The 576,716-nt window shown below is 36.8% G+C and overlaps 1 protein-coding gene and 2 pseudogenes across 1 annotated transcript; 2 read left to right on the top strand and 1 right to left on the bottom strand.

Moving 5' to 3' along the window:
• Nucleotides 1-226,537: 226,537 nt before the first annotated feature.
• On the bottom strand, nucleotides 226,538-493,313 carry PRR16 (proline rich 16). The gene is made up of 3 exons (XM_037147845.2): nucleotides 492,954-493,313; nucleotides 316,656-317,412; nucleotides 226,538-227,702 (listed from the first exon to the last, which is right to left on the bottom strand). The coding sequence occupies exons 1-2, from the start codon at nucleotides 493,110-493,112 to the stop codon at nucleotides 316,657-316,659; spliced, it is 915 nt and encodes a 304-aa protein (XP_037003740.1). The 5' UTR covers nucleotides 493,113-493,313; the 3' UTR covers nucleotides 226,538-227,702; nucleotide 316,656.
• On the top strand, nucleotides 231,097-231,666 carry LOC119051206 (vesicle-associated membrane protein-associated protein A-like; annotated as a pseudogene).
• Nucleotides 234,114-296,561, top strand: LOC119051163 (forkhead box protein K2-like; annotated as a pseudogene).
• Nucleotides 493,314-576,716: the final 83,403 nt, after the last annotated feature.

The raw sequence follows: 576,716 nt of genomic DNA, 5'->3' as shown, positions 1-576,716 counted from the left end.
TGGTTAAAGGGACTTTTCAGCTATGATTAAGTTAAAGATCTTTTTTAAAAAATATTTTATTTATTTATTTATTTATTTATTTATTTATTTATTTATTTATTTATTTATTTTTTAGAGAGAGGGGAAGGGAAGGAGAAAGAACGGGGAAGAAACATCAATGTGCGGTTGCCTCTCATCTGTCCCCTATTGGAGACCTGGCCTGCAACCCAGGCATGTGCCCTGACTGGGAATTGAATCCGTGACCCTTTGCTTCACAGGCCCGTGCTCAATCCACTGAGCTACACCAGCCAGAGAAGTTAAAGATCTTTTTTAAAGAATACATTTTATTTACTTATTTTTAGAGAGAGGAGAAGGGAGAGAGAAAGAGAGAAATACCAATGTGTAGTTGCCTCTTGTGTGCCCCCTACTGAGTACCTGGCCCACAACCGAAGAATGTGCCCTGGTCAACGGAGACAACTGTACTTGAACAACAATTTTTTTAATTGCAAATTTACTTAAAAATTACCAGTGACTTTGGTTCCCAGTCTAGAGCTCAATTCACTGAGCCACACCACCAAGGCAAGTTTAAGATCTTGAGATTGGACAATTATCCTGAACCCTCCATCCAGTGGGTTCAAGTGTAACCACAAACTGTTTTATAAAATGGAAGCAACAGACCCAGTTTCAGAAGGAACGTGTTCAAGATGCTACATGTGGAATGAAGAAACTGGCTAACCTCTGAGAAATGCAGGTGGCCTCTGAAAACAGGGAAAGACAAAACAACCAAATCTCCCAGCAGAGGTACTCAACCTACCGCCTGGGGGCTGCAAGCAGCCTCCGGTGGCTGAAATGCAGCACAACACAAAAGCCAAAGGGGGGAAGGAGTGAGGGTGGGTGGGGCGGGGGAAAGAGGTGGAGGGTCAACGGAGACAACTGTACTTGAACAACAATTTTTAAAATCGCAAATTTACTTAAAACATTATGAGATTTTTTTTTGGTGATTGTGTGTCACAATGTCATTAATGTGTGGCCCGAGACAACTCTTCCTTTTCCAGTGTGGCTCAGAGATGCCAAAACTTTGGGCACTCCTGACAAAGCATCTATAAAGAACTCATAGACACACCTTGATTTTAGCCAGTGAAACCTCTTTTAGACTCCTGACCCCCAGAACTGAGCAATAATAAATGGCTGGTGCTTTAAGCCACTATGTTTGTAGTAAACATCTATGTAGTAGGTACAGAAGCAATAGAAATCTAATATAGAGCCACTGGGGCAAACAACTCTTAGAGTGACTTCTGTTCTCATATTTATTATATTAAGATAATTTTGTTTATTCCACACCATCAATATGCCTACAAATTTTTGTCACTTTGCCCATAGAACAAGTCCCAGTCCCTTGTGTGATTTAGAAAGTGTTCGAACTTTCAGAGCTATAGTTAGTGATCACATAATAAGATGTGGCACCACAATTTTTTAAAACTATGGTTATCTAATGGAAAATGCTTGCTGTAGTTCATAGAACTTTTGGAAAATAATTGGAGGCATTATGGAATAGCGAAGAGCGTAAAAATGGTAGTTCCGAACTTCTTAAGGATTTTGTCCACAAAGTTAGGCCATTATTTTTAAAATGCTATATAAAATAGAAAAGTCATAATTTCCAGGATGCTAGCAGAATACATATGTAATAGTAAAAGATGGCAATGTGTCTTCTTTGTACATGTCTTTATTATTTCTTTCAAAGATCACTTAAACTTAATGTTATTTGACTTAATCATAACATTGGAATTCAGATACTTGCTTCCACTTCCTACACTTAACATGTCTTTATTATATATATATATATTTTTAATCAACCAAATTTAAGAATTGAATTAAGCATATTGTTTTTTTCCAATTTGTCCTTTATAAAAATGTCATTGAATAATAAATTTCATTAAAGTCTTAATACTTTTGTTATAGATTTCAAAAAGAAGTCAGGAATTTATTGGGTATTTCACAGGTTTCACTGTTTTAAATGTATTGGAGATGTGTGATTACTTTGATTGGTACTTCATGTTACTTGTATAGAAAGTGAAATTGTAATTGAAGCATTGACAGTAAAATACTTGATTTCATTTTTTCTTTCAACCTTTCAAACTTAATTTTTATATATAATTTTCTCCTTTCCCATATAAGCAGACTGCTTAGATTTGATAACTAGTAATGTATTAGGGTTGGGTGGGGGTCCCTAGGCATTTATCCAATCCCTGCAATGTACAACCAAAAAGTTTGGTATTGCTGAGTAATTTACACAATGTCACAGTTAAATAATTAAAGAGCTAAGATTAAACCCAGAATTCCTAATCTCTAATGTCTAATTCCCTAACATGTATGTGAGTGTAAATGTATATGACATATACAATGCATTTATGTATTCTTTATGAATATATTAATATATTTAATATTATTATGATGATGGTCGAGCACCAAATGAGTACTTAAATATTATTATTACATTATAAAAATGGTTATAGAGTTTCCTGTCAGTTATCTTTCTATTCTATTTTTGCTATTTCAAACCATGTCCGTTTTTCTAAAGATTTTATTTATTTAATTTTAGAGAGAGGGGGAGGGAGAAAGAGAGGGAGAGAAACAATGATGTGAGAGAGAACATTCGTCGTTTGTCTCTCATAGGCTCCCTGACCAGCGATGAACCCAAAACCCAGGCATATGCCCTGACCAGGAATTGAACTGGTGACCCGTCATTTTGTGGGGTAATGCCCAACCAACTGAGCCACACCAGTCAGGGCATGTCTGGTTTTAACACACTGAATACTTTAAAGTCTGTTTTGTTAGTATTGACAAAATAAAAATTACATTATAAAAATTATTAAGATTTTTCCATTCAGCTATTATTTTATCTGACTCACATATTTTTAAAGAAATCTTTTATTATTTAATTTGTGCTAATGATGTTAAATGCTCTTTAAAGATTATTTTGACAGAGGAATTTAAATAAATGTAACAATGTAGTTCATTTTTAAAAGATAGATAAAATTATTTAAACTAGAATACAATAAGCTTACTTTTGTTCTAAATAACTGGTCAGACGCACTTTCCAGACAACTCAATTTATGTATAATCAGTATTTTTAAAATACTTTTTACATTACTGATACAATGCTTGGTACAAGGGAAGTAAGGACAGTCCAAAGAGCAGAATCACCCACTATCTAGAAAAGTACATAATTTGCCTGAGTTTAAAGAAATAAAGACCAGACTCAAGTCACTACCATGTATGTTAATTAATTCTACATGTAAGTGGTTGAGCTGAATGCCAGGCAGCAGGACACACAGATGACTGCACACATGAGCAGTTTCGCCCTCTGTGAAGCATGTTACAAATAGCGGAGGTAGAAGATGTTGGCCAAATGATAGCACAGAAAAATGTGCACAGAAAAATGTTGAAATTGTGGTCAGGGAGAGATAAATAGTATTATTCTATATTGTAATGGGGTCTCGGGTCCAGTCGGAGTTTTAGTCAGGTAGACTTTTGGTCTCCAGGACATAGGAGATTTATAGTATTAAGGCGTTTAAGAAGGCAGGGGACAATAAGATTATCAGTTTTAAATGAAAAAAAATGGACAGAAACTATTTCTACAGGAAGAGGTATAGGATGGATAAATATGTGGGTTGGTTCAATTTGGTTATAAGTAAAGTGACGGAATTCCAAAGTGTGTCTTCTCTTTTTACTCTGAAGCAGGTGGTAAAGTCAGGAATTATGAGTTGGGATATGATGAATTGAATTTTCAAAAATAAAATGAGAAAAGTTTGAGATAGAGACAGTCAACACATGTGAAAAAATGCAATTGACGAGTAGCCATGTATTATTGGACATTGAAGAGGCCCAAAGTTGGTGATCATGAATTAATTGTGGATCCAATCTGATTTCTCTGTATGACTTTCTCCAACAATGATCTTTATTACTTAGCTTAAGGCATATAAAAAGCTGATTTGTAGTAAAAAAATAATGAGTCACCTACACCAAAATTAGAACAAGAGAATTAAATGCTAGAGCAAAGAATAAATGTTAAAACCTGGAATCCACAAAATGATCACTTCTTAGATGTTATCTGTGAAGCATAAAAATAGTCTGGGGTGACCTCATATGTCTCTCATTGTGATAAGGGATAAAGAGTAAAATTGGAAGGGCATTGTATCAGAGGAAAAAAAGATAATGAAGTCTTCTTTGGAGATGTTGATTTGAATCTTTTTATGGGATACTGGGACTGCAATACTTAACAGAATGTTGAGTGAAATAAATCAGGAAGAAAGAAATTACAGTCTGATGACATGTTTTTGTCAAGCATTAATTCTGAGTACGATTTTGATTGACAACGTGGGAAAGGTAGATTTCTCAGGAAGAGGAATGATAAAAAAAAAAAGACTACCAGGGAAGAAACTTGATTTCAATCCATTATACCAAATAAATTGAAATGAAAAGGTATGAGAGTTTCAGAATATCAAACAAATTTGTTCTAAAAAAGCACTTAGCTTTTTGGGAAAAAAAGACAAAACAAAATATAAACCTCTATTTCTTCAAAGAATACGTTGATGGAAGAAATTTAAGCATGACTTAGAATACATGTCAAACATCCTAGAATGTGATAATTTTGCACATACATGTTTTCTAAATGTTCAAGGCTGGGAAAGTGTGTACAAATTTGAAAAAATATAGATTATGTGGGTGCTCTTCTTGTAATCAGGCCCCCTTTAAAGTTGCCCTTAAATTAATTACACTAGTAGAAAATCAAGTTCTGATTAAGATTCTAATTTTTCTAATGAATCAATTGTTTTATTGTCTCTGATTTGAATATAGTCCATATCAAGTTCATTCACAAAAAAAGATATCTCTAACAAAGTTTCTAATTTGCTTCATTGTTGTCTATATATACACTTAATAAAGTATTATTTTCATTAATAAATTATTTTATAATGCTAGATGAGTATTTAGATTACTGCATTAAATTTTCTTTACTGTTTTAACTTAGGGTTCAAATGACTTAAGGTTAGTTTCCAGAAGACAGATCTATCTATGAAGTGACAGTAATGATAGCAGTTAATCCTTCCACAGTCAGGTCAAAATGTTCCTTCACTTTCATTGTCATATTTAATATTTATAATAACAATATAGGTCTGTCATACTTTGCCAAATTTTACTCCTACTTATAATAACTGGAGAAATTTAATTTGCTGATTTTCTACTTATTTTATTTTTAAAAATATTTTATTTATTTATTTTTAGAGAGAGGGGAAGGGAAGGAGAAAGAGTGGAAGAGAAACATCAATGTGTGGTTGCCTCTCATGCATCCCCAGCTGGGAGCTGGCCTACAACCCAGGCATGTGCCCTGACTGGGAATCAAACTGGCAACCCTTTGCTTCATAGGCCTGTGCTCAATCCACTGAGCTACACCAGCCAGGGCTCTGCTTATTTTAATATAAAGACATACATTAAAGAATTAAACAAATTAATACAGTGCATTCCCTTATCAAGATCCATGAATTGCAGTACTTTTGCTAAAATTCTCTTCTTGAATGTTTTAATTTGAAATCTAGATGAGGATTCGGGGGAAATTTGGATTTAACTTTGAGGAAAGACTGTGCTTTCCTTAGAAAAGAACATACATGTACACACACACACAAAAACCCACATATAATATTGTATGTTTGATTAGACCAAGAGTAACAATACCTTTTTCTGGAATGAGAAATTTCAAGATCATAGTTAATCTGTGCTTCGTAATAATGTAGAAGTAGTACGTGACATTCACTATCTTGAAGTACAACAAATCCAAACAACTCAATATTCAAATGTTTGTCACTCAGAAACCCTATTTCTTGTCTCAAGGAGCCATTCTCTCTAACCTACTACAACATTCAACAGTTTAAGAACTAGAATCTCTTATATAGTCCAACTGCTTATTCAATCCAAAATACAGTACTTAATTCTGACAATTATTGTGTCACATAAGTACCAGAAAATTTTGGATAGTCTGCCAAATAGCTCTTGAGGAAATAAAGACTTACTTCTGACATCCTCAAGTTCCCATTTGAGAACTGCAGCAATGCTTAGAACAAATGAAAGAGAAAGCACTTTTGCTACTCACAACTTGCTACTGGTGTCAGAATCAGACATGGCTCAAAGAAGACACGGGACTCCACAAATCTGCCGTCATCACTTACAAGAGTGTTTCTACTCTTGGTTTTCTTTCAGGTCCACTTGTCCTTCTCCCGTAACAGGTTCAACACACCAATCCTCAGAGTGCAGACTCAGAGGGGAGGGTAAGCACCTCCATCGCCATAGTCCCCAGGCTTGCCTCCGATATGCGCCCCAGCAAGACCCTCCCATGATGTGAGAAGGCAGTGAGTCCTGTCACCACGTGGCCCCAGGCGAATAACTCAAGATTGACACAGGTCTGGATTATTTTGTTATATACATATGCATTGTACAAATGTAAAAGCTATTTTTCCTCTATGACCAGCATTTCATTTTTAAAAATGGATCTGTTTTCTGGAAGATGGGTGTTAGAAAGCAAGTTAATGAACTATCCTTTTGACTTCCATGAAGATTCCAGTCACCAAAGTAGCAACAGAAAATGTTAAAGGCAAATACAGAAGAGTACACAAGTTATGAACAAACTTAGCTCTTTTAATACTGAGAAAACTAGGTTTTGTTGACTAATCGAAGACCCGATAAAGAGAAGAAAGCAGCATAATTGATTTTGGAAAGACACAAAATCTTTGCTGTTGATGCATCTTACTTAAAAGGTAAAGATATAACTCTGTTTACAATTTCATATTAGGAGCAGACAATCTAAGAAAACGCTTTCCTGTTAACAGAGAGAGAACCAGTGTACTTTTGATATTAAAACTCATTTTTTAAAAAGCTGAAATGAACCCATTCCAATCTTAGCCACCTTAGCCACACATAAAATTCTTTCCCAGACCAAGACCCCTTTTCCACAAACCGTCTATGACTTTTTTGTATCCATTCAAAATTTGTTCTATGCGTTTCCTGTTTCTCATTCTGGAATAAAAAATCGTTTTCCTTCCCTCACCTACTTTTCACATACAGTTGTTTCCTTTCTCCCTTACTACTGCTAGGTAGTTTAAACCACATGCATTGATTAGAATTCTTAAGCCTTAGAATCCTTAATTTTTTGGAAACTAAGAAGCAATCATTGACTGTTACATTAGCATTCTGGGAACTGCCAGATTTATAAATAAATTTCATGATTTCTACACGTATATTCTTCACAGGAAAATTTCCAATGTGGGACAAAACATGTTTACTAACAGACCCAAATACCTTTAATTCCTCTGTAAAAAGAAATTCCAAAGGTGGGAGAATTTTGCAGCTTTGGATTCCGAAATCACCATTGGCAATAGATCTATTAGTTCTTTCATGAGAAGATTCCTTTACACTGGCAGATGTTCTGAGGGCTCTTAATAATCCAACTTGTGCCTACTTAGATTATGATGTGCTGTTGTCAAAAACATCAAAATTTCTTGCCTTAACTCATTTCTTCAAATCCCCAGAAGTTTATGCTGTGAATTTACTCCAGGCTTTGTGAGAGTTGCTATCCTTTAAAGCTGCTATCTTTCTTTCTTCAGATTGAGGGGTACTGATGATTTCCCTCAAAATAACCCTCCCTAATTCAACCACACTTACTGTTTCTGGCTGCTTGAACACAGTTCCTGAGACCTGTCAGGACTGCTGGAAGGCACTTACCTGGCAGATGAGATTGGTCACAGACCCAAATGTTGTTTCACCCAGACAAATGTCTCATATCCAAAGTTCCACCCAACAGGAATAGGACAAACTCTAAGAGCTCAGACTGCAAAATAAGTGGAGCTAGATCCTTGAGAAGCTTACCTGAGGTCCCGATATCAGAGAAGAGGCAGCAAATCAAAGGTGCTCTCTTGAAATCTTCAGCATCTGGCTCCTGGTGCCATTAAACCTACAAAATTGTCAAATGACTAAACTATAAAAATTCAGTAAGGGGTTTGATGTTGTTGGGGGTTTTAATCCAAGAGAAAGCAATCCATGGATCGGGAGAGTGCAGTGCCTCCCAAGCAGCAGTACATTGTTCTGAAGGATCTGGGGCCAGAATGGGTTTTGTAGAGATTAGAGGAGGCAACACATACACAGGCATGACTGGTTGCTAGGAGGTAGGCAATTTCCTGACGGGACTAGCAGGTCCTGTTCTCTGGGGTAAAACAAGCCAGCTAACCCTCAGTTGGTAAATTATAATTGATGAAAATTAGGTTTCCTTGACAGGTGTCTCCCGGTAAGTACGGGCTGATGTAGGTTTAGGATTGTGAGTGGGCTGGGCCATTGTGGAGCCTGGTACACAAATTACCTTTATCAGGCCACAGGTGTAGATCTTCTGCTGCTTCTCAGTGTTTATTTAATCTATAGCACCTGATTCTTTATCTTAAGAAAATATGGCAGTGCAGTTGGGGTACTTGTCCATGTAGGGTTTTCACTGAGATAAATTTAAGAAACGTCATGCATTATTATCAAAGTTGAACTGGCCTTTCAAGGATTTATAGTCGCATTTATTGACTTAACTGAAATTGTTTTTGAGGGCTCTTCTACTTTGAATATGTGTACTAATGAAAGGATGGGTGAACATACTGTTTAATGTTGCCATATTTTGTAAGAGGACTAAAAAAAAAGCTTTTGCCTGCTTTTCTAGGACAAGCTTGATACCATGTAGATCGATTCCAATATCAAGGCTGATCATCTCTGTCCAGAGATGGCTACTAAATTCAACACCAAATCTGAAAGCCATTTGTGAGTATTTAGGCACTCCTGAGTAGCTTTCCCAGTGAGCTAAATCATTTTCTCTGAGTGGTAATTGTTCCAACGTCCCAAGACATTAAAAGCTATTAAAGTCTAATGACCCAAGTCTTGTTTTTCCTATAAAGGTGGAAACTTTTTAAATGCCCTAGCTTTTTCTTTACTATTTTTATAAGATACACAGTTATAGCTATATATAGAGCACAATCAAATAAATTTGATTTATTTGATTTGTGATCAAACAAATTCAGTAAAATCGTAGGTTTGGAAAAATTGTATTTTGTGTTCACTATTGACTCTCCAAAAATGTTTTATACCCTATCAGGGGTGTCATACCCGTGCCCCATGGGCAGCATGTGGCCCAGGATGACTACGAATGTGGCCCAACACAAAATAGTAAATTTACTTAAAATCTTTTTTTTTTTTTGCTCAGCAGTTTTTGTTATTGTTTGTATATTTAACGTGTGGCCCAAGACAACTCTTCTTCTTCGAGTGCGGTACAGAGACACCAAAAGGTTGGGCACTCCTGCTGAAATAGTTATTTTCATTTTCCAGTGAAAAAGGTGAGGGCTTCAACAGGTGATATATAACCCGTGTGAGGCAGTCCTATCTTTGTGGTTTGTTTTACTACCATGATTTGCAGACTATATTTTACCAGAGATTTTTGGCTTTACCCCATAAAATTTTTACCCCTTTGTCATAATCATGAAATAGTGCTATTTGCTGGATACCATTTTATGATTTTCAGGTGAGTATAAATAAGAGTATAAATATCATGCAGACTTTCTTATTTGCATTTTCCCCTCTGTGGAACATTTTAGAGTTCATCCTGTGAAAAGGCAGCATTACAAATGGTAGTTCGCCAATCTAAAGTCAAAAGAAAATATGACAGAAAATTGGATGAATGAGAAAAACTACTCGGATAATTACAATTATAGAAATCAATTTAAAAGCTCAAATATTGCCCCAACTAAAGAGGAAGTCCACTGGAGAAGTATTGATCAATTCAACCTATTATTAATCAAAGTAGAAAATATGACAAGGGAGAAAAAAAGATGCAAATGCACACTTTTGCATTTGTCCTGGAGAAAATAAACAGGAAAATAAGCTTATTTATTCATTCTTTTATGGGCTAATTATTTAAATTCTCATTAACAAAATTATCAAGTTGAGTCAAGACATGACAGACTCTAGTTATATTTTTATTATTATTAGCTTTAGTAGAGAAGAACAAACACCAAAATATGATGTTTAACTTTTATTTTATGGTATATTTATTGAAAATGCAGTTATATTTAAAATTTTAAAGCATTCTCTAAAGCTTACTATGTTGCTCAATTTGTCCTAAATTTCTGTAATATTTTTCTTAATATTCATTGTTCTGATGTTTGGCGAAAAAGAGTGTAAAGAATGTTATTTGTAGCCAACTTTATTCATTTTTTCAATTACTTATTGTCAATTATTTAACAAATATTTACTTAGTTTTTATTATCTGGCAGTTATCACACTAAGAGTTGTGTTGATAACATAGAAAACCAGATGCTGTCATTTAAAATTTATGATAAATCCATTATAGTAGTAAAGTAAAAAAATTTCAATACAATAAAAATATTAAAATAAATGTTGACTAATTCAGTTTTCAGTTAGTAGTCCAAAAAAAATCTACTTTGAACAAGTGTGCAATTTTGTATAATTGGTTAAGCTGGTCATAATCAGGAACACAGAAACCCCAGTTTCAAAAGGTATCAAAAAATCTAGATTTGCTTCCAACACGACATTTGTTATAATAATGTGAATGTGTTACAGCTCCTAAATGTGTTAATATAAGATTAACTATGAAAATTAATCCTAACAACTCCCATTATTCAATGTGTAAAAATCTCACCGCAGGACCTGACAAAACAATGCAAACTGAAGAATTCTGAAGAGGGAAGATTCCTACGTAACAATGATACATTGGAAGACTACTTATTTAATGGGCCTTAACAACCAGACCCAATAGCAAAAAATCACAAATATTTCAGTGAAAATTCCCACCATGTCTTCCTTGGACTGTGGCTCTGCTGGGATTCTGAGTTGGAAAATAATAGCTGTATAAACATCAATGAAAACTGAGAGCACAGGTAAAGGGTTTGCAGGAACAACTAACTATAAAGGACACATGGACAAAACCAAGGGGGGTGGAATCAGGAGAGGGAGGTAGGGATGGCTGGGGTGGGGGGAGAGAAGCGGGGGAAAAAAGGCGGACAACTGTACCTGAACAACAATAAAAAATAAAATAAAAATTCAAGTTATAGAAAAAAGATTGAAAAAAAATCTGAAACGATAAGTAGTTTGAAATGGCCTGGAAATTTCCAACTATTTAAGCATTTTGTTATGACTCTCTCCTTAGATCTATATTCTCTCCATACACAACACGTCCATTGGGAAAGCCTAGAACAATTAGATAGGCATTTGGCCCAACTTTGAGTTAGACAATAATGTAACAAAATGCTTCTGTAAATACTATGGGAGAAATAGCTCTATTTGTTGATTTTACTGATCAGAAAACAAAGAGTTTATGGCTTATTGATATATATGTATATATACATATATACACACATATATACATACACACATATATGCTGTATGTATTTACATAGTTATAAAGAAGTATATATGTTTCTATATTTATAAACATAAATTGACATACATAAACATATATATGTTTATATATGTTTGTGTCCATATATATATTTGTGTCCATTCAGAAACAGGAGAGAAGTAATTATTTCAAAACTCGAATTTACCACCACTTCTCAACTCTATGATTTACCTCAATAGTCTTTCTTGGCTGCCATAATTAGAGTAACTTTTGAAGGTATTCTTTGAGGGGAGGTGTATTTTTCTTGTATTTAATTCCTCAAATCCATAGCAGTAACCCTAACCAAATTAATTCCATATAAACAAGCTGGATATACTAAGATGTACTTTTTGGACTGGACAACAGCAGTATATTATAAAACACAGAATTGAATGGATTGCTAAAATTAATTAGGTTTATTTTTTCAAAAGTGTAACAGTAAAGAGTAAATTTTTAAAAGGATGATTATCAATAAGTCATTGAATTTAGAATAGATGAAAATTAAGTGAAACAGTAATTAGCATATATGAATATTTGTAAAGTTTTCCTCATTAAACTGAATAAATTTTTAAAAAGTGAAAAAAGTCAGTGAAACCAAAAGAGAGAAGGCCTCCAGCTTCATGGAACAAATGCACAAGTTACAAAAAGTCTGGAGCAAACTGAAGCAAACAGCAGAAGTGATACAGAACTCTATTACTTGAAGGCATGGTAAAGAGCGAGGGAAGAAATTCTGAAAGACCCTATAAATGTTTGCCAGCATGGAAGAGCCACAGTTACAGATACTGAGTTGTGCAAAAGACATAAGATGATGTTCTTTCAGTCTATTTTTTCAGGGCATATCAATACAGCATAAGTAGGAAAGACAGCCAGGCTACATACCACCAATATTGCCCAGTGACCAAGACTCCTAAGTAAGAAATATAGGGAGAATGGGGAGGGTGGACAATGATAGTGGCAGACCATAAGAATGTGTTGGGTTGGAGACCCAATATTTTTTAATGCATTTAAATTTAATTCTCACTCCCAAAGTGAGATAAGACATACCTACCATTTTGTGTTTGGAAAAAAGTGGAGATATTCAACCAGTTTTGATAGAATTTAGAGAAACTCAAAGAACAATTTCAGGGGCTGCTATTAACCATATACGTAGATTTTCCCCTCCCATCACGGGCAGCTGAATGTCTGAATAATGACTGTATGATAGACATTCTTCACTAAAGTTCATATACAATCAGGACCCAGGTAAACTGACAGAGTCAGAAAGAGTTCATATATATAATTTTCAGACATAGCTTATGTAGATATTTGTTGTTTCTGATAAAAAAATGAATAGTAACAAAATAAATAGGAACTATGAAATCATTTTCTAGAAAGGGAATAAAAAGAGGAGAGAAAATGAAGGAAGAGGAAGAGCAGAAAAAGTATCCTGATAAAAATAGATTTTAAATGTATATCATTTTAAACATTTTGCTAAAAGTGACACATTTCTGGCAGTAGGACCAGTGTAAAAGAATTTTGGGGGGTGACAGAATTGTCCTTTACCATGAGTGTGGTGATGGATACATGATTTTACGTATTTTTCAGAACTCACAAAAATTCGTAAGGTCTGAGGGAAACCTGAGATAGAATGCTAAGTATAAAAAATAAGACTCATTGTATTACAAATAAATAACAAAACCATATTGATAGGGTTGGGAAAGAAAAGGATTAACTTAATTTACCTAGAAAACCATTTACTGGGCCCTGGCCTGGCTGGTGTCTCAGCTGGTTGGAGCATCATCCCCGGCACCCAAAGGTTACAGGTCTGATCCCTGGTCAAGGCACTTGCAAGAGGCAATGAATCCATGTTCCTCTCTCACATCAATGTTTCCCTCTCTCTCTTGCTTCCTCTCTTTCTCAAATCAATAAATATATCCTCTGGTGAGGATTTAAAAACAAACGAATGAACAAACAAATCATTGACTGAATCCTGTGAAACTAAAAATAAAGATGCAAAAATAAAAGAGCCAGTGACCTCTGAAACATAACCCCTCTGAAAGTCCATGTCCCGAGGGGGCTGCTTATTTGGAGAAAGAAAAAACTTTTTCGAACTGGTACAAAATAATTATCACTTGTCAAAATATGTTCTCAGATGATCAGAACTGCTATGTGGGCAATGATGGCCTTGCATGAGAATAGAAAGAAAAGTTAATAAATTTTTATTTCATCATGGCATAGAAAAAGACATAAGCATAAGAGCAATGAAAATATGATTATAGGAAGATACCATTAAGTTAATTATATCCTAAACTGCAGTCGAAAAAAATACCGTGTTGTGAAAAAGAGCATAAAATTCCCTTAAAGTTGGGTAGCATATTTCTTTGAAATTATCCATAAAAATTAGTAAATATAATTCTAAAATTAAGAATATGTTTAATTTTGTTTAACTTGATGCTTCAAGCACTGTGTACAAAAAAATCTGAGATCAATTTTATCAAACTACTAACATGTGTTATAGCCAAGTAAAAATGGAAGGGTGGTTGTGAGTTCTTTGCTTCCTTTTCTCTTTTTCCAAATTTTCTACAATTTCAGACAAAACTGAATAAGCTGACAGGATTCCTTTTTTAAGTATGTAATGAATCAATTTTAGGAAAATATTTCTAATATCATATGCTTTAAAAAAGAATAATATATTATAAAGACTTAAAACTATTTCCCATTGTCATATTTTATGGACTGAATGTTTGTGTCCCCCTCAAATTTGTACACTGAAACCCTGACCCCAGTGTAAATGTGGCTGGGTTTGGAGATGGGAAGCTTAGGAATCAAGGTTAGATGAGGTCGTAAGGCTGGGGCTCTGATTCAATAAAATTAGTATCCCTGTAAGATGAAATACCAGAGAACACACCTCCCCAGTCAATCTGTCTCCCTCTCCCCCTCCCTCTCCTTCTCTCTTCCTATCTCTCTCTCTCTCTCTCCTGGGCCCATGTACTAAGGGAAGACCATGTGAGGACATGGAGAGAAATGCTGTCTGCAAACCAGGAAGAGAGCCCATAGCAGAAACTAAACGTGCAAGTACTTTAATATGGACTTCCAGTCTTCGGACTGTGAGAAAATCATTTTCCATTGTCCAGTCTGTTCTTCAAGAGGTGGTTCTCTATGGACAACCACAAAAAGATTCTTTTACCCCTTAGCTTTGGTTATGTTTAAACAATGAGTTTATAGATGGAGGTCACAGGGAGGAGGAAGCTGTCAGTGTACTTACTGCCCCAGCTCCCTCCCTGCTGATGCAGCTGGTTATCAGTGCAGATGCTACTCTACCAAAGGCCACAGACCCTGTACACCCACCCACAGCTCTCCATTCTAGCCCCTTCAAGCCTGTGGAGAGGAGCAACTTCCCACTATTTGGTAGCCCTGGGTTTATTCACTCTTTCCTGTTGGTTTTCATTAACTTTGAAAAATCCCTTGTTAAACTCATGCCAGCGGCCTCTTTTTAGTGCACTGTTTTCTGCTGAGAAATGGACTAATATGAAAGATGAAATCTCTAAGTCATAGAAAGATAAAAGTGCAAAGACTAATGTATCTTGGGCACATTATCATTTGCCTGTGGTCTTACGATAGCCATAATAAATGCTGCCCTCAAAGCAATGAATCAAAAATAAAATTTAAAGTGTCTAGTATATGATGAAACCAGAAGTGTTCACATTCACCCCATTTCCATAAAATGTTAGCCAAAAAGAAAATTAAAAAACTAGAAGCACTGGTCTATTCTTCCAACAAGAAAGCGTTAAGAAGTCCCCTATTTTGCTTTTTGTTCTGCACCCTACTTGGTGCCCTGGGTTTAAAAGACCTGATCACAATGACAGGTTAGTGGAAGAGCCAAAGCCAGAACTAAGCTCTTTCCGCATTTGCACTCTGCACTTTTATTCAGGCTGGTAAGCATCCATGACTGTCTCAATGCATTTGAGAGGTTGAGTTATGCCCCCATGTTACATAGAGACATGGGAGAAGAGAAACTAGGAAAAGAGACGTGAATAATAAAATGAGTGGAGTGGTGAGTTAAAAAGCAGCACGGAGCTTGATCATCATAACAATTTCAGGTCGGAGCCCTCTTGTTTGAGCGTATCTCCAGGGAGCTGCAAGGAGCACAAACATCGATGCACAGATTCCTGGTGAAGAGCGGGAGCCTGGGAAACTGTGCGACACTCACTGTAGAAGTGCAACCAGGACAGTATGAGGTTTCCTGTGTTTAAGGAGAAACGGAAATAACCAGAACACACTGGCTGCCTTAGTTTTCGTGCAGGATCACCAAAGGCCACAACCCAAACCGTGTGCAGCCATTTGACCCCTCCCTGGTGGCACTCCCGTTAACTACGCCTTAGCTAAAAGTTAGCAATACCTTGTTACCAACAAAGCTCAAGCATTCAACCAAAAGTCTGAGCAAATAACAATGCCATTTTATAAACTGCCTGATCATTACTAAAGCAGATGATTTCCATTTTTATTCAAGTTATCTCCATAAGGGCAAACAGATTACACACATTAATTACATTCACCAACATTTATGTAAATTGATAGGTTACTTGCTGAAACAAATTTGTAAAATGCCATTATATATTTCGCGTTCCTTGAGGTATAAAGGTAATAAACCCGAGTTCCTTTTATCCATGTTGGAGCTTCAGATGCTGCATGCAGAGTTCTACACACTTGGCCTAGGGACAGCTGTCACAGGAGTCTCAGACCCGTTCTGGTGTGGAACTATGCGATAGTTAATCACAGGGAAAGTCAGGAGACATGTAGTGTTTTAGTGGACAGAAGAGCAAAGATTGTAAAAACTGCTGGGGGATTTTGGGTGTTTTTCTTTTAGAATTCAGAGGAGAATATGGGCTATCAGATTTCTATTCAGTACATCAGTGTTGAAGTCCAGGGGTTCTAGAGATGCTTAAGCCTTACCAGATGTGAGGAATAATAGTAGAAATAAAGACAAAGGAATTTTGAATCATGCTTTGCTATAATTACAAGGAAAAGGCAACATTTTCCTTTTATGCTGGTGCAAAATATAAAACATATTTAAGCTGTGCAAGGAAACTTCAGTTTTATCACGTAAACAGTCACATAATTTCACAGCATATGTATAATTCAAAACCAGATGATTTTCATAGGGTTAAAACAAAAGGTAGGGCCCTGAGAAAAATAAATACATTTTAATGACCACAGATTATTGTTTTTTTTGCTTTAATCACAGATGTTTAAACTTTTAAGTTTATTTTAAATATTTAGATACTTAACTTTCAATCTTCTAGACCACAAGGTCACTCTTTGAATTTCTTTTCCATTAGAAGAGAAACTCCTTTCATAAAATGTTAGGATCCTATTGTGTTCTCTGATGATTTTCTTTACATTTGGTATTTCTATTCAGTTCCAATGTCCTCATCAAACTCTAGCATACCTTAAAATGTCTGGATATATTTCCTGTTCTTTTTGCATTGTCCTACTCAAAGTGATGGAGGAAAAAAAATGGAGATCTGAAGAAATTAACTCCCAGAAATTAAAAAAATTAACTATTAAATTCAAGTTTTTGAGATTCGTTTACCTCTTCATTTGCCTCTACATTATCATACTCACACACTGTTGTCCTTGGAATCTCTGGTAAACATTCCAGGATATGTACTTTATGACACTTCTGCTTGGCTCACCCTCACTGTGAAAACCATCACTATTCTTCGGTTGGTCACATCTACTTTGGGTCCTTTACTCTTAATATGTAAAATAAACTGATTCCTGAGCATATCACTTTATCTTATTTATGATAAAGAACAGAAGGTTCATTCCTAATAAAGCAATAGTGTGACATATGTACAAACATGTTTATATACATTATTTATTTTATTTGTAAATGTATAACATAAATATAAAAATTCCTACAGCTGAGAGTTACTAAATATATCGTACTTCTTAACAATATAAGCAGGACAGAAGATGAGAACATATTATGTAAGAATATCTAGCTCAGGCCAGGTGGCTCAGTTGGTTGGAGCATCCTCCCATACGCAAAAGGGTTGCAGGTTCTATTCCCAGTCTGGGTACATACCCGGGTTGTGGGTTTGATCCCTGGTTAGTGTGCTTATGGGAGGCAACCAATTGATGTTTCTCATTGTCTGTCCGTTCCTCTCTCTCTAAAATCAGTAAACATAACCTCAGGTGAGGTTTAAAAAATTTATTAACATGCTTTAAAATTTCCTATATTGTTAACTAACAGAAAAGTAGGAAAATATGACTAGTCTAGAAAAATGTACCAGTGATGCGGACTCCGACCAGCAGAGTTCGTGTGTTGTGGCTGCTAGTGAACAAATTCACACAGACTGCAGAAGTCCTGTGGAAAAAAAGGGATGGCATGGCCGCTCTCTGAGTGAGAAAGGCCCCTGACCCCTGCCTGGACAAGCTTTTATTGCTTTTCTGGGTACATCACATTGAGGATGGTCCTCATTTACTATGCACAGGTTCGCTTTAGGTGATTACCTTTTAGAGATAACAAAGGATAGAATGTCACTAATTACTTCAAAGAAAAGGATGCTTGCAAATCAAGGAGAAAAGTGGTTGAACTGGTGACACTTGTCCTTGGGAGGTTTAGCATAGATTTTAGGAAGTTACTTTTCTGCCTCAATTGAGGGTGAGGGAGTTTTAGCAAAAAGCAAGCCTCAAAGCAGCCCAGGTACAATCCAGACCTGATTCCCTATGGGAGAACTGATCAGAGGGCTCGGCTGCTGTGTACCGCCTCACTCTCTGCTGGTTTTCTGAATCAGGGTCTGGGCTACATTTGCCACTTTTATGCAGAGAGGTTCCCTATATACCAGGTAATGGGTATAGGAATAATTTTTACTTTTCTCTTTTGTGCTTCATTTGATCATTTTCTTAACTGTACACACAATAATTTTGTGAATAAAATAAGTTTAAAAATTGAGGCTGCATTATCACAGTTGTCTCTACTGTGCTTATTCTCTGACATATCCATATACTTAAATATTTCAAAAGACAGCATGAGATACAAGCATGAGAAGTCAAAAGTATTAAGGAGAGATGCTTTAATGAGGCCTCCATTGGGGCAAGGCTTTTATACTTTCTGGTGGAAAAGGAAGGACATACTAGAATATTGACAAATAAAATATCATTTCGCTTATATGTGGAGTCTAAAAAACAATATAAACCAACAAACAAACAGAAACAGACTCATAGATACAGAGGTCAGCCTGATGATTGCTGCGGTGGGGGAGAGTGGGGTTGGGGGAATTGAGTGAACAGATGAAGGGACTGAGGTGTACAGACTGGCAGTTACAAAATAGTCATAGGGACGTAAAGTACAGCATAGGGAATATAGTGAATAATATTGTAATGACTATGTATGGTGCCGACTGGGTACTGGAAATATTAGATGGAATACTTTGTAAAGTACTCTGGCCACTATGTTGTCCACCTGAAACTAATATAATATAATAGTAAATGTAAACTGTAATTGAAAAAGGAAAGAAAAAGAAATTAAGAAAAAAAAGCACTTGTCTCAGCTGCAGAGAGTCAGCAAGATACCCCATGCCAGCCCGTTCGGAGATTGCCTTGGCTGTACAGAGCAGCCCCATCTAAGTGCACACCCTCTCTGGAGAGTCTACCTCTAATGACCAATCCATTGAGTGTAAAGGCCATTGCTGCCTAGGTAAGGACAACTCTGAGGAGCTACTCTAGCTTCATAACTCTCCATGGGGCAGACTGAGGCAATTATTGGCCCTGCATTCCAGTTCAACTCCCAGGGCACCTTTATTTCCCCATCTTCCTCAAGAGCTGATCTCAAGGACATTCTCAGAGGGCTAAAGGGAACTTAAACTGAGTCAAACAAGACAAAACTCTAGACAAACACCCACCTATTTTGTTATAATATCATAGCATATTTTGACCTGCTAGAGAATATCCTCCTATTTTTTGGACATACTTTTTCAATGAGAAATTAAAAATTAGAGTCTGAATACTGAAACACCAGTTCTGAAGGACCTATGCACCCCAATATTCATAGCAGCACAATTCACAGTCCAGTGCTGGAAGCAACCTAAGTGCCCATCAGTAAATGAGTGGATCAAAAAACTGTGGTACATTTACATAATGGAATACTATGCAGCAGAAATAAGGAACTCCTACCCTTTGTGACAGCATGGATGGGACTGGAGAGCATTATGCTAAGTGAAATAAGCCAGGTGGTGAAAGATAGGTACCATATGATCTCACCTGTATGTGAAACCTAATCAGCAAAACAAACAAGCAAGCAAAATATAACCAGAGACATTGAAATTAAGAACAAACTGACAGTAACCAGAGGGGAGGTGGGAGGAGATAATGGGGAGAAAAGGGGGAAAAGTTGTCAGGAACATGTATAAAGGACACACATAGTCAAAGCCAAAGGGAGTAGGATCGAGGATGGGACATGGGATGGCTGGGGTGGAGGGGAGTGGTGAGGAGAAAAGAGACAACTATACTTGAATAACAATAAAAAAATTAGAAAAGAAAACAAAAAACTTGCAGTTTACTTTTCTCATGGTGTATGTGATTTACTGTCATGGTTCGATCATCTGATGTTCACAGAACTTTATTAGATATTAAATAATTTACCCTTCAAAAAAAGAAAAAAATAGTACATTGATATCTATTAAAAACTTTTACTATGGCTCTGGCTGCTGTGGCTCATTTGGGGCATTGTCCCATAAACCAGAAAGGTGGCAGTTCAATTCCCAGATGTGGTATGTGCAGGAGGCAACCAATCGATGTTTCTCCCTCACATCAATGTTTCTCTCTCCCTTTTTCTCCCTTCCTCTCTCTTTAAAAGCAGTGAAAAAAATGTTCTTGGGTGAGGATTGAAAAATGTTTAGCCCTGGCTGGTGTAGCTCAGTAGATTAAGTGCTGGCCTGAGAACCAAAAAATCACTGGTTTGATTCCCAGTCTTCCCATAAGTAGCACCAGAATTATCTCTATCAATTCAAGTCCTTTCAGTAAAATTTTAGCTAATTTCTCAAATAGGGACCACACATTTCTTGTTAAGAAAAGAGTTTGCTTGTATCTCACAAATCAGCTGCAAACTGGAAAAGTTTATAGATATTACATAATCTTTTAATAGTTTTCCTTAATGGTGAATGGAATCTTAGGACCTTTTATGTTTTCTAATGTATAGGTGATTTTACTGATACTTCCAGAACTAATCACTTTGTGAACATTGTTCTTACCTACATTTTTCTTGGCTATCATTTCAAAATACCATGATTTATTTTATTTTTGATGTATATCACTTAAAATGCATAGGACAACCTATATTGTAGTTGCTTTTTACTCAGCATGAAAATTTCTGATGTTTAGTAGAGAATTTTATCCTTACTCATTTATTTGGACTACTGATTTCTAATCCTATTTTACATTTCTATGTACTCTGTATTCTTATTTTATCATAGGATTTTTTTTTTGTGGTTAACTAGAGTTTATTTTATTATTTTTTTTTATTTATTTAGTTACTTTTCAAGTACATTTTTTTTCTCTCCCCCCCCCCGCCCGATCTCTCCCCTCCCTCCCATTCCCCCCCCCCCCCCCCAGTCCTCATCTCTGTGTCTTTCATACTTGTTCCTCAAAATCCCTCCCCCTTTTTCCCCTTAAGTTCCCTTCCCTCTCCCCTCTGGTCGCTGCCCACTTGTTCTCTATTTCAGCGTCTTTGTTTTTATTCTGTTTGCTTGTTTGTTTTATTCTTTAGCTTCCTGTCAAAGGTGAGATCATATGGTATTTGTCCTTCAATGCCTGGCCTATTTCACTCAGCATAATGCTTTCCAGTTCCATCCATGTTGTTGCAAAAGGTAGTTGCTCCTGCTTTCTCTCTGCTGCATAAAATTTCTGGTGTTTATGTAGACAATTTTGGATCCATACTCATTTACTGATGGGCACTATGATTGCTAACTCGGCTATTGTACATTGGCTGCTATGTACTTTGTGTTCTTAGTTAATTATCATAGGATTTTTGTTTGTCTTTCTCTTTTTTCTTACTATCTTTTTTCCCTTGTGGTTTGGAGTGATTATTATTTTTCCCCTACAAAATATCCATAGTCAATCGTCAAGAAATTACTTGTATTTATTTTTTAAATTTTACCCTTTACATTATACTCAAACAATTATTTAGTATTACCTGTTTTTAAACCCCTTTTAAAAGCTATTGGTTCACTTTTTTTTCCCCTCAAGATCCAGTAATACTCATAAAAACTTTCAAACTATTCTGATACTATTCTGATGTTTACTAACAAGATCTTTTAATTTTTCAGATTCCTGAAAATATTTTCAGAATGTACCTACAATGCCACTGTCATTTAGAGAATTTCTTCTGTTACTCCTTTTTGGCCAGTATGACATTTCTTAATATGTCTTTCTTCAGATTTAGGATATTTTCTTTCATTATTTCTTGATTATTTTATTGTTCCATTCCTTCTATTCTCTTCTTTTGAATCTTACATCACAGAAATTCTAGTTGAAGTTTCGGTGTGTTTCCCTAGATCAGTCTTCAGCGCAACTGCTCTAATTTGTTTCATTATACTATTTAAGCCTTATGTTGAAGTTTGTTCAAGTTATGTTTTATTTTTGTAACCATATTTTAATATTTCAAGATCTCATTTGTTCTTTTCTTAGTAAATATTTTACTAAATATTGTATGTATTTCATCTTTAAGAGATTACTCATTGTACTTGTGTGAAGTGTTCTCTTACCCTGTTAAATAGTGTCTTCTTGCCTTGATGGCTGTGGCTCAATTGGTTGAGCATCATTCCACAAAACTAAGGTTGCTGGTTTGATTCTCAGTCAGGGCACATGCCTGGGTTCAGGGTTTGGTCCCCAGTTGGGATGCATTCCAGAGGCAACTGATTGATGTTTCTCTCTCATGTCCATGTTTCTCTCTTCTTCTTCCTCCCTTCTCCTCTCTTTGAAAATGAATAAGTAAAATCTTAAAAAATGATGTATTTTTAGATAACTATTTTTGTTTGATGCTTCTCTTTAATAATTTGTTTTCCCTCATGTTCGATAGTAAGACTTCCCTTTGATATATTATATATTATATCTAAATATTTACATTAGAGAGTACTTGGTAATCTGGCAATTATAAATTTCTATGAGAGAAAACCATATTAGATTATTTTCATTGAATAACATATTTTAACAATATATACTATATACATATATTCTTCTTAAGTTTAAGATCATTACATTAACCATGATAGAAGCAAAACAAATTTTTCATTAAAATAGTATCCTTTTCTTTTTTTAATATTTTATTTACTTATTTTGAGGGAGAGGGGAAGGGAAGGAGAAAGAGTGGGAGAAAAACATCAATGAGTGATTGCTTCTTATGTGTTCCCTACTGGGGACCTGGCCTGCAACCCAGGCATGTGCCTTGATTGGGAATCGAACTGGTGACCCTTTGCTTGACAGGCCCATGCTCAATCTGCTGAGCTACACGAGCCAGGGCTAAAATAGTAAACTTTTCAAAGAAAATTGTATAAACTGGTCACTAAAAGACTAAATTGCTAAAGACTATTTTAAACTATTTTAACTAGGAAATAAGTTTTTAGTGTGTAATGGGATTTGATGCTTCATCTCATTTCTTCAGAGCACTTGAGATATTCCCCCAAGGAATAAAAGTCTGACATATATTGGATGATAAGAAATTTATTTCAAATACTCTGTGTATGTCTTAAAAATAAAATAGGAAAACATGCTTTCTAAATGTCACCGCTAATTGAATCCATTTTCCTATAATATTCAATAGCTACCAGATATACATCCTTTTTTCCGCATCCGCAGTCCCATTTCCTCTCTTTCCACTCATATCCAGAGGCTCTTCTGTCTTTCCACTTCAGAGCACGGTCAACCTTTACTGCATTGAAAAACTAGTCATTTTATTTAAAAAATAAATATATCCACCTCCCCTATTTATGCACAGAAAGGCACGCCATAATCATAATGTGATGTTTGACTTTGGAAAAAAAATAGACAAGCAAAAATATTTTATCTTAGTGTACTTACTATAAGGAGAGTAGCAGGTTGGACAAAAAGTTTCCAGAATATATATATATATATTTTTTTTTTCTAAGAGGCAAGAAAAAGATGCTGCTTTCATAATTGCCAAATTTTGAAAGTAAGATATCCTTCAGTAGGTGAGTCAATAAATATCCAGACAATAGAATATTTTTAGCACTAAAAATGAGCCATTAAGGCACAAAAAGATATGGAGAAAGCTTAGATGCATACTAGTAAGTTAAAGAGGCCAATCTGAATAGGTTACATACTACAGTGTTTCAATTATGTGACATTCTGGAAAAAGCAAAAATATGGACACAAAAAACATCAGTGGCTGCTGGAAGTTGGGCAGGTGGGGTGTGAGGAGATGAATAGGCAGAGCCGAGAGGAATTTAGGGCAGTGGAAATACTCTGGATAATATTATAAAGATGGATATGCCATTATACTTTTGTCCAAACCCATATATATATATATATACAACACCACAAGTGAATCTTGAGGTAAACTAAAGACTTATGATGTGTCAATGTAGGTTCACCCTTGGTAAAATATACTATCTATAACTCCGGTGGGGATATTGATAATGCCATGCATGGGTGAGGCATATGGGAAATCTCTGTACATTTCCCTCAATTTTGCTATAAACCCAAAATTACTTTAAAGAATAAAGCTCTTAAAACATTTTTTTTAAAAAGATGCTGCTAGGAGTTTTCCCTTAAATTGAAAATATAGCTGGAGGTAATTTGACTTAAGAGCTTGAGGTGATTTGTAAGAGTAACTACTTTTGTTATTGAATGAGATAGTAAAACAGTCATCCATTTGAATGCATTTCCAGTCCCTAGAAAAAAGGTATAAGCACTTGAGAAATAATTATCCAACCCAGCCTTCATAGCCAGCTTCCTACACACTTAAAAACTGGCCACATTAGGAGAAAGCATCCTTGCTAATATCTGAGTGTTTAGAGGAACCGGTGAAGGTAGATTAGAAGAACTGAGAGAAGAAACTCAACTGAAACATAAGAAGGTTTTGCATTAAATTTAAAAGAAACTGGTAACACCATGTGGCAGAGGTGCACCCACAGGCAAATTTTTCTCCCCATAGGTACATTTGGTAGGGTCTGGAGATACTTTAGATTGCTGCATCAGGAACACCAAGGGAGGGGGAGCACCACGTGCACATTGGGGCTAGAGGCCAGGAATGCTGCTGAACATGCTACAAAGGACAGGGCAGCTCTCCACCCTCCACCCCAGCAGAGAATGATCTGGCCCAAAATGTCAGTAGTGTCTCAGTTGAAAAAGTGGGCCATAGACAAATGAACAATCATTATTTGATCAAAAAATAGCAGATGAAAAGGGCAGGGTATGAAAAGGGTCAAAGTCAGGACCTGAGGGGCAACTCACAATTAATAGGAAATGTGAGAAAAATGACTTGTTGGCCAACCCAGTATTACATCAGTGCACTCCAGGGGCCCAGCCAGCACTCGCGGGACTGTAGGGCCTGCCACACCCACCGACTAGAGTGGTTCTGTTCACTCAGTGTGAAGTCTACTATGTATATGAATTTCTTTTAACTTTTTATTCGATATCAGATGTAGAGGGCAGATGACTTAGATTAAACAATGGAAATTATTTTATGTGACCCATTACTCAATCTACCCACTAGTGAAGCTAAGCAGTACTTGAGAAACTAGGCTTAGACCCATGCCTGTCTCACAGAAAATAGTAACTATTATTTATATCTATTAGTACTACTATTTAACTTATGTACAAACATAAGTTACATATGAGGTGTATATTGATGTATATGTGTGGATTTTAAAATATCTCGTAGTGCCATATAACTTTTATCAAATATACCCCACAATTACAAATAGTCTCATATATTTTTAAAATAAGCCATTGCCTGTTTTGCTACTCTTCCTTTTTTTTAAGATTTTATTTATTTATTTACTTTTAGAGAGAAGAGAAGAGAAAGAGAGGGAGAGAAACATTGATGTGAAGGAGGAACTTCAATTAGTTTCCTCTGGAACATGCCCCAACTACCAGGAACTGAACCTGCAACCCAGGCCTGTGCCCTGTCCAGGAATGGAACTTTTTGCTTTGCAGGATAATGTCCAACCAAGTTACATCAGCCAGGACCCCTTTCCTTTATCATTTCCCCAGGGGCTTGGGAAAAGCAGCAGCCCTGGCCTTTGTTTTGAATCCTGTTCTCGTCAAGCCCCTAAAGGTCTCGTCTTCCAGGCTTCTGTTCCAGGCCCCAGGCTCTCTCTTCTGGAGACAGCTGGGCTCTGTAGAGGGTTTGAACTCTATAATTAGCTCCATTCTACCTCACACCCACCAATGAATACACCTCCTCCCTGAGGGCCAATACCTCTTTACTTCCAAACCTCAACACTTACATTAGATCCAGGCCCTGACTGAGCCTTTTCAGTTCGTCACCTGCCTGGGCCCTGCCTCTGGGCATCACCACACTTAACCCTGGGCTCAGCCTCTCATAGCCTCTCAATGGTCCACACATTTACCAAGGAATTTTCAGCTTGTTTGCTATCAGAAAAGGTAAAAACAAAAATTAGACACCATTTTAGCTATAGCAAACTGGTAAAAATTAGATCACATTATACAAGTGATTGTAAGGATATAAGTGAAAAAGGGAATGTTCATGACCTGAAAGTAATATTGACCTATACTGCTGAGCAATTGTGTTGTTGAACAACTAGCTAACATTTTGAAAAGTGAAATAAGCATATAAACCATAACATTATCATTTCATTCCATAAGGGTATCTTTATAAACTATAACATTCATAGCATTATCTATAATAAACGGAATTGGAATTTTAGTTTAGTTTTCTTTCTAACTCAAGATTAATGGATAAGCAACATAAAACAAGAGCCATTTCAGAAAATATCACTTAACCCTGTAACAGAACCAACTCAAAACTGAATGAAAGTGCCATGAAAAAAATGAGTACCACACTCCATACCAGCAGACAGACATTGAGAGCAGATAGCAGAGGGTACAGGCGAAAGTGGGGTGGGAATTGACTGGCCCAGTTTTACTGCACCATTTCCTATGAATAAGGTTTGGCTTTCAGGGTCTTCAATCACTGGTCCAGTTTTATGGCTCCAGACTTTATCGTCCTGTGTGTCACCACGTGCTCCAGCACTGTCCGATTCCAACAGTGCCCCTGCATGCTGAGTCTCATCTCTGTGCTTTTGTCCAATCTGTTCTTCTCGTCTTGTAAACTCACACAACATCTTAATTAATATTAGGAGAAGTTGAATTATTTTTCAAATGCTGTTCTTGATAATATGGTGTACAAGCTTACTAGAGCCATTATGTATCAGGTAATATATCAGTGGAAAATTTTAATTTAATGAACCAGCTATAGAATTTTTAATAATGTCTAACATTTTAACACTCCTGAGCAGTAGATTTTTTTTGAGGTCAGAGATATTGACTAGAATAGCACTTCCTCTCAGGAGGAAACTTGAATAACAGACTTCACACCATAATGTAACATCCAACCTGCACCAGGTCTCTCTGTTGAATCAAAGCTATCCCAAGAGAAGTGTGAGGCTAAGCAAAAGGAACAAAAGCAGAATTGAAAAGAAGCTTCTGACTTAGCCTTCTGAATTATTGTTATTTGACCTTTGCCTCTGACAACTGGTGAAAGGTAGAATAAAGGTCAGAGGACTGGGTTCACAGGGAAAATGCAAGAGAAAGCTAATATCCAAACCCTTCTTCCAATCTTCTCCTTCCAATTCCACCATGACTTGGCATTAAACATGCAGCTTGAAAAGAGAAGACTGAGGTTAGTTCCTCCAATGACCTGGCTTGAATGGGAAGCAGAGGAGCTTTAACAGCATGGGCGTGAAAGACAGCCCTGAGTGGGAATCCTAGATCGGCCACTTTGTACCCATTGGAGGTTGGGCGAGGGAGTTGAATTTCCTGTGTGTCTCATATTGTTCATTTTAAAAGACTGGCAATCCTATTGAGTTGAAGATTGGATAATAAAAATCTTACATTTTCTGGATAATTGTTAGCACTGAATGAATACATATATCAAAAGTTGATTGCATATTGAATGTTTTTTTATAAGTTATGGGTATAAGAATGACAAATCTAAGTTAAATCAAAAGGTCAGGGTTTGGCACTGAAATTTTGATAAAATCCTACTGAAGATATTTGAAATAGCTACTTTACTTTCAAAACTTATTCTGTTTGAATATTTTTAAGTAGTACTTAATTTTAATGATAGAAGTCATTTTGGTCAATTTCTTTTCTTTGTTCTCCTTTATTAATCCCAAATAGCAATTCTCATTTGTCTTTGATAATCCTAAGAAAGAAGTACTTCTAAAAAATTTTTGAAAGTTGGCATAGTGCTGCTTTGATGAATGTTTTCACTTTCTCCATTTAATACACTTTATAATGGGAGCACTTACAGATTAGATGCAAAAAGTTACATATTTCCAGCAATGGCTCTTTTACTACCTGTGGTGAGATGAACATCTTTTCCCTTGGTGATAAAAAGATATTTAATATCTTATTGTGTCAAATTACCTGTACTTAGGTTTCTTTATGGGAGTTTGCATAATAGGAAAAAATGAATGATCTGCAAGTTTTTAATAAACTGAGTCAATCACCACAGAAGTAGCTGCTAACCAACATCTGGTTTGCATACATTAATCTTTTAGGAGGCATCAGTGCTCAATGCCTAGTGCCAATAGGTGAGATTTCCTGGAACTCTATTTTCTTAAACTATACTAGAAACTAATTTTACTTTTACAATTTATTGTCTACATATGCCTAATAAAAGCTGTCTTATTTTTGCTATCAAAAATAAATGGAAAAGATTATGTATTTTAAACAGCTACAATTTCCTCATAGTTTTCTATTATTATTTCAGATACATCTCAACATTTATTTTTAAAGCAAAAAACACAGAGCTAGAGCAGTGAAACACACTTCATAACAAGAACAAATAAGATATGAACGACTTCCAGTCAAGGTTGTGGCACAGGTGGTACTCGAATCCTCCCCCAACCACATCAAAATACAGCTAAACTAGAGCACAATCAGCATGCAGAACCACCTGAAATCTGGCTGAATGGAAGTCCTGCAACTAAGAATTTAAAGAAGAAGCCACATTGAGACTGGTAGGAGGGGCACAGAAACAGGGAACAGGCTGATCCCACACCCAAGTGTGGCAGATAAAAGTCAGGAGGGATACCTTGGCTGCAGTGGTCCCCTGAGAAGTGAAGGATTCCTGCTCCATGCCAGGTCCCCGACGCCTAAGGTCCAGTGTCAGTAAGAGAAGTCCCCACAACTTCTGGCTGTAAATACCAGTGAGGATTGTGGTTGAGTGAGACAGACGGCTCCTGGAGTCCCAGGCATTCCTTTTAAAAGGTCTCATACTTACTTGGACTCACTCTCTCTGAGTCCAGCACTGAGATAACAGCTTGAAAGGAAAGAGGGCCATATAGAGAGGAACTGAATTGTCTGGCATCAATGCAAGAGATGAGCAGCAGCTTTCCACTAGACAAAAGTGCTGGCAGAGGCCACCGTTCCTGTTTTGAGACACCCCTCCCACCGAAGCTGGCAGGCATGGGCCATGTATGAGTCTCCACCAACCCGGATTACACTATTTGCCCTGCCTTGATGATTCCCTGAGACCCAAGCTGTACCCAGGGGCTTTTCCATATAAATGGTCTGTCTTGGCTCATGCTTCGGACTTTTCTAAAATCTCTCAAACAAGCAACATCTATCCTCAGTATACACTATACCTCTTGCCTAGTGACCCCAAGCCCAGCACTAGCAGCTGCTGGTCTTGGTTCACAGTTTGGCCTCACCTGACACCTCCAAACCCAGCACAAGTATCAGCCACATGCAGATAGCTTTGTAGCTCATTCCAGGTGACTGTGAGCAGAACACAGCAGTGTATGACATTGGCTTGCCCCTCCTGGGAGGCCCCAGAGTCAGTACACCCAGTGAACAGCTTCAGACCACATCCAAGCACCATCCACCACCTCCACAAGCAACACACTGAAGGGTTAAACTCAGCAGGCACCAGAGCCTCACTATAGTAAGTCCTACTCTATGGGCTGGGCCCCTGCATCTGTGATCCTCCACAGTGGTTCATGGTCTCAGCCAATCCCTAGAGCAGAGTAGCCTGGAGTTAAATCCTCCCACTGATATGCAAAAAGCAATCAAGGCTCAACTACAAGAGGAGGGTATACACAGCCCACATAGGGGGGTCAGTGCACCTTCTTTGCCCAGCTTGTGTGACTGGGGAGTCTATGCCAATGAACGGTACAGAATACTACTACACAGATATGTAGCAGCTCTGGCTAATACATAGAGGCAAAACAGGGAGGTTGTCAAAATGAGAAGACAGAACATGTCCTAGATGAAAGAACAGAACAAAACACCAAAAAACAAACTAAACAAAATAAAGACAAGCAATCTACTAGATGCATAGCTAAAAACCTGGTAATAAGGATGTTCAATAAACTTAGTGAGAACTTCAACAGCATAAAAAAGGACATGAAAGCCAAAAAAAGTCAGAAATGAAGGATACACTAAGTGAAATAAATAATTCGAAGGGACTCAACACTACTGTAGATAAAGCTAAATATTGAATCAGTAACTTTGAATACAGAATGCAAAAAAAAAAAAAAAAACCCATAATCAGAACAGCAAAAAGAGAGAAGAATCTGGGACTTCAAGCCAAAACAGAGGTGTAGGGAGACATGCTTCACCTTTTCATGCAACCATAAGAGGAATTGTAACCAAATCTCAAAACAAATGACACCTAGAACCTTCAGAAAATAGAGCTGTATGACAACCAAGGATTTAAAGAAGCCACATTCATCTAGATGAGTAGGAGGGGCAGAATCATGGAGATGGGCAGAAAGGTGGTATGGTAGGAGAGGCTGCAGCAGCAGCAGCAGCAGCGGCAGAACAGATAGTCCTACATTCATGGGTGGTGCATAAAAATTGGAAGGGATACAGAGGGAGTGAGTGATCTCAGCCCCAGGCCAAACTACACAGCCTAGGGTTCTAGCACTGGAAAGATAAACCCCCATTACCTCTGGTTGTAAAAACCAGGGTGGGGGCACGGTTGGGGCAGTGGAAGAAACTGCCATAGTTTCACCACTTAAAGGGCATAAAGGGCATGAAAGGGCTTAGAACAGAGTGTCAAACTCATTTTCACTAGGAGCCACATCAACCTCACCGTTGCCTTCAAAGGGCTGAATGTAATTGCAACTCCTGAACAGTTAAGAAGTACTTACATTTATACAGCCCTAAAGTTATTTTGGCCCTTTGAAGGGGGCAACTGTGAGCCTTGACCATACGTAAACCCACCCACTCTGGTCTCACAAACAGGCCAGCAGCTGGATGGGCACCAGTTGCATATGGGAAATGGATGAAGTGACTGAAGATGAGGCAAGTTCCAGGCAAACATCCAGAAGCCAGGTAGTGGCATGGTCCCCTCCCTGAGATCTCCCCACACAGAGCCACAAAGTGGTGAAGCAGGTCACCCCACTCTGGTGAATACCTAAGACTCTGCCCCATACAACTTAACAGGTGTGCTAAGTCAAGGAGTCAAAGCAGCTGTACTTAATATACAGAAACAAACGCAGGCAGGCTACCAAATTGAGAAGATGAAGAAATATGGCCCAAAGGAAAGAACAGGAAAAAAAACCTCAGAACAAGAACTAAATGAAATGAGATAGCCAAACTATGATATGCAGAGTTCAAAACACTGATGCTCAAGATGCTCAGGGAACTCACTGAGTTTCACAAAAACAGAAAGGAAGAAATGGAGGTTACACTACATGACATGCAGAAAAATCCACAGGAAGACAACAGTGAAGGAAAGGAACTTGGGATTCAAACCAATTATTTGGAATATAAGGAAGAAATAAACATTCAACAAGAACAGAAAGAAGAAACAAGAATTCAAAATAATGAGGATAAGCTTAGGAACATCTGGGACAACTTTAAACATGCCAACATCTGAATCATAGGGATGCCTGAAGGAGAACAGGAAAATCAAGAAATCAAAAACTTATTTGAAAAAATAATGAATGAAAACTTCCCTAATTTGGCAAAGGAAACAGACATACAAGTCCAGGAAGCATAGAAAATCCCAAACAAGTTGGACCCTAAGATGACCACACCAAGACACATCATAATTATAATTCCAAAGGTTAAGATAAAGAGAGAATCTTAAAAGCAGCAAGAGAAAAGCAGAGAGTTACCTTCAAAGGAGTTTCCATAAAACTGTCAGATGATTTCTCAAAAGAAACTTTGCGGGCAAGAAGAGGCTGGCAAGAAATATTCAAAGTGATGAAAAGCAAGGGCCTACAACCTAGGTCACTATATCCAGCCATGCTACTATTTAGAATAGAAGGGCAAATAAAGTGCTCCCCAGATAAGGTAAAGTTAAAAGAGTTCACCACCACCAAGTCCTTATTATATAAAATGTTAAAGGGACTTATGCAAGAAATAAAAGATCAGCCCTGGCTGGTGTAGCTCAGTGAACTGAGCACGGGCCTATGAACCAAAGTGTTGCCAGTTTGGTTCCCAGTCAGGGCACATGCCTGGGTTGTGGGTCAGGTCCCCAGAAGGGGGCACACAAGAGGCAACCACACATTGATATTTTTCTCCATCTCTTCTTCCTTCTCTTTTCCTCTCTCGAAAAATAAATAAAATAAAATCTTTAAAAAAAGAAATAGAAGATCAAAAACTATCAACAGTAAAATGACAACAAACTCACAACTATCAATAATTGAATCTAAACAAACAAACAAATAAACTAAGCAAACGACCAGAACAAGAACCAAATCATAGATATAGAGATCATTTGGAGGGTTATCAGCTGGGAAGAGGAAAGTGGAGAATGGAGGAAACGGTGCAGGGATTAGAAAGTACAATTTGTAGGAAGAAGACAGACAAGGGATGTTAAGAACAGCATAGAAAATGGAGAAGCCAAAACACTTACATGTATGAACCATGGACACAAACTGAGCGGGATATTGCTGGAGGAAAAGGAGATACTGGTTAGAGGGGAACAATGGGGGAAAACTGGGACAACCGTGATAATATAATCAATAAAATATACTTAAAAATAAAAACTTCAAAAAAAAAGAAGGAAAGGAGAATGAAGAAAAGTGAGGATAGCATAAGGAACATCTGGGACAACTTTAAGTGTACTGACATTCACATCATGGGGGTGCCAGAAGAAGAAGAGAGAGGGTAAGACATTGAAAAATTATTTGAAAAAAAAAGAATGACAGAAAACTTCCCTAATGTGGTGCAAGGAACAGATATACAAGTCCAGGAAATGCACCAAACAAGGAGAACCCAAACAGGCCTAACAAGAACACATCATAATTAAAATGTCAAAGGTTAAAGATAAAGAGAGAATCTTAAAAATAGCAAGAGAAAAGAAGTTAGTTATGTACAGAGGAATGAGTTCCCATAAGACTGTTAGCTGATTTCTCAACAGAAATTTGCAGGCTGAAAAGAGTGGCAATAAATGTTCAAAGCAATGAGAAGCAAAACCTACAACCTAGATTACTCTACCCAGCAAAGCTATCATTTAGAATTGAAGGACAGATAAAGAACTTTTCAGACAAGAAAAAGCTAAAGAAGTTCAGTATTACATGATATGTTAAAGAAGACATGATATGTCTTCTTTAAAAAGAAAAAAGATAAAAATTATGAATAATAAAATGGCAATAGATGTATATGTATCGAGAATTGAATTTGAAAAACTAAATGAATGAACAAACAGAACAGAAACAGGCTCATAGATAGAGAACATTTTGATGGTTGCCAGATGTGAGGGGAATTGGCAGGATGGGTGAAAATGGTGAAGGGATTAAGAAATACAAATAATTGACAGTTATAGAATAGTCATAGAGATATAAGGTACGGCATATTAAAAAAGTGAGGTATTTATAATCCCAAAATTATTTCACAGAGGAATCATTCTAGAGTATATTATTAAAATCAATTTAAGTATGTACTTGATTTGTGAAGATTATATAAATATAACTTGAACATACTTAAAAAAGAATAAAGACAAAACAAACTTATTTCTATAACCCCTCCAAAGAAACTTAGTGAAATAAATGTTTAAATAATAGAACTTTTAGATCCTGATAAAGAATAGAAAAACACTGATTCAAACTATACCTGGTTTCTTTACTTGACTTTTTTTTTGTCATTTCTTACATTCCAATAAATTTAAAATTATTTTTAGGTAACACTCTTTGTTTCTGTTGTTGTTCATCTTTGGTTTTGTCGTTGTTGTTCTAACTGAAGAATACCAATTATTTTCCTCTTTTTGTCCTGAATAATGACATTTCCAATAAAGGAGTTATCACCACTATCACATCCTCAGACATGAGAGTCTGCTTTGCAGTCTTTTTCTTCATGTAATTCTTCCCTGTCACTAATACCACTAAGAAGGCTATCAGATACTTTCTTTTTGTTAATTTTATTTAATGTTTTCACTTTAGGTCCAGGAACATCTCCTGGGATTCAGAGAGTACTACAAAATCCTTTTTAAGAGTCTTTGATAAGGAATTTGGAATGTCCACTACTTTGGGTCCATAGTCCATCTGGCTATTTTTTCTTTTGAAATATTTAATGGAATCTTTGCCAATATTTTGCCTTTTTATTCACCAATAATCATTCATTCATGCTATAACGTACTTGCATTATCATGTGAGCACAGAGTGTCCTTGGAATAATTTTCTTCTGAAGCATTCTCTAATGACTTATCATCAGTAACATTTTATCGTGCATCTTTGAAAACTTTGAGAGCAGCTTTTGGCATCCATTTCATTTTCCCAAAGCTACTGAATCCTCATGACAAAGCAGAACTTTGATTTTGTGATTCATAGATTTTTAAGACAGATGATAATTGACAATATAAATTTAACTCTTTTCATTTAACAGATAAACAAAGTAAATTATTTTTGGTCAAAGAGAGGATTATTGTGAGAGTAAGAGGAAATTCCAAATCTCTTAATTTTGAATGCCCTTTCTATGGCATCATGCTACTTCTTCTAAACAAAAAATTATTTATATTAGGTCTAGTTATTGAGACTTCCAGTCAAGATGGCAGTGGAGGCAGACATGTCTTGCCTCTTTGCACAACCACATCAAAATTACAACTAAAATATAGACCAACCATCATTCAGAACCATTAGAAATCAAGTTGAATAGAAGTCTGTCAACCACAGAATTAAAAAAAAACACATGCATTCAGACTGGTAGGAGAGGCACAGATGCAGAACAGACTGGTTCCCCATACACACGTGGTGGATAATAATTCAGAAGAGGTATGTCACAAGTGAGCACACCCAGCCCCACACCAGACCCAATAGCACAGGGTTCCAGTGCCAGGAAGATAAGTCCCCATGACTTCTGATTGTAAAACCAACAGAGATTGAGTCAGTGGGAGAAACTTCTGGAGACCCAAGCAGTTCCTCTTAAATAACCCACACATGGACTCAACTAACCAGACTCATTTTCCCTGAGCTCCAACCTTGGGGTAGCAGCTTGAAATGCACAAGCGAGAAACAGTGAGAAACTGAAGTTTCTGACATTAAAGTGAGCAGAGGCCATTGTCCTTTTGCTAAGCCCTCCCCCAAGAGAGATGGCAAGCCGGTGCCATATCTGAGACTTTATTGACCTGGCTAACATTATTTGAACTACTCTGGAGATTCCTAGAGACTCTGCCCCACCCAACTTTTGGGCCCACCCAAGCTGCTTTTCCGTATGATGACTGGTCTTGGCTCATATTGCACAATTTCCCAAATACTCTCAAACAAGCAGCAACTGGCCACAGTGAGCCTCAGGCCTGGCACTAGCAGCATCCAGCCTACATTCACAGCTTGGATTTGTCTGGGAATCTCCAAGCCCAGCACAAATAGCAGTCATCTCATGTGGCTTTATAGCTCAGAAAGGGTGTCCTGGGGAAAACACAGGTGGGGCCTTACCCTGCACCACCTGGGAAACCTCAGGGCCTGTGCATCCAGTGGGCAGCTACAGACCACATCGGAGTACCACCACCCTGCCCCTGCACAGCTGATTTTCCACAGAGGGTAGAGGTTGGTAATAAGCGGTCATAGCCAATCTTTGCAGCTCATAGGCCTGGGTAAAATCCTACCATTGATTTGCCAACAGCAACCAAGGATTCACTACAAAAGGAGGGTGTACTCAGCTCACAGAAGGGCACACCTCAAGTCTCCAGCTTTGGTGAAGGGGAGGCTGTGCCACTGGACCCTATGGGATACCTACTACATTAGGCCAAACTAACAAGACACAGAATCAAAGCAGCTAAAAATAATACATAGAAACAAACACAGGGAGGCTGCCAAAATGAGGAGACAAAGAAACATGGCCCAAATGGAAGGACAGATCAAAACTCAAGAAAAAGAGCTAAACAAAATGAAGATAAGCAATCTATCAGATGCAGAGTTCAAAACACTGGTTATAAGGATGCTCGGGGAACTTAGTGAGGACCTCAGTAGCACAGAAAAGATCCAGTCAGAAAAAAAAGGATACATTAATTGAAATAAAGAACAATTTACAGGAAAACAACAGTAGAGTAGAGGAAGCCAAGAAACAAATCAATTACATGAAACATAAAGAAGCAAAACACAACCATTTAGAACCACAAGAAGAAAAAAAGAATCCAAAATGATGAAGATAGTATAAGCAGTCTTTGGGACAACTTCAAGTCCAGCGTTTGCATCGTAGGGGTGCCAGAAGGAGAAGAGAAAGAGCAAAACATTGGAAATCTATTTGAAAAAGATAATAAAAGAAAACATTTCTAATTTGGTGAAGGAAATAGATATGCAAATCCAGGAAGCACAGATGGTCCAAAGAAGATGGATGCAAAGAGGCCCACTCCAAGACACATGATGATTAAAATGCCACTGGTTAAAGATAAACAGAGAATCTTTAAAAGTGGCAAGAGAAAAGCAGTTAGTTACCCATAGGGGACTTCCCATAAAACTGTCAGCTGATTTCTCAAAAGAAACTTTGCAGGCTAGAAGGGACTGGCAAGAAATATTCAAAGTCATGAAAAGCAGGGACCTACAGCTAACATTGCTCTATTCAGCAAAGCTACCATTTAGTATTGAAGGTCAGATAAAGAGCTCCTCAGACAAGAAAAATCTAAAGGAGTTCATCCTCACCAAACCATTATTATATGAAATGTTAAAGGGACATACTTCAGAAAAAGATCAAAACTCTAAACAATAAAATGGCAATAAATACAAAAAGCTATCAACAATTAAATCTAAAAAACAAACTAAACAAACAAGAAGAACAGAGAATTATGGATGTGGAGAGGGTTTTGATGGTTGGTGGATGGGAGAGGGGTGGGGACGAATAGGTGAATAGGTGAAGAGGTGAGGAGATTAAGAAGTAAAAATGGGTGGTTATAGAAAAGCCATGGGGATGTAAAGTACAGCATAGGAAATGGAGTATCCAAAGGACTTATACTCATGACCCTTGGACATGAACAATGATGGGGGGGATTGGCTGAGAGAGTGGGTGCTGGGTGAAGTGGGGGCAAAAAGGAATAAACCAGAACTGTAATAGCATTATCATTAAAATATAAGTTAAAAGGTCTGGTTATTCATTGACTTAATCATTTAACTAAAACACATACAAAGGAAAAATATGGAAAGAGTTTACTTAGATTGTGCACCTGAAACTAATATAATATTGTATGTAAACTACAACTAAAAAATGAAAAAATATTTAGAGTCAAAAAGAGAAAGATTTCTTATTCTGTTGCTTCCCCTCTGTTACAATTTCTTTATTTTTTCAAAGTTCTAATGTGCCCTCCCTGATTGGCAGGGCTCAGTGGGTTGCGTGTCATCTGGCAAAGCAATAGGTTGCTGATTTGACTCTTGAACAGGACATGTGCCTGGGTATCCTGCCAGGTCCCTGGTTACGAATGTGCAAGAGGCAACTGTTTGATGTTTCTCTCTTACATTGATATTTCTCTCCCTCTTTTTCTCCCTCCCTCCCCCTCTCTAAAGCTAAACAAAATTATAATAAAAAGTAAAAGTCCTAATATTCCCAAAGTTACTAGCCCAAACTCTCTATTCTCTCTCTGCAAGCTCTGGTAAAAATCCTTGTTTACTGTGCCTAGTTACTTCAGCTGTTGGTTGTCATCATTTGTAGGACTCTTATACCTCTAGTTCCCCTTTAAATTACCATGTAAGTGAGCAAGCACCACCACAGATGTCAGTGTGCTAAACAAAATACATGGACTGTCAAAGAAAATATGCAAATCTGGACATTAGTAAGGAAAACTTTATTAAAGGGAACTACTGCAACAAAGAAATGCTCCAACTATTCAGTTTATAAATGTCTTAAAAGTCAGACAAAGAGCTTTTTTAAGGAAGAATACACAAGACTAAAAGGATGTAGCAATAGGGGACTGGGATGCACAGGTGGCATTATCAGATAATTGAGCAGAATGTGATGTTTCTTTGTTGTTCCAATTTTAAGGAGGGGCCATAGAAGAAGAGTTGTTCCACAGTCCAGTGTTTGCGTAACATTGGGCGTAAGTCAAAGTTGAGGAGAGAGGAGAAAAGTCTAACTAAATTTCGGTTAGGTCACACATTAGTGGATATTTTATTCAGATTGGTCTGTGAGAACAAACATTTACTAATAAATGATTTATCATATATTAAACAAAGAGTGGGGATTTAGAGCATCTCTGTCTGGCATTGTCATAGGCAGGCAATCAAGGGGATCATCAAAAGACTTATCTAAGTCACATGATTCTAGCTCCTCTGCTGTAATCAGTAATTTTACTAAGAGCCCAGCAGCTCTGTGACCCACTCGGAGGATCTTGGAAGTGGTCATCCTTGATCAAACAGCACTCCAAACCGATACAGAGAAGCTACCACATTTGCCACGGATAAATAATGGCATTTCATCCCTCTTCACCTCCTTCTCACTGATCACTATTACTTCTATAATAACCCTCAACTTTGAAGAACTACTATAAAATCTCCAGGAGAGGATTGGTGCTGTACCAAGTAGCACTCAGTATCCTTTTATACTGCTCTCTACTTGCTTTGCCTGCTCCGGCCTCCTGCTTCCCTGCAGCCCTTTCCCTGTGCCTTCCAGAAGGCTGCGGCACCGCCCACTCCCTCTGTGGCCGCAGCCTCCTCTCAGTGCGTTCTCTGCCCACTGCCTTGATGCCACTGCTTCCCCTGTGTTCTCTCAAATGGAGTTTTTTGTTTGTTTGTTTTCCACTCTCCTATTCAATGTCCCTGCAGCTTGAATAGTTCTAGGGGGGAAAAGGAAAGCTCTCTGTTGGCATGAATTAAACTCACACTACATTTATAAATTAAGTGATGGATAACTGGCATCTTATGTTAAATCTACATATCCAAATATTAAAGTATTTGGTTTTAAAAAATTCCTTCTTGTTCTTTCAGAAGTATTTTAATTTTCCTCATATAGCTTTTACATATCTCTTTAGCTTATTCAAAAGTATTTTACCTTTTTAAATGGGGTAAATGCTTGAATATATTATCTAGCTAGCTGCTTTTATATGTGAAGGTTATTGATTTATGTAAATTTTATGTTTATCCTAACCCACATTTCATATATATGTATATATACACATATATAAAATTATCTAATTGTGTTGGCTAATAGTTCAAATAAAGTGTTAAGTTTTGATGGTGATAATAGATATTTTTGTATTTTTCCTAATTGTAGATGGGTTGTGCCATTTTTTCCACTAAATTATTGGATTTTAAGTAAAGATAAAATTTCATCATGTTAAAAAATATCAATTTTAATTTTATTTAATTATTTGTAAATAAAGAATCGATGTTAAATTTTATTAAATGATTTTCAGCATTTATGAAGATTTATCAATGGGGCTTTTCTGTGGATATAATATGGTGAATTACATGACTATACCAACTGGTTTTGATGTATGACTGTCTTTAATATAAAGGTCAAGGAGTTCTCTTAGTTCATGTATTTGTTCTTCAGCTGTATCCACTGTGTTCAATTCATTTGTTGAATTACTTTTCATCAACTATAATTTTTCAGACTAAAATATGTCCAGTAAATATTTTAATGCCTCATTTTTCTTGATTCATGTTCCCAATATCATCCCTTATATCTCTTCTACCTTATCCTATAAATCTTCTTTCACTGGTTAAGACTCCCTTTCATCGTCTTTCTTTTTTTTAATTTTTATTTTTTTAAATTTTATTTAGTTATTTTTCAAGTACAGTTTTTTTTGTCTATTTCTCCCATCCCAGGCTCCCCTGTAAAAATATTTTTTAAATGCTGCTATTAAAACTATTCTTTGAAGATCAGAAATGTAATTTTATACCATTTACAGTGTTAAATTCAGTATGTAAGCCATGGCATGCACACAATAAACATTTGCAATATTCAACCAAATTAAATATGCAAGCTATTTTTTGTTTAGCTTTGTTTTAAGTTCAATCTTTGTCATTCATATATCTTTTGATTATTTATACATTTTGTTTCACAATCATTTATGCATTTTGTTTTTTTATTTTATTTATTTATTTATATTATTATTTTTAATTTAGTTATTTTTCAAGTACAGTTTTTTTGTCTATTTGTCCCATCCCAGCCCCCCCTGCCCCGTCTCCGCACCTCCCTCCCATTCCCCCCCACCCACCCAGTCCTCATTCCTATGTCTTTCATACTTGTTCCTCAAAATCCCTCCCCATTTTTCCCCTTAAATTCCCTTCCCTCTCCCCTCTGGTCACTGCCCACTTGTTCTCTATTTCAGTGTCTTTGTTTTTATTCTGTTTGCATATTTGTTTTGTTGTTTAGCTTCCCTTTCATCATCTTTCTCTTAAAGTGATTGCTGCGCTAAAATTAACCAAGACAAAGAAAGTGAGAAAATGATCCCAAAGCCATTATTGTATAACCAGTGGATATTTTTAAAACAAATCTACCTGGGACTAAAGAAAAATGAACTGTAATATACTTACTGGATACTTAACAGATTTATGTAATTCTCTATAACTTTCTAAACTCTGTTTCTTCTTGCCGTTCCTGCCCATTTCAGTTACAGGTTCTTTTTCCTCCCAGCACTTCCAAAAACTTTAAGAAGAAGCAACACAAAACTGATGTCAGGAAAAAGATTTAAGAGTTATAGAAACATGGTCCCTAATAATCATCATATCGTTCAAGGTGGAAGCATTTTTTTTCCTTGGGCCAGGGCGGCAAATGAATTTCAGGACCTGGCCTTCCCTTTCCCTCAGAAAGATGAAACTGTCAGCACCTCCGACAGGACCCTGCATCCAATACCGAATTGACCTTGTGGCACGCAGTAGATTTACAGCACACAGCGAGGGGAGAAAGAGCCAACATCACTATGATATAGTGCTGTGCCAAATAAAGTGGGAGAAATGCTGCTCAGTCATGATCTCAGGAAGACTTTAATCCCTACCAGACCAGAGTTAAAGTTTATATAACAAGCAGATGTGAAATCTCCTCTGGGAATTCAGCTGCCAGGGCTCAAAACACACATACAAATACACACTCACAGTGAAAAAGGAAAATAAAGCCCAATAATGTGAGCTATGTAATAGTGAACCTAACAGGTTAGTGCAATTCTAGTTGGTCTAGCAATCCCCCTGCTAATATGATTTGCTGAAATATTTCCTTCCTCTCTTTTCAAACACATTCTTTCAATTCCTCAAAGTTAAGCTCAAGTCCAAATGCCTAAGTGAAGCTCTCCCCAATGACATCAACACTATTATTTCCTTTTGTAATTTTTTCTCCCTACTCATGACCTCACAATTAGACATACACACACATCCAAGGGTGTGTTTACCAAAAAATGTTGGTTTCTATAAAAAGTCTGGGTATACAGTACCTGAAGAAAACTGCGTGTTGGAGCTTTCTAAAATGAAAATATTTTAAGACAAAGGCGAAAGACTTATACGATCTAAAGAGAAACCAGAGTATACTAAAAAACCAATCCAAAAGAACCTATGCTCCCCAATATTCATAGTAGCACAATTTACAATAGCCAAGAGCTGGAAGCAACCTGGGTGCCCATCAGTAAATGAATGGATCAAAAAACTATGGTACATTTACATAATGCAATTCTATGCAGCAGAAAGAAAGAAGGAGCTCCTACCCTTTGCAACAGCATGGATGGAACTGGAAAGCGTTATGCTGAGTGAAATAAGCCAGGTGGTGAAAGACAAATACCATATGATCTCACCTTTAACAGGAAGCTAAACAATAAAACAAACAATCAAGCAAAATATAACCAAACACACTGAAGTATAGAACAGGGGGACAGGGACCAGAGGGGAGAGGGGAGAGAATTTCAGGGGAAAGGGGGAAGGATTTACAGGAACTAGTCTAAAAGACACATGGACAACAACTAAGGGAAGGTGGAAATGGGAGGGAGGTGGGGAGCACTGGGGGGGTGGGCTGGGATGGGAGTAAAAAACAGAAAACTGTGCTTGAACAATAATTAAATTTAAAAAAAAGAAAGACAGATGTCAAAGGAGTTAATGTAACAAGGCAATATGCCCTTCCCAGAGTTAAAATAGTTTTCTGAAACCCAGTGACCTCCACAAATACTGGGTTGAGAAAATATTGTAATACAACAAATATAGTGATATTTAGAAGATTGCCTTGGGTGGTGGCACATCTGTGAGTTTAGGTTACAAATGAATATTATAAAGAGAATGATTTCAATAAAAGGAATATATTTTTAACTTGAATCTGTTCTTGAATTGTATTTTTCTCAAGTTTGGCTGCATTTCTTGGTTGTCAGATTATAGCAGTTTGTATTTGCTCTCCATACTGCTCATACTTTTTACAAGCATACGGTGAATAGGCTGTTTCTTATCACACTTATAAAAGTAATATTTTTGGTTCAAAGAAACATATAAATATGAATTAAGGGTGTGTTATTTCCCACATATTACTTGAAATTGGGCATGTTAGATATAGAACTAAATGTAGTACATTTCAAAATTTCTTTATCCTAATACTGTATTGGCAAATGACCTGGTCAACCTTTTAAAATAGAAATGAAAATTAACTTATAAAATGTGGTAAGACTCAAAATAAAACAGTTCAAATGTACATCTAAAGGTTTGTACAATTTTGATGTAGGTAAAGTACCATCTGTCTTACACATAAAATATAGTACTCACTTATTTAAAATACGAGCAAATAGAAAGTACTTTTTAAAGAGTGAATTAGCAAATCATGGCACATTATGAATTTCCAACCTGAATACTCATTTTTGCATGGGTGTCTGAAGCCTCTTTTCTGAAGAACATTTTTATAACTAATAGATTATAAAATTGAGTAGAATACTTAAAATGTATTATATTGCATTTGTTACATTCTTAAAATGTTTAAAGTGTTTATGGGAGCTTTTCTATTTAATGTGATCATAGTAGTACTACTATTCTAGTCAATATTCTTCTGTTTTGATTTCATTTACTTTTTTAAAAGTTGAAATAGGTATGAAATATATTATTGTGGCTCTAATCTTTTGCATTCCATGTTAGATTAAAACTGTTCATATGATGACTAGTGTTTTGTTAGTATATATATATATATATATATATATATATATATATATATATATATATATATACACACACACACGGATGTGTTTTCTATATATAAATATTAGGCCAGAAGTTACCCAGCTATGTAATGTGATAAATAGAAACATTTATTAAAGAAGATACAAGAAACATAGTACATAGGATAACACCTCAGTCCCCTTCAAAGTAGGTTCCTTGGGACCTCATACAGTTCTCCCAATTGCCATCAGCTGCCCGGTCATATTTTCCTGAACTTCATCAATGCTCTGAAATCTCTTCCCTTTCAAAGGTGATTGTAATTTTAGGAAAAGCCAGATGGCACAGGGTGCCAAATCTGGGCCATAGGGAGGCTGAGTCACCTGAGAGTTTGATGTTTTGACAAAAAAACTCTGCAGGAGATGGGATACATGAGCAGGTGCATTGCCGTGATAAAGCTCCAGTCGCCAGTTGCCAATAGCTCCTGCAGAGCTATTGCACAGTTTCCATGGAGGAATGTTCAAGCTTAAAGCCAAATTTGGTGCAGAGTAGTTGTTCTACTCTCTTGGATACTTTAAATGCGATAGCCACACAGTAGACATGCTCACTCAATGTCATCTACTGCCCCGCACTGACTAGTACAGTGAAGTCATAATTGTTCATGCATGTGCATTCCAGTCCACTCTCCTTGGCTGCCAGGTTACATGGATGTCACATAAACCATTCTCATTGCATATGAACAATGGTTGGACTTTTTCTGGACAGAATATATATGTGTGTGTGTACACACGCACACCCTATTGTATTCTATTTTTATGTTAGAAAACCCGTTTATGTTACAAAATGCACATGGATGGTTTGACAAACCCTGATTACCGACTAGAATGCCTGATCCTGTGGGCAGCACCACTGCACAGGCCCTGCACACTCATTTTGATCCTAATCATGCTGAGTGCAATGCTGTGAACCTACCATCCAACACTCAATAAAACTGGTCATTGGATATATTAAAAGCAGAAATAATTTGTAAATTCCGACGAAGCATAATTTTAAGTAAATGAAATCCTTGTGAACTTGGAATAAACTTAGTATAGCTAAATTTTTTGAAACCAGATGTGAAGGTTTGCTTAGCTACGCAAAACAGGTTAAAATTGGGAGGGGGAAAGGAAATGGAAATGAGAAACATGAAAGTGCATGACACTGTGTGAGGTGAATAGAAACATCTTCTTCAACTTCTGCACCACTCATGTGTGGCCCAAATCTCAGAGGCTCTTTTTTCCAAAGGTGGTAAGCCATGTGTTTTAAATATGTCTCCAAAAACACAGTCCCCAGAACAAAGAGTCCTTGTAAAAAGAATACAGATTTGGGTTGAGAATTTAATATGAATCAACAGACTGTATCATAAAAATACCCTTATTAAATGCCATGAATCTACTTTGCGATAAAAGTTTATTCCCCACAGTTGAAGAAAAAATTTGAAACTAATCTGATTCTGTTCCTAATTTTAGCACAATAACAATTTTTGTGGCCAGAGTTCTAATTTTTAAAGATAAAATACACCAAGTGATGACACAGAAAATTTCAGTAAAGTTAAGAGACCTTTCCTAATATAATTTGTGTATTGTTTGAATCAGCTCTACCTCTTTCATGGATTTGAATATAACACATCCCAGTTAATTTTTGTTATATAATTTTATGCAAGCTATAAGACTCTTTTCCCTTAAATCACAGGTAGCAAACACTGAACCCAGCCCTCCACCTTGTTTTATCGGGCCCAGCACCTTGTTTATACTCAGGGGCAGCTCCCAGCTCCTTGCCCCTAGTTAAGGAGCAGTTACATTTATACAGTCCTAAAATTACATTCGTCCCTTTGAAGGCAACCACAAAGCTCATGTGGCCCCCAATGAAAATGAGTTTGATACCCCTGCCTTAAATCATTCCAAGGACTATTAATTATCCCCCAAAGTAAGCACATAATAAGTATTAATTTTTTATTGATATATACCTGTCATCTCTCATCTCTTTTGCACCTGCATCCTCAGCTTAACTTAATTCTTAAGCACAGCCCAACAAATTCAGTTCTCTCCCTCCATCTATTCCACAGGCAACAAAATCCTTACTCTCACTTGCTCTGCTTTATCTAACAACTACTATTCATTTATTACTCAAATCAACCTCTGGAAATCCCTCCCAATCAATTCCTTCAGGTTTTATCAATTTTGTTCAATTTTCATAGCAATATTTAGTTTAAACTGCCCTGACACTTTGAAAGGGCAAACAAGAAGTCTTAAGAGCAAAGGATGCCAGTTATTAATGCAAAGAATGATGGAGAAACAAATGAAGCAGCATGGCCATCTGCAATTAAAAACAAAACAAAAATCACTGAATCTGTGGCTATACAATTGAATTAAGATAGGCAAAAGATTCTGGCATATAGATTAAGGGCAATCACCTGTTCTCTCAGTCACTGACCTACTTAGGATATGTATCCTTAGGGCACTAGGACTAGTGTCCTAGTCCCGTGTACCACTAAAACTCTGTTCTCCGGTGGTTACACAGTTGCTTTATTTTGTTTTACTTGAATAATTTTCTGGTCAGCTGACTTATCTCCTCTATTATATTAATATATCCTTCAGAACTGGGAGCAGATTTCAAGAATACAATATAGTAGCCTCCCCTCATCCATGGGGGATTTGTTCAAAGACCACAGTGGATGCCTGAAACTGCAGACAGTACCAAACCCTATCTAGACTATGTTTTTCCGATCCATGCATACTTAGGATAAGGCTTAATTTATGAGTTAGGCACAGTTAGAGGCTAACAAAAACTAACTCTGCAGTAGAAAAGTTATAACAATATACTGTAATCAAAGGTTCGTAAATGCACATTAAATAAAATAAGGTTTACTTTAAACAAAGGTGTCCGATCTTTTGGCATCTCTGGGCAACACTGGAAGAAGAAGAGTTGTCTTGGGCTACACATTAAAATCCATTATGACATATAATCACAAAAAAACACATTACTTATAATGTTTTAAGTAAATTTATGATTTTCTGTTGGGACACATTCATGGCCATCCTGGGTCTCATGTGGCCTGTGGGCCATGGATCGGACACCCCTACTTAACATAAGCAGGGGAATGCCTCAACACCAGATCTGATAATCCAGGTGGTCACTAAGGGACTGACTAGGATGGACACCCTGGATAATGGGATTATTCACATGCCTGGCAGGAAGGATTAGGAGAGCTGGAGATTTCATCATGCTACACAGAATGGCATGCAATTTAACACTTACTATTTATTTCTGGAAGTTGACAATTGTGAAGCACAGTTGACAGTAGGTAACTGAAACCCTGGAAAACAAAATCACAGATAATTGGGGACTTTTGTATACATTTACATACTTTAGAAATTGTGAATGCAAATGTGTTACCTCTTTTTGTAAATAATGAAAAAAGTACAATGTTTAATCAATCAATCATTTTGGCTTTACAACTATAAATTGATCATCAATATCTTCAACTCAATGAAATGAACTATTTCAACTAAATTGACTGGTCACTTAAAAGTATGGTAGAAAACTAAATTTAAAAGTCTTAAAGTAATATCACAAGAACATTATTTTTTAATTTGAATTCTGTAAAAATATTATGTGAAAGAATAGGGAAATAACATATTCTGTTATCATGGGATTAATTAGCAAATGGAGCGCTTTGACAGTTTTGACAACTACAAGAAAGGCATCTTTAAAGATATGTCTTTTTAAGGCACAGTTTATAACTATTGAAAATGCACAGAAAATAAGCAAGGGATATAAATGAAAAAGAGTAAGCATTCTTGTAGTTCACAAAATTCAAGGCATGTACCTTAGAGTATTTTACAGGTATGTAAAACTAGAATAAAGAATAAAGTAGTAATTCCATGTTCAATATTTCCAGTGAAAAAATAAAATTATAATTATTTGGCTTCTGAGTTTTCACAATAACTTTTTTAAGTTAACCTAAAAATGCTTATTATTAAATAATTTCTTAACAGTGATCAAGTTAATTCTGAATATTAAATAACCTGATGAAAATGGCAATGAATTTGTTCAGAGTAATATAAATTAATAAAGAAAAAACATTCTAAAATGTAACATTTATGTTCTAAAATTATCTTCAATTATAAAACACAATTCTTTTTTAAAATGTCAACTTTTTAAAAACTATACTATCATTACACAGACTTAAAGCCATTTACTGAAAATAATTTATTTTATTAGTACTCTCTTCCCTCTGGGTACTAAACTGTAACACTTTTAGTTCCTAACTTTTCCAATTGAATTCATAATGTAAAAACTAAGACTCCATAGCTTAAGCTAAGGAACATACAAACACTCAAAACAGTGATAAGCATACTACATGTAAAATCAATAAATAATTTTATTTAAGAAAAAAATCACTTCAGTAACTCATTCCAAAAAGATTACATTATCATAGCAATAGAAAGTGATATTTAGAAAATGTTTACTGCATTTGTTTTGGTTGAACATATTTTTCTGGCATTTACTTGATTCTCCCTATTAATTTCTCCTTAAGGCTGCTTTTTAAATAATAATATAGCCTCTTATACCAACTTACCAGAAAACAAAGAGGAATAATTTACAATATGTCTTATGCCCCAAAGCTCCAAGACTCTTTGAAACACTGCTTTAGGGAGACATAACCATTTTTGTTTTTATAGTAAAATGAAAGCATGCACTGTGGCTTTTCCTTCACACAGAGCAGTGAAATCTGGTCCTTATTTCCTTTCTCTAAGGTATTTTAACTGACTCCCAGACAACCCTCTACCTGGAAGACACAAAACAATTCCATGGGTGTCCCAGTATCAATCCACATTTCATTACCTGTTGAAATTGTTTGTTATTTAATTTTGAATGTTACTTTAAAAACATGTACAGCAAAAAACCTACCTAAGTTCTAATAAAAAACAGCTTTTACCCCCAAGGCAGGCACATAAATAAATATGGTGAAAAGGTGGAAACAACCCAAGTGTCTACTAACAAATGATGGGACTAATAAAGTGCATACAGTGGGATGTTAAGTCATAAAAGGAAAGGAAACTCTTACACATGGTACTACATGGATGAACCTCTCAGACATTATGCTAAGTAAAATAATTCAGTTACAAGAAGACAATGTATTCACATGAGATACCTGGAGGAGTCAAATTCAGAGACGGAAGGTAAAATGATGTTTGCCAGGGGCAGGAGGGAGGGGAAATGAGCAGATATTTTTTTCCTGGGTAGAGTTTCCCTTTTTCAAGATGAAGAGTGTTTTGTGGATAGTTGGTGGCAATGATAACCTAACAAGGTTAACATAGGCCACTGAACTGTTCACTTAATAATGGTTAAGATGTAAATTTTATGTAATGTGTATTTTATCATAATTTCTAAAAACTGAGAAGCACTGAAAATAAGTAAATGAATCTGGTGGACCTCATGAAGTGTTGGGATGTAGTTAGATTTAAGATTGATCTTTGGAGTCAAGCAGCATTGGGTTTAAAACTGTCTTACTATTTTTTGACTCCACGTCCTTGACCTTCCTGGTCTTGAGTGGAAAGAGAATATAGAAGGTTCATTAGTGTGTTGTTCTGACACTCGAATGAAAAAACATTCAGCCATTTCTCTTGCAGAGTAAAATTTTATAAGGCAAATGATTGTAATCTGACCTATTAGGTGATGAGGGGACACAATCTGCTGTAAGTAGATGGCTCTTACTTCGCTTCAAACCTGATCAATCATTTCCAGCCAAAATGAAAAATTGTGGCTGCAAAACAGATGCTAGAGTTGAGTTGTTTATACTTTATTTACCCTAACAAGAGACAGTGAAAATAGGGAGTTTTTTTTCCTTCCACTCCTTCTCTCCAATGTATACAGGGGTGGGCAGAAGTAGGTTTACAGTTGTAATATGAATAAATAACATAATACTTAATGAATAATGCTAAAAGAATAAACTGTGTTCTGTGCACTCACAACTGTAAACCTACTTTTGCCTACTGCTGTACAGTATACAGGAAGAAGAATAAAACAGAGAGAAGGATATAAGACAATAAATTTGAGGAGGAATTTGAATAAAAATGGGAAATATAAATCATCACCAGAAAGTCTGTGGCTAAGGCTCTGTGATTAAGTGTGAAAGGTCAGGAAATAGCTCATCTGGTGAGATTTTTCTGAAGAAGCCATTTGTCATATGGTTAACCTATGTCATAGAACAAGGAAAATTTTATCTGAACAATATATTATATTTATATGTAGTTCATTCCCACTATTCAAATATCTTAAGTCTAAAATATTCTGAGTAAAAATATAGTTAATACTACAAGATTTTGCTTCTCTGGAGCTAAAACTACCTTACAGCATACCCTATCAGTCGTTCTCTCAATATATTGTCAGGGAAGAAATCAGTGGGAACAGAAAAGGCTATGATACAGTGAGTAAGAGAGGCTTGTAGGTCCCAAAATTCAAGTAGGTGTATATTTCTAGGGTCTTGCCAGCCTATGTCTCTTTGACTTATGTGTTGAGGTGACTCACTCTACTCCTGGCCATGAAAGACAGGTTTGCAGATAAAAGCTTGTTCCTATGAGGTGAAACCAAATGAGTAACCACAATATTAAAAAATGGTCATATACTTTAATTCAGAGTATGTACATAAATATGTAACCTGCCAATTCTCTACTCTCCCACTCAACTGAAAATTAAGATGATTTCTAGGAAATATAACTGACCTGAGAATTTGGTCCTAGAAAGTTTAAGCTATCTAACCAAATAATTTAAATAAATGAAAACTAAGTATGTTGGGAATAAGTACACACTTTCTAATTCCATTGTATAGCTATGAAAAAAAAACACATTGCAAACACTGATTGGAAATACCTGATGCTGGCACTGGGATTGTAGTTTTTATACACTTACATGGTTTCAATCATGACAGCCTCTTTGTGCCTAAATGTGGAAGAAAGTCCACTTTCTAAGAGCAAAGTCCAGGGATATACCAGGGTACCAATGACACATCTGTCAGTACTGTGTGTGCCATCTTTAGCAAAATCTCTCCTGTCTCTGGCCATCAGCTCCTTCATGTCTATTTAAAAGGTTGGACAAGTCATCTCTGAGGGTTATTCTGACATGAAAGTTCTTTAATATCTTGGGGATTTCATTTGGTTTTGGTCAAATGACTGACAACACTTCTTTTTACCAAATGCTTCACTGGGTAAAACACAGTTAGTGTCCAGTCCTTATCCAGCGTGCTAATGTGGGGTTGGCTATGGGCTTTCCAAAGGCCTGGCTATAATATCTTACAGCCTCAGTAACTTTAATTCAAATATATATCATTCTATAATAATCTTTGGAAAACTATGGTCATTTTAGTATTTTATTCTATTAATTATTTATCCATTTTCCATGTGCTATAATTAGTAAATAAAACATAGCTGGCACTGATTTTTTAATTATTGTGTATTATTTTTCTGCTTACCATTTATAATATGGAAGTTCCTATTAATTGGAATAAATAGCAAAGATGTTGCTAAGGGCATAGAACAAAGTTCTCTCTCTTTTAAAATAGCTGTCCATATATGCAGTCAAATTTTAAAAATAGTGTAGTTTCAGTACCACTTAAGCTCTGCCCCCACAGCCATAGTAAATTCTCCTTACATTGGGAAGTTGTCCTACTACAATTGAAGACCAAACACCTAGTAAGAGAACTTTACATGCGAGGGCCCCCTCAATGTTGTGGTAATTTTTAGCTGAGTCAAGGACCCAATGAAGCAAACTGTCCTCATGTACAAATGTCCCTAAGCTTCATAGGCTGGTCAACACACAATACAACACACAGACAATAGATCATACAAGTATACACCTAAAACCTATATAATTTCACTAACCAATTTCACTGCAATGAATTTTAAAAAAAGGAAAAAATAAAACAAATTTTAAAAATAAAGTGTTAACTTATTAACACTTTATTTAAGTGTTAAAGTGTTACTAAGTGTTAAGTTACTCTGAAGAGAAAGACAAATACCATATGATCTCACTTCTGTGTGGAATCTAATGAACAAAATAAACTGGTGAACGAAAGAGAAACAGGGGTACAGATACATGAAACTGACTGACAGCTGTCAAAGGAGAGTGGGTAGGAGGACTGGATGAAAGAAGGCGACGGGATCAGCCAAAGAACATACACGCGTAAGCCGTAGACACAGACAATAGTGTGGTGATGCCCAGAGGTAAGTAGGGGGGCACCAGGGCCTGGGTTAAAGTGGGCAAAGGCTGGGGATGGGGATGTTTGTAATAGTGTCAACAATGAAAATAAAGTTAAAAAATAAAGTGTTCAATTTTCATGACTTTTAAAGAGTTTCTATGACAGCAAAATACTAACAAGATGGAAAATCTCCATTGTAATAACATCTACAATTAATAATCTTATTGGATACAGAATGCTAAGAGGTAAGATTAGGTATAGGCACATGAACTGTGCCACAGCCTTAAGTAATGAAGAGTCTAGACACTGACCTGGACACTTGGTTCAATAAATAACATAAATCGTTTATGGCCAACTATTGTAGACACCCTAGTTTACAGTTTTTGATAAAGCATGCTGAAGCATCTAACACAAGGGTAGGCAAACTGCAGCCTGTATAAGCCACTGCCTAGTTTTTGTGAATCAAGTTCTATTGGAACATATCCATTTGTTTACTATTGCCTATGGATTATTTCCTACTATATTGGCAGAACTGAATAATTGCAACAAACACCATACAGCCTATAAAGTTGAAAACACCATCTGGCCCTTTGCCAAAAGTTTGCCAACCCCGATAAGACACATTAATTCATGCTCTTTTACTTGCGATCCATGTAAATTACAGAAGAATTATTTGACTGTTGCAGTATTGAAAATAGTCCCTAAACCAATAGAGATAGTATATTTATCTCTCCTATAATTCATAAATTACCATTAAAATTAGGATTCTGTATATTTTAAATATATATAGCATTATGCAAACTTAATAAAAAAGAAAAGAGGTCATTTAAATAAATAGCAGAAGAATTTACAGTTCCATCCATGCTGTTTCAAAAGGTAAGATTTCCTTCTTTTTTATGGTTGAAGAGTATTCCATTGTGCAGATGTGTTTTTTAATCTACTCATCAACTGAAGGGCACTTACGCTGTTTCCAAATCTTGGCTATTATAAACAACACTGCTATGAACATAGGGGTGCACAAGTTCTTTTGAATTGGTGTTTTGAGATTCTTAGAGTATATTTCAAGCCATGAAATCAGTTGGTCCAAAGGCAGTCCCATTTTCAATTTTGAATAGACTGACAGCTGTTAGAGGGAAGGGGGGAGGTGAGGATTGAAAGTGAAAGGATTAGTCAAAGAACATACATGAAAGTCCCATGGACATGGACTATGGTGTGGAGATTGATTATGGAAATGGGTGGCAGGCCAGGTGGAGAGTGCAAAGAGGGGAAAAGTGGGACAACTACAACAGCATAAACAAAAATGTCTTTTTAAATAAATAAATGAATAAATAAATAAATAGCAGATATAGTATTTACTTGTTCCCAGGTACCCAGTTAATGGTGAGAGACATATCTACCTAAACTTAGAGGAACTTGGACTAACATTTATAGACCATGTTAAAGTACATTCACTTTCTTTATACAATGCTGAGACATTGTGTGAAAATTACATGATTAAATCCCCGCTTTAAAAGGCTATAGATGGATACATAAATTTGAAAGACTTACAAGCGTGATATGATAAGGTTATTGCATTAGATATCATATTCTGTCTCAATCAACAGTTTATCCCTTTTATATCATTATTAGTGACACAAAATTGTGATCTCTGAATTACCTTTATGCTCTTAAAAATGTTTCTCTTCATCAAACCTCCCTCTTGGTAAAATTCCTACTTTTCCTAGTGTCTTCAGGTGACTGATGTAGAGGATAAACAATGCTGTACATTAGCTAGACCAATGTTCATCTGTGTTAAACACATTAAGGAAAGCCCAAATTCTATAATGCTTTCTAGACCTACTCCATCGAAATTAAGAACTGAAGATATATTCTACATCTAGAAGGAAGAACCAATTTGTTCTATTTCTCCAGCAGAGTAGGGATTAGCTGACACAAGTGAGACATCTGCTCTGGCTACAAAACTTGAGTATGCCCAAAAGTTTAGAAATCAAGATAAATAATGTTTAATATAATTTTTCCAGACTTTTTTATTGTTGTACCATTACAATTGTCCCCATTTCCCCCCTTTCTATCCCCCATGCTACCCACCCTCACCTCCCACATTCAATCCTCCCATCCCCATTGTCTTTGTCCGTGAGTCCTTTATACATGTTCCTTGACGACCCTTCTCATTTTTTCCCCTGCTATCCCCCTCTTTCCATCCCTCTGATTACTGTCAATTTATTCTTTAAAAAACCAAAACTGATGCAAAAGTATATGGGAAACAAAACTTAAAATTTTCAATCAAGACATATTAGTAGCCAGTACCTTATAGAGCCCTGTTAGATTGTGAACCAAAAAAAAATCAGTAATACTGATCATGTTTTTGAGTTAATTTTTATTTTTGTTTGGTTTCTCTTTAAATTTTGCACCCAGAAGTAGATGTGTCTATCACTTCATCATAGTCTAACCCCTGTTCTTCACCCAGTTAGCCAAGAGTTCATCAAATGATAAGTCAACTGAACAGCCCCATTTGTGAGCAGTTGACTTCCTTTTTTTAAGTCAATTTTTTATTCTTGTTTATTCTATTAAAGTCTTCCCAATTTTCCCCTTTTGCCCTCCTCTGTCCAGCTCACCCCCAGTCCCACAGTCAATCACCACACCATTGTCCATGTCCATGGGTCATTCATGTGTTCTTATGTTCTTTGACTAATTCCTTCCCCTTCTTTCCATCATTCCTGCCACCCCTTTTCCTCTCCCAGCTGTCAGTTTATTTCCTGTTTCCATGTCTCTGGAAGTCCACAGCTATTGGCAACTGGCGACTGGAGTTTTATCATGGCAATGCACCTGCTCATGCATCACATCTCCTGCAGAGTTTTTTGTCAAAACATCAAATCCATCAGGTGACTCAGCCTCCCTATGGCCCAGATTTGGCACTCTGTGCCTTCTGGCTTTTCCTAAAATTATAATTACCTTTGAAAGGGAAGAGATTTCAGACCATTGATGAAGTTCAGGAAAATATGACCAGGCAGCTGATGGCAACTGGGAGAACTGTATGAGGTCCCAAGGAACCTACTTTGAAGGGGATTGAGGTGTCATTATCCTATGTACTATGTTTCTTGTATCTTGTATCTTCTTTAATAAATGTTTCTATTTATCACATTACATAGCTGGGTACCTTCTGGACTAATATTTATATATAGAAAACATGTCTGTGTGTGTATGTGTATATATTTTTTTCTAACAAAACACTAGTCATCATATGAACAGTTTTGCTCTGAATTTTTGCTCATTAGGTTATTCAGTTCATTAGATTACTTTAATAAGCAAGATCATATGGTATTTGTCTTTGACCAACTGGCTTATTTCACTTAGCATAACAGTCTCCAGTTCTATCCATGCTGTTACAAAGGGTAGGAATTCCTTCTGCTTTCTTTCTGCTGTGTAGTATTACATTGTGTAAATGTACCACGGTTTTTTAATCCATTCATCTACTAGTGGGTACTTAGGCAAAACTATAGAACACTGAAGAAATTGTGGAAGACACAAATAAATGGGAGCACATACCCTTTTCATAGATTGGAAGAATTACTGTATTTTGCCATGTATAATGTGCACTTTTTTGTCCAAATTTTTGAGGGAAGAATAAGTATGTGCATTATACATGGGTAGTACTTGAAATACCTGGTAACTGTTCTTATGTTATATAATTATTTGTTACATAAAATTTATTGTACCATAATATGTTAAAAAACAAATGCTAAATTTTCCTTTAGTACAAAAAAGGTATCTAAATATAAATAAACAATTAAATTTATAAATTAAAATGAAAGATTTTGTTCCTGAAAGTTTGGGCTAAAAATGTGGGTGCACATTATACACAGAAAAATGTGATAATGTCATTAAAATGTCCATATCGCCCAAAGGAATCTATAGATTCAACATAATTCTTATTAAAATACCAATGGCATATTTCACAGATCTAGAAAAAATACTTCAAAAATTTATATGGAACCCAAAAAGATTCCGAATAGCCTCAGCAATCTTGAGAAAGAACAAAGTTGGAGGGATCACAATACCTGATATCAAACTATACTACAAGGCCACTGTAACCAGAACAGTCTGGTACTGGTATAAAAACAGACACACAGATCAGTGGAACAGAACAGAGATCCCAGAAATAAACCCAAGTCTCTATGGTCAATTAATATTTGATAAAGGAGGCATAAGTATACAATGAAGTAAAAATGGCCTCTTCAATAAATGGTGTTGGAAGAGCTGGACTGGTAGAAGCAGTTGAATTTCAACAGAGTCAGAGAATCTTTTGTGACTTGCCAGCAATAATACCTTTAGCTGATACTGATATTGATATTGGCATTCCCTCTTTCTGTAATTTCCTTCCTTTCCCACTTCCCTCCTCTTTCTTTATAGTCCATTGACATTTCTTTTCACAATGCACAGATACACACACACACACACCTGGTCTTGCCCCCTGTATTCAAAGATCAATAATGAGCTGATTTCTGCTCTTAAACCTGGGTGCCTCATACAATGCTATTAAACTATTCATTTAAAAAAAATAGGAAATTGGCCTAAGGACAATGAAATCCCAAGAGACACAAAGAGTTTATTATTAAACATAGATCTCATTTCTTCCCCTTTTTAGTTAAAAAACAGTAGAGGAACTTGGGGGTATTTATTTAAATGCCACCCACTCACTGCATTACTCAGCACGTTCCACAACCTCTAGGGCCTGGCTCCTCTAATGCACAGAATATCATATGCCAACGTTGTATGTTATGGATGAATTAAAAGGCAAAGCACTTGTGGCAGTTTTCTTTTTTAGAGAATGCTTGAAGCAATAATGACCCACAGGTTTGCCAGGGCAGCCTTAAATGTTCCCCTCGATTTGACTAAACATTAGACAGGTTCTTTAGTGCCTGATCTCCCTTTTTCCAGAGCATTTACTTTAGAAAACTTGCAATTGTAAATCTTTTCCTACCCCTTTGAGATTTAAATCTTTTCCCAGTCTCTGAACGGATTTGCAGAGAAATGTTTTTCTCAAGTACTTGAGAATCACCTCTTTGAAATGTAATTATCAAGGAAGATAGTGCCTGTTATGGCCCACATCATGTCTCCCTGAATGTTAAGTCTCTAACCTCTCTCCCCACCTGTGTATATTGGAGATATGGCCTTTAAGGAAGTGATTAAGGTGAAGTGAGATCATAAGTTTTGATTCAATAGAATTGGTATCTCTATAAAAGTGACAGAAACATCAGAAATCTCTTTCTTTCTGCTATATGAGAACACAGCAAAAAGGTGGTCATTGGCAAGCCAGGATGAGAGTCCTCGCTGGAAGCTGACTCAGCTCACACCCTGTTCTCGCAACTCCCAGCTCCCAGGACTGTAAGAAAATAAGTTCTTATTATTTAAGCCTCCCACTCTGTGGTAGTTGTTGCGGCAGCCCAGCAGATGAAGTCAGCACACCTATGTCCCAGTCTCTGTGGAATGGTAGAAGCCTGACTTACAAAAGTGCCCATTTGCACAGTTTAATCACACTGACCAACCTCATTCCTAACTTTTTCCACTAACTCTACAGGTTGTCCCAAGAGCTTAAAAATTCTCCTTTTTGTTGGAGCCAAGTTAAAGTCCATCTTTCTCCCTATTGCCATAGTGCTGAATGAGGTCTTCCTCACATGTTTCACTCAGTCCAGTGCATTTTTTTCCTTGACAAAATTAATTGCCCACTGTTGACTTATTTATTCTCTGCAATCTCTTTGCCATGTTATTTTTTAAGCAAAAACATAACTGTTTTAAATACATATACAATATTAATACATACTGAGCTGATACAGGTTGTTCTGCCTGAACTTCTTCACAATATTTCCACAAAGAAAATTATCTTCTTAAGCACAGCATTGATTTCTGATGAATTTGTTGAATTCATCTCATGTAGATATTTAATGTGGTAGTTGCTTTGTGCTACACAATGATTAGAGGTAAACATTTTCACTTAAGTATTCAGTCAAACAGAAAATTTTCTGTTTTCCAGAAGAATAATTTTTTTAGGTAACAGTGGTTTTATTTTTTTCCCAAAGAAGTTTACAGCAGGGTGACTAAAAGACTCAGTTTTCCCTGGACCCTTCCTCTCTTAGAAATGAAAGTTCAGTTTCCCAGGAAACTTCAGCCACAGGCCAGCTGGTTTAATAAATCATTCTTCCTCTTTTAATTTTCTCTGAGATCAGCTATCCCCCAGTTATAAGAAACATAGCCATTGCAAATGATCAGTTTTTCTTTAGAGGGCTGATGCACCACAATAGATAAGGATAGTGGAGAAGGGAGATAAAAAATAAAGGAGAAGCCCTGGCTGGTGTGGCTCAGTGAATTGAGCACAGGAGAGGCAACTATATATTGATGTTTCTCTTCCTCTCTTTCCCTGTCCCTTCCCCTCTGTCTAAAAAATAAATAAACACATTTTTTTTTTAAATTTAAAAAGGAGGAAGAAAAGAGAATGACAATAAAGATGTAGCACTTTCCAGTACTTAATACTACATGAGGGAAACTATGATTCTTAACATATTTATTTACAATCATTAAGCATATTTATATTTCTATACTGTGTATTCTGATACATATATAAAATAGTTACATTTGAATATATCTTCTACTTCACTTTCTTCTAGTAAATGCAAAAACATACCAGTATTATGTGAGGGATACTGATGTATATTTATTTGAACAAAGATAAATGCTTCAAAGCAAAAGCAACTCAGCATATTCACTCTGCACAAAAGAAAAATGAAAGACAAGTGTAATAGCAGAACCAATCACTTGAACAACTCTACAAAAGTGTGAAGTGTTTGAGTTACTGCTTCTGTGAGTATCCCGAACATTTTTATTAACTTCCAGATACACAATAATGACATTTCAGGGAAATGATCAGACTTAGAGACAGACTGTAAGAGAGAAGTTGTTCCCTGAGCCCAGCTATCTGCAGCCATCATGATAATGGAAATCTCCTGCCCATGGCAGCATTTAGCTGGCTCGACATTTCCACTTTTTAAATGTGAGAGACCCAAGGACACACACTCACACAGAGTGAAACCCCACCAGTCTTGCAGTAAATGTATGTTTTGGGTGTAGATGTTATTTTCTTCTATATGAAAAAAGGAAAGAATAATGAATGCACATTATATAACAGCCTTTTGTCCTGCATAATTCTATTTCATTCTTATATTCACTGAGGAATATTTTTTTCAGATGTATGACTTAGAAAGTTGTTAATATAACTTATTCTGGTGTACATTATTATTTTGGGAGATGATTATATTGCTTGTTCACATACAGTGCTACAGGATTATCTTACTGAGCTTTAGAATATACATACATTTCTAATATTACATTTTCCTCATTTATCGATAGCCACTGACAACATTCTTACTTTTACATTCTTCCCTTCATCTGAAGATTTATAAAAAGCAAAAGATAATACTGTCAAGAATTAAATATACAGAGATGCTTTTTTCTTTTCAGCTTGCCCATTGTTCTAGTTTGCTAGTTTTCCTACTGTGCGTGGATCAGAAACACTTGAAAGGATGGCTGAGTACGCAGCTGTCTTGGCCCAATCCCGGGAAATTCGTACTCAGTGAAGCCCACGTGCCCGTGTTGACTTCAGCAAAGTCATGTCAATTAGCAGTTCTTCATAGGTCTGAGAAACTCTCTAAGTAATAATAAAATAATATTTATTTCTCCTAATTAGAAACATAATGAAAAGCACAAAGGAGAATGTGTCCTCATCCTTCCACTGTCGATCTCTCTAACTCATGGGTCTGTTCTTTCACTCAGTCTTTTCGTGCAGTCTCACGGGCTTCCTACTTTGGAGCGTGAAATTTAACTGCATGGAAAAGATGAGGTGACAAGGCACTAACTCAATCCTGCCTGTGTTGTAACAACTAAATGGTGCTAAATAATATATGAAATGTACACCAAACATGAACTTAGCTCCTGAGGACTAGCTAGGTGCCAGGCCCTTTGGTGGACACGGAGGGTAACAAATTAGTTCTTGTTCGTGGGATCTACGTGGGGCATGAAATTCAATATTAATAAATGTGCATTTCCACACACCACTCAGTTCACACATTGCTTATAAACTCTGTTCCCTTCCAAGCTACCTTTGATGCTTTTACACACATACTTATTCTATTTTAGAAACTTTTGATTTGAGGGAGAAATAGGAAGCAGGTTTAAGATAGTAAAAAACTTGCCACATTCTGGTTCCCTTCATTAGTATAGCCACACACCTGCATTACTCTAGCAATGATGCTGCTTTCACAGACAAAAATGGTAGATATACAGAGAGAAAAGACTCTTGTTTACACAGAAAAAAAACACTCTGCATTTTTATTTTCTTTAATAATGATCCTCCTTTCTCTCTACTCTGGAAACTTCTTTATTTGAATATTTTCACTATATTTTCATTTAAAAAGTAGGTCTAAGAAACCCTGAAAGTTAAGAGAAGAAATGCTACTGAACTGAACATATGTACAATTTATCATACTGAACATGGATAAATTGTGCTAGGTATCACATCTTTTTTCTGCTTCTCTATGACCCTTTTAACTTTCAATTTCTCTTAGGCCATCTGGTTAAACTTGAAATGTTAGTGGAAAATCACTTCTTTTTAAGAACAAGGGTAAGGTTTGCTGCTTTACAGAAGTGAAGGCTAAGGGAAAAAATTGATTGTTGCAAAGCTGACTATAGCAAAACTATACACACAAATAGGAATACCAGTGAAACAGACAGGACTTCCTCAAATCACATCCCTTGAACCATACCACAGAAACTAATAAGAATGTCCTGTGACTTTGGTGTAATAATAGGTTTGTGAGTCCTATACTCCTGTGGAATTTATTTAAAATTTAAAAATGTAAAATCACTTTATAATTATCCAGGCTTTTTCTACAATTTAGTAAGAAGTTTCACTTATGATTTGAGTTATTTACGTGAACACCTAGATTGCCAACCTTTAGAAAAACAATAGGATTGCTAGGATCCCCATTTTTATATTGGTTATAGATTTTGAGGTACTTTTTCTTAATTTGAAGATGAGAATGCATTATCAAGAGAACTGTGTCATGGCAAAAATGAACATTGTCATTTAAGAATTTTGTTGTAAAACAATTCTAAACTACAAGGTCCTTTTCCCAAATGTATAATCTAATTAGTCACTCCATAGACATTAAATGAAAATGAATATGTTTATTGAAGCATATAAATTCCTAATCATTTTAGTGCCATTCTTAATGAAATTTGTGGAATTCATTATATGCTTAAAATTATGTGAGAAAAAAATCTCCCAAGTGAGTATTACTTGTTACAGAGAAGAGCTACAGTCTGGTAAACTATGTCATAAAGCACATTTAAGTAAAACCGAATCCCTTCTTCTCTACTCCTGGGCACTAGTTTTTATCATACTGTTGAAAATATCTACTCTTGAAAAATATTTTCTTCTCTGAAAGAAACAAAATAAGTCTTACATTTAAGAAATTATATTATATATTTATATTTATACTACTTTATACTATATTTAATTGGCAAATGATAAAATCCTGACAAAGTACAAATGCTAAAATATTTCTTTTTACTGTTTTGGTTATTAAAACATTTTAACGTTTTAGTAAGAATTCTAATTTTCTTTAGCTGAAATTTCTGATGATAACATTTTCTCATTTTTGTAAGCTCCACTTAGCTATATGTTGGTAGTGTTTTTTAACAAGATGAGAAGTGAAACTAAGGCATGATATATTGAATAGTGTTTAATAATAAAAAAAGAGAAAAGTGCCTACAAGGATGAGTAAGCTGTATAGCTACTGGTGAGAATCTAAGACTAATTACTTATATAAGAGCCAGGTCAAGGTAGGCATGGTTGGTCCCTATTTAAATGCAGTGTGCAGGACGATAAAACAAAGCGGAACAGAATAAAAACCAATAAAACCAAGTAAAATGACCACAATGACAATAGTGACAGAAGCCTGAATGTGTCCTGATTTGGAATGATACAGTTCACATCTTGAGCGTACCATCTACTGAAATCCTACTGTGATACGGACCTTCCACATCACTCGCTATACAGGATTATGTTTCCTTTCACTTCTTGTGAGAGAAGGAGGTTGGATCAATGAACTCTAAGTGCCGGACCAGCTCTGATGAGCTCCATATTCATCTGACAATAACTCTAGCAGGGACTGGGGGCGTGGCAAACTTTTGCTAAATGAGCTTGATTAAATTCTCCCCGGTTTTGGTATCCAGAAGAAAATTATCAAAGCTCAGTTACAATACCTGCAATGAAAAATGGAGTCTCAATAAAGTGGTAGTACGATATCATTAATTTCCAAATTTGGGGACTTGTTGAACAAAATCTATGCTAAAACCCACACACCAACAGCATCTTATTTATATTAATAAGAACCAAGATATTTATTCTGGAATGAGCTTAGAGACAAGTTATCTAAACCCATTAATTAAGGAGTAAAATACTGAGGCCCAGGAAGGTAAAGAACTGCCTGAGGATCAAGTTAAAGGCATAATCATAGCTTATCTCTTGGCCTTTTGACAACAAGTTACACTATTTTTTCTATCTCCTTCTGATAACTCTCGTTTCTTCTAAATAAGGCATATAAAATATTAAGTGGCCCAAATTCTATTGCTTTACATTTCTTTTTTAAAAATATATTTTATTGATTATGCTATTACAGATGTCCCATTCCCCGCCCCCCACTTCATTTTTCATTTTTGTCTTATCAAAAAGTTATTAGGGAAAGCCCCGGCTTGTGTGGTTCACATGGTCGGGCATTATACAGCAAAGAGAAAGGTTACCAGTTCAGTTCTGATCAGGGCACACGCCTGGGTTGCAAGTTTATAAGAGAAGCAACTGATTGATGTTTCTCTCTGACATCAGTGTTTCTTTCCCTCTCTCTCTCCCTTCCTTGTCTTCCTTCTCTAAGGAAAAAAATTATTAGTCATAAGGTATAGTAAAATCTATTAAATACATAAAATGGGAATGATTTAAATGATTTCCCCATTTTACATGAACTAATTGAAACATACGTTTGTCTGTGCTACCTCTTTAAATTACACTAGACAGACTTAAGGGAGAAAAAAGGATAAATGAAAAGGAACAAGGAAAGAAAAAATATCACAGAAATAAAACTTGAAATCTGGAAGGTAGGTGAGAGGTGGTAGGGGGAAAATGGAGAAAACTGTACTTGAACAACAAGAAAGACAAGAAAAAAGCCCTGGCTGGTGTAGCTCAGTGGATTGAGCATGGGTCTGAGGACCAGAGGAACAAGGTTCGATTCCCAGTCAGGGTATATGCCTGGGTTGCAGGCCAGTTCCCAGCAGGGGACACATAAGAAGCAACCATACATTGATATTTCTCTCCCTATCTCCTTCTCTTCCCCTCTAAAGATAAATAAATAAAGTCTTTAAAAAAACAAGAAAAAGAAAGAAAGAAAAGAATTCTAAAGCCAAATTCTAAACTGGTCATGAAGAAAAGCAGAATAGGAACTTCCAGCCAAGATGGAGGTGTAGGTGAAAACACTGTGCCTACTCACACAACCAAGTTTAAAGACAACAAAGTTTTAGTAACAAAAACTCAACCAAAACACAGAAAATTTAACTATACGGAAGTCCCACAACAATGAACCATTCATGTAGACCAGTAAGAGGGGCGGAGTCAGCAGCTGGCAGAGCGGGGTCAGGTAGAAAAAAGAAGCCTGACCGACCCAGGAGTGCAGGTCGAGGTTCTCGGATCCCAGGTGTGGGGTGGCAACTAGCGGACACAGTGGGGGTGCAAGGTGGCTGGCTGACTGCAGTCACACATTTGCATGCAGATAAACCAGGCAGAAGAACCAGCAGTGAGACAGACAGTGCAAACCAGGGCCCCGGCACCAGGAAATAAAGCCTAAAAGCACCAATTGGAAAAATTTTCAGGGTTGAGGTGCCGGGAGAGGCTCCCAGGCTCATAGAGAGTTCACTGGAGAAACCCACAGGGTCCTGGAGGGTGCACAAGCCCACACACCTGGGAACCAGCACCAGAAGGGCCCAATTTGCTTTCGGGAAGCAGAAGAGGGGTCTGAAATCTGAGAGAAAGCAGAACAAACGCCATTGCCCTTCTCTGACCCTGCCCCCACATACAGCATCACAACCCAGTGACTGGGTCGACCAGCCCTGGTGAACACCTAAGGCTCCACTCCTCATATGTAACAGGTGCGAACAGACCGAAACATTACGGCTCAAGAAGAACAGCTCAAAGCCCCAGAGCCAATACTTCTAAGCGGCCAAGAGATAGCCAATCTATCAGCTCACAGTTCAAAACACTGGTGATCAGGATGCTTACAGAACTGGTTGATTTTCATCACAAATTAGAGGAACAAATGAAGGCTAAACTAAGTGAATTGAAGGGATATGCACAAGAAACCAATAGTTATGGAAAGGAAACTGGGACTCAAACTGGGACTCAATGGAGTGGACCAGAAGGAAGAAAAAAATGACCAAACAGAAAAGAAGGAAGAAACAAGAATTCAAAAAAATGAAGAGAGGCTTAGGAACCTCCAGGACATCTTTAAACATTCCAACATCCAAATTATAGGGCTACCAGAAGAGGAAGAGGAACAGCAACAAGTGGAAAACTTATTTGAACAAATAATAAAGGACAACTTCCCCAATCTGGCAAAGGAAATAGACTTCCAGAAAATCCAGGAAGTTCAGAGAGTCCCAAAGAAGTTGGACCCAAGAAGGAACACACCAAAGCATATCATAATTACCCAAGATTAAAATGAAGGCAAGAATCCTAGAAGCAGCAAGAGATAAGGGGACTATGACCTACAAAGGAGTTCCCATCAGACTGTCAGCTGATTTCTCAAAAGAAACCTTACAGATTAAAAGGAGCTGGAAAGAAGTATTCCAGGTCATGAAAGGCAAGGACCTACATCCAAGATTGCTCTATCCAGCAAAGCTTTCATTTAGAATGCAAGGACAGATAAAGTGCTTCTCAGATAAGGTCAAGTTCAAGGAGTTCATCATCACCAAGCCCTTATTAAATGAAATGTTAAAGGGACTTATCTAAGAAAAAGAAGATAAAAAGATGAACAGTGAAAGGACAGCAAACTCACAGTTATTAACAACCACACCTAAAACAAAAGCAAACTAAGTGGACAGCTAGATCAGGAGCAGAACCATAGAAATGAATATCACATGGAGGGTTGGCAACAGGGGAGTGGGAGGAGAAGAAGGGGGGAGAAGGTACAGAGAATAAGTAGCATAGATGGTAGGTAGAAAATAGCGAGGAGGGCAACAATAGTATGGGAAATATAGAATCTAAAGAACTTGTGACACATGGACATAAACTAAAGGGGGGTAATGGTGGGGGAGGGGGTGTGAAGGGTGGAGGGGAATGAATGGGGGAAATAGAACAACTGTAATGGCATAATCAATAAAATATATTTAAAAAAGAAGTGCAGAATAAACTAACATTCAAGAGTCACGAAACAACTGAGAAGTGTGAGGAAACACACCTCTCCGAAGCTGGGTTACATATCCTTTGTCCTGTGCAGTGCGTAGGAAAACAACATTTTTCCATGCAGGAGAAAATTAGAATTTTCTTCTCCAGAGAACTTTAACTAGAAACATATAGAATTGGGAAACACATGCTTCCCAATGGAAAGGATATGGAAAACTTACCGGGAAAAAAAGGAGATTTAGGAAAATTATTCCTATGAAGTGGTAAGATGCAATATCCTTCCCTTTGTTTGGTCTGAGAACATAGAGTTATGCCTTTTGGTACCATCAAAAATAAGTCCTTTCTGAGGAAACTTGTAAGACCCAGAAATGGGGGCAGACATAAAAACACTAAAAGTTGGGTACTTGACAACAAAAAATTTTTATTCCTAATATCATTCAATGAAGCCCAGCAAACTATAAACAACAACCATGCAGAGAAACTTCCAATTGGCTGTTTTAGTGCCCCAGGCATTTTTTTGAAGAAAAAACAAAGACTATGCTAAAGGAAGTAAGAAACTGGTACAAAGCAATAATGAGAAGAAAAGAAGATAGTTTATTAGCTTTGGTGAGAATAAGAAAAATATTACATCAATAAAGTGGTATTGAAAGCTATTAGGAAAAGAATATTGGATTATAAAAAATACTTTTTGAAGTTAAAAATCTCATGGCAAAAAATATTTACATAAAGTATTTCAAAGATCAGTTTGAGAAAGATATGTAATTTCTTTATTCATTTGTTTGACATTATTTAATGAAATCCTGTTCTGTGGCAGGTGCTGAAGATATAGTAGTAAAGAGACAAAAATTCCTTAGAAAAAGTTTTTTATTCCACCAGAAAACACATAATTAAGGTCAGGGACTGAAAGAGTGTAGAGGTAGTGTCTTTTTTTCAAGGAGAAAAAGAGGAAGGGGAATATGAAATTTTGGAAGAGGACTGAAGTTGCAGATTGGGAAGACAAGAAGGTTTTATGGTGACATCTGAGACAGGGAGGAATGTCAATATCCAAGGGGAAAATATTCTAGTGAGAGAACAGCCAAGTGTCTCAAGAGCATGCCTGCCCTTTTCTAAGGACACCAAGGAGCAGTGTACTAGAACTGAGAAAATCGGGGGATTGAGATGGAAAATTAACTCAGGAAGGGTAAAGAAAGCAGGATAGTGTAAGACCTTACAAGTCAAGATGAAATGAACACTGACATTTTTGAGAGATGATCTGAGACTGCCAGGAGTTAGAAATGAAAAGACACATCTCTCACAGAAAACAATGTTGGGCAGCACATAAAAGAAATAGACATTGTACAAATATAGTTGAAAAAGCAACCAGAAAGAAACAGAACCAAGCCATAAAAAAATTAGAGAGAAAATTGTAGATATAGAGGCAAAGGAGAGCCAACACATAATTTTAAAGCTCTCTCCAAAAGAAAATGAAATAAGGTACATATGCTCTTCAGAAAATTTAACTTCCCAGAAATAAAAAAGAAAGAAAAGCTATACTATGTAGTAGATAAAACTGATTCGGAATGAACCATGCTAAACATATATTTTTAAATTCTCACTTGAGGATGTGTTTACTGATTTTAGAGAGAAAGAAAAGAAGACAGAGAGAGAGAAAAACATCGATGTAAGAGAAACAGATCAGTTGCCTCCCAAAAGGGACCTGATCAGGGATTGAAAACACTATCTAGGTACATGCCCTGAGTGGGAATCAAACCCACAATGTTTTTGGTGTGGGGAACAATTATCTAACCAACTGATTCACCTGGCCAAATTTTTAAGATATATTCCTTAAAAATAAGTTAGTAGAAAATGGTGCACAGGACCTTTCCAAAGAAGACATACACATGGATCAGCAGATATATGAAAAGATGCTCAACTTCACTAGCTGTTATCAAAATGTAAATCAAGATGGAGAGCAGGCTGACAGCTGCGGAGAGGAAGTTAGTGGTGGAGGGACTGAGCAAAAAAGGATGAAAGACTCAAGGACATAGACAACAGTATGGTGATTGCTGGGGGAAGGGGGGTATAAGGGGACTAAATGGTAATGGAAAAAATACAATAAAGATCAAAATTTAAAAACTACAATGAGATACCACCTCACTTCTATGTAAATGGCTATTATCAAAAAGACAAGTAATGACAAGTGTTGGAGAGATTGTGAAGACAAGGAACCCTCATCCAATGCTGGTGGGAATGTAAACTGATACAGCCACTATGGAAAATGATATGGAAATTCCTCAAAACATTAAGAATAGAGTTACTATATGACCCAGAAACCCCTCTTCTGGGTATCTGCCCCAAAATGTGAAAACATTTATTTGCAAAGATATATGTATTCCTATATTTCTTGTAATAGTATTACACACAGTGTCCAAGACATAAAAACAATAAAAGCATCCTTCGACCAATGATTGCATAAAGAAGGTATGGCCATATATACAATGGAATACTACTCAGACCTAAGAATATATAAAATACTGCCATTTGAAACAACATAAACAGATCTTGAGAATATTATGATCAGCAAAATAAGTCAGACAGAAAAAGTCAAGGATCATATGATTTCACTCATATATGGGATATAAAACTTAAAACAACAAATGAACAAACAAGAAAAACAAATAAAAACTCATGGACATAGACAACAGTATGGCAGTTACATGAGAGAAAAAGAGGGGAGAGTAGTAAAGGGTAAAGGGGGTCAAATGTATGGTGATAGAAGATTTGTCTGTGGATGGTAAACACATAATGCAATATATAGATAATATAGAATTGTACACATGAAACCTATATAATTTTATTAACCAATGTCACCCCAATAAATTGAATTAAAATTTAAAAAATTTATAAAACAAAACATAAAGTTACTAGAATATAAAGTATTCTTTGAGTAATCTGGCAAAGAAAAAGCGGATTAGCTTGTAAGTGGAAAAAGTAGAATGGCCTCAGATTTCTACACAGTTATATTCAATCCAAGAAGATACTCAAGGAAAAAATTGTGACTTAAAGTACTTTATTTTCAGCTGTGTTTCCTCTGAGTGTAAAGAAAAGTGTAAAACTTTTCTATGGAGAGTTTTGAGTACATAAAAATGAATTTTGATGAATTTTTCTCAAGAAAGCTATTAGAAAATTTCAAACACTCAAAAACTGATTTGAAAACCATTGGAAAGTGATTGACAAGAATCAGTGCAGTTATTTAAGTACAGGTCTAAGTCTAAAATAAATATAACTATTAGAATTACAAGAGAGTGTATGAACATATGTTCCAATAATGTATATGGATACACCAAATTACTTGGAAAGAAAAGAATGAGAAATTATTTGAGGTAAAATAGGTCAGTTGATTAACTGTTGTTAATATACTACAATAACATGTAGTAGTCAGAAGTCAAAGTACATCACTCACAAATAAAAAATTAAAATATAATAACATATATAACAATTTCAAAGAATTAATTATAGAAATATAATGTTATCAACTATTAATAGGTAAAGAAAATGAGAAGGGAAGAAGAAATCTTGCTTATTTCAACCTTTCTTATTGTAGAAAAATAAATAATGTAAAACAATTTTAAAATAGGCTATTTCATTAAAAGTAAAAAATGAAATATTTACTATTACCCTCCACACCTAAATCATCCTGGATCATAAACTGAACATGATTCAAAAATGTGATGTTGGTCCATTTTCAAGTCTCACAAAGTGATAGAGCAGAGCTTCCCACCTATGTGTCATTGCGCATTACCGTGTGGTGCCAATGGCTCATTCACAGGCATGCTGGGATATCCATCTCACCAGGCTTTGTATATTCAGTCAGTGGCTGGATGAGCCAGACTCCCGAAAGGCCATGTTTATCTAACAGTTACCAGTCTTTTTCATTTACCCCAGTATGTTGTAAAATATATATCATTATTTTCAACATAATTTCAATAATGCAAAAAGAATATTTTACAGCACAGCACTTCATGAACATATAAGAATTCTTACACTGTTCTTTAGTCACTCATTTTTATTTAACTCCATTGGCTGGCAATTCCATTTAAGGAAACTCTGGAAAAGTCCTATAGAGAATTAAAATGAAACTTACCCAGATAAATAGACAGCATTGGGGGGGGGGGGGGAAAGTTGGTAATTGTGGTGGTAGAAATTGTTTTAGTAAAACATAGAAGATATTTTTCTGACTTGCCTGGTTGCAAAGTTACTATACTATTTTATAGAGCTATTCAAGAAGAGAAGTGATATTTGTCTATGGTACTAAAATTCAAATCAGAGGTAGACAAACTCATTATTTCTGAGATTTATTTATAGAGATAAAAACTATTGCTTAATTTTAGTTTAAATGTTGACTTCATGCTGCCCCTTTTGAAAGTTGCCATAACAGTTGAACTATTGAAAAAAAAGTGGCACTGGGTATTCAATAAGTAAATTCTGAATGTTTCTCTTTTGATGGTAGCAAATTTAGCATTCTACCTACAACATATTACTTTCAGGACAGTTTCACTTCCTAGTTCCCATTTTCCCAAAAGTCCCCAAAGATGCCATTACCACAGCCATCTGGGATCTAACTGAAAATCACCCTTTAAGCCCAACAGGCACTGGCTTACTCTCCAACTGACTATGGTAGAGAAGAATGTGTCCCAAGGCCCAACAGAATATTTGATCAAAGTCTAAGAGTTACAAGTGGGAGGAATGGATAATATAAACTATATTCATGGGAATTTCTATAAATTATCGTTGATATTTCTCAACATATTCTCAAGAAAATAGTTAAATTTACAGAATATTTACCAGATTTGTATTCATTTCAAATGAATAAAAATTTTTTATATAATCAATATTAAAATGCACTCATGGAGAAAGAGATAGTTTGCTGATGTATTTTTCATGATGGTGGACATTAATTATATAGTATTGAAAAAATAATGAGGAGGGCTCAATATTTTTATATCTAGGAGATTTCTAGTAAATGCTAAATCCATTTTACTTTGTAAAATGTATGCATTAAAAAACTCTACATTTTGCTATAGCTCCTTACCTGGGATTTTTGTCTTATATCCCTGGAGGATGGTCAAAGATAAATAAACTCAGAATGCAATCTCATACCATACTGGCTCCTGACAGTTAATGATGGTTTTCTTTTGCAGTTCTTATAGAGTAGGACTTTTTTCCTTATTAGAATCAGAACATCCCTAGATGGTTTAGGTTATACCTTAACCCTAGTTTAAGGCTTAGAGGCCAGAAAGGAGGGTGAGAACTAATTTTTCATGTCATACATGGCTTTCAGGAGAAATGCATTTGTACCATCTTAGACAGTGGGACCATTCTACCTTTTAATAGGGAAGGGTGCAGAGAGTTCAGAGGAATCTGAGAATTTTTTTATTCAGGGGGACTCATTTTATATACCTTGATCCCAATCTTTTCCAACCAGGGTCCTTGTAGGGAACTGTTTCACATGGCATGGAAATGTAGCTCAGTCTCCATGTGGAAAACCAGTGGGGAGTGAGTGGCACATAGGACCACCCCCTCAGAGAGGTTTTCCTGTTATCTGTGAAAGGTAATCACCTGCAGCTAACCTGTGCATAGTAAATGCGGACTACCCTCCATGTACTGTACCCAGAAAAGCAATAAAAGCCTGCTCAGGCAGGGGCTGGGGGCCTCTCACCCTCTCTCTCTCTCTCAGAAAGTGGCCACGCCATCCCTTTTTTTCCACAGGACTTCTGTTGTCTGTGTTTATTTGTTCACTACCAGCCACAGTATACACAGATCCTGCAGGCAAGGATCCACATCAGGTCCTGACTTTACTAAGCAGATCCTGCCTTCATTGAAAGTTTAGCCTTTTTTTGACATTGTCTTTTCTGATAATTAGGACCTGGGTCTGAGTCTCAGGTTGCTGTTCTGTCCAACTGAAGGAGACATTAGCCTCTTTGTATGCTGTCACAGAGGACTGCAGGCTTCCACACACAGCTTATAATTGGCATTAGTCATTCAGTTTTCCAGGACAAAAATAAAAAGGTTTTTCTAAAGCATCAAGGAAAGGGAATGTGGGTATTCTCTACAGGCTGCTCCTGCCACCCTAGAATGTTCATTTGCATTAAATATCTACTATCTGGTCAAATGTTTTAGGGTTTCATTTATTTCCCTATTAGGGCTTCCACAGCAGTACAGGTGACATTCAAAGCTCTGTGTTACACCTACTTTATAGTTGCAACACTCTATGATCAAATTCTGGACCCAATTTTTTAGCAGAATCTTCTCTTCTGCTTCAGGAGTTGGGAATATCTTTAAAGGCTGCCATAGATGTGTTCTGGCTTCTAGAGCATGCTCTGAGGAAAGACTTGGCACTCTCATCCTCTTATTATCTTTCTTCAAAAGATTTGTGGCAGTTCACAAAAACCAGCCAAGGGCACAGTCCTTAAAATTGCCATTGCTCCTATGTCGTTCAATTGCTAGAGCTATTGCATAAGCTGTTGCTTCCTCTTCCATCTAAACATCATCTTCATTTATAATTCATGAGATTCATAGCAAGAAAGATGCTGTCACAGCCAACAGTTATCACTTCTCATTCCACTTACTACCAGAAAGTTTCCTTGTTGCCATTTGACTGATGAGTAATTCAACTACAGATACTACTTCATGATCCTGCTTTCTTGGGCCATTTACATGAAAACCTCCATAGTGTGGAACAAAGTTCTCATGTACGGGAGCAGAAAGATGCAGGAGCTTGATGTGGAAAGCTATCATTCTGTACAATAACTGTCCACAGGGCTTACTCAGAGTTGAGCTGAGGGAGCCCTCAGGGCATAAAAAACACCTCCCATCATCATCACTAATTCCTCTTTAAAGGGTACTAATGAACTGCCTGACTTCTGCCTACTCCTTTCCAAATGGTACATCTAAAGGTAAATTTTATCAATTTGAGTATATAGTCAATCCATTATTTATACTTGTCCTCATGACCAATTCAATAGCAGATGCAAATCTGCATTATTTGAGCCAGCCAGCATAAAAACAAACAAACACATGCTTCACAACACCGCATTGTTGCAGCCTCTGCAGTGATTTAACCCAGTGTAGTTTTTAATTATACTTTATCCTAAAAGGAGTTTCGGAGGTAGTCCTTTTCATTTAAAGCCAACCTACATGTTTCAAAAAGTAGTATCAAATATGATATACAATAACTAATACCCTGATTTTCCACATTTATAATAAAAAATTAATAAATTGAATAAAGGGATAAAAATCTAAATGATGACATATGATGTGAGAAATACTGAAACTCAGTGGAGAGTTGAAGGAAAGGAAAAGGGAGCTGGACTCATCATTCTTAGCCATTGAATTTCAAGCTATTCTTTTTCCAAAATTTCAGTTCCTTTTCCAAGATAGATTTAAAAAAATGAATAAAAGTGTTCCAAGATTACTGAGCAAATTTTAAAAGAACAACACTACTGTAAGATATACCCACATTTTTTTAGCACATTATACGTAGGATTGTTATACCCATGGTATGTAGTAATTATACCCATGTGTAATGCGCATCCTTATTTTCTCTCAAAGATTTGGGCAAAAATGTGTATTATTGATGGGAAAATATGCTAAATATTATCTCTTTACAGGCAGATAATCTTAAGTCTATATATAAATTAAAAATTTTTTATTATAATGATTTAAATAAAGAACATGTACAGAAAAGAGCATATCAATACTAGAAAGTCAGATAACTTACATTTAAAAACAGAAGAATTATTAATATTCTCTATGACTGCCCTATTTTCCATATATTCTATCTTTTTGTGATGTAAATTAGCAGATAATGCTTTCCCAATAATGTTCTGTTTAAAAGGAAATTCCTTCATTATCAGTAATAAAAAATAGTATAGTTATATATCCTGTGCTTTATAAATTAGTAAGATAAAAACCATTAGAATTTATAACTTTTATACTACTTTCTGTAACAAATAGTTTAAGAATATGAATAATATAGAACAATACTTAGTTAAAATTTAAACCAGAAAGGAAATTCACAGGAGCTTAATAAAAACAAATTTTTTTAAATTTTATTTTTAAAATAATTTTATTTAAAAAATTTTGTGCCCTAAAAATATGGCTTTCTATTAATATAATTGCCACAAATTTATTCCTTTATGTTTTACTATTTCTTTGCATATTATTTTCTTCTGCTTTCCATGGGAACAGTATGAGTTATCTCATGCTACGATAACTGTTGTCTCATTTTTGCTTTGTTCATTTTTTCATATTCCCATCAATATGCCATCTGGCCAAAAACAGTGCTTTCATAAAACTTTAGAGAAAAGATAAAAGGAAGCATGTTTTTGCACTTCTCAATAATTCCTCAAATTCCTGTGATTTAGTGAGTCTTTAATCAAAGGAAAAGAAAACAGGGTGTTTGGGATCAAACAAAAAGAAGTAATGAGTCAGAGATGACTATGATAGCTTTAGAAAAACACCTGAATTTAATAAAGTTTATGAAAACCTGTGAAATACCTAAACAACATAAAATACAAATATTAACAACACAGGTAACTTCTCTAAAACTTCAGTTCTCCTATGTGCCCATCCATCAGTAATACACAATTTTGGACCACTCTTCTCAACTATATTTCTCATAAATTCATAATAAAGATGATGCTCAATCATGATCTTTATAAATCATCACTACAAACCTATTATTACTCCCATTTCATAGATAAAAAACAGATTCAGAAATAAGTGTTCAATAACTTTTCCTAAAGTTAGTGTTTCTAATTCTAATTGTTTATATAATACCACATTCAATTTCATAATAGTTTTTTTCACCTTCTCACTCATTTATTAAACTCAATTCTTTATTTCAGGGTCCCATACACCTTTCTTGTTTTCTCTGAGTTCACCCCATACTCTCAGCTGCCTTTCAGGTGCTGCCATCACTATAAAGGCTTTGAAGTGCAGTTTTCCCTTTGCCTAAAGGGAACTGCATATGGAACTGAGCCCTCTATAGTAGTATCAATAATTTCTCTTATTGCTTTGTTTTTCCTTTTATTTATAAAGATAAAATCAGTTCACCTTTGAAGTAATCCTAATATATTGATAAATTGTTAAATTTACAGAAAAGACAAAGGGGTTTTCTTTATGAAAATTTTGTGTATTATTGAGCTCTATCCAACCTGTTTTTGCCACTAAAGATGCTATCTGTACCATAATCTGTGGATCCAAAGTTTCTGGCCCTAGAGACTCTTAAACCTTTTCTCAAAAAGAAAAAAAAAGCCCAATATTACTTGCTATTGACCAAATGTTTATCAAAATTCAACTAAATTTTAAATCCTTTTTAAAAAAATGAACCCAATATTTGACTATTTTATTAAAGAAAAATAAAAGGCTATAGAAAAATTATGAAAGATAAAGCTATTAGTATCCTTGGAGAATCACTTTTCCAATTTTAAGTTCACATCATTACTAATATAAAATTACTCAAATCTCTGTAAATAAGGTTCTAAAAATGTACTGTCATTATACTTTCCTTACTTGTTGATACATTATGAAACCACAAAATATTAGTGGACCAAACACAGAAAAAGCTAAGACAGATCTCCCAAGTCAGTAAATATGTAAAGCAGGTTGTCCAAAAAAAGGCCCATGCATCAGACTTACACATTTCCATATACATTAACTCCTGTTAGTGGACATAAAAGGACAAATATATAAAAGTTAATTTGCAGAGTGACTGGGGAAGTAGACTGACCTTGTTCCCATCTAAGTCCTTTCCAGTGTTCATTTCACTGATGTAATTTCAAAAGGAAATATAGCTATGGTGTCTGTCTTTATGACATACAGATAACAAGGTCAATAGTGTGCCTTCCCTCATGGAGCACATAATGTTAAAATATTTTATTCCTAAAAACTACACATCTACCTGCTTTACTGAAAAAAAAAAAAAAAAAGCAAAATAGATCATTGTCATTAATGCTCATGCTCCCAGAATTTACAAAATAGATTCATATGCAGATTATCTGTATGAGAAGATTTTTGAGTTGAAAAGTATATTAGTGATATGTGAAATATATAAATCTAGCCATATAAGCCAAACAAATTTCAAGTTAATGCTATCTTCTCTGGCTGTGGTTTTTCCATCACTTATGGCTGTGCCAGCAATTTTAGAAGAGCAAAGTTCTGATGATCACTGTATCACAGAAAAAACAACTAATAAAAAAGCAAGAGAAAGTGCATATTTATATAACAAATCTTCCTAAAGTACAAAATAGCAGGCTAACGAGATTACAATTTGAAGAGTTAGCCATGAAAAGAGTAAGGTGAATTGAAATAATCTTAGGTGGAAGGCAGAAATTTATGGAAGCTTCAGATAACTGAATAGAACAATCTGCTGAGATCTCTAGTTGTGGATCGAGACCTAAACCCCAAAAGACAGTTGGGTTATTATGAGACCTTCCTAGTAGAAGAAAAATGATTTCTTTTTAAATCAACAAAAGAAGACTAAAAGAATAAAAAATGTATAGGCTAACTTAGGTGTGATTACCAAGATTTTGTAATTTTGTAGGTAGAATTGCTTCAAGTAATTATAGGATTCAGTGGTTGGCTATGCTGGCAAATGGCTGAAACAGCTCAGATGAATTACATTTGAGGTGGGATGGTGAAATTTGCATGCTCTATGAGTCATCTCCAAGAATTCTGTAGTCATCAGGATAATAGAAAGTGGCCAAAAGAGAAATGAAAATTTGACACAGATACATAAGCCTTTGGGAAAGAGATTCAGTAGCAGTGGGGCCTTGTTTCAAGAAGAAATTTAACTTCATGAAAGTCAGTAATGCAAACCCTAAGAATCAATAGGCATTGATGTTAGGTAATCCTCCCTACTAAGCTAAGGCAGTATTAGAAGACTTCCTATTTAGGCTCTCACTGTAAAAGGAAATGAAATTAGCAAAGGTAAGAGTAATTGTGGCTCTGAAATTTAATGTTCCTGTCCTGAAATCTTGGTAGAAAAGTTGAAGCTGTGTTCTCATGACACATCATGGCTATTTATATAAAATATGGGGAGGTGGAGCTTGATTAAGATAAAAGGTCATTATATATTAATTAAGATAATTAATTATTGAGTTAGGAATGTCATCCCATGTCATCCCTTGGTGACATCAGCACAAAAAGAGAAAGAAGAGGAGAGGAAAAATTAAAGTGGAAAGTGGAAATGAAGTACATTTACAACAGAAGGGGGTTTCTTATGACAAAGTTGAAGGAGTCTCCAAAGGGTTAGATGATGGAGCTGCAGGAATAGGGAAGATCTGGACAGAGTTGAGTCTAGAGAAGGAAGAAGCCACAGTGAAGGAAAGAGTTAGCCAAGAAGATTGGTGCTAAGAAGCACTAACAATTTTCTCCTTTATTTTTTTAAAGTAAAATTTTATAACTATCATACTGTTATCTTTGCCTACGAGTTTTGGAAGGAGAGTTGGGGGTTAATAAAGGGTAAAGGATGTCAAATATAGGGTGATGGAAGAAAATGATTTTGGGTGGTAGGCATACATTGCAATATGCAGATGATGTATCATAGACATGTATATAATTATACTTAAAACCTATATAATTATATTAACCTATGTCACTCCAATAAATTTAATTTAAAAACTTACAGCAGTGCTTAAAATTAAAAACTTTTCAGACATAAGAAGAAATATAAAGCAAAGTAACAAAGTACTAGATAATAATAACATTTCCTTTAACAAAATGTTGGGTACAAATGAAGTAAAGGTTATGTTTCCACATGTCCCCATTACTTAACAGGAAAAATTAAAAACCTAAAAATTAAATTTTGGATTTAAAACAGTTAGAATAGCAACCTAAGGTAAGAAAAATACGAAGCCAATAAAGATAAAAGCAACAATATTATGACATCCTGAAAAAAAGCAAAGCCGAAATCAGATCAGTAGTTGTGAGTGGTTGTTGGTGAGGGAAGAGACCGTGAAAATAATCTCTATCTTCATTGAGGTGATGTCTATATACCTATATGTTTTTCTAAATTTATGAAATGATTTACCTAAAAAGGGTGAATTTTACTGTACTATATTCTATGAACCCAAATTTTAAAAAGTTAAATGATCTGAAGTAGCTCCTATTATCATTTTTGTAAATATGTTTGAAGTCATGAGTTCAAAAAATGAATTCCAATAAAAATAAGATAACAAAAATTGACTCAGGAAGATATGGATAATATAACTTTAGTCAAAGAGTGTCATTTTGTCAAATTATTCAAAGAACAAAGGTGAATCATTTCCAGTCCATACAAGATTTCCATGTTTGACTACGGCACTGGTGTACTCAGTGGTTGGGTTCTTCCTCTTCAAGCCGACTGGTTAAAATTCTGGGAGTCCCACTCATAAAATTGGCTTCTATAGGCACATGTGATTTTTCTTCATTTAGTTATTGGCTGTTTGTAATAAAAACTTGCTTGAATTTGAAAACAAATAAAAAATAAAATTTGACAGTGTTTGTTTTACATTTGCTTAAAGTAGTTGATAAAGCATTACTTAAATTTTAAATCACTTAGAAAAAAATGGCAAAATTCTTGCTAAAAAATGTTACTGTAAAAATGTAGGCTTGATTATGTTACTGAAGACACTTTTATATAAGTAAATCAATAAGGTTATTTATAGAGAGTATAAATACTATTACTCTTTTTCACAGAGAGGTACATACAACCACATAACTAAGTAAATAATTAAATATTTTACTACCGTGATTCTCAGGGGGACTCTTTTAAGCATCTATAGGAAGATAAGCCTTTGTAAAAGTTGATTGCAAATATTTCTCTACTTATCAACTGCTAAACATTTTTTGAAAAAACTTGCGAAGATATATGCACTCCTATATTCATGGCAGCATTATTCACTGTGGCCAATATATGAAAAACTGAAACTGTTCTTCAATAGATGATTGGATGATGACGATATGGTACATATATACAATGGAATACCACTCAGCCATAAGAAAAGATGAAATACTGCCATTTGTGACAACAGGGATAGATCTTGATAATATCATGCTTATTAAAATATGTCAGACAGAAAATGTTAAAACTGATGTAATTTCACTCATCTGTGGTATGTAAAACTGAAAGCAACAAATGAACACACAAATAAACAAACAGAGCTAACAGACACATACAACAGTATGATGGGCCAGAGAAAAGGGGGTTGGTAAAGCCCCTTTGGGTTGGTAAAAAAAGGGCAAAGTGGGTCAAATATACAGTGATGGAAGGAGGTTTGACTGGGAGGGTGGCCACACAATGCAATGCATACGTAATATTTCATGAAATTATACACTTCAAACCTATATAATCTACTAACCAATGTCACTCCAATTAATTTATAATTAAAAAATAAATTCCATATTATATTTATAAATATCACATTAAACTAGGCAGACTGTATTGTGTTTTGCCTTTGTTGAGGTGCCTATCAAAATATTTTAAAATAAAAAGGTATGAATTTCATTCAAATAAATTTGTTCAGAATCAATGATGTCAGGATATTTGTGATATTTTTACAAGTTATTAACTTTTTCTGAGATACGTAGGTTACCCAGAATTCAATCCCTAAAGTTGGAAGTTAGATGATGATGGTAAACAGAAATAATAGCCCTGGAAACATCAATCAAATTCAAAGAAATGAACAGCAGATGCTACAAGTGAAAAAGCTTCAGAAGTTATTTGCGTAGTTTTAAATGTTACATTGAAGAAAAAAAGCCCAACTCCATAAATTTACCAGAGTGTAAATACCCAACTCCATCCTCTGGAGTCTATTCAATTTTCTTTAAGTCTAAAACAGCTATAAAAATAATCTATTAATCATAAAAGTAAATAAAAATAAATGGTTGCCTGGATTCTATATATCTCCTTTCGTAACTCAAGAATTATTTCTGGAAATAGTTATTGAATTATAATTTACAGAAATAATTACATAAATGTGTTTCTTCCATGGTATTAGTTAGGTCTCAGTATTTGGAAAGAAATGGAAAGAATTTGGCTTAACAGTTTTTCTCCAAAAGAGCTTTCAGATTACATCTAATTTTATAACCTATTTTTTTCTTACTAAATTTTACATCATTTATTGAAATTGCTCCAGGTTAACACATTATTGGTTCACATTGTTTTCTGAGCAATTTATTTAAGTGAGTGGATGGTATTTCTTGCTCATCCCATGGAATAAGCATGATTCCAGGCAAGTTTTCAGTCAGAGAGGTGAATTGTGAAAAGATAATTCAGGCATATCCAGTTTTAATACAATTTTAAAATTATACATATGGATTTATCAGAAAACTGAGGACAGGCTTATGCCTTTTAGCTTCAATATATCCTTTAAGGTTGAGGCACCATGAATTCTTGTGCCAAAAAAAAAAAAGACTCCATCAAAAGCATGTTTTAAAAAACTTTCTCCTGAATATCATGGAAATGCCCCAAATGATATATATGGTTACCTACATCTAGGATTTAATACACACAGTTCAAAGAAAATTAATGCCAAGAAATAATCGATGCCATTTGTGTTTGTGAGTACTTATATGCTATTCTTGGCACATCTGGCTTCCAAAAATCATTGAGAAAATTATGATTTCCAAAGACACAAGAATGTAAAGTGTTGTGGCAATATTGCTTAATTTTACCATAAAGAATGTCAGCAACTGGCTCTGGGATATATTATAGTAGTTTAATATCACATTCCTTCTTTCTTTAGTTGTTTAATTTTAATGTTTAAGCAATTAAATTAAGGATAAAATAATGCAAAACATTCAAGAAATTTAAAATATTATCTTATTTTAATAGGTAACTAATTGACCTTTTAGAATATTGTAATTAATTTATTTGAATGGAGTAAAATAAAATTGAAAATATTTATCACATTTAGTATAGTTCTTAAACATCTTCAGAAAAAATTAATTTATCATTAAAGTGTTCTGTATTTCATTAATGTTTTTGCTTTTGCTTTAATAGTAATAGTATAGAAAATATTTTTGTTTTACCTAAAACATAAAACCTTATAGAGGAATATTCTTTAAAAAGAAGATTTATTTATTGGCATAAATTATTCAAAGAGAATTTTATGAGTACCTATGTAAAACTTCTTAAACAGAGTTACATGGAATCCTGAAGTATATGTCAGATATATATGACGAAGCTCTTACAGGACAAAGTCAGCATATATAATTAGAAAGCCAGTCATATTCAAATATAGAGGAAAAGCTAGTTAATGTACCTTCTAAACAATTCTTGATGGATATTTCAAGATAACACAAATGTAGTGCTCTTTGGAAAAAAGGAAAGATTGATGTGAATTTTTTAGTATAAATAAATGCAAAAGCACAAAGAAATTGTATCACCAAAGTAGGCCGCTTTCAATACCAGATCAAGTCTATCTCTCTGTCCTTCGAGGTAAACAGGAAGAACGTTTGACTAAGCCCAGATCTAACTTAAGTGGACAACAGTATGCTAGTATTATGTAAATAATGTACGAGTACCCCTGCCCTCCCAAGGAGACCTGAGGGATGAGAGACTGTGGCTTTTAACATTAAGACAGGATGACAAAATCAAATTCTCTCGGTCAATCATTCATCATGCACCCAATGCATAGCTACTGAGAGCCTACAATGTGTCCTGAGAATTCAGCATTGAACAAATAATCTCAGCCTTTCCTTTCATAGAACTTGTATTTTAAGTGGCCTGTACTATGGTATAAATGGACAACCACAAAAGGTGCTCAGGCATGGAGATATCACTTCATAACAATATATAATTATATAACCTGGCATCAGTGAAGAGCATATAAATACCTCAGAGATGACTGGCTCCATGTTATTTATTAACCAGACTTTCTTTTCCGCTTGGTCACATGTGGTGGTGCGCACTCAGCTGCATTTACAGTTGGATCATTTCTAAACAAAGCAGCCAGTAGATTCCAAATTCAAACGCACTAGCTACTGGGGTTCAGGTTTTTCATGCTGTTGCTATACATACCATACTTTATGAGATGGTTTGCTGGGAAATAGTAAACAACCGGTTCTCATATCTCTTGCTAGAGATCTATAGATATAAATACATATAAATATATATATATAGTTTTAAGTTTATATAAATTATACTAATATAAAGGATGTGGGGCATACAATTTATAAATAATGAACAATGCTCATTATTGTCATTTCTAGATAGCCAATTATCTTTTTGGCCAACATCTTGTGTTTATTGCCAACTTACAGTTTCATTTGATGAAACCATGTAGTTGCAACCTGAATGTTATTTGATATCTTCACTTACTTTAATGAGTAAAATGAAAGTGAAAGAACAAGAACTTATGTTGAAACTTCACTCATTTGTCAGTGATGTGAGGAAATAACAGTTCTCATATACTGAAGAATATTTCTTTTGTGTGTGTGCGACACACAATGTAACAGCTACAGACACCATGTACTCTGAAGTTTAAACTGCATTATTAACATTTTCCCTATCAACTTCCTAGAAAAACAAAACACCTTATTTCCTATTTTAGGTTATCCTGTCACTGAATGCATAGTTGGGAAGAAGATATGTAATAGCTCACAATTTTGTAGTATTTCTGCTACATAAACTGAGACAATAAACACAACCTCAAAATAATAGATGAGTGAAAATAATCTAAAAATTAGAAAGGGGTAACTTTTGAATATTTGTTAACATTTTAATATAACTAATTGTACATTTATACAGGGAGGGCCCCAAAACAGAATTCAGTTATAAAAAAATGTGTATTTATTCATACATGTTTAAACTTCAGTCACCTTCAAAGTACTCTCCATTTAATGTAATGCACCAATTGAGATGTTTTTTCCGCTGCTCAAAACAGTTTTCGAACTTATTGACTTTGATGCCTTTTAGTTTTTCTGCCACTTTTTTTTCACTTCTTCCACATCAGCAAAACGTTTCCCTAGGAGGATCTTTTTCATTTGGGGAAACAAAAAACAGTTGCTGGGGGCAAGATGTGGTGAATAGGGAGGGTGGGTCCTGCTGTTCTTAGTGTAAAACTGCTCGCTCAGTGTGGTGTGGGCAGGTATGCTTATAAATCCCCCATTGTGAAATGGGCAAATGCATTGAAAGAGTCTTCAAAAAAAGTTCACTAAAGCCAAACACAGCCTCTCACAACAATGCCAGCTGGAACACTGATACAGATGGGTTCCTAGAACCCCCACTTAGCAGGGGAAGCCTGTACTACAAAAGGCCTCCATCCAGAAAATAATGCTGTTTTTCAGGGAGGATCCCCCCTTATAATTTAATTTTTAATAATAGTTGTTTGCCCTGGCTGGTGTAGCTTAGTGGCTTGAGCACGGGCCTGAGAATCAAAGGGCACGGTTCGATTCCCAGTCACGGCACATGCTTGGGTTGCAGGCCAGTTCCCAGCAGGGGACATATGAAAGGCAACCATACACTGATATTTCTCTCCCTCTCTCCTTCCCTTACCCTTTAAAGATAAATAAAATCCTAAAAAAATAATAGTTGTTTAACAAAATGCTTGTAAAATTCTTGACTATCTTAACAATTTGTTCTCACAAAGCAGTTGTGAACCAGCTTTAACACAGTAGTACATAAAAGCTTCTATTAAGCCCTAAGAACCTCTATACCCATAACTTCCCTCCTAGTTTGCTGAGTGTTTCCAGGATTTATTGCCAAAGGTCCTATGTTCCAAGAAATTCTAGCAAACTGGGATATTTGGTTACCCTACTCCATGTACTCTCAGAAATATTTATGTAACTACCTAGTTACCGATAGAGCTAAATTATCTCTCTGAACCTAGAGCCCCTGCAAAGTCCTTTCCCCTCAGGGTCCCTATCCTCTGCTCCAAATGTCAGGTAGGATGACTGACTCTGTAAAACACACTGTTGTCATCCTAGGCCCTGTCCGACTGGACACAGCACAGGAACACTTTTCTCCACTTTGAATTTGTTCTAATCCAGGTACATACAACCTAAATTTAACGTTTTCCTTCTGCTTTATTGGGACCAAGCCTGTGGCACTATTAAGCTTACTTTTCCTCTCCACATAAAGGGCTCCCAATATTTATCTCAAAGAATAGCTGGAAAGAAGAATATACGTTACATTCTCATGGACACAGCCAACAGTGGTAATTGCAATGGGTGGGGAATGGGGTGGGTGCAAATGGAAAAGGGTATGGGGAGGATAAATGGTAATGAAAAAAATAAAATGAACAATAAATAAATTAGATCATGTTCATACAATGCCTACTACAGACGTTCAATAAGTAGTAACTATTACAATAGTATTGTATGATTAGCCTTAGTCCCTTCATAAACCAACCATTCCCTTTCCCTGAGACCCCCGCCTGTTAAGAGACAGCCTGCCCTTCCACTGAGTATGGGCAAACTGCAACACAGCTGTCTCCATTACACAGGACTGAAGGAAAGAGTCCTATGACTGCACTTCACCCTGGAAAAATGGAGTAACGAGTATCAACCACAGTCTTGAACCTCTGATTCAGTCCCTCTTTCTGAACCATTTTTCAAGCCACCTCTAAACACACCTAATTCTTACAGTCAGCCTCTCTGAGCCACATTTTATTTCAAGTCATTTATCTCACAGTTGTTTTTCAAATTTAACTCACATTTACAACCAGGAAAAGCACAAGAATACTGCACTGTTTTTTGCCAGCAATGACAAATGCTTCCCATCTTGCTGTTGGTTGGAAATCAGGTTCAAAAAAAAAGAATGCAAAACATAGGTAGTGGAGAAATCTCCAGTTTTCTTAGGAAGTTGCATTTACATATTTTCAATAGCTGCTTTTGCACTGAGACAGCATGCAGAGCTGGATAGTTCCGACGGACACCAAATGGCCTATAGTGTATAAAACATTCACTTTATGGCTGTTTATTAAGAGAAAAGGTATGAAAATCCTCTCATTTCTAAATCAAGAAATACTTATAAAGTTTGGCCAGGTCAGGGGCAGATAACTTGGGAAAAGGGAAATGCTGGCCTCTAGCTGCTCTGCCACTGTCAAATAATGAGGAGGACTTGCTCTGGCTCCTTCCCTAAAATAGAGTCCCAGGGCCTCTCGCTGTGAATGCACTTACACAGAATGAGTGGAGTCCAGTACCATGGCAATTGCTTGCTTTGACAGAATTTCTTAAACAAAAAAAGCTAGAGAGAGTCCTAAGAGGTTACATTGTCATATATTGATATGTTTATTCTAAAATTGCAGGGTTTGTTTCTGTTTGCCATGCAGCTTTCAGAACATCATCATTTTCCAAGAACTGTGTCTACATTCTCTGACAGTGAAGGATCAGCAAGTTCTATCCCCCTGGGCCAAAATTAAATGTGCTCTTTCATGAAAAGAAATTTCATCTTTTGTGTAGAAGAATAATCAAGAGTATATGTCACAAAATTCTTAGCATAGGCTAGATTCGTATAACAAAATCAAGTATGATAGTTTGTCAGCCAAAGAAATATGTTAATTACACTGTTTTTCTTTTAGTGTGCTTCATCGAAAAACTGTTTAACATGAGACAATTTCCTTTTCAGAACTCACATTGTTTTTCTCTACACATTTTTGTAAACTAAACCAAATCACTGTGATTGTTGAATTTTGTGATATCTGCTTCGATTGATACACTGCCAATCAGGTTAGACTGTCTAGATTCTTACTCATCAATAGTCTTTTTAGTCTCTTTAAACAAGATGCCATATTCTTTCCTGAAGCTTTTGCATTAAAAGATATTGGAACTAAGATGCTCTTTCAAGATTAGCATATCGTGACTAATATTTTTAGAGAATGTTATGTCTTCCTACGTAAGTAACTGTTCTTTAACGGCTTTCCAGTAGACATGATGAAATTTTTGAGACAGGCCCTAGGAAGTGGTACATTCTACCCTCCCCAGAGATGTGAAAAAAAAAAGGCTAAAATAAAAGGCCAATTTACCTTATGAGCAGAGATCTCTGTTTTTGCTGCATTGCACAACTGTATGGGTTGAGGGTACGAGGAGCAAGTTCGTTGGTGTTGGGCCAGGCCTGAAAATTCTACATAAATAGCATCACCATTGACTCCCTTCCCAGGGCTCTTCCAGGCATGGATGTCTCAATACCACAAACACAGACAAGCATGCACACACACACAAAGAACCATTTGGGATTTCAAGAAAATAAAAAATTAGATAAAGATATGTTACAGAACAGAGGTCCAAGGGGGGGCAATATTTGGCCCACCCAGGGATGCCAAAAACTGATACAGAACAACAGAGGCCCCTCCCAAGAATGGTATACTAATACCTACTGGGCTTGTCTGTCCACCACCAGAGGAAAGACCTTTCTCAATGCCAGAGATTTGTGAAAAGGAAAGGAAAGGTTTATTTAATGCTATACAGACTTAAAGTAGTGACCTGATATCCCCATAAAAATATCAAAGTCCTTTAGGATAACTACAGATGCCCACAGTGCTTCCTTCTCCCCCTGCCCCTAATTCGGGGTACCATATCTCAGGAAAAGCAGCACATGTCTGTGTTTCAGGCCGCTGGCACCAACAGCTGTGTTGCTGTCCAGGCAGGATCTCTAATTACTTCAAAGTCATGTGGCACCTTCTCATGATCTACTGGCAAAGAGTTCTTTCACCCTTATTCCAGGCAAAGTCTCTCCTGCTTCCCAGGCCACGTGGCCAAAGGGAGCACCCCAAAGCTACATGGGCCTCTTCTACCAAAGCTGCAGGGGTCCACATTCTACCAAAAGTGTATGACTTTCTTCTTCACCTGGCTGCAGAGGTCCCCATTCTGGCAAAGTGCATGGTTCTCTTTCACCTGGGCAAGAGGGGGTCCTAACTCTGCCCAAAACCACATGGCTCTCTCTCTCCAATGGCTGCCCCATTGGCATTTAAGGTGTTTAAATCCCTGAGCCAGGCCTCCTTTGCAGCCCCATTTCTGACTCCTCCCACAATCAGTTACACCTGCCAGGACTCCCATATCCTCCCAGCTTTACTGGGCTGCCATAGTGAGTCTGGGCAGGTGTGGCCTCATGGTGTGCAGCCAATCAATTCTAAGCTCTCACACAGGCACTGTAACTCAGGGGACCTGCCCCCCCCAGTTACATCCTGGGTAGAAGCCACTCCTTTATCCCTGGCTCAAAGCACAGCCACAGCTATTTAACATATCTATGAAACCAGTTAAAGGTTATAGATATGTTAAATGACCATTCCAGAGGTTAGCTGCAAAACTGTTGCTATGCAAAATAGCTCTCAATGGCCCTGCTCCAAGCAGTTCTTCCCACAAGTGACACCTGTGGGAAGGGGGTGAGGACATCTTAATATTTTCTGGACACCCTGAGCTCTGGACCCCATTTCAAATCCTTTTCTGGGGCCCCCCTCTTGGCTGTGCCCTGTTACAGATAGTCACTTCAAAATTTGAGTTCAATGCAATTAATATGGCCCAAATAAAAGAACAAAACAAAACTCCAGAAAAAGAGCTAAACAAAATGGTGAAAAGCAATCTATCAGATGCAGAATTCAAAATGCGGGTTATAATGATGCTCAAGGAACTCAGTGGGTACTTCAACAGCATTAAAAAAAGGCCCAGGCAGAAATGAAGGATATACTAACTGAAATAAAGAGCAATATACAAAAAATCAACAGTAGAAATGGATGAAGCCAAGAATCAAATCTATGATTTGGAAAATAAGGAAGAAAAAGACATGCAATTCATGCAAGCAAGAAGAAAAAAGAATCTAAAAAATCAAGGGTACTGTAAAGAGCCTCTAGGACAACTTCAAACATTCCAACATTTGCATCACAGAGGTGCCAGAAGAAGAAGAAGAGAAAAAGCAAGAAATTGGAAATCTATTTGAAAAAATAATAAGAGAAAACACCCCTAATTTGGTGAAAGAAATAGACATACAAGTTCAGGAAGCACACAGAATCCCAAACAAGATAGATGTAAAGATGACCACACCAAAACACATCATAATTAAAGTGCCAATAGTTAAAGATAAATAAGAATCTTAAAAGCAGTGAAAGAAAACCAGATAATTACAAAGTGATGAAAAGCCATCACCTACAACCTAGATTATTCTGTCCAGCAAAGTTATCTTTTAGAATCAAAGGGCAGATAAAGGGCTTCCCAGATAAGGTAAAGCTAGAGGAGTTCATCATCAACAAGCCATTATTACATGGAATGTTAAAGGATTTACTTAAGAAAAAGAAGATTAAAACTATGAACATTAAAATTATATATATATATATATATATATATATATATATATATCCCAACAATTGAATCTAAAAAACAAACTAAGCAAATAAGCAGAACAGAAACAGAATCATAGATCTAGAGAACACTGGGATGGCAGTCAGTGGGGAAGGGGTCTGGAGAATATGGGAAAAAGTGAAGGGATTAAGAAGTGAAAATTGGTAGTTACAAAATAAGCAGAGGAATGTTAAGAGCAAGTATAGGAAAGTTTTATGCATGAACTTATATGTATGACCCATGGACACGAAAAAGGAGGGGGGATCACTAGAGGCAGTGGGGAATGCCATGTGGAGGGAGGCAAAGAGGGAAAAATTGGGACAACTATAATATCATAATCAATTAAAAAGTAGAATAAAATATCAATAAATGTGCACATATCACTAATCACTTTAAAGATAAATGGCTTCAATGCCCCCATAAAAAGACATAGGATAGCTGATTGGATAAAAGAAAAGACTCATATATAAACCATTACAAAAGCCCACCTCAGAATGAAAGATACACAGACTAAAAGCAAAGGGATGGAAAAATATATTTTATGCAAATAGAAATGAAAACAAAGCTAGGTAACAAGACTTATATCAGACAAAATAGACTTTAAAACAAACTCTGTAATAAAGACAAAGAAAAACAATATATAATGATAAGGAAACAATCTGACAAGAGGATACAACCCTTGTAAACGTTTATCCACCCAACACAGAAGCACCTAAATATGTAAAGCAAATCTTGGTGGTGGACATAAAGAGTGAGATCAAGTAGCACAGTGATAGCAGGGGATTTTGCCACCCCATTGACATCGATGGATAGATCTTTCAGATGGAAGATCGACAAGGAAATAGCAGCCTTAAATGACATACTAGGTCAGATGGATTTAATTGGTATCTCCAGAGCATTTAACCACAAAGAAACAGAATATACATTCTTTTTTAGTGCATATTAAACATTTTCTAGGATAGACCCCATGTTATACCCCAAAGCAAGTCTCGAAAGATTCAAGAAGATTGAAATCATATCAATCACCTTCTCTGACCATAATGCTTGAAACTGGAAATCAACCACATATACACACAAACACACAGGAAAGTACACACAAAGACAATAAGGATGCATTAACATTCAGATCAAGAAAGAACAAGTATAAAGAACACATGGACAAAAACTAAGGCGTGGGGTGGAAATAGAAGGGAGGTGGGGAGCACTGTGTGGGGCTAGGATGGGAGTATAAGACAGAAAACTGTACTTGAACAGTAATTAAATAAATTTAAAAAGTGAAAAAAATCAAAAGGAACCTTGAAACGAATGAAAATAAGGACACAACAATCCAAAATCCATGTGACACAGCTAAAGCAGTCCTAAGAGGGGAGTGCACCTCATTTCAGGGCTACCACAAAAAACAAAGAAAGATTGCAAATAAACAATCTAACTTTACACTTAAAGAAACTAAAAAAAAACCAAAAAACACAGAGTAGAGAAATGGAAACAATAAATATTGGAGCAGAAATAAATAAAATTGAATCAAAAAAACAATACAAAAGATCAATAAAAGCAGGAGCTGGCTCTTTGACAAGATAAATAAGATTGACAAACATTTAACAAGACTCAACAAGAAAAAAATAAAGGAGGACTTTCACTGAAAATAAAATAAAAATTAAAAAAAATAATAAAAATCAGAAACAAAAGAAGAGAAGAGGATTGTAAGAAAATATTACAAACGATTATGTGTCAGCAAATTGGAGTATTAGGACAAAATGGATAAATTCCTAAAAACGTACAATCTTCCAAAACTGAATCAGGAAGAACCAAAGGGTGAATGGATTATAACTAGTGAACTTAAAGCAATAATAAAAAAACTCCCAACAAACAAAAATTCTAGACTGATGGCTTCATAAGTGAATTTTACTAAACATTCAAAAATAAGTAATAAATACCTAGTCTTCTCAAACTAAGCCAAAAATTCAAAATCCCAAGATCATTTTACAAAGACATCATTATCGTAATTCCAAACAGATAAAAGCACTACAAAGAAAGAAAATTATAGACAAATATTCCTGATGAACATAGATGTTAAATTCCTCAACAAATATTAGCAAACCAGATCCAGGAACACATTAAAAAGATCATGCAACATAATCAAGTGGGATTTATTCCAGGGATACAGAATTGGTACAATATCCACAAATCAATAAAAGTGATACACCACATAAACAAAATGAAGATAAAAATTACATGATCATATCAGTAGATGCAGAAAATGCATTTGATAAAATCTAGCACCCATTGATAATAAAACCTCTCAGCAAAATAGCAATAGAGGAAACATATCTTAACATAAAAAAGGCCATATATGGCAAACACACAGCCAACATCATACTCAACCTATTAAAACTAAAATCATTTCCCTTAAGATCAGGAACAAAACAGGGATGTCTGCTTTTACCAGCTTTATTCAACATAGTACTGGAAGTCCTAGCCACACCAATCAGACAAGAAGAAATACAGACATCCATATTGGAAAGGAAGAAATAAAACTGTCAGTATTTGCAGATGACATGATACTGATACAGAGAACCCTTAAGATTCCACACACACACACTCACATGCACAAAAAACCCTATAACTGATTAATGAATTCAGTAAAGTAGTAGGAAAACAAAATAAATATCCAGAAATCAATTGCCTATTTATATACTGATAATGAACTATCAGAAAGAGAAACAAATAAAATAATCCAATGTATAACTGCATTAAAATAACTAGGAATAAATTTAACCAAGAATGTAAAAGACCTGTATTCAGAAAATCATAAGACATTGAAGAAAGAAGTTGAGGAAGATACAAATAATTGGATGTATGTAACCTGTTCATGGACAGAAAGAATCAATATCATGAAAATGTCCATACAACCCAAAGCAATCTCTAGATTCAATGCAATTCCTATCAAGATTCCAATGATACATTTCATAGAACTAGAACAAATGTTGCAAAGATTTATTTATACGGAACCACAAAAGGCCCCAAACAGCCACAACAATGTTGAGAAATAAAAACAAAGTTGGAGGAATCATGCTACTTGATGTCAAACTGTATTACAAGGACATAATAATCAAAACAGCATGGTACTTGCATAAGAACAGACACATAGATCAATGGAACAAAGTAGAGAACATAGGAATAAACTCACACCTTAATGGTCAATTAATATTTGACAAAAGAGGCAAAAATATACAATGGACTAATACAGTTTCTTCAATAAATGGTTTTTGGAAAATTGGACAGATATGTACAAAAAATGAAACTTCTTACACCTTACATAAGAATAGTAGATTAAATCTTACACCTTTCTAAAAAAACTTATGAAGCCCTGGCTGGTGTAGATTGAGTGCTGGACTGTGAACCAAAGGGTCACCAGTTCTATTTCCAGTCAGGGCATATGCCTGGGTTGCAACCCAGGTGCCCAGAAAGGTGCCCTTGAGAGGTGACCACACACTGATGTTCCTCTTCTTCTCTTTCTCCCTCCCTACACTTCTCTAAAAATAAATAAATAAAATCTTAAAAAATATATAAGTGTAATACTCAAAACCATAAAAATCCTAGAAGAAAACATAGGTGGTAAAATATTGTACATGTCTTGTATATTTTTTTCTGATGTATTACCTTGAGTAAGGGAACAAAAAAAAAGCAAACAAATTTGACAACATCAAACTAAAAATTTATGCACAGCAAATTTAAAAGACAATCCACTAAATGAGAGAACATATTCACCAATAATATATCCCATAAGGGGTTAATATACAAAATTTATAAAGAACTCATAAAATTCAACACCAAAAAAAAAACAGTCCAATTTAAAAATGGGCAAAGGAACTGAATAGTCTCTTCTCCAAAGAGGACATACAGATGATCAATAAACATATGAAAACATGCTGAACATCACTAATCATCAGATAAATGCAAGTTAAAGCCACATTAAGGTACCACGTCATATCCGTTAGAACGGCTAGCATTAAATCAACAAACAGCAAGTGTGGGTGAGGATGTGCAGGAAAGTGAACTCTCATGTACTCTAGGTGGGAATTACAGACTGGTGCAGCCACTGTGGAAATTGCCTTAAAAAAATAAAAATGGAACTGCCTTGTCCTGACTGGGTATTTCAGTTGGACAGAGCATCATCGTAACACATTAAAGTTGTGGTCTAGATCCCCAGTCAGGGCACACACAAAAAGCAACCAATGAATGCATAAATAAGTGGAACAACCAATGTCTCTCTTTCTCTCTCTCTCTCTCTCTCTCTCTCTCGCAAGTCAATTAAAAAACTTTTTTTTAAAAATTGGAACTGTCTTATGGTCCAGCAATTCTACTTCTGGAAATATATCTGAAGAAACTCAAAACACTGATTCAAAAATTATATACATCTCTATGTTCACTGCAGCATTATTTATAATAGCCAAAATTTGGAAACAGCCCAAATGCCCATCAGTAGATGAATAAATTAAAAAACTATGGTACATTTACATAATGGAATATTCCTCAGCCATAAAAAAGAAGGAAATCTTAACCTTTGTGACAACATGGGTGGACCTAGAGATTATGATGCTAAGTAAAATAAGCCAGTCAAAAAAAAGACAAATACCATTGATCTCACTTATACATGAAATCTAATATACAAGGTAAACTAACAAACAAAATAGAAACAGACTCATAGATACAAAGACCAGACTGGCAGATATCGGGGGGGGGGTGTTGGGAGGTTGAATAAAAAAGGTGAAGAGATTAAGCAAAAACAAAAACAAAAATAAACAACCTCATAGACACAGGCAACCAGTATGATGATTACAGAGGGAAAGGGTATTGGGAGAAGGTAGAAGAGGGTAAGCCAGGAATAAATGGTGACATACAGAAAGTTGACTTTGGGTGGTGAACACACACTACAGTATTCAAATGGTGATATATTACAGAATTGTACACTTGAAACCTATATAATTTTATTAACCAATGTCACCCTGATAAATTCAAAACATTAAAAAAACTGAGTAGAAAAACTAATACAAAATGAGATGTACTACTATCTAGTCAAGGAATGTGCATAAGGATCCATGGACATGGACAATAGGGTGGGGACTGACTATAGGAGTGGGGATGTGCAGGGAAAGAGAGAGTGACTTGGAAAAATAGGAATAATTGTAATTGAACACTGTCCTCCTAAGAAAGCTGAGGAAGTGGCCATGCATTTGGACACATGCCATATGGATCTACCATAGTCTAACAGACACAATGATGGGATCAACCCCATCTGTCTCTCATACATTTCCAGAGAGTTATGAAAGAGATCTAAAACATTTCCTGAGGCCCTTCTCTGTATAAAAAGCTCCTGATTAATAAGAATCAACAGATGTATTATCAGAGGAATTTTAAACTCCAAAATTGGGTCAATTCTGAGCAATAGTAATTCTTATGTAAAACAATATACATATAAAATTATGCATCTGCGTATCTTGAATCACAATGGTAAATTTAAACCCACTTTAGATGCAAACCAATAAACAAAGAAAATAAAATGAAAATCTCATGCCACATGGATTTTCATTTGTAACATGTAACATTAGTTCCCATGACAGAAAATAAAAAATGGCTGGAACATTGGGGAAATGAAGATTGTGAAAAGAAAACTGAGCCTAAAAGAATGGTAAACATTTTGATAGGGAGAAAGAAATTCTGAAAGTGCCAGAAGAGGGGAGTAAGGGCAAGAAGGGAAGATTTGGGCAGTGGGTTTGATGTTGCTGAATATAGAAGTGAAATGAGCCAGATTATAGGGCTCTGATGACCAATCATAAGCAGTTATTATGCTAGAGTTATAAGAAAAACCCCACAGTCTTCAGCAAGGAAGTGACATGCATCGAGGTAAGCTGTAGGAAGAATGATGAAGTGGCCACAAGTATTATCTGTTAGAAGTAGAAAGAAAAGTAGAGACAATGCAATAATCTAGACAAATTAATAAGTACCCAAATTAGAAGTGATACCAGTAGAGTCGGTAAGAAGAGAAAAGAAACAAGTGTACTCTGCTTGAGGACTGCTCTTGATACGGGGTAAAACACAAAAATTCTGCAAGATGACTGAATTTGGGGAATGAGTGCCTAGGCGACTAGTGGGACCAAACCAGAGAAATAAGGGTGTCAGAAGGGATGTTTTGAGAAAAAATACAAGGCTAAGTTTAGTTTTTGGCTTATTAAGTTTGGCCAATATGGCAAGATATATTACAGGGAATGCCAAGTTGGCAGATACAAATGACATTATAACCCCGGAGAAAAAGAGCCAAGGCTGTGATAAAAATCCTGCCTTCCAAACCATACCACATAAACAGCAGAGGTCAACCGAGATTGATGGTGACAATATGATGCCTCTAACGATAGAAGTAAAATATTAAACCTGAGAATCGTGTGTTAAATAAAAGTTCTCCCCTGGAGCATTATTGTGGACTGAGTGTTGTGTTATCTTAAAATTCATATGTTGAGACTCCCAATCCTCAGTATGATGACACCTGAATGTGGGGTCTTTGGGGAATGATTACATTTAGATGAAGTGAGTCATAGGGGTAGTACCATCACAATGGGATACCTATAAGTGCCCTTATAAGAACAGAAGAGGGGAGAACTCTTTCTCCAGGAGCACATACTGAGAAAAGACCATTATGAGCAGACACAGAGAAGGCACTTGTCTATAACCAAGAAAGCAGCTTTTGATAGACAATGAATGTTACCACTTTGAACTTTTACTCCCCAGCCTCTAGAATTGCAAATAACAGGTGTCTATTATATAAGCCACCCAGTCTAAGGTATTATTTATATATACCACCCTAAACAACCTAAAACAAAGTTTTTTCCAACTGCAATCTGAATTCTCCTGTCTGTTTCATAATTTTTGAAGAATCTTTTTACTTGATTGCTAACCTTGTTTCTAGAAAGAACATTCCCCTTGCCTAGGTCCCAGAAATGTGCATTTTGATTATGCACAAACAATTTTAAGCAGGGTTAGGTGACGGAACTTTGCAGAATAATATCCTGAAAACTTCATATTTGTCTTGGGTGGTTTTTTTTGCACATATAAACATTTTCCCACTTTCATTCCTACCTCTCAGAGCAGCCACATTTTTGGTCTTAAGTATCTTAGAATCTAAAAGTGTTCTGAAATGCCCTATAAAGCTTTCAAAATCTCCAGGGAGAAGGGAATAATTCAACTGAAAGAGAAAAGGGAACTGGATTTCAAGAGTAAGAGTGAAGAAAGAAGGTTCTTAGAAATGCAGATACCTTCAAAAATTTCCTTCACTGCACCCAGAGAACAGAGAGTACTTGTGAGGGAGTGACGTATAAACACCAGTAGTCTAAGCATATGGCCCTTAGCTGTGGGAGCCACAGCCAGTGAGGAAGTGGGCTTACCCATTTATGGGGCTGCCTGCCTTGGAAGAGATTAACAGGGCTTGAGCAATGAACAGTTTACCAGGGACCATAATGGACTGAACTACTGAAGTTCTAACAAATTTCTACCTTACTTAATTTCAAGGTTTCTGTTCAGGAAAGGGCCTTGAGAAACTGCTAATGCTGAGTGTTCTGCCAACTGTGATGGGAGGGATTGAGCTGGCTTTGATCTGAGTCAAAGAAGTAAACAAAAATGAAAATAGTATCACTTTATTCTGCAGTGGCACACCTAGCTCACTGTATCTTTAAGGGGAGATTGGTAATTATGAGAGAAACAGAACTGTGTCTGGCGTCTTGCTTTTCACAGAGATTTCCAGACGTGATATTAAAATTAAAATATTATTTTGTAACAGGTTATTTTACTTAAGAGCTAAGGAGCAAAGAGCTTTTTAACCATAAAAGATTATAGAATTGGTGTATGAGGTATGTAACTATTATAAGATTTTGAAACTTACTATTTTACTCTAATACCAGCTTACAATGCTGGTAGTCACATCACTGCATACTTACTACAGCTGTGTCATTCTCAAATTAAAAATCTAATCATATACAAAGCTTGCAGTCTTGAAATATAAAATACCAAGAAGTACATGGAAATACAAAATGAACCAAGGCCTTCGGATGCTCCATGAAAACAAGCCTACACCAAAGCACTACAGAATCCATCCTACGGAAGGTACTGAACTGAATCCAGACTCTGGAATCCCTATAGTTTCCTTTGACTTGGGTTCTGTGTCACCCTTACTACATTGCATTTCAGAATATAAAACATTGACAGGCTTCCTCTGAATTATAAAAGGATATTCCTATGAGATAATGTAGTTGGTTCCGTTTTCTTCTCTTCATTTCATGTAGAATATAACATATAACACATTTAAAATATTAAATTGTGTCTACTTTGTTTTCGTATCTAAATGATCATTCCAAAAATTACACATTTATTATAAAAATGGTCAAATAATCCAGCTTACTATAGAACTTGTGTTTTAATTTGACATTAAGAATGATGGAAACCACAGAAGTATTTGATGTATGTATTTATTTTAATGTTAGCTACACAAATCCAAGACATATATTAAAGTTTTTGTCTACCTCTTTTTAAGTTCTCTCTCATTTTTTTTCTTTGCAGTAGAGCAGGCAAAATGAATCAAATAATTCTTTTAAATAACACCGAACACCTTCCATTTCTTACAAAAGTTTAAAAAAATGTAGAAGACTTTCATTGCTCATGTAACAAAATTCTTTCTCTTTGCTCTCTCATGATACTTTAATGGCATATATTTATGTTCTTATATGTGTAATAATCTTATAATAGCATATGGCTGCAAAGAGATCCCAAAAGACAGACAATTTCTTTTCATTAAAAGTTACATGTTTTTAAAGTTTTATTACAGCAGACACCAATCTATGCATACAAAGACTCTCATTCACTAGTGGAGAGGCAGTTGAATTTTCAAAGAAAAGTGAGTAACAGCTATTAGAATTACTTTATTGTGAAAGACACCTATTGCATATTAAAGACTTGATAAATGTGATAATAGGATTGAGATCAAAGAACCAAATGCATGGTGTGCATTATGCTTCTCTGTATTTTGTAAAAATTCTTTGCAACATTGTAGGTTTGGTAGCAGCAAAGTGGCACCCGAATGTTAACGGCCACTGGACCTCAGCAACCTAGGTACTTGAGTCCTGGCTAAGAAAGAATTCAGAGCCAAGACTTATATATGAGCAAAGGTTTATTTAGAAAGTCACAGATGCAGAAGAAATGAGCCATGGAAGAAGTGAGCCAGCTGGGCTGCATGGGCTCAGGAAATAAGTTATAGAAGCAAAAGACGGGCCCTTGGAGTTTAGGAAAAAGAAAGTCAGAGAGAACTTGCCCGGAGGAAGAAAAGGGGGAAAGGTGCCGACGTACTCCAGAGAGAGAGTACACATACCTTGGGAAAGAAAAGGGTAGGAAAAGGCATGGGCATGCTCAAGAGAGAGAAAAAGTGCATGCTGGGTACTCCATCCTGAGGATTTGTATCCACTTTCTAAAGGCTGGGATCTGAGGGAAAATCCCAGGGAAGAATCCCAATGGGATTTTCATCAGCTTTCTAGGTGTGTCCTTTCAGGACTGTGGTCTCTACTGATTGGTCAGTGCCAGGGCAACATTCATGAGCCATTTCATCTGGTCCTGATGCTCACCATGGGTTGCACTGCCTGTTTTCACGGCTTCTCTGGACCTGGAGCTGCAACTTGACTGAGCCCTACTTGTTATCTTTAGTTTGACCAACACTCTGTCTCTGTGGCCAAGGCTTTGTTCCTCAGATTATGTGATGAGGGCCAAAACTTCATTGTACTTAGGGCTTAATACTTGAGGGAATGGTTGTACAAGAGCTTATGTGGTAATCTTATGAGATTGTTCTCTGGCCCTCTTGTCCCTCCCCTAAGGGGCCTACCATGTGACCAATGAAATGTCAGGGGAGGAAAGAACAGAGGAGGGTTAGAGCTACATAACCAGTGATAGAAAAGTCAGGGGCTCTAAACCACATGACCAGTGATATGCTAATGGAGGAAAGGCCACCCTGGGGGTGAGGTTCTGTTTCCCCAGTTTTGCCTGTTGGTAAGGTACCTGGAGCTTTCTGACACGGTGACATTCCACCCCTGGCCTATTGTCCCTACTCTGCTCATGCCTGTCTAACTGCCTGCTACAAATGGTAAATATCTAGTACAATTCTCAACTATGGGGCAAAGTTTGAATTTCCTGCTGTTTGGTCCCTATTACATATCATCCTGATACCAATACATTTTTCTTTGTGATAGCTAAATACACGTGTTTTACCAAAGTAACATTAATTACTGGTGGAAGAATAACAAAATTATTCCCCACATCTATTAGTCTTCAAGGAGCATATATCAGAATATAATAATAAAGAGTTAATTTGATTGTTATGATTTTAGTAATTTACTGGAATTTTTAAAAATTTCAAGAACTTTATGGTTTTTGTTATAATTATATATCTATATAAGTTTTAACGTTAAACATGATTTTCAAGTGAAAGGGACATAGCTGGTTTCTTTTTTTATCAGTCCCCCCTTTTTTCTTCCTTCCCTTTTTAGAAGTAATGCACATCACAGATTTCAAAGAAATGACCTTCTTTGATTTTTACTCATTTCATTTTGTCATTACTTAAGAAAGGGCATAATTTTTTTTTAGCAAATCAGTAAAAGTATTTAGTTAAAAAGTCATAGGGAGTTGGCTAAGTACACATTCAAAGGACAAATGATAGATTTTTTTTTTCTTGCCAAAGAGGGTTAAAAGAACAACAAAAGTGCAATGTTAAAATAATAGCTTAACATAAGTTCATTTATTTTACAAGATAATTTTATTCTATTATATAGAAATAATTTTGGGGGGGATTTAGTCAATTTAATTTACAGCTTGTGTTTTTACATCAGAGCATTACACAATTGCATTTTCTCATTTTCTGACCTGCAAACAGATACCTTAAATGGAAATGTTTTTTTAAATGATCAAATTAGGTACATCCAAAATGCAACAATTACACATATGAAAATTAATTCACAAAGTGTAACTCATCAGTATGTATCCTAGGAATGTAGGAACAGCCATTCAGGAGAAAGCTGACCAAATGCAGCAATAAACTATTTACATATCCAAAGACAAACAAGCCTACCTGAACTCCCAAACCAGAAGCTTAAAAGTTTTTGTTAAATTGCCATTGAATGAAGGAGAGTGATGATTCAACCCTAGCCAGCCTTGACAGTCTTAATCCCAAAACGGGCTATTTCCCCAGTGTACAACTGAATAGCAAGCATCTGGGTCTTTGAAACACCTTGGGCAAGTGCAGGTTACCTGAGCAATAGAGAGTTTATTTGTTTCCCTGGGATTACATTAGTTTAGGCTTGGGGCAGACTAGAAACCCTTTCAAAAGAACCAATCAACTTCCCAGGCTTCCTTGGGATTTGGACGGGCCCACCTCCAAAGCAATCCCTTCTTCCCCCAGGCTGGTTGGACAGTCCTCAAAGGTCCAGCACCTTCCCCTGCACCATTTTGACTTCTGTTGCACATGTGCCTGCCTTCCCCTGCTCCCACCTGGGGTTCTGGCAATGGGAGAGGAGAGACGTATGCATTCTCCTGGCAGAGCACAGTGCTGTAATCCCCTGCAGTGTGAAGCTGTTGCTTTCTGGTTAGCCACAGTCTTATGCTTCCCAGTTTATTAAGCTGATTATGTAATTCCTTTTTACTCTCCTTTATCAATATGTAGCTAAACACTGATGGTAACAAACACTCTTGCAGTGCTTCTCCCAGAAGGATGACTGGCCAGTAAAGGGAGGCAGTTTGCCACCCCAAAATACTCTTTTTTTGATACATTGATTTTTTTAAACTGTTATTTTTTTAAGGAAAATAAAGACTTAAAAAGAGACTTTACTTCCCCCTTTATCTGCCTAAAGGAATTCAGATAGAAAACTACGCTTAAAGGAAGGGAGGTGTCAACTTAGCCTGGTGTAAACTAAGTGTGACAGACAGACAGAAGGGAACCTAGCAAGGCCAGTTTGTTAGATTTCCCTGGGTGTGCCTTTGTTTCTGGGTGGTCCAACTACAATTTGTTTACCTAATGTTTGGAGACCCTGCCTCCTTCTTAGTCCAGAAAGGCATTTAAGCTTTAACTGACTGATTTGTTCTTTCTGGTCCAATATTCTTATGGAACTCCCATATGTACATACATAATAAATTTGGTTATTTTTCTCTGATTAATCAGTCTTGTGTCTATTTGATTATTTAACCAGCCAGAAAAACCTAGAAAGGTAAAAGAAAAGAAAACACATTTCCCTCCCTAAAGTAGGTTTCCTTTTTGTATCATATTATTCCTTCCTAATAAACCTAGAATTCACTTAAATATGATTCCCAGATGGTTCCATTGAATAAATTCTGTGCTGATTCTTTCTTGAGTTTTCCTTTGTATACATCTATTATTTCTCATCTTTATTTCATGCCTTCCCAAATCAGCTCTTCTTTCTCTCTCTAAAACACACGTATGTGCAATAACACACACAAACACACACTCCTCCCACTACCTGTGTATCAGGTACAGATATCTGAGTTTACAAACTTAGGTGTACAAAAACACTTATATTTCTGTGTTTTTTAATAACCATGGGGTCAAGTACATATGACCCACATATGGTATTTTTCTTACTCAAGCTCTGAGCCTGTCCTCCCTATTTCTGAGTCCCTAAAAAAACTGAAGTTGTCTCATTTGACTATTTAAAATCAATAATGATTTAAGTCATTTAATGAAAACAATATTATCTTGGCCACAAAATCAGACATATACATCCAGAGAAACACTGTTGGTCAATTTCATTGTGAAATTTTATGTAAAGATCTTAAATAAAATATTAGCAAACTGAATCCAAGAATGTATGAAAATAATGATGAGAAAATCATTACCAATTATAATTGAACCAAAGTGATATAACTGATGCTATAGCCTTTGGCAATCCCTTTATAAATTTACTAAACTGAGTCATTAGAGAGCAAAAGCCAAATGAATTTATTACTAGATGCATAAATTATGTTGTAAAATTTTAACAATTTTTTATTTGCAAAATAAAAAAAATGAGTAAAGAAAAACTAGTTAACTTCTTTAGTCAATATAAAAATCCACCCAAAAAAATCACATTGGATATAATGGTTATCTCTTAAAATCAAATATCTCTTAAAAGTTAGGAGCAAAATTAAATGCTTGCTATTAATTTTCTCTTGACCATTGTACTAGAAAACCTAGGTAACTACAATAACATAGAATGAAAGAGATAGTTGATTTAAAAATTAGAACAAACTAAACAAAACGAAGTGCCATTGTTTACCAAAGGTGTGATGTATCATTAAAAAAAACCCTGAGAATCCATAGACAAAGTATTATAAATAGGAAATGACTTCAGCTGTTTGAGTATATGAAAGTTCACTACACAACAATCAATAATTACCTTATAAACCAGTAGGAAACATTTAAGAAATAGAAGTCTTCAAGGTTGTTATAATAGAAATAAAAACTGTAGAGTGACTATAAATAAAACTAAAAAAAGTCATAAAAATAATTGCACAAAAACTTATAAAATACTATGGAAGGACATCAAGAAATACTCAAAATGCAGGAAAATACTATCTAAATTCATGTGAAAGCTATACATTAAAGATGATAATGTTCATAAAATTAATCCTTTCAAAATCTAAATGGGTTTCTATAAAAATTATAAAGTGTTCCTCAAATTCATAAAGCTAAAATAATAAGAAGAGTCTATCTAATCAGATACTAAACTTTTTTATAAACTTTTACTTAAATCATATAGCATTGGCATGAGGATAAACAAATACTATCAAAGGGGCAAAGTAGACCTTGGAAAGAGGTCTGTTCATATTTTGAAGCCTTGAGTATGAAAGCTAGCATTACAAATCAGTGATGTAAGGAAAACTGAAAAAGATGCAACTGAATTACTATTTTACTGCATAAAATCAACTATGTTACCTATGTTACAACTATGCAACATAATATTTGAAATAGGTAGACAAAAAGAGCCTCCGGCAAAAAGGGTTCTAAAACTGGAGAAAAAGAACTGCAAGTAAGCACTCTGGTCCTGATGATAAACTTGTGTCACACAGGGGTTAGAGTTAGCGCTTCCAGAATTGCTTTCTATGTGTTCTAAGGTTAGAAAAACAAATGGTCCATATTTGGAGTAGGTTTCTCACTGTCAGATAAAAAGGCTACAAAGAAGCAAAGAGGAAATGGGGCTAGGGTGACTTCAGGGATGAATTACAGTAAGAGAAATCAGTATGAACTTGTGTTTACTATATTTGCATGAGAAAACATCACAAAAACCAAATTGAGGGACTCAAAAATATTCATCTATTAGCTCTAAAAAGTGTCAATGCTATGAAAAAACAAAAAAACACTGAGAAACTTTTGCAGATCTGATGAGACCAAGCACACATAACAAGTAAATGCAATGCAGTGCCCTGAATTAAATCTTGAAAGGGAAAAAGGCCATTAACACTAAAACTGATGAAATCCAAACAAAGTCTATAGCTTCACTTCCTAGTTTTGATTAGTGTAGTTTCATTATGGAAGGTGCTAATATTAAGTAGAGCTAGGTTAAGGGTCATCTCTGTACTATCTTTGTAATTTGTCCCTAAATTTAAAATTATTTCAAATTAAAGTTTAACAATGCAACTTAATTTCAATTTTACTCAATCTTCTGTTGTTTCCTTTAAAAGTAAGACACACTAATAATAAGTTGTATAAAACATGAATCTTACTGTACCTAAGAAATTTACAAAGAAGCAAAGTATTCTAACAAACACATTCATTAATTAAAAAGAAATTATAAAAATTATGTCCTCCCTATACACTTTAACTTTTCATCAAGGCAGAATTGTGTAACTGCCTATCAAGTTAATTACATATATTTGCAAAAGATGTTTTAAATAGAATTCTCAACATTTTATTTTTTTCTGGGGCTAAAATACCTCTCTGTATAAAAATAGAAAAGAAAACTACTAGTAGTAAATTATAATAGTCATTTCTTCAGCAATTTTCTCTTTCTCCTGTTAATTAACATGATCTTTCATTTTGAGAGATGGTCATGAAACAAGATTTCATATGTGATTTTTTACATGATCACAATAAGAATTATTACAGTTAATCAAGAACAATACAGAATCAAAAGTAATTTTCTTTTGAAGTTGTTTCATTCTCTCATTAGAATTGTGTGTGTGCTGGGATTGCATTCATTCCACAAGAAGTCAATGAGTGGATAAAGGAAAGTAACAATATTCGGATTTTAAGCTGTTCTCAGTCTCTGTAAGGTACTATAGGTTGGAGCTGAACTTCATATTTATTATTAATTTGTTCTGATTGAGTCAGCACCCCCTCTTATTTCTTTATCAATGCTTCAAATATTCATCATATAATCACATTTTCCCAGGTTTTATTATTGTTACAGGAAAATGAAGCAACCAGACACTGAGGGATTCTGGAGTACGAGGTTTATTAACACATACGGACCCAGAGAAGTCAGTCTCCAAATTCTGAGCCCCAAACAAAGGATTCTTGGGGTTTATATAGTCTACGGGGTCTTCCTGTCTACGTAGGAAAGCGGGATACAGAAGCTGAATGCGGAAGTTAGTTCTAGCTACCGGGCAGAAGCAGAGCACAAAGGCTAAATGCAGAAATTAGTTCTAAGGTGGGGGGGGGGCTACTCCTAGCCCTTGTGACTATCCTTCTGTTTGCTTTTCCCAGACAGCCTTATCGCTCTCCCAGGGCGCTTCAGGTTTGGGTGAACAAAGGTTTTTATAACATCATTATAACAAAACTTTTGTCCTTTAGACCCCTCTTTCAAAACTTATGCATGTAGTGAAATCACCCGGAGCATTTGTAAAACATACTTTGCTTGGTCCCACCTTCAGGATTCATGATTCACTAGGTCTGGGATGGAGCTTGAGAATCTGCACTTCTAACAACTTTCTAGGTGATAAAGATGCTGGTGGCATGAGACATACACATTTTTATTGTATTTGTCAGGTGTCCCTGCTTCTAGTATTAAAAATGGGTGTTTCAAGCATATTTTTCTCTCTCCTGGCATCCAATGTGGCAAGAAGAAATTATCTACAAGCTGGCACTTCCAAAATGTTGGTTTGACACAAATCGACATTTATAATAATAAAAAAAATTTGCAAAACAAAGAGCTAATATGTGCAAAGGCACGTGTTATGCAGGCAATACGTCATTTATTGCCTAAAAATTCTAACCCAAGTTAACTACCACTTGACTATATACCTATTAATTTCAAGACCAATGCTACATTTTGCAAATGGACACATATTAGTTTGATTATAAATCAAAGTGCTCCTGAGACAAAATGGGGTTCTTTTGTAATATATGTTGTCTACCCTTTCCACCTGGTAAACAATAAGAAACATTTGCTAACAATTTCAAAATAGCTCCAAGGACATTGCTTTCTGAGTGGGATGTAAAGCAGCTTTGATCAGAAGTAACTTAACAAAAATGCACCATGTGGAGTTTTGTATTTATAGTTCTTAACTGCAGGGATACTTGTATGTGAATCAGTATCATATCCCAGCTAAAATTTTCCTTATTGTTTTTACTATCTTTAGTAAAAGATAGAGCATGGATCAGGCCATCACATTATCAGAGCAATCAGAATTACATTAAAATACATTTTGCTTTGTTGTTTAGTATGAGTTTTGGGTCTTTATATAAAGAGTAGCTTCAGATTTTCAAAAACGTTTAGGTAAAGTGGCAGACATTTCCCACACGGCCCCAGTTCCCACACAGGCACAGCCTCTCTCGTTATCATTCACAAGAACTGTGCATTTTCTAAGCATTTTTTTTTATCAAGGATGAACCTACACTGAGTTATCAAAATCATCCAAAGTCCATAGATCACTTTAGCATTTACTCTTGATGTACATTCTATGGTTTTAGACAAATGTACAATGATTTAAACCCATCGTTATAAGTAATAATGAGCATTTTCACTGTCCTAAAAAGCAGTATTTTCATAACCTCAGTATTTCACCAAATATTTATCTAAATGTAGGATTTCTAATGATTCTGTAGGGACAGAAAATTTTCATCTCTACCCTTCTAGGTTCTTGGCCAAGATGCCTTGACTTCTCAGTAAAAAGATTGACAAGAGAAAAACAAGCAGAAGTTTAATAACACATACATCTTTTGTAAGCATGGACATACACAGGAAAATATAGAACCCCCCAAAATAGCCTAAGGCACTACCTTAAATTCCATCTCTAGCCAAAGATTAAAAAAAAAGGATGTCCAGCAGGAATGCCAGTTATGGGAGGTTCCTAGGTAAAACCCAGTACACAAGGGTAGGACGTTATGAAGATGTAAGGCCACACTTTCCCCACTGATGAGACTTTCTGGAGATTCAGTCATCCTGCTGTTTCTGGTATAGAGAGGCAGACACACTCACAAATGAAGATTTTCCTTACAAATATATGTGTCTCTTATAAAAGGGTAACTTCTGTTAGTCATTTTAAGAGCTTTTCTTATGTCTGCTCTTTCTTAAAAAGAAGAAGGGAAAGAGTCATAAATGAATATGTATGAAGATCCATGAACAAAGCCAATGGGGGGAAGGATTGAGGGTGGAGGGTGGGGGGTGAATAGGGAGGGGAAAAGTGGTGGTGGGAAAATGAAGACAACTGCATTTGAATATCAATTAAAAAATTAAAAAAAGAAAATGCTTAAAAATCAGTTCAAAATAATCCTTATGCCAAAGAGATATATAAGGTCGTGACTTATTCCACTCTCCTTCAATTCCTTCTAAGATCTGATTGAAATTAATAAACCCTAGGTAGAAAGGTCCTCATATGACCAAAATATATGTTTCCACTTGCCAATTCCCTTAAAAAACATATATATTTAAAATTACTTGCAAATAATTGTGAACTCATTGGAAGACACAAAAATAAGATACTATTTCAAATACATGGTAAGTCCTTCAAATGCCTATAAAATTTATTATGGATAAGAGAAATTATTTTATTATCAATATTTTATTGGTGTATGGTGCAAGTAGATTTTTGAATAATTTTTCTTTGATTTTCTTTGTACTTCAAGGTCTATAACCTTAAAATTAAATAGTTTCTTGAAGATAACGCTGAGGGTCTATGTCCAATATCCTTTCATATAGTCTTAAAATCTTCTTATAACCTTCTCAAAAACTTAAGAGGAAATTATAATATTCATTTTGTAAGCAATGCAAAGAGCTCAAAGATATATTACCATTTGCTTAAAGTCACAGCTAGTAAATCCATTTACCTATGGAACAAAGGTGCACCTTCACTGTACTCATTATACAAATAAATAAAGGAAATTAGGCTTGGGAAAAGTACTTTTTGTATCAAGTAATAAATACATGGTTATTAACTTGTGACCACAATCTTGAGTTTAGTTTACTTACCCCCTAAAAGGCAGCACTTAGTTTCTCCAAATTCTTTGATCTTATACAGACAGAGGAGAAAAAAATTGACAGTACAAAAGGAGAGAGGAAAACTGTGTTCTGTCATCTTTGGCTTTCTCTGCTTCTTTCCTTATCATCCAAACCACATTTAAATTTCCCTTTCCTTTTGTTTTATGGTGACTAATGAATAACTCCCTATTATTCAGGTTCAAACATGCAATATATATTGTATATATACATCACATATATATTACATGCATATATACACATATATGTGTGTATATGTATATATGTATATATATATATCCTGAGCTTTGCCTAAAGGGTATGAGTCCCTGAAGATATGCTCAGAGGGTATGTCCTTTTACTGGGTGATTGGTGTCACTTACCATTCAACTAGAATCCATGGGAATATCCATAGACATTTAACTTCATGAAATCTTAGATCACCATTTTCAAAAGTGGAAAATAGTGTTTTGAAAATCTTTAACTGATTTAAGAAATTGCCACTGAAAACTGGTTAAAGACAAAATTTATATATTCCCATTCAAGAATCTTCTTGCCTTCATATTGTCCCTTCAAATCTGTTAGAATGTCCCACCCCCATCTTTCTAAAAAATATCCAGGTGCACTCATTCAGCTAACAGGTATTTCCTGGGTTTGATCCTGTTAACCAATTCTCTCATGAAAAACACTGAGAATGGATGGGAGAGAGAAAACTTCACTCCTTCCATGGGCGCCTGATTTTTCTAAGGTCCAGTATATACTTTATGTATATACTGCGTGTGTGTGTATATATGGCGTGTGTGTGTATATATGGCGTGTGTGTGTATATATATGGTGTGTGTGTGCCCACTAGCCACTGCTGATTAAAGCATCACATTTCATTTGTACATTTGCTACTTTTTTTCCTAATTGACTTGGAATTCTGTTTCTAAAGCTTGCATTTGCTTTTTCTTTGACAGTTATGTTCCTGACAGGTGATCTTATAAAACAAGGCAAAAGCCACTAAAGTAGTTTGCTTCTGTTCCCAAGGCTTTGAGCTATGTATTTGCAATGAACAAATTATAATGGGATCATTTAGCTTTTAGATGCCTACCCACCTCATTTAACTTGTCCAGCTTGCCATCCCAAAATGTGTGTAATGCAGGCAGTAATAAGGCAGGTATTCCCTTGCAAGAACTCAGAAGATTAAATTCCATTTGAATCAAAGTTTCTTCTGCTTTCTAAGCAGTATTTCCAAGGAGTCAATGACTGAGAATGTATCTAGTCCTCAGGTGAAAAAAAAACAACACCAAACAGAGGGCAGAGACTCAAATTATTCCTAATGATGAGTAGTATCAGCATTAAACTGCTATTGATCAAGAATGAAAAGTTATTTTGTGAACAGAAGCCCTGAAAAGAAAACAGGAAGAAGAAAAGTAATTTAGGAAAAGAAGCTTTTAGCTATTTTTCTTACTTCACCATTCACTCCCTTTTCAAATGAGGCCACTTCCGACCTTACTCTTTTTCTTGTTTTCTATGCTTCATGCTTAAAATTCTAAGGTAATGTGTCTCAAAGTCGAAAGGCAGTGTTGAGCTGTCAGGAAAGGAAGGGGAAAGTTGCTACAATGATTTGAGTAGCTAATGAGTGACAGGATGAGAAATGAGTAAGGAATTGACTTTCCTTCCATCTTCTTGTAGTCCCAGCTCAATTCCCTCCCACTAATAAGCTTTCTCCACTGTGCTTCATTGGGGAATCTGGAACCTCAAGAAAGCACCACTCCAGGTATATTGGGCAAAAGATTAATTTGCTTTTATCATACCTACAAATTTTTTTATTTTTATTTACAAAGATTTTTTTTCAAAAATCATTAAATAGGATACATTTGTATTCAATAAATGAAAATTAAATACAACAGGTTTTCATTGCTTGAAAGTTCCCACTGGTAAATTAATAAAAGCATAACACATCAGTGAACCTCTCATTATGGAAGGAAGGGTCTAGGGACCAGAGTCTACAGAGGCTGAAGAGAGAAAAGACCTTTTCAGAAGGCTGGAAATGCCTTTTTTGTTTCGAGTTTCAGAAATTCTTATGGCCATTGAATCTTTATAGCCATAGGGACGTTTCATACACTCAAGAAAATTAGGTGTCCTGGCTTTAGAGACTGATGAAATTCTATAAATGAATACTTATAAGTAATATTTCAGAGATAAATGACCAAATATATACCTAAACTGTTCTGGATGATACCTGAAAATTTCTCAAAAATAAATCCATTGTGTTGGCTTTGCTGCTCCATAACATTTGGGGTGGTTAATTTTTATTCACACTTTATCCTGAACTGTGAGTTCCAGGCCCATTCTTAATAACAGAGTCAATGAAGGAAAGAAAAGGGTGACGCTGAATGTCCAAGAGACCTAGAGAAGGGGATTCCATTAAAGTGAGCAAAGGAACAAATCTTCAGAGAATTCACTACTTTTCAGGATGATTAAGGAGAAGACTTAAATACAAATTACGTTGTATATTCCAGTATTGTTTTACTATGCCAGAATTAATAGTTAATTTTTTCTTTCAATACTTTTCTTTCATTTTATTATATTTTTATTTTCTTTTCTGTTAAATATGGTGACATTAGTTAACTGCCCAAGGTTGAATCTTCTGCCACCATATATTTGACCCCCTTTATTTTTTACTACCCTTCCCACCCTCTTCCCTCTGCTAACTACCATACCACTGTCTGCGTCTAAGGGTTTCAGTTTTGTATCCCACATATGAGGGAAACCATATGGCCCTTTGCTTTTTCTGTCTGACTTATTTTGCTGAGCACAGTATCCTCAAGATCCATCCATGTTGTCACAAATGGCAGTATTTTGTCTTTTTTATGGCTGAGTAGTATTCCACTGTGTATGTGAATCACATCTTCTTTATCATCTGCCAAAGGACACTTTGATTGTTTCCATGTCTTCGTCACCATGAAAAATACTGCAATGAACATAGGGATACACATATTTTTGCTAATAAATGTTTTCAAATGTTGGGAGCAGATACCAAGAAGAGGGATAACTAGGCCATATGGTAACTCCACTCTTAACTTTGTGAGGGAGATCCATACTGTTATCCATAGTGGCTGTACCAATTTATATTTTTACAAAAAGTGAATGAGAGTTCCTTTTCCTCCACAACCTCTGCAACACTTATTACTCGTCTTGTTGATAACAGCCATTCTAAGAGATGTTAGATGGTATCTCACTGTAGTTTTGATTTGCATTTCTCTAATAGCTAGTGAAGTTAAGCATCTTTTTTCATATATCTGTTGGCCATTTGTATGTCTTTTTGGGAGAAATGTCTGTTCAGGTCTTCTGACCATATCATATGGATTTGTCAATAGATGCAGAAAAAGCATGTGATAAGATACAATATTCATCTATGATTAAAGCACTCAATAAAATAGGTATCAAAGAAAAGCACCTGAACATAATAAAGGCCACTTTTGACAAACTTTCAGCTAATAGCATACTCAAAGGTGAGAAGCTAAAAGCTTTTTCTCCAAGGTCAGGAACAAGACAAGATATTCACTCTAATCACTCTTATTCAACATCATATTGGAAGTCCTAGCCAGAGCAATCAGACAAGTGAAAGAAATAAAAGGCATCCAAACTGGCAATAAATAAGTGTCGCTTTTTGCAAATGGCATGATTTTTTTCATTATAGAAAACCTTAAAGATTCCACCAAAAAAACTATTAGAAACAATAAACAAATAATAGTAAAGTTGAGAGACACAAAATCAATGTACAAAAATCCACTGCATTGCTGTATACTAAAAATGAAATTTCAGAAAAATAAATGGAAAAAATCTTTTTGCAAATGTAACAAAAATAAAATATCTAGGAATAAACTGAACAAATAATGTGAAGGACCTATACACTGAAAACTATAAAGCATTATTAAAACAGATTGAAAAAGACACAGTGAAATGGAAAGATCTTTAGTGTTCATGAATTGGGAGAATCAACATGGTTAAAATGTCAATATTACTCAAAGTAATATACGGATTTCATGTAATTCCCATCAATATCCTAACGACAGTTTTTAAAGAAATAGAATAAAAATATCATCAGATTTGTATAGAACCACAAAAGACTTTGAATAGTCAAAGCAAGTAGAAGAAAAAAGAACAAAGCCAAAGGCATCACACTCCCTGACTTCAAATTACACTACAAAGCAACGATAATCAAAATAACACAGCACTGCCAAAAAAAAGACATAGACCAATGGAACAGATTTGGAGTCCAGAAATAAACCCACATATACATGGGCAAATAATTTTCAACAAAGGAGCCAAAAACATATGATGGAAAAAAAGAAAGTCTTTTCAATAAATTGGGAGAATTAGAAAGTCACATACCAAAGAATGAAACTAGTCTGTTGTTTGTCCTCATATACAAAAATTAACTCAAAATGGATCAAAGATCTAAGTGTAAGACCTGAATCAATAAATTACATAGAAGAAAATATAAGTGCTAAACTTTGGGTCTTTGGTCTTAAGAGACTATATGAATTTGACCCCAAAGGCAAGGAAAGTAAGTAAAATGAATGGGACTATATCAAACTAAAAAGCCACTACACAGCAAAGGAAACTACCAAGAAGCAAAAAGGCAACTAACCATATGGAAGAAGATACTTGCAAACAATAGCTCTGACAAGGAGTTAATATCGAAAATATATAAAGAACTCATACAACTCAACACCAAACAAATAATCCAATAGAAGAACAGTTAAATTTTAAAAATACCTGATCAAAATATTTCAAAATATCTGATAGTTTAAGATAAGAGAAAAGGTGCTATATATTACTCTAAGTTCTTTTTTTCTTTCCCCCCATATACATGGAAAAAAATTCCAAAATACCTTAGCCCATAAAACAGTTAACTATAAGACGTGGATATTGTTTTTACACTGACTCACAGAGTAGAGATAAAAAGCATTAACATTGTCAAAGGATGTTCACAGTGATCTTATATTTACTTCTCAACAGAAGGACCTTGTTTATTTTACAAAAATTATAATAATCTGTTTTTATCATATTATACATATAGCTGGTAAAGATTTTACAACTAATACAATTTTGCATTCTAAAAAGATTACAAGCTAGTTTTATAGCCTGAAAATTTAATTCTTTTATAGCCTGAAATTTAATTTTGAATGACATTAATAAGAAACAGAGCACAAAAATTTTAAAGATACTATTTATCCAGAGAGGCATGAGGCCTTCTTGAAAATCTACTAATTCACTAGATATTCTGAAGTCTTTAACTTAAAATGAGTAAGTTTTCAAACAAAAACTGTTTGCAGTTGTAAGATTAAATTTTATACCATATTTACGCAGTACAAAAGTGAACTTCAGGAACAAAGGCATGGTCCTTCTTGAAGGTATACTTAGTTTCACATTAAAATCACAGAGGATTTGCTGTATTGTATTTTGAATTTACTGTCAAAGAACCTTACAGAATGTTTCTCCAGACCCCTCTGTAACCTTTCTTCTCCTTTGAATCTTTAATACATAAGAAATTTAATACTGGAGTTGCATAGAGATTTATCAGCTATACATATAAGCCTTAAATATATAACAAGTACATGCCTGAGGACAAGCCAAACTCATGAAATGTGAAAAACAGTGAAACTATGTTTCATTGCCTTCCTTTCTAATCACAGAAAGTTGGAAGAGCAGGTGTAGCGATATTTACGTGGTAGAAGACCAGGATTTTGTCTACTTCTAAAGAGGTGTCTGGCAGCCCAGATTCCATGAACATCCTCAGTCAGTTTAGGTCTCATACCAAGTGTACTTCCTTTTTTCCTGTACTTTGACAATATATTTTTTAAAGATTTTATTTATTTTTTAGAGAGAAGGGAGATAGAAAGAGAGGTAGAGAAACATCAATATGTGGTTGTCTCTCACGTGCCCCTGCTGGGGATCTGACCTGCAACCCAGGCATGTGCCCTGACTGGGAATTGAACCAGTGACCCTTTCATTCACAGATTCATGCTCAATCTGCTGAGCCATACCAGGCAGGGTGGCCTTTGACCATAGTCTCTCACATTTCATAATTATTGGGTTCTCTGCTTTTATTAAAAAAACACCCTGAAGACACTGTTTCTGAGTTTTTATATATTACTCATTTCTTATCCTCAATGTAATACCCATTTCTCAATCTCCCAGAAAGGTCAGGGTATTTTTTTTCAAGATCAGAAGTACCCCAAATGGCATTTCATAGTGGCCCCATGCAGATGAGTTTCCCAGATCCAAGCCAGTAAACATCCTAGACCTTCCCCTCTTAGAGAAGAACCATACACATCCCTGTTTTACAGAGTCTGAGAAAATGTACAATTCAGAAGAAACAGAACTGTTATATAAACAAGTTTTCCTCAAATGTACTTGATTATTTTTTTCCATAACACATGAACATTTTAGGGAGAGACATAATAATAGAAAATACTATCCTGGATTCTAATCTTTTGAACAGCTGCAGCTCTTGACTACTGGCTTCTTATATGTAAACTATTTTAAAGGCATATTATCAACAAGAAGATAGTATTCAGGGCAAAGGAAGCATTCCTAAGTACAGATTTAAGGACAGTTGTGTTTTTAACTCCTGCAGGTCCAATAAGTGAAGACCACAGTGATGCAGGAGGTGAGTATCCAGACACATTCCTCCACCAATACATAAAGATTAATGAAGATCTTAAAATTTCTTCATTTTCTATAATTAATTTAAGAGAGACAACTTTTTTGGGGGGGTTATCCACCTGGAGATTGTCTATACAAAATAAAAGAAATTATATAAATAGTGGACTATTAATGTTAACTAACAATAGAATTGGACTCGATGGCAGAGTTTGAACAAATAAGCTATGTAATAACAAACATTTTAAAAATAAAAAGTGCATTTGTGGTAGACAAACTCCAGATAAACAACTCCAGGTCCAGATAAACAACTCCCTGAAGTGTGGCCCTTATAAAATACAGCTAGTTAAAAGACTCATCCAAGTGGTAGCTCTTCACAGTCTGAATTCTCTTAGAGAGTCAATCAGATTCCTAAAGAAGACAGCATAATAAAGTCAAGAAACTTTCATGCCAGGCTCTTATCTGGCTATAGAAAGAATATGGTAGAACACAAGGCCACACACATGCTCACAAATCTATTGTGTATTACAGATTAGCAGTGCTTGTATGGTCAGAAAATGTTTCCCTTTTTTGTTAGGGATAATCTATTCCTATTTTGGATCCAGCTAGGCAATTCTCATTAGACTAAAAATAAAACAATAATAAGACCACTTTGAGCATCTTTTCATTCTCTTAACCTTATAAATTTCTTCCCACTTAGGATAATATATTCAATACCTTCTCACTTCTTACCTGGTTTCTCTTATTCTTCCTTCTAGTTTACTATAAATGCATTTTTCCTCTAATGTTAGAAATTAATTCCAGCACCTATTTTATACTTTCATTGCATAACTTACTTTTCTTTGCAATACTTACTAAAATTATAATTGAATAATTATAATTATATATTTTATAGTTGTCTCATTACCTAGAATATTCACATTAAGTTCATCATTATAGCCAAAGTTCTTAGGACATCAAGCACATAACAAGTCATATATATACATATATATATATATATATATATATATATATATATATATGTATTTGAGTAAATAACAGAATGAAATAGAATCAAATAATTTTGGCACCTTTTAATTTTAGCCTAGACAAATATATTCTGAAAGATATTTAACTGTAATTTTCACATTTTGTCACCTGTTACTTTATAAAAAAATTCTTGGTAAATCTCCTATTCTCTTTTCAGAAAGGTCTTGGCAGGTCAGATAACCTAGGCAATCCAAACAAGTACCACTTTCCTGCTACCACTCTTCAAATCAAGTTGTGACCCCTATGTCCTCATCTGAAAGGGCCAATGCAAATTTATTACACTTCTACGTTTTGTACAGCATCCCAGTTAATTCTGACAGGAATTTCTCTCTGCTGTCCATGAGGACAGAGGTCTCTTAGCAAGTTTCAGTCCTTTATTTTTTCAGTTAGTTTCTAAATATTATGAGGTCTGTCCAGAAGTTATCCAGCCATGTAATATAAAAAGTAGAGATATTTATCAAAGAAGATACAAGATGCAAGAAATGTTGTACATAGGATAATGATACCTTAGCCCCCTTCAAAGTAGGCATCTTGGGACCTCACACAGTTTTCTCAATCGCCATCAGCTGCCCCATTGTATTTTCTGGAATCTCATTGACAGTCTGAAATCTCTTCCCTTTCAAAGGTGATTTTAGTTTGGGAAAAGCCAGAAGGCACAGGGCACCAAATCTGAGCTGTAGAAGGACTGAGTCACCTGGGCGATTTGATGTTTCACAAAAAAACTGCACAAAACGTGATGCATGAGTGGGCACATTGTTGCTATAAAACTGCCAATCATCAGTTGTCCATAGCTACAGCCTTCTGAATCAGCTGAATAGTTTCCCTGGAGAAATATTCAGCTTAATACCACATTTGATGCAGAATTATTGCTTTACTTGCTCAGTCATTTTAAATGTGATGACTGCGCGGAACATACAACTCACTCAATAGCATTTACCACCCCCACTGACTAGTACAGTGAAGTCGTCACTGTTCACACATACATGGTCCAGTCCACTCTCTTTGTCTGCTAGTTACGTCAGTGTCACACAAACCATTCTTGTTATATTAAGAATAGCTGGAATTTTTCTGGTCATACTTCATATACCAAGAGAGTTGCTGAGTCCAATTCATAAAAGCTGAGAGACCAAGAACAACTCACTTAAGGGCAAGCACACTATAAATGGTAAGACCCAATATTACCAATGGTATATATATATATATATTTGTGTAAATATATGTGCACAAAAATAGATGGCATTACAACATCTTTAAAAGAGACAGAAACTAAAATATAATATCGAAATAGAAAATTAGAATCCTCAGAACTCTTCAGAAAACATGACTGGGAAATCCATGTTGTGAAGGATAGTCACATAAATCATTTATTAAGAGGCCACCTTAAAAAATAGCACAAAAGCAAATACATTAAAAGAGGCTTTAATTTTATCACAGAGCTCCCTTCTTCACCTGCTTCCTTTTGCATCTGACTCTTAACACCTCTCTACTCCACCCTCTGCAAAGAGAATTCCATGCTTTGCTTTGTTTAAGATAATTATTACCTTCTGCCTTGTCTGTTAGAATGACCTTTTATCTGATAACACCCTGATTCTCTGCTACTATTCATAGCTGACTGATAGAATTATCTTTCTCAATCTAAGTTTAATCATGCTTTCTACTTTAGGACAAAATTCTTTAACCTAGAAGCCAATAATCTTTACTGGGATGGTGAAAACAGTGTAAGTTAGCAGTTAGCAAATGCTAGGGCATGGTTGCTATGTAGTATAGGTTAAATTTAATATCTTAAATTCGTTCTCTTATGTGTAGAAGTTATATACTAATACCTAATGTGCAAGTATTGTTGTAGTGAAAAATAAAAGGGATAAAATACAGAAGTACCTATGACATGATGAGTACCAGATTAACTTTCTATATACAAGCGTTCGTGTTTTTCCCCAGCCATAACTCCCATTATTTCTCTTTCAACTTAGGCAGAGAATCACTCCAACCATTCCATTTTGGAAGACTGAGTTAATGATGAGGCCATTCAAACCAATCTTGTTAATATTTGTAAAGTTACCGCTTCTAACGATTGTTTATGCTGCCTCTTTCCTGTAGACGCCCCAATTAATTCTTCTCCCAGATAATTCCTATATTTTTGTCCGAGATCATTCCCTACCTGCTCTGCATAGAAGTAATATTTTCTTTTCCTAATTCTATAAAACTTACTCTCTAACTCTGTTACAACACTGCTCCCACTGCAAAGAAAGAGCAAGTGACAGTGTCTCCTGTCACCAGACTGACTCTCTGCCCCTCAGAGGGCATGTCCCATCAGTCATTCCTGCGTCCCCTGATCTATGCAGCTGCTGCTCCCATGCTTGTGTCCAATAAACACAGCAGTGTGGCTGAGTGGGTGAGTTAAAAGCTCAAAATTTCTACAAACTGGATACAAGTATTAAATATTTTATCATCAAGATCTATTCAGCTAGGACATATGGGTAAAACACCAGTATTCTCCAGAAAACAATACAAAGAAATTAATGCCATGAAGTGGGAAAGCACCATATGAGGAAAGATGTGAATAAATTGTTTATTTATGCTATCTAGACATTAGTACGTGTTTTTCCAAAACCACATTAAAAATTTAGCATTACATAGAAGTGAAGAAAAGTATAAAGTTAAAAGTGCAATTACAGTAAATATAAAGCTTCAAGATGGTGTATTTTTATATATTTATATGTGCCACTGTAACAAGAGAAACTTACTCTCTTGCTGTCTCAGTGCTTCACATCCATATGTTCATATTTTGGTTAACGGGTTCCCTGTGACAGAAGATAAGAGAAGAAGCGGAAGTTTAAAATTGGGAATTATTGTCTGTATTGAATCCCAGTCCGGAAGGAATAAGGAGAAAAAAATAATATTAGGAATAGAAAATATCAATTCAAGTGGTATACTTCATTATTCCCTAAAGTTTTGCTACCACTTGCTCAGCAAGCTTTCTCAAAGTGTGAGAGTATTGAATCCCAGAAGGAATAAGGAGAGAAATAATATTAGGAATAGAGTATCAACTAAAGTGATATACATCATTATCCCTTAAAGTTTTGCTGCCACTTACTCAGCAAGCTTTCTCAGAGTTTGACACTCATGAAAAGAATTCTTTCAAAAAGCACTTCATTTGGTGGAGGAATAAGTTCAGTGCTGAATTATAGTTTGAGGCCTTCAATATGAAGAAAGTGGATGGCAAAAAAGGCACCTTGGGGATTCAGTTAAATGTGCACTTATTAAAAATTGTACAAAGGATCCTGATTCAGAGGAACTCTGTGGGCCTCTTTAGATCAATGAATGATAAAAATTTCCATATGTAACAAAAAATTTACTTTTAAGTAAAGGAAGCAGATTGAAAGGGCTTAAAACATTTTCCATTTAACAAAACGTACAAATAGAGCCTTCTGGGTTTTAAGATGGTTAACCCCTACGAGCCCGAGCAGTTTGTAGGACAGATTGTGTTGGGCTTTGCACTTTGCTTCAAGGAAACAGACTTAATGCAGTATTTCCAATGCTAATAATCATGAAGAGTAGCAAAGAGAGGACCTGAGTACATCTTGCTGGGACAGGCTGTGGGTTCTGGGGCTCCTGCGTCCCTGAGTGGGGAGCACAAAGGTTCGGCCTGGACCTCTGTGAGTCCCATCAGTAACATGGATCCCTCGGTCTTTGATCACTGTGGAAAGTGAAAGTATTTCCACCCTGTTTTAGCCATCTCTAAAGGCTTGGGAGGAATTCTCAACAACCTCCTGTTGAAAAATTTAAAATGCTAACCAGGAGGGGACAATTAATATTTAAAACATTATCAAACAAAACCAGAACTTTCCTTTTGGTGTTTCTAAATTTCTATGGACTCTAACTTTATAAACTAAATATTGTTTTAGAGTGTTCTACTGCTGAAAAAAAGAATAGTAGTATAAAAAGATGAAATATCCTAAACTTGGATTCCATAGTCACACAATAAAAAGAAAATACGAAAATATTAAACAAAGAAAAGCATATGGAAATTGCAAGTTTTCCTTTCTGATGCTTCCCAATTCCAGAAGTAATAATTGGGTTGGTTCTATGATTTAAACATTTGACATTAGGTCAAATGTAGATTAGTGTATTATCCTGTGCTTTCAAATGATGACATATAATTGTGATTTTAATTAAAACTTTTTGAACATATTATATAGGCTTCACTTTGATGTTTATTATCATTTAGGAACTGTTGCTTCCATTATGCAGATACTGACCTCTGCAATCCTAATATCAGCTATCAGATTTTCCTTATACATGGTGTTTTGTTCTATTTTATAACATATGATAAAAGAATAAAAGAATAACCCCCCCCATTTTTGTTTTATTTCCATTGACCTCTGTATTAAAACCATGTATAGAAATCTCTCTAAGGCAACTGATTGACATTCAATCATCAACTTTTCCTATGAATCCACTGCTCAGTAAATCCATCAATAAGGGACATTTAGATTCCCTCTTTATTTCTTAGTGAACTAATCTCATTTTCTTCAGATGCTAAGCCTTTTGGAGAAGATACATAATTTCTTTGCCTCTTAAAAGTTATTAAGGTTCAGGTACATTTGGACCTTGACAAACAGATCATCTTTTGAAGTATGTTTGTAAAGCTAGTAAGGTAAGCCTTGAGGTCTGTATCCTAAAACACAATCTAATCCGAAGCAGGTAAACTCAGCTCCAGAATGTACACTTTGTACTGTTCTTCTGAAGGTACAATGTGAATTACCATTGGCTTTTTAAATTAAATGTTCATTGAAAGGGATTATCTGTAAAAGTAAAAGTGTTAAACAGATCCATTTTAAAGAGAGAATAGCTCTTAAAATGTTTTGTGATTCTTATCTATCTGGGGTCCTGAGGTGCCTGGTGTTATCAATGTCAGTGATACAAAGAATAATAATATAGCTACCCAACACAGAATTCACAACAGTGATACCCACGGACACCCACTAAACTGTGTGATAGAAACCCTAAAACATTTTTGGCTCCCCTGAATAACTATGGAGCTATAAAATTCTGAGGAAAACTGAGTATGCCATAAATCTCTGCCTAAACTTATATTTAAACCTTAATTCTGGATGGCTGACAGAAGTGGACTTCCACAGGCTGTGCCCAGGGCAGTTACCTTTCATAGGTTTCTTCCTTCCACTCTACCCTTATCCAAAGATAGAGCTGCTTACAATCCTTGTGGGTCTTTCATGCCCTAATAGTGAGGTTTAAGCAAAAGAACTGGTCAACATGAGTTCCATAAGGAGGTACAAAAACTTCTGGTCCACCTACAAAGAATGTGTGTGTGGGGCATATACCCAAGTTCACGGACATAGAATTGTAGGGCACCAATGATTCAGTAGTGTCTCACAACATATCCTGACTTCCCTGAGCCTGCCAAGCTAAAGAACTCCCAGATATTAGGATCCCAATTTGAATCAAATCACGTATCTTCACGCAGAACACTTTAAGTGTAGAAATATACTGTATTTTGCCATATACAATGCACAGTTTTTTGTCCACATTTTTGAGGGAAAAATAAGGATGCACATTATACATAGGTAGTACTAACTCCCTATATAAATGTTTTTTTTAATTTATTTTTTTTATTGATTATGCCATTACATTTGCTCTATTCCCCCCTCCCTTCCCCTCCACCCTGCATACCCCTCCCCCACCATTTCCCCCTTTAGTTCATGAACATGTGTCTCAAATTCTTTAGATTCTGTATTTCCCCCTACTATTCTTACCCTCCCCCCCTATGTATTTTCTATCTACTGTCTATGCTACTTATTTTCTGTACCTTCTCCCCCCTTCCCCTCCTCCCACTCCCCTGTTGCTAACCCTCCCTGAGATCTTCATTTCTATGGTTCTGCTCCTGATCTAGCTATCCTCTTAGTTTGCTTTTGTTTTAGGTGTGGTTCTTAATAACTGTGAGTTTGCTGTCCTTTCACTGTTCATCTTTTTTATCTTCTTTTTCTTAGGTAAGTCCCTTTAACATTTCATATAATAAGGGCTTGGTGATGATGAACTCCTTGAATTTGGTCTTATCTGAGAAGCACTTTATCTGTCCTTCCATTCTAAATGAAAGTTTTGCTGGGTAGAGCAATCTTGGTTGTAGATCTTTGGTTTTCATGACTTGGAATACCTCTTTCCAGCCCCTTCTTGCCCGTAAGGTCTCTTTTGAGAAATCAGCTGACAGTCTGATGGGAACTCCTTTGTAGGTGACTGTCCCCTTAGCTCTTGCTGCTTCTAGGATTCTCTCCTTCATTTTAATCTTGGCTAATGTAATTATGATGTGCCTTGGTGTGTTCCTTCTTGAGTCCAACTTCTTTGGGACTCTCTGAGCTTCCTGGATTTCTCGGAAGTCTATTTCCTTTGCCATCTTGGGGAAATTCTCCTTTATTATTTGTTCAAATAATTTTTCAACTGGTGGTTGTGCCTTTCCCCCCTTCTGGTACCCCTATAATTCGGATGTTGGAAGGTTTAAAGATGTCCTGGAGGTTCCTAAGCTTCTCCTCATTTTTCTGAATTCTTATTTCTTCATTCCTTTCTGTTTGATCATTTTTTTCTTCCTTCTGGTTCTCTCCCTTGATTTGAGTCCCAATTTTCTTTCCATTACTATTGGTATCTTTTGTATCCCCATTCATTTCAATTAATTTAGCTTCCATATGTTTCTCTAATTTGTAATTCATGCTTATATGTTGAAAGTATAACTCTAGAAGGCAATAATGATATCTGTATGCAAAATGATACTCTGGAATATGATCATTGGTTTTGTTTCTAAATATAAATAAATAAAAATTGAATTAAAAAATTAAAATGAAAGTTTTTTCCTGAAAGTTAGGGCCAAAACATGGGTGGGCATTATACATGGCAAATTACAGTAAGAAAGATGGGAAAGAAAGTCATCGGCAGTTTCTTTATTAAGGTTATAAGCCATGTTCTGAGAGTGTAGAGGACACTGAGATTTTTCTCACTCTTTGAAATGAAGGGACAATTTCTACTGTAGACATTGAAAGTTCCCAGACCTGCTGTGTTCAGAACACTGCTGTACTGGTTTACTCAGCAGTCTTAACCCTTTGCATAAAGTGCATAAAGTTTCCATTCTCTTCTTTCAACCTTGTGTTTTGATCCTATTGAAATATACTCCCTATCCTTCCACGGGGACTATAATTGAGTCCGACTTTTTTTGGTTATGTTAGGTCAAATATATTAGTGTAATCCATTTAAAACTTCCAATCTTGTATTCCAGATAAAGCTCTCTATCATTCATTCCCTCTTTTACACATGCTTGCTTTTCCAGGTGGTCAAAACAAGAAGGATTATTAAAGGATAACAGTCTTTTTACTTGCTTGCAGACCACTGCTCTCAGGAGGCCGTCATCTCTCAGGCCATGCCCTCCCTGCAGCCAGCACTAAAATACTTTCTCTCTTCTGGAATGCATGGTTGGTTTCTCTGGAGTGTACTATGGGATCTCGGACCCGCAAAATTTTCTGACGTGGGTTATCTGTATTCAGCTTAACTTCTTCCCATTGTAGCTGTTCACATAGAGCCCCTTACTGCTGGAGGTGTTTGTTCTGTGAGTGGTTCTTTTGGGTGGGTAACTAACAATATGACTCATCTGAGCAGTTTTTTATGGTATCTGCTACCCAAGGAAACCTCTCGCGTTCTAGACTCAGACACCAGCAGGGGAGCCTGCACCACAGCCACCCCTTATTCTCTCCCTCTCTCTCTCCCTCTCTTCCTCCCTCCCTCCCTCCCTCCCCCCCTCTCTCTCTGGTTCTACCTGCAGCTGGGCCAGATCTAAGCAGATTGTAAAAGAATAATCACATCCTAATTTTCTGTTTTTTCATATGTTTCCCCAAATGTTTGAGGAAAAATTCTCTCAACAATAATCCTATCTATTCCCTAAGACTCAAGAATCATCCCCTAGGTCCTTTCCCCTGCAAATCAAGCCCCTTCCTCCTATCCCACTGGGAGAAGGGCTGGGTTAGTGCTGAAATTCAGGAGCACCACTGTGCTGCTCCTTAAGAACTTCACAGAAGTCTTGAAACCCAGTCTCTGATTGTTGTGTCCTTCTTAAAGGAAAGGAAGGGTTATTTTCACATTGAGTCCTGGTAGCCAATTCTAGACATCTAGAAGAGCCCTACAAGCCTGTTACCTAAGTAGGAATAAGATTTTTCCCTCTCCCATGGCTGAACCTTTGAATTAACCTCATCAGTGATAAGAGTTCACCCTTCATCTTAGGAGCAGAGAAGTATAGAAATTCGTGGTCTGGTCTGTTTTTCAATTAAAATTTTATCAATGAAGGCAATATATACCCTATCTTGTTCCACGTAATTAAAACTCCATTAACTGTGTTTCCGGATTATTAAAAATCTCTGTGCTTTCTCCATCTGGGAGGAACAGCCACAAGGGTCATTATGACACAGAACATTGAGTTTGGGGCTAGAGATCACACAGGGAGTGAATCTTGGCGCCAGGCCTCTGCCTGGGAAGCTGGTCAGTTTGTTCTGTTTTATTTTTAAACCTGCAAATTACAAAGATATGCTTCAAATTTACTGTGGGTAACCCATCTTCCCTGTTAAAACATAGAAAAGAATCTGGTTTTAGGTTCCACCATTCATTTCAGATGGCTCAAAGAGAGCCATTCAATGCTTAGGTCGTGGCACATGACAATAAAAGCAATGTTAGGTCTTAGGAACAAATCCAAATGGTCCTTAGCCCATTGAGAGACTTTTCCCCACCCAGTAGGTAGAATAAAAGCATTAAAATAGAAAGTGTTTTCATTTTTCAAGTCACATTAAATTGTATTGTATTTGTTTTAAACACCATAGGCATCGTAAGTATGAGGTGCCCCGGTAGGAGACTGATTGCAAGCCACGCTGGCAGAAGGAGACTGAGGCAGAACCTCCATTATGTACGCAACCGCTCCCAGCCCCAGGGGTCCAAGCCACCTCTGTCTACTTCTTCCCTGCAAGCTGATGTGCTTTTTTTTTTCTTGTGTTGTTTATTGCATAAGGATGTCATAATTTAGGGCATCACTTATAGAAAAGTCACATAACTGTTCCAACTCACAAAATGGCATGTAGACAGGTGCAGAGAACCTGAGCCTCCCTGTTGAACCAAGAAGAGGGATTCTTCCTACAAACTCTGCAACTGCACGTGTAGACGTGGACACAGTCCAGTGGAGGGTGTGCACACACATTCACCAGCACACCTGTGTGTGGGAGTCTTGTCCCTCCCATACTATTTGTGAGCTCTGAAATGGATTTTTTCTCCCAAACCTGAAACATCCACACCATGTTGGGGGAATAAGACCATATGTGCACAACTGCTAGGGAGATGAAATAATTTGCAGCTTTGCCCAATCCTTAAAGACCCAATGCATGTGCTCTAATCATGGATATTTTTAGAAAGATTTTCCAGAGGGAAGAGGGGATGGGCGGAGGGGATGTGGGCAAACAAGGATCAGGTGATGGGAACATCTGTAATAGTGTAAGCAAAAATAATAAAGTAAAAAAAGATTTTTCATGTGGGACAACCCTTTATATAAATAGAAGCTAATTGTTACCAGGTAAACCCCTGAACCCATGCTTCCTCAACATCATAAGTGTGCCATAGTGGATGGTCAGATTTTGCAACAACATGCAACCTTTTTTTGAGTGAGATAGAAAGACACTGAGGCAAAGCCTTTAAAAAGTCTATGCTTAAGGAAGCCCGAGTCAGTAGGATCCAATAAAAAAAAGTGCCTCTGATTTATTCTAGAAGTAGGAATGCATGGAATTTTCTGAGGAAGGATATATTTGATACCAAAGATGTGGATAAGAAGGATTTAAGGAGAATCTGAGAAAACAGGTGGCAGGAGACTGGGAGAGTGAGGCTGATTTATACTCTCCAAGGGCCTAAACTCTCACTGTTCCTTCCAGCTCATCCAGTACCTTTTTAAAGCACATGGTGTGTTAGTTACCAACTGATAATTCTCTTTTGCACAGCTTTAAGATGCTGATATGACTGTGCAAAACATACTTTAAACCTCTTTCTGAGTTAATTGTGTGTGTTCTCTTGGGGAGGGGGACTGAAGAAGACATAGCATCTGCCTCCACGTACCCAGCAAGGGGCCTTGGCGACAGTGTCTGCTCTCCTCATGTGCATTCCCAGGCAAACAAACCCCAGCAGACAACCCCCAGAGCAGGAGGAATCACAGGCCAGCTGTCTTTGACTTCCTCTCATAGTTCGTCCAAGACATCCCACTCTAGGAAAGAAAGGACCAGCCCTGACACACTGATCCTCCACAGAACTAACAAATAGATGGTTGCCAAAAGACTTGGAAAAAGGTTATCTGCTCTCTTTAAGTTACTGAATAGAGTAAATAAGCCAACCAACTTATGCCATTCAGCAGGTAACAAATCTGGTAAGAAACAACAGTCCTTCTCAATGTTTCTTCCATCTTTCTAGCTGCTGGTTCTTTTTGAAGCATACACAAAGTTCATACACCTCCCCCTCTGGGATTCCTGGCTATGTTTCTCCAACTAGGTCTATTTACCTTGTGCTTCTGTTTCTTCCATGTTCCCTGAAACGATCACTTATACTCCCTGTCTCTGCTTCCCTCACTCTCTCTCTTCATTCAATCAAAATCCCACTCCTGTCTGGTATCCTCATTTTTCCCTAACCCCTTTTCTGGCTTAGGTCATTGTGGACCTTCATATTAGCAAGTGCAAAAAATATTTCTGAGACTCTTTTTGTAATTGGTCTACTAACAAAAAAGTTTAAGGCCTGAATTTGCCTGATTTTTTTCTACTTTTATGAATATATGGTAGCAGCATCCTTTGAGTTTTCTGTGTTTACACCTGGAGCCCAGAATTAGGTCCTTAGTCTGTGTTCTTTGTCCCAGGATTTCACCCAGACCCAGTTTTCACTGAACCACCCATGAGCTAATGAATTTTCTAAGCCATAATATGCTCATTCTACCATCACTGGGCTCCCCAACCTGGGATATCCCACAATATCACACATTAACCCATATGCATTCTTATTTATCATTTTTCATCCAAAATCTTCCTTTTTTAAAATTCTGTAAAGAGTCTTGTTTAGTCTTTAATCCTCAAAATTGCCCATAAATATTTTTAATGAATGACTTCTTAATGATTAACAAGGATCAGCAATGGCTTGTCTAAATCATAAAAATTAAAATAATTTACATCTTCACCTAAAAAAATCAAGTTCATTGAGTGTATACACATGACTCTAGAGATTCAAAACATAAAATTACAGATGGGGTTCCCTCTATGAAGCTTTATATGGTTTCTGCTCCTCTACCACCTGCCTCCCACCGTCTACTGACAGCTAGGAAAAGCAACAATATCTGCATGTCCTATCATGAAACATCACATAAAAATCATAGAACCAATCATATTACAACACAGTTACATATGTGTATTTCTTCATATAATTTGAGTTTTCTAAATGCAAACACTATATCCATTTAGTTTTATTTTATTTGTGCCTGACACAACTGGCACTTAATATTTTTAGACAAATAAAATCCATCAGCCTTATTTTCAATATAGGATTTTCTTCTGGAGTGTGCCTTATTTCTCAGGTGAATTAGGGTTAAAACATATCAGAGGAGAAAAGAAGGTGAGAGTTATCACAAAATATTTTCTACATCTGCAAAATATTTGCTATTCTATAGAAATGTTCTAGGAATAATCACTTAAGATAAGTTTTAAAACTACATATATAACTATCAGAACATATTAATTTAGGCTATTTCTACATTATATCTTAATCCCATATCAGTTTTTAAAAACATTTGACCAGATATAGTGGCAATATTTTATGAAATGCATCAGATATGATGCACTAAATCAACTGATGCACTAAATCAATCTACTATAATCTTTTCAAGATCAAATGTGAGACCTTAAGAAGACCATTGCCTAAATATTTTCTATTTTTAAGTCATCTAAAAAGTATAAAGTCAATTACATAGCAACCTAAAAACTTAGTCAGAAATCTATGTTTCCTATAGCTAAAACACTGAATTGAGAAATAATCTATTTAGTGATGTGGCTGTAATGGTTTCAGAATCTGAAAAGTTTTATTTATATAAAATTTCTAGTTCATATGTTGTGGTAAATAACCTGCAAATTATTTTCTGAAGGACTGAGTAATTTCATAATCTTAAACATGATTTTTTTAAAAAAGGGATAGCACAAATACAACACAAGAATAAACCACACATAAATTTTCTGTTTTACAGAAAAATTAAAGAAAAGCTAATATGTTGATTAGTGAAAAAAGTCAAAATTATATTATTGCAAAAAATATCTGTCACACTATTTAAAGTGTTTATAACTTAAGAATCCACTGGCCAAAGGGGTGATTATTCACTGACAATTTTATTTTTAAATATTTGCTTCCCAGAATAGATATAGTTCAAATTGCCTTGGATTTAAAAACTAAAAGAAACTCTTGCATAGAAATGACAACTCAAAAGAAAAGTGAAAGATATAAACACAGTTTGATAAGAATTATTTCAGCACCCAGTAAGAACTTATCTTGGATATTCACATATTTTTACAACATTGAGTAAGTAGCTGGATCACTGACTTTTATAAGTCACCATAAAAAGAAAACATATAAAAAACTATCACTGAAATCAAAAATATGCTGCATATGTCCAGATAATTAATCTCAATTCCACTTGTAAAAAGAAAAAATAAATATCTCATGTTTACAATAGGAAACATATTTAATTACATTAACCTTATAACAGCAAAACTTCCTGAATAAACTTGCTCATTGCTATATGGAAATATGGACACATTACAATCTTCTGAGTATTAGATAAAGTTAAAAGCTATGGGCCTTGATTTCAGTAGTGTGAGTTACCAAGGAAAATGTAGTACAGGCCAATTTTATCTTAGCTTTCCAAACAGACATTAAGCAGCTCATAACTACAGCACAACCCAATATGAATAAACAGTCTATTATATAGATGGGGCTGTCAGATTTTCACTTCCTACTGTCTAGACAACCAGTCTAAACATTATATATTGATGCCTCCATGAAGTATAACTCCCCAGAGACTTCTTTTTTTATTCTTTAAATTTTTTCAGAATATTTAAAAAATTTTACTTGCATTATTTCCATTATATTTTAATCTTTTTATACCCTCCTTCCCCACCACAATCACCACTATTGTCCATGTTCCTGAGTCCTTTTCCTTTTTGTTCCTCCATCTCACCTACCCTCCCCCCTTAGCTACCATCCTGCTCTCCATCTATGAGTCTGTCTCTGTTTTGTTTGTTAGTTCAGTTTGTTCATTATTTTCCATGTATGAGTAAAATCATATGGTATTTGTCTTTCTCTGACTTATTTCACTTAGCATACTGTTCTCCAGGTCCATCCATACTGTCACAAAGGGTAAAAGTCTCTTCTTTTTTTTACAGCTGCATAGTATTTCATTGTGTAAATATCCTATATGTGTTTTATTCACTCATCTACTGATGAACACTGGGTTGCTTCCATATCTTGGCAACTGTACATAATGCTGCAATGAACATAGGGGTTCTTATGTTCTTTTGAATTAGTGTTTAGGGTTTCTTTTGATGTATTCCCAGAAGTGGGATGGCTATGTCAAAAGGAAGATTCATTTTTAATGCTTTGCATCATCTCCATCCTGCTTTCTACAGTGGCTGCACCAATCTGCATTCCCACCAACAGTGCCAAAGAATTCCCTTTTCTCCACATCCTTGCTGGTACTTGTTGTTTGTTGATTTATTGATGATCGCCATTCTGACAAGTGTGAGATATCTCACTGTGGTTTTAATGTGAATTTCTCTGATGATTAGTGACATTGAGCATAATTTCATATGTCTATTGGCCATCTGTATGTCCTCTTTAGAGAAGTGTTTATTCAGGTTATCTACCCATTTTTAAATTGGGTTTTATTTTGATGTTGATTTTTGTAAGTACTCTATAAACTTTGGATATCAACCCCATATGAGATGTATCAGTAAATATATTATTCCATTCTGTGAATTGTCATTTTATTTTGTTGATGTTGTCTTTTGTTGTACAAAACCTTTTTAGTTTGATGTAGATTCAACACAATTCCTATCAAGATTCCAAAAAGATATCTAGTTCACTTTAATTTCACAGAACTACAACAAATATTTCAAAAATGTACATGGAACCATAAAAGTCCCCACATAACATCAGCAATCCTAAGAAAGAAGAACAAAGTTGGAAGAATTACCCTGTCTAAAGTCAAACTATACTATAAGGCCATAGTAATCAAAACAACATGGTACTGGCATAAAAACAGACATGTAGATCAATGAAACAGAACAGAGTCCAGAAATAAACCCATATCATTATAGTCAATTAATATTTGACAGAGGAAGCAAGCACATACAATGAAGAAAGTTTATTCAATGAATGGTGTTGGGAATATATATGCAGAAGAATGAAACTAGACCCTCTTCTTATACCACACACAAGAATAAATTTGAAATGGATCAAAGACTTAAATATTAGACCCAAACTCACAACAATCTTAGAAGAAAATATAGGCAGCAAAATCTGGGACATTACTCATGGCAATATTTTATCAGATATATCTCCCCAGGCAAGGGAAACAAACAAAAACAACAACAACAAATTGGACTATATCAAACCCAAAGACTTCTTAAAGCCCCTGGTAGTATTAACTATGACAGACACTCCCATTTTACTTCCTCTCTATGTTAAAGTTGTACATAGAAAAATAGAATGCAGAATTTTTAGGAGAAAAAAAGGATGCAATCATTCTTTAACTTGCAAAATCAGTCATTCACTCTAGTCCACAATCATCCTGAAGGCTTTTAAATTCTTTCAACTGTCAGGCTGAGCCATTTTTAGAAGTGAAAAAACTGCCTTTTCATGAGATACACAGTACATAAAATGCTTCCTGATAAGAGAAATCCTTGGAATAAAACAGATGCTGTCAATAGGTTAATACGATATTCAGCGTATAGCAGTCTCCCCTCATCTGCATGGGATACATTCCAAGATCCCCAGTGGATGCCTAAAACCATGGAGAGTACCAAACCACATATATATATATATATAAAACCATAAATATGTATGTATATATATTTATATTTATAAGAAGAAACAGTGTGTATATATACATACTGTTCTTTCCTATGAATACATACCTATGATAAAGTTTCAATGATAAATTATGCACTGTGAGAGATTAACAACAACAACTAATCATAGAATGAAACAATAACAATATAATGTACTGAGAGTTATGGAAATGTGGTCTCTTTCTCAAAATATCTTATTGTACTAAACTCACCTTTTCACTTAAAGGAAGCACTTTTCAGCTTTGCTATGGCATATTTCAATTGCCAGCCTCTCTCCTCTTGGATTTGGGGGCTATCATGAAGTAAAATAAGGGTTACCTAAACACAAGTACTGTGCACAAGCAACAGCTGATCTGACAACTGAGGTGGCTACTGAGTGATTAGCAGGCTGGTAGGGTAGACATTGTGGATATGCTGGGCAAAGAGATGACTGGTGTTCTGGGCAGGTTCATGCAAAATTTGATCACACTACTCATAATGGTGCACAATTAAAAAACGTATGAATTCTTTATCTCTGGAATTTTTACATTTAATATTTTCAGACTGCAGTGGATCACAGGTAATTGAATCATAGAAAAAGAAATCATGGATAAGGAAGGACTCCTATATTGATATGCCTAAACAAAATATTTTGTAAAAACAAACAAATACTATAACATTGTCTTCAGTTTTAACACCATAGGTAGTTATATTTTATAGTATACATAAATATATAGTCATTAACCAAAAAATCTGTTTTAAACTAAAACTGGCAGAAATGGGCTAAATCTGAGGATAACCAAAGACAGGCATGAACGATCATCCAAATTCATGCAGGGCTTGAAACAAACTGCTTAAAATAAGAATGAAGTTGGTAATCAGGTGCAGAAACCAACCTGGGGTCAAAACACGGAGAAAGACAATGAGTCAGGAAGATGCGGAAAAAAAATCCAGGCAACAGACACTGTCAAAAACACTTAGGAGAGTAAGAAGACATTGAAATATGTGAGCAAGTTTGGTGCTTCTAAATGGCAATTATTAGGTTGTGTTCCCTTCCTACAAAAATGTGATCTTTTTACATGCAGCGATGTTTTTTAATCCTTATTATAGACCTCAGTTCCTGCCACAACATAACAATTTGTTCAGAAAAAAGTTTATAGAAGATACTGAGTGAAAAGAGGCAAGAATGGCAGATATAATCACCTAAATGATACTTGATTGACACCTGATGCAGTTCTCTTGTTAAGCTCAATTAAATCTTACCCTGTACCCTGAAGAAGATCAGGTATGTACATATATGCTGTAGTATATATGTACGCAGCACACAACAAAGTAGCTACATGAAGAGAAGTAGCATATAGCAGAAATAACACAGAAAATCCTCAATTTGATAGATCCTGACATAGATTATGTTTAAGTAAAATTAAAAGGTCTGTTGGTGGATTTATGGTAGAGAAAGTACACCAGCTCTTTAAAATGCTGCACAAGCTAACCCCATACACTCACTCCCTGTTGGAAGGTGCAGTTCAGTCTGCCATTGTGTGAATTCATACTGCATTTTCCTTCTCAAATATGACCATGTCATTGATTTTAAGAATTTATTTCATCTATTACCCTCAGCCCCAGAGAACCAAAGTTTTTAAATCTCAGAACTTATGATTGCTAGAGAATTAGGGTTAAAAATCACTGAATTAATTATAAAAAGCAACATTTTAAAAGGTCCCTCTTCAGTGAAGTTTAACGTACGTTGAAGTATAACTTACATGAATAAAATGCATCAAGTTTAAGTACACGGTTAAATGAATTTATCCAGGGTATATACCTATGTAACCACACTGACAATCAGGAAGCAGTTTTTGGTTTTCCACGTATGTGTCTTAAGTGTAGAATATATTTTGTTAAACTCTTCCCAAAGTAATTCACATTTTGGGATGCTGTTGTAAGTAGAATTGTTTTCTTAATTTTATTTTTGATTGTTCATTTTCGGTGTATAGAAATAATATTTATAATCACAATCAGTTAAATGTATTAAAACTTACTTTGTGGCCAAAATGTGGCCTATTTTGGTGATTATTCTGTCTATGCTTGAAAAGTACTATGATCTGCTACTGTTAAGTGGAGCATTTGCATACATCAATTAAGTCACTTTGGCTGACAGTGTTGTTCAAGTATTCTTTCATCCCTACTAAATTTTGAATTATTTTTCTATCAATTTCTAAGGCAGGAATGTTGAGTCTGAATGACAAACTGTCATTTGTCTATTTATTTTTTCACATATGTAGATAGTTGCTTTATGTATTTTGTACATGTATTAGGACATATATTTATATAGCTAGGACTTTCATGTCTTGATAAATTGAAACTTTTTTCAATATAAAATAGATCTCTATCTTTTGTTGTGAAATCTACTTTGTCTAATATTAATACAACAACTTATCTTTCTTAAAATTAGTGTTTGCATGGTACATCTTTCTTTACCCTGTTAACTTATCTGTGTTTTCATATTGAAATAAGTTTTCATTGCAAGTATGTAGTTAATGTCTAGCATTTAATCTACTCTTATGTTTGCTGCCTTTTAGTTGAAAAGTTTATACACCACTTACATTTATACTATTTATGAACATGGCAGGTCTAAATCTACCATTTTGCCATTAGTTTTCTATATTTCATATTCATTCCTTGTTCTGATAGAATTCCTATCAGGTCACTCAAACACTGTTGAATCCTGCTACTTTGGCCCTAGTCTACCGCTAGTTGCTCAGTTCCCAAAATCCTGAAAACACTGCCAGTATGAGCCAGGCACAGTTATCTGTAGAGATAAGGAGACAATTGCCAACCACCATCCCAAAGAAATAGAGAATCAGAACCACACTGTGAGTGAAAGGAGGCTCAGCTGCAGCAGATATACATCCTTTATGACCCTTGTCTCTTCGATGAGAAATAATTGTGATGTAATTATTTTCAGCAGATAAAAGGGGTTGCTTGCCATTGAATACACTAAGAATATGAGAATGACTATATTTCCCAGTCAGCCTGTGCTGCAGGAATATGAGTGAGCCAGAGGGGCTCAGCTCAAGGTAGTGCACAGGCTCAGCTCAAAGTAGTACACAGGCTCAGTTCAAAGTAGTACACAGGCAGACCCCGGGAATGCAAGTGAAACTCTGTGCTGGGGCTGAAGACTAATCTCCACTAAATCAGTCAGAGAAATCTTATTACTGCTGATGTTGTTTGAGTTCTTGGGGAAGTGGACAAGGGACAAAGAATGGTACCAGTCTGCCCTTGGGACAGAGGTTATAGGAAGGTGGCAAACCTCCAAGGGTTGAGAAATTATGGTTACAGGTCTCATCTCCCTAAATCTCTACAGGTCACAAAAGACTCAAGAATCCTTGGGTTGTACAAAAAGTATCCCCCATACACAAATTACCATATAAATACACCTTCAATGAAGCTAAGAGTAAAATTTGCTGGTTAGAATTTTCAGTTTTTCCAACTGTGTGTGAAGAATTTTTTAACTTTTTCCTTTGTGAATTCTGTTCAATGAAATTAATGGACATAAATAATAGCAACATATAATATCTTACATAAATGCATTATATATATTACCACACATACATATATATGTATATATATTTTACACATGGTATGTATATTTCACACATGTATATGCATATCCATATGAGGTAGATATACACTTGGAGACAAAATTTACAATAAAGTGTCAATTTATTATAAATTAGGTTCCATAATGAGGAGTCAAAAGGCTCTTGGAAATACCTTAGGGAAGAGTTGTAGGAGAATTACTTTTAGCATGGTAGATTTGTACTAAGACATGATTTTCAGAACTAGGACTGACTATGACAGAGCAGATTCCGAACACCCATCCCTTTCTCACCCATGGAGGGGACTAGAAAAAGAATAATCTGTACTACTGAAATCATCACTTTTATTTTTATGGGGAAAATGTAGAATGTAGATTCACATAAGTTTAATATATATTTTAACTATGTTCCATAAATAAACGTTTGTATGTATGGGTTCTGTCACAAACCAAAGTGTAGAATAGAAAAATTCATAGAGAAAAACCTTTTAAAATATACCAAGAAGAAAATTATTAAGAAAAAAACTACCCCATCAGGAGTCAATTCAATAAATAGTAATTTTGTGCCAATCCAATACGGCATACCACGTAGTGTGAGGTCTCTTTCCTAAAAAAGTGGTTTTTATCTGAGAACAAATTAAGACAGACACAGAGGGGAGGGAAGGAGAACAAGGGAGAGAAGGAAGCTACCTAAAAAGAACTTAGCTGTATTTTATAATTTAAAAAATATACCTTATCTTTGCTTTATGATATTTATAAATTATACTAGATTTTTAACTCATATAATTTTTATTAATTCAATAAACCTAGATATTCTGTAGGCTCATTAGGCATTAATATAAATAAGAATCCTGAAAAAAATCCCACATTAGAAAGTGGAAAACATAGGCAGTGGGTTGTCATGAATTAAGCAGGATTAGACTGAGTGTGTTTCAGTGCAGAATTTATAAACAAAAGTTCATTGCTAAAAATATAGTTGTGCATGTGTAATATAATATCCACACTCTCCTTACATGCTTGTATATTGGAAATATTTATCTTTGAAACCAGACTATAGAAAAGAAAACCTTATTTCATATCAGAAGACAAAGCGATGAAAAACAAAAACCGGGACTTGAAACGCTCCCTGAAATCAAGTTTGTTTCTTTTCCCTTCCCCTGCAGGTTCACAAAGCAGGTCTCCTGTGCAACAGTTCTACTGCTGATGCCTACGTGGCAGCAAGTGGCACTACTAAGACTTGAATAAATTCTCCTCAGGGCAGACGAGTGGATCATCAAATCGCTGCTGAGTCTCATCTCTGTGCATCTTATAGGGACGCAGGGACCAGTGCTCTGGCCAATAATTGTGCAAGTTCTGGGCTCTGGTTCAGTAATTCCACAGAAGTCAAAACTATCTTGCCTCTTGTGCAGAGTAACCAGAGGCTAGTCAAAACCCACGTACAACTTAGGTGTTATTAGCTAGGGCCTTTCCAGCCCTCAAAAGCAAGGTAAGGTTACTGTGAATTCCTGCGCAGAAAAACAAGCCTTGTCAAATTTCTGCTAAGACCCAAGAAATACCCCTGTCTCCAATTTTTAATAGTTTTATGTAAGTTTAACTTTCAAATCATGGTTTTTAAATTATTTTATTGCTGTTCGATTACAGTTGTCTGCATTTTCCCTCCATCACTCCCCACCCACCCCAGCCAAACCCACTTCCCTCCCTTGCTTCCACCCTCCCCCTTGGTTTTGTCCATGTGTCCTTTACAGTAGTTCCTGAAAATCCCAAACCATGCTTTGTCATTCATTGTAAATATGGTTGTCCACAAAATCCTCAAAAGGCATATAAAGAATTTTGGTCAACTTTACTGGCAACGGAAAAAGTATAGAGAAACTGGGCGCACAGCCACCTGCCCTCTAAATACATACATCCTATTCTCATCTCTTTCTTTCCTGTATTGCTCTCTCACTCAGGATACAAAAGAAAGGTCCTTATCACCTAGAAAGTAGATTCATGCCCTTTTCTATAAATACTGATATTAGCTGACAGGCTCAATGACTCATGTCCTGTCTTAAATGAGCTTAGCAAGAAGTAAGTCTCAAATAAATACAGTGTCTACTGTAGGAGGAATCCTTGTAAAAAATGTTCTCAACCTTGTTACCTGTAATATATACAGAGGAAAAAAGTCACATGTACTCAGTACAAGTATAAAATCTGTACACACTTGACAGCTACCAGGCATTTGTCGAAAAATCAGTAGATCTCACAAGGGACTGAGGAGAGTCAACAAGAAGTTCAACTCATAATTTGTGCCTTCAAAGGCCTTACTGATAGGCTGGAGTGAGAAAAGTGGCACCAAGTTTGAAGAGCTCCTTTTTTCACCATATTTATTACCCTTTGAAGCTAAATTTACTCTGCTTTTTACTTTCAGAAATATTGCAGACTAAATTACTTGAGAATATCCTCCCCAGACAACACCTAGTTGTAAATATTGTCAATACAAAGCTGAGCCCATGTGGTATTACAGGAAAAGCTGTAATAGTTCTGATGGTCAGAAGCCCACTTTAACATTCAAGTGTTTATAAAATATGGCTTCAAATTGTTTCCAAACAATGAACACCAGAAAGAATGAGGGTCACATTCCAGGGTTATCACTATTACACTGGAATCATGCTTTCATGAGATTTCTTCTAAAATAACCATACTGGCCTCTCTCTGCCTGATCCTAGATTCTGCCCCAGGTTGGTAAATTTGGAGAAAGGAATGGGAAATGCTCTGAATGCAACTAAGAATCCCATGCAATCTCTGCTTCTCCACTCAGAGGTGCTTTCTAGTTTTCTCTCCTCTGCATGATTGATAAAGTGGTCTGTTCCAGAATAGCAGACCCCTAGTCTGCAAATAATCTAGTCATGCAATTGTTAGAACATCTTTAGAAGAAAGAAAAAGCATTAGAGAGCTCACTGTTAATCCACATCTACAACCATACTCTCCAGTTGGCTTTATGTGTATAAAATGGATAACGCCACACCTCTCTCTTGCTTCTTCCCTCCCTCTTTCCCTCCCTGTTTTATTTATTGATATGTTCTAAACTCTGGGCATCAGAGTAGAGTATGAAGACAGGAGTTAGTTATTGCTCTCTCTAAAATGCCAACCAATATGATGTAATGTAAAATTCATGAAAAACAATTTATTAGGACTGTGAACTCTTCAGTGAGCTGATGACTGGTGGAAAGTACCCTAGAATTTCCTAAGTCTATAGACTCAGTAACATATCTTTTATTTACAACCCAGTCCTAGTTCATTATGATCTTCCATTAAAAATTACTCCTCAAGTGGATATTTGCCAAGGTCTAGTCATCCAGGGTACTTAAAAGATCCATTTTCTGTTTGGAGAATTCCATAAATTCTAAGCTGTGGTGTCAGTAGACTCTTCTTTGGTGAACCAATATAATCACTCTCTAAGCCTGGCTCTTCTTTTTTTATATATACAAAAAATTCTTTATATGAATTAATTGGGACATGTCTTAGTATGTGTGGTAACTGTAGCTGAGAAGAATTGAAAAAAAGAATTGGGTAGTAAAAGAATTTGTGTACACACCAGAGACAAACAACCAATGAACAACTGGGCAAAGGACCTGGATAAACACTTTTCCAAAGGGGAGATACCAATGGCCAATAAACATACAGGATAAATGTGCAGGTTCACTAATCATCAGAGAGACGCAAATTGAAACCACAATGAGATACCACCTCACACGTGCCAGAATGGCTACCATCAATAAATCAACAAAACAGCAAGTGCTGATGAGGATGAGGAGAAAGGGGAACCTTCATGCACTCCTGGTGGGAATGCAAGACGGGTGCAGCCACTGTGGAAAGCAGTATGAAGATACCTCAAAAAATTAGAAACAGATCTGCCTTATGACTGAGTGACCTCACTTCTGGGAATACATCCTAAGCCTGGTTCTTCAACACTCCTGACATGCTGTAATTCTTGCAATACCTTTTATTTCATTCTTTGCTACTTTAACTACAATGAATTCTGTTAAATGTAGCAAAGAACCCAGAAATATGCTCCAAAACTATGTCACCCCTACTAGTTACAGTGGTCTTCAGTAACCTGTGGCTTTACTCCTTATCATATCATTAAATTCAAGAGAGGAATTTTATCTAAAGTTCAACATACATTAGATATTTTACATTTCAAGTATTACAACTTCCCATCTCCTACTAAAACTTCTTCTAAGTATATTAAATGCATCAATTCTTAAGCATGTTTCTTTTTTTAATTTTTGGCTTATAACTAACAGAAATTTATTTCTCACAGTTATGTTTCTTATTTGAACTCTGAAAACATAAACTGTTTCTACAATGCAACTGCCTTTACCAAATGAACAGAAATCGCTCTTCTGAGAGAACAAAGGAAGCTAATTTTTCTAAGTGTGCATTGTGGGTTATAAACTATTTATGCACATATGTCCTTTGGCTTTACCTTTCTAATTCCAAAAATAATGTTTTCTATTTTTTTAAATTTTACTTTACAGATACGGTGAGGATCACAGAAATGATATAATTTCTGACAGTCACACAGCCAGTACTAGCACAAAAGTCTTATGATTCCAGCTGTTTTCTTTCGCTATACTGTGTCATACAGATCTCATTTTGAGATCTATTTTATAAAGTATTACATACTATGTCAGGTGTAATAGGTTGTATTTCAAACAAAAGCATCAGGGCAAGATGGTTTCTATGGGAATATGGAACAGCAGAAGAAAAGAACAAAAACCCTGAAGCTTCAGTGAACTCACCCACTGGGACGGGCTAGCACAGGCCCGGTGGGTAGGTCTTCAGGAGCAAGCTCCTAGGTACACCACCCAACACACAGCAGCCTCATTCACACTGCACAAAATGGTCTGCATGATTTTAATGATGGTCATCTAAGCAACTTCTGCGGTTGACAGCAGCAAGAAACTAGGACTATAGCCATTGATAATCCATAAATGGACCATGAGGTCACTTCTACTGACTCATTAAAAAATTACCTCCGCCCTGGCTGGTGTAGCTCAGTGGATTGAGTGTGGGCCTGTGAAGCAAAGGGTCACCAGTTGGATTCCCAGTCAGGGCACATGCCTGGGTTGCAGGCCAGGTCCCCAGTGGGGGCCACGTAAGAGGCAACCACACGTTGATGTTTCACTCCTTCCCTTACCCTCTCTCTAAAAATAAATAAATAAAATATTTTTAAAAATTACCGCCTTGTGGTATTCTTCCCCTCCTATGTAATCCCTCTCCTTCAAGTGAGAGCTGGACCTACTGACTCACTTTAAATCAACAGAATATGGCCAACATGATAGACTGTTACTTCTAAGATGAGGTTACGAAAGACTAAGACTTATGTTTCTCTCTGTCAGCCTCTGTGCCTTTTCTGTGGGTAAGTGAGCTGCCACATTGGGAGTAGCCCCGTGAAAGCCCACACCACCAGGAACTAATGTCCCTGGTCAACAGCCAGCAAAGACCCCAGGTATGGCTGACCACTGGATTGCACCTGTGAGACCATGAGTCAGAGGACCCAGTGACAACCATTAGAACTGGGCTGACACCCAAAACATGAGATAATAAGCATTTGTTGTTTTAAGCCATTAAGCATGGCGTGAATTTGTTACAAAGTAATATGTAACTAATATAGTAGTCCAAGGTCAAAAAGCTTGTCTGTGAAAAGAATCGCAAATTACAAACCCTCTACAATTTTCCTCTTAAATTATTTTTATTATAATGCTACTTAAGTGTATAGAAACAAATCTAGGGATGTAATTTTTATGATTATTGTTGTATGTAGCTATAAAACTTAAAAAACATAATACTGAACAATATTCTGAATTGAAAATAAGTATTATGTACAGAGAATACTTTGTTGTTTCAGATATCTGACTATCCATAGCAGGGGTCAGCCACCGAGACCTGAGATCACAGTAGAATAAAATTTCTAAAAGGGAGGGGAGATCTAGAGAATCAGAGTGGAAAACAAGTCGTCACCCAATGATAGGATTGTAGGCACCATATAGACAAGAACTGGGATGGTAAAATGAGTACTTGCAACCACATGAACCCCAGACTCAAGATCCAGACCTATTTGAAATTTCATTAATAATCCCTTCACTTAGTTACATGGTCTTAGATTTCAGTAGACAATTACAGAGTCTTAGACTCAAGAAGAGGACAGACAGCCCTGGCTGGATAGCTCAGTTAGTTGATGTATTGCTACATATACCAAAAGGTTGCAGGCTCAATTCCCAGTCAGGGCACATGGCTAGGTTGTAGGTTTGATCCCAGGTTGGGGTGCATATGATGGATGTTTCCCTTTCTTTCTTCTTTCCCGACTCTCTAAAAATCGACTGAAAAAATACCTTCTGGTGAGGATTTAAAAAAAGACAAACACATGGTTCTCTGTGTTGTGTTTCATAACTTTTCAGTAAACTCACTATAAAAACATAGCACTAAATATTTTACTGTTCAATTCAGCTTCCGACCCTTAATGTATCTCCTATGGCCAATGCTGTGGTTAATTAAACCATATATCATATTATCCTATTAAACTATTGAATTTGGTCTCATTTCATGGTGGGGAGAGTAAGTTTATTTGATTTTAAATCTTTTGAACATAGGTTTCACATTTGGAATTGGTCCATTATCATCAGGATAATGAGATTGGTTGCCATTAGAAGAATAACCTTTTTGAAGATCATCTTTGTGCTTGCCAAAATATGTACCTACTATATCAATGTCATGTGTACAATTTGAGATGACTGTAGATCTCCTTGTGGTTAATATGTGTTCTTCTAATGATTTGGCATGTACTTTTAGATTTTCTAAATATCAATCAAAATTCCACACAGCTATAGGTATTAAAACTCAATCAGGAATTAACCTGCTTAGTCATCATTATATCATGTGGCTCAGATTTCTCTAGAGTAAATTTATTCTTACCATCCCATCCCGAGTATTACCTGTACAAAGACAGTTCCCAGTCACCTATCTTATACTGTTGCCTTCTAGGAAAAGAAGGCATAGGAAAACGCCTTTCTGCAGTTTACAGTGATTTCTGTAGAAATTACCAACACGAACCCCAACTTAAGATACGTATATACCTCTTCCTTGTACCTATAGCACTCTTATTTTATGCTGGCTGAATTATTAAAATAATAATAACAAAATGAAGACTATACCTGCATAAATTATTTAGACCAGGGATGAGGGAACTTTGTCTATAAAGGATCAGATAATAAACATATTAGGCTTTGTGGGCCACAGAGTCACTATCATAACTCTTCATTTACTATAGAACAAAAGAAGCCATAAACAATAACCAAATGAGTATGGCTATGGTCCAATAAAACTTTGCTTACAAAAAATATTGGTGAAGAAACCGTAAGATGGAAGCATAGGTAAACATGGTTTGCCTCCTCCCACAACCACAGCAAAATTACAGCTAAAATATAGAACAAACACCACTCAGAACCATCAGAAAATTGAGATTTATGGAATTCCAGCACCTAAGGAATTAAAGAAACCACATTCATCCAGACAGAAAGGAAGTATGAAGCAGCAGAGAAGTAGATACACACAACCAGCTGGTCACAAACCCATGTGTGGTGGGTATAAAACAGAGGGATATCTCAGGAGCAAGGAATTCCCTTGCCCCTACAGCAGACCAACCATCTCAGGGTTCCAGTGCCAGGAAGATAAGTCTCCCAACTTCTGAATAAAAACCAATGGGTTTGGATCAAAAAAAGAAACTGTGAAATTCTCAGTCCTCTCCTCTTCAAGGGCCTTGACCGCACACAGACTTACACAGATTCATTCCCTCTAGGCTCCAGCACTGGGGCAGCTGCTTGAAGGGCATCAGTGGCATATGGAAAGGAACTGAAGTGTCTAGCAACAGGGCCAGAGCTGAGGGACAGCTTCCTCCCAGAGAGAACTGTATATGGCAGCCACTGTACCTCTTCTGAGCCCTCCCCCTGACAGAGCCTCAGTACAGCAGCACCATATTTGAATCTCCATCAACCTGCCTCACACAGTAAGCCCTGCCCTGATGATTACCTAAGGGTCTTCCCTATCCAACTATGGGCCTGCCCAAGCAATACTCCCACCCCTGTAACAATGTTTTGTTTTGTTTTTTTCATATGAAAGGCTGGACTAGGCACAGGCTTGGACCATCCTAAATCCACTCAAATAAGCAACAGCTGAGCCCAGATCCTACCTCTCCCCAGTGGCCTCTGGCCTGGCACTAGTAGAAGCCATCTGCAGATTGATTTAGAGCTTATACCAAAGGGGCCCAGACAGCAAAGGTGGAGGCTGATGTTGGCCTCCACCAACAGGGAAACCCCAGAGCCTGCCTACCCAGCACACAGTTACAGACCATGTCGAGGTACCACCCAACCACCTCCACAAGCCACAGAGGGAGGTGGTTGCTGACCACAGGTTACAGCCAGTCCTACCAGCTGTCTGGACTGGATAAATCTCTCCCAGTGACTGGCTAACAGCAATCAAGACTCATGTACAAGAGGAGGGTATATTCAGCCCACATAGAGGGTGCACCTTAAGTATCCAGTTTGGGAGCTAGGGGAGGCTGTGCCACTGGACCTTACAGGACACCTACTGCATTAGGCCACACTACCAAAACACTGAATCAAAGGAGCTCTAACTAATACATAGAAACAAACACAGGGAGACTGCCAAAATGACAAAGAAATATGGCCCAAATGAAAGAACAAAACAAAACTCCAGAAAAAGAGCTAAACAAAATGATGATAAGCAATCTATCAGACTCAGAATTCTAAACACTGGTTATAAGGATGGTCCAGGAACTCAGTGTGTACTTCAATAGTATAAAAAAGACCCAGGCAGAAATGAAGGCTATAGTAACTGAAATAAGGAACAATTTACAGGGAATCAACAGTGGAATGGTTGAAGCCGAGAATCAAATCAATGATTTGGAACATAAGGCAGAAAAAGACATTCAATCAGTATAGCAAGAAGAAAAAAGAATCCAAAATTTGAGGGTAGTTAAGGAGCCTAAGGGACAATTTCAAAAGTTCCAACATTCACATCATAGGGGTTCCAGGAGAAGAGAAAGGGCAGGAAATTCAAAGCTATCTATAAAAAAAATAAATAAAAGAAAACTTCCCTAATTTGGTGAAGAAATAGACATACAAGCCCAGGAAGAACAGAGAGACCCCAAACAAGATGGATGCAAAGAGGGCCACTCCAAGACACATCATAATTAAAATGCCAACAGTTAAAGGTAAAGTGAAAATCTTAAAAGCAATGAAAGAAAAGCAGAAAGGTAAAAAGGAGTTCCCATAAGACTGTCAGCTGATTTGCAGACTAGAAGGGTTTGTCAAGAAGTATTCGAAGATATGTAAAGCAAGGACCAGAAACTAGATTATTCCATCCAGCAAAGCTATCATTTAGAATGGAAGAACAGATAAAGTGCTTCCTGGACAAGGTAAAGCTAAAGAAGTTCATCATCACTAAACCATTATGTATAAAATGTTAAAGGGACTTATGTAAGAAAAATAAGATCAAAACTATGAACATTAAAATGTCACTAAATACATAACTATCAAGAATTGAATCTAAAAAACAAAACAAACAAACAAGCATAACAGGAACAGAATCATAGATATGTTGAACATTGGGATGGTGCCCAGCGGGAAGGGGATCTGTGGGAATTGGAGAAAAGGTGAAGTGAATAAGACACACCAATCGGTAGTTACAGAATAGGCAGGGGCATGTTAAGAGAAAGTATAGGAAATACAAAGAACTTATGTGCATGACCCATGTACTTGAACCAAGGAGGAAGGATCACCAGAGGGAGGGAGGGGTGCCATGTGGAGGGGATCAGAGGAAGGAAAATTGGGACTTCTGTAATAGCATAATCAATTAAAAACAAACACACTTTTTAAAAATGTTGGTGAGAAGATTGAGTCCATACGCCGTACTTTGTGGACCTCTGATTCAGACACAGTCTGCAAGAGCATTGCTGCTTAACTGTAATTAAGTTTGTAAGATAATTTTGACTAGGGTTCAAAGATTCAAAACAAAAGTGCCAATTAATCTACTTTTAAAAACTGCCAAATATAATTAGTCCAGACACATCACTGAGGGCATAACAAGGGTCACTAAAATCAGATCTGCTACAATAGCTCACACATATTCTTCTCTTACAACTCCCACCACCATTTGACACTACTCCCTGATGAACTTAATGAGAGGGGAATAAAAGGGAAGACAGAGAGGCTATTTCAGTACAAACATAAAAGCTTTCCACTTTATAAGGAGTAAATGTTAGTGTTGAAAAAAATGTCCCCCTGAGTAAAGGAAGGAAGCATTTCCCCCTGTCCTCAAGTCATGTATCAAGGTAGGAAGTTCCATTTCAACTACCAATACATTGAGGACAGGGGAAATGCTTCCTCTTTACCCAGAGGGACACGTATTGGAGGTACTGAGTGGGAAGAAAGGTGACTGTATAACTTGTGAGCTACAGAGTCCTGTTCCATCTCTGTGCCACAATTAGAATGACATTGATTATAAAAAGGTAATTCTTAGGAGCACTTAACATATAACCCCTGCATTTCAAGGCAGTATGTAAACACTGAGCTCAGTCTCCATTTCTACTCCATGACTTTCTAAGGATTTGAAATTTGTTGGAAAAGCCTGAATCAAAAGAAAGAGCAAAAAACCAATTATATTCTAGTGAAAAATTACAATCCCCTTCACCATCACAATCCTTGTTCTTGGAAGCCTTCCCTCAAAACCTGCAGAGGAGGAACTTGACATTTCTTATGAAAAAGCACAAATGCAAGAAGAGGTAGAAAACACAAGAAAACACCCAGGGCCATCAAGCCTATTAAGTAGACAATTTAACCAAGAATGACTCCGTGACATGCACCACTGGTGAGACTAAAGAGACACCAAGCAATCCCTCTCTGGACAGTTGCTCATCAATGGAAGAAATGGGATAAAACTGAACACTTTTCCTAAAGAAACTTGAATGTTTTCCCAAGACAATCACTTTGGTGAAATTAGGGTGCATTAGCAGAAGATGAGCTCAGACAGACTGACGTCCCACGGTCAGTAAAAACACTGTCTCTCGTGTCAGTCTGACTCCGCCTGCTAACATTAGAGATGTGTTGGTCATGGTTTACTATGCCTTTCCCCTTCTACCACTGAAGTCTAAAGTCAGGGCAGAAAAGGAAGTTAAATTCAAATTCACTGTAACCCTGAACTTGCAAAATGACCTCGATTTTTCTTAATGAAAGATAAAACAAAAATTGTGGACTTCAAAAGCTGTTAAAATATGTGAAAGGATATACTTTCCATGTTAGGCCTGGAAAAAGAAAAATTAAAATACAAGGTGGGGCGAAAGTAGGTTTATAGTTGTGAGTACACAAAACAGTTTAATCTTGTATTATTATTTGTTTTTTTTAAATTATTTTCCATAAATGCTATAAAATCATGTTTTGCCCCACCCTGTATTTTATATTTATTTCTATTAAACCAATATCATATATAACCCTTAGAATGATAGCTTGTTTACATTCAAACAGATGGTAAGGTGATTTATGGAATACTTGTTTCAAAAACAGGAAGAATTTTAGGTATAGTGAAAATTACTATATATAATAGACTTACACATTTTATCTAGATCACCAACCCATGGAATTGATCAAGATTATATCAATAGCTTTTGTGCATTTCTTCAAGAGAAGGAAATTGTGAATGTATTTCTGATCCACCACTTACTATGAATTCTAGAACATTCAGAAAAGAGTCCCCTGAACAGATTTCATTTACATATGTCCCCTACCCCTTGAGTTAGAACCAAGGAGCAGGCTTTGAAATCTGCGCATGCTTAAAGTAGCACTGCATCTTCAAAGCGTAATAGCAGCTTATTCTGTGATTAACAAAGGCAACAGTATCATCATGTACCAAGGTGAGGAGTACATCATGGCCATCCATCGGTTATTCACTATGGACTTGTTCACAACAAAATGTTCTCAATTACCACAGGATCAGTTACTCAATGTGAGGGCCATATAGGTACCAGACCTTTTCTGTATCATGTGACTATGAATTACCTTGTCTCATAAAACCCTTTAACCAAACTGTTTGCTTTCACTGACAGTATCAGTTCCACTTGGAGCATGACATAAAAATTAAATATTGTACCCAGCTAGGAAATGAAAGGTTTTATAACACAATTATTTTGATTATTCAAAGAAACAGTTTTAATATAAAGTATTATCCTGAAGGCACCTGAAAAATACATTAAAGACTCAAAGGTACATAAAGCAAAAAAAATAACACAGTCTCATTTTTCAACATGACTCAATATTGTATGAATTCTGTCATCCATCCTGGAAGACAGAATTAGAATCCATCCTTAGATTAGAAACTTAATCTAAGAAAGTTTCTGAATTTGGGGATACCAGGTACAACTGATTGTGAGGTAGCTTCACTTAAAACACTATGATTAATTATAACTCTAGATAGTGAAGAGTAAAATCCCCAAATTCTCTATGCAACTCTGCAACTCTAACAGCCAGATACGTATCTTTCAGGCTAGAAAACAAAAGATTTATTTGTAGGAAACCTGGCCCAAAATGAAATAAAAATTTTAAAGTAGTTTAATTACGGCAGGATCTGGCATGGTAAATCATACTTTGCCCATTCTGGCCCTCCCTATACTGTTGATGGCACTACTGACTTATGTGATTTGTTTTGTTCAATAAAATGTGACCAGAGATAGCACTTCCTAGCAGAAGTAGTTAAAGCTGCTTCTTAATCTTTTTTTTCCTTTGCTATGAGACCTGGCAGACCTCAGTCATGGCAAAGGTAAACGTGCCCCACGGTGAAGACAATACAGAACAGAGCAAGAGCAGAGCAGCCTTGGTCAAGTGGCGCAGATGAAAAATAAGGATATGACTGGAGAGAAAACAGGACCCCCTCAAACTATGTCAGAATCCAGGGCAAAAATAAAAGATATAAAACAATTTTCAGAGACTACAAAGGGAGAGGGAGACACAGGTGTCATACAAATAATCAGTTTTGTGAAAAAGCATCAGATTATTCAAAAGTAACATGAAAAGCTGAAGACAGTAAATCAAAGCTTTGAAAATCTTGGGAGAAAATTATTTCCAGCTTTGATGACTATACCCAGCCAAAGTATTCATTAAATGTGACAAAGACATACATTTTCAGACAATATCTCAGGAAAACTGTACCTCCTATGAATCATGGAAAACTTCTAGAAGATGCATTCCACCAAGATAAAATAACAACAACAAAGGAAGACAAGGTACTAATAATAAAGAATTTGAACTTTATCTCCAGTTCTTGGAAGGGAGAGTAAATCCTTGCAATCTCCCAAATTACAGGAATGTCTTTGTTGATCCTGAATCCCTTAGATCATACCTTGGTCTGTTAGTGAAATGATGAGTGCTAGGGGCTGTTCAATAGAAAGGCCAACAATGTAATCACACGATGGGGACTTTAACCTCCAGAAAGGGGAAGTGGGCTGCACAATTAATTCAATCATTTGGCCAATGATTCAAGCAATTATGCCTGCATAAGGAAATCCCCTGCCACCCCCCCAAAAGAAAAACTTTATACATCATGACTCACTGGAACCTCTGGGTTGGGGGACACTTTGATGTGCTTGGAAGGTAGCACACACTGATTTCATGGGACGAGAACATAGGAGCTCTGAGTGTGGGACCCTCCCAGACTTTGCCCATTGTAGCCTCTATAATTAAAATATACTTGTAATTAAAATGTACTTGTAATAAAAGCAGTTTTCTGAGCTCTGTGAGTCATTCTAGCAAATTATTGAATCTGGAGATCATAGGAACTCTTTAAACCAGTTGGTCACAGTTGTGGGTGGCTTGGAGAACCCCCAAAGTGAGGCTGGTGCCCGAAGTGAGGGAAGTTGAGGGCCATCTTCTTTTACTTGTGAAGTGTGTGTTAACTCTGAATAGTTATCAAGATTGTACCGCAGTGCACTTGCTGGTGTCAGAACACATGAAACCCAGAAGTATGAGTCAACATAGGAAAACGATAAAGAAAACTTCAAATCTGTTTATGTGAGTAAGTGCCAGGTTGATGGCTTGAAGAAAGCCTACAGAGAAATCACCCAGAGTGTAGGAAAAAGGAGAGCTCCAAGAAAAAATAAACTGGTAGATCACCTGATGGTTTGGGTCATACTTAAAGGATATTTTTGCTTCTTTGATAAATTTTGATTGGATTGATGAAATTATATTTAAAAAACCAAGCAAATAATAAAAGACCATTACTGCAGGTAAACCTTAAAATTACAGAAAATAAAAATCATAATATACTATGTTTCTCAACTCTAACTTATGAAGGCATAGAATTTAAACATCCTCCAATTCTGAAAATATGGAAGAGTAAATACTTTTTTGATATGGAAGAAATAAATATTTAACTTCCACCTTCTCATTAGTAAGTCAACACATTTTGTCCACAATTGAAAATTCAATAAATAGTATAAAACACATCATTTAGAAATATGAAACATACAAATCATAAATAGTAAGTAAAAGAGAAGGAAGTTTCTGCCTCTGGAAAATGAGATCCAGAGATATGCTAGAGAGATTTCCTAATCTGGGTCTCTGTAAAGATCCAAAATTCTTTGGTGATTCAGAATTAAAGTTAGGAATTTCAACTTAGAGAGGCAATCTGGTATAAAATAATATGTATTCCATCACACGCCCAATAGGGTTTTGGGTGGCTCCCTGGATTCAAGTATATTCAGACTTCTGAAGTAAAAAATGTGAGTGTTCACAGTTCATGGATTACAGGGAAAAGGGGGATTTTAAATAGCTTCATCTAACTACAGTTAAGGTTTTGCTCTAATAGTAGTTTTCTTTAATCCTTTATTTTTTCAATATTTTTAAAAATTTGATTTCTACAGAATTGTTGCATGTTTGGTTGAAACTTTTGTTCTTAAAATTATATACATAGTATCATTTGATAACAATTCAGATCCACTTTTCATAGGAAGATAGTTCTTGGATAATCATTTTCATACAAACATGCAGGTTTATAAAATATGGCTAATGAAGTAACATGAGAAGAGGCAGAAAAAAAGTTTTGATTTTTATGTCCTTGACACTTAAAGAAGCCATTAAAGAGTAAACCAATTTAGTCAAGGATAGGTAATAGAGGAGAGACTGATGCTTGTGTAAATGTGTATCTTTACAACAATAAAATAAATTCAGTTTATCTTCAAGGAAAATATATAATATTACTATAAGTTAAGGAACATTACATTAAGTTTATAGAAGAGTCTAATGATCAATATATAGAGAGGATTTGAATGGCTTGACAGTGGTTGAGAGGGACCTGATCTCAAAGAATATTTCTACAATTAATAACTTTAGTGTATTGAGATAATATAATGAGCAAGAAGTGACTGTTAACCTCGCAGGCCTGAGTTGCCTAATCTTTGCACACTCCCATGAAAGACCCTGCTTTCAGGACTGGCTCTTAGTTGGCTCATGATTGCTGAGTTCTGAGAATTTGGAAGGTGTTTCCTGGCCAGAGTGCTTTTGTATGCCTGTAGCCTTGGGCTACTCTGTACAATTTGACCAGATAGTTCACGCTAACAATATGATTTATGGTAAACACCTGTTTTTCTTTAGCGTTCTGAAGTCTGAGTAGCAGAGTAGCTGCACATATAAGTCATGCGTAATGCCTGTTTGAACCACCACCAGTAACAAGCTCTGGGCACCAAGGCTCAGGTGAGAGTCCCTGGTTGCTGACACTTGGTACATACATGATGGCATGCATCAACGATGGGAGAATTAAATGTATTGGGTGAGACTATTTAAAGGAACACCTAGAAGCTTACACCTGGATTCTCCCAGACCTTCCCCCAAAGCGCCTTTCTCCTTTTAATGAGTTTTAGCTTTATCCTTTCACTGTCATAAATTGTAAATGTTTGTAGAAGAGCTTGTTTGTAAATCCTGTGCATCTGTCTAGTAAATCATTAAGTCTGAGTGCAGTTTTGTGATTTGTTAAAGATTCTTTTCAAATAGTGAAATTTGTCATTACTTGAACGTGTATGTGTTTCTGATACCAGAACACTAGATTAACTGGACTTCTGTCTTTTGTTAAAGTTGCCATCTACTGTTACTGTTATTTACTATAAATTTATTTTAACTTTAAATGTTTTATTTTACATACTAGTAGGCTACTTGGAATGTGGAGCTCTACCGCTGGAGTAGGAGTGATCTCCAAGCTCTACCCGCTTAATAATGATGTCCTCTGATCAGAGCCCACCAAACCTCCAGATACAATTTAATCCTACATTTTGTTATCAGCCATCATAAGTAATATGCACTATATTGGAGAAACTATTAACCCTTCTAGCTGGTTTCAGGACAGCCCATCTAGCCAAATCTCACTTTTGCAACAAGGTAAAAACGGTAACGACCAGGACCAAGAATAAATGTACACACATTTTTTGTAGCTAACTCATAGTGCTTTTCGGAAGACTGACCAACATAAGGTATGTAAGACGGTCTTTTTAAAATCAGTAAAGATGTTAGTTATTGCTATTACAATGCACTATGGATTGAAGCAATTGCCAGTTTGATCCATTGATTGATCTCACTCCATTTGACTCCCTCGTTAGCTCCATAATGAAGAAAGGGTCATCTGAGATTTGTGTCTGGCTGATGTCCTGGAGACAAGGGAAAGGATTTTCGGAGTAATATCCTGATTAACAAGGCAGCACAGGATCTGCGATGAGGCTTTTTTCCCAAAGTCAGTGCCAATAAATCCTCTTGAGGAGTGTGTTATCAGATAGCTGGAAGGGACCACTCTCCCAAAGGAATGCCTAATTTGAAAAATAATTAAAACAGATTCTTCCTGACTAATGAGCCTGTGTTTTCAAGGCTGAGTACAAAGTGTGGGGAGACTACATTTTCTTGTGTGTAAACAAAGCTTCATCTGCTGTGATCATTAACCGAACACCCTTCTCCAGTACGTAATTGATGTTTCATATTTTCGTCTTTGAGCTGTTGTTGTTGCCAAGCATGCCCTGCCCCTTGCTGTGCTGTCTGGTTCTTCATCTTCTTTCTACAGTAACAAGGAGCAAGCCCGCAGAGAGAGCACCAAGTCTTTTCCTTCCTGCTGATCTGCCAAGAAGTCAGTCTCTATGAAAATGCATGTTACATGTAGAGAAAGATTACAATACACTGAGGAAAGCATGCCTCAAAAACAATTTCCTAAGTAAAATAACTGTTGCATTTTCCTAGAGAAAAAGAAATAGTAAACTGTAATTCGGAAAAACAAAGACTCTATGTCCTCTATGAATCACCTTCTCTTTTTTCTTTTTCTGCCGTATGTCTCGCATACAGAACTCTCTGAGTATTACAGAGAGGCGAGTTCGGCCCACCTTCCTCAGCAGGGAAGTGTGAAGGTACTCCTCCTACAGACAGAGAGGAATGCATTGGCGGAACTAAAAACTAAAGAGAGCAACAAAGAGCATTTGTCTGATCTTCCTCCTCTTCCCCTTATATTTTCTCCTGTATTCTTTCTCTTTGTTCTCTTCACAACCTGCAGTATTAATAAAAAATGAAGATATGATTGTGGGAGACACAGAGCCTATTACCAATGCAAATTCAGTGAATAAATATCACCATGGTTGTTTCCATCAGCAAGGACTATCCTATTTCAATGAACAGCAGCCTAAGAAAAACAAAAGAAAATCAACTTTCTTCAACACGATTACACAAAAGCAAAAAGCCAATGCTAATATAATGTTACCGATTTTACTTTTATGTGCCAATAGTCTGTGATAAATTGAGAATTTCATTTGGCTTCCAAAAAATAATTTCATCTTTTTATGTCTTCTATGTCCCAGACCCTCTTCTGGCTAAGAATATAGCATTTACCAAACACACAAAACTGTCTGGGTAGAATTTGTGTTCTTATGGAAAAGATTAGACAATATGCCAAGTGAATTAACATATTAAATAAAATACTTGAAAGTAACCAGTGCTTTGGAGAGAAAGCAAGCAGGTTTATGGGCTAGCAAGAGCAAGAGGACCCAAGGTCAGAGAGGGAAGGGAGCTCACCTCATGGTGGGCCTTGTAAGTCAACATCGTGACTCTGGCTTTTAATCTGAATGAAATGAGACAGCCATTGGGTTGTCAAATAAATGTGTATCATTATCTCAAGGAAAAATTGTAAAAGATCACTGTGACATGAAATCATAGAAAGAAAATTACTTATGACCTCAATTTATTTTTTCCTCTTTGAAGCCTCAGGAATTACTCTTTATGCTGTCAAACTGAACGTTTTGGAATGGGCCAGCAGACTGATTTACAATCTGTAGAGAAGAAGGGTAAGTCCAAAAACAAAAAAAAGGTTGAGGCAAGTAAGCCATTTAGAAAAAATGCCCCAGAGATAAGGAAAATGCTGGAGGAAATAAAACACAGGTGTAATTATTCCATCACTGATTTCTCCCTAAAGAGGACTCCCTTTATTTTCCACTCCTGCCTTTCCCCTCGCCCATCACTCTGGTGGCCTCATAGCTTGAATGCACCTGCTGGAATGTTCCACGGGAAAAACACTCAGTGGTCACGCCATGCTGCAGGCACGTAATCTCCTCACCTCTGTTTCAGGCAAATCGACTTCAATTTATTACAGTTCCCTTTAATGTAGTAGTTTTTTAAACTGCTATTTCAGAGGTTTCTCTCACTTCAACTCCATAAATATTCTGAAGTGCTTTTACCTCTTCACAGATGTTCTTCAAAGCAGAAGGGATCTTAAGAAGGCAGAATCTAAAGACATGCAGGGCAATTTTCCACCCTTCAAAAACACTTTATAGGAAATGAAACCAATATATTAATTAACCAATTAGAAAAATTTTTATGATTAGCTTAATACATCTAACCTGTACTCTTTGTCCTGGAGTTCTAGACTTTAAAATGGTATACTCCCAGCTTCTTGGGAGCTCAGATGGTCCAATGAAGTAAGAAAGACAATAAACAGACAAAAATATAGATCAGACAGATAGAGAAGGAGATGAGACACATAGGTTTAGTACCTTCCTCATACATGACAGAAGAAAATAGGAGGTTGTTCAGGGAGTGATTAATGCTGAATAAAACTGAAAAAGTGGGTTAGAGACAGAACAAGTTCCAGGAGACATGGAGAGCTTACAGACTCTTGTGGACTGAATTGTGCTCCCCTGAAACCAGAAGTGAGAATGCTAACTCCAAATGTGACTAAGTGGAGATAAGCACCTTTAAGAAGTTAACTAAGGTTTAACTGAGTCGTAAATGTGGGGCCCTAATCCAATAGGACCAGTGTCCTTACAGAAGATGAAAAGACACCAAGGCCATGAGCCTACTCAGAGAAATGACCATGGGAGAATACAGAGAAGATAACTGTCTGCAAGCCAAGGAAAGACCAAAAATTTCTGTTGTTTAAGCTACATGGTCTGTGACCTTTTACTATGGCAACTGGAGCTGACTAAAAGAGAGTAAAGATGGGGACAGGACTTTAGTAGATTTAAAACTAAAGAAAAGATGTGGAAAAAGGACTGGTGACCTTTATCTCTAGCAAGACCTTTATCTCTGGTATTTGTCAAATCACCAAGATGGTCCATGAATAATTTTGGGCTGAATCCTGATAGAAGTCAGACCTAAACAACTTTAGATTAAAGAGTACTAGTTACTTGCAAATTGTTACAGACTGCATGCTTGTACTCCCTGCCCAAGTTCTTGTGTTGAAACAGTAACCTGCAAATGGAGGATAGTAGGAGGTAAGGACTTTAGGAGGTAATTTAGAAGAGGTTATAAGGGTGGAGCTACATGATGGGATTAGTGCCTCCTAAAAAGAGAGAAAGACTAGAACTTCTGTCCTGGTCATGAAGGAAGACTACCAAAAAAGTATCTGCTGAAAAGCCAGGAATGGAACTGCACCAGACACAAGATCCGGGGGCATTTTCATTTGGACTTCCAGCCTTCAGCACTGTAAGAAATAAAAATTTAAGGCTACCCAATCTACCAATCTACCGTATTTTTGTTATAGCAGCCCAAAACTGCTAGAGTTGTATAACTAAGATACAACTATATCTAAAACTTATATAAAAATTTATGTAATACTGGTCTGCATAAACTGTCAAAATAGCAACATGATAAACTCTAGTGAAGTTTAATTGTATATAATAAATGTAGATTTTCCAACTATGAAGCATGAAATACACTTACGCTCTTTGAACTTCAATTTCTTCATCTACATTAGTCATCACAAAAGGCTCATTATTATCTGTATAATAACTAAACAAATGAATATATATACAATGAAGAATATGATTCATATTTTGGGACCTTACAAATATGATGAAGAACTAAACAACATTCAGACAAGAAAAGAGAAACACTGAAGTATTTGGTCAAACTGATTTATTTTACAGATAATAAAAATGAAGTTGACATAAGGTAAAAAGTTAAGGAACTCGCTAAGGCTGTAGGGAGTAAAGTTCAGTGGTTAGAACTTAACTGGGCTTATGCTTCTCATATCTGCTTATGGGCTCCATACACACACACACACACACACACACACACACACACATACACACACACACACTTTAATGATTCTTACCTAAATGCCAAGTAGTTGGATTTCAGAGATTAAATTTTATAAACTACATAACCTGCTGTCTTTATTTTAAAGATGGGAGATTTGAAACCCAAATATTTAACAGATGGGACACAGTATCATAGATCAATCTCCTGTAGATACAGAGGCAGAACTGAAGTCTGTTGACTTACAGTCATATTAGCTAGCACACTGCCTGAGACCCATACTAGTGGTACAACAAAGCAAGGTGGTCAGAACAGACAATAACAAGATAGATTGTCTGTAGAGAAACTAAGAACAATAATAAAACTGACTATAATTTGATTGGTTCTATTTATCCCTGTGCACCATTAATACTAAAGAGTTTCAGTGATAAAATATTTGTCCCTGAAAAAAACTTATTCAATAACATCCTAAATAATTGAGAATACTCTTTAGATTTAATAATGAATACATAAGCTTCAAATATGCACATTTTAAAAAGTATTTTTAAACATTTTACTCTATATGAAAGTTAATGAGTTCATGGTGAGTTCTTGATAAAGCTATATTCATTTTATTATCAAAAATAGTTTAGATTATGTTCAGCCATTAAAATAGTAGTGATGTATTTTGTTTAACAAATCACCTATAAAAACTTGAGCATATTCATCCCTGCTTTTAAATTGGCTTTCATAGATAATAAGTAAGGTCACAGTTGGGCAGATTTAACAACCTTTCAGCATATATTTTTGGGAACAGAAAAATTTTATTATAAAATACTGAAAAATGCTTAAAGGGTTTCATAAAAAATAATGCCAACTCACTTTTTATTCTCTGCATGAACCACATTAGCTATGTTTGTATATATGTGTATATATATACATATGACAGTTTCACAGTATTCAAAAACAGCTTCATATTCCGATAAATCTACTACTGCCATTCACTTAGTACCAGGACGGTTTTGTTTAGTTTCTCTGCACAACTGAAAGTCTTTTTTAAAATAAAGAGTAAGAAAAGAAACTAGTATCACTTGCATTTTTGATTAAAGAAAGTAAAATTAAATACCCTATATAATAAAATCACCATTACTACTTTACACTTAATTTAATCAACATAGTTTAATTTACTAATGAACAGGTTGATACCAATTAGAGAAACATCAAAAGGTGTCTTAAAAACCAAATCACTTAAATTATTATAAATCATATATCTACCACTTAAAAACCTTCCAAATCAATGCAGCAAAGAGTTATAGCATTTGTTATCTCTGGTTTACATGAGGAATACAGTAATGCAAAAATAAGTAAGGCATCATATATAACCTCCTAAAAGATTATGTTCTAACAAAGAAAACAGGCAAGATGAAAATTCTACTTTAAAACGGAAAGAGAAAACATACAATATAATACAATAAAATATTCATTTATCCACCACTTAGATTTAACATGGATTAAGTTTTTATAATATTTCATTTATTTTTAAGAAACAAGATGTTAGCTATTTTTAAGGCTCCTTCACTAACACCCTCTATTTTCCCCAACTCAATCCTTTCCCAGCAAATCATCATGCTGAAGCTGTGCATACATACCCTCCTGAATGTTCTCATGGAAATAGATGGTATTGTTCTGTGCCATTTTAAATATTCGATGGAAAGCATAGCACCCCTTTATTTTGAGAGCAAGTATTCTATCCTTCATTTCATTATCTTACATCTATTATAAAAAATTCAGTATGTGTTAAGATTTTCTATTTTGAAAGAAGAGTTCTTTATTATTTGTTAATAGTTAATATGAAAAAAGTTAATCTATATAAAATGCTGAAAAATTGTTAGTGAACAGAAAGATTAAGACATTACCTTTATAAACCAAACTAAACTATGAAAATATGCTTATTTTATATTGATTATGTTTTAGGTTTCTATTATGATTTTTTAGTGTTTAATAAATGTAAATTTAAAGTGTTTCTTTATATTCAAGGTATATTTTTCTGTCACTATAATTATAGTGATTTTTCTATCACTATAATTAATTTCCTAAAAATTTTCAGCTTGCACTTAGTTTTCATTGTCCTTTCTTTGTGACCTAAAATATTAGCCATATTGGAGTATCAGGAGAGAGACAGCGACAAAGATTATGACAGAACAAATTGAAATTATATTCATTTTATAATATACTGCTCCAGTAAATAATTTCACAAAACCTTATGCTGTGAAATGCCATGACAGTGTAATGCTTTACTCAGCTCGACTGAACTTTAGACACAGGTCCTTTTTCTTAGATCATGTTTTCCTGAGCACTCTTTTCTTAGATCATTTACTTTAGAAAACTTATTACAAATACTTTATCTGCCATCTTTGAAAGCCTTTTGTACCCTGGCTGGTGAAGCTCAGTGGATTGAGCACCAGCCTGCAAAGCAAAGGGTCGGTCAATGGTTGGATTCCCAGTGAGGATGCACGCCTGGATTGTGGGCCAGGTCCACACAAGAGGCAACCACACATTGATGTTTCTCTCCCTCTCTCCTTCCCTTCCCCTCTAAAGATAAATAAATAAATTCTTTAAAATTTTTTTAAAAAATAAAACAAAGCTTTGAGTTTATACTTTAAAATAAAAGACATATATTCAAAATCTAAGTAATTTGACACACAGAATAAACTTAGCACAAACTTCTTATTTTGAAAACTGATTAAAAGGAAATAATTAAAACCTTTATCCTGACTTTCTTGTGCAAATTATTTCGATGTAACCAAATCAACTTCGTTTTTTAAAAATTATTTTTGCAGGTATATCCAACTAGTAAATGTGCCATGATGAAATTTTAAAATCATTATTTTGTAATGCAAACAATGTTTATCAACAGATTAAATCATTAGAAGAAATGTGAGTTGGGAACTTTACAACGGAGGGTTCAAAATGCTACCACCTGGACCCAGTGGCAAAATCTTAGCCTAAGTAGATAAGAGACATTACATGTTGGATGACTGCATGCAATATGAAGCTTAAAACAACACTTAGGAAGTATTTGCCAGAACAAAGAAATGTCTATCTAAATCTAAAGGGACTCAAAACTTTAAAGCTGAATTATATTACAATAAATACAAAAGACAGAAAAAGTTAATTGACACTGAAAATCAAACAGATAAACCCAGAATGGAAACACTGTGCAAAATAACCATATTAATTTTCTATGGCTGGTGTAACAAATTACAAAAAGCCTTAGTGGCTTAAATCAACACATTTTTTGTCTTACAGTTCTGTTGGTCAGAAATCCAACATGGTTCTCACTGAGTTAAATCAAAGTATTGGCAGAGCTGCCTCCCTTTCTGGGGGGTGTATGGGAGAATTCATGTCCTTGTACTTTTCAGCTCACAGAAGTCACCATATTCCTGATTCGTCATCAAAGCCAGAAGTGTTGCATCTCTCTGATCACTCTTTTGCAATCACCTACATAACCCAGGAAAATCTCCCATCCAAAGGTCCTCAACTTAATCCATCAGCAATATCCCCCATCCCCTAGAAGGCAACATATTCGAGGATCGGAGGTCTAGGACATGAACATCCTTAGGGCCATTATTCTCTCTGCCTCCATAACTGATGTACTTTCATTAGCAAGTTGGTGGTATTAAAAAAAGAGAGAAGAATTCATTGCTCCAAGTAAGTATATTTAAGATTCATAACAAAATATTATATATGGTTCTTTTAAATACTGATTCAAATTTTAAAAGATAATGTGTCAGGTGTGATGACTACAATGTGGTAATATGAGAAAAATGTTCCTATATTTCAGTTACATACTTTATATATAATATAAATATGAAGTATATAGGAAATTATACAATATCTATGCTTGCTTCAAAATACATCAGCAAAGAACTCTAACCCCTCGAAAAAGTGAGGGGGTGAACAGATAAACTAAATGTAGCAAAATCTATAGAATAGTGATGAGCATATGAGGACTCATTATACTGTCTCTCTATTTTTGTGTGTATTTAAAACAATTCACTGTGTATATATGTGTGTATGTTTGTATGTATACATATGTATGTGCTTTATGTACAACAGAAATGAATTCTTATGTTTTAACAAATGTGTGTGTGCAATTAGTATATGGGAATAATCACCACTATATTAACTATGGTATTACCTATTGAGTTAATAATGTATAACTTCACTCTTGATTATTTTTATCTATGTTTATAATTAATCCGCAATATGAATATACTAGTAGTATGTTAGAATCAAGATGAAAATGAGAAGCCAACAGTCCCATTAGGATTTTATTGGGTTGACCAAAAGTTCATTTGTTTTTTCCATAAGATGGTTCTAGTAATACTTAGCTGTCTTGAACTTCATTTGAAACAATGTTGTTAGATTGTACTGTGATAGCTCTCTTATGAGTGTGCATTTAAAAATAACATTAAAATTGGTGAATATTTTATAGACATTTTAACGTTGAAGATGGAAGAAAGTACACATCATTTTCAGTATATTATGCCTTATTATTTTAAGAAAAGTAAAAAGCAACTGAAACACACACACACAAAGATTTGTGCAGTGTATGGAGAAGGTGCTGTGACTAATCAAATGTATCGAAAGTGGTTTGTGAAGTTTTGTAGTGGAGATTTCTTGATGCACAATGTTCCATGGTTGGGTAGAATGGTTGAAGTTAATAGTGATAAAATCCAGACATTTAATTGAGAATCATCAACATTATACCACATGGGGGATAGCTAACATACTCAAAATATCCAAAATATAAAGTTATTGGTGAAAATGAAAACTGTGTCTTTTATGGAAAAAAAGTAAACGAACTCTTTGGCCAAGCCAATATATTCCAAGGCTCGGGACAAAGAAGAGCTAACTTGCATTGAGTATGTACTTTGTGTCAGACATTGTGCTAGAAACTCTGTGTGTATTTCATATGCTCCTTATGGCAATACCATGAGGTCATACCATTATTTCCATAACGAAAATTCCTCAGTCGTATTGTGAGCAAATAATTGGGATTTAAATTTGTATCTGTGTGGTTTTGACTCCAACTATGTTTTGAAACGCTCTGCTACCACTCCTCTGTTTGCCTTACGTTTAACCCTAACAGGCCTGTGCACAGATGAAATGAAAAGCATTCAAGTCACTTGCTCCAGCTGTTTGCTGAACGGGAAAACTGGGTCACTTCACTTTGAACCCTGAACAATGGTTCTCAGTAAACTTTAACAAAATTGCCACCCACTTGACAATTATTTAAATGAGATTGCTAACCTTTGTCCCACTACTCTAGAGCAAGAACACTCTTGGGGGTTACTTATAATTCCCTCAGCGCTGCTGGTCCTCTCTGGATGCATTGCACACAGCAGTAGTTTCTAAGAGAGAAATGTAAACATTCTCTCCTTGCCTCAAGACATGACACCTGATTCCCCAAAGGTCCGCTCACTGCTTCACCACCCTTCTTTTTTTTTTTTTTTTTAATTTTTTTATTGATTATGCTGTTACAGTTGTTCTATTCCCCCTTTATTCCCCTCCACCCTACCCCCATCCCCACCATCACCCCCCCTTTAGTTTATGACCATGTGTCTCAAGTCCTTTAGATTCTATATTTCCCCATGCTATTCTTGCCCCCCCATCTATTTTCTATCTACTGTCTATGCTACTTATTTTCTGTACCTTCTCCCCCCTTCTCCTCCTCCCACTCCCCTGTTGCTAACCCTCCTTGAGATCTTCATTTCTATGTTTCCACTCCTGATCTAGCTGTCCTTTTAGTTTGCTTTCGTTTTAGGTGTGGTTGTTAATAACTGTGAGTTTGTTGTCCTTTCACTGTTCATGTTTCTTTAACTTCTTTTTCTTAGATAAGTCCCTTTAACATTTCATATAATAAGGGCTTGGTGATGATGAACTCCTTGAATTTGATCTTATCTGAGAAGCACCTTATCTGTCCTTCCATTTTAAATGAAAGTTTTGCTGGATAGAGCAATCTTGGTTGTAAGTCTTTAGATTTCATGACTTGGAATACCTCTTTCCAGCCCCTTCTTGCCTGTAAGGTCTCTTTTGAGAAATCAGCTGACAGTCTGATGGGGACTCCTTTGTAGGTGACTGTCCCCTTAGCTCTTGCTGCTTCTAGGATTCTCTCCTTCATTTTTATCTTGGCTAATGTAATTACGATGTGCCTTGGTGTGTTCCTTCTTGGGTCCAACTTCTTTGGGACTCTCTGAGCTTCCTGGATTTCCTGGAAGTCTATTTCCTTTGCCAGATTGGGGAAATTCTCCTTTATTATTTGTTCAAATAAGTTTTCCACTGGTGGCTGTGCCTTTCCCCCTTCTGGTACCCCTATAATTCGGATGTTGGAGCGTTTAAAGATGTCCTGGAGGTTCCTAAGACTCTCCTCATTTCTTTGAATTCTTGCTTCTTGACTCTTTTCTGTTTGGCCATTATTTGCTTTCTTCTGGTCCACTCCATTGATTTGAGTCCCAGTTTCCTTTTCATTGCTATTGGTGTCCTGTGCAATTCCATTCATTTCAATTAGTTTCGCCTTCATATATTTGTCTAATTTGTCCGTATAATCAACCAGTTCTGTGAGGATCTTGATAACCAATGTTTTAAACTGTGCGTTTGTGAGATTTGCTATTTCTTCATCGCTTAGATTTATTTCTGGGGCTCTGAGATCCTCCTGCGCCATTCTTGGTCTGTTCGGGCCCTTTAAGAAGTGGTGCCTTGGATTCCCAGGTCGCTGGGTTGTGACGCTGTATGTGGGGGCGTGGCCCGAGCGGGGAAATGGCGACCCCCTCTGCCGCTTCTCACAGCTGGGTGCGGAGGAGCAGTGCCTTAGGTGGTTCACCTGGGACGGGCCGCTCAGAGTCGCTGGGTTATGACGCTGTATGTGGGGGTGGGGTCAGAGCAGGGAAATGGCGGCGCCCTCCACTGCCGCTTGCCGTGGGGACCTGCCGGCCCGGTCCAATCGCCCACTCCCTCGCCTGTCCACCCGCGCACAAATGCGCGACCTCAGTCAACACGCAGCCCCGGCCCGGCTGTCTCCCCCGCGGTCGCTCGCCTGGTTGCTCGCGCGGTTGCTCACTGGGTCCAACCCTGCGCCTGGATTCCGCACCTGAGCCCGTCTGACCGAGTTTTCCTGTGCAACCCTGCTCCGCCAGCCACTGGTTTCGCCCCTTACCGGTCAGGCTGAAGAATTTGTTGTTAACGGACTTCCGAAAAGTTCAATTTTCTGTGTTCTGGCTGTGTTTTCTGTTGCTAATATTTAGTTTTCTCTAATCTTGGTTGTGTGAGAAGGCACGGCACATCCACCTATGCCTCCATCTTGGCGGAAGTCCCTTCACCACCCTTCTTTTGGATACAGTGCAAATAGGTCACATTCAGTGTCATCATGATGCTCAATGGAAAAAGTGGTGTTTGTTTTACATAAACGTAAGAGGAACGGTGAATACAGCATGACGGAAGTTTGTTGCGGAAAGAAAGCAGTTTGCTTCTAGTTATTTTTAATATGGCTGACCACCCTGCCTTACAAAAGCAGCACCCATTCTGGATTTCTGTGACACAGCCCTTCCAAATATCAATAACTTTATTTGAGTCTATCAAAATAAAGGTAAGGACTGGATAATGGAGATCTGGAATTATGCTCTCTCCACTAAAAGTTAAATTTTAATAGGAGTTGTGTCCTCTGATTTGGTCTTTGGTCCTTTGAATATAATAAATACAGGCCTTTTGAAATTAAAAAGTCTAGTTAACATCCGTCACCATACATAGTTACAAAAAATTTTTTTGTGATGATAACTTTTACGATCTGCTCTCTTTGTAACTTTAAAATATGCAATCTATTATTGTTAAATTCTTAATGAGCCAATGTCTTTCATACTATACATAAAAAAGGATAATTTCCTTAGCAATGAAAAAGTTTAACATGCAAACAAATTTCTAACACTTTAGTTTCTTAGCTGTGTTTTTTCTGGGAGGGGGTTCAGGGTGGGCGGAGCATAATAACATTTCTTGAATCAACCCACCACTTGCAAACCTCCTACCAGAAGTTTAGTCTCATCATTTCTCCCTAAAGCCATCAAGACAGATCCTTGATTGGTCCATATACTTCCAGTCTTACCCTTTTTCAAACCACTCTTCACTGTAAATCAAAGTGGTTTTCTGGGGAAAATAAATCTGCCTATAAACTTTCCATTACCTACCACATAGACCTCAGTTATTTAGCAACACATACATGGTTCTTTACAATTTTCGCCTTCCCAAGTTCTCAACCTCATATCCTACTCCTCAGCTTACACTCCACATTTAAATTATCCAAAACCACTTGTATTTTCTGGGGAAAAAAAAACCCAGCAACTAAGTTCTGTCTCAAATCTCAAAATTATTTCCTTCCATTCATATTTTTGTAGCTTTTTCCCTATCCATAGACATAAAAACTGATGTGTCTACTTCACAGTAGAGGAATGCAGAATATTTGTTTTATACAGGATAACGAAGAGATGATTTTAGTAACTTCCATCATTATAAAAAAAACATGTTATTGCATTGGTGTATGTGTACCCTCCCTCTGTGTCACATGAAAGAAGCCGCCCAAAACATGGGTACTAACAATATGTAAAAATATGAGAAGCTTACCCTGAACTACACACAGCTAACTCAATACTATTAATACAGAGCCTTGAACTGATGCATTATAGTATTTACACAATTTTTTAAGCATGTACAAACACTGCCTCCTTAAAATGTATACGCTGGTAATGTGGGAGATAAATATTAACACAATCAGTTACAACTTTAACATTGCTAGACTCCAGTTGGAGACATTTGTCATCTGTGGCATCCATAAATTAGAGCCTGATCTTCACCAAAAGGAAAACACTAAGTAAAAGAAATATAGGAGCACACACTATGGAAGTGGAGAGTTTTAAAGGGCTGTTAATAACATCTTCAGCACTTTGTTTCCAATCATTCTACGTTCCAAACAGAGCAATATAGGAGTTATCAATATCCTGTCAAATAAAGGTCTTAACCTAGAATTCAAACATTGGTTTGGAATTTAATAAAAATTAACAAGACTTCTGAATTCCCAATAGCCAAGCCAATAGGCTACATTGTTACAGATTCATTTGATTAAATTCTCTCTCTATCCATTGATGTGCTTTTGATACTCTTAAGTAAAATTATGTAATCTAACTCTGGAACTCTCAGGGAATAAGTGCTATATATACCCAAATTGACAGTAATGGTTTTGGTCTCCTGATTAAACAGGTCAAGAGAAAATGTACTCTGGAAGCAAAGTCCTCCCTTATGTGAGAATTGCCTCAGTTGGGATTGTAGAGGTGGATTAGACCTGGACAATTAGGAGCATGTTGTTTAACTGCATACTCCTGATTTTCTTCTGTCCTGCTAAGTTTTCTTATGCTATTATTTCTATTAATTCCACTTTTGTGATTTTAGGGTTGTTAACTCACTCATTCTACCAAAAGCACCTCAAATATCACTTCATGGGCTATGCACCTCTAATAGTAGCTGGAGTATAAATGTTTCACAACTTTCACAGGAGTTGGATCTAAATTTAGAAAATATAGTAAAAGCACTTAGTTAAAATTATACTTAAAATACCTCAGGAGGGTACCACTTTAAAGAATAAGCTAGCCATGGCTGGGTGGCTCAGTTGTTTGGAACATCAGTCCATACACCAAAAAGTTATGGATGTGATTTCTGGCCAGGGCACATACCTAGGTTGTCGTTTTAATCCCTGGTCTAGGAAAATGCAGGAGGCAACAAATTGATGTTTCTCTCTCACACTGATGTTTCTCTCTTTCTCCTTCTCTCTCTAAAATCAATAAACATATCCTTGGGTAAGAATTTGAAAAATTAAAAATAACAGAGCTAGTAGTTTCTTGGTGGAATCTTTGGCGTTTTCTATGAAAACTATCATGCCATCAGCAAATAAAGATAGTTTTACCTCTTCCTTTCTGATTTGGATGCCTTTTATTTCTTCTTGTCTGATTGCTATGGCTAGGACTTCCAGTACTATGTTGAATAAGAGAGGTGAAAGGAGATACCCTTGTCTTGTTCCATATCTTAAAGGGAATGCTTGTAGTTTCTGCTCATTGAGTATGATGCTGGCAGTGGGTTTGTCGTATATGACCTTCACTATGTTTAGGTATGTTCCCTCTAATTCTACTTTGCTGAGAGTTTTGATCATGAATGTGGTTGGATTTTATCAAATTATTTTTGTGCATCTATTGATATAATCATGTGGTTTTTATCCTTCATTTTGTTTATGTGGTGAATCACATTTATTGATTTATAAGTGTTTTACCAACCTTGCTGTCACATTCAAAATGACTGAGTGAGTACAACAATGAATCTGCACCAAAATTTGCATTAAACTTGAACATTTATCCACAGAAACCATTCAGATGATGCAGAAGGCTGCAGCTATGGGCAACTGATGATTGGCAGCTTCAATGACAAAATATGCTCACTCATGCATCACATCTGGTGCAGAGTTTTTGATGAAATATGAAATCACAGAGGTGACTCAGCCCCACCCTACAACCCAGATCTGGGTTTTTCCCAAAGCTAAAATCACCTTTGAAAGGGAAAAGATTTCAGACTGTTGATGAGATTCAGGAAATATGAAAATATCAAACAAGACAGCTGATGGAAACTGGGAGAACTATGTGAGGTCCCAAGGTGCCTACTTTGAAGGGAACTGAGACGTCATTGTCATATGTACAATGTCCCTTGTATCTTGTATCTTCTTCAATAAGTGTCTCTATTTTTTATATTGCATGTCTGGATACTTTCTGGACAGACCTCCTATGTATATACAATCAAATAGTATTGAGTTGTAAAAATGAAGAAAATCCTGTCATTCATGACAAGAATCTTTAGAATTTATGCTAGGTGCAACAAGTCAGACAAAAATGAACAAATATGTTCTGCATGGCTAAAGAAAACATTAGCAAAGTAAAAAGGGAACCAACCATATGGGAAAACACATTTGTCAACAATACCTTGGACAAGGATTTGATCTATAAAATATAGAAAGAATTCAATACACAACACCAGGAAGAAAAACAATCCAATTTAAAAATGAGCAAAGGACCTGAACTGATACTTCTTCAAGCAGCACATACAGAGGGCTGAGAGACATATGAAAAGATGCTCAATATCACTAGTCATCAGAGAGATAAAAATTAAAACCACAATGAAATACCACTGCATACCAGTCAGAATGGCCATCATAAACAAATCAACAAACAACAAGTGCTGGTGAGGATGTGGAAAAAAGGGAACCCTAAGTACACTGTTGGTGGGAATGCAGACTGATACAGCCACTGTGAAAAACAGTATGGAATTTCCTAAAAAACCTAAAGATGGAGTTGCCTTTTGACCCAGTGATTCCACTGCTGGGATTATACCCTAAGAATTCCAAATCACCAATTCAGAAGAACCTACACACCCCAATGTTCATAACAGCACAATTTATAATAGCCAAGTTCTGGAAACAACCTAAGTGTCCATCAGTAAGTGAGAGGATCAAAAAACTGTGGTACATATATACACAATGGAACACTCCACAGCAGAAAGAAAGACAGAACTCCTACCCTTCCTGACATCATGGATGGAACTGGAGAGCATTTTGCTCAGTGAAATAAGCTAGGTAGTGAAAAACAAATACCACATAATCTCACCTATAAATTGAACCTAATCAACAAAACAAACAAGTGAGCAAAAAAGAACCAGAGACATAGAAATAAAGAACAAACTGACAAAGACTAGGGAGGCGGGGGCCACAACAGAAAGAAGGGACACATACAAAGGACCCATGGACAAGGACCACAAAGAGGGGATTGTCTTTGGGAATGGGGGGTGGGGGAAGGGAGAGCAACAGGGGGACATATGGAGATAACTATAACTGAATAACAATAAACAAACAAACACTGCATGATCTCATAGGCGGAGTCTAAAAATGTTGAACTCATAGAAACAAATAGTAGATTGAGGACAGCAGAGGCTGGAAAATATGGAGATTCTGGTCAAAGGGTACAGATTTTCAGTTATAAAATTGGTAAGTTCTGAGGCTCTAAAGCACAGAATGGTGAGCATACTTAATAATACTTTAGTACATACTTTAAAGCTGCTAAGAAGTAGATCTTAAATATTTTCAACACAAACAAGAAAGCTAATTATATGAGATGATGTAGGTGTTTACTAACACTATTAAGACAACCATTTCACAATATATACTTGTGACAAATCATTATACACTTAAACTTATACAATATCATGTCACTTGTATCTCAATAAAGCAGAGTAAATTGTGTTATGTTTAATTTTTTTTAAATGTATGTTCAAAATCCAGAACACTGACAACTCTAAAATCTGGCAAAGATGTGGGGGAACAAATCCTCACTAGTGTTTCTGGAAATACAATTGTACAGACCCTTTGGAAGAGAATTGTCTCTTTGGTTTGAAACTAAAGATATTTTTACCATTAGATATTTCACCTGTGATTGGATTTTGAAAAAATTATAGATTATTTATATTTTAAAAATCCACATTAATACTGGGTTATTCCAGAACAAAATAATTTTTGTGTAATGTATCAGAAAAAAATTTCAACCACTATGTTCTAGAAGTCCTTTTGGTAATCTGGTCAAATGTCAAATAACAATACCATTTTAAAAATATAGACCTATAACTCAGAACAGTTTTAGGTCAGATTATGTATATGTTCGATGTGTTAAGGAGTTAGTAAATATTCTTGATAAAATAATATTTATTCAAATTTCAGAGTATAAATTAGTTGAATTGAACTGCTTCTAATAATATGGTAATACGTTGTAGGAAACAACTTCCCATTAAAAACAATTTGAAAATAGCTATTCAGTGAGCTAGCACTTGAGGGATTCAGAATTATGGGGAAAACAAAATCGCACTGAAGTGCCTCTGGCATAGAGATAATGTATCATACTTTTCCCACAAGGCTTGGGCCAGTCTCTAAGCTACATATGGCCGAGAGGCCAAGAGAGGAGCAAAATGCATTCACTAAAAGGATTAGTGTATGAGATAAGCTTTCAACAGCCTTAAGGGGTTGAAGAACAACAGGTACTGGGCTACTTACCAGGGAAGACTTCCAGGGCGATACTTCCAGAAAAAAGGAAAGTACTGTGGAAACTCAATATGTTGTGTTGCTGAGGCATTTACTGATCTACAGGCAGATGTGTGCCCCAAAGCTAAAGAGGTAAACATAATACTGGCTAAGGATGAATCCTTAGGAAGTTTCATGGAGCAGACTGAGTAGAAATCAGAGTGTTCCAGGGGAGAGTGACATTGGCATACCCTCCCACAGGGGATTCTGGAAGTACTACTGTTCAGGAATAAGGAGAAACTTGAACATGAATCTACCTTAACAAAATGTGAACCTAACTGCATAAATCCAATCCCAAACTGAATTAAAGTATTTAAAGTAATTTTTCTCTGTTGCATTAATATTTATTTTTTACTGTTGTTCAGTTACAGTCCCACCATTTTCGCCATTGCTTTCCCCTGTCCCATTCGCCCCCACTCCCACAGTCAACCCCGTGCCCCCGTTGTCCATGCCCATCAAATCTACTTTAGCTACATGTCAGAAAGCAATAGCATTTCCTTTCTGGCAAGAGAAAACATTGGCCGGTGGTTTACTTATTTTTGTTTGTTTGTTTGTTTAAGATGTTATTTATCTTTAGAGAGAAGGGAAGGGAAGGAGAGAGGGAAATATCAATGTGTGGTTGCATCTCAGGTGTCCCCTACTGGGGACCTGGCCGACAACCCAGGTATGTGTCCTGACTAGGAATCAAATCAGCAACCCTTTGGTTCACAGGCTGATACTCAATCCACTGAGCCACACCAGCCAGTGTCCAGTATTTTTAATGATCTTAGTAAAACAATGTCTGCTATTCAATCACAGAGACAAGCTATATAAAGTAAAAAACCAAATGACTGAAAACCATAGGGGGAAACAGAGAAAAATCCAAAGGTAATTCAGGTATTAAGAGTTTCTTACATATAAATTTTAAAATAACTGTGGTTGATCTATTTTTTAAATGAAAATATTAAAATTTAACTACAGAAGTGAGTCTATTTTTAGACAGAATTACATGGAAATTTTTTAAAAACTAAAAATATTACACCTAAAATTAACACACTCAAAGATTTGTTTAGTAATGTAACAGAGTGGTCAGGCCAGATGGCCAGGAGAAGGCAGGGGGTGGAGAGAGGACCCGTAGGCAGAACTGAAGATTAGAAGTGGCTTGCTCTCCCCCTGAAGGAAGGGGCCATCTGAGGAGGGAGTTGCCTGAAGCAGACAAGCAGCACATGAAACAGGCTACACAGAGCCTGCAAGAGCTATTGGGGGCTGGACCCCCTGCCCCACGTGATTGGACACTAGGCCTCTTATCAACACAGTAGCCAAAAGAGGGAAAAGGCTGTACACTCACACTGGCTTCCAGCATGCCTAGGATTTGGGAAGAAGACTTTTAGACCAAAGGTTGACAGAAGCCTCTCTCTTGCTTTGCCCTGTATGGGAATGGAAGACACTGGGACCCTTAGGGCTTAGGCCCTGCATGGTTGGAAACCAACATGGGGATGTGTGCCTTGCCTGGTTCCAGCCCTTGAGACGCCACCACCACATGTAGCAGGGCAGATGGGTCCTGCACTGCTTCCACTCTCTGGTCCTGAGAGAAGCTCATAGAGACTGAGCAGTACACAGAGCTGCTGGGAGGCGGTGAAGACTCTGACCCCAGAGACAGAGAGGTCCTGGAGCTGAAGACAGAGACCTGATGGAGTAACAACCTTGGGCCACAGATAAGCAATAATGGGGAACTTCTGGGCATGGGTCTGGACTTCAGCTTTGCTGGAGGTGGCTGGTTTGAAGTAGGAATGCCTCAAGCCCCCTCAAATTGGGAACTCCATTAATAAGAACCTATTTTCTTTCCCAGAAATTTTTATGTTGTGTGTACACATGGTAACAAGCAACCCAAATCCCAGTCTGCCTGGTTACAGTAGGAGATTAGACGTAGTAGAAGAGAGGAGGAAATAGGAAAGATAGGTAAATACAAAAATATTCAGGTTGATGCATGGACAGCAATGAAGGTGGAAAATACAAAATACAGCTAAGAGACATGGGGTAATAAAAATATCTAATCTGAGACCCAGGAGGTAAATAGGTGGGGCAAGGAAGAAGAAATCATTTGCTGAAGAGGCTATCTTTACTCCATTTTATGTTACTACTCCCTTTGTCAAATATTAATTGACTGTAGAGAGTTGAGTTGATTTCTGGGCTCTCCTGGAAAGCATTATGCTGAGTGAAATAGGTCAGGCATTGAAAGACAAATACCATATGATCTCACCTTTGACAGGAAGCTAAAGAATAAAACAAACAAGCAAACAGAATAAAAACAAAGACACTGAAATAGAGAACAAGTGGGCAGCGACCAGAGGGGAGAGGGAAGGGAATTTAAGGGGAAAAATGGGGAGGGATTTTGAGGAACAAGTATGAAGGACACAGGGATGAGGACTGGGGGAGGGGAAATTGGAGGGAGGGGGGAGATAGGGTGGGGGGTGGGATTGGAGAAATAGATAAAAAATGTACTTGAAAAGTAACTAAATAAAATTTATTATAAAAAAAAAAGGAAGAAGAAATCAAACCAGAACAGCTGACACTGGTGCTGCCTGTCACTAACACAACCAGTTAGTAGGGACAAGGATTGAGTCTTACGGGTGCTTTATTCAGATGCCAGCGATCTGAGAAGACAGTGGGTTATGTGCCCTCAAAAATGGCCTTAACATCTCATCTCAAGCCAACTTTTTTATAAGGAGAAGAAAGGGTGGTCAATAATGGGTTTTGGGGAAAAATTAACTTGATAAGAGTTGCAGTCCATTAGCAATTTTCCTTCTTTATCGGTTGATCAACAATTCTTTATCTGTGTCATGGACATTCCCTTTCTGGAACGCAGTGACTCGGAATGGCTCCATCACTTCCAGATCCCCTGGGGCACAAAAACTGAACTGCTCGTCAACCTTCTGGAGTCCCTGTGGTCATGCACTCCAGTCCTGGGGACAACAGCTTTCCACGTGCATTAATTACTTAAGCCTAGCCACTACAACTGAAGCTAAAATCTTTAACTTTTAAGTTTCCCTATCACAAATATTGGGATATACTATTAAAATATTTTTAAAGTTATAAAAATGTAACTGACAGATGTAAAACTCTCTAGGAAAAAGCAGGATCAATACAAAGTCAATAACATTGTAAAATATTTGAAAAACAAATACCAAGACAGAATCTTAAAAACAACCAGAAAAACACCCTATATCTTACTGTCAAAGAAGCAACAATAATACTGACATTTTTTTAGTCAGAAACATTGGGAGCTAGAAAACAACTAAGTGATATTTTTAAAGTGCTAACAGAGAATAATTTTCATCTTAGAATTTTGTATTTAGGAAAATTAGACAAACAAAGATGTTTTTATGTTTAAAATTGTCACTAAGATTAACACTAAAAGAAATACTTAAAGGATTTTTAGGCAGAAGAAAAATAATTCCAGACATAAACAAACAAAAAAATTATAGTAAGTCTTGACCAGGGATATAAAGCACATCACTGACTAAAATTATGAGGAGAGATGATGGTATCTGCTTTGGAAGTTTAAAATGCAGAATTAAAATAATTTATGTCAGTAATACCACAAAAGCATAGTATGTTAAAAGGAGACAAAATGATATGTTGCAAACAAAGTGGTAAATGCACCAAATTATCTTAGGTTTTATTTAACCAGGAATTCAGGGTATAATCTGCTGGGCAATCATTCAAGATGAGAAAAAAATTATACTTTACGGAAAAATAAAGTGAAAGGCAAAAATGTAGTGATTAACTCCACCCTGTATTGATTCAAAGGTAGGAAAAGAAAGGAAAAAAAGTGCAGAGCATTAAGGAACACAGGGGAACATTTTAAGATGATACACTTAAACCTAAATATAAGAATGCTTTATTCATCGAAGACCTAAAATTTTTTAATTGTTTGGGAGCCCCTTTTAAAGCTGAACATTTAACGATATTTTATGAACTAGGTATTATACTCAAAGTCATATACCCCACAGAGATGCATATGAACCCATGTCAAAAGACACGAAGCTTTATAATAACATTACTTGCAATAGCTGAACACTGGAAACCATCAAAATATCCATCAATAGTGAAACAGATAAATTATGTAATCATTTCAATGCATTGCTATACAGCAGACAAAATGAGCAAACCACTGCTAGAGAAATCACACAACTGAATCTTATAAGCAAATACCATGTTGAAAAAGGCAGACATGATGCATACTAGCATTGGGTTGAAAAAGAGCCAGAACTAAGCTGTGGTGTTTGAAATCAGGGTAATGGTTGATCTGGGGAGGACAGGGAGGTAGGAACTGGGAAAGGGAGCAGGGAGTTTCTGGTGTGCTGGTCACGCTCTATTTCTTGATCTTGGTGGTGGTCATGAGGGATCCCTTCACGAAATCCACTGAGTCGTGTTCATATGAGTTGTGTTTTCTTCTTAATGATGTCATAGTCAAATAAATAAATTCATTCTTAATGTAAATAGGTAATGAGGGCCTCTCAATGTAATGTAAATTTTAATGTGTGAGGTTTTAGAAGTTAACTAAATGAACTTTAAACTTATGCCACTTTAGCAACTTCTTTATTCCTAAACACTATTTTCTTGCTTGTCATCAAAATAAAAAATTAGTCTAATTTTCCAGTATGGATGTTTTGCAGCAAAATGGATGTGTAAATAACATTTTTTTCATCTATCATCTATTCCTTTAGCAAGTATTCACTCTTATGTGTGAAACTTCAGGGCACTGGTGGCAAACACAAGGCCTGCGAGCCGAATCCAGCCCTCCACCTTGTCTTACCTGGCCTGGCGCCTTGTTTCTACCCAGCTCCTTGACCCTAGTTAAGGACTAGTTACATTTATACAGTCCTAAAATCACATTCAGCCCTTTAAAGGCAACTGTGAAGCTAATGTGGCCCCTGGTGAAAGTGAATTGGACACCCCTGCTTTAGGGCTTCAATGAATACAAAAACATAAATAGCATAACACTCTAGGGTATGTGAAATGGGCATAAGAGGAAAATGTGACTGCACCTTAATTTTCTGTCCCAGTCTAGTTTAATGTCTACCAAGGATCTCCTCTAAGGATAATATGTCCTGCCAGGCTAAGGAAACTATATCCAAATAAGTCAGCAAATTTTATGTTAGTTATTCTTGAATCAAAAAGTCATTTTGGAGATGTAAAAGAAAATGGAAAATTTGAAGCTTATTTTCTAAATTTTAAATATAACTGATTGAAACAAATCTATTATGCCTTCCTGCTGATGGTATTTGAGAAGAAATTAAAAAAAAACCCACATGGTGCAGAGCCCACACGCCAGGAGCATAATCTATGGCATTCTCCATGAATTGTTAGCCGGGCTGTATCTCAGACCTCTGGGGCTGGTACACATTCAAGTTCAAAACTACCATCTGAATGACTATTGGATGGCGGCCTGCATGGTCTCTTAAGATGGGTTTGAAGAAGCAAAGCTGCACTTCCAGTGCACAGTCTTTCACAGCAGATGCTAAATCCAAACGTCCTAGGGAAACATTAAGTCACTTGACCTACAGTTTGTAAGGAGAAAATGTACATGTTCTGTCCCTTAACACTCTTGCCAAAGCTCAAGGTCAGCTTTTAATAACCTTTGCTGAGTACTAAAGTGTGGCTACGTCTGCTAGCAGATCTCCCAAATTACACAATGCATCTCTTTAGAGAGTGAGAAAAGCACCGCGGACCTGTAGAGAAGGAAATGTGCTGCCCTGCAACCTAAAACCTGTTCGAAATGGACTTGAAACTCTTGCCAAATCGTTTCTGAAGTGAACAGAAACCTGAAAGCAAGCATTTAGTTTTTGTTACATTCAGAAAAGCATTGTGCTCTCACATCCTACACTTACTTATACTCTGCAATAGTTTTTATGTTTTATACCTAAATTACTGTCTTGTTTCCAATAAATTAATAAAACAACATTGGTTAAGGGCCAATTCTGTGCTGCCTGCTGGTTGTGATGTCATTCAAAAAGCTCATGAGTTTGTGGACATTATCAAACAGTGAAAGCATTAAAGCATTGCACATCACCATAGTCAATATAGAAACAAATGCCAGACAATAAACACTAACAAAATCTTGGGTAAGGTGGATTCGAGGCAGTTAAAAAACATGGCAAACAACCAAGAAATAACCTGTTGTATTCAGGAGATGTAAAAGCCCCTTAGGGATGGAAGGTATATGTTTAGGAAATAAGATGTAAAGTATAAAGAAACCACTAAAGTACAAGGGATGGCAAATGCTGAATGCCAGAGCATCATTGTGGACTCATAATGGACAAGTCTGGCAGCAAAGTATTCAACAGAATAAAAAGACATGAACGGAGCCTGAAACAGTTGAGCCACCTAGAACATCTGTTGAATTGACTCAGGCATGTGGTCTAGAATACTGCTCATATGGATTAAGAAAATAGATTTGTTGAAACCTTAAGACAAACCGTAGAGCAGATAAAAGGAAGGACAGGGATCACAGCCAGATTTACTAAACATGCGTAATACTCCCCTTCATTTGTGATGCAATAATATGAATATAACTCAGAATATCATAAAGGTAGTTTTTCATTCTTTTGATTTATGCAAAGCCTATGTGTTGTTCACAGTATTTCGTCTCTTTATGAATGGACATTTTAAATAATGTAGATCAACAGGAAATCTGAAGAAAGGTAGGAAGCAGAGAGAATGTAGCTATTTTTGAAGGCCCACATTGTAATTTTTACCATCTTCTGTCAACAAAACAATAATAAACACTAACAAATATTATTTATGCAGAACTTACTATGTAACAGTCATGGTGATAAGTATTTAAATAAATCATTTCATTTATTCTATTCAAAATCACTTTTGGATAAACAATGTATTCATTTCCATATTACAGAACACAATAAAGTTAAGGTCTGTCTATTCATAAAACTCTGCCCTCAATTATGTGCACTGCATTAAAACAATATCCCACTGCTGGGATTATATCCTAAGAACCCTGAAACACCAATCCAGAAGAACCTATGCACCCCAATGTTCATAACAGCACAATTTACAATAGCCAAGAGCTGGAAGCAACCTAGGTACCCATCAGTAAATGAATGGATCCAAAAACTATGGTACATTTACACAATGGAATTCTATGCAGCAGAGAGAAAGAAGGAGCTCCTACCCTTTGCAACAGCATGGATGGAACTGGAAAGCATTATGCTGAGTGAAATAAGCCAGGTGTTGAATGACAAATACCATTTGATCTCACCTTTAACAGGAAGTTAAACAACAAAACAAACAAGCTAGCAAAATAAAAACAAAGACACTGCAATAGAGAACAGGGGGACAGTGACCAGAGGGGAGGGAATTTCAGGGGGGAAAGGGGAAGGAATTACAGGAACTAGTATAAAGGACACATGGACAACAACTAAGGGGGGTGGAAATGGGAGGGAGGTGGGGAGCACTGGGGGGGATGGAGTGGGATGGGAATAAAAAACAGAAAACTGTACTTGAACAATAATTAAATAATTAAAAAAAAACAATATTTCGTTAATCTTCTGTAGCACTCTGTGCTTGCCAAAGTTGAAAGACCATCTGACAGGAATTATGAGAATTGGGGTTTTAAACTTTGTTCTGTCACTAACTGGTTCTGTGACATCGGGCAAGTTGGTAAATCTTGCTGGTCCACAAATTTCCCATGTGCAAAATGAGAAGCATGGGGTACTCAGATCCCCTTAACAATAAATTATATAATTGAATGATATTTACCATTCAGAACTTAAGGCATTTGTAATTTGCATTTATTCTGGTTTTGGTATTCAGAGCAATAAGAATTTCTTGTTCTTCCTTACACTCAGAGAGTTAGGAATGTTTGCTGTTTCCTGCCTCAACTTTTCATTTCTCAGGTTTGTAGTTGTTGATAAATATTTCATTGTTTTTGAAGTACATTATTTGCCTCGCTCATTTTACTGGTTGCATTTTATTCTAGATTTCATTCTATACTCTCACCATTAAAAATGAATCATGATTTTTCACTGAAGCTTGTGACATTATACTAGAAAATCTATTTTATGCATAAGCACACTTAGAAATGACATATTTAGCATGGATTATACTGGCACTTTACAATTAAGTTTCATTCTCTTCCAGAAGTTTATAACCATGAGAATAGTGCATGGTAAACTTGGAAAATACTTTAAATTATGGTTTCTAATTTTAAAATCACAGGTATGCATATGTGTACACATATATAAAAGATACATTTGCTACTTCACATCTAGTAGCAATCTGAGTCACAACTTAACACTTGCTTGAGTTTGGCAGTAACTGTTTTCTTAAAATGTTAAGCATAAGCTCTATGGATGTTTTCCAAAAGCAAATATCAAATTCACTAAATAAATTAACTAATGTGTAAATAAATAACTAAGATTAAAGCAAATCTTACATCATATAACAATAATAATAAAAATAGGATTTCATATGTGCTGATTTTTTAAAGACTTAAAAAATTCTCATAAATCTGGTTCAGGTTTTCACAAAATACCAGAAATAACAAAATCTGATTTTTTAAAACATGAATATCCAATGTGTCTCATTATGATCCACAGCAACACTGGCGTTTCTTCTATACATCTAAGTCGATAGAATTTTCAAAAATCTGCTTTTTTGAAATATGGTAAGCAAAATAGAATAAAATTGAACTTACACTTTCACTAATTCAACCATATGTGTTTCAAAAAGAAATAAGCAAGATAAAAATATGAACTCAAAGGGCGGAATAATTTCTCTCTCTTTACATAAGCTCTGGCATAAGAGAAAATTGCTGCTTCTCAAGTGAATCATTCATTATTCCATTGTGTACATCTCAGCATGAGCATCTCCCTGGGTTTAATGCAATGGTATAATGTAATCTAAGTGTATATATACATATATATATATATATATATGTATGTGTATATATACATATATTGTGCATGTCCCATTGTAGTAGCAAATGACTTCAACATACTTTTGACAAAACACACACACACACACACACATCAATCTGTTCCTGTGGTGAAGAAATAACAGAGTTTGTTGGAGTTATTAAAAGTCTTTATCTCCTCAACAGAGTACTTTCACAAAAAATGTTCAATGGGAAACTTGCTAACATGCCATTGTTTGTTTCTTTGTTTGTTCGTTTTTATCTATTGAACTTTAGAAAAAAGTATGTACTAATATGTAACTCAACTGGATTGTGTTCTTTAATTAGGCAGCTATGCATTTGCACTGACACTTTACAGTGCAATCTGAGCACGCACTGTGGATCTTCTCCCCTAATCCTTTGCCACAGTCCCACACAATTGAAATAACCATTCTGGTGAATTAAGGAGACTGTATGTGTAGATCTTAAGACATGGAGTCTTCAGGGACAGGTGCCAGCCTTTCCAGTCTGTTTAGCTGCAGGAATATGAATATGGATCAGATCCCAGGGCAAAGTCACAGACTCTGTGGTTGCCCTTGAGCTCCCATGAGGTATCAGAGGATATCTTATGTGTAGAGAGAATTAAAGCACTTGTCTATATCCTGCATTTAGTCTTTTGGGAGGCTTTTGGGAAACTACCAAACGCTACTAGGCATTGGGGAGCTCTAGTGAGCAAAATTTCTGCCATATCATGTGGCTGGAAGAGAATCAATTCTCTTATGGTCACACCGATAGATCTGGACAATGGCTCCATGTCTCTCTGGCATGTTCCCCTCCCTGGCCTCTGCTTCTACGTATAACTATTTAAAAATTAACCAGTTGAAAATTAAGACTCTTCTAAATAACTCATGGATCCAAGGAGAACATAAAACAAACTGAAGATTACTTGACATTAGCACAAATCTGTCTCATATCAAAACACAAGTACTTTTCTCTATGTATTTAAGAATTTTGAAACAACGGGGACCTCTGAGTCCAAACATCCAAAAGAGAGTTCAAAAGTGAAGATTTTTATCAAACTACTCCCACTTGACCTCCAAAAGAATTCTGGAACAAAATTTACTGTCTCTATAAAGCCTGATCAAAAGAGCTTTGAACTTGGGGATACCAGGCAAAGCTTATGAGGGGGTGAAATGTATTATGGAAGTAGATTAGGTCTCTGAATACTGAATGGTATACTTCAATCAAGACAAGAAAATGAAATTTTATATTAAAAATATATATAATGTTATAATATGTATATATTATATGAGTTTACATATTCATAGAGCATCAACATGTGAAATATATTTAAATATAGTCATCTATAGCATTCTGACTTTAAGTCATATAAAATCTCAAGCTTTATACATAATTTTCATGTTATCATAAAAAGATATTTGTTTAAGGGAGAAAATAACAACATTTTGTATTTAGTAATTTGTTAACTCGGTCTATAACTTTTAAACATTCAGACATTTTATGTGTGGGCCTCCATATGTATCATGTAGAAGACCTTGTATGGGTGAGTAGCAGGCTTGTTTTTCTTGTGCTATCTTTCCGTCAAAATCTATTCAGAGAAAACAAATATATGTGTGCTTTGGATGGTCCAAGGGTAATATTTTAACTTAAGTAGAGGCTTCTCTTGCCAATCACCACTATCATCAGAACTTAAATAAGGATATAAAGCCAGTAACAGATATAATAAGGTGAAGGCAGAAATCGGTACTCAGTTTTTATTTTTCTTTAAATGTCTATTTTTAGAATTTGTTCATAATGATTAGCTTCATCCTATAATTAGGGGGGGAGGAGGACTATTTCTGAATTATAATGTATTTCTTCAAAAGAAAATTTATATGAATGAAAATTAATATTGACCAATGGGTTGTATTCAGTATAGATTTCTAAGAAGAGATATGGTTTTGCATTCCTCCTAAAAGCACCTGGAACTCTGCAAACAGTGTATAAGAAGCAGTTGTTACCTCTTCAGCGCAATTTTACTGTGACTGTAACATTGGTCATTTGTTCTGTAAAGCTGAAGGCACACGAAAAACTTCACAATGCTCTCTCTGAAAAAGTGTGTTACTGGAAGCCATGCATCTGTAATTAAATGTATCTATAAAAATAAACTCATAAAAACATTCCTCTCCTTTAAAATCAGAATAGGCCCGTTTGCCAGACATGCAGTGCCTCAGTCATGGAAATCTCAGCTTTTGTAAGCCACATGTGGAAACAAGATCTGCCCCGCTAATTGTTTGACAGCATTTCTTAAGACATCAGAAATTGCCTATGGGAAGGGCTCCAGTGCAGCATTGCCGGTCACCGCCAGAGAAAGTGTCAAAGCATGTAGTGTTCACGCAAAGATATATATATGTTCAACAAAGCTGACCCTAGAGAAGTCAACTGAAGTCATAATTTGGGGAGGAAACACATTCTAATAGCTTGATAGAATTAAACTATTAATGAATATGATGGAAAAAAAGACATTTGTTTCTTCTCATCATCACTCATTTGAGAAGTAATAATTTGACTCAGAATTGAGTGACACGATGAATATCAAATGTCAGTTCAGGAATTTGACTACTCATGACTCCTCCGTGGAATTAAAACATTACTTCATGCGTTTGGCTATAAATGGATGGCAAGTGTTTAACAGCTACTTCATAAATAATACTTTTTAAAAATGTTTCGGGGGAACTAGAAGTTGGCACCGTGCCACTGTCTAACTGTAGCACCCCCCAGAGAGCGTGCAGTCAGAGAGCCCAGCATACCCAGTGCACCGAAACGGCAACTTTCTCTGTGTGTATTTATGGAAAGTCTCTGCAGGAGTTCCTTGCTTAACAACAGTTTGAAAGATAAATAATGGATACTTGCCTTGGGAGAGATGGCTTTCCAGCTATGCCAGTATAGGAAATTCTATAAAATGCATGTGCCATCTATAAGTACATATAACAAATGGAAAGAGCAACATGAGTGAAAAATCACATGCAGGGACATACCCCATATTTGAAACAGTGAAAAGCAGCATGAAGTTCAATGCAAATGCCCCATACTTCTGGAGAAGCTGCTTCAGTTTGATTTAATTTGTTAATATCGAGGAAGTATTTGTTCTCTTCCCCCGGTGGTCTCCAGGAGGCTGCAGAAAAATAAGTGCCACAGTTGTGTAAATGTGCACATGTGTGCCATCAGCAGAAGGTTCATTCTTCTACCTCCCCGAATTTCTGGGAGTGCCTTTTATCTCTGTATAGTTTAGTAACCAAGGGATGACGCGTGGTCACGATTTTATCTATGTCATTGTTGTTGGCTATAGCATGGTTTCCTTAAAAAAACATAAAGGAAAGGGGATATATTTGTATGTTTGGATTTTATTTGGATAAAAGTAAACACATGCTTAAAAACAAAAACAACCTTGACTTAAACCTATGTTTTGTTGTAATAGACATAAAATGAACAAATATAGCAGACAAATAACAGCTCAGGCCACCCTCATGATTCTGCCTGAGGAGAGCCTGTGCCTCCGACATGAAAGATGCATCTACATGGTGAAATGGCTCGGTGGCTGTGAGATTAATAGTGTTGCCACAGATAATCTACCAGACCCAGGAATAGAGTGAAGCCAGCCACAGGACACCACAGTCAATCTTGTGAGCCATCTGTAAGAGGGAAATGTTGTAACAAATTACAGGAATTGTTAAAAAATAAGTGGCGATGATGGAGGAAAAACAGTGAGCTAAGAAAACATAGTACAGTTTTAAGAGCATGTGGAATGTGTTTGCGCCTCTGTGTGTGTTTATGGGCGTGGTGTGCATGTTTGTGTGTTGTCTGCATGCTTTCTGTGAATTATCTATCTTAGCATAACACATATTAATAATACATGGCTGTACTGCATTTGTTCTTTGTAGAGAAGTAAAATGGTCCTTATTTACAGATGACGTGATCCTATATATAGGGAACCCTAAAGATTCTACCCCCCCAAAAAAAATTCAAACCAATAAATGCATTAAAAAGTAGCAGGACTCAAATTAGTATTTAGAAATCAGTTGCATTTTTATACACCAATAACTAACTATCAGAGAAAAAAATTAAGAAAAAAACCAATTTACTGTTGAATCAAAAATATCTAGAAAAAAGTTTAGCCAAGGAAAAATATAAGAAATTAAAGAAGAGCCCTGGCTGGTGTAGCTCAGTGGATTGAGCGCGGGCCTGTGAACCAGAGGACTGTGGTTCGATTCCCAGTCAGGGCACATGCCAGGGTTGCAGGCCAGTTCCCTGCAGGCCAGTTCCCAGCAGGGGATGCACGAAAGGCAACCATACATTGATGTTTCTCTCTCTCTCCCTCTCTCCTTCCCTTCCTCTGTAAAGATAAATAAATAAAATCTTTTAAAAAAAAGAAATTAAAGAAGAAACAAATACATGAAAGGATAGGAAGAACCAACATCATTAAAATGTTCATATTACCCAAAGCAATCTACAGATGCAGTGTCACCCCTATCAAAATACTAATGATGCATTTCATAGAACTAGAATGAATAATTCTAAAATTTATAGGGAACCACAAAAGATTCTGAAGAGTCAAAGCAATCTTGAGCTAAAAGTACAAAATTGGAGGTATCACGCTACTTGATGTTAAACTATACTATAAACCTATAATAATCAAAGTAGCATGGCACAAACATGAAAAAATAGACACATATACTGATGGAACAGAATACACAGACCAGAAATAAACTGACATCTATATACTCAATTAATCTATAACAAAGGAGGCAAGCCTACACAGTGGGGTAAAGACAGTCTCTTCAACAAATGTATTGGGGAAACTGGACAGATTCATGCAGAAGTATGAAACTGGATCACCTTCTTATACTATGTGTAAGAATAAATGCAAAATGTATTAAATACTTAAAAGAAAAACACAAAATCATAAAATTCCTAGAAAAAAACATAGGACATAAACTCTTTAAAATAATTTTTAGTAGTTTTTTTTTAAGATTTTATTTATTTATCTTTAGAGAGGAAGGGAAGGAGAGAAATATCAATGTATGGTTGCCTCTTGTGAGTCCCTTGCTGAGAATCAGCCCGCAACCCAGGCATGTGCCCTGACTGGGAATCGAACCATGGTCATGTGGTTCACAGGCCCATGCTCAATCCGCTGAGCTACACCAGCCAAGGCTAGGTTTTTTGTTTTTGTTTTTTTTTTAATATGTCTCCTTGGGCAAGAGAAACAAAAGAAAAAATAAACAAATGAGATTACATTAGACTAAATTGTTTCTGCATAGTGAAACCATCAGCAAAACAAAATGATTACCACTAAATGGGGGGAGATATTCAACATACACCTGATAATGGGATAATATCCAAAATATTAGTATATAAAGAACTCATAAAACTTAACACCATAAAACAACCAATCCAATTTAAAATTAAGCAGAAGACCTGAATACACATTTCTTCAAAGGAGACATACAGATGCCCAACATACATTTGAACAGATGCTCAACATCACTACTCATCGGAGAAATGTGAGTTAAGAACATGAGATACCACGTCACACATGTTACAATAGTTCCCATCAGTAAGTTAACAACAAGCACCAAGTGTCGGCGAGGACACGGAGAAAAGTGATCTCGTCAAGTGCACTGTCGATGGGGACGCAGACTGGAGCAGCCACTGTGGGAAAGGCGGTGCCTCGAGAAATTAACAATAGAATGTCCATATGACCCAGAGATTCTACTTCTGAGTATTTATCCAAAGAAATCCAAAACACTAATTTGAAAAGATACATTCATCCCTATGTTCATCACAGCATTATTGATAATAGTCAAGATATGGAAGCAATCTGAGTGTCTATGAGTAAATGAATGGAGAAAGAAGATGTGGTGCATGTACACACATAACTGGCACAGTGGAAAATTACTGGGCCATAAACAGAATAAATCTTGCCACTTGCGACAACATGGATGTACCTAGATGGTATTATAATAAGTGAAATAAGTCAGAGAAAGACAAACACCATATGACCTCACATATACAGTATTTGGAATTTCAAAAACAGGAGCAAAAAAACAGAAACAAGCTCAGAGATACAAAGAAAAAAGTGATGGTTGCCAGATGGCAAGTGGGTTGGGTAGATGCGTGGAAAATGTGAAGGGATTAAGAAGTACAAATTGCCAGTTATAAAAGCAGTCATGGAGATGTAAAGTACAGCATAGGGAATATAGCCAATAATATTATAATAACTATACATGGTGTCAGATGGATACCAAATTTATCAAGGTGATTACTTTGCAAGTAATGTACATGTCTAATCACTAGGTTGTCCACCTTAAACTAATATGTATACTATTGTATATCAACTATAACTGAACAATAAAAAATAATTAAGTGCATGCAATTAAAGTGTGTGCCAAAAAGGCCAGAATCAATGCATTACCAACTCAAACTCAAAGAAGAAAGAGAAATCAAATTCTGTGTGGTTAATAATACAATATGGAAGTAGAAACTGGGTCACAGTTTCATGATAGAGGTTTAGGGAAAGTAAAAGTTCCTGCACAATTTTTTGTTCTTTGTGAAATTTTCAATAACAATCCAGTGCTTCTAGAGTGACCTCACTTAAGCTAGTTCTAAGATAAACTAAATCTCAGGACTAAACTAACATTTTTGAAATCTAATTTTACTAAAAAAGTTGAAATTTGTGTTTATTTTTGAAGGTGAATATAGTATTTTCTAAATAGTGACTAAATTGTTCCAGCAGTGTTCTATTTTCAAGGGTGAGATTTAATTTTGGATATTTTCATGCATCTTAAAGTAATTGAATCGAATATTGTATATGATTCCTCATGTGGTGCCCCATAAGCTAATATCTGAGGCAAACAGGGATTTGAAAACTTAACAATGGCTCTGTTAGATTTATGATTAAGAAATCATCATCTACTTACACTTTCAATAAATTAATCTGTCCATAGTAATGATAAATAAAATGTAAAATGAGAAATATAAATCTAGAATCAAGCATAATAAAAATATCTTTGTAATTTCTGAAGAGTACCTCAAAGTAGAGAATAGAGATGTTGTCATAGGTCTAGTCTTACCACTCAATGGCACTCAGGTGCAGAAGGAGAAAAGTATAGCTGGAAGGAGAAGGTGATAAGGAGGGTTGGAGCTTGGTTTACTGAGAAGAGTCAGCAGTTAGACTAGTGTCCTTCTGGTTAACAAATGTTTAAAAATATAGCCATCCTGAAATTCTGCCTGGGGCTTCAGTTTATACATACAATTGAAGGAATCTTCCTCCCTCGGATTTCAGACATTCCTTAGGAGGTTATTTTCCTTCTTTCTAAAGTTTATCCTTTAGAAAAAAGCTTCCCAGATGGGGTGTCATGAATGGCTTACAGATGTGCATGGGTATTAATATCTTTATTGCAGCACAAGAAGACCAGGATGACTAGAATCCACAGGCTGACATCTAGCCCATAAGATTCTCATGTACTTATGTTAGAATACTGCATAAATATTATTCTATACGTGCGTTATGATTTTAAAAGGTTTGAAAGTCAAAGTATTAGTTCCCCTTAGAAGCCTCATCATTAGATTGCTAGGGATGCCATGACAAATACAGTTATAAAGATTGGAATTCTAAGATCAAGGTGTCAGCAGTTTCTGTTTGTCCTCAGACCTCTCTTCTTGGCTTGCACATGAGCACCTTTTCGCCGAGTCTTCACTGTCCTTTCTGGAAGTAGACAACCCTGAGGTCCCTTTGTGTGTCCAAGTTTCCTCTTCTTAAAAGGACACCAGTCAGATTAGATTAGGTCCCACTCAAACAGTTACATTTTAAATGAATCTCCTACACAGCAGAAAGAAAGGAGGAACTCCTACCTTTCACAGCAGTGTGGATGGCACTGGAGACTATTATGCTAAGTGAAATAATCCGGGTGGTGAAAGACAAATACTGTATGATCCTACATACAACACGAACCTAATGAACAAAACAAACAAATGAGCAAAATAGAACCAGAGGCATGGAAACCAGGAACAAACTTGACAGAGAGCAGAGTGGAGGGGAGTAATGAAAGAAAGAAGGGAAGGGCCTCGTTAAAGAACGGGTATAAATGACCCATGGACATGGACAACAGGGTGGGGACTGACTGAGGGGGGCATCAGGGCAGGGGAGAGCAACAGGGGTTGGGACAACTGTAATAGTACAACAGTTAAAAAATAAATAAAAATATAAAATAAATTGATCTCCTATCTCTAAATATAGTTTTTCTGTTACTGGGTTTTAGGGCGGGGGTGTCAAACTCATTTTCACCAGGGGTGACACCAGCCTCATGGTTGCCTTCAAAGGGCAGAGTGTAATTTTAGGGCTGTATACATGTAACTACTCCTTAACCAGGGGCAAGGAGCTTGGTGCTGCAGCTGGGTAGAAACAAGGTGCCGGGCTAGGTAAAACAAAGTGAAAGGCCAGATTCAGCCCATAGGCCTTGTGCTTGCCACCTCTGTTTTAGGGAATCAACATGAATTTTGAGAGAATACAGTTCAGCACTAACGGGGACTATTGTTGATAAATTCTCAGTGTTTTACTAGAAAATATCTTTATTTCACCCTCAGTATTAAATGATAATCCAATTGAATATAAAATTGTCAGTTATAGTTATATAATGTCTAGTGTGCTATATATAATATTACAGACCTCAGATTATGTTTTTTATATATTAAATTAAGTGCTGGAATGTATTATATAATATATAATCTATACTATATATTATAATGTAATATAGGATGCTATATATGTACATATATATTTCACTGTATATTTTTAAAGGGCAGATATTTGAACATACAAAACAATGTGAAAAAAATTCATGAGAAGTAAAAGTTAATAGAAAACACCCCACAGGCTCCCAGGTAATAGCTAGCAGACACAGATTTCAAAATAAGTATTCTTACTCTGTTCAGGAAAATAAGCAAAGTGACTGAAAATTCAAGCCAAGAATTGAAATTTCAAAGTGACCCAATAAAATTTCTAAAAATAAAAATGAAATGACTATATTAAGAATTTTATAAATGTATTTACTTGCCAATATTCCATGATAAGAGAATTAGTTAACTGAAAGACATCACAGAGGTTATATGAAATAGCACATAGGAGAAGTAAAAACATGAAATACTGGAAATAATATATCAAAAATATATATATATATAATTCCAAAGGAGAGAAAAGAGAACATGAAGAAAATCATTATCTGAATAAATAATGATTGACAATTAACAAAACTGAAAAAAATATATAAAGTATCTGATTTTAGAATGTTCAGGCAAAATAAAAATAAACCATACTAAACCTGAACACATAATTGCTAAATTAAAAAAGAATGAATAAAAGATACAATCTATATGTTGCCAGAATGAAAAGCCAGAAAGAATATGTTCAAATGAACATTAAAAAGAAATTAATTTGCAACAAATATATTGGGAACTAGGAGACAATAGAATTATATGTCTTCAAAAGATGGGGGAGAGGGAAACTACTAACAAAGAATTTTATATTCAGAAAAATATTCTTCAAAAACTGAAGTGAAAATGGTTTTGAACTCGATGCAAGTGATAATTGCACGGCACTGGGAATCCACCAATGAATCATTCCATTCCATCAAAGTGGTTAATTTTTTATTGTGTGAATTTCACCTTAATAAAATGTTCTAAAAAGTGAAATTTCTGTATAAACAAAATTGAAGCAATGTCATACTGAAAACATATAGTTATCTCAACAGATTCAGTAAAAAAATATTAAAATGTAACAACCATTCACGCTAGAAATCTTCTAGCACACTAGAGGGAAACCTCCTTAATGTAGAGTAAGCCATCTTACATGGAGACATGTTGGAAGTTTTCTCTCTGTGTTTGATAAGGAGGCACATTATAAGAAAGGTTATGGCAAAATAAATTACACAAAATAATATAATTATCATTGTTCATAGACATTTAGATAGATTTTTAAATTCTTGAATGCAAGTCCGAAATAGCAATCAGTATAAGAACTGGGGAAGTTTTCATGTTCACAGTAAGAATAATTTGTGAAATCCAAGCTATTTAGATCCAATTCTGAAGCTACATGACTAAAAAATGATTGAGCATTTTAAAGTAGGCTTTTAAACCCATTATCATGATTTGTAGAAAAAATAAAGGCAATATGATCAACACATACACAAATACACAAGTGTTTATAAATAAATAAGACTCTAGGAAAAATGTGCTTATTTTCCTGAAAAAAATTAACACCTAAAAAAAGATACATGAGATGCAGTGTATGCTCTTGTTTTTATAAGGAAAGAGAAGAAAGGCTATTGATATTAGGTTTTAATTTTATTTAAAATATGATCTTTTACTGGATTATATACAGAATTTAAATTAAGAATATCATTTTAATGAAAAGGCATGTTTATTTTGGAAGCACATGGACTGTGAAAGAAGCTTTTTTTAAGTTTATTTTAATGATTATGCTATTACAGTTGTCCCATCTTTCTCTTCCCTTTATTCCCCTTTGCCCTGCACTCCACCCTCCCACCAGCATCAGCCCCCTCTACTTTAGTTAGTTCATGTACATGGGTCATACATATAAGTTCTTCGGCTTCTCCATTTCCTATACTATTCTTAACCTCCCCCTGTCTATTTGGTACCTACCATTTATGCTACTTATTCCCTGTACATTTCCATCATTCTCCCTTCTCCCCCCTCCACTGATAACCCTCCATGTGATCTCCATTTCTGTGACTCAGTTTCTGTTCTAGTTGTTTGCTTAGTTTGTTCTTAGGTTCAGTTGTTGATAGTTGTGAGTTTGTTGTCATTTTACTGTTCATAATTTTGATCTTTTCTTAGATAAGTCCCTGTAACATTTCATATAATAAGGGGTCAGTGATGATGAACCCCTGTAACTTGACCTTATTTGGGAAGTATTTTATCTGCCCTCCCATTCTAAACAATAGCTTTGCTGGACAGAGTAATCTTGGATATAGGTCCTAGCTTTTCTTGACTCTGAATAGTTTTTTCCAGCCCTTTCTTGCCTGCAAGGTTTCTTTTGATAAATCAGCTGATAGTCTTATGCAACTTTTAAGATTATCTCCTTATCTTTAATCTTGGATAATGTAATTATGAGGTGCCTTGGTGTGTGCTTCCTTGGGTCCAACTGCTTTGAGACTTTGAGCTTCCTGCACTTTCTGGAAGTCTATTTGCTTTGCCAGATTAGGGAAATTCTCCTTCACTAGTTTTTCAAACAAGTTTTCAATTCCTTGCTCTTCCTCTTCTCTTTCTGGAACCCTTATGATTCAGATGTTGGAATGTTTAAAGTTGTCCCAGAGGTTCCTAAGCTTCTCCTCATATTTTTTGAATTCTCATTCCTTCATTCTGTTTCGGTTGAATGTTTATTTCTCCCCTCCACTCCAAGCCCTTGATTTGAATCCCAGTTTACTTTGAATCCCATCACTGTTGGTTCCCTGTACATTTTCCTTTATTTCACTTTTTATAGCCTTTACTTCCTCTATTTTGTGACTGTACTCAACCAGTTCTGTGAGCATCCTGATTACCAGTGGTTTGAACTGTGCATATGATAGGTTGGCTGTCTCTTTGTCACTTAGTTGTTTTTCTGGAGTTTTGATCTGTTCTTTCCTTTGGGTCATATTTCTTTGTCTTGTGCCAAGTTGTAAGGAGTGGAGCCTTAGGTATTCACCAGGGCAGGGCAACTTGTGTCACTGCACTGTGTACTGTATGTGGGGGAGGGGCCCGAGAGGGGACAATGCCACTTGCTCAGCTCAAAGTCAGCTTTCAGTCACTTCCTCTGATACTCATAAGCAAATTGGGCCCTTCTGATGCTGGCGCCCAGGTGGCTAGGCTTGTGTATGTGCTAGGATCCTGCGGGCCTCTCCAACAGACTGTCCTGCTAAGCTAAGTGTTTCTCCCACTGCCACAACCCCCACAGATTTTTATAGCCAGAGGTTTTGAGGCTTTATTTTTCCTGTGCTGGAACCCTGGGTTGTGCTGGCTGTCTCACTCCCCAGTTGTTCCTCCTAGTTTATCTGCACACATATGTGGACCACCAGATGCCACCTTACCCACCCAGTCCACCAGCTGCCACCTTGCCATGTGTCTTCTCTGCACTGGTTGCCTGTCTCAGCCCCTCCTACCAGTGTGAATGAATGTTTCTTATTTAACTGCTTGGTTGTTGGACTTCCGTGCAGTTTGATTTTCTGGAATTTCTGATTGGTTTTTGTTTTTAAATTTGTCATTGTCCTTCTTTTGGTTGTGCAAGAAGACAAAGTATATCTACCTATGCTTCCATCTAGGCAGGAAGGAAAGAATTTTCTAAAGTGACTCTCCTTTATTATTCTTGGTGAAAGCCTAATTAGATGTGTCAACTTGTATCAAGTTCACATTGACACATCCTGGGCATTAGAAAATCTTTAATCATCACTGAATTATAACAAATATGTAGAATACATCTTAGGAAACATTTTAAAACAAAAATATTTAAATATTAAAACACAGACAATGCTGATCCCAAAGAATTCTAGATTTCAGGGATGAAGAGTTTATAAAAATGAGTACAATGTGACCAGACATTTTTATGTATTCACTTTCCTATCCTCTCTTCATATAAATGCCCAGTCGAGGTTAAGAATATCGTACAATGTTGCTTCTCTCAAATATTTTTAGGATAATCTGGGACCAGAGGAATTCCTTGGTAGTACATCACCAAACTGAGTTCTTGGGACATCTCTCATGGGTGTATCCCTTCCTCTTTCTCTCAAATCACAAACTACTGCCTAACACAGAACTATGACCTCATAAGACAAAATAACTATGCATATGAGGACAAATCATATAAAAGAAGACCATACTCTTTTAAATGCGCCATACAAAATATAAACATACATAATACAAAAATTTTAGGAAAGAATGGTCAAGAGCTTTTTTATTAAAAAAGTAATAACTATACTAAATTATATGAGGGAAGATATAATAATATGCTTATGTTGTACTACAATGAAGTAATGGTCTGAAACCAAGATATCACCTAGAATAATAACTGCAAAGGCATCTGGAAGTACGGTCTTGAGGTCTCTCAACTCCCTATATCCCAAGGCAGGTCAGAGGAGATAGGAAATAGGCACAGAATGAGATCATCTGTAGTATTTATTCCAAGTAAAAATATTAGTTGGAGTGTGGATAACTTGTGGAGTAGTTGTATACTACAATAACATATGCTATAGACATAAATCAGTCATGCCTTCATGCATCAAAATAGGTGCATCTCAGGATCAGACTAGTGAGAGAGAAAACAAAAGCAAGTCAGAAGACACATTTTTGTGAAGTCCAAAACTGTGGGAAACCAAGTAATATTCTGTTTAGAGACAGAATCACACATGGTAAATGTTTCAAAAAGTATTAGATAATATTCTCAGTGAGTGTTTACATCTGTGGAATAAACCCACAGGAACCTCAAAGATTTGGATACCTTTTTTCCCCTAAGGTGGACAGTGAATAAACAGGTGTTTGTATTGTTATTCTTTATACTTGAATCATACACAAACAAATCTTGGTTTTTGAACATCTTGGTTCTTAAACAATTTGGTTCTCGACCAAGTTATCCATGGAAAATATGTCTCAGCTGCCTAACAAAACTCTGAGTCTCAATTCTTGTCCTGACAACCCTTTTATGTCGATACCTGTATAATCAGTCTCATGTCTCTCAGTAGACAAAGGAGATTTGTTTTTCAAACAAGTCACTGCTCAAACAGTTTTCCAGAATCAATTAAGTTCAAGAACTGAGGTTCTGTTAGGCAGAAGAGATAGCAAACCTGAGCCCAGTCAGATAAGATTGACAGGTGTTCTGAAAATCACAAGAGAAACCATGACAACTCAGGAGAAGGGGAGCCTGTGAAATCTGGTGTACATCATGTCCATTATCTGGGAAAGAAAGCTTTTGAAACCGTATGTTAATCCCAAGGTCTGGAGATGGGAGGAGGAGGGACAACCTAAAAGCTGTCTACAAACACAAAACATCTAAAATCTCAATAGCCAGGCCACTCTGACTAGCTCAAGTGTATTTCATTAATAAACTTGCTATCTCATGTCCTACACATGTTGTCCCTTCCTGAATTCATCTCTCAGGAGACAAAAATGCAGGGGGGGTAAGCACCCTTACTTGGGTCTCCCTGGTAAACAGTTCTACTGTACTACAAATGATTTTTCACATATTCGACTTTTATAAAAGCTAAAAAAAAGGAAAAAAATAAAAATAATAACTAAAAATAGCTGATATGTAGATTTTTAATATACTGGAAAAGGGAGGAAGCTCAAAGAAAAAACTCAGTCCAATAAATTTAAGAAATGGTAAGCTGAAGCATGAATAGACACATAGGACCTCAGCAAGTGGAAAGGGAAAGTACACATTTGAGAGGAGAAAAGCTTCCGGAGAGTCACAAGGTAACTGTGGCTTTACCGCAGGCTGGAGAGAGCCAAGGACGTGTGAGCCTGGAAATACAGAGGGCAACCTAAAAGAACTTCAATGCTCCGTTATTCAATTTGCAGGATTTGTCTTTGTTTTCTGTTGCTTTGTATGTAAGAAAAATTGAAAGTATGTTAGGATTTTTGAATGCTATATTCTCAATACTTTATGTTTGAAAGCCAACCTGATGGTCCTGTGGATGAATTGGGACAAGAAGAACAGTGAAGAGTTCAAAAGCATCTAATTGAGGCCTGACTGTTACTTTGGAATTTAATGCAAGCACTGTTCTCTAACATTTATGCTTAGACTTCCCACTGGAAATGGATTTCTGCAATGGGACTTGCTCTGGCCTATACCCTTCTTCTATCGCTAGAGGTATTTCTTCTGCATTTTAAATGCTTCAGTCCAAAATGTTTATGGTAGAAAAAAAAAACAGGGAAAGAAAAGCTAAAATAAATAAAGTCAAATAAGCAGGAAAAAAAGAGAGAGAGTGATTAACAGTAGAGGGCAAGAACAGCGGTGGGCTGGGAACAAGAAAACCCAGCTCAGAGAGGCTGGCTAGCCTTATGCAAAGCAGTTAACCTTTCCTGCCTTCAGTCTCTTCATCCGTAAAAAGAGTTGTTCAGCTAGATGAACCAAAGTCCCCCCAGAAATGTAAATGAGTGGCATGATTCTATCATATTGTATGATTCTATTAGAAAGGTACAGTTATTCTTGGAGCGCTTTCTTTGTGTTGAAGATATTAAAGCAAGTGTTAAAATAATGCTAAAATAGACTATACAATTATATATATATATGTATATATATACATATATATATATATAATTTAAACTGTAGTTTGCAGTTTTCTTAAAGATTGAAAATAAATCCTATCTTGAAAGTCAATCAATGATAAAAAAAAAAAAGCCCCTAAAGTTTGAAGCACAGGTTTTTGAAAATTCAAATGCTATTATTATTCACAACTAAGGAGCCTTATATCTGTTTAAAATTGCATTGAAATGGCCCTGACCAGTGCAGCTCAGTTGGTTGAAAGGTCACCAGTTCTATTCCTGGTCAGGACACATGCCTAGGTTGCAAGTTTGGTCCCCAGTTCGGGTATGTGCAAAAGGCAACCAATTGATTGTTTCTCTCACACATTGATGTTTTTCTCCCTTCCCTTCTCTCTAAAATAAAACAAAACAAAACCCTAAAATTGCATTCAAGTAACTGAATTCATAAAGAATATTATAAACTCTAAAAATAGATGTGTACAAAAAATTTAAAAGAATGTGCTAATTGTTTAGCCCATTTACATGTCTTATTTCTGGAATTAATAAAATTGATAATTATAGAAAATATTTTCTAGAAAATTCCAACTTGATGTTTATAAATTTCTTCAGCAAAAGATACAAATAGAGAGAGTATAGGCTTGGGAATCAGGAACACAATTTCTAATCATAGTCCTGCATTTGTTGGTCATATGACCTAAGCAAATTACTAAATTCTCTGAGTCTAAGTTATTTTAGCTACAAAATATAAACAACTCTGTGGTAAACAGATCATTAATATGGTCCCCAAGATTTCTGGTTCTTTCTGCACATGCCCTATATGGTTTTCTTTTTTCGAATGTGTGAAATCTTTAAATATGATGGACTATCACTCTCATGATTACATTCCTTTTTATGGTAAAAGTGATCATATCTTGCAGATGTAATTAGGTTTTCTAATCAATTGACTTTGACTTAATCAAAAGGGATATTATCTTAGGTAAGCTAGTAAACTCTTAAAAGAGGGTTCAGCAGTCAGAGAGATATAAGAAATTTTTTGGACTGTAAGATGCACCTAGGTTTTAGAGGAAGAAAATAGAAAACAAAATTTTGAAGCAAAACATGTGGTAAAATATTTAATAACATAAATAACATAGGCCAACACCCCCCCTCACACACAGCGAGCCAGGTAAGCTACATTCAGTCTATAAGATGCACCCCCATTTTCCTCCCAAATTTTGGTGGGCGAAAGTACATCTTATAGTCTAAAAAATACAGTACTCCTGCTGGTCTTGAAGAAGAAATAAATTGCTATGTTATGAGAGAATGTGTAAGTAGGTGACATGGGAGCCCAAAGCAGCCTCCAGCTGACAGCCAACAAGTGTATGAGAACCTCAGCCCTACAACCACAATGAACCAAAATCTACCAAGAGACTGACTCAGTGTGTAACGGGATCTCTGGATTTAAAAAATCTCATTACTGGCTGATGACTTGATTTAGCCTGGTGTGACTCTAAGCACAAGACCCAGCTAAATTACACCCACTTTCCTTTGGATGACTAAATCCCTCCTTTGAGTCTCATCATAGTAATGGTAAGGCAAAGCCAGATTATACAGCATTACCTCTTTTAAAATGTCTTACCTTTTGCTTTTTTTAACAGTGGCAAAAAGAAAATTATAAGGTCCTACTTAACTTACTGCCAATTCCTTCATTATTTTAAAGACTATTTGAGGGAGAATAAATAAATCTTCACAGTCATCCTAAATTCCTCACTTTCTCTTTTCTTTTTACTTTAAAATTTTCAAACCAATATATAAATACGGAATAAACTTTCATACGTGGTAATCTCTGTTCCAAAACTATAGTCACTATATGGGTTATCTCTGTTGTAGGAAAGACATTTCAGTTAGAATTTCTCAGCTACAAGTAAAAGAGCATTTGTCTAAGGTGATTGAAACAACAATAGTATTCTACCCTGGCTGGTGTAGCTCAGTGGATTGAGCATGGGCCTGTGAAGCAAAGGGTCATGGGTTTGATTCCCAGTCAGGGCACATGCCCTGGTTGCAGGCCAGGTCCCCAGTAGGGGACGCATGAGAGGCAACCACACATTGATGTTTCTCCCCCACTCTTTCTCCTTCCCTTCCCCTCCCTCTAAAAATAAATAAAATATTTTAAAAAACAATAGTATTCTTTAATTCTATATAACATAGAAGGCCATAGAATACACTTTGGTTTAGCAGCTGAACAGTTGGAATCTAGATTCTTCCCAAGTTCTGTTCTATCATTATCAGGTAGATGATGATGATGATGGTTTTTCTCAGCAGTAGATGGCTGCTGTAGTACCAACCATCGCATTTCGATAGCATGCCAGGTAGGAAGCAAGTGGACAATGTCAAAAGGGACTTTACTTCATGATGTCCTTCCTTCTATTCATAAGTTAAACCTTGATAAAAAGCACTCCAGCAAGACTCCTGCTTTAGCCAATGCAGAGTTCCATGACTATTGGCAAAGGAGAAAATGATACCTATATATTTGGCACAGACCAACACAACTTATTTCCAGGGGATGGACACACTGCCATCGAAGCACACTAAGATGCTTCTTAACATGGAAAGATGAAGAAATGGCTATTGGATGGGCTAGCAACAATCACTACTTTAACACAGATCTTTCCTAAGGACACTTTTGGTAACCATTAGTCTTACATGAAGACTTACGATGATTTTCATAAATTCTTATGATATGAATTAAGGAATGACTTTACTGAAAAAAAAAGAAAAAACTTATAAAGCTATGAGTTTGTAAGAGAAGTTAATTATCTTCCATCTTCCAATTATTCCATAAAGAATTATGCTGGGGCCATGGACATTTTTCGGAACAAAGTGCAGGTTTCTGTTTCCATTGAAGGGACTCAATTTTCCATGACTTTCTATTCTTATACTTAGTTAAAAGGTGCACAAACTCCATGGACACCACAATTTTCGTGCATACTTCATAGAGGGCCTTTATGGGAGCTTTATGCCACCACCTGAAGACAATGGATTTTTTAAAAAAGTTGCAATCTTCTTGCAAACTTATTTTAAGGAGTTGCTATCCCTGATGCCATCTCAAAATTGAAATCTACTTATGCAAAACACTAAAGTCAGAAGACACAGGAGTCTCAGCTGTCAGCTGGAGTCCCTCCAGGAAGAGCTGTCAACCATGGAGGCCACAGTGGACAAAGTAGGGGGAAAGGAGGGAGAAAATGAAAACTTTGAAGTTCTTATTAGGGTTCTCAGCAAGTGGTCTGCGACTGACAGACACTCACCTTGCTGTAGAAGTGGAGGGATAATTTAATGAGAAGGAAGAAGCAGGCAAGGATCCTCAAACATTAAAGGAGAAATTTGCATTTTAAAATGTCGGTAGGGCAACAAGCACAAAGCTCAGATATACAGGAGCACAACTAGACAGGGCTGTATCTTCCTCCCCTGAGGGGCATATGTAGGTGCGAATGTGCCTGACAATCAGCAGTGCCCTGGTTACCTATGCTAATTCTGTGCAAGAGCTCAGAGTTCACTGCCTCAGAGAAGCTTCTGAATAAATATGGTTGGTTGTCTCTCATAAAGTGCAGCTGTGTCAAATAACCTGTAAAACCTGCTAAAAGTTTGGGAAACTAAAAGTTTACAACTTTATATTTTGCAAGCATTAGTTATACATAAGTAGTGCAATTTTATATTTAAAGAAGAATCCACTTAGTACATTTTAAATGATGCCAATAAAAATGCTGTGGGATTCTCTGTAAATATTAGCCAACCTACCTGTCTTTTTCTCTTCTAAATAAGGCAGAACATCTAATACATGGCCAAAGAGTTTGATTGCTCAGAGCCACCTCACATTAGGAGTAGTATTTGAAATACATTATTTGAAAGGACTGTGAATATGGATAACTACTGTTGCAAAAAACTGGGAGCTGGGAAGCATCAAGAAAAAGCTGCACCAGTGAGGTTGAACAGGCAAGAAAGACTTTACTCACGACTACTGCAATAGAAGTTAAGACAGCTGTAATCGTGAAAAGAAAGTGAACTCAACTTTGGCAAAATAAAAGGCAAGAGAGAACATTAAGATGACATTAATAATATGACCACATTGGTCAGAAGGTAGAGTTGAGTTTAGAGAAGATTTGAAGATATGTTTTCCTCCTAAGAGAAGGGCACAGCCATGGGAAAATGGGGACTCGGGACTTGCAGTATCCTACTCTGTTATTTGGGAAAAGAAGAGGCTTTTGGGTTGATCTCCCCCTGGACTCTTTTCAGCTGGTAAAGATTTAACAGTTCTTTTCCTGCAGGAAAAAAGAAAGCCTTATTATGTAGCGTTTGCTAATTTCCATCCTATAAGTTCTCCCACAATGGCTGATTTCAATGTATAGATTTGATTACATTGAAATATGAATTTGGGAAGAAATGCCCACAATCATGTCTTTGGAGGTAGAACCAGCCAGCTCAAGCATACCACACTGCCTTTTTTAACCACATATACCAGCAAAAAGAAAGAAGCACAAACATCTAAATAATAATAATAATCCAACTACTAATAAATGAGACTTCAGACTGAAGTGCATAAAGAGAAAGTTGGTTTATGAATAGCATAAGAATTATAACAGACTTAATGCCTTTTAACACTTTACAAATTGCAGCTGACTAAGTTCCCATTACTGAATTCAGATGAAGAAACCAAGGGTTTCAGCTTCACCTAAGTGAAGTGGGAATAGCCAAGTTGGGAATAGATCAGAGGACTAACTGCTCTCCTAATTTCCCTCCATGAGCTCAACTATGAATGACAATCACAAACCTTTTCCTCAAGACCCACATCCTCAAAGCTGTCCTTTATTATCATACTTAAGAGTTTACAATTCTCACAGGTTGATACCTCCATTAAGGTAAGCACTTATTAACTCAGGATGTGAAAAATAACATGAAAATTTGCCTGGGAGGGACACTGTTCCTCCATTAGCATTCTCTGCACATTAGCAGGAGCTATTCCGACATGATTGAGACAAGAAAAGGAGTGCTCTTTTTTTTTTTTAACGTGGAAGGCGAAAGGTACATAAAATTTCAATAGTTTGATGCCCTACTGAAATAGATGGGAAAGCATATGTAAGCCTGTAATGATGGGCAGAGAGGCAAAACTAAAGGCCCCTGGCAACAGTAATCAGCAAACTTACTCATATTTGCATTCCTCAGGTTCAGCATGTGACTGAACTCATAGCAAGTGCTGGATACAGGTGAGAAGAAAGGAGGGAAAATTGTAAGAATATATGGACAGAAGGAAGGATGAAAAGACAGAAGGATGAAAGGGAAAAAAAAGGTTCGGAAGGGAGCAAGGAGCACCTGGAGGGCTGTACTATTTAAAAACATAGTGACTGGAAAAGGAATGAAAAAACCGGCACAGTTGAAAAAGGAATAAAAAGCTGGAAAACGTGGCCGTACTTTGACATTTACCTAAGTGCTGGTTTCTACAGCACTTAGAAAAGCACTTCAGGTGCTGGCTTCTACAGCACCGGAAATTAAGTGAATTTTATTTGTGACATTTACCTTGCATACCTTGCCAGAACATCATATTCTTCTGGTCACGCACACTTGTTGAATACATTTATTGTGCAGAACAAAGTGGTTTCTCATGTCATCTCTACATATTTACATTTAACAATAATTAAAATAAAATAAATTAAATATGTGTTTTTTAAATTGCATAGACATTGTATGTGTTTTTTTTCTTATGAAAAGGGAGATTGCTTTATACAAAACACATAATAACAAGGAATGAAATAAAAGCACTAGAAAATCTCTCTTTTCATTCAATTAAGTAAATGAACTCTCCACCTAGATGACACTCTCATTGGCATAACTGTCATAGATTAACTGCAGTGTTTTAGATGCAACCATTGATAAAGGATTGTTCTGGTGTTTAATAAGGCACTGTTCCATGAAGAATATTATATTCTCCCAACACAGTTCTTTTGTAGCAATATTTTTTCTGTCTCCAAATTTTCATCTATTATCCAAAAAATAATTCCCCCAAAGTACTCTGAGATAATAGAATAGATCCAAGATTGTTCATGGATTTTTAATTTTCACAATTTTTTAAAACTTAGTAATTATCAAAAGTTTAAAATATCTCCATTAATAAGGATTCCTTGACCAAGAAAGGCATCTATGTTATGAATATTTTTATTATGAAAGTAAAGCCTTCCCAATATTCTGTACAAGTAATGCTATTAATTGGTAAGTTTTCCAAGACCCTCGGGGGGAAAAAAAGCTCTACTACAATTGTAATTGTCAGGATCAGCTGCTCATTGAGTGAGAGAAATATATTTTCAAAAGCCAGAGCTGATTTTGATTGTTAAGGCGCAGAATGCTATTTTTCCTTTAGTTTAAAATCTGTAAAAAGTCTTTTTCATGTCTTTTTTTCCCCTCTCTCTGTTCAGAGAAAAAATGATTCTTGTCAGTGGGTGCTAAGTATCTCAAGAAAAGTAAATCCCTCAACAGAATGTATGTCTTCTGGATAAGGGAAGATGATGGACTACAGTCATTTTATAGAGTGAAGTTTCAAAACAAACCAAAGAAAGACACTCAGGATGAAACGGAGTGAGCTACTGTGAAGATCAGGCCACAGTCCTGTGCTTTAAAGGCATGGGGACTGGGAAGGAGCAGGCAGTAGGTGACAGGATTTAACAAATTCAATCAACTCACACTTCAGGAATCCCGAGTGCACTGAGAGGATACTTAAATAAATTTATTATATTAAAATTTAATTTAATAAAATTTCTGAGTATTTTACTCTGCACAGGTAGAAGCTATGTTTAAACATCCATGTACATCAGAGGTGTTGATCAGTGACAGTATTAATTCAGGCCCTGGATGTGCCTTGCTCTCGCAGGCACTAACCCTTTACTTACTGGATCATGGGAGACTTGGGGAATCCATGGGGGGAAAATCAGTAAATATCTACCAATTTCAGTGTTTTGTTATCAGGGCCTCCTAACTGAATATAAGCCACATTTTGCGCATATTTTTTCCTGTTAATAGACATTGGAACACCCCCATCTCCTCCCATATCTACTGTCTTTGTACCTCATAAAAGATTTTGCTCAGCATTTTCACTCCTTGTCTGCTTATTATGTAAAACATATGCAATGTGGATAGCACTTGGGGCAAGAAAAGAGAACCAAAATGTGAATACTCATAGGTCCTAATTCTACTTACACACACAAGTCTTTACTGTGATTATCTTAACTGAGATCATTACACCTGAAGGGGCCTTTGCACAGCATGGGTGTTGAATGTGGATTTGTGAAAAAATAAACTGAAAATAGTTCTGTGTAGGAGGTGTTCTTTTAGATACCTCTGCCTTTCCCAAGCTATCAGTGTGATATCACAATGTGTAGTCAGCCATGGGTACAGCCAAATATCAGAGTTGGGGAAGAATTGTTAACACATCAAATTTCTTTGGACTCACAGATGTTCATTGCACACATCCTAGTAACGACACTACCTTTTTCCTTTTTCAACTGAGTCCCCTAGGATGGTAGCGTCAGTTCAAAGAGTGTACTGAATTCATCTGGTAAGCACTTCTCAGTACTTATGTGTGATGACACTGAAACACTCAAGATCCTTTTGAGAAGTGGGTAAGGTAGACATGCGTCAGGCCCTGGCCAGCCATGAGGGATGCTAGACAGGCATCCCTGGATTATAATGTAGGAATGACAAGTGCCGTGATAAGGATAGAGGTTCGGGGTATTAGCTCTAAGAGCAACACAGAACAAGCAGCCTATTTAAGGACGGGACATAACTCTGGAATGCTTTTTGGAGGTGATGATGCTGAACTGCTTAAGTACCAGTGAGCCTCTCTCAAAGGGAAGGAGGGTAGGGTGTTTCCGGCAATGGCTGCTTCACATAGTTAAAAAGAAAGTGGGCTGAAAGCTATAAAGGGATATGAAGAATCTGAGTCTGAATTCCCTCATTTAATGACTATTGAGTCTGGGCAGATAACTTTTCTTCTAAACATCTATTTACTCATAGGCAGCATTAGAGAAAATGAGAGAGTGAAAGAGAAAGAGCATTTAGCAGCATGTAAGTACTCAGTACACTGTATTTTATCTGCGAATTTTTGTGATATGTTCAGGGGACTGTAATTGTTTCTATCTATCTGGAGTGCAAAGATTCAAGTGAAGTAGTGATAATCAAGGCAGAAAAGAGAGTTGAGGGCTAAAGGTCTGTCTGGGAGAAATTACTAGTTGTTGCAGACTATAATTTCCAGAGGCAGACGCTGAGGTAGAGTTTGGAGTGCAAGACATTCCTCGAAGATCAAAACTTACCAAGGAAAGATTGAAGTGGGAGGGCAGAGAAAGAATCAAGCTGTGAGGCAAGCCAGTGAAGTGCTGCCCCCCCCTCCAGGGTGCTCTCAAGTAAGCACTGCCCCTGTGATTTGTAGCAGTTGTATCCAGGGGGCTTACATGGCCCAGTCTTTACCCCCTGCTGCCTCATTTAGTCCATATGTGGGCTGACCGCGGAAGATAGATAGTGGCTGATGAGATAGACGAACTCCCTGCAGTTGAGTCTCAAGTGCTTCCTTGAAGGGGAGTCAGGCTCATCATTCCATCTATTGAAAGAGTGTTCCCTGAAAGCATGACTCCTCCCTTTCTGGGTGAAGAAAGATGGCCCTTCTTGGCTCCCTTGCAGTTGGGCTGGGCATCTGATTCTTTGTAGACGATGGAAATCCCATGTGTGAGTCTCCTGTTTCTCTTTTCCTATACCATGCTCACCAAGGGGACTGCATGTTCCAGATGATGCAGCCGCAGGACAGAGAAGCTTCCACCTACAGGTTTGGCAGAGTGGCTACAAGGACGTGATCTAGGAGGGTCCAACCGTCAGGTGAAACATAATGAGGAATTGTCATGGTTCTTAAGGAAGCCTGTGATGTGATCAGATTTGACTTAAGGAAGATCAATTCAACTACAATATGCAAAACTTTTGAAAATAGATGAGAATGGAGGCAGACAACTTATTAGCTGCTGTTCAAGGGAAAAGCGTTTGGAGTTAAAGGAAGAAAGCTGCACTTAAGGGTTAACTATACTGTTTGATAACAATGGATGGAGGGCAGAGTAAACAGTCTGGGGAGTGAGGCTGGTGGCATTTATTGTATTTCCATCAGAGTGGCTTGGATAGGACAAGGAAGCAGATACTGTTTACTAAACTCTTGCAGACCAGCCACTCTGCTAATCATTCTGCGTGCACTGCTCCATCTTCTCAACAGTCACTGGGCATCCCTCCCACTTGGCTTGCAGAACCCTCGCTTCATTTAGAAACTAGTTTTCCTGTATCTTTAGGGGGCCTCTGTATCCCTGGGGATAAAAATGTTCATTAGTCTGTACCAATCATTATAATTCTAGGTCCATTATTGGTGATTTCTAAACGTGGTCATGTTACCAAAAATCCAGAAAGTCTAGTGAGAGGCTCTAGTAATCATTTTTCTCATGAATAAAAAAGGGGGAAATAAACTAGGGACTTGCTGGTTCTGCCTTGGGGCACTGCCATGTGAGGCTCTGATGCTAAGAGCTCCTATGTGTTTCGGGGCTTGAAAGAGTAAATTCAGAGACAGTGACTGAGAGCCCTCATATTATGGAGTCACTGAGTTAACCAACTTTTTTACAGCCTACCTTGGGCTACATAAATGTGAGGTAGCACATTTTTCCCATTGCATTACTTAATTTATCCAGTTACTTGCACCTAAAGACCCCTAATGATATAAATACATGGGTGTGCAAAAGTAGGTTTACAGTTGCATTGTGACATTCTTTTGAGTTAATTAAGCTATTGTAATACTCATAACTTGCATGTCTTTTTTCCATGTGAACAACTGTCTGTAAACCTACTTTTTCCCACCTCTGTGTTTTTGTGTTCTCATTCGTGTTTCAAGGGGGTCAGAGAATAAGCAAGGGCATAGCCCAAACTCCCCAAATTTACCAGCAAGAGCGGGAGATCCTTTCAGGGATTCGGTAGTCACCCCAATGGAAGGATTAAAATCTTAAATGCCAGTATTCAGGAAGAGAATTTGCTTTCTAATTTTTTCCGTGAAACCTGACCTGAGGATTTTACAGTCTCAAGTTTTCTTCTCAATTTGTAAGACATCCTTTGTTTCACAGAATTTCAATATCACAGCCTTTTCCCCTCACTTCCTGCTGTGACCCTTAAATATTTCACTGCCCCCCTCACCACAGTAGATGCAAAGTGTCATTAGCTCTAAATTGTTGTTCATGACTATTAAAGACCGAACTATGGAAAATCAAACTTTCATTAATGACTGGTGCGCAATTCTGCGACACCTAACAGGACTGTCCTAGGCTCTGTGGGTCACAGGATTGGGGATGGCTGTTACTGCGGTTGCGGACTTTTCAGACTGACTGTATTCTGTTGAACCGCTATCCAAAGGTTACAGCTGATGAGTGTGTCGAACCAAATTCCCAGATCATGCCTTCTGTCTCTACGGTCTCATTAGTGACTCAGGTGAGACTATTCTTTTCATCACAATAAAATGGTTTATATGCTTTCTTCCCACAATAAAAACAACCTAATAGCATAACCTTGAGAAAATGCACTTTCATTTTAATTTTATAGTAGTTCTCTAATTAAGGCAAGATATTTCTTTTTTCTTTCTTTTTTTAAATCCTTACCCAAGGATATGTTTATTGATTTTAGAGAGAGAGGAAGGGAGAGAGAGAGAGAAACATCACTGTGAGAGAGAAACATTGATCGGTTGCCTTCCATACATGCCCCAGCTGGGGATGCAACCCGTAACCTAGATATATGCCCTGACTGGGGATCAAAACCTGCAATCTTTTGGTTCAGGGGAAGATGCTGCAACCAACTGAACCATCCAGTCAGGGCTGGAGGCAAGATATTTCTGAAGAGCAAACAGAACTAGAAAAATTATGTATTCCAAACCAAAAAAGAAATCATAGAATGTTACCCAAATCTTAACTCCTACCAAATATTTTTCTCAGTTTTTATTATTATTGTTTTTATTTATTTATGTTTAGAGGGGAAGGGAAGGAGAGAGGGAGATAAATATCAGTGTATGGTTGCCTCTCATGCGTCCCCTGCTGGCAACTGGCCTGCAACCCAGGCATGTTCCCTGACTAGGAATTGAACCGTGATTGTCTGGTTCACAGGCCCGTGCTCAGTCCACTGAGCTACACCAGCCAGGGCCTGAGTTTTATCTTTTAATTCCAAGTTGAGTATTAAAGCATAGAGAACAATAATATAAATACAAAATTAGTGCTTCTCTGTTGCTTTCAGCATAGTGGCTAACCCTTCTTCCTAAAAGTCTCTCATCGCTTGGTGTCTAGGACCAAGCACACTTGACTGACTGTCTACATTGTCAGCTGCTTCATATCAGTCTCCTGTGATTGTTCCTTCCCCCCGATAAACCACCAAGTATCCTCGGCTTTCTCATCTGCCCTAAATGCGCTTTCTCTCTAGGGGATATATTTTCAACCTGTTCACTAAGACTTCCACATCTATACCTGAAGACAAAACTTGCTCTTGAACACCAAATTCATGTATCCAACACACAACTTGCTATTGTCTAAAGATGTTTTAATAAACATTTTAAAATTAGAACAGCCAAGAGAGAACTTTTGATTCTCCATAGGAACCAACCACCAAACTAGCTCCTTCCTCAGAATACCTTTTTTGAATACAGAATTAATCTGATTTCTTAAGCCAAGCTTTTAAAGACATTCCTTGATTTCTCTCTGCTCATCAGATATCTGCATCTCCAAGTTTACATATCACAGTCATCAACATACCACGTATTCAATACAACTTGCCTTCAAAACATGCTCTAAATCTGACTTCTTGTTCTGCATTTCTACTGTAAAAACCATCATTGATCACTCAGATTATTTGCAGCTGCCTAGCTGGCCTCCCAGCTTCCATTCTTCTCAACCAAGAGGGTTTTATTTTATTTTAACTTATTAACTTCACAAAAGTATGTATTATTGACATGCAATAAAAAGCAGCTCTCTTAAGGTTACAATTTGATGAGTTTATTAAGTGTACACTGCCTATAATCATCACCCCAATTAAAATGCAGAATATTTCCATCATCCCCCCAAATTTTCCCTGGAGCAATTTGCATTTCCTCTTCCTCATTTCTGGTCCAGGGAACAACTTATATGCACTCTGTTACTACAGACTAACTTTACCTGTCCTTAAATGCATATAGTATATGCTCTTTCATGTCCTAGGTAGCTCAGCATATATTTTTTGAGATTTAAAATATTGTGTGTTTAAGTAGCTTATTCCATTTTATTATTTGGATATATGACAATTTGTTTAAGAGAATATCAAAGAACATTTTTTTGACTTTAGAGGATAAAACCACTAAGTAGGCCATATTAAAAAAAATAAAAACCATCTTAATGAACTCTCCCAAGTTAATGGATCTTAGAGCCCAGAGAGATGATGGTAGAAAATTCACCCAATCTATCATTCATTCTACAAATCATATAATCAAAGGATGTATATTTATAAGCCCATTTTTTTCAATGGGGAAGTGCTGGGGTACAGTAAGTAGTTTAAGCATAATTAATGGACAGTGAAGTTATAGGAAAAATTTTGTTTTCTAGGATAAACACATAGGTGACTTAAGTTTAAAATGGCATAAAATCACTTGAAAGTACCTGGGGCATCTGCCATAAAGACAATTTTCCTTTTCTCAAAATAAGGAATGGAAAATTGTCCCAGAGTAGTTCCAGGTAATGTAGTGAGTTAATACTAATATAGTCAGGAGGTCCTGCCAGCTTTAATAAGTTATGTGTATGCTTTTAAAGTCCGGGTAGCCATGAAGGATTCAGCTCCTCAATGTGTCTCTATTTAATGCGATATCATATGAAAGGTTAAAAAAAAAAAAACCACCTGTTCGGTTAATTTTTTAGTCATGCATTCATTAATTTATTTTATTTTGAATCGAATATACTCTTTGAAAAGACTATATGGTCCTTTGTTGGGTGACTTAGTCAATTATGTCCTCTGATTGATTTTATTTACTTTCTATCATTAATAGTTTGTAGAAATTTCAAATAAAATTGTGGATTTGTCTAATTTTGTTTAAATATTTTTTTCATATATTTTTCAAGATTTGCTTCATATAGTTAAGCTATTCTGTACACAGAAATTTAAAATTGCTATATTTCCATGATGAATTGACACGTCTGTCTTTATTAAATTCTCCTCTTCATCTTTGTTAATATTCCTTGCCCTGAAGACTTCTTTGGTATGAAAGTATATTCTTCCATACTCTAACTGTTAAACCACCTATAACATCAGAGTTAAAATGCATTTCCTCTGGATGACATACAGCTAGATTTAGCTTTTTAATCTCGTGTTCTAGTCTTTGGCTTTTCTTTGGAAAGTTCAGAGCCTTAATAATTAATCTAACTATTATATGGTTATTTTTAGGTGTACCATCTGGCTATTCACCATTCGTTTCACATATTTTTGTTCTTTTTCCTTTAATTATTTTTTTACTATTTAAGTATTTTCACTATTTAATTTTTCCTTATTATGGTCTTTTTGGCTATAACTTTTAAGTTTAGATAGCAGAAGCTCTAGGGTTTGCAATACGCATATTAACGTAACATAGTCTAGCTCCAAGTAATATTATGCCATTTCAAATATAATGTAACAAGTTACTAACAGTATACTTCTATTATACCTTCCTTTTCTCTATATTCTTACTGTTAAACATTCTATATCTATGTCATAAACCCCACAAATATATTTTTATTTAAACAATATATTTTAAAGAAAGTGAAAAATGAAGGGATTATTTTAAAATGTACCCGCATAGTGACTATTCACAGTATTTCTCATCCCATATCTCACCAACAGTCAAGCCTCCTCTCTCTTTCTGTCACTCAAATCCTGCCACTCATTGTGATAATTGCACTGACCTTGCTTTTGATTCCTAAGCACCACCATCTTGTCTTTCTTATTTTGTGATACAATCCTACTAATTGCTATCAAGATGCCCAGTTCTATTACAGAATAGTCTCATTTCTTTTTATCTTCAGTGACTAGTACACGGACAGCTACTGCATTATGCTTAAGGCTTATTTGCTGAGTTATGACTATACCTGTAGAATACATGTGTCATAGTTAATATAAAATGGCAAGTCTGGGTTTCTAATTATATCTTTTTTATGTGCTGGTAGCTTTCCATTATCAAGATTCTGGTAGCAATGAATTAGTTATGGTTAGATGTCAGGCCCTATTTGGCACCCATAGAACAGCATACTTGCACTTTATAACACTTTCCACAAACATAGTGAATTAGATGGATGTCCAGGAGTAGGCACATAAGAACTCTAGGCCAAAGTGTACTTGAGTATAGGAAGCAGACTGTAAGAAGATGTAAACAATGGAGGCCAGCAATTTGAGCACTTAGGGGATTGTACCTCTGTGCACTGTGCCATTGTGACATTCTTTTGAGTTAATAAAACTATTGTAATAATCATAGCCTGCATGTCTTTTTCCATACAAACAACTGTAAGGCTGATTTTCCATACCCATGTGTGTAAAATTCCTTTGCATTTTTTACTCTGGTTCTACAAGAACAGACACTATGTAGGACCTCTTAACCACTACATATCTTATGCCCAGTATAACACCTTGCACTAAGAAGTAACTCAATATTTTTTTATGAAATTATACACATAAATATGTTGAGCTTGCAGCTCTGGAAAACACTATGTAATAATAGAACTTTTCAAATCTTTACCAAGAAGGAATTTTAGACAAATTAGCTTGAGTGCTGACGGCCAGAAAAGCAAAAGCGAAAACAAAAACAAGCAATGATTCACACAGAAGTAGCACCCAGAAAAAAAAAGTCAGCTTTCTCCAAGCAAAAGGCATGCAGATTTTGAGGCTAAAATTCAGAGTAGAAAGCAAAGTCATCAGTCATTGTGAGGACTAGCTGCAGTTACAATCAGTTACTAAAACTCCTAAACATTTCCAATATTGAAAGTGCTCAACACTGTAAGTCATGAAATGGAAATTCATGCACATGTGTAGAACAGAATAGATCCTGAGGAAGTAAATGTGACGAGGGTCAGCACATATTTTCCAAAACAAGTGCCAACACTGTGTGCAGTGAAGAAGAAAGGCAAAGTTCTGGGAAGGATTATTAGGGGACACATGTTTGGTGAAATAAAAGTAAGACATGCTCACTGATGCTAACAATGATTAGAAGGCCAAATACTGCCAGAGGGTAAGAAAGTGTTAAAGATTAGAGCTTATATTAATATGTTAAATATTTAACATGTATGTATTTTCAAAAATGCAAGAAGAAAATTTGAAATTAATTACTATCAAAGACTGAGGGGGTTTTTGTTATTAATCATAAAAATCACCTGAGCTCAGATTTGTTCATCCCATCTCTGTTTCATCTATCCATTGAGTCTCTCATTAGGTTGAGTACTAGTAAATGTAATACTGGTTCTATTAAGAACATATTTCATGGAAGAAACTGGGGCTTGTAAACCAAAATCAATGTTTGGCTTAAATTACAATATGAATGCAAATCTCCATTAGCACAAGGACAGTGATAAATATAAGCCCATCAGGGACTTGGAAAATTGATGACTCAATAGGCTGATTTAAATGGGTATGACTCGCGTGTCAGTAAATCTTCATTACTATGAGAAAACCAGGTTGTAACATTTTAGTGTTCTTAGAAGAAATTGGTTATTGATTACAAACAAAAGTCACAGAATCTGATACAAACATAATGAAATGAGAAGCAGGGAAATATCCTTCATGTTAATGGCAGTTGACACCGCCATGGACCTTCTTTGGAAGTAATTCAGATAGATTTTAATGGGATTTTCTCCCACAAGAAACATTTTCCAAAGCCTGAAATTTATTGTGTCCGTTCCCTGTGATGTGTGGCAGGATTTATTTTCTCGAGTAATGGCTTTAAACCCGTAGAGCTTTCTTCTGTTTGGACTTATAACCTCCTTGTTCTAATTTCTTTCTTAGTTTATGATTAAATGGAATGGCACATATAAATCTTCACAAGTAATCATTAATTTCTTATAGGCGTTTTTCCTATGCAGTCTCAAAATAATTTTTGAGTACGTACTTTTGTGTGTGCTGGCATCACATCTTTCAAAAACACTCAGCTAAATATATCTTTTGTTCTATGTCCAGACTTCTACATTATAGTCTGTCTTGATTTTTCATGAAATATCTTTTTTTTGCATTAGATATTCCATATCAAATAACAAGAAGTGATTTTAGTATTAAAACAATAGTTGGAAAATGTTTTTAAAAATAACTTCTTTTTAATAATGAGTATACAAATGGCCTTATACCTGAGATCTAAAAGGGATTTTCCCCATTACTGCCTTAGGACACATAAACGATAAATAAAAAAATACTGGGAATAAATAATCTTGGTAGGAAAGAATAATTAATTTATCAATAAATTGGTCTGCAATTGAGCTTTAAGTACCAACTCTGTGTATCAGATTCAGAACATTTTTACTTTAGGCAGAATGCACTGGTATAAAAATGTAATCTGAGTTCAAATTTTGTTGTTAAATTAAAATGTAGAAATATAGTATAAATTATGAATAAGCATTAACACCATAAGACATCTGTTTGAGCTCATAAATTCTAAAAACAGTCAATAATTATTCATTACTTTGCAAATCTTGAATGGTAAACATTTTACTAGAATTAGCTTTTTTTTTACTTTGACATCTTAAGTACATTTGTACAATAAATACATTAATTGATCATTTACATAGGTTATTTAAAACTATAACTGTAAATAGTATGAATACTATTTGGTCAAAATGAAGTGAAAATGCTTAACAAAATTTACATCAAGTGTGCATTTCTATGATACTTGATCTGTTTATTGCATTGTGTGCCTACCACCCAAAGTCAACTCTCCCATCACCATATATTCGGCACCCTTTACCCTTTATGAACCCTCTACCTCCACTTCCCTCTGGTAACCACCATATTGCTGTCTATTCTTATGAGTTTTTGTTTGTCTTATTTGTTCATTTGTTACTTTTGGTTTTATATTCTACATGTGAGTGAAATCATATGGTTCTTAACTTTTTCTGTATGACTTATTTCGCTTAGCATGACATTCTCAAGGTCCATCCATGTTGTTGCAAATGGCAGTATTTGGTTTTTCTTATAGTTGAATAGTATTCTGTGGTATGTATGAACCATGTCTTCCTTATCTGATCATCTATCAAAGGGTACTTTGCTTGTTTCCAGGTCCTGGCCACTGTGAATAATGCTGCAGTGAACAAATGAGTGTGTATAACTTTGCGAATAAATGTTTTCAACTTTTGGGGGTAGATACCCAGAAGAAGGTTTGCTGGGTCATATGGTAACCCTACTCTTAATTTTTTGAGAAGCCTTCATAGTGTTTTCCACAGAGGCTGTACCAGTCTACATTCCCAGCAGTGGTAAATAAGGGTTCCTTTTTCTCTACAACCTCTCCAACACTTGTTATTGTTTGTCTTGTCAATAATAGCCATTCTAACAGGTGTTAGGTGGTATCTCATTATTGTTTTGATTTGCATTTCCCTAACAGTTAGTGAAGCTGAGCACTAAAAATTAAAAATTCTAACCTAAGGAATGGAGGTCACAAGAACTCTCCTATGTTTGTAATAACAATGTAGAATTACAAAATTTTTGAAACAATGATATTTCTTTCAAAGTTAAGTGTACGTGACTTTGAAATGTCAGTCCTAGGTATTTATCCAAGAGAAAATAAAAATGAATGTTTATGAACAGACTTTTAAGTACATAAGTAGAAATACTAGAGCCAAAATCTAGAAACAACCCTAACAATCATCAACGAATAGATAAATTGATTGTGATATAGTCATGCTATAAAATACGATTCAGCAACAAAAGAAGTAAATTACTCATTCAGAAAAATATACTGGAATAGTGAGTGAAGTGACTGTGACAAGGTGGTGGTAAATATACATAAGGTCTGTCTAGAAGGTATTCAGCCATCTAATATGAAAAATAGAGACATTTATTGAAGAAGATACAAGATACAAGAAACATTGTACAAAGGACAACGGTGCTTCAGTCCCCTTCAAAGTAGGCACTTTGGAATCTCACGTAGTTCTCCCAGTCTCCATCAGTTGACCTGTTGTATTTTCCTGAATCTCATCCATGGTCTGAAATCTCTTCCCTTTGAAAGGTGATTTTAGTTTTGGGAATAGCCAGAAGTGGCAGGGTACCAAATATCGACTGTAGTGGGGCTAAGTCACCTGTGGGGTTTGATGTTTCACAAAAAAACTCTATACAAGACGTGATGCATGAGCAGGCACATCATTGTGATGAAGCTGCCAATTGCCAGCTGCCCACAGCTGCAGCCTTCTGAATCATCCAAATAGTTTCCACAGAGAAATGTCCAAACTTAATGTAAAATTTGTTGTAGATTTATTGCTGAACTCAGTCTTTTTAAATGTGGCCATCACACAGTACACATGCTCACTCAATGATGTTTACTGCCCCCAATGACTAGTACAGTGAAGTCATCATTGTTCATACATCCACATTCCAATCCACTCTCCTTGGCTGCCAAGTTACATGGATGTCACACAAACTGTTCTCACTATATGAACAATGGCTGGAGTTTTTCTAGAAAGACCTCATATAGGAGAATAGAGGGTTTAATAAAGTTACTTGTTATGGGTTAAGCAAGGTCATAAATTCAGGAGGCTAAAGAGGGGTTGACTATTTTGACTTCAGTTCAGTAAAAAAGGAGGATCTAAAAATTTAGGATGTATTTACTATGAAGACCTCTTCATGGCTGGAACGACAGGCCAGGAGAGCCTGGAGTGGCAGTCACAGAACAGTGTGTGGGTTCACTCTTGACTTCCAATTAAAAAAGTGTATTTGACACCCAGTTTAGTCCAAAGCAGATTTTTCTGTACTTTGAAAAGTTACATATTTTCAGCTAATACATATTAAGCATTTAGTACATGCCAAGCAATTGTGTGGTCTGTTTTAACTCAAATATGACCAGTTAATTTAAACAATATAAGTACAATTAATTATCATCTTTATTTTACAGATGACGAAACTAAGGCACAGAAGGTTAAATATCTTACCCAAGATCACAAAACTAGGAAGTGACTAAAGCCAGAATTTCATTCCAGGGAACCTGGCACTATAAAACATGTGTTTACCTAAATGCCAATAAATAGAGATACAATGGATGTGTATGTGTAGGTATTGAGAAAAATGGTGTGTTTAGTGGATTCAGTTATTTCCTCTTTGTAGATTTTAACTAATAAACTATTGACCACATTCATTTTTACTTGTTAAGTGCAGGTATTTATGTAGAAATGCTTTGCACCTCAGGAATAGTAATTTAAGGAGTATTTTTGACGACAACGATGCTCCCAAGCACATTCCTCATATTTGGTTAGAGCACAGTCACTAGAGAGACATACAAAGGCTTTAAAAAGCAGCACAGAAGTGGAAGCATCACTAGAAAAAAACTGAGACCAGCTCTTCAAGGAATAAGGAGATAAGAGGTCAAGTAGTTGGAAAGCTATCAGATCCAAGCCTGTTCTTATTTTCACGCTCAAAACTCTATTTGGGACTCCAAGGCAATAAGTTTGACCAAACATTATTTTGGCCTCCAGATGGATGCTCAAAATTTATACTTGGGTTCCAAGTGGATCATAAGTAGATTTTCGTAAAAGGTAGGTTTTGTAATATTTCTTACACTTAGCATAGATCTTAATGTTCACTCTATAAAATTCAAATTGGTGATACCAATGGTCTTCAAATCAGCTATAACATTGTCTCGAATTAATATTGTCTAGAAATTAAATACTATTTTATAAATTTAGTGAATCATTAAACAAGTCTCCAATTTTTAGCATTTAACATTAGGTATGTTCTGTTGATTTATAGAGATTTGGGGCAGGGCATGCATGCACATTGCTTCTATTTTATCAGATTTTACTTGTTTTTGCTATGGCTTATTATTATTGTCATCACTGTGAATGGGAAACAGAACATAAACGTCCACAATTGCTTCTCTTGCTTCTGGATGGGAGCCACATCCAGAGCGTGGGAAACCACACTGAAAAAAATCGATACTACTGAAGAAAAATCAATAAACCAATGTTTAGTACAGCACATACCACTGGGAACATTTCTTCTTTTTAAAAAATTGATTTAATAAAGCTTAATTACGCCAATTTCTTTTTACATTGTCCTCATTGAAACTACTTAAATCTTTTTTAGTAAAGATTATTCACACATTTAAAAATTATTTGTCAATTTGTCCCTCATCTGTTCCTTCTCTAAATTGAACCATGTACCGTTCTATTTGTATTGCTCTTGTAAGCAAATGCCTTAATCATTTCTGTATGTCTTTGTTATATAATTAACAAGATTTATAATGCTCTTCAGAGTGTGATTTTAATTTATGAAGAATGTGAGAATTCAAAGAACTAAAAAGAAATAGAAGGTGGGAAATATATTAACCTCTTCTATTATGTATCATCCTGCCAATGGTCCCAGGACTATTTCTCAATTCTTAAAATATAATCAGTACCAGATGCACTCCCCATAAGAATATACAGTTCTCAGTACTCAGGGCTCAGAACATTTCCTTGCTGCTTACCAGTAGTGACAGTAAAATTAAGCCAAATGAACTTCTTTCCTTGCATTTTCTCTTGAAATGAGTGACATGCATTACTGAGAGAGCTGAGACCACGGACACTTGCATTTTGAAGTGCCTTTTCCTTTCTCTGTAACCCCAAGGCATTTGCTGCTCACACCCTAGTCAAGGCCCAAGGTGGTACCCAAAACAGAGCCATACCCAACACTTCAAAGCTGGCCATGTGTAGAGAAGCTGGAGGAAGATCTGTGTATGCTTGAACTAGCTGAGCACTGAAACCTAGAAGTTTTGCATAAAGGAAAAAAAAATAACTGGGATATAAAGATATAAAGATAGGCTCATAAATGGTTGCACTATTTATGGAGCCTGTAGGGAAAATGAGCAGTAAAGCAACATGGTTGAATGGTTCAAGGTTTTCTAACAAAGAAGCTTTATTGATCATCCATTGAGTCCCATCCTGCTAAAAGAATCCCTAAACACACTCATTCACATACTATCCCAAGTTTTGACATAACCAATCAGACGACCCTTCACTTGGGACCCTAAATTCTGAGCTTGACAGATTATCTCTACTACTTTTATTTTGCCAATCTTCCTTAAGCCTTACCATTGTGCACATAAGCACCACAAACCTCAGCCCTGCAAAGAGGACTACAGTCCCTGGGTAACATTACCCACAACCACCAACTCCTGGGTACTTCCTTTTATTCCTCCTGGCTTTGCCTTTTATAATAAGTCATGTTTGGTTTTCTACTAAGTTAAACCATGTATATATACTTCAGATCTGATAGCAATATGGGCAACCTAGATATTTCTTTATTCTTCCAAGTGGGTATAATATGATTCATAAATATCACTTGCAATGAATTGGTTGAGGTTTAAAGAGTCTGGGGAATTTCAGAGACAGTATTTACTAAACCCTAGTCCCAGATTGGCATCACTCTTCCATAGCAAGATGGAATATGGGCCATCACAATCGCAACATGCAGTCTACTCCTGTGGTCTTGCCTATGAAATATATGACACATAGAAACAGCCAAGAGTGTGGGGACAGACAGAGGGAAATGGGGGTGGCATGGGGGGAGGTGGGCAAAGGGGAGGAACATGGGGATAGAAAGAGACTGGGGCAATGGGTACACGGTGCAGTGTGCAAATGATGTTTCACTGAGTTGTACACTTGAAACCTGTGTGGTTCAAGAACCAGTAAATAAATAAATAAGTAAATAAGTAAATATCATTGCCATGAAGTCAACAGAAATAAATAATTTTCAAAACTGAGAAGCTGTCTAGCTTCCTAGGTGGCCTTTTAACCAAATACAGTGTTGACCACTGTATTTTTTGCTAAAATAAACAGAGCCATTTTCATGCCATTTGGGATTTGATTGTTTAAAATATACTTCTTTGTCATTTTTCATTTCTCTTAATTTTCTTGTATTTTACTAAACTGACCTTTTCAGATTCCTTTTTGGTTTCCTCCTCCTCATATCCTTTACTTCTAAATACTTCAGTGCCTAGGACTCCATCTTTGGACTTCTTCATTTATACTCCCCAGAGGATCTCATCTCATCCATCTGAATAAATGGCAACTTCATTATTCTATTTGCTCAGATCGCCAAAACCAAAATATTTGTAGTTAATTTTGACACCTCTATTTCTCTCATAATAAATAGTCTATCAACCTATAAGTAAATGTTGTTGGCTAAACTCTCAAAATATCTCTCCACACTGAGTCCCTCTCGCCACCTTCACTGAGACCCACCTTGGTCCAAGACAGTGTCCTCTCTCTTCAGGATTAGTCCAACACTCTACTACACTGTCTCTTGGCTTCAAACTCTGCCCTAAATCTCATCTATAGATCACAATGATCTTTTTAAAAGATAAATCATCTTGTTCCTTAGATTTTTGTCACTTCTCAGGTATAAAACCAATATTAACTTCTCATTTCTCTTGGAGTAGAATCCAAAATCTTAAAATCCCAAGAGTCTACAAAATCTAACAAACCTCTGCTACATCTTGACCTCATATCCCACCACTCTTCTCTCACTCCTTCTACTCTAAGCTAAATGACTTTTCTCCAGGCACTCAAAACGTGCCCCTGAGCCAGGACCTCCACTCATGCCCTTTCCTTTCTTGAAATGCTCTTCTCACACATTACACAAGGCAGACTCCCAAATTTACTGAGTATCCCTTCAGATGATACCTTATTAAAGAAGCCTTGTTTTATTTCTGTATATAAAATAGCATTTTTATAACCCTGACTTTCCCAACCTCTATCACTTCATTTGCCTTTAACCACTGTATTTTTTCCCCAAATGTCTTACTAACATCAGACACATTCTGTATTTGCTGTGGCATTTGTATTTACTTATCATCTGCCATATTCCATTATAATACAAGCACTGTTGTTTTTTTGTGCACTATTTTATCCCAGTTCTTAGAATGGAGCCTTAGCCTACTAGACAATGAATAAACATTTGTTGAATTCATTAATTTTATAAAAATGGTAGCACAGATTCTTGGAATTCTAACAGATTTGGTTTTTGTATAATTAATACACTTTTACAGTAATTAACCCTACTCTATTGTTTCAAATAATTTCTGCCCACAAATAGAATTCTATGAACATTTGGTTATTGTGCCTTTGTTACTCCCAGTAAATATCACACATAATAGAACGCACCTCCAAATACATTGTTTTCTCTTCAAATAAAACACAGGAATAAAAAAAACAAGCAAACAAAAATCCATAAAGTTAATGACCAGGTTAATCATTTTACCATAAGAGGCCTTAAACTTATGCACAAAAATCTATTCAAGTGAGTGCTGATGTAATTGGAAGAAAACAAAACACACAAACAAAATAAAACACCACCAACAAAACCATCACTCCCAGTTTCACAACTTCTGAGGAGTTTTTTGTGAACAAATAGAACATAAATATTTCTACTGCCATTCTACCAGGAGCCTAAGAATTTCAACAAGTTACAAGGACTCAATTTCTAAGTTTTAGTGGAAAGCTTAGCACAGATGAATCTTTGTTGAAGAAAATATGTCAGAGATTTTTCTTGACTTTACAAAAGGAGGTCTTAATGATAAGCTAGTCTATGTAAGAAAATGGCAGTAACTGGGGGTTGAAAACAGGTAGAAAGGAAGAATAACTGTCTTCAAGCAAGATTGGTTGAGGAAATGACTGTAACTTAGATAGGGAAAGGAGAAGAGGAGTGAGATGTTACCAAAGATAAATCCCCCATTGTGCAATATAAAATGTAAAAGTTTAGGTTAATATAACATACGCATTAAAATGAATGTCGGCACTTGAACTAGACTATAACTGTCCACTGTTTCTTCTTAAGTTCAGTAAAGTATGCTAGACTTGGAAGAGCTTTGTGCTATTTGTGCTTTGGCCAAAAGAGAACAGGGGTGGTGTTCAGCTTGAGGAAAGAGTGTGAAGTGCAGCATCAGGTCCAGTGGGCAAAAGAAAGAACAGAAACAGCAACAGCAATGGGCAAGCACAGCAGCTGGGAATTCAGAGAAACAGACCTTCCACATAGACTCTGGGAAAGAGCTGATCTATCTCACAGTGTGTAGGGTGCAAGGGTGGGTTATTTAGGGTGAAAAAATGTATACAGAAATACAGAGGGTTTGGGAACACCCAAGCTATGCAAATATGGCTTATGCAGAAGACAGGCTTCCATGCCCAGTTCTCCAGTTATTCCTAAGTTTGGTCTTGGAAAAATAAGAAACAACAAACAGACTGCATTAGATTACCAACTCAAAAAAGTTCTTTCACTGAAATGCACACTACTTCATTGTTAAGCTTTTGGCTTTAATTTCTTGACACTGTCTTCTCTTTCTAATGAATTACAGAGCTCTTATTTTTTAGTTTGGTCCTAACTTTCAGAAAGCTTCAAGTTAAATTTTATGTTTAAGCAAAGCAAATTTGGAACATAATGTCCACTCAATATTTGTTGTATGAGTAATGGAGAATAGTCAACAGCAAGACATTAAATTGGATCTACCCTAAATTCAAAGATTATGGGTTTGCAGGAAAAAGTACTGATGGACTGAAAGTTTTGTCTTATATGGAGACTCAGGGAAGTTAAAATTTTCAAGTTGGAATAATCTACCTGAAGAAGAGGCTGAGAGAGAATATTTTAGGGCATCTTTGGAAATTTAATATCCAGGTTATCTTGGCCAGTATTCCTCACAGGTACTGTTGAAAGACCTTTTCTTTAAAAGATTTAAATCTAAAAGAGTTTACTCACAAAAAGGGAGGCTGCTTTCCAAATCTTGATTAAGAGCAAACTTTCTTTCCCTTCTCTTTTTTGCTTTTCTCCAGTTATTGCTATTTTCTCAGTGAAACTGCATTCCACTACTCAGAAAAGCATTTGAGTGTCCAGTCTCTATCACACATGTTGGAGAAAGTAGATATGCAAAGGGAAATCTACTGGCAAAGTCACTTCTCCTTTAGTAGGCTTCGGAATCTCCTCTCAAATGAAATGCTGCTTTAAAGAAGCAGTTCAGAGCTTTCTTTCCTTTCTCTGGGGAGGGAAATGGTTAAGGTATATTTTTGTCAGACAAAATAAGATAGTTTTAATTTGTCAGCTATCTGTGGACTTCATGATATTGTCATTTTAATACTTATATATGCATTCATTGTTTGGGAGAACATTGCTATTTTAAATATATAAATAAAATCATCTGGTATTTTAAATTTAAATTGGTATATATTTTTTATTGAAAAGAACTGTTAGGCTACCCAAGAGAACAGGTTTGCCTGCTTCTTATTAATTGCTATGTACATTCTCCTCTTGAAATGATGATTTCTGCAATAGGTAAATTTGTGGCTACAACAGAGTGAACATAAATTGATGCATGAGGAACACAGCTCACATGTTACACTATAATCAAACAACTGTTTCTTTTTGTTTGTTTTCTTTAATCCTCATCCAAGGACATGTCCACTGATTTCAGAGAAGAAGGGAGCAAGAGGGAGAGATAGAGAAATATCCATCTGTTGTCTTCCATGTGTGCTTTGACTGGGGATCAAACCTACAACCTTTTGGTGTAAGGGGCGATGCTACAACCAACTGGGCCACTTGGTGAGGGCACAACTGTTTTATTTAAAAAGCATGGGTTTATTCCAGAAAAGAGAATTTTAATAGCATCTTTAACAGAAAAGTTCAATAGGAACTGAAACCACTGAATAAGTACTCTAACAAACAATTGTTTCCAATATTTTGTAAGCATAATTGAAGAGCATGTATTACTCTTTGAAATACACTTCTCTTCTATTCTCGTGTTTTCTAAACAAATGTCTACATCTGTAGTTTAATAAATAACAATTACTATACCAATGGAACTTCTCCAGTGAAATTTCCTATTACCTCCCAAATCTAGCTTTTACTATCTTCTTAGTTTTATTTCCTGTTAATTGAATAGAATTTCCTATTATGAAAAAGAAACTTTTGGGTTCCCTTTTCTCCATAACCTTCCAACACTTGTTGTTTGTTGCTTTGTTTACAATAGCCGTTCTCACTGGTGTGAAGTGGTATCTCATTGTGGTTTTAATTTGCATCTCTCTGATGGCTAGCAATATTGAACATCTTTTCATATGCCTCTGGACCCTCTGTATGTCCTCCTTGGAGAAGCGTCTGTTCAAGTCCCTTGCCCATTTTTTAATTGGGTTGCTTGTCTTCTTAGAGTCATGTGAGTTCTTTATATATTTTGGAAATAAAACCCTTGTCTGAGGTATTATTGGCAACTATGTTTTCACATATAGTTGGTTCTCTTTTCATTTTAATCATGTTTTCATTAGCTGTGCAGAAACTTTTAATTTTGATGAGATCCCATTTGTTTATTCTTCCCTTTTTGCCCCTTGCTCTAGGGGACATATCAGGGAACCCTAGTGCACTGCTGGTGGGATTGCAGACCAGTGCAACCCCTATGGAAAACAGTATGGAACTTTCTCAGAAAGCTAAAAATGGAACTACCTTTTGACCTGGCAATTCCACTGCTAGAATTATATCCTAAGAACCCTGAAACACCAATCCAAATGAACCTATGCACCCCAATGTCCATAGTAGCACAATTTACAATAGCCAAGTGCTGGAAGCAACCTAAGCAGCCATCAGTAAATGAATGAATCAAAAAACTATGGTACATTTACATGATGGGATACTATGCATCAGAAAGAAAGAAGGAGCTCCTACCCTTTGCGACAGTATGGAAAGAACTAGAGAGCATTATGCTAAGTAGAATAAGCCAGGTGTGAACAAAAAATACCATACGATCTCACCTTTAACTGGAACCTAATCAAAACAAATAAGCAAGCAGAATATAACCAAAGACACTGAAATTGGGAACAAGCTGACAGTAACCAGAAAAAAGAGGGGAGGGGCTAATGGGGAAAAAGGGTGAAGGGTTTGCAGGAACAATAATAAAGGACACATGGACAATAACAAGGTGGGGTGGAATCAGAATCAGGGGAGGGAGGTGAAGAGAGCTGGGGTGGTTGGAAGGGGTGGGGGGAAAGGCAAAAAAACTGTACTTGAACAGCAATGAAATCAAAAGTAAAAAGAAAAGAAACTTTACACACTACTACTACCACAAATACTAGTAAAATTTTAAAAACTGTAGCCTTTCTAAATGTTATTAAATTTGCTATATGATTCATTAGAAAGAATTGATCTCAGTTTCCACCTTAGAGAATGTACATATACACAGGAAACCACCTACTTTGGTATTATACACAGGTGTATGAGCAAAACTAAACAACCTAAATATCCAATAACTGAGATATGAGTAATTAAATTCTAGAGAGAATTATCAGGAGATACAAGTAATAATATGAAACAATCTCCCAGATTTATTCTTGAGTAGAACAAATGTAGGTGGTAGAACACCTTATGTAAATTATGATGCCACTAATATAAAGCATACACATATTCCTACCAGTATGCCCACCAATACTATGTTTTTCTATTGATATTTTTATCTATGTCAAAGGTTACAGTAGTTCTCTTTGGAGAAGGCGTGGGGGAGTAAATGGTAGGAAACAGGAACTTTCATCTAATAGTATTGATGAATTAAACATATACTTAAAAATGAAAACTTAAATTTAAAGCAATATATGCTGTATATCTTCTTCAGTTCATACTCAAGCTCCTCTCCTTCAATTTCTAAGAACTTCATGTCAAAATATAAAGAATATGTTTTGGGATTATGGTAAAATGTTTCCTTCTTGTTAATTTTCCAAGAAATGTTGGTTAATGGACTGTTAGTCACTTTCACAGTCTCATTTTTATGTTTCATTTAAATATGCACTCTATTTAAATTGTATCCAATATAGAAACATAAAACTTTTCAGGTTAGCAAATTGTGGATTCAATGTGCAATTGGATAATAAAAAAACAAACACTTTGACATGATTAGATGCTCTCCATGAAATTAAAGGGAGCACACAGAGTATATGTTCCCATGCTGTTACAAGTTCATTTGATGGTGGTGGTTGGTTAAATGAGTCATTCATGCATTAGATTTGTTTTATGTTTAAAAAGGCTTAACTGTCTTGAAATGTGTGAACCACGTTTTACCTGATGGATCATACTGCACACTGGATGGTGTACTTTTTTTTTTACCTCTAAATCTCAAATAATACATTTATCTGTCATTGCAAGCATTTATAACTGGCACAGGATCAAAGAAAGTCTAAGTGTGGTCGGGCGAGTGCATATAATTATGGAGACTTGCTATGTCTGTGGAAACCCATAAGTCTACTTTTTTTTTACATATTTACTTTTTAATTTTATATGTGTTGGTTTTGTTTATCAAAGCCTCCGGAATACCTAGATTTTGCACCAGGCCCAAACAACAATTCTCTTTTTAGCCACGACAAAACAAACAAGCAAACAAAAAACATAAGGGATACTTTCATAGAATCAGCATGAAACGTTCTCCCTGTAGAGTAAAAGATGTTAGGTAAGTCCTATACTACTTTCCCAACCCCTCCAAAAACAACTGAAGAAACACCCTGCTGAAGTATGTGCAGGTAAGTCACTGATAACTTGTATTTACAAATACATTAGCATATCATGATGCACTGTGAAAGCCCATACAGTAAAAATGTCCTTGTGAAAATGCCTGTGTCATCTATAAAATGTACAGTAACATTATTCACGGTGGCGAAGACATGGAAACAACTGAAGTGTCCTTTGAAGCTGATTGGATAAAGGTGGTACATGCACACAATGGCATACTATTCAGCCATAACGAAAGATAAAATATGGCCATTTGGGACAACATGGATGGATCCTAAGGATAGAATACTAAGCAAAATAAGTCAGACAGAAGAAGTCAAGAACCCCATGATTTTCACTTGTATGTGGGATGTAAAATTGAAGGGAACAAATGAACAAACAAACGAAAACTCCTGGACCTAACAGTATGGAGGTTACCAGAAAAAAAGGGAAGTTGGAGGCGGGTAATGAAGGGAAAAAGAGTGACAGGGGTGTTCAACATTTTGGCCACACTGGAAAAAGAAGAGTTGCCTTGGGCCACATATTAAATACACTGAGACATAATCACAAAAAAAATTTGCAATGTTTTAAGTAAATTTACAATTTTGTGATGGGCTGCATTCACAGACATCCTGGACTTACATGTAGCCCGTAAGCTGCAAACTGGACACACCAGTACAGCGTATGGTGACAGAAGGAGATTTGACTTTGGGTGGTGGGTACACAATGCAATATACAAATGATATAGCATAGAATTGTACAAGTGAAACTTGTCACCAGAAAGAGACTGGGATAGAGGTGGGCCTGCCCCAGCATGGTCTGGAATATATGGGTTCCTGACTTTGTGTAGGAAATATTTCATGCCATGAGTCCAGGTGATTTTGAGAGTCCATGTGCTACAGTGGGGGCAGTGAAACAAAGGGAGGGCTTAAGATGGAAGAGGCAAGATCACTGCAACAGTGGTGAGCCTAGGCTGAGCTGTTACACCCAGGAAAAGAGGTCACAGTACCAGCGGTAACCTAGCTGGGCTGCCTAGATGTGGGAAAGGAAGTCAGAGAAGTGAGACAGCTGGGCTGCATGAACTCAGGGAACAAGTTATGCAGGCAAAAGGAGGGCTCTTGGAGACAGGGTCAGGGGCCTGGTCTGGGGAGAGCTGCTGCTGCCCACGGCCCACTGTTCCCCTGGTTGCAAGTACTGGGGGAAGCCTCAGAGCTTAGGAGGAAGAAAGCAAAGACACATGCCTGAGGGAAGAAGAGGGGAGTGGGCATGCAGAAGAGGGAGTGTGCAGTGGGTCTTCTGTCTTAAGAATTTTTACCTGCTTTCTGAAGGTGGGAATTTTAGGGGAGGTCACTATCAGAATACTCATCAGCTTTCGAGGTGTGTCCTTTGATATGCTGATATACTAAAATGAGCACATGAATTGCTCAGGGCCTTCTCTGGCCAGTTTCACCTTCAAAGAATGTTACCCAAAAGGAACAGGGGGAAGGCAGATCTGCCCAGGAAAGGTCTGAATGTGTAAACCATGTGCTCTGAAGTATCCAGTGACTAGGGAAGATAAGATCTTGCAATTTATTAGCTGGCTGCAAATTGTTCTGCCGGTCTGCTCAGCTAACTGTCTTGGTTTCCCCATTCAATTTGCCAGGGAATTTTCCTAGCTTATTAACCTGCCTCAAAACCTGTAAAATTTTATTAACCAATGTCACCCCCAATGAATTTAATTTAAAAAAATAAATAAAATGCACAGTGTCTTCTGGACCAGAATTATAGTCAGTGTGATGAGAGGTTCATACAGGAGACATGGATGTTCTCCATATCATTACCAATCTTGGTTAGACATTCTTAAAAAGGGAAATACATGAGTACAGTAGGATCCATAAGATTAAAAGTTCACATGCTACTATTCCACTGTTATTTTGCTCTTGAAAATATAAATTGAAAAATGTATTTCCTTAGGTATGCATCAAATTTAGCATCTAAAACTCCGCATACTCAACCCAGGGCATAATAAACTGGTGCTATGTTTTTAAAAAAGTTTGTAGCAGGATTAGATAGTTGTATATACCATCATTCATTCTCCCCAGCCTCTGTAGTATTAGAATACCAAATTTACTTAATGTGGCAATGTGCCCAGCCACAGGAATTCATTCCTTAGTCCTCCTTATGCTGATGAAGCCAATTTGAATGACAAATATAGCAAAATATTGTGTGAATATTTTTCAGTTAAGTTCTTGTAAAGGAAGAAATGATATCTTTCATCACCCTGCTGCCTGCAATATATTGGGTTGGCCAAAAAGTTTGTTTTTCCATAAGATGGACTGTAGAAAAACTGACTTGTCTTTAACTTCATTTGAACAGTTTTGTTAGATTGTATCATGACAGCTGTCATATCAGCATGCATTGAAAAAAAACTTATCAAAATTGGTGAATTTTTGTGTAGCCATTTTAATATTAAAGATGGAAGAAAATATACAACATTTTCAGCTAATAATATGCTTTATTTTTTTAAGATTTTATTTATTTATCTTTAGAGGGGAAGGAGAGGGAGAGGAATATCAATGTATGGTTGCGTTTCATGTGTCCCCTGCTGGGAACTGGCCTGCAACCCAGGCATGTGCCCTGACTGGGAATCGAACCACCTTCCTCTGGTTCACAGGCCTGCGCTCAATCCACTGAGCTACACCAGCCAGGGCTTATGTTTTATTATTTCAAGAAAGATAAAAACTGAAATGCAACAACAAAATTGTGCAGTGTATGGAGAAGGTGCTGTGACTGATGGAACGTGTCAAAAGTGGTTTGTGAAGTTTTGTGCTGGAGATTTCTTGCTGGATGATGCTCCATGATGAAGTAGACCAGCTGAAATTGATAGTAATCAAACTGAGACATTGAGAACAATCAACATTATACCATGTGGCGGGTAGCTGACATACTCAAATCAGTAAAGATATTGGTGGAAATTAAAAAATGTGTCTTTCATTTTATAGAAAAAAGCCATTCGGACTTTTTGGCCAACCTAACATGTGATGTCTGAAGTTCTAGTATTGGTTTGCACCATAAGAACAGAGGCCACACCCTAAGGATGCCAGGGCAAAAAAGTGGAAGAAACTTGGATCTCTAATGATTTAAAGAAGTTGATAAACCAGGGCTGAACAGCCTATTTGTTATCTGGGGTTTTCTGTTATATACAGGCAAACTAATTTTACAAAAATTTGTTTGAACATATTTCTAAATGTTTGCTAGTCTATCTACAGTTGCTCAAGTCTTTATGAATTCACAAATGCCTATGAATGCATTTTTATATCTTTTTCAAGAAGTATACTTATATAAATTTAAAATGCTGCCAATGCCATTCTTAATTTTTATTTGTTATTTCACAATATTTTATGTCCATTTGGCCCCCTTTTTCTTCTGGTTTGCATTCAATCAGATACAACTTAATCCATTGTTTTACTGTGTAACCATCTGCCTTACTTTGAGTGTAGAAGTAAATGCTCTGTGAGACAGTGGCAGGTGGGGGGAGAGTTGGGTGAACCTGATCTTAGTGTTTTGAGGAATCAAACCCACCTGCATTTATTACAGCAGATAAATTTGCTATTACTTCTGTTATTTCTGTATACCCACTGTTTTTACTGCTCATGGCTGTTTGTGTTACTTCTGCTTCACCTGAGGTAGAGATTAAGAAGGATTGGGATACCACCTCACAGTTTTCTCTGTGCTATCCTTTTGACTCAATTAGCCAGTTTTCAGGTCAACCTATTTTTCCCCTTTGCAATGCTTCACACACAATGTGCCTCATTTACCTGTTTGTCCCCCTTCAGCTCTCAGCTCAAAGTTTACTTCCCCCACTGAGTTGGACACAGTGGATATATGGTTTTGGCATACTATCTACCTTTATTTATAGGACTGAGCACAGATGTAATTTTTTGTTAACTGGTGAAATTACATGTTTAATGTATTGACATTTCTCTCCAACCAGATTTTAAACTCCATCAAAATAGGATCTGTGTCTTTATTACTCAACTTCCTAGTGCCCAGCACAGATCTTGTTGCAGTGAGCACTCAGCAAATAAAGAGAGTCGTCTTGCTCATGTAGAGAAACATAGTAACTAAGTAACTATGGGCCAGCAAGTTGGTTGGAGTTGCATGTAAATGCAACATACTTGCATTCTCAAAGCAAGTGCCAGGGAGTGGAGATTGCAAGGCACACCTCACAGATCTTGCAGGTTTGCCTTCAGACCACCACAATAAAGCCAGTGTCTCAAAAAAGCAAACCATCATCTTCGTACTGGTGGAGAGTTCTGCTTACCATCTGCAAACATGCAAAATCTGTGACATGCAGTAAAAGCAAAGGGCGATAAAACGAGATATGGCTGTACCCACCCTGGCATTCTCAGTTCCATAAATCTGTAAGTAGGACTTCTCAGTGAGAACTGAAGATTGTTTAATAGATTTGTAAAATACTGATTGTGAAGGTAACAAAGTTAAGCTTAAAGACAAAAGGAGACAAAGTGACAGACAAGTGAAATAACTTAGAAAGGAAATGTAATTAAAGTTGAAGAGAATGAATCAAATTCAAGAAAACTTTAGACATGTTTTTCTGGTCTGTATGTCACCCACTGAAATTCACTTTATACATTACTATCAGTTTTACTACTAAAGAAGAGACCTGATAAAGTCACATCTTTCCAAAACCCTTTAAGGGCTCTCCATAAATCACAAAAGATGAAGCACTGCTTATTGTTGAATATATCCATAAACTGAAGAATTCATCTATATAATTTATTCTTGAAGAATTTTATTGTTAGATATTTGGGGAAAGTTGATTTTCCCACTTATAATTTCAAGCAATTCACAGCTTGAAGCAATAAGCATGAACTTTAAAAGATTTTGAATGAGTCCAGGCATACTTCAACATCTAACATCTCACAGGAACTGGCAATTTAATTCCGAGCTGGATTATTTTCATGTACAATGTCTTAATTTTCAGGGGTTCAAATCATGCATGAAAAGCTAATTTTCCTCGTTATGTTACAGGGCGCACTAAGTACCACAAAGAGACTGCAGAGTAAATTAATTTAGTGTGCAGAATAATATAATGTGAATTTGGTTTTGGATCATGCTTTGGGAATATGCCTAATGACCTATTCTTTTATTTTCCTTTAAAAAATATGTTTGAGGCTGTTTGGGGTTTCCAGTCGAAGATAGCGGCATAGGATAATCCTGGCCTCACTTTTTCCGACAAATGCAATGAATCTGCAGCTATGTACAAATAACTCAATCTCCTCTAGGAAAATTAAAAAACAAACAACAACAGCAACAACAAAACCCCTAAACCCTGAGCAGCTCCAAAGCCTCCGGCCCACCTCATCACAGCAGGAAAGAGGGAACAGGACATAATCTCCCCACAAAAACCCCTTCAGGAGGAAACTCAATTCCAGCCCTGAGAAATGAGTTCCCAAACACCAAGCTTTGAAAAACAACGTCCACAAGACTGTAAGGAACTGAGCATGCCCCACACAGACTCACCTGGCCCAGGGGTCCGTGAGGAAGAAGCCGACCCTGAAGAACCCAAACTTCCTGTGCAGGAGGTGAAGGAGGCCAAGTGCAAACCCTACCGCATTAATCAGCCTGAGGGGCAAGCGTCTCTGTACTTGAGTACAAACCTTGGGGGCTGCTGGCTGGTGAGCACCGTCTTCAGCTCTCCCTCTGCCTCCCTCCAGCCAAGAGGCACCTTCTTTTCTTCTTTTTTTTTTTTTTTTACAATACACTTTTTATTCTTTTTCCCGCGGGAACCATCTGCGAGCTCCCATCGGCAGCTTTCCAGCCACAGGCGCCATCTTCATGCTCTCCTCGGCGGGCACCAGCTGTTTTTACTTTTAATTAATCTGGGCTTTTATCTTCCCTTTCTTCTTCCCGGTGGGTGCTACCTACACACTCACCCTCTGCCCTGCTCCAAAGGAGAGCCTTTGACCTTCACACCTGCCCGATCCTGCGGTGGGTCTTTTTTGTTGTTGTTGTTTTGCTTTACCACTTAGGGGATGCTCTTGGACTCACTGGCCCTGGAGGAGCTGGGCTAGGGTCCCTGGTCTCCCGAGCCCGCTCTTGCCTGCTGCAGCCCGCTGGGCACTGAGCGGGGCTCCGGTTGGGACACTGCCCAGGGCTTGCTGAGAGAGACCCGCTTGGCCTGGAGCTGGGAGCTGCGGGGCTTCTCAGGCACCAGGCGGGTGAACGCATCTTTGGGTTAAGCTTCTGCCTCACGCTAACTCACCTGTATGTCCTGGAAAGGAGCTTGTACCCTGTCTGGTGCCCCAGTTTTGCCGCTATTGCCAGGGGACACCTGGCTCTGGCAGCCACTGGGACTTACGTTTCCGGGCGTCACTGTACGACTACAACCAAGAGAGAATCTGAGATGGATACCACCCCCAGGGCACAGCAAGAGACAGCAGGCCCGGGGAACCACAGGCCTATTAGCTTGTCTTCCTAGCTTCTAATTAAATACACATTTCCGGGCGGCGTGGTCTTCCGCGCTATATATGTAATATATATTAAGCAGTATATATAATATATATTAAGCGGTAGATATATATATGTATCTACCGCTTAATATATATTTTATATATACTGCGTAATATATATATTGCTTAATACATAAAGGATTTCTATATTAAATATTTATTCTGCCTTATATATATATTTCACTCAATATATAAAGGATTTATATATTAAATCCTTTCCAGAGAGTTCAAAGGTCTGGCGCGGTCTTCCCACGCTGCCCCAGCCACCTCCAGAATGCCACAAGCATTACTACAACTGTAGTGAATAATATATTGAATGAAACTAATATCGTATGTGTCGCCTGTAATTGAAAAATAAAAATGACTATAAATAATAATACTGTATTGCACATTTGAAAGTAGCTACAAGAGTAGATCTTAAAAGTTCCCATCACAAGAAAAATAACTGTAACTATGTTTGGTGGCAGATGTTAACTGGACTTATCATGGCGATCATTTTGCAGTATATACCAAAACTGAATTATTACATCGTACACCTGAAGTTGAAAAATGTTATGTCAATTACGCCTCAATGAAAAAAAAGGGAAAACCAATTTGTTTGAGCTACATACACACTGTTTATTAGGGGTTAGCAACCATCGTGAATACTGACTCCAGCTGGTGAGCTGCACATAAGGATGAACACTTGGCAGGTTTTCAATAAGCCCTTGTTGATTTTCGTTTTTGCTCCGGTACGACTGCCCACTCATTTTGATTTATACTGATGGACATACTCAGCAGACCTATGCTGAAGACTGGTTAGGTATGATGAATGGCCCCCCAAAAATTAATCTAATTTTCATCTTCTGGAACAGATGTTCAGCAAGAGAATGGAGAGAAAATACCTACCGGCACAGCACACCCAAAATTTCTGTTTTCTAGCAGATAGTAAAACTAACTCTGGATAATTAGTAATTAGAATATTAAAATAATTCTTGACGAGAAAGTCATGGTGAAATATATATAATTTCTTCTTTAGAGTTTAGGAGCTAGAAAGCATAATTTTATACTACCGAAATATTTGAAATTTCAGTCTTCCATTAGTTCTAAAGCAACATGACAAAAGTCTGCCAATGAACCAGAGAAAACTTACCTTCCAGCTAATGAAAATCAAATAAAATAAGCAACTACAAATAATACAAACAACACATTTATTTAGAAAAATAAACTGAAAATGCTGTTTGTCTGGTACATTTTTCCATGAAGCATAGATAAATGGCTATAAAAAACTGTTATATGTCAAATACAAATTACAAATGATTTTTTTTCAGAGAACAAATAGATGTTAAACACAAATGTTTCGTGTACAGTTCACTGTATTTGACTTCTTGGCTGTTAATGATAAAAAATGATCTTCATTAAAAAATTTGATCCACACTGATGCTTTTTCATGATAATTCTGTAGTTGTTATTTTAATCTGAGACAAGAACATTATTTTTTCAGGTAACTGATTTTTATGGAAGAAAGAGAAATCAATATATGCAGAATTCTTAAGTGTTTCCTTTTTAGACTCCTGCAAGAAACTGCTTGTTGTGGTCTCAAAACTCATGGGACCATCTGTGCAAATAACAGCGCACATCATTACCCTGAATGGAAGTGACAGTGCAAATATTCGAAGTGCATTGAGAAATAATCAGTAAGAACTGACCTCCCCCCTCTCTCAACCAATATGGAGTGAAGGACTGAATGCAGAAACTTTTCCAGCAATTGACAACAATACTGCTATTCCATTATGGCTTTAAAAGTGTACACATGGTGGCAAACATCCTCTCTGCAAACAGCAACATTCCCACCTAATACTGTTCATTGCTGCAATGCTCCTCTGCTTGTTCAGTTTCTCTTTGTCTACATTTTTCCTTCTGAAATGCTGAGTGATTCTGGCTAGAGATAACTCCTATCTCTATGCTTTTAACTTCCCAAATGATAAATCAACTGATAATTTACTAGCTTAATTTGCTGAATATATGGGTTCGTATCTGGGAATATTTATTTTCATGGTGAAGTAAGATGGAGTTTGTTTGGTTTCTGTTTTTGTTGGCTTGATTGTTTAATCCTTTTCATCTGTTTTTTGTTGAATCTTCTCGGTAATTTCTGAGTGAAGAGATTTAAGGCTGTGGCTTTTTCAGCCCTAGGGCTCTGCTCATGGCTGTTAGACTAGAGGCGGATGATTCTACGCAGACCCTATCCATGATGGTTTGTGCTCCGGAGTTCGGGGAGGTTGCTACTCTCAGATGGACAGGTTCCTGGTTATTTCAAAATTAGAGCTGGCCTCAAGAAGTCATAATGATGAATCCGAAGTGAGAAAAATGAGCTGACATGCCTCCAAATAAAGGTTTTCCTTCCATCCTGAAGGAGCTGTCAAAAGAATGAAAACAAAAGATCAGTTTAAATAACAAGTGCACTTCAACAAAAACATCCAAAAATGTGTTAAGAATGAGGCGAGCATTCGTTAGCCTAATTTAAAGTTCTTGAATTATCAAGAATATTATTTTAAATGTCTACATTAAACATACTTTCCACTTAAATTTTATCCATAAAATAATGTGATGTCAGTCATCAAAAGTTAGTAGTAGCGTGCTCACATCTCAAGTAAAAGATCTATCTTTGACAGACTTCTTTTTTAATCCTCACTCAAGGATCTGTTCCCTAGTTTCAGAGAAAGAGGACTGGGGGTGGCGGGGAGGAGAAGGAGACAGAGAAACATCCATGTGAGAGAGAACACGCAGATCTGTTCCCTCCTGGACCCTCCCCGACCGGGGACTGAATCCACAACTCAGGTACGTGTCCTGACCGGGGATCAAACCCTCAACACTTTGGTGTACAGGACAAGGCCCAACCAACTGAGCCACCTAGCCAGGGCCTATTTCCGACAGTTTTTTTAAAAAACTTTAGAAAAAGTTGTCCACTTATAAATGGACCAAGTTCTCAAAGACTATAATATACACTAATATTTATAAAATACCTTGAGATATTTATATCTTGAGAAATATATCTTGATACATGTCATTATTAAACATGATTAATCAATAAGTCCTATTTATTAAGGTGGATATTTCATTGAAAAACAAAAAATAATTTTGAAAACATGTTGTGGAATATAATCTTCCATTGCATTCTGTGTCATCTACATATGTTATCAAATTGCCAAAAGGATATTCTTTTCCTTGATGCAGCTGAGATGCCAAAGAACTATTCTTCCTTCATGAGTATCTGCCATTCTTTAAAATTAGCACCTTAAAGTCATTGATATCCATATTTTCAACTAATGCATATATTTTTGGGAAAACAAAAAGAAAGAAACTTAGCCATAATTCTCATCCCGCCCGCCCAACATCAAACATGCGTAGCACTGCTCAATATGAGTATGTCTATGGTCCTCTCTCTAGGTTATGATGGGAACAGGCATACTTGTGCCATGACTCACTGGAATACGTACAGAGAGTCATTAAAATAAACCTGCCACCACACTTAATTGACTAGTAAGTTATTAGAAAAGTCCGAGACGGAGAGTAATGGCTTTAAGGGCATTTTTAATCCCTGGGGTCCATCTGAGAACTCCTTTTTTAACCCCTTCACTTGGAGGTAGGTGAATTCCAAATGCACAGTGCTTTCTTCAGTACAGACACAAACATAATCCCAGGTCACAAAGTGGATCAGTTAGTCCTTTTTTGACAACCCATTACCATTCTATTAGATGAGTAAGAATTTTTTAAATTATGTTACTCCCAACTAGCAAGACAAAGTTATCATTTAAATAATCAAAATGAAGACAATAATCCTCCCAACTAAAAAAATCACCAAACACAATTAGTCAGTGTGTGTTGAAGGCATACTCTGGCTCATCATAAAAGATTTTCTGTGAAAGATAGAGAAAGAGAAGACAATCGCTCGTCATGATCTTGCTTACAAAGATGCAAAAGATATTGTTAGATAGGATAGATAGTAAACCAAAGCAGGGAGGGGAGGCAGTAGTGTCTTACTCATGAATTCAGCAGTCCTGAACCTGGCCTGATAAGATTGATAAGATCGTGAGGTGTCCAAACATCATGAGCAAAGCTAGATAGTGCAGGAAGGGGGGGACCTTTGAAATTCTGTGTGTATCCTTTTCACTAGTTGGGGAAAAAAAGCCTTTCAGACTGTGCATATTAATCCCAAGGTCTGGAGAGGGGAGGAGGAGGGGTACCTAGGAGCTGGCTAAAATATATAACCCCTGAACCCCAATAGGCAGGGCACTCAGATAAGCCGGGTGCCCACTTGCAGCTTTGGGCTCTAGTGTATACAACAAACTTAACAACTTTATTTCCTCTATACATGGGTCATTCAGACTAGCTGGGTGCCTGTGCCCAAGTGTATTTCGTAAATAAACTTATCTCTTTTCCACCACATGTTCCATCTCTCCCTCGAATCCTTCTCTTGCAAGCAAGGCAAGAACCAAGGAGGACGGGGACCCCCCCAACTTGGGTCTTCCTGGTAGTAATATGAGGACAGAGGAGTGGGGAAGACTGGACTAAACTCATGTAAGCTGTGCTTAGCCCAACAGCACCACTTACATCTGCCTATTTATGCCATTTTTTTATAATTTAGAGATATAAGCTTCCACATGTGGAAAAGAAATGAACACTAAAGCTGTTACTAATGTATCAGCAGCAATCATATAACAATTAATATTTTAGGTTTACTATTAAATAAAGAAGTATGATAAAACTGTACAAAGATGGCTTTCTGCAAATATATAGGAGTATAATTCATGTAATTGGGGCGAAGATAATTACATGTGCCAATTATATTTTCATAGTTCTCTGATATAGTAGTCTTTAAGAGTCTGCATTATTGTTACAGCTTATTAAAAAGGTGAAACAATCTATCAGTCAGTCAAAACTATGTATTTTGTACCTACTGTATACAGGGTACTGCTTGAAGGAGCCATGAATACAAAACTCTAATGTCTTGCTCTCCAAGGAGATTAATATTCGGAAGGTAAGGAGACATACTAATAGTCATAATAAAAGACTTGTGCTACAATACATGTAAATATGAAATAAAGAATGAGCATAGGAGAAGAGGTCTATAGAAGATGGCATCTGAACTGAGATTTGAGGAATGGGTTGAGGTCTGCAAAAGTAATACCTATTAGTTTTGAAATAGGGGTATTTCAAACAGGGAACTGCCTGGGCAAAGGCATAGAACCAGGGATGGGGTGGGTATGGTACTATCAACACTGTGTAAAAACGGAAGGAAGAAAATCCAGTTGTTTTTGGAGAGTGTCTGGAGGAAGTGTGGAAAGTACGATGGTGGGGGAGAAGCTGTATGAACGGCAGTCGTTTACAGAATAGGAATGGCGAAGCCATCAGCTGAATCCAGTGACTAAGAACTCAAGCTGTGGATGCTTCCTTAGTGGCAAATTGGAGAAAGCAAAATAACCCATCTATTCTTGCTTAAATAAGTGACAGCTGGAGTGTTCGGAGCTCCAGGATGCAGGTGTGCACAGGTAGGCAACCAGAAGTCATCATGGGGGTGCCGAGGATTGAGGATCGCAGGAGCGTGGCCTCAGCGGCTGGTGTGTGGGACTGAGTCAGTTGTGATGCCCGAGCAGGCGACCCAACAAATCTGCAGCCTAGTGGCAGGCATGGGTGTGCAGAAGTCACAAACTGGCCCCATCGCAGAACTTGGCCAAGCCACTGCCACCACCCTGTCTCCGGCCAGGAAAGATCCAGCACAGGTGCATCTCCTGCTCTGTGCCGTGTCTCCAATGGCATCTGCCTCTGGGTCCATGACGAAGCTCGAGCAGATTCTGGTCATCGACCCTCCCACAGCCCTCAAATTCAAAGACCCTTACACAGATGAAGTCACTACAAATCTTAAATTGCAAAATCCATCAGATAGAAAAGTATGTTTCAAAGTGAAGACCACAGCACCTCATCAGCACTGTGTGTGGCCCAACAGTGGAATTATTGACCCAGGGTTGATGGTGACAGCAATGGATTCTAAATCGAGATGCGATTTTGAAATGCTCAATGAGAACGACAACTTGAATGATAAGGAAGCCAGCAAAACTGTTCTGCTGAATGCATCTAAATGAGACAGACTCACAGCAAAACCACGCAGTGTTTCATCCAATGATACTGAAACAAGGAAACTCATGGAGGAAACTTCAGGGAGAAATGATGGAGGTTTAAGGCTCAAAAATGTAGCACACTGGGATAAACCCGGACCAGCCTCAACTGCTTCCCTCAGAGATAACGTCACCAATCCTCTTTCCTCACTTCTTCTAATTGCAGCCATCTTCCTTAGATGCTTTTTAGGGAAACTCATCTTGTAGAGTGAAGCATGCAAAATGCTACTTCTTTCACTTTCTCTTGATCAGAAAAAGATCTGCTTACTACCATTTCACTGGCAGTAGGGCCCACAGTGACCATTTTATGCTTATGTACAGAATCATATTGCCTTTAATGATCTCTTATGGTTAGAAAATAAAAACTAACTGTTCAGCTACTTAACAAACTGTATATTACCAGATTATCATTAGCAGATGTCAGTTGCACATTCAGTCCTTTATGAAATTCATAAATAAAGAATTGCTTTCTTTGTGAGTTCAAGAAGTGTTTATAAGAGTTCAAGAATTGTTCAGAATCTTGTAAATGTTATTGTAATAATCCCTTTAAATTTTATCTGTTGCTGTTACCTCTTGAAATATGATTTACTTAGATCGTTAATCCTGCTCATTCAGAAAATGCCAAGATATATTCTATGAGAAAATGTTGCCTCTCCACAGAGTAAACTTTCTCCTTTATCTTTGCTAATATCACAGCAGAATTTTTCTTATGCCTTATAAGGCAGTTGTTGACTGAGCTTTTCATCCTTACCATCCTGCCCTATGGTATTTAATATGACAAAAAAATACAACTGTTAACAGATTCTGGCTCAATAAATAAAAGGTTTGTTCATTTTACATTTATTTAAGATAAGAGCTAACATTATTTATGAATGTTCTCCTGTTCCACCAATTTTTTTTAGGTATCGCATGGAAGCAGATATTTGCTTCACAGCCCTCAGTGACCACACATTAAAAGCAGAGAATAGAATCTTCTAACCAATAGATGTGCCTATATATGCTGTCTGAATGCCAACATTGCATATTAACAGAATGCATTTAATTCTTACTGAGTTTTGAAAATTTGTTAGATATCTGAGCCTCTCCTTTTATGGTACTGGATTCACGTTCAGCCTGTTAACCTCAGGGTCAAATATTTTTCCCCACTGAATAAAAGGTCCATAACTTCTCATATATAATTGATAACTTAAAAAAATCTATCAAGTTCTATTAATAGGTTTTAAAATACAAACTTTTAAAAAATCTCTACATGTGTTGCATTTTTGCCTCACATATGAAGATGTATACACCATCAGGTTTACCCAAGTTAAATAAAGGTACTCAGAAATGTGATAACACATAAATCACACATACCAGGTCCTGTACAGCCAACAAGGAAGTGTTTGTGGAAATGCTATATGACCCATTCTTCAGATCAGTGGATAATTGCTTCATTTTGTTCAAAAAGCCTTTGCTTAAAACTAATTATAATTTTCTTCACTTTTGGAATGGAATAGGTCAAAGTTTTCAAGAAGGGTCTTTTTTAAATTTTTTTAAATTTTATTATTTTTTTAATTTTTATTTTATTGATTATGCCATTACAGTTGTTCTATTCCCCCCCTTCATTCCACTCCACCCTGCACCCCCCACCCCCACCATTCCCCCCTTTAGTTTATGTCCATGTGTCACAGTTTTTTAGATTCTATATTTTCCATACTATTCTTGCCCCCCCATCTATTTTCTACCTACCATCTATGCTACTTATTTTCTGTACCTTCTCCCCCCTTCTCCTCCTCCGACTCCCCTGTTGCTAACCCTCCATGAGATCTTTATTTCTATGTTTCCACTCCTGATCTAGCTGTCCTTTTAGTTTTTTTTTTTACATCCTCACACGAAGATATATTTATTGATATTTTTTAAGAGGGGGGGGAGAGAGAGAGGAGGAGGATAAGCATCAGTGGGGGAGAGAGCCATCCACAGGTTGCCTCCGGATGGTGCCCTGACAGGCGCTGACCCACCACTTCTCTTCTGGCGTAGGCCGCAACGCTGCAATCAACTGGGCACCCCGCCAAGCACAAGGGTCATTTCTTTTTATGGTAAATTTTTTCCAGACACAAATGTGATATGAAAAATATAAATGATAGTAAACAATTTTAGGCTTGAATCATTAAATGTCTGGTTAATTTATGTAAGTACCATTTTTTTTAAACTTATCTTCCTCATGTGAAGAAGAAAGGTGCTATTGGAGTCTTTTATTGCAGTAACAGTCAAAATTTGAAGAGGCTGAACCTATGTCAAAAGAAAGGCCCGTTTCGTACAGTGCAGGGAAGAGTTGAAGTCATTTGATTCCCCAATATTCAGATCCAGGTGTCTAATATGGACACTCAGCTGTGCCCCCTGAAAGGCATGTCCTTTGGGGCCTCCCCTGAATAAGGGTCCTTTGTCCCAGTCACTGGGGCTGAGGCTGCCTCAGTGTGTTCTCAGTGGACTCAGAGTCTGTGCATCTTTTGCCCAGGGTCTCCTATATGTGGCTCTCAATTTGGCCCTCTGTCCAGTCATGCCCTCTAGTCTTGGGGGTACTTTGTTCATATAAAGAGCTGAGGCATCTATAGATTTTCAACTGTATGCTCTGTTATGTGGAGGCAGACACATGGCAAGTATGGTAAGCCCCTACAATGCCCCCTCCAAGGTACCCACCAGGGTTGGAGCAGGGCCTCAGCCCTCCCGACTGGCAGGTCGACATGCACCCACATAAGTCCATGCTGTTTCCACACCACCACCGCTGCCACCTATGGGACTGCAGCATCTGCGACTATGTAGGGGGCCCACATATGCAGAGGAGTTGTCAGGTTTGGCTTCGGGCAGCGGGCAAACGGGTAGGTGTTCGGTAGTGGCAGAAGAACTGGTCTAAGCAAAGGCACATGAAGTTGCTGGTCCCAAGGGTGCGGAGGCCAGGTCAGGGCTGAGTGATGCTCAGGCACCAGACAAAAGACACTGCATAGGCCTGGCGACTTAAAGGGGTATTAGATCCAGGATAGAGTGGTGAGTGACGGGGATGCATAGGCTCAACTGCTGGGAAGAGGGCCAGGTAAGTGGAGGTGTGAATGCCTGAAGCGCTCGCAGTGGGCAAGAAGGCTGCCACCCTAGAATGTGTCCTTGGCGTTGGGGTCCAGCACCCAGTAGCTTTCCTGCCCAGGCAGCAGGCCTCACAGAAGACCTTGAGAAAGCAGTCATTTAGCATGAGGTTGCAGTGGTTGCTATTCTGCTGTGCTTTTGGGGGGTGGTTGTGGTAGAAGCGGAGAAGCTTGGTAATGAACCTGTAGATGCAGCGCAGCGTGAGGCAGCTCACACACCTACACGATAGCCTTGGCGATGAGCACAACATAGCTGTACGGCAGGTTCCAGGGCTGCAGGGCTGTAAGTAATATCCTGGTGACTAAGAGCCTTTTTACCCAGTCAGGGCAGCATGATTTTCTAATGTCAAAGATGGCAGCAATGCTAAGGAAAAGCTAAAAGTAATACAAAAAGTTTGTCCAAACAGCAGTATTTCATAATTCTATATTTATTTTGACCTCGGTATAATTTTTGTAATTATATTTCTTATACTCTATATTAATATAGAGTATACATGAATCACATATTTTATAAAAATATATCTTATAAAACAAGTATTTATATATAATATATATTATTTTAACTATGGGACAATGTATTATGTGTACTGAGTTTGATGCATTTTAGGTAGTAACCATGAAGAGACCAAAACTGTTACCCCCCAAAAAAAAATCTCTCTTATATCCCCTGTTAAACGAAGAGCAGAATGAGTTTTCATTTAATTAGGTTAAATGAAAATGTATGGAACACCTGTTATAAGTGAGCCATTATGACAAACATGGAAAATATAAAAATAAAAAGTTATATTTCTATTATATTTAAACATAAAGCTGAATATTTATTTGACACTTTGTTATATAAAGTAATGACGGATATTCTTGCCATTCTCCAGGTAAGGAAATGCTGGCTCTGGTTAGATTAAGTCAAGGTCAGCACTGCAAGCCAAATTTGCTACCCTTGCACCATTCATTGGGTGCTATAGCTACAGAGATGAATATTGGGGATAAACGGTATGGCCCACATAAACTAAAATATTTACTGTTCTCTCCATTTACAGAAAAAGGTTGTCAATCCTGCTTGAATCTAATTTACTTATTATAACATTACTTATGAATCTGACTTTTTCCAAATGGATTGTGGATCATTTCAAAAGCATTTATTGAGTTTTGACAAGCTATTCTTATGTAATAATTCACATATTTGCATGGTTGTATTTCTGGGTGCTAGTCATTCATTTCCTCTATAGTATATATTTCAGATTCAGGGTTTTTTTTTAGCAAAATTACAAACTCCATGGACTAGCACTGGATTTATAAACTAATTGAGGCAGAATTGGAATCAGTACAATATTAAGTACTCATATTAGAACAAATTTTGGGGGTTTTTAAAGATTTTTAGTTGCTATATAGCTGCCATTTTTAATTTTATTGTGTTAAAGGTCAGAAAATAAGGCCTATTTGATAATCCAAATTCCCAAATATTAGTGTTTTAGAATATGAATGGAGGGATAGCAAAAACACTTCTCTGAAAAGAAAAATGACCAGAATTCACTCTCTACCTCTGTTTCTATGGAAACCTGACACTGGTAGAATGTCAGCTGTATTACTATGCAACTTTGCTTATGATAAAATAAATCCTGATCTGAAAACCGCATCTGATCTAGCAAGACCGTGACTGACTATAAATATCTTCCGGGATTTCTGAGGGTGGTAACTGGTCATAATCTTTTCTATGAATATTGAGGAAATCAGCTTAAAGAAGATTATTTTAATAAGAGGAAAATGAAATTGCTAATTCTAACATTGTGTTCTTAGTGGACGCAATTAATTTCCCCTGAGAAATTGCCAATAAAGCATTAAAAACATAAATGAGAGTCTCTGATAGCTGCCCTGCTTACCTGAGCCCAACAGCAGTGCAGGTACCGCCTAATGAATTTATACATCCATAAGAAAGACATATGAACCAAGTGTGTAGGTGGTGCTTGATGTATTGATGTAAGTGTACATGTGTCTGACAAAGCAGCCATTTAGAGCGATGATATTTAAGTCTTTCAGGCCAGATGGTCATTTTCTAAAATAGGTTCCTGACACCCTGAAATACCATGCACCTCAGAATTGCACTCCTCATCTAAGGTAGCACATCAGACGATGGCATTCAATAGCATTAGTTCCAAATTACCAAGGACAGCGACAAAATTTATAGAGTTCAGTGAAAAATGAAATGCAGGGCCCTTGCTCAGTCTCTCTGTTTTTGTATTTGCTGTTTAATGTCACGCTCCCTCTGGCACAGGTTGAAGGCAGACCTCTATAAACCCTGGGGCTCTGCCTTGCAAATCACAGTACATCACACAGCTGCCAGCGCTGTGCCCTCACTGAGACAGGGCAGCAGTGATCTCCGGGTGTGGGAGGGAGAGTGGGTGATGCATGCAGTGCCATGCCTGGCAGGAAGCTTCAAGCCCCCAGCATGTTCCCTATTATCCCATGGGATTTCACTTACAAAACACAAAGTCAAAGGTAAAAATATCAAGACAGCGATTGCACGTCATTAAACCCTAAAGGTAGGACAGCCATGTGAATGGTGGAGACACTGCTTCTGAAGACAGGGCTCTGTGCAGCTGCAACAGTCACAAACCCATGAAGCTGACCCTGCAGGTCTGTCCCACTACAAACCATTAGACTGAAGTTTGAAATAACAAAAAACAAAAGTCCAGCTTTGCCTGATACTATTCTCTATTGTATTTGCTTTTTCATTCAATAGTAACCCAAAAAATGCATATTAAGTGTAAGGAGTAACATAAAAATCAGTTTAAGGAATCCATATACGGATCTGTCCAGAAAAAGCCCAGCCATTGTTAATGTAACGAGTATGGTTTACACAACATCAGTGTAACCTGGCAGCCAAGGAGAGTGGACTGAAATGCACATGCATGAACAATGATGACTTCACTGTACCAGTCAGTGGAGGCGGTAGATGCCGTTGTGTGAGTACATGTACTGTGTGGCTGTCACATTCAAAATGACTGAGCGAGTAGAGCAATGAATGTGCATCAGATGTGGTGTTAATCTTGAACATTCCACCATGGAGACTATTTGGGTGATTCAGAAGGCCACAGCTATGGGCAACTGGTGACTGGCAGCTCTATCACAACAATGCGCCCACCCATGCATCATGTCTTGTGCCAAGGTTTTTGGTGAAACGTCAAGTCACCCAGGTGATTCAGCCCCACAGCAATCCAGATCTGATATCCTGAAACTTCTGGATTTTCCTCAAACTAAAATCATCTTTGAAACGAAAGAGATTTCAGACCATGAAGGAGATTCAGGAAAATACAATAGGGTGGCTGATGGTGATTAGGAGAACTGCGTGAGGTCCCAAGGTGCCCACTTTGTAGGGGACTGAGGTGCCATTGTCCTACATACAATGTTTCTTGTATCTTGTACCTTCTTCAATAAATATCTCTACTTTTCATATTGCATTGCTGGATGCTTTCTGAACAGACCACACCCCCCAAATATCTTAATTCATTTTATGAGTAAATTAAAAATCTCCACTTAAGATTTGAACACTTACATAGAAAAATAAATATTTTTCTACTGTGTAGTCCGGCCCTGGAAACTCGATCCTCCCAAACTAAGGAGATAGTTTATGAAGTCCAGGTAAGTACTTTGCTAGTGTAGTAGCACAGGTAGCTAGTTAGTATTGATGAAGGAATAGAGCAAATGGAATCAGACATTAAGCCGAATAAACTAGGGAGCTTAATCAAACACTATAGCTGCTTCACTAGGAAACGCAGTATTCACTTGCTCCCTAGGAAACAACCTCATCCTCTGCCCTAGGGACTTAATCTCCCAGTAATCCTCAAGCAATGCTCATGAGGGCAAAAATAATCTTTGCAGGGAACAATTTAGCCTGGTTCTGAGATTTTCTGAGACGGGAGTGGGAGGTGCAGGGAAAAAACTCCTTTGTTAGTCACATGCTCAGTGGAAGACAAGATGGTGCAGGGGGAGGTAAGCATGCGTGCACAGCAGAAACCAGATGATGCAGCGGAACTTTGGGGCATGCACAGTAGGAGCCAAAATAGAGACATAAAGAGGTGGAGTCCAGTCTGAGCAAATCTGGGAAAAGAATCAGATAGATGAAGGCGTGGAACACTGGGGGGTCCAGGAAAGGGACCGGCTAAGGGGAGGACCCAGCACAAGCCCAGGAAAAGCTCAGGAAGTAGGAGGGACCATTTGAAAGCAACCCTTCTTGCTCCCCAACACCAAGAAAGTATATGAAGGATTATTGAGGATCCTAGAGCAGGTGCTGCTAGAGCCTGCCCACCCTCTACATCCCTGAGGACATATTATTTCTCTCCATCCCAATAAATCTCACCTCTATGCTTAAACTTCAGCCATGCATGTGCCCTTTGAAATTCCTTTGTCATGACACTGCAAGAACCCATTTTCGCTGGCAACAACTTGACAGATGAATTTGGTGAAAATGTCTAAAGAAATTAGTTATAGATATAAATAAAAATACAGAAGTTCTGTTGCCTGGGGCACATTGGCATTCACAAGCAAAAAAAAAATCCCTACTCTTATGACCTTAAGCTGCATCATTTTTTTCCATATGTAATATATGTTCGTGTAGAATCATATCAGCTTGGAAAAGGGTGCTATTCAATTATTTTGCCAATTAATGTAATTCAGTTTAAATGGCTTTGGCAATGTAATTTTTAATAATTATAGGAATTATGTTTTATGAAAGATATAACAGTGAAGTTCCCATGATGCGGTATAATTTTTAAGATACTAAAATTATTTACAATTATTTTCACATGTACTTCACAAAAGAATATTGAAAAGCATATCTCAGAAGTCTAGTTCAAACCTGTTTTGGGATATTTTGTCAACCTTTTGAAAAATCTTTTTATCGATATATAAATGCTACAATTAAATATCATAATTAAAAGTCTTCCACAAAAAAAGAATAAATGATATGCAAAAAGTAGTATTTTTCATCCTTCTGGATTCCAACTTAAAAGTATTACCTTGAAGAAAGACACTTTCTAGAAATCTTTTTCTACTATTTATTATGGGCACAAAGGAACCAAAAAATTAGTCAAGACTACCACCAATGTTATGACTGAGCAGTAATTCCAATCACTTTCATAGCATTTTTCCCATAGGATACAAGCAATATATGCTTGCTTACTGGCCTCATTCATTCATTCACTCATTCATCCATCTAAATTGTGTGCAGTCCTGTGGTATTCTCTTAGTATTGGCTAATGACAAACTCAAATGTGGATAGATCAATTAGCAAGTACTTGTGCAATTCTTAATACAGTGCCTGGTACGATATCATAATTTCAGAATCTGGGGTGCAAAATTAAGTTCCATCCCACAGCACTTACAAGGACCTGGACAAGATCACTGAGGCTCAGTTCCCTCAACTATTTAAAAAAAAAACAGGATAAACAATATCTACTTTGCAAGGTTGATGAAGAGGTGAATATATGTAAAAAATGATTTTACCATGTTCATGTTTTTTTCTTTTTACAAAGACAGAAACATTGAACAAGTACTTTTTTGTAGAGAATTAATTCCATAAGAGTGCTGAACGAGCTATCTGAAAATACGATTCTTAGGAAAGAGCCCGAGGCTTGCTGGTGGGCGGTGGGTGACGGGAGGACAGCCGCGATTCTCCACCCAGCTCCTACACGGAGGAGGCCACAGTGGTGGGTTTGCACTGACATAAAGCCAGAACGCAGATAACTGTCTTGCCCTCCTCTTCTGTGGTTATTAACAATATGAGCATCAGTCATTTTCCAACCAGAGAGTTATACATACATTGTAATATTTAGTTACTTTAGGACAGTTGTATTACACAGCATAAAAAGTACCAAAGCATAAGTGCTAAAGGAAACAATTTCAAAAAATGGTCTCCAGGCTAGTTTGGCCTCTTCTCCACGAACCCAGTAAAGCCCACTCACTGATGGCGTTTACTTTATACTCTGAGGAAGCAGAGGGATTTGGCTATACAAAATGTGGATGTTTACTTACCCCAGGGCTCTTATTACTTGCTAATGGTGTTTAGAGGACAGTTTTGTTTTTGTGTGGTTTTTTTCTGAAAATATCTTTATCTTTGCTTTCAAAATGTTTTCATTATCTTAGGCCAAGCAGGAATTTTACTTATGCTAATGATTGTAAATTCTTTTCTCTGAAGCCAAAAGTGTTCTGAAAACCTTCTTCTAAATCTCTTTTCCCCCCTCCCTCCTTTTAATTCACTGATGTGCATTGTACAAAAACAGTTGTAGCCAGATTGGAGAGCGCTGTGAAATGAATGGCTGTGATATGTATCCCTCCTATTGGCAAAACTCCTTTGTGTAACTGCATTAAAGCCTGCCAAGCCTCATGTTAGTTAGCACATACACGTTCTAATCAGTTCCATCACAAAAAGGCATACTAGAGAAAGGCATTTTTTTCATGGTGGAATTAGAATAACTTCAATCAAAACAAAATTAAAATGCTAACATTACTCCCTCCTTCCTGTTTAAACATTTCTGTTCAACCATTTTCATGTTAGGTTTTTAATTTATCACATGAAACAAGTGATAACAATACTTCCCCTTCTACTACCCACTGATACTATTCAATGATTAAATTCTGAAGACACAATAAAATACTGCTCTCATCTTCATGAAATGGCATTTCTTCGTCTGTTTTTTAAATAAATGACAGGATACTTTCCATGAACCAGCTAGTTGGACATTATGGGTTCCCATTTCATGAACCTACTATGATTAGGTTAACTAGTCTCCCTTCCGCAAGCACAGGCAGGGTTAGAAGTCAAGGGCAGGGAGGTCAGCCAAGACAAGTAGGCTGAATGCAGTCCTGTTGCCAGGAAAGAAATCAAGGATTCTCTGGGTTGTTGAGGTCTCTGAAGCTACTGGATTTGGAAAAACATATAGTCGCCTATGCCAAGAGATCACTTCTATTCTCCATTTTATTTTTTAAAACATTGTACTCAAAAGAAATTGGAAACAAGTAAAAATAGAATATACTCTACTTAAAGTTTATTTTTTCTTCTTCCAAAATGCTTTGCTTTGTAGGCACACATGTCAGAGTACCGTGAGTTCCAGGGTAGGAAAAAAAAATGTCTTGCATCAACTGTGACAGACAGGTCTTTCTGGAAAATCTTTTTGTAAAATGCAATATGGAAGGTTCTTTAACATATTTTGGATATTCAACCTTCAGCTGTATCATTGGCAAATATCTTCACACACATAGTGGGTTGTCTTTTCATTTTGTTGATAGTTTCCTTTGGGTGCAAAACATTTTAGTTTTATGTAGTCCCATTTGTTTATTTTTTCTTTTGTTTCTCTTGACCAGGATATATCAGAAAAAAATATCACTATGAAAAATTTTAGAAATTTTACTGTCTATGTTTTCTTCTTGGACTTTTATGGTTTTGAGCCTTACATTTAACTTTGAACACTTGGCAAAGTATATGACTAGCTAACCACTACGCTGTATACTGAAACCAGTGCAAAATAATATTGACTGTAAACTGCAGTTTTTAAATAGATTTTTAAAAAGAGGAAAGCAGAGAGAGAGACAGGCAGACAGACATCTTGGTTGCTTCTTGTATGTACCCTGACCAGAGATGGAATCTGCAACGTTTGTGTATAGGAACGACACTCTACTGATTGAACAGGGCCTAAACTACAATCATAAAATAAAATTTAAAAAGTTTTCTCTTAAAACAGTTTTGTTTTATTTGAAGGGAATAAGATAATATTATCAGTTTAATTGGAAGGTGTGTAGGATATTTTTACTTAACCTTAGAGCATGACAATTTCCTCCTAAACTTTCCTTCAATCTTGCCACCATTGTGACTAGAAAATGTGAATATCTGTATGTATATATTTCCAGTATAAAGATTACCCTTGTCATCAGGCAAACAACTAAATGATGAGCAATCTGTACCATCATTAGACTTGGAATTAATCAGAGGGTGGTCCTGAGTATCCTAACACTCTTTGGCATGAGACTTCTCAAACACAATCCGGTGACATATCCCTTTAACTCCTAAACAAGGAAACTATACTCTCAAAGCACCACCATTGTGCTATCTTCAGAATTCAGCAACTTCTTCAGTAATGGCTAAACCAAAACTGGTCTCAGTGACTGGCTGTCAAGGTACTTCTGGTTCAGGTGTGTTCCAATGAACCGAGTGGGGAAAAGTAGGCTTACAGTGTTTGTGTGGAAAATAGTACAATGATTAATAAATAATAACGGAAGAATAAACTGTTCTGTGTACTCACAACTGTAAACCTACTTTTGCTCCACTCTCTATTCTACTTTAGTATTTCTACTTTACTTTCATGAGCAATATACAAACAAATGATACCTATGATTCCTACATTTTCAGTTTGACATTATAGGTGGGCTTCTTTAATAAAGTCCCAGAAATCAGTGTGCTTCTAGATATAATGGATTCGGACAGGCTACTCTTAATAAGGCATGGTGTTCTGTACAGTAAAACCCTAGAAGTATGGAGCCACTTAGTTTAAATAAAAACAGAATCTCTTGCATTTCAATAGCCTCTAGGTAAAGCTCTTTATTAAAATATAGGGTAATGTTTCTCATCCTTGGCAGTGCTAACATTTTTGTCTAGAAAATTCTTTTTTGGGAGTATGGGGGCAGTAATCCTGTCCCATTACAGAATGTTATATGGACTCAGGGTCATTTACTGTCTTAAAAACTTGGATGGTGTTACTTCATTCATTTATTCAACTTAAAACTTGTGAACTCTGTAACTGTCTTCAGTGTAGCTACTGCATATACTTTTCATTAATAATAATAGCAATTGTGGTTAAAAAATAGGGTAATACTTGTTCTATACAAAAACAATGTTCCATACTTATAATAACAGTACTTTAGAAAGCTGAAATTCAAGATTCAATTTTTAGAGCTCATAGTGAACTTTTTCATTGGATTTCTCCTATGAATATATGATCTCTCTATTATTTCCCTGAGCACAAAAGACAATGTTTGTCCATGATGATCCAGTCCTGAGCAAAATCTTGAATTTACATAATGCTATCAACACCACTACAGAAATATGTACTGGAACTGTCCGTACAGGCAGGGACTGCTCAAGGCACTTAGAACACAAAAGTGAGTAAGATATAAAACACTAGAGCAATGAACCTTTCCTGAAAGAACAGGAAAAGACTTCAGCCAGCTCCCTAATGAAGAATAAATAGAAAATCAATAAAAGTGGGAAAGTCATTCAAGCAAAGTAGGGACCAAGTCTGGAAAACACACATTCAGGGATGGAAAGAAATCAGTGCAGTCGGAGCTGGCAGGGACAGGGTGGGGGCAGTAGCCAGAGGCAAAGGGGGGTGTGGAGGTGTAGTGTTACCAGTAGTGGAGAGGACATTGGTGCTTTAATCAGACAGTGACCCAGTCACATTTGCCTTTAGAAAGATTGCACTGTGTGTGTGTGAAAAATAAAATGGAAGAGAGCAGACCCAGAATCATGGGCAGCAGTTAGAAGTTTATTGAGCAATTTCAAATGAAAGAAAATAAGATATTGAACTGAGAACAACAGCAGCAAAGATTGAGTAGAGGGAATTAACTCAAAGAATATTTAGGGTACAGAATAGACAGAATAAAAAAATATTTGGACTTAAACTGAAGACACACAAATTTTTCTTTTTTTCCTGGTATGGTGATTTAGACGGACAGTGATATTATTTCCAGAGATAGGAGAAGAGGCAAGAGGCAGGTTTGGGGAATTGCATTAACTGCAGAGGGTACAACGTTATCCTAAATATCAAGGCAACCTGTATCACAAAGAATAGTTAATGTATTTAAGTGTCAGTTAACATACATGTCAGAAAATCTGGCTTCTTCAATAACAAACACTTCAGGAGAAAATGTACTTATTGAGATCACCTCTACTGAAGAGGATTCAACTGATAATCTCAACTTTTATTTGCATGAGAGTTATGCCTTAGTTCAGTAAGATTAGAGAATGTGCAGAAAACAATACCTGAAAGAGCAGCTTGGCTCACTGGAGGGAAGATAATGGCTGGTTAGTACACTGGAATTCTTTGGCTTTCTAAATAAATTCGGTGGCTGACTTCTGAGGTCATAAATCCCATAGAGAATCAGATAAATCTACAGATTTCAGCCCTTAAAAATATGCAGATTTACATACAAGATGAGGCAAAAGTGGGTTTATAGTTGTGATTATGTGAAATACAGAGATTATTCTTCTAATATTATTTATTATTGCATTATTTTCCATAGAAACAACTGTAAATCTACTTTTACCCCAATCTGTGTACCTAATAGCTTGCTTATGATCTAACTATTTATAAACACCCTTGAACTCCATAGAACTCAGTTTAAGAGCTCTTGGTTTTAGGGTTCCACAAGTTTGATAACAGATAGGGTTTATTTTAAAAATCAATATTTATTTACAGGTATCTTTTTAGCATTAATAAGAATTGTTCTCTCTTCCAAATAAATTCATATGAATCAGGGCTTTACAGTTCAGTACTCTTGACATCGAGGTTGTGTAATGCTTTGTTGTGGAGGCAAGGGGGAAGCTGGCCAATGCATTGTAGAATGGTCAGCAGCATCCTCGGCCTCCAACCTCTGGGTGCTGAGAGCAAGACTACAGTGTGACAATCACAAATAACTCCAGACACTGTCAGCAGCTCCTGCACTGCAGGGAGGACAACATCACCCCATTTAAGAACCATCAATATTGGTAATGAATTTTACTTTTATAAAACTCCCATGCAAGAAATAAAATTGGGTATCATCTTTCTGAAGAAAAAAATGTTTTCATGGAGAAATTTTCTAGAATAGAATCACAAAGTTAGTGAGCAGCTAAGCTAAGTGTTTAGATCTCCTGAATTTGGAGGGACAACTCAATCTTTTCTCCTCTACCCTTATTCTTGTTGTGGGAGAGAAGACCATCTCCTCTCCACAAATGCCTGAGAGTCACAGAACAGTCATTTAATCAGATTAGTTGTTTTCTATTTTAATCTATTTGTTTTCCTCTTCCTTTTTATAAAGTTAACTGCCTCTTTAAGAAATTAAATACTCAAGTAATAGAGAAACTGGTATTTTCAGAACAATAGGAAATTCATCAACTCAGAAATAAATAAAACAAAAAAGCTAGTTAGTAACTGAATATACTACCATCTGCAGTATTAACAAGTTTGCCTTCATATGGGAAGCATTAATTTTATCTAGTTCTGTAATGGGAAATCTGTGAGCGAGGGGGTACATTGCATCAGGTACAGAAATCTGCTAATATTCACACTTACAGACACTGAAAATACAAAACAAAGCCCATTTTACGCCTCTCTGTCACGACTTTCTCCCCAGTCCTGCTTTGTAAAACCATGCATGTTGTCTACTCCTTTATCCTCACTGATATTTCTTCTTCTTCTTTTTTTCCACTGCGCTAAACATTTATGTTTGCTCCCTGCACTCAGTGCCTTGTCTCCTGATAATCTTCATTTTTATTCTAGGGGTTACTTCCTACCTGACTCATAGCCCATGTGTTTTAGACAGTCTGAGAGACATCCCTTTTTCCTTAAAAAAACCCCTAATTTTTAGGTAAGTAGTTGGTCATCCAGAATAAATACTATCTCTTTTTTAAGATTTCATTTATTTATTTTTAGAGAGAGGGAATGGGAAGGAGAAAGAAAGAGAAACATCAATGTGTGGTTGCCTCTCATGTACCCCCTACTGGGGACCTGGCCTACAACCCAGGCATGTGCCCTGACTGGGAATTGAACCAGCGATCTTTTGGTTTATAGGCCCACACTCAATCCACTGAGCTGTGCCAGCCAGGGCCAGAATAAATAGCATCTTGAAAGTATGTTTGGCCAAGTGACAAAGTTGGAAAGGAATTGAAGTGACAAAACTGAATGACAGCTGCTGGAAAACTTTGTTTTTTAAAGCTGGACCACGTGCTTGATGGCTGGTGCTCTGGCTGCCCTATTTACACAGTGAGAATGAACCTTTCATGGGTTGGGCCAGAGGAATTCTTCTAGGATACTCAGTCCTTGAGAGCCATCATATCAGTCTTGATGGGCCTCAAGACTTGTGTACAAGAAATGAACTTGCATTTTATCTTTCAAAGTCACTGTGATTTGGTAACTCTGTTATTCACATAGGAACCTAACCTTAATTGATACAGGTGGGAATCCGTTCTAACTCTGAATACGCATGTGACCTAAGTCTGAACCAAAGAGCTGAACTCGATCCTCTGTTTCAGAGAGAAGTGCTCACTATACCAGTATCTCGTACGCAATGGCACACTTACAGCTATCTCAGTTTGCTTACTCTGCTAGAAATTTTTGATGACTAAGGTACAAAGATGATATCATTCTGAAGTCCAAAATTTCTAGTATATTTTCATTGAAATATAAAAATCCTCATACATTTAGGGCAAATGGAAACCTTCATGGGAGGTATTTGCTATTACAGCTTTGGCCTATTATATTCCAGTTTTTAAATTTTTCCCTTAGTTGAACTAATTTTCAATGTAAAATATTTTCATAACAAAATATCAAAAACATTGTAACATTATATAACATTTTATACTATACTATAAAATATGTATTACCTATATAATATTTTAAGGTAAAGCTGTGTTCTAAGTCATGAAAAAAGTAATGTATATAATTCCCTAATGTAAAAAACAACTCATAAATATCTTGGACATATTTACAAGTTTCAAAATTTTGCTCACTATAGTCCCAGGACAAGCTTTGAATGAATAAAATAAGAAGTGTTCCTCAAACAAGTGACTTTGTGAATTACTGCATGCATTTTTCCCCTGTTGGAGAGTCTTAAAACACAGTATGAAGATTTTGATAATCATCATTAAAGAAATGTAGATGGATGTTCTTGTGTTTTCAAAAATTATTTTATGACAAAAGGCTTTTTTTCATATCGCCTATTTATAGAAGTGTTACACATTCTGGGAAATGCTATATTAAAGAATAAAAAAGTTACTCAGTATATTTCAAATACCCTCCAAATGTATATTCTATATGCTACTCAAATAATTTTTAGAAATACACAAATGCCAAAATTTTAAAATGTGAGCAAAACAAAGAAGCAATCAAAAACTCTTTCCTCAACAAAATCTAAATTCTGTCCTAAGAAATCACTGTCATTAACATGTGATGAACACCATTCCAGGCATCTCTCAAATCACCTCTGCACATAGGTAAATAGGTAGATATTAGTAGATAGATGAAGCAATATGTGGATGGCATTTAAATTTTCCATTAGGTTATATTCTATATATATGAACTCTTCTAAGAAAACTAATTTAATTGTAACAGAAGCAATATAAACTCAAGGCTCAGGTATGAACAAAAAGTATTGTTTCTCTTTAGCTCCTATTCAGTGCCAAGTTGTAAGACTGAATTAGGTTTCCACAGACTTCTCCCGACTCTGTAGTGGCCTGTCCTTGGGTTCATATTTCCTCACTGTACTGCAGGGACAGGAGATATACCACCATAATTGTGACAGTTCAGTTGTGTATTGGGTGCCCCCACCTCTCAGGCTGCTCTCTGGCTCACACCTGGTAGTGGTCATGGTGCTCACAGGGTATCTGGCTGGTTGCTAATACTGGCATCATTGGGAAGTAGGTTAAAAAATTCCTTTTATTCTGCCATCTATAACCAGAAAACTGGTTTCATGCTTACAACCTTTAAAGTATTATAGGTATATTTAAAATATATGCAAAAATAGTTCACGTAGTATCAGAAAGGATTAGTGTCCATTTTTGTAGTTTTAATTTAGTCAGCAAACATATCTAATATTTAATCTGTACCATAAATTTTGCAAGGTAGTAGAAATGCAGAAGTGGACTTTTATTTTATGAACAAAGTACCCACAAATCCAATAATGAACACAGACATGTAAACAAGCAGATAAGCCCTGGCCCGTATGGCTCAGTGGACTGAGCACCCGCCTACAAACCAAAAGATCACCAGTTTGATTCCCAGTCAGGGCACATGCCTGGGTTGCAGGCTGGGTCCTCAGTAGGGGGCACGTGAGAGGCATCCACACATTGATATTTCTCTCCTTCTCTTTTTCCCTCCCTCTAAAAATAAAGAAAACCTTTTTAAAAATAAGCAGACAAGATACAGTGTATTTGTGTGTATGTGTGTGTATTTTTCCATGACACATAAACTCTAATAGAGGTGAGCTGTATATCAATGCAAAGAGAAGATACTATCTGAAAAGTGGCTTAAAATATTAGGAGTCCATGGGGTAGAGATGGTCAGGAAGTCCTCATTAGTGAGGAAAGAAATGAAAGAGAAAGAAATGTGTGCAAAGAAAGAAATGAAAACTTATGACATTATCATTTCTTTGAAGATGGTGAGCAGCATTTTGCTTTGGGAAGAGAGGTACCTGAGGGGAGTGTGTTTGGGTAGATAAGCTGGGGGCAAATTTTTACTGACTTATGAGTTTCACTCATAGAGGAGTAAGTAGAGAAATGAATAACATGGTTCTGAGACTCTAATGAACTAGAAGAGGAAAAACTGATCTCATCCCTGCTACAAGTCTTTTTGCAAGCACAAGATGCTGCTTTGCTAACACTAGAGAGTTTCAGTTTCACGTATCTTGTCATCTCAGCTCAAACTCTGTCCCCTCAAGCATAGCTGCTTATACAGAACAATCCTATTATGTCTCAAAGCTAGCTTCGTTCTCAGACACCATAATGTGAAAGAAGTTCTATTCTGTTATTTAATTAGCTTCAAAACAATATATAAATAAATTAAGTATATCCACTCAGGACTGCAGTGGTTAGCAATGTCTGAGCTGAGGAAAGAACTGGTCAAAACTGTTCTTGAATTATTTTGTTACTGTTCAGATTGTCAAATAGATGTTCTTTATAAACACTGAGTTTAATGGAAAACCTAAGAAATATAATTGGCAATAACTCCTACTACAACTATTTCATTTCTTTCAAATAATTTTGAAAACATATTTTTCTTTGTAATTTCATGCTCATATTACCTTAGGTGGATATGGTGAATGAGGTTTATGCTTTTCTCCATATCAACTGAATATTAAGCTAGGATTGTAAGTTCTTGTGTTTGCACTTCAGCTTCTCCAAATATTCAATTAGAAGCTTAATAAGAAAGATACTATATTCAATTTATTCTATTAAAAATAACTGGTAATTTCTAAGGAGTGAGAGAAGAAAATAGCACCCAAAATATTGTAAAGAAATCCATGAGGAAAATATGAGAGAGTAAAATGTGTAATGATTAATGTTAAGGAAATAACAGATAAATTACAAGATCTAGCCCTGGTTCTTTAAGACCTTCTCTATCACAGTATCGTGTGATTGTACTGTTCTGCAAAGACTCATCTACATTAACCAGAAATAAAACTTGGGAAAATTTAACATAGTAAGATGGAGTGATGAACACATGTTGTTATGATTTCATTAAGATATGTCAAAATAAGACAAACCCATAGAGATCAAAAGTAAACTAGTGGTTTGGTAGGGCTGGAAGGCAGGCTAGGAGTGGTTGTTAAGGCATATGGGGTTTCTTCTTGGGGTGGTAAAAATGTTCTAAAATTAGTCTGTGGTGATGGTTGCATAATTTGGTCAATTACTAAAAACTGCTAATTGCACACTTCAAAATGGTAATGTTTGTAGTATGTGAATTATATCTCAATGAGGTTGTTTTGTAAAATGTACAGTGGTGAGAACACAATCACTCTTAAGTTGTGAATGTTTTCAATGCAAAGAATACTGACACATCCACACCGAGGTCAGATGATCCACAGTGAGAACCTGGTTTCAACTCTCCGTTCTAGATGCCACATTTACTATTCCTTTTCTCTCTTTTTTTTTGATAATGCATTTTTGATGACTCATTCTTTTTGGTTACATCATAAGTAGCTTAAGCTATTTTCACCCTCCCTTTGTGCTTTGGCTGTAGTGAAATAATACCTGTAAACTGTATGAAATGAAAACAATTTAGGGAATTAAAGGAGGTAAGATTGCTGAATTTAAAACTCAGATGGCAAATCCTGGTGAAGGAGTGCAACTAGTGCTCCATCTGTAACCCTTTTCCTCATGTTCTTTCTGACAGCTCTCTTTCCCAGTGACGGAGCTGACATTGCTTGGGTGAATGTAAAGAGCTATGCTTGAAGCAGTTATAAATACACCATCTTCTTGAAGAGTAAAATCAGCACAGAACTTTGCAGAGAATTTACTCTCTGGGCTGCACTTGAGAAAATGGGTTGCACACTCCCACGATGCCATGGAGCATCACCAAGCCAACTAAGTCTCCCAAGAACCTATAATGTGGGCCTTGGTGATAACAGAGGTGTCATGGCTACTAAGGGTAGGGGTCCCAGCAGTCTAACATAAAGAAGTGAATGCTAGATTTTAACCCCTTTAAAGGGTTTGCTATAAATTTTTGTCATGTTCATATGAAAATGTTTTTCACTCCTGATCAGCTATTCCCAAAGTTTGAGACAATGTGAGCTCATTAAATTGAAAAATGGTGACAAAGACATTCTTGCTTTATTGGTAGTTGTCACATCATATTTAAAACATTTATTTCTCTTAGTTCTCCAAACTCTGGAATAAAACAATCACTAATATTCTGTCTTCATAGAGTCACCATTCATGGGAAAACAAAATTTAAATGCTTTAAAATGACAGACATAAATCAAACATTCTACTCATTAGAATTTACTACCACCAGAATTATATTTAGCTAATTTTATTTTACTTACTAGCGTATAAAAAATACCATAAGTGACACCATATGGGGAGTTGTCATTTAAAGCACTATCTTCAAATTTCATTCATTTCATCACATATTTGATTAGCATCTATTGTATACTCATCTCTGGAATTGAGCTGTCTGTATCTTGTGCATTAAGAAGTCTTTTGTGCTCATTGAGAATTATTACAAGGAAATCAGTGAAATGGAGGATCAGTGTGAATTGATTAGTTTAAAGAAAACTTTATGAAGACAAAGGAATTGGGCTGAAGAAGAAGAAGCCATATCAAGACTGGTAGGAAGGGTGGAAATGCAAAAAAAAAAATGTGGCCCCACTCCCACAGGCAGAGGGTTAGATTTTGGAGAGATCTCTCACCTGCAAAGGTCCCCTGGAGAAGCATGGGGTCTCAATGCCAAGGCAGGCTCCCCTTCCCAGAGCACCACAGCTAGGAAAAGGCACCCGCATAACACCTGGTTGTAAAAGTCAGTGGGAAAAGACAAGACTCTGCTAGAGACACAGGTGCCCTCCTAAGGGGCCAACACACAATATCTCATTCACAGCCACTCACCCTGGGCTCCAGCAATGGAAAGGCAAAGCCTGAGAACAGTTGGGGTTTTGTGGCTCTGGGGAGAGAGCTGAGCAGACAGCCCCAGGGACACCCTGTGCAGAGTCACTCTACTACACCCTGGATGCCATAATTCTGTGGGTGAAGCAGAATCATTCTATGGCATCGGCCTGGGAGAACACAGTAGCCCCACTCTCTGGACTCCATGCTCAGGCCCTGCTGAGGAGTCAGCAACAAATGAAAGTCCTGGACAGGATGGCTTCACAGGAGAATCGTAGCAAACATTCAAAGAGGAACTGACACCTCTCCTCAAACTACTCCAAAAAATTTAAGAGGAGGATGACTCCCTAGCTTAGTATACAAGGCCAGCATTATCCTAAATCCAAGACTAGATAAAGACACTACAAAGAAACAAAAATATAGGTGAATATCCCTGATGAACATAGATGCTAAATTCCTCAAACAATTATTAGCAAACCAGATCTAGCAATACATTAAAAAGATTATACACCATGTCATGTGGGATTTATTCTGGGGAGGGAATGTTGGTACACTATCAACAAACCAGTTAGCATGATAAACCACGTAAATAAAATGAAGGATAAAAACCTCATGATCATGAACCCTGGCTGGTGTAGCTCAGTGGATTGAGCACAGGCCTGCAAACTAAAAGATCACGTTTTGATTCCCTGTCAGGGCACATGCCTGGGTTGCAGGCCAGTTCCCAGCAGGGCCAGTTCCCAGCAGGGGATGCACCAGAAGCAACCATACATTAAACAAACAAACAAACAAACCTCATGATCATATCAATATATGTAGAAAGTGCATTTGATAAAATTTAGCATCCACCAATTACAAAAACTCTCAGTAAAGCGGGAATAAAGGGAACACACATCAACACAATAAAAGCATAAATGTCAGACCCACAGCCAACATCACACTCAATGGGCAAAAAACTAAAAGAATTTCCCTCATGATGGGGAACAAGACAGGCTGTCTGCTTTCACTATTCTTACTCAACATAGCACTGGAAGTTCTAGCCATACCAATCAAATAAGAAGAAGAAATAAAAGGTATCCAAATTTAAAAGAAAGAAGTAAAACAGTCATTATTTGCAGATGCCATGATATTTTACATAGACAACCCTAAAAATTCCACCAAAAACTTCTAGAACTGATCAGTGAATTTGGTAAAGTAGTAATGTACAAAATAAACACCCAGAAATCAGGTGCATTATATACCAATAATGAACTCTCAGAAAGGGAAACTAAGAAAACAATCCACTCACAATTGCAACAACAAAAAATTAAATACCTAGACATAAATTTAACCAAGGATGTAACAGACCTGTACTTAGAAAATTACAAGATAATGAAAAAAGAAACAAAGAAGACACAAATAAGCGGAAGTTTATACTGTATTCACAGATAGAAAGAATTAACATACATTATAATGTCCAAACTATCCAAAGTAATCTATAGATTCAACATAATTCCTATCAAGATACCAATGGTATATTTCATTGAACTAGAACAAGTATTCCAAATATGTATAAAAGACCCCAAAAATCAATAGCAATCCTGAAAAAGATGAACAAAGTTGGAGGAATCCGGCTGCCTAATATCAAATTATACCACCAGCCACAGTAGTTAAAAGCAAGGTAATGGCATAAAAACAGAGATACAGATCAATATAATAGACTAGAGAGCCTAGAAATAAACCCATACTTAAAGATCAATTAATATCTGATAAAGAGTGCAAGAACATAAATGGAGTAAAAATAGTCTATTCAACAAATGGTGTTGAGGGAAAAAAAAAAGACAGATATGTGCAGAAAACCCACCTTCTTATACCATACACAAGAATGAACTCAAAATGGATTAAAGTTTTAAATGTTAGACTGAAACCATAAAAATTCTAGAAGGAAACATAGGCAGAAAATCTGGAGCATTTTTTCAGAGCAGAATCTTTTCTGGTGTATCTCCTTGGGCAAGGAAAACAAAGGAAAAATAACCCAATAAAGAAACAGGACTACATCAAACAGAAAAGGTTCTGTATGGCAATGACAAAAAAAAATCAACAAAGTGAAAAGACAACACAATGAATGGGAGAACATATTCATCAATAATACATCTGATAAGGGGTTACTATCCAAAATATATATAAGAACTTATACAGCTGAACACCAAAACCCAAATAATCCAATTAAAATATGGGCAAAGGACTTGAATAGGCACTTCTCTAAAGAGGACATACAGATTGCCAATAGATATATGAAAACATGCTCAATGTTACTAATTGTAGAAGAAATGCAAATTAAAACCACAAAGAGATATTTCCTCACACCTGTCAGAATGGCTATCATCAATAAATCAATAAACAACAAGTGTTAGCAAAGGTATGACAAAAGGGAACCCTTGTACACTGTTGGTAGGAATGCAGATTGGTGCAGCCACTGTGGGAAGCAGTATGGAGTTATCTCCCAAAATTAAAAATGGAACTGTTTTATGACCCAGCAGTTCCACTTCTGGGAATTTGTCCAAAGAAACCCAAAACACCAATTTGAAAGAACATACGCACCTCTGTGTTCATTGCTGCATTATTTACAGTAGTCAAGATTTGGGAGCAGCCACAGTGCTCATCAGTACGTGAGTATTTACAAAACCACTGGTACATTTACACAATGGAATACTACTTGGCCATAAACAAAAAAGGAACTCCTGACTTTGTGACAGCATGAATGGACCCAAAGAGTATGATGCTAAGTGAAATAAGCCAGTGATAGAAAGACAAGTACTATATAATTTCACTTATATGTGGAATGTAATGAATTAAAAAACAAACAAAATAGAAGCAGATTCATAGATACAAAGAACAGACTGACAGCTATCAGAGGGCAGCTGGTCATGGAGCATGGCGAAAAATGTTAAGGGATTAAGCAAAATAAATAAATAAAAAACCTCATAGACAAACAAAAATATGGTAATTTACCAGAGGGAAAGGGGGGGGGAGGTAGAAGAGAGTTAAGAAGGATAAATGGTGATGGAAGGAGATTTGACTTAGGGTGGTGAACATATAATATTCAGATGAAGTATTATATAATTGTATCCCTGAAACCTATATAATTTTATTACCAATGTCACCCCAACAAATTCAATTAAAATTAATAATAATAACCACAAAAAGTAGGCTGAAAAAGAATAAATCACTTAAGTAATGAACATGTAACCCACACAGGAGGAAAATATTTGTAATGCACATACCATACAAAAGATTCACTTGTAATCTATTAAAACTTCTATGTGTCAGTGAAAAACAAAAGAGAGAGACAGCAGTACAAGAGTAGGGAAGGAGGCGAATAGATGCTTCACAAAGGAGAAAATCTAAAAAGCCAAAAACATGTTTTAAATTGCTCAAAGCAGCAGAAAATGCAAGTAAAAATCATAATATAATACCAATACATACCTATTAGAATAGAAAAAAAAAAAGACAGGCAATGCCACGTTTTGGAAGGTATGTGATACAGCCATAACTAAAGTATCTACTAAAGCTAAATATCTGGATACTTAGAACTCACCAATTCTATTCTTAGATGTGTACATAATATAGACATAGATTTAGCAAGTACAGGTACTAGGCTCTAGTGCTACTGTTTATAATAGCCACAAACTATACACTGACCTATTAATGATGAACATCAACCCTGGAAAGGGTAAGTAAATGTTGGTATATTTCCATAACAGTTTTCCATAGCAATGAGAATATCAAAAGCTGCATACAACAATTTGAAGAAATTGCACAGAAATGACATCAATTAAAAGAAGTTATACAAGACTATGCAGTTATCTTCCCATGTACATAAAATACAAAATAGAGAAAACTGATCTGTGGCATTAGAAATCAGGAAAGCAGGGATGGTGAGTGGGAGACAGGAACTGAAGGAGCTCACGTGGCTTTGGAAGTGCTGCTAATAATCTATTTCTTATCTCAGTGCTGGTTACTCCATACATTTAGCTTGAGAAAACCCACGAGGTGTAAACTGACAGTAGTAGTTAGAAATTTCAAAAAAGTAAAGAGATTAATTACTTCATTAAAATACTCTTTACAGGCTAACAATTTTCAGAAAAAAATTAAGTTAAATAAAGGTAACTCATGGACATGGAAGACAGTGTAGTAATCATGGGGGAAGGGGAGTGAGTGGAGGTGGAAGAGGAAATGGGGGATAAATGGCGATGCAAAAAATAAAATAAAATGATATGTAAATCTGTAGATGATACTATGCAGTTTTTGTCTCTGGATTATTTCACTTAGCATAATGCCTTGAAAGTTCATTCATGTTGCAAATGACAGGATTTCCCCTTCTTAAAGACTGAATAATATTCAACTGCATATATGTATAATTTTATATATGCAAAATGTTATATATAATATGTATATGTATAATGCATATACACACATGTGTGTATATACAATACACACATACCGTATATTTATATCTATATTTTCTACATATATGCATGTACATGTATAAATGCCTATGTGTATATACATGTATAAATGCATATATGTATACACACATAAAACATTTTTAACCATTCATTTATAAACACTTAGATTGTTTCCACATCTTGGCTACTGTGAGTAATGCTACCATGAACATGGAAGTACAGACACCCCTTTAAAATAAGGATTTTTTTTTCCTTTGGATATATACCTGGAAGTGAGAATCCTGGAGCACATGGTAGATCTAGTCTTAGTTACATGAGGAACCTCCACACCATTTTCTGTTCTCTGTAGTGGCTGTATTAAAACTTTCTGTGATATAAACTAAAAAAATAAATAAATTTGTCACTTCTCAGCACTAGTTTAAAACTTGCCTAACAAACCCTATCTCCAGAATTTGTTGAATACAATTAATATTTGACAAGTAGCTGTGCCAAGGACAGAAATATTATACCCAGAGTAGTCAGTGCCTACCACTCCCACATAGCCTAAGTAGGAAATGTAAGTTCAGTGAAATGAAAGTTTGAGAAAATAATGGATTTAGAAAAAAGTATGGTCAAACATTTAAAACAGGTGTGTCTCATTTAAGGTGTTAATTTAGTTTTATTGTGTCTCTAGAAGAAAGGAAATTGCATATATATGCCATGTGGTTTTTTTAAAGATTTTATTTACTTATCTTTAGAAGGGAAGGGAAGGAGAGAGGGAGAGAAATATCAATGTATGGTTGCCTCTCATGCACCCCCTGCTGGGACTTGGCCTGCAACCCAGGCATGTGCCCTGACTGGGAATCGAACCATGATCCTTTGATTCGCAGGCCCGAGCTCAATCCACTGAGCTACACCAGCCAGGGTGCCATGTGTTTTTAAAAAAGTTTATATCCCATCAAGTAACAACAAATCAAGTAAGTTATTATTATAGCCTATTACACTGACAAGGAAACTTGCGCATGAAGTTACCCTAATATGGGCATTGAAGACATTATCTGAGCTAAAATCTATTAGACTTAGAGGGCTGTATCAGTACTCTAATATATTAAGTAGCTTCCTGGGGAGGAAAGTGTAAAGAAGTATGATTCTCTGAGAGGAGGTATTTGGAATATGTTTGTGCCTGGACTCATATTAATATATGACAGTCCTGAGTCACACCAGCATAGCTATTCCTAAATCAGAAAACAACAAAACCAAAAACAAAAAACAAACAACCTATTCAGGACACTAATTACAGAGCATCATTGCTAAAGTTACTTTTATTACATATAAAATCACTTAGTGTTCTTTCTCATCAAAAGAAAAATAAAACAAAGCAGGCAAACAAAAAGCAAAACACTAGCAGTAAAAAAAAAAAATTCATGAATAAAAAGCAAGTCCTTGGAATGAAATTTTGGTGGAAGCCAACACCATTTCCCAGGATGCTTCCAAACAAAAGAACATGTATCATATGTCTAAAGACATTTGAAAAGACAACCAGAAAAATAGCAAAAACAAAGTGTGTAATATAACAGGAAAATCACAAATCTTTCAGCATTATCTATGGATATGCAGTTCCTTCTGCCTTTCCCCACCAAAATTAAGAAACATTAATATTGAGTCACATCACCTTTAAAATTCTACATTTCTTAAGTAAACAGATATGCAAATAGATCACTTTGCAAATGTTAAGTGTAGCTAAAAACTAACATAAATAAACTGGTACCCCAATAAATAGTTTTATTAAAGCAGGATGACCTAAATTGGAATAAACACAATGAGCTACATGCAGTAGACTTTTCAAATAATAAGTACATTGTAAAAGTTCTCTTTGATGACCTTTTCCAAAACCGATGTTGAAATGATTTCTTAAGCCAAAATAAATCTAGTTGTCTGCTCACAGACAAAGCAGACCACGGATAATTTTCTTGTTTTGAATTTCTATTCTAGTTTTTCTTTTTCTATGGAGCTGACATGAAAAAATCCTAAGTAGAAAGAGGAAAAGCAGAACAAATTGTAAGCTCACACACACAAAAACACCCACTAGCATATGCTGATCCGGAAGCTTCCCATAAGAAGTACCTTTTAGAGGGACTTAATTTTGTTGCTTCCTACATTTTCTTTCTTTGCATATAATGGACAATTAAAAATGGAAAGTATAAAAAAATTAGGGTTCAGATCTTTTAGGTGTTTTGACTGAGGCCTTGCAATAAATTTTTTTAAAGATTTTATTCATTTATTTTTAGAGGGGAAGGGAAGGAGAGAAGGAGAGAAACATCAATGTAGGTTGCCTTTCGTGTGTCGCCTGCTGGGAAGTGGCCTGCAAGGAACCGGCCTGCAACCCCAGCATGTGCCCTGACTGGGAATCGAACCGCGATTGTCTGGCTCGCAGGCCCACGCTCAATCCACTGAGCTACACCATCCAGGGCATAATTTTTAATGAGACAAACTTTGGAGAAATTAGTAATACAAACTAGAAAGGTACTTTCAATTAGCAAGAATTTGCACACACTAAATCCAACTTAGATTTTTCTGCAAAATAAACATGAAACATTAAAGCCTTTATTACCTGTTATTTGTAATAATTATATTTTGTTTAGAAAGCAGTTTCAAAATTAGTCAGTAATTGGTTCTGGCTCTGGGAAAGAAACACATGAGAATATTTATTTTTTATCTTAAAAAAAGCATGGAACATTTGGCTTAAATTTCCCATTTCTGTTATATTATGCTGGTCATGGAAATGATGCCTGCAAACTTTTAAATACTAAGGGGACTTGGTCATCAGAGGGGATGAAGTACCATCTATCACACTGTTGAAATTTTAAACACCATATGCATATTTTGTTTACAAAGCCGTGCCATAGGGAAAGGCAATAATAAAATTGAACACATGGAAGAAAATCATCACTTGAAATTTTAAAATATAACTCTATCTCTAAATTAAATTGGATATTAGTAAGGGCTCGAAAACTTGCATATTATCGTATTATTTTTCAACTTCTCCCTCTCTCTCTCACATACACATACACACACACACACACACACACACACACACACACACACACACACACACCCTATATTTGGAGATAAGAGTCCTTCCTTACAGAGGCAATCAAGTTAAAATGAGGTTGTTAGAGTGAATCCTAACCCAATACGACTAATGTTCTTAATAAGAAAAAGGAACAGTTTGGAGCCAGACACGCTCACGAGGAAAACATCATGTGAGATGAAGGCAAAGATTAGGTGGATGCTTCTTAAAGCCAAGGAACACCAGCGATCGCCAGCAAACCACCAGAGGCCAAGTGAGGCAGGGAACTGATTCTTTCTCAGAACCTTCAAAAGGAAGCAGCCCGCCAGCACTCTGATTTTGGACTGAGATCTAAGCCTCCAGAACTGTGAGAAAAGAATTTTTTGTTTCTCAAGCCACACAGTTTGTGGTACTTTTACAGGAGCCCTCGCTGACAAACACACCATATTTCATTCGGGTTTCCAAAGTTTCTTATAAAGCCCCTTTTCTGTCCCATGTCATACTCAGTCGTCATGTCCCTTTGCACTGCTTTTGGCTGTGACAGTTTCACAGGCATTCCTTGTTTTTTGACAATCTTGACAGTTTTGAGGAACAATAATCAGGTATTTTATAGAAAGTTCCACTGTTGATCTTTGTCTGGTGGTTTCATATAATCAGACTGTGGAATACTAGACAAAACTTCCTACTAAAGTTTTGGGAGGAAGACCACAGAGGAAAAGTGCTGTTTTTATCATATCATTTGAGTTTTATTTACTATCAACATGATTTATCACTGTTGATGTTGACCTTGCTCACCTGGCTGGTGATCTGACAGATGTTTCTGCTGTAACACCACTCTTTTTAAGAAAGTGTTCCAGTCTTTTTGGAATATCCAAAAAGTCACTGTGCACCACTCGCACTTCAGAAGTTGTAAGTAATGCTCTTGCTCCTGGTATTTAAATAAATTATTTGGAATCATCCTGTATGGAAAAGTCGCCTCTCCTCCCCCATTTATTTATTTATTCAAACATTTACTAATATCAGTACAGACTCAGGGAAGTTTAATTTATACTTTGGGTTATAATCCAGGACTACTTTATTTTGGGACCCGAACTGTTCACTGTCCTGCCTTTGGCCATTGGCGTTCTCTCAGTCACCTCCTGTGCCCCTGGGACAGGCCCACATCAATGTGTGTGTCTGTGTGTGTTTGTTTTTCCTTACTTTCCAGCACCACGAGGTACTTCAAGGTCATCTGTGTATTCCCAGTCCCAGTTGTGAGGCAGGAGAAAGGAAGGAGGGAGGGATCTCTGGAGGTACCCCAGGGCTAAGATAAAGGACATCAATACAGGACAGAGACCCTGTTATATGAATGGTTGTTCCTGCTTTCTCCAAAAGCGCCGAATCATGATGAATCATGAATGTACCTTTTCCAAAGATGTCACATGACCCTGCTTTGTTATAATTGCATTATACTAAATTAACATTGTGCAACCCCCTTTCCCAATGGCCAATTAAGGAAAATCATGGAAGACCACATGCACAGTAGCTTTAAAGCAATATAACTACTTGTACATGCACAATAAAACCCCACCAAAAATAGCCAGGAATATCTGCCCTATAAGAACAGAATCCCTCCAGCCCCTGAGGTCAATCTGTGCTCAGAGTTGGCCCACTCCCATGTTCTGTGGAGTATACTATCACTTAATAAATCTCTCTCTCTCTCTTTCTGCTATAAACTCTGTGTGTTTAGTTTAAACCTTTGTCCCTGATCACCAAGAACCTGGTTATCTGTGCCCACCTGTGACAATATTAGGATCAGCCATTTTCCACAAACCATTTGATCACAAACCAAGACCAGGCTACCATGTGTGCTAATTACTACTGAGGTATCATTGCTTTTAGGCTAACAGCACAAAGAAATATATGTACATATATTCTACACCAGGGGTGTGAGACTTTTGGCATCTCTGGGCCACACTGGAAGATAAAGAGTTGTCTTGGGCCACACCTTAAATATATTGAGACATATAATCACAAAAAAACTTATAATGCTTTAAGTGAATTTATGAATTTGTGTTTGTCTGCGTTCATAGCCATCCTGAGCCACATGCAGCCTTTGGGCTGTAGATTTGGCACCCCTGTACTCATTCATACACATGTGATTATAAATATCTCTACAGGTAAGCACTGCTGTGTGTGTATAAACATATATACGTATACACATAGGTATACATATATATGTATATATGCACACACACATATACAGGGTGGGCAACAGTAGTTTTATAGCTGTGAGTACATGATACAGAGTTTACTCTTATATTATTATTAATTATCGTATTGTTTGTATTACAACTGTAAACCTAATTTTGCTCACCTCTGTATACATTTATGAAGCTAAATATGAGTATTAATTGATAGCTCCAACTCCAATCTATTGCCACATGGATGACTGGGTCCTTCTCCATTTGGTAATCTGTAAGTTCATTCCAACAGTGAGAAACCTGGTTCCTACCATCTGCATTCATATATGTAATTGTTTCATTCATTTTATGCATATGGTAGTGTCAGAATGAACTTGTACCTCAGGGGAAAACAACTGTATTAACTAGGATTTAGCATATATGTGCATTTCCTTTCGACTTTAGTCTTAGAAACTCTACTCACATCCAGAGTGACTTGGCCAGCCCCTTTTATACCCATCTCCTTAGGAGAGATTGTTTCACATACTATTTGCAATATAGTATGTTTCACATACAGTTTGTCATAGTCTGCATTCCTTCCTGGAATTTCCCAATCTCCTAAATAATTTATTTTTAACTTGCATATATTATGTTCACTCATTTTAATTTTTGTTTGAAGTTTCACTCTTCGTACTACAATTTCCATGGATTTTGACAAATTCATAATATTATGTGTTGAGCATTACAATGTCATACAAAATATTTTATCCCAGAAAAAGAGTGTCTCACCTATTCAGTCCTCCTTCTCTCCTCCTGAGCCCTTTGAAACCACTTTTATTTTTACAATATTTATATTTCTTTCTTTCCCATAATATCATATAATTGAAGTTACACACTATGTAACTTTTTCAGAACTTCTGTATTCTTACTGTTGAATTTTAAGAGTTATTTGGATATTTTGGGAATGAACTTTTTATAAGATAAATGTTTTGGTAAGACTTTGAAATGCTTCTGAAATTATTCAATTGCTATGAAAATATTAAGAAATAATGCTATAAAATCAATGGACAATTCTTTGATCACTGTATTTTCTATTTGTATTAATAAGAATGTTTGAGTTCTTATTGAACCTGGCTGGTGTGGCTCAGTGGATTGAGTGCCCGCCTGGGAATTGAACAAAGGGTCACTGGTTTGATTCCCAGTCAGGGCACATGTCTGGGTTGTGGGTCAGGTCACCAGTAGGAGGTGCATGAGAGGCAACCACACACTAATGTTTCTCTCCTTCTCTTTCTCCCTCCTTTCCCCTCTGTCTAAAACTAAATAAACAAAATCTTTTAAAAAATAAAAGAATGTTTGAAAGGAAACATGCTCAAAAATAAAAATAAGATAGCATTGATGGGAACCAGTTTTGCTACCCTAAAGCTGCTTCGGGGGATATTGATTTTAAGCTGTTTATTAAGAAATAGGACTCAGAAAGCACCTCCCACTTTCCTGCACAAGAGATGCAGACAGAGAAATCCCATTCAGGAAGGAGATCTTAAAACGTTCTCCTTATACCTCCTATCATGTGTGTGCTCCTCTCCCCCAACTCCCTGTACATCACCCATTCTCACCTCTGAAATCTAATACCCTGTGCTCCCCTTTTCTCCTTTGTCCAAAAATGTCTCATCTACCCAATGTGGTTCACTGTCTTTGGAATTTACATGCCTATGTAAATTCCCTATGCCCATGTATTAAAGTGGAATTTCTACTGTTAATCCATCTTTGTTAATTTGATTATTGGCCTTATTTAAAAGGTGGGAGAAAAAGTATTCATATTTTTTAGCTGCCACAAAGTTATATTGCTATAACTACGTTATTTAATTTAATGAAAGACAAAGTTACCATTCCTGTTTCATTTCTCATGCTCTACATCAAGATAAAAATAACTTCCTAATTCTTAGAAGAGATGATAGATAAAAGCTGGTAAATAATAAAAATAAAGAGCATTGCATGTAGGGCACTAACAATAGTAAGCCTGGCCCTGGTCAGGTGGCTCGGTTGGTTGGAGCATCACCTGGTCCACCAAAAGGTTGTGGGTTCCATCCCCAGCCAGGGCACATACCTAGCTTGCAGGTTTGATTCCTGGTCTGGGAGTGTACAAAAGGCAACTGATTGATGTTTCTGTCGTACTGATGTTTCTCTTTCTCTCTAAAATCAATAAGCATATCCTTGAGTAAAGATTAAAAAAATAGTGAGCCTTGATAGTTACTGCTTATTTTCACTCCTATGAAAACCAACATTCATATGCAATAACAATTTGAGAATCTAATAATTTGAAAATAGAAAAATTTGTTTAAGATTTCATAATAAGTAGAAATCATTTTCATTATTTCTCCATCAAATTTAATTCCAAATAACAGTTATATAACCTCAATGCATAACTATAAATAATATGCATTGCAGTTATGCATTAACTACATCACCCTACATTAACATTAATAGAGTTAACAATGACGTTATCAACAAAGTAGCGATATTAAAATACCATTTTTCGGCCCTGGTCAGTGGTTCAGTTAGTTGGAGCATCACTCAGTACACCAAAAAGGTTGTGGGTTGTATCCTGGGTCAGGGTGCAGGCCTAGGTTGTGGGTTCTGCCCCCAGGTGGGGTGTGTATGGGAGGAAACTGATCAATGTTTCTCACATCTCTAGCTCGCTCTCCCTTCGTCTCCCTCTGAAGGTGATGAGGATTGTTCTTGGATGAGGGTAAAAAAAAACAAACAATAAATAAAATATAGTTTTACATTCTAAGTTTGTATATAATTACTCTCCCTCTATTTAGCAAATCTTAATGATAAATTTTTGCTCTAATGCAGTTATCAAAACTTCAAACACTGATTATGAAGATGAAAATTATAGTTTTCTCTTTGTTTTAAGATTTTATTTATTTATCTTTAGACAATGGGAGGGAGGGAGAGAAATATCAATGTGTGGTTCCCTCTCAGGCACCTGCTACTGGAGATCTGGCCCAGGCATGTGCCCTGACTGGGAATCAAACCAGTAATCCTTTGGTTCACAGGCCTGTGCTCAATCCACTGAACCACACCAGCCAGCACAATTCTTTGTCTTACTGAAATCCAGAGGCTAGAAATATCATTTTCATGTTGTGTACAAGATTAAAATATCTCAAAATCAAAACTGTATTCAGCTTCTATTTACAATTAGTTAGACACTATCAACTCCCTAAGCCTATGATCTCAATTTATCTGGTATTCTATAATTATCACTTTATTATTTAATATTAAATAAGAAATATCATAACCTTATATCTTAACAATACTCATGCCAAAGGAGTATTTATGACAATTCATGATAAAACCAACGACATAAGTTGAAATGATTCAGTTACCAATCCCAAACACTATTATCTCTTTTGTACTACACAGCAAAGACAAGAGCCAGTGTGTCCAGGTTTCACTCGTGTCCAGCGTTCCCTATCCAAGACCATTTTTAATTGTAAGAAACAGTCCAAATTTAAATTCTAATTCTTCTACCTAAAAATGGCTGTTTAATTCCTAGTATTAACTTGCCCTCAGCTCATCTAGTTGTAAGAAGGGCACATACCTAGAATGCTTTAGTGGAGAGGGATTTATTATAAATTGTGCAGGGAAATAAAAAAAAAGAAATTAGCTCAATATAGACAGAGTCCTCAATAATCTCTCATTATAAAGATTTAATTTTATTCTCATTTCTTTCTACCTGTTTCAAAATAAAAACAATGACAATACTAATACGAATTCAATAGTTCATATTTACTGAAGAGAGTGCAGCACTATCTGTCTTACATCTCATTTAAGGCCTTAGAGCATGCCAAACAACTTCATTTTGCCAATGAGAACACAGAATTAAAGAAGTACAAAAACAAACAAACAAACAAACAAAAACAAAAAAAGGACAGAAATTTGTCCAATCAACACAGCTCAGAAATGGCAGACCCACGATTTCAACTCCACAGTTTCTCTCCAGAATGGATTCTCTGTGCTATTCTAGTGTCAATTGTATAGAGCATTACCATCTACAATAGTTTTACTCTCCTTTATAGCTCATATATTCTGGTTACTAGGCAACGTTCAAAACATAAGAGTTAAACTTTGACTCTTATGTTTTGATTCTGCCCTTAGTCTTTTTATCACCACTGGTATAGAGTTAGTGGTGAATAAAATAAAAAAATACAGCATTCCTCTGCTGAGGAAGACAACCCTTCTGCCTTTTGCTTGAGTTTTTCTTATGTCAGGAAGAGTAAAATGTAAGATCTTTTCTAAAAATATTCTAGCCAAACACATAAACCTCAAGGTATATCAGAATATATAAAATTAAGTAACTTTTTGTACTTAAATGTCAGTAATAATAGCATATTCCTCATACTGTAGTTGTGGGAATTAAATGAGATAATGCATGTGAAAAGCATTTGGCTCAGTGACTGGTATATAGTAGTATCGCATTAATGTGTTCTAGATCTTTATCATCACCATCATCATTAAGAAAACCATCACGCAAGTCTGAATTTCTGACCCCAAATTCCAGCCACTCACAAGTGATGAATTCATCAATCACCACCCTTTGTCAAGTTTCTGAGACTCCATTATTTAATTAACAATTTCTATGTTTATCCCAGCAAAGCTGATTCCTTCTGGCCAGCCTCAACAGATGGGGACATGATTTTCCCATTCTTGGCTTGGTTATGTACCTGTTCTTTTTCCTCCTCTAATATTAGCATAGTATTTGCAGCATAATACTAGAAATTTTAACCTCCCATGGCTCTATTTCTAACCATATCACTCTACTACAATTATACATTTACAGGTGAATGACTGATTAATGGTCAGATTCAAAGGTCATTTTTTTTATTCTCTATGCCCCTGGACTCCTTTGGAGCACTTGATTCATTTGAAACATTTTTTTTTTCTTGAATCTCTTGAGTTTAACCACCTCTGAACCCACCCTGCACTCTAGAATGACCTTTTAAATATCTCCTATAAAGCCTCTTTTAACACATCAATTTTCTGCTCAAAACCATGAAGGATTTCTCATTATTGTATATGTGGAAACTAAGACAATCCACAGTATTGCATTCTTCACTCCCCACAATTTTATCTTCATGCCGTTTTCTGAATGAAACAGACAAAGTTTTAGTGTGTGATCTGATTTTCTTAGCAGCATTTCTCCATTCTCCCTGTTATTAGAACTTCCTCTTCCCCGTTTCTCTTGTTTTTCTGTTTTTAATCTGTTGTTTTCCATTGACTACTCAGTGGTGAGCCAAGCAGCTGTGTAGTGAGGATTAGCCCTACTTGCACTAAGCTGATCTATAAAAGCCACAAGCAAGCAGAGACTTGTAACCAAATGCCATAAAACTTCTGAACTAGACATAGGAGAAACCACATCTTTATTACTTGGGGTAGTTGAGTCAGTTTCATCCTACCAGTAACATAGTCTCGGAATGTAGAAATTGTCAAGTGTGGGTCTCATAAATTGATACTGTCTCCCATAGGAAATTTTTAAAGAAAATATTAATTTCTTTTTTGTTCTGGATCTCATTAAATTAGTTTGATCCAAGCACAAACAAGTCTAGTCAGTGCAAACAAAGACAAATATAAAAAGATGGGGAAATGCTTCTGATGTACAAGTACATAGAACCTTACTGTCCCTCGTAACATTCTAATAAAAAATACAGGTTATAAAGCAAGATTTTCTGTTATTTCTATTTTTGGTCAGCCCAATATGATTTTCACTGCAATGTATTCCCCTGTGTCCTATCAGCACATTCCAGGTTTAATCTGGAATTAATGTATTTATAACTTATTTCACATAGGTCTTATCTTGTCTAATATTTTAATGGAGCAAGCAGTTCTTACATATCATATATTTCCTGGATGGAATAGAGTTCTTTAACATATTCCTGTAGTGAAAAAAATTATAAATGCTATATGACTATAATGACCAAATAATCATTAAAAACTTGCATTACTTTCTCTATTTCCATCAAAAGAATTACATTAAAATATTCCAAGCTTTTTTAGAAAAATTCAGTTATTTCTGACACTAACCAATTTTGAGGATAAAGGGGAAATCTTTTAACTACCTAAATAAACAACTGAGGTTAAATACAACAGGATTCTGAGGAAGCAAACTTAAATATATGTTCCGCAAATAAACTGAAAATTTATGCCATATCTGATGAATCTACATTACCATAGTGTGTTGAAGCATTCTCGCTAACTTCCTAAAAAAGGGATGTACCCATGGCAAAATGAGATTAGTAATCCCATGTGCTGATTCGCTTGATTTTATCCAGTCTTTTTCCTTTTTTATGTTATTTTTCAATTATAGTTTACGTCCAATATTATTTTGTTTTAGCTTCACATGTGCAGCACACAGGTTAGATAAACATATACTTTATAAAGTCATTCCCTGATATTCCAGGTACCCCCGACAGGAAAATAGTTATTACTATATCATTGACTATATTCTTTGGTGGTTCTTCACATCCCTGTGACCATTTTCTAACTACCAATGTGTAGTTAGAATCCCTTCAATTTTTTGAAGGGAAAACATTGAATCCCTTCAATTTTTTGACCCGATCCTCCAACTTCTATCCCCTCCGTCAACCATCAGTCTCTTCTCTGTTTCTATGAGTCTGTTTCTATTTTGTTTATTCATTTATTTTATTCTGTAGATTCTCTATATTTGTGAAATCACATGGAATTTGTCTTTCTCTCTAAATTATTTTAATTAGCATAATACCTTTTAGGTCCATCCAAACAGTAATAGCAAATGGTAAGATATTCATTTCTATGGCCCAGTAGTATTCCATTGTATATATGTACCACCACATTTTAATTCATTCATCTATTTTTTAAATTTTTATTTATTTATCCTTGGAAGGGAAGGGGAGGGGAGGGGAGGGGAGGGGAGGGAAGGAGAGAGGAAGAGAAATATCAGTGTGTGGTTGCCTCTCATTTGTCCCCTGCTGGGAATTGGCCCCTGCTAGGAACTGGCCTGCAGTCCAGGCATGTGCCCTGACTGGGAATCAAACCGTGATTTTTTGGTTCACAGGCCCATGCTCAATCCACTGAGCTATACCAGCCAGGGCTCATTCATTCATCTATTGATGGGCATTTGACTTGCTTCTATCTTGGCTACTGTAAATAATGCTTCAATGAACAGAGGGGTGCATACATCTTTTAAATCAGTGTTTTGGCTTTCTTTGTACACCCAGAAGAGAACTCACTGGGTCATAAGATAGTTTCATTTTTCTGTTTTTGAGGAATCTCCATACTGTTTTCTACAGTGGCTGAACTAATTTACAATCCCCAGTGGTGCATGAGGGTCCCCTTTTCTCCACATTCTCACCGAGTTACTGACTCACCTAGTAGTCCATATAACATTTCTATATCTTGTCTTCAAAGAATTTCAAGAAACTTTATAAAAATGCCTGAGTCTGCATTCCCCTGACAGTTCCAAAGAAAAGAACTGAAATAGATACAATTTTTAAAGATAATCCTTTCTGGTTCTAGTGATCCCTGCTTCCTCTCACTTTTTTATTTTAATAAATCATCCATTTAATATTATTTCTTAGGCCTCTGATACAAGTGATCTCAAGTGGATTCCACCTTCCATTAGATTACAAGAATAACATAAGGTGCTTCCAACATTTTACCAATTCACCAGAAGCTGTCATTAATGGGTTTTGTCAGTACTCTGAGAGAGGAATTTTTTTAAGCCCAGGGGATAAGTGCTTTTAAAAGTTCCCAGCATCAACAAACCTCAGAAATCAGGACTAGGAAAAGCTTTAAAAGTTAGTTCCACATCTTTTATAGGTGAAGTGGATATATTGTAGAAGTCATTTGTCCACATTACTTAGTAAATTGGAGCAAAATTTAGTTGTCAAATCATGTTATTTCTATCACCCAGTATTTCAAACTCAAGGTTATTATTTTAGTGACTTTTTCTTTGTTTCACTTTCTGACTCCATTTCTATCACTTCCCTTAAATAAAAGATGTACTATTACATATGCTTTTTTCTTCCTTAAACATATTTATACCTATTTATTTATTCACTACTGCTAGCTTAGTAAATAGTAGATAATGTTTATATGGTCTTTTTATATCCCAGGCATTGTTGTAACTGTTTACAGGTAGTAACTAATTAATACTCACAAAGACAGAGTTTAAATATGATTTGTCTAATATTGCACAGCTAATAAGTGACATAGCCAGAATTTACACACAGGTGGTCTAACTTTAGATTCTAAATAAATAAATACTATGAGGAAATTTCCTCTCAAAGCTCAGCTGTGAGCACATCGCTCAGCTGTTAGAGTATATAATGGCCTACCACTGACATATATACTATTTATACAGTAATATTATATATTATACATGTCAATATATAATACAGTAAAATTATATTACTATATCACATATGCAATGTGTGTTAATATATAATACAATATATAAATAACATATTTTAATCTATATTTAAGATACACTAATGATAATATATTAATCATATATATTGATATTATATATACTTGTCAGCCCTGGCATATACTATACCTTTACTATGCCTTTTATTTCCCAAAGTGATATTCTTCTTACCACACTTTCCTGCCAGTCAACCTTATCTAAAATTTTCTAATGTGCCTAACACCACACTCTGCATTTCCCAAGTAACATCATCAATTTCTAATAATCTTACCCTTCTCTGACCGACCTTATTTCAACATGCTTCTTCCTTTAGTCAGGGCAGTGGTTTTATGTCTCCCTCCCTCAGCCTTACATACTCACTACTGATTCTCAACTCTGAACCCCAGAACTTTACTCACATTCCTAGTGTGTCTTGCCCTTTCTCGCTACCTGCCAAGCTCTACCCAACTCTCAAGTCCTATCTCAGGTATAAAAAAATTCTAGGAGTGTTTCTTAGTAAACCTATATTGCTCCCATCTAAACCTTCTCAAAGTGTTTTCATGTCTTCATTTCAGTTTGCCTTTAATTACCTATAATCCTAAAACTTTGTAAGTGTACTTTCCTAGTTAAACTGTAAGTTAACTGGGGCAGAGATCATGATACATGACACTTCTTTTCTACCACGTAACACCATGATGAACTAAAAAATGTCTCATTAATATGTGTCCATCAATTCTTCATGAACACTTTCAAGGCCTAGAGTTGAACCTCAAAATTACCTTAGCAAGAGAGTGTACCATTCATACTGGGACAACTAAACTGGTACATGCAAAAAAAAAAAAAAGAAACTAGACCACCCTCTTCCACCATACACCAGAAAAAACTCAAAATGGATAAAAGATTTCAATATAAGTCATGATACCACAAAAAGTCCTCATGGAAACCATAAGCAGTAAAATTTTAGATATCTCAAATAATAATCTTTTTGCTGATATATTTCTCAGGGCAAGGGAAATAGAGGAAAAAATAAACAAATGGGACTATATCAAATTAAAAGCTTCTGCATGGCTAAAGAAACCATCATCAAAATGAAAAGGGAACTGGCTGTATGGAAGAACATATTTGCCAATAATATATCAGACAGGGATTTTAATCTCCAAAATATATAAAGAACTTACATGACAACACCAGGAAGACATACAATCCAATTAAAAAAATGGGCGAAGGACCTAAATAGATAGTTCTCCCAGGAGGACATAGAGAGAGCCCATCTGTATTAGTCCAAGAACATGTATGATGGACACATGGAGATGGACAATGGTGAGGGGACTGATTATGGAAGTGGGGGGCAGGCTGGCTGCAGGGGGGGAGGGGGGAAGAAGTGGGACAACTGTAATAGCACGAATAATAAATCATATTAAAAGGAGAGTATACCATTCAACAAACTTTATAGAAAAATATTAGAATTAAAAAAGAAACCCTCAGGATTTTGCCTTCCAAAACTCTACCACACACAAGGCCAAGCATATTTTAATTCCAAGCATTAGTTTTTCTTCAGCAATTTCAATATGTGGTTGAAAAAATTGTTTATCCTGGAGACTACCAATTATATAAGATGCATATCAATAAGAGATGTTTTTAGTTTTAGTGTTATGAGGAGGGAGTGAGGGAAGAGATTTGTGGCAACTAAACAGAAAGCTACTACAAACTCTTGGAACATCTGTTGTCCAATTACTAGAAACAAGATGAATCATATAGTAGTTTTAAAAATGTATGTTTTAGTGCTAAAATAGAATGTTTTTGACAATACAAAGAATATCATATAAAATTTCAAATTTTACCTGGCTGGTGTAGCTCAGTGGATTGAGGACGGGCATGCAAACCAAAGGATCGCGGTTCGATTCCCACTCAGAGCACATTCAATTCCCAGTCAGGGTTGCAGGCCAGTTCCCAGCAGGGGACACAAGAGAAGCAACCATACATTGATGCTTCTCTCCCTCTCTCCTTCCCTTTCCCTCTAAAGATAAATAAATAAAATCTTTAAAAATTTTTCTTTCTAAAAAAATTTTTAATTTTAATCTTTAATAATGTTCTAATATGTTCTGTGAAAATGTATTTAACAATGATTTAGCTATAATGCATAGATAAATGTTTTCTAAATATTTTTAAGAGAAAAATTTTGTTATAGTGTCTATAGTTAAGTCTTACTATTTGACCAGTGCAGCTAAAGCTTTGGAATACTACTGACCCCTATACACAACAGAAATACTGTTCTCTTTACAACAGGGGTAAATAAAAACCATTTAAGCTGTAAAATTATAAAATTAAATTTAGGCTATGCTGACAACAAAATTGCACCCATTCTTTGATTCTGTTTCTATCCAAGTTTTTATTGTGACATTTCTAGATTACCGCCCATTCTCTCTGAGTCTCTTGTGCTTCTTCCCCTGCTCTCTGCCCACCAGCCCCGTGCATGTTCTGTCCCATTTCAAACATGTATCACATCTCATTTATCTGCCTGACCACTGCCTTGTAAATATGTCTCTTTAGTTCTCAGATCTGAGCTAAAATTTCACTTCATATAGCCTTTCCCAGATTTCCACATTAAATCATTGTCTTCTAAATTTTCATAATAACTTATATTCTTCTCCCGTGGCATTATTAAAGTTTTAGATTAAATATTTGTGTCTTTATTTCTCTCACTATTCCATATTCTCTACCTTGACAGGTAGTCTTTAGCTCACTACTTCACTCTCTGGTGTAACTAGACATACACAAAATGTTAGGAGAATGAATGACTGAATGTATGAAAGAATAAATTTCATGTGGAAGGAAGCAGTGTAAGAGAAATATTTGATATTTCAGCTTTAGTTCCCCCAAACTAAGACAAATATCTTCTTGGGAGAGAATCACCACTGTTGGGCCCACAGAGATTAATATTATTCAATCTCGGCTGCTTTAAAAGTGTCAGCTTCACTTCAGTCTGAACATAAAAGCTGACATGATTGTTTAATAATAAGTGAAAGAAACACCCTATTTTTCTATTGTAACATTTTACTTTCTTATGGCAATCATTATTGACTGGCATTTGATGATTCCATATACACTGAAATCTTACTCATTTGATGATACATTTACCAAGGGATCCCATATTGACATTTGATAAATCACCCACAACTTTGAATTATTGGACAAAATATTGAGAATATTCATATATTATGGTAGCTGATGAGAAATCACTTAATTTTGCATAATTCGAAAAAATAATTCTTAGAATATGAAAAACTGTGTAAAATGTAGATTTTTTAAAGTTTCTTAAAACTATACCTATAATAGCTATATTTTTATAAATCTTAACTATCCATAGAGCAACATGAATTACAAATATCATTTTAGGAATGTTTGGTAAACTAAATGATTCCTTCCTTCCATCCTTGATTTCTTACTCCTTCCTTCCTTCCTTCCTTCATTTTTGTAAAATAGAGTAAATTCCTAGGTTCCAAGAAGCACCTGATCTTATGTGTGCATGTTGCTATATTTCTTGGCTAAGTAATGCCTATCAATCTAATTTCAGAGTGTGTATCTACAGGCATCCATGGTGGGGACAGGTGGCCAGTTGGGTAGCATGCTTGGTTAACATGTGATACTGCTCCTCTTTTATAGTAACACCTCCCTCTGGTAGTCTTACCTTTTGAGACTCACTAATTTGATCACATCTAAGACTGGAGTATTTTCTAAGAGATAAAGTTGTACACATGAGCTAGAACCTGAGTAAAAGTTCAGCTTACATATTTTGCTCGAGTTTACTAAATGACATTGGTTCTCAACAGAGCATAGGGTGGAATGCTTAATTTACTGATCCAATTAATTAAAAAAAACTTGAGTGTATAGAGCACAGGTGGCAACACAAGGCCTGTGGGCCGAATCTGGCCCTCCGCCTTGCTTTATCTGGCCTGGCACCTTGTGTCTACCCAGTGCTAGCACAGAGCTCCTTGCCCCTACTTAAGGAGTAGTTACATTTGTACAGTCCTGAAATTACATTTGGCCCTTTGAAGGCAGTAGAGAGGCTGATGTAGCCCCTGGTGAAAATGAGATTGATGCCCCTGGTATAGAGTCTGCCCCAAATAGCTTTTCTAGTAACACAGTAGGTTAATGGGTAAATGCAAAGTACAGACATCTCCCTAGAGCCACACACATGACCATTCTCTGAGCATAATCTCTATGTGTTTTGGCTTACTTTTTGAAAAAATATTTGGGATTTTCAATATTCATTTAACTTTGAACTCTTTTTCTTCATAGTGATTACAAATTTCAAGTAAAACTGAAAGCAAGCTTCTCTTCAACAGTCAGTCAATGAAGAAGCTAGTCTTTTGGCAACTGATAGAATAAATTACTTCAAATCAAGCTGACTGTAAGATTTTAATATTTTCCACCCAAATTTGAAAGGAAAGATTGCTTTTATTCCCCAGAAGAAAGGTGCTTTTATTTAACAACCAGGTTGGACAGTAGTTTAACTCAAAACAATTTCTCCTGTGGCTCCGAGTGAAATGGAAATATTTTACTTTCATTTGTCCTGAAGTGTAGTGGTGTTTAGCCATTATTCCCTTCCCATCACTCTTGAACATGGGGATTCCTCCTGACTGATTGTTCTGTTACAATGACTTTCAACCCTGGCTGCAAATTAAGCACCTCCAGGAGCTTTATAAAAATACCACACTCCAAGTCCCACCACTGACAAATTGAAACCACATTGCTGGTGCTAGCACCTGGACAAGTATTGTTTTTTAAAAAACATCCCAGGTGACTCTAATACACAACGAAGGTTGCAAAATATTAATCCAGTTTCATTTGAAGGAAATTAGTTATAGGTAAATAGAAAGGAGTTAGGAAAAAATAGTCAACGAAATTGGGAAGTTCTAGATTTAGCTTAGAGGTGACTCAAAAAAGTGCTATTTTGTTACACTTCACCAAACAGTATCGCCCAATTCCTGTTCCTCCAAATTTCCTATTTTCCTCAGAGCCTGGGGGGTACATTACTGAAAGTCAATGAATAACTTCAGAGGAGAGCTGCTTCCCGGGTTCAAATCATGCTTAACGAGAATAGGACCAGGGCTTGGAAGCAGACCTCACTAATACCACCTTCATGCCAGAGTCCGTCATAGGTACAGTTGCTTAGATCAGAGGGAAATCACGTTCACCAACACATTTCTGTACTGAACACGATATGGAAATCATCCAAAGGAATGGAAAAGGTATATAATTGAACAGAAGAACAACTGCTTTTAGAAAAGACTGAACAAATCTAAATACAAACTACCCAAAGTAACAGAATGATGTTAAATCTTAAACTCTGTGGCTCATTGCTCCCGTTAGCGGCCTTGCTAGGTGTCAGCTCTGCCTGGGCAGCGGTGCGAGGTGCCAGCCCACCCAGGCGCGTGGCAGTGGTGGGACTTACAGTGGGTCTCCGCCAGGGGGCAGGGCCAAGGTGTGCCTTGAGGGCCCTGTGTTGGAGTACCTGATGAAGAAGCACTTGGCGACCATCAGCCGCATGTCTTTGTATGGGTCAGTGGTCGTGAGCGTGAGCCACTGGAGCTGCGTCTCACAGTGCACCTTCAGTCTGGACCAGAGGCCCCGGCGGGCAGTCTCTGAACTCCGGGCGCAGCCCAGGCCAACACCACTGCCCCCGCTGCCTGTGCTGCCTTGGCTACAGCAGCACGTTAGGTGGAGAGCCTGTTCCAGAGGTGCGCGGCGCCAACGCTGCAGCTGACGCGCTTGTGTATGTTCAGGTTCCAGGGCACAGACATGTAGACAATGTTCACTGCCCTGTGCAGCGAAAACACGAAGAGGCAGGAGGTGGCGAGTCTCTCGTGAAACTCATGCAGGCCCACATCTTGCCCCTGACCATCAACATTCCCGACACCATGGACCACCTTATCAGCCCCCTGCCTTCCCCGACAGCAATGATTAGTGCTTCGAACTCCTGCCCATCCAGCCCCTGGGATGCAGGAACCTCAGGGAACAAAATAGGCCATGTGATACCGTCTGACCTCAATTTAATGGCTGACAACTTGACGCCAGAAAATGAAGAGGAAGCTTCAGGTGGCGAGAGCCCCAAGGATGCCTCCAAGCCACCTATTCCTATGCACAATTAATCATACAAGCAATTACAATGGCTCCTATTAAACTTACCCTACATGGAACTTACACACACATCCCTAAAATTATCCATACTACAGGACGGCAGACAAAGGCTGGCAGAATTCAATTAATCACAGTTTCTCTTTGAGTGGTTATTTCATCAAAGTACCACATTCCCAGAAAGAGCCAGGCAAAGGCTCATTCTGGAGAATAGATCATGCCTCCCAAAGCAAATTAACAGAGCAGGTTTTTAGGAAAAGATGGCCTAGGGGCATGCTTCAGAAGCCCTCTGGGAGGGCTCTCGTCTGACAGTGCCCCAGCCTCTCCTAGTCACACCTGGAGTGCCAACCGCTCACTCGAGCAGTGACCGCGCCCCTGAGAGCCTGCTGAGTGCAGGTTCACTGGCCCCCCTACAGCTCTGTGATCGTCACCCAGGAGGTGCGGTTTGCCTGCAGTGCACTGGCTCCTTTCTGTGTAGTCAGCCTGTTTTAATGACTGTGCATTGATTAATAGCTCCAATAGTTAAGACCATCCCCTACACTGTCACTGCTTGGGTGAACACCTCAACCTCCTAGCAGCCCGTGATGTAAATAGTTCCTTCATGTCGCCCAGAAGCAGATCCCTGCAACCAACAATGTGGCTGGTCTGGCCCCAGTGAACAGGTACACTGTTGTGGGGCAGGCTGTGGTCAGGCAGGCAGCCTCGCTGGCCCTTCCTAAGGAGGAGCTGCAGGAGAACGGAGATCACCAAGACATGAAAGTGGAACCTATTCCTGTGATGAGTCAAGCCATCCTGGGTGCTGCCAGGTGTGTCATTATATAGCACTGACCACCCCAGTCCAGTCGCCACAATGCAACAGGTCAGCACCAGCTACTGATAAGAACTTTAACACAAAACGGGGCTCACATGGGCTTTCCTGTGGTGCCAACCCTCGCCTCTGTGCACGGACGCCAGGTGAACAGTGAAGGAGCGAGTCCTTCCTCTGCACATGTCGGAAACACATGCATAAGCATCAGCCTCACTGCCCAAAAAATGTCACAGTGGCAACCAGTCTGAGCAGCCACAGTTGAAATAGGTCAAGACGAGAATAGAAGATGATGAGAATATTGTCATCACCCTGAGCGTGGACACACACTGGAGGCCGTGAGGGAGAAGGGTGAACAGAAGTAGCGGCAAGAGTTTTTCTACTTTACTGTCAACTCCGTGGTGCCAAAAGGAGACACTGCCTCTCATGGAAGCTCAGAGAGCATTCCCTAGACTGGCAGAGGGGCCTGTGGTTGGAATTCATGCCAGCACTGAAAGCACAAAACACAGGTGGCCTTGGAGACGAGGGTCACTCACACTTGAACTTTAAAATTATGTAACAAAACCTGATCTTTGTAAGTGTCTCCCCACCCCGCATTCATCCTTTAACACCCCGACTCTCCTTTCCAGTGAGGACGGTGCCTGGTGAGAGCAGACCGGCTGGGAAGGTCCTCCAGGAGGGGACAGCACAGGAGGCACCCCCACTGGCCTCAGGGGACTTGCAAGGCTGGGAGATGAGACAGTACTTTCTTTGTTGTTGACGTATGGAATTAGAGTATTTTGTTGTGTACCTTCTTTCTTTACAAAGTAGCGAGGTCTTTGACATTTTACATGATTTCTACTCTGGAAATTTTGGAATCACACAGGACCATTATAGTGTGGATTTCATCTGGAGAAAAAAAAAACAAGGTAATTTGTTTTCGTTGTTCATATTTAGCTTATGCAATGATTTACTCTATCTGGTTAATTCAAGAGGAGCCAGGTGATGATGGCTGCCCATCTTGCTGTTAGAGCCACCGCCGGATGAGTTTGCTCCTCCACTTTGTTGTGTAGGACAGACAGACAGACACCAGCAGACTGCATGGATGAACTGCTGGACTCCCAGGCAGCACTTAACCGTTTTTCTTGCTACTTTTTGTTGTTTCTTTCATTATGTTGACTTTGTCCCTGGCATAATTTTCCACTCTAAGTAAAACAAGTCTGAAAAAAAAAACTTAAAATTTTACCTCCTCTAAACCTAAAAATACAAGGGCAAATAGGTTCAAAACTAAACAAAACAAAACAAAACCTACCAACCACCAAACACAAAAACTTCCAGAAATATGACAGAAGTTATCAAACCAAGAGCTGGTAGTCAGGGAAAGCGAAGGCTTTTTAAAACCATCTACAAGGCATGACTCCATTGAGCTCTGTGGTGTTCCTCACATACCAATGAGAACACAGAGAGGTGATTTTACAACATCCAAAAATAAATCCAACTGAAAACCGCAGTTGGAAAAAGCATAGTGAGAAAGCACGGAGACAGATCAAAAAGGACCAAAGACCACAGCAAAGGAAACACAGTTGACCACTGTGGTTTTGGCTTTCCTGCTGGGAAGAAAGCAAAGAGGAAAAGCAGATACATTTCAAACACCTAGACATGGGATCCTATGCATAAGAAGTTAGTTAAACACAAGAAAAGACAAAAAGAAACAAGAGAGATTTCTGAGGCAGTAAGAAGTAGAACCTACTAAAATATCTCTGACCCACTTGACTCAACATGGGAATCTAAAATCAAGTTGCCAATCTTATTACCTCCTTTTGCTCGTGAAAGAGCAGAAGGACTTTTTTAGAAAACATTTATTCACAAAGACATATGCTCCCCTATGTTCACCGTGGCATTATTCACTGAGACCAAGACATGGAAACAACCAAATGCCCCTCAATAAATGATTGGATAAAGAAGATATGGTACAAACGTGCAATCAAATATTATTCAACCATAAGAAAAGATGCAATGCAGCCATTTGCAACAATATATGGATCTTGAGAATATCATGCTCAGCAAAATAAGTCAGAAAAAGCTAAGAACCATATGGTTCCATTCATATGTGGGATATAAAACTGAAACTCATAGACACAGAGAACAGTGTGTTTGTTCCCGGAGGGAAGAGCGGTAGGGATAGTAAAGGGCGCAGGGACTCAAACGTGTGGTGACAAAAGGAGATCTGACTTGGGACAGTGGGCACGCAGTGCAAGATACACACGATGTATGATAGAATTGAAAACTGAAGTCTATATAATTTTATTAACCAATTCGCTTCAATAAATTGAATTTAAAAAAAGAGTAGTGAGAAAGCCAGGAGAAATAGGGTTAAAAGTCACTCAGGCAGCTGTTATCCGATAACTGCCCAGACTAGGTTTCGCACCCAGTTCCTACGTGCTACTTGGAACCTGAACATATTCTGACATGAACTGGGGTGTAGGACATTAATGGACAGGTACAATTCAATTTTTCCTGGTTGAGTTTATACCCAGTCCCAGCTGATGACCACTCCACCCCTGTTTGCCATTCCCTTGCAAATTTACACAGGACACACAGAGAGGCTAGCTGCAGCTTCAAGAAAAGATAAGTAGGCCCTGGCTGGTGTACTTCGGTGGATTGAGCCTGCAAACCAAAAGATCAAGGTTTGGTTTTCCCAGTCAGGGCACATGCCTGGGTTGCAACCCAGTTCCCAGCTGGGGCCAGTTCCCAGCAGGGGATGCACGAGAAGCAACCACACATTGATAATTTCTCTTCCTCTCTCCTTCCCTTCCCTTCTAAAGATAAATAAATAAAATTTTAAAAAAACAATAGAGTTTAAAAAAAAGACAAGTAGGAGTCAGATAAGGGGAGAAAGCCAGCATTTATCATAAAGTTTTACAAACAATATCAGTGCAAATAGAAAATGTGGACAAAGGGTTCACGTTAAAAATGAGACAAGTGAAAAATACCAAAAGCTCTATTTTAGAAGAAAATAAATGAAGAATTTATATATAAAATTGTAATAGAAAAGGTGACTTTAATAAATCAACACCCAAAAGATGAAATTACAAAAAAAAGACAGAGATGAAAAGATTTAAGAGTAAATAGACAAATACAGGGCTGAATTTAGTTACACTGAATTAGTGTATTAGTATATTACTGAGTTTGTAAATGTATTAGATGCAGAAAGGGAAATAACAGGCAGGTGAAAATGTTTTATTGACTAGAAAAATGAACAATGAACATTTCAGAATACAGGAAAAGGATAAAACGAAGCACTTAACACAACTCACGAAGTGATGAGGAGTGTGGACGGCAGGCAGGCCGAGCTGATCGACCGAGGATCACTGTTGTCCCTGAAGGAGCAGATCCGTTAGTGAAATACCGAAGCCGTCAGAGACAGAGGAGATTGTTCCCCAAATACAGGGAAAGCTCAAAACAAAGATGAAAGCACACAGCATTCTCTAGAGGGGAAAATCCATGCAAAACTACCAGCTATGAAATACATCTCAATTAAGTAACTGAAGTTCAAGGGTGGAGAATTTCAGGCCATCTTCAGACACCTCTAATTCAAGTGGAGAACACGTCGGAGCAGCGGTCTCCAACTCTTCCACCTCGCGGCACATAAACTAATCACTGAGGCTCTGAGGCACACCAAGTATATATATATATATATATTTGCCAATTTGACAAAAATATAGGTATAATTTTGATTCATGCACACTGGAGGATGGCTGTTGTTGTGTTGGCTGTTGCCATTTTTTTAATTTGACAATTTAAAGGAAAGAAGGTCAGTGACTTTCACTAAATAGTCAGGTATTGCATGTTTAACAAAGTTCCTGTAGCACACCTGTTAAAGACTGCTGCATTAAAGGCATAACTCCAGAATTGTGAAGAAAAGGAAATTTGACCGAAACCTATCATACCAACCAAACTGATATTCACAATAAAAGCTGTAGCCTACAGACTCAAACACAACAAAATCACCTTGGAAATATAACACTAGTGAGAACTTCTAGAAGAAAACAAACAAAACTTCTCAAAATTGAATTTTACTAATTATGATATTTTTTTAAAAACCCAATGAATTTAGTTAAATAGAAGTAAGTTGGAACAACTGGGAAAATGGATTACAGAAGATGGTTAGTTTTCAACCTCGGGAGTTTCCCAGATGGAATCTGAAGCTGGCCCAGGTACACGGAGAGCAAGGGCAAGCAAGAGGCAAGGCAGAGTCGGACCACTCCATCTGGTAGGTAGCAAGGACAACAAGCAAGGGGACTTACATACAAGGCTTTTCATGGGTGCCTCAATGAGCAGATCTCCACATCAGCCTACCATTATTTAATGAGTTTATATAGAGAGCTTAACTAGGTTCCGTCAAGTACACTGTCCAGATGGTCTTAACAAAACATGTTCTGTCAAAGTTGTGTCCTTGAAAGGGTCTCAGACTGTGGAAATGGTGAGCCGAACATATATTCTTAGGATGGGGTGGAGGTGAGAAGCCCCCATGTGCCTGGGTCCAGCCCACAAGGTCCAGTGGCAAGTGGTGGTCATATCCTGTCAATGAACCATCCAGCAGAGATAAATGTTTGAAAACAATTTATATAAAAATACTTGAAAAGAAAATATTAAGGGAAGAGAAAAGGAAAGATTTCGGTTAGATAGACATCTTTGGGACAAAATAGGATTGGACTGGCTGTGTTCTAATCCTGGGAGCCTGTAAATCTGTTGTAGTACCTGACAAGAGGTGGAACAGGAATTTGCCAGTGTGATTCAATTAAGAGTCTCGAGCCAGAAGATATCCCTGGATTATCTAGGTGGGTTCCCTGTAATCACAAGGGTCCTTCAAAGGGAAAGATAATGTCAAAGAAGGTCATGTAATGATAGAAGCAAATGTTGGTGGGAGGCAATTGCTGGCCGGAAGGGGATCCTGGGCTAAGGAATGTGGGCAGCCCTAGAACCTGAAATGGCGAGGAAATAAAACCTGTTCTGGAGCCCAGAGGAGCCAGCTCTGCTGACGTTCTGACCTCAGCTCAGTGAGACTGATGTTGGACTCCAGAGCTGTAAGACAAATGTGCACTATTTGAAGCTACTAAGTTTGTGGTAATTTGTTTAAAGCAGCAACAGGAAACTAACACAGATGGAGAGGAGTTTAGATGAATTCATTTTTTTAAAGCTTTCTTTAAAAAAAAAATAGGGATTTAACACATGAATAAATCAAGGAAATATGGTTTCACTGTAGTTTGTCAAATTAAAAGAGGAAACAACAAAAATTTTAAAAGAAAATAACAAATCCACTGTTCAACTGATAGCCAGCATTAAAAAATATATATATTTTAACTAAGAGTATTATACTAACAGGAACTAGTATAAAGGACACATAGACAAAAACTAAGGGGGGTAGAAATGGGAGGGAGGTGGGGAGCACTGAGGAGGTGGGCTGGGAAGGGAGTAAAAACAGAAAACTGTACTTGAACAACAATTAAATAAATTAAAAAAGAATACTATATTAAAAGTTTCTAATACAATAGCTGAAATATACCTACATTATAAATTTTCTAAATCACCTGAGGGAAAATTAGACATATGCTTTCACATACACCTAAACTATAAAAGACAGACATGAGACAGATAAAAGATGTCAAAATATTAAAAATAGAAGCATTAATAACACAGCAGAAAATTAATGGCAACACAAACACATTAATTGAATCAATAAATGTAAATCCATTAATTGGTTAAAAAATTATGTATTATATTAAAACCAATCAAACTTTATATGTTCAAGACAATGTATTAAAACACTGTGACTGGGGAACTTGAAATGTAAGTAAATGAATGAAGAAGTTACCAAAAGATGTAAATATGAGGCATAAAACACTAGTTAATAATTACAAACAAAAGGCCTTTGAAGAAAAAAAAAGAGAAAGGAATTCTCTGAATCTAATAAATGTATATATAAACTCCATAGAAAATGCTAAATTTAATGGTGAAATACTGAAAACTTTTCCTCTGAAATCTGAAAGAAGATCAAATATTTGCTATCACCACTGCTATCAACACTGTCCCAAAGACCTAAACCTTTGCAATAACTGAAGAAATAAGTTATAGAGATGCTAAATAAATAAAATTCATTATCTACTTATAATGTGATTCTATATGTAAACAATATGAAAGAATCTACATAAAAATGATCGGAATAACTGAATTTAGCAAAATCCCCAATTTACATAAAAATGATTGTATTTACATATAAGAAATAAAATTAGTAAATAATATACACCATTTTATTAGGCAACATAACACATAAGATATGGAGGAATATAGCTAAAGAAACAACTTCAAGCTGTTTATATAGAATATTACCCAATATTATGAATGAACAATTTAATATATTATTGTTTTAGATTCAAATATTAAAAATGTCAATTTTCTTAAAATCAGCCTATATATGAAAGTAAGTTGACCCCACATCTCAGAGTCTTTTTGGAGAAAATGGGAAATCTAAGTTTTAGATTTTATAGAAATGAAAAAACTTAATAACTAAGGCAAGGGAAGAACAGAACCTGAGGACTGCTCTCCCACATAGCAACACATCTGAGAGAGGTGCTAAGATGTGTGAGACTGGTATAAGGATACAGAGTAGACCAACAGAACAGAAGGGAGAAGCCAAACACAGACACACACACACACACACACACACACACCCTGTTTCAACTGATTTTTGATAAAGGTGGCAGGCCAGTACAGTAGGAAAAGTTGGATCTTTTCCAATAAAAAATAAATAAATGAAATAATATGAGCACAAAAAGTTCCAGAGAAAGGTCTCTGTTAACTAATTTATAATATTCAAATGAAAGTGGCCTTTTTTAAGCAGGGTATAAAATAGAAGACATAAACAAAAAGTCAGGTAAATTTGAAGTGTTACTAATTCCAAAGAGAAAAATTGTTAACTTTATAGTGGAGAAACTTGACAGATTTCAGGACTACAGAAAATACCCAGAGAATGAACCACATGATTTCTCTTCTTGCAAGAGAAGAGAAAGAAAATGCATCAGGTCACAATTTTGCTCATGCTTCAATGGACACAGCATCTGAGGTAAAAAGATGAAGATCTATGCCGCAAAACATGCAATGTCATGTTAGTATTTTGAGAGTAATAATCACTTAGTCATTAGGCTATCATTCAATAAGACAAAACTTCAAATAGTGAATATCATTCTAGAATTCTATAAATTATAATATGACTATTTGAGCATATGAATATTTTACCATCAATTTAGTCAATGAAGAGTCTCCCATTTACAATCTTATTCATTTACTACATAAACTTAAAAGTATCTTTTAGTTTTGGGGGACTTTCAGTCAAGATGGAGGTATAGGTAGACATACTGCACCTCCGTGCACAACCAAAAGGACAATAACAATTTAAAAACATAAAAAACAACCAGAACTGCCAGAAAATCAAACTGTATGGAAGTTCAACAACCAAAGAGTTAAAGAAGAAACATTCATCCAGACTGGTAGAGGAGGCAGAGACAGGCAGCAGGAGTGGAGAGGACTTGAGATAAGGCAGTAAAACTGGCAGACTGGCTGAGGAGGTGGATTGTGGAGCCAGACTGGCAAGGCTGCAGCTAGCCTGTGAGGTGGCAGCTGGCAGACCCAGCTAGGTGGTGGCTGGTGGAGAGGGCGGTCCCACATTTGTGTACTGATAAACCGGGAGGAACAACTGGGGAGCAGGACAGACTGAGCAACCCAGGGTCTCAGCACAGTGAAATAAAACCTCAAAACACTGATTAAAAACACCTTTGGGGGTTGAGGTGCTGGAAGAAACTCTGAGCCTCAAAAAAGAGTTTGTTGGTGAGACCCACAGTGTCCTAGAACTTACACAAACTCACCCTTCCTGGAACCAGCACCAGAAGGGCCCAATTTGCTTGTGGGTAGTCGGGGAAGTGCCTGAAATCTGGAAGAGAGCAGAGCAAGCCCCATTATTCCCTCTTGGATCCCTCCCCCACACATGGCGTCACAACATAGCCATGTGGGTTGCCTCACCCTGGTGAACACCTAAGGCTCTGCCCCTTACTATGTAACAGGTGCACCCAGATGAAAAAAAAAAAAGTGGCCCAAATGACAGAACAGATCAAAGCTCCAGAAAAAAAATACAACTAAGTGATGAAGACATAGCCAACCTATCAGATGCACAGTTCAAAACACTGGTAATCAGGATACTCACGGAATTGGTTGAAAATGGTCGCAAATTAGATGAAAAAATGAAGACTATGCTAAGCGAAATAAAGGAAAATGTACAGGGAACCAATAGCAATGGGAAGGAAATGGACTCAAATCGATGGTGTGACCAGAAGGAATAAAGAAACATTCAACTAGAGAAGAATGAAGAAATAATAATTCAAAAAAAAGGAGGAGAGGCTTAGGAACCTCCAGGACATCTTTAAGCGTTCCAACATCCGAATTAGAGGGGTACCAGAAGGAGAAGAGGAAGAGCAACAAACTGAAAACTTATTTGAACAGATAATAAAGAAGAACTTCCCCAATCTGGCAAAGGAAATAGACTTCCAGGAAATCCAGGAAGCTCCAAGAGTCCCAAAAGTTGGACCCAAGGCAGCACACACCAAAGCACATCATAATTGCATTACCCAAGATTAAAAATAAGGAGAGAATCTTAAAAGCAGCAAGAGAAGAGGAGATAGTTACCTACAAAGAAGTGCCCATAAGACTCAGTTGATTTCTCAAAAGAGACCTTGCAGGCAAGAAGGGGCTGGAAAGAAGTATTCCAAGTCATGAAAGGCAAGCACCTACATCCAAGATTATTCTATCCAGCAAAGCTTTCATTTAGAATGGAAGGGCAGATAAAGTGCTTCTCAGATAAGGTCAAGTTAAATTAGTTCATCATCACCAAGCCCTTATTATATGAAATGTTAAAGGGATTTATGTAGGGAAAAGAGATAAAAGTACGAACAGTAAAATGACAACAAACTCACAGTTATTAATAACCATAACAAAAACAAAAACAAACTAAGCAAACACTATAACAGGAACAGAACCACAGAAATGGAGATCACATAGATTATCAGCAGGGGAGTGGGAGGGGGAACGAGGAGGAAAAGGTACAGAGAATAAGTAGCATAAATAGTAGGTAGAGAATAGACAGAGGGAGGTTAAGAATAGTATAGAAAATGTAGAAGCCAAAGAACCCATATGTATGACCCATGGACATGAACTACAGTAGGGGGGGAATATGGGTGACGGGGTATGCAGGACAGAGGGGAATAAAGGGGGGGAAATGGGACAATTGTAATAGCATAATCAATATAATATATTAAAAAATATCTTTTCGTTTTTTGTGGGAATTTAGATGAGGCTAATTGAAAAAATCACTTGCAGAATACTGCTTCCTCAAAACTGATAGGAACTGCAAGATTTCTAGAAAGTTGATAATATGAAACATCATATGCCTTTAAACATAAATAAGATACTGTCTTATTAAATTATCAACTTCTTATGATATTTTTCCCAATGAGAAGAGAGACAAAGAAACTGTGGCAAAAACAGAATACAGAAAAGACTTCTTAGAAAGTATTCCAATGATAGGCTTAAACTGATGGGTTGGTTTCTTTTGTACAATATAATATATGCCAATTTGGTAAGATAATCTCAATAGATTCTCAGTGACTTGTTAACTTGGTTTTGGTCCCAGTTTTATGCCCTCATGTACTGTTCGTAGAAGCTGATTACATATACAACTTAGACATGACATCTAGATTTTTTAAACTTGCTCTCAGAGTTGGACCAAGAAATGTAACCCACTCTAAGTGAAGTATTCATATTTCAACATCACAAGTTTTATGAAGGTATCTAACAACTCGTAGTAAAAAACAGGTTTTAAACAAGCACCCTACTATTGTTCTTCCTTGACACAGCATTTGGAATAGAAATTTGAATTTTCAATGTCTTCTGCTAATTCCTTCTGTGAGGCCAGTCTAACAAAATTATATCTACTTACAATTTTGTAACTCTACTTATACCACTTGCTACTGCTTATATCAATTTATTTTGATTTATATTTATACTTTCTGAGGACATGACCCATTCTGATTGGTCTTCTTATTCCTCCCTGGTGCTTTTGTAGTATGTGAATAGCATACTTATATTCATCCATTAATAAAGTTGCACAAACATTCAAGGAATCAGATCTCTGCAAAGATGAGTATTTGGTCTAATCAGTGCCTTTTACTTATCCTGGCTTATCTCATTAGGTGGCCCTTCCTCTCTGCTCCTTGCCGTTTGCTGAAGAGCCTCTTACAGGAAGGAAGTGCCTGCTGAAAGCTGTACTTACTCACATTGAACACAGGTCAGTCAGTCAGCCTCTGATGAGATCAAATCAAGTTGGTACAGAAGCAGCTACTGAGAGTAAAGGCCAAATTCTAAGTTTTGTGCTTAAGAAGTGAAATCTAAGATACACTGTGAGCCCATGCATTTTTAAAGTGGTTTGGTTTAGGTTTGAATGTGTCACTTGTAGTTTGAAAGGGCTTTTTAACATATGCAAAGTCACTCCCTGGCTTTCAATCATAATGATGATGTGGTCAAAACCATTAGGTGGACAGAGCTGAAAAGCACTCATGTCAGTTTATACCAACTGAAAAGTGAAAAGCAAAGTTCTGATGATTAGAGAGGAAAATATGTGAAATAACAATATGAAATCAATTATTTATAAATACAATACTTTAAAAAAAACACTGTGTACCTATCATATCTAACCAACCTAGATATGATACGTTCACAGTGTAAATATAAATCGAAATAAAATCTAGAGACCATGCTGACCACCAGTTCACCTTCATTTCTATATCACTCCAACTTTATGGAAAAATTAATTTTAGTTTATTAAATCAAAGTGAAGATCGACACACAGCTATCCCCAAGAGGTCCCACAGAAGTATTACTAATATAATCAGTGCTTTAAACAAGAATGTCAATCACTCTTCATTATGGTTATTATGAAAGATTATATTTTTCTATATTGACCAGACTTTTTTCCTTATTTCCAGTTATTTCTTCTTCATGATTCTCTGTACTTCCCCAATACCCAATTCCTAAACCTTTTGCCCCAAAAGGCATTTTCTTAGGTTTTTGTTCTTTTGTGTAAATATTTTCTAATTTCTGAATCAATCTCCGAAAGTTCTGTTAACTTTTTTAAAGAATACATTGTCCAACATCAGCACTGATTTAGTATAATTATATAAAATAACACTGTTTTCCTAGAATAGCTGAGGATTAAACTTAAAACACATACATTTGGGTATTCAAACTGCATAATTAAACTAAGTACTTTCTAAATTAAGATTTATCTTTAGACATGTGAGCATCGTCGAACCATCAGAAGCCAGACAAAAACAGGACCTGTCAGCACTTCTTTATTCAAGCTGCTCCAATTTGATTCAGACATTTGTTTGTACATATTTTAATCACTTTAAAATTTTAAACCTCAAAGGAAATAAAAATACCACTAATGATTCTATACGTTGCTATACTGTCTAGCCTTCTTTTTCTAAACGACTTAAAATCAGGAAGCTCGGCTTTGTGCCCTATATAATAGGCTAGTGATTTTCAAACTTTTTCATCTCATGGCACACGTGAACTAATTACTAAAATTCTGTGGCACACCAGAAAATATATTGTATTTTTTGCTGATGTGACAAAAATAGGTATAATTTTGATTCATTTACCCCAGATGATTATTGTTGTGCTGTTTGTTGTCATTTTTAACTTGACTATCTAAGGGAAAAGTGACCCTGACTAAATAGGTATTGCATGTTTTAAAAATTCTTGCAGGAGACCTGTTCAAAATCACTGTAAAAGGCTGATGCAGGAAACGACAGCTTGAAACACAAGAGGTTTTTACATCATAAAAATAGACCACTATTCAAATTCAATGCATACTAATTATTTTATCTTATATGTGTCTCAGAATCTAAATAAACACATCATTCTTAAGGAACCAGTAGATTTAAAATAAGAGAAACGCAGGGGTTATAAACTCAAGCCATATCACAAAATAACTATATTTATAAAATTTCTAACATTAAAAATACTGAGATTTTTATGAGCCACAAAATAATGGTCAAAATAAATACTTTGAGAAAAAGTCTTAGTTTCCTCATATAACTATCTTCTTCTTTTCTTATTGTTGTTCAATTAGAGTCATCCCCATCCCCCCCCATTACTCTCCCCTGCCCTACCCATCCCCACCTCCCACACTCAATCCTCTGCTCTCTGAGTTTTCTTTGTCCATGGGTCCTTTAGACATGGTCCTTGACCACCCTTCCCCTTCTTTCCCCATTATTTCCTTCCTCCTCATATAACTGTTCTGATTACAGTGGCCTTTTAATATAGTGTTATAACAGGTATTGTGATCCCTCCTATTTTCTTTATCCTTCTTTCTCAAATTGCTCAGGCTATTTAGGGTCGCTTATAGTTCCATATATATATTTTAAGATACTCAATTCCCAAATAGGAGCTCAATTAGCACTCTAAGAGTCAGTGTACATGTGCTATAAATGTCATTTAAAATTTTAAAAAGGAGAGTAAATTTATAAGTGGGTAAACTGAGGCATGGGTATTTTCAAAAATGAAATCTTTTTAAATTAAAAATGAAAGGCTAAAGTTATTTAGTGGCTATGCATACTCAGAACTCCCAAAAAATCTAAATATGAAGAAGCAATTTAAAAATTAAGTAAATCAAGAGAAAATTGAAAACTAACAATTAGACAGTTTTATTAATGAATTAGTAGAATCTATCCTCATATACATATAACTTTACATAAGAAATAATATGTTGAAATAAAATAAATATAACTTTCAATTATATTTTAAGGTACTCAAACAATAGTAAAAGCACTTTACTTGGTAAAGAACTCCATATATATAAATTTATAACATATGAATAACTATATTTATATTAAACAATATATCAATATATGATATATAAATATGAAGGATAATTATAAATATTTATATTAATGTATTGTGTTCAATATATTTATTTAGTATATTTTTATATATTCTTTAAGCCAAAGGACACATTGAAAACACTGTAAAAGAAATAAAAAGAAGTCAATTGATAAAAAGGACTTTTAACCAGTTCAGGAAAATTGTGAGAAGGTTGAGTAATTCAACTGGATATTCTGGAAAGGGTCTGTGGAATTACAGTTTGAAATTTGTAGATGCTTCCAATTGCATAATTACAAAGTTGCTGGGGAGATAATCTGTGAGACAGCTGAGCATACATCTCATGTTGTTCATGATTATGGACCTTCTTGAGGGACTGCATGAGAAACTTCAACAATGTTCAGTGATACAGGCAGAAATTCAGCACAAGTTCTATAATGAAAAGAACAGTTTAGTAGAATGGTGGGATCAAAAGTGATTACTAACCTGTACATGTTAATACATTATAATTCTTTGAAAGGATGGCTATTCAAACTGAATTGGGTCTAACAATTCCTGGCATAATGTGCTTTCACTACCATCCTTGCCTTGCTGTGAAAATCATGAATGTATACACTTGCCTTATGCAGCTGAGTTCCAGTGTACCAGGGCTTTCTAAAGAGCCTCACTAAGGGAGTAGATAAATGCCAGTTGCATTTACCCATCTCTTCCGTCAACATTTTTTTAAAACTAAAAAAAAAAGCAAAAAAAAAATCCCGATTTATGCTCTTTGCCATGTTTCCCAGGGGTAAGTGTTCCCATCAATGACCAATTTCAAACTACCAACATAGCACCCGTCACTAAATGTGGCGTAGAGAGAAGGTGCACACAACTGGGTTTGATTCAAGCCAGATCCAGCACAACACTGTATCAATAGCATCTCCCAGATTTCATAGGGAAAACAGTCCAAATTGTGAGAGTCAATGCTTAAAGGCATTTGAAAAACATTTATAAAGATGACTACTCTATTATTTTTGTCTCTGTAGTCATAATTTATAATACACTTTAACTTACTGTATACTTTTAAATGCAAGTATCTATTATCCAGATAAATCTTTACCTTTTCAAGGAAAATGTTCTATCAGCTGTCCACATGGGAATTTGTCTTAGGTTCCCAGACTTGAATTGTAAGGCATGCCTTTTATATCAACTTTCTCACAAATGTTGTAAAACCTAAATGCCATCCTTTAGACAGTGGCCGGAGGGCCCACATTTAATGGTAGGCTGTTCTAGTGTATAATTTATGCTTTAATGATATCTCTGTACCCTGGTAGAAGATAAAAGGATTAACTTTAATCTCCAAATGAACAGTTTTTAGTCTGAGGAAATAGATATGTGAGTCCAGAGGCAAAAAAAGAGAAAAGGATTCTCTGCTAAGGCTGATGAGAAGTAAAATTAAGTTGACATGCAAGTTCTAGAAAAAGCATCTGAGGGAAAGTAATAGTAAAATTTTACTATTCATATGTATGAATACCAATAGTAAATATTCATATATGTGAGTATTTTTGACTGAATTTGACAAGTCCACCAGACATTAGATTTCACACTGTCATTCTCTTAAACTCAGCATGCTCATGGCTTCCCTTGTCCTCAAACTATCCTTGTTTTCTTTGTATGTTAGTTACAATTTCTTCTTTGTCTCCTTGCTGGGCTCCTTATCTTACCTCGGTTTCTAAAAGAACAGTAATACCCAATGATCCTTTTTTGGTCCACTTAACTTTTAATTGGACTACTACTAAATATTCCAGGAGCTGGTCAAGGTCTATATGACCTGAAATGTTGTGTATCTTAGCACTAAAATCCATTTGTGCCTCTTGTGTTTTCCATATCAGTTGTACCATGATTAACTCTGTCACCTGCCTTAAAAGCCTGCAAATAAATCCTTTAGAGACCTTCTTGGTGATCTAACAAAAATACAAAGGTTTCTGTGGCATTTTCCTTCACCAAACACTCCACTGTCACCTTTAAAATGACATTTTTCTATCTATTGTAGTTAAATCATTTCTAAAATGAAACCATTACCCAAAACCCTAAAAAATATCACTCAAAATATGTTATGGAAGTGAAAAGATTTCTGGTTGGCACCTTGGGTTATGAGAGGAAAACAGGGGTGGGAGATAAACCCCCACCAACATGGCTTCTTCTTCACTTCCTTGGCAATCTGCAATTCTCCGAGGAACCCATTTGGATCCACATAGCAGAGGTTGAAAGCCACTGAACTACAGAATGAAGTTCATTTCTCAGCATGGCATGCAAAGCCCTCTGTGACACACTGCTCCTCCCCACCTACCCTTCACATCCTAGCAATATCAAACTGGTGAGAGTTGCTCCAGATACCATGCCCTGACACATTTCCCATCGTTGCTTATGCTCCCCCTTTGTGAAGGACACCCTTTGAGCCTCCCCACTTATATCATGTGGCCATTTACTGTTCAGTTTCAGGATTTACATAAGATATTTCATTCATTAATTTATGCAAACATCCATCTATGAACAAAAAAAGATACTTGCTCTCATGAGGCTTATATGTTTGGGGAGGGGAGACAATAAGCAAATAGATACGCAAACCCCAGTAAATGGAGGACTGCTTGAATATCCTGTTGTCTGTGCAACCTTGGCCACATACTAAACACTCAGAACCATCAGTGAGCATCTTATAATTGTTATGTACGATACTAGATACTTTCATATGTCTACTCATTTTAGTTGTCAAAATTATGTTAAGAAATAAGTGTTATTCGGATACTTTGGTAGAGAAAGAGATGAGGGCTCAGAGAAATTTCCAAATTTATCTATGGCCACACAGCTGGAGAATATCAGAATCTGGATACAAATCTATAAATGTCCATTTTCAGAAACCATCCATGTTCACAATTTTATTGGCTTTCAGGAGCTATAGAAATAAGGGTCCATGAATTCAAATCTCTCAGCCCTAGATGGATTTCTGAGCCTTAGATGGATCTCTTGAAATTCTAAGGTTAGAGGAAGTTTTACATTGCAGCACGTTAGCATTGCAAAGGATTTAATCATGAGCAGCGAATCTGCAAAATGTGCTGTTGGAGCCCTGCTGATTTCATCAATAGGAGATGATAGGCTCCTGTAGCATCTGTAGAACAAAATGGCTTAGAGGGGTGGAGGAAAAGCATAAACAGTGTACTGAGCACATGGCATTTAGGGCATTATTTGCTATTTAAGCACCAAATTAAAGCTTCAGTTATTAATTTTGAAAATGCCTATAGCTTTGCAGTAAGATTCTCAAATAATAGAAGCAGGCTTCAAACAGAGTCACCAAGAAATGATATAATAATATATGGTTGTTACAGAATATACTGAAAATAAGTAGGGTAAACAATGTTAAAAACAATGCATTTGAGCACCTGGGCTGCAGGTTACTGCTTCCCAGATGCAGAAAAACACACCATTCAGTTTGACAGACAGATGAAGTGTTTTCCTGTAGAGTCTGAATAAATGCTGTTCTTAAACCTGTCTGCGTGAATTCTCAAGACAAAACAAACCCAGCAAAGCTCAAGGTCATAGCTGATTTCAAATTATCCCCTTTTATCTATTGCTTAAATAAGGAGACCCTATGGGAATTTAGTGTAATCTGGACAGGTATGATTCACCATCAATAAGGAAATATCCCCTTAAGATCACTTCCTAATTGCATTATTAAAATTTAACTTAAAAACTGCCTCCTCGCTGCTATACGAGGAGATGAAAATCATTTGCTCTTTTTATGCCTTTTTTTTTAATGCAAAATGATTCCAGGTTCCTGTGGAAAAAAATCATTTTGGGAAAAAGGTTTTCGTTGTTAGTACTTCAAAATATTGTACCTTGTTTAAATACTTACACTGGCATATTCTTTATATCAGCGACTGCCGCTTTGCCAGTTTGATTTGGTTTTCTAAATGATAAAACATTATAGTAAATAGTTTTTAAAAAGTTAGCTCAGCTTTCATATATAGTCACAATACATAATTTGAAATTTATTTCTATGCAATTCTCTTTGATGCATAACTTGACCAAATAATGTATGTGATTCTACATTATAATTTCTTCATGTGATGTTAAATTATCACACAAACCCACAACTTTTAATAATACCTAATATTATACTGACTAGAAATTGCATAGTTTACTTAACCAAGCTTGTTTTTGGACATTTTGATAATTTTCAGCTTTTCTCTATATTATAATTTCTTGTTTGCCAAATTAAGGGACTTCCTCCATTTTACATATTTAAAAGTTTCCTTAATGATTATTGAAATGAACTTATGGAATACTCTCCAAGTCAATTTATTCTTTTCTGTGCCTCCATATTTTAACATGAATTGAATTTCAAATCTTGGTTTTCTTTAACTACATGAAATATTTAACAATTAAAAAATAGCAGTTGTGAAATCAATTATGTATCTTCACAGCGATTCTGCAAGGCAAATATTATGCTCATTTTACATATAAAGGAACTATTTAAAGTGTGTAAGCAGTGTTCTTGTGGCTCATAATAATGGGTGTTTGGCCCTGGCTGGTGTAGCTCAGTGGATTGAGCGTGGGCCTGAGAACCAAAGGATCTCAGTTCAATTCCCAGTCAGAACACATGCCTCGGTTGCAGACCAGTTCCCAGCAGGGGACGCAAGAGAGGCAAACATACATTGATATTTCTCTCCCTTTCTGCTTCCCTTCTCTTCTAAAGATACATAAATAAAATCTTTTAAAAATATGGGTGTTTGCAGGGTTGTGGAGGTGAGATATTTCCAAGAAAAATAACAGTACAGGTTTTAGGGAGGAGACTGAATTCTGTCTTGGACATACTAGGTTTATATTCCAGTTGTAGCTTATACAACAGGAAGGTAAAAACACACACTTGGAATTTTTAAGAGAGTATTTTTCCTGAGGACAACAATGTGGGAGTCCTCAGCTCATAAATGAACTTGAAGCCTTGGGCCTGAAAGGTATCATCCTGGTAAAGCACACAACATATGAAGCAAAGGAAGGCAAGTACAGAATCTTGGAGGTGTAGATACATTTGGCAAGAAAAAGAAAACTCAGGTAAGGAAGAAGGAAAACAACTGTATGAATCATGGATGAAATCTTAGAAGTCAAGGAGGTGACAATTTCAAGGACAGGACATTCCGTATTCAACAATGAGACGCTTTGGTGATTTTGGTTAGCAGACATATCAGTGGTGTTCCTGGGCTACAGAGGGATTGCAGTGGCCTGATGGGCAGGTGCCCTACTCACAACATCGGGAAGAACTGTTTAGAGGACCAGTGTGGAGAAGGGCAGAGATGATCTGCTGCTCTATGAACTATGGCAACAAAGCTCCCGCACAGGTGGGTAGAAGGGCCAGGCAGCGTGCCATGGACACTCTCTCAGAGGGGGCCTCTAAGTGAACCTACAGCCCTGGACTCACCCCTGTTGTATAAGAATTTGGCACAGAATGTTTCCTCCCCATAAAGAGTGGGCAAGTTAGTCAGAAAGGGCAACAGACACAACCTCTCCATTAGCCTACATCCCAAAGGACTAAACCCAACAGCAAGGCCTCCTTTATTTTCTGCCTTGCCCAAGCCATTGTCAACTATTAAAACATATTAAACTATAAGGTACTGCACATATTAGAATAACAACTGTTAAGACAAAACAATTAAAACAGCAAGTTATGAGGATGACAGCTGCCTTAGCCCACTGGAACGCCATTTGTGTTTGCCAAGACCCAGTTTGTTAACTTGTATCATTCTTACATAACCTTTTAGAAGATCAGGAAATTGTGGAGTACTGAGGAAAGGTGTGCAGACATTACTGTCCCCCACCCTTCAAATGACCTGTAAACAGTTAAGCCCTTCTGTTCCCCCCAAGTTGCTCTGCCACAGGAGGTTTCCACAGCAAAAGTGCCATTGCGACTTCCTGGCAGCCACAGGAAATACCTACTGCCCCCTGACTCTGAAGGAGATGGTTCCTTGTTCCGATTTTCTTTCATCTCCCAAAAAGCAGTATGTATAACCCAACTTCCCTTACATATTTTTTTATATTCAAAGCATGATAAAAACTACCAAAATCACATGCAACCTGTGGCATTATCTTATTCACTCTATTCAAGACTGACCTGTGTAAACATACTTGTACTTACATAAAATGAACCAGTTTGGTGCCAAGTACAAATATGTGCTTATCTTCATAACCCTCCTTTCCCCCTACCCCCAATTTCAAAATGCTGGTATTACTAGATCCTACCCACAGCGCTCCTGTCTCGGAGTCTGAGTTCAGGAAATGCTGCAGCTTGCTCCCTCCCTCCCTCAGAGGACAGGCATTCCCCTGCCTTCTCGCTGTAGTACTCATTCACTCCCTCATTCAAGAAAAAAAATAATTGAACACTAATTTTACCCATATTTTTCTTAGGACCTTGAGCACGGATAAAAGTAAAAATAATTCCTACAGTGAAGCAGCTCACAGTTGGGCAGGAGAAGGAGACGCTGCAGCCAGAGGGTTCCACAGGGGGACAGCAGGTGCTGCCACCTACAGTGTCAGTGACAGGTACATGGGAGCATGGCAGGAGCATGGGAGCATGGCGGAGAGGCTGGACTGGAGTTTTTGACAGCTGGAGTCTCAAGATATTTTTGTAAATATATTTGATTGATTATGCTATTATAGTTGTCACGTTCCCTTTTATTTCTCTCCCCCCTGCACACCCCCTCCTACTTGCATCCCCTCCCCTTTAGTTCATGTCCATGGGTCATACATGTAAGTTCTTTGACTTCCCCATGTCCTATACTATTAACACCCCTCCCCCACCTATTTTCTACTGGCCATTTATGGTGCTTATTCCCTATACCTTTTCCCCTTTTGTCCCCCTCCCCTTCCCTGCTGATAACACTCTGTGATTTCCATTTCTGCAATTCTGTTCCTGTTCTAGTTGTTTGCTTAGTTTGTTTTTGCTGTTTTTAAGTATAGTTGTTAATAGTTGTGAATTTATTGCCATTTTACTGTTCATAGTTTTGGTTTTCTTTGATAAGTCCTTTTAATATTTCATATAATAAGGGTTTGGTGATGATGAACTCTTAACTTGACCTCATCTGGGAAGCACTTCATCTGACCTTTCATTCTAAATGAAAGCTTTGCTGGGTAGAGTAATCTTGGATGTAGGCCCTTGCCTTTCATGACTTTGAGTACTTCCTGGCAGCTCCTTTTTGCCTGCAAGGTTTCTTTTGAGAAATCAGTTTATACTCTTATGGGAACTCCTTTGTAGGTAACTGTCTCCTTTTTTTCTTGCTGCTTTTAAGGGTTTCTCCTTGTCTCTAATCTTGGGTAATGTAATTATGATGTGCCTTGGTATGTGCTTCCTTGGGTCCAACGTTTTTGGGACTCTCTGAGCTTCCGGAACTTCCTAGAAGTCTATTTCCTTTGCCAGATTGAGGAAGTTCTGCTTCATTATTTGTTCAAATAAGTTTTCCATTTCTTGATTTTCCTCTTTACCTTCTGGCACCCCTATTATTCGGATGTTGAAATATTTAAAATTGTCCTGGAGGTTCCTAAGCTTCTCCTCATTTTTTTGAATTTGTGTTTCTTTATTCTGTTCTGGTTGGCTGTTTATTTCTTCCTTCTGGTCCAACGTTTATTTGTGTCCCAGTTTCCTTCCCTTTATTGTTGATTCCCTGTCCATTTTTTTTTTATTTCACTTTTCATGGCCTTCATTTTTTCCTCTATTTTGCAACCATACTCAACCAATTCTGTGAGCATCCTGATTACCAGTGTTTTGAACTGTGCATCTAATAGGTTGGCTATGTCTTTGTCACTTAGTTGTATTTTTTCTGCAGCTGTGATCTGTTCTTTCATTTGAGCCATTTCTTTTCTTTTCGTCTCATTCACTTGTTACTTAAGTAACAAGGGCTGGAGCCTTAGGTGTTCACCCCGGCTGGGCAACCCAGTTTGCTGTGTTGTGAAGCTGTATGTAAGGCAGGGGTCTGAGAGTGAACAATGGGGCTTGTTCTGCTCTCTGCCAGTTTTCAGTCACTTCCCCCACTACCCACAGCACCTTCTGGTACTGATTCCCAGGTGGGTGGGTTTGTGTACATTCTAGGACCGTGTGGGTCTCCAATAAACTCTCCTGTGAGACTGGGAGTTTCTGCTGCTGCTGCCTCAACCCCCACAGGTTTTTTCAGTCAGACATTTTGAGGCTTTATTTCCCAGTACTAGAACCCTGGGTTTCACAGTCTGTCTCACTCCCTCCCCAGTTGTTCCTCCCAGTTTATCGGCCCGTGAATATGGGAACACCTGGTCCGAAATCCATCACCTTGCCATGATTTCTCTCTGCTTGCCGGTCTCTGCCCCTCCTACCAGTCTGGATGAATGCTTCTTCTTTAACTCCTTGGTTGTCAGACTTCCACACAGTTTGATTTTCTGGCACTTCTTATTGTTTTTTGTTTTTAAATTTGTTGTTGTCCTTTTGGTTGTGCAAGGAGGCACAGTGTGTCTACCTCCATCTCCATCTTGGCCAGAAGTCTGGGTCTCAAGATATTTTTGATTATAAAGTTATCACATTTAATTTTCTGCCCCCAAGACTCAAGTCTGGTTAAAGGAGAAAGATTAGAAAAGGGATATTTCCCCTCAGAACTACAAAAGGCACTAATAAATATCCTGCACAAAGTGATGAGAAGTACTACATTGAAACCTGTATTTATAAGTAGAAATAAATGATGATATAAAATAAACTGATGCTAAAATATAAATAAAAATATTACAAATGCAAGAAGTTTTAAAATCCATTATCTGAAAGATAAGCTTTCAACTGATATAAACTCTTAAGCGGCCTTATTTATCTTTACTTTTAAGAAAATATTGGCAATTTTGAAATATTAGTACATAAATATTGAATATTAAAGTAACATATTTGAAACATCACCTCTGAAGGATAGAACCATAATTTGGTTTTGTTGCTCCAGTGCCTGAAACACTGTAGGTCAGGCTTTACATTTATTAATGTTTGTTGAAAAGCTGTGAGGTTGCTAGAACAGTGGAAGTTTCAGGCAACTAAATGTCTAGTACTGTGTATATATGATACATTTTCAGTGTATTGTACATTCCTCTTAATTGTGTGATGAAAGACAAAATAATAAGGTGCTTTTAGGTACAAGAGATGTGATAGCTACTATTAGTTACATGATGTTACAAAGAAAACATAATAATGGACATTTAATTCTCATAATTCTTTTTTTTTCACTTCATTGGTATGCGGACTACAACACAGTGACATTATAATTTTGGAGAAATGACCTACATATCAAGACAAATTCCCCAGAAGAGAGGTATTAGGCATGAGTAGGGACTTATTTTGAAAACCAGACAGAATAATTGCAACTAAATGTTCATTGTGATTAGAGTAGCCTAGAGAATTAAGTGATGTTTTAATAGAGGCTTCTGATGAAAATCATCCTCTTTAGGAAAATAAGTGTTTGGTCCTTTTTACATACCATCAACAATTTAAGAAAACTACATCATGGTTTCAATTTTTTGTCATAACTAATGCAACATGTCTAAATTCTTTCTTTTTCAAGATTTGCCATATACCCTTGAATGAACTTGGGGACTTTTATACTATCTTGTTTCACGGACAATATGGCAGAGATAACTGCTAATCCCTTTCATTTTTCTGTGCTAACACTCTTTACTGTAATCATCTGTTTACTCCTGCGAGTAAATTATTACTCCTGAGAGGAAATTATATGCCACTTCAACCACACAGTACTCCCCCCCGCCTTTTCTCAAGCTTATAATGTGCATCTAAAAAATGGGTGACATGTAAAATCCTAAAAAAAAATTTAATGAATAATTATATGTGCAAGTCATCACACCAAAATCAATTGATGATGGAGTGATACAACACACAGTTCTTTTCCTACTTTTTAAAATCTGGTCAAGCAGACACACAAGTAACAGTTCAAACAATAAATGATAATATTGTTCCTTATTCACAGAAAATGATCTTCCTGCTCTGACGGACTCACTGTCATTGGGTCCCTAAGCAAAGAATGGGGTGCCACAAAGACTACTTTCCCTAAACCCAAATATATATGTTTAAAATCCAGTAGATTCTACCATGTTTATATATTTGTATATATGACCCTCCTTCTGCCTACATCCTTACTTTTCACATACCAGCAGACTAACTGCCAAAGTTAAAGTCTGATTCCATTACATCCTGCCATTATTTTCATATTTACCTATAGAATAAATTCCTAGCTCTTCCTGGTGGTGCCAGGAGCTCTCGGTGGTCTGGCACCAACCTCACTTCTCTCGTTTCTTGCAATACCTCAGCCTAACCTCCCTTTCGGCCACATCAAACTGCTGGAGGTCCCTCAACATTCTGGCCCATTTTGTTCTGCTTTGATTGAGCTAACATCTGAATGGCATTAATCCTTGCATCTTAGCCATGCTTTTTTTCTTTTTAGTTAACAAATATTTTTTAAAGATCTGGTATATGTCAGATTCTGAGCTGTCTTGGGAATAAAAATAAACATTGCTCAAATGTGCAACCCCCAAGGAGATCACAGACCTGAAGATTAGAGACATTCATCAAGTAGTTATAACCTTCTCACGACCTCAACTCCTGCCCACTCCTGGTTCCTCACTCTGCTTCAGCATTCTGGCCTCACTCACGACCTAACAGCTCAAGCTGGCTTCGGGAATTTACATGTTTTCCTTTTGTTTGAAATGCCCTTCCCCAGATAGTGCCAGGCCTTGTTCCCTTTTCTTACTCCATTCTCTGATCAAACGTCTCATCAGTACCCTGCTCTAATAATCCTGTCAAGGTAGAATATCTACTCTTCTGTCAGTCCTAGTTTTTAAAAAAATCTATTGATACTTGTGCTATACATGTGACTTTCTTCCTCCATTGATCAGAATACAGATTCCATTGGGGCTGGAACTAATCTATTAGTTTACCACTATTTCCCCAAAGCTCAGAACAGTGTCTGGTGAGTGCTAGGTTCTTGATATACAGTTTGTATAAGGGAATCATACAGATACTTAACCATACACTGAGAGGTTACACTAGAACAGCCCACGTTAATAAGAGAATAACAGATGGCAGAGGAAGAGAGATGTGTGGAATAGGCCCCCTGGAGGGATGACATTGGGATGGTTGGACTAAGAACTGGAGAACAACAAGGAGTCAACCAAGCAAAAATATCACATGATTCATGGGATCTGTAGGGAGAAAAACGTAATGAGTGATATGACCAGTCTCTGAAAAATGACGATATGTGTCCCATGGACAAAGTAATAAAAATGTTTCTTTTCAGTATAAATTTCTACAGAAAAAGATCATTGTACACAAATTGGATATAATTATAAGGATTTTTAAAGAAATGTCAAAGAATAAAAATAAATTCAAGAGATATTTTGGACAATGATAAAATTCTTCCCTCAGAAATCTATTGAAAGTATTGGCATCACATGCAGACGATCAGTTAAGAATGGCATGAGGGATTTCCGCCAAGATGGAGGCGTAGGTGGAAGCACTGTGCCTTCTCGCACAACCAAGTTTAAAAACAATGAAGTTTTAGCAACAAAAACACAGCCAAATGACAGAAAATTGAACTATACGAAAGTCTGACAACAACGAACCATTTAGCCAAAACGGTAAGAGGGGCAGAGCCAGCAGCAGAGCGGGGTTGGGCAGGGAAGATCCACCAGACCAACCTGGGCACTCGCCACCCAGGTGCGCCAGCAGCCGTGGTGTGGAGTAGCAGGTGTGGAGAAGTGGGCGGACCCACTGAGGGCGCAAGGTGGTAGATTCACTGAGGGCTGACCTCGGTCACACATTCGAGTGCAGATAAACCGGTGAAGGAGCAAGCAGTGAGACAGACCACGCAGGCCCCAGTGGTGGGAAGCTGCAGAGGGACCACCATTGCCCCTCTCTGACCCCACCCCCACATACAACGTCACAAACCAGAGACCTGGGTGGCCCCGCCCTGGTGAACACCTAAGTCTCGGCTCGTCATAGGTAACAGGCACAAACAGATCAAAACATGGCTCAAGAACAACTCAGAGCCCCAGAGCTGATAAATCTAAGTGGTGAAGAAATAGGCAAACTTTCAGATGCACAGTTCAAAACACTGGTGATCAGGATGCTCACGGAACTGGTTGATTATAGTCACAAATTAGAGGAACATATGAAGGCTAAACTAATTGAAACGAATGGAAATATACAGGAAACCAATAGTAATGGAAAGGAAACTAGGACTCATATCAAGGAGTGGACCAGAAGGAGGAAAAAAATAACCAAACAGAAAAGGATGAAGAAACAAGAATTCAAAAAATTGAGGAGAGGCTTAGGAACCTCCAGGACATCTTTAAACGTTCCAACATTCAAATTATAGGGGTACCAGATGGGAAGAGGAACAGCCACAAGTGGAAAACTTATTTGAACAAATAATAAAGGAGAACTTCCCCAATCTGGCAAAGGAAATAGACTTCCAGGAAATCCAGGAAGCTCAGAGAGTCCCAAAGAAGTTGGACCCAAGAAGGAACACACCAAGGGACATAATCATTACATTAGCCAAGATTAAAATGAAGGAGAGAATCCTAGAAGCAGCAAGAGATAAAAGGACAGTCATCTACAAAGGAGTTCCCATCAGACTGTCAGCAGATTTCTCAAAAGAGACCCTACAGGCAAGAAGGGGTTGGAAAGAAGTATTCCAAGTCATGAAAGGCAAGGACCTACATCCAAGATTGCTCTAGCCAGCAAAGCTTTCATTTAGAATGGAAGGCCAGATAAAGTGCTTCTCAGATAAGATCAAATTCAAGGAGTTCATCATCACCAAGCCCTTATTATATGAAATTTTAAAGGGACTTACCTAAGAAAAAGAAGATAAAAAAGATGAACGGCGAAAGGACAGCAGACTTACAGTTATTAATAACCACACCTAAAACAAAAACAAACTAAGAGGACAGCTAGATCAGGAGCAGAAACATAGAAATGAAGATTACATGGAGGATTAGCAACAGGGGAGTGGGAGAAGGAGAAGGGGGGAGAAGGTACAGAAAATAAGTAGCATAGATAATAGGTAGAAAACAGATAGGGGGAAGGCAAGAATAGTAGGGGAAATACAGAATCTAAAGAACTTGATACACGTGGTCATAAACTAAAGGGGGGAATGGTGGGGGAGGGGGTGTGCAGGGTGGAGGGGAATAAAGGGGGGAATAGAACAAATGTAATGGCATTATCGATAAAATATATTTAAAAAAAGAATGGCATGAGGACACCATTTAAACTACATGTGTTTGATAATGCCTATGCACCTTCTTTAATTATGCTTCTTATTTTGCCTCACTTAAAAAGTGAGGCTGTGCATATACATAGAGTTTAATTCTGTTCACCTTATGAAATAAACATTCTTAATACAACACACAGTAATCTTTCTCCTAGTGTTTATAGTCCTTGGCAATAGCTTCTTGTACCTCATAAAATCACAGCTGTCTCCTATCCACTTTCCATTTTATTTCCTCAATAATAATAATAACAGTACTTTTAGCTTTTCCTGGCTGTGGTTTACCAGAACAATGGCATATTCAAATGAAGATGTTTAATGAAATTTCATGCAAGGTATCCTTAAAAAAGCATTTTCTGACGATTAAAGTCCAACCCGGAGCTCATTGGTATTGTCATGAAAGAAAATGACCCTTTTGACAGAAGAAAAGCAAGCAATCACCACTCTATTAAGAAACTGAGACAGACATGATTAGAGCACTTGACTGGAATTTTCTGAGCTTCTGGTGCATTTATTATCATAATAATTTTTAAAGACCCTTTTGTCTTTCATACATCCTAAGATTAAAACCGAGAAAGAATGAACAACATTAACCACATTTATTATAGTAAATGCATGACTGGAAGAGGGAAAGGCAGTTGCTAAATTCCAGAGGTTTTACTGGGTATAAAAGGTACATTTTAGTGCTATCAGAAACCCCCCAAACATAGATGACTGTCATTTGACACATTAAAAATCAAGACTAATATTAAAGTGAAAACTATTAAATACTTTCATGAATGCTGATTCTACAAAGAAACATATATTGCCTTTCATTTTTAGAAACTAAACGCTGATCAGTGGCCAATTGGGAAGAAGACTTCAATGCCCTGGACCATGGGTTATAACCTACCACGTGAATCTGAGACTCCTGGTACTTTTTCAGCTGACAAGCTCAATTCTGATATGCAACAGAATGGTCCCTTATCCTTCAGAGCCCTTGACAACTTTTCCATACCTTGTTTCTCTTAAGATTCTAATGAAATCTTTAACTTCCTTTTCTTTCTTCCCCTATCAAAAGTGGTGCTTAACTCATAAGGACTACAATTTTCACTTAAGAGGGAACTAAAAATTTCCTAAAGCTATTTCATAACTATCCTAAGAGAATCACTTGCAGCTTATAAGAAGCCTTTATTAGAAATAAGAAACATTAACAGGCGGGCAGGTTAGATGGTTCTTGAAAAAAAGTAACATCTGCTGTTAAGTCAGTGAAATATTAAGCTGTCAAAAACTATATAACGTGTAGCATACAATACTTTTAAATGAATAAAACCCTTCCAGGGATCATCTTTTCCCTAAAGGAGCTGGAAAGTGAAACATGGCATACTTATGTTTGGTTAAATTTAATTTTAAACCCTATTTCTAGCTTTAGAAATCTCTGTCTGCTCAGAGACTTACCTTTCCACCTCCCCTATAATCAGCACCCCCTGGACAACAGAAGACAGTGGCCCAGACCTGACCACACAGTCACATGGTCCAGACCTCTGGCAGGCCAAAGGTAACATCTTGACCTAATACGTTTTATCTCCTTGGGCCCTAAGGCGGAATGAACCCCCTGGCTACTCTCCAATGAAAGTGGACAGACGGACCCTGGAAAAGACCTCAGAGCCGTCCTCAAGACCTGAAGAAACCCTTACCTTAACTCCAACCAACCACATCCCAACATTACCAACCCCCCTATATATTTGGTAACCTACATGCCATTAAAGAGTTAGGACTTATGAGCATGAGCTTCTCATTCTCCTGGATGGCACTCTAATAAAATAGTCAATATTTCTCCATTGCAATTCTCAGTGTCTAGTGTTCGGCTCCGCTATCACTGGCAGACAAACTCTTTCTGTTCTGTAACAAAAGCTTTAGGAAAATAATTAGGAACTCACTCTGCATCTTCTATGAAGACAGTGTTCTCTTCTTGCCAGGGAATTTCACAAGGCTGAAGCTTATTGGGAAGTTCACAGGTTTCAGAGAAGATCGGAGTTAATGGTCAAGTCACAACTTGGTCACTTTTAGCTGGGAGGCCTAGGGCAAGTAAACTTAACCTCTCTGTGCCTCGGTCTCTCAGTAACGAGGGAAATACATTTACCTTAAAGGTGATCGAGGCAGCCTTTCCACTCCCCTCAAGCTCAACTGTACCTCAGGCAGAGTTCTTCCTTATAGGCCTCTGACCTCTCTTTCCCTAGAAATTTACATTAAGAAATGCTCAATTATAATTGTTTTCTCTGCCCTTTGAGATATAAATCTCTCAACCTCCCCCCTCCCCATCCCCTTTTATTACCCAGGAATGTCCTTCTCAACCCAGAATCTTCCTTTGACACACAATCATCGAGAAAGATGGCTCCCTACCCCTATCTGCCAATCTCTGAGGGAGGGGAGGATCCTAACTTCCACAAGCACCAATTAGCAAGCACAGCCGCTGACTCCCCAGCTGAAGTGCTTTTTACCAGTTCACCACAGGGAGAAACTCTGCTGCCTCTTGTTTCACCTGAGTTGATTTTAGTCTTTTTTTTTTTCTTATTCCAAGACTCTACCCCTATTTCAATAGTCTTGAATAAAGTAATTCTTACTTGTTTAACCCATCTAGTGCTACTTTTCTTTGACAGGAGTTGTTATAAGGATTAAATAAAATAGCCTAAGTAGCACTCCCAACACTGCATATAATATTTGTAAATGTTAGTAAATAGTTGTTTAGTAGAACTTTCTCTCCATCTCCCTCTTTCAAAGCATACCACTCAGGGAACTCTACTGAGTTCCCTGAAAATCTCAAATGTCTCTTTTCAAAAATCAGGTAGCGTGGTATGACTTAGCAGTTAAACAACTTTAAGAAATGCGTTGTGGGTTTTTTTTTTTTAAAGAACAGACTCAAGAATGGAATCTAACATAAAGTTCTATTTCTGGCATCTTCTGAGCTGGCCTGAATGGCCTGCACATTAGCACCAATAATCAGGATGGGGCTTTGACAGCTGCCTCCTCCCAGAGAGCCAAAGGTCAGCAGCCCAAGCCCAGTGCCATCCGCACCTGGTTCCAAGCAGAGAGGGCACGTGGTGTGTTCGCAAAGCCAAACTGCAAGTTTCCTCTTTGGGAATTGATAAGAGTCATAAAGCAAGAAATATCAGTGTCATCACATCAAAAGGCATGGAGATGATATGTTCAAAGCAATATCAAACGAAAATCTTGGAGTCCATTTTAGTCTGAATGAGCTCCAGAGTTGACACAAAGCATTTCTGAGTCATTCTCTGAGTAAGAAACTAATACAAGTCACTCTCAGCTTGATTTTCATGAATATGAAAATGGTCTCTTCTCTTTTTATTCTTTAATGAGATTAGTCCTAAGACTGGCACTGTTTTTATATACATTTTCATTAGATTACATTTTCTCAAATTTGCTACATAATTGCTAAAGGGGAACAATAAAAGATACAATATGAATTTTGAATAAGAGTGTTAGTAAAATTGCTCTTTCAAAGATGCCATTTCTATTATGCAGTAAGGAATCAATGACATATGAGGATCTTCTCCATTGGGATACTTGATAATTTTCTTAGATTGAGCCATTTTACAACTTTTTAAAATCCACATCATTTTGTGACAGGTTCCAATTCAAGTGTTTTAATTGGCGATATTTGTTTCTAAGTGTAATTACCAACAATCAAAAGAGAGCACTGTAAATTATTTGCAATTACTGCCATCTTTAATATTCAACATAGAATTTGAATACTTTAATGATTATGTTATTATTTGCTTATGCCCTAAATGTCCAAAATGACTTTTATTTCCTTAGCCAAAGAGCATAAAAACAAAGAAATAAAGAAAATTTGAATTTTATTACAGCTAATGTAATAAAATGTGGAGATATAAGCAGATTATAAAAATAAACATAATCAATAGTAAATGTAATCTTGAAGAAGTTATGAAAATTATTTTTGTAAACAATTAAAATGGCCTACTTACTTTTTCTAAAAATAAAATAGACACTTAAAATTTGTTTAAAGCATATGAGGAAAATATCAAGGTATGTATGAGTTTATTATAATTAATTAACATGATTTGCACAAAGTGGAATTTGAGGGAGGCCAGGAAGAATATAAGATTTCTGACAATGTCAGAATATTATACATGATACTTTAGCTTAAACGCACCATCAGCAAATCTGAATAACTGCTAATAATGAATTATTTTCATAAAGTTAGACTAGTATACTATATTCGTAATTGGTTGAGAAGAATGGATACCTAACTGCACTACTGATAAACAATATTGTTCAAATGAGCACAATTCAACTTTTGGTCCTTGTTACAATTTAATATCATATTTTACTTTTCACTTTTTGAAGCAGACATTGACCCAGCAAATCAAAGAAACTTAGGGTGTAAGGTAATACATACATAGAAGACATATACTCCCCACTTTCAACTTACCTTACATGGATCTCTAGCTCAGGAATTACTTTTTTAATGCTTCATTAACCAAGACAAGATTTTAATGTTCCACACAATCTCTTTCAAATACAGATTTCTAAGTGCATTCCTATCTCTTGCTCATATGGGAAAAGGAAAATGCAAACAGACTCCAAAGTACTGCGATTAGAATGAAATATCGTACTTCCACATTTATCATTCTCTGTATACTATTGCTTAGTGCTTCATAATCATGTTGATAACCTAGATCTACCCGGGTAAGTTAAAAACACACTGATATTCAAGTCCACCATGAAAATGTTTCGATTTAATTGGTTCAGGGTGTAAATCAGATGACTTGGATGTTTAGACAGCTTTGAGATCCACACTAGAATAAACAAAGGAATCGATTCATGAGTTCTAAAATATTCCTCAGCCATGGCACTCTAGTGTCCGTCCCACAAAATGCCAACGTTTTTAGATTATACTCTCAGATTACTTCATCTTTCCATTGAGAAAATGAAGTCAGGTTCGCTTTAGTACCAGTAGTACCACTCTTTCATAGGAACTCCGCACTCTTACAGATTTGCAACATACCCCCAGCCCAGGAAGGGAGGGGAAAGAGAGCCTCAAGCCCATGGGGTCAGTTTTCCACACTCACAGAAATCACATTACCGTCCATCACTGCCCACTCCCAAGATCCAAGATCCAAGATCCAAGATCAGATGGAAATTTGCTTGTTACAGTGCTACCCACTCAGAATCTGCAAGTGCATTTTACCCTTTTCCACAATCTTCAGCGGTGTTTATTTCCCCTCCCTACTCTTAAGACGTTTTCTTATTAAGCCCAGAAGGTAGTGAAAAAAACCTGTTCTTATATAAACTTCTTTGTTTGAATTTTGACACTGAAAACATAACACAGAATGCAATTTTTTATTTACTTATATAAGCCTAGATGCATCATCAATATCTCATTCATTATAGGAAAGGTCCAAAGATACCTTAAGGTAGTACAGCAGGTCCTTGAATAACTTTTTGTTTAATGTCCTTTCATTATAATGTTAAGAAAAATATTGCTTCTAGCTAGGGCCACTATGTGTGTAGAGTTTCCACGTTCTCCCCTTGTCTGCTCAGGTTGGCCCCAGGTCCTCTGGTTTCCCAAAACCCAAAGATGTGCAGGTGAGGTGAACGGGCATGGCTAAACTGACCCAGTCTGAGTGTGGGTATGGGTGCAGGTTGAGTACACCCTGCAATGGCAGGGTATTCTGTTGACAGTGGGTTCCACCTGCTTCCTGGGCTTCTGGGGATCTGGGCACTGAGGACCCTGCCCTGGAGTTAAACAAGTTGGAAAATAATGATCTCACTTTTTTCACTCATCTTTCTGAAATGTATATATAGCTCACATTTATTTCAATGCTTAATATGAGCCTTGGGTCTTTATTTATAAGTTTGGTGACACTTTTGTAACCCGAAAAAATGCCCTAGGAACTTAACTACTGTTTATGTTAACTAGCCTATGGAAACATTGATTTCATTATATGTACGTTATTCTGCTTAAAGTTCTAGTTTCCAAGAACCTATCGAGATGTTAAGTGAGGACTTAAGAGTATATACTGCCAAATCCAATTTCATTCCTCTGTTCCTTAAAGGACTATTGTGTATCCAAAAATCAACAGTTATTTATATCAGCGTGTAGGTTACAAGAAATTCAGAATAGTTTCCCTCATTTCATGGATTTGCATTAACCTAGGCAAATACAAATCAACCACCAGATTAACAAGGAATATGGGTAATTTGGCAAGAAATATCAAATTAACAACAATGATTTGCATTTATCTGAGGTCTTACAGTTTGTAAAGTATTTACACATACATGAATTCATTAGGACATCATCCCTCTAAAGTAGAAACAGAGAAGAGCCTTAGGGAATTGGGTGGTAGTGGAGCACGGTTAAGTGTGTCAATTTAACTATAGTGAAAAAAAAGTGTGAAACCAGGCAATTTGCATAACAAGTACAGGGCCAAGACTTGTGGAAAAATAGACAAAATAAGGCAAGGGAAATGTACATCATTTCTATTTTTGTGACCACAGAGAGCCATGGGATGAAAAGAAGCTGAGGTTTGGGCAGCTAAACGTAGAAGATATGACTGGGTGTGTGTGACCCACCCTGTCAGCTGAAGATCTTTCATCCCAAGCAAACAACGTAATAGAATTTAAGGAAGTAGCAATTGGCTATACTGCCATCCATAGCCTACTTAGCTACAACCAAGAGGATGCTATGAGAAAGAGTTTGGAAGACATTTCTGACATATGCAAGGCATGAGGTATAATAATTTGGTGATTCTTCCCATTCAATAGCTCTGAAGGCTGTAGACGTGTGGAATACTGAAGCTGCTTATCCATGTTGCCACATCCACCTTGCTTTTCAGCATTGCTGCCCAGGAAAGAGTGGAAGCCTACAGTCCTGATGGCTTAGATATACATTTGGGGATTGTGCAATTGCAGCATGCTTCTGTTGATTTTACTCTCCTTACCCTTTACATGTAAAGGAGGGCTGGGTGAGCTCAGAATATGTAAGGAGAGGAGAATCATAAATGACTCAAGGGCCCTATTAGCTTGGAAAGAGTGGCACCATTATCTTCATTTAAAGCAAGCTTCAGACCTCATTAAGCAATTTGACCAGAAGCACTTGGAAGGTGAGAAAATTGAGATACAAATCCAGGTCTCTGGTCTTAAATGTATGCTTTTATCTTGATATACTTCCCTCTAAGTTAATATTACAACTTCACACATCATAATTTCCATCATCAGTGACCTAAATTTCTATAAGTAGATTCTCATGTTTCTTTGACTATTCTGGATAAATAAATATGTGTCTTCAAATTAGAATTATCTATCATTATGAAGACAATTCACTGAAAAATCTCTCTATATGGGCATTTGACTAATGAAAATTTAATGTGCAGTTCTAAAGTGCTGAGTTACACAATGCTTGCACAGAATGCAAAAAGGGTTGGTAAAGGCTGTCATAATGCTCACCCCTCTTCTTAGTAAATGCTGTCAATTCCCTCTACCACATTTTTAGCTGGGCTGTTGTCAGATTCACTTCTTTCCTCTCCATCTTTGTTTAAAATACGATGGCATCCTAATTTATGGTGGGATTAAATGAACATCAGGAAATATGAGAGAGAAAAAATGAGGTCTACTCATTTTCTAATATATTCATATTGCACACACACCAAAAACAGTGGTGGCTCACCCACGTGTGGATCGCCTTTTTTTCTCTGGACAGGTGGGACTATAGGCAAAGCCACATGACTAGTTTTGGCCAATGACGCAGAGAGGGCCTGGTGGTCCTGGAAGACAACACTTGACCAGATGGGGGTACCACACAATCAATGCAGCTCGTATTGCTGAGGGGACTGCCAGGGAGACGTCTGCCCTGGAGAGTATCCTGCACTCCGGATGAACTGTGAGGGAGTAAGGTATCACCTGGAGGTCTCTGAGATACTGGGGTTGTTGGCCACTTCAGCATGAACGAATATATATCCTGACTTAAGCACACATACATTTATTTTTCTCTTATTTTATATTTTGCAAAAACTTATTCAAGCAAGTTGCAATGAAACAACCTTCACCTCTAAGACCACCTATACCCAATGCACGTGGAGTTTTAGGCATTTCTGAAAGGCAGGGAAGTACTTGGGCTGCGGAGAGTTCCTACTTATCTTTCTGCTCTGGCTTAACCACTTCCTGCCTCTATGACTTTGGGCGGCAGGTCTCCACTGCCACAGTTTCTTCATTTGTAAAATGTAAATAATAATAGGGCCTAAGAAACTGGGCTCTTATGAGAGAGAAATAATATCATGAGGAAAAAAATAACACAGACAAACATGTATAAGAGTGTTTGGCATAAAGTAAGCCCTTGATAAGGGTTAGATTTCATGTCTTGTCAACATCAGCGCTAACCCACTCAGGGGCACACAGTGTTTTATTTAGCTGATCCAAATTCCTTTTGATATTTAGGATAAATGACAAGTGCACTATCAAATATCTATAGTCCAATAACAAAAGAACGAAAATTATTTCATTAGAGGCAGTTTTAATGCACTGGCTTTTAGTGGTTCCACAGAGTGGACATGCTGCTTTTTTCTTTCTTTCTTTTTTTTTTAGCTGTAGGGGTGAATGTTAAGTAGATGTAAATCACAAATGAAAGACCAGTAATGGAAGTGACACATTCAGGGTCAAATAGCATTAATACTATGAAATCAGAGCTCCTTAGGGGAAGAAATGAAAATAATCAACAGCCTTTGAACTTAGAGGAAAAGAACTGGAAGGTGGGGCTGCTGGTGCAAGACATGAAACACTGAGGCTTGCATTATTCAGCAGCTCATTCATTTTAGACGGTAGCTAAATTGCCTGAGATCACTTTCATATTTTTCAGAGATCAAACATATTAGGAATGTCAAAACAACATTAGGTAACCCCTTTCAAGCATCAAAATAACATCTGAGAATAAAAGGAAAATTTTGCCAAGTTCAGGTCTATGAAGAACACAATTAAATGGTGATGTTGTGGGGAGAAAATTATGGGTAGTCAGGCTGTCACTAACATACCAACCAACTCACTTACTAAAGAGTTGCTTTCAGTAAAATTATGATAGTGAGATACATTTCTTCACTTGTAAATAGGGATAATAATAATTATTTTATACATGCATATGAGACTTAGAGGAACTCTAATGTATGTTAAGTTTTTATAAAGCAGTTAATAATAGCTTACCTGTCTTTGATCACTCTAGAGGTTATAAATTATAAGCAGTACTTCTTCCTTATCTTCCCTTGGACTTCACACAATGTTATACCCTTTGTTAATTTAACTACATTTTAAAGCGAAGTTTATTTCCAAATCTTCTTTATGTTACACTTTAGTTTTTCTCCCCCAAAGACCAGACTGATAAATCCAAGGTTCCAATGAAAATAACAACCTACATATTTGCAGTTCAACACTGCTGTTAGTCCTAACGGTAGCATCACATTGTCATTATTTCAGAAGCAGGCAACTTGAACAATTCTAAAACTTCATACTGTGTAGTCTAAAAATTAAATACAGTGTCAAATTGACCCAGAAAACATCATGTGATTTTCTGATAGGTCTATTAATCATCAGAGTCTGTGCACTTTACTTAATTATGGGGTATGGATTTTTATTGTTCATACATCATTCTCTAACTTAGAAATCATCAGCATGTACTAAAGTTCATTACAATGCAATCTTTTACTACAAATCTGAGTGCACACTGTAGAAAGATGTGCTACTCATAGAGAGTCAGGAGAAAGAAATTGAATCAGGACAATTACAAACTTGACTTTGCATTTTTGCATATATTCCATGGAAAAAAATTCAGTCAAGGCAGCGATTCATGACTTGATTATACTACAACCAGTGCAATCATATGTGGGACTATTCAGGCTTTTCTTCATGGAGGATCCAAAAAGAGCTACAATTAGATCCTGAAGATAAAAAGTATTGCATAGTTTCACCTGCTGCTCTTGGTTATGCTAAAAGCAACTCAACTACTGATCTGTCCAAAAAAAGTTGTATAGCACAGTGCTTTATTCCTTTATTTATTAAGTAATTAGATGCAGGTATAACTCAAACACAATGTTTTTATGTTAATGAAACCAGTTAATAGCAGACTCATTTTTCTAGATTATTAAACTGAGGGGAGGTATAAAGATAATATAAAATTAGAAGAATGAGAAATTTCTCTTTTTGTATGCCCTGTATTTTTGAGCAGATATTTTATATTTAGCTTAAGCATGGCCTAAAATATATTTTATTTCCTTTTATAGCTGCTATAACTAGTAGGAAATAAAAGAGGACTTTGGTCGATCTTTATTTTCCTTTTGCCCTACATCAGTAGGGATACAACAACCTCCCATCTCACAAGTGGGACAAGATAAAGCCTTTCCTGTTCCAATTTACCTGATGAATACTACATTTTCAAAAACATAAGTGCTGACTTTCATTAAGAATGGATATTGTTATGGGGAGTATTACCATTTTATATTGTGTAGAAACATCACTTACAGAGGAGTGCAGAGGCCAGCTCTGTGTGCATTACTCTCTATATGACTGAAAGTATTCAAATGCATATTGTGAAAAAAAACCTTCCTTTAGTGATTTGAGGAAAGGATTTCTGCTCTGGCACCTCAGGAATAGAAAATACGTACCATGTTATGATGATTTAATAGATGATGTGGAGAGCTTGCAGTTCAGAATTTAAATTTTGAAAGCAATGTTGGCTCATTACGGAAACTGCACTGCCACTTACAACATTTTAATCACAAGATTCCAGATAAATATTACGATGCTCTGTGTTAATTGCTTTCCACATTTTACAAATTTATATATATTTTGAAGACATAGCTAAATTTCAGTGAATGCTACCAAATCACTGGTTGGGGCAAAAAAAGAAACACAACCTATTGGCCCAATATATTCCATACATTAATGGGAGAAAATAATACATGGACCAAATAAACTCAAGAAAATCCCACACTGCTGTGATCTAACACTTACTCTTGATTACATAATTAACTATACTAAGAGAAGAAGGTCTAAACTGTAACTTTTTTTAGGTTTGGATTTAACTCAGACTTCCAGGTCAGTAGTTACTTATAAATATGTTAAATAAAAACAGGTACTATTGTTTGGACATATGCCACTAATTGTACTTAAAAAGATAGTTTTTCATGGGGTAGGTCTGAGGTAGAGAGAGATTTAAACCTCAAAGGTTGTGATCAGGCATCTGGCTCAATATCCATGTTCAATCAGATTGAATTATTCAACTTATCTGACTTGCTTTATTGCATAAGTTATCTATTTATTGAATGATTTGCAGTTGCTAAGAAGCTGTACTTTGAGGTCCAGATTGGTTCCCAGATATCAACAGGAGGTCCATGTCTAAAATGATAAGGTAATTACTGGGTCAGAACAACAGGCTGTACAAGAAAGAAGAGCTGAAGGGATAAAACTGCATGTCTTCTAAGACTATAATACCACAGGGCTAACACTGAATAAATATTAGGAAGAAAGTAATTATTTAAATCTATAAAAATAATGAAACCCTGGGTTTATTTACATCAAGCTATGTAGATGCATAAAAGTTAAGAATATATTATTTTGGCATTTGATAAATCAATTATTTTTTTACCTGACAAATATAATTTGTTTTTAAATATACAGATTATGCAATTAATAATGTTTTTAAAAATCCATCTTCTGACAAAAGCTTTCCTGACAATTTTGACTGTGGACTTTCTTGATTATTGGTCTCATGTTTTTTAACTTTCAGAAAAATTAGATTTATCCTCTTCATGTCCAATGAACACAAAAGTCTTTCTGAGTAAATTTGGAACATGACCATCCTGTTTTTACTCATTTGATTATTCCTTTAAAAAATAAATCCTATTGTATGTCATTCTATCTAAAATATACTATGATCTTTTAATACAAAGTTACTAAAAATAGTACTCCAAATTATCATGATATACCTTGGAAAAGGTGACAAAGAAATGTAGCAATAAAAATTAAATTCACAGTTAAAAAAATTACAGTACTCTTTATTAAGCTGTATAAACAAATTTTCACCAAAAATGACTCCCTCTACTCTTCCCACTTAATGAGAAAATATGGTTCGTGTATGCCCCTGTCATCATGGTTTTAGGGGAGATAAACTCATTTCTAGTTCCAGGGCAAAATATCCAATCAGTCCAAACCATGGTATTTGGGAAGTAACTTGGTCCTTGGGTGAGTAAGTGACCTGAGTCAGCAAATCAGACTGAAGAAAAGAACTTTCCCTGGCTGCTAGGTGGAAAGAATTTCTTGTCTTCCTTCCACAGAAATAACAGACCCCTGGCATATTTCAACCCTTAGTGCAATGGGCTGAAGGCTAATGCTAAAGCACCCTGTTCCAGAAGCATCTTTATTTTCTCCCCTGACTCTCCTCTAGATGGGGTTCCCTCAGGAAGGCGGAGAGCTTGCTGATGTGAGAGGCAAATCACCCCACTGCTTCAGTGTACTGGCTTATGGGGTGTCCGGGAGGAGCGCCCAGTGTGAGAAAGGACCGAAGGGGTTGGCAATGTCAGAGGCGTTCAGCAGAGGACCCTTGAGGTACCAAAATATAATAGGAAAATGTGTCAAGTTCCATTTATGACCTGCTTATGATATTTAATCTGGAAAAATCTCATATCCATTCACAGCGATCTTCTCCAAACACTGCCCCAGTACTCCTGTCCAAACATTACTCCACTGTCTATTCTCACTCACTTTGATAAACAGAACATGGCACTAAATGCACCACTGCTTCAGTTTTATCCTGATGAACATTTGGTTTTGCAACTATCTACTGTTTATTGACATATGATATTTCCGCACACCAAAATCTTTTAACAGCTATGTAGCTGAACATATATGATCTAAATTTTATAGTATAGAAAATAATCTTTTTGGTATTGTCTTTAGCATTGAATACTGCAAAACTAATGACAAACATCTTTGGGAAAAATAATAAAATGATCCTTCAGTGTTAAAATTCTTATTAAAAAGCATTAGGTCAAAGTTAATCATATTGATATGTTCTTAATACATAGATGAATTAGGCATGAATAAAATAAATCTAATCCCATCTGTTATAGTAAATCAAACTGCAGGTCACTGTCACAAGTCAATTGAAAACGAGCCAACATATTCATCTTTTTCATGATTGTATAGTTTTTTGATGACGCAACTTTTTAAGTAGTGTACATTCAGGATATAAACAATGTACTGCATACTTACCAGGTGATTTTTATGCCACTTTGCTGAATGCAGGGTTAATATATTTGGGCTTTTTATTGCTTGAGTAGAAAGTGCTCATTACTTATTATTTTATGTTTATAATATAAAAATTAAAATAAAACAAAAAATGTTTTTAAATGGCATACATCACACTGTTGTAGTGGTGGATTTCCTCAAGATCGTCTTCTGTGGCTTCGGTGCAGGGGGAGGAGGCACAGCTGCAGGTCTGAGCGGGGGGAAGCTGTTACTGTGGCTTAGTCCCAGCCCCCCATTTTCAAGTGGAAATGGAGGGTGAAGGGGTGGAGGAGGGCGGGGAGGGCCTGGCTGAGGAAGCTTTCCTGGTGGCTGGCCAGGTTCGCTGTGTAAATGGACCTCCCGGTTTTTCATGTTATACCGGGCGTCGCAGTCAGGACAATAGCCATGGTACTGCACTTTCTCATTAAACCGAACCCGCTCCCGAGGCCCTGCCTGGGGACACCTGTCTTTTTCAGGTCTGTGCATCAGAGGCTGCAGGGACACCTTGTCCGAGTTGTTACTGGGTGGGCAGCCGATGTCTCCATTGGGAATTCTGTTTGGTGCTCCTGGAAAGCCTCCGTTCCGCAGAAGGGTGCCGTTGGTTTTAACTGGATTGGCGGCTGGCACCGGCCTTTGGGGGTCTTCACACTTCACAGGAGTCAACCGTGGTGGAGGCGGTGGGGGGTTCGGCTTTCTCAGGACTGTGAGGATAGCAGACGCGTGTGCTGGGGGTTTAATGAGAGGTGCGTTGGCCTGCACTTTGAGCTTCTCTATGCTGGAGGCTGTTGTGCCGCTTGAGCTACTGTTCAGGGTGTCCGTTTTGGAGCTGTCAGTCATCTCATCCTCCAGCTGTAGGTCAGAGGTCAGGGTATCAATCTGATCAACCACCTGGTGGAAAGGACAAGGTAACTGTTGAAAAATGACCTGAAGCAAAATATACTACAAATAATGTCTTCCTGTCTAGCTGTAATCTGCTATGGGAGTCTTGACAAATATTGAATCGTGTATTCCATTACAGCATAATGTTTCCATTCAATGAATTTACAGAATAGCTACCATAAGAGTGTGGTTTGATAACATAATGATTTCACATGCCCAGAATATAATACGCTATTTATGCACATATTTTATTCCTAACTCTGCTATGCCCATCAAAGATAAAATACTGATGCAGAAATATAAATGAGTTTTAAAAAGAAGAGGAGCGGGTTTTGCTTAGCATGTGGAAAGCTATAGAAGAACATCAATCTCATGCTAAAAATGGGAAAATACCAATTTTTAAAATCATAAGTTTTCTAGACAATCAGAGAACTAAGATCACAAAATAAATGAATGGAAATACAGAGTTTCAAGCCCTATTAGAATAGATAGGACAGGATTGTTTCCTAGCTATGTAGCAAACCACTGGGAAAGAGGCAGCCTCCACCAGAGTTGGTAACAAAACCCAAACAGTTGGCCCTGGCCATGTTGCTTGGCTGGCTGGAGCACCGTCCGGTACATCATAAGGCTGTGGGTTTGATCCCAGGGCAGGGCACAGAGAGGAGGAGACCGGTGGGTGTCTTCTCTCTCACATTCATCTCTCTCTCTGTTTCCCCTTCCTCTCTATCTAAAATCAGTAAATATATAGGGTCTAGCAGAAGTAAGGCCTGCTTGGTTGTGCTTGGTAGTAGGGTATTAATATGGGTAACATTTAGTTTTAATTTGAATATTTCACTTACAATGTCATATTTTGTGCTTGAGTCTGATATGTTACACAATTATATGCTTATGACTTCGTAATAAAAGATTTTGTAATAAAACAGAGTGTTATTTGTGCCAGACCATGTATACCCTTTGGTGAGGATGAAAAAAAAAAAACCCAGCTAAGACTTTAATGAGTGATTAAAGGCAGAGTGTGTGCTGCCACACCAATTTAGAATTTCTAGGAGCCCAGACAAGGTACTCTGTCCTCATTCATTGTCTTTTTTCCAAGTGCCTCTCACCTGGGAGACTGAAGGCAGGGAAAAAGTGGAAAGAGTCTGTCCTGGGCACACAGTCACACAAACAGACCCATTTCCCAGACCCTTCTCTTTGACAAAACAGAAGCTTTAACAGAGCAGTGACCAAAAACATAAATACCCTCTAACCTCTCAGACACAGGCAAGGAGCTCCTGCCTCTGGGACAGGGTAGAAGGAAAAGCTGGCTGACCTTGGGGAAGGGGGAAGAACATTCTCTCAGACTCAGGAACCTACACCAGAGATGCCTGCTTTCACCTGGAGAGAGACCCGAGTCACAACCACCACTCAAAACCATTCAAGGTCACAGGCAGAGGCAGCCACGGTGAATGAGGTCAGCAGAGACATAGGACTGAGATGTAGGTCTTACCCCAAGTGAAGGAGAGTAATTCTAAAGACAGGAAAATTGGGTGGAAGCATGTTAGACGAGGCAGTCATAGGAAAGATTTTCCAAGGGCATTGAGGAGTCATGGAGTTAAAGCCGCCCATCAAAGCTATCTGGTGTCTCCCACAGCCGGCTGGCCAGAGTCTCCATTTTGTTCAGACACTGTCTGGGGCAGCTGTGGGAGGGTGACCTTGACTCAAATGCTGCATTTCGGAGGACGACAGTTGGGCCCTGGGTCATGTACACACTTCACAGTCAGAGACCTTGGAGCTCATTCTCGTGACTGCCACATGAGCACTACTACGCATGTGTGAAAGTGGGAAATTATGAATCGGATGACAAATAATTAAGTTTTGTATGGAGATAGTCCCTTTAGTTTGTATGCTCCACTTGTAGTTTTTGTCTTCCTCTCAGGCCCAAGTGTGTTCAGTTGTGAAGCTGCTTCTTTGACACATGGTGGCAGGATTGGGCTCAAAATGCAAACATTATAACCACCAACTAGAAATCAGGGAGGCCAAGGAGATTTTACTTCTTCCTCATGCCTGTTTCACCCTAATACCCCCAGCGCTCAGCCCTCTATTTTAGCTCTGTAATATATGTCAAATCCATTCACTTGTGTTTTCCTTTCTTGTGGTCCCAGTCCGAGCCACCATTATTTACCATATGGGCCACCCCAAGTCACCTTTCTCCCCTTTCCTTGCCATAGTCTCAACGATTTTTTTTAAAATAAAAATGTGTTTTTGTCAACAACACACTTAGAACCTTTTGATGTCTGTTCATTTCTCCTGTGATAAAGGTCAATTCTTAACATAGCCTCTAGGGTCCTCTATAGTTTTCCTCAGAGCTGTGCTGGTAAGCGTTTAACAACTGCTTTGTAGGGATTATCCTAACTTGAAAAGTTTGCCAGTTTTCACAGTGTAAACGTCCACCCATGTCAATTTCAAGTTTAGTAAATGCAGTATCACTGAATGTGAGGTCAGAATGAAATGTTCAGTAGCACATTATTAGAGAGTGTTCCCATCATACCAATAGATGTAAATGAAATCAGAAGTATGAATAATAGTAAAATAATTATAAATGACTAAGAATAGTGAGAAAATCTTTACTTTTAATGTAATTCATTTAACATAAATTTATATACATATTTTTGGTTTCAGGAATAGTCATTTAACTGCTGGCTTACAAAATCTCTTAAAATATAATTGAACCTTCATAGCCCATATAAGCCAGCACAACACTGTCTTTCACTCCTAAATAACTCTTTATCCTAAACTCTGATAAGTTTTCCATTTCCCTTCTGTTCTTAAACCTGTCTGGTCTCTTTTAGATACTCAGAATTGCTAGTCTGCCTCCTGCCATTTGCACATACTAATTTTTGCACATACTAATTTTTTGCACATACTAATTTTTTTAGTATGACATTTGCACATACTAATTTTTTTCTTCTTGAAATGCTCTGACCTCTCTTCTTTGTTTTAGTAACTCCTGTTAATCATTAAAATCTTAGCTCAGTCATCACTCATAAAGTAAAACTTCTCCATCATACTGCAACTTCCCTTATAGGTCAAGTCAAGTTATTAAATATTCACAAGGGACCATATTCCTTTCTTTCTAAGCATTCATGTATTTTTGATTATAGGTTTAGTAGTAGTGTGAGTATCAGAATAATGCTTCCTCTCTAGACTATAATCTCAGTAAGATCACACACCTTGTTTGTTTTTACTACAAACAGGCCTAATGTAATGAATGGCACTCAAGAGGGGTTCAGCAAATACTTGTTAAGTAAATGTACTGAGGGTCATTTAATTCAAGTGAGAGCAAACACAGTCTTTCTTTTTTCACTTTTTAAATCCTTACCCAAGGATATGTTTATTGATTTTAGAGAGAAAGAGAGAGGGAGGGAGAGAGATGTATGTGTGCGTGTGTGTATGTAAGAGAGGGAGAGAGATGGATGGCACATGCACTGACTGGGGATCAAACCCACAACCTTCTGGTGTGTGGAACGATGCTCCAACCAACTAAGACACCCAGCCAGGGCTCCTATTTGGTTTTTGAAGGTATTGTTACTTTAAAAAGTCATATTTGCTCAGTTATATCCCAGAATAAAAAAAGGGAGGGAAAGGAGTTAGCCATAAATGATTCACAGAGTCGGTGGCACATTTTCTAGCTCTAGATGGCAGAGAAATTAAAGTGGAGGTCACGTAAAGAATGTGAGAGACAGGGGCATGGTCTTGGCTCAGGGGTGCTGTGTACTATTGAATTTAGAGAGGTTATTTACCCCGAGCCTTTCATTGTATTAAATGCCTGGAGCGAAGGGGAGAAAGCTGGTCTACCATGAAAGAACTGAAGCGGATGTTTGGAGATGAATAAGCACTGCTTGGGTCCCTGATGGTTTGATCGCTCCTGGATGGTTTTAGTCTCAACATTGTTATCAATATTTCCCGAGTGTGTACAAAATGCCAACAGCATAAAAAACAAAAACAAACAAACCACTATTCTCGAGGAGCAGGAAATCTAGTCAAAGAGCCTGACATACATTAATTGGATACTCAATCAAATAACTGTAAACTTGCCACTGACCCGAGTGCTCTGAGTGAAAAATGCAGGATATTGCAAGGGGAGCCTACGAGGCCCCATCAGTAAAGCTGGTGAAGCACTCCTGAGGGATGAGCTGCAGTTAACCGATAGAAGAGAAGTAATGTTAGCAGTCCACTCACGAAAGAGCCTGTAGAAGGTCCTTTAAAAGAAGACTTTTTTCTATCTTTGTTATATTTTTTTCTTTTCCCACTTGGTCCCCTTATACCTCCCTTCCATCAGCAATCACCGAATACTCTTGGATGAAGAGCACAGAGAAAAATGAGGTTAGAGAGTAGGGAGTTAGGTAGCCACTAGACTGTGAGAGTCCTTGTTATGTTGTGACAAAGTATCACACACGTTTAAAAACAGTTCCTAAAGCAAGAGAAGCAATATTCAAAGAGACTATGAATTGGTATTTTTCAAAATTAAAGCATCACCTAATTAAAGAAGTAAGTGTCAAAAAGGAAAGTAGAAACAAACCCACACCCAGATATACCATAATGAAAATATAAAACCCTGAAATAATGATAAAAGTTTTACAGCATTAAAAAGGAAGACTAAGTATTCATACAGTAACAAAAATTGGGCTGATCAATTTTTGTACAAGCAACAGACACCTGAAGAAAATTTAGAAATGTGTTTCATACTGAAAAAAAAGTAACTGCAATTGTAATATAGTTTAACTCCTTTGTAAAAGTTAGAGTGAAATAGACATTGCCAGACAATAAAGACAAAGAGACTAGGTCTTCTAGCCCAGGCTTGAAAGTACTGATAAATGACAATTCAGAAAAATGTAAAAAGCCAGATGAAAGAACTGAAATACAAGAATCATAGGTGGGTGGAGAAACAAATGGTTACATAAGTAAATCAAAATATACACTGTATAGAAAACAATAATATACTAGCAACTAATTTGAAAGAGGGTTAGAAAAACAAAAAACTAAAACACTAGGAAAAAGAACTTGGGTTGGAGAACAATCAGATTAAAGCATTTCTGTTGCATGCGTAAGAAATCAGTGCCTGTCTGGTACAAGTTAACCTCAGGCTTTATGCGTATGGACAATTGTAGGCAAACTGCACAACTAATAGACAATCTCATAACTTCCAAAATAATGTAAGAATTAAAGAATAAAAACTTGGCAAATCTAAGAAAAAAAGATAATACAAAAACTAAAAGAAGACAGTAAATAGAAAAAAATGTACAACAGAAAAAATAACTGTGAATATATCAGTAATCATAACAAGTATAAACAGATTAAAGCAATTTATTCAAAAAGAGAAAAAGATTGAATTTTAAATGATATAAACCAGACATAGCAAACAAGTAACTAAATAAAATCTGATACAGCTATATTAATATATACAAAAAAACTCAACCTAAATCTTTCTTAATCAGAACAGTTTTCTATCAATACTTATACAAAAAAATGAATGAAAAAAATTAAGAGATCATGTATAGACACACAAAAATGAGAAAAAAGAGATTATAAAGAAGTAATTTCCAAAGGTGAACATCAAATTTCCTAAAACCATGAAAATACCCTCAATCTCACTAGTAGTCAAGGTGGTGCAAACTGAAGAAAAATGAGATAACATTTCATATGCAACTAAAAAAGAAAAATGATTCCAATTGTTAGTTATGATATAGATAAACTGGAACTCTGAACATGACAAGGGCAAATGGAAATTCATTCCGCTGAGAAACTTGGGGATAGTGCCCGATAATCTGGAAAAGGTACATACCTTGTGGTCCAGACCTTCTAGGAGCAAAGCCTAGACTACTCTGAGAAACTCTTACCAGGTGTGCAAGCACTGAGAAAGCATAAAGTAGTCCTTTCAAGGGTCTGTCTGTTGGTTCATTTTACCATAGCAAAGAACTGGAAGCACCGTACAAATCTGTCAGTAAATGGTTAAGTAAATATAAATTAGCTCTAATGAAATAACTTGAGCTATATGTAACAGTAGTGATAAATTTCAAAAAAACTAACACTAAATAAAAAAGTTAAAAATATATTCAGTATATTGTTCATATATAGAAGCACAGCTAGTTTAGTTTATGGAATGTGAAAATAAATCATGTATATCACCTTTAGGCTAGGAGGAAAATAGATGTTGGGAGGCAAGAGATATATAGCTGAAATATGTTATTTCTTTTAAAATGATATAAAGTAATTAAAGAGTTGAGGTTTGTCAAGTCAGGATTATATTTGTTACGTTATTTATTTTCTGTCCTGTGTGAAATACTTTATAATTTGGAAATAAAATAAAATAAACATTTAACATGAGTTAAAGTTGTAGAGAGAGAAAAGAAGTAATTCTTACAGCTGCCACGTGGAGAACATATTGAAGGGTGTTGCAGTTTATTTACTCTGCTAGTTAGACGGTTATTGCAGCCAAGTGAGAGATGAACAAATTAACCAGACGAGGAATACACTATACCCTTATTATTACACCTCCACATTTAACTTAAACTACTTCAACATATCACGTTGCAACAAAAGGAATCATGGCCAAAGATGTGATGGAATCAAACTGAAAACAAAATGAAAGAAAGCAGGACTGGAGGGGCAGATAGTTTGCAGCTATTCAGAGGAGAGAAGCCAGGATGATCTCTATCATAAGTCTATGACCATCCACACCTAAAATATCGGGTGCAAAGGAAAAATGTGTATCTGGAACCTGAAATTCAGTAGTTATCTGTCCAACTAATCATGACTGCTCAGGTCTGTGGAGGACTTTGCTAATGGGAATGAAATAGACAGAGAGATTTAAACAAATGTGTTGTATTTGATGGTTTCAGGAGGTTTTTCTCAGCCTCGCATACAAGGAAGCTATGGTCAGACTGCGGAAAATTTTAAAATAACGATAACTGTGATTTCGGAATCACATGAACTCAAGGTTTTCACATTAGGAATAATATCCCTAAATATTTTTTTTTCATAAAAGAGAAGCAAATTAGAAAGATATAAAGTGATTATATGAACCAATTTATTTGTGGGAATATAAAATTCAGTTTATATTATTGTTATAAATATTGAGCTGCACATAATAAATATAGAGATACTGTAGGATTATCATTATAGTAAAATTCAAGATAAACAGATTTACTTAAAAAAATAGGAGCTCCTTTCCCTATGTTTTGTCCTTTTATTATTACACTTGTCTTAACAGATTCGACTTGTCTATTTCTCTGTGTTTTCCCTCAGACTGTGTAGGCACATATCGCCATCTTTGTCTCTGGCAGAGAGTATGGTGATTGCACAGTGTAGATATTCAATAATAATAATATGCTGAGCCAAGGAACTGGGTAAATGTAGGTTCTGAGAGAAAGGTCTTTTCTTCTTGTTACTTCCAACCCTCCCCAGTTTTCCCAGCTTGGGAGAGATTTTCAAAGTCTTCAAAGCCCAGAAACTGCATTTGGCCCAGAGGCACATTGGAATGGATTCCCCAGAGAGAAGGGAAGGCAGAGACAGACTTGGTGGTGGTAAACTCTCTTCCTGTCTTCTGACTCTCACATCCAGTCCAATCCTTGCTCCACAGCTTGACAACAGAGACCTTTCAGTAGCTCTCCAAATTAAGATACTTAAGTGTATACTAATCTTTAAATATTTATCTATATTGCTCTAGATAAATCCTGCTTACCTTGTTTAATTAAAAGAACACATAATAGATAGTTCAATTGTCTTTGAAAAAGACAACTCTCTTTCAATGTCAGTGAGTCTCTCTCTAGGGCCTCCTCCATAAATATTCTCGACCGCTGATGTTCACTTACAAACTTAAGGACAGGAAAAGAGGAATTTAATCCCAACTTAATTCTGCACAAGGAAATTTGTAGTCTTCTAAGATCTTTAACATTGATTTGTGGAAACAAATATACATATATATTTGTGCCAAGAACAGTAAAAACTGAAAAGAAAAATGAATAGAAGCCAAGAGAAAGAGACAGGTAAAAACACTTCCCAACTATAACTCCTAGACCGTGCTCAGTGGCTGAACGCAAATGCAGGCTGACCCAAGAGGTTTATCCAACAGAAACACATAAAATAGCAACTGGAAGACCAGTCTGATCCCTCCTTAAAGAGACGAGGCAGAAAGTAGGGGAGCCACCAGTGGGCTATTCTAGCAGGAAGACAGGAGGGCGATATCCCTCATATTCATCTCACACACTTCACTTCCATATGTATGTCACTGATTTGGTAGAAGGATTAAAATAGCTCATTCATCATACAGCACATGACCCTGTGTCCCATTACTACATCATAGTATTTGCTGTAGATGGCTGGTAAATTAACATGTGTCAGTCACTCCTGTAGTTATATTGTGAATGATAGATTAACACTGAATTACACTTATATCAGAAACAACTTAATAAGTAGAAGTATTTAAATTATTGCATAATTTGATTAACACTGCTTTGACATTTATTTATTTTTAAAAATCTAGAAGAATATAAGGATTAATATGTATTAACAGATAAATAGTGAAGATGAAGATGCCATTATTAGTGAACTTTGTAACAACTCTAATTAATGGATTTAGACAAGTTGAGAATGTATTGATTTACAAAATAAGAACGCACTATTATACAAAAGATAAAATATGGAATACAAAACATAAATACTAAATTAATAAAGATTACTAGAAAGTATAAAAGATAAAATTTTTAAAATATTCCCAATCATTTTTTTAATTAAAGCAACATTAAAGAAAACATTAAAAATCATAGAGAACAGTAAAATCAATCCTGGAGCTCTGACAACTAAATACAGGGCTCCAGGAAAAGAAAATGAAAGTGTGGGATGGCAAACTAAAGAAATTATAAAAGAAAATTCCATAGATGACAATACAAATGAAGCTGCATATAGAAAGAACCAACTGAGCACTAATCTTAATGCATGAAGAAGAAAACAAAGTCAATCACCAAGCAATCGCAGGGCACCTGGAAAAAAATGGAAATTAAATAATCATCAGAGTTTCTTCAGGACAAAAAATGTTGAAAGATACTTTACCAGCAACTTCGAAAAGTTCTGGTGCAAAATGATTTCGGCCCCAATTCTCTTCCTGGTTTAACATGAACAACCAATTGTAAAGAAAAAGTAAAACATTTCTAGATATTAAAAACAAAGACAATTTACTTCCCTCGCATCTAGTTTTTAAAAATTAAAGATATACTATCGCACAGTAGATTGAAATCCAAGAAAGGAGGAACACAAAAGATCCAAGTTGATTAACATACAGTATGAAAACAAATAGAACTTGAGAATGACAACTATACCACAGCCCCTAAAATGCAATTATTCTAAACTAAAACAGGCTCCAAGAAAAAAAATAAGTCACACTCAACAGGTCACGTAACTGCAAACTTGTCCCGTGTTAGTGCTATGAAGACGTGAACTCTGCAAGGTAGATGAGAATACTGGAGTGCAAAAAAGGAATCCATTTGAATGTTAAATTGCATTCCCTTTCAAGGAACTCAAGTTTAGAAACACAGGCTAAGTTCATTAACATCGTTTTATTCCACTTGTACTATTGAGATGCTTAAAGTTTCTTTTCAACATGTGGGCAAAAGCAAAAAAAAGACTAATTCTTCATCTTCCATAAAATGAGTCCCATAACATGGTTTGAAGTTGAAAGAAAAAGTTTGAGCATCTCCTTTAGACATCTGACTATCTGGAAAACAGAGACAAGTAGTGGAAAGAGGCCTAGATACAGGATGGAGATGGTAGGAAGGTGAACTTTACTTATAAATCTACACACAGAACTTGATTTGGAGATTGGGATGCAGGTGCATGTATCAGACTGATAAGAGTTAAAATCCTGCCCAAGAAAAAGGATGAACTAGACACAAGTCTTCACCATGTAAACCAATAATTACCATACAGTGTGAAGTGGGCAGTAGGAAGGTTTGGCAAGTAGAGGACAGCAGGAAAAGGGGAGATGACCTCTCTCCACGGTCTGTTGGTGTCACTGGTCAGAGGTCCCTTCAACAGATGACAGATGTCTTGAATAATAAAATGAAATTTGAAGGAAAAGTATTTCTTGACTGAAGGCATAGCATGTGCTGTGGTATTAAAACACACGATATAAAAAGCTTATGTTAGTAAAGAGTAAGGTAAGTCGATAGGATGGGTTTAAGAGATAAATATGAAAAGACAGATAAAGGACAGGTTTCTGGGTGGCCCTGTCAGCCATGTTAAGAAGTTTAGACACTTTGATCTACCATTTAGAGATAAATCCCCCAAAGCTCCAAACTTGTGACAGTCAAAAGACCACATGTTTTAGTAGGTTCGTTTCATTTTAAGCCTAATTATTTTATAGTCATAGCACAAAGACAGCACAGGTCTAAATATAAAATTCAACCGTGGATATGAGTTGTCCAAAAATATTACTAGACTCCAGCAGCCTTGGAAAATTATACCAGTTTCAACAGTTTATGTTATTTGAAACACTAAATGATCCAAACATTTTTAAATCTACAGTTTGCAAACTAAGACATTTAATTTTTTTAACTTATAACACAAAGGGATCTGGGTGAATTTAACTTTTCCTCATTGAACTGTACGCATTTTTTAGATGCTTCTGAAGGAAGTAAAAATTCCTCAAATTATTATACACAATTTCTAACTGCGAAATACTCAAATGTTTCAAACAAACAAAGAAGCAAAACAGTGAAGTACTAAGGGAGAAAGTGCTACTGAAGCACAAAGTAGCTTCATATAATCAAAATGTACTACACAGAATGGTCTCTTCGTCTAAGTCCCACGTTTACTTGCCTACCAGTTTCAGTGAGCGAGGTGTTTAGCATTTTCCTCTGTAACAAACTCTACCCCAAGATTATAATGGCAGAATTTTCATAGCTCACTTTAATTTGTTCTCATGAGGTATCTTGTTATTTGAACAGGGAACATGCAGCTACTGAGGCTGCCTGTAAGGTATGGAAAAAGAAACATCCTTCATCATAATTTGTTTTAACAGTTTAACAGATGTAAAGGGCTTGTGTACCTGCATTTTGTGAGTATAAACTTCAAAATGATTCCATTATGTTAATAATGCTCAGGAGGAAGCTGTAAGTCATGATAATGGAACTGTAAATGTTAACACAAGCTTACAGGTCTAAAATCTGTATCTTTTTGCATTTGTAAAAGAATAAATGAAATGAACCTCAGGAAGTGCATCATATTCTATACTGATGTTAAACGATCTCAATAAAACGTACTTTGTAAGCATCACCAGTAAGAATGCAGAAACAAAACTTTCCATCCAATTCATTCTTTCTTCCATTCGATCCATTCTCTGCATTGTAGTGAGACAGAGATTTCCTTAAATGTGTTTGCGTGTGTGTATAAATGATTAAACTTCAAGTAGCATCCTGTTGTTTTTAAGATAAAGACCAAATACTTGATAAGGTCACCAGGCTACTAGGAGTCTGGGTCCTGCCTTCCACACTGGTATGGTCCTGTGACACTTGTCCTCATCTTGTGCTCTTGCCATTTCTTACAGTGCTTAGAAGATGCTCAGCTCCTGTCTCTGGGTCTCTGTGTGAGAACTGTCTACCTGAACCTGGTTGCTCCTCACAGTTTCCTCCCAGGGTCTCTGTGTGAGAACTGTCTACCTGAACCTGGTTGCTCCTCACAGTTTCCTCCCAGGGTCTCTGTGTGAGAACTGTCTACCTGAACCTGGTTGCTCCTCACCATTTCCTCCCAGGGTCTCTGTGTGAGAACTGTCTACCTGAACCTGGTTGCTCCTCACCATTTCCTCCCAGGGTCTCTGTGTGAGAACTGTCTACCTGAACCTGGTTGCTTCTCACTGTTTCCTCCAGAGCACAAACACCACACAAGTGAGTGCGCGTACACACACTGCCATCCTCAAAAAGTAGCCTACATATCTTCTCTTCGAGAAAATCTTCAAACTTTCCTGGAAGTCCTATTGCACAGCCCCAGAGCTCCTGTGCCTGTGTTTCATGGCCTGAACTCTAGAAATAAAGTGATTGACTAACTGTGATTATTTCTTTAAGGTCTGTGTCCTTGGTGAGAATGTAAGAACCGAGAGGGGAGGCTATTCTGTTCCTTTATGTCTGTTAACAGAAATACATATTGAGTAAATAAATAATAAACCAAAGGTAAAATACTGTAACAAAATATTTTTACATTATATACCTATTCTTTATAGTTTGGTGCATGTTTACAAAGTTTTGTGATGAGAAATTTGGATGGTAAACAGACTATGTTCATTGAATTTCTAAGCTCCCTTATATATACATATACACACATATCTTAAAATACAATACTTTTAGAAATAACTGTTGCGGAAAAATATTTAAATGATATATTAAAATTAACTTGTGATATTATAAGGCATTTTATTTATCACTATCTCCAAAGAAATATTTATATATTAAAATGACATTTTGACATATTTCACTTTGTACATCTCAGGTACTGAAATAAATCTTTAGTGTATAATGTAAAAGAAGAAGAATTTAGTACAGTAGACTATTACTTGTCTAAATTTTATCATTTATGTAAAATAAAAAACCACTTGCCAAAAACATCCAAAAATTATACTTCTCCTTTCCTTGATATGTCAAGCACATAATTATAATGTAGAAATAAAGCCTTTATTAAACATTCAAAGAAATATTACAAGAAATATTGATATGTGACACTGAGATTAACCCTGTAGGACACTTGGATATGATTATAATTTTGACTCTCACTAGTTGTGTGATGGTGAAACTGGGTCTGTCCTTACTGGTTTTAATTCTCTACTTTGTTGTTTTTTTCAAAGAAGAAGAAAGAAAGTGCAAGAAATTGTCTGTGGAATCTGTGACAAGTGAAAACAACATGAGTAGGGAGAAAATATTTTGGTTAGAGAGAGTCAGGAACGATTAAATTCTACCAGGGAGGGAAAAATAATATCAGGGAAAGACTTAGAAACAGGAAAAAATTAAAACTGGCTTTGCAGGATCAGATAGAAAATAAAGTGGAAGAACATTCCAGGCGCAGTAAAAGGCCAAGTAAAGGAAGAATGGTTTGAAAAATAAATTGAGATTCCCAGGAGTGGAAAGTCATCCAACATGGTGGACTGTAAAGGGTGCGGCTTCCATGTGTATGTGCACAGTTCTGGGAATATTTAATAAATGTAGGGGCAAACTAGGAAAAGAAAAAATATATAAAGACGAAAATAGAAATAGATGCAGGCAAAGAAGGGAGAGCATTCCTGTCGGTCTTTAATACCATGCTAAGTATCCCAAGTTTGGCCGGTACCTGTAAGTCACAATCCAGGTTCAAAGAGAGGAGTGATGTGAGAGACTATAGTTTCATAGAGCTGTGAGGAAGGAAAGCCATTGCCTACAGTAAGTCATTAAAAATTATTATTGTCATTAGAAAACTATGGAAAGTTACACAAATGGTTAGGTTATATTACATTATTTTCGCATTAGCAAAAACATTTGAAAATCTCCAAAGTCCATCTTTAAAATATCTCTGAGTTTGAAAATACCTAGTCTAACTCAGTTATGGACGTGTGTTTAGTGTGGATACACAGGGTTTATCCTTGGTTTAATAAAGGCATGCAAGCACTGTGCTGTTCCCTTTGGTGCCTGAGTTCTAGCACTCTTACTGGAGTACGGGGAGTGGCATTTTAAACTCTTAACACTTTCACATCTTAGTTAATGAACCACCCTATATGAGATGACAGAGAAAAAGGGAATTTAAAATTTGGAATTCTTTTAGAATTGGATTCCCAAGCATCTGTCTTTATTGTCATAGGGATCCAGAGATATTTTACAAAAGTAAATTACACATAATTTGAAAAACAATGAAAACTTTTGCCACAGGCGGTCAACAGCCATTTATATCTGCTAGAACTCTGAAAATTGATCTTTCAAAGTTCTCATTCTGTTGAAAAACCCGTGAAAGACTTAAACGCGATTTTTTTCTTTACGAAACAGAGTACTCACTGCAACACTTACTCCCACTGTTTAGTTCTAATAGAACTGTTTGCAAAATACTATATATATATATATATATGTTCTATACATGGTAGCAGGATAAGCAAACTGTAGAATACTTTTCTAACATTTTAAAATGTTAAGGAAATGAACATATAAAAACTGTAAAACTTAGCCCACCTGTGAATTTGTATTATTGACTACTTTTTACTTATTAAAATATGAAACACTGGCTTCCCTGCAATATCAAATATTATATATTTTGCTTTTAGTCAGGATAAGATTCCTGTATATTATATATATATATTATAATGACATTTAAAATTTTGTAGTTTTAACTGCCAAGGATTATATACTTAATCCTTGTTCACAGGATTATATAAACTCCTTAATCTTTGGATTAAGGTTCAAGGATTATATAAACTTCATTGTTCATCTTCATAATTATACTCTCACTGGTATATACAGGGTTTAGCATAAATAATGTCCCTCTTTATTACAAAATCTTTTATTACAAAATAAATCATAAGCATGTAATTCTGTAACATGACAATATCACACTCAGGCACACCATATGACATTTTAGGTAAAATGTTCAAATTAAAATTATAAATTATTATACTCATATTATTAACCTACCAACCACATTCAAACAGGCCTTACTTCTGCAGGACTATCTTATCCAGATTTATATATATCAATGAAAGCCCTCTAGTGGCCAAAACTGTATATAGTTCTATTGTACTTTACCAGATACTCTACTTATATTTGTTAAAAAATAATTATATTTTACATTGTTAATATAAATTCCAGTTCTTTAACAATTTGAATTTCTTGTTTCCTGATCACTAATTTAATACAATGATGGAAAAACTGTGCTATTTAAGTTAAGATCTTTAAGAAAAAATCATTATTTTAAAAATATGCCATATAAATGAAATTATGATAGTGGAAAGAAAATGTTTTGAAATTTCATAATTTAAATGTGTAGAATTATGTGTAGGGATTTTAGGACATACTTTTCTCATGTGTAAGTCAGTAATTAGAAAATAACTATTCTGAATAATTCATAATATTTAGACATTTATTCAACCTTTTTCAGAAGCTAGTATTAAACACTTCTGTAGGACCACATAATGGGTGTTTATAAAGTAACACAGCATTTTCAAACACGCCGCCAAGGGGAGCGGTAGGTACACGTGTTCACTGAAATAAGGAAGGCAGACGTGGTGATTAGTGGAGGGCGTGATTGTCCACAGTGGGCACAGAAAGAGGGCCTCGACCTGCCCTTTTTAAAAGTTTTCAAGAGAAGCCAGAAAAACGGATTTTTATGTGACATTTATAGCTTTTTTCAGCGATGGTGTAATTTAAAAAAATGATGGTGCAGGTCAAGCCAAATCTGTATGCGGGCATTGTCCAGCTCACACATCACCATGTGAGAGCCTCTTGGCTTAACAGATGCAATGTCATTAGAGAGCATTAGTCTCTGTGCACCTTTGAAGAAAAGTATTTGGACAAGTCTTTCTCAAAATTAAAATATCTAAATTAGCCTTTCTCCAACAATAAATTAACAAAGGACATCCTACTTACTAGAGGGTCATTTTATTTCTTGAAACATTTTTCCTTTAACAAAAGTTATTGTATTTTTTCTGTTATATTTAGTCCCCTTATACCTCCCTCCCCCTGCAGTCACCACACTGTTGCCCATGCTCATGAGTTCTTTTTCCTTTTTGCTCAATATCTCCACCCCTAAACCTCCCCTCCCCCCAACCTTAGCTGTCATCTGCTCTCTATCTATGATCTGTCTCTGTTTTGATTGTTAGCTCAGTTTGTTCATCAGATTCCACATGTGAGTGAAATTATATAGTATTTGTCTTTCTCTGACTGGCTTATTTCACTTAGTGTTCTCCATGTCCATTCAAGTTGTTGCAAAGGGTAAATTTTTTCTTATAGTTTTACAGCCGAGTAGTATTCCATTGTGTAAATGTCCCATAGTTGTTTTATCCACTCACAGAGACTTGGGGTACTTCCGTATCTTGTTGATTGTAAATAATGCTGCAATAAACATAGGGGTACGTATGTCCTTTCATATTAGTGTTTGGGGTCTCTTCAGACATTTTCCCAGAAGTGGGATTCACTGAGTGAAAAGGCAGATCCATTTTTAATTTCTTTGAGGTATCTTCATGCTGCTTTCTACAGTGGCTGCATCAGTCTGCATTCCCACCAGCAATGTAAAAGGGTTCCCTTTTCTTCACATCCTCACCAGCACTTGGTTGTTGATTTACTGATGATGGCCATTCTGACAGGTATGTGAGATCTAAAGAAGAAATGGAACTAACAAGCAAAACTAGACTCAGGGACAGAGAGCATGATGACAGTTATTGGGGTGTGGAGGAATCAAGCAAAAAGGACAAAGGACTCATGGACAACAGTGTGGTGAAAGCAGGGGAGGCAGGTATTAAGGGGACTAATGGGTAATGGAAAAGTACAATAAAATTTTTAAAAATTAAATTATACATTCAAATTAAAAATTGGCATTATGATTTATAAACACTATCGTGGCAAGAGAGTAAAGAAAAAAAAAACAAAAGGACACATAATGTGAAAGACAAGTGAAGAACTCAGTTTGGAAGAAATTGAAGAAACTTTTGCCTGAGTGCTTTGCGCTATAAAAATACTTAATAAGATATATATGGGGGGACCCCCAAGAAATCATAGTGCATTTACGTTTACACGTTTAAACTTTAGTCACCTTTAAAGTACTCTCCATCTGATGAAATATACCAATTGAGACTGTTTTTCCACTGTTCAAAATAGTTTTTGAACTCATCAATTTTGATGCCTTTTAATGCTTCTGCCATTTTTTTCCCACCTCTTTCGCTCTGGCAAAACATTTCCCTTTGGGGATTTTTTCACCAGAGGAAACAAAAGAAGTTGCTCAGGGGCAAGAATGGGTGAATAGGGAGGGTGGGGCATGGAGGTCAGGCCATTTAAGGTCAAAAACTGCTAAACACTCAGTGCAGTGTGGGCAGATATGCTTGTAAATCACCCACCATGAAATGGGTAAGAGTGTTGAAAGAGTCTTTAAAAAATAAATCACTGAAGCCCAATGCAGGCTCACACAACACCACCAGCTGGTACACTGATACAGATGGGTTCCTAAAACACTCACCTAGCCGGGAAGCCTGTGCTACAAAGGGCCCCACCCTCCAAAAGATAATACTGGTCTTTTGTGGGTCCTCCTCATATATCATATCAGGTAGAATAAAATACAAAGAATTGAAGAGCCAAGGAAGAAAATGATTTCTAAAATACAACCATTACTACACTGATAAATACAGAGAAACGCAAACCGAGAGATGACTGAAAATTATCAATATCGAGTGCGGGCTGGACAAAACGTGACTGCAAAAGAGCCAGAGGTGTGAGACAGGCATGTCCCTAACATTTTCACAGTCTGGAGTAAGAGTAAAATTCCAGACACTGACCTATGAAATAATGGTGATTTCAAGCTAATAAACTAGGTAAAATGTTTATATTTTCTATCCTTCCACCTTAGAAAATATACTTTGAGAAAAAGATCTGAAAGGCCAGGTTTAAATACTGAATTTTTGGATAAGTCAGCATTCCAGGTCTGAGTCTGGCAGTGAAGAAGGACCTGCTCCAGGCTCCCAAACCCTGACCCTGGGCCACCGTCCGACTTTCCCACCTGTCTGTCCTACTCCCCGAGGGGCCACAAATGCACCTGTGTAGATACCCCAACACGTCCTTCCCAGCTACTGTGGGCAGTCTGCACACAGTCAACCTTCAGCAAATCCTTGGGTCTAAATGTAACCGTGGCAGTGGTTTGGCCTGTGCTCAGATGGAAGGATCATGACAGGGAGCTACTACAAGTCCTTGAAATGTGTTTGGAGCTGATGGTTGGAGAATTCCAGGTGCAGGGAATGATCCAGCTGGGAAACACAGATGGCTCCTGGACATGGCTGCTTTGCCCCGGCTAGCGAGGGCGCACTGGAGTGCTCTTCTAAAGCACAGCTTCCAAGGCAAAAGTCTCTCTTGCTTAGGTCTAAAGGCATTACTGATTACAGATTAGAGGGGAAATAGTATACATGGAAGAAATACCGTGTTATTATACATCACAGGAAATACTGGGTTTTCTAGGAAATAGACTCCTCTAGTATGCAACAGAAAAATAATGTATTTAAAAGGCTACTTTCTCTGAAAGGAGGAAACTATTGAATTTGGTTATTTAAACTTCAAAATAAACTCAAGTAAAATCAGTTGCTGAACTATTGCCACTAAGAAACGTACGGCATTTCAAGGGCATGCTTCCACGTAGAAGGAGCAAGTTCAAGGGAGAAAATCCAGTCTGGTATCAGATTTCCCAGAGCAATATCAGAAGACAGAAGATGGAACAGCAAGGTGTACAAAGGTCTGAGGGGAAAAAAAAGTAACCCGAGAATGTTATCCCTAGCAGAGTTGCTAGGCAAGTATAAAGACAACAGACATAACAATCTCAAATTTAAATACCCCCCAAAAGACAAGAAACACCAAAATTCCCCAACCCAAAATATGACAGGAAAAGCTGTGGTGAAGAAAAATCTGATCAATATTCAATGTCCAGGTATACAAATTCCAAAGGAAAAAATACATACCAGAGCATTTTCAAAAATATTCTTCAAGCATAGAAACCACAAGTAGAAATTTTCAAGTATTTGAGAACACAAAGACTACAGAATCTCTTGAATACTTCTTTAAAAACACAGATATGCACATAAAAAAAAGCAAAAATAAAATCCTTTGACACCAAGAAATCATATCAAATGTTGGAAATAATTTCAAATCCATTTCTTACTTTTTTATATTTCATACTTGTTTAACAATAAAATCATACTTAAAATAAATTCATACATTATCCTATTTATGCAAATTCTAAAAACAGAATCTGACTACATATTGTCACAAGTAACTGTGAAGTAAAAGTTCAAAAGCACACTCAGGGAGAATTAGCAACAACTTCAAGGAGGAGACTGGGATGGAAACAAGAGACTCCGGGGTTTTGCTTATCTGCTTGGTTTAAATAGGAAAAATAAAGTTCATAGGCAAGCAAGAACATCTGTTAGATCTCAATCATTGGTCCTACTTGCCTATTATATTATTTTCTGTACTTTTCTATAATGCTTGAAAATATTCAGACATCAAAATGCTTTAAAAGTGCAAAGCCTGAAGAATGTGTTAGCTTCCTTTAGCCTGTAGAAGTTTTGAACATCTTAATGTATGATACGTGGAGTTATCGAAATTCAGATTATCTGTCAAGAAAAGAAATAAACAGAAAGAGCACCCTGGCAAACTTCTTTTGCAATGATGTCTGTTAATGAATGTTGCAAAATATGTTGTCACTAATATTTAAAATGTGTTTATAACAGCAAAAACTGTCCATGAGAAATATAATTTCAAATTTAAAAATAACTACAAATTATATGTTTGGGGACTGGAAGGTAGAAAGTTGACATGTTTACTGTAAAAAGCTTATTTTGCCTAATGTGACAAACGTATTGATATTGTCCTTATTCAGGCTTCATAATTTTAGGGTGAGCTGGTGATGAAGCGTTCATCTGTTACCGAGACTCCATACTCAGGATTGCCGAGGAAGCCTTCTAAGACATGAGTAAGAGGGACGGCATGTGACAATATGTGTGGAACAAAGTGTAGTAAAAAGGACTGCGGCTCCGAACGGAAGGACACGCTCCCAACCAGCTCAGCGGCTACAGGTGAAGGAATCTTGGCTATAAAACGTCATCTCTTTAACACCAAATGATCTGGCTCCACACTCCTTTCTCAGACCTTCTTGAGTTAAACTATCCTTTCCTCTGTAGCTCTTTTTGACCCAAATGCCCAAGGAATGGAACAAACATAAAAATTCACCAGCTCAGGAGATGAAAGGAAAAACTGTGATGAAAGAAAGGATTAGATCAATATATGAGGGCAGCTCCAGACATTCTGAAGAAAAAAGTACATTACCAGACCATTAAAAAAATAACCTTCAAATATAGAGACAACTGACAGAAATTCTCCAGAATCTAAGAACACAGATTACAAGATCTCTTGAACACTGTAGCTAAATAAACAAATAGACAAACAAATAAATAAATATGGTCTTTGACAAACTCTAAGTAGTACATTCCAGAATTAAGTGGGGTCACTTTTGAACTTCTATTTTGTGGGGCCAGTTCTTATGATAATCCTATGTCCTATTAATTCTTCAGCTTTTTTTTTAAGTACACTAAAGTGATTTTGAAGCCCTAAAGGTACTCCTTTGCCAGAGAAAGAGAGGGTGAATGAGAGAAAATGAGCCCATGCTCCTGACTCTAACCTGGGAAAGCAGAATGATAAATTGGCAAGAACCACTTTCTTTGGATTTTCAGATTAACAGGGGCAAGACATTTGAGTTCATATGATACGTCTGGATTAGCACTGAAGAGGATCAAATATCAAATAATTTTGTTCTCAAATAATCAGAAAAGAGGAGTCGATTTTTAAACAAAGGTCGTGCATCTTACTATTCTCAATTTATTATTGGAGTCTTTATGTGTTTTCTATCTATATTTTGGAGTTCTATATGCTTATGTATTATTGGGGTATCTTACTATTATGTTAATCACTGCAAAGCTTCTGCTAGACAATGTGGCTGCAAATATTGTGGGATGAGAAAGAAACTAGCAAATACATTTTCAGAACTGAGTACACAGAACCTTTGGAACCAGTTTAATCACTGAACTATTCTGAATAATTTCCATGTTTTCTGGGAACTGTGGAATGGTGGACATAAGCCTTTCCTCTTTGTCTCATCTTTTTCTGGCTGTTGCCGGGCATGGCACAGGCTGTGGGCTTCAAGAAGAACGAGACTCCAGAGCACATCTTTGGCCCCCCAGAGGACACTTAAAACAGCTGCAAAAATACCCAAATCCTATCAACCTAAGTGTGGTTGAAGTTGACATACCAGACCGACTTATATCATACCAGAAAACTACACAGCCGTGGGCTTCTCAGCACAGTGTAAAGAATGCTTTCCATTGTGAAATCATGTAATGTTGCAGGGGGGAAATGTGCAAGAAATGTCTATAGTTGAATCTGTATGTAGAACAACAGAATTGAAATCACTAATATTTCATTTTCTGATATGGGTCCAGCAGGTAGAGCTTAGTAGCAACAAAAGATAACTGATGACCGGTACTTCCATGTGGGTATGAAAGAAACAAAGGTTGGCATTGACAAAGCAGCCTCACAAAGGTAGGAAGAGGACTGATGCAAGGCAAATTTCCTCCCTATAGGGAACAGTCATACCCCCTAATAGTTCATTCTTATTTTAAATTGAATTTATTGAGGTGACATTGCTCAAAACTATAAAAATCCTAAAAGAAAACATAGGCACTAAAATCTCAGACATTTCTCTTGGCAGTATTTTTTTCTGATATATCACCTTGAGCAAGGAAACAAAAGAAAGAATAAAAAAATGGGATTCCATCAAACTAAAACGATTTTGCACAGCAAAGGAAACCTTCAACAAAATGAAAAGGCACCCCACTGAATGGGAGAACATATACGCCATTATCATCTGACAAGGGGTTGATATCCAAAATTTATAAAGAACTTATATAACTCAACATAAAAAAACAATCCAATTAAAAAAATGGGCAAAAGACCTGTAAAGACACTTCTCCTGAATAGTTAGTTTTTAAGGGTTCAGTCCCACAGACAGAACGCAAAGGTGTATGGGCAATGGGTGGGGAAACACTTATTCATGCCTCTAATGTTTCCTTTCTCTGGAGTTGTGCTTCCTCACACCCTCAGTTCTTCTGCCTCTGGGAAGCTGAAATGTATAGGAGAAAGTCTCTCCCTTTCCCCTTCCTCTTGTGAGTAAGCTACATGCAGAGGACATTCTGTTCAGCTCCCGGGGCAGGAGAGCATCTCCCTGCCTCCCCTAGGTGGGGCTCAGTGGTAACCCTGGGATTCAGTATTTGGACTAATTCGCACCTTCAGACAGTGCTACACTGTTAGTTATTTAACCACCAGCTCCCGGGGGCAAAAAGTCCCTGATAAATGTCACTTACCAATTTCCATGGTGTAAATACTTCCAACTAGGGCTGAATATCAACTACCAACATGACGTCACTGAAAACTGAGTTGGGAAGGTGTGGGACCACCTGATGGTCCCTGTGAGCTGGCCAGAGTATAACACTGCACTGCACTGTCTTTCTTAAAGCTGCCTTCATCGGTAACTTAGGTGGTATTTTAGCTTCAATCTGCTTGCGCTACAGTTTAATTTCTCAATTGCTTTAAAACCTGAGCTGCCAAGAGGAGTGCTAGTCATCTATCTCACTCAAATACCAAACTATACAGAAGTCTAATATATGGACCATTTCTAATTTATCCTTAGAGCTCTATGAGCAATAAAGTAACTGAATACTTAGCAAAGGAAAATAAATGTATACTTAGCAAATGAAAATAAATGTATAAATTTGATTTTGTGATTGTATAGGAACATTTCCATATATAATAACAAATGCGTAACCTTCATTCAAATAATCTAGGCTCTATTATTAAAGAATCGTTTGTTTGGCTACTACTAAGGTAAATGCAAACATACCCCATTTTAAAGCCCTCAGTAATAAAAATATTGGGTTATTTTATTATTAACCTCAACTATTTCTATAAAATACATGGGGATATGTTTTTCTTCGCAGATATATGATAAATGTAGATTGAATGAAATAAATTCTTAAGTAGTTTAATGCTGAAACATTAAGCACAAAAATATGACATACATAATATAAATCAAGAATGACTTCTTAATTTGGTTATATGTATTTATAATAGACAGAAATTATATATGTAGCTATGTTTAAAATATGGTAATAAGCTACTTTGGCAAGGTGTATATAAATATATCAACTTAGATATGTCCCTTTTATAGCTTATTTGTAATCACAGTTAATTACTGGATCTTAGATATTGACATCTGTACTCCCAGTTATTTTCCCACTATTTTGGCATGCTTGATAAGTGCTTAAACTTTCAGTCAGAGTCATTAATTACAACCACTAGAAAGTCCTTCTACTTTCTGTGGAGCTTAATGTGATGAGAGGTTATGGAAAATACAACTTTTTCCCATGCGATAGTTACCACCCTTCACCCTTCCATTTATTTAAAGAGAGGTTCTGTAAGAAGTGAACAGACAACTGAGCCCAAACCCAGCAAACATATAGCTTTAAATTAGCTACACAATTTAACTCTACTCAGTTAATTTTTTCCTCCATGATGGCCAGTGATAGTATAATTGCAGATTTTTAGTTAGAAATTACAGTACTATAAAATTCTGTCATAATGGAGCCAGTGGGGTCCAAGAGACTGATTCATGGAAAAGGTGGTGATGATATTTTAAGGATAGTGGAATAGCTAGACAAGCCCAAATAGCTAGCAGCTTTGAAATTCTATGGATCTGACTTTGTAATGCAGTTATGGAGTCCAAACTGGAAATGAGCTCCACCTGGTGGCAGCTGTCCATGATGTCTTAAATGCAGAAGTGGGAAAAGGCTGAGCTCCAAGGCTGGTTGGCATTTCCTGGATAATGTCAGTAATTTGGGAATCTCCTGGTTAGTTGGCACCTATTTGATCTCCCCTTTCTATCCAGGGAGTTGAGAAGGATAAAAACCAAACATATGAAGACTTTCCTCAACTAGCCTGGCTCCCCAAGAGGAGCCTCACACTTCCTTCTACATCCAGCCTCCTGATTTGACAACTTTATTTCTTTTTAAAAGGAATGTTGGGTTGAGGATGAAAACCAGTCTTCAGTCTCTAACATCCAGATCTGCATTATCATGGGGCATGGACTTGAATGGTTTTATTGTCCTATGATTGATGCTGTGGAATTTTAATGGATAATCCCACATGCCATATCTTGGAGTTTTTAGATTATAAATTAAATCAAGAAATATTAGGAGAGAAAATGAAGAATTAAACTGAGTCTTCAAGTATTACTGATCTACTACTTCTCCTTTCTCTCATTTTTATCACTTAATATTTATACAAAAACTTCTATATATGTCTGAAATAAATAGATCCACCTCCACCCACACTTTTCTTTACACACTGACCTATTAAGTACCATACAAATCTGCCTTTAAAAAATCAATTATTGACTTAAAGAAAAAATATCCATTGAAAACTCCTGTCATCGTTATAAATTACCATCCCTTTGATTATTTGTATAAGTAAATTTTGTAGACTTAAGGTCAACAAGGTAATACAAACAATCCCCATCAGAAATTGAGCATTTATGTTATTAAGTATCACTGTATTAAGCACTCATTATTGCCACAAGCCAGAATAAACAATAAATGAGCAAAGTTATGGGGGAAGGCTGGAGGGTGGTATGTCAATGAAAAACAAGGAGAAACACCAATAATGAGAAGCATGTCTCTTTTGTGTTACAAAGTTCCTGACATTTTCTGTTTTTCTACCAACTTTTTGTCTATACTCAAGATTCCACTGATGGCTCAATATAGCTGCGTACTTTTTCCCAAAGGTTTTTCTGGCACTGGATCTATGCCCTCATCACCTTCACAGTTAAGGCTCACAAAGGGAAGGGAAAATTTCACAAATGAAGATTGAAATATAACTTAGAAATGTAAATATTGCTCAGTCTTATCATTAAAATATCTTTTTCAGTGACAATAATAGCAAAAGTGAGGACTTTTATAATGTACCGTTGGCAACCATGTAACCCAAAGAGGGTATTTTATTTAGACAGTTTGGTAGCCAGTGTTTTCAAAGAGAATGTAAATAGGTTTCCTGGTCTCAGTCCAATCACTGTAACTCCTCCCATGTGGGCTGCTCAGTGCGTTTCTGTTACCCACCCTGGGCTCTAGGAAACCTTTGTGTGGGGACATACGGCACAGTAATTTTGGTGGGTGATTTTTAAATTCATCAAAATGAAAAATAAACATACCAGGTGGCCTTCGGTTCTGCCTCTAGAATTTCATCCAATCTGTGTGTGTGTGTGTGTGTATACACACACACATGTTCATTCACTCATATGTTCATTAAAGTATTATTGTTATATACGTACATTCATATAAATATATACTCTCATTATGCATATGAGAATGTTAATTTATAGATCTTTTGATAAAACTCTTTGAAAAACAAGAAAAAGGACAAAAATTAATTCTCACAAAATGAAAAATACAAAAGAAAATATCCATCGACATGAACAGATCATGCTACACAATGCAGCTCTTAAAACAACTGCCATGGAAAGGTACATGTGCATTGATATGGCTGACACAGGAAGATCGAGAGGCTGTATTTTTAATCAACAACGGAAATACAGAGCAGTGCACGCATTGGGATGAAGGTTACTATGAAAATCCTTCACCAAGATTCTAAGTTAAAGAATAAAATATCATTTTTCCAAAATTCTTCCACAGTGAGTTTTACCTCCAGCTTTGGAAGAGATTCACAATTTCATTAAGCATTAGGTGTTGTACTTAGCTTGCATTTAAAGTCCATGTGGTATATATAAAGTGAAAATAATGATGCAAATATACCCATAAATAATAATACAATCCCATTCAATTCAAAGTAATGTTTATATTATAAAATACTGGTGGGAGTAGGTGTTACTGAGACTAGATTTAGAGACAGAATATTTATGTCCCGTTGTTGAGCATACGGATATTGAATAGACTGCATATTTAAACCCACTCCCCTAATAACTCTCATTAGGTGGCGTTTGTGAATATAGCTAAATTTCATGAAGTCAAATAACTTACATGGGAAATCCTGAAAATAATACATTTTTAAAATACAGAAAGGGTGTGTGTTTCTGTATGAAGGGGGTGTGTGTGTATGAAGGGGGTGTGTGTGTGTGTCTTTTTAAAGGGTTTTTGTAGTAACGTTGATCTTACTCTGTGCACTGTTCTTTATTTTGCAGTTGCTTAAAAATACAGCCTTTTGATATTTCTATGTCAACCATATCGGTACGTGCAGACATTTCTAGATCATTTTTAAGAGCATGCCCTGTATATAAAACCTTCTATGAAACAGTAGGATAAACTATAGCATTGATAATGTTCTAGGAATTTATAATGTAATGAAAAAATACTTTTTATATATATTTTTGTATTTAAACGTCTGTATTTAAATTTAAACCACATATATGTGCCTTTTAAAGAAATCACAGTATGTGTTGTTAAAGAAACAAACATATTACAGAAATAGGACAGAAATCCTCTAAGATTTAGGAAGGGGTATCGAAAGAATTGATCACTATCTCTTTGACAAAGGTCTGGGTTTATGGTCAATGTGAGGTCTGTCCAGAAGATATCCAGCCATGTAAGATGAACAAGAGACAATTATTGAAGATACAAGAAACATCATTGTACACAGGACAATGATGCCTCAGTCCCCTTCACAGTAGGCACCATGAGACCTCACACAGTTCTCCCAATCACCATCAGCTGCCCCATTGTATTTTCCTGAGCCTCAGTGACAATATAAAATCTCTTCCCTTTCAAAGGTGATTTTAGTTCTGGGAAAAGCCAGAAGTCACAGGACACCAAATCTGGGCTGTAGGGGGCCCGAGTCACCTGAGTGATTTGATATTTCACTGAAAAACTCTGAACAAGATGTGATGCATGAGCAGGTACATTGCCATGATGAACCTGCCAATCACCAGGTGCCCATAGTTGCAGGCTTCTAAATCATCTGAATAGTTTCTGCTGAGGAACATTCAAGTGTAACACAAAATTTGATGCAGATTTGTTGCCCTACTCGCTTAGTCATTTTGAATGTGATGGCCACATAGTACACACACTCACTCAGTGCTGTCTTCCGCCCCCACTGACTAGTACGGTGAAGTTGCCATTGTTCACCCATGTGCATTCCAGTCCACTCTCCTTGGCTCTGCCAGGTTACATCCATGTTGCATAAACCATTCTCATTGTATTAACAATGTCTGGACTTTTTCTGGACGATCCTCGTATACTTCTATAAATAATTACATTTCAAATGTTCAACCATGAAGATTAAAAAAGTCAACATCAGTGTAGTCATTAACACCACCAGTGTGATGGTCTCTCTTCAGTGCCTTACAAACAAAGCCGTATCATGTTATATTGCTCACATTGGAGGTGCTTCTCAAGGCTGCCTGTCTGCTCAGACCACCTTCACTGTCACATCACCTTATTCTTCCTGTCACAGCCAAGAACCTTTCTAAAGTGAAAAACTGCTAGGCTTAAACCTCTTCAAGGACCCTCCCCAGTGTCTAAATAAATTCTAAACTCCTATACAACACGACGTTCCTTAGCAAATTCCCCTTCCTTCCTCAGTAAAAGAACACCTGAAAGTTAACTGGGCACACAGTCCTCCTGTCCCCAAAGCCTACATTTTCTAGGCTGTTGTGTACCTAACAGGTGTGACATACAATACAGGCTGAGATGATGGAAGGTAAGTAATGGGTACGTCTTCTAGGAAATACCCTTTGGCAAGAAATTTTGTGAGCTGCTGCCCTTTCCTCTTTCTGCTGGTTGAAATGCTGAGCCCATGGCTGGACCAGAACGTGGAAGGTACATATTGATGATACACTGTACTACTTACTTTACATGAACATATAGACATCTAAGTCATTTTAACTCCTGTTATTTTAAGAATTAGTCCCTCAGTTAAACCTAATCCACACGACTACCACACACTCTCCATGATCTGGCCTCTACTTATCTTTCTAACTTCATCTTTTATCACTCCTACAATTGTGCTCTGTATTATAATGCTATCTAGCCACTTCCCAAAGCACGTCATGTTCTTTCTTACTCCAATACATAAGTATAAGCTGGCCCCTGTGTTTGAAATGTTCTACTACTACCTCTATTCCAACTCTTTTCCTTGACATGGACTCATTAGGCAATGAGCCTAATGGACTCATTAGACAATGGACTCATTAGGCAAAGACAAAATTAATCTCCCTCCAATATATAATAATATATTGCTTGACCCATAACAGTTGCTCCAGAACAGTTCAAAAAAAACCTAGAGCTAAAGAAAAATCTTAATCTATCATCCACACCCACTGGCCCAGGAAGATAAAAAGAGTGAGAAAGAATTTAGAAGATGCACTGGAGAGAAAAGGTAAGCTGCAGATACTATTACAGATATATTCAGAGGTGGAAAGAGCATACTGTATTCACTTAAAAGGGAATACTGTTCTATAAAATATGTAATAAAAGGTAAAATAGGGCTCTCACATATTAAACATTTTATTACCATACTTAAAACTCCAATAAAAGGGATGGAAGATGACATCCCATAAAGTTAGACAAAATGACTGAAATAGAAAATAGGAAAAAAAAAAGAAAAATGTAGGATCAACTGGGAATGCCCTGTAATCAACTTCTAGGAATGATCAGAAAGATAAGAGAAGGGACTAAGAGGAGAGAAATATCAAACATAATGTGTGAACACATCTCAAAACAGTCAGTGATACTCAGCTATACTTACTGAAATATTCCTCTATTTATTCCTTATATTATGTTTACCAATAATTACCGATCACACACAACCTGTCGGAACATATGCTGGCCACTGGAGAGAAACAATGAAAAATATGTTTCTGTTCTCCATGATCTTATTCTGTAGAAGAAAATAGGCATTTAAATATTATGATTACAATCTAATGACTAAGTAGAGCACTCAAAGTTCCAAGAGCCTTGCAGGAGATATAGGAGGGACACCTAGCCCACCTAGAGTCAATTTGGAATTTCACAACCTAATGCTTATGTGTTACATTTATGAGTTAATACTGCACAGTTTCTTACTTTTTATGTCATGTTAAATCATTTTCCATAAAATGCATTTTGGTGTTTTATTTAATGCTAAAAAAAACATTTATAATCGATGTGATCCAAATGTCACTAAGCAAAAATCAAATAACCACACTTTTTAATTTTTATTGAAGCATAACAAATACACAGACAAATATAAAAATCCCGAGTGCAGCACATTTCTCAGGGTGCACATGCCCATGGGACGGACACAGAGACTAGAGAATCTGTGCGTCACCAGCACCAGGACCTTTGTGCCCCCTTGGTCACATCCTCTTCCAAGTGGAAGCATTTTCCTGACTTCCAATGGCACCAATCAGTTTTGCCTGTCCTTGAACTTTATGCAAATGAAGTCGTATCTCACATGCACTCTGCTGTCTAGATTCTTGGCTGAATATGAGGATATAAGATATTCCCACATTGTTGGACATACAGTTTTATTTTTAAAGAACATTTTTAGATCTAACAAATTTTTATTGAAAAAAGTACAGATAATTACCATATACCTCATACTCCACTTTATCTATTACTAGAATCTTAAGTTACCATGACACTCTTGTCTTAATTCATGAACCGATACTGAAATTATTGTTAACTAAAGCATATACTTTCCTGAGATTTCCAGAGTCTTCCCCAATGTCTTTCTTTCTGTTTCAGGGTCCCATCTAAATATCACATCACACAGAAGCATCATTTCTCCTGAGATGTTTATGGTTGTGATGATTTACAGACTCTCCTTGTGCTTCATGACTTTGACAGTTTTGAGGATTACTGGTCAGGTATTTTGTGGAATGTCACGTAACTGGGATTTGTCTGGTGTTTTCCTCATGGCTAGACTGAAGAAATGTGTTTTGGGGAGGAAGGCTGTAGACTTGAAGTGCCACTGACATTGTATTACATACACAGTATTTCCTATCAATATGCTGTATCCCTGCGGATGTTAAGCTGAATCACTCGGCTTCAGGTAGAGTTTGTTGGGTTTCTTCACTGCCAAATTATTCCCCCTTTTTCCCTCTCCTTTTCCTACCCTACCCTTTGTAAGAAAATATATGTAAAACTGGAAAGCATTATGCTAAGTGAAATAAGCCAGGTGGTGAAAGACAAATACCACATGATCTCACCTTTAACAGGAACCTAAATAACAAAACAAACAAGCAAGCAAAGACACTCAAATAGAGAACAGGCTGACAGGGACCTGAGGGGAGAGGGGAGGGAGTTTCAGGGGAAAAGGGGAAAGGTTTACAGGAACAAGTATAAAGGACACATGGAACACTGGGAGGGGGTGGGTGGAAATGGGAGGGAGGGGGGAAGGGCTGGGGGTGGGCTGGGAGGAAAAGAAAAAACAGAAAACTGCTTGAACAATTAAAACAAAACAAAACAAAACAAAATAAAAATATATGTAGTAGAAAAATAGCAAGCTTACATGGCTCCAAAGCACAGTATCTTAACTATGCTACTACATACAGACATACATGAAAGAACATGTACCGCCAATCCAATTTATGATATCCACGCAGATACCCAGAAAAATGCAGACACCACTGTAAATGTTTTTTCTCAGAGAAGCATCTAAGCTGACTCTCAAAATACAGAGGTAGGAGAAAGTAGGTTTATAGTTGTTTGTATGGAAAAATACATAAATACAAGAAAAATAACAGAAGAATAAACCATGTTTCAGGTACTCACAACTGTACACCTACTTTTGCCCACCCTGTAGTTAATTAAATTGATCTTTACATCAGTACGCATATATAGAAAGTCTTATGCTGAGTTTACACAAAGCCTGAAGGATGTCTTAAGTCTTTATCTAGTTTAATACATAAAATACTTTATTAAACAATTCAGAAAATAACAAAGTATATTTTAAGTGTACTATATTGTAAATTATACAATCTACCCTAAGTTTTAAGTGCCATTCAATAATTGAAACTACTTTCCAAGTGCCATAGGCTGGAGTTACATTTGTTCACTTTGTGTTTAAATCTAGTTTTCATCCTTCTTTTTGAATTGAAGTAAAAATGAAATGTTGGATAACTCCCATCTCCTATATAATCAGTAGTAATAGAAATGACAATGAACTTCAGAAATAAAATTCTGCTGTCTTTGTTCATCCCTGAGGCAATACGAATCTCAATCTTCATGCTAACTTTGTATCATGGGGGCTGCCCTGACTGGTACAGAAATATGAATAATCCATTTCAATGAGCAAGAATACAATGAAACCTCTCCAGAAACCATCACTACTGAAGTTCCATTATTGAAACTGATGCTTGTGCTAAACTTCAAAAGAGTAGGAGAGAACTACGTTGAGATGGAGCTAACATGCTCTCCAAATAGTTTCTTACATGATGTAAACTATATCTTCTTCTACTGCACCCACCGGGGTGAGCTGGAGCCATTTCATACTGCCTCATAGTAACCATTTGTTAAATAATTTTGGAACTTGTTACCCCACTGTGAACGTCATTATTAAAAATTAAATTATATAAACTTAACCATGTTAAAAATAAAATGTAATGAATATCAAAATGTCATTTCCTAATATTTTACAATCATATAAGTTCTTTTTAAAATGTTTTATTTATTTCTTTTTAGAGAGAGGAAAAGGAAGGGAGAATTAGAGGGAGAGAAACATCGATGTGAGAGAGAAACATCAATCTGTTGCTTCTCGTCCACGCCCCAGCCAAGAACCTACCCTGCAACCAAGGCATGTGTCCTGATAGAGAATCAAACGGGCAACCTTTCGGTTTGTGGAATAGTGCCCAACTGAGCTCCCCAGTCAAGGCCAATTATGTATGTTCTTGAGGTCATTTTTATTCATTGTGTATGTAGAAATTCTATGCATGGTGCGCTACTATGCACCCCTTCCAATTCTGCATTCAGTGACATCAGGTTGGCAGCTTGAAATGAGTCTTGGTGAAAGGATTAACACCATGAATCTAAGCAGAGTCTGCAAGCCAGTGTTCCGCCTGCCCTCCTTAGAGAGCTGATTGTTACACATTTGCCAGCACACCACTGGCCAATTCCATATTTAACTTACCGCTTTGCCAATTCTATCCCCACCCCCCAAAAAAACCATTCTTAGTGTTGGTTCTTTTAAAGATAGTTATTTTGGGGAAACTTTCAGCTTTGTATATATAACACTGATTCACTTATAGCTAATAGAGCTTTTTATTTTTGATAGAAAAATAGTAAAGCAATGTCACTCTAAACAAAAAACCATCTCTCAGAAAGAAAGCTTCTATGTAAGAATAACAAATTCCAAAACGTCTGACAAATTCTAAGTGTAAAAGAGATATAAAGTATGTATGTAAATACTGGTAGCAGAAAGAAATGGGTTTAATCCTAATTTTACCACTTATTACACTAGGAATATACTTAATCTCTCGAAGGTTTGAATGCTTGTTTGTTAAAAAAAATATGGTACTGCTCTATGCTATATTTGAACAGTAAAGTGAGATAATAAATGTAAAATGTAAAATCACAACAGATGCTCAGTAAGTATTAGCTGTTTTTGACAGTGTACCACTAGGTTCAGCAGTGTATCCCCACTGTGAAAACAGAAGCTATGGTTCAAAAACACCCAATATGTACAAAACAGTTCAGCATTTTCTAAAGTCTGCTTGTAAAGTTACATTTGAAAATAGCATGCCAAATCTGAGAGAAGTTCTGCATATATGAAACTGAAATAAATGTAGTTATACTTAGCAGCATTCCTCAACCTTCTTATATTTATCTTGATTTTCCAATTCCAGTAAAGTGCTAACCCTTTCGTTCCCAAAGCCCTGTGCTAATAATGCAATAAATCCTCAGTTTTATCTCCGTAATATGATTAAATATGCATTTATTGCTGTTCAATTTCTCTGTTAGCCCCTAAATCAGGATCTCAAAATCTTTGCCCTAGAAAGAGAATTCTGTAATCTGATAATTTCCTCAAATTACCTGTAAAGGTTAGTTGTTTGTAAAGTACTTTAGGAAATGACGTGAAGGTGAAGCCTAACACTCAGATACTTTCACAAAGGCCTGTAACATATCCTAGGCTGTACATAATTTTAAAGGGTTATACATTTTTAAAGAGGGTTCATAGACAGTCCAAAACAATGACAGATTAAAAAAAAACTTACTTATGACTAAGTTTTTTAGAGACTGGAACTATTATAGGAGTAACTGGAAGGTTAACATTGTAATGGACTTCACTGAGTTAAGGGCTTAGCAGTCAAAGGAATCAGTCAGATTCAGTCTATCAAGCCACCAACCAAATATGTGATTAGTTATACCAAAGGGTAATACACACAAATATTTCTTGTTAAAGACTGATACTTACCATCCAAATACAAAGTGACACTGTTTATAAAATCTCTCTCTTTTCAACTCTTTTGAAAAACTAAGCCTATTTTCATGCACCTGAAATATTTAATTGTCATTTACTGAAAGCAAGAGATATCAGAAGATGTCATAAAGCTCTCTTGTATTCTACAAATATGACTAAAGCCAAGACACAAGTTAGACAACAATTAAACAACTGTGGGACAAAACTTGTCGATGTAGTAAATATTTCCTTAAAATTTATCATCCTATATTCTGTCATAGTCTTATTCTAAGTCTTTTCTTAATCTTAAATTCTTTCCGAGGCTCTTATAATTATTTATAATTTACTTTAGTATTTCAGAAAGGAATTAATACAAATGTTATGCTTGTTATCATCATTCTGGAAAATCTCCATCACTGGATGTCTGCTGCATGGCCCTGTCAGGGGTCCAGAAGGCTCACCCCCCGGAAGCCTTACTGCCTTTTCTCACCAAAACCTGTATCTCTGCAACCCACATTCCCTGGAAACAAAGCCGAACAACACAAACGCCTGCTTCTGATATCTACAATTCTGTTGTCATGGTTCTCTTGGTCTTTACATTGCCTGTTCATTCTTCTCATATATTTTAGTAAGTCATCTCAATTGTCATCTGTGATGTTGCTACATATGCAGTTATTGCCGTTTTCTTCCTCTGCTAACCCACATCAGAATTTCAACAACTTGCCAACAATCAGCACTGCCTCTGGCCAGCAGTCTCACACCTGCTCTTCCCCTTGTAGTCAAGCCAACACTGCCATGTCTCTGTTCTAGAGCAGTTCTCTTGGCATGACATCAACCAGCTCTGAAATATTCTGTTCTCTCTAATGACTACTAACTGAATCCAGGCCCCTTCTCCTTCATCATCCCAGCATGGTTTCTCACTCTTCTACTCTACTTCCTCTAAGTTGCAGGCAGGTGTGAGCTTTCCTGACTTATGACTTTGCTAAGAATGTTCCCTCTACCCAGAATCTGTAGCATTTGGTCTGTTCAAATGCTACAGATTCTCCAAGACTATGCATTCCTTCTCTGATTCATTATAAAAAGAGGGCCACTGATGAGTAAGATGTTGGTTTGTCCTGTCATTATGAAGTTCCAGTATGAATGGAAAAACAAAATTAATAATTTTAGAAATAATTGGCTGCAATTGTGAGAGTTACGATGACAAAAACATAAGTAATATTTTAATCTATAAAAAAGTGACATTTTGACACTTTTTTGCTGTCTCTAAAGATCATGTCATTTTCATATTCTGTAATATTTCTATAATATCTGTCACTCTAGTCTGCATTACATTTCTTTTCAATCTGAACTTATCTTCCTATGTGTGTGATTTTCAGTAATGCCAGAACATGTATTCCTCTCAGATGATAAGTTGGAATCAATCATGGCCTCCACACTGGGCAGTAAGACATAAAAGGGGAGATTGATAAGATGTTTTCAGAAAACAACAACAACAAAAACATTCCTCTGTTTTATGAAACAGACTACATAGTATGGGTTTTCTTCTTCTGGTCATTAACACTCAAGATGTCATGCCCGGAAGTACTACAGATAATCATCACTGGCGAGTGAGTGCAACACCAAAACCAAGGATGACACATTGGAGCCCTGGAGGAACCTTGGCTCTCAGTGATCTCATTGGGCCGCTGAATTACCCAATCCTGCAGGACCCATGGACATGCCAACCCCTAAGCCCCTTATTAAGTGAATTTACACTTTTTCTTTTTCTGTAATCCAGCAATTTGCAGCAAATACTAACATACCACATTACTATATTATAAACATTCTTCATAAGGGGAAAATATCTTTTTCCTCTCCATAGATCTCATATTATCTGGCATGACTTTTGCTTGTAATAACTGATAAAAATAGTTGGGGAAATTAAAGTTGCATTTCAACCAAAATCCTTACCAGTTCTATTTTTTCTCCTGCTCCCTGACTCCCTTTCTCTGATTTGGTGTATCTCTCTATCGCTGTGTGTGCACATAGACATCTAGACTTTTAAGCATCACACAGTACCAGGCCTAACGTCTCAGCTCTACTTCAATGTGTTTCCTGTGATGCTACAATACACAGACTGAAGACTTTTGATGACAAGAAAGACACAGAGGTAGATATTTATTCAATTCCATTAATCTCTCCTTCGCCAAATAAAGGATTCACATCTTGTCTCCTTAGCAGGCTATAAACACAGCCAAGTAATCTGCAATTTTAAAGAGACAGAAAAGGTATTGGTGTCAGAGAAGGTGAAAATATCTAATACCCTCCAGAGGTGACATGGTATAGAAATATTGGCCACAGAGTCAGAAAAAAGCCACAGGGATAAATTCTTGATTCCAGTCAACAGCTGGATGAATAGGTTATTAAGATGAATCTTTTTACTGTAAATGGAAGTTGGAAAAGAAGGCTTTTTATCAAAGGTCTCATTTCCAGTTATTTGAATTCCCATATGGTTCATGAACTCACAATATAAACCAACTGAAGTATATAAACTGGCAACATTATTTCAATATATGAAATACCTTCAATGACAGTGTTCCATCTGAGAAATACAGGCATTATCCATTACTCAAAGAAGGAACTGAAAATGCCTTTCCTATTGCCAGGTCAAATGAAGAATATGACTATGCATCATAAAAAATGAGGCAGGCCTAGTTCTCAGCTCAAAACTTGATGAAATATGTTGACCCAAGAGGCAACAGTAAATGAAAATACGTAATTCAATTTTGTGTTGACTCAGGTATAAATGCAATGGCTACCTCTTAAATATTCTGGAAAACACAGTCTGCAGTCCCTGTGTGCATTCCCATGAACCATCTATCTGCCCTACACATCTTTAGTCCCAGCAGGCTCCCTGATTATAAATAGGAACCAAATTAAACATCATTTGTTACAATGTGTATTTGACATTTTCCAAGCTTCTTGTTCTTAGCATACTTAGACATTTCCTTTCACCTTTTTCCCTCAGCAGCCTTGCTATAAATGTCAGCACATTCCAGGGGACTGATATTCCACGTATCGGAATCAAATAAAAATAATGGCCAGCATTTACTGAATGTTCACCCTGTCTCTGGAATTGAACTAAGTACAGTATTTTATGTACATTATTTCAATGAATCCTTACTATGACAAAGTCGCTATATTACTGTTCCCCAAAAGTAGAAACAGAAGATTAGAGAAGTAGCTGGCCCAAGCTAGTGATAAAATGTACCAGTTTGGAACCCGGGTCTCTGGGTTCTGACCAAGGATTTCTGCGGCCTCAGCTAAAATGACTCAGCCCCAAGGTTATCTTCCCACCAAACACCATTTCATAAATGCTTACTGAAGCCCTACCTGAAAAGAGATCATCTTCTGAGCTTACATTGAGGGATAACGGGTCCACTTTACACTTAGAGGACATAGTCTGTAATGTTCATTAGAATCTCGATATAGATAGTTAAGATAAAGGTAATGTTGAAAAAGATATAGCACTACAGGTATACTTTACAATTCACTTTACTATAGATTGGTGCTATTTGGACCAAAATAAAATAATGAATGAGTCATTTTTTAACCATGCTCCCATTTTCCAACACTACTTAGTCTAAACTACCCATGCTCACAGTACAATCATGTAGTGAAGAGAAACTCTGGGTGGGCTGGAGCCTGGGCAGGCTCTCTTCAGATGCCTTAAGTACACTACTAATAAGCTAAAGAAACCAAAAGAGAAGGCTTCACATCTAAAATATGGATCCCAATTGGTTTAAAAATGATAATTTAAGTGTTATATTGTTTGTTTCTACCTGTATGCCTCTTGTGCTTTCTACCATTTTATTATCAACAAATTTATATCTGAGTTCTTATTCCAACTTAAAAATAAAGAAACATATCACTGTTTTAAGAGTATGTTTATCTTTGAAAACAATTTAACTCTAATTACAGTAATTCAAGAAGCAAGTTATTTGTTCATGTCACAAATACTTATTAGTGACCCACTATAGGCTGAGCGACTATGCTGGATATTGAGCAATGAACAAAGAATACCTAGTTATAGACTTCAGTATTTTACAGAAGCAGATGTGAAAACAAGAGTCACAGGCGATATGCTATAGAGGTAAAGGTAGAAAGCAGTGGGTACACATAGGAAAGTTTCAGTGTGCCTAGGCATGACATGTGGGAATGTGACAAAGAACAGATGATTCTCACTGAGGCAGACAATGAGTGTTCAGGTGCTTGAAGTTCTTGTCAGAGGGTCACAATGTGGACGGAGGAACCAGGGTTCAAGGACAGAGAGGCATGCTGGGGCTTAGTGTGTCTGTGAAGCAACAGTATTCAATGTGGTTGCAGAACGAAGTGTAAAGGTACAGAGTGTAGGAAATGAGCCTAGACAGGTGGATAATTAAGGGTTTATAGGTAATCCAAGGGAGCTTATATTTTTTCTGCAGATCGATAATTTTTGAGCTGCATTCTTTTCTGCTGTGCAGATACACTGAGGCACCTCCGGTCACCCCCTAAGACATAATAGGGAGACCCTCCCTGAGCTCATTGCTCTCTTCTCTCCCACACAAGGAGTTTCACATTGAATCAACTCTGTGTAACTGAGCTACTACATAAAGTATCATTGGAAGAGGATTCTGCCCATTAAAAACAGGTTTGAAAACCACTGTTTTGGGTACTAGGGCACCACTGAAGAATTTTTAACAGAGAAGTGGCAGGTTCAGATTTGTAGATCAAAAGGATAATTTGGTGGCTGAAACTGATTCATAAGGATGCTGTCTAACTTGTCCAGGTGAGAAATCGCAATAATCTGAAGAAACTAAGGAACAAAGAAAGGGACAAATCATTGAGATGGGAGGTAGAACAAACAGGATTCAGTGACTAATCGCATGTGATCACAGTGAGGAAGAACGGAAGGTTAAGGGAGACAGTGGCACTTCCGGTTGGAGTCCCTGGGTGGACACCATGAGGCGCACCTAAAGAGGGAAGGAGTAGAAGGCTGGGGCCAGGGATGTAGAGAACCGGATGGACTCAGTATTTAACATAATGGGTTAGAGGCTCTGGGGGCAACCAGACAGATGTAATCAGTTTAAAGAGGATGTCAGCCTTGAGGGCAGAATTGAAAACTCCTATGGATTCAGGTTACTGCTCCCCTCAGCTTACAGAGGGAGAGTGAAGCTGCATACGGATAATTTATCCCTGGCACATTTTTCAGAGACAACTGTGACACTTTCTTATACTTGCTGTTTTTATTAGAAGAAATAAAAGCCGACCAGAATAGAAGAAAGCCTGAAGTGTCCCTACACAGTCAAAGGCAGATGGATAGGAGTCTACAGGCCCATACGGTGTTAAATTTCCTCTTCTATAGACTCAGGTAGTGTTCTCATGCAGGAACACTGCTTGAGGATCATTCTTCACTTTGGCCAGGGCAGTGGGAAACCATGCAAATATTCCCAGGGGCTCTCTTTTATCATAGAAAGTCTGGAGAGCCTGTTAAAGAAAAGCAGAAGAGAAACATTTTCTTCCCTTTCCCATGCATTTTAGAAACTACACAGTACTTACATATTTCTATTGCAACTTAACTAACTGCATTATAACTATGGCTTTTTTCTGCCTCAGCTATTAGTCTGTTAGCTCCACCAAACAAGGTATCGTAAGTCTTGTTTACAATGGTGTACTCTCCAGCTGTTACACACTACATGGCACATAGTTCTCAATAAACATTTTCTGGATGAATGAAGAGAGGAGGGTTTGTTTGTTTTGTTTTATTTTATTTTTTGCATATGAAGAAGATAGGTCATCATCTGCTCAGTCTCAGCATAATTTTCAACTAGATGAAAATTCAGTTCAGCTCCTCACCCTCACCTTTTGTCTTTGCTTTTTGTTACTACTTTTTTGCTCCTTTCCCATCTCTATCTCTATTCTCCTCCCCTGGTTGCCAAGGCATTAGTCCGATAATGCCCCCTTTTTATAATTTTAGGCAATGGATACTTCAATCACGGCCTCTAGACTATGCAGGAAATCAGCCAGTGTAAGACTGCCAATTCCCAGAATGGCAGAGTGAAAACTGCCTAATCAATAAGTGAACCCAGGCTTAGGGCTAAAGCCCACTAGTGGTTTTGTGTGTTAAGGACTCAGAGGAGCAAAGAAGATCTGGGTTTTGTTCAGCTTTGCCTTGTTTGCTTTGCTTTGAGTAATGAGGTCATTTGACAGTATGTATGACTACTTTTTGAAAAAATATATTTTATTGTTTTTTATTACAGTTATCCCACTTTTACCCCTTTACCCCCCACTGCCCAGTATCACCATTCCTTCCGGCAGTCCTTTCACTTAGTTCATGTGCATGGGTCACGCATGTAAGTTGTTTGGCTACTCCATTTCCTATACTATTCTTAACCTCCCCCTGTCTGTTTTGTATTTACCAATTTGTACTTAATCCCTGCATCTTCTCCCCCATTCCCTCTTTTCTCCCTCCCAAGTGATAACCTTCCAAATGATCTCCATATCTATATGATTCTGTTCCTGTTCTGCTAGTTGACAGTTGTGCAATGGCTGCCATTTCAATTTTTCACAGTTTTGACCTTTATTTCTCATATAGTTCTCTTTAAAATTTCATATAATGGCTTGGTAATGATGAACACCTTTAGCTTTACTTTGTGTGGGAAGCACTTTATCTTCCCTTCCATTCTAAATAATAGCTTTGCCAGATAGAATAATATTGATTGTAGGTCCTTGGTTTTCATCACTTTGAATATTTTCCAGTCCCTTCTAGCCTAACAAAGTATCTCTTGAGAAATCAGCTGACAGTCTTAGGGGAACTCCTTTGTAGGCAACTACCTTCTTTTTCTCTTGCTGCTTTTAAGATTCTCTATGTTTAACCTTTGGCATTTTAATCATGATGTGTCTTGGTGTGGTCCTCTTATTTGGAACTCTCTGTGCTTCCTTGACTTGTATGTCTATTTCCTTCACCAAATTAGGAAAGTTTTCTTTCATTACTTTTTCTAATAACTTTTCAATTTCTTGCTTTTCCTTTTCTCCTTCTTGGTATGTTTAGAGATGTCACAGAGGCTCCTTATTCTATTCTCATTTTTATGAACTCTTTTTTCCTTCTTGCTTTTCTGATAGAATGCTTTTTTCTTCCTTATGTTCCGAATTGTTGATGTGAATCTCAGCTTCATACCCTTCACTGTTTGTTTCTTGTGGATTTTTCTTTATTTCATCTAATGTAACCTACATTTCTGCCTGGGTCTTTTTTTTATGCATTTGCAGTACCCGATAATTTCTTTGAGCATCCTGATAACCACTGTTTGAACTCTGTATTTGATAGATTGCTTATCTCCATTTCATTTCATTCTTTTCCCGGAGTTTTGTTCTGTTCTTTCATCTGGGCCATATTTCTTTGTCTCCTCAATCTGGTAGCCTCCCTGTGTTTGTTTCTGTGTATTACACAGTGCTTTGACTCTCAGTCTTAGAAGTGTGGTCTATTGCAGAAAAGGCACCATCTGGATGAATGTGGTTTCTTTAAATCCTTGGTTGTCAGATTTCCATACAGCTCAATTTTCTGATGAATCTGGGAGATGATAATTTTTGCTGCGGTTGTGCGTGGAAGTAAAGTGTGTTTACCAGCACCTCCATCTTGGCCAGAAGTCTTTTAATCTAGGTTGCAATTTCAATCTCTGGTAAAGAAGCTTATGAGAGGCAACCAATCCATTTTTCTCTCTCTCCCCCTTCCTCTCTCTCTACCCACGGCCAGCTGGGTGGTCCAGCTTGCGGCCCCTCACCACGCTGTGCCACAATCGATAATGAGTATTTTTAAATAAATATGAGAGAGCTGGCCAAAATCTATTCTCTGAAGAAAACTGCAATAAAATTCACATTCTAAATTTGGCCCACATCTTGTGTCTTGCATTCAGACACATGCAACCATTATAAATATAATTCCAGTTCTCTATACATGTGTACATAGTTAGTACATAAATAAAACAGTCTTTCCTAATGTTATACTGCCATCTAAACCGCTATTGGTGAATTACCAAGCTATGCTGCAGCTCTAGAATGACCACCTTCACAAAATTTTATGTGGTCCTGCAGCATGTTTCTCATTCCATATGGCATCAAGTATGTTAGGGCCACTAATGTAAAAATCCTTGTAGTATTTATATGTAACAGATTTGAAGTCAGTAACATTGATTTAAAATAACAGTAAAGATATTTTAAGGTGAAGAAGTAGGAGAATCAGAAAAGCTACTATCATTTTGGGTCTCTGAATTTTGAAAGTATTAAAAAATCATTTCTATAGAATTTTTCACTGAGAGTAGTCAAACTACAGAAAAAAATGGAATGTGATATATACCCTGATATATTATGAAAGAAAGCAAAATGTTCTTCCTATTTATTAGAACTTTATTCCCATTATTATAGTTTTTGTTATAAAATTTATTATAGTCACTGTTTGTTTCCAAACAATTGTGAGTTTAAAAAGTTATAATTACTAACAGACTTAAGTAATATCAAAACAATAAAAATACATTAATTGAATCCAAAATCATAATTAAATATGTTACATTGGTTAATAGGTAATTATTATGTATAAGATGGCTAAGCACCAAAAAAAACATTACTTGCTAATAATTAACATCATTCATTTGCTTGTTCTGAGTTAGCTTAAGGCACAGATGCTGAGTTATGTCACTAGATACTGGACTTTGAAATAAAATCTGTTGTTTTTCCATAATAACAAAAGTGATTGCAGAACTGCTTGAAGTTAGCTGTACAGATAAGATCTTGGCTTCAATTCTGTGAAGCTTGGGCTTCAGTTCCTCTAAAATAACATCCTTCATTAGGATTATAGCATTTTCCACTGATGAGATAATTACACTGGGGTCATGATTTATAAAATGAATCTTGAGAATGTTTGCCCCTTTTCTTCCTAACCAGACAAATAAAGAGCTAGGAAGACACAGTTTATGGATAATTAGCATACTGTAGACCACAGGTGGCAAAAAGAAGGTCCGGGGGCTGGAGTACTTACATTTATACAGTCCTAAAATTACATTTGGCCCTTTGAAAGCTAATGTGGCTTCCGGTGAAAATGAGTTTGACACCCTTGCTATATATAGATTGTGTGTGTGTTGGAGTGTGTATGTATCGGGGTGCACATGTGCAGGGGTGTGTATATACTAGGGTGTATGTGAAGTAAAACACAGTGTATTGTAGTATTTCACAACAAAACTGTGGAAGCGGAGTGCAGATGATTTGCTTATAGCTCTCAGCTTCATTATCTCCTACGTACATAACTTTGAGAAGGACCTGGACCTTTCAGAGTGCCTAGGCTTTAAATAGGATTATAACAGAATTTCATAGACTTGTTAGAATTCAATAAATGGAAAATTGCAGAAGACTGCCTGATTCCCAGTGTTATTGTATTATAGATTACCATTATTAAAATTTCTCTAGCTTAGATGTGTCGTGAATTATTCTACATAGTATTTTGTCACATACACTGCTTAGGCAGATGCTGGATACATTTATGTTTTAAAATAAAATAATATTATAATTTTACAACTGATCTTGGTGAAATAACATATCTGTGGTGCTGTTTCTGTATTTTCAAAAGGTGACTACGATGTCTGCCCACACTGATGCAGAAGACCAGAAGTAATGCATCCAACCAAAATATCTAAGAAGGAGGATGGTGTAATATTAAACAATGTAAGAATATCAGTATTTCTTTACACTTATGTGTTATTTTGCATGCATTTTAAAGCAAACCCACAGCAATACTGTCAAATAAAAGTTCCCCTTAAGAGAGTTTTTTTTAAAAATATGTAGAAAAGAGTAAGTAAATTGAAAGCATAAAAAATGAAAAGACATCAAGATAAAGTGTATTCATCTAACAAGGAAAAATCATGAAAAAACAATACTCAAATGGTAAATTATTTTCCTGCCAATCTATTTCTTTTCATGCCCTCTTCTCATTGAAAGAGGAGTATTTCAGGCCTATATTATGTATGTGCATACATAATTAGGACACTTGTAAGCCCTACAATCAACTTTAAACTATCAGGTCTTATTTCACTGTGGTGATCTTTAAAATGAAGTTGTCTCTATGTTGAGTCCAGTAAATTCCTTCTCAAATTTAATGTTTTAAATAAATATTTACTATCAGCTGATTATATTGTCACTGGCTTCTTTAAACTAACAGTCAATTCCTAACATTGCAAATCAGTTTATCTGTGGGTGAGTCCTGAATATTTATAGAAAATATAGCTAAGCCACTAAGGAATATGAGAGACTTCTGGTTCTCACAATATACCAGACTACATAGACTATGTAACCTGAGACTTCTCTAAAATGCATGTTTAGATTTGATCAAAAAGGCAAGGGACAGCCCAGGTGCCAGAAACAGAAATGTAAGCCAATGAGTTGGTACAAAAGCACACCTTGTGCTGGGGAGAAAGGTGACTGGTTAACCAAGTGGTTTGGGACTTGACACTCACGTGGGCCACAGATATTGAGACAGGGACACCTGCATCATTCAGAACACTAGAAGAGCTGTATCCTCTGTGAAGGGGCAGGCAAGAAAAATACAGATACTTCTAAATCAAGTGGAAGACAAGGACGTTTTCCTGTAGAATGGATGCTGGAGAAGCAAAGTGTTTTTTCCAGTAACTTTTAAAAACCTTAACCTGAGTTTGAAATTTAAATTCATATAATCTGCACATCACAGTAACCTCAAACCAGGGAATTATCATTGCCTGCCCAGTTGTGAGCTAGAGAGAGCATTTGGCAGAAGTAAAGGCAAGTGTGATCTTAAGAAGTTTGAAAGATTTAGATGACCTAGTAACAAATAAAATGACAAAATGTATAAGAAAATAATACACTATAATTGAGACTCAGCATGAGGAATAAACAATACAAACAAAAACCCAAGCACTTAAAATAATAAAAATAGAAAAACTGTGACATAAGTGTATTTAAAGTAACTAACAGCACAGTAAAAAAACCACAGTGTAAGATACAGAGCATAAGTATAAATAAGCAAGTTAAACATCAGATTAGGCAAAGTCAAAGAGCAAAAGAGTGAACTATAAAACAGATGAGGAAATATAGCTGAGTAATATAAAGATTTTGTAATATTAAAAAGTGGTTAAGATGTAAATGATAGAATAAGAAGGAACAACATTTAATAAAAGTTCTTGATGAGGGGAGAAGAGAGAGAATTAAATAAAGAAAAATGGCAATAAGTCAGTACTTAAAGAAAGAATGGCTAAGAATTTTCCAGAATTTATAAAAAACATGAATTCTCTTGAGGGAAAAAAATAAGATTTGAGTGTGATTTTAAAAAAATATATACATCTGGGGTCATCATAATGAAATGGCCAATGACCAAAGGTTAGAAAAGATCTTGAAAGCAAACAGAGAGAAGAGACAGATTAAATGTGAAAGAATGAAAGTTATGCTGACAGCTAATTTTCAGACTTCTCAAATGCCACAGTACCAACTAGAAGACAATGGGTTAATGTTATTAAAAGAATGAATGAAAATAACTGCTTGTCTAAAATCCCGTGGCTAGTAAATCATCACCTAAAATAAAGAATAAAATAAATATTTTTCAAAGCAAAACCAAGGAGCCCTCTATTAGCTGTTTGTAACTAAAGAAATAAAGGATATACTTTAGAAATGTGGAAACTGAGTCAGAAAGAAGTATGCAGCAATGATGAGGAAAGAAATTGAGAAGTGTAGTCATAAATCTAAATAAAACTTGTTGGTACAAAACAGTAAGTATAATAATGAACTACTTTAGGCATATAAGCCAAGATGAGTCTAAAATACTGGAGAGTAAGGTAATGAGCAGAAGCAAAACATTCTAAGATTTTTTTATTGATAAAGATACAGCTATAATTTGCATTTTAGATATATACATCTGCAAAAATTAAGCATGTATGTTAAAAACTGAATGTAGTCTCCAAACAACAATCAAAAGAATCCATGCTCTACAATGTTCATAGCAGCACAATTTACAATAGCCAAGTCCTGGAAGCAACCTAAGTGCCCATCAGCAAATGAATAGATAAAAAAACAGTGGTACATTTACACAATGGAATACTACACAGCAGAAAGAAAGAAGGAGCTCCTACCCTTCACAACGGCATAAATGGAACTAGAGAGCATTATGCTAAGTGAAATAAGCCAGGCTGTGAAAGGCAAATAGAATATGGTCTCACCTATAAGTGGAACCCAATCAACAAAATAAACAAGTGGCAAAAGACAACCAGAGACACTGAAATAAAGAACAAACTGACAGTAACCAGATGGGAGGAGGGAAGGGATAATGGGGGGAAAAGGGGGAAGGGGCATCAAGGAACATGTATAAAAGACATATGGACAAAGCCAAAGGGGGTAGGATCGAGTGTGGGGGGTGGGAATATGTGGGTGAATGGTGGGGGTAAAATTGGAGACAACTGTACTTGAACAACAATTAAAAATAATAAAAGAAAAGAATTCCACATCTCAAAAAAATGTGTTTTAGAAATTAAAAGAAAATGAATGTAGTCTCCAAAGGACAGGGAAAAAAATGTGTATTTGAAACAAGTTGAGGGAATTCAACAATGAAAATCAGAGGTTCCTAACTTTAATATGCTTACTGTTGGATGGGAAAGACAAAGATACAATTTCATACAACAAAAGATAAAAATATGCTTTATTCTAGAGAAATCTAATCTCCTTTGCCCACATTTTAAATCCTTTCCCCTTTACAGCCTTAGGGGGAGAAAGAGTTCCAATAAACTTACAAGTTCCCTAGACTTTAAAAAGCACAGTCGTGGCCTCTGCCAAAATCACATAACAGAAACAGAACCCATTATCCAGCACATGTGCAGAGAGCTCTAACAAGTGTCTGCGGACTTGCCAATACATGTGCTTTGCATTAAGTCCACCCCACTCAGTCTCACTTATATCCAAAAAACTATGGTCTTAGAAACAAAATAAATGCAACCAGAAAAATGTTTACATAGTTCCCACGCACACTGCTTAAAAGATACCTATCCTTGTTTCCCTGCTGTCAGCACATGGGTTTCTGGATGCAAAAATAAATAAATAAATAAATAAATAGTGCAATAAAATGTAAAAAGTGAAAACAGGAGGACTGCAAATAGAAAAAGAACACATCCAGCCTTGATGTTCAGCTTCCCAGGGAACAATCCATTCTCACATGTAAGGTCCATACATCCACAAGAAAACAGAACAAACTGAAGAAATGATTACAGTTTCCATGTTGCTTGTAAAGGAAGAAATATGCTCAGCTAAATCAATAAGGACAACAGAAAGGGAATATATAATTATTCCCCATAGCAATGCAATTGTACTAAGAATAGGTCAAGAGATATTGTTCCAAACAAAACAAACATAAAAATACACTAAGTGTCCTTTCATTTCTTTAAGAAAGGGACTAAAAAGGATAGAATGGATTTGTGATCTTTTGACAAATCTGGCTGAACAGTAAGCTGTTGAGTCCATAAGAAATGGACTAAGATCTAAGGCTTTGAAGCATCAGGAAATGCACCATTCAGAATATTCCAGAAAAATTACTTGGAGGTACATCAGAGCCAATTCCACTTTAGTAAAAACAGCAATGTGTTTCTCTTCTTTTGATGTGTGACAAGGCAGCAAATAGTTAAATAGCCTATTATACTTCCTTAATTTTTTTACAAAGATTGAAGCTTAAAATGAAAAATTATATATGCAGGGACATTATTTTTAAGTAGGTATGGTATATATAGAGTCATACTTTTCTCCACCTGTCCATTGTAAGAGGCCTAAACACGCATACCAAAGGCTATTACAATGCATCAGGACCAAGTCACATTTTAAGCCCTTACTGCCTGTGGTTCCAACTTAGTACATGATGTTAAGAGAATCTTATAAGATTACAGTAATAAAACTGCACAAGAACCCAACTATGATAGCTATGAAGCCTCTACAGAATTAATCAGTAAGCACTTATTAAACATCTATTGTTTCAATCAATCAATGAGTACAGAGTATTAGAATGGTTTATGGGTTACGTATGACTACTATGCAGGAAGGAACACTGAGCAATTAGCCCACCTCAGTCATTTAAAAGCTACATGGCTTGGGTTTAATCCCTATGGGTCTCTATTGCCTAATCTGTAAAATAGGGTTAATGATAAATAACCCCTTCCATATCTCACAAAGTAGAACCAAGGAAAAGTCAAAGGATAGAAACATAATGAAATTGGGTTAATGAATATAAAGGGGTATATTAATTCCCTATCCAGGGTACACGTAATGAATTTCCACTACACTTTGCAGCTATTCTTCTATATATGAGTCTAATACAATTCCATTCATTCCATTTAAATATTTTCATTTGAAGAGACAAGCTTTAAATGAAGTACAGAAACTAAATATACAAGGTCTCTCTGCAAAAAGTCCAACCATTGTTAATATAAATAAAACGGTTTGCACAACATTAAAATAACTTGGCAGCTAAGAAGAGTGGACTGGAAAGTACACATGTGAACATTGACGACTTCATTGTACTAGTCAATTAATGCCATTGAGTGACCAGTGTCCTGTGTTTCATTAAAAATGACTGAGCAAGAATGTGCATCAAATTTTGCATTAAGTTTGAACATTCCTCTGTGGAAACTATTCAGATGATTCAGAAAGACATAGCTCTGGGCAACTGGTGATTGGCAACTTCATCACAACAATATGCCTGCTCATGTACCATCTTGTAAAGAATTTTTTTGTGAAATATCAAATTTTCCAGGTGACTCAGCCCCACTACAGCCCAGATTTGATGCCCTTCAACTTCAGGCTTTTCCCCAAACTAAAATCACCTTTGAAAGAGAACAGATTTCAGACCATCAGTGAGATTCAGGATAATACATCAGGGCAGCTGATGGCGACTATGAGAACTGGGTGAGGTCCCAAGGTGCCCACTTTGAAGGGGACTGAGGCATCATTGTCCTATGTGCAGTGTGTTTTGTATCTTGTATCTTCTTCAATAAATGTCACTATTTTTCATAGTACATGGCTGGGTACTTTCTGGACAGACCTCATTGTATTTCCAAAATGAGATACTCAGTTTATCACAGCAAATTGAACTCACATCAGTACAGTATTCTAAATAAATAAAATGTCCTGTTTTACTGCCAATTTATTTGTTACACTAGATATAAAATGACTTTTCATCTTTCATTCCAATTATGGAGAACAGAAAACTGTAAAAATTACAATGAATTACACATTTTTTTAAATTTGATTTTCAGCCTGCTTTAGCTTTGTCCCTAACTACGGTCCAGGACAGCAAATCCTAGGTCCTGCTCCAGTTTGTTTGTTTCTTCACAGTTTCATTGAGGCATAATTTGCATATGATGAAATTCACCCATTTAAGTGTACAACTTTTTTCACTAAATGATTTTCAGTAAATTTACAGATATGTGCAAATGCTGCCAAATCCAGATTTGGGACAATTCCAATACCACAAAAAACCTCTCACGCTCATTTGCAGTCAATCCCTGTTATAACCCCTGTCCCAGGTCAACAATAATATACTTTCTGAACCTGTAGATTTGCTTTTAGTGAATATTTCATTTAAATGGAATCATATACTCTGTAGTCTTTTATACCTGGCATGTTTTACTTAACCTCAATGTTTTTGAGGTTCAAGCATGTTATAGCATGCATCAGTAGTTGGTTACATTTTATTGATTAATAATATTATATTACATGGATAGTTCACATTTTGTTTATCTTACTATTATTGGATGAATACTTGGATTGTTATAATCTTCAGGCTATTTTAAATAATGCTGCATGGACACAGTAATCCCGTTTTATGGGTATATGCGTATATTGCATTATAGAGTATACATGTACACCTACATATATGTGTATATATATATATATATATATATATATATATATATATATATATATATATATATGTGTGTGTGTGTGTGTGTGTGTATGTTTTTAGTGTTTACTTGGCCTTGAGGAAATTGGTACTGAGATATCAAAACCGTAACTTTAAACTTTCCACCTGATCCATTATTGTTCTAATGTTTCCTGGTGAAGAGAGGCAGGAAGTTGACGTGTTAAGAACATAAATCGTAGAGGTGGGTTCCTTGGGTTTGTAAACCAGTTTAACAAGGCACCAATTCTAAGTTAGGCAAGTCACTGGTCTCCTTTGTTTCCTCACTGTAGAGTGGAGATGTCGACAACGACATCCACTTAGAGGGAGGGTTACAGGATGCAAACCACACTTAACCCAGATGTCAATTATGATAATTATAACAGTGCACCAAACCATCACAGGAATAATTTTTAACACATTAGTGATACTATTAAAACAAACTTAGGAAATTTCTGAGACTATTTTCCCACCAAGAGATGTAACTCTTACTCTTGCTTAATACAATATACGATTAAGCACAAATACCATGTGATTTATATGGAGAGAAGACATGCCTATTTTCCTGCCTGCCCATCACTACAGTCACAGGCTGGGAAGGAATCTCTAATAACCCTCTGTTTCAAGACAGAAACAAGTAGCAGAATTAAGTTTCTATCAATGAACACATTATTTTTGCTAATGCATCCTCTTGAACACTACACTAGACATGTAATAGAAGAGAAGTAATGAAAATACATAGAAAAGACAATGACATACCTTCTCAAACTTAATTTACTTATTTAATGACCATACATTGCATATTATGGGCCAGGAACTGTTCTTGATTTCAAATCATCTCCAGTGTTTAGTTTGCAACACTGTGCTCTGTAACCTCTTTTACTTGAAGAAACACACAACTGAAGTAAGACATATTCCCAGGAAAAACAGGTAAGAGCATAATCGGTTTTATTCAGCGCACAGACCAATCTTTTTAAACATACTATTTGATTAACTTTAAGCCACAAAAATATACTTCTTTCAAAGATGAGTGAAAAAAGGAAAGTGGACATTTTACCCCACTTTCAGTTTCATCTTACATTTCCTTACCCATTTCCTAGAAGTATAATATTAAACATGACAAGGTTTCCAAGTTCATGGTGAGGTTCTTTATACATCCAGAAAGGATCCCTAACCTGACCATAAGGACATTCTCTTTCTTAACATTCACTCTTTCACTATCTGTGAGTTGAAAAAGTAAGCCCTCTGTGGGAAAAAAATCCCAATTGTGAAAAGTATTGCATGATTTATATCTTTCTTGATAGACCATGGGGTATTTTGACATTTTTAAACATCTTAATTATATGAACATTAAGTACACACTTTTAAAATTTAAAACCCTTAGACAAATTAAATGTAGCTCTACATTAATATTTTAAAGGCACTGAAAAGACCTGTTGTGTAGACATCTGACTAAATTTGTTTAATGTAGTATTTCTGAAAATATTTAAAGCATGTTTCTGTCTAAGTAAGAGATACATCCAGCAGAATGAGAACCAGCTTTCCCCCTGTGGAACACCTGTTTACCTGTATTGGAAGACACCACTCTAGATGTCTAACCAATCCATAACAAATCAGTGCAACTATACCTTATTCTTCCGATGAACCATTATTTTGATGCAATCTTTGAGGCCTGTCACGGGCAAGATGACTTTTAATAATGTGCAGTAACATGGGTAAGTGTAAAGAAAATGATGGAGTAACATTCACTAACATCATCAGGCTTTTATCGTGCTCTAGACATTAAGAGTTCTACATGGAGTATTTTGTTTAATGCTCAGAACAATCCCAAGAGGCAATATTCACATTTGTCATTTTTCAAAAGAAGAGACTGAGTAATGTGCCCAGGGCACACACTTATAAGAGGTTTAAAGCTGAGGCATTCAAATTCAGGCATTCTAAATCCAGAATCCAGATCCCAGCAATTACACTGACCTACCCCAGGGGGCCCCCGGAAACCCTATCACTCCCCTGGGTAGAATTCCTAGGAATAAACTAGAAAGTAGATGATCATCATATAAAACTACCAAGAAAAATCTAGGGATAGTAGATATGATTTACTCACCATGATTTATTTGTGATAACTCTTGATACTTTAGCTATTATAAAACCTCCCACTAGCACATCTTACTTGCTCTTTACTAGAGTGTGATGATTAGAACTTTTTTCCTTCTTCCCTATCCTAAAATAACTTAAGTTTCAGCACATTTGCAAATGGTGGTCTATTCTGTAAACAGTTAACAATAATAAAATGTGTCTGCAGTCAAAGCACTAATTCGAATTATATTATCTTTCACTTTTCCATGGAAGGATTATTCATACATTAATTCCTAATTACAAGGTATAAAATGTGCTGTGCTTTCAGATGAAGAGTGCACATTTAATTTTTACTTTTTGAATTTTTAAAATTGTTTTTCAAGTACAGTTGTCTCCATTCCCCACCTCAGTGCTCCCCCCACCCACCCCAGCCATCCCCACCACTCACCCTTCATCCCGCCCATCTTTGGCTTGTTTATTCCCTACCACATGCTTTTCAAAGTGCTAACATTAAGTTTCTGCAAATCAAAATCTGCAAAGAGCAAATTGGAAACCATGTCAAAAAAACCACTAGATTTAAAGACTGCAAACATGCTAAAATATGGAATGTCAATGTCTAAAATCTGTCTACTTTTTCATGCTCTGTTCTCAGAAGACAATATCAAAGTAATGAGTAAGATTTTTCTTCAGCTCTCTGTAGCTTCTTTATCTCTTAGTAACCTCCTTACAGCATCTGATGATGGAAAAAGAAGAACAAATTGATTTGTAGAGTCTTTTTCCTTCACTCTGTACACACTTGTTGTGCCGTTACTTTTCTAGATGTCAAGGACTCAGTAATAAAAAGGACGGATGAGACCCATGCCCTTAAGGAACACATATTTGACAGGAGGAAACACATTTGATACAGAAAACAAACACAGAAACAAGATACCACTGAGCGGTGAGTGCCATGAAGAAAACTACAGATAAGACCCTGAGAGACAATTGTATGTCACAAGATTAAGTGTGTGAGTAGGAGTGAGAGATACATGTGGACAGCTAAATCTCAGGCTGGGTGTGAACAAAAGCACTTCTGAAAAGGTATCACATGAACTGAGACCATAGTGTTAGAAGGAGCCAGACACGTGCATACTAAATGCAAAGGCCGGCAAGCAGGAGTGACTTGGGGAAGCCAGGGGAAGCCAGGGGAACCCAAAGAATATTTTGTACGGGAGAATGCAGTGCAGGGTCCTGAGACTGATCGGAGATGAGTTCTGGGGTCAGAAGTGGTTACAGTGAATTGATCAGACATTAGACGGCCAAGGTAAGTAGACTCAAGGAGCTCTAGTGGTAATGGGGAGCCACAGAAGTTTTTGATATGGGGTGATGGTGGTCCTTTTATATGTCGGAAATCCTACTTCTGCTCTCTAAGTAAAATGGACTACAGGAGTGCAGGAGAGAAAGCAGAGTCTGGTCAAGAATTCATGTCAGTGCAGTCTAATGAAAAGATGATAGCTAAGATGAGTGCAGTGAGGATGGCAAAAAGAAGGATTCAGGATATATCCTGGAGGCACATCAGACAAAAATTTCCAAAGGACTGGACATCAGTTAAAAAGGGGAAGTAAGAGTGATACCAAGAGTTTTTGCCCAGAATAGACGATGGAGTGACACCGAGGACATTTAACAAGAATGTTGTGGACCCGGGGATAGATTCTTAATTTCTGCTTTTAACACAATTAGTTTGAGATGTCTATTACGCATCTTATGGGCTCAGGGATGGAGATACAAATTTGGGAGCCCCTTATATACTCTTGGTGTTTAAAGCTATGAGATTAGATAAGATCAGCATGGATGAGGGATGGGGTGGAAAAAGTGGAGGGGTGGAGGGAATGAGGGGGGAGGGATAAAAAATGGGGAGAAAATGAGGGGGGGAGACAGAGAGAGACAGAGACAGAGAGAGACAGAGAGATACCACAAACAGAATATTTGGTCCCTGCAACATTTATAGGTTGAAGAATAAAGAAGAATTCAGCAAAAAAATACTAAGGAGGAATGGCCCTGAGGAAGGAAAATGTAAATTTCCCTATTCTGTGCAGAGAACTTGGAAAATGCCAGAGAGCACTACGTTTTGGTAATTGTTAGACAGATAACATTCTAACAATTACCAAAATGTAGTGCTCTCTGGCATTTTTCACCTACAGCATTGTGAGTATAGCCAGTTCACCAACCTGCATCACAGGACTGCACATTTGCTGACTGAGGCTGGATAGAAACAATAATTCTCTACAACAATTTCTACAGTGCTTTGATTTAACAACAAAACCAAGCAGAACCATCTTCTAAGCACACTTTCCTACAGGTTATCAATCACCGCACACATGTGTGGAGGACTGCAATACAACGGCGAAGCTGATCTTCCTGTGTCCCCACTGCTGGCCTTGCTGTCACTCGCTCCATAACTCTCTGCTGTTATCATATCCAAGGTCATTCTCTGTGACAAAGAAATCTGAGATAAATTTCATTCACTGTTTTATTACAGAATTATACAGTCTTGCAAAAGTTCTGATAGATAGTTCTCATATTCTAAAACAGCAGACTTTGCCATGGCTTGCCAATTTACTCTATATTCCTTCCTCAGAAATTCTGATGACTATCAAGTAATACTTACTTCAGTTTTTGAGCCACATTAATTTTAGCTCCTCTCTACTGTCACTATTCATCCTTATTTCATAAACCCAACTTATTAGTTTGCATACTGGCAGACTTACCTCCAATTAACTAGTTTTGTTTATTATTTTTCTCCTACTAATGCCAAATACATCAAGTGCAAAGTTGTGTCTTATTAATCTTCAGATATCTTATTTCTAGCATGGTGCCCAGTACAAAGTGCATAGTCAACAGGTGTCGAGTCAATGAATAAATTAAGTAATCTACTAGACTGGTTCAAACTGTTCTTTTTCATTTTGGCAAAAATGATAAAGCTATCAAAAGACTGCTTTATTATATTTTATTTTATCTTTTAAGATTTTATTTATTTATCTTTAGAGGGGAAGGGAAGGAGAGAGGGAGAGAAACATCAATGTATGGTTGCCTTTCGTGCATCCCCTGCTGGGAACTGGCCTGCAGGGAACCAGCCTGCAACCCGGGTATGTGCCCTGACTGGGAATCGAACCGAGATTGTCTGGTTCGCAGGCCCGTGCTCAATCCACTGAGCTACACCAGCCATGGAAAAGACTGCTTTATTATATTTTAAATTAGGCACTTAGAAGAAATTTTCCTATTGCTGAGATTCATAACAACAAACTATTTTGAGTGACAAATTCTATTCAATTGATCTATGAATTTTTTTTAACCCCCAGGAACAAGCAATGTGGTTAACCTCACAGCAATATTAAATGTTGGATTTTCTCTTTTGCTCAGTGTGGCAAATTTTCTTACATTTTAACAATACTTATAGTTCCTACAATAACTACAAAAATACATTGAATATTCTATGCTATTTACTTGTTAACTTCATAATTATTTCAACAGTAAATTTGCCTTTTTTAATGAACTAAACTTAGTTGTAACAGTTAAAACCTTTGACCTAATTTTTTTCTAGAAAAAACTATAAATCAGTTAGAGGGTGTGAATCACTGTCTGATAAGTATACCAGAAATCTAAAAGGTGCAAAATACTTCACTGGAGGAGAAATATACTGTCTGGTTGTAGACTATCAATCAAGGCTTTATTCCAATGGAAATGCTAAGCCCACAGGGTTCTGCTTTCTCTGCAAAAGCCATGTCAAACACAATACATGGAAGGTAGGCCCATTAAGTCAGCTCTAAGTCTTAGGAATTCAGACTGAATAGGTGACTTGCAAGATAATAACCAGCAAGTTAATATTAGAGCTAGAATTTGAATTTTAGAATTCTTAATTCTGGTTTTACATTATTTTCACCACATAATTTGATCTTGGTACATTAGTGCTTCATGATTAATTCACACTACTTATAAAAGGAAAGGAAGATTTAAAAAACAATTCTATGTATTTCTTTATGGGTCTTGCCTATCAATATACATATAGGCAAATTTTTTAACCTCTTGATCCTAATTTAGTCAACAACTTTCCTTTCCTCTCAGTGTATTTTTCTATTTACATAATGCTCTATAACTTACTGACTTTCAAAGGAGAATTTGATTAAGGAGATAAATGTAGCTAAATTCTATTACAATTAGTCATGTTATAATGAAGAGTTAATCCATACTTCCTAACAAACTGTTAAAAAGAATGTGACTGCTATAATCCCACAACTGGAAACAGTTTACTAATTACATTACTGAATTAACTGTACACTAATATTGAAAGTTTATTTAATAGGCTCTCAACTACAAAATCAATACTATTCAGAGAAATTCATTTCAAATAGAATCTTTCCAAATGCAGCACATAGGATGTAACTAATTAAAGAAAAATAGCAATTGTAAACATATCAATATATCTCCAATATTTGACAGTATCCAGGCATCATTTTTTAAAAATGTAGATGTAATAAATTAACTTTTCAAATTAAATAAAGCTTGGCTTACCATGGTATATTTCAGATTTTATCTAGATGTGGAAAAATTTAGTATCCATGTTTAAAACAAATGATGTCCAGAGTCATATATAGATAGATAGGAGAGTGAAAATTAAATTAAAGTTCCAGAAGCACATAACTTAATAAGAAGTAACCCATATTCTGTCATATACGGAAAAATACTGGAACCAATGAACCCTTATTGGCAGCCTTTTATGGTGGGAAAATAGAAAATTGCAACAAAAGAGCACTGTTGACCTTGACTGTGCGTGCTTTCACTTAATCAGGAATTCCCAGCTATGTAAGGTAATAATCCTTCTTATGGTCACATACGATGTAGTCAAGACTGTGCCTCAATTATGAATGAGTTCTATGGGCCACAAATCAATTTTTAAGAAATAATGGGCACTAACTCCATATTAGACTCCAAATAAACATATATTTATGTTTATTATGTTTTTAACTCCAAATATTTTATGTAATATTTATTGTTGTTTAATGGCCAAATTTATTAGTTTTTCTATAGTCAATATAAATAAAGAGAAATTATCAAAACAGAAACTAGTTTTGTCATAAAAAGCATGTATATCCATGGACTCATTAATGATAGAACCTTGGAAGTTAAATCCTGCCATTTAAAAATACCATATTTTCCTTAAAATACTTTTGGAGTCTTAGAGTCAAAGAAAACATTGCCAAATTTCATGCTATTATTGCACATATTTTCCTCTATGACTAAGACAGACTGAAAACAAGACAATTAGTATGGTGATAACTAGTGCTATGATTGTTAATCATGCTACTCATGGTCATTGTTTAATAACTTTAATACTAAAAGAGATCTAATTGTTAATCACAACTTGTGTATATAGTTTGAATAACAAATGACATACTGGACTTCCCTCTATCTTAGAAATGCTGGTATATGTCATCCAAATTCCTGCAAACATTGTGTGAAGGTGGAGCTGACCTTCTTGGGCATTTCTTGCTGTCCTGTTGTCACTGTTGGCCCGTGGCACTGTTTCCCTGCTTCATCATGTGGCAGGTGACAGGAGGTTATGGAGCTTCTATTTAAAAAAATTAGAGAACTTTAAAAAATACTATCTGTACTTTAGACTTTCCAAAGCACACTGAACTGAGTGGGTCTAGGAGATTATAAATGGAGGGGGGCATTAGTCAGTATGAGGGAACAGGCTAGCCTGATGGAGGTGTACACATGAACAGAAGAGAAGAACTAGTATATGAAGCACGTATATGAAGGAACTGCACGTGAAGGACCACATAACGTGAGTGAAAACATGAGAACTGTGGTGCAGATCAGTCAGTCAATCAAGTCTTCGGGAACGTTCACTGAGCACCTATTTTTTTTTCAGAGAAGAGAATGCTCCTGCAAGTCACTGGAAACTTTCCTGATATTAACACTTACTCATTAATCAGTATTGTTTTAGTATTGCTGCCCAGTGATCATTAACAGACCAATGTGGACCAGCTCTAGGGACAATAGTCAGGAAGGAAAGAGCAGTCCACCATGTCACAGAAACTGGTATCAACACCACCAGTAAAGTGGTGGTAAAGAGGAGCCTCTTGAAATGAGAGCTATCTTCAAATATTTAAAGGGATGCCTGGTCATGGGAAATCTAAGCTTATTGTATGAGGTGCTGGTGGGCTGAACCAACCACAGAGAAACAAACCCTAGGTCTTGGGAACCAAAGACTACACTAGCTGAATGGCCTATCTGGCTACAGCAGAGCATAAGAGATCTCTTGGGAGTCATATGGTCAGAACTCTAAGTACCAGAGGGCAGTGAGGACAGAGCCTCTGACTTGTGAGGTCTCAGAGCCCATGGTCCATGAAGTTGCTGCAGCCAATCCAGAGATGCTATATGGTTGCTCCCTAAATCAGTAATACCTCACCCCTGCCTTAAGCCTTTGGTAACATGCTCCCCAAACACTGCAGTGGCTATACTTGAGAATTGTTAGCACTAGATATTAATAAAAAGACAATCACTTAAGTCATTCTGTTTGCACCATTCACTCACCCTTTCATTCCTTGGAGATCACTATGCTTTGTCAGTACTAGGAATACAGAGATGTATAGAAAGGACATCTTCCTCAAGGAGCTCCAAAAGAAGCAGCCTGAGGCAGGGGCTGAGGAAGGGCACAATTTTCTCAGCTCCTGTTGCTTCCCATGCTATGACTTATGTTCTTCATCAACAATAACCTTGATTCTTTACTAGAGGAAAAGCAAAATTGTACATTTGAATAAGCTCCAAGTGCTTAATTTCATCATGCATCCAGTCATAATGAATGCTCATTCATCAAATTCTCACTGGGCACCATTCTGTGTCAGGAGCTCCTTTAGTTGTTGGGAATAAAACACCCAGCACCCCTGCCCACACTTTTATTACATACTCGTGGATTATAGGAAACACTTCTGTAAATAATAAATTGTAAAGTCTGAATGCAGAACACTAATTTTTAAAACCTTCTAATGAATAGCATTATGCAGGCACTATTTAATTGTTACTCAGTATAAACAATTTTATGGTTCAAACATTTAACAATGTGAACAGTCAAAAATAAGGTGAGCAATCAAATTACCCAACCACATTTCATATTAAATCTACATTAAATACTCCTAACAATATTGGCAAAAAGCAGACATTCATAATGTCATAATGTTGTTGTGGAAAAGAAATGGTAAAAATTATGCTCTCTATATTAATACTTCTGATAGAATATATATATGCTTCTGTTCTTCCCCTCTCCCCAAAATAGTCTTTGCCCCCCCCAAAATAGTCTTTGCCCCCAAAAGACATTTAAAAAGAGCCCTAAGGGCCTAAGAAAAAGAATATAGATTTTTCTGTTAAACACTACTATATTATTTTTCATGCCAAGACACTAGAGAATGGTAGCAAAAATAGGGCTTCCATACACAGAGTCACTAGCTGTGTGGCACAAGGCAGGTACTTACTTCCCCATTGCCTCGCTTCTCTAGTCTCTGAAAGATGTAAAAAAAATATCTTACTAACTTCCTAGGGTAAATATGAGAATTAAATGAATACTTCAGTGTTTGCTATCATTTCTGTTATTAAATTGAAGAGCAGTGCAGTGACAATGCATGTCACAGCCTGGCCTGACAGAGCTTCTCAGAACACTTCAAATGAAGAATCCTGAACCCAGCCCTCCAGCATAAACCTTGGTGTCAGACGTTTTCCAGGCACTACAGCAGAGACGGCATTGCCATAGTCGGCGCCCATACGTTCCTCTGCACAGCAAAGTGCAAACGCCAGATTCTAAGTGTGCTGCCAGAATCCCTCGACTTCGTAATTGCCACCACTTTTTTTCCATTTTGACAGTATAGATCCTGTTCTGCTGTTTGGCAGAGATTGTCTGGCTCTCTACAGTGGAAAAAAGCTATTACCAAACCATTCCAGCCAAAACTTGTGCTCTTATTCAGCAACAGAACTTTTCTGCCAAGTACAAGCTGAACAATTCCTTCCTTCATTCCCCTCTTGTATTTATTTCACACAGTCTCAGACTAGGCTAAACCCAAGAAGAAAAAGGTTTCAAAATTATCTGGTAAATGTTTGAAGTAAACCATTAATCTCTGCATCAATCATGTAGAGTATTACTGCCCATTTTAGAAGGAAAATACATAAACTTTAATCTTGGAATCAGCTACAGGGACAAGACAGAAGATGATGTGAATTTGTTAGAAGAAAGAGCACCAGACCTGAACTCTTGACAAATGTGCATTTACATTTTGTCCTTTACAGAATTAATCCACAATCTGTTTTGATCATTTCACCCTGAGTACTTGCTTATACTTCCAACAAGATGAAAAAAAAAAAAAGCCCATGGTAAAGAACTGATTCTGAATAGGTTTTACAGGAATCATGGATTGTACACTGCTTGCTACATTATCTTGTCTCCCTTGTGATCAGGGACATATATTTGTAAAATGTGTCACACGCACAAGGGCAGGATCTGGTTATAGAAAAAAAGATGCCTCTGTATTAAGCCATCAGATTTATCTGGGAATCAAACACAGCCACAGCCCACAAGTTACAAATACCCATCAACTGAATCCATGTGTGTGAGAGGGTTTCACTAAGGAAAGCTCTGTTCAGATTCTAATCAGTACCCAACGGGCTGCACTAAAAGTTTCTTCTGGGAAGTGATAACCTCTTACTCATCTTTATAATGCCATCATCTAAGAATCAAAGGAGATTTGCTTATTGGCTAAACAAACTTAATTAAAGCACAGCTCTCAGGTTATGGAGCACAGGGCTGGCTATTAGACTCTTGGTCCAGATTTCTTGAATAATCCTGCATCTGGATACAGATCATTAAAATGCAGGGTTCAGAGTCATTTTCGTGACCATAACCTAAGTATCAGTATATCACCATGTCGTTGACACACAGGACCCCAGAAAAGTCTACTGTATAAATACATTTAAGAACTAAATTTAATTATATAATAGATCGTACCAGTAAAGCAATCATGAATTAAATAAAACACTCAAATTTTGGATTATGCTTTAGTTACTTCATCCCAAATTAACAGTAAAATGGATGGTCTAAATAGCTTTTCTGTAAATTATCTGGAAATACCTTTGGGGGATTTAAATCATGGATTTTAGTTATATGCTTACTAAATATGCTTTCATTGAAAAAGCACATAGTATGTCCTTTCACAAGACAATTTAAGATTTATAATTTAAATTCTAAGACTTAAAAGAAGAAAACAGAAAAAAATAAATTTATATCTTAAAATTTAAGCCAGTTTCCACTTCCATGCTATCAAACAGACAACAATGACATCGTTAAAAAATACCAATAGTGACTCTGTACATTCTATGAGTATTAAGAAATCCAGCAAGTAAACAACAAAATGTGATCCTTATTTTAAATAAAGGGAGAGCACAGCTTTGAAATAGAATTTTTGAGCCTGTTGCATTTTCAACCAGTTACTTTCGTAGTGCAAAGGAAGTTACTCAACCAGAACTGGTAAACAGATGGACAATGACAGTGGAAATCTCCTCCCCCGCAAACCTACACATTCCATGGTAAGGAACTGCTTTCTGGCTCCCTTTGCAGCATAGCTATTCAAGAGGCTAACGTGAGCCTGTGATGCATGCCATGCACATCTGGGGTTAGAATGTAGCAGAACCGTCTGAAGTTAAATGTCCTCATTTATAGAATTTGTCCAAAGTGAAGGACAGGCCTCAACACCAAAAAAGACTCTCTCTTCATGGGGCCTATGAATTTAGAAAGCTAAGTGCAATGCAAAAATATAACTCTGGAATAGAGTTACACAGGTAACTGAATTTAAACTGGCAGCCTTTTGAAGTTTAAACTATCTTCTAGGAGCAGTCCAGGAAAATGAAAAAGACAATAGAGTGAAGATTTCCAGATATAAAAATAACATTTTTGACCATTCTGATTGTTAACTGCAAATAATATATACAGATAAATTACCAAAACGTACCTAATTCTATATCACCTCACTCCTGTCAGAATGGCTGTCATCAATACATCAACGAACAACAAGTGCTCCTGATGATGTAAAGAAAATGCGCTATTGGTGGGAATGCAGTCTGGTGCAGCCATTGTGGAGTTACTCAAAAAATTAAAAATGGTTCTGCCTTAGGACCCAGGATTCTCACTTCTGGGAACATACCCGAAGTAACCTGAAGCACTAATTTGAAAGAACATTAGCTCCCCAATGTTCATTGCAGTGTTATTTACGGTAGCCAAGATCTGGAAACAGCCCAAGTGCCCATCAGTAGATGAGTGGATAAAAAGCTGTGGTACATTTACATAATGAAATAATCTCAGCTGTAGAAAAGAAGAAAATCTTGCTTTTTTCGACAGCATGGATGGACCTGGGGATTATTATGTTAAGTGAAATAAGTCAGTCAGAGAAAGACTATATGATCTCGTTATATAAGTGGAATCTAATGACCAAAATAAACTGATGAACAAAATAGAAACAGAGGCATGGGTACATGGAATGGACTGATAACTGTCACAGGGGAGAGGGTTGAGGGACTGTATGATAGAAGGTGAAGGGATTAACCAAAAAACATATGTGCATAACACAGACACAAACAGCAGTGTGGTGACAGCCAGAGGAAAGAGGTGTGGGGTAAGTGAAGGTCGGCAAAGGTGGGCGATATGGGGACAGAAGGAGACTTTGCTTGGGGAGATGGGCACACGATGTGGTGTGCAGATGAAAACCCATGTGGCTTCGTAAGCCAGTGTCACCCTGATAAATTCAGTTTGGAAAAGGAAAGAAGGAAAAAGTAATACAGATTTTACCTAGGGAAAGAAGGCAATAATTTCATAAGATATACATTGCTTTGAGCCTGCTTTTATGCCTGCATTATCATATTTTAATCTTGAAACTTTTCATTATCTATTAACTTGAATAAATGGCTCATGATCCTGAGATGGTTGTATGTGTTTATTACATAATGATTTGTCAAGGATCCCTAGATAATTTGAAAAGAGAAGCCAAGGGGTGTGACTCAAAGAATATACCTTCTTATGGAAGAGAAGTAAATATTTTTAGAATATATAATCTTCCTAGCATTACCAGTCAACTCTTTCTTTTGAATAGAAGGAGTTTCGAGGATTAATTTTCTTCATAGAATACTATGATCTACAGGAGAGACTCTCTTTTGGACACTGTTATGATTACAGAAGCAGTATAATGGGAATGAAGCAGTATGCTCCACCAGAGATAGGTTAACCCCATGTTATTTACTACGGGTCAAACATACGATACAAGTAAGGATCGTGGAAAAAATTAAGAGATGCAATACCACCTAGAGGTTTAGAAAGGCTTAATAATGACCATAATACACTTTTTTAAAGAAATGCAATTTTATAATTAAAATAGGTTAATAAAATCTGGCCTTGTAGAAATATCCCTATAATTAATAGATGGAAATGATTTTATTCAATAAATTAAATTATTAATTACTATTCTAGCCATTTTTCAAACTACTAAAATACCTATAAAATTTGGACTACTATGCAGTAAATAAACCTTTACCTTAAAAGTGTGTCTACATTTTTTTTATTAGTGGGCTAGCTGCACCTTATTCACTTCTGCCCTCTACTTTGAATACTAATGTCTAAATTAGTATCCTAAATTCTGATTATCAGTGCTGGTTTCAATGCTCCTCAATGGGAAGGGCTCAGAGGCAGAGATCTATTGTAGTTGAGAAGGTGGGCCAGGGAGTTAATCTTTAAAAAAACCCAACAACCTGTTTTGCATTCTGAGAACAATATTTTACTTAAGTATAGTCTCATTTGGAAAGGCTGAGGGTAACGTAACAATAAAAAAAGAAGGTTAAATCTTATTCCATTCTCATATTAACAGAAACCTCTGGTCTTTAATTATCAATGTAGGTTCAAAATAAAATAACTAGACTTATTACCAAAAAATATAAGGGGAAGGTACCAACTAAAACACACACCCCTTTTCTTGTGAGCTTAAAATACTGCAGCTGGTAGACATGAATCCATCCCAAAGATTACCATTGCCTGTTGGTGACTTTGCCACAGCAAAGAAGATCAATTCCCACTTGATGGATGAGTTGAAAAAAGTAGTGATTCAATGACATTTTAAAAGTAGATCTCTAAATATAAGGTTTGCTACTGTTGATTCATTTCATCATTTACATGGGTAGATGGATTAGGGAAGATTGAGAATGGCACACAGAATGTGTCAAATATATTTATTTTTGTTAGTATTTCCCAAATTTACCTGATCACAACATTTTCCTTCTTTAATATACAGCTTCTAGACTCCTACCAAAAATCAACTAAGTCATAATCTCTAGGGAAGGAACCAAGAGAGCTAGGTTGATAACACATTTCTTATTACCAAATAAAATTGGGAAGCCCTGCTTTATTTCCCCTCCTTAAGCCATTTCTTTTTTCTCCTCACCCCTGACCTCTGGCAACCAGTGATCTATTCTCTGCACATAGAAGCTATTGTTGTAGATTTCTGTTTGTTTCAGATTCCACTTATAAGTGAAATCACATGGTACTTGTCCTTCTCGGTCTAACTTATTTCACTTAGCATAAACAGTTCCATCCATGTTGTTGCAAACAACAAGAGTTCATTCTTTTATATGGCTGAGTAACATTCCATTGTACGTGTGTGTGTGTGTGTAATCACAATTTCTTTATGCATTCATCCATCAGTGGACATTTAGGTTGTTTCCATATCTTAGCTATTGTAAATAAGGTTGCAATGAAAATGGGGGTGCATGCTTTAAAATTGTAAAGTGTCTTCTTGTTTCTCCAAAGTGGATTTATCAGAATTAAAACAATACAAAACAAGTAATAAACTCCAGGGAAACAAGACAAAGAAAATAAAACCATAACCACAACAAACATCCTTTCTGATACAATTTCAAGAAGGCAGTGAAAATCATCTTTAATATGTGTTGGGAAGTGGAGAAGCACTTGTAGGAAATTGCCAGCTCTGTGAAGTGGCTTCGAAAGAAAAGGTTGACCATGAACATGACACCAGACTTGGAGGCAGCACAGAGCCAGGGTGCCAAATGCAGCATCAGAATCGCAGGCTCACTCTCTTGCCCAGCTCACCAGTGCTAGCATGTCACCAAAAACCCCAAACTAAAGTTCCTTTGTAGAATAAAAAAATCCCAAAGAAACGAAATGTTCACCTCCAAAAGTACAAACAAACAAACAACAAAAAAAAAAAACCCAAATGAGAATAATTTGTTTTCAGTTTACTCCTTTCAGAGCTGACGAGATACTAATGATCACATGTCACATTTATAACATTGCATGTGGGATATGGTGAGTGAAAAAGAAACACTAAGGACTTTTCACTTTTCATTAAAAGATGAAAAGAGACACTCTATCTCTTAGATGTGATAAACTAACACACACATCTCACCACTGGCTACAAAAGCAAAGTTGGTACCAGTCATGGAATGCCTTCTTGAAACAACTGGTCCAGGCACCCCCATTCACAGGTCTAATGAGGCTGTTATAAAGATAATTTACTGATACTTAAAGTTTCTCTCTCACAAATCTAACAGAATAAAAGAGTCTTCCTTTCCAATTATATCCTCAAATTATTTCCTACATTTTGAAAATTGCTTACCACAGTTCTGGATATTTTCTTGGCTAAATACCTAAAGGCAACAATAAATATGTTAGGGTAAAGAAGTGGTACGGTTTACCACACATTTTACTAAAAGCATCAAATTGATAGCTAATAAATAACTTTGCTATAAATAAAATTTTTGAATGCAATAAAAGTTAGAGTAAGATGATATAAGCAATATGAGAAAATATAAAAGAAATATAGCTAAACCAGCAGTTAAAATCTTCTTTTTTAAAAGTTGGCTTTTCACTTTTATTGAGGTATAATTGATAAATAAATATACAATATTTAAAGCAAAAAATGATAATGTGACATGCATATACACAGTGAAAGGATTCCCACTAGTAAGTTAATTGACACATCTGTCCTCTCACATACTTACATTTTTTTCTTTCAGTGAGAACATTTTTGTCCTACTCTCCTTACAAATCCTAATTATGTAATATAGCGTTATCAACAATAGTCACTCTGTTACACATTAGACGTTGAGACATTGTTCATTTTATAACTATTTAAAAGTTTGTATACATTCATCAGCCTGTCCTTATTTGCCCCACCCCCACTCCCAGGCAACCACCATTCTACTGTCTATGATTTTTACTTTTTTTAAAATTTGGATTCCACATATCAGTGACATAATACATTATTTCTTCGTCTGCCTTGTTTCACTTACCACAGTGCCCTACAGGTTCATCTATACTGTCACGAATGATAGTATTTCTCTCTTTAAAGTTAAGTATTGGAGAGGAGGGGGAAGATAACGAGGGAAAGAAGGGCAAGGTTCACCAAACAACAAGTACAAAGGATCCGTGGACTAAGCCAAAGTGGGTAAGGATTAAAGGTGGGAGGGTGTGGGTGGGTTGGGGGAAAGTGGTGGTGGGAAAATGGAGAAAACTGTACTGGAACAACAATAAAATAATGCAGAACTAAATAAAGCTGAATAATATTTCTGTGTGTATGTATATTTCACATTTCCTCTATTCATTCATCTGTCTTGACACTTAGGTTGTTTCCATATCTTGGCTATTGTGAATAATGCTAAAATGAAAAAGCAAATACAGATATCTCTTGGAGATAATGATTTAATTTCCTTTGGATATATACCAAGATGTGGAATTCCTGGATGATATGATAGCTTCACTTTTAATTTCTTGAGAAACTTCTATGTTTTCCATAGTAGCTGTACGAGTTTACAGTCCCATCAATGGATGCGAGGATTTCCTGTTCTCCACATGCTCACCAACATTTATCTTTTGCTTTTTGGTAACAGCCATTCTAACAAGTATGAGGTGATATATCTCACTGGCCTTGATTTACATTTTCCTGACAATAGTGGTGTTGCATATCTTTTGATATACTTTTGGTCATTTGTATGCCTTCTTTGGAGAAATGCCTGTTAGGGTCCATTGACTATTTTCTTTTAAATTCAGTTATCTGTATGTTTGCTATTGAGTTGTATGACTTCCTTCTATATTTTGGATATTGACCCTTTATCACCTTTAATTTTATTGACCATTTCCTTTGCTGCGCAAAAGCTTTTTAATTTGATGTAATCCCATTTGCATATTTTTTGCTTTTGTTGCCTTTATCAAGAATATTCTGTAGAAAAATTAAAAGGAGAAGATGGAAGAAGAGAAACAGAGAAATGAGCCTAACAGATTTTTTGGGGGGGGGGCATCATCCTCCTAAATAGCAAGACATTATAAACTTCTAGTAAATTCATAAAATACAACATTGTCTATGATAATATTACATAGATCACAGAGAAGAATAAATGTCCAAAAAATATATTCATGCTTATCGGGACTTGATAAGTTAGTGGGGGCAAGAATAAATTGTTTTTGATAATTTGCTATAAATATCAAAAATCCAATTATTTTGCCCTGGCTGGTGTGGCTCAGTGGATTGAACACTGGACTGTGAACCAAACGGTCACCAGTTTGATTCCCAGTCAGGGCACATGCCTGGGTTGTGAGCCGGGTCCCTAGAAGTGGGTGCTTGAGAAGCAACCACACAATAATGTTTCTCCCCCTCTCTTTTTTTTTTAAAAATATTTTATTTATTTATCTTTAGATGGGAAGGGAAGGAGAGAGGAAGATGTTGGTGCTTTCCCTGCTGGGTTAGGGTGTGATCGGGGGTGTAACCGTGCCCCCCCTCTCTTTCTCCCTCCTTCCTTTCTCTAAAAATAAAAAAAAATCTTTAAAAAAACCAGTATTTTATCCTTATTTTGTGTGATTTCCAAATTAAATCTTCAATAATTAAAATGTAAATGTAAAAGTCAGGACTTTAACACTTTTAAAAAATAGAAAAAATGTAATATTCTAGTAGAAAATATTTCTTAAACATGAGAGGCAAAACTAGCAATTTTAGAAGAAAATACAGAAAGACATAATCTTATGAACTTGGAATATAAGTGGATTTCTTAAACAAGATTCAAAAAGTACAAAGGGTAAAGTAAAATGATAACAAATTCCACTGAAGTTTATAAAAGAGACCATAAATAAACTCAAAACAACCAAAATCATAGGAAGAGGCATTTTTAAAGCATATATTTTATAAACTAATAGTACTCAAATATAGTAAACAAAATCTTCTATAAATCAGTATGAAAAACACAAATAATCCACTGAAAAATATAAATTATGTAAACAAAAATTTAGCAAATAAGAAAACCCAAATATCCAATACGCATTTATAACCAAGGAAATACCAATTAAAACTCCTACCCTCTGCCACAGAATGGTTGGACCTGGAGAACATTATGCTAAGCAAAATAAGTCAGTGAGAGAAAGACAAATCCATATGATTTCACTTGTATGTGTAATCTAATGAGTAAGATTAAGTGATGAGCAAAATAGAACCTGAGGCATGGATACATGGAACAGACTGACATCTCAGAGGGGGAGGAGAGGGAGAGCGTGGGAGAGATTAGCAAGAGAACATGTATGTATACATGCATAGCCCATGGACACAGACAGCAATGTGGTGAAGGCCAGGCGGTGTGGCGGGGGCTGGGTGGAGGGAGACAAAGGTTGGGGAAAGATGTGGAACATCTTTAACAGCACCAATTTAAAAAAGAATTAATTGGGTACCATTTTAATATCCATAAGAACACAACTTGAAAAACTGTCCATGACTGGTGAATATATAAATAAGTTGTGGTATATATTTATAATCAAATGCCCTTCATATACTATAATCGAATACTGTCTAGCAGTAAGAATGCATGAGCTATAACCAGAAGTCCTGGATACCATGATGCTGGACAAAAAATTATTTGGCACAGTAAGTGCATATGGCACAAATCAGAATTCAAAACAAGTAGCATATTATGTGGAAAATACAGGAAATATAATAATAAACACCAAATTCAGAATTTTGTTTATACCCAGGTACAGAGGAGAAGAGAAAGAAAAATGGGATTTGGGACGTTATACAGGAGACACAAATTGTATTTGTGCTATTTTATTTATACAACATTTATAAAATTTTTAAGTCAAATATAGCAAAACAGTTGCTTCATTGGGTTAGACAATATACACAAAGGTACTGATTATCTCACTGCCTGCAGCTCTGGTATGGATGAGATATTTCACTACATCAAAAGAAAGAAAGATAAAAGAAAACATCATTTCTAAGAAAAGAAATAAAGAAGTAAAACAAAAGACTTAACCTACTAGCTCAAAATGTACACAAATTTCATGGTAAGGCAAGTCTCAGAAAGAGTCTGTTACTAGGCTTTTCAATATAATCAGGCTCTGGTTTTCTGAAAATGGTGCAGCTCTTACTTTAAGTACTCCACAGTTACTGCTTCCTGCTCAGGCAGGGGACCTGTGAAATTTTCACAGTAATTGTCAATCTTTCACCCTGCTATGAGGATTGCAACCCGAAAACGTGCTAACAAAATATTGCATTTTGACAGGAAATACATTAGGCAGTTTTTAATAATGGAAACATTAAGAATTAACTTAATTTGCAAAGTTAGATTTGTCTAACTAAACCTCTGTCGAGATAAAGAAATATTAGAGACCCAGCTCCTTTAAATTATTTATATGAAAGGTGAACACCAATTGGTGAAAAAAAAGATAATTTTAAAACATTTTCCATCTCTTTTTATTGTTTTTTAAGTACAGTTGTCCCCACTTTCCCCCCATTACTTCCCCACACCGCAGCCATCCTCACCTCCCACCCTCACTCCTACCCCACTTTGGCTTTGTCCACGTGTCGTTTATACATGTTCACTAAAATCCTCAACAAAATATTGGCAAACCACATCCAGAAATACGTTAAAAAGATCATATACCATGATCGAGTGGGATTCATCCCAGGGATGCAAGGATGGTACAATATTTGCAAATCAATAAATGTAATACATCACATAAACAAAAGGAAAGACAAAAATCACATGATCACATCAGTAGATGTGGAAAGAGCACTTGATAAGGTACAACAAAGATTCTTAAAGGAGAGTTACAAGTTCACATTAAGGCTCTTTGAAAATAGGGAGGTGGGCGGGGATGGGAGTAAGAAACAGAAAACTGTACTTGAACAATAATTAAATGAATTTTTTAAAAATTAAATAAATAAATATTAAAAAAGACTCTTTGAGAATAAAGTGATTTCTCAAGATAGTAATTAAAAAAGTAAATCACAAAATAGACATCTTAGGTTTGCACATCTGTTAAAGAGGCTGCCACTGATTTTCTTATGCTACTCCAGAAAATAGAATAATATATCTTTAGAAGTTAGCATTTATCACTGAGATACTAGAATATTACATAGAACACGTTAATAAAATTTTAATAATATAACAAAATGCTTTCACATGCCCTGTAAAATAATAACCATATTTCTGAAAATCCAAAAGGTAATTATTAGCTAAGATACAGATATATATTGTCTTAGTTTAAATAATAAATTGTGATTCTCCTAAGGATGAAGCACAGAAAAAGTAGGCCACAAAGTTAAGGAAATATAAATAATAGGTAGAACAGTTGTGTTTCAAATTGCTTTTGAAATAAACTGCTGCAAAAGTTCCACCATTCGCCAAAAGCGGGTCTTCCTAAAGCCACAACATTAAAAAAAGATCTTATTCAGTATGATTCACACACTTCATATAAATGTAATATATCAGTAGAAGCAATATGTGTCAAAGAAAAAATAAATAAATTGATTGATCCTGAATACATATTTTACAAGTTGGTTGCATCGACTGTCAACTCAATCAACAACATTCACTAAGCATCCACTGTGCAGAATACTGCTCCAAGAGCTATTCTGCATATTATTCCCCAGGCCTAGAAGTTTATTTTTCATGTTAATAAATATTTTCATCTGAAATGTATGTTTGCAATAGAGTGTTTGGAAGGAGCCTAAAGATTTCCATCAAATTAAGTTTGTTACGAAAATTTATGGAAGAGTAGCGTGACATCATCGTCAGGTATGACAAAGCTACAACATGGCTTATTGCTCTGGTTATGCTGGTTGATCTTCTGAGCCATTTTGATGATGAAAATGATAGATGTCCCAAACCATAAACATGATAAAGCTGGTAAGTTGCATGTTAAAGACTGTGACCATATTCTAGGATTTTTCTTTTATATACATCAAAAGGAAACATAAATTACTCTTACATAGCTGTTTTAGTGAGTCTCTCAGAGAAACAGCATTTAAAAAAAAGGTAAAGGTAAAGGTAAGAAATTCCAAATTCATTAATGCACTTTTATTTCAACACTATTAATCCCTAAGGGTTTACTATTTTAAAATTACTCTTACCCTGATATTGATAGCAATTCCTTCAGACTGAAAAATTGAAATCAACCAACACTACTTACATACCCGGGACACTTAGACTATGAATGTGCTTATGGTAAAATAAGGAATTAATTATATAGATAATCCAGAAAACAATGAATACGTACACTATTTGTTTCTACCCCAGCCTGCCAAAAAGTTATTGCATTTATTAAATTAACTAAATGAAATCAATGCCACACTCTATAATACACAGATAATTTATAATGCATATAGAGTTCTATGAACATTGAAATTGAGATGTATTTTTCGCTTCTTATAAATCATTCTTGGGTTGGCTTCATTTATAAAAATATTTATATGGCCTTTAAAATACAATGATTGTGACTGATGAAAGGAGAGGAATACATGAAATATGCATACATCATCTCTACTAATCAAGGGCTCACTATAAAAAGAAAACACACAATGCTGTTATTAGGTTGGTATTCAAATAGTTTGAAATACTCTTAGATTTTATATATAATCATTTTATTCATGGTAATACAATAATATTTAATCTTTATTGAATGCTTATTGTGAGCCTGTCTCTTGAATTTATAGTCAAGGTCTCATTCTACCCTCACCAAATGATTTCGCTATTTTTTCTTCTCCACATCACAATTACAGGAACTGAATTTAGGGAAGCCGCACATCTGGAAGAAGCCATATAGTGATAGGAAGCTGGGTCTGTCTGGTTCACAATCCCCCAGAAACAGCTCAAGCATCAATTTTAGCTGCTAAGAATTCTAGATGTATGAGATACATCTCAAAAGTTTGAGGCTTTTTTGAAAAAAAGTATCATTTTCTAAAACATTAAGACTGAATCAGTCATTTTAGAAAAAGCATAATCTATTAGCAGTATTGATAGAATAAGCATAAAATACGATATTTACTAAAAACTCCTACTGAAGAAATACTTGTAGAGAACAAAGGAAGATCAAAACAGAGAGAAGAGGCAAATGCTTCTCAAGTTTCTCACTATTTATTAGTAAGACAAGTCAAGTGTGCAAATAACTTGAAAACACAGGCACACTGGATGGGTGCAGCAAAACGGGGAGAAATTGCTACGGACATTCAGAGACAGGAGAATAGTGAGAAGGGAGGAATCAAGAATCTGTGTTGGAAGTTAAAGAATCAAGTTTGGGAAGAGGTGGGGAAATGAGGCCTGGCTAAGGTCATCGAGTATTTGATACCCTCCATGGGTCGACATCCAACATGAACAGGTAGGTGGAAGTGTTCTAGTTAAGGAAAGTGGCAACTGCAGTGTTTTGGAAGTTAGTGCTAATGAGAAACACTAAAAATCAGGCATGTTCAGAGGTTATTTGGAGCATACATTTTTTAAGGCAGAAGATACATTTCAGAGAGAATCTTTAGAGGGTAAAGAGCCTTGAAAATCAGGCTAATGAGCTTAATTTTTAGCCTTTATTAAAACAAAAAAAGCTTGCTCAGTTAATCTTTATAATGGACCTATAAAGGGGATTTTATTATTACCCCTATTTTACAGAAGATAAAATGAAAGCCTAGTAAGGCTAAGTAATTTAAAGTCACATTGTTAGGGAATGGTAGAATAGAGGTAAGATTCTAATCCAGGAATGTCATGGAGGTGTTCCTGCCTAGAAAATATCATTATTAGAACTGTTATTTACTATAAATACTCCATGGGTCATATATGCTAGATACTGAGAGAAGAAAAACTTGATTGCCCTATTATTCTTAAAAAGAAAAAATCGGGGAAAGCAAAACATGAACATCTGAATCCCAGGTAAAGAGTTCATTGTCAGAATTTGTACTCTGCCAATAAATTACTTAAATTCACAATAAAATGTTAGAATTAAGGCATATAACTTACAAATATGACTTTAGAAGTTTGCTACATATCACATTTAAAACAAAACCCTATGCTTTCCTTTCTCTAAATAGACTAATTTATGAATCATGTCTTAAAACAACAGATTTCTTAAGATAAAAAGATTTTGTCTATTAATTTATATACCTTTTGTGAATATTTCTCTTCAAAATTTTAGCACAAATAATAATAAGATAATTTTGTGCAAAATTAAGATATTAAGATTAAGATAATGTTAAGATACTAAGATAATTTTGCACACATCAATATAAAGTAGAGTTTAATATTTTACTTACATAAGCATGAACTCCAAGTGACGGAGATCCCAGAACTGAAAGTAATAGGTAACAAGCACCTGAAACATATGTGTTTAGCTTGAAACGCTAACTTGAAGTGTTGAATAATATAGCTGAAATTCTTAATGGAACAAAAATATTAGGGAAGTTTAGCCAAACACAGAAACATTGCCTTTCATTCTCCTAAATCAACAAAATCTTCTGACACAACTGTGCAGTGGTGTGTGCAGCTATCCTATCAACTTAAAATTTCAATAGGAAAAACTTAGGCCCACTTCAATAAGAAAATATATATTCATTGAATATGTAAGTGAAATTGACATATCTGGCTTGTTCTTATTTAACATTTCAAAGTCCATTGATTTTCATACTGTTTTAACAATTGAATCTGTTTCCTATGGGGGAAGGGTAAACTACACTGCAGTTTTAATTTTTAGAGACTACCTTTGAGAGACAGGACAACAGTGGAGCCAGTCTAATGAGGCAGAAAGGCCAAGGACCTGGATGCCAACAGGACATGGCTGAGTCCCACTCTGTCCTAAGCACAATAAAAACGACCTTCTTTGTGTCTCTTTGTCATAATTTCTCCACCACACCATCTATCCCATGAGGTCATTGGGAAGGTTAAATAAGAAAATAAACATGCAAGTAGCTTCTAAAGGACCTCCGGCTCTTAACAAACACTTGTGAGTATTATTTTGGCAGAAAATGCTTTCATTTTTAGCATGTGATTTAAAGTCTAAAGTCAAAAGTCAGAATTATTACTCCTCATTGTGCAAGTTGATAAATTTAGGTCATGGGATAGTCACAACTCATCCAAAATATACTTTATTTCACTATAAAATTCAGATAATCTACTCTGTGCCTATCTAAAAAAGACTGCTCAAAAATCCAATTGGACGCTGCAGGTAGAACAGAAGAGCAATAGAAATGTAGTAACTAATTCTAAATAGTCATGAAATACTTTTTTGAATTTAAGAACAGGAGTAGGAAAAAATTTAAGCAATTAACTTTTCCATCTATTAATCAACTATGATATCCTTTCACTTTCATGGGCCAATTTATTACCTTACAATTAACTAGAATTATACAGCTACTTCATGACCTCCAAGATTCCTTCTGATTCTTAAATTTTATAATTTAAATACCCTCCTATAAAAATTGCTTACCCAGACTCTAAATCTCAACTCAAGGAAGTAAAGGCCTTGTATCTATCCAGTTTAGATAACATTCCTCAATCATATTTTGTATGCTACTTAACCTCAAAAACCTCAATTCGATCACATCCTATTTTGTCCTATAATTTACAGTTAATTCCTTGTGGCTTGCATTTCTATTGTTTTCCTATGCTTTCCTGTCTGCCTAGAAGATTCCCCTTTAACTTCCATGAGGGCACTTCACATCTGCCCATGAAATGGCCTATTTGCATGTCATCTTCTTTTGGTAGGTATGTTAGTGGACAGAAGGGGCCATACTGATTTCTGTAGCACACAGTGCTTGACCCACAACAGGTATTAGCAAATGTTAAATTGAACCAGTACAGAAAATCAGAACAATCTTTGAATCTTACATCAGATCCCTTGACTGTTTGGGACAGCCTTGGGTCAAGTGCCTACATGATTACAGCGGCTGTTGTCAGTGAGTCTGAGGACCCTTCCTAACATTGGATTTCTACTGGGTGGCCTACAGTCGGGGTGCCCAGCACTTGGATAGTTTTCATTTGAACAACAAATAACATCATTCTAAAGCATCTGCCAGCCTCCAGAGCTGTCTTTTGTGCCAGGCGACTAATCTTAGCCTTGGCACCTCAACATGCCCACTCTCATGAGATTTACAAACAATTGTAATATTGTAATGCTATTCTCCACACAGTTATTTCATCCTTGACACAGTTGTTTTATTTTTAGATGTTTCCAGTCATGTTCTGCAAATCAAATTTCCAGTTTTTCATTACAAATGCTCACCAAAATGCACAGCTTAAAAAAAGAATAAAGTCTCCCCTTGGGAGATGACCTAACTCGACACGTTTAATAAAATACCTCTAGTAGCTCCAGGAGACAAATGTGACTCACTGCTTTCTACCTGGATGCCAGGCCCTGGTAATTTTTAGAACCCTCAGATGGAATGGCAGATTGTGTTTTAAAAGCATGATAATATACACACACACCCCACACAAGTACCCATTCTTGCACATGTCTGTTAAAATGTGACAGCAATGCTCCAGTGAAATCTATGTTCCCCTCCTCATTAAACCTGGGTGGTCCTTTGTAACTGCCTTGCTCGTAACATGCAAAGGAAGGCATGCTGCCTGACTTCTGAATGGTACAAAGCTAAGTGACCTCAGATGGGCCCACCCTATAAACTGAGACACTCGCTCTTGGAACCCAGCCACAATGTTGTGAGGAATCCCAGGCGACACAAAGAGGCCCCATCTGGCCACACCAACCAAACTCCAGTGGGCCACTTCACCAAATCTGGGAGTGAATGAGACCATAGATAATTCCAACGTCTGACCTTCGAGTCTTCCAGCTGAGACCCATAGAAACCATTACAGAAATTCGATGATTATTGCTGTTTTAAGCCACCAAGTTTTGGAATGATTTGTCATATAGCAAAAGAAAATCAAAATAGATTTGGCACAGTGCCTATCCTTTGGAGTATTAATTTACAACTAGGTTTAAGGCATCTGAAACCTCTGACACTACTTGGTCATTTTTTTTAATTGACAGACTGACTGTCTGGAACTAACAGTCTTAACTTCATAATCCTAGAGCAAATATTTCCATTGTAAAGGAATTAGGAAAATCATTCAAAAATTACTGTACTAAAGTCCTTAACTATTTAACAGAATTCTCTAGATTGTTTTTAAAGCCCTCCACAATATTCCCTTACCTGTTTTCAAGTATAGTTCTTCAACAAGTTTTTTTTAATTTTATTGTTGTTCTGTTACAGTTGTCCCCATTTCCCCCCACTGCTCTCCCCTGCCCTGCCCAGCACCTCTCCCACATTCAATCCTCCCCCACTTTGTCCTTGTCCATGGGTCCTTTCTACATGTTCCTTGACTTTTGAAGAAGACAGCATTTCTCCTGTGTGTTTTTTAGATCTATATATTTTCGATTTTAATGCATGTGAACTCTCTTTGGCAGTAATACACAATACTGTAAACCCCAGGCTCCTGTGTTCCCTATTGTTTTACAATGAAGTCTTTACCAATTTATTTGATTTTAATTTATCTATATAAGTACCTGCCTCCCTTCAATGTGTTTGACTGACAAAAATACTCCTCTAAACATTTTGTTCACCTAGTTTTCCATCTGAAATTCTCCCCCCACCTCGCCTCAAACCTATGGCCCACACTGTGAAGTCATTCACTAACAAACACATCTACAGATATTCTACAAAGTCTTCCTGGAACATGCCAGTTGGAAAATCTTACTGCTATTTGCTAAATAACAAGCTCCTAAAGTCAAAATAAGTCCATTTCCTATCTTGATTATTTACCTTTCATTTATGTTTCAGCTTCCCACCTATAAAATACTAAAAAGTATCATCCCACTTAGATGATACTTGTACATAGCTCTTAATTTTACTGTAAGGATTCAGTGAAAATAGATAAAAGGTCAAGATATCCCTACAGTTATTCTTATATTTAGATGTAATCTTCACAACTGTATCCAAGCAGGATTTTTGCCCCACCCTGTGTCCAACCAATAACTTAGTACTGACTGACTGTATGTGATCATCAGCAGATAGAGAAGGAGGTCAGGACATTAAACCATTAAGTTATTTATTGACATTTAACATCCTGAAATTCAAGGGATGCTAACTACTTAAAATGTAGCTATAAAAATAGAAAAATAATCCTCTTCCAATATTTCATGTTTTTATTAATTTTGACCAAATATAGGCACATTTAGGAACCCAATTTATGATGGTATAACTAGAATAAGAAATGATTTTAAAAACTAGAACTTCATCTTCAGGGTAGAAGTTCAGTGAACAATCTCTTTCCCAAGAAAACTATAGCCTTCTCTTAATTTAGAGAGGTACAAGGCAAAAAAAATAAGCTTTGGCAATTTCTCTGGACTCAAAAGGACAGAGGTCATTAGATGATTTAGAGAACCCCTCCAGGCTTAGGGTTTATACTTGAGTATATGATGATAAGAGCCTAAGCAATCTGAAAGTGATGAAGAATGATATAAAATAAAGTAGTTATGAGCACTGCTTACTTAGTGAAAAAGTAAATCTCCATTTGAATATTTATCATCTGTATTGTTAAAAGATTTACTTAAAAATGCCAAAGAAGAATGTTTAAAATATTGTTGTAAGAAAGAACCTTGCCAGTTTTATAAGATTCTATAAAAAAATAAGAGTGAGGAGATTTATCTTAAAAATCAGTGATATGGATGGAACTGGAAAGCATTATGCTGAGTGAAACAGGCCAGGTGTTGAAATACAAATACCATATGATCTCACCTTTAACAGGAAGCTAAACAACAAAACAAACAAGCAAGCAGAATAAAAACAAAGACAGTGAAATAGAGAACAAGGGGACAGTGACCAGAGGGGAGAGGGGAGGGAATTTAAGGAGAAAAAACGGGAGGGATTTGGAGGAACAAGTATGAAGGACACAGGGATGAGAACTAAGGGGGGTGGAAATGAGAGAGAGGTGGGGAACACGGGGCGGGGTGGGCTGGGATGGGAGAAATAGAAAACTGTACTTGAAAAATAACTAAAAAATTTTAAAAAAAGAAAAAAGAATGAAAGGGTTTAGACGTTAGTGATTTTAAATTTTATTTTACTTGTAGTTGTATAAGGCAGTAATATAATATACTATCTCTAAGATAAAAAATTCTGTTAAGAATCAACTATGTTGGAAGTTTCATGTTAAGTGAATTTTCAGAGGTGGGTGACTAAACCCAAGTTAGGAACAAACTCTCTAGACAATGATGGTCATGCTTACATTATGAATCCCAGACAATGGCTAACTGCCCCCATAGAAAAATAGAGTTGATCAAAATATTGCTCATTTTCTCAATATAATATTATATGACATGAAATTGTTCCTTTTTTATAAATCTTATAAAAATATTTTAAAGTAACTCAGAAAATACCATAGGTACATTTAATGAGGAAATAGGATAATTAAAGCACATATAAAATATATAAAATAGCACCACAATCAAGCAAATTTATGCAAAGTATAGTAACTGGGGGAGGGGGGAACACAAAAGGTTCCTTGGATTGTGGGTGTCCAGTTGCTTTTTTCCTGGCACATTTTCTGTTACTTTAACAAATATCTTTTTTTTTAAATATTTTAATTCTCCATTTTCTTCTTATCCTCTCCTGCCCCTTTCCCTTCATTCTTTCTTTTTTTTATTCACAAAGTTAGCGTACCAATTAATAGTTTGGTCTCTGGATTCTAAAAGAATTGGGTTTAAATTACACCTCAACCACCTTGTGGATTGCCTAGGTTTCCACTTCTAAAAATTAGCACAATAATAGCTAGAAAATCAGCACAACTGCTAGAAAATCAAATGAGATAATAGTTATTAATGCTGTGCCTGCCACATGGTGGCCACTCCACAGATGAGAGCCACTCCTTTGCGTTTTCGTGCCTGTCATTCCTCCCCTGTGCTTGACGTCACCTCCCTCAGGAGAAGTGCAGCACTGTTCGTTAACAGAGGCAGAAGGCACATCAAATATTACCCAACCAAAGCGTGTGCTCTTTACGTTGTGTGTGTTCCTTCTGTTGTGTGCTCTTTAACGTCGCACTACTTGTGTAACATAAACTGCAAATGCTCCACGAAGCAGTGATCATGAAATGGTGTTTCCCCAAAATATCAGGCAGATGTCAGTGTTTCAGAAAAAAAGAAACACACACAAGTAAAAGTTATCTCGAAGACCACATTGGTATTATTTCTCTGCTTTTATTTTATTTCCTCAAAACTACACTAATGTGCCAATCAAGTTACTGTCCATGGAGAGGATGAGTAGGCCGAGGTTATCCTCTAGGCTTCAATAAAACAGTCTCTCTTGAGCTTCTGCACTTTTCAGAATTTGCAGCCTCTGCTAACTGAGATTTCATATGCTAGTAACAACTCACTGTGGAAACTTCAGGGCTTTCAACAAGGACATCTGAGAGAAAAATACAGAAACCTGTTGGTTTAGATTTCTTTGTTAAAATTTCAAAGCATATCCTTGAAACACATACTGCTTCTGTCTGCATACATTGCTATATATATTTATATGTGAATCATATTAGTATGAACTCACAAGAATATGCACTTATTCACCCATTGTGAACCATTTCCTGGAATTCACTGATGCTTTATAAAAAAGAATCTGGCAGCATAAGGAAAACAAATCTTTAAAAATAGTTTCTGTATTCATTGCAGAGAGCATATAGGATCTGTATACAGGGAGAAATACAGAGATGAATTATAAGGAATTAATTTGGGTAATTATGGAAGACAAAAATGTTCCAGCATGTGCAGTGGGCAGGCTGCAGATCGAGGAGAGCTGCTTGTGTAGTTCCAGAGTGAGTCCTAAGGCCTCAGAACCCCGGAAGCCAATGGTGCAGGCTCTACTCCAAAGGCTGGCTGAACAGAGATGCATCAGCTAAAGTTCAATGGCAGGAAAGATGCAACGCTCCAGCTCATACAGTCACCATTCCTTAAATTTAATATGAATTTTCTGAATTTTTTCACCCAAAAATACAAGAACAAAATAGAGGCATGATTAACAAATTATAGCTCAATTTAGAATAATAACTGACAGAGCACAATGTATAAGAGCAGGCATTTTCTTACTATCATAAAAACATAATAACATTGAATATAAACTGTAATTGAAAAAGACTTTTTTTAACAAAAAATGTTGAGCTTTTTGTTTTCAAGGAGTCAATTCTGGACAAAGTATTAGCTGCAAATACTTTTTCCCTTCATTTATTTTCCTAATTTTTTTGACTACATTTTATTGTTGTGCACCATGCACACAGAAGAGTATGCAAATTATCTGGAATTCTCACAGCGTGAACACACCCATGACATCAGCAGATAATTCAAGACGATTCCAGACAGACGATGCCCAGCACTGCAGAAGCTTCCCCCTCTCAGTTACTATTTTCCCAGAGACATAAACATGGTTCTTACCATGTTTAGACTCATTTTATAAATGAAACAATCTTTTGTATTTGGCTTCTCTTCCTCAATATAGTAAGAAAAATGTTATATAAATTCATAAGATTAATCCATACTGTTACATATAGTTTATTCTCTTTGCAATGTAGCATTCAATCATGTGAATATACCACACTTTATCCACTCTACTATTAATGTGAAATTGGGTCTCTTCTAGTGTGGGGCTATTTTGAATAATGCCACTATAAACATTCTTCTACATGTCTTACAATAAATAATGTGAACATGTTTCTTTGGTATATATATATAATTCCACTTTATTTATATATATATATATATATATATATATATATATATACACAAAGTGGAATTTCTGAATTTTAAAATATTATGTTTGGTTTTAGCAGAATCTAGACATAGTTTTATATCTATCATTTTTTTATTTCTCCTAAGAGTATATAAGAATTCTATTTGTTCCATGTCCTTACCAACATTCCATATTGTCTATTATATTGTCATTTTAACCATTCTGGTGAGTGATCATAAATACATAGAGTGGCCCTGACCTGTGTGGCTCAGTTGGTTGAGCATCATCCAGTAAAGCAAAGAGTCGACGGTCAGATCGTCAGTCAGGGCACATGCCTAGGTTGCAGATGGGTCCCTGGACAGAATATATATGAGAGGCAACTGATCGATGTTTCTTTCTCACACCAGTGTTTCTCTCCCTCTCTTCCCCTCTCTCTAAAAAAAGAGATACATAAAGTGGGTTTAATTTGCACTTCCCTTTGACTAATGAAATGGGGTAGATTTGGGGGTCATCTACATATACTCTTTTATAAAGTGACCATTCAAGTCACTTGATCATTTTTGTATGGGATTGTCTTTATTTATTATTATTAATTTGTTTGGAATTATATATTCTAGAAACACATGCTTTCTCAGATATATGTATGAAAACTCTTCTTGTTCCTGTTTTGCTCTTTCACTCTCTTTATGACATTTTTTGACATGCAGTAGTTCATTTTCACTTAGTCCAATCTATTAATATTTTTCCATTACAGTTGTAGTCTGCATGTTTGTAAAACTTATCTTTACCTACTACAAGGTCATAAAAATATTCTACTTTTTATAAATGTCCTAGTGTTTTATCTTTCACTATTAGAGCTACAATCATCCTAATATTGATGTTAATGATACAAAACAAGGTTCCAAATGGATTTACTATTTCTAGGCTACATATTCCATTGACAGGGCATCATTTACTGATAAAAAATCCTTTCAACACAGTTGCTGACATTTTGATTACCAAATAAGCTTAGTTTTGCACAAACACAAAAGAGCAAATAATATAGGCAACTCTGCTGCTTTTTAAAAGTGTTTTGTGAACAAGTTTATTACCTACAATGTAATAATTCATGCTTACAGTCTCACCATATTCCTAATTCCACAATGTTACTGGTTTCTTAGATATTAGGAAGTTAGAGATTTTATATTCATAGCATCCAAAATACTAACTGGCACATGGTAGGTACCAACAAATGCTTCTTGATTGAAGTGGTTTCATGTTCTTCTCATACTGCTGGATTCTTCATTTATAAAGAACTGTAAAATATTAGTATTCCTTGTTTATATCCAAATTCAAGTATTATAAATGTCAATTTGCTTAATTTGAAAAGATACATGTAATATCTTCATGAAAGAGCTACAGAGAATTAAAAAATCTGGGAATTGATAAAGGTAACAATTTCTTTTGTCATAAAAACATCGCTAACATTTGAGAATGGTCCCCTTTAGAAAAATTACTACTGCAGAAATCCAAGGATTTCCATTTAAAATTTCTATGGTATTTTTATACACAGAAAATAATTTCAAAGGTATTTTCAAAGGTCTGATTTAACTCAAAATGAGCTTCCAATGAGGAACATTCCTATGCAAGTTCTCAGAAAGGAGACAGGTTGAATACTCAGTAGGAGGAAAAAGCTGGAACTTCTAATTTATTGTGACTTAAAGGGCTAGCATTAGAAAACAAGAATAACCAAACCAATGGAAAAAAACTGTCAAATCAACATATTCCAGAAATTCTCTTAATTTTGTGTGAATATAGCCATCTGCCCAGAGAAGTGTTCTGTCAGCAATGTGGTGCCAGGTGACGCCCACAGCCCATCGAGCAGACAGGGCAACGGATGGAATTCGGTGTCAGGTTCTGCTGTAAGGAATCCTGGGACCTTAACAGAACTGGAGAGGTTTCAGGAGAGACTAGATCCTGAACTTAGAACGTTTGAAGACTGCCTCATTCAAATTCCGTACTATTCAATCTACGCTCTGCATTACTGAACCACCGTCTCTGAAATCCAAACAGTCCTTCCCCAATTTTTCAAACTACAGTGAACAAACTCATTAAATCTATGTTTGTAATTATGTGAAAAAAAGACAACATGGACCGCATTCTTTGCCATATGGTTTCACCATACCATTTGATACATGAATTAATTAGTTCCTCAGAATTCATAAACTGGTAGCTACAGGGTGTAAATAATCTTAGATTCCTCTTATGTACACTGCTTTGGGTAAGATAATATCAGAATAAAAGTAAAATAAAAATGACCCTACCTTACTTAACGCGTAAAAAAGAAACTAAAAATTTATTTAAAAATATATTTGGGGGACTTTTCCTCCCATTATTTGCCCATCAGTTTAATAGGAATGTAAATATGTTCTAAAGATCAGGTAAAACTTTCCATCTCTTGAATCCTGATTCTGCTTCCCTGAGCTTTGCTGTTTTTAACTTAAAAACAATGGAATATATCTGAATTGAGAATAATCGCTTGAAAAACTAGGCAAGTCAATACTATTAAAAACTGCTATAAATTGTGTATTTACTAATCACAGCCCTGAGCAGCTTGGCTCAGTTGACTGGGTGCTGTTCTGCACAGCAGAAGGGACAACAGCCAGTTCCGTTCCCGGTCAGGGCGCAGGCCTGGGCTTCAGATTTGGTCCCAGACCAGGGCATATTATGGGAGGCAACCAACTGACCTTTCTCTCTCACATGGATGTTTCTCTCCCTCTCTTTTTCCCCTGCCTTCCCCCTCTTTCTCAAAATAAATAAATAAAATATTTCAAAATAAAACATAAAAAATAAAATATGTTTGCTAATTATTACTATGTGACTTTTTTTCTACAAAAAGAAACAAATAAACCATTTGGCTTCAGGAATGAAAAACTGAAAGGCAAATCACTGAACTTGGCATTCTATTTCACTGAAATGAGAAATGCAGAAACCTTAAAGACCAAAGTAAAAATGTTAGAGATCAGCAACCTTAAAAAATGTGTCAGCCGACAGTTAAACTAAAGTTTCCATCTTTATTATAGAAACCGTGTGAAAACTACATATGTATTGTAGTGTGAACATGCGTTTATATATATATTTCTTTTTTCCTTTTTTACTGTTATTGAAGTGCAGCCGTCTCGACTTTCCTGCCACCGCTTTCCCCTGCCCCACTGTTTGTCACTGTAAGGCACAGGTAGGTCACTTGTTGCCCTTACTTCACTAAAAGGAATTAAACTAACAAAAGGGAGACAGCTCTTAAACCTTCATAAGCTCTGGATTCTTTCTGCCTTCCCAAGTTCAGGGCACAGATCAAATGTGTGACACCAGGCAAGTTATTAATCCCATTAAACTTAAGTTCCTCACCTGTAAAATGGCAAAAACAATAAGATCCACCTCAATGTATAGGAAGGAGTCTAAGAGATAATATGCATAACATAATAGAAGAACACCTCTTTTTTCACAGTTGTGTTGTGAAGGTGGTATTACTACCATTAACATGATTGCCACCAATATTGTCCAGTGAGTAGCAGGAGCAGCAGCGAGTTCTCCACCCCAGTGAGTTCCAGGTCTGGGACTCGAGCATCTGATTTGCCAGGTGAGTGTCCCACACTGTGCTCATCCTAAAGCGTTAGCAAATCAGTTCAAGTGAAAGTTGCAGTCTTGCCATGATAAAATCAACAGCTCACACACAAATGTCTTCAGGGACAAGGCAGGAAATATTAATAAGACAACAGATAATATATACTGAACTATGGCCAACTAGAAAGTATAAGCCCAAAGGCTTTCAAATTTGATTTTCTTTCCTCATAGGTTTGAAATGGGAATTTATGCCTCTCGTCATTTTGACATAGTAGTAAGAGAACACTTCCAAACATGCATTTAAATTCAAAGTAATCAAACCTGGATATTTAAAAGTGTTAAAGAGACACAAGCAGAAACATATTTAATGGCTAGAAACAATTCTAGTCAACATTCTTCAAGTCACAGACATAAAGTCACAGACATTAAGTCACAGACATTATTACCTTTATCAATTGACCTTAAGTTGATACAAATGTCCAAGGCCCTCCATTTGCCTCTGTTCAGACATACAGGCCAGGACTGAAAATAATAGGCATTTCATTTTAGCAGAAATGAGATGTACTAGAGAGTGTAGTATGGGTATTTTTCATGCAAGCTTTCTCTACTCATTCTCATGTTTGTTTATTTTGGGGGGAGGGGCGTTGTTTTTTATTTTGGTTTTGCTTTTACAGCCATTGCCATAGGTTTTTGTTCCTATGACACAAACAAAATAGTTTCTATAAAGTCACCAATGGATTCTAGGCTCCAATATTCAAGTTTCAGTCCTCATCTGGGTAATCAGCAGTGTGTAACCAATGAGATCATTCCCCGCTCCTCCAAACAGTTTCTCTAGGCTTCTTAGACATAATTTTCCCTTGGTTCTTCTACTTCGTGACCTACTCTTGGTTCTTTGCTAGTTTCTCCTCATTTCTATAATTGCTAATATATAAACTTCCCTTAGGCTCAGTAATTAAGTAGATTTCTCCTATTCTCTAACTGCTTGCCTCTCTAAATGAAACTCCATTTCATCCAGTCCCATTAATTTAAATACCACCTATAGTCACACAGCCTCTGCTCAGACCTCTTTCCTGAACTCCAGAGTCATGTGTCCGACTGCCAACTTGATTTGCCCATGCAGATGTCAAACAGACAACTCAAACTCAGGTGTACAAATTGGAACTTCAATCTTTCTTCACAATTCTCACTTCCCCAGTAAATGGCAACTCCATTCTTTTTTTTTCTTTCAAATGCATATCTAATCCATTAGCCAAACCTATAGGCTAAACATCAAAAATTATCTAGAATTTAACCACTTCTTACAACCTATACTTCTCCTACTATGGCAGATCCATATATGACCACATATTCTTTGAGAGTCCTCTTATTAAGAGAAAGCTGAAATCCCCCACTCTGGAAATGTTGGTGAGCTCTGTGGATGCTTTGACAAATAGAATGACAGAAGTTATGCTTGGCACTTTCTACATCCAGGCCTTAAGACAGTGAACACTATCCCTTCTAGTTTCTTGGGATATTTGTTCTTGGAGTTGTAAACTGCTTTGTAAGAAGTCTGAATGGTACCCGGGAAAGATGATATGGAAAGGGCCACAGACTATCTGGAGACAGAGAGACTCAGTTAAGTCCAGCCTTCTTGCTGTCCCTTCCAAGGCATGAGGGCATGTGTGTGAAGTTGTCTTGGATCCTCCAAATAAGCCACCAATGGAATACCTCTGATTTGCTATTGTGAATAGTGCTGCTATGAATATTATTGTACATGACCCTTGTTCGTGCCTTGTGAAGCAGAACTGCCCAGCTGAGAGCCCTTTCTGCATCCTTGACCAACAAAAACATGACACTAACTTTTGGGTAATGTGTTCCAAAGAAATGAATAAACAAAATAATTTGGGATGATAATTTGGGTCCTTTCCCAAATTATCATCAATCGTCTCCTGAATGACTTCAAAGTCTTCTAACTGATCTCTGGTCTTTCTGATTCCAAGCTTGGCCTTCCCATCCTTTTCTTCACAAAGGGCCTAGAGTAATTTTTTTTTTAAAAATATCATTCCTTCCCTCAAAGCACTCTGATGGCTTTCTATCTCACAGTGGTGAACTCCTATCTCATGGAGATTAACCTCTTAGGCCCTGACAGTGGCTTTGGTAGCTCTACAAGATCTGAACCTCCTGTTCTTCTGACTTTACATCCTACTAATCTTCCCATAACCACTCCACTTCAGCCATATTGGCTTCCCTGGAATTCCCAGGGTTTACACCAAGCACACTCACACTGCATCTGCAAATGCTATTCCCTATGCCCAGGACAGATTTCCTCCCTTGGCTCACTCCTTTACTTCCATCCATTCTGTGTTTCAATGCCATCTTTTAAGAGGAGACTTCAATAACCATCATATATAAAACAGAAAATAACATTCTAAAATTCCCACACCAGTATATTCTATCATCTTACATTGTTTATTTTTTGCTTAAAACATGTAAAACAGCCATCTATATTACTTACTCACTTGTTTATTTTCTGTCTCAAACCATTTTGCATAATTTTAGACTTATAATTATACTTTTGTATAATTTTGTAGACTGTGTTGATAGTCTACTTTTAAAAGATATATTTTAAAACCTACTTGTTAAATTTACAATAGTATTATCATGTTTACAACCTTTGGAAATACCTTTTTTTTTTCATTTAACAATTTATTACTAAGATGTATCCATGGCATTTCATGTTGCTATAGTTCACTCATTCTGTCTGTGGTATTATTTTTGTGAATGTACAACAAATTATTTACCCACTCCCAGCTTGGTTAGCATCTACATGGTTTTCAAATTTGCTACTGTGCACAAGGCTATTACAAATATTATCATGTATGTCTTCTACTGCATATGTTCGGGAGCATCACCCCCCCCAGCCCTGGTAATATACCTGGCAATGTAATACCTGTCTCATGGGTTATGTCCATTACTCTTTACATAAGGCTGTTTATATACAGAAAACCATCTCAGCTTCTTCAGTCCCTACATTACACATGTGACCCAACATATTTACCTATGCAGGCCACCTGGAGGTTGCCTTTTCACTACCTATGTTCCACTTTTTTCACCAACAGTACCCTAATTTTCCCTTGAAAGTTCCCATCTTTCCCTCTTTTAGCAGTTCTGGTGAGAGATTCTGGAAGAAATACTTTTACTTCTCTTCCATGGAATTTACCGATAGGATGCTCTCATCTCCTGGATCTGGCAGTGAAAGATGCCAGGTGGGGCACCTGGAAATAGAACACATCCTGGGACAGGAAGTCAAGAAACAACAACAGAGAAACCAAACCCTGGTCATAATTTCAGGCCCTTATTAACAAGCCCTAAATCTAAACTGAATCCTATCCCTAGAATTTTAAGATGCCATGATCCAATAATCCCTTTAACCAGAGTTTTCCTTTAACCAGAGTTTCTATTACTTTTCTCATAAAAGTCTTAATGCATTCTTAGTTTCATCTCCAATTCTGCCTTTGCACTAACCCTTTACCCAGCGGTTCCCAACCAGGTCTCCTGCTTCCTAGCACTCCCTGACATGTATTATTTTCTACCTGACATCTAGCAAATCCCTGCCTACACCTTAAAGCCTGTGTGGGAAACTTTGCCTGCAAAGTCCCCTGGTCCACCACGATAAAAGTAAACACTACCAAGAAATGATCTGCTTGGGGAGGAAAGGTAGCTGATCCCTCAAAGGGGAAGGACCAAGAGCCCCTTTCTCAAGGGGCTTTTACTGGCTTCATTTGCACAAGAATACGGGTAAGGATCAAACAATAGATAGCATTCACAGAAGTATAAGGGCTTATTCTCAGTCAGGGTCAGATAGCTAATGAGCCATAAAACTTTGAGGAACAAACTTCTTGCTCGGACCCTTATCATATGAACAAAAGCACTCTTAGCAAAGCAGGTTTCACAGGATTTTAGGAATTCTTTCTTATGCCTGATCACCCTGGGAACCTGCTCTAGCCCACAGAGGACTGCACCACCCTCCCTGTCATAGGTTTTTAGGCTTAAATGGATTAGAGCCAGGCAGCACTTCCCCAGATGAAAATGGGGACTTGGGCTATGCCACAATAGTGGGGGTGGGGTGGGGACACAAGGGTCCATCACTCCCTTTGTCACAGCCCCCTGAGTCCTTCCATGATGGCCTCCCAAGTGATTGTGTCTGGCTTAGGTTACCCCTCTCTGAGGGGGTCATACCCACCATGGACACTGACCATACTTTGGGGGCAGGGGAAGATGCAGAAGCAGCGCTTGCTGCCAGAGAGGTCGCTCACTTAGCCATGGGAGGCAGTTACAATCCCTGAAACCAGGCAGGGCGGTTCCCAACAAAAGCCCAGCTTCATTCCCATCCCTTTCATGAATCATTCCCCAATCATGCTGGGGCATCCCAGGACACCACAGCACCTTTCTGTTACTCCTTCAGGGGGCCGTGCTCTGTTTTCGTCGTCTCCTTTAGACTCTAACATTCCAATGGTTTTCTTCTGTCATGCTGTAGTATGCTTAGCCTCTCATCTAACACACGCTACTGAGTTCGGGGACCATGAATTTTATTTTATTAGCTCTTCTGAGACAGTAAATTCTTTTTAAAAGAATACAGCGTGCAAAGTATCTTCATGTTTTCTCTGTGTGGTGGTTGACTTCTCACTCTGATTTCTTAGTTTCCAAGACACAAGAGTCTGTGTTGAACCAAAAATCCCATCACTGTAAAACTAAGAAAGTTAACCTGCCTTAACCCTTGGGAAGCAAGGGTCTCTCCCCAGTGTATTGCACTGGATGCTTTATGAATCTGCGTGCCACTCTTGTGAGCTTTACGGGTATGGGATTTACAAGTTTTAACAGTAAACATTAAAAAAAAAAACACCTTAATGCTCATAAAGAAACAAGTGAATAATGAAAATAGTGGTTCATGAAAATACAACAGAAAAGCTTAGCATATCTAACAACTATTTATGAATCTTTATAGACTAAAAACAAATAACCCCTGAAAGCAGGATAGTGGAGAGAGAGAGATGTCGAGAATGGGGATGTCTAACTATGTGTGAAATGAATGAATCTCACATGACCCTGAGTGAGAAATTAGAAGACTCACACACTGAGACATCAGAAGAGGATCTAATATGAAAGCTGTGAGAGGGTCTGGTGATACTTCCGTTGTACTTCTCAGGAATCAGTGATGACAGCGTTCCCAAACATTTCACACTTTTCTTACAATGAGCTGAATTCAATTCTCGAGCTTCTCAAACTCAAATTAACCCAGCACATCGGAGAGTTAACATCAAAACCCTGTGTGCCGAACAAGCACCGGAATCACAGCCTAAAAATGTGTGCAGCGATGTATAATCCATTATTACCTAAGGATGTGTAATTCTCACTTTTATGTTACTCTACTCACTACAGAAATGAAAATGCTGAGGCCTATATGCCATGCTATGCAATGCAGACAGTAAATCAACAAATATTGCACAGTATTTTCTAGTTCAAATTGGCTCCCCAAATTAGGTGACAGAGAAAGTAGGGAGATGGAGGGTAGGAGTTGGTCCTCTACATTCTTTTTATACAGAACATAAAAAAGTCATTTCTCCTGGATGATTTTATTGTGTTTTCTTTCAAGAAAGATCTTTCCCATAAAAATATATCCCTGATAATAACCAACGACAGAAAGCTCATCACTTACTGTTTGGGGCAGTAATTCCCTGCTAGCTACACAATCTTATCACATAGGGAGCTTTTAAAAGCACAGATTCTTCAGGCTCTATCTCAGCCCTATTGATCCACAGTCTCCCTGGGTGGGACCTGGATACCTATGTGTTTTGAGAGCCAGCTTACTAGGGTCATATATTAGCATTTGCAGTCTCGGCTGTTGCTGCACACTGCCTGGCTTCGTCTACTTCGGATCTCTGCATTCTCCGGGTCTCCTGAAGGATGACTGATATCCAAAGAGGCAATAACTTCACAACACATACCTGCAATCACTTGTCCAGCAGATACTGGTGATGTATTAGCAACCATAGACACAATGCAGGGTACCAGTATATTTGCATAAACTAAAGGTCTTGTCATATTATATTAGAAATATGCCTTGCAGCCATGTGAAACTCCTAAGATTATCATATAATCGGCAGACTCATCCAAAATAGATATGTTAACACTGAGTAGAGATGGGTAAACAGGAAGTGAACCTGGACCAAATAAGGCCTGGTCCACAGTGATAGATCATTTATTACACAAGAGCTGTCTTCTAGAAGGTAGTAAATTGTCATATTAATAATCTCCCAGCAGGCTCTATAAACTCCATCTATCCCAAACCAATGTGATAGAAAAATCACAGTGGTAGGAAAGATGACTGAGAACTAAAGCAAGTTCCTGTCCATCAGGTAAGCATTTTTGTGAGAGCTGGACAGGTTGTCAGGGCCTGTCTTAGTTACTTGGGCTGCTGTAACAGAATACCATAGATAGGTTGACTTAAACACACACACACATGCCTGTACAAATAGTTATTTCTCACAGTTCTAAAGCATGCAAGTCCAAGGTCAATGTTCCAGTAGATTTTGTGGCTAGTGAAAATTTACCTGGTTTTCAGATGACTGGCTACCTTATCATACATATCCTCACATGGCAGAGGGAGAGAAAAAACAAGCTCTGGTCCCTTCTTACAAAAGCACTAATTTCATCATGAGGACCCCACCCTACGACTTCATTTAAACCTAATTACCTCTCAAAGCCCCCATCACATTGGGGTTCAGGGTTTCAAAATAAGAATTTTGGTGGCTTATAAAATGCAATCCATAACAGGGCCCTAGGTTAGTAGATTGTGCTTCAGAAAAATAGAAACGAGGCCCAGAAGCCAGCTACACAGACTGAGAATACACTTTGAATTAAAATCCAATACTGCAAACCAGAAGATACAGGGGTGCCACTACAGGCTTAAATGGTGGACACGAACATCCAGCTGCATCAAGCTATAAAATGTGACAAGTATGGAAGCATAACACACGCTGATCTGATAAGCATGGAAGTCCAAACACAAACTGATGGCAAGCTGTTTACCCAGAAATTATGCAGGAGCTGAGTGTGCCTCGGGAACAGAAAGAAAAAAGAACTGATAGAACTTTGTAAGGCATATGAGAAAGTCACATTTTTATCCATTTAAGAGTAATATATCAAAGACCAAACTGAAACTTAAGAACAGCATGATGCTAGCTGAGTTAGGGTAAAAGTGCTTCTCTGATGGAATTCATAGAGAATTGCTTCTAGAATATGTATGGGAAGCTATTTAAGAAACTGCTGATAGTTATTGCTTCCCAGAAGGAGAAGGGAGAGGCAAAGAGACAGAAATAGAAGAAAAATCTCTGCAAACTGAGTGCCCTTTTGAAACCTACTATTGAATTGTATAGAATACACATCTATCAACTATTTCAAATTAACCCATTTGAAAACAACAGACATTCCAATTTCTTAACTTCGTTTTTTTATATGTGAATATAACCATCTTCTGAAGCCAGTGATCCAAAACACTTCCACCAGCCAAAAGCGTACTTTAGCAAAAGCGTTGTTCCAGCTAGCTGCACAGCCAAGGAGCTAGACTGTTTGGTGAAAACAAACACCAAAAGAAAATGTATAAAACTTAACAGGACACTAAAGTATCTGTCAGTCAAGCCCTTGTTCAGGTAACATCCACAGGAATGGGCAGCAGGAAAGCCCCACACCGCGTCAAGCCTGCCCTGCTCATACATTAGCACAGAAAAAGCCCCGATCCATCTGAGAACAGGCTATATCAACCCTGTCAAAATTCTGGGGTGGGAGGAGCTAGTCACAAAAAATTAAAATGTCAAAATACTGTGAAAGAAATCCAGGTGTGATGCAACTGTAAAGTTAACTGTGTTCATAATCAGCCCAGTACTCAAAACAATAAAATAGAATGATATTTTAGAGGTACTTGGTTTTGAGACGATGCCTACTAAGGATTGTAATATACATTAGAATTAACAAAGCTATTTCACAGAAAACACTTTTCCTTTCTTCCATCCTACAATTCGGAGGTGGTGCATATAATTTTCTTTTTATTTCATGTGTAAGGATGGAGATTTGCTAGAGATCTCATAGACAGCAAGTGGCGGTAGAGAAAGGAGGTAACATTTCTCTTTCGAATACCTATGATCTTTTCAGATCATACTTTGATGAATTAGAAATCCCATCAAACATGGCAGAACAAGCTCTTTTTGAAACTAGTAGTTTTGACACATTTCTCCACATTGGGGAAAAGTTAATGAGATTAGCTAGTCAAAATGGACTAGTTTATGCATATAAGGAGTATAGAACCTCAGAAGTCATATCACCTCAATGATGTATAATTATACTTACCGCTTTATTTTTCAAGGTTGTACATGGCTTTAGTATTTTTTAAACCCCTCTTCTCCTCTAGTTAACTTTTAATATATCACCCATGAAGAAACTGAAAAGCTCAGCTACGGTTTCAGCACAAGTCCAAGTCCAAAACACACACGTAGAAAGGGATCGTCGGCACACAGCTCCCCTCAAATTGTTACAACCCTTTACGCCACTGCATACATCTGGAACTTTCAACTGCTGGTTACTAACATAAGCCAATAAAAACTTTTACATTAATTTGTATTGTAGGTCGATATAATCCAAAAATAAACAAACTCCAAAACTACCAAAGCATCAAATGAAGACTGCGTATATCAGTGATGTCATCATTGAATACGCAAGCTGTACCCCACGCAGGGGTGCCCAACTCGCAGCCCGCATGCCGCATGAGGGCCAGGATGGCTGTGAATGAGGCCCAACACAAAATTGTAAATTTACTTAAAACAGTATGAGATCTTCTTGTGATTACGTGTCACAATGTATTCAATGTGTGACCCAAGACAACTCTTCTTCCCATGTGGCCCAGAGACGCCACAAGTTTGGACACCCCTGAAAGCAAGCAGTAAAGGTCATTACAAAAATGCTGTAAGAACAATTAGAAGATACTGACATTTAGTATCACTTGTTAAAGGGGTTTAGATAGAAATTTAACAAAAACACCTTTACCCAATTATCTCCAGAAGGTTATGACTAATCTTTCCTTAAAATGATAGACGCGCACAATCACAAAGTTACATGTGGGACTATCATTAGGGCCTAGTGACAAGATAACTACTTCGTTTCAAAATCTCCTCCATCAAAAACACAGAAGTGGAGTAGATATTTTATTTATAATCCTTCCAAATATTTGTTACCTTTCTATAACTACATATTGCTTATATAAAACAAAGAATTTACCTTCTACTATTATTTCAATTTACTCCTTAATAGTCTTTTACCTTCAGGTGAAGAAAAGCTCAGTGCCTTTATTTTGTAAAAAAAAGGAACACTTTATTATATTTTTTGCTTCACTGAGGTATAATTGACAAATAAAATTGTAACATATTTAAAGTGTGTATCATAATGTTTTGATAAACATATACACTATAAAAAATTCCTACCAATGACTTAATGTTGGGAACCACTCTGCCTGGTTTCAGGAGTTGTAACTGCCCCCCATTGATAAGGCTGAGTGAGCTACCTTCGGACGGTGAGCCACTAAGGAGACAAAGTTTATCTCTGGAAGCAGCACTGCTTCTGCTTCATCCATCTCTGCCCCTAATGCTTGGTCAGTTAGTCAATGACAGATAAGACCCCTCAGAGCAGAAGGCAACCTAAGCCAGACACAATCACTTGGGAGGCCCTCAAGGAAGGACTTGGGGAGCTGCAGCAAAGAGGGGGTGATGGACCCTCGCTCCCTGGCTCTTCTGACGTAGCCTGAGTCCCCATTTCCATCTGGGAGAAGAGCTTTCTGGCTCTAATCCACTTAAGCCTTAAAACCTATGATGGGGGAGGTGGTGCAGTCCTCTGCCAGCTAGAGCAGGATCCAGGGTGATTGGGCATAAGAAAGAGTTCCTAAAGTCCTGTGAAGCCTGCTTTCCTAAGAGTGCTTTAATTCATTCATATGATAAAGGTCTGAGCAGGAAATGAGTATGCCTCTCAAAGTTTTTGCAACCCCCTTACCTGACAGACACTGACTCAGATTAAGCCCTCAGATTTCTTTGAAATCTTATCTGTTGTTTGATCCTTGCCACCTGACATTGATTGATGAGCTTTACCTGTATTCCTGTGTATTACAACCCAATAAAAGCCCTGAAGGAAGGGGCTCTTGGGCCTTCTCCTTTGAGAGATTGACTACCTCTCCTCCCCAAGCAGATCATGTCTTGGTAGTTTCATTTTCATTTGTGGTGGATGGGGGGACTTGCAGGCAAAGTTGCCCCCACAACTTAACACAGAGAATAGATTACTTTAAGAATAGTTCTTAAAACTTCTGGTTTATAACTTATAAAAATTACAAAAGACAAATACTTAAATATTCATAAGGTAAAAAAAACTATGGCTGAAGACCTAATTTTTAATGAAAAGCTCCTGTACTTGGTAATGTAAACTCTAAACCTCTAACCATCCTATACTCCTGTCCCCTCCTGAATATGAAATATTTTCTATTAACAGGTTCCAATTAAAATGAGTTCCAAAATAATTCTTTGTAAGCACCCATCCTCAAGAATTCTAATGTTGAAAAAAACATGTCATTTTAAGTGATGCTAAATAATTTTAAATTGTCGATAACCTAATTATCAAATATGCTTTATATTTTTTCTACTATTTAATGAAATGTAATTATATATTACAATACCTACTTGGGAATGCAAAAGAAACCACAGGAATTTTATATAGTTCTATATAATCATATCCTTTATTTTGCATGAGAAGATGAATATCTTAAACTGCTAGAGATTTGCCCAAAGTATTGGTCTTGGCAAGGATTTATTTCTTTTTACAATTTGACACCAAAAGGATAGGCAACAAAAGCAAAACCAAACAAATGGGACTATATCAAAAGTTTCTGCACAGCTAAGAAAGCAATCAAGAAAATGCAAAGGCAATTTATAGAATTTTGAAGAAGAGATTTGCAAACCACATATCTAATAAGAGGATAATATCCAAACAATATATGGAACTCGTATGACTCAACAGCAAAAATACCAAATAATTCAAACAAAAGTTGTTCAAAGGATCTGAACAGACCTTTCTGCAAAGAACACACAAAAGTGGCCAATTAGGGATATGAAAAAATGCTCAGCATCACTAATAATAAAGAAAAAGCAAGTTAAAAGCATAATGACATGTTGCTTCATACTTTAAAAAACTCTATTATCAAAAAGTGAAAAAATAACCAGTGTTGGCAAAAAATGTGCAAAAAAGAAAACACTTGTACACTGTCGATGAAAATGTAATTTGGTGTAGCCTTGTAAACAACAGTACAGGGGTTCCTCAAAAATTAAAGTGGAACTGCCATTTGATCCAGTAATTCCACTTCTAGGTACATGTCCTAAGGAAATAAAATCACTACTTTGAAAAGATATTTACACTCCCCTGTTCATTGCAGCATTATTTATTACAAATGAAAAATGCTTAGTGCCCATCTATAAGTAAATGGATATAGAAAGTGTGATATATATTAAAATGTAATTTAAGTATTACTCAGCCTTAAAAAGAAGGTATCTTGCCATTTGCAAGAACATAAATGAACCAAGAGGACATTACGTTAAGTGAAATAAACCAGACAAAAGAAAACAAGTACTACATGATCTCATTATGTGTACAGTGTTTTAAAAAGATAAGTGCAATTCATAGTAACAGAAGTTACATGGGCTGCATTTGGATAAAAGGGAAGATGTTGCTCAGATGATATAGCAAGTCAGCCTGACTGTCATAGGATGAGTAAGTTCTGAAGACCTAATGCACAGCACGGTGACTACAGTTAATAATAATAATGTATTGTATACTTGAAATGTGCTAAGGAATAAATCTCAGTTATTCTCACCACACACATAAAGGGGTATGTGAGGTGACACAGTATTAGTTTATCTGTGGCAATCATTTCACAGTATACATATATCAACACATTACACCTTAAATACATGCAGCTTTTAACAATAATACCTTAGTAAAGCTGGGAACAAAAAAAGCTAACAAACAACAGCATCATTTATTTGAACCCAGGTTCCCTGAAGCCAACTCCATGTACCTTTTCACATTCAGCTCATGTTCATTTCATTGCACTAGTGATAATCTGAAGCAATTTGCAAAAAGATCACAGATATAATAAAATCCAATGTCAGGTAAGCTGAATAAAGTATAAAAAGCAAGTGGAAAGAAGATATATATGAGACTTCCGCCAAGATGGAGACGTAGATGGAGGATCCACCTCGCCTCTGTGCACAACCAAATCTAAGAACAACTATTTTTAACAGCAGTCACAACCAAGCCACACGGAAAATCGACAATACGGAGTCCAAAGGACAACTAGATACTCGGCTGGACTGGTACGAGGAGCGAGGCCAGTAGCGGAGCAGGTTAGCAAGAAAAAATTCCTGGGGCGGTGCACGGCGCGCAGGCAACCGAGGGCACTGATCGCCAGCCAGCTGGCTGCCGGAGCGCACAGGGGAAGAGGCACGGCGGGCGGTCGGTCAGTCGCGCGCATTTAGTGCGGAGAAGCCAGTGAGAAGGGAAGCCAGCGTGGGGCAGCAGGCTCGCGCAATTCCGATCGGATAAACCCCAGGCCTGCGGAGTGACTGGAAACGCTGGGCTAGCGGAGAGGAACGCCATTGCTCCCTCTCTGACCACGCCCCCACACACAGCGTCACAAACCAGCAACCTGGGTCGCCCCGTCCTGGTAAACAACTAAGGCTTCGCTCCGCTCACTTAACAGCACGAACAGACCAAAAATGGCTCTAGGACAACTCAGAGCCCCAGAACCGATAGACCTAAGTGATGAAGAAATAGCCAGTCTTTCAGATGCACAGTTCAAAACACTGGTTATAAAGATCCTTACAGAACTGGTTGACTTTAGCCACAAATTAGAGAAACATATGGAAGCTAAATTAATTGAAATGAATGGGGATACAAAAGATTCCAATAGTAATGGAAAGAAAACTGGGACTCAAATCAAGGGAGAGAACCAGACAGAAGAAAAAAATGATAAAACAGAAAGGAATGAAGAAATAAGAATTCAGAAAAATGAGAAGAAGATTAGGAACCTCCAGGACATCCTTAAACGTTCCAACATCCGAATTATAGGGGTACCAGAAGGGGGAAAGGCACAACCACCAGTTGAAAAATTATTTGAACAAATAATAAAGGAGAATTTCCCCCAAGATGGCAAAGGAAATAGACTTCCGAGAAATCCAGGAAGCTCAGAGAGTCCCAAAGAAGTTGGACTCAAGAAGGAACACACCAAGGCACATCATAATTACATTAGCCAAGATTAAAATGAAGGAGAGAATCTTAGAAGCAGCACGAGCTAAGGGGACAGTAACCTACAAAGGAGTTCCCATCAGACTGTCAGCTGATTTCTCAAAAGAGACCTTACAGGCAAGAAGGGGCTGGAAAGAGGTATTTCAAGTCATGAAAACCAAAGATGTACAACCAAGATTGCTCTACCCAGCAAAACTTTCATTTAGAATGGAAGGACAGATAAAGTGCTTCTCAGATAAGACCAAATTCAAGGAGTTCATCATCACCAAGCCCTTATTATATGAAATGTTAAAGGGACTTACCTAAGAAAAAGAAGATAAAAAAGATGAACAATGAAAGGACAGCAAACTCACAGTTATTAAGAACCACACCTAAAACAAAAGCAAACTAAGAGGACAGCTAGATCAGGAGCAGAACCATAGAAATGAAGATCTCAGGGAGGGTTAGCAATAGGGGAGTGGGAGGAGGGGAAGGGGGGAGAAGGTACAGAAAATAAGTAGCATAGACAGTAGATAGAAAATACATAGGGGGAGGGTAAGAATAGTAGGGGAAATACAGAATCTAAAGAAATTGAGACACATGTTCATAAACTAAAGGGGGAAATGGTGGGGGAGGAGTATGCAGGGTGGAGGGGAAGGGAGGGGGGAATAGAGCAAATGTAATGGCATAATCAATAAAAAAAAAGAAGATATATATGAAATAGATATACACATGTATATAACTGGACCTAGAATGATCAGGACTCTAGGTAAGTAAGCTGTGTTACTGAAGTTTCTGTTTGGTTTTCAAAATATATACATGCTTTTGTGTGTGTTATGGGAGGAGACATAAAAAGAGGGTGTTAAGATACAGTTCTATTTTGTGCCGTTTAACTCTGAATTTTCCTTTTAAGAGCACTCTGAGTATTACAATGGTATTAGTACAAAGTGTGGTGATTATATACAAAGAATACCATTTGGCTGATACATAATTTTCTGCACATGGAAACAAGAGCTAACAATTTTAACATGGTGTCTCCCATAGAAAAAAAGAAGACTAAGAAAGTCAAATTTTAAAAGGTTATCTGGTAGATCACATCTATAATTTGAAGCAACCAGCAAGTTACTCATTTAATTAGATAGGTCTTGTTATAAATGTTTGTGGGCTGAAGGTGTGTCCCTATATAATTCATATGTGGAAGTATTAACCCCAATGTGATGGTATTGTACTTGGAAATGGGCCTTTGGGGAGCAAGTAGTTCCATATGAAATCATGAGGGTGGACCATCCATTATGTGATTAATGTCCCTGTAAGAGAAGGAAGAGTGAACAGATATTTTTACCTTCATGACATGAGAACACAGCAAAAGGGTGGCCACTTGAAAGCCAGGATGAGAGTCTTCACCAAGAAGCAAATCTACCCTCTCCTTAATCTTGAACTCCTCAGCCTGGAAAACTATGGAAAATAAATTTCTGTTGTTTAGGCCACCCAGTCTGTGTTATTTTGTTGTGGCAGCTGAAACTCATACTGGCCCAGCACCGTGTTACCCCGAATTGACTTATGTGTTAACCATGAACAACTCTTATCAAATAAATCTAAGATCAAAGGGCTCATCAGAATATGGAAACTCTGAAGCAGAGAAAGAGTTCCATGTGTCAGACTATTACCTTGTGAATGCCGAATATACTCTAAATAAACCAATAAATAAATGCTATACATTTGCAAACTTTCCCTTGAAAGAATATAGGATTTATTAGCATAAAGCCTCACAAAGTGGTGACATAAACCTACATAATAAAAAGGCAAGTGGCTTAGCAAGAATTTGGCTTCTCTCTACAATGTCGCTGTCATGAGTTTCCTTTAGTAGAACTCCAAAGTTAGGGAGAGCACACTGCCTCTGTTCCTCCGGTGTTTCCCCACCTTCCTTGTGCCAGTTTTGCAATCTGAGCTAAGTTCCTGAAGAAAGTATGTCAGCTGTTTGTACTACATCCATTCCCTCTAATCCCAACCTAACACAAGACTCCTTAAGTTACCATCATATTAAACTTGTAACAGTAAAGCTTCTCTGGGTGCAGTGAGCTGGAAGGCTGCAATCTAGCCTGTCCGGGGCCTTAGATGAAACAGCACATGTGAAACAACATAGGGCCAAACATAGTCCTTTCTCATAAATGCTAGCTCTCCTATCGCTATGCACTCATTTTTTACCCAACTTAAGGAAACAGAATTACCTTTCAGATTGGAGCCAAGTGGTCACCTGAATTACTTTATTATCACTTCTACTCATGCCTGAAATCCTATATTGTTATTCCATTGGATCATGGGTTCACTGAGTATTAATGAGGTAAGCAAATCCTTTAATACTTAGGGTTTTTGTTGTTTTTTTAAAGAAGTTTCTTTTTTTAAAATTTTATTCATTTGTCTTTTTAGAAGGGAAGGAAAGGAAAGAAGGAGAGAAATATCAATGTATGGTTGCTTCTGGTGCATTCCCTACTGGGAACTGGCCCCTGCTGGGAACTGGCCTGCAACCCAGGCATGCGCCCTGACGGGGAATCGAACCACGATCTTTTGGCTTGCAGGCCCGCACTCAATCCACTGAGCTACACCAGCCAGGGCTACTTAGGGTTTTTTTAAATGCCCATTATATAATGTACAACTGAATTTTTAAAAATATTAACTAAATATTTGAAACATCTCTCTATTTAATCTGGTTATAATTTCTGCCCACACTGCCACACTATCAAGATCAGAGAATTCTGAATTTCCTACAAATAAGCAATTATACACTATACACATATAAATACTCCTTGGAAAGAATGCACAGAGATTATTTGCATAAAGCCTCCAAAAATGGGAATTTCCAATGAGAACCTACAAAGTTATATCTGGTAGTCCTGCCTGCACACCCGGTCCCTTTCAAAAACAGCATTAAACAAACTTAATTTGAAAATCTGATTCTAAACTTCAATATGTTTTCTATCCTCTCTCGTGTATATATCTGCAAATTCAGTTAGTATTCCTTCTAAAGATGTAAATAATTAAAAAAAGATGCTGAAATGGGACAAAGTAACACATATAACTTAGTGAAATGTTACTAAATAGGCCTTGCTTGTTAGACTCAACAAGTAGATAAATAGAATATTTATTGAATTCCTTCTGTGTAACTTGCTAAACAAATCTATCTCGTTTATTAAAAGACTGTTTTTAATTGATACGATTCAAGCCTGACTGTGTTTAGATTACTACACTGTTTAGAAGTTATAATGTCTTTGAAGGTATTCTTCGACCATGATTATTGACTGCAGTATAGAGAATTGAGAAAAGTAAAACACTAATCGGAACGGAAGCACTGTAGGAATGAAGGACAATCGTTGCATCTGTGTTAGTAAGTGGTTATTGATGGCCTTGAAACATAAAAAGACATTTTTAATTCCTGAAACCAAATTCACCAGTTGTTGTGGGTGTGGCCTTAAAATCTTCCTAAAGGAATGTGAAGCAAAAACATGAGGATGATCTGTTGATCTCGCCAATACTTGTAGAAGGAATGGTGAATGATATCCACCTTGAAATTTTTTTCAAAAGTCATTAATAACAACAAAAAGACAAGAAAAAGCATCTTAATAACAAAACGGAGAAGCTGCCTACATGCATTATTATTTAGAATGACGATGTGTTATAAACTGTGAGCTATAATTCAAAGCATCTCTCTTCCTGATTTTAGTGATGGTCCCTCCTGTATATAAAGACATCTCGAGACACTCTGCAACATGCCTTACTAAAATGACATTGTGATACACAGGAAGCAGTATCTTATTTACCACTTAGTAATCCTACCACAAACATTAAACAAGTGTGATAAGATTAGGTTTTAGGGGATTGACAGAGCATTCTGGTTATCACTGTTCTTTTTAATGTCTTCAGACTACAATTTGATAAAAAGCCTATCCATAATTTTGCTAAGAATAATATGTGTATGTACTTCACGTGATATTTCATAGGTCATATTAGTGTTATGACCCATGAGTGTCAGTAAAACAGAATAAAGCATCTAGCTCCCAGTGCAGTCATTCAAAGCAATATAACGAGACAATGACAAAAATCTTTCTCATGCGTCCCCACTGAAAATATTTCCAGCCGTGTCAATGGAAAGGAGCCATTGGAGGCTTTTGAAAAACACAAATTGAATTTTAAATATGTATAAACTTCAGAGGTTTACATGCTTTTATCAAAATGGTCTATCGAGCTCTGGCTGGGTGGCTTAGCTTGTTGGAGTATCATCCCATACATCAGAAAGTTGTGGGTTCAATCCCTGGTCAGAGTGCATGTGGAGGCAACCAACCGATGTTTTTCTCACATTGCTGGTTTTTGTCTTTCTCTCTGTTTCTTTCTCCTTTTCTCTCTCTCTAAAATCAATGAAAACCCACATCCCTGGGTTAGGAAAAAAAAAAGTGGTCTCCCTACCTGTATAGTCTGTTGTTACTATAAAAGCCACAAGTCATTTTTAGTCCCCGATGTCATTGGGGATTGTGACTTGGAATTGGAAAGGATGCCTAAGACTCGCTTTTGTTTATGGGCCCCTTGGCAAGGAAGTTCTCTGGTCCTCCATGAGGGGGTGAACACACGAGATGTTCTGGACATCCTGCACTGAGCTCCTGGACATAGTTATCCATCCAGTCAAATGTGAATATTTATTAAATACATAAGACATGATGTTGGCACAAGAGGACCTAGTCTCCTTGTGAGACTATGGGAAGAATGCACCCATGTCTTCCCTCTGCTGAGCCAGGAACCCATCCAGTGTGGACAAGGTCCTTCCACAAACGCCTGCACTGCACCGGCTCCACATCAACAGATATTTCTCTTACGTATTCTCATGTGTTACCCTGACATATAAATAGGTCTTACTATTGACCCAAAGAAAGGACTGGCAGTTGATAGAAAACTTGGGTTCAACACATAGTGACATCTGATTAAGCTTAAATATAAACTCATTCCAGTATACAGAGGAAAGTAACATGCATTTATTGTATACTGAGTATATTGCAGATTATACTAAGTGAACAACATGATGAGAGAGATCTTATAATCCACCCTTAATAGATGATGAATCTGAATCTGAATTGAAAATAAATAACTGGCCAACAGCCACACACCCATTTAGTCAAAGAACCAGAATTTTAACCTGAGTTCATACGATTCTTAAAGTCAGACTTTAACCCAGCCTCTCTTAGAAAAAAATAAATGCATACTGAAGGTTAAGGAAGAACAACGAAGATACTGAAACAATCAGGACACCTGCCAAGTTCTGTCCTCCCTTCCTTCCTTTAGGCTACTCTGCATTTTAAAAATATGTTAACAATGAGGAAGAAAAGAAATGAGGATAAAAAATAGAGAGAGGAAAAATAATAAAGAAAGCATGTTCAAGGTATTACACTGGCACTTACACAAATATTAACTTAATTAATTCTCTCAGTACTTTTTCTGTTTTCACAGACAGAGAAACCACCCTCTAAATGGCAGGCCCAGGATATAAATCGAGACTTGTCTGACTCCAGGCTGACAGGTCTGCAGGCATCTCTGTGAGCTGTCTGTTTAGGTCTGCCGCCTGCCTCTCTCTGTCAGGCCTAATCAACGCAAGGGGCCCCAAGACAGTTCTGCTCATCAGTGAAATGGGGGAGGCAGCTGCTTTCTAGAACTTCTGTATCTTATCGTTATATGTTTACCACCAAGCCCAGGAACTCCCTATATCTTGTGCCTGTAAAATAATCAAACCCGCAGTTTGTCACTTACTTCTCCATTCTTTTCCATTTTCCCTGCAAGCAAGTAATTTCAGTTCAAAAACAAAACCCTAAGATACAAGCTATTCAAATCTAAGTACTAACTCTATTATTCCTCAATGACTTTTACAAGGTGTTCAACTTCATACTTGGAGTTGTTATTTATTAAGCAGGAGGAGAGGACTGTGTTCTTAGTGATGCTTTTCTAGTGACAGTGACAAGAGCTGTGCACCATCCTCTACAATCCTTTGTTTTCCTGATAACATTCTTAGGAAAGGCATTGCCTCTGCCCAGGTACATGTCACTTCATCATTTAGTTAATGTGGATTCATTTTTCAAATTTCTTTCCTAGGAAAGTTTGCTTTAATTCTTGTTTGGTGGTTTTACTCCCCAAACCTATCCTTTAAAGGGCAGTGAATATTGCAATTGTCCATTTCTGTGAAGAAAGATATAATTCTAGTCCATCAGGGTAGAATATAAACTCCTGGAGGGTAGGAACTTGTCTATTTTTAGTCAAAGTTGTATTGCTAAGCTCCTACCAATATTCCTGTGTGGTAAGGGCTCCACTGAATTAATCAATTTGCAAATTAACCACCTAGAATTAGGGCTAGATAAATCTGTAGCCATGGAACAAAATAAAGTTTGTTGGATTTGAAACTCGGTTAATTGGGACAATGTCCCACCTAAGCTACTTTAACCGTGACCTGCCTTGACAGGATTAGCAAATCCATTACCAATATATGGCATTTTTCTCAATACCAGGAAGACAAAGTTATATTTCAAAGGATTAGGAAGTGTGTATATATAATCTTCTCATACAAGAGATGCTACAGAAGTACAAAAAAATTTAGATTGTGGTTCCGCTTTTACTATTTTTATTTTTTGGATTTTTTTTATCATTGTTGTCCCATGTTCCCCATTGCTCTCCCCTGACCTCACACCCAACACTCCCTCCCACAGTCAATCCCCACCCCACTGTCCACGTCCATGGGTCATTTACACCTGTTCCTTCACTAGACAATTCCTCTTCTTACTCCCCTTATTCCCCTCTGGTCACTGTCGGTCTGTTCCTTATTTCCAAATGCCATATGATCTCACCTATAAGAGGAACGTAATGAACAAAACAAAGAAGCAAAATGGAATCAGAGATATGGTTCCTCCTTTTAAAACGTTCATAACCTAGTTTAGGGGTATCTTAACTTATTTTCATTGGGGGCCACGTCCGCCTCTCCATTACCTTCAAAGGGTCGAATGTAATTTTATGACTGTATAAATGCAACTACTCCTTAACTAGGGGCAAGGAGCCCGGCATTGCCGCCAGGTAGAAATAAGGTTCAGGCGGGATAAAACAAGGTTCCAGGCCAGATTCAGCTCACGGGCCTTGGGTTTGCCACCTGTGGTCGTTGATTAACTAATTTACACAGAGCAATTTGAGAACATGAAACACTGGTAGCACTAGCACCAAGTGTACAAAGAAAGAAGATACTGAAGGCAAGTACAGGCAGGCAAGGTCTCAGGGAGGATGAGACACGCAGAACCCAATGCCAGGCAAGAAATGCACAGGTTGTGTATTACAACACAAGAGGAGGTGATTTCGTACTAGAGAAACAGGAGAAAGATGAGCTATTCTGAAGGAAGAAACATTAGCTATTCCTGAATCCTTTACAGGGTGAAAAAGAGTAGGAATATTTCCATAAGTACGGAGACCAGAGATGAAGGAGCATCACAAAGCCCAGCCTGAGACTTCAGTCCATGGAAAAGAACAGAGGAGCCACTTCCGATTTTCAACAACTGAAGAGCATGCTGGAATTTATGTTAAAGAGCAAAAGGAGAAAAACATGCAGGCTTAGGCAACCTGGAGATAGGAGGACAATGGGTCATTGCTTACTTCTAGAACCCTAACTTGGCTTCACTAGTAAAGAAGAAATAAATGTGTATGCATGTGTATATGTGTTGAGGAGATAGAAAGAGGGTCTAGTTTTTGTTTGTTTGTTTGTTTTGTTTTTAACACCAGGCCTCAGCATTTTCAGCCCTCAGATATCAGTGCCTTGAAACTTGGATCAGTGCATCGAAATCTAATTTGTGGAATCCCACCAAAAGCAGAAAGCATATCAATTAGGAAGTGGTTTGCATTAATTACTCTGTGTTCCCTGATTCTTCAGTCATCTCATGGTCAATGGCAAGTCAGATGCCATCAGGATGTTACGTTGATATCAATCTACAATAAGACACATGTCAAGCCTTAGAATATTTCCAGTTCTACTGATAAAAGATAACTCCAGGACAATGCCAAAACGAAAGGCCTGAGGGCCAGTTATAACAATTGACCGTTTAAAACTGAAGTTACTTCGTGGTCAACTAGGCAGAGCATGAGAAGCCTGCAATGACTGACTGCTATTTTGTATAAACTTCCCACTTTTTATTTAAAACAGCTCTAATTCAACTAAAATGAGGCTTTCCCTTTTACCAACGATAAAAAGTACACAATACCTTTAAATATTTTTATTATTAACAGTTTTAAAGGCTTTTTTTCTTTTTGTTATTAACTGTTTAAATTTCCAAGTCACCTTCACTGACACGATTTGCTTCAAAAGTTGCACTTGAGACCTGGCTGTTTTTTAAGGAGAAAATTATGGAAGAGTAGAAACCTAATGTAAACACAAGACTAGAAAACACTGATGTACCTGTATCTACAGAATAATGGCTGCATTGACTCAGCCAAGCACTGCTGAATACCAAGAAAGTCAATAAATATATTCACAGTGGGTCACTGAGAAATAGGTGCAGGTTAGGAAACAAAGTGAACAGTAGCATCAGTCACACATGTTTACCTGCAACATTTGGAAATAGGGTCGCACAGTCCCAGTTTCCTTTTCTGCAATCGAGATTCTCAACGTGAAGATCACTGTCTTCCTCAGTATCTCAGAAACATAGGACACTGACCCTAAATACACAATTTGTCATGTCTTTTCATCACAAACCTTGGTATTTTTATTCTTAACATTCAGTATTTTTATAAGGTTCTATGAAAAATGAGAAAAATAAGCCTTTCTCGCCTGCGTGGGTGCATGCTTTTATAAAAAATTGACAGATTCACTCGTTGTGCATTTTAATCAATTTTAAAGACATAGAGTAAGTCATTATATTCATATAGACATTCAAATCATTATCCTTTTTTAATGTTTGCCAGTCTCACAGCATCCAGGGAATTCATACTTGTTGCAGAAATGTTTAAATAACTTCGAATTTCAAATAAGTAAGCACTTTGCTCACTTCAGTGACTGACATTCTGCTCTTGAGCACTGTGTGCCAGATAACAAGAACTCAATTTTGTTTTTATCAATTATGTTCTTGTAGATAATGCCAAAAGATAATGAATACTGTAAAACTGAAAGTTGCATCATAATGAGGATCATTTGCCTTCCCAGGAAAGCACAGGATTAAGAATGTCGGTGAAGGATTTAAAGAGGAAAAACTACAGAGAGGAAAGTCACCAGCTCTTTCATTTTTGCTCTCAAACAGGCCGGCAGAGCCTCTGAGTCTACGGAGAGAATCAGCCCCCTGAGTGGGTAGGCATGAGGGACAGGATTCGTTAGGAATCCTGTTTCTTGTCTCAGCAACCAAGATTGTATCCCAAGACTCTCCACATTCACTCAGCCAACTTTTCCCTATATTTTTCTAAGGAATGAAGACAATCCAAGGACTTAGGAGTTTTTGCCAGCCTTGGAAAACAATAATGGTTTGAGACTCCCAAGCATCTTCCTGAGATGACTATTTTAATGCCCCCAAAAGCAGAGAAAAATCTCTAGTCAAAAGTCTTTGGTCACCTCTCCACCATATGCTTTTGATTCAGCAGATCAGGCAGTGATACTTGACCAATCACAGCACTGTGGGAGACCGGTCTGCATGGCATTGGCCCAGCTCCAACTCAGAGATGCACAGGACCCACACTCACGGATAGGTTCTCCCGTGGGTAATCAGGCCTGCAATGTGCCTAGGCTGCTTGGAGTCTTGCTTTTTGCTAAAAACTCCCTCACCCGGATTTGTAGCAAACATTTACTGTGAAATAACTTCCAAAAAAACATGCTAAACTTTCCAAAAACCAGTGTAACTGGTTCAACCACTCTTGCCTTTTCATTTCCAAATATCCCTCTTCAGTGATGTGATTACCAGCATCCTCTCCTTTGTTTTCTGTAAAAGGTAACCACCTAAAGCAGCCTGTGCATAGTAAATGAGGACCATCATGTAATGCACGGAGAAACCCAATAAAGGCCGGTCAGGGCAAGGGCCTCGGCTTTTGCCCCCCTTGAGAGAAAAAGCCATGCTGTCCCTTTTCCTCCACAGGACTTGGTAGTCCCTGTGAATGCCTCATTTCATCCATAATGACACGGACACTGCATGCCAGTGTCCTCATCATGGCACCTGTTTTCTCAAGTCAAACAACGATATGTAGGGATGATTCCAAACTATTGAACCATCAGTCGGTCAAACCAACCAACCAGAAACAGCTTGGGCCTGGCGCTGGGCCAGGCCTCTGCTGGTTCCTTCTGTGCCAAGCAGTCATCTTTCGTTTCTGAATCACAGAGGGCCTGTTAAGGCCCTGGAGAAAACGGTTGTGGAGAAGGGAAGAGGGAGGCTAGATCTGATCAATAACCATCTTTCAACCTATACAAAAAGGTTTTTAAGTTTTTCAGTATTCTCAGAATCGAACAGGTATATCTTTAGCATTGTACACCAAGCAACTATTAGCCATGTTTATAGACTGTACATATTCTAGGGAGTGTGGTTACTTCATTTTTGGCTGCCTTGCAAGTAAATCTTTTTGGAGCAAAATATGAAGATAATGTAGCACAGGAATTCCAAACATGGGCTCTACCACAAACTGTGCGACACTGTCACTAACTCCGGGTTCCTCACTTATGAAATGGAAATGATGTTAAAAGGCTTCCTGTAGTCCTCTGAGAATGAATGGACAGTATAAACAGCAGTTCACACAGTAAGTGCTCAGTAAATGCTGGTACATGTCTACCTCGGTAGTAGAAACCTGTATCTTCATCTAACTACATGTCAAATCAATATAAAATAGAGCCTCTGCAGGTGTATTGTTACCTAAAAAGGAATTTACAAGAACATTTCTGACTTTTAAACCTGATGTAGATGACACATTCCTTTAACTTAAGGTTGGGAATTTGGGAACAAATGTTATTTATAAGGGCTAAGTTATTTTTTAAAGGTGAAATCTGTGGTACCCAGTCTTTTTATTTTATTATTAGTGAAGCAAATGATTCATTATGAGTAGTATAATGTTTTTGCCATTCAAAAATTCATTGCCCAAATATGCAATTTTAGGATATTTCTCCCCAGATAAAAATAAAAACAATACATCATGTAACATTTAATTTAAATTGGGAAGCACTATATAACATCTTATTTTCATGTATGTTTAATGACTTTTTGCCAACACTTTCTCCTAAAAACAATGTATTCCCCTAGCAATAAGCCCTGTTGACCTGAGGAATAAAAGGCATAAGGTAAGATGTCCAGCCTTCTTTACGATTATGAAACTCCCTGCCCTGGATGAATTGTTAAGTCGGCGCTGAAAGAAGCCTTACTAATGAGCTGGAGGTCATATGGAAAATCAATTAATTCCAGGTAAAGTATGTAATAAAAATATGAATCTCATGGACAGATTCCAATACCTAAAACCACCTATATCGATTGTCTCACTAAACTGATTTTTATTTACCAAGAAACAATAAAATATATTTGGCAGACATGTAAACACGCATGTCACATTTAGGCAACTGAAAGGAAGAAAATGATCTGTTCTGCCAAAAAGGGTTGTGATGTTCAATGTAAGACTCCTAACGAGCGTCTCTGCCCCTTCTCTACTACCCTGTCCGCACAGCTGTCTTCCTCTGAAGGGCACCATTAGTTCCCAGCACGAATCACTTAAGACAAATGGAAGACGTGAAGTATCAGCCAGCAATCCATTCACACTGGTTATGTAATATCCCTCAAGATACCAGGCTGAGGAAATCACCTCAGGGATGTCTCAGCTCTCGGTTCTCGAGGTGGGAAAATCATAGTCAAGTACCAAGAGTACTGTCCTCTCCATTTTTCTGAGAAGCAGGAAGTAGGAAGTCAACACACAGGTGGGTCATAAAATGACCTAATGAGGGGGACTACTTTCTTCAGTAAATGAAATATAAAAATACAGAGTAGAATAGAAAAAATGTTACATGGTATGACACAGAAACAATCATATTGCACACATTATTTCATTAAGCTTCAGTTTTGGTTTCACATGCATACACACATGCACATACATACACACAGGCATGTACTCAGTTGTGATGGAAAGGTATTTTTTACTGCTGTAGTGGCCAAACGTGTCTGACAGTCACTAAAATAGAAGAGAAATAAAAAATCCTGGAATCCAATGGATAAGCTCCGGACTACTGAATATTTAATTTAGCTCACAAAGTTGGTTTCTTTAAACTGAATTAATTGCTAATGTTTAAAGACTGTAGAAGTTCACACAAAAAGCTTTTTATGGGGCTTCCTTGGAGAGGTGAGAAGATCCACTTATCCAGGGTGTGGCCCCTGGGAGCGGTGTAGCAGCTGCCCCGGTAGAAAGGGCACAGGGTCTCCAGATCATCAGGGCCCCTAACTCCTTCTTTGTCACTCAGCTCTGCACCTGCCAGTTAACTTCAGGCTTTTGAACTTGTTCCCACAATAATCACAGAGGTCCAAGGATTGTTACGGAAACTCTTGAGTTGGCCTGTATCCTTCCGCAGCCTGACAAACACTGAATAAAGACTGTACATGATCATGAAAGAAAGAATTGCAAATTCATCCTGTGTAAATTCACCCAGTCTAAAGCCAACACACCCCTTAGAGGTTCTCAGTTTATACTCTTCATTTCACAAATGAGAGACTAAGACCCTAAAGGTCACACACAGTGATAAAAGCTCCAAGGTTAGAAAAAAATTCTTACTCCTAACTTCATGCCCTTTCAACTACACATGGCCGCTTTTAGTTAAACAGTCAGAAATGAAAGGCAGTACGAACGTGACTGAGGCACACTGAAGGATGGGAGCGACTTTCTCGTGAGCCCCCCGAGTGCTACGGAGGAGCCCTGTTCCGACCGCCAAATGTGGAGGCAACTTTCTCACAAGTCCCCCCTCCCCCCTGGTGCCTTATGAGGCACCAAGTGAATATGGCTGAGACATGATGTGATCTGCTTGGGGCAGGAAAAGTGAGCAATGGCCAGTTTCTCCAAGGAGAAAAAGGCCTCGAGCCCCCTCCTCCAGGGCCTTTTATTGGGTTGTAACACACAGGAATACAGGGCGGCAAGGATCAAACAGTAGATAACATTTCAAAGAAACCTGAGGGCTTACTATAAGTCTGAGTCTGTCAGGAACAGAGTTTTAGGGTTTCCTGCTCAAACCCTTAACATATGAATGAAAGCACTCTTAGCAGAGCAGATTTCACAGGTTTATCAGCAAGCCTTTGTGATGCCAGATTTTTCCCCAGGACACTCTCTAGCAAGACAAGGAGCTGCACCTCTCCCCAACAGGCATTCAGGCTTAAGAGGATTAGAGCCAGGAAGTGCTTCTCCCAGGGGACACGGGGACTCGAGCTATGTCAAAGTGGGGGGGCCAAGAGTCCATTGCTCTTTGTTGCAGCACCCTCCCAGTCCTTCCATGAAGGCCTCCCAAGTGATCACGTCCGGCTTAGGTTGCCCCCCGCTGTGAGGGATCTTACCCATCATTGACTTCTGACCAAGCTTTGGGGGCAGGGAGAGGAACTGAGGCAGCGTTTGCTACCACAGACAGGCTTTGTCTCCTGTGGCTCATATTCCAAAGGTTGTCTTTCACCCTTAGCCACAAGGGGTCGAGATAAAATTCCTAAAACCAGGCACAGCGGTCTACAACACTGAAGCCCATGTAATCTGTGTTATGTGTAAATGACCTATTATAATACCAACATGGCAGACAGAAATAAAGTACTAGCAATGGCTATTCTATTCCATTCTCACCAACATCATACTTTGTTCACATCAGTTTTCCTTATTTATCTATCCTATCCAAGTATTTATCACTTAAAGGAATGTAGATTGGTATAAATTAATAACTATACAGTATACATTCTAAAATATAAACCACCCACGTTGATTTCCTAATTTTGACAAATGTATCACAGTAACAAAAGATGTTAACATCAGGAGAAACCAGGTGATGAGTATATGGAAACTCTTTGTACTACCTTTGCAAATCTTCTGTAATACTAATATTATTACAAAATGAAAGGTTTATTAAAAAGATTGAGAAACCATTAATAAAGATGTAGTGAGAAGGCCCTATAAGTTAGCAGTAAAAAGAGAAAAGGGTAGACTTATTTTGAAGAAAATACTCCTTATCAAAAAGCTGCTCCAACACAACTATCACGACTTAAAGCCCTGCAACAAGCCGGCTCAAGGGCAACAAGGCCGCGGCTGTAACAGGGACCAGAGGTTGCTCCAAGGCTGAGCCACAGTGCCCTGCTCAGACATGTAACACACAACAACAGTTTTAACTAATAAAGAGCATCCTTTTCAGAGGTTCTTTGTGACACCCAAGAGGGAAGAAATACAAATGATACGATTTTAACAGGGTAGAACAGACATATTGCTTGTCTTTCTTTTTCTTTTTTTTTTAAATTTTATTTAGTTATTTTTCAAGTACAGTTTTTTTTTTTGTCTATTTCTCCCATCCCAGCCTCCCCCACCCCATACTCCCCACCTCTCTCCCATTTCCACCCCCCTTAGTTCTCGTCCCTGTGTCCTTCCTATTTGTTCCACCAAAGCCCTCCCCTTTTCCCCCTTAAATTCCCTTCCCTCTCCCCTCTGGTCACTGTCCCCTTGTTCTCTATTTCAGTGTCTTTGTTTTTATTCTGCTGTCTTGTTTGTTTTGTTGTTTAGCTTCCTGTTAAAGGTGAGATCTTATGGTATTTGTCTTTCAACACCTGGCCTATTTCACTCAGCATAATGCTTATTGCTTGTTTTTCAATCTTAGGTTTCAATGAATACTTAAAAGTATAAAAAAGAACAAAGAGAAAAACTCAGTTTGTCCATTAACTCGGAGAAACATCAAAAGAATATAAAGAGGCCAAGAAATCCTGGGGGAAATGCCTTTTCAGTTGACCATGTCTATTTCCAAAACAGTCCACCTGGGTCCTGCAGTTTATGTGACCTCAGTTATCTCCGGAAAGGCAGGGACACCCCTGTGTTTAGACCCATGATTACTCCCAAAGACTAACGTTTATTAAAAAGGGACGTGAACATGAGGGTATCTCAGCACACGAATCCTAAGAAACAGGCAATTGTTTAAGATGCCCTTAAACAGTCATTTTAAAGCCCCATACCTGCTCTGACAGAAGCTACTATGTAAACATTTGCCATTAGTTCTTAAAAGTGGAACGCACAGTCTGAAGTGCATTTTGGTCCACACTCCTCACAAAATCCTATGCTCAGACTAGAAATGGTGTAGACTTGGAAACCAATGAAAATCATTCAGGCTTTCAAGACACAGCTCTTCACTGCTGTATGTCCTACTTCTGCACTGCCTCAAGTACTAGAACAATCCATCCAATCCATCGTAAGACCTCAAAGAATCCCTTTATAAATATATACAAATGAAAGACCATATATTTATAAATATATATCTGAGTGTACTTGTTTAAATAATATTTAATGCATATGTCCTATGCTCATGGCTCTGTTCCACAAGCCTACAGAAATGTGCACTTTATCTAGGCTGGCAGACAATGACATACCAGTGATAAAATTAGTTATTTAGAAGTGTAATGTGATTAATTCTACAAAGAAATATTATATGGTATTAAAAAGTAAAAGTTGGAAAAAATAACAATAGCAAAAAAGGGGCATTCTTCTATCCCTGGGTCAGTAGAAGGCTAAATTCTTTCATCAGAGTCCTAAATGATTAAAAGAGTTGGTCAGGGCAGACTGAAGCAGAGAGGAAGGAGAGGAGGGATACAGTATGTCCAAGGCCCAAGGCAGGAAGGAGAATGGCATTTTCAAGGAGCAGGAAACGAGCCTATGTAACCAGAACATTGTCTGTCCGAGGGCGCACAGCACACAACACACCTGGTAGAAAGGCCAGGCCATATGGGGTCTTACAGGACTGAGCCAGGAATCTGGTTGTTATCCTACAATCCCATAATTTTCTGGGTAAGGCCAGTCCAAGGCTGTAAAGCACGTTAAGGAGGAAAGAGATGTTTTCCTATTTGTATTCAAGAAACACCAATCTGGCTGCTGTGTGCAAGCAGGTAATAGAGGCTCCTTAGGGGCCTCTGTCATGGTCCTGCTGAGAATTCCCATCCTGGCCTAAAGAGAAGTTCTCAAAGGACAAAAACTACAGTGTGTTAATGTGCTTGGCTCACGGATTATTATCTTCTCTGTCCAATGAGCCATCACAGTATGAAATCCTGTCAGGTCCATCCAGACTGAAATTGGTAACAAAGTAAACAAGGCAGCCAGTTCTACCCTCTGTAGATGCAGGTGTGCCCTCGGCTTTAGGGGTCATGTACATAAATTTTAACAGGAGGGACGGTGTGAAAAAACAAAGAATCTAAAATACAACAGACAATAACTCTAAAAATGACACAGTTATGTCTCCCACTATACAGGTTAACCACTCATCATAAAACAAAAAAACATTTAAATAAAGCTTCATACTTACACATTTTTTCAAAATGATCCCCTTGCAAGAAATTGCAAAAGTAAAACAATACATTTTATCTGCTTCAGGCTGACATATTGATTATTGTTAAAAATTAACCATCCAATTACATTATACTGCACCAATCATTTATATACTCATTAATCAATGAACAATACAAGAACCTCGTATCTCATACTGCTCTTCTGCACACTGTTCTTCCCAACAAACAACTAAATCTTTGCTGGAAAAATACTTAAATTGATAGAACCCTTAGGCAGCTATTTGCAATATTATTTAGTATTACTCCTTTAAATTTCAGAATAAAATCTATATTAAAATGACATATGGACATTGCTTCTTATTTCTTGGTTTCTTTCTTACTGCTGTAATTGCATCTTAAATATATGGTCCTGATTTAGAGTATTTTCAAACTGCCAGGAAAAAAGATACCATATTACTTGCTTTGTTTTATCATCATGACTTTTTAAAATCCGAAATATTCATGAGAACTTCTTTCTGGTGTAGAAACAAACTTGAAGCTGTCTGCCAGACATTTCACGAAATTCTAAGCCATACAGAGCTGCTCTTTCCTCTTTTCTGGGAAGCCCAGGTATTTAAAATGAAATGAAACAGCAAAACAAGCAAAACTGCCTCTCCCGCCCCTGGAGTCCTCTGTTCCTGAGTTAGCTGTTTTCCTTTAAACCAGTTTCCTTTCTCTCGATTCCCCTTTGCCCATTTTTTCACAATCTTCCCCTGGGGAATAAACTCAGAACACCATTTCTCCCAGCAGTGGCCCTAAGCAGGCTGTACAAATGCAGCCAGCTCCCGACTCAGCTGGAACCACTGGGAAAAAGAGAGCTGGGAGGTAATTCATAAGATTGAGATCTCAGAAGAACTAGATTTTTTTCAAATATTTAGACAAGTCTGGGGAGCAAGGACAACTTTCCTTTTTTATCTGCACTTGCAACACATTAATGCAAATGCTGAAGACCATTTCAGTTTTCAAAAGCACCCTAGAGATACGTATCCTCTTTTTTCTGAGGAATTCAAACCACCAGTAATCAAACTTTCAGCAGTGCAAACCTTTACTCAATCCACCAATCTCCACAAGAAGTGGAATTTTAATAGTAAATATTAATGTTTCCAAGTTCAAAATTGTAATATGTGTATACCCAATAAATAGAACCGATGTCTGTTTAATAACAAAAATTTACAGGTGAGCTTGACAGATGCCTGCTGCTTCCACAGTCAGATTACTTGTGGATTTCATTTTGGTTACAGAGCAGTGACAAAATTCTAATTCACATAGAAACGTAGCTGAAATGTCCCTGTTTTCTCAAGAGCTCCTCTTAAAATCTTGGAATATTCATCAATTAAGTTAATCCAGTACCTTGAAAGAGGGACAGTAGAAACCTTCATTCAAATTAGAAATGGAATTTAGTAAGTTACTTAAATTTCTTAAATAGGGTAGTAGAAACACTTATTCAAATAAAAAATGGAATATTACTACTAATTAACTTGTATTTCTTACATTGTAGACATTCAACATGGATAAAGTCAATGAATAGACAACTCGTCGACGACTATGCTAGTCATTTATGTTTTTTTTTAATTGTATTGTATTTTTTCCATTACCAATTAATTCCCATACACTGCCCTACCCTGCGATCACCACACTGTTGTCCATGCCCATGATTCCCTTTTCTTCTTTGCTCACTCCTTCCACCACAGCCCCTATTCTTCGTTTGGCAGAAAGCAGGCTTCAAAGTATATTTTACCATTATGATATGTTAAACAATATCATTTTCTTTAAAAATCCATGATATATGGGTAACTATGTATGATGTTAAAAAGTCATTCAAAATTCAAAACAATTTATTTCAAGCTGACTCTACATTTTATTTCAGTTCCATTACCAGTTCTTTAATTGCAGCCACTTACAAGTAACTATAATTAAAGAGTTGGTAATGGAACTTAAATGTGATCTTGCTTAGCCAAATTCAGGTCATTTTGCTTAAAAACAGTCCATGTGGGTAGGTGAGTCCTTTCAATTTAACAATAATGACTAATATCCTGGATAAAATTATATTTTTGTGACAGGATGGGTAATTTTGTATAACAGTTGCTAAAGCATCCACTGAGTTTTACCTGGTATGAAACAGGTATACTATAGTAACAGAGAAATTTTGTTAAAAGTTTAAAAATATTTGGGAAGGAAATTACTGTTACAGCCTGTTTAGTCAATAACACATTTCTAGAAGTGCGAAATATATGTCCAGAGACGGTAGGAAAATTTTTACTGTAAGAATCAATTTGGGCCCTGGGCAAGTAGCTCAGTTGGTTAGAGCATTGTCCTGAAAAGGCAGTGTTGTAGGTTCAATCTCTGGTTGGGGCACACACAAGAAGTAACCAGTGAATGCATAAATAAATGGAGCAACACACATGTCTCTCTCATTCTCCAAAAATGAAAAATCAATAATCAATTTGGTAAAACAAATTAAATACACTGGTGATCATCATTGTTCAAGTTTAATTCATAAATATGTATTCTTTTAGGGTTATTAAAAATTATTCTTTGAAAATTAAATTTGAATTAAATAAGGATTCCCCCTTAAAGCATACAAAGTTTTTAAGGAAGACAGCTTGAAAATCAATAATCTAAATAAAGCTCAAAAGATATGGGAATATCCTGGTTGACAGACGTCAGACAATAGCTAATCCTACTGTTACAACTTAACTCACCAGTGACCGATAAAGACACAGCGAAACCCACTAAAATGGAAACATGTGCAACGCCTCTTCCCACACATCAAAACAGCCATCCTTTCACATGACTGGTTTCTCTCCGTTCACTCATGTGTGTTTTGCTTAATCTAAACAGTATCTATATATACTTATTCCAGGCATATTTTATTTATTTTTCTTTTTATTATTGTTCAGTTATAGTTGTCCCCATTTCCCCCTATTATTCTCCCCTGTCCTACCCACCTCCCACCTTCTACTTTCAATCTTCCCCCTACACGTTGTTTTTGTCCAGGCGTCCTTTCTACATGTTCCATGACTTGACCCTTAGCCTTCTTTCCCCCGTTATCCCCCTCCCTTATCCCCTATGGTCCAGGCATGTTTTAGAAAGATAAGACATTGGGGACATTTTATTTATAAAACCCTTGAAAGGGGTAGTGTTAGATATTTAGCTGGAAAATAAGGAAACTTTCTAAAGAACATTGTACAATATACATAATATTAAGACACTAGAAAACAAGTGAACACAAGCAGTGTTAAAGAAATTAATGCATCACTGACATTTACATCAATAGGTTATGAAGGAGATTCAAGCACTTAGAGCTGTCTCCTGATCACAGGAAGGTCGCACATGTACATAGTCAGTTGCTTATGCCAATATTAGAACTCTGTAACTAAACACCAACAGTGGCTGATATGATATTTTATAAATAAGGTAGATTTGTTAATAAAAGTAAGTGACCTATAGTTAATGACCAAACACAGGGCAATTGGGGAAATCAAACTAGATAATAGCATTGTATGTATTAACTTTTTATCTTAATAACTGCATTATAGTTATGTAAGTGAATGTCTTTGTTTTATATAAACTATACATAAAGTATTTATAAATAAAGAGGTACCATATATGCAAATTACTCTCAATGATTTCATGAAATAATCACAGTGTGAGAGAAACAGAATGGTGACAGCTGAAGAATCTGCGTACACAAGAATTCGGAATCTGACTTGTGCAAATTCTCTATGACTGAAGTTATTTCACAACAGCTTTAAAACCCATCTTACAAAACATGTTTTTTCCTTCATAATGATACCCAATAAACAGTAACTGCAGACATCTGCGATGCCCTTTTAAATTTGGGGAAGAACAAAGTAACAGGATACCCTCATAGAGATTTTATATGCATACACAATGGGTATGCATATACATATATATACAAGTAAAATGAATGCAAAGTGAATAGATAATCACTCTGAGTTCCAAATTCATTACAATCTGATTTATTACATTATTTAGATTCACAATCTTATTCGCCACAATGCATATCTTTAAAAATAATTATGTTCTACAAAGTTCTGATAAAAGTATTGGTTCATTTCCAAGATTATTTCTATAACTGTAAAAAATTTTACCAATAAGTCAAAATTTTTCATGCAAAACTTGTCAAACTATATGTACTCATAAGACTTAAGGATTTATAGTTTTCTTCTAACTTGACCAGCTGAAATTTACAATGAGATAAAGGAAATAAATATTCAAGTATTTCACTTTAAAAAGATCTATATTGAAATAATCTTTAGAAATGCACTGAAAAAAATTATGAAGCCACTTGTATTGAGTGTGCAGAGAGAATGAAAAAATATGAGAAATGATAAATTTTCAAGTACAGAGTCAGATACACAACTCCATCTATAAAATGATACATACCAAAAAGATGCAATAAAATATTTTAAGTACAGTATGGTCAAAGAACAGTTGGACTTCAGTCTATCTTAACCATTCTATCAGGTGCTCCGAATAGCCATTTATATGCCTTATATGTACATATTCACAGTAAAGAACTATTTGAGTTTAATGGATAAATGAAACAGAGTAAAAATAGATGATTTTTAAAAGATATTCAGAAACACAGGAGCAACAGACACGCGTGTGGGGCAGGTGCTCATTTTCCCAGGGCTGTGTGCCTCTGAACTCAGTCCCTGGTCCTCTTCTCTGTCTCACTTACTTAGTCTCATGGCTTTACATAACACCCTCTAGCAACCAAATATACTCGTACATCTTCAGTTTGGACATCTTGCGAACTGCTAAATGGTTTACACAATTGCTTATTAAACATCGCTGTTTGGATTTCTAAAAAGCAACTCAATCTCCATCTGTGAAAAACTGAACTCCTGATATCCCCCACACCGGTCCTGCCAAAGCCCCCCATATCTCTGCAGAGGCAACTCCAAATAACCAGGCACAGAAACTGAATTTAGCTTTGACTCCTGTTTTGCTGTTAGAATGCACATCCAATCTGTCAGGAAACCTTGTAAGTTATACTTTCAAAACATATCCATCATCCAGTGAGTTCTTAACTACCTCCATTGACACCTTTCTAGTCTAAGCCAGCATACCATCATCTGTCACCTGGACTGTTGAATAGCCTCCTAATTTTCTGTCTTTCTGCCCATATCATCCTACGGGCTCTTTTTAATACACACAAAGAACTGAATGATGCTTAAAAAATATAATCCAGATCGTGTATTTCTCTGCTCAGTAGTCACACTGGTTCCCTTTTATGCTCAGAGAAAAGCTAAAATTGTTACAAGACTGACAGCGCTCAATGGCCAGGCTCTCATTGTCTTTGACTTCATCTCCTGTGAACCTCTTGCAAACCCATTGGTCCTCATGGAAGGGAAGGGTGCCCTTCCCTTGCTTCCCTCTGTTCCAGCCACAAACACTCCCTGAGCAATACCACACATGGTCCTGCCTTGGGAACTTTGCCCTGGCTGAGTATACCAGCTGAAATATTTTTGCCACAGACAGTCACATGGCCAAATCCTTCCCCCCTTTGAAGACTTTGTTCAAGTGACACATTCACAATAACCATCCTATTCAAATTAGCCACCCATCCCACCTCCACCCTGGCATGCCAGATCCCCCTTACACCAGTCTACTTTTCTCTTTTTCCACAGAACTTGCCACTTTCCAACATGCTACTGAACTTCCTGCTTTATCATGCCTGTGATTTAATGACCATCTCTCTTTTTAAAACTTAAGCTCCAACAAACAAAGGATATTTTTTGCTTCATTTACTGGTGTGTGTGTGTGTATGTGTGTATATATATATATATATATATATATATATATATATATATATAAATAAAATAATGCCTAGCATATAACAGCATTCAATAAATATTTGTTGAATTAAATTACATTGAAACTTAAAGGAAAATTTAGTAGAGGTGTGGACGAATAGGTTATTATTAAAATTACTGAATTTGATGCCTTCCAGCTGTATTCAGGTGGATGAAGGGGGCATATGTAAAGATTTCTGTGCAGAAATGCAGGAGACTGCACTGAATGGGCAGGAGTGCTACCCCCCTGGGTAAACACCTCTGCTGTCTTCTCTCCAGGCCCCTACGCTGCAGCAGACCCCTGAGGTGCATTGCCAGAGCTGAAGTGACAGAGCAGGGGGGACAGCAACCATCTGCCTGTGACTTTGGGAACACTGCTCTGCATCAGAATGACCTGGAAACACTGAAAACATAGGGGAGACATTATCTCAGCCCACTCACTCTACACCTTTTGTTTTTATACAGAAAACTTTCTAGAATGACATTGCAAAGTGTTGATAATTAATGCCCACTGCCCAAGCCCTGGAAATGGGCTCTGGTGTGGGTTTTTCCCTTTTTTTTGTCATTTCTCTAGTAAGTGGATTTTTTTACCTAAACAGTCAAGTTAACTCTTATGAAAAATAATTCTTCTAAAAGCATATATTTCCTTATAAAAATAAAACTTAACACTCCTGAAAGATAAAATTGAATATATCAAATGTCTTGTAAGTTCCTTGCATGCACTATTGCACATTACAAAGTTTTTAACCAACTCTACTGAAGCAGAACAACTTAGGTGACAAGGGTATTGAAAACTCAATACCAGAGAGAACTGGAATTATTGGACATTTTTATAAAGTTTGACATCATATGAGATTCAACAAATAATGTTTCAATATTTTTAGTTATATCTATAAAGTAGGCAGAGATGTGCCTCAAAGGAACTGTAGATATATTTTCTAAAGAAATAATATATAAGTAATAAATACAGAAAATATTTCCAAATAACAGTATATAATCTTTACCTAAAATGGCATATATGGATAATCATAATGGAACTTATGTGTAATCTCTCCCAGAGTGAGGGGATTTGGTAAAACAGTGTCCCTGAATCCCACTCAATAGCATTTTATGACTAGTAGGACACATTATATAATCATCATTTTAATTTTATTCTTTCTCTCTGTTGATATAAAATTCAATACATGCTTACTTTTCAAAATATAAGAGTGGAAAACCCAAGCATACTAAAAAAGTAAATGTTTAGTGGATTTATTTTATAATTAGCTGTCCAATTAACTTACTGTTAACAAGTAACTGCAGATGACTTCAACTCATTAGATGCCAGTTATCAACTCTCTTATCACTGCCTTGTCAACTAACTGTACAATGGCTCAGTGGAGTCACTTAAATGAATTAATTATGCATTGCAGCATATTTGCATATTTAAACATGTATGCATACATTAACTATTTGTAATTTAGCATTATGCTTAGTAGGTACTACTCCTATTTTTGTTTCCCCTTGGGTTATTCATTACCAAATGCATGACAGTTTAGACAGTTCCGATGCATCATTTCTACAGTGGCAGAATGTCACAAGCTGCCAAAATAAAGAAAGATACAAACAAGAAGACAGATATAGTGCTGGCGAGGATGTGGAGAAAATGGGACCCTAGTGCACTGCTGGTGGGAATGCAGACTGGTGCAGCCACTGTGGAAAACAGTATGGAATTTCCTCAAAAAACTGAAGATGGAACTATCTTTCAATCCAGCAATACCACATCTGGGACTATACCCCAAGAACCCTGAAACACCAATTCCAAAGAACCTATGCACCCCAATGTTCACAGTAGCATTATGTACAATAGCCAAGTGCTGGAAACAGCCTAAGTGCCCATCAGTAAATGAGTGGATCAAAAAACTCTGGTACATTTACCAGTGGGATTCTATGCAGCAGAGAGAAAGGAGCCCCAATCCTGCGATACAGCATGGAGGGAACTGGAGAGCACTATGCTAAGTGAAATAAGCCAGGTGGTGAAACACAAATACCATATGATCTCACCTATAAGTGGAACCTAATCAACAAAACAAACAAATGAGCAAAATAGAACTAGAGACTTGGAAGTAAAGAACAAATTGACAGTGACCACAGGGGAGGGGGAAGGGGGTAATGGGGAAAGAAAGGGAAGGGACGAGCAAAGGAACATGAATAGAGGACTTACGACATGGACAATGGGAAGGACTGACTCTGGAGGGTAGGGGTGAGCAATGGAGAAAAAGGTGGGACAACTGTAACTGAACAACAATAAAAGAAAAGTGTCACATTTATTTAGAGGAAAACAGACTAAAGTTTATATGGAAATAACTTGCTGGAAAATATAAATGTCTACTGATTGGCTTACTGTATTTTGGAGTGACTGGTATTAGGAGTGGAAAGGTGAGCACCAGGCATGTTCTTCTAGCCCTCTGACCACTACTCTAGACTTCTATGTCACTCACTACAACCCATCCTGCATTCTGGTGTTATTGACCTGAGCTCCCTAGGGCCTCCCATAGAAAAAAAAGCTAAGGAACACCCCCAGCAATATTCTCTTACAGGTCTGAACCACTCCCTCGATCTCCACGGTAAAACTAGAATCAAACCTATAGTTTGCCATCAAACTACCACCATTCAGAACAGAAGATGATTATTCAAGAGAGGTTCTTACCTGACAATTTTCCTTCCTCTAAATGGAAAAATGAAATTTGTACTCTGGGTTTTTGAACCTCCTCATCATTCTACCCTGTGTATTTGGATTGCAGAGAAAATGGGGCTAAGTGATGAGAATGTTTAATCCAGTAGGAGGAGGCTGTCAGTGCATTTCTTTTGTGCTTCAATTATTTTTCACCAACTGTATGTCTATTTCTGTTTCTATCTTTTGTTGCACTATGCTGTGCACTGCATGGAATGATTCTGAGATCCCATGTGCTCTGCTAAAGCCTCTTAAAGAATGTTTGCTAAATAAAGCCTTTCACTATTTTGGTAGTAAGGATTGCATGGAGCTCTCTGGTTTAAGTGGGAATGCAGAAACTTCCATCCTGGGTGCTTCCAGGGAGACTCTTCCTCATTATTCAAACCCCTCTTCCTTTCCCCTCCTACCAGATGCCACCCTGCCAGCCCTTTCTCAAACCTACCTCCCCCACATCCCCTGCACCTCACCTCATCCAAAATCAAATGCACTCAGCCCTGCAACAATATGCTATTTTGCTACCATGGTATTATTCTAACACTAGTCTTAGGCCATTCCTTCATATTTAACCTCTTTTTTAAGTAGTCCAGAAAAATAAAAAGAAAGAAAAAACAGGGGAGTAAAGGAAAAAGAAATTAAGAAACAGAGGGAACTATAAACAGAAAGCGCAGGGAGACACAGGAAAGTGAAGGAAGGAGGAAAGGCAAAGGGGAGGAAAGTCCAAAGAAAAGGGAAGAGGCAAGCAGAGAATTACCGTCATTCACAAACTCGGTTTACTCTGGGGCAGGCATTTTGCCACATGCTTCACATACAGTATTTCCCTAAAATAATATGTGCATATGTAATATATTTACAGGCATAACATTCTTTCCTTGAGAACTACCTATATCTGGTCTCCCAATGGTCAGTTTCTGTTAGCTTGAAAAGGAAATACTATTTTAAGAAATAGAAGCTTCCTAAAAAAAGAAATAAATGTGTCACAATGTATAATATGCTATTTGCATTCATTTCATGCCAGTACACAAAACTCCAACTGGTATTATTTTAGTTAAAGAAAGTTAATATTAAAAAAAGAAAACTTAAATAAAACATTCTGTTCCATATTTTCTGGTATTATAATTGAGTGACTTTATCTAGTTATGTGCTCTTAAAAGATATATCACCATGGTAACAAGATCCTTTGACAATTATTCTATTTTAGTGCAAAGTAATACAAAAGGGTTAAAAAATACCCTGGTCTTAAATCTTGAAATCCGTATTCACTTTTAAAGTTTATCCTTTCTTCCCTTGTCATTTTTGAGAGGATGTTTAAGAATTTTTTTCTGTCCCATTTCACTCACCTCAAGCTGATCTGAATAGGAGCAGTTTTCAAACCATGAAAGCCGGTGCACTCTGTAATAGTGGATTCCCAGCAGGAATTGCTGCACTTAATTGAAATGGATAAATGTCGCCAGAATTGGTTCTATAATCCAGAAGGTTATTTGTTGTGCTTGGTATTTTAGACAAATACAGATTTTGTCTTAGGGACAGGTAATGTTTTGAAAGAAAAATTTCAAAAAATTGCACATGTGATAAAGCCTCGCTGTACGTTATTTCAGTGCATGTATAACTGTAGAGATGATTCAGGTTGTCAATAAGCCATTTTTTAAAGTAAACACTGTCAGAAATTTTTAAAGTTCACATTTCCCCTTTGTTTTTGCTGGAATTCTATGTATCTCTTTCTTAGCAGTGACCATAATGTCAAAATTAACATAATTGTTAAAGCTATTTTCTCCAGAAATCTTATCAAATTCACTTATATAATTCTGACACAGCATCTGGCACTTAATAGACTCTCAATAAATGCTGCAATGAGAAAAGCAATTATAGTGAGCATTGATTTGTTCTTCATCAAGGAAGTATGCTGCTCTAACATACACTAAGAACTAGTGTCTGCTGGATTGAGATTAAGTTTGCATTTCGGGAAGGACAGAACATTAATAAAAAATGTTTGTTTAGCAAAATTGTGAAAATACCATTTTTCTATTCAAGCTATGTTACCATCCAGGTAAATCAGTCATAGGGTCAGCCTTAACTCTTTCACAAGGACTCACAGTTTTAGCTGAACTGTGAAGAACATCAAAAGTGTTCAAAGTCTTTAGGAAATCCCTACTATTTAGCTTCAGTTTCCTGTACTCATGAGCATTCCCCAGGCCATCCAGCCCACAGTGGGCGGAGGGAAGACCTGTCAACAGCCTCCGCACAGTGACCACAGCCTGCCTGCATGTGCCCCAGCCACTCTCAGACTTCTGAGGAAAGACCCTGCTGCCACACCCTGCTCAGAACGAACTCTGTATGTCACCTCTTGACCTGGCATCTCTACCACATCCTCTCTGAATCCCCATCCCTCCCGCTCTGCAATAGATCTCGGCAGCAAATGGAATTCTGCTTTGGATCCCTAAGGCTCAGCTGGAAATTGAAAAGACTTCACTGAGTCCAAATTCCTAACTGACTTGGGGACTCTTTGTACTTCCTCTGAGGTATCATAATCTTTCCGTTGTTTCCTTTTCCATGGCCTCCCTGCCACTCCAGGCTCTTGCCTCTATCCATTTCATCCCCAGAATATGGCAAAGTTGCCACGCAGATGGTTGGTGTCTCGACCCCTACAATATAATGTGGCTAGCAATCATCGCCGACTGCACTCCAGCGAAGCCCACTTCAGGGGAGCACCAACCGCTCCGACTGGCTCTCCCCAACCACTCCTCTCTGTCCTCATCTCTTGGCTCTATACAGGCTGACAGTGCAAACAGCTGAAAGTATTTTTCCCCTCATTAGTGTCACATTCGAATCCCCTCAAATTTCTGACCTCACCTCCATGACACCTAAATTCTAGACTTTCCCACAGCAGCAGCAGCTCGGAGTACTCGCTGTACCAGTGCTAGGCACACAGGACGCTCAGAACGGCCTGGTGGGAGGAGCTTCTCACCCTGATACTAGTTAAGCCTCCGCATGCTTTTCCTATCTGACTTTCACGCAAAATCATATTCACTAAATAACTTAAATTTTCTTCTCAGTGCTTAAGAAAGGGTTCTGTGGAATATCTTTGCATCTCCATTTATCTCTTCATACGCCTCCACACTGGGGGTCTATAAAGGTGAAAGGTCGTTTCCATGCTGCTTTCGTTTCCAGGTTACTGTGTTCTCCTAAGGGGGGAAATGCAATGAGCATCCCTCATCACTGCCTTTGATGTGTTCTTTCTCCCTTCTGCTACAGTGGCTCCAACATCTGAGAAGATGTACAGAAGAAGATACGACAGCCCTGACTAGCCTCTTAGCAGAAAGTTCAGGCAAATGTGAAAAGAACAAAGATGCTCAGAAACCAGGGAACCATGACATAGTCCCAAGACTATGTTCCCAATTGCACTCTACATCAACACATGTTCAGCCACTGCAACAGCTATACTGCTCTCTTCATGACTCAAAATTAGCCGGAGGCTACTCGAACCGTTACTTACAAACATGTGAATTTGATCAGAATCTCTCAAGCCTCTTTTGCTTCTTTAATCCTTTAAGACCTGGGTCAGCAGTGAGCCAAATCCAGTCTGCCACCTGTTTATGTACAACCCACCAGCTAAGTATGGCTTTTCCAGACAAATGTTAGTAATACATTTGATGACAGGGAACAGTAACTTTGAACAGCAATTAAAGAAAAGGTTATCCCCCCCCAAAATTATACAGTTAGTCTCATCAGTAGACTTGTATTACAAAAATGTGTCCTCAATTATTATTATACTTTGAACTTCATTAATAGAAATTTGTGGACATTTGTTTGTTATATAGGCATCTATATTACCTACTTGATTTTGACTCTCAGCCCACAGAGCCTGAAATAGTTACTATCTGGCCCTTTATACAAAAGGTTTTCTGATCCTTGCATTAATGAAACACAACAGGAGATGTTCCATGAAATACAAAAGAAAAACTCCACAGTGGTTTACTTAAGGCAAGAACTCTAGAATTGTCACATCATATCTTTTCCAGGTTAAAAAAATCTTTGTTTTTCTGCTTGTTATAATGCATATTAACTAAATGTTTTAAGCAGTAACTCCTCTATCCACACTTTCTTCCTAAAACAGGTATTTCTATTTTCAAATCTGCACTCCATACTAGCATTGATGTAAAGCTTACTAATTATTAGGCTTTATGAACTTTACAAACCCTATGAATTAGGCATTATTGCTGTTTAAAGATAATGATGAAATGGAGGTTCAAAAGGCTAACCAGCTTACCTAAGACACAGAACATAGAATAAAGTACAGCTTTTGTTGACTTTGAGCCCTGAGTTCCTACTCTTAACCATGATAATGTGCTGTTTCCTCTGTTGTGTACCCTCTCCTTCTGAGAGTTTCCTTTGACTATCTCCAGTTTCCAATTGTCCTAAAGGGAACAATTCTTCACTGATGTTCATTCTACTCTCCACACACCCCACCCCCATCTAGAAGTAGCCTCCCTGACATGGAATTTAGAAGTGTAGCAAAAGCCATGGACCAATGATAATTTGAACTTCAGTTACCCAATCATGTTAAAATCACAAAATCTAGCAGAAAACTATGAACAAAGGCAAAGATCAAGCTGTGGCTGCCAGATCAAAGCTTGACATGCCTTCCAGAAATTAGGGGGTTTGGTCAAGAGAGCCAGTGGGAGTGGGGGTGACTGACTGTGTCTTCCACTTGGGTACTAAGCTATGTAAGCTTTAACCTGGGGAGCCACTATCTATCAAGGTGAAGAGCCATACAGAGTTACTAAAACACAAACCAGCTGATCAGGAAGGGTCAAGTTTTAGCAGTAGGTAAACCTGGGTTGTCAATCCACTTCAACCACTAACCCACTGTGTAACAGAAAACGACGTCATTTCACATAACCAGGAGTTTTCAATTTGCTCACTATTTGATGTTTACTGCAGTTTGTTCCAACTCTATTCCCATGATCTTAGGGCTCTAAAATACATACACTATATACAGTGACATGATCTAGAGAAGGATACTATCTAAGTAGTGGCCCAGTATGATCAAATTGTTCGGATACTGGCTAGTCAAATCACACATTACTGATTTTCTTCAACAGCTCATCTGGAATAGCTGAGATAGTCCTGCTACTGTGATGTCACTGAAAACCTAGATATAGGCTGGAAATGCCTGAAACCGCTTAGAAAATTATTACTCCATGTTCCTTCATCTGTTACTTTGCCCTGGTTTTACTGAAATCAGACTATTCCAAATGTAAGGATGCAATTTGACTAACTAGTGCACTTACACACTATATTATTTTATGACTACCAATTTCTGGTAGACAGCAGAGTTGGTACAGGCAGCAGTGGCTATACTACCAAACAGGTGCCCACCCTGGGCTGGGCACACAAGGGTAAGTGCACTGGAAGATGAATAAATAAAGGAGGGCTGGGATAATTCATGCTAGTTCCCAAATTTGTTACTGAGGAAAAATATATAAGGCACAGAGCACATTCCAAAAGTCAAAAAGGAAAAGAAATGGTACATAATTATAATTAAATAAATGCTGGCCTAGCCAGGTAGCTCAGTTGGTTAGAGCATCGACCTGATATGCCAAGGCTGCAGGTTCGCTCTCTAGTCAGGGCACATACAAGAAACAACTAATGAATGCATAAATAAGTGAAACAACAGATTAATGTTTCTTGCTCTCTCACTCTCTCCTCCCTCTCTTCCTCTGTTTTTCTAAAATAAATTCAAAGAAAAAAGATAAATGCTTTTGGAAAATATACAAATCTGAAAGTAGTTATATAAATGGACTTAGAAATAACAAGGGCCTGAGACTGCCTGATCTATGTTCTCAATGGAAAAGGAAGTCCTGGCTGGGACCTGCTGTGTAAAGGAGAAAAGTTTCCAAGCCTCGCATTAATAATGAGGAGGAGAGCACAGGATGAGACCTTCCCTCTGCAGGCTCACAGAGCCACTGGGAGTTACATAACATTCCTTCACGGCGCATACAATGGATGCCCTTCCCTCTCAGAGAAGAAAGATTAGGGCTGAGATTGTGGACCTCACTGTCCTTCGGCCCCTTTTCCTGCCAAGAATGAATGAAGTCAGATTTCTCTTCAGATCTAGCTTAATCTGTTATGTTATTACATGGGGAAATGCTTGTCCAAAATTTTTTCTTCTTTTTATATACTTGAAATTCTTTCAACAGGGAGCAAAGCTTTATCATTACCTAATAATTCATCCACTGTCTCATTTTAAAAAAATAAATGTTATGCTCAACATCTATCACACCAACTTGGCCATTTGAACTGCACAGTGAGTCCTCATCGGGACTTATTTTTCAAAGTGCACTAAGGACTTATAAACACTGACATGTTCTATAGCTGCTTGCTGTGTGCTCACTTTGTCTATATCAGTTATTGTGGACGCAGACTTGGCAAGATAAAAGTCCTCACAATACCTCACAAAATCTTCCACCCAGTACTTACTAAAAATAATGCAATACTGATATTGCTACCAAAGAAAAACCATGTGGCTCTTGAAATAGGTCACAATTGCATATTCATAGTGACCCATGGAATTGAATAGTTTAATGCAGACTACCTACCTAATAGACATATTTATAATCAGTCACGTTCCAGAAAGAATTTAAGGTGGCATATAAAGATCCTTAAAAATACAATAAGCAAGCATAAATTAAACACAGGAATAAAAAAAAGAACAAACATGGTGGAGTTACACTTTGCACTTAAGTTGGTAAGCTTAACTCTGGACTTGTTTGGGTGAGCAGACAGAAACATGGAGATCTAATGGGAGCATGCAGGTACCTTGACTAATTAGGCAGTGTAGTGATTCAGAGTCAACCTCATTCAGTATATTAAGTACATAATGGAGACCTCTCACGTTTACATATCATTTGGCAGTATGCAAAAAATGTTTAAGACATTTATTTTCTTGTCTCAGTAAGTCTGTAGTAGACATGAGGACACAGACTCATAAGAAAGAGTTATCTTGCCATGGTAAGTTGCTTTCTGTAGGCTGTAAGTAACACCAAATGCTCTCAAGAAGACTTAACAACCGATGAAGCAGAATTAAAGACCTATTACAGAAAATCTCCACAAGACCCTGCTGACAAATGTATTTCTCTATTATATTTTTAAGGTGTCACTTTCGATATGAGGTTGAACCATATGGAACTGCCTTTTGTAAGTCAACAATGGCTGATCAGCAGCCATTGCAAAGACTCACCCTCATAGTTTGGGTATCAGTGGAGACAAAATGTGACATGGCTCTTCAGAAGCACCGGAATGTGTTTGTCCTGGCTTAATTTTATAGGGTGTGCATTACAAATGTTGTATCTTTACTAAGAAAAAATTACAAACAAAGACACTCTATTAATTGTCCTTAAGTACACTAAGATCCTTTTTCAGAACAGTAATTTGGCTACAACAAACTCTGGATTCTGGTACTGTGTTTTCTGTAAGGATTTTTACAGGGCAGATACTGAAGACTATTTCATATAGAAGAGTAAAGAATTTGGACACAGAAGTCACCTTAACTATGCTGGAATCCTGATTCAGACTAGTTACGTGAGGCCAGGTTACATACATGCCTGCATCAGTTTCCTCATCTGTAAATGGAAAATAACGTTATCACATTCTCTGACAACAAATGCCACGTATCTGAGCCTCTGTCTCATTCTGTGTTGCTACTGGAAAACTCACACCCAACTTGAAAGCTTAGCTTCACAACCCACTTTGATCCTTGTGGTCTACATATTAATATTATTTCCTCTTGCTTTCGTTTATGACTTCTTTATACTTCCCATGGATTTAATTATCTATCTCTTCATTATTATACTATTATGAGATAGAGTGTTTTATTATTACCTCAAATCTTATATGGTACAAATTAGTTTAAAAATAATAAATGAATACATAAATAATACACTAACTCTGAAAATGTCCACTGAAGGTGATTTCTACCAGGAAATATATGTTAGGTTAATTTTAAAATGCATGTAGACTCAAGTATGAGAAAGCACTGACTGTAGGGTGCAACAACAGCAATGAATTATAAAGCCCTAGGGGGGAAAACAATTTAAATTAAAAATAAATACTAAATTACAAAATATGAATTAATAAACTTTATGTTCAACAAGTACTGCTACAAACTAAAGTTAAAAAAAATTAAACAGTATAAAGAGAATAAACCAATACTAAATTATGTTAAGCTATAATATTCCCAAGTACAAATATATGTATTGTAGTTATTTGAGGGATGGCAAAATTCATATATGCAAATTAAAACAGCATTTGCCCTATTAGTAAAAGAACATTAATAATACTGTTGGTTTTAAAACAGTGCAATTGATACTATATATTATAACAATTATTCCATTGAAATATATCTATTCTGGAGGTACTTACACCCAAAAACATCTACATATTTTATGACACCAAGATAGAACTAATAATTAGATCAAAACCATAAATAAATGTAATGATAAGATGCATTATTTTCTAGAAATACAGAAGCTATGAAGTCTACCTTTATAAGAAAGAAACAAATAAATGAAAAATTTAAAAGAAAATTATTGTAGTCACTATGGGGCTCATACTCTGTGACTCTAAATTAAGTCAAAGGGCAGACGACAGGCTCAGTTTTACCACAAAAATGAGTCCCATAATGATGGACAGACTGTAATTTGTGGTCCTGGCCAGTTGTATATAGATTAGAAACAAAAAGCACAGGTTCCATGAGAGCTAAAAAGCAGTAACAACAACAGTAAATCCAGAAATCCATAGGATAAAAAACTGTAGTACTAAATGTATGTTCTTTCTGATTCTTCTAAAAAAAGTGAATGATCTTATGCAAGACACATTTTAGACAGGACCTTAGCATACTTTTTGAAGATAGAAAATAAAGACCTTCGGTAACCTATCACTCCTGTTTCCTCTGTCCTTAAACTCATTTATTAATTATTGCATTTTTTCTTCCTTCCCCATTAGAAATGCTATAAATTTAATTCTGGATGCTGCCTACATTTCCCCTTTGGAAGAGAGGCCTAATACTCCCACATGCCAGGAGTACAGCCTACTGGCACTTACTGCCAAGTCCCTTCCAGGAATTGCCCTGAACTCGAGGGAGCTGTCTCATCCAAGGCCACCCTCCCTCTTGGGGGCACGCCCTCCCCAAGGTCTGGCTGGTACCGAGTACAAAGGCCTTTGCTTCAGATTGGACATCAACTGCAGAGCTTCCAGGGGAAATGGCTGAGCCATTCTGCAACTACAGTGCAGTTCAACTTTGCTTCTCTTACTCTGTTCCGGACACTGTCAGAGGCCAGTCCTAATAAGCCTCCTGTAGACAAATATCTACATCACCTGAGGAACATGAATTATGATACTATAAAGAAGCAAAAAGAAAGGTTTGATAAAATTTAATTTAAAAGAAATTAAACAAAGGTACAATCAGTACAATCTTTAAGAAATTTTTGCTAGGAAGAGACAAAACTCCAAGCAGAAATTAAGGGCCACAAACTTATGAACAAAGAATTGCCATTCTCACCTAGACATTTTATAGTAGATGACTAATCTACAAATGGAAACACATACATGATAACACATAAGATGTTCGATGAGGAGAACAATAAAAGGCAATGGGAAAATCTTACCTAGTCAAAAGAGAACCAGTGTCGACGCACTACAAGTAGTGCAATGACAGCTGTTTCAGTTCCTGTGAAGGTGCTGCACCACCTTCGTGAAAGGAGCTCTGGGTTCAGGGCTCCTCCGGGCCCAGGCTCTTTCAAAGGGACAGTGAGGTCGTCACTAACAAGGGCCCTTTGCCTTGCTTCTGTTAAATTCTGATGTTGCTATAATTTCACAGGAACAAGATCGAACTCTGACGGCAAAATTCTAATAAAATAATAGGCATAATCATATGAAAACAGAGACGTTTTGACTCATAAGCTTATGGTGCTTCCCTATCTGTAATGCTTTTTCATAATACTATGTTCAGGATTACTTAGAAAAGATTCAGAGCAGAAGAGAAGGGATTAGTTTAGGGATGGATCCGTAGAAGAGTGAACTAAAAAGACAAAATCCCTTCAAGTAAAAAAAGGAAAAGCTGAAAATGAGATAATGAAGTGTCACAATTATATATAAAATGTATTATTTTTCAGTACTGCCTCAGCATACCAAATCCCCTAGTACGCCACTTCTCTCTTACATCTGTATTCTCTTTTTCTCATTGAATCATACCCTTTAACATTCAAAGGTGCTAGGATCTCCTATCTTTCATCTTGAAAGACTCCCTTGAGCTTCTAGGAAAGTTATAATTACATCCTGTACCTGTGCTCCACTACTGTCCGTAACAGCCTACTCAAAGGGACTGCCGGCCCCACTTCCCAGTGAGTCTGCTCCCGCTGTGGTGACAGGTGACCACGATGCCACTGAAACTATTGGGTTCTTTCATCCTCACCTTATTTCACATCTCAGCATCAACTGAACAACCCCACCCATTTCAAAAATATTCTGCTTTTGGTTTCTGTGACACCAAACACTCATGATTTTCTCCATAACCTCTTACCAGCTTCTTTTCTTATAGGTCACCACATTTATACATTTGTTTGTCCATTTGTTTTGTTTGGCGGAATGGAGTCTGGAGATACAATAGCATACAATACCATATTGCTCCTGCTTTTAGAGTCCTTTACACCTTCTCCAATTTCATTTTACATAATTTTATCATACTGTGACAGGTACCTTTTTCTTAGTACTTCAACTACGTGAAATTCCTCCTATCTCAAAACTTGTACATGCATTCTATCCTCTTAGAGAATTTTGTCCCAGCCAGTCCATTCCTAACACACAGTCTATGTCAGCTCCGAGAGAAACTTGCCCTGGAATTCCTCTCTCAATCAGCATATCCTCTTACCTCACTGCACCCAACTCTTTCCTCTCTTAAAGGCCCAACAAAATACTCGACGCACTCTTCTCCTTAAAATACATGAGACTAAAACAAACAGCTGCTATTTCACTACTGATGTAAGATGTGGTTTAGGTGAGAAATGCAAAGAGTGATTCCTAGGTGATTTAAATTTATCAATTAAAGAATCCTAATTAACTTTTGCTGAAGTTAACATCAGGAAAGATAACTAGGCTTTTTCATATCACATAGTAACACACAAGACAGGTAACTTGACTGTAGATCCTATAGCTCAGCAGGGCTACCTATCCTTCACTGTACACACAGCGTTTTCCAGCCAAGACGCTCTACTCCAATTGCAATGGAAGCATCATAGAGAATCTCAGAACTTCAGAGCTAAGTAAGTCCTTGTAGGTTTCATAAAGGTCATGCTTCAGAAGGCCCAGTGGAGAGCAGTGACAGTTAAGACACCAGACTTTCTCAGAGGAGAACGCAGCCACTGCTTCACACTGGCCTTCCTCTTTGGAAATGAAGAAAGACTGAGACAGACACAAAGCCAAGTTTCCCCTACAAAGTATTATTAACCCTGGATATTCCAGAGGCCTTAGCTAAAAAGACAGCAATCTCTCAAAATTCTAGCTACTTTTTAAAAGAAAGGCAACCTCCAAGATTGCTATTTTTAAAGCCTGAAGATTTCCCAGGACATTTTTTACCATAGGAAAGTTTCTTCTTCTCTCCATTTCTTTTATATATAAATGAAGAAAATTGCATGTATGTTTTTTGTGGGAACTGGCTAATATACGTGAATAGATCTTCAAAGTCTCCAAAAGGATACAAACCAGTCTTCAGAATTTTAAACAGGAGCAGTTTGTGAGGGGTAGAGAGAGGCCAGAGAGGGCAAGACCGGCCCTGTGGTACATGTCAGATCAGCTTTCTGCTTCAACTGCAATGTTCTAATTTCTCTTATGTGTGAATGAACTGAATCATGTATTGCTTATGTAACTCTACTGAAATAAATTAAACATGAAAGTTAATGTTTTAAGATGAGAAATAGGCTGCCCAATCAGATTCAAGTCACACCAATAGGCCTCAGCATGTTCTCTGTTGTAACAGTTTCCTCCCAGACCTTTCCAGCAGAGCCGAGTGAAAGGACCCACTGCCAAAGACTTCCTTCCACCAGTTTTCCCCTCTGACGCAGGGAAACCCCAAGGAAGCCTTCTCTTTGGACTGCATATATCCCAGGAGGATTTCTCACAGAATGTGCTAACAATAGAAACTGTTCTTGGTTATAATACAGACCCAGCAGGATGTTCAAAATGCCACAGGCCACTCAGTGGCCCTGCCTGTGGCAGCCGGCTGGTAGGCGCCATGAGAGCCATATGGAGGTGGCTAAAATGGGAAGCAAAGCAGCAGGTTCTAAGGCCACGGCGCCCATTGCCATGACCACTATCTATAGAGGAACATCCACAATCCATGGCAATATACCAAATAGGATTTAAATATATTCTGTAGACCTCCTATTTTTCACTTTGTTGGTTTGCGCCTGAAATAACTATATTTAAAATTAAAAAATATGTAAAAAGAAAAGCATCCACGCAGGCCATACTTTGCTCGGCTGAATTACTATTCTGCAGACACTAATGTTGTGATCAGATGGCTTTAAAATGCAGTGTAAATGCCTTATAATTGCCAATGTGCGGGTACTTACTGCCAGGGGATAATATCAGGAAATAACTTTTTTCTTCTTTCTAACATAAAAATCCTCAGACTTGAACTGTGATGTACAGCCAATGTGGGGAAACAACTGCACTAGCAAGAGACCCATAAGGAAAGTGAAAGCACCTGACAGAAAATCTTCAATTAGAAGAAAAACACCATCAATTTACATTTGAGAAATGTTTTAGGTCAGGCTCTCTTGAACAAAAGATCCTTGAACAAAAAAAGTTTTATCAACATAATATGTACAGAAATACCTCCCAACTGAATAAACCCAAAATAATTTCAGACTCTAAAAATGCTATAAAGGCAATGAGCGTGGGATCTGCATAAACCCAGACCAGGTAACGCACTGTACTTCTCTTTCCGGGGGTAAATTTCCTATATAACATATTTCCTTAAAATTCACTGTGTGAAACATGTTGTATTTATTGTGTAAATTAATATATACCAACGTGTGTAGATTGTGTAAAAAACTGATGCAATATACTACTAATTTAGGTTTCAAAGTCAACGACTGCTTAAAGATTAACAAAAGAAACAGTGATCAGGAGAGACTGTGGCCTTGATGCCACTCAACTCAAGCAATTTCCAAAGCAAGCACCACACCCCACTACATATACAAAGTCCCTGTGGTCCACTTCATCGTCAGCATTTATATCATCAGTATTACCAATCACATGTCAATTCTCCATTGGTTTACAAAAGAGATTATTTCAGAAAGGCACTTCAGTGCAAAATGAGATGGGGGCACTTAACATGTTGTCTCTACTTAAAAACAACGAGTTTTGTTTTCTTTGAATACTTCAAAGATATTATGGAACAGTAGGTACATTCCATATATACACTTTTAGTAGTTGAAGAAAATGCATCAAACTCCCTTTAACACAAATATTATAATAGCCTTGAATTTCATACAAAACTGAACTGAACACTTGGATTTACTGACTGCCCAATGCCACCGTGGCACTGAGAATCAGTAAACCGGTGTGCTGGAAATGACACAAGAGAATCAATCATTATTCATTTATAAAATATTTATTCAACACCTATTATATTCTAGGCAAAGTGCTAAATGCTGGACATGCAATGATAAATGAAACAGATGTTATCTCTAACCTTATAAGTCTGTCAATTAAAACCACAAATAAGTGCGTAAGTCCAAATTATGACAAGTTCTATGATGTATCCTACGGAAACCAGGACTAGGGTAATATAATAGAGAATATTGGGGTGGGGAGGGCAGGGGCAGCGATCAGTGTCTGAGGGTGAGGAGAAGTCAGCGGGAGATGAGGAGGCACCTAACTCCAGGCAAGGGAAACGTGTGTGAAGGCCCTGAATCCTGCAAGTGTAAAGTATTTGAGAACTGAGAGCGTGTCAGCATAGCTAGAGCATAACGAGCAAAGGAAAGAGAGTTCTGAGACGAGTTTAGAAAGGTAGGCAACATGAGATGGTCATCGTGAGAAATCTATATTTCCGGTTCCCCAGGAAGTGACTGGAAGGATATAAGTAGAATGACTTGATCTAAGTTTTAAACAGGTTGTTCAGACAGTGCCTGTAGAAATAACATCTTGATATCACCCTAGGTTTTTTCTCTGTGGCCAGAAACCAACCTCCTATATGATGAAATGCATCCATCCCTTCCGAACATCTGGGAAGAGCAGCTGGAGTCAAGTGGCCCAGAGGAAGGTATTTCCATATACCAAGATCTACCGGGCATACCCCGGCTTTCCTGCTGTTCTCAAGACTGCTGATTGTTTTAGCTGACTGTAGACCCACAGCCAGGCAACTGTGATCTGTCATGGATTTGAACTCCTGGAGCCCTGAAAACCCTGATGCTCTCAAAGTTGAAGAGAAATGGATCATTAGGCCTAAAAGGTCAGACACAGTGGGTACGGAAGGGAAGACGAGTCTGTGAACATGGCCGCTGCAAGGGCACAGAGGGAAGGTCAGTGGAAGGGGTTCTGGGTGGGGTCAGAAGCTTGCAGAGCTGATCTGTAAGTTCTTAAATTCAGCTTAACTATAGTGAGGAAAGTTTTTGAAACTCCAAAGGCATCCACAATAATAAAGCATCACCTAAATGTTGTGGAGAATAAGACTGAATAATTCAACTGAGGAGTTCAGGATGTCAGATAGATTTCTCTTTCATTAAAGCTGTTAAAAACAATGGTTGTCCTTTTCCTAGAAGACCTCTGAAGACGAAGGTCCCCTCACTTTTCTAAGGTAGCCTAAATTGATGGTTATGACACTTCTAGAGCAGTTCCCCTTATGTGTGTGCCTTGTTCTTTGACACTGCAGACACTATGTCAAGAGAGAATGTTATTTCTCCTCTGTTGCCTAGCTAGGGTTTCAAAGGAATTTTATTTTTTTCCCCATAGGATGAAAGTAAAATCTGAAAAGTCAAATAGCTCCAAGAACTTCCCAAATAAATACACTGAGTAGGAAGTTGTGATAGATCTGAGTTCTCTAAATAATGAATTAACCAAACACGGGCAATGATGGTAGGGGAGGAGTTATAGGGAGAAATTCCAAGAACTTAGAAATAAGAGAAATAAAGTTTCCCTCTGAAAATTAAATTATAAAATCAGCACATAATAAGTCAGAGAGAGAGATAAGGGTAGTAGTCATTTTGAAAAGCCAAGAACGGCTCCCACACAGAATAAACTGGCTGTAGCATGACCGAAGTTGATAACAACGCGTAAATCAAAGGAGAAGCCAGCAATGCAAGTTTAGAAAAATGTAGAAAATGAACATTCTCAGAGACCCAGTCCAAAGGAGGAAATACTTTGGCCCAAAGATGTGTTCTTTCTGATCCCATGGACGGAAAAAAACGATGGACATGAATTAAGTTACCTTGGATTGATGCCATTCAACCAAAACTGATTTCATGCAACCTGCACAGCCTTTTAATCATATCCTGGTCTCCCAAATAGTTTGCCTTTAGGGAGGAAACCAGTTCGCCAAGAGATGATGGCATCTTTGGTAGTCCTATTTCTCATTATACAGTATTAATACCCGGCATTCTGCTTTTATTCCTTACTTTCTGGGAGCTTGTGTGGAATCCAAAGAGACAGATTCACATTCAGTATGTCAGTAAACGAGGTTCCTGAGACGGTAAAGCTGACTACCAGACCCTATCACATAATATCCTCCTGCACTCTCCTCCACACAATGTGAGTGTTTCCGAACAAGAAGGGAAGAGGCAGCCCACACATTTCACAGGGAGACTAACTGAGGGCACAAGACTCATATGTGGCAGACCCAGGACCAGAGTCTGGGCCCCCTCATTCATTGTCCACCTTGCATCAGAGATGTACACAAATTTTGTGTTGAATCTCTGTCTAAATCCCAGGTTTTAAGATAAACAGAAATCCTCTGTGTAATCTAGGGACCACAGTAAGTAGAATTCATCTACCAGTTTCTCAAATTCCCTCTCACCAATACTTAACACATCCTATCCTCTTCATCTATGTGTGGACAAAAGAACATTAAGCCTAAGACAAAAGTCTTACAAAAGTTTATGTGAGCCAAAATAATGGCAATTGGCAGGAAGAAAAATCTCAACAAATGGAGAAAATGCCCTGGAGAATGACAGTTTTGTAGCTTATTTTATACGCTAGAATCAAAGAAGACTTGAGGGAGGTTACATAAAGGGCATTGGTGGCAGATTAGGGGGGCAGAAGAAAGCAAAGCAGGGAAACCTCGGAGGCTGGATGAACAGTAAAATGCAGACGCACACTTCCTGTACAGTGGTGGGCACCGGACAGTTGGCATTTACAGCTCATAGAGATGTTACGCGGGAAAAAAGGTAATAACCGAGAAGTTCTGCAGTCTAGTACTCCTGTACTGGTGCCTGCCATTGTGTTTTGAGGGGTCTGGAGAAGAAAATTACTATGACATGTCAAAGGTATGTTATCTCAGATGCACAGAGACAATAGACAATTTCAGATGTAAAGACCTACCTCTGACAAGCAAGCTACAGGCCTAGGATGTGACCGCCCACCATGACTGGCTTTCCCTTGGGAATTCTTATATTCAGGCCATCCTATGAGGTTACTTTGGTCTCTGAGTTCGTAAGGTCCAACTGTACAAATGCATGGAAATCTGCGGGCCTCCCTTGAGCTTCTCAGGTTTAGTACGTGGCCCTTTTTTTGTCCACATCTGCCCCATGTAAGGCTACTTCCGACAGTTTAAAAAAAACAGTGGCGCCATACCATGACTAACACCCAATGTGTGAGTACAGATGGCATTTCATGGGACATGATGCTTTTCTACAAATGATAGGAAGTGCAAAATAATTCTTCAAAGATAACAGGCTCTGTTGCACAATGATAAGCATGCCAGAGCGTAATTTTTCATCGTAGCAATTTCAACTGAGGAGCAGTTCCAGCTGTCAGGGCCCATCCATTCCTCAGATTCCATTATGAACTGTATTCTGACATACATTAATAAGCTCCTATGTAACACATTGAATGTTATTATTTAGCACTTAAGTAGCTTTCTGAGAATACAAAGTGTTCTGCCAATCATGAACATTTTGCTCATAATACCATCTATTTGGAGGCAGGCATAAATCATTTTCTTACTTTAACGGTTGAGAAACAAACACTAAATTAGTGTAAGTTAATGACAAAATAGTTTAAATAGCAAGCCCAGCTAGAATAAAATGTGTATTTACCTAGTTCTGGCCTTTCTACCTTAATGACCTTTTAACCCTTCATTGAATGGCTCTTTTTGAAACATCCCTTTTGGCTACTAGAAACCTTACTGATGCACTAGTCCAAACATGTACATGCAGAGAAGAGTGGAATGGACAGGGAACCCATCACTCCGTCATGCCAAAAGCCCAACATGTCAAGCTAGAAGAATATTCTAATAAAACGACTTGAAGTCTTGACACACCATTATGAATTAAATATTACTCAATGTTCTTACAAAATTCCAATTTAGAAAGTTATTCACTCACTGTTAGTGAAAGTTTCTATTGAACAGATAAAATAAAAATGGAACTGTCTTGATATTTACTTGACAACTTCAGTTCACATGAATTTCCTCCTTCTCTAACTCAAATACTGTAGGGCAAAACTCTGGTGACTGGTACAGTTAACTTTAACAAATAAAAATTCAACAGCCATGGGTAGCCTAAAATTGATAGCTTCCTCTTTTCAAATTCAAATCCCCTTGCCCCAAAGTAATGGTTAGTTGCAACTACTTAACTACAAAGAATGACAAAAGGAAGAGCTGATGGGTAGAGAAGCCCTGAAGGGGTGTGGGAGGGGGGTGCTTCAAAGCCATTATTCCCCAAACCCCACTCTGGGAGAAACAGGCCCTCAGCAACCCAGCACCGTTTACTGCATATGACTGTACTCAACTAAAAAATTTCAGTAGCCCCAAATGTTTTGCCACGCATCCTCTGGTCTCAGCCAGCCCTTTTACTCTCACATAATACCAAAAGCATATGGCCGTAAACAGTCCTACAGATGGATGCAGAGAACTCAACGGAAGCCAAGGGGAAAATCTGGCATGCAGATGTATGATTACACCATCGTGGGCCGGTGCTGCTCATAAACCATGTGAGTTAAGTATTTACAAGATGAATACAAGAAACATAAAACATGTGAACGTAAAAGACAAGGATTTACTGAGCTACTGCATTTTGCCAGCTAATTAGAAAATCACTATTAGATTCATGGGTAACAAACATAAGACACTGCTATATAATCTAAATCAATAGCCTCTTTTAGAGAAAGCAGGGCCCATCAGTATACATTTTCAACTTTACAAATTTTATTTGACTAAGCAAATTAACATCACCATCCAAATACCGTGCAATTTAAGTCACAGGTTATCCAGCAAAAAGCATACAGTAATAAATATTTAAATTCAGACAATGACAAGCCTAGTACTTTTCACTACATTATGGTTTAACTTAATTTATATGCAGCATCTATATATTCAACATATCCACTGCTTGATAAAGCAGGTCATAATCATATATAGCTTTGTCCCCAAACTAACGTTTTAAAACCTAAGAATTCCTGTAATGCGAAAAACAGCCAATGCAAAAGTAAAATGTTTGCAGAGGGATGTTACCCACATAAGGCACCAGTAAGTAAAGACAGATTTTATAATATAAGTATATCCTGCATATTTTTAAGAAGCCTGAGCCTATGAATATAGGAATTTAATGATGTAGAGACAGATGATATCATTATTCTGAAGTTTTTCCTTTCTAGTGTAATTTCTAAAGTGACTGAGGCTTCCTGAATTATCATCTGGCTGAAGGAAGCTGATTTTATCATAGTGCAGCACACTGCTATTAACGAGGGCACACTGTCATTAGTCTCCACACATTCTCCTTTAAGTCATTATACACAGTTAAAAACCGTGTTTAATGACACATAAAAAATAAACACATCTCTCAGCACACAGGGATTTACACAAGCAGACTGGGGACGATGCAACCAGTGGGAGAAGTCTGGAAGGAATATTCCTGGTGTCACCGACCTCAGCGTGTGGGTTTCTTCCTCATTCACGGTCTCAAAGGGACCATGGTGTCTCTGGGCATGACAGCCCTATTCCAGGTGGCGGACAGGGGAGAAAAGGGAGGAGGAAGAGAAACAGTATGTGTGGCTCTGCCTGCCACCTTTCAAAAGCTTTCCTGCAAGCACTACCAGTGACTCCTACGTAGAGATCACTGACCTGACTGCAACTCATTGTAGTAAAAGAACCTGAAAAGTTTCGTGAGCACGTACGTGAGTGCCTCAACCAAAGTGGGATTCTGACATGAATAGAGAAAGAGGGAGCATACAGTGTGTAGGCAACGAGCAGTAACTGCCACAGTTATAACAGTGACTGCTACCTCCAAAATCTACAAGTTCCAACTGGCATATTTAATACTCCTGAGTGGCTCAGAAACACTGGTAAGTGTTGTGCCTTTCCCCCCATTATGACTCCTCTTCAATTCCAAATAAAGGTTACGGATGAGCTGGAGACTTCTGGGCATGTAGGTAAAAGGCCGGAGGCAAAGAAGAAGGGAAGGGAAGGAAAGGAAAGGAAACAAGTCCTCCTCGCTGTACACAGGCTCTAAGCCAGGCACACGTTCATCTCGTGGGAGCATGACTGTAATTCGTGAGAGGAAGCATCGTCCCCATTCACAAAGAACAAAACAGAAGCTTACACTCTTCACTCAGTAACCTGACTCAAGTCAGACATCTTAAATTGTTTAAACCCAGTATTCTCTGACTTCAAAGTTCAAGTTACATCATGAAGCAAAATGAGATACTAACAGTGACCAAAATAATTAATATCCCCTTTAGGCTTTATATATATACAGATTATGCCTACTTCATATATCAATCTAATATTTTACTGTGTTGTCTTGATAATTGATACAGAACCAGCATGTTAATTCTGAGCAAATCAAACTTTTCTGTTAGATGATCAAAATAAATTGTCCAGGTAGGTCACCTATTCTACCTGCAGCCATGCAATTGCCACTTTTGCTAACTATCAGGAAACACTGCTCATAAATTAGAAGCGATCACTGAAAAGTTTCTTTTATAATTTAAGTAAATGTTTTCTGGACATATGTCATCGAAAAGAGAAATATTTTAATGTCCATTTCAGCTTTGACAGCATAGATATATACAGCATAAAAAGGCCTTAGAAGGGTTTGCAGGAACATGCATAAAGGACACATGGACAATAACAAGAAAGCAAGTAGAAAGGGGATGGAGCGGGGCAGGGCTGGGGTGAGCTGGGATGGGGTAAAAGGCAGAAAGCTGTACTTGAACAACAATTAAAATTTAAAAAAAATTTAAAGGCCTTCGAGATCATAAATCTGTACATTAGAGGTTACAAACATGGAGTATTACGGCTCATAAAAGTGCATTTGTGGGCCCTGGCTGGTGTAGTAGGGATAACCTACACATACCTTTGTTCCCAGCAGGGATGAAATACATTATGTTTCTCTCCCTCTCTCCTTCCCTTCCCCTCTAAAGATAAATAAATAAAATCTTTAAAAAAAAGTGCATTTGTGATATACTATGGGGATTGGTGTCTTTATATATCTAGTTTCTTTTGAGGTTTCTGAATATATACTAAAAAATAAAAGTAGGCTGATCCTTTGAGACAAATTGGTGAATGTTCCGATTGAAAATGGAGTAGCTGCCTGGCTAGATTTAAAAATCAAGAGGTTTCTTCTTTAAATATCTTTACTCTGGTGTGACCACTGACAGAAAGTTGAAATGAGTGAAATGTCAGACACTGAATTACTTCCCCAAATCCTTCAAAGTTGCCTTGCCTTTTATTGAGGCTGCTAAATTCTCCCCTTGCAAGTCTCCATTCTGTCTCCTCAATTTTTTTTAATCCCTACCCAAAGACATCTTTCATTGCTTTTTAGAGAGAGAGGAAGAGAAAGAGAGAAGGAGATAAAGAGAGAAACATCCACGTGAAAGAGAAGCATTGATTGGCTGCCTCCCAGACACACCTGGACCACAGGTAGTGTACCTGAACCAAAGATGGGCCCACAACCGAGGTATGTGTTCTGACCAGAAATCGAACTCACAACCCTTCAGTTACGGGACAACACTCCAACCAACTGAGCCACACTGAACAGGCCCAGTTTGTCTTAAGACCCAATTGTGGTTCAATGAGATGGGAACACATGGGGAAACTTTAAAAAGAAACTACCAGCCTGCAAGCTCTTTTCACTACTCTTTAGCCTTTTGTTCTCTCTTCTTTCTGCCTGGATACTGATGTGATGCTGGACACACAGCATCCACCTTGCCACCATGAGGGAAAGCCTCATGACAAAGAGAAATAGAAACATAAAAATTGCTAGATTGCTGATGACACTATGAATCTATTGCTTTAGCCTTGTATAGTCTACCCCTGAGCATGTTACATAGGAAACATCACCACCATAATTTTAAACCATCATTAATCAGGTTTTGTGTAATTTGGACTGGAACAGAGACCTCACTGGGACAAGCCAGGTCAGTTTACACCACATACGTATGCACTGAACAGCAGGTCATATCTTTGACAGAGATTTTGAAGATTATTTAGAAATATCTAATCAAAACATACTTAATGTGTTTTATTTTTCAACTTCAGGGATTTTTTTTCTAACATAAGATTGTATTTGTTCTAACATAAGATGAATGAAGATAAAAGAAATTGTAACAAAAATCTAAAAGCTAATTTTTACCAAAATTCTAACCTGAAACACAGGTCTAAGTCAAAAATAATGCACATGAAAACACCCTGCAGCCCCGGTGCTCTATCTGTCTTTGTATCTATTCATCTATCTTTCCATTTCTCCACTGATTTTTAAAGTATCATTTCTGAAAAAGCAGAAAAAAGAAAAAGGTATTTTATGTATATACATATATAAACACACATATAAAACTTTCAGAAAAGAAGTAGTAAGTTTAAAAAGTAGATATTTTATCAGTTTAAAGTATATATGACAAATAACTCTTGAACAATTTTATGTTGTACCAGCTTTTTAGATTACTCAAAGAGAACAGACAACAGATGGTTTCAACCTGTTTAGACCTTTACTCTGTAGCAATATGTTGCAAAAAAATGGACAATTCCATGATGCTTTTTTTCATTAAAACACTGACACACAACTGCCAAGTGTATGTAATCTTCACCCTGCAGTGATGGGCAGTGTGGTAATTCCTACTACAAATAATCTCAAAGCCAATTTTAAGAGAGATTTTTGGAATTTCAGCTGCAGCCACTGGAGCCCTCTCCATCTGGTAAGTGGTGTGCACAGGAATCCATTTGGGAAATCCATTTATTATCCGATACCTGCCCAAGCAAGAGGCATAAGCCATATTCAAACATTTAAAGTGATCAACTTCCTGTTAGAGCTCTTATCTATGACTTGGATTGCCTTTATTCCATTTTCGCTGAAACATTTTAATAACCAAGTGGATTAGAAATTGTTTCTTTATTAACAATTCCATCAGTATCTTTTAGATATTATTTTTCCATTAAAATACTTCATTAAGTTTATATTACCTTGCAACTCGTTCTAGAAGCCAGAAAAATGTCTGGAAAGGGAGCAGGAAGAGCACAGAAGAAGAGGAAAGAGATGAACTTAATCAGTGGAATTCTTCTTAGCATTATCCTTGAAACTACTGAAATACAGCTTGATGATTCAGGTAATATTCCTAACATCTAGTAAAAATGCTATCTAACAACAATACTGGGATTCCTAGGAACCTGGAGAGCCACTCCCATAAAAGCTGCCAGTAACAGGCACACATGCTCCCGTCTGCCATCAACTGCATCGCCCTCTTCCCACGAGTTAATGCGATTGAATCCTTGGAAATACAGAACATGTCTTTGCCTAATGGGTTTGGGACTATGGGCCCTGGAAGATTTAATGTGATCCCAGAATGTGTTACTCTCTGAGACTCATATCTGACATGGTTGAGAAGCAGCATGGAAATGCTACGGCCACTGTCATCTCCTTTACAGTCTTGGCCTCAGAGCTGTTCCTTGTGGCCAAAGGGGCCTGCACGGCTGCACAGCAAAGAACCTGGCTCGGTGCCCTTTTCTAAGCTCCTGTGTGAGCTCCTCTCCACTGACCACACCATCATTTTCTTCCACAGACCCAGCCCATAAAGCCAAATGCCACTGCCCACGTCAACCCTATGAAGAGTGACTCACTGCTCTCTTTTGTAATTGGAAGTATCTCACAAAGACTGGAGCAAGGGCTTCTTTTCAAAATGTCAACCCAGCGCATGACAGACTACTTCAAAGCAGGCAGTCTCAAGGTAAGCAGCACTTCAGATATATTCCCGCAATTTCTTCAGAAACTTATCAGCACCATGCATAAGAAATGCCTGGTGGGGATTCAAAGAAATTCTCATCATCCCTTCTGGCTGGTCTCCGCCAGGACATGACATTCTGTAAGACTCCAAATGCGCTACTGACACTCGTTCCTTGCCAGTAACAGTTTTCCCAGTTGAGATGACACAACACGGTTGTTTGTTTCCTTCCGCAGAATCAGCACCAAGGCCAGGGCAGAGGGAAGCAGGGAGCGAGTGGCCTGAACCTTTGCCAAATACCACTATCTCCAACGTGTGGATTATTTTACGAAGCAAATTTTTTTCCAAAGAAATGTGAGTCTTACTTGGGTGCCAGATCACGAGACTACCTGAAAGCCAGACTCACGGCTTTCCCCGTACTTCAGCAGTGTCCCAACTGCATTTCAGATTTTCCCTGCCACGACTCTGTGTCCCTATTTCTACTAGGACATTCACAGCATATCACAAAACTCCCCTCAAATAATATCACGTAAAGTTATGTCACTTCATAGAAATTGTAAATGAATTAAATAGCATAATTTTTAAAAATTTTAAGTCCTTATTTGCATCATTTTCATTAAATATTTTTGTATAAATTGTGTTTGTCTCCTTCTCCCTCATTTCATCAAAAACTAAATACTTTAGCCCCTAGAGTTTATGTTTTTTAGAATTTTATGACATTTAAAAAAATGTTCAATACTGGTATTTTCTAATTTATTCTTAAACTTTTGTAGACTTCTTGGTAGAATTTAAGGTCTTTAAGATTAACTGAATATATAGAAATTAACTTTTTTAACCCAGTGGCTCCCTAGTATTGTATTTCTGTGCCTCGACCTAATATGGCAAATTGAACTAGAAAAATATTTTTTAAATCAAAGGATAAATTATACATTAGCTAATCCAGCCGTTTCACTAGTTAATATGAGAAGGTTCTTGAATGGCCAGAGAATCTCCTTGCCTCATAAAACCAGATCTTTTAAATTAAAATATATATACATGTATTTTACAAATCAGCATTAACTCTACAACTAGACTCATTGGTCACTGGTGCTAGGAAAAAAATCACTAATTTTATTAGGTTGAATGAGAGAAGGCCAGTATGAAACTTTCCACAAAACAAAAACAGCAACATCAGATACTTCAATTATTAAAAAGAACATTGCCTTCCAAGGGGATTAACAGGCTTGCCCAAGGATAGTAACAAAGCTGGAATCTAAACCAAGACCTCTGAATTCCCACACCAGGTGGCCCTGCATTTTAAGCACACAGAACCTCTTGATTTATCAGCTGTCTTTCTATTATGGTTTCTGTTTTCTGCCATTTGAAATACTTCTGTAACAGATACAAAAGAGAATTAGAAGGATTTTCTGCCTCAGGAGTAACAAAGACGTAAGAATATTTAAACCTTGACTGACCACCACATGGGGCTTACATGGGCTAAATATTCCAATTTTTTAGTCTATTGTATATTTTATTTTATTGTTCAAATAGTGTCTCCATTTGCATTCCACCATGCCTCCTGCCCCACCCATCCCTGCCTCGCACCCTCAAACCTACCCTCTTTGGTTTTGTCCATGTGTCCGTTATACATGTTCCTTGATGGCCCTTCCTGTTTTCCCCAATTGTCCCTCCCCCCAAGCACTGTCAGTGTGTTCTTTACTTCAAACTCTTCAGTTATATTTTGCTTGCTCGTTTGTTTTGTTGATTAGGTTCCACTTGCAGGTGAGATGATAAGGTATTTGTCTTTTACCACCTGGCTATGAAAGGATGCTCAGCATCACTAGGCATCAGAGAGATGCAAATTAAAACCACAATGAGATACCACCTCACACCAGTCAGTATGGCCATCATAAACAAATTAATAATCAACAAGTGCTACAGAGGATGTGGAGAAAAGGGAACCTGAGTGCACTGTTGGTGGAAATGCAGACTGGTACAACAACTGTGGAAGACTAAATTTCCTCAAAACCTAAAAATGGAACTGCCTTTTGACCCAGCAATTCCACTGCTGGGATTATACCCTAAGGATCCTGAAACATCAGTTCAAAAGAACCTATGCATCCCAATGTTCACAGCAGCACAATTTACGATAGCCAAGCACTGGAAGAAACCTAAATGCTCATCAGTAAATGAGTGGATCAAAAATCTATGGTACATTTACAGAGTGGAATTCTATGCAGCAGAAAGAAAGAAGGAGCTCCTACCCTTTGCAACAGTATGGATGGAACTAGAAAGCATTATGCTAAGTAAAATAAATATTCCAATTTTAATAAATGTTATTGAAAATAACATTTATTGGAGTTCTTTACTAATTATAGAAGTGATACCTTTGATGGTCCAATATAACTAAGAAATAGAAGCAGAATTATAAAAAAATTAAGAATAAACAAAGATAGTATATAACAGAAAATAGATGTATATATTTTGATGCAGATTCTTTTATTTAAAATTTTCTGTGCTTCTCCATTGTTCCCTTAAAATACAAGAACTATTTACCAGAATCCTCAAAGTGGAATGACTGGAACAAAGAGTTTGCATGGCATCTTATAAAAACATTGACGAATTCCTTTCCAGAACACGTGTTTCATTTCACACATTCACTACATTTGCTTTGAAGGTACTCAACTCCCTCCCTTCCTCCACAATGCTTTTTCATATTTATACTAGCCATTTATTTTCTTCTTTTATGAACCACTGGATCACATTCTCTGTGCAATTGCTAATTTGGACAGTTCCATTCCTTTCTATAAATGAGACCTGAACCAACATATGAAGATATCTTAATATCAAAAAAAGTCCTTTAAACCACAGGGAAGATATTGTTTATAAAAAATTTCCCTGTGATAAGTATATACACAAAAAGTGGCAAATAACTACTGTTTCTCACCACACCATCATAAAGGAGACTTAGTTTTAGAAGTTAACCTTTATCTATCAAACTTGATTTGGGGGGTGTGCATGTGTGTGGTTACTGCTTCCAAGTCACCTTTTCTAGAACTACAAACAAAAGAAATATCTGACATGGAGTTAAGTGTTTGATGGATGTACTATTCCCTGTTCGATATGACTGCAATTTATATTTAAACCTATTTCTACTTAAAAGAAACCAGCAGAATTCAAAAGCAATGTTCAATTAATTTAATTAGTCATTAAATTAAGTATGTCACTCACAAAGAGTAAACCCAATGTGGAAGATTTCCTAATTAAATTAATTTAACTCATTTCTATTTTCCTGAGCCTTTTCACATTCATGCTATATAGTCAGGCAAAATCTTTTGTGTCATTTCAAATTAAAGAGGTTTAATGCCTCTATCTGCCACTTGAAGTTCAGCGCCCCTTCCCTGAATTATTAAGGAAAAAGTACTCAATCTCTTCTCCTCATGTTTTTTTTCTCATTCATGTCATAGTTACTCTCATTGGTTTTTAAGGCTTCTTATTTATTATGTAAGTTAAATAACATAACAATAAAGGCAAAAGAGTATTATCCAAGGATTACATTTTATTCAACCTAAACATAAGAAAAAAATGAAATGAATATACATTTATACAGGTTAGCAGGAACTTGAATAATACTGAATACCTTCCCAGGCATTTAATTGGCATGCTCAAAGACCCTTTCTTTAAATAACCAAAAATAGGAGTAAGTTATTGTGTAATTTTTGTATTTGAATTCTCTTTACTGAGACTAATGGAAAACACAAATTCTTAAGAAGGAAGTAGTTTTCCATGTGGTGTTTCCATTATCTAATTACAAGAAATTTTTAAAAATAGAAATCAAGAATAAATGCTTCTCTTTGGTGACTGCCATATTTTTGAAATTCATTTTTTAATTTAACATTAAATTACCAAGACCTTCTGTTTCCAAAATGTTGGAGTTGATGTGCTTTACTTTATTATTACCATTAAGTACAACTAAAAACTCTGGAACCCTAGACAAAATATACAAAATGAACAGGAGGACTAAAAGGGGAGAGCAGAGAAACTTCAAAAATCAAAGGAAAAGAAGGTGGTCAGTTTCTGCACTTTCTTTGCCTTATATATCCTAGACTTGTTACTGAAAATATCAAGGAAAGTAGATAAAAATGCCCAACAAAATAATCCCACTAACCAAATCATCAGGAAAGAACAAGCAAAATAGAACCAGAGACTTGGGAATAAAGGACAAAATGACAGTGACCAGAGGGATGGGGGAGGGGCATAACGTGGGAAAAAGGAAACGAGAAAGCAAAAGAACAGGAACAGAGGACTCTTGGGCACTGGGCATGGACGATGAGGGCCGGGATTCACTGTGGGAATGGGGGCAGTGGGGTAGGAAGAGCAATGGGGGAAAATGTGGGACAACCGTAACTGAACAATTTTCTAAAAATTTAAGCAGCAGCAGCTCCACCTGGGTCCCACTTCCTTCTACACCAATAAAAGGCAAGTTGGGAGCTTGGATTTCCACCCTTCAGACACCATAAATAAGGACCCCAATACTCCCACTGAGGTAGTATCAGAAAAGGCTGAGAAAGAGGGAAATGTAGATTTTCATACCCAACGTTAGTAAAAAGTAGCACTTTTGTTTCCCTCCCTAACTCGTCAAGAAAGCAAAGTGAATTCTTACCCCTCTGTTGGTAATGTTGTGTTACACTTACCTCCCAGATGCTTACATTATACCCAAATGCCCAGGTTTGAGTTATGTCACACATCATACCAAGAATCAGGAAGTTTCCAAACTAAGTGAAATTTTAAAAAAGGGGGACAAAATATAGCCAGAAAAACACTGAAATAAAGAACAAATGAACAGTAACCAGAGGGGAGGTGGAGGGAATAACAGGTAGATGGGGAGGAGGGGTCATCAAGGAACATGTACAAAGGACACATTGACAAAGCTGAAGGGGGTAGGATCAAAGGTGTGAAGGCTGGGGCAGGGAAGAGTGCTGGAAAAAACAAACAACAACAAAACCCAAATGAGGTAATGGATGTTTAACTAGACTTACTGTGATGATCATTTTGTAATATATAGAAATATCGAATCATTATGCTGTATATCTGAAACTAATATGTTAACTATACCTCAATAAAAATAAAAAAACGAACACCAAAAAGAGGGACAATCAATAGATGTAAACACCTTGATGACAGAGATATCAGGTAAGGATTTGAAAAGAGCCACCACAAAAAAATGATAAGTGAGTATGAACATACTTGAAACAAAGAAGAATAGGAGAAATGAAAAAGGAAACAGAGGAATAAAAGCTAAAACAAAATATAACTGACAAATTTAAGCCTTAACATACCTATAATTACAAGAAAAGTAAATGGTTGAGAACAGCGATTAAAAGAAAGAATTAGCAAAGTGAATAATCCAATTAAATGCTGTCTATGGGAAATTCCACTTTGAATATAATGATATAGACAAGGTCACAGGACATAAGATTCACATACAAAAATCAATTGCTCTGCTGCGTGGGTGTGAGCCAAGTGGGGGAGGGCACCACACACTGATGTTTCTCTCTCTCTCTTTCTCCTTTCCTTCCCCTCTCTCTGAAAATAAATAAATAAAATATTTAAAAAAAATCAATTGCTCCTTTACATACTTGTTATCAGGATCCTGAAATAAAGATAGCTGTTAGAGGAGAGGAAGCAGGAGTAGGGTGTGGTCATTTGGGGGTAGGGGTGGTAGGAGAGGGTAAAGGGAGGATAAACAGTGATGCAAAGAAACCCAACTTGGGGTGGTGAGCACCCAACGCAATATACAGATGATGTATTACAGAACTGCACATCTTCAACACACAGAATTTTATTAACCAATGTAACCCCAATAAATTCAATAAAAAATTTAAAGATATGATACTATTTATAATCACTCAAACACATAGGCAGAGATCTAACAAAATAATACATGATTGTATGCAGAAGATATAAAATGCTGATAAAAGAAATCAAGAAGCCCTGGCTGGTGTAGCTCAGTGGATTGAGTGCAGGCCTGCGAACCAGAGGATCGCCATTCGATTCCCAGTCAGGGTACATGCCTGGGTTGCAAGCCAGTTCCCAGCAGGGGACTCACAAGAGGCAACCATACATTGATGTTCTCTCCCTCTCTCCTTCCCTTACCCTCTAAAGATAAATAAAATCTTTAAAAAAAAAAGAAATCAAGTAAGAGCTAAATTAATAGACATACCATGTCCATTGATTGGAAGACTCAATGCTGTAAAGTAGTTAATTCTCTCCAAATGAATATTCAGGTTTAATATTATTTCTATCAAGGTAAAGATTTTGTAGAGATTGAAAAAATTATTTCAAAATATACATGAAAATCAAAGAAATTAGAATAGCTAACATAATTTTGAAAAAGAACAAGGTGGAAGGAATCAATCTCCCCAACTTCCAGACTTAATTATACACCTACAATAGTTGACCCTGTGTGGTATCATGAAAAAAAACATCAGAACGTTCTTACAAAACTAAGCATAGCACTGCCACATAAGCTAGCAATTGCACTCTTGGACATTTATCCCAGACTAATAAAAATTGATGTTCACACAAAACTGTGTACATAAATGTTTATGACACCTTTTTTCATAACAGTCCCAAACTGGAAACAACCCAGATGTCCTTCAATGGGTGAGTGGTTAAACAAAGTATAGTACATTTATACCATGGATTACTAATCAGCAATACAAAGAGACAAACTACTGACACACATAAACACCTAGATGGATCTCCAGATAATTATGATGAGTTGAAAACAAGGCAATCCCCCCAAAAAAATGGCATTTCCCTATGGCTAGTGATGTTGAGCATGTTCTCACTTATTTGCTCTTTTCTAGGTTGATATCACCTTTGGTGAAATGTCTGTTCAATTTTCAGTTGAACTATTTATTGTATGATTCCATTCGTATGACAATACTTAAATGATAAATTGTAGAAATAGAAAACAGATTAGTGATTGGCAGGACTCAGGGATGGGGTGGGGGCAGGAGGGGAGTGGGTAAGGCTATAAAGAGGCTACATGAGAGATCCTTGTGGTGATAGAACTATTCTGTATCTTGGGTATATCAATGTCCTGGTTGTGATATTGTACTATAATTTTTTTTCAGATATTACCACTGGAGATAACTGCCTAAAGCTACATGTAATATCTCTATATAATTTCCACTCTGCATGCAAATCTATGATTATCTCAAAATGAAAAGCTTTTAAAAAATGATACCAACTTATTGAAGATTTTGGTAAAACAAGACAAGAAAATGTAATAGTTTAGGTATAAAGGAGTCTATAATGCAATCAATAAAGTTTTTTTGTTTTGTTTTACTTAAAAATCAAACAAGCAAATGGAAACTAATAATAGTTCCAAAGATTAACCTTAGTAAACTGAATACCATGTGCTTTTATATATGAATTAAAAATAAAGGCTATAAAGATACCGAGCACTCTAATTTATTAACTTCATTTCCACATTTTGTAATGCTATTAATATGGCAAATTGTGTCATTCTAATTCACTGATTAATCAGATGCTTCTAATGCATTTTGTTATCAATGCTTTATGATCTTGGAAGTGACATCATCCCTTTAAACTGGTAGATAGTTTTAAAAAAGGAAATGAAAAATTGAAAAAATACAGTGTCTAAGTTAATAAAGTATATACAAGGAGAAGAAATGATCACAGTATATACTTCTAAAGTGTTTTCAGTCTAAACAATTTCAAAGGAAATTAATCGCAGGGCCTGGACATTTTTTACCCATTTCATGTGACTTCTCATGGGACACTCAACGTGATAGCAGATAAACATTGAAAACTAGATCTAGACAAAATTTGCACCAACATCAGCAAAAGACTCACAGAAACTCATGGTGAACAATTTCACTGCAGTTGGTTTATAATTTGCAGAATATCATTGCTCTCACTTAAGAGAACTTCAGCCCTGGCTGGGTAGCTCAGTTGATTGAGTGCGGGCCTGTGAACCAAACAACCATGGTTTGATTCCCAGTCAGGGCACAAAAATCACGGCAAGTACAAACAGCAGATGTCATAGTACATAAATAATCTTATTAATGTTGGCATTTCCCATTATCCAAAAGCATCTCCAACAAACATATGAAAAGTCTGCCTAACTACATGTATGGCCCTGTTATAACTTTTCACTAATAAAGTAACTCAAACTCAAGATAAAAAGTATTTATCTTAATACTTTTCCTAGAAATATAGAAAACAGCCAGACTGGAGTGGCTCAGTGGGTTGAACATTGTCCTGTAGGCCAACAAGTCACCAGTTTGATTCCTGGTTAGAGCACGTGCTTAGGATGCAGGCCAGGTTGTCAGGTGGGGGCCTGAGAAAGGCAACCAGTCAGTTTCTCTCATACATGGATGTTTCTCTCACATATCGATGTTTCTCTCCCTCTTGTTCTCCCTTCCTTCCCCCTCCCTAAAAATGAAATGAAAAAGTTTTTTTTTTCAAAAAAAGAAATATATAAAACAACTTAAAGAAAAATGTGACCAAATTGTTACAAAAACTCAATTGTTTTATACGATATGGAAAAATACTTTTAAATCTCCACTTCTAAACTGATTTAGTGAAACCAGTTGTAACTATTATATTATATTATCTTATCTAACAGTTGTAACTATAGTTTGTAACTATAAGTCAGTGGAAGTACATATCTGGTCATTTAAATTCTTAACATAAATTATATATCTGAAATGACTGTAACTAAGTCAATTACATTTCTTATTAACTTCAATTAATAAGAAAATTTTATTTTACTGAAACTCAGGGAAGAAAAAATTACATACATTCCTTCTCCTCCAGAATAAGATGTATTTCATCAACAACTATCAATCTATGCATATATTTTAAAGCAACAAAATATATAATTACAAAAATATATACATATGTATGCAATATAGAACAACTACTTAAAAGGCTAGCACCAAATTCATAATTATTTTACCATCTTATTAAGAGATAAAATGAAACATAAAAATCTACATGACATATTTTACTCTATAAATTCAAAACAGCATTATAACATTGTCTTCTAATTTATGTAGAGAAGGGAGAATATATCTACATACATATGGCAGTCACATGCCATATTTATGCCACTTATAGTTATAAGGAATAAAGCATTTTTTTTTACTTTCAATATTTGAATTGACAATCATTTTAAATGTTTTATGCATCTGACTCACTTTTTAAAATCAGACTGTGTTACTGGTAATTTAACTTCATTTGGATAACTTGAATAATTGAGAAATAAATTATTTCTATTAAAAATATGGTTCGTTGTTGCAAATTTGCTTGTTTTTTTAAAATAATTCTGGGTTTTTCCTTGCTGTTGGGCTTCATGCTTTTATTGCATGCTACTGCCAGTATGAAAATCTCTAGAGGGAAAAGAAAATCTGCAACTGATTCTAATTTGGTATCTATGGACTGAAAACTAAGATCATTAATATTTTGTGCCAACTAAGACCAAGTTGGAATTTCCTGAAATAAGTAAATTCACTTTAGTGCATGAACTTGTCGCAAATTAGGAATCAGTGAAATAGAGTATGGGCATTTCCTTTCTTAATTTCAGGTCTTTGACTATGGATCTGACATCGGAGGTCGTCGGAAATTTGTCTTCATGCTCAACTAAATGGTGTATTATTATATTATTACTCTGTGTATTTTTTATTGAAAAGCACAATCAATAGTGATATATCCAAGAATTTATTATAGGCTAAAGATTCTACTAAGTGTAAATTTCTTCTTTATATGACACATTCTGATTTGATCTGAAAGAATGTTTTCTAAAATTGTTCCACAGAATACTAATTCTGACAGATGTTCTCCAAAAAGCAGAATTCTTATTCCAATAAGTTTGGGAAGGAATGAAAAATTTATTGAGTTTGGCAAACCCTCTGTGTGTGTGTGTGTGTGTGAGAGAGAGAGAGAGAGACAGAGACAGAGAGAGAGAGAGAGAAAATGAAATAAATATGCATAACCCTTACTCTGAATAAAAAACAAGAATCCATAAGAACGAAGTTGTGGTCAAGACTATACTGGGCTTATCAAGTCCCAACTGATCTTCATCGTCAGCTTATAAGAAAGATTTATTTCCCTTGCCCTTAGCTTAGGGTGACAGTGCTGCAAACACAAGCAGTTTGTGCCAATTACAGACTAAAAGACAGAATTATGGGCATGAATTTTCCTTGCATTCTTTTTTCCCCTAGAAACCATGTGTTCAGATAGCACTATCGATAGCACTGGGACTCTGAGGGACTCTTTGGAGCAGAGAGTCTGCCAACTTGCATCCGAGACCATAAAAAAATACCATGTTGAATTAAACAACTGAGACTTCAGGGTTATTTATTACAGCAGCACAATCTAACCCACCTTAACCACTACAACAGTTGAATTCTGAAATAAGGAGCAACACAAAGGGTCTGGATATAAGACAAATTATAGATGTTCAGATACTGGAAACTCCTTATTCATTATCAGCTAAATAATACTTGTCAAGAAATGTGTTAAATTTTATTTTTATAGGTCTTCAATAAATATACTTTGCTAAAGTACTGTACAATAGACACTGCTCTAAACTAAATGGGTAAAGTAACAGAAAAGACGTACAAGGTCCTAATTTTCACAGAGCATACATCCTGACTGTAAAAAAAGAAAATGCCCAGTGGGTACTACACTCATTAAAAAAAAGAGAAAGAGAGACAGCAATTATCACATAATAGTATCAATAGTTTTAGTTCCTGAGAAAAATTTTATGGCAATCGTAGCAACAAAAAAATGAACCATTAGGCATTTTTGTTAGAATGACAGATTGAAAACTAAATCAAATTCAGATATTTCTTGGTTCTCTTTAGTAATGAACATCTTTTTAAGTATAATAATTAACCAATTTTTAAATATTTTTGGAAAAAACATTCTAGGTAAGTTGAAATAAATTTCACATAATTCCATAAACATGCTACAATTTAAAATTTCCTTTTACACTAATCAAATTCTGTTTTATAATACTGTGCATTGAAGCAACACTTTTACTAAGAAATTATTCTTAAATTTACAGAAATATTATTAAATTATACTTCTAGCCATGTTAATGCAAACTGTTCTCCTGTACTGATAAAATTAATATGCATTTTATAATTTATAAGAAAGATGTTAATATAATGCATTATTATTATTATTAGCTCTATTCTTCAAAATACAAAAAGATCTTCCAAACACTTCCAAAAGAATTTTACATATACACACATACACATATACTAAATACTTCTATACTAGTAATGGAACTAATATCTGGAATGATATATTTTAAGATGTTGGTAATGTGTCTACATTTTATTTGAAAATTAACAAATATCAAAGGGAACTAAATCAGCCAAAGTATTGCCCGTCGTACACTTTAGAATCAAATTGTACTTCAGTCAATGCCAAGCTGAGTAGTATTACACTGGACTACAGAAGGACTTCTAAAGACATGAATTCAATCAGCCCTCATACATCTATACAGTGAAATAAAATAACTGTATATTATAATTACATAGGTGATCAAAGCTTCTGACTAAAAGATACTTACTTGGTTTAGCTTTACTTTTTCGAGATTTTATTTATTTTTAGAGAGGGGAAGGGAGGGAGAAACAGAGAGAGAGAAACTTCAATGTGTAGCTGCCTCTTGTGTGTCCCCTACTGGGGACCTGGCCCACAACCCAGGCATGTGCCCTGACTGGGAATGGAATCGGAGACCCTTTGATTCATAGGCCAACATACAATCCATTAAGTCACACCAGCCAGGTGGTTTAGCTTTCCTCACAATTTAAAACAATCATCACCTTTTGTCAACTTAGTAAATAGCACCCTACATTCAAAAAATGTTGTAACAACAGTGTCTGTTCAGGTGTTAGTATTTTTTCATTAAATTCCTTTTTCTTGAAATCCCATTATCCAATTACAAATAATTCTTGAAATCCTTTTTTCTTCATCAACTTTTCAGAGGAAAGAAGGATCAGAAACAAGTAAGAACATAATAAGGTTAGAAAAATTTTAAATCTATGAGTTAAGGATTACATTATAGAAATTAGCCGTATTAGGTAATACATAAAAAATTATCAGTATATAAATTAGAACCACTTTTAGTGGAGTGACATAAAAAAATGTTATCATTATAGCCCTGGTTGCTGTGGTTAGTGGACTGAGTGCTGGCCTGTGAATGAAAGGGTCATGGGTTTGATTCCCAGTCAGGGCACATGCTTGGTTGCAGTTACAGGCCAGGCCCCTAGTAGGGAGCACAAGAGAGGCAACCACAGATTGATGTTTCTCTCCTTCCCCCTCTCTAAAAATAAATAAATAAAAATTTAAAAAAGCACTATAAATAAGAATTTGGACAGTTTCTCAACAACTATTTTCCCAGCACAAAAAAATCTTACTGGTGTTATTGGCCAACTTAATATTCTGTATCACAACCAAGGTAACCTAACAGGATGTTGCTGAGTGATGGAATTTGTTAAACATTATATGTCTGATATTAGGGACTTTCAAAAAGCAGACATTAAACTCTCAAGCATTTGCTGTATACTGTCTGTTATCAATGAAACAACCCCAAACAGACACGACACGCTATACTGACATGTGCACCAGCTCGCAGTGCCCTCGGCATCATGGATGAGACATGAGACAAATTCACACGGACTACCGAGTCCTGTGGAGGAAAAGGGACGGCATGGCTACTCCCTCAAGGGAGGAGAGCCTCAGAATGGCCTGGCCACCCTCTCAAGGGAAGAGCACAGTGACCCGTGCCTAGACAGGTTTTATTGGTTTTTTTGCACAGGAGTTCAGGTACAACTTATTAATCATTGTCAGGTAGATGGTATACAAAGAACCATTAGGGCTTCTTCTAAGTCAGGGTCTATTAGTTAAAGGGCTATAAGACTTTGGGAAAACAAACTCATTTTCTGCTCAGGCTTTTACCATTTAACTAAAAACATTCTTAACAAAACAGGCTTCACAGGATTGTTAGGAATTCTTTCTTATGCCAGATCACCCTGGATCCCGCTCTAGCCGGGCAAAAGGCTGCACTGCCTTCCCCATCACAGGTTTTCAAGCTTAACTGGATTAGAGCCAGGAAGCTCTTCCCCCAGAGGACATGGGGACTGGGCTATGTCAGAATAGCTGGAGGGTGAGGGTCCATCACTCCCTCTTTCCTGCAGCTCCCCAGAGTCCTTCCATGATGGCCTCCCGAGTGATCGTGTCTGGCGTAGATTGCCCCCCCTCTGAGGGGTCTTACCTGTCATTGACTATCTGACCAAGCACTGGGGGCAGGGGAGTAAGTCAGTCGAGGCAGTGTGTGCTACCAGAGACAAGCTTTGTCTCCTCGTGGCTTGCATTCAGGAGGTTGCTCACTCAGCCTTATCTATGGGGGGGGGGGGGGGGGGGGAACAGCTCCTGAAACCAGGCAGAGCAGTTCCCAAACTATGCCATATTATTCTGTATTTTTTTAAAAATGTAAGTTTCCCCAAGGACATTTATTATAACTTGTTATGAATGAGTTTCAAGTGTTGAATATAATGCTCCCCTAAAAATGCACAGGGTAAGTGTTGAGTTTTGAATTCCATTTTAAAATGCATTCATCATTATAATATCAAAGTACTTACAGAGAGTAGATACAGCTTAGAAAACAATGTCTCTGAAAGTCATTGAAAGCAATTTATACTTTCTATTTTTTTTACTTCATTTGAAGTTAAACAATTGAAATAATAGGAATCAAAATGGCTTAAAAACTGTACTACATTAATCCAATATAAGTTAATATTATGTCAGTTTAGAAAAATTAACTTCAAACACTAGTCTCTGATTTTGCTTTTGTTTTTCTTAATTTTTAAATTAAATCCATTGGGGTGACATTGATTCACAGGGTCATAAAGCTTCAGGTATACATTCTGTGATATATGATTTGTATATTTCATTGTGTGCCCACAACCCAGAGTCAAATCATATTGTTACTAGTCTCTGATTTTTTAAAATCGGTAAATAGTAGTAATTTAGTTAACTTTACAATAAAATTATCTTCTCTTCTACATAGGCAACCAATTAATAATATTCTATATTAAATGACAAAAGCATACATTATTTCTTTTTACTTATTTGTTATTCCTAGAACCATCTTGGTTATTTATTAAGGTACTCTGAAACTAATTTATTTAAATAATATTTAAATATGTTAACGCAAATGACATAAACTATCTAAATGTTTTCATTTCCATGTTCAAAGACACTCCTCTAGTCAATATAGTTTTTTTTCATTTTGCATATATTTAGCAGAAACTTTCTGTTTACATTTCGGATGGCCCTATTAAAACCTAGACTTCAAGTACAATAATGAAGAAAAAATCTGCAATATTGTATAGGCTTTAAACAGAGAAGTTTAATATTGTCCCAGACTGAAGTGAACAGATTGAAAATATGCACACAAAAAGGCATGGTCAGATCCCACTGGTAAGGGAAGAGAGAATATGTTTTTCATATAATATATTGAAAGTTCAGTAACTAGACAATTTATAACCACCTAAGTAAAAATATATATATCAATTTACAAATGCCCTATTTCTACATAAACATTTGCTCTTCAGTATCTGAATAAGCTAATGATAAGGACTCATCTTTTTGAACACTAGAGGGAGTACATAAAAGAAAAAGAAGAAAAAGTAGCCAAACACTGTTATTACCTAGTTATTGAATATTTTACATAATATTGAATTTTTGCAACAAACTGCTTGCATTATTTCTTAAGGACACAGTGGATGATTAAAACTCATTTAAACAGTACCCAAAATCTTTTTTACATGTTATTGTTCAATTAATTTAAGAGTTAGAAGGACTAATGGCAAGAAATTTTCACAATATTCAAGAAACAGAAAAACCTCATGCATGCTGGAGATAAAGGAGCAAGAAAGAAAGGGGAAGAGATAACGGGAAGAAGGAAAATGTTTTGAAGCCTTATAATCATTGTAAGCACTTGGACTTTCAATGAAATGGGAAGTCCCTACAGGGATTTGAGAAAAGTAATGTGGTAATAGATTTACCCTGGCTCCTGAGCTGGAAAAAACCTTAGGGAAGCAGGAAAGAAGAACAGTAAGAAGGATTTTGTACCAAACCAAATGACAAGATGTGAGCTTAGACTCGGGTGGTAGCTATGGCAGGGATAAGAATTGGTCAGTCTCAGGAAACATTTTGAAGATACAGCCAACCAGACTTTCTGATGAATTGTATATACAATGCATGAAGGAGGAGTTGATAATGAGTCCAAGTTCCAGAAGGATAAGAACACTATCAATTGTCCCAGTAAAGACTGCAAAGGATTAGGTTTGGGGGTAGGGAGGAGGTCGGGTTCACTTTTGGATATGCTAAAGAAAAGATACCTCTTATATCCAAGGAGAAATGTAGAGAAGACTGTGTAGAGAAGACTATGTAAGTTTAGAAGAAAGATTTGGACTGGAGATACACAGTTGGAACCTGTAAATTGAATTAAATCATAGGACTAAGTTAAAACACCAAGAAGTTAAGTGTGAACAATTTTTTTTTAAAGGACCAGAATTTTAGCTCAGACATCCCAAAGGAAGAATAAGTAAAGATAAGAATAGGAAAGAAAAACCTGTGAGGTGAGAAGACATAGCATTCTTCAAGCCAGGTAAAGAATTTGAAAAGACTGGGGGATGCTGCCGAAATACATTTTAAATAAGATTAGAAGTCAAAATTGCTTATAGGATTAAATAACATGAAGTCACTGACAACCTTTATAAAGACAGATTTTTTATATACGTATCAAACATTTTTTATTGAATATATTGGGATGACATTGGTTAATAAAATTACATAGGTTTCCAAGTGTACAATTCTATCATAATCATCTATATATTGTATTGTATGTTCATTGCTCAAAGTTAAGTCTCCTTCCATCACCATTCATCCCCCTTTACCCTCTTCACCATACTGTTGACTGTGTCTATGAGTTGTTTGTTTGTGTTTTGCTTAATCCCTTCACCTTTTTTATCCAGTCCCCCAACACTCCTCCCTTCTGACAGCTGTCTGTTTTCTGTATCTCTGGATCTGTTTGTATTATTTTTGTTAGTTTATTTTGTTCATTAGATTCCATTTATAAAGGAAATCATATGGTATTTGTCTTTCTCTGACTGGCTTATTGTACTTAGCATAATACTTTCCAGGTCTAGCCATGCTGTCACAAAAGGTAAGATTTCCTTCTTTTTATGGCCGAGTTGTATTCCATTGTGCTTATGTACCACAGCTTTTTGATCTGCTCATCTACTGATGGGCACGTGGGCTGCTTCCAAATCTCGGCTATTGCAAATAATGATGCAATGAACACAGCGGTGCATATGTTCTTTCCAACTACTGTTTCAGGTTTCTTACAATGTATTCTCAGAAGTAGAATCACTGGGTCATAAAGCAGTTCCATTATTAATTTCTTATAAAAATATTGTTTTCACAGTGGCTGCAGCAATATGCATTCCCACCAAGAGTACATGAGGGTTCCCTTTTCTCCACTAAGAAGTTTTTGCACAGCAAAGGAAACCACAGACAAAATGAAAAAACAGCCCATTGAATGGGAGAACATATTTGCCAATGATACACCTAATAAGGGGTTAATATCCAACATTTATTAAGAACTTATACAACTCAATATCAAAAAACAAACAAACAAACAATCCAATTAAAAGTGGGTCAAGGACCTGAACAGATACTTCTCTAAAGAGGACATACAGATGGCCAACAGACAGTAAGAAAAGATGCTCAATGTCACTAATCATCAGAGAAATGCAAATTAAAACCTAATAAGATATCACCTCACACTTCTCAGAATGATTATCATCAATAAATCAATAAACAAGCATTGGGGAAGATGTGCATTCGAAGACTTGGAAAATTATAAGGCACTGAAGAAGATACAAACAACTGAAAGCATATACTATTTTCATAGATAGGAAGAAATAACATCATTAAAATGTCCACACTACCCCCAACAATCTATACATATAATGCGATTCCTATCAAGATACCAATGGTGCATTTCAAAGAACTACACCAAATATTCTGAAATACTGTCTTTACCCCATTGTATATTCTTGCCTCCTTTGTCAAATATTGATTGACCATACAGGTATGGGTTTATTTCTGTTCTCTCTATTCTGTTCCATTGATCTATGTGACTCTTTTTACGTAAGCACCATACTCTTTTGATTACTATGGCCTTGTAGCATAGTCTGTTTTCAGGTAGCATGATTCCTCCAACTTTGCTCTTCTTTCTCAAGACTGTGGTGGCTATTCAGGGTCTTTTGTGATTCCATACAAATTTTCAGAAGATTAACTTGGCCAGGTGGCTCAGTTAGTTGTAGCACTGTCCTGTACACCAAAAGGTTGTGCGTTTGATTCCCAGGCAGGGCATGTACCTAGGTTGCAGGTTTGATCCCTGGTTAGGGAGAACACAGGAGGCAACTGAGAGATGTTTCTGCCTTATATCAACGGCTTCTCTCTCTCTCCCTGTCTCCCCCTCCATCTCTCCCTTCTTCTCTCTCTAAGATCAATAAACAAATCCTCAGGTGAGGGTTTTAAAAACACAACATTTAAATAAATAGTGTTGGGAAAATGAGACAGATATGTGTCAAAAAATGAAACTAGATCATGTTCCTACACCATACCCAAGAAGAAACTCAAAATGGATTAAAGACTTAAAGGTTAAGATGTGAAACCATAAAAACCCTAGAAATAAACATACATAGTAAAATCTTGGACATTTCTCACTGCAATATCTTCTTCTGGTAAATCTCCTTGGACAAAGGAAACAAAAGAAAATATAAACAAATATAAACTGTTTTGATGTAGTGGTTACAGTTAGGCCTGATGGAAGTGGGTGTAACAGAACAGGAGGAAGTAAATAGCAAGCCAGACAACTCTTTTAAGCTGTTTGTAAAGTCAAGCTAAAAAGCAGGGTGATAATTTTCAGGGGAAGTGGGATCAAGATATGATTTTACTATTGTCTGTATTTTAATTTGTATACTGATGGGTATCATCTGTAGAGAGTGAAAAAGATGGTGTAAGAGAGATGGGGAAGATGGGTAGTTATTTTCTTGAGTAGATGAAAAAGAACAGTGTCTCATGCACAAGTGGACGGATGGGCTTTTAGCCCTGAGCACCTTAACCAGTATTACTCAGAGCTGGATCCTCAAGTTCAAATTCCTCAGCAGATAACAAGAGTGAGGCTTTAAAAATGTTGTATAGAAGATTACATGGTCAGTGACTAAGAGAGAAAGGTTAATAGATTTTTCAAAAAGGCACAGACAAGGAACCATTGTCAGGTAACATAAGCAAGTACAAGGTAGTGGCATCGTGACCATAAACTTGAAGAGCACAGAATTCAAGTCAAGTAAAAACTGTGGTGATATCAAGATTGTGTGGGATGGTCTCTGTGTTACTCACTAAAGAGAAGACACATAAAGCCAAACAGGAAAACATACTGCTGGACTTCTGGCTGGAAGGCTGGGTTTGTTCTTCTGACATTTTAAGGATAAAGAGCATAGGGTGTAATCTCTTAAGGGGTGGGGTGGATATGTGCTGAAGAAACCAGTGCATTAGCAGATTAACCTGGCAGTGTTTAGGGAATGAACTGGCAGAGAACAAAGAGAGAGATTAGCTCTAGGGCTATTGAAACAACATCCACAAAATTAGTTGCACAGGGATCAGGGAAGTGGCAGTAGGAAAGAAGCAAGCGGCCAATCTGAAAGCCCATTTAATGAGAATAGACAAAGCTTACCAAACGAGTTCATGCTCGTACTGTGTCCTCCACTTGTCTTCCATAGCCTTTAACGCTCCTTAATAAGTATTATTTCTACTATTATTTTAATGTCTCCCCACTAGTACAAAATTTCAGACAGCAGGGGCCGTATATGTGTTGTTCACTATTTTATTTATATTGCTTAACATACTGCTCTGCATATAGTAGAAATTTAAAGAAAAACTGATAAATGAGGAAGATACTGAGGTATATCAAAGAAGCTGATGAGGAAGCAAAAAAAAAGAAAAAGAAAAACAGGAAGAGCAGGAGACAAAAAGAGCAAGAAAGGGGACAGTGCCAGATGAAGCAGAGGAGGGAGAGGAGGAGGGAGAAGGCAGAGCACAGGGAAGTGGAAAGCCTGTAAAACAGCAGTGACTCTGCTGCCGCTGGGAGCTGGGAAGCCAGTACGGACAACGGCACAAAAGAGAATATCGAGAGTCCAACTCAATCATTCGCTCTCTACGTTAACCTTACTGTCTCAGCTTCTCCCTGTGTAGGATAATAATGACCTCAAAGGTTAACTGTGAAGATGAAATGAGTTAACTCCGAAGTGCTTCTGGTAAGCAGTGAGCAGCTGTTCATCATGTTCATCATCATCACATCATCACCGTCACCTTATTTCTTCTACAATGTGTGCCACGATAACCTCACACCCCTCCCATCTCTACAGAAATGGAAGAGGCAGGAGGCGCCTAAGACTGACTGAGAGATGAGATGAAAAGCCTTTCCTTACAGTCAAGGTGGCCAAAGACCTTACTCAGGAACTAACAGTGGCAAGAAGTCAAGCAACTCAGCATTGGCCTCTCCCACCAGCCCTTCTGAATCTCCCCCCACCGAAACTGTAAAATAGACGTGTGTACATAAATTCCTTACAGTTTTTCAGTGTAATTTGTATTTCCTTGTGAAAAATGGAAAAGGAGGTAGGGCAAGTGGTAAAGGAAAATGAGAAGGTGCATTTTAAAAGCATGTTCAAGGGAAAAAATAGAATCAGGTAAAGGTAAGTAAAACTGCAGATAATGCTTTGTAAAAAAAAAAACAGAGAGAACACAGTATCTGAAAGAAACATAAAAGCCTGATGCTTGATGGATAAACAACAAATAAAAGCATAAGTAAACAAAAGGGGGCAAAGAAAGCAATATTAATTAATATGAAATAAGAAGGAAGAGCTAGAGCATTAGTTCTTAATGAGGGTGATTCCCCTCCCCACCCCCAGAGGACACCTGGCAATATCTAGAAACATTTTCAATTGCCACATTGACATTTTAGCACAGGCCAGGGCTGCTGCTAAAAATCATACAAAGCAAAAGACAGCTCTGAACAATTATCTGCTGAAAATGTCAACAGACCTGTGTTTGAGAAACCCTGAACTAGAGACTAAAGGAGAAAAAGATGGAAGTAGATCACGTCTGTTCATCCTTTTGCCCCGAACTGCAAAGTCCCCTTTTCCCTCTGAGAAAAACATGAAATCCTTAGTCCTGTCCCCCAGTGCCCTCCTGACCCCCTCGCCCTCACTCCTGCCACACTGGCCTTGCTCTTCTGGAAACACGTGGGACACATGCCCACCATGGGGTCCGGGACTGCTGTGCCCTCTAGTTGGAAGAGTGTTCCCGCCCCCCATACCCACCAGGCACGCCCCTTCCCCTTTGAGCCCCTCCTCTGACACCACCCTGTCACTTCCGCAATAGGACTCACTCTGCACCACCTGATTTAAAATCGCACCTCCTCACCATCGCCATTCACCCCATTACAATCTTCTGTTGTTTCATCAAACTTGTCACTTTCTAGGATTTCACATAATTTGCTACTCATTATGTTGGTCTGTCTTCCTCAGGCCCTTCCCACGCTCTGTGTATGCTCCATGAAGGAATTTGGTGCAGTTTGTGAACCACTATATCGCCAGCAACTGCCTGCCTAGCATATATGTAGATGCTTAACAATTATTTGTTGAATAAATGAAAAAAAAGGCTCAAATAAATGCAAATAATAATAACAATAAAACAAACATACCTATGGCGCTCACTCTGTCCATGGGAACTGTTCTAAGTGCTTCATATATATTAATTCCTTTAATCTCCATACCCGGCCTCTGCTTTAGGTCATACTATTATCACCAATGCCGTTTTAGGAAGAAACCGAAGGCACAGACAGAGCCCATGTGCCCATTATGTGCAGTACAGCAATTCAAAACCACAGAGCTCGGCTTCAGAGTCTCAGATCTTACCTTTCTGCACTGTGTCACTTCAAAACTCTCCTTTTATTAAAAAAAGGTATTTCTAAACATTTATTAAAAAGTGATCTATCTAATCAAGGAATAATCAAATTTATACTTTACATTTAAGTGAATAGACACAAACTTATCTCTGATATTTGAGCTTTAAAGTTACAGTTATTTTTAATTAATTATGGTTGCCTGATAGTGTTTTCACTATTGTCAAAAGTTAAAAAGTAACGATAATTACCTACTTCAGGAAGTCTGCATAAATTTTTAGCTTTTTTATTCAAATTAGGTTAGAATGCAAAACTACAAAAGCTTGATTGTTACAATGTATGTAAAACGATTTATTTTAATAAACTTTAAAGCAAGCAATAACTGGTGGCTAATTGTTTTAAAATGCATTGAAAAGAACATTGGGAGATACATGTTTCATGAAAGTAACTCCTGGTATTAGTAATAAGTGCCGAAATGTTACAATGTATTAACATAATCTTTAAGAATAAGCTAATGTGCAGTAATAAAGCAACATAAGCATGAGTTTGAAAGGCTTGCCCTCACATCCCCAAACCTAGATGCATTATTACAGGAGTTACTACACATCTTATTAAACGAAGTTTAGAATTCATTCACATAGAGAAAATCAATTAAATTGATTTAATTGAAAGTGAGATGAATGTTTCTTCCATCTCTGAATTGGAGGAGTCATTTCTCATGGCCCTTTACACATTCTACATCACTGTAGAGTTTCTTCTCGCACCCTACTGCACGGAAAGTTCAGCCTCCTGGAAGGGGCTTCCTTCAAGGACAGGCTCTTAAGCTTATTCATGTTTGCATCCTTTATGGTCTTCATGACAGTGTCTTACACATATCAAGAATTTAATAAATCTTTGCCCTGGCTGGTATAGCTCAGTGGATTGAGCATGGGCCTGCGAACCAAACAATTGCGGTACGATTATGGAGCTGGTCTCAAGTAACTAGCTAAAAAACATAAAAAGAAAAAGAAAGGTAATTAGTCACTTTTTTCTTTTCACCTGAGTCATTCTCTCTCTCCCAAGATTCCCGGAACATCTGCAAAGACTTACTTTTGTATGAGCTTTTGGTCTAGGATAAATATCTACAATTTTATAAATTTTCAAAGGGCTCTAGGATATGGGGAGGGGGGGTGGAATTAAGAATCACTGCAACTAGAAGACAATTCACTTGACTGACATATTTTTTAACCTAGTAATTTTCAGTCACATGAACACAGCTTGCAATCTTAGGATACATTTGATGTTATGAAAGAAGTAAATAAACACCAATCTGTTAGCATGCATATAATACCTGTTAAAAATAATCAAATTTGCTTTCTCTAGATGAATATATCATATGCTATCTGTAGTTAAAAATCTATTTATAGTGTGCCAAACACCACAGTAACTGGCACAATGGGCCTAGGTATATAATTTGACTCACTGCAAGTATTCTAAAAGTAAACTTTGCAAACTGAAGTAGCATTTGGAAAGTTGGAGGAGGGAAAACAAAAATCATAAATATAAGTTCTGTCTTAGCAATGTTCATACTTCTTACCTAGAATCTAGAAGCTTAATTCCTTTGGAATTCTCATGTCCTTTCATTTTCAAAACTAAAAATGGCTCATGCCATCATGAACCTCAAGAAGGAATCTACCTGCCAAGGACTCCTCAAGGTTAACGGGGCTCAAATTCATGATCAGAGTCTAGCAGCCAGTGCTGGAAAGAGCTCTCACCCATGCTGAATTTCAGGGAAAAGCTACCGACTAAGCCTTCAGCCTCCTGCACTGTACTCCTGCCATCTGCATTAACTCCTACAAAGAAGTTCCTGATTTTGTCTTTCAACCAATGGGCAGAGACCTACCCTGTCTAATGAGAACTGCATAACTATATTCTTATTTGCATCTTTACTGACTAAAGAGAGCAGCTCCATAATGTCCAATCAGAATTAGTCTTTCCAATGAATGAGTACAGTGATAGGTGGACCAATCAGATTGTGTAAATTTAGATCCCTCATTTGCGGGGGGGGGGACCAAACAGAGACTAAGTTTCTCTATAAAAAAGTGGGCACCCCTTTGTCTGTTGGAGTGCAGTTCTGGTTGCCTCCACAAGCTGAATTTTTCAGGTTTGCAAACTACTTACTTGAAAAAAGTTCCTCCTTTTGCCACACCCTGGGTTGAGTTCTCTTGTTGACTTTAGTCAGGTGGCAGAGACTTTTTGTTGATACCATATAAGGCAATATTTGTCCTTATTTTACAGGTCACTTTGAGAGTCTACTTTGACTTGGATATGTCTTAGATATGTCTATTTTCTCATTTCAGTTAATGTTACCTTCTGGTTCTTGTTTAGAGTTGCAGTAGTGAGTGCTTGCTAGCTTTGGTTTCCTAGGGCGTAGTGCTTAAGTGCCTGGACTTTAGCAATAGATTGCCTGGCATTGAAACCTCACTTCTCTACTTAAAATTAAGTGAACTTGGGCAAGTGACTAATCTCTGGACTCTGTTTTCTTATCTGTAATATGAAATAACAGTAGTACCTTTCTTAAATATTTGTTTTGAGGATTAGAAGATTTAAATATAAATAAATGCATTTAGAAGAATATCAGGTACAGAGTAAACTCTCTTTTAGCCACTTCTATATTGTCAAAACTGTCTTTTTAGTGATATTTAACAGCCATAAACATTTGAAAATAAATAGAATGCCCAATATTATGGGGACTATAAAGTAACTTATAGTGCATCTATATAATGGTTATGATCTAATACTATTCAGGAAAACAGAAATCATTGTATATCACTTTATAATATTATATGGCTTTATCTATGCTAAAGTATTCATACCAAATAACTATAAAGAAAATATAGCCAAGTGTTCAACAAATTTATTTTTTGTGGCATTAAGGATAACTTTTATTTTTCCTTTATGATTCTGAGATTTTTTCCCCAAGCTTTTTATAGTATACTGTACTGCTTCTGAAATTAGGAAAAAAATGAAATGTGTTCTGTAAAAAGCTAGCATCTTTGGGGTTGGGTTGGGAGAGAGATGAAGAGGTACAGCACCACAGTGATGGATACCTGTCATTATACAACGTCCACACCCATAAAATGCACAAGAGCAGGCGTGAACCAACCATACTGTAAACTATAGACTTTAGGTAACAGTGATGCATCAGTGCAGGCTCCTCAACTGTAAGCAAACGTACCCCTCTGGTGGGAGATGCTGATAAGGGAGGAAGGAACATGTGTGGGACAGAGTTACATGGAAATCTCTGTCTTCCACTCAATTTTGCTCTGTACCTAAAACTGCCCTATAAAAATAAAGTCTTAATGAAATCAATAAATAACTTTATTTCCCAAAGAAACAAGTTTTCTTTGTTGTTTTCTAGTATTTCTAGTATTTTCTGTTCAGCTTGATGTCAGTTGTGCACACTTCAATCAGCACTGAATCAGGAGCCTATCAAAATTTTACTGCATCATTCTCAAAAATTGCCTAAGACATTTTTCATGATTAGTTCTGTAGAAGGTTTTGTAGTTAAATTTGTTTGAAAAAATATATTTTCTTCAAACTGGCATTTCTATCGTTTACGCTATAGTTTGAGATCCTCAGAGCAGTAGGAAAAAAAAACATAATCCAGGTAACAGTAAAACCTATTAGATTGGTTTTATTGTCTATTACTTTTCTATCGCCTGAAGCAAAGATTTATTATTAGTTTAAGGCGGCTGGAATTTCTCATCAGCTAATTCTCTGAGTCCCCGAGGGTTTTCGGCCTCTGCAATAGAATCACTGAAAGGTAGTCACTGGTTATCTTCAGTTTCTCAGAACCATTCTGCTTTTTCGGTAACAGGTTAAGCATCATACTTAAGAAAAGTTAAAAAGCATTTTAGCATTTGGTAAATACCCTCCAGTTTGGGGGTTAGACAGTTGAGTAGGAAAAACGGCTATTGCTACAATTGAGTGAAATGAGAAATTTCATCCACTCATAACTTTGGAACTTGGAAAACAATCCACACATTATTCTTTATAATTTGATCTAATAATTGAGTTTATGTGCATGGACTCATTAACCAAAACATATTTGGTAGGATTACCTAGAGCAATAAACTACACAAGTGCAAGTAGATAAACCATTAAAAAAGAATACTAAAAGAGAAAACTGTATTGAAGATAGTTGTTAATTCTGTTTTAATCCGCCTTCGGATGAATTGTTTCTTATGGGTTTTAAAGCTTTTCAAAATGGAACTTAAGTTGAATTTGGTTTTGTTTATGAAAACTCACAGGTGCTTTGCCATCCACAGCCACAGCCAGTGCTGACACAGCTTCCCACCAAGAAGTCCGTGAGTGATGCCAGGGCAGTAATATTAACTGGTTCCCTGGCTCCTATGTACGAGTCATGTCGACTCCTAAGACGTAGCCATACATATCTTCAACCCATAGATCAGCCTTGCCCCTTAAAATCATAAATCGAAACACTGAGAAAAATGTTCAAGGTTATAATCTGTCTAAACCCAAACAGAATTCACCTGAATCAGCAATGAATTTTGTTTCCAGATAAAAGGCTGTTTATTACACCCTTCAATTTCTCTCTAACTAATGAGATCTGCAATCCCATAGTAACACCAACATTTGATGCAAAGCAGGTCTCCAGTGAGATTTTTGTAAAAGAACTGGTAAATTGGTACCTACAGATGTCAGGTTACTTAACAACTATTTTGAAAAAGCTCTTTTTTTCCTACATTTCTAAGAACCAATCACTACACAGCTGAAAACCAGTAATAGTTCATTGTATCCCTAAAACTCTAGAGTTTCACCAGTAATGTTTTCCACGTGTAGAAAAAAACAATATGGATTAATTTCTTGTTAATTCCTGGTTCTGTTTCCTGTTAATTCCCTCTCCTTTCTACCTTTTCAAATCTGATCCACATACCAGAGAAAGATCAAATATCTTTTTTGACCTTCCATTCCCCCCAAAATCTTATCCTTCATAAAAATCTCCAGTATTTACTTGTAACACTTGGCTCTGAGACATTGATCCTGTTGTATTAATTAATCATGGCAATCTGAATAAATGGTTTCTTAAAATTCCTCTTTTAAAATCCTCTACTCTATTCACCAAAGGCTTATCATACTACTAAGTACACAGCCAGCATTGGCTTATTAATATACATATGCTCACTCTTTTTCTCAATTCTGCTTACTTTTTGCAAACTTATTAGATCATAGTGAGTGGCCGCAAAGGCAGTAATGCCTATTTACACTACTGATGTTCGAAGACATAATAAATGCATTCCAAACCAACATTCTGAGCTCACTGAGGCTAGAAATGATAACTTAATCATCTTGGTAACAATAAAAAAAATAACATAATATATAGTAAGTGCTGAACAAATATGTTGAATTTTACTATGTTTTCCCATTGTAGTACAAAAGACCAAAAGACCCCTATTATGTCTGAAAGTCAAGTTGTTTGAGGTTTTTCTAAATTCTGAGGGAAGAGTAAGATGGCCTTTAGAATTTCTAGAAATCCTGTTCCTGTTTTTCCAATATATAATCTAATTGTAAATGACTGAATAATGATGAAATAACTAGTCATAAAAACACCTGAAATAATTATGGAGTTTTGTTACTAATTTCAGTGTTCCCAGAAGCTATTATTATGTCCAAATCTATCACACTACCTGAATTTTCAGATGACCAAAGCCCAGAAAACTTCTAAAATGAAAAGCTATTTCAAAATAACTTCAAACAAAATCCCAATACTGTTGGTGCAGAGTTTATGCAAAATTAAATATACTGTATTTTAGATAGAATAAAAAAGCAGAAAATTAGAATAAATATCATATTGACTGATATAGTGATGTAGTCATATCATTTTGTTATAATTTCTGCTACAAGTTAATAAAAGTTTTCTGCTCATTAATATCAAACGATATTAAGGCCTAAAAGCACTGCCAATAAAGGAATTAGAATTCTAAATAGAACAGTTTATACTTAGTATATACTAGTGACATGCTGCCAGAATATTGAGTATAAAAACAGATAAATTGACAGTGGCATTTGTATTTATAAGTCACAGGTATAGAAACTAACAAGGTTTGTAATTAACAAAGTTTTCTCCTCCACTAGAAACTACATCACAGGCATGCTCAGTCACATGTGCAGCACTGTCTTCAAAAGAGAAATGCTGGACAACTGCAAAAGGTCATAGGTTACATATGCCCTATAAATTTTTTGTCCTCAAAATAACTATCACTCATATTACATAAATGGCTGATGTTTTGAGACTCAGATACCATAATACAGTTCCATGTGCAAACCTAGGATGACGATATCCTCCCATAAATAATTCACAATCACACCCCACCATTTATCACTTACAAATGTCACTGTTCCAGGTGAGGTTTTTACCCCTACTGGCCCTGGCAGCCAACCAAACTTCCAAAGCATCAAGCAAAATTTTATCTCCTATCTGTCAGGAAGACAGATCCCTTCATTCCTTGGTTGTACACTATCTATGCTTTTCCGTTCCTTTTATAAACCGTTTCCCTCCTTAAATATTCTCCAGTCAATGAAGACACAGAAAGAGTGAAAGGAACAGATACATAGACTCCCTGGTGTATTTCTTTGTGATTCTACACAAGACCCTCAGGGAGGTTAAAAGTTTCACTAGAGGTCTAACTGATTTCCAAATATTTACAGAACGATGAAGCAAGACAGCACCAAGACCATATGCAATTCCGTGTCATTTATTCCGTCTCCAGCAGGGAGTAGAGTGACACATCGTAAGTAAGGAAGGCTATGGCCACCGAAGCAGAGTTTTGATTGACTGCCCCTCTCTGAAGCGCAGCCTCCTGGCTAACACAGTAACGTATTTACTGTGTTGATGCAGGTTTCCCACGTCGTCCCCCACCTCACAAACCTCAACAACTCCAAAGCACGATTCTGCCAAAAGGAACATGCCCAAATTTGTTCATTTTTACAACGCCATGATGTTTCGGATGAAAACACAGCCTGCCAAAAATGTCAAATTAAAGAATAACAAAGAAACGAACAGCATCTTTAGCCTTGAATTTCAATGCATAACCTCACCATCTGTCAAACGGCTGTGAAGCAATGATCCTAGAGAAGAAGCCCCGCAAACATGAACAAGTTCTACCCTCACATCTATCACCTGTACCAATCTCCACTCTCAGGACCTCAGTAAGGATTATGTTCTGTCTGCGGAACACCTACAGAAATGGCATTTGCCGTGACAAACAGAACTCTGCCCAGGAATGGGCCATTTTGACAGACTTGCATTTGGTAACAAATACAGAGTTCTGGTCATAGAGGTAATGAAGACCAGGGAAAGGAAGGACGGAGTGGGGGTGGGAGGGAGGGAGGGGCTCTTGCCTCACGTATGGATTGGAAACTGGTAGAGGAGGTTAATTTCTAGAGGCCGGGCATCCAAACAACCCTCAATTTCCTCCCACTGGGCTTCAGAAACAAGATTACAATTTGGACCTAGACGAAGCGCCCACCCCTTCCCTCCCCTCCCCCAGCAGCACCACCCTAGAAGTTAGTCTTAGCTCGGAAGAAACTGCGGGGTGCGGACTCCCTGACCGAGGACCACACCAGGCGCCCATTCGGTAGCAGAACAGACTCCGGGCTCAGACTCCGCCACCAGCTCCGACACTCCACCAGCTGCCAGCCAGGCTCGCGGAGACCCCACCCCTCCCGAGCCAGCCTGCGCCCCCGCCCGGAGCGGCAGCCTGGTTTACGCAGCCTCAGCCCTGACACTGCCTCCGCTTCTTTCTATCGGGATAACAAGGGGTGGGGGGAGACAGCGAAGAGGAATAGATGGGGAGCGGGAAAGAAGCAAAACAGTCCAGGATCCCAAGAGCCAGGACGCTAGTGGCAAGACCCTGGCACACGCGCAACACACACACACGCACCACACACATACACTAATGCGCCAAGCTCCCAGGTTCAACGCCAAGTGGCGACAAGATGGGAGGAAGGAAGAAGGGGGTGGGGGGGAGAGGCCCAGAGTTACTAGGAGCGACATTCGGAAGAGGGTAAGGGATGCCTCAGAAACTGCGAAAGTGTTACAGTCCCGGACCCCCTCCACGTCCCCAAGTCTGGGCTCCCCTTGCCAGCAGCGAGGGCGCCTTCCTTCCAGCGGGGCTCGGAAACCGGGGAGGAGAGCTGGAGCCCAGCGTCCCCCAAGCTGCCCTCCCCGGCCTGGCCCAGGGCCCGGAACCCGGACCCCCTTCGGCCCGGGCTGGAGGAGGCTGCCAGGCACGGAGTGACTCGCCAAAGGACCCGGGGGGGAAACAGGGCAGGAGAGGGGCGTCTCGCACGCCCCGGCAGGGCTGCTCGCGTCTTCCTCTGTCGACACACCCCCGTTATCCCCCTCCCCCGACATGACACACACACAGACATCGAAACACGCGCGCGTTCACCCCACCATCCCAGTTCCATCGATTAAAACACTAGTTGATTTCTTCCTGATTAAAAAAAAAAAATTAAAAAGTGCACCAACTCTTCTCAGGAGTCGCCAGAGCAAAGAAAGTCCGTCTGCAGGCTTCTTACTATAGTTTCCTGAGAGTTAAGAAGTCGGCGGCTCCCAGTGAAAAACGGACCGAAAACCCCGCGGGGGCAAAAGGCGACGAACTCCTTCCCCACCCCTGTGCTTCTCACCTCCTTAAGTTCCTTGGCTACGTCCTTCAGGTCGCCCAGGACTAATTCCAGATCCTCCACGATGATCTTGATCTGCTCCTTCACCTTGGTTTTGGAGGCTGCCGGGGGTCCCTCGGCTGGAGAGGAGGAGGGGGGGTTCCCTTTGGACTTGGCTGACATTCTTTGGGGCCAAACGAGGCAGGTCAGCACAGGCAGGAGAGCGGAGGCTGCTGCGCGCCCCGGTCCCTGGCGCCGCTGCGACCGCTACCGCCCGGGTCCCTCCACATCTTGGACGCTCCCTGGGCAGCGGCGGGTGGCTGCGCTCGGCGCTCGGCCCGGCGGCCGCGCTGCGGTGCTGCCATCAACTCCCCGAGCCGCGGCGCTCCGAGCCCGGCGCCGGTGCAGACGGGCGAGCAGCGCGCCTGCGCCTCCTCCCGCCGCCGCCCGGCGCTCGCGCGCACACTCGCACTCGCGCCCCGGGGAGTGAGCGCGGCCGGCCGCGGGGCCCCGGGGCTGTCGGCTGCGGCGCCGCGGCGCTGCGCTCCGGGACCTCTCCCGGGGCACCTGGGCGTCAGGGCGCGGGCAGCGAAGTTCCTGCCGTGCCCACCCCCAGGGCTCGATCCCGAACTGCCCTCAGCGTCGCGGGCTGCCGCGCGTCTTCTCGCATCAGCCTGGATTCCCGCTGCCTCACCGCCCGCGGACACCGGGATCCCCACCTCGCTCTCAGATCAATAAAGAAAAACTCACAAATCCGGTCCGGAGTTGGATTTAGGGTCAGTAAAGCGACTCTAAATGTTTATCCAGGACCGAAATATGCCCTAAAGGTCTCCAATTATCCTGGAAGTGACTAAGAGTTCAAAAGAAGTGTTCTCACTTCTGCTGGGGGGGGGGGGTGCACCAACAGCGACCCCTCACTCCCTAGAAACATGAAATCAAGAGTTCTTGAAAGAGGTCGCCCAGCCCTGTGGATTCCACAAAGCTAATAGTGGATTTATTAATTCGATGTACCCACACCAAAACCCCCCTGGGAGACTGTATGAGTCATCTTGGCTGTACTTATCTGAGACAGCTTTTTGTCTTTTTCCATGTTTTTAACTGTCCTTCCTCTTTCCCTGACCTACGCTGATGAATGCTTTGTCCGGAGGTGAAAAAATACCCTGTCTGAATCTCCTTTTGAGGGAGCTGAGTAAGAGTTTGCCTCCGACTTTTTTCTATATATATATATATATTTTCCATTTCAAGTCTTTTGCTACTAAATAGATAGGAAATGACTTTCTGACCGTTCTGTCCAAAGGATTCAGGGAGGGGAGGTAATAGGAAGCCTTCCGTTTCATTCTCAGTAGGCAGCTACCATTCTTATTAGCTCAAGTTTTAATTTCCTTAGTAGCAAACTCATGTGTTGTTAGCTACTAACTTGGCAGGCTGGTTTGTTTTATTTTCTTCAGTAAATACTACTGCAAATCACTATTTTATTAGGTTTTCCATTTGCGTCATGTCTTAGTAAGGCTTTCTGTTACTTGCTCCTCACACCCCAGGTTTATCCAACACACTTCTATTAGATGAAAATCTTGACAGCTGTCCTCTTCCCAGTTCCTTAAGTCCATCATAATCAATCACCGTCGTCATTCTGAACAATTCATTTTGACACAATCTTCGGGAGTCATATTTGAAATATGAAAGAAGAAGGAGACAGCAGGACTAAAGATAGAAATTTACAGATGGTCTCAAAAGAATAACAGCGTTGAAAAATCAGTGGAAACAGAGGTGGAAAACAAAGGCTGCTGGAAGGGAATTGAAATAGAGAAAGAGTAAAAGAGCCAGTGCGCAGTAAGAAAAGTGGAGAGGAGAAAAGAGAAAAAATAGTTACAAGGGTTAAAGGAGTAATATTCCCGAGTTCTCTGAGGTTGGGAGAATAGATTTTTTTTGAAGTTCTTTTTATCTCTGCAAGTTATTCTTTAAAAATATGTATTGTTTTACGAAGGTGTACAATAAAAATAATTCTATCAGGTATACAAATGCCCACATTGATCTTTAATGATATTCTTATTTTTCATATCTGAATAAAGGTGAATGGTCATAAATGACAGAAAAAAAGAGGTGCTGCTCCCCAAGATTTGAATATTTGATCTCAATTGTGCAAAAGTGAAGAGGTAAGTTCCAAGACCTCAAAGTCGAATAACTTTAAGGAAGAATTGTGAAGATAAAAACCCATTTACAGTATTAAAATATTTCCATTATACTATGAATTGCCTTCACTAAAGATTAAAAAAGCAAGTCGTTGCCCTATGATATTCATTGTTATTGATGAACTAAACTATTCTGGCTTAAAAATCAAATCATAATTATTACTCTAAAACACACCATCCACACCCACATCATCTGCTCTTAAATAATGGCCATCACCTGTCTGTATCCATATCTAAGTATGGTATGGAATTAACTGAAAGGGAAAAGGTAAAGTGGGCTTCCAAACCCACATTGAAAAGCTGGTAGGTCCCAGCAGTGGTAGCTACCACTGTCTTCCAGTCACTAAGGAGGCATGGGTAAAATACTCATAAAAGAGAAAATTGTACAGAAAAAGTTAAAAATATTTAGGGCAAAGGGGCAGGATGAAAAGGACACATGGACATAAGTAACATTTATTTACTCCCTAATTTTTAGTACTCTTATGGAAAATATTTTATTCCTTTGCTTCATCCAATGCTCTCTCAAAGATAAGTATAGTTGATGTTTCAAAGCTGAATTATGGGGACCAAACAGCAAAAGTAACACCTAAAAAATGTCTGATGAACCTGTCCATAAATTTATGTACTAATGCTAGCTACAAATGGACACATATACAAACCATATCACTTATAATCTTAGAATAACATATTTCTAAATAGGAAAGGAAGGTCTTATGTAGAGAAGTGATTGTGCACCCAGCATTTTATTCTTTCTGTCCCTTTATTCATCTTTTTCTGAGTTTTGCAGTAGGAAAGATTGAATAATTATAGGAGATCATCTAGTGGTTGTTTGTTTAGTTACAAGCACTTACCGGTATTCTTGTGTGTGTATGTGTGTGTGTACACATCTGTAATCTAACCCCTAATAACCTATATAAGTAGATGATATGGCACTGACATAATTTTTAGTTGATAAAGAGCTCAAGAATATTCCCAAAATACTTTGTCCCATCTTGTTGGTTATGGCTTATGGATACACTACCTAATACATAGGACAATATGCATATGATCACTCTCAGTAGAGACTTGTGATTTCTTTTTCTTTTGCATGAACTTTTTTGTTTGCAAAATTCAATAATGTTATTAAAATTATGTGAAAACGTGAAAGGAAAAATAACAGTTTTGTCTGACTAAATGGTTTTAACTGAGGGGCCGGAGTAGAGAGTGGCAGAGAAGGACATGACATCTAGAAGAGAAAATGTTGTGAAATGCAGCACAGAGAACGTTAGAAATTTCTCCTTATATACATTGACTATTAAATATCGCACAGGTCTAAGGTCTAGGCAGTGGTCCTCAGCCTTTGGCACTGAAACACAGCTTGCTGGACCCCTTCTCTTTCCTGCCCAGGTCATCAAATCCAGCTTGTCTGAGGTAGAGTCTGAAATTTGCATTTTAACCAGTTTCTAGGCTGTTGGAAAGAGACCACACATATTCTAAAGACTAAAAGCACAGTTAAGGTTTCTATTCTAGCTAGAATAAGCCTTGAAGATTATGTCGTTGTCTTGCTCTCTGTTATGTTTTACATCTAGGGCATACAAATTGGGAGCTAGACCTCACTGGTGACTCATACATTTTGTGGAGTGGTCTCCATTTGTCTGGAGAATGTCTCCTTTTTATGTATCGACTGCTTTGGGCATGATGGCTGCCCATGATATCTTTGCAATCACAGCCATGTATGATATGTATGCATAATGGCAAAAACAAAACAAGAAGTGATCTGGAAGCTTAAGTACAAATACCCATTATAGTATCCTAAGTGAAAAGAACTGAATCTATTGCAAACTAGTTGTTTAATAAATATTTCACATGGGAAATAAATAAATGAACAAAGTTTTGCCATGTCTGTGTGTTTGAAAATTAACTTAATTCAACAAATGTTTTAACAGAGGGAACCAACTACATTTATTGTGTAAGTACATATGGGTGTCCCATAAGAATGAGACCCCGCGACAGGTATTTTTTAAACGGCTACTCTAGTCAGGTCTCTACACTACAGAGTGGATATGCCATGAGGTGTAGCGAGACATCCTCTCAGCAGGAACAATTAGATAATTCTGCACATGACTCTTTGTAATAATAAAGTCACATTATTCACAGTATCTCTTCTCACCCTCTCTTCTAACTATAGTCAATTTATTTTACTTAATTTTCAAAGCCAATATACATGACTTTTTTTTTTTACTTTTTATCCATCTGACAGAAACTGAACTTTTCCTTACTTTAACAAAGCAAATTGTCTCTGAGCCAAACCATAGAAGGCTAGGGTAGAAATATCTTCAAAAAGAATTGGAGCCAAAATTTCTGGAACCGTCGGGACTCTTTCGTCTTATGTGTGTATCCCATTCCCATATGGGGGATTGGCTTCTTTCTCATAAACCAGTTTTTCCATACAGGTTGAACTTTGGCCACGGGTTCACATCTTCCCAACTCAGCAATGAGAAAAGAAAGAGATCATTACAGCAAGCTCCCAGGAGGGGACCTGGATAGGTCTAACTTAGGTCATGGACAAGCACCTCAGTCAATCACTGTGATTGAGTCAGGTGCAAAGCTGCTATTTCAGTGGTGCCATTCTTATAGAAAATTCATACATTTCTACACAGCTGACCTTTTAATGACATGGGTTTGAACTGTGTGGATCTTATACTCATATTTTTTCAATAAATGCATTCAACCCTTCATATTGGTTGGGTTTCACATTCATAGACTCAACCAACCATAGGTCAAAAACAGTATTTCTGAATTCCCAACTGAGTATTCCCACCTGCAGATACAAACATACTGTTTTAACTCTGTGGTTGGTTGACTCTGAGAACGCCAAGGGCATACTGTAAAGTCAAAAGTTATAAGGGGATTTGCAATTGCAAGGGGTGTCACTACACCAAGTTCCCCAGTTGTTCGAGTCAACTGTATTTAATTCTCATGGTTTTCCATTTGGTGGCAGTAAAATGAGTTATTCTACCAAAGTCAGTATATTACAATTTTTCTGCCATATGGAAATAAAGTGACTTCAGGAAGCAAAATCATTTTCAAATTCACACTAAGGAAGACACCATATACATAAGCAGTAGTTCTGCTTGGGTCAGTAATGGTGGTGACAAAGTATAATGGCTGGTTCAACCTGGATCAAGCTGCCTACACCTGTAGCTTATTACTCCTCCAAAAAAAGAGATGTGCCCCTGGAAAAATTAAATATATATATATATCATTGTATAGCCTTTAAAGTATATATCTTTTTTCTCATATTTATGGATTGACGGTTTTTAACTGTTTCTGGTTCCCAAATCTAGCTTCATTCAAGCCTTAGGTTTGGCTGTCTGTCCACACTGAGAACTACCAAGCCCTTCACCTCTTCCCATTTCAGGGTCCCAGCTCAAAAGACCTCATTGAGGCCAGAGTGGCTGGACTGCCTCACATGTGTAAGAAATACTTAAACAATTACTCTCTTTCACCCAGGTTTCAGGAGTTTCCACTCATCTCGAAACCCCGGCACCTGTGCCTGACTCTCATTCTACCCAGGCACATTCTGCCTCCCAGCTTCAAACGGATGAAGCGAAAAAAGAAAGAACCTGAGACTTGCAATTCTCCTGAGCTACAGCTAATGCGGCCCAAGAGGTGTTCTTAAATATGGTCAATGGCCACTCTGCACAGTTTAACAGTCTAACAGTTTTTTCTCTGAAAGGCAATTCATCTGCAACCAAGGAAAACTTGATATTTTCATAGGACCCAATACAGCCCACTAGCACCAACATAAATGAAAGTCCTACTCAATCACTCATGTGTCCAAGTAATTTTAGCAGATACTTGGGGATCGTTGTCCTTATTAAGATTCAGGGTTACTTCCCCCACTAAGGAAGTGATTAACGGTGGACAGATATGCCTTATTTGCTTTAATAAAGCCAGAGAGGACAGATACACTGGCAGAGGTTATATCCCTCCCTCTGTTTATAATTCTGACCTTCAGAAACATGAAGCCATGCCCTGCCAAATGTAAGGTGGCCCACAATGTTAGCCACTGCACACCTTCAGCTCCTCATCTGGAAATGGGATGGAATGACCCAGCTCTGTAAACCATGCAGAGAACTCTGGGTAACGCTGAAGTATAAAGATTGAGTTACCCTGCCAATCGATACTAGTGGACCTCGATACAATAACCGGGGTCCATAATGAAGCTGCTACTCTATATAATTGGTGTGCTACTTCCACTCCACTGTTTACCCCTCTGTCTCTCCAAATGCCCATGACTTATGGCCTATGCCTCGACCAAGCCTCAAATATACATCTATACACACACTATAAATGTGCATATATTTATAATGTACAAATATATTTTATATAGTGTATTTATAGTACATAAATATATATACTATATATAAATACATAAATATATATATATATTTATACACTGAAGGTTATATACTGCTAAAATTAATGTCTTGAAGCCCTAAATCCCAATGTGATGGTATTTGAAGATGGAACCTTCAGGGGGTAATTAGGATTAGATTAGTTCAGGAAGGCGGGGCTTTATTATTAGTGGCCGTATAAGAAAGGGGAAAGAGGGAAAAAGAGGGAAAGAGAGGCAGAGAGAGGGAGAGAGAGAGAGAGAGAGAGAGAGAGAGACTCTCTATCCAAGATCCTGCACCAAGGAAAGGCCATGTGAGGCCACTGTGGGAAGGCAGCCATTTGCCAGCAAGGAAGAGAATCCTCACCAAAAACCAAACAGGCCAGCACCTTGATTTTAGATTTTCTAACCTTCAGAACTGTGAAAAAATAAATCTCAGTTAATGAAGCCACCAAGTCTCTAGTATTTTTATGGAAGCCCAAGCTAAGATAGGTTTCTTTTTGTTTTTCCAGCTTTATTGATAAATAACTGACACATAACATGTTGATTAGATCCACTTGTGTATTGCATAGAGTTAGCTAATACCTTCATCTCATTACATAATTACCTCTTTTTTGTTGTTGTGAGAACATTTATGGTATACTCTCTTAGCAACTTTCAAGTAAATAATACAATATTATTAATTAAGATCACTATGCTGTGTTTTAGATCCCCAGAACTTTTTCATCTTATAACTGGAAGTCACTAAGATCTTCCCTTTTCCCCACCCCCACCCCTGCTAAGCGGCACACTCTCTCTGTTTCTGTAAGTTAAGCTTTTTTAGATTCCACAGACAAGTGATATCATAGAGTATTTGTCTTTCTCAGATTAACTTATTTCACTTAGATAATGCCCTGACGTTTCAACCAAGTTAATGCAAATGGCTGGATTTCTTTATTTATTATGGTGAATAATTTTTCACTGTGTTATATATATCACATCTTTTTTTCCCCATTCATTCACTGTGACACATTTAGTTGTTTCCATATCTTGACTTTTGTGAATAATGCTTCAGTGAACATGGAAGTACAGATATCTCTTTGAGATCCTGATTTCATTTCATTTGGATATGTTTGCAGAAAGGGGATTATGGGATAATATGGTAGTTCTAAGGTGGGTTTTGGCACTGAGAAGAGGGACTTGCTATCACAAAAACCTAAAAATGTGGAAGCTGCTTTGACATTGGTTAAAAGGTAGAGGCTAGATGTGTTTTGAGGTGCATGCTATAACTATGGATGTTAGAACAATTTTGCTGAGGACTCAGAAAGAAAAGAGGAGAACTGGCGAGAAAGCCTCCATCTTTGTAGGGAGTGAATATATACCCATGCATATAATGCTGGCAGAAATACGGACATTATAGGCCATTCTAGTGAGGTCTCAGACTAAAATAAGGAATGCATTATTAAAAACTGAAGGAGAGGTGATCCTTGTTCTAAAATGGCAAAAAACTTCACTGATTTTTTTTTTTTACTTGGTGTGCTCACATTTTGTGGAAGGCAGAATTTGGGAGTGATGAAGATGGATGTTTAAGGGGATTTGTAAGCAAAGAAGAGATGTTTGGGTACTCCTGACTGCTTATATTATAATGCAAGAAAAAAAGAAATGAATTGAAGGAGAAATTGTTAAGCAAAAAGGAATCAGAATTTAAAGATTTGGAAAATTATCAGCTTGACCATTTTGTAAAACACATGGTCCAGCAGAAGTAACGCCTACTTGAGTGGGGTTGGTAGGGGAATAATATGGGTGTAATAATGGATAGTCTTATTTTGAACATTTCACCTAAAATGTCATATGGTATATGGTATGCTTGAGTGTGATATTGTTATGTTATAGAACTACATGCTTATGATTTTGTTCTAGAACTATATGCTTATGATTTTGTAATAAAAAGGGGGCATAATTTGTGCTGGACCCTGATAAGAGAGTGTGTTAAAAGATGAACACCAAGTATATGGCTGAACTATCAATTAATAAAGAGGTTATGGGATTATATAAGTCTAAGACATGGTGAGTTTGAACTGCAGGGGATGGAAGTGGAAGGAAATAAAGAAAGGCTGTCAAACCTCTTAGATCCTATGGGGTTGGTTAATGAGCTGTTAGGATGCAAATACGCACTGTCCTTCAAGAAAAGGGAAGAACTACTAAGGCAGTATGGACTTGATCAAAGACTTGGGGATGATGCTGCCCTGCAAACCGCGGTCCTGGGCAGCCCAGAGCTTTGGGGGCGTGACTCCTGCTTGACAGAGCCACAGAGGGAGGACTGCTGCCTCAGCTGGCCTTTAGAGAAGAGCACTGAAACAAAGGGGATTATTTTTTAACTTAATCTGATGGTATTCACCTTGCTAGATTTGGGACTTGCTGGGGACCTGTTCCCTCACTCCTATTTCTCCCTTTGGAATGGAAATGTCTATCCAATGCCTGTCGGGGCTTTCCTGGCTTCACCTGCTAGAGAGTAATTTTGCTTCAGGACAAATTGCACTTCATCTCATCCATATCTAATTTATATATTTGAACTTTAGATTTTAGACTTTAGAGTTGATGCTAATATAAGTTAAGATTTGTGGTGCTGTTGGGTTGGAATGAATGTATTTTGCATAAAAGGAGGATATCAATTTTTAGGGTGGGGACAAAATGTTACTGAATGAATGCTTTTTTTCCCTCAAAATTGATATGTTTAAGCTCCAACTCCCAGTGTTATGTTATTTGAAGAGGGGAACTTTAGGAGATAATTAGGATTGGGAGAGGTCATGAGGGTAGGGCCTTCAATATAGTGGCCTTAGAGGGAGAGAAAGACCTTTCTCTCCCTCCCTCCCTCCTTGTGTGTGTGTGCGTGGGCATGTTAGTGAGCACCAAGGAAAGGCCATGTGAGTACAGCAAGAAAGCAGCTATGTACAAGAAGCCAGAAAGAGAACTCTCACTAGGAACCAAATCTGGTAACACTTTGGTCTTGAACTTCTCAGTCTCCCGAACTGTGAGAAAATAAATTTCTGTTGTGTTATCCACCCAGTCTATGGTATTTTGTTATGGCAGTCAGAGATCCCTGAGAAAGGTATGGTCTACCTCAGAGGAGTTCTTTAATCACATGAAGATGGTGGCCAATGCGTAGAATGTATATGGGAGCAATGCCTTCTGGGATTTTGCAATTCACAAGTTGAAAATTGAATGTTAATCCTCTGTAATGGACAGAAAGAATGAGAGAGAGACAGCACGAGAATGAGAGCAAGTGAGAGAGAGAATGCAGTTTTCCCAGTTAGGATGGCAGCTATGGATGTGCAGTATATCCAGTTTAAGGGCCACACTAGATACAAGAAGGTAGGTGGGACTGGAAATAATCCGTAGGTTTTTCAGCAATGAGAAGGAGAAATCAACTATATCTTTTGGCAACTAATTCAGTACATCAGGAAGTAAGAAGTCATTAAGATTTCGAGTCTGTCTTTTGGAAGTGTTCATTCCAGTGTTTTGAAATATACTTAAAAGTCATGCAAAATTTGCTAATGATGCATTTTGCTCACCTGAAGGAAAAATAAGCAAAATGCATTTATCCTATAGTATGAAATCAAATGGCCATGGACTACTTTCCTCTCAGAATTGAAGTGTATGTGTGAATGATATAGTATTCAAAGACCAGGCTTTATTCTAAAAGTTCATGTATAATAATAGTCAACATCACAGAATAGGCAGATTCTTGCATTCGGATTTAAAACATTAATTATAGAAAAATTTTAGAAAATCTTAACATTTTAAAACTGAAAATGACCTGAAAAGCATGTAAACCAGATCTTTTCATCTTACAAATACAGACGCTGAGCTCAGAGATTACATCATTAGTCAGAAATCACAGCCTTAAGAAAAGACCGGAATTGAAATCAGATCTTCTGATCCTTGGTCATACATACATCTTCTGATCCTTGGTCAAATGTACGAATATACCAAAAGAACATTACCTGCCCCAAACTAACTCTTTTTGAAGAAAATGTATGAGACTAATAAAATCCATTTCTTCTACCTTAAAAGGCCCTTACATCTTGAGACATATAGTCAACCTCTAGTTCTTTTAAAGTCCTTGGCAATTATCTCCTCTGAAAGACAGCAGAAATTAGAAAAGGGAAGCATTCATGCTAGAGGCTCTAGAAAAGTTGTACAGGAAGCCTCAAGGACAGCATCACAATAAACAGAAAAGCAACTATTAACTTGGTAATACAGCAAAATAATAGTGTGCAACTTTTCACTACCGAGATATCATTAGATTTCAAAATTTTATGTTATGCAGTGCTGGCATGTGCCCGTGTCACAGAGACACAGACATGTGTCAATAATAAAATTTAATCAAAATCTTAGTATCTCTGTGACTTTAATATTTAGTTCTAATTTTCTCAAATATTTCTTAAATATCTCTTTACATACTTCCAGGCCATTTGGTTTCTTTTCAGTACTGTTCTAATTCACTGAAATTGCTTTCACCTCAGCATGTATCTATAAATGCTAAAATGGGAGGAAAGAATGCTCAGGGTTAGTAAATTTCAAGACAATGTCCTTATTCTATAATAGTATCTCATTATAATGGACTTCTCCTATATTACTTAGATTTTCACATAATTTTTGTAAAAACTTTTTAAACATGTATAAAGTCCTATTAGACTGTATTTTCAGTGTGTTTAGCACTACCTAAACCATTAATTTAGCAGGACCCTGCTCAACCAATGGCTCAACCCTTCCTCACCAAGCACAGACATTTATATCCCTCATTCCTTTAAATCCAGTCATATCAGCTGTTTAGGTATCTAAACATCACGACACCATAAAGTGTTTAGGATCTAACAGAAGGAAAAGTTTATACTCCTTATTTTGAGTTTTTAAAGAACTAGTACAAAGTTTGTCACAGTCTCTCTTGTTCTCTGGCTGCAGGCTATGGTGGAAACTCAGTGGATCCCGTGTTAGACACCTTTGTTTGGAACTCATATTGTGCCACCGGCTCTGCTGTGATCTTGGACACAAACTTTACCACCATTTTCTTCTTTACCTGCAAATGTGGATATACTACCTAATTTGCAAAAAGTACCTTGAGAATCAGAAGAGATGATTACATGGAAATGTTTTGTAATCTGTGAATTATTGAACAAAACTTAGTCACTGTTATTCTTTTTGTGCTTGTGTTGACTGATGTTCTCTGTGCGTCAAGGAAGCTGCTACCTCCACGGTTGCAGGCCTTGGCTGCTTCCCAGAATTGCTTGATTAAGTGAATCCCTCTACAAAGGCATTTTTCAAAGTATGTTACGGCAGTTTCAATTTCAAACAAAATTTGGAACACTGTATACTGTGCTTTCCTCTTACTTAATGATGCGGTTAAATATCAGGATATTAGTCTGAAAAATCTTACCTGTTTGTGTTTCCAACTTATTGTATCAGAGCAGTGATTTTCAACCAGTGCGCTGTGGTGCACACTGATGCGCCACAAGAATTTTTGAGGCATGGAATCTCTGACTCTTTAGTCAGAGGCACTGACCTCTTTTCCCTTCGAGTGTCAGGCAAAATAAATGATGACAACCAACACAACAACAGCTGTCTAGTGTGAATGAATCAAAGCTATGTCTATTTTTTGTCAGATTGGCAAAAAAAAATTTTTGGTGTGCTGCAGAATTTTAGTGATTAGTTTATGTGTAGGATGAGGTGAAAAAAGTTGAAAATTGCTGTATTAGGCTATGGAATTTTCTTCTTTCCCTTCCTCCCTCCCTCCCTCCCTCCCTCCCTCCCTCCCTCCCTCCCTTCCTTCCTTCCTTCCTTCCTTCTTTCCTTCCTTCCTTCCTTCCTTAACTTTCCTTTTTCCTCCTTTCCCCTTCCCTCTTCTTCATTCCTTTCCCTTCTCCTTTTAACCTAATAACTATAAGTGTTCAACTTTAAGAATTTCATGGAAAATAATTTAGTAAGATTCATTCTGAAAGTTTCTAGTCATTACCATCAATCATATTTTGCTTTTCCCAAACACTGAATCTGTATGACTGGATCATTCTGTAGAGAAGGACACTATCAGGAATGTGTGTGTATAGGTGTGTTTGTCTTTCAATAGCAGTTTTAGGCTGATGTATTTTTCCATATAACAAATTTAATTCTGATATTTTTATTCACTCTATATTTTTATAGAACTTTACTATTATTCTAGCACATCCCAATGTCACATCAGTATTTCCCTTGATTCTCAGGATAATCTAATAAAATTAGAGCAGGTGAGTACAGTTAGACTCAATGTATAGATGAGGCTTCCAAGACTAAGAAACGTACTGGAGGTCACACACTGTTGTGGGGCAGAAACAGCAGCAGAACCCGGGTGTCCTCATCCTTTCTCACTGGGCTTTCTCCTACAATGCAAAGATTCTTAACCTCTCTGCCTTTCACACTGGGCACCTCCAATTCTCTTTGCTGCCTTTGAGTGCCAAAAAATAGTGTAGTTTCTGTTCAGGTCAGAAACGTGAAGGGTAGGGTTTGCTTGCTTATTTTTAGCTGCCTGATATCTGAACTCCTGTAGGAGTTCAGATAAATAAAGATATCTTTACTTGCTACAGAGTATTTGGGAATAGGAGAGGGATATTGGGAGGTTTATATTTGGTTTGAATTACTTGAGGAAAAGTCTCTCATTCTCAAATTCAAACTGAGATTTATTCATAAAAATTTGGAGTCTATTTTAAAACTATCTCTGCCTATTTCAGAGGCTTTAAGCAGAAGACTGAATCCTCAAAGTTTTGGGTGGATAATACTGTAATAGAACCGTGTCTTCCATGATAACGAGACTTACCCTGTCATAAGGACACGACGATGCTTTAAAAGAAAAGCAGTTGTTCAAGTGGTGCCCAATTGGACCTATAAGAGAGCTCAGAATATACTAATGCAATCAAGGAAACAATAGGAAAGGCTTTTAACCATGTACTTTCCACCATGCATTTGACATGCTAGCAATGCAATAATAATCCTAACATTTCTGAGCTGTGGGTAGAGCAGCATATGAGTGTGACTTACACTCCAGTGGCACATCACCATGCTGTGGCACCCTACTGTCAGCTTCTCTTTGACAGGCTGAATGCCAGGAAATTTATAGCTAAGTAACTGATGGTTGAATGATCTGAAACCCATACTGTGCACCAAATTCTGCAATAATGTTACCTTTGGATTCAATTTGCTCCTGACCCAGGGTTTTTATTGTTTTAGGAGTTGCAGCATAAAAATCAATAATTTATGCAATATTGATTCTAGTAGGGATATAAGCTGTTTCTTATTTACATATATATATATAATGTTTTAAGCTTTATAAATTATTGTAATGTAGTATTTCACTATATCTAGTAATAAATTGCATAGTATAAAATTAATTTAATATTATTCTTGTGATTTTTACGTAATACATGCATTAAATCTTTTTTTACATAATATTTCCATTGAAATATTTTCAGTCAGGTTTGTAAGAATAACCCTATTAAAGGTGTGAAATTAAATGTGTTCCCATATCTCTTTCTGCTGAAACGATTCTGTTGTCCCAGAATGGGTACTAGACGGTAGATGAAGGGTGAGAGGGTAGGTGAATGGAGCCTGACAAGAGAGTCACCTAAGCAAGAGTTTAGATTAAGAACCAGACACACTCTTTGCTATTTTTTGCAATAATCTGTGCACAGGAGACTCATCTGTGTGGACTACATCCATGTATTCATTTGCTCTCTGCTTTCTAGACTGATTCAGGTGATAGGGATGAGAGGAAGAATATTTCTTTGTCTGCCCTACTTCCCGAAGGGCTGGCTGGGTCCCCATGTCATGGCCCTTGATAAAGACCTTCCTTGGTCCTGTTTACGCCATTCTCCCTGCTCTGCCCTTCAAGCCTCAGCCTCTTCAGGGGTTCTGCACAACTGCTTGGTTTCACTGCAGTCTAAACAGACTCTTGTCTACTGTCCTTTTGTTAAACTTTTTTCAAATTCCCCAGTGTGAAAGTTATATTTTGCCTGGCCCTGCTTTATACTTCATAGCCTTATATATACAACTAAGTCAAACATGTCTGTACATGTACTGATGACTAACCCCATATGTTAAAAAAAAGTCTTTGTAGAAAGGAAGTCCTCCACTCCAGGACAACAGAGACCTAGGGTCCCCAGACTTAGTCCTGGGTTGACTGTCACTGTAGGAAAACAATGTGTGTTTTACAATCTAGTGTTTATCTGATGACTCATCCTCCCATCCACATGCCCACCCTGGACCATGAGCACATTCATAACTAGTTTACTTAATAAATTAGACATTAGTCTAAACCTTAGAATTTTTAGCAAGTGTTCTGTGTCAAATGAATTCATTTTTTAAGTTCATAACGTTGAGTATTTTTTGCGGTTTTCTTTCTTCAGCTCTCACATTTCAATTGTGCAAACAACTTTTCCATCATGCACACTGTGTTTGAATTATTATTTTCAGCAATTAGTTGTATTGGAAAACTATTACTATGTATAGGAAGTTTCAATTTTTTCTTCCACAAGCAATATCAGGTAAATAAAAGAGAGCAATACAATCACAGGTGGAAATAAATATTTTAAAAATACAGTTGAATTATTTTTAACCTTTGTACCTATATGTTTCATATGAGAATCATCAGTTGCACTGCTGATCAACTTGAAAAGAACATATGAAAAGTGCTTTACCTGTTGATCAGTTTAGAAACTCACTAGAAACTCTACTAGAAGTTTCTTTTCAGGCTGTGCTGGCTTATTCTTTCCATTTAAATTTCTCATTTCAATATTACATAATGACATATATAACTCTATACTATGTGATGTCTCAGTGTGCTAATCATTAAAACTATTTTTAGCATGTTATTGTGCAGAGTGATATGCTGCTGGAACCCTCCAGTCTCCACGAAAGTTCTAAAAACTGGAGGACTTGAGAAGGTATCTCACTGGGACATGGAGGGGGTGGTGTGTTGCTGCCCTCACCCCTGAGGAATGGTCTGAGGGCATTTTGTGAGTGTGAACGCATCTGTCCTTTTGAGAAATTGTCGCTAAAGTTAACACTGCATTCACAAATCTCACAGTGTAACTGGTTGACTGTGATTTGAAATAATTCCTTGCCAGTATTGTTTGATTCTACCTGACTCCCCAAATTTTCTTTTCAAATTCATATAAAAATAAAAAAAGTTAAATTAGATATGTGACCTCTAACAAAAACTACGAGGCATAAGCAGTCCTATTCACTGTTGGGCATTTCTTTTTCACATGATCAGAATACTGCTAATGTCCCCACACATCATCCACATCCATGCAGAGGTGGTGGCTGAAAGACAGCTACTAGTGGTGGCAAGTTGAAGCCCAGGAGGGACAGTAGTCCTCAAAAGCAAAATTAACTAAACAAGGAAAGGACCAGACATAGATCTGCACCCTGGAAACTGGACATCTTCAAATAAAGAGTACGTTGTTAATGTGAAGTATAAGAGGACAGGCAGAGGGCAGAATAAGATCATCACTTAAAGCAGAAATAGAACAAATAAGTGCCAAGTAGTTGCCAAGAATAAGCCTGGAACCATGTATCACAACCTGCCTTATGGTTATACCTGATACATATACTCAACTGCTCAATAGAACTCAAAAAGAAAGTAGAATGAGCAGGACAACTGATATGCCATGACTGTCAGCAAAGACTGAAATGTAAAGCTTATCTTCTTTAAATAAGTTTGGTGTGGGGAACGTAGGGGGGATTAGAGAAAGACAGAGAGCTAAAGGACATGGGACTATAATTAAATACTGCAAAACAAGTAAAAAAACATTAACATGAAAAATAATAAAGAAAATGGTTAAAGAAATAATTTCCTAAAAAAGAGTAAGTACTTTTTAAAAAATATATTTTGTTGATACTGCTATTACATTTGTCCCATTCCCCCCACTTTATTCCCCTCCATACTTCACATATTCTCTGTACCACATTCCTCCAATTTAGTTCATATCCATGGGTCATATATATGAATTCTTTGGCTTCTGTATTTCCTGCACTATTCTTAACCTCCCACTGTCTATTTTCTACCTGCCATTTATGCTTCTTATTCCCTCGACCATTTTCCCCGATTCTCCCTTCTCCCCTTCCCCACTAATAACCCTCCATGTGAACTTCATTTCCGTGACTCTGTTCCTGTTCCAGTTGTTTTCTTAGTTTGTTTTTGTTTTAGGTTTAGTTGTTAACATTTGTGAGTTTGTTGTCATTTTCCTGTTCATAGTTTTTATCTTCTTGAAAAAAATTGTTTTTAAAAAGAAACCTTTTTAGCAATACCATTTGGAAAGAAGAAAAGATCACATCTATGGAACCATGCCAGAAAAGGGTAGAGAAAAGATTGAGAAGTCAAGTAAAATACTTTCTTTTTGAATATTTCTGGAATATTTGTAAAATTTGTTAAGCTCTTAGTGCAATTCCCCGAACACAGATATTATATGGTATATTCACTGGTCAGAAAATAATAGATTCAAAAATTAATACAAAAACTTTACAAGATATTTAAGAAATTAACCAAAGAACTCTTACAAATTACTATCAAATTTCATTAATAACATGCATAGTAAATATGCTAAGGATATCACTACAAACAAAGTTGATCAAAACAGTTGATCAACTACAAACAGTTGATCAAAACAAACAAACAAACAAAAACAAGAGACCCAAAATGAAGTTACTTGTAGAAAGCTGCACCAAGAATTCATATTTTTTATAAATGCAGTTTTGGTCTCTCCTAGGACTAGAACTTTGAAACAATCTGTCTGGAATTTTCGGATCAGCACTATGCCATAATCTTCCTGATAAAACCCCTGCCTTCTGCTGAGGAAAGGTGTCCTTGCCTAAAATGATCTACTCCTTTAACTTCCTTGTCCCCCGCCCCGTCTTTTTCTTATAAAATGCTTCCATTTTGTTCAATGCCTCAGAGAACTTTTTTTTATACTATATGGGATTCTGCTCAATTCATGAATTGTTGGATAAAGCCAATTAAAACTTTAATTTACTTAGCTGAATTTTTGTTCTTTAACACAGGTCTGAGAAGCTGATGGAATAGTTAGCTAGATATTAATAAAAGAAAGGAGCAAAGGACATCAGACATAAAGAAGCTTAATTAACTAGGGAGCTGAACTGGACAATAAGCCAGATTAAGTCTGGAAGTTCAGCTTCGGACACACCTGGGGATCACAGCAATGCCCTGCCAAGCCGATTAACACTCCTCCCTCCCATGCACAGGCAGTCAAGCCTGGCTTTCCAATCTCCCAGCGTAGTACCAGTTCACTCATGTACAGAATGAAGGAGAGGAATAAAGCAATAAAGAGGAAATTCCTCTGCTGGGCACTTGCACAGTAGAAGCCAAGATGGCTTAGGGAAAGGCCCCTCTACTAGAAGGCACTGTAGCAGGATCTACAATGGTGACCGCAAAGGGCAAATGTCTAGCCTGGGAAAAGGATCTGTTTGGATAAGGGACAAGCCCTTAAGGGATAAGCCCAGAAAGTCTAGGAAATGGATTGGTTAGGGGCAAGGGCCCAGCGGGGAACCTGGTCCTTCCCAAACCTGAGGTAACATAATGCAAGCTTAATAAAGCTAGCTCTCTTTCTACCCCACCCCCCATAACATCTGCTTGTTCTGTTCATTCGCAAGTTCTCTTTCCCTAGCAGCCTTGCAGCCCAGCAACCAAGCAGACTCCAAAGTGCAGGCTCCAGACACCAGCCTGGGTGCAGCAACACAGCCTCAGCCAGAGCACAGCCAAAAGCAGACTGTGCTAGCCAGGCAGGGGCAGAGACTGAACTAGACTCAGCTTTGACATGGACTAAACCAATGGCACAGAATTTCTGGACACTGGCCCTTTTCCTGGGCTTGATGAAGACAAGGCTGGACTTTTTCCACAGCAGGATGGACACATATGAGACAGTAGGGACCTGGGGGCAGCCTTCTATTTCTATCCCAATAAATCTTACCACAACACCTCAACATCCCATGCGTGGGTCCTCAGAAATGCTTTTCTTGCTACTGTGACAGGACCTCATTTCCACTGGCATTGAAGCCAAGTAAATTGCTTGTGTTGGTCACCACTCTATACCTGTGTATGTCTTTGTGTATGGTCACACAAATAGCAGAGTTCTAAGTTAATCTCAAGTCTTACTGACTGCAAACTCAGTATCCTTAAATACGACTAGTTTTTGAAGAAGTAGGAACTCTATGTACTATCAGTAACGTATCTGCAAACTTGTATAGGCTTCTCTCCTTTCCTCGTCTTTTTTATATGTTTAATGAAGACATTTTACTTTATGATCTCTAATATATTTGTCACCTACAATATTCCGTATATGTAATCAATAATATACCTAATGAGCTTGCATTGAGTGCCCAGGCATTTTAAAGTACACCACTAGATTATCTGGATAGTATACATTCAAATTATTCACTTTTTGGCATTACTGTTTTCATAGATTCCACCAGGGCACAGAACTAGTTATCTGTGATTTTTGCTTCTTTCCTTAGATAACTTCTACCACCAATGCCAAAGACACACCATTAATACAGACACACAAACACATACATTTTTCACCAACAGTTGGGCCGCATCCTTCTTACACTAATCATATTTTCTTTGTTCTGGAGACAGAGTGCCATGTTTATAAAAACCCACCATGTTTATGTAATTGACTGTTTTTCTTGTTTTCCTTTTAACTCTTTAGTAAGGACACGATGAAAAAAGGGTATACTTCCACTGAAATATACCCATCTGGAATATTTTCTCTGATGGTTGAAATCTATTACTTGAACCCATAGATTTGATGCCAGGAGAACAAAAGTTTTTTGATCTCACATTTTTATATCCCAAAAGCTGTGTTTCCCACAAAAAATATTAAAATACTTTGCTATTCTGTTCCTTTTGTTTCCATTTACTCGACAGAAATGGTTACTCTCACCATGATTCTCTTGTCTATAGATTTAATCAATTTTGCCAGTTATTCAGTATATATTTTCCCACAAACCATGCCAGTAATATCTTATGAGGATGCATAGATTTAACAGATTTAATGCCTATATAACACTTTTAATCTGAGATAGAATTATTTGGCTCTTTATTCTCTTGAAATAATGATAGAATATATAATCCTTTCAATTATTATTTGGTGTCCTACCTGTGACAGATTGGTTCCTCTAGAAATCAGTCTTCCAGATGGTTTATAGGGTTAATTGTACTGTGTATTTGTTACTTTACTAATCCTTTTCTTGCCCTCCCCCCTACTCTGTTCTACAACACAAGAAGCGACATTTGCCTGGAGCTAGCTTCTCTGGCCAATTGGCTTCCACACAGGTTAGGCAATGGTGAAAATGAGAAGGCCAGAGTAAGAAAAACCACATTATTTCTTTCTCTTTTAGACCATGAAGCAAAAGCTTGGGCAGTGGCTGGGTTCCCTTAGCTCATGCAGAACAGCCATGCCCTCTGGGATCCAGCCTCTGATGGCCACAGTTCTAGCTCCCCTTCAGTAGCCCAACTTCTAGGTCTGATACAAATATTTCCCCTCTGTCCCTTCTTCTGTGGCCTACTTGTGCTTCCAGCTGTCATTAATTTCTGGTTTGCTTCATCATGCCTGATTGATTCATCTGGTCCTCTATCACCCATATAAACAATTCCTTGAATTTTTATTCCCCAGTTTGAAAGACCTAGAATAGTTTCTGGTTTTTGGACTGGACTCATGGGTTAACCCACACTTACTCATTTGACATTCATTCAACAAAACTTCAAACTTGTGCAAGGCACTGTGTAAAAGTAAAAGCATACCCCTGGATGAGATACATGGCTTCCCCTATCCTTTATGAAAATTATAATCTGGTGGAAAAGACAGGTATGTATAATAAGTTGTGAATATAATACCTATAAAAGATAAATTATTTGATATTATGGAATTGTATAACAAGAGGAAGGAAACCAAAATGAAGGGTCAGAAAAGGTCTTCCTAAGTATGTGTCCTTTCAAATGAGATATAAAACATGAGATAGGTGGGTCAGGAGTTTATACTATGAGAAATATACCATAAGAAAAAAACTTATTTAGAAAATACACTTTAAAATAGAACTAGGTGAGTATTTTCTAATATAAATAAATATCCAAAGAGAGGTGATAGTTTTATAGATTCTCTGGCTAGTATGGTTTTATAAATTCTCTGGCTAGTAGGGTGTTTGTTCCCAATTAGGATGAAGGTGACACAAAATATTTCTAACATTTATGCACAGAAATTATGTGTTAATAACCCATGGCCCCAAGATGCTTAAACAATAAAGGATCACAGACACATTGGCTGTGTAATCCTCACTTCAATACCTCCTGCAGCTGAACAATAAAGAGCTACAAGTTTGCAGCTGTAATTGTAGGTGCTGGAACTTCTCCCTGTGTGTCACCCTGCTGCTTTGTTCAGTTTGGATAAAGCATCTCAGGTTAAAACCATTGTGACTTGTGTTAGCACTCTTTTTCATACTTTTTATATTCAAACAGATTTAAAATATTTTATTAACTGATTTCATTAACTACTATATAGTATTTTCTATGTACTGTACCTGCCTCTGAGGATGACATAATAAATGAACTATGTATCTTTTCCCTTAGAATTATTTTTTTGTCTGAAAGATTCAGACAAGTTTATGAGCAGTTATAATACCATATGATACATCCCGAGACAGAAGGTGGCATAGTGTTGCGGAAGCCCAGTGACAATGCATCTAGCTGGCCTTGGGAGGTCAAGAAATGCCCATTGGAGGATGTAATGACCAACTGGAAGAGGACTCCAAATTTCTTTTGGTGGAAATACACAAGCCCCTAGGTTAACACTTTTCTGGATAATGAGATTCAACAAAACATTGGTTAATTTTCAAAACAAGCAAAAATATGGTACTTAATTTATGACACCCAGAAAATTTATATAATAAGACTGTATATACAGTAGTCCCTCTTTGTCCATGGATGTTACGTTCTAACACCTTAGTTAATGCCTGAAGCCACAGATAATACTGAATGTTACACATACCATGCTTTCCTACATGTACATACCAGTAGTGAAGTTTATTTATGAAGTAGGCCCAGTAAAATATGAACAGTAATGGGTGATAAAATTGAACAATTAAAACAATATACTGTCATAAAAGTTACGTGAATGTGGTTTCTTTCTTGCAAAATAGCTGCTTGGTATTTTCTTTGATGTGGTTATTTAAGTTAAACTTCTTGTGATGACATGAAATGATTAGATGATTATGTGATGAGGTTACTCAGAACAGTGTGCAATTTAAACTTATGAATTGTCTATTTCTGGAATTTTCCATTTAATATTTTTGGACTATGATTGACCTCTGGTAACTGAAACCATGGAAAAGAAAACTGCAGATAAGGGAATACAAATATAATTTATTAACATCAACTGCTGTACCCTCATCAATGCCATTTAAGGATGATGAAAGAGGTTCTGCAAGATGCCAGCCCCAAATGCTGTGTTCCTATAGCTAATGCATAGAGAATGTTTTACCCTGAGGTCTCTTTATCCTCATAAAAAAATATATAATTGGAGCCATAATTAGTAAATTTGCTCATTTTTCTCAATTAAACATTATAGCTAGACATCAGAAATTATAATAAGCACCAATTATTTTCCAGAGTAAGTTATTCATATAATTTACTGCATACTTAATAAACAATCAAATGTGCCAAATAAAGCAAACAAACAAAACCCTCTTTGAAACTCCCTAATAACAGACTCCCATGCCTGCCCGAGCTGCTCACTAGATTTTTTCTCAATGGCATTTTTCCTTTGTTAGTTCTCAACTTTACTTTGACTTTAAGTAGCTTCTCTGCTCACTCCATAAGAGAAAGGGAAAGTTCACACAGGTTCTGATGAATATCTGGTCTATCTAATCATGGCCACACCCACTCTGACGCACAGCAAGTCCTAGTCCATCTCCATTTGCTTCCTAGCCCTGTCTTGTGGTCATGACCGCTGTGAATTCAGAAAACCCTGTCTTTTTTTCTTTTAGTAAATAACAGTGTATTCCTCTTTTTGTTGAAAGGGGTGAGGTCATTCAACACAATGTCTCCCATTAGTCTTAGTTTTCATTTCTCCCATACTAAATTTTTAGCAATACTAACCTCTCTCAAGGAAGATAGAAAAATGCAGTTACTTCTTTCTAAGATTAATTCTTTTTACCTTGGCTCTTCTTCACAACCAGTACTCTTAAAATTTAGCAAATGCTCTTGCTTCACTATACTGTCTTTTTTTCAATTTTTATTTCCCCTATCCACTGGCTCCTGTCTTTGCCCAGAAGTGTACCATTGCTCTTACTTTATACAAAGGGCTATTTCTTAATCCCACCTTCTGCACGTGTCTGTCTGCTTGTCTCTGTCTTTGTCTCGCATATAACATATACGCATTCAAAAGGACATTTACACAAATGCTTTACAAACACAGAACAGGGAGTGAATTGAGAGCTAAGGAAAAATTTTTGTAAAACTGAGGTTCAAGACAAATGCTAAAAAAAATTTGTTTTTTTCTAGATGAGTGGTTCTCAAACTTTTTGATCCCATGACCCCTTTATCCTCTTAATGGTAAGTGAGGACCCTAAAGAGCTTTGGCTTATATGAGTTATATCTACTGATATTTATGTATTATAATTTAAAACAGAAAGTTATATGTTTTAAATTAATTTACAAATTACAAAAACCCATTGCCTATTAACATAAAACATTTTTAAAAAAATACCCATATTTTTAAAATCATAGTATCATTGTTTTACAACTTTTGCAAATCTCTTTTATATCTGACTTAAAACCATACTGCCTGTAAATTTTTGTTTTTATTTAAGTGTATAAAGAAAATCATTCCTCATACAGCTATATAACTGAACAAGTGAAGATGATTTTAATACCTTTTCAGATAATTAAGTCTATTGTTCCTTGATACTACACTCAAACTCGACAAGGGGAAAGCATGTAAAGATTAGTTATAAAGTGCAATTCGAAACCATGTCAGTGAACTCTTCTTACACTGTTGCATTAAAATGCACTGGACTGTCTTGCATTTTGCCCATGAATCATTGGGCATTAGTCATTTGAAAAATACACACTCATAGAATTACTCAGATCTTCCAAATTTTGACACTATTATACAACTAAAAAAACACTAATATCACCACTAATATTATCAGAAAAGTCTGTAAGCACTGAAAAATAAGTTCACACTGGCAAATAAGTTTTCCAAATTCCAATTTTTCTGTCAAATCTTAAATTTTATCATTGCCAACATATACACACTATCAATTATTTTCTTTGAAGTGATAAGTACACTTTGTTCTTTTTCCAAAGAATGTCTGCCAAACACAATTCTGAAAAATCAAAATGTTTGGTCATTCTTCCAAGAAAATGGTATTTATTGAAAAATGTGGCCAGTTGAGCTCACAACTTAAACAACTACAAAATGTTTAGGGACAACCACTGTATTTCAGAGTCCAATGTGAGGGTTTTGTGTGTACTTCCCTTTTTTCAAAATAATGTATTTAAAGGTCCAGTAAGCAAGAATCATGACTTTAAAAAATAATAATTGTAACACTTCATTGAAGACATTCCTAAATAAAATTCTCTGTTTTTAAATTACAAGTGCTTTGAAGTGAAAAAATATACTGATTACTTGTATAGTTTGGTGTCAAGGCCTTAACTGGTAATGTTTATCTGACCACTACTTTTGTAAAATTAGTGCAAATTTCAGCAGAATGAAGAGGAACAAGTGATATCATGGTATATTTTGGAAATAGTTTTGACCTTCTGGGCCCCCTGAAATGGTCTTGAGAATCCCCAGGGTTCCATGGACCAAACTTTGGGAATTATTGCTATAGATATAGAAGCTTAAAAGACATTCTGGCAATACCTTGTATAAAGACTACAATAACACATATTTGTCAATAGTACCTAGTTAACAAGAGCTTACAGTTATCCAGACCATATTGACTCTCTACAGTCTAAATATGACTTACTCTTCTAGTCTCTACACAATTATACCCCTGGAGGAGTAGGGTAGATAGTAAGTACCCGGAAACACAAGTGAAGGACAGTGTTTGTGAGGTTCATTTGTATTCTGTGGTCCAGTTTGGTGGTAAGATCAGTAATCTACTACCTCATCCTTAATGGATTCTTTCCCTTGTTCTTCCAAATCTGTAGAACTGCATCATTCAATATGACAGACATTGGCCTGATGTGGTTATTTAAATTAAACTTAATTAAAATTAAATTAAGTATAATTAAAAATTCACTCATATTCAGTTGCTCAAGCTAGTCATATTTTAAGTGCTCAATCATGAAATGTGGCTAGTGACTATTATTAAGATTAATGCAGATATAGAGCATTTCCATCACTGCAGAAAGTTCTATGAGGGATAGGGTGGACTATCATTTTTTTTATCCTCACCCAAATTTATTGCATTCGCCTTACCCTAGTTCCCATCATAGGATGAATTTTGTGTCACCTGCTTTATTCATAGTCCTTTGCAGTGTTTCTATCTGTCCTTTTGTTTAACATAAACTCTCATGAGAACAACACACTCAATACACTAGATTCGGTTCCTTCATGTCCTACATTGTTAATGCTCTTTACCTCTAGGTCACTCCCTAAACAATCGAGATTTCACCTCTGAAATCTAAAACTTCACTGTCTCATTCTCAGACTGGTTATCCCTATTCCCCAGCCCCCTCTCCTTTCCATCTTACCTACGAACTGCACTCATGTAGCCATGGGTGTATTATCAAGTAATAGTTCTATATCAATGTAAAAAGACTCTTATGGCCTGGACTCAAATATTATCACTTTAGTGAAAGCTCTGGAATGTATGTAGGATCCACCACTAAGAGCATTATCCAAGCCAACATCATAATCTTTTTTAGTACCTATGTTCTGTTCTTTTCTGCTGTGTTCTGTATAGATTTCTATTTTCACCCTTTGACGCTGAGTATACGTCATGAGTTTTGAAACATAGTCTTGGGGATCACCAAAATTTATTTACCCACTGCCTCCCCATCTTTTCAAATTTCTATCATTTGTCTTCTACCAATGGCCTATACCAAAATCCAAGAAATCACCCTTAACCCCTTGTAGTCTTCTCTTAATTGACATCCAGTTTTTTGCTAAGTTCTGCCCCCTACCTTCTATGTGTCTTTTATATCAATTCTTTCATTTCCAAAACTCCCCCAAATAAATCTGCTGGTGGCATTAGGAAAGAGAATTGCTTGATTAGAATGGGAAGTTCCTCCTGGGAGAGGTGAGACTCCAAAAGGATAACTTGGGTTTTTAATGGATAAACTTCTAGGATACTTCTAGAAAAGGAAGTATCTAGAAGGAAGTATCTAGAAGGAATTTTAGGCAAGTCATGGTCAGCAATTTGTCAGACAACAGGATCAATAACTTACCGAAAATTAGAGGCAAGTTTGGAACCCATTTGCCAGCATTTCTTGTAGCTTTACAGAGAGAATAAAATAAGGTAATTTAGGCTGTGGAAAGAGTATTTCTCAGGGAGCTATTGCAGTGAAAGATCAATGCATGGTGGTAGCCCGCTATGAATGATGGTAATGACTTGTGGAATACAGCAGGTGTTGCAGAGGGAGCAGCACCTTTGCAATGAACTGCCCTAGTTTCTTCCTTGAATAAACTTTTTTGCAAACTTTCTCTGCACAAATTTCCAGCACAGAACTTCCTACTTAAGGCAAGGGAAGACATTGTATGCAGTAGCATGTGTTTCCCATCCCCAAGCCCTCTCATCTACAGGGAAATTAGCAGACTATAGAATCTTCCAGGGGCACATGGCTCTCTGAGACATGTAGGGACAATTTGGAGTAGCACATGGCTGTAGGAGACATCCAAGAAATCATGCCTGCCCCTTAAATTCTCTACCATCCTTGTTGACACAGAAGGCAAGTGTGTTCCAGTTTAGGCATTAGAGCAGCCATAGTACTAACTTCATCTTAATACTATTCCTGTGCAAGTGGCCTGGGGATATGAACTTTACATAGTTAGTTCTGCAGTTGTTTTGTTCTTTCTACAATAATACAAACTCCTTGAGGACAGGGCATTCTTAATTATAACTGCATACCCTCTGATAATGCCGGGTACTTAATAGAATGTCAGTGTTTATGATTTAGGGTGAATAGTCAAGGAAATATTCTATCTTCTGAGGTAGAATATTTTATCTTCTGGGAATAGTAATGCCTAGAAACCAATTTAGTAATTAGTTCTCTTAAGTAATTTATCTTACTTTTTATATTTCCTTTCTTTACTTTTTAGAGTTATTATAGAGGTAATAAATTCTGACATCTATAATATCTTTAATTCTAGTAGTATAGTATTTTATAGTATTAATATCTTTAATTCTAGTAGATTCATAAGATCTTTTAGTCTAATCTTTCTTCCTCACGCTCTCTGAATTTCCATTCACACATATAGCACATCTTTACATCATAGACATACAGAATTAGAAGTGACTGAGTCTATCAGCCTGTCCCCACCACTTTTAGCGGATTCAAACTTACAAAAATAGAAGCAATGTCTACATTGAAGCATTGTTATGGAAGCTTAGCCTCTGCCACAGCAGAAATGTTTGTGTTCACATTGTGCAGGTCCAAAAGTAGGAATCGGTGATTGACAAAAGATTTTTGCTCTACTTCTGAAGACAAAAGGCATTTAGATACCATAGTTTGTAAATTTTAGACAAGCTTGATATTTTAATGGACAAAATATAATACTTGGCATCTGTATACCTTTGGAACTCTCCATCACTTTCTAGCCACTTAACCTGTTTTATTTTTCTTTATCATACTTAGTACTTCTTGACATAATTTTATATATTCATTTATTTGTTATCTATTTCCTCCATTAGAAAATAAACTCTATGAAGTCATCTCCTTTGATTTGCTCAAAATTCCTATTATAGCTTGTGCTCAAGAAATATTTAAGTGAATGAATGGAGAACATGTGACTGCTTTTGATTAAAGACTAGAATAGTTCCTCTTTATTAAAAAATGTGTTCCATATGATAAATAGTATGTTAAATGAATACTTTATATGCATACTTGATTCACTACTAACAAAAGCCTAAAAAGTAAATGGCATCATTTTAGTTTTAAAGGAAATGTTACTGAATATAAGAGAAGTTGAATTGCTGGTACAAAATCAAAACTGATTAGAGAGTCACTTATAATTTAGACTGAGGACCTGCTCCTCAGTGAAACTGGTGAAAATTATTTTAAACAAACAACTACTTCAGTTTCTAGAAATGGTTCTAAAAGTGCACAGCAAAAGGAGAAAATTTTCTTAAAGAAAATATACTAGTACGCAATACATTAAATATATGTAAAACCAATGAAATATCTGAAGCAAGACCCACTCCATTCTTCCTCCCTCCTGGCTCTGGGAGAAGAGAGTGAAACCCCACTCCAGTTGGGTTCAGCCAAGAACAGGGCTCCTGTTCCTGTAGCTTCCAGTCAGAGGTCTGTGTTCTCGGGAGAGGAAGACCATCAGCATTTATCTTCCTACCACCCGCTATAAGTTGTTGAGGGTCAAGTTGAGGCAAGTGTGGCCAAGAGATGGGCTCCCTCTGGCCAGCCCACTGAAGGTCTGCCTTCATCACAGTTGAAATCCCCCCTTTTCTACTACTCTAAAAAAAACTATTTTTTTCAGGTGTTACTTCTCTTGGATTGATTCTGAATGTCTTAATTATTCTTTCTTATCTTCAGTCTTTTGGCATGTATACACACATATGCATACACACACACACACACACACACACATATATCTATCTATCTATATATATATATACTTCTCTGGGAGATTTATTTGATTTTATTTTCTAATTCTTTTATTGATTTTTTTTCTAATGTATATTAAATTTCTAGAATTACCTTCTGCCTTTCTGATTTTGGCTTTTCTGAGAATCTTGATCTAGTTTTATAAATACACTTCATCTGTAATGATATGCAGAAGAGATTTACATTTTTCATTTAAATACTTTATTCTGTATATAACATGATCTCCATATTCTTCATGGTCTTCCTCCGCCCTCTTTTCTCACATCTATGTTGGTCTCTGTCTTTTATGTAGGAAGCTTTCTTCAAAGAGCTGATAGCTTGTCTGTCTCCCCATATTTAAGACTGAAGCAGTAAAAACTGGCTGATCATTCTGAGTACACATGCAGGTTGTTGGCTAGTGCCTTTTCACTCAAAGTATGAAACTTGGAGCAGTACAAACGCAAAAGCATTTGAAATGCAAAATCTCAGGCCACGCCCAGAAACAGTCAATCAAAATCTGCATTTCAGTAAGCTATCAAGCAGTTCACCTGCACACTGATGTTTGTGAAGTTCTGCTTTCATTGACTTCAGTGTAGTGATCATAAAAGTCAGACTTTTCATCACACTCATCTCATTTGTGAATATCTGTGAGAATATTTTCCCTGAGGCCCTTACATTTTCTCTAGAAAATAATCCTTTCATTCTGAGCAGAGGGGCAGTATTTCTGGATTTCTGGGGTAAGGACAGTATGAAACTCTGTGTGTCTACTGACCAATCCCTCTGTTTTTAGCTCCACATAATCCCTGCATTTGGTAGGTTTGGTGCCTTTAGGTTTCAAGCTTTTTCATGGGTTCCTCAAGGCAAACTGCCTTCCCTGTCTTTGGCATGTCTCTCTGAAAGCACTTTGGCTTTAACTTCCTCTGTTTTGTTAAGTCAATTATGATCCTCCCTTCTGTAGTCTGTGCTCCACTTCTTTCTCTTTCGAATGACAGAGCCATTGAAAAATGCACTGTCGTTTAGTTGAAAATTTGGAGAGAGAGCATATAAACACCAGTGACTGAGCAATGGAGAGGTGGGGTGTGGCGGTAGAAAGACTTGGGGGTTCCAGAGAGAACGGCTGACTGGGATAGGAGAGCAGAGAAGGAGTACTGAAGAAGAGGCTGCTAAAAATTACCTGGGGTTTTGCTATTTTTGCCTTGGTTTGCCCTAAAGCTGGGTGTCAATTCTTGTATTAATCAGAATCCTGGTTGGCTCAGCTAGAGATTTGGATTGATGCAGGTCATCTAGCCCCATTGCCTCCAACTGCTCAAAGCAGGAGACCTTCTCCACATCACCACACATCTTAAACTGACCCCCGGCCCTGGTATATTCTAAGAAGGTGGCTGGGTCCTTCTTTAACCACAAAACCTGAGGCAGCTACATCAGACCCATAGTTATTCCAGGGGAACTGGTAGTGACAGAAGCTTCCACAAAAGAAAAGTAATATAACATTTTAGATGAACAAAATACAGCAAATGGGTTTTATAACAGCAATTCCCTAAGTGGGTTCCACACAACAGTGTCCCAATAGATGCTCTTTGAAAAAAAAAAAAAGAGTTCTGGATCAATTCCACTGAAGTCCTTAGCACTGGAAAAAAACCCAAGTTTAAAACCACAATGCACACCAAAATAAGCACATTAGTGTGAGATAAATGTAACAAGTCCAACAAAATGGGGATTTCCTCTGGTGTTAACTTCCTAGATGTTTTAAACAAATATTAAACATCAATACAATTTTTCCCAAATATTCTAGTGTCCCAAATATGTGTTTTATCAGCTGAATCATTAATGTTTATTCTGACACTGGTTCTATAGTTAAATAATTTTGGGAAATGATGCATTTTCTGCAGATGATTCATAATGCAAGTGAGCATATTAAAGAGTCTGACATTCATTGGAGAGAAAAATGTTTAACTTTAACACAGTGCTTCGCAATTTTATCTGACCATAAGCTCATTGTTGACGGAACACCTATTGGTACTCTACCGAACTAGCGGTCTGCAGAAGGAGTTTGGAGACAGCTGTGTGGAGAGGCAAAGCTGGACCGGCAGGCATCTGGCCCCCAAACACCACCGTGTCCGACATTCCACACACGCAGACATGATGGCACCAAAGACTAATCTTTCAGGGCATCTGTTCTTTTAACGTGGAACATAAATCCCAACCATCTAAATATACTTCTTGCTTTTTCTAGATAAAATATTTTCTGCACCTAACTGTAGTGTAACATTATTGGTGCTATTTTAATTGCCACTTGATACCATCTCAGAAGCAGCTGACTATGTCATGACCGTGATAAAAATGACAGAGCTTGTGTATGTGTCATTTAATTTGTAATTCTCTGAAATTTTGATTTGTGTTTGAAATAAGTGCCAAGTGCCTCAATAAATGATGAATTACACAAAAGATCTGTGATTTTAGCAATTTGGTATTGATTGAGGGAAAAGTAAATTTACATTATGTGTAATGTAAGGTAAGAAAAGGTAAAAAAAGAAGGTAAAAAAAGTCAGAAATTTTCCTTTATATAATAATATTCTATGTAGTATAGCAAGGCCTTTGCAAGTTATAATTTTTAGAGGGTGCTCATCATAATCCCCTGTATCTACTAGATGCACTGAAATATATATTTCTGATGCACATGATAAATATAATGATCTATTTATAATAATACCATCTTGAAAGATGAACAAATAATTACATAGTAATTATTTGTATTAACATAGAATTCAGAGGTGGCAGAACCTAATAAAGCTGCTGGAAATATATTTTGAGCCATATTCCTAGTATAATTTATGACTTTGTGTTGACCCATCACTCTGGTTCCATTCCTACTTGTTACCAGTCTTATGCATTAAAAGAAAGCTAAATGACATTCAGGATGCAATTTATGGTCACCAAGCAAAAACAGAGCTAACTTGTTCAAGTGAGGATTATAATATTACTAATTAGTATAAAGCTTTGCACAACTAAATTAATGAACTACAGTATGTGGTTTCACAGTGCACATGATTGAGAAGTCTTTACTACTTCTTATTCTGTCTTTAACATCAGGGTTAAATGGACATTAGAAAATGTAAATTCACCGTGTGTCTCATAATCAAGGATGGACCATTTAGTGATTCAGAAAATAGTGCCAATATGAAAAATAGCTTACAGTTAAGTGTTTACTATGTACAATAACCTAGGTAAACTTACTTTCTCAAAATGAACTAGACTTTATTTTTTAGCAGTTTTTGTATCCCAGCAAAATTGAACAAATGGTACAGAAATTCCTACACACTCCATGGCCCCGTGCATCACAGACTCTCCGTTCTCAACCTCTCCCACCAAAGTGGCACATTTGGAGTACCCGATGAGCCTGCACTGACACACCATGTTTACCCCGAGTCCATAGTTTACATTATGATCCACTCTTGGTGCTGTGCATTCTGCAGTATGGGAAAAATATATAATGGCATGTACCTACTAGTATAGTATCATACAGAGTAGTTTCACTGTAGTGTTCCATCTATTGATCCCTACTTTCTTCACAACCCCTGGAAACAGTGATCTACTTACTGCCAGCATAGTTTGTTCAATTAAATTTACTGGGGTGACATTGTTTAATAGCATTACATAAGTTTCAAGTATTGAATTCCATATTAGCATCATCCATATATCACACTGTGTGCTCACCAGCCAAAGTCTGATCTCCTTCCATCGTCATATATTTGACTCCCTAACCTTTACTCTTTTATTTTCTCCCAACTCCCTTGCCCTCTGGTAACCACCATACCAGAGTTTGGTATGGTGAGTTTGGCTCCATGAGTTTGTTTGATTATTTTATTTGTCTATTTGTTATTTTCAGTCTTATATGCCACATATCAGTAAAACGTGTTTCTTGTCATTTTTCATCCAACTTATTTTGCTTAGCATGATTCTCTCAAAATCCATCCATGTTGTTACAAATAGCAGTATTTCATCCTTTCTTATGACTGAGTAGTACTCCATTGTATACATGTTCCACATCTTCTTTATCCCATCACCCATCAAAGGACACTTAGGTTGTTTCCATGTCTTGGCCACCATGAACAATGTTGCAATACAGATAGGACTACTTATATATTTATAAATACATGTTTTCAAGTTTTTCAAGTAGAGACTTGGAAGAAAGATTGCTAGGTTACATGCACCTCTATTCTTTTTCTTTAAATATTTTATTCATTTATTTTTAGAGACAGGGGAAAGGAGTGAGAAAGAGAGAGAAACATCAATGTGTGGTTGTCTCCCTCATGCCTCCTACCGGAGACCTGGCCTGAAACCTACACATGTGCCTTGACTGGGAATCAAACTGGTGACCCTTTGGTTCACAGGCCAACACTCAATCCACTGAACCACACTAGCCATGGCCTCTATTTTTCCCCCCACAATTTTTGTATTGTAGTTTACATACAGCTGTCTCCATTTCCCAACCCCCATCCATGGCCTTTATTCTTAAGTTTTTATATATTTTTTGCCTTCTCCAGAATATTACATAATTGGAATTATACAGCAGGTAGCCTTTCAGATTGGTTTCTTTCACTTAGTAATATGCATTTAAGTTTCCTCCATGTTTTTTATGGTTTAATACCTCATTTCTTTTTAGTTCTGAATAATATTCCATTGTCTGGATGGACCACAATTTATTTATTCATTCACCTGCTGAAGAACAAAACTCTGAGGCAACGAAGTTTGGCCATTATAAATTAAGCTGCTGTAAACAGTCATGGACAGATTTTTAAATAGACATCAGTTTTCAGCTCTTTTGAGTAAATACCAAGGAGCATAACTGCAATATGTTATGGTAAAAGAATGCTTAGTTTTGTAAAAAAAGCCAAACTGTCTTCCAACGTGGCTGTACCATTTTGCATTCACACCAGCAATGAACAAGAATTCCTGTTGTTCCACATCCTCACTAGCATTTGGTGTGGTTACTATTCTGAATTTTGGCTACTGACATATAGTGGTGTCTCGTTGTTTTGATTTGGTTTTATCTGGAGACTAATGAGGTGGAGCATCTTCTCATGTGCTTATTTATCATCTGTATATCTTCTTTGGTGAGATGTTTGTTAAAGTACTGGCCTATTTTTTAGTAGGTTTGTAGGCGAACTCTGTTTGCCCAGAGTTTTAGGAATATGAACTACCCCAAAAATATTATTGCTGTATGATTCATTTTTAGAAATAGAAGAGGACATTCCTTATTTTTCCTTAATTTTGAAAAGAACATGTCTTAAAACATTGAAAATTTCCTGGCTAGTGTGGCTCAGTGAATTGAGTTCCAGCCTGCAAACCAAAGAGTCATCAGTTCCATTCCTAGTCTAGGGCATATGCCTGGGTTGCAGGCCAGGTCCCCAATAGGGGGCACATGAGAGGCAACCACACACTGATGTTTCTCTCCTTCTCTTTCTTCTTCCCCCCCTCAAATAAATAAATAAAATCTTTTAAAACATAATTGAAAAGTCTTTTAAGCATAGAGCATTCAGCCCTCAGAGGCTGATGGGATTAAGATAATTTATTGGAATGATCTAAAATGGAAACATATTCTGTCTCAATCAATATTTCTTTTATTCAGGTGTGGCACACATAAAAAAGATCCCCATACTGGGAAAGGAAGAAAATAGATCATATTTTTTTCTATAAAGTATATGTAAAAGTTACAAAACTTATTTTATTAAACTTATTAAGTATTAAGTAAACCAGTGAGAAATATTTTTAGAATAAAAAGCATGAAGTTTTGTCCCTTATCACAGAGAAAAACATTGACTGAATATAACAAATAGGAAAAAGTCAGGATTTGTATTATGTGATCTATATCACTGAAAATGACTGAAACAGGCTGAAAGTCTATTTTTTCTGGAAATGATTTACATGTTAAAATAATTTTTGTAGTTTTGAAAATATCAATCTTTATACCCACCTAGAGCATTTAACACAGTGCGTGATAAAGGCTATACCCTATAAATATTTGTAGATAACATTTCCAGAAAAGCACAATTTTTCTTTAAATGATTTAAAATATGCTACCTAAATAAAGGTGATCATTATTATATTCTCCACCCAAATATCCACTGAAATGCTCAGCCCAGTCAGCCAGTAAAAAAAAAAAAAAAAAATGGATCCTGTTTCTGCCTTCTTCAGAAATTTGTCTGAGAAAATGAAACCTTTACCTGTGATCTTTGCTCCTCGTGTTCTTATCATTTTAAGTATCCTCAGTTATGTAGATCTTATCTAGTCATCCTCAAATTCTCTCCTTCATAAATATTTAACTTAGCACAGTCCAGGGCCAACACAAACGTCTTGCCCTGAGGATGCTGAGGCCTTGCCCAAGTTCTTCATAGCCTTTTATAGAATTTTCTCCTTAAATCACAGACTTGTACAGGCATTGTGCTCTCCAATTCAAAGCTCTGTTTAACTTACCTCCACTGACTACCAATTTAAAATATTATATGATTTCTTCTACATTTATTCTTGTAATAAAGAACTGAACTCCATTTTGTATGTTTGACCAGACAGGTGTTTCCCTTACCTTTTCCTGCTACCCCACATGGAGCCACCAAGGTAAGCGAATCCTCATGTGCCTGTCATCCCTGAGGTCAATGACAAACCCCTGGCAAAGCCCCACATAGTCTCTGCCCCTTCCCCACTTTCAACAAACTACTCTCTGCTTTCTTCTTGCTTCACTTGTTACAGAACCTGAGCCCTTCACCTGGAAAAATCCTTGTGTGGTTTACTCTGTGGATAATAAACTTTATTTCCCATCCATTTATCTTTTCATCTGTTATAATTTCCTTAGGGGCGGGGCCAGAATTTATAGCAAGAGATGCTAATTACCCATATAAAATATTCTTATATATTTATGTCAATAAATCTTCTTGTCATTCACACTTCTCATTTAAAATATTCAAAACATGCCTATTCTCTCTGTGCCCAAAGTGGATATTTCTATAATATATATAATCCTATAGATTATATATAATTTTGTATATATAAATACTATATCATTAAAAGTGTAAATATATAATTAATGCCTCCATCTATATAAGGGTTCTCTTTCTTGATATGAAAATTATAAACAGTAAAGTCTGTCTTCTTTGGTTTTCTATTATTAGCATATTCAAATAAATATTTAATAAATTCTTTTTAATTTGTTGATAAATGGATTCAATCAAAATAGAAATAAAGATTATAGAAATATATCTCCCTATAATATAAAAAGGAATATTGTGTTTTTATATTTGATTTATATTTGATTGTCCAGTATCATATCTTGGTAATATAATATTTATTTTTGTTCAGTTTATTGCCTTCATACATAGACATGCCTCACTTAAGTCATTCTTTTCAAGCTCCTTTCCCTACCTTTGGTCTCCTGATGTGCTAATAATTTTGATGGGCATAGTTTGGAGTGAATAAGCAAGGTATTCTTTACTTTACAACAAAGGCGTTTTTTTAACCTTCTCTCTTTGTACTATGAGTTAGTGTGACTTACTATTTTCTGTGAAAAAAGTATTCCCTTATTGTTAGAGTTTATGTCACTCACACATTATGGCAAACATATGGAATAGAGGAGAAAACACTGATTCTTTGCCAAAAATATCTGAAAGACCAGAAACAGGAGTGTACAGTCAAGTGAACAGTGTAAGAGTGCAATGAAGAAAGGCGTAAGAAAACTGAGGTTATTTAAGGAGGCAGAGTAAAATCAAATATTTTATATAATGAATGTATCCATTAATCAGTCTATTTCCACCTACAGATCACAAATTAATTTTTATTTTGACAATAGTTTCTTTGTTTTTTTTTACATTTACACAATCCTAACAAGGGTTTTGCACAAATGATTTCTGACTCACATGATGATCAAATGGCATGAATAAAAGCTTCCAGAGCCAGGACACAAAAAGTTAAAAAGTGGTGTCAATGCCACCATTTTGCAATTCTTCTCATTCTTGAATCTTGTTTAAGATCTTTAACATTTTTTGTCTAGTAATTTCTTTTTATTTGACTTCAGTGGAACTCTTTCCAAAATGAATCCAATAACCATATGACTAAGTAGTTATCTCAGAAGCTTGAGTGCTATTTTCTGTTCTATTTTCAGCATACTTATGATAAATTTTAAAAACACAAATAAAAGTTAGCTGCAGACAAGTAAAATCAAATTTTAACCTATGAAAATATACACCTCATTGATTTTACGAGGGTTTAAATATTTTATAACTTCTAAATTATCTAAAATAAGTAGTTGAAACTTGTAAGAGAGAAACTTTAATAATGACTTACTGAGTCGTGATTTTAGCAGCTCTGCTAATAAGGAATGCAATCAGTAAATTCTTTACAAGAGACTAGAGTTTCAACAAATTTACTAGACAAAAATGACACTTTTATATAACCACTAACTTTGGGGGTGAGGCAAAGAGAGAATGTATTCATGTTAGACAGGAGTGAGCCTCATGAATGTTGGAGATGACGTGTGCCTGTTAGTGGTGCTCTGTCCTACGCAGGTGGCCTACTGTAGCGCAGTCTGAATGCTTCCTCACTTCAACGATTTCCTCTCTTTAAAGGGCTCCATGCACAGGAAACCCATTGATTCTTAAGTGCCACAGAACCTGCCTACCACCCCCTCAAGCACACCCCTTAGAAACAGTGCTAAACTGAGTCAAAGAAATTACTTAAGAAATTTGTTGGAATAGAATTATTTTAGTGGGCACTTCCTAAAGAGAAGATCGTCTTTTGGGGGGTCCCCTAGAATTTCTTCATTCAATTTTTCCATTAACTTTACTTTTTCAGTTATTCCTTTGATCCTATTCTTTACTCCAACTATTTTTCAAATAAATTGTTTTGTTGTTATTGTTGTGAATATGTTAAGAGTTTTTTTGTTTCCTGTCAATAAGATGAAACCTTAGGTTATACAGACATTGGTATTGGAAACTAAACTGTAGGCAGATTTTCACGAACTAAACATGCGAAATATTTAGAATGGAATGTCAGGCCAAGGTAAATTAAAATTTATTGAGTTCTTTCCTTGTTTTAGGATAGCAAGTAGCCTATGACCCTCGGGGTCAAAGCAAGTAAACTGAACTAATCTCCTATGATCCACTGACCATGTGCTCACATAGGTTGAAACTCTGAAGAACTGGACAAAAAATATTGTAGAAAATTTAAAACAAATATAACAGGTCCAGAGAAAAAAATACACAATTTTCCTGATAGCATTACATAAGATAACATGAAAGATTCAAAATCAGATTCAAAATTCTAGACTGATGTCATAGAATAAAATTCAACATTTGGAGGGTTGCTAAAATAGGTCTACTCCATCTAGAAGCACAAACTAGTGTTACTATATCTACTATCATTGTGCCCTGGGAACGCAATGGCAGAACTTTGAGTAGTGCACTCTTATTCTGTACTTAACTAGGAGAAGGGATGGACCAGCTAGTGGCTAACAGTGTAGTCAAATGGATACAGGTAATAGCAATGTGATGAGAGACAAACTATGTGAATAAACACTTCTGGATGGTCTCTGAACTTGAATATAGCCCTGTGAATTCTTGCGAGTGAAATCCTGCGAAAAGAAACTTTCAGCAGTTGAAAAAATTAAGGTGACACATTTTGTGAATATCAATCATCTTTCTTTGAGTCCATCTATCATTTGTGTCCAAATGATGTGAATCATTTTTCTTTCATAACACTGCTTGTTCAATGATCCTGAAAAAGCCACCATCAGATAGGGAAACAGACTATGCATAGGCAAAACGACATAGCCTTCCTTCAACAAGGTCAACCCTACCATTCTGGTTCTATCATTACTACTGGTTCTATCATTACTGCTGAAACCCTGTTTAGAGGCTGAATGTACATATATTTAGAACTTCGAACTGGCCTTGAGACTCCTGTACAGTATATACATCAAGGTTGGCTGCAGGCATCTAGTAGATAGATTCTATTAGATCCTTTCCATCATGAATGAGCAGTAAATATTTTCTTTTCTGTTTAGATACTTTTTCTGAATTTATCTCTGATAATATCATATTCTATGGACTTACCAAATTCCCTATATATCACTCTGCACAGGAGTACATGGGCACAATAAATGTATTTAATGTGGAAATAAATAAGTTAATGGATGCATCTCTTTGAGATTTACTGGCATTTTCATGCATTCCAGTACCTGGAAGTATTGGAAGAATGAGAATGCCTTATTGAAGTTTTACTAGTGGCTTTATGAAGAACATGAAAATTTATTTATTTGGGAGCTAATTTTTAGGGTGTTGTATGTTTTCTATTCTGGGTTCTAGTAGACCCAATGTTTACTTATTAAAGAAGATCTATTTTTACCAAGTGTCTTGCATATTGCAACAAGTCATTCAGTAGGCATTCTGAATCACCTTTCATGTACAGGAGATGGAATAATAAAAATTCCTTTTTAAGGACTTTCTTGCAGCTGAGGCTCGGTATATAATCACAGTTCTGCCAATCAGATACTCACACACACACACACATGACTTTAACTCAGAATTTGGTCTTACATCCTTTCCTGATAGTATTGTGGCAGAGTCCAAATGTTCTTTGAAGCAATAGCTTTTGCTATGGCTTGTTGATATAATAAGAGCTTGATAGGACAGAATCAGAAGCATCTTCAGAGAGCTCATTCCTCATAACTCAAACAAGAGTTGTTGCTTCAACCCTTCCAATATTTGTAAAAGCTGCCTACACTCTTTTAAAGTATACCTTTCTATTAAAACTAATCAAACTATATTCCTTTGTTTTCAACTGAAAACCAGGAATGATAAAAATTGAAAACTAAAATTGTCATTTGACATTCTGGACCACTAATTTCACAATGGAAACCAGCAAGTAGAAAGCAAAGTCACATTGCCTGGACTAATACCTCTGGTATATCAAAGCAAGTATACCAGAGTATACTGGTAGTAAATATTTCAGAAAATCTACTACAGCTCAAACCAGGAAGAATGGTAAATTGCTTATATACCTCAAGAAAAAAAGTGTAAGCTACTTTACTTGGAAAAATGTCCTAAACTGCTGGCTACAGAGCCAAGTAAAGGGAAAGGAACTAGATAGTGGTATAATAATAAAACAGAACAGCCACTGCACTGGTGAACATGATGAGCTGAATAAGTGAGAGCTCCATTTTTTCTCTTATTTCCTTCCTTGACAGATGACGATGATGATGATTTTTTTGTCCTTCATGCTATTACTGTGTGTGTCTTTTTAAAATCATCTACATGTGTGTTAAACATGTTAATTAGGCTGGTATTTACAGGATTAAACTTCTGTAGCACTAAACTAGGTTAAACAGAAAACTATAGAAAGCAAAGTGATAAAAACATTTGTTACTAATTATAAACTAATCAAATCTTTTCTAATAATGAGGAGGCTGGGTTTGGAATAAGGGAGGAGACTATGAAGATGGAGGTATTTGAATTTGTATCTATGCTTTTTTCAAGGTTACTATTAGTTAGGAGAAAGTAGGGATTGAGAGGGAGATTATACTGCTATCTACATCATCTTTAAGGGATGAATGAACTTTCCTTTAGTTTAAGGAGAATAAGCTATCATTGCCACTACCCAGTTAAACCTTCTCGAACCTTGATAACTACTTACCAGGAAGGAGTCAGAACAAACAAATTGCTATACCAATACCACTTCTGAGTATCCCCTGTAGTAGGTGCTGTTCTTTATTTTGTCCATCCAGTTATACTCACCAGGGACAATAAGAAGCTGTCACAGCAGTTTTGTATTTTTATTGTCTCAATTCACTTTTTAACTAATATTATTAAACAGTAACATCAAAATGAGAGAAAATGAAAGTATGGAGGCTTGCCTTAAAGACTGGAAAACTGGTTCTTCTAAAAAATTCTTATCCCCCTCTTTACCATTTATTATCTGTTATCAGGTATTTTCACTAGTTAATAACATTAACCATTATGGACAAATTAATACTGATATTATGCAAACTTTTACTAGCAATTTTAACCCAGAAATATATAAAAAGTATAATATATCACAAGCAAATGTGGCTTACCTCAGGGATTAATGACTAGTTTAGTTACTTAAAAATTAACCAATTTTATTCACCACATTTAAAGAGTAAAGTGGGAAAAATTACCATACATTTATAATCAACTCCTATTTATAATAAATAAAAGAAACTCTCAACATATGAACAATAGGAAGAACTTCCTAAATCTGATCAAATGTATCTATGAAAAATTTATAATTATCAATATAGTTACTAGCCAGCACAATGAAGTGAGGAGCAAGGGAAATATATAAATAATTGAAAATGAAGAAATAGTTAACTTTATGCAAAGAATATGATTATATGCATTGAAAAACCTCAAGGAATCACCAAAAAATCTACTAGAACAAGCAGTGAATTTACCGGGAACAAGTTAATGAAGGCAAAGTCAAGAGTCAAAAATTAACTGTATTTTTATAAATAAGAAGGGAACAACTTGAGACACATGGTCATAAACTAAAGGGGGGGAATGGTGGGGGAGGGGTGTGCAGGGTGGAGGGGAATAAAGGGGGGAATAGAACAACTATAATGGCATAATCAATAAAATATATTAAAAAAAAGAAGGGAACAATTGGAAAGTGAAAAACAGAAAACATTTGCAATAGCATCAAAAGTAAAATACTCATGATGTAGTTTAACATATTTAAATCAGACCTAGTAGGTGAATAAGATCTTACTCATGGATTGAAAGACAAGAACATACTGATCACAATTATCCTGAGATAAGCATATATTTAATGCAATCTTAACCAAAATCCCAAAAGATTTATTTTTTTTTTTAGAAATTGACAAATTTATTTAAAAGTTTGTATGAACAGTATAGGATCTCAAATAAAACACTCAAAGTGGGATGAGTTTACAAGAGCTATGCTATTATATTTTAATAATTATAACATTAAGATGGTATAGTAATAATGGAAAGATAGACCAATAGACAATTGGAGCATAAGAGAAAGTCTAAAAATAGCCCTAAACTTATAGAAAAGCAATTCAATAGAGAAAGAAATGACTCTTCAACAAATGGTGCTGGACTCACACATAAAAGTATGTCATACAGAAAGTATGTCATACGTTATTTACATAAGCTGCTATTTAAAATTGTCTTAAATCAGTAATGGTAATTTTACTTTAAACTAAAATAGGGGTTAGTAAAACCTTAAGAAACATTTACTGATTTACCTTTTTCTTCAAATATAATGGCCAAAATATCACTAGATCCTTTGCCATGTGCTAGATTGCTTTCAAAGTGCTGAATTATATATCTGCCTGCACATTTTTCATTTAATATAACTATGTTTATTTCTTATAAATTTAATATAAAAATAATCTATCATGTTTGAGGCCTTGAGCAAGTGCTGAGTAAGCAGTGATAAACAAAACAAAATGATCTTTGTCCTCAATTAGTATGTAATGTTTAAAAGTGGAAGATTTACATCAGTCAAATAAAATCAGTCCTGGCTGATGTAGCTCAGTGGATTGAGCTCAGGCTGTGAACCAAAGAGTCGCTGGTTTGATTCCCAGTCAGGGCACATGCCTGGGTTGCAGGCCAGGTCCCCAGTGGGGGCCATGTGAGAGGCAACCACACGCTGATGTTTCTCTCCCTCTCTTTCTCCCTCCCTCCTCCTGAGTCTAAATAAATAAATAAAAATAAATAAAATAAAAATCAGTAATGCAGGGTCACCTATTTTGTCATTGTAATGCATTTTGTTTCATTTTTAATATATTCATTTGGAATGTAGCTCATCCTAACATGTCAATCTAACTCCTTCCTATCAACTTATTCTTTACATTTAGTTTATCTTCATTGTGAAAGAATACATAACTGGGCTTGGAAAATATAATGGGTATAAATTAGATCAGGGGATGATAATCGTCATGTCTTTTCCAAGAAAGTCAGGAAATCACAGTTGGGCTGAGACCTGAAGGTTTGGGGGAATTGGTCAAGTACTGATCAGTGTTTTGGGTTTTGGGGACAAATAAAAATATCCTCATGAAGACAAGAGCTTTTCAGGTCTGAGGAACTGCAGATTGTTTTGTACATGAATCTAAGTATTTGAGGAAGTAGACTATTTGATGGAGCATCTTAAGTGAGAGTAGGCACTCAGCATGGCGTGCGGAGCTCTGTGGCCATGTCACAGTATTTGGAGTTTATACCAATTGACGCAGTAGGTGTTTGAAAGGTTTTAAGAGAAAGTAGTGCTACTTGATCTACTTCACATTTTAATAAGATCACTCTGTCCCTTCTGAGTAAAAGACTGAACAAAAAGTAATTCACAGATTTAAGTTCCAGATGCTCAGGAAACAGAGTTGTCATGTGCAGAGAAATGCTGTGGATAGATGGGTGTTCTGGCACCTTAGAATAGTGGTCCCCAAACTTTTTGGCACCAGGGACCGGTTTCATGGAAGACAATTTTTCCCTGGACAGAGGGTCGGGGGTGGATGGTTTCAGAATGATTCAAGTGCGTTACATTTATTGTGTACTTTATTTCTATGATTATTACATTGTAATAAACAATGAAATAATTATGTAACTCACCATAAATGCAGAATCCGTGGAAGCAAGAGACATTTATTTTTTACTCATTTTAGCTAGGGTTAGCATGGGGCTTACCAAAACAGTGACTGAGACAAGTATGCAGTGCAAGAAAGAGGCCCTGACAGAAGGGGTAAATAAAATAATGGGCAGGCCACACACAGACTAAAATAGGTGTCAGATTCTGACTTAACGCCTGTCACTAGATGTAGATGCACAATGGAAGTATATCAACTCACTTGCCACTATAAAACCTGCCCCCTGATGCAGCTTCATTGTCACTTGCCCTCACTGATAGGATTTTGACATGAGTCTGCAAGCAATTGATTTATTATGGTCTCTGTGCAGTCGCACCTCTCTGCTAATGATAATCTGCATTTGCAGCCTCTCCCCAGCACTAGCATCACTGCCTCAGCTCCACCTCAGATCATCGGGCTTTAGATTCTCATAAAGGAGCCTGCAACCCAGATCCCTGGCATGCGCAGTTCAAAGTAGGGTTCCATGAGAATCTCATTCCACCGCTGATCTCTCTGTCAGAATGTAAAGCTCAGGCAGTAATGCGAACAATGGGGAGCGTCTATAAAAACAAATGAAGCTTCACTCACTCATCTGCTAATCACCTCTTGCTGTGCTGCCCAGTTCCTAATAGGCCACAGACCAGTACTGGTCCCTGGCCCAGGGGTAAGGGACCCTGGCCATAGGAGACCATCCTACTTCTCAAAATACATGCAAGGCATAGGATATCTGTGCACCACTTCCTTCTTGATTTTAAATGTTCCTTTGAAGTTTACTTAAACGTTTAGATAACTGATTTATCACGACTCTTGGCTCTATAGCTTAAGATAGGGTAAAACTTATTTTGACTCCAAATACTGAACTCAGATGCCAATCACTTCGACCACAGAATAACTTCAGCACAAATCCCGGTGCGCATTTGACTTAGAGTGGTATGGCACCCTCAGGGGCCTGTCAAGGGCTTGCTTGCTGCAAATATACAAGTTTAGGTGGCTGAGATGAAGTTTTGGAGGGCATTATATAAAACTGTCTATTTTTATCTTGAAGCTTGTCCTCCAAGACGACAGTGTTTGTATTTATAGAGTTGATGCCTCGTTACTATTTCAGAGAGTAATTAGAAGGTGGGTTAGAGAAGTAGCCTATTTAACACCTTTTTAAGGCAGAAATTTAATCTCTTCTATTACTCTACTTAATCATTTGAGGTGTAGGTACTTCAGGATATACACTTTAAAGTGTTAAAAGCCTATAATGTATTGTAAGTTAACGCCTCCTCTGCATCCTAAGCTAATTCAGTTTAATTGTAGAAATAAACTTTTCATGCATGAAGATTGTTATATAAACAATTATATTGTTTGCTAATTTTGTTCCTTAATGATACAACTGTTTATTGCAGGAACACAATATTGCATAGTTTTCCTAAAGACTCTATTCCCACTGATGCCACACCTTAGATTGTAGGACTCAATCATGCAACTTGAGAGGACAATAAAAGAACTTTAAGAGGTTAACAGACTAATCGATTTACCTTTGGGGTTCTGATTCGAAAGTCTGCACCTTTAACTTCTAATCATCTCACCTCTAATTTCATCTAGAATTTTTTAGTATATAATTTAACTTCTTTAGTTTTCTCATCTATTCTGCTTTGGTGATGAGCATAATATATTAGAAGTCTAAGACTTAGTTTCTCACTACTTTGCATAAGTAGCTAGGAATTTGGTATCCAGCACCTTCAGGATAGTACCTAAATTCTTTATTGTGAGAACAAGGGCAAACATTCTGGTGCCCGCCTCACATTTATTTCTTTCCTTTCCTCTCCTCCCTTCCTCCCTCCCTTCCTTCTTTTCTCCTTCCTTCCTTCCATGCAGAAGTTTGGATTTTAAACTGCTTGCCTGAATATACTGTGATATAACAGAACTTTGCCAAATGCCAATCCTGTTAGAAAAAGATTTTTCATTTTGCCCTTTTGACTTTTTCCAAACATAATCTGACACAAAATGCAGCATGCTTCATTTTAATTGACTTATCATCAGCCTTTCCTATTAGACTGTGAACTGCACAAAGCACAGTGCCAAACAGAATTCTCAACACATACCACTCAACTCATATTTGTTGAATGGATAACTTAAAAGATGAGTAAATTGAAGGTTTATTCAGTCATGCTCTACATTTTAGAATTACATTTTTCATCTAAATGAAAATGTAATATGAATTAGTAGTGATATGGCTCTTTAAGGAGTGAATATTTAAGATTAAGATTGTGTCAACAGGAGAACATACAGCGTCCAAATTTAGGAACATAATCCATAGCCATCCTGATCTGTGGAGTTATGTAAAAACTTATCTTTATTAATTCCAGTTCGGAATAGCACAACTAACAAGGAATGGGAAGAAAAGTGATAGCTAAACACCAAATTAGATACAATATTATAAGACAAGAGAGTGCAGATATAAAAGTAAACAAAACTTGTGATTAAAAATGTTTTGTCCTAGCACATATGTAAGAATATCTATAGGGATTGGATAATACTATCATGTATACCAGTGTGCACACCATTTAACTTAAATATATTAGTGATACCAACAAAGCCCTCAGTAAATCCCTTTCTACAAACATGGAAAAATTGTATTATATATAAATAAAAGACAGTTTTGTTTTTTTCTTTTTCTTATTCCATTTATGTCTTATTATTATCTCCCTGATTAATTAGAACCTATGGAATATTGAAGAGGTGATCACCAGTATCCTTGTCTTAGTTCCTATTTCAAAAGGGATTACTCCAGCATTTCACTAGATTATTTCATGAAGGTTTTCAGAAGCTAGAATATATGTAGTTAAGAAAAGGCCCTTCTAATGCTGGTTTAACTTTCTGTCATAAATATGTGGTAAATTTTTATTGAAAATATATCTAATCTGTTGAGTTTATGATACAGTTTTCCTCTTTTAATGTTTTAATGTTAAAAATCCTTGCATCCCTGTTAACCCATGCTCATTTTCAAATATTTCAATTTTTACACATTAGTAGATTCAATTTGCTTGTGATTTTAATTGCTTTTTAAATTCAAAATGAAACCAACATATAATTTCCCATTCTTTTTCTGAATTTGCATGGAAATTATATCATGAATATATTAGCTTTATAAAATTAGTTGAGGAACGCATTAGTTTTCTTATTGTTGCTATAAAAATTACCATAAACTTAGTGGCTTCAAACAATACAAACCTATTATCTTACAGTTCTGTAGGTTATAAGTCTGACACAAGTCATACCGGGCTATTATGAAGTTGCCAGCAGGACTGCATTCTTTTGGAGGTTTTAAGAGAGAATTCATTTCCTTGCTTTTTTCAGCTTCCAAGGGGCACACACATTTGCTGGGTCATAGCCCCTTTTGCATCTTCAACGCCAGGAATATAGCAGCTTTTGGAACCTAATTACATTGTCATATATCTTTAACACTCCTCTTCTCTTTCGCTCTCCTACATAAGGGCCCTTGTAATTACATTAGGTCAGCTTAGATAATCCAAGGTATCCAGGTCCTTAATACATTTGCAAAGACCCTTATGCTCTTTAAGATCATATATTCCCAGGTATTGAACGTTTGGATGCAAATGAATTCAGGGGATGACTATTCTGCTTATTCCAAGGTATTTGTTTCTGCATTTGCATTGTTTGTGGAAACATTTGTAAGAGCTTGAATGATAATTCCTTGTATGTTTAATAAAATCTATATGTAAAACCAAGTGGATATTTGGTTTTGGTGTGAAAAAGATTTTAAATAATGAGTCCGTTTCTTCACTGGTAACAAGAACATTCGGATTTCTAATTCTTCCTGAGTAAGTTTTGATAGATTCTAGGATTATGCTGATGACCTACACTAACAAAGACGGATGCATGGTCATAGGTCATAATGCTTCTCAAGTGTTGTTTTTACTACATTGTAAATGCATATTTTCCTGCCTTGGCTGGTGGCCCAGTGGGTAGAGTGCTGTCCTGCTAAACTAAAGAAAGGGTCATGGGTTTGATTCCCCTTAGGGCACATTGCTGAGTTGCAGGATCAGGTACCCAGTTTGGGGTGTGTGAGAGGCAACTGATTGATGCTTCCCTCTCTTCTCCTTTCTCAAAAATATAAATAAAAATTATAAATGTGTAATTTTTCCTGAATCAATTTTTTAATGTGAGATTTAATCACACTTGCTGAAATTTTTCTTTTTGTTAGTTTTTTCAAACAGATTTGAGTTGTTGCATATATATTTATTTCAATCTCATTGTTATTTCCTCTCTTTTCTTATTTATAATATTTCTTTGTTTTGTTTTTTGAAATTTTTCAGTTAGATACTTAGCACATTAATTTAACATATTTACATTCAAGATAATACAATTTCCTCTGTGATTTTAGCTATATTCCAGTAGTGTAACATATGGAAATTTATTTAGCATTCATTTAAAAGTAGTTTCTTTTTTTTTACATTGACTTTTCTTCTTTGAATGATTAGCTATTTAAAGTGTGCTTCTAAAGTTCTAAATGTCTGGAATTTTATTCAATATTTTTGTTATTGAGTTCAATGTAATTTCAATGTGAACATAAATTATGGTATTAAATTTTAAAAAATGATTGTAAATGATTCTACTTTTAAAAGTAGAACATGTTCAATTAATTAAGATGTCATGTCATGTCTGTTAGATAGTTCCCTTTTGATAGTGGATTTGTGAATTTCTAATTTTTGCTGTGCATGTGTGTGTGTGTGAGGTGTTATTATTTTTATCTGTTCTATTAATGTGATAAAATACATTTATTAATTTACATATGTTGAACCATCCTTGCATGTCAGGAATATGTCCCATTTGATGGTGGTATATGATCATTTTGATCTGTTGAATTTGGTTTGCTAATAATTTGTTGAGATTTTTTGCATCTGTATTCATTAGATATTTTGGTCAGCAATTTTCTTTTCTTGTAATATTCTTATTTGGTTTTGATATCAGGGTAATGCTAGGCTCCTAAAAAAGTTTAAATGTATTCTCTCTTTAGTTTTTTGGAAGACTCTGAGAAGGATTGGCATTAATTTTCCTTTAAATATTTGCCAGAAATCACAAGTGAAAGCATTTGTTCTTGGGCTTTTCCTTGTTGGGAGTTTTTAAATTACTCCTTTTTCATCATTGGTCTTTTCAGATTCTGTATTTCTACATTATTCAGTATGTTTCCAGGAATGTATTAGTTTTTGTAGATTATTAAATTTTTGACAAATAATTTTTCATAGTAGTCACACGTGATTCTACACATTTTTGTGGTCAGTTCTAATATTTCTTCTTTTGTTTCTGATTTTACTTATTTCAGTCTTCTCTTTAAGTTTACTTTGTTGACATATGAGTTTTGTAAACTTGATATCCAAATTTCTTCCTATATTTGGAAGGTTTTCAGCCAGTATTTCTTTAAATGAGCTTTCTGTCCATCATATTACCCCTACCCTTCTTCCTCTCTTCCCCTTCTGGAACTATAATAATTTATAAATTGATCCTTTTAATGATAGCCTGTAGCTCATGAAGGCTTTCTCCAGTCTTTTTTTTATCCTATTTTCCCTCGTTATCCTCTGACTGGATTACCTCAAAATTTCTCCATGTGATCTCACAGTCTCATTTCTGCTTGAAGCAGTCTGCTGTTGATGCTTGCTATTTCACCTTTCACTTCTTTTAACTGTATTTTTGAGCTCCAAGATTTCTACTTGGTTATTTTTTTAATTACAGCTTATATTCAATTTATTCTGTATTAGTTTCAGGTGTACTGCGTAGTGGTTAGACACCCCTCTACTTACAAAGTCATCCCCCCTGATATTTCAAGCACCCATCTATAGTCCCATATTCCGGCACCATACATATCTAGAATACTATTGCCTGCATTCCCTTATTTGGTTCTTTTTTGTTTCCATTTCTTTGCTAAACTTTTCATTATGTTGCTCATATTTTATTTTCTCAATTCCATTGAATTGTCTTTCTATTTTTTTTTTTTTTGGCACTTTGTTGAGCTTTCTTCAACAGCTATTTTGAATTCTTTATCTGGTGAATCATAGATTGTGTTCAGTTACCAGAACACTATTATGATCTTTTGGTGGTTTCATTTTACCCTGGATTTTTTAACTTCCTTGAAGTCTTGTGTTGCTGTCTTCACTCTTAAAATAGCAATCACCTCCTCCAGTTTTTACTATTTGTCTCCCGGAGAGAAATACCTTCCTTCAGTTCTGCTAGAGATTTTGAGGCTATTTCAGACATTCTATAGGTATATTTGCATCGTGCTTCTTGCTCCCTCTTGTGGCAGAATTCTTAGTCTTGTACGCCTTCTCTTAAAACTGCGAAGGACCAGACCAAGTTCTGACAGCCTCTTTCGTTTCCTCAAACATGGTGCTAACGCTTAAGTTGGTTGTTTCTCTCTAGTCCACGGATTTGACTGATTTTCTGTTCATGCTCACTAGCCATCTGCCACAGTCCACTCTTGTTACAGCGGGAATCACACATAAAGAGCTGGTCGTGGGGTGGGGCTGTGTATGTAGATGAGGCAAGCAGAGTGCTGGGGTGCCCATGGGTCATTTCATGGATTCCCAGGTGAGATGTTCACAGAGGCTTATGGGCAGGTTCTTAATGGGATCTGTGATGCAGTTAGAAATTGTTTGCCTTAATGTCCTCCAAGAATTCTATCACTCTCCCACCTCTTCTCCTGCCTCACTTATGTAGGTCATGGTTTAGGACTCTGAATGGGATAAGAGAGAGATTCGCCACTTTGGCAGCATCTCACACAGATGGGAAAGCCACTCGCTGGCTCATACACTCAGCCCTTCTTCCACGGAATAAATCACAGGCCGAGGAACGTCGTTCTTGGTCGGCCCTAGGCCGTGCTGCCTTGGGGGAGGAGTGGTGTAGGCAACACAATGCTGCTTCTGTCACCCACGCCGATGATTGCAAATATGTATTTTCTTGCTCTAAAAACATGATGGAACTTCTCCTCTGGAGATGTGGACTTTATTTTCTTTTATGTATTGTATTTACAGATATATATGAATTAATTTCTCTATTCCTGTTTCATCCTTTTTGTCCTATTTTGTCTATACTTCTTTCCTTATTTTACTTTTTCTTTTGGATTGATGTTTTAAATTTCATTTCCTCCTTGGATGTTTTTGGAAGTTACATACATTGCAATTATTTTAGTGGCTGCCATTCTACTTTTACCATACATGCATGATAATTCCATAATAAATTAAAATCTTTTCTATCCTATATAATTAGGATCTTGGAACACATCTCATATTACCGTTCTCTTTTTGGACTATATATTTAATGTCAAATATGTTATTATTGGAATTTTCAACTTTCCAAATTAGATAATAGTATTGATGATTCATATATTCCTTTATATTTACTAATTTCTTCTTAATTGAATTTATTGAGGTGACACTGGTTAATAAAATTATATAGGTTTGAGGTATACAATTCTGTAACACATAATTTGTAGATATGTAATGTGTATTCACCAGCCCAAGTCTCTTTCCATCACCATATATCTTTGTTCATTATTGCTTATTAAATATTTTTCTCATTTTTAACTAATAAACCCTTAGCATTTTAAGTAATAAGGCCTGTTGCTGGTAACCTATCTCAGGTTCTACTTGGTCTGAATTTTCTAAATTGCAGTCCTTATCTGCAGGAAGCAGAGTGTTGTCTGTCATCCTTACGCAGAGTTTAAGGTATAAACAGCATCGTCATTTGACCATTTCCGTCAAGCACATTGAATGGTGTTTGAAATGTCTGTGCATGATTCGAATGAAAGGCAAATTGGATTAGACACATCACAGTAGAATCCTTTTCAGCTCTCAATTTACACTTGGACCATGGTTAGGACTAACTACCTGGTTGTAGAACACCAGGTGCCCAATCAATCTCAACTGCCCATCAGAAACTAGGTGTTTTCTGATCCAGCAAGCCATAATTGTGGCATGACCAGAATCACTGCATGTAATTTGAAGTGACTGATGGGGTGTAGCCATGAGTGAACAAGTTCTGAAGCAGGTGGCTAACATTCTCCATGAGCTCACTGCTGCTGTAGCGCCCACCGTCCCTCAGATCAAAACTTGAGCCTCATATGGAGTTTCCTCATTTAGTTTGGAGGGAAAAAATACATTAGCTTAGCTTGCAAATGGCTTTATATGGCATGACTGCACTTGCTAGAAGTGGACTCCTGTGATGTTATAGCTCCACCTGGGCTTGGCCCTGAAAGTCAACAAAGTAGAGAAAACTTTTTCAAAGGCAGAAATTTTTTTTCTTGGTGGAAATACATTCTAAAGTATCACTGACACTTAAACGTAAGAAAATAAGCTAAGGAATGGTTTGTCAGGATGGTCAGGGACTTGGAAGGGGTAAGAATGAAAAATGGAGAATTGGTAAAAATTTGGAATGTTTTCTTCTCGGAATGAGTCCAGCGTCTAGGAGTGATTTTGTTCTACAGAAGTACTAATCCAGCTCCTGAGGATGAACCGAACCACTGATCTGACAAAATAAACCACTCCAAGGATATCGTCAGTCAGTCCTTTCTCCCATGTACCCCTGGAATTTATTTAATGAATTCATTAACACTGTGGGTGCGGTAGAAGAAATGGAGGTAATATACAGATGTAAAAAGACAGGCTGGCCATCATCAAAGCTGACTTTTTCCCACTTGCCTGATTTAATGGCAGCAGTGTTGAATAACCTCGAACCTCCCATACTGTTACATAATTAAATATCAAATCACCTGATGGCATATAAAGTACATCCTAAGAGAGGGAAGTTTGTTCTTACTTGGAATAAACACATAATTTGTAATAAGCCTATCCAGAAGATATCCAGTCATGTAATATGAAATATAGAGGCATTTATTGAAGAAGATACAAGATACAAGAAACATAAGACGATGATGTCTTAGATACATTCAGAGTAGATGCCTTGGGACCTCACACAGTTCTTCCTGTTACCATCAGCTGTCTTGTCATATTTTCTTCAATCTCACTGATGGTCTGAAACCTCTTCCCATTCAAAGGTGATTTCAGTTTTGGGAAAAGCCAGAAGTTGCAGAGTACCAAACCTGGGCTGTAAGGGGGTCTGAGTCACCTGGGTGATTTGATATTTCAGGGCCAAAAATCTCTGCACAAGACATGACGCATGAGCTGGCACATTGTCCTGATGAAGCTGCCAATCCCCAGTTGCCCATAGCTGCAGCCTTCTGAATCATCCGAATAGTTTCCATGGAAGAATATTCAAGTTTAACACAAACTTTGATGCAGATCTGTTGCTGTACTCACTCAGTCATTTTGCATGCATTCACCACACAGGGCACATGCTCACTTAACAGTGTCTACTGCCCGCCCTGACTAGTACAGTGAAGTTGTCATTGTTCACCCACACACATTCCAGTCCACTCTCCTTGGCTGGCAGGTTACATCAATGTCACACAAACTATTTTTATATTAACAGTGGCTACATGTTTTCTGGAGAGACCTTGCATATAATTTTAACTTCCTTGCCCATCACAGTTCTAAAAGTAATACTTGTATTCTTATGAAATACTTTATTTTTCACAATATTATCCTACCTAATAGTTCTTCTGATCAAGAAACTCATAGTCTCAGGAAGTAAGGCTATAGAGCTTGTGTCCATAGAATTCATTTATTACATACCTCATTACTTAGAAACCACCTAAATTATAGACCAGCAGAAAAAAATATTGAAGACAGTTGCAGTACTGCTGGCAGACACACCTTCAAACATTTTGGAACCATTCTTTAGGAAGTCACACACACATATTAATATTATAATCTGAATCAGATATTGTTACATGGTTCTGTTTCCTTGTTTCCCAAAACCAGAGAGTGTGGGTCCAGAAACCTTTTTAGGCACCAAAATGCAACTGACCCCTGTCACTATCACAGCAGAGAATCACTCACAGATTTGATTGCCTGGTCATAAATTTTCTTCCTGCTCAAATTTGCTATTGTGAATTCTGTTTTATGTAAATAAGAACCCTGAGAGATGAAGGAATTAATGCTATTTACACAAAGTATACTGGTTAAGGTGTTTTGGAATCTGTTAATGGACATCTATGAAACATAATTAAGATAATGTATGCTAACTTTTTATAGTCAGTGTGACTTATTGGTCAAATAAAGAAAAACATTACAAACTTTTAGTATAAATCTGAGCACTAGGTACATGACTCAACATGGTCTTCTTGAACTTTAATTTACTCCTTTTGTCTTAGTTTATTTACAGAGCTGGAAGAATGTTAATTTAGACCATGTTTGTGAAAGAACCGGATTGTGAATCTTAAGTGCAGAGACTGCAACTTCCTTCCATATTTTGCTATATCCAGCATCTACATCATACCCGATACACTGTGTCAACAAATGGTTGTCCCATTAAATTGCAAAATTTATGTACTAGGTACATGTTAATCATTCATATTAACAAATTCAGTGTTTCAAAGTATCTTAATAATATTTATCTATCTAATTATAAGGATCTAGATATAGAGAAAATGTTGCTTGTGTGCAGGCAACAAAATGCCACCACTTTTGAGTTAAAGCTGTAATAAACTTCCTTGGGAGCATGTCCGGGGCTGTGAGTCAGCTTGCCCTTGAGATGAGTACATCTGTGACATCACCAAGAAATTCCGCATAAGCAAGATGGGAGGGTTTAGACAAGGGAGGGAAAAATGAGAGATGAGTGACAGCAGGAGGAAGAACTTATGAAATGCTCAACATGCCAAATGGCATACTTAAGATTTTCCATGTGAAATTTGTTAAAATTTTTTTCCTCTCTTTCTGTGAATCAGACATAAATATGTTGGTGAACTCTTCATAGTTCACTAATAATTTGGTAGTGGATTTAATTTTAGAGGGCCATGATGAAAAGTCAAGTACTGTTTCAAGGTTGGGAAGGAAACGGAGGCCGTTTAAGGAATGATACTGACTTATACATTCCAACTGTTCTTATGAATGGCCTCCGGAAAATCCGCTGAATAAATGGATGAAGATTTCTCATTAAGAGAGCAGTGGGGAGAGTTTGCGTTTTATATCCATTGAACATATAGCAAACTTATTGTACTTAGTATATTTATTTTAAAATATCTGAAATGTATAACATTTTTAGTATTAATTTGTTCATTCATGTAAACATGTTTACTGAGATACTTCATGTATAATACAATTTGCCCATTTAAAGTGTACAATTCAATGTTTTGTAGTACATTTACACAATTGCGCAACCATCACCACAAACTAAATTTAGAATACTGTTGTCTCCTTTAAGAGAAACTTTAAGTCCTTTGTCTCCCCATGACACCCCTATTCCTCGCCAACCACTAATCTAATTTCTGTTTATAGATTCGGGACACTTCATAGAAATGCAATCAGACAATATGTGGTTATTTGCCACTGGCTCCTTTTACTTAGAAAAATGTTTTCAAGAATTATCCAGTTGCAGCATCTTATTAATACTGTTTCTTTTCATTGGCAAATACTATTCCACTACCCAGTTCAGTGGGTAGGCATTTGCAACTCTTCCTCTTTGGTTATGATGAATAATGCTGTTATGAATCCCTACAAGTTTTTGTGGATTAATGTTTTCACTCTCTTGGGTGAAACTGTTGAGTCATATTGTTACTATGTTTTTATATTTTTGAAGAATTGCCATATTATTTACCAAAGTGGCTGTATTATTTTACATTACTACCAGCAATGACTGAAGATTCCAATTCCTCCACATTCTCAATAACAGTCGTTATTGTCTATCTTTTTCATGATAGCCATGGTGGTGGGAGTGAAATGGCCTCTCATTGTGTTTTGATTTGCATTTCACTAATAAACTAATGCTAGTAAGCACCTTTTCATATGCTTTTTAAGACATTTGCATATTTTCTTTTGAAAATTCTATTCAATACTTTTTTCATGTATAATTTGGTTATTTGTATTTTTATTATTGAGTTATAAGAGTTCCTCATACATTCTAAGTACAAATCTCTTATCAGATATGTAATTTAGGAGTATTTTCTCCCATTGTGCAGGTTGTGTTTTTACTCTGTATTTTTACTAGTATTTCTATAAAATTCGTACTACATGCAAATCAAAGTTATTTTACTTCACCTTTTCTAATCTGGGTGTTTCTTTTTTTTTTCTTACCTTGGCTAGGAGCTGTAGTACAATTTTAAATGGAAGTGGCAGGAGTGGATAGTCTTGCCTTGTTCTTGGTTAAATGAAGAACATTGTTTTTCACCATTTTGTGGCTATGTTTTGTGTAAGTGCCCTTTATCATATTGAAGAAATCATTTTGCAATCTAGGTTTGCTGAGCATTTCCATCATGAGAGGGAATTAGATTTTATCAAATGTTTTTTCTAAATCATTTGAGATGATCATCTGTTTTTGTCATTTGTTATTTTAATACGGTATATTACATTGTTCAGTTTTTAGCTGTTAAACCCATTTTGCATTCCTGCATTAAATCCCACTTGGTCACAACATGGAACCAATTTTTTAAAAAATATATTTTACTTATTTATTCTTAGAGAAAGGGGAAAATAGGAAAAAAGAGAGAGAGAAATATTGATATGAGGGAGAAACATCACCTGGTCACTTCCAATAAACACCCAGACGGGCACCTGAAACTTGAAACCCTGGCGTGTGGCCTCACTAGGAATCAAACCAGGGACCTTTCCCTTTGCAGGATGGCGCACAGCCATCTGAGTCACAGAGGCTTGGGTGGAATCAATTCTATGCATTGCTAGATTCACGTTGCTAGTATTTTTTTAAGTCAGTCAACCTGGTGATTAATGACAGGTATTCTTCTACATGTTAAGAATGAATTTGGGATCAAAATCATACATAATCCCTCCTTCATGAACTGTTTTACTCAAATAGTTTTAAAATAGTTTTAACTCAAACTATTTTTAACTATTCAAAATAGTTTAAAAAGTTAGGTGATTTTATTCAACTAGTCAAACACATTATTACAAGTTATAATTAAAACAAACATTATAATGGGAAGAAGGTTGGCTCTATGTGAGACTGCTAACAGTGGAAGAGGCCTAACAGAAATATCGTGCGATTTTTTTCTATACTTCGAGGAATATTTGTTACTAACTAGAAAATGAAGAAGCAGGGAAACATTTCGGAAAGAAGATGCATATTTGAGAAACAGGAATTTTTAGACCATTCTGGATAAAGGCTTGAGATCTAGATAAAACCCTCATTATCCAGTTCCTTCTAGGCCTATTTTTTTTCCAAAGAGCAATATGGAGCCACTGAAAAAGTTTAAGCAATTGAAGAGACAGTGTCAGGTTTTCAATTTTAAAAGATAACTCAGACTGTGTGATGAAGAATGGACTATAGGAAACACATAATGATTATCAGGAAGTAATTCAGACCAATGCTAGTGGTCTGGCGGAAAGATACTGCCCAATATATTGGCAGAGGCTGGTAGCTGGGGACTCCAGACTGCAGGAACTGTGAAATAAAGTTGGAATTATCCCTCTGTCTTTTAAAAAATTACCAGAAATTATTAAATAGTGTAATTCAAATTCTTCAAATTTTATTCTTTATACTCTTGCAAAATTCATATTCTTACAAAATAAGTGCACCCAAATAATTCAGATTTTAGAACTTCATGTTATATGGCAATATAACAACTGATAAACAAGGATTATAGCAACATTTAAAAATTCATGTAAATAATTTTATGACACCCAAACAACTAAACCAAGCTTTCATATCACTGTTCAAACAATCTAACAAGGTGATAGAAAATGAAAAACACCTCTCAACTTCATTTGAAAGAAAAATACTCTCTAAGTATTTTCTAAAGCACATATATGCTATTAAGATAATTCTAGAAATTTTATACTGCTTTTATAATATTGGGTTTTAATTTTTAAATTATTTATTAGTTAATATTTTTATTTTATAAGCAAATTTTTTAGTTTTATTGTTCTTTCCATTTATTTTTGCCTAAAATGTATACAAATCCCAATAGACAAAAATTACAGAGTGGGCAAAAGTAGGTTAGTAATAATAATAAATAATACAATAATTAATAAATAATAACACAAAAATAAACTCTCTTTCACATACAACTATAAACCTACTTTTCCCCACACCTGTATTTTCTTATCACAAATTCTGGTTTCTAATATTTTTATTTTACAAAATCACATTCACAATGATAAAAACTAATTTGTTCAAAAGAGCAATAGAAAATTAATTTAAAAAATACATTTGGTTGCACATATGTTTTAAATAAAATTGTCATTTTAAATGACTTAATTAGAACAGTTTATCATGATTACTGAGAACTGGTATAATGTCATTATTTTAACCACTAAATTCTGGTACAAATCTAAAGAGTATGAGAAATAGTCTTTTAAAGCTTTGTTCATCCATGTTTTTTGGAACATTTCTGTCTCATCTCCAAGGTGCTTGCCACTAGGAAACGGATACTCAGAAAGATGTTACACTAGAGCATAAAGAAAGACCAGTTTCTCAGTTGAGTAAAATAACATTCATTCAACGTTTGTTATGTACCACCATCTTTATATTTCTAAGTGTGAAACTGGTCTGAAGAGGATTTGAACCTGTGATAGTGAATTTCTTACTCAGAGCCAAATTAATGAACTGAATCTCCATAGATGGTTAAAAGAGTTGGGGCTTTGTCTAATATAAAAAGAAACACACAGCTTAGTTCTCAGGTAGAGTCATATTTTTTATAGCTCAGAGAGGGCTTTTTTCCTCTTCTTTTTTAAAATTCTCATTTATTTTATGACATTTGTCCCAATTTTCCTCTTTTGCCCTCCTCTGCCCCACCCACCCCCCATTCCCACAGTGAGTCCCCAGACCATTGTCTATGTCCATGGGTCATTCACACATGTTTTTTGATCCCTTCCTCTTCTTTCCACCATTCTTCTCTCATCCCCTCCTCTCTGGCACCTGTCAGTCTGTTCCATGTTTCTATGTCTTTGTCCCTGTTTTGCTCGTTAGTTGATTTTGTTCATTAGATTCCTCTTACAAGTGAGATCATATGGTATTTGTCCTTCACCGACTGGCTTATTTCACTTGGCATAATAGAGGGCTTTTGACCAGAAAACTTGATCTGCACCAGGAAACTATTCACGTACTACTTTTCTATCTGTGCTATTATTCTACACTCTGATTAGGCTATTTAACATTCTCAAGCACAACCTGTATTTTCCTAATTTGGCTTCCCAGGAAGACACCATGGCCACATCCCAACTACTCTACTTATCCAAATTATTTCCAAATCTCAAGTCATAGCTTTTCAAATGCCCTAAATGTCCCCTGAACCAAACCCAAATGGAGATAACTTTGCCCCTCTATATTTCCATAGTAATTATCTTCTTCCTTACTTATGCCCTGGTACTATAGTTTACATACCCTACGAAATTTTAAATCCCTTAAGGTCAATTCCTTCTGGTCCTCATATTTTACCTTTTTCTTTGTCTCAAACACATCTTGGTGCATGGCATAGCATTGTCAAAATGAATTGCCTTCACAGAGTTATGGGTGAGCCTAGAATCACGATGCACATAATGACTGAGTGACTCAGACTGAACGGAGGGAGGGGAGCTTGCTGTTTTGGGCTTTTAATAGTGCCCTAGGGATGCATTTGGAGAAAGACTTCCTCTTAGAGCAAAGTTACTTATATGTCAAATGGAAAAAAAGGAAAATAAAGAAAAAAACAGGGAAGTTAAGAATTTTGACCCAGAAAAACAATGACACTAAGACAAAATTGAGGTCAGGCCAAGGGAACACTGCACCTCTTCAATTAAAGATGAAACTTTCCACCAAACGCTCCTTTTCTGATGGAAATCTTTGCTGCATCACTTATTTCTAGAAAATGGTTCAACAAAGTAATCTAAAATTGTGGATTAAGTAATATTAACTAGATATCACAGGTATTTGTTATTCTTTGCTGGATAATTAGGATATAAGGAAACCAACATGTTGAGCAAGAGTTTTGAAGGCCCAAGGGGAATCATCTTGGCATGAACTTTCATACAGTGACAGATCTGTTTTCAAGGGAAAATATTCTCTCCAAAATGGTTATATAAGTGCCTGAATGCAGAGAAATGACTTCATTGTGGAGCTCTTCTAGAAAATATGGGCAGATATATAGAGAGAGTATGATGCTCACCAAGTGTTGACCAATTACGTGCTTGAGATCTGTGGCTCTTCTACTCCCAAGGGTAACAATCTATACATCCTCTGTTTCTAAAGTTAGAGTCTAAAAAATTTTATTGCATATTTTAATAGTTCTAAAGGGTATAATTTCTATTTTAAATACAACTATTATATCACTTTTAAAAATGTATTCAAAAAGATTGTAAATATAATCTCAGTGATATAAATACCCATCATCCAGTGAAAATTATATGAACATATTTTAACATATAAAAATTGCTCTCTTTATTAATAAAATTATATTTTCATTCTTTGTCCTACAGATATTTATCTAATATATTTTTACACTTCAATGTTTTTATTGAACACTATCTTTTTTTGCAATAAAATGTATAGTTAAATATAAATGTACATTAAACTTTTCTACACAGGTTTTAAGCATCTATAATTTATTCTGGAATTAGTTATGGCAATAATTACTAACCAATTGTTCAAGGCAATATTATAAATTATTCGAGATAAAAACTTAAAAACATAAAAAGTAGAAGTTTTATTGAAAATGAACTGTTGACGAGCTAGATGGGAGGAAGGCTTATTATGGTGCCTTGATTAAAGGCACTTCCCTTTACCACCTAGCAGCTTCTGCCTTCCTGCGGACACAGTGTGGAAGGTTTGAGAAGCAGACAGGAATGAGAGAAAGAGGTGATTGTCAAAGAGGAGCTGGGGAAGCAGAATAGGCATGATTCTTCATAGCAAGAATTTTCCCAAGAAAGAGGATATGTAGAAGTTGAGGATCAGAAAATCAATTTTCTTAATGTATCTACACTCACACACACTTATGTTCTCTCTCGTTATGTTCACTCAGGTCACTCCGCTGAAAGAGCATTTCAAGTTAAAGAGGACTTTTTCCCACAACTTGCTCAGCCCCATTTAGGAAAAAAGTCTATCTTTTGTGCAACAGACTCTCTGGCACAGAATATACATGTAATCTGTTATTTTGAAAGGGCCATTAATGGAGTGTTTTTAATTTAAGGAAAATAATAAGAAGTGGGATTCTGTTCCTCCTTTTTATAACTTTTGCATGCTTTCTCTTACTCAAGTGACAACATGGCTTGGTTAAAAGAATTGAAAAATCCAGTCAAGGTCTATGTAAAAGATGTGAGTCCACTGAGCAAACTGGGACCAATGTTTACCGTGCGAATACTGCCACAGCAGTACAGTAGCACTTTGTTGAGCAGCAGTGAGAGGAGTGAAGGCAGGAAGAAGGGGTGTACTGGGATGGGAATGAAGACAAGAATCAGAAGGGTTTTAGAGTAATATAAACAAGTTCTCAAGGAAGGCCTCCAGGATTATACTTAAGTCTCAAACCACTAGCTGGAAAAGTGGTTAAAGGCAACTTTAATTCTTTTAAAGCAAAATGTAAAATAATGAGGAATTTTAGATTACATGCAAAAAATTTTATTAAGTAGTTGAAGGCAAAAAAATCTCAGGTTTGGGGAATGACATTCAGGGTGAGGCTATATCATCAAAGCCTATACTGAATTATTTTAACAAAATGTTAATTTTTGCGTAATTCTATTAAAACTTGTTTTAGTGATATGCTGAAGAAAACATATTATCTGGTGTTCTTCAATACAGAAGAATAACATAATAAATGTAAGATGCTTCTGTTGACATTAGAACTAATGCATTCCACGCTAGTAAAAATGAAGTAAAAACAGACACTATTGAGCAAGGTATGAATCATATCCTGTTCTCGTAGGTTTTGTGGTTGTATTTGATTTACACAATTTGGTTATGAGAATCAGCTGCCAGAAGTTTGTATAAATATTTTCTGACTGAACTGTGCAGAACCAAAAAGGGCAAACAGTTTCAAATACAGGAAATTGCTACATCTTCAGAGTAAAACTCTGGCATTTACTTAAATTCATGTTCTAAATGTCAAATTTAATACTAGACATAGTTTAGCTGTATTTAGGGTCTAATAGTTGAGAGACACTCTCAGCAGGGAAACTTCATTGAAAGAACATCAAACACACATCTTTTTAATAACTAAATGAACTAATTAATGCATGAATGACTGGTCAGTGAACTGTCTTCTCCCCATGAAATCCCCATAAACTGCATATAGAAACAAATACATAAAACTATGAGATCTGTGAAAACCTGATGCTATTGTATTAAATTTAGAACAGATTTATTAAATCCTTAAAAGTAGTGATTCAAAATTTATTTTAATTGTATTTTCCTAATTCCTTTACCTTTGTCATCATTCATGTTCTTAATCTAATGTACTTACTATTTTACCCCTGAAAAGCACAGACTTTAATTTTAAACCTTAAGGTTTTATTTTAAAATGACAAATTACAAAGCTGAGATTTATTTTTGTATTTTTTATTAATTATGTTATTACAGTACCTCCAATTTTTCCTCTTTGCCCCTCCTCCGCCTGGTATCTTCCTTTGCTTCAGCAATCCCCACCCTTAGTTCATGTCCGTGGGTCATGTGTATAAGTTCTTTGGCTTCTTCATTTCCTATGCTATTCTTAACATCTTCCTTTCCATTTTGTTTCTAACAATTATGCTTCTTAATCCCTGCATCATTTCCCCCATTCTCCTCCTTCCCTCTCTTAGCTGATGACCCTCCAAATGATCTCCGCACCGGCAATTCTGTTCCTGTTCTAGTTGTTTGCTTAGTTTGGTATTTGTGTGTGTGTGTGTGTGTGTGTGTATTTTTAGATGCAGTTGTTGATAGTTGTGAATTTGTTGCCTTTTTAGTATTCATGGCTTTGATATTCTTCATTTCTTAAATGAGTCCCTTTAACATTCCATGTAATAATGGCTTGGTGATAAATAACTCCTTTAGCTTTACCTTCTCTGTCCGTATCTGTCCTTCCATTCTAAATGACAGCTTTGCTGGATAGAGTAATGTAGGTTGTAGGTCCTTGCTTTTCATAATTTTGAATACTTCTTACCAGTCTCTTCTTACCTGCAAAGTTTCTTTAGAGAACTCAGGTGATAGTCTTACAGGCACCCCTTTGTAGGTAACTATTTGCTTTTCTCTTGCTTCTTTTAAGATTATATATTTACCTTTAACCTTGGCATCTTAACTTTGGTGTTTTGGTGTGGTCCTTTTTGGGTCTAACTTGTTTGGGATTCTCTGTGCTTCCTGGTCTTGTATGTCTATTTCCTTCATCAAGTTAGGGAATTTTTCTTTCACTGTTTTTTTAGATAAGTTTTCAATTTCCTTCTCTATCTCTTCTCTTTCTGGCATCCTTATTATTTGGATGTTGGCACATTTGGAGATATCACAGAGGTTCCTAAGCCTATTCTTGTTTTATTGAATTCTTGTTTCTTCTTTCTGTTCTGGCTGAATGTTTATTTCTTCCTTATGTTCGAAATCATTGATTTGAATCCTGGTTTCCTTCCCATTACTATTGGTCCCCTGTGGATTTTTCTGTGTTTCACTACCTGTAATCTTCACTTCTTCCTTTATGCTTTTGCCATACTCAGTGAGTTCTCTGAGCATCCTGATCACTAGTGTTTTGAACTCTGCATCTAAGAGGCTGGCTATCTCCTTGTCATTCAGTTCTTTTTCAGGGTTTTGTTCTGTTCTTTCAGTTGGGCCATATTTCTTTGTCTCCTCTATTTGGCAGCCCTTTTGTGTTTGTTACTGTGTCTGAGGTAGGGGGTGCTTTTACTCCCTGTTTTAGTAGCATGGTCTATATAGAAAAAGCGCCTATAAGTTGTGTGGAGTGGAGCCCTAGGTAATTGCCAGGGCAGGGCAACCTGCTTTACTGCTTTGGCTCTGCTGGGAATGGGGGAGGACTTGGAGAGGGAATGCTGTCTGGCTGGCCTGGGGCTGGGATCACTTGCTCCCCAGACATCCCTCCTGATTTTTATCCATCACAGATGAATGTGGGACTGCCTGTTCCATCACTACTGCCACTTCCTCTCCAAGCTATACCACCTTTCTACCCATCTCCACAACTCTGTCTCTCTTATCCTTTTGGATTAATGTAGCTTCTTTAACTCCTTGGTTGTTGGACTTCCATACAGCTCAATTTTCTGACATTTCTGGATGTTACTAGTTTTCAGACATGGTTTTAATTCTTTCTCTAATTGTGTGAGAAGTGTGTCTATCTATGCCTCCATCTTGATCAGAAGTCAAAGAGCTGAGATTTAAACTGATTTGAGAACATCTATGAATAAAGGAGTTGAAAAGAACTGGGAATAAGTAGAATTGCCTCCCATCCAATAGACTTATTTATTTCATACTATGTAAATTCAGGTTCTCTGAAAGCAGATATCAAGGTGGGATTAGGCATCAAAATATTACTGTGGAAACAGCTGTTAAGGATAAAGTGTAAGAACTAGAGAATGTAAGAAAAGCCTTTAGATCAAGATGCTAAGGTTGAACCTGTGAAGAAGGGGGAGAAGGAAGAAGGATCGCAAAGTAAGAGTTTCACACTGCAGAGTTCTTCCCAGACAGATTCAGATAATGGGGACTCTGAACATTAATATCCCATGATGTTCATTGATTGGCTGGAAATAGCCCATGTGATACATTGAGGAAGCTCTGCTATTTGTGTCTGGAGAGGAGAGCTACACATTTCCATGGCTATAGCAAATTTGGGATAGAGATATTTTTTATTTAAAAAAATATCTAGTGGTCCAGGGTGTCTCTACTTCTCTATTCATTTTGGTAGCTAATAAAGCACACCAAATCTCAGAAATAAGATAATTACATTCTTTTTATCTCCCCCTCCCTTAAAAACAATGAATAGAAAATAAGCCTAAGTAGGACATCAAAAAGTATACTTGGCAAATTAAAGTTTAAGCCAAACAAAAAAAATTATTTATAAAAGAAGCGAGAAATGTACATGTTCTCAGCTATTGAGAAGTTATTTATGCATGAGTATGTTTTTACACTTCACTATGGGTCCAGCCCCCTGATATGCATGCTTGTTTGTATCTGTCCTTTCTTTTTCTTTCTACTTATTGCCTGCTTACTGTCTCTCTCCTAATCATCAGAATGATGAAGAGCTCTTTTAATATTAATCCAAATAAAACTGGTATTTTTGTCAAACAGAAAAAACTCTCATATTTGCAACAATAAATTCCTAAATCCACTTTAAAAAGACTTAGGATTGTCCGATATTTTGGATATCTGAACCGCTGTTTGTAGTTCATGATATCAGAACATGAAGAATAAAACATAATAGTAGTCATGTAAAAAATAAATACAATAGCTAATTACCATAGTTTATGAGGTATACTTATAAGCACATGTAAACATATATGCTCAAATGCAGTTTATATATATGATACATAGATGAAACTTTAATAATCTAGAGAATTACATTATGAAGTCCTGATGACATAGTATGGTTCAATATTTGAAATATAGAGAAGAAACTGCTTGAGCACTGTGGAACAAAGATAATTAAGAAAGGTTGAAAACCAAGTTGATGTCTAGTGGGCTGTGGTGATCAGTTTCTGTGCAGAAAGGATGTTGAGCTTGAACCCTGGATAGACACTGATTCAGAAATAGACACTTAGGTTCAAATGAGTTGTATTTTCTCTAAGCCAATACAAGCTACGCTCTCCTTTGTCATTGTTCACATTTCTTGCTTTCTTTTTCTTTTTATATTTGGATTCTATAGAAACAAGTAGATGAAAATATTTTTAAATTCTTAAGTATTCAAGAATATCAAATACCATTGTGCATTAATAATGGGTAAATGGTCTGATATTTGGTCAGGATAGCTGTCTAGATTTTCTTTTTTAAAATAGAAAGATCTAAACATAGGTCTAAATATCTATAGGCTTATAATAAGAAAGAATAAAGGTAGTATTTCTGTTTCGTATACAAAGAATGGATTCTTTAGAAAAAAACCACCCACCCATTCATGAAAAATTTTGTACCTTATCTTTATATCAAAATGAACTTGTAGTGGCTTAAGTTTTAATTATAAAAAGTTTTTAATAATGTAGTACATGCATCTGATAAAAAATAATTCAGGATTGTAATAGAAATGAACAGCTTTATTCATATTCCTCCCTATTTCCCACAGAGATTCACTCTTAAATTGTTATCTTTAACTGTTCTGCCAATTAACTTCATAACTTCAATTCATTTACATCCCTATTCTTGACATATCAACTCTGGCATAATCTGTAAACACACCACTATGAAATATGAAGACCCACTCTAAGTTGAATCCATTCTCACTTTAGCAGTTATCATTTACTTTCCATTTAACAGAAATTTGTTGACACCTATCACCTATTGATAAAAGTAGCATGCTCAAAATAGATTTTGAGACATGTGGACAAATATCTGTGTTTTAAAAAGTATGTGTTTAGCGTCTGAAATTAAACTGAGAATCTAGAGTTAAGCCAAAAATAAAAATTAAGAATTAAGTATTAAAAGAACAATACTACATATGAAAATAAACTGGAAAGAGTAGCCAAAGCAGGAACACAAAAGAAACCAAAGGAAAAAAATTGCAGATATGCAATAGATGACAGGACTCAAGAAGAGTAAAATATGTTTTTAATGTTTTAAAATGGCCACAAACACCAAAAAATAGTTAACTGGGAAAAATCATGTGCCATATACATAACAAGGATTTCTGTTAAATGTCATTTTGTGTAAAGAGGTTTAACACAAACATACAGGGAAGGTGGATGGGGCTGTGTAACCATTATGAACATGGACCCTGGTGCCAAATTTCCTGGCCCAAGTCTCAGCTTCTCCACCACTTATTTGTCAAGCAGGATGCTAATATTATTTTGTTTGTAGAAATGTTTTTGAAAGTACAATGATTAAATACACGTAAACTACTTAAAAAGTACAGAAAATAAAATTAAGTATCCGGTAATTGTTTATATGACTTTTATTACTGTTGTAATTATTTGGGGCAAACTAATAGAAAGTGGGCAAATAATAATAAAAAATTCTTAAGGAACTGAAATAACCAGTAAACAAGAATCAGATCAGTTAAATTGTAGGCAAGATACATCATTAGCCAATTACCCACCTGGTTGGAAACAATTAAAATATCAATAATGTACAGTGTTAGTTGGACAGTATGTAGAGAAGTGGGTATTCTCATAGATTTCTGTGAAAAATGTGTAAATTACTAGAAAATTTCTGAAGAGAAATTTGGCCCATGAATCAAAAGCTTTACAGACATGCATTCTTTTTTGTTGTTGTTGGTCCCCTGACTTTATCTTTTTTTTAATTGATTATGCTGTTACAGTTGTTCTATTCCCCCCTTCATTCCCCTCCACCCTACCCCCCCATCCCCACCATTACCCCCCCCTTTAGTTTAAGACCATGTGTCTCAAGTCCTTTAGATTCTATATTTCCCATACTATTCTGCCCCCCCCCATCTATTTTCTATCTACTGTCTATGCTACTTATTTTCTGTACCTTCTCCCCTCTTCTCCTCCTCCCACTCCCCTGTTGCTAACCCTCCTTGAGATCTTCATTTCTATGTTTCCACTCCGGATCTAGCTGTCCTTTTAGTTTGCTTTCATTTTAGGTGTGGTTGTTAATAACTGTGAGTTTGTTGTCCTTTCACTGTTCATGTTTCTTTAACTTCTTTTTCTTAGATAAGTCCCTTTAACATTTCATATAATAAGGGCTTGGTGATGATGAACTCCTTGAATTTGATCTTATCTGAGAAGCACCTTATCTGTCCTTCCATTCTAAATGAAAGTTTTGCTGGATAGAGCAATCTTGGTTGTAGGTCTTTGGATTTCATGACTTGGAATACCTCTTTCCAGCCCCTTCTTGCCTGGAAGGTCTCTTTTGAGAAATCTGCTGACAGTCTGATGGGGACTCCTTTGTAGGTGACTGTCCCCTTATCTCTTGCTGCTTCTAGGATTCTCTCCTTCATTTTAATTTTGGCTAATGTAATTATGATGTGCCTTGGTGTGTTCCTTCTTGGGTCCAACTTCTTTGGTACTCTCTGAGCTTCCTGGATTTCCTGGAAGTCTATTTCCTTTGCCAGATTGGGGAAATTCTCCTTTATTATTTGTTCAAATAAGTTTTCCACTGGTGGCTGTGCCTTTCCCCCTTCTGGTACCCCTATAATTCGGATGTTGGAGCATTTAAAGATGTCCTGGAGGTTCCTAAGACTCTCCTCATTTCTTTGAATTCTTGCTTCTTGACCCTTTTCTGTTTGGCCATTGTTTGCTTTCTTCTGGTCCACTCCATTGATTTGAGTCCTAGTTTCCTTTTCATTGCTATTGGTGTCCTGTGCAATTCCATTCATTTCAATTAGTTTCGCCTTCATATATTTGTGTAATTTGTGGCTAAAATCAACCAGTTCTGTGAGGATCCTGATCACCAGTGTTTTAAACTGTGCGTCTGAGAGTTTTGCTATTTCTTCATCGCTTATATCTATAGGCTCTAGGGCTTTGAGATCTTCTTGCGCCATTTTTGGTCTGTTTGCGCCCTTTAAGTGTGAGAAGGGGCGCCTTGGACATGCATTCTTTTTATTCTACAAATTCTACTTTATTTTGCTGTGTATAATGTGCATTTTCCCCCAAAATTTTTGAGGGAAAAATGAGGATGTGCATTTTACACAGGAGCTCATCATACAAGCAAAAATATGGTAACTCTAGGAAATAATCTTAAGGGAATAGATAAATGCCTTGAAATTCTCAAGTTCTAGTTATGAAACTAATGAAAACACTTTACTCTTGTAGCAGTAGGAAAACTGTTGTATACTATACCATGACATTGTGACAAGATGGAATGTGTAATATAAAGTATAACATAGAGAAAATCTATGGCATTAGGGGTATGAAACACTCATGAAGAAATTAATCAATAGATAAATGGTGTATGTTACAACTATATTGTTATATTAAAATACTATATAAGTCTATCATACCTAAATATCAATGTTTACATTTCTGTGGATGTTGTGATATCATATAAATAGTCATGTTTTTATGTGCATCAAGGTTATATAACTTGGAAATATAAGACAAATATGATGGGTTGGGGAAAAACATCTCTAAGATTTTTCTCTCTGAATTATTTATGTTCTGCAACAATCTATTAATACAATATTCAAATATAGAAGATGTTCCACTAACAAGTCAAATATAATTTTTAATATTATATTCTGATAACTTTTTCCATTTAGCATTATCTTTCTTTAATTTAAAAATATCATTAGTTGGATTTTAATAGTTGGGTTTTAAGATTATCAATAAATTATTACAATTAAAACATTGGCAAAATCACTTTTATCTGAAGACTACAGTGTCCATTAACTTATTTAAGTCTAAAACCAGATTTTATATGCTACAAAACCAAAACTCATTGTGGTCATTTTCTGTTTAGGATATCTAAGTCAGTCCTAGTCCTTTAGTACCTGGGTACTCAACCTTAATATAATTTTACTTAAACTAAGTTTTTTATCTTGTTCTAAGATATTTATACTAGTATATTAATGATATAAAATCTTACTCTAAGTAACATTTTGCTCAAAGAAACAGGTAAACAACAAAAAATCATACTTTTAAGTAGAAGATAAATATATGCCAATTACACTACCTTCTAATAAGCCATGTTTTCTGTATCTAACAAATAAATTTATTATTTATATAATTTCTAACTCAATTTCTAATAAGAACATAAGCCAACACATTTAAAACATGAAAACATTTTTAAGATGAAGCACATATCCTGAGAAATCTGAAATGCCTCAAGACCTTTAGTTCATCCTGTAATTCCCGAAACAATCCCCATATTTTCAATTATTTTCATAAAATATATAATTTCATTACTTTTCAGGTTAATTGCATCCTCCCAGTTTATATGTTGAAGTCCTAACACCAGTACCTAAAAATGTAATTGTGTCTGGAGATAGGGTCTTTCAAGATAAGGTTTTCATTTAAAGATAAATTCTTTACAATGAGATTGTTAGGCCCTAATCCAGTGTCCTTATGGGAAGAGGAGATCAGGACACAGACATGCACAAGGGCAAGACCATGTGAAGACACAGGGAGAAGACAGCTACCTGCCAACCAAGGAGAATAGTCTAAAAGACCCCAAACAATCCAACATCATAATCTCAGATTTTCAGCCTCTAGAACTATGAGAACATGTCTATCAGTTAAGCCATCCAGTCTGTGGTATATTCTTATGGAAGCCCCAGAAAACTAATATAGTATCTGTTGGCTATTTGATGAATCCATATAACATGCTTTATTCTTTTTTCTGGTTTTCACTTTTTCAATACAGACACTGCCAACATGACATATATGAACATAAGCATCGTTAGCTTACCTAACAGATAATGATGTTTGATGTATCAATATATTGTACAGTAATTCCCAATATATTACTTAAGTCAATATGCTATTTAAGTCATGTGAGAGAGTTTAAAGATTAAAGTTAATGTGATTCTAAAAAAAAAAGAATCAACTATGCTTATGAAGTATCAAGATGAAATGCTCCACAATCAAAAAACTGTATTTTCACAATTCTCCTGTAATAAAGATATAGGTAAGACAGAATTCAAACAAAAACCTCAATGATATTTTTCATTTCTATTTCTACTTTCCTAAATTTTTCAATTTTAAGCCATAAAATATATTATGTACAATAAGAACAATAAAGTAAGTCATGAGAAAAAAACAAACTGCTACAACAATTTGTAAATAGTTTGATTAAATCTTCCCTCTAACATTTAAAGAAAACCAAATGGATTTTTATTGTAGACTCTCTGTTTCTAAATACTTTCTAGCTTGTCATGGTTGATATTATAGCTATATCATGGTACTCCAGAAATTGCTATATAACTATGTTTTTAAAAATGTCTATGATAGCTTTGCTGGTTCTGTAGACACTATTTGTTAGATCCCAAGTCTAAGTGGTTGGTCTGAACATGGTCAGAAGAATCTCAGGTGCTCCCAACTAGAAACAGGCCTTTCCATTGAGAAATAAAAGGCCATTTAAAGACTCTTTTCAACTTAAGTAAGCTCCACTTCAGAAACAAATTATTTGTTTAGATAAACTATTGAATCTTTCTTTTATTTTCTTGTTTCTTAATTTTTTAACTTTTGGCAGAGAAATTCCAGATGAAATTAGGTAAAAAATAATTTTCTCTGAGCAAATACCAAAGAAAATGGCCTGCTTTAGTAAGATACTGCTTTTTCATACCCCGTGTACTTTTTGTATGTCATTCGGGTATGGTTATAGCTACATCTGCGATTTAGGAAGATAAATCTTATGAAGGGCAGTATGCCCAGTATTTTCATTCTTGTGTCTGATATCTTTTTGTTCCCATGTTAATTTATGTGTCCACTTGGCTTATTTTGTTTTTTTGCTCATCCTTCTTGCTTAATTTATTCCATAAACAGATAGTTCTGAGGGCCAACCCAGATAAGATATGGTGCTCCTTTAGCTCCTGAGGCTTGCAAAATCTCCTTAATGTTATTATGTTATCATCGAGAAAACACTGTCCAAGGAGTATGAGAGTTCAGTGATTTGTATTTTGGTTTATATAGAGCCGTGCTTGTGAATAAGGATTCAACTGTCTTTCTCAGAGGAACAGCAACCATCACTTAAAATTAAGTGTAACTATTTCTCATTCAGCTAACACATGTTGCTCACTGGACATGTTTTAAATATGGCCTAAAGTAAAACCATATATTTTTAAAGGGAGGAAACTAACGCTATTAATAATTTGGGGGGATGAGGAACACAAGCTCAAAGAAAGTGACTGAAAGAGGTTATATAATGTTAAACAATGGTCTACTTCAAACGAAGCCACTTCAGAGTAGCAGTCTCCTTCCATTGCTTTAATGTGGTATTTATTTCCTCTGCTTCTTAGGGTGGAGTGGAGCAGTTAAAGAAGTTTAATACCCTCTGTTGTATCCACTGCAGAGATACAATAATCCCGGGATGTGCAAACAAATGGCCTCTTAAATGTGAATTTTGTTTTCTTCCGGAGCTGAAAATAAAGGAAAACGGAAACCACATAGATCTGCCAGCCTATATATTTTACACACATTTTACAGAGGTATGATTAAAATCCATCAGGAAGACAGAACAAAACCATTTATCTTCTCATTCTGACCTCATTTTTTCTTTGTAAGAAGATGAAATACAGAGTAAAAAAATTATCCCACAGTAAATTATTAATTATGAAAATTATTAGTATAACTCTTACGAGAACTGCATCAGGAATAATTTCAGTGGGCACATATGCCATCTACCTGGGTATAGATCATTTTTTCTACTGAATTGAGTATGAAGCTGACCTGACATATTTATCATGAGTTTGTTTTGTTTACTATGTGTTTCACAGACAACTGTGTTTGTTACTGCAACCTCAGGCAGGTTGGGGTCCACTCCCATTACAGTTTCACAAACATTGACATTGATTTAGAAAAAATGAGCTTTTCATGCTTAAAAAATCAAGTGTTCTTTGCAAAGTATAGCTTCAGGGTTAAATTAGTCATAATTTTGTTCCTAAACAATATCCTACCTCTACAAAGTTAATTATACTGTTATCTATTTATTTAATTTCCAGTCTTTAAATTTTGCTAATATATTGCTTCAATGAATTCAACAATATTCTCTTTCTATATCTTCAAAACTCCCACTATGAGTAAGATAATTTTATATGGACATCAGCGTGAAATCATTTAAATAGATTGGAACACAGTAAAAGTTCTATATGAGCTACTTCCTTACCAACCTTGGCATCAATTATTCGCTCATACAATAACCAAATGTTGCCAACTTACTAGGAAATAGTGCCCTACAGCTCCCAACAGCCTGTGACCACTACTGGGAAGGCTGCCTCTTCTTTCCTACATCAGATCACCCCAGTCTGGCTGTGTGTGAGCCATGCTGCCCACCTGACACCTCTCACGTGTGTCTGATATCACATATCAGTGTAATCAATCTGCCTATGACTTCTACTCTATAAATGAATTCCAGTAATTACATTCATTGTTACGAGAATTCTGAGTTTCTGGCCTTCTACATTTAAATAAAATGTACTGTTACATTACTTTTCGACATCTTCTTAAAGAAATTAAAATGTTGATGACACACTAGACGCCTCCCTCACCCCTAATCTTAAAAATAATTAGACACTTCCAAAATATACAAAATACTTCTTCCAAATCTCTTATTTTGGCAAATTACAGTCACAATTTATTTCAAGTAGTCAGCCAAATATTAGTTTTCAATAGTATATGTTGTGGAACCTAATTATTCAAAGATAAAATCCACAAGCAGATTCTTGGTAATTAGGAAAATTGATGGTCAAATTTTTACTTAATTTTCTGTGACTGAAAATTAAACTTGACTCTGAAACTTTTATTTCTCTATGTGTGTTAGCATATACTAATACATTATTCAACTTAAGCATCCTATTGATCTAATAGGTAGAATATTTTGTGGCTAACAAACAAAACAGATGGCTCATATGTTAGTATGTGAGTGCTTATGTGTAAATTCTAATTTAGAACTCAATTTTTGGTCTGTCTTCAAAATTGTCTATCATTATTGGATTTTATAGCCATTCCATAATGCAGGCTTCAAAACAATAACCATTTAGAAGTGAGCAAAACGTCTGCCTACTGTTAACATAAAATGTCCCCTATGTCAATGTGCTTCAGTTGGTAATGAACAGCTTCAAGGAAATTTCCCAGTGGTTGCCTTGACCTTTCTAACTGTAATATTCTTAGGATTAACATTTCCTAGATCCAAAACTTGCCTATAAAATAAAATATATCTTCTGTACAACAGAGATTCTGGAGTAAAATGTGCATTTTTATACATGCAAAGTTTTGCATTAGGAGTTAAGATGTGATAAACAGCGGTATTAATGCTTGGGATAGGGTATATGCTGCCAGGAAGAACTTAGGTGTGGAAAGTAGAAAGAAAGGGATTTCTAAATAAAAAGTAGAATCAAATTTAATGGCAGCTACTTAACTAATTAAGATAAAATGGAAACAGGACAAAGCAATGTAGCTAATTTCCATTAAGAACTATAAAATGGAAAAAATCCAGCATGTTACCTATAAAATGTAGAATTTAAGAACAATAAATTCAATGATCTCTGAATTGATCAATATTTTATATAAAATATATACATAGGCTCCTTCCTCTTGCTTTAAAATAAAATCAAAACACTCATCAACTTGTGGTCAGATATGACCTTTACTGATGGTGTAGGAGGAGTGAGCCTGACCTGTATTCTGAGCTAAAGAAAATAAGGCAGCTGCTGTTTGAATAAATAAGCACACTATTCCAGAAAACAGATCCAGCTGAGTTGTAACACCTCTGAAGCTTTCTTTTCATCTCTAAAATAGACCAGGCACAGAATTTCACACCATGCCTAACACATCTTCCCGGGAAGAGACTCTGCAGTCTTTTGGGGGCACTTTTCCTTTTTTTTGTCATTTCTGATCAGCAGCTCACTCTTGTAATTATTCTGCTAAGAGAGAAGAACAGAAGCCTTTCCTTTTTATGCAAATTCCCTCAATCCAACATTTATTTGACTCATTAAAGGCAGCTAAATCAAAATAAACTCAACAAATTAAGCAGTTAAATCCAAATCTTATTATATTTATTTTGAGAACACAGATATTTCTCTAATTTTCCTGATAACTGATATATACATATTTTGGGGGCAGCTTATCTAAAACTTGTTCTGCCATCTTTCCTTTCTATACGTGGTCTTCCTTCCTTCCTTCCTTTCTTTGGTTTTTAAAAAAATCCATCTATCCACTATTAGTTTCATTACAGGAAAAAAAAACATTATAATGAACTTTAATGTCTATGTCTAAAAAATATTTAACATGTTCACTAAGTTATTTTAGAAACACTCACATGAGATTTTTTCTGTCTATTCAAGAAAGGTTGTTTCTAAAGAATTTTTGTGAGAAGTAAAAAATGCAAAAATTACCTTTTGTTTGCTTTGTAATGGCAAATAATAATTTTTTAACAATTAGTCTAAAGATTTTGGGTTAAAAGTTATTGTTTAAAGTTATTGCAACCTTTACTTTTGTTCTGAAATCAGAGAATAAAACTAATAAGAAAAAATAACCTTTTACTTTTAATAAAAGTAGGGAAGTACAACTGCCAAATATAATGAAATACGGGACAAATGAAGAAGAAAAGATACTAAGCATTTAAACTACTTCATATCTCAAACAGGACACAGAATGCTCCCAAAATAGGGGGCATGCTGTCAGGGTAGAGGGCAAACCAGTGATACCTTCTTTGAAAAAGTGAGGCCAATTGGCACATAAAACCTGCAAGGAAGTCCCAGTGCCCGTGTGACATTACAGAGTGACAAGGGAAGTGGGGTGGGGGATGGAGAGCACTGTGGGCACAATTTTGCTTGAGGCTCTTGTCATTGTGCCAGGGTGGAGAAGTATATTAAGTGACTATTATTTCTAAAACCTCTAATCGCTGGCAACCGAGAAGTGAAAAAACAGCGAAGGACGTGAAACACAGAGTTCTGGTATGAGTCAGAAATACCCTCGGCCTATTGCGGAGCAGAAATGTACTCAAGAGTAGAGTGTTAGTGAGTTTGTGTAACTGAACCACATTGCATGCGCATGTTTTTCCAGTTCCATGCTCTGGCTCCAACTCAAGTACTATTGTTAAGCAGCCAGGTGGCCCAGAAACAGTCTCTCTCATTCCAAGACTTGCAACAATTAAAAATGACAGAGTGCGTGATATATGTGAAGAAATTACAAGAAAATATGAGTACAAGGAATAAAATTAATAAACAAATTTAAAAATACCACAAAGTATACCAAACAGAAATTATTGAGAAACATTTATGTATTTGTTTATTTTAATAATATATTTTATTGATTATTCCATTAGAGTTGTCCCATTTCCCCCCTTCATTCCCCTCCACCCTTCACACCCCCTCCCACTCACATTTCCCCCTTTAGTTCATGTCCATGTGTCATAAGTTCTTTAGCTTCTATATTTCTCACACTACCCTTGCCCTCCCCCTATTTTCTCCCCACCTTCTATGCTACTTATTCTCTGTACCTTCTCCCCCCACCTCCTTCCACTCCCCCGTTGCTAACCCTCCATGTGATCTTCATTTCTGTAGCTCCACTCCTGATCTAGCTGTCTTCTTAGTTTGCTTTTGTTTTAGGTGTGATTGTTATAACTGTGAATTTGCTATCCTTTCACTGTTCGTATTTTTATCTTCTTTTTCTTAGATAAGTCCCTTTAACATTTCATATAATAAGGGCTTGGTGATGATGAACACACTTGAACTTGACCTTATCTGAGAAGCACTTTATCTGTCCTTCCATTCTAAATGAAAGCTTTGCTGGATAGAGCAATCTTGGATATAGGTCTTCGGATTTCATGACTTGGAATACTTCTTTCCAGCCCCTTCTTGCCTGTAAGGTCTTTTCTGAGAAATCAGCTGACAGTCTGATGGGAACTCCTTTTTCTCTTTAAAATCAGTTATAGGAGGGTGGCCTGTCTAATGAAAAGAAGCTCATATAACAGAAAAATGGCTTCAAAGAAGATGTAATAAGATAACAGAAAGATGGAACTGGCATAGCTGAAGAATGAAATAAAAAGTAAAATAGTTCAGAAAATTTAAAAAGTCACAGTATAAAAGAGAATATATAATACTTAACAAGTCAGTTACTTAGGACATAGGTTTGATAATGTTGAAACAAAATAAAATAAAAGCTAAATATTGAAATTATACATGAGTATATATGCCTAGAAAATAGCTGGAAAGGAACAAAATAAGTTTAATAATGATGCTTCTGAGGAGGCTAAACAGTTTGGAGGTGTGGGGACAAGATGGAAAATTACTTTTAATTATATACTATAATCTCTCTTATTTTTAAAAAAAAAATTTTTGAGCCCCGACTGGCGTAGCTCAGTGGACTGAGTGTGGGCCTGCAAACCAAACAACCACAGTTCGATTCCCAGTCAGGGCACATGCCTCGGTTGCAGGCCAGTTCCCAGCAGAGGACCCAGGAGAGGCAACCATACATTGATATTTCTCTCCTTCTCTCCTTCCCTTCCCCTCTAAAAAAAAGATAAATAAATAAAATATTTTTAATATAAATCAGCATACTGTCCTACATTATACTACAGGGTAGAATAAAAGTATGTTTATAGTTGTTTGTACAGAAAGGGGGCCTAAAATTTCACAAGGCAGCTCCCTTTAGCCTATGGGATTTGCTGGGGAGGGAATTCATCTGGGAGATGCCATCAGCAAACTAAGTCCTGAATCTGGGAGGAAGGGTTGCCTTGAAAAGGGAATCTGGGCAGTGAGCCAGAGCATCTACTATATAAACTAGTACTCAAAGGTCACTCTCTTCATGAAGTATTCTTTATCCTGCATAGATAATGTAATGCTCACACAGGTTTGTGCACACCACTGTTCCTCATTCATTCATTTATTTGTGTTATAAATTACCTTTTACATATCTGTCTCAAGTTCAAAATTTTAAACTTTAGGGGGATAAACTTTAGGGATTATACATCCAGCTTTACACGTATTAAGTACTGATTAACACAGTTATGTATGGCCATAGTAGGCACCCTGAAGAACTGCGTCAGAATTCCATGTAAATTAGAGAATTTTGCAATTTTGACAACTTATTAATGTTCACACAGCATTTATTATGCAATAATATGGATAAGGGGAATTGCTATACTAGAAAAATAAAGAACATGAAAAAACAATAGTTTTTAATTTTCACTGATGTAAACATGATTAAAGTAGGGGAAAATGACTAAAGGTAGAAACAAGGAAGAAATCCCTATAATAAATTCAAAATTTGAAATTACTTTATCTCTTAATTTTATAAATGTAAATAAATGTTCAGAGATTAGTATATAATTGTTGCTTTTTATGTTTAATTTCTTGAATATTCTGTCATTTTCACTTGTGTCGTAACCTAGATTTTTTGACAAAGAAAATTAGTACTGCCCTGACAGGTGTGGCTCAGTGGGTTGGGCATCACCCTGCAGACCAAAAGGTCACAGGTTCAAGTCCTGGTCAGAGCATATGTCTGGGTTGTGGGCCAGGTTCCTGGTTGGGGACATGTGAGAGGCAACTGATTGATGTCTCTCCTGCACATCACTGTTTCTTTCCCTCTCTTTCTCCATCCTTTTCCTTCTCTCTAAAAATAAATAAGTAAAATTCTAAAAAAAAAAAAAAAGAAGGAATATTAGAGTCAAGTCCTCTTTTGTTGTGGGTTGGGGAGGATACTTCATTACTTCATTGAACCACAGTTTGCTAAAGTGATTACATCTGTAAAATATAAATTCACTAACACACTCATTACTATTTGAAATCTCAAACAAACGCATTGGGGTATAGAAAATTATGATAATGTATTACCCTTTTGGAGACAGCTGGATATCTAACTGTGATATTTTAAACCAAAAGATTTCAATAATGTTTTTATTTATTTTTGCTTTTAAATTATATCTGTGCCAATATCTCATGTTTATTGAAATATAATATAGAAGATGATTACATCAAGAAAAGTGTTCATTTTATTTTAAAGCAATCCTCATATACTTATGGATCAGGTCCTACCGAGATGGAACACATTATAGATGTAATGGTTAAAATCTCACTGATGACAACAGATAAAATTACATCCACTTTTGGTAGATTTTTTAAAAAGACATTATGCCTCTAAAGGCACATTATTCTGAATGGAGTTCTTCCCCTGGGGCAACATTGATTTAAATGATTCATCTTCATTTGCTCCAGTTATTTGGGAGAAAATATCAAAATGTAGATTGACAGTCTTTTATACAACATTACTTCTATTTTGTGCTGCCTAATTCTCTTTAAGCTAATTAAAACATCTAAAGTGGATCTAATAAAATTCACTCAGGATCATTTATTGGAGAAAGTATAAAGTCTGTCTATGAAGAAAACCCATTTCCCAACTTATTTTTTCCCTCTCTTTCTTTATGGCCATTAGTAAATATCCAGCCACACTCATTCAAAAGCCAATATTGGTTAATAATGAGTCAGCCTTCAAGTTAAAATCTTGAGTGATCTTTCAGGCCATACCATAGTCAATTACTGCATCAGGCTTTGCCCGCAGGTCTCACTGGGGGAAGCTCCCTCTCACACCACACTTAATGCATAGCCAGTACATTGATGTTTTTGGAGAGAGTCGCAGTCAAGGACTCAGATCCCTCTAGGCCAGTCATGCTCATATGTACACATTCCTAGCCCATGAGACTCCATCTGTAGTTCCCTTTACCAGGGGTCTTAGCCAATTCCCAGATGCCTCGGGCACAGACTTCTTTATCCTGAGCCCTTCTCACTTAGACTAAGTCACTCCAATTCCTTCCCCCTCTCCTTCCCTGTAGCCCACAGGTCCATGGAGAGGCAGAAGCTTTTTTATTTTTTGCTGGGGCTTCTGTGCTGTGTCAATCTGACCCACAGCTGGTACTATTCCATGGAATGCTGGACAGTTGGCACCACTTTGCTCCTCTTTCTCATACTGTTATAATAAGTGATAAAGCTTGATCGTTACTTTTAGCTTGGTCCTAATTGTCCATCTTGACATGTGATTGGTTAACAGCTAAGTGTTCACCAAATTTAAGACATTACTTCAGCAATGAACTTGCTTCCTCATTTCTAAAGATTATTTACCTCAGAGATGTGTTCATACCCACACTTTATGACAGTACTTTAAAAGACAGAAATTTGTTTTGAAGCTTAAAGTATAATCAACGGTGGTGGAACCTGAGGCATTGTGATAACTGCGGTAAGGTTTCAGAATATATACTTTGAAAACCTAGATGTGTTTTGTTGTGATAAGAATAGTCAACATGAGATCTCTTAAATTTTTGAGTACACAATGCATTATTAGGAACAATAGTCACAATATTCATTGTACATAACTGAAACATCATACCCATTTAATAGGAACTTCCTCTTTCTCCACACCCCCTCCCCTTGGCAACCACCATCCTACTCTCTGTTTCTGTGAGTTAGTCTATTTTAGATGCTCATACAAGTGGGCCCATGCAGTACATATCCTTCTGTGACCAGCTTATTTCACTTAGTATAATGTCCTACAGATTCACTCATATTATATATGGCAGGATTTCCTTCTTTTTCTAAAGCTAAATAATACTCATTTGAATGTGTATATTATACTTTCTTTATCCATCTATTTATCCTTTAATGAACATTTAGGTTGTTTCCACACTTTGGCTACTGGGAACAATGCTATAGTGCATAGGGGAGTAAAGATATCTCTATGAGATCTTGATTTCAATTTTTTAAATAAATACCTATACGAGCTGGAACTTGACCCACATATCTGCAGTTGGGTACTTGCATCTTGGATACCTGCACCTGCGTGCTGATATGGCCACCCCCAAGTCCCGTTAACAGTTACGCTCATCCGTTTGGCTAGCTATGAGCCTATCTGTGTAGCCTTTCTATATGTGTTCTTCCTTTTTTCTGTCTTGCACAGATAACTTGAGTTTGTAAATAACCCAAAGTAAAATCCAAAGCCCTTCAATGGTCTGTGGGAATTTACCCATTCTGACCTTGCCCCTGGATACTTCTCCAATCTTCTCTCCTATACTTTCTTTCTTGTACCCACATAAAGCCACATGAAGACAGATATACCTGCTCTAGGACTTTGTATTTGCTTTCCTCCTGCCAGGAGTGTTCTTTTCCCAAAAATCTACTAGCTTGTTCCTTCACCTTTTCTCAAATGTTGGCCATCCTTCTCCCCCTTAACACACTTTCTCCATGTTGGCCTGCTGAGTCCCCAATGCCTAAAATGATATCTGAAACATCACAGGCATTCAATAAATATTTATTGAATGAATGAAATGAGAAAATATACCTACAGTCAGGAAATCCAGAATACTTTCTGAGATCACAAAATTTATTACATACAGCCCATCTGATACTTCAACACAGATAAGTAGTCTACTTGCCAAGTCCTTACAGTGCTGGGATTGAAAAAGATAGCAAATTTCAGCATGGCTGTAGCTGAAACTCACTTTCTGTAGCTCACTTTCAGCCTAAATGTGACTCTGTTCCTATTTGAAGCTAGAGTTGAAAAATATAATCCTCTCTTGCTTTGGCAGCAGAGTTCAGAGAGAGACATAACACACATCAGAGAGCACAGAAAACAGAGAGAATAAGCAAGAGCATGCAGAACACAGAGGACATTCTTCCTAATGAGTAGCTGCAGGCAGCATTTGAAAAGTCAGCAAGGCCCCTAAAATTCTAGCACTCTACAGATTCATGGAAATGATTAATAAAGCCAATTAACTCAAGTCTGAACCTTTAGCAATTGCGAAGACTCCAGTGATGGTCTGTAGTTAGTTAGTAATAAACCTATTCCTGGGAACTGACTATTGAAGTGCAGGTAGTTAACTAACTTCTCCGGACTTTTTGAAATATATTGTGTTAGAATAAAAACAAAGACGCTGAAATAGAGAACAAGTGGGCAGTGACCAGAGGGGAGAGGGAAGGGAATTAGGGGAAAAAGGGGGAGGGATTTTGAGAACGTTGAAGAACAGAGGAGGACGGGGGGGGAATGGGAGGGGGGGGAGACCGGGGGGGGGGGAAGAGAAAAAAAATGTATTGAAAGTACTTTTTAAAAGATATTTTTAAGAAATATATTGTGTTATCTTGTTTCTTACAATATCTTCATGCTGCTGTGTATCACTTTATAAGAAAGGAAGGTAAAGTATAAAAAATTAAATAGCTTGCTCAAAATCACAATCTAGGAAGTAGTGAGTTGAGAATTGGAACCAAGAATCCTACATTACAGCATATGGACAAAAGCTACTGGATGGATGCTGAGGAAACCAGGATCTGAGCAAGTCCTGCCAGGCTAAGCATTTCTCTATGATCTCCCAGCAAGGAAGAGTTGTCAGAAAGGATTGCACCACAATTCCAATGTATGTATATGTATATGTACATGTATATGTATATGCATATGTATGTCTATGTATATGTGTGTATATATATGTATATGTGTGTGTGCATATATATATATATATATATATATATATATATATATGCCCTGAATGGTGTAGCTCAGTGGATTGAGTGCAGGCCTGTGAACCAAACGATGCCTGGGTTGCAGGCCAGTCCCCAGCAGGGGATGCACGAGAAGCAACCATACATTGATATTTCTCTCCTTCCCTTACCCTCTAAAGGTAAATAAATAAAATCTTTTTAAAAAGTAAGTAAATAAATAAATAAATACAACGGTAACTATATATATGTTTATAATACATATATTAAAACTGTAACAGTGTGTATATATACTTGTTATATATAAAAACTATAACTATATGTATGCTAAATATATAACTATTACTGTGTATATATATTTATTTAATATATATTAAAATATATTTCTTGTTTAGTATATTCCCAAGTTGGCATTTATTTGCAATTAATAATTCTGTTGTACTTATAAAGGCCTCAGTTATAGAATTAAGCAGTAGTTCTAGAAATTTTTCTAGATTTCTCAGAGTTTTTTTAGCAACTTTGATTTTCCTGGTGCACTGTCTTTAGGAGGACAAAACTGTAAAGAATAATATATAACTATCATTTACTGGACACTTGCTATGCCATGCACTAGTGCTTCATATACGGAATTTCAACACATCTGCACAATACTATGCTATAATTATGCACCCGTATTACAATATTGTGTGCTATAAAATCAGTTCTGGTTGACTTCAGAACACCACACATTTACCAAAGATGTCATACCACACAAGAAAATAATAAATTAGTATGTTCACTTCATAGCAATGAAAGTGTATTAAAGCAATCTTAGTGAGTGGTTATTAAAGCACTTACTGGTCTGTCTACATAGCTTTTTATTTTATCACAAGCAACCTGACGGCAGAGAATGTTTCTGTTAATGACCGCTTGTCATAATTTTTCTTATGGTACATTTCTCACATACTCAGTCCCACACTGTCTGAGAACTCCCTGGATCACTGGTTCAGGGGTTAGGCTCAAACTCTTCCTTCAGAGTGCAGTGGAATGAGGACAGGTATAGCACAGGTAGCATCAACTGTGAGTATGAGCAAGTGAAATTGGAATCTGGAACATGTGTGTACATAGATACAGTTGCTAAAAGTTCAACTAGGACCTTTTCATGATGTTAGTTCTTCCAATCCATGAACACGGTATATGTTTCCATTTGTTTGTGTCTTCCATGATTTCTTTCTTCAGTGCTGTGTAGTTTTCTGCATACAGGTCTTTTACCTCCTTGGTTAGGTTTATTCCCAGATATTTTATTTTTCTTTTTGCTATATCGAATGGGATTTTTTTCCTTGATTTCTGCTTCTGCTGGTTACTGTTAGTGTACAAAAATGCCTTTGATTTCTGGATATTGACTTTGTATCCTGCTGTTTTGCCAAATTCATTAATTAGTTTGAGCAGTTTTTGGGTAGAGTCTATAGGATTTTCCATGTACACTATCATGTCATCTGCAAACAGTGACAGTTTTGTTTCCTCCTTTCCTATTTGGATGCCTTTTATTTCCTTTTCTTGCCTGATCGCTGTGGCCAAAACTTCCAAAACTATATTGAATAGAAGTGGTGAAAGTGGACATCCTTGTCTTGTTCCTGATCTCAGTGGAAAAGCTTTTACTTTTTGCCCATTGAGTATGATATTGGCTGTAAGTCTCTCATATATGGCCTTTATTATACTGAGGAATGCTCCCTCTATTCCCACTTTGCTGAGTGTTTTTATCATAAATGGGTGTTGTACCTTATCAAAAGCTTTTTCCGAGTCTATTGATATGATCATGTGGTTTTTGTCTTTGCTTTTGTTTATGTGATGAATTACAATTACTGATTCTCGAATGTTGAACCATCCTTGCATCCCTGGGATGAATCCCACTTGGTCATGGTGTATAATCTTTTTGATATATTGTTGGATGTTATTTGACAATATTTTGTTGAGGATTTTAGCGTCTATGTTCATCAGTGATAATGGCCTGAAGTTTTCTTTCTTTGTTGTATCTCTATCTGGTTTTGGAATTAGGATGATGCTGGCTTCATAAAAGGAGTTTGGGAGTTTTCCATCCTTTTGGATTTTTTGGAATAGTCTGTGAAGAATAGGGGTAAACTCTTCCTTAAATGCTCTGTAGAATTCTCCTGTGAACCCATCTGGTCCAGGGCTTTTGTGTGATGGGAGTTTTTTGATTACTGCTTCAATTTCTTTTGCTGTTATTGGTCTATTCAGGTTTTCTACTTCTTTTTCATTGGGTTTTGGGAGATTATATTTTTCTAGAAATGTGTCCATTTCCCCTAGGTTCTCAAATTTCTTGGCATACAGTTCTTCATAGTAATTTCTTACAATCCTTTGTATTTCTTTGGTATCAGTTGTAATCTCTCCTCTTTCATTTCTGATTGTGTTTATTTGTGTCCTCTCTCTTCTTTTCTTGATGAGCCTACTTAAAGGCTTGTCTATTTTGTTTATCTTCTCAAA

This window comes from Artibeus jamaicensis, unplaced genomic scaffold, assembly GCF_021234435.1.
Source record: "Artibeus jamaicensis isolate MK-2021 breed Jamaican fruit bat unplaced genomic scaffold, CSHL_Jam_final contig_402, whole genome shotgun sequence".
In the NCBI taxonomy this organism is placed as follows: Eukaryota; Metazoa; Chordata; class Mammalia; order Chiroptera; family Phyllostomidae; genus Artibeus; species Artibeus jamaicensis.
This window is presented reverse-complemented; position numbering and strand designations above follow the sequence as displayed.

Excerpts from the sequence above, each read along its gene's own strand:
- PRR16 (XM_037147845.2), bottom strand. The coding sequence starts at position 493,112 with ATGTCAGCCAAGTCCAAAGGGAACCCCCCCTCCTCCTCTCCAGCCGAG. Across the intron at positions 317,413-492,953 it reads TAGCCAAGGAACTTAAGGAG|GTGGTTGATCAGATTGATAC; the intron begins GTGAGAAGCACA and ends CCTTTCCACCAG.